This window comes from Canis aureus, chromosome 22 (genome assembly GCF_053574225.1).
Source record: "Canis aureus isolate CA01 chromosome 22, VMU_Caureus_v.1.0, whole genome shotgun sequence".
Taxonomy (NCBI): Eukaryota; Metazoa; Chordata; class Mammalia; order Carnivora; family Canidae; genus Canis; species Canis aureus.
In genome coordinates, this window is record NC_135632.1 from 47,869,880 (window position 1) to 48,446,595 (window position 576,716).

The 576,716-nt window shown below is 40.2% G+C and overlaps 4 long non-coding RNA genes, 1 other non-coding gene and 1 pseudogene across 14 annotated transcripts; 4 read left to right on the forward strand and 2 right to left on the reverse strand.

Moving 5' to 3' along the window:
* Positions 1 to 7,435: 7,435 nt before the first annotated feature.
* On the reverse strand, positions 7,436 to 234,534 carry LOC144294171 (uncharacterized). 5 transcript variants are annotated; one of them, XR_013361612.1, is made up of 9 exons: positions 234,053 to 234,534; positions 203,457 to 203,530; positions 202,703 to 202,765; positions 197,607 to 197,678; positions 46,094 to 46,257; positions 45,712 to 45,866; positions 37,997 to 38,405; positions 9,560 to 9,684; positions 7,436 to 8,403 (listed from the first exon to the last, which is right to left on the reverse strand). It is a non-coding gene; the product is annotated as an uncharacterized LOC144294171 (long non-coding RNA). The 5 variants fall into 5 exon arrangements; XR_013361613.1 differs by lacking the exon at positions 37,997 to 38,405 and having other exon boundaries at positions 234,053 to 234,527; XR_013361608.1 differs by lacking the exons at positions 7,436 to 8,403; positions 9,560 to 9,684; positions 37,997 to 38,405; positions 45,712 to 45,866; positions 46,094 to 46,257 and adding exons at positions 149,912 to 151,571; positions 152,857 to 152,950; positions 188,286 to 188,503 and having other exon boundaries at positions 234,053 to 234,522.
* On the forward strand, positions 23,076 to 23,180 carry LOC144294433 (U6 spliceosomal RNA). The gene has a single exon (XR_013361813.1). It is a non-coding gene; the product is annotated as a U6 spliceosomal RNA (small nuclear RNA).
* Positions 119,346 to 136,135, forward strand: LOC144294173 (uncharacterized). The gene is made up of 4 exons (XR_013361617.1): positions 119,346 to 119,449; positions 121,774 to 121,900; positions 134,424 to 134,510; positions 135,583 to 136,135. It is a non-coding gene; the product is annotated as an uncharacterized LOC144294173 (long non-coding RNA).
* LOC144294170 (uncharacterized) lies at positions 226,656 to 239,492 on the forward strand. Of its 4 annotated transcripts, XR_013361607.1 has the most exons (5): positions 226,656 to 226,714; positions 236,200 to 236,313; positions 237,943 to 238,388; positions 238,497 to 238,621; positions 239,274 to 239,492. It is a non-coding gene; the product is annotated as an uncharacterized LOC144294170 (long non-coding RNA). The 4 variants fall into 4 exon arrangements; XR_013361604.1 differs by having other exon boundaries at positions 237,943 to 238,621; XR_013361605.1 differs by lacking the exon at positions 226,656 to 226,714 and adding an exon at positions 234,484 to 234,540 and having other exon boundaries at positions 237,943 to 238,621.
* A 21,277-nt stretch (positions 239,493 to 260,769) lies between these two features.
* LOC144294172 (uncharacterized) lies at positions 260,770 to 467,062 on the reverse strand. 3 transcript variants are annotated; one of them, XR_013361615.1, is made up of 4 exons: positions 466,324 to 467,062; positions 460,866 to 460,971; positions 269,669 to 269,768; positions 260,770 to 261,062 (listed from the first exon to the last, which is right to left on the reverse strand). It is a non-coding gene; the product is annotated as an uncharacterized LOC144294172 (long non-coding RNA). The 3 variants fall into 3 exon arrangements; XR_013361616.1 differs by lacking the exons at positions 460,866 to 460,971; positions 466,324 to 467,062 and adding exons at positions 325,371 to 325,522; positions 388,146 to 388,535; XR_013361614.1 differs by lacking the exons at positions 460,866 to 460,971; positions 466,324 to 467,062 and adding an exon at positions 388,146 to 388,518.
* Positions 353,126 to 358,519, forward strand: LOC144293595 (lysophosphatidylserine lipase ABHD12 pseudogene; annotated as a pseudogene).
* Positions 467,063 to 576,716: the final 109,654 nt, after the last annotated feature.

Consider the following 576,716-nt stretch of genomic DNA (forward strand, 5'->3'; position numbering starts at 1 on the left):
TCATGACTGCAGAATTTAGATCCAATCAGGCAGAAATTAAAAATCAATTGAATGACATGCAATCCAAAATAGAAGTCCTAACGATGAGGGTTAACAAGGTAGAAGAACAAGTGAGAGACATAGAAGACAAGTTGATGGCAAAGAAGGAAACTGAGGAAAAAAGAGACAATTAAAAGACCATGAAGATAGGCTAAGGGAAATAAATGACAGCCTGAGGAAGAAAAAAACTGCGTTTAATTGGGGTTCCTGAGGGCGCCGAAAGGGACAGAGGGCCAGAATATGTATTTGAACAAATCATAGCTGAAAACTTTCCTAATCTGGGAAGGGAAACAGGCATTCAGATCCAGGAAATAGAGAGATCCCCCCCCCCCCTAAAATCAATAAAAACCATTCAACACCTCAACATTTAATAGTGAAGCTTGCAAATTCCAAAGACAAAGAGAAGATCCTTAAAGCAGCAAGAGACAAGAAATCCCTGACTTTTATGGGGAAGAGTATTAGGGTAACAGCAGACCTCTCCACAGAGACCTGGCAGGCCAGAAAGGGCTGGCAGGATATATTCAGGGTCCTAAATGAGAAGAACATGCAACCAAGAATACTTTATCCAGCAAGGCTCTCATTCAAAATGGAAGGAGAGATAAAGAGCTTCCAAGACAAGCAGGAACTGAAAGAATATGTGACCTCCAAACCAGCTCTGCAAGAAATTTTAAGAGGGACTCTTAAAATTCCCCTTTAAGAAGAAGTTCAGTGGAACAATCCACAAAAACAAGGACTGAATAGATATCATGGTGACACTAAACTCATATCTCTCAATAGTAACTCTGAACGTGAACGGGCTTAATGACCCCATCAAATGGCGCAGGGTTTCAGACTGGATAAAAAAGCAGGACCCATCTATTTGCTGTCTACAAGGGACCCATTTTAGACAGAAGGACACCTACAGCCTGAAAATAAAAGGTTGGAGAACCATTTACCATTCAAATGGTCCTCAAAAGAAAGCAGGGGTAGCCATCCTTATATCAGATAAACTAAAATTTACCCCGAAGACTGTAGTGAGAGATGAAGAGGGACACTATATCATACTTAAAGGATCTATCCAACAAGAGGACTTAACAATCCTTAATATATATGCCCCAAATGTGGGAGCTGCCAAATATATCAATCAATTAATAACCAAAGTGAAGAAATACAGATAATAATACACTTATACTTGGTGACTTCAATCTAGCTCTTTCTACCCTCGATAGGTCTTCTAAGCACAACATCTCCAAAGAAACGAGAGCTTTAAATGATACACTGGACCAGATGGATTTCTCAGATACCTACAGAACTTTACATCCAAACTCAACTGAATACACATTCTTCTCAAGTGCACATGGAACTTTCTCCAGAATAGACCACATACTGGGTCACAAATCGGGTCTGAACCGATACCAAAAGATTGGGATCGTCCCCTGCGTATCTCAGACCATAATGCCTTGAAATTAGAACTAAATCACAAGAAGTTTGGAAGGACCTCAAACACGTGGAGGTTAAGGACCATCCTGCTAAAAGATGAAAGGGTCAACCAGGAAATTAAGGAAGAATTAAAAAGATTCATGGAAACTAATGAGAATGAAGATACAACCATTCAAAATCTTTGGGATGCAGCAAAAGCAGTCCTAAGGGGGAAATACATCGCAATACAAGCATCCATTCAAAAACTGGAAAGAACTCAAATACAAAAGCTAACTTTACACCTAAAGGAGCTAGAGAAAAAACAGCAGATGGACCCTACAGCCACCAGAAGAAGAGAGTTAATAAAGATTCGAGCAGAACTCAACGAAATGGAGACCAGAAGAACTGTGGAACAGATCAACAAAACCAGGAGTTGGTTCTTTGAAAGAATTAATAAGATCGATAAACCATTAGCCAGCCTTATTAAAAAGAAGAGAGAGAAGACTCAAATTAATAAAATCATGAATGAGAAAGGAGAGATCACTACCAACGCCAAGGAAATACAAACGATTTTAAAAACATATTATGAACAGCTATACGCCAATAAATTAGGCAATCTAGAACAAATGGATGCATTCCTGGAAAGCCACAAACTACCAAAACTGGAACAGGAAGAAATAGAAAACCTGAACAGGCCAATAACCAGGGAGGAAATCGAAGCAGTCATCAAAAACCTCCCAAGACACAAAAGTCCAGGGCCACATGGCTTCCCTGGGGAATTCTATCAAACGTTTAAAGAAGAAACCATACCTATTCTACTAAAGCTGTTTGGAAAGATAGAAAGAGATGGAGTACTTCCAAATTCGTTCTATGAGGCCAGCATCACCTTAATTCCAAAACCAGACAAAGATCCCACCAAAAAGGAGAATTACAGACCAATATCCCTGATGAACATGGAGCAAAAATTCTCAACAAGATACTAGCCAATAGGATCCAACAGTATATTAAGAAAATTAGGGATCCCTGGTGGCGCAGCGGTTTGGCGCCTGCCTGCCTTTGACCCAGGGCGCAATCCTGGAGACCCGGGATTGAATCCCACGTTGGGCTCCCGGTGCATGGAGCCTGCTTCTCCCTCTGCCCGTGTCTCTGCCTCTCTCTCTCTCTCTCTTTCTCTGTGTTTTATTTAAATAAATAAAAATTTTAAAAAAATTTTTAAAAAATTTGAAAAAAAAGAAAGAAAAAAAAAGAAAATTATTCACCAGGACCAAGTGGGATTTATCCCCAGGATGCAAGGCTGGTTCAACACTTGTAAAGCAATCAACGTGATAGATCACATTCACAAGAGAAAAAACAAGAACCATAGATCCACTCAATAGATGCAGAGAAAGCATGTGACAAAATACAGCATCCATTCCTGATCAAAACTCTTCAGAGTGTAGGGATAGAGGGGACATTCCTCAGCATCTTAAAAGCCATCTACGAAAAGCTCATACCAAATATCATTCTCAATGGGGAAACACGGGGAGCCTTTCCCCTAAGATCAGGAACACGACAGGGATGTCCACTCTCACCACTGCTATTCAACATAGTACTGGAAGTCCTAGCCTCAGCAATCAGACAACAAAAAGACATAAAAGGCATTCAAATTGGCAAAGAAGAAGTCAAACTCTCCTTCTTCGCCAATGACATGATACTCTACATAGAAAACCCAAAAGCCTCCACCCCAAGATTGGTAGAACTCATACAGCAATTTGGTAGCGTGGCAGGATACAAAATCACTGCCCAGAAGTCAGTGGCATTTCTATACACTGGCAATGAGACTGAAGGAGGAGAAATTAAGGAGTAATCCCATTTACAATTGCACCCAAAAGCATAAGATACCTAGGAATAAACCTAACCAAAGAGGTAAAGGATCTATACCCTAAAAACTATAGAACACTTCTGAAAGAAATTGAGGAAGACACAAAGAGATGGAAAAATATTCCATGCTCATGGATTGGCAGAATTAATATTGTGAAAATGTCAATGTTACCCAGGGCAATATACACGTTTAATGCAATCCCTATCAAAATACCATGGACTTTCTTCAGAGAGTTAGAACAAATTATTTTAAGATTTGTGTGGAATCAGAAAAGACCCCGAATAGCCAGGGGAATTTTCAAAAAGAAAACCATATCTGGGGGCATCACAATGCCAGATTTCAGGTTATACTACAAAGCTGTGGTCATCAAGACAGTGTGGTACTGGCACAAAAACAGACACATAGATCAGTGGAACAGAATAGAGAACCCAGAAGTGGACTCTGAACTTTATGGTCAACTAATATTCGATAAAGGAGGAAAGACTATCCACTGGAAGAAAGACAGTCTCTTCAATAGATGGTGCTGGGAAAATTGGACATCCACATGCAGAAGAATGAAACTCGACCACTCTCTTTCACCATAAACAAAGATAAACTCAAAATGGATGAAAGATCTAAATGTGAGACAAGATTCCATCAACATCCTAGAGCAGAACACAGGCAACACCCTTTTTGAACTCAGCCACAGTAACTTCTTGCAAGATACATCCACGAAGGCATAAGAAACAAGAGCAAAAATGAACTATTGGGACTTCATCAAGATAAGAAGCTTTTGCACAGCAAAGAATACAGTCAACAAAACTCAAAGACAACCTACAGAATGGGAGAAGCTATTTGCAAATGATGTATCAGATAAAGGGCTAGTTTCTAAGATCTATAAAGAACTTCTTAAACTCAACAGCAAAGAAACAAACAATCCAATCATGAAATGGGCAAAAGACATGAACAGAAATCTCACAGAGGAAGACATAGACATGGCCAACAAGCACATGAGAAAATGCTCTGCATCACTTGCCATCAGGGAAATACAAATCAAAACCACAATGAGATACCACCTCACACCAGTGAGAATGGGGAAAATTAACAAGGCAGGAAACCACAAATGTTGGAGAGGATGCGGAGAAAAGGGAACCCTCTTACACTGTTGGTGGGAATGTGAACTGGTGCAGCCACTCTGGAAAACTGTGTGGAGGTTCCTCAAAGAGTTAAAAATAGATCTGCCCTACGACCCAGCAATTGCACTGCTGGGGATTTACCCCAAAGATGCAGATGCAATGAAACGCTGGGACACCTGCACCCCGATGTTTCTAGCAGCAATGACCACAATAGCCAAACTGTGGAAGGAGCCTCGGGGTCCATCGAAAGATGTGGTTTATGTATACAATGGAATATTCCTCAGCCATTAGAAACGACAAATACCCACCATTTGCTTCAACGTGGATGGAACTGGAGGGTATTATGCTGAGTGAAGTAAGTCTATCGGACAAGGACAAACATTATATGTTCTCATTCATTTGGGGAATGTAAATAATAGTGAAAGGGAATAGAAGGGAAGGGAGAAGAAATGTGTGGGAAATATCAGAAAGGGAGACAGAATATAAAGACTCCTAACTCTGGGAAACGATCTAGGGGTGGTGGATGGGGAGGAGGGCGGGGGGTGGGGGTGAATGGCTGACGGGCACTGAGGGGGGCACTTGACGGGATGAGCGCTGGGTGTTATTCTGTATGTTGTAAATTGAACACCAATAAAAAATAAATTTATTTAAAAAACCATAAAAAAATTAAATTCATCAAAGAGAGGGATTATGTTGGTACAAGGTAAAATATATGGTAGTCTGAATAATAGCATTCCCTCTCCCAAAGATGTCCATGACCTAATCCTGGGAATCTGTGAATATATTACCTTATATATCAAAGACTTTGCAGAAGTGAACAAGTCAAGTATCTCAGCATGGGGAGACTATCCTGAATTTCCTGAGGGGGCCCAAGGTAATCACAAGGGTCCTTATTAGAGAGAGGCAGTTGATATATATTCAGAGGGAAAAAAAATGTAAGAATGGAGCAGAAGTCAGACAGAAGATTCTCTGAAGAGGCTAAAAGGGGCCATGAGCCAAAGAATACAGGTGGCTTCTAGAAGCTGAAAAGGCAAGGATTCTCCCCTGGAGCTTCCAGAAGGAGCTAACCCTGCTGGCACTTAGATTTACCATAGACTTCTGACCTTCAGACTCTTAAGTGAATGAATTTGTGCTTTTAAAGCCACTAGGTTTGTGGTATTTTGTTACAGTGGGAATAGGAAACACATATGATAGTATTACATAATAAAGAGCCTACGGAAAGGGCTACTAGTAATCATGAACATGGCATTTGTCCAAAATATATTGAAAGGCTTAAAATATACCAGTTGTGAAACAGGGATAGGTTTCTGATAAATTTTGGCTTGACTTAATGGTGTCTACTACATAGCCAGCTTACTCTGTGCAACATACAATTATAAATACCTCTCATCACTAACAATAATACTAAAAGGTACATATTATCATCATTTAGAGTAGGGTAAACTAGGATACTGCTCCTCACAAAGGGAAAGTAATTTTGCCCAACAACAAGCCAACAACAAGCTGGAAATAAGTAGAGCTAGATTTTAACCTTTGTTCTGTCTGGCTTCAAAACTCACGCACTTTCCACTTTGGTATATTTTAAGTATTCCTGTTTCTTTTAGTTTGATGCTCATCATGGGTAAGGACAGTGATAAAAAGAAAAGAAAAGGAAAAAAATGATTCATTGAATAGCAAGTCATGTTTTCATTTCTTTCATGTGCAAATAAAGGTATCTATTTCTCTAAATGGGGAAAGCAGTATCCACCAAAGAACTCTGGATTAGGAAGTATGTCATTAATACCTAAGTGACCTAAACTGAGATATCTAACTTACAGCTTGAAAACCCCACTGAAATAAACCTGAAATATTATATGTTGCTCTAGAACTAGTGACAGGCGTTATCCATTTATCTAAAGTTGAAATGAATTTCAGCAGGAAACGCAAAGGGGAATATCCCTACCAGACTACCATTCACTGCCAAAGGGGATAGTACAGTATACACAGAGGGCATAATGGGACCAAGGAGATCTCACCAACACTCCTGGCTCAGCACATTGTGAACACAGGGCACATGTTTGAGGGACAAATCTCAGAATTCTTTGGGGCCTTTACTCTGGGTGCCAAGGTTCATCTGGCACAAAAGCTCAAGAGTATTTATTCACTATCTATGCTGACTATCCGAGCTCTTTATGACATCTCTGCTCTGTATTATCTATGCTCACTGTGTAAGACAGGTCTGCACGTGCAGGGAAGTGGCTGTGCTTTGAATGCAGGTTCTTCCAAGTAGCAGAGGGCATTTGGAAAGGCAGTAGCAGTTCCAGGAAGCTCTATGATGTCAAGCAGACCAGGTGTACAGTTAAACAGGTGAGCTGCCTCCCTCCAAATATAGTATCCTCCTGGTTCTCTAAGTTGGCAACAAAAAATTACATCAAATTGAAACTTCCCATAACTGGATAGTGATTCTCCCTAACAACAAGCTAGGAGTTAGTGGAGCTAGAATTAAAACCTAGCTCTTCCTTCCCCCAAACTTCTTTCCAACATTCTTCATTAAAAAAAATTTTGTGTGTGTGTGTGTATGGCTCTGAAAAGAGCCTTTGGATAGGATGGAAGTGAGGGAACAGCTACCACAGCAGAGGACCAGGCCATCCACTTCACAGAGCTGTACCTCCTAAAGCCCCAACATTCTTCCTGTTAAGTATCCCAATTTCTTCTTGTATTCTGATGCTCCAATTAATCTAGGAGAAGGGAAGAAAAGAATAGAAAGGGAAAGTAAAAAAAAAAAAAACAGGAGAAGGGAAGGGGAAAGAAGAAGAAGAGAGACATATGCACATCCTGAAAGAAACTGTATCTGATCCTAGTGCATGAGACAACCATCATCAGCCTCTCTCACCCAGGTGGAAAGAATAAAAAGAGGAAAATCACCAAGTATGTGAAAAGACTCAAAAAAAGGGAAAGTGTGAAGAATGAGAATTTTCTCCTCAGGAGTCACCCCTTGATTCCTCTGTTGAAAGGGAGTCTGTGACTTGGGTATAGACCAGGGAGTAATTTATTTATTGAGATACAAGGAAATCATGTGGATGTCGGAGGGAAGGCAGCAGATACGAGTTTGAATCCAAATTCCATATTAATTGACTAGCCTTGGAATACCTGGGTGGCTCAGTGGTTGAGCACTCTCCTTCCGCCTGGGATGTGATCCTGGAGTCCCGGGATCGAGTCCCACATTGGGCTCGCTGCATGGAGCCTGCTTCTCCCTCTGCCTGTGTCTCTGCCTCTCTCTCTGTCTCCCATGAATAAATAAATAAAATCTCTAAAAAAAAAATTACTAGCCTTGGACTAAGGATTTAACTGAGGCTTTGTTTCCTTAAAATAAAAATGAGAATAATAAGCCCTTGATATTATTTTCAGTTCTGACTAATGTAAACTAAAGTGGACACTTGTTAAAGGAAATTAATAATTTACGGGATTAACAAAGGGGCATAGGAAACAAAATAATTCAATGGGCAAGTTAGAAGGAACACTGTAGCCTCATCCAGAATTTCCAGAGAGCAAGTAAATTCTTGCAATTTTCAGTCATTTTATAGCTCCATTGAAGATTTATCTACCCAGTATTAACTATGAATGGCCTGATTCACATTCCCTCCCTGGCTAAGGAGTCTTAATTTATTGCCTACCTGGATACTATAAAATGGGGAAAAAGTAATTTTCTAAAAGGAAGTCAGGCCACTACTGTCAAAAAAAAAAAAAAAAAAGTGGAATGGATGTTTGGTGGGCCAAAACAAGTGTCTAAGACATCCTCATACAGTGCTTGCAAAAATTAGATACAAGACTATTGGCAAAGGACCAACAGATAAAAGCTAAAATCAGACAGGGGACATAAAGATCCTATGGTCCCATGAATTAGAGGACTACTTGGCTCTTTAAAACAGAAACCGAGCCCCTGAGGTCTTGTTTTCAGTTAAGCCACTTCTGAGGGATCAGAATCAGTTTAGCCATCTTCCTTTCACGGATCTGAAAAGAATCAACACAATGGGTTTCAGAACACTTCCTCTTTTCTCCTAACCTCTATTTAGCAAGACAAACTTTCTCTCTGGCCCCTTTCCTTCCACAAGTTCCCTTTTAATGTCCCTTGGAAGGGGGGTGGACATTGATTGGTGGATGACAATTCTAATTGTGGCTGTATCCTTGGAAACCACAGAAAATTGGCTATTTTTGGCTAATTTGTTACTGTGATTTTCATTACAACAACCAAGAGTATATTTTAACTACTGTTTTTACTCTAATTCAATTAGAAAATAAAAAATGTTTAAAGCCAAACAGCCCTTAGACTCTAAGTCTCTTTCTGTTTCTTTATATGCCTCAGTGGTGAGTATAATAAAAGCCAGGAGAGGAAGCCAATATGTATGTGACTTGCCTTCCTGGATTTAGCTGCAAGAAAGATGTCTTGATTATTTGTTGAGAGCAAGGTGACTTATGGTCTGTAATGTCTTCAAATCCCATCCAGGCAGTTCATGGCCATAGACCCAGATCCGACCCGACCAGTCACCTTTCTCTGGGAGGTGAGGTTAACTAAAAGGAAAATCATTTCCTATGGAAGTCTAAGTGAATGTCAAGTTCTTCAAGGCAGGAAATATGTAGCTGCTCCCAAAAATAGGCTGAAACCCATCCCCCTGAAGCTCAGATTACAGCATGATCAAGGTTATAGGAGCAAAGACTTCCTATCTTCTCAGGGCTCACACTAATATATTAGCGCAAGAAAGAGGGATTCATAACCATCAAACTTAATTAATTTGTATTTGCATTTCTACCTAGCCGGAGGGGAAACCAGGGAAAAAAAGGAAAGGCCTGTTGTTACTTTTTTATTGTCAACATACATTGTTATTGCTTCCCAGCCAATATCGTAAAACAAATTGGAAACAGGGTCCTTCCATCCCCGTTGTAAGTTCCAGATCACCACTCTCTAGCACACACAGTGTAGACATATATCCTAAACTTGGCCTGTCCAGTGCTATCACTTGTGAGTGTGAATCTCTAGGGTAGATGTAAAAAGCACAGGGACAGTTAGAGATTAGTCACTTAGACTACTATGTATGGTTGAACTCAAATGGCAAGGCAGCAATTACCCTTTCCAGCAGAGCTCAGCAGCACATGCTGTGTGTCGCCATACCTCCTGTGGTGCTCCCAGAAATGGTGGCCCATGACTTGCTAAGCAGACTGTTTTTGTATGGGAATGGGAGGAGTACTTTGCTTCTGTTATGTCCTTTCCAATCTTGTTTCACTAGCCTGAAAGACCTGAATAGAAAAGGAATAAGGAGTAAGGAAAGTGAAACAAACACCTAATTTTTGTCAGGTTTTTCATACTATTCGGATGTAAAATTTTTATATCTGTAGGTTTGATAAACTTAACATTTAATTACCAAAAGACTTGGGAGATAGGAATTTCAGAGAAAGTTTATTTTATACAAACTGTCCACTTACTCCTAAATGCATTCTACAAAATCCTACAAAAGAGACCAGAAGAAACTCCCTTTGTCAAGTACTCAAGAAACTAGAGAGGAGAAAACCAGCATTACTACTAAATATTCTTCGAGTTGTTGGTAAGAGATGCTGACTTTGAAATTGACCACCTGGCCTTTAATAAGGTTGGAGGATGCTAGAATGGCATAACCAGTTAGCAAGTTGTAACTGCCTGAGGAAAAATATTTGTACATGGCTGAAAGAAACAGCCATAGGGCAAAGTGATGATCACAATGGCCTGACCCACTGGAATATATGGTTATTGGTAATTGATAATGGTGTTCTATCTGACAGGAAAAGATGGACAGCCCACCAATGTTCTGCTTGAGATTTATAGCCTTCAAATTCTATGCCTCACAAAGGCAATACCAGAGCCATCATGATAGGATCCTTTTACACTTGAGTTACTTCCCAGATGCAGATGTCTTTGAACTGAGAGAAAGCAGAGTATTCTAGAGGAAGGATTCTGCAATAACAAAGAAGTACTTACCATGAATCTTCCTCATAGCCTTCCCAAAAGGGCCTTGGGGCCATTAACCAGGCTAAGTGGGCATTGAGTAAAGAGATTTACCCAGACATTGGGAGGTTGTTGGAAGTTCAATTTAAATCAAAGCTAATCCCTAGGGACCCAGAATGTCATAGGAAATAATGAGGACATTATAGAGGTCAAGTATTGAATAGACTGTGACTTGAGTATACCTCATAGTAGCCCCATCTTGTTCTTCATCTATATCATGTATATATCCTTGGTTACTCAGTGTATTTTAGACTAGTTAGCCTAGCAACTGGCATAATAATAATTTTGACCTGACTCATGGAATAGGTTTATTTTGGCAGGAAGATGAATGAAGGTTTCTAAAACTCCCTATCTATACCCAAATGCTAAGCCAAAAATATAATGACATCCTTGAGGAAATCACAGAAGAATCTACCATCATTTAAGACTTGAGAGATTTAGAGTGTTGATACTTCTCACCTTGACGTTTAACTTGCCAATTCGGTTAGTAGAGAAGATGGATAAATACTTGAGGATGACAAGTAGTAGACATATATTTAATTAGGTAATGACTCCATTTATAGCCGGTTTGTTAGATATGATCTGCTTACTGGAGGGAATCATAATCTAGAGTGGTCAGTATGCTGCTATTAATATAATCAATTATTTCTCCTTATCTCAAAAAGAGGCAACACCGGAATCTATTGCTTTTCCCTTAGCAGAAAGAGCTAATCAACTTTACCCTTCAGACTTAGCATTATTGCAGTGTTTTATATCTGTTTCACAATTTAATTTGCTGGGACTTTGATCTTCTCATCATCCTAGATATATCATGCTGGTTCATCATGTTACTGAGAGTAGAAAGCTAAAAGTAGTAACTACAGCAAGTGACTTGGAAACCCTTGCATGATAGTGGTGAGGAGATGAATCCTTTACAAATAGAGAATTACAGAATGCTTTTAATTTCTGGGGATCCAGTGATCTGGAGCATTTTGGCATATACTGTCTCAAGTGAAAGCATCCTGAATCTTGCATCCCCTGATACCAAGAAAGAGGCAATGAAATCTTGGGAATTTTACAGGCAACATATACCATACTTGTTGTGCTTTTCCAATCTGTTTACCAGGTTATTATAAACATTTCAGCTTTGAGTGAGTATGAGTAGAGCAAGAGGAAGCTATCCAGCTGGTCCAGGTTGTAATGTAGGCAGCTCTGCCATTTGGCATTTGTAACTCAGCTGATTCCATGACACTTGAAATCTGTGGTAGATGAGGATGCTGTCTAGAGCTTGTGAAAACCCTGGTAGGAAGATCACATTTCTTAGGTTTTTATGGATACAAATCCTGCATATTCTTTACAAAGTAACTATTACTTTGGAAACACTCCTGCCTCTTCTTATACTATGGTTGATGCTTATGCACCTGCCCATTCAAAACTGAGATCAACATCATGGACTGTATTACCTAGCAGCTCCAAGCCATGAAGTCAGACGCACAAAGCAACACTCCTTTATTAAATGGAAAAGGTGTATATGGAACTAGACCTAAACAGTTTCTGAAGCATAAGAAAGTTGCATGAGCAGATGGCTCACACATGCAGCATGTCTTCTCTTGGCACACAATCACCCGTCCATCCAACCCACACTTTTGATCTCATGGGGAGTTTCCTACGATTAGAGCAACTGTAATTTATCATATAAATCTGGACATTTTTGAGCTGAAAAGTAGGCCAGGACAAAAAAGCCTAAAACAAGACTGTCCTACTCAAACAATTATGCATTGTCACCCCACTGCAGTGATTTTCAACTAGGAATAGTCTTACCTCCCTTTCCCAAGAACATTTGGCAATGTCTGGATACATTTTTGGTTGTCACCAGTTGGGGGTATATGATGGGTATCTAGTGGATACAGATCGAAGATACTGCTAAATATCCTAAAATGCAAAGAAAGATCTCCTCTACAACAAAGAGTCATCCAACCTAAAATAACAACGGTGCCTAGATTGAGAAGCTCTTCTATAACTACTTGACTTAGGGGAAAAATAGTATTGTATGGAAAGTTCTGCATGACAGACTAGTACCTGGGAGAGTGGACAGCTCTAGCTTTATAACCACACTCAGGGTGGAGTGGGCAGGAAAGAGTTGAAGAAAGGGAAATATCCCTAGTAAGCAGTAGTTTAAGGGTTATAACAAATTTCCACTTGGACTAGAAGAAGAGATGCTAATGTAATGATCCACCCAGATCTCTGAATGGAGGGTCATGTCCTTGGAAGGAACAAGGTTAGAAAACTTCAAAGAGATCTGAGGAAAATATATATTAATGTGCCACTAGTAAATCAACATTGTAAATGGGCATCAGGATCCCAATGCAGAAGAGGCTCTTAATTAACAAGAGGCATATTTGAGTCTTTCAGTTAACCAAATTCTGTTGAGCAGCCCAGGTTCCCCAGTGAGAGTCTCAAGATGTAGCCATAGTAACAGAGACGGTGACTGTACAAAGGTAAAAAAAAAAAAAAAAAGAAAAGAAAAAAAAGCAAGATTGTCTTTCTTTCCAAGTTCAACTGGATACCCCCTTTGTTCAGTGCCTGATTTACTCTACTTCACTAATAGTAGTAACCATTCAGCAGCTGTGAATAGGGTACCATACTCTGAGAAGCTCAGCAACTTTCCTGGTGGTGAGGTGATTACATTGAATCCTTTCAATTATAGAAGAGCCAGTAATTTGTTCTCATTCTAAATAATGTGTAGATTGGACCCAAATTTTCTTTACCTGACAAATATGCTTCTGCCAGCATATTCAAAAGTCTTATAGCATTAATATGGTATCATGCAAATGATGCTTTCAATCAAAAAATATAATGAAATGAACGAAACAAAAACAGAAACCTGATGCCTATGGGATTTAATTTTATTTAATGTACCCCATCTTCCAGAAACAGCTTGTGTCAAACAATGTAACCTACTAGAAAGTTAGTCATAACACCAGCTGGGAAATAACACCATGCAAGTTCAGGGCAGAGATCTAGAGGAAATAGCTTATATTCTAAACTAAAGATAAACATATGGTGATTTTTTTTAAGCCAGATTTTTTTTAAGGTCCATGAATCAGAGAGTTCAGGAGGAAATTACAATTAAAATGTTGCATCTACTATATTGTATATTATCTTTATATCTTGATTTTCCATAAGCCAAGCTAACCTCTTGCTCATAAAATATTTTGTTCTTTCTTATTTACTCACCATATATAATAATGTATCCTATACCATTTTATAAGTGACTTTCTATTAGACACTATATCTTACTTTTCTTTGTTTCCTCAGTACTTAGCAGACAGTGGAGGCACTCAGTAAATATGTATTTAATAAATGCATGAATAAATAAACAGTTAAGTCAATAAATAATAAATAAAGCCGAATCGGATATTTTCATTTTTTTCAAATGACCTCATAGGAAATTTGCCTTCATCTGTGCATGTTCTTACCCAAGCCAGGAATGACTTCATGCTAGAAGCATTATTATGTAAAGGATATAGTCACTTGTTTTCATTGATTTTACTGTCCACTTTTAGAGAAACAAATGAATAATAGAAATGCACTGCTCAGGCTTTTATCACATTACCTATTCACTGTGACTTGCTGTTGGATAAGAATCTAAATTATTTCAGCATAATCAGAATGCCAATGATTATAAAACTAAATAATTCTAAAATGTATCCTACCACCCCTACAGTTATACTGTTTATAACTATCATCTATCTATCTATCTATCTATCTATCTATCTATCACTTCTATCCTCTACCTATCTGTCTGTCTCTTTTAGGGGCAACCAGCACCGAGTAAGCAGGCAATAATCACATAATATCACTTCCAAACACAAAATTCTGTGACACTTGAAACACTGTTTCTTTTATGATCTCTCTGCTTTCAAAAAAACTCTTAATCACTGCAATCAGATGTGATCGATAAATCAAAATAGAGGAAAGATTCTTTGAACTAAACTTTGGCTCAGCAGAGTTATAAATAAACAAACAAATGAGTGAATGGAATGAATGAATGAATAAGAAAAGAGACTAATCTTGGGCATTCCCTTGTTGTAACTTGTTTTCAATGACACACTTTGAGCACATTTGAAGTAAGATGAAATTTTAATGGAAAGATATCTCTGAAAGAATAGAAATCCTTCAGTAATCACAATGAAAGATGGAAGAGGAACCAGATGTAGAGGTAGCAACAAAGCCAAGAGACAATGTGTAGCACCCTGCTAAGTCACTTAACTTTTGAGGCATGGTAAACCACCCCAAAATTCAGTGGCTTAAAAATACAGACCTTTATTTAGCTCACACTTCTGCAGGTCAGCAATTTGGGTCAGATTTATCTGGATGATTTTTCTAGTCTTGGTTAGGCTGTCATGCTTCTGCAATCAGCTGCCAGATTGACTGGTTACCAGTTACCCTAGAATGTCCTCAGCAGGATGCCTTGGGAATTTTGCAGCGGACTATTTCAGACTTGTTCACATAGCAACAAGAAAGCTATCACAAGCATGCAAAGCCTCTTGAGGCCTAGGTTAGCAACTGTCATAGCATCATTTTGCTGCATTATACTGGTAAAAGAAAGTCATGTCAGTTCAGATTCAAGAAGAAGAAAAATAGAGTTCACACTTTGATGAGAGGAACTGCAAAGTCATATTGCAAAGAACATGGTTATAGACAGGGCTGAGGGATGGTGGTCATTTGTTTTTGCAATTTACTGCCCCTCTGTCCAGAGAGCAAGCTGACTGATTTACAGCATGGCTGGCAATTAATGGCTAATATCATAAAGAGTCTCATCTTAATGAATTAATGGATAGAATCTGGACTTCAGAGTAACAAGTAACCCATGCAACAAGATATTTGACTTTGGACAAGTTACTTTTCCTACCTGTAAGAGATAGGCGTTATTATTTTTACCATTAAGACTAAAATTGTCAGTGAGGCATTCTGCTAGAATTTGAAGACAAAAATATGCTAAAACCTGCTATAATACTTGACATATATTCATTGTAATCTAGGTGCATTATGCAGACTGAGGCAAGTCACTTTCGACTTTTGTTTTCTTATGTGTTCAACAGTAACATTCCAACTTGGCCCTCATAAAAGTCAAGTGAGAAGTAACTAATACATGGTAGATCAGATGTTGAGTGATGAGAACTTGCTCCTTTATTTTTTTTTAATCTTTTTTTAAAAAGAGTTTATTTATTTATTCATGAGAGACACACAAAGAGAGGCAGAGGCACAGGCAGAGGGAGGAGCAGGCTCCATGCAGGGAGCCTGATGTGGCACTTGATCCCAAGTCTCCAGGATCACACCCTGGGCTGAAGGTGGCACTAAACCACTGAGCCACCGGGACTGCCAGAACTTGCTCCTTTAAACCAACCTGGGTCTGAGGAAGACCTCACAGGAACATAGCCTTTTATAGGATGGCTGTTTGCCACCAAATGAAGAGGTTCACAGGTTTTGAGAACTCTCAGTGATAAAGTGGAGTTTAGTCTGGGTGGACCCTTGCCATTTTAACAAAGGCAGTGCATTAAAATGAGAGAGGTCAGGCTTTAGAGTCTGATGGAGTTGGATTCAAACTCCAAATCTTACACAGTTTTTTTGTTTTGTTTTGTTTTTAGCGTTCCCCGCCACCTTTAAATCTTACACGGCTTTATGGGTGACTCCTGCAAGTTGTTGAAAATCCCAGGTCTTTTATTTCCTCACTTGCAGAATGAATTCTGGGATCCAGGTGTGTTTATTCAGGCTCTCTATCCATTCCCATCTTTCCTTTAAAAAAAAAGATTTTATTTATTTATTCATAAGAGACACAAAGAGAGAGGCAGAGACATAGGCAGAGGGAGAAGCAGGCTCCATCCCAGGACTCCGGGATCACTACATAAGCCAAAGGCAGACGCTCAACCACTGAGCCACCCAGATGACAACGCCATTCCCACCTTTCCTAATGTAAATGACCCTAGCTTCCTCAGTAGGTCCTGTGCCTGACATCTACCTCAGCTCTCAATCAGCAGTTTGAACTCCTGGAGAAAGAAAATGGCATATATACTGAATATAGTCACCCAGGCACATGACACATATTTTTGTGCTTCGTAAGAGAGAAGACAGATGCTGGTGCTGACATGACTGAAGCCCTATGAAAATATTAATTATGGAATACCATTAGCTGTCCACCCAACCTAAGCTACCTTCCAGTGAGCCAGTCTCAAGGGCCATTTTCTGTTAACTTATGATTTAATCAAATGTTCCATCACTTTCAGATTTTATTGTCTCCAATCCATTCAAATCCTACTTCTCATGGCTCCTACAACACAAAAGCCTATGACTCTACTTTCCTAATAAGCTTAAAAGTCATAAGAGACACCAAATGGATCTAACGGTCCTATACAACCCATAATATGCCTTATTACTTTTCCCTAAATTACTGTCAGCGTCAGCTGACCTAGGCCTGGAGGAGAACCAGCCTTGTTATGAGTATCCCTCCAAATATGTCTTCCACAGCATAAAATATTGCTTCAGAGTTTTGGTGTTATTATTTTCTGCACAAGGCTGGGGTTTCAAAAAAATAGGTTCCATATCAAATTCAACCGTATTTGGAAAAGCTGGCTATATATGATGACATTACACAATTATTTACCTTTACTTACAGGGCTTTGATCCTAATAAAGATAAGGTTTTCTGAATAATGAAGACACAACTGAAATTCCAATGGGATAGATATGGGGCAAACCCTGTATGTGCAGTGTTAAGAAGCAGCAATAAATTCAGTCATATCTAATTATCATTATCTCTTTAGTAGAACATTCATGCCCAATCTCCTTTGCACAAGCTCTTGATTCCTTACTCCTAACTGTCCACAGTTTGCTTTTCTCAATAATTATATTAAGTTAGATAAATTAGAGTCTAACCAAAACTAATTTTGCATAATATCCGAGTCCATTTGTGCAGAGTCTCTAAAAACCTCTGAGCTATTTCTCCAGGCAGTAGGATAGCTAATTATTTACCTCCTAGCAGCCTCTAAGGCACTTCTGATCCTATGTTTAGAACAGAGAATGATTCCATTCAATTAGGAGAAAAAAATGCCCACAGCTTTCCTAAGATAACATGAAAATTCCATCTATCCAAAGGGACTAAGTAATTTACTCTCTGCAGATTCCTTTGGATCCTGAAATAATGTGCAGTGATGCACAGGCACATGGTCATTATGCCCCAGATTTCCTCGTTTAGGAAATCAATTCTTAAACATTGGGGATATGCAAATTCAATTATTCTTGAACTGCAGAATGATAATCATGCACTGAAATCTGTATTAGCATATCCATGTGGAGCAGGCTTCTCCTCCCCCAGGGTTCTCTGCCACCTGTTGAATTAATTTGGTCTCATCCCTTGACATCCATCAGGTTCTGCATATGACAGGGGCAGCAGGCTAACTTAACCTGTTGTCAGAGGAAACTGCAAAGTTACATGAGAGAGTCACATCTCAGCAGAATACTACAGAGAAGAAGCAAAAACTGGAACAAAATGTTTAGCCAATCCATCACCAGCTATCCCTGAACAATATACCTTGGCAAACAAGGACCATTGAAATCTAATTAAGAAGTTTCTCTTCTGGCCCACTGGGGATCTGCACAATGACACAAGAACAGTGCTTAACTGGCATGGTGCTTGCTAAGCAAGCACCTGGGAGTTAAATTCTGTCTTATTGTTCTTTTTAAATATTTCTGAACTACAGGGAAATTCTATTGTCATGATTCTAGAGAGGCAGAAACAAATTTCATTCTCAATCTGATTTTAATCTACACACAGAGAAAGAAAAATCTTGCATTGTATTCATCACTCCCCCACTGACTCAAAATCTTCCAAAGGCTTAGGATATTTGTTATATATGGAAATTTGTTATGTCTGGATATATATATATATGTGTGTGTGTGTGTGTTATACATGGATATATGTTATATATGGATTATATATATTTATATACACGGATATATATACAGCACATAACACTTCCTGTCCCAAGGAACACTTGCTGGCCAGCTATGTTGCAGGGCTGTTTGTGAAACTGTAAGTTTCTATGTCTTATTCAATTGTGATATCCCACAGATCTATCACATACAAAGTGCTCAATAAATGGACAATATTTCTGGCACAAATGGATTAAAGAAGCTAACTTTTCAATTGGTAAGAATAAAAAAATACATTGCCCTCAACCTTACTCATGTTAGCGGCTTTAGATATACATAGGACAAAATTATATTACAGCACTATAATGTCTTCTGGTATAATTATGATAGCATCAATCTTTGACATATCAGAAAAAATACACCTTTATTTAGATCGATTATGAAAAAGAAGTGAGGTTTCCGGTCTCTTCCAACATTTTCCTCGGTTTTTCCATCTTACAACCACACTAGTTTCCCTATTCCAATATTGAACTATTATTTTACTTTTTCTACTCCTCCCAGCACTATGTTCCCACCTTCCTTCCAACACAGCCACGGTTCCTCCAGCTACAGCCTCCAATGCCACCACGAGGCTTCTCACTACTGAGCTAATTCAATAGTCCACCACACCCTCTTGTCTGTGCTGCCAGGTTTTCAAACACTCCAGATAACTTCCTTGCTGAAGAATTCAGGCATTATACAATTGCTGGGGATCTCTGTGTAATGAAGATTGGGCTTTTTAAAATATATCAATGAGCTTATTTTTCTTTAAAATTTTTGTGTACATTGTCTCTTACCTGAGTAAGAGGCAGCCTGCAAAAGAGCTGGAGATAAAAAGATAGAGTTAAGATTACTGTTTGCCATCTAAAACAAGCATAAAAGCAACAAAAGGACAGTGTAAAGCTAGGATGTACTGCAAGAAAGAAAAAATTCTCAGTTATTTTATCTCGCTTATAAACATATCCAGAGAGCATCTGGATGCAAAGGCCATAGAGACTGTTCTTCTGTGCCTGGGGAGGGATGCAGAGATCATATGAGAGAGAAGCAAGAAGTCCTAAGGCTGGCCTTTCTAGCTCAAAGAATTATTTGAGGGGTGGACAGTGGAGTGAGAGGAAGGGAGTGGATCATTGACTTAGATATAAATGCTAAAATTGTAAAACTTCTACAAATAAATAGAGTATCTTCTTAATCCTGAAGTTGACAAAGATTTCTGAGATAGAATTCAAATAGGACTAACTAGAAAATTAAAAATGAGAAATTAAGTGGTCATTAAAAACATAAAGAAACAAATTTTTGTTGGATCCTTGGACTTCCCTTGGCTTCCATGTGGTTTGGAGGCCCCAAGAAGTCCCTGTGAGGCCCTTCATAAAGTAGACAGTAGTGTGGCCCAGCCAGTGAGCTCCTCCATGGTGAGGGACAGGTTGAGGTTACCAGACAACAGAGGTGGCGGTTAGGTGGCAGATACTGCTACAATCAGAGGCTGTTCCAACACAGAAGAGGGCTGTGCTGGTGGGCCTATCTAAAAGAACTGCCAATCTCTTACTGATCTGAGGAAGGCAAGCCTCCAGCTACATCAAACAAAGGCTTCAGCAGCAAAATCCAGTAGAACACTCATGAATGGAACCAGTTTTAAAAGCCACAAGTCCAAGGAGTAGCCTGCACTAGGCTCTTCAGAGCAAAACTCAGGAAGACAACCACAGGGGCCGAGTTGACTCTGAGTTGAAGGCAATCAAGACCCTATGGGCTCACCAGAAACTTTTGCCCCTCCCTTACCTACATAGACGAATCGAAGATCTAAAATATAAAGAAATTAAATGTTTTCAGGGTCTGACCAGCTAGAAGGACAGAAGTGCCATTTCCTGAAATGAGGAAAGTGGTGGTTTCAGAGGAGGGAAAAGGAGGGTTAAGTTTTGGACAAGTTAAGTATATGGAGCTTGCTGGACATCCACATAGAAATGTCAAGTCAGCAGTGGACAATAGGAGCCTGGAATTCAAGTGAAGACAGGGCTGGCAATATAAGTTTGGGAGTTAATTTTCAAAACCATAGGAATGGGCTAGGGAGTAAGGGTAAACAAAAAAAAAAAGTAGTCTAATGCCTGGATCCTGGGGCACTCCAGCATAGATAGATCAGGAAGGGAGCGATTCTCCTGGTTCAGAAAGTGAAAGTGTCGATGATATAGTTCTTGGCTCAGCAATAATTGATTTCATGAAAAATTGTCCATGTAATTGTACTAAGAGAAAGGAAGAAGGAAGAATAGGTATGTGTGGAGTTATCAAAGTGACACATGATCCACTTCCAAAGTAAGAATATAATAAATTACTCAAAATTATGAATAAATAGCTTTATAAAGATGATATATGGAAACAGGAAGGTTTATACCATGAGGAATAACTGAAGAGTAGAAAACAGCTTCTTTGGTGTGGGAGGCAGAGGGATTGGAGGATGGGGAATGAAAGAATGGAGCAAGAGATTACTCTTCATTTAAACTTCATACAGTTGACCTTGCACGACAGGAGGATTAGGGGATTAGGCCACCACCTGACTCCATGCACAGTGGAAAATCTGTATACAACTTTTGACTCCCTGAAAATTTAACTACTAAGAGCTTGCCCTTGACCAGAAGTCTTACTGATAACGTAAATGGTTGATGAACACAACTTTGTATGTTATGTGTATTATACACTATATACTTAAAATAAAGAATAGAGAAGAGAAAAAAATGGAGGCATTTTTCCAGAATAAAAGTTATTAGCAGAGATAAATTATGTCTGAGTGACCCATCTCTGTGGCTGGGCAAATATCTAATTCTTAAACATCTGCTCCCTTTCTTGTTGCCCTATGAACTGCATTCCTTTCCTCCAATGTCTCAGACTCCTATAACCTTCTCACTAGTTCAGGAGGACACATATGCCTTATTTTGCCTGTCTTTGGAATTTCTGTGTCTGTGTGAAGTCCCTGTATGTACCTATTAAATTTTATTTTCTCCTGTTAATCTGCATTGTGTCCATTTGATTCTTAGTCTAGCTAGAAGGACCTTTGAGGGGATGGAAATTCTTGCATTCTGATAGGCCTCTTCCAATTCTTCATAGCAGTAGGTGATTATATTAACCAATTTCTTCATAAATGTAAAGTTTATTTTTATGAGATTCGGGATTAAACTCAGGGTACTTGTGTTGTTAACCTGTGACATCCATCAAGCTAGGCAGCCACTATTATCCAGCAAGCAAAGTATAAATGTGACAATAAAATGCCCCAATAAGGGTTCCCAGGAGGGTGAATGGATCCTCTAATCTCTACTTGCAACAGCATTTGCACATAATATATTTTACTACATTTCTGCCAGCCCATTGGACAATAACTTTCTTGAGAATGGGAGAACTCCTTATTCTTTGAATATTTACACTATGTAGAAGCATATAGGATAATCCATTATGTAAAATGATGAAATTTACCTTTAGCTCTAAATCTCCAGACAGGGCACGTGGGTGGCTCAGTGGTTGAGCTTCTCTCTTCTGCTCAGGGTGTGATCCCAGGGTCCTGAGATCGAGTCCTGCATCAGGATCCCCTTGGGGAGCCTGGTTCTCTCTCTGCCTCTCTCATGAATAAATAAATAAAATCTTAAAAAATAATAAATAAATAAACTTCTAGACAATTAGAGGAATTAGATTTTTAAGAGTCTATTGAAGAGATCGTACAGTAACCAAATGTTCAAGATTTTTTTTTTCAAATGTTCAAGATTTGAGGGAGTCAAGATATCTGCCAAAAGAAGGAACTACATTGATATAAACCTGAAATTAGTTTTTGTGTTTCCCCTAGATATGTTCAATTTGGTGATAGAACAAGAATTGAAGAAGTCCAAAAGAAAATCACAGTGAAATGACTGAGATATCATGGACAGTCTGTACAGTTTTCAACAATCTCAAAATACTGAGGATGTAACAAATGAAGTTCCAGGTCTGGTAAGAAGGAGCAGCTTCTCTATATTCCCCAGGCTTTTAGCCACTGTATTTAACATTCTATGGCACAAGAATAAAAGCAAACAGAGAGACCAGCATTTACTAAGAATAAAACTTGACTTGAAAGTAGTTCTTATTAAAAGACTTATTAAAACTTCTTAGCAGACTAGCAATACCAGAGAAAGGATTTCCTTAATACGATAGAAGGTATCCTAAATACATATATAGTAATAAATATAAATTATAAGTATATAATAATATATAAATATTATAAATATATAATAATATAAATATATAAATAATAATGGGTAAATATTTTATATAAATACATGTATAATATATACATATATCTTAATGGTTAAATATCTAAAGATTTCCTTCTGATCTAGAATGAGACAAAAATGCCCTCTCTTACTACTCTTTTTCTTACCACTCTTTTTTTCTTTACTGGAGATCCTATAGTCAGTACTATAAGACAAAACATGCATATTTATACATTCACATATTAGTTATATATGTGTATATATGTGAGTATGTGTGAATAAAAGGAATAAATAAAACTGTTAATTTTATAGAACATGGTTATATATATAAAACATGCCTAAATATATATAGACAAATATGGAAATATGACAGTGCATTTAGCAAAATCATTTTTTAGAAATCAACATAAAATGTATATTTATATAATTAGCAATAGACAAAATACTATTTTCAATGACATCAAAACATCAAATACCTATGTTCGCTTCAGCAGCACATATACTAAAACTGGAATGATACAGAGAAGACTAGCATGGCCCCTGCACAAGGATAACACGCAAATTCATGAAGCACTCTATATTTTGGGGAAATCTCCATAATTTTCAACTTACAAATTTTTTAAGGCATTTCTGCATTTTTACATGTGTGTGACTTGATTGGTGTTATTAATGTTTTTGTAAATATTTGCTATTTTTTTATTTCACTTAATTCTAACAATTTTTTACTTTAATAAAATGTTCTAAACATTGAAAAAAATTAAATACCTGCAATTCAATCTACAAAATGCTTTCAACATTTCCATATAAATAAATTAGAAGAACTTTTACAATAAATTAAACATTTTTTAATAGAGGGCTATGCCATGTTCATGGATAAAAGGTAAAATATTTAAAAATATAAAAACACTAAATTGGGGTAGCCCAGGTGGCTCAGCAGTTTAGTGTTGCCTTCAGCCCAGGGCCTGATCCTGGGGACCGGGGATCAAGTCCCATGTCGGGCTCCCTGCATGGAGCCTGCTTCTCCCTCTACCTGTGTCTCTGCCTCTCTCTCTCTCTGTCTCTCTCTCTCTTTGTGTCTCTCATGAATAAATAAATAAAATCTTTAAAAAAAAAACACTAAATTTACCTATACATTCCATGGAATCCCAGCATATATGTGGGTGTGCATAAATTTATATACTGATTCTAAAATTTGTATGGAAATCCAAAAGACCAAAAACACCAAGACAATCTTGGAGTGGACGGACAAATTTAGAACACTTACACTAGCAGACATCAGGTCTTATTATAAAGTTCCAAAACTTGAGATTGAAAGGTATTGGCATATTGTTAAGCAGTAAGCTGAAAAGAACAAAATGGAGTGCAGAACCAGACCACATACACAGTCACCTGACTTATACAATGAGGGAAATACAAATACCATAAGCTACAAACCTAGGTAGAATAGTAACTACAAATCATGACACAAAAGGTAAAAACTGAGGAGGCCACTTTTAGGCAACACACTTGAGCAATGGAAACTTGATCAAGGCAAAAGGGCCCACACCACTGAGATGAATGCAAATAGGCTCTTTAAGTGACCCACCTCAAAATAGCCATAGATTCTAACCAATCAGAGGGCTATACTTACAACCAGTCACAGTCACCAAAAAAGGGAAAATTTGATAGTTCTCATACCTCTTCACTCCACTCTATAACTATGGCCCCTCAACCCCACAGCAGACAGCCTCTCCTTTGCTGTCCTACCTGCTGCTCCTTTGCAGCATATTCAGTAAACTTCATTCTATTTTGTTCTGCCTTGGCTGAATTCTTTCATTGCCTATGACACTAGCTCCCACCCAACAGGGAGACCCCATAACAATTACAATAAAAAATTGGAAAAAGTCTTAGACATTTCACAAATAATGGAGTGTTCAAGTGTTCAATAAGTACATACATGTAAAAGTATTCAACTCTTTTAGTCGCGTCAAAGAAAAATGACACCAAAAGGAATTAAACAGGCAAGGGACTCCTTATTCAAGACTAATAGGGGTCAAGATAATTGCAGTAGGGGAGAGAGATTGAACTCAACTTGCTAAAACAAGAAGCAGGGAAGTTTTTGAGCATAGGCTGAGCCAGCAGGTCCTCTTGGAGGACCTTAGGAGGGAGGTTGGTCAAGGCAAGAGTAGGCCATCTGTGTTTGCTAATAGGTGCTTATCAAGAGACTTGGAGAAGATTTACATTTCAAAGGACCAGACGTACTCTAATGGGAGATAAAGGGCCTGTATATTAGCTAGGATGCACCAGGGAAGCTACTCTCCAAATGGGTTGAAAGCTCTCAGCAGAAGTGAGGAAGGGGGAAGAGAAAAAGCCCCAAAGGAATGCTTTGCTCTGCAGAACCAGCAGTTCTAGCCAGAGAGATGCCCAACTAGATGTTTTACCTGATATCCCTGTACTGGGCATTCCTGGCCCCTTAGGTGAGCTATTTTGAGCTGGAATGGAGCTGAGAATCTGCATAGAAGCCCTGTTAGTTGTTCTGAAGTTACCTCTGGCTCATTATAATACTAAGATCTCCTCTTATGGAAGTTTTCTGCCATTTTTTTTAACATACAATGTATGCACTAGCATGTTGACATGTTGAACATGTGCAACTGAACCAAAGTGCTCGTGCAACCTGCCTGCTCCCACCCCTAGCACACTGAATAAAGAGATTTCCTATACTAATACCACCAGGAGACATTTGTCTCCTTACTTGAAAAAGTAATAAAAAGTTCTTTGCTTTCAATACTATTTCTGGGGTTGTGTTCAATTTGATGTTCCCCAACTGTGGTTCATAAATGGGATATCTCTTGATTGGATGAAAGCCCCCAAATATGGGGCAACCATCATGTAGAAGCTGGTGGCACTGGCAGTGAAAGTATTCACTGAGGCAGAAAAAAGGAGTCAGAAGTTTATTGAATAAACCCACCACAAGGAAGGGTTGGGGTCAGGACAGCAGAGGAGAGACTGCAACAAAGCAGTGGGTGGTGGCCAGTTTTAAAGGGGGAAGATGAGGAGGTAAGGTCATGTATAGAATCTTCCATTTTTGGGGAATTGTGCCTACATCTAAGTAGCCCATTGGTAAGGTAGGGTCTATGGATATTTTGAGGTGGGTGGCTCAATGGACCTGTCTTCAGCCAGGTGGTTACTGTGACCCTTTCTCTATTCCATTGTTCAAGCATGTTCACCTAAAAGCAGCCTCTATACCAACCAGTGCACTCTTTTAGTTCCATTAGTCATAGTTAGACAGAAATCTATGTGAAGCTTAGCCAAGCTGAGGGGAACTTGAAGGCTATCTTGATCATTTTCAAAATGATCACTAATCTTTCATTTATTGCTATAATTTTTTCACTTTAAAACTGCTGATGAAGTTCTGAAGCTGCCGGTAAAACTCTAAATGAAATAACACAAATCAAAGTGCCCAACACAGGGGCATCTGGCTGGCTCAGTTAGTAGAGCATGATCTCAGAGGCACAAGTTTGTGTTCAAGGCACATCTTGAGCGTAGAGTCTACTTAAAAAAAAAAAAAAGTGCCAATACAGGACCTGGTCAGTACAGGCATATGGGTTGAATAAAATGAACAAATGATCGCATAATAATCATAAAATTGGTAAATTGGTGCTCACAAGTTATTAGCGGATTTGAGCTTAGATGAGTAAAATACCATAAATATGTTGATTAACCTTCCTAAATGTTCACTAAATGTAAAATGATGCTACCTCAGGCCTTAAGAATACATCTTCATTTAGATAATAAATATAATGGGGGTGATGAAAGGCACACACACAAAGACATCCAGAAATTGACAGCTGGTCTTTAAAAGATTAAAAAAATTCTGTCACTTTCTTGCTCTCCCAAATCACACCGTCACTTCTAAGATATAGATGGGGTCATGACCATGAATGTTAAACTATAAAATTATTTTTAAACTCATATCAGCCTTGGAAAGAGATAGTTTTATCCAGATATTAGCAAAGAAACCATTAACCAAAATGTTATTATGACCAAAAATCATGTGACAAAATTAAAGATGTGGAGTTTGAACCCATAATTGTCAGACTCCAAGCTGATGTTCTTTCTTTGCAGGTAGTAAAAAACATTCCAGTGCTGATATGCTAGGGGCATTTGCAAGGAAAATTAGGAAGTGCTCAATACCCACGGTAATGTTATCGCTTAAAATAAGCAAAGTGGGAAAATTCAATAAACCCCAAGCTCCAGCAAGTTATTTACCTCTAATTTTAGAATGCCTACAATAAAACCACTACAGTAACAACAAAAGTGACTGCTGTCATCACCTTCCCTGTTGGAGTGACGGCTGCACATTTGTAAAACAAGGAAATGTGATGATTATTCAAGAACTATACACAAATGACCTGCCTGCCTGTGATAAAAATGAGCTGACAGCCTTTGGCTGTTTTCACATAAATTTGGGTCCAGAATGTCCCTAGTTAACAACAGGCCTCCCTCCATTTAGCCCCCTGTGCATTTTTTTCCAATGTAGGAATAAGAATTCTTTAAGACTCAGCAACTTCTACCAATCTTTCAGGGCTCTTTTAGATTTCTCAAGCTTTATTTTTGTGCTATCACATATACACAGAAATATGCACAAATCATAAGAGTAAATACTTGCAAATTGTAAACACTTCTGCCAGTTATAAATATCAGCCAGTCAGCCCAAGAATAGAATATTAGAGGCAACCCAAAGCCTTCTCTTAGACTTACTCCCATCATGACCACTCAGCCTCCTTAAAGCCAGCCACTGTCCTGACTTCTCTCCATGGATTAGTTCTGTTTGTGAACTTCATACACATGCAATCATACAGTGTATATTCTCTGTTTTGCTTTATTGCATTCAACATTATGTCTGCATAATTCATTTATTTACATACTATATTATAGGAATATAACACCATTTCTTTCTCCTTTTCTCCTATTGTTAAATACATGGGTTCTTTCAAGTATCCAGCTCTTTACCTTGCCCACAGCTGCCTGAAAAAATTTTAGATAGAGGACCTGCTCCAGGAAGAGAGACATTACCATCGATAACCACATTACCCTATGAACTAGCTAGAGTAGACCAGAAAGAACCTAGCAAGGGCTATTTGATCAAATTCCTCTATGTCCCATTGTTTCTGAGTGACCCAGAAAACATTTGTTCATTAAACATTTACCCTTTTTTATCTTCCTATAAATTACATTTCTTCTCTTTGTAGTCCCAGGACCCTACTCCTTTCTCATTAGTTCAGAATGGCAAATGTACTTCATTTTGCCTGTCTTTGGAATTTCTATGTCTGTGTGGATTCCCTGTATATATGAAATTAAATTTAATTTTCTCTTGTTAATCCATCTCATGTCGATTTGATTCTTAGTCCAGTTAGAAATACCTTGAAGGAAAAAGGAAAGACCTTGAAGGGAAAAGGAAAAGTCTTCCAATCCATCACAGATATCTTCACACAGTTAAAACAAAACAAAATGAAATGAAAATTCACAGAAGAGAAATTGGAAATCTTTGCCGAAACTACATATTTATTATCTACTCTTTTACCTTTATCCTACTTTTGGAAATTTAACCTTGAAGTTTCATCTCTAAAATAAGAAATAATATATGCAATATTATTTATGGCAATAGTGAAATATTGGAAATGCAAAACTAAAAACAAAACAAAAACCCTACCAAAAAACCAGAATGATTGAATTTCAAATAAACAATGGTGTACCCACACCGTAGAGAACTTTGCTATCCATATGAATAAAAAGGATCTTTATACAGTGATATGGACTTGTACTGACAGTCTATTTTTAAGTAAAAAAATTGAGGTATAACAGAGTATATGTACTTTGCTACATTTTGTGTAAGAAAAATGACCTCAGAAATATGTATATTCTAAAGTATATAGGTGATTTTATATTTATATGAATTATTTTCATAAAAAAGCAATATATATGATATTTTTGTGTATTTGTATATATGCATGTATGTGTATGTATTCTCATTTTTACAAAAGTAAATACAAGAAGGATAAACAGAAATTTGATGATGAAACACGGGTACCTATGGGGTATATGGGAATAGGGTTGGAAAAATGGGTCTAGCTATGTGACTACTCTAAATTTTGTGTGCTGTATACTTTAATTTTTATAAATAAAATTTATAAAAGATGAAAAGGGGGCAGCCCAGGTGGCTCAGCAGTTTAGCACCACCTTTGGTCCAGGGCATGATCCTGGAGACCTGGGATCGAGTCCCATATCAGGCTCCCTGTGTGGAGCCTTCTTCTCCCTCTGCCTGTGTCTCTGCCTCTCTCTCTCTCTCTCTCACGAATAAATAAATAAAATCTTAAAAAAAAATGAAAAAGAAACACCCTAAAATCAAATACAAACAGAAACCAATGAACTTAGTACACATCACATTGATCAAATAAGCACAAATAAGCACATAGGAGACAAAGAATTAATTGAATAACTTTCGAACATAGTACCTTGCCTATACAGTCCTAGTTGTATATATTCTAAAAACAACAAAAACACCACACAAAGAAATCTTGAACTTGAATTAGTAGATTTGTTTAATAGTGGTATTGATAGAGTATTTCTGAAGCTACTTGGTATGCATAAGAATGAGCAAATAAGTAATATATTATTTTTATTGGAAACCTGTTTCTCATTGGAGAAAGGAGTTACCAATGTGTAATAGGGGAAAGTGAGGAAAGATTTGTGATACTGGAATTGAATTTGAGATATTAATATAAGTTTGATATTATCCACAAATTATTTTTCCTAGCTGTATATACTGATAAAGCCTAGAACAAGAATTGAAAAACTTTTTCTTTTTTTTTTTCTATAAAGAGGCATATAGTAAATACTTTAGGGTTTAAAAACAGTATGGGATCTCTTTCATATAATCTTTCTTAAAAAGTATTTCTTTGTGTGTTTGTTTTTGTTTTGTTTTTAGTTTGGTTTGGTTTGGTTTTGCAACTCTTTAAAAACTTTAAAATCATTCTCTGCTCAGAAGCTATACAAAAATAGGCCACAAGTGGGACATGGCCCATTGGCCATAGTTTACTGACTCCTGGGCTTAGAAACAAAGATACTATACCTAAGACCCCAATCCTGGCTCCTAAAAACAATTCACATGTAAAGGGATCCAGGCTTCCTTGGGGAAGCAAATGACTTCAGGTACAGGACAAGGAAAGTGCGCGATAATCCTAAAACATCTCATACTAGAAAGTACTGGGAAAAAAAGGAGGCAACAGTAATGCTTCCATGGGCAACTTCAGTATAATTTGAACATAGCGATGCATTATAACACATTGGGGAGACAAAATTAAAAGGATCCTTGAGTGGTGCCAAAGAAGAACAGAATTATAAAGTCACCATTTTGATGCCAGAATGTGATTATTAATTCAGGCAGTGATCATCGACAGAAAATAAAACAAGTGGGTAAAAGTTTTTGAAGAATAAGATAGGCATACAGCTTCAAAGAATCACAAATTACTTACCCATTACAAAGGATAAAAACTATAGTGACTCCTGAACATCACAGAAGTAAAGGGTGCTGACCCCCACAGAGGCGAAAACTTACAGGTAACTTAACTACTAGTAGCCTACTGTGGACCAGAAGCCTTATCAATAAAATTAGCATATTTTTTGTATTCTTATAATAAAATTAACTAGACAAAATAAAATGCTATTAAGAAAATCATAAGATGGGCAGCCCGGGTGGCTCAGTGGTTTAGTGCTGCCTTCAGCCCAGGACCTGATCCTGGAGACCCTGGATCGAGTCCCATGTCAGGCTCCTTACATGGAGCCTGCTCCTCCAGAAAATACATTTACAGGACTGCACTATAAAATATATTCACATATAAGTAGACCCGTGCAGTACAAACTTGTGTTGTTCAAGCATCAAGTACTGTGGATCTGGGGGAAACATTCTTAACCAAGTGATCCTCTGAGCATCACCAGTAGTCCAACAAACTGAAATCCCAATGCCTCCCAATGGGATGCAATGAGAAGTACACAATATCAGCTACACAAAAACAGAAGTTTAACCTGAATCTAATCATGGAGGAGACAAATTCAGACTGGAAGATTCTATGAAATAACTGACCAAAACATTTCAAACAAGTTAATATCACAACAGCAGCAACATGAAATCTCAAAAAAGACTAGATGAAGAAACATGCCAATCAAATGCAGTGGGTGACATTTGCCTGGATCAGTCATAATAATATCTATAAAATCATTTTTGAAAAAATTGATAAAATTTGAATATGAGCTCTATACCAGGTAATATAATATTGATAAGTTTGTTTTAAATCTCTTGGGCATGTCAATGGTATGGTTACATAGAGGAGTAGCTTAGTCCTTTAGAGATACATGGTGAAATATTTGAGGGTGACACATCATGATGTATTCAACTTACACTCAAATGATCTTCATTTGAGAAAGAGAAAGCAAAAGTGGTGAAGTATTTACCATTAGTAACTCTAGATAAAGAAAATCTGGGGATTCATGATGCTTTTCATTGAACTTTGTTGTACCTTTGAACATTTCTAAATAAAAAATTAGCATCAAAAGGAAGTATGTTTTTTACCTAACTTACAAAATTATTTAAATTGTATGTTTAAGGATATTTTAATAACAAACAAAAACAAAGCCTTTAAAAACTTCATGTACATTAATAGAAAAGTCATTAAACAAATTATGCCTTATCCATGTGATATATAGACATCAAAATATGAAGCAGATCTATATATATGTGTGTATATATATATATATATACATACAATGGTATATATGTATATATACACACACATGCACATACAAACATGATATACAGATCTTCCTTGACTTACAGTGAGGTTACTTCCTGATAAACCCATTATAACTTAAAAATATTGTTAGGTCAAAAATGCATTTACTACACCTAACCTCCCAAACATCAGAGCTTAGCCTATTCTACCTTAAATGTGCCCAGAACACTTACATTCACCTACAGTGAATATACAATTTCCACATAAAGGGATCCTGTCTACAGTTGGGCAAAATTATCTAACATAAAACCTATTTCATAATAAAGTGTTGAATATCTCACGTAACTTACTGAATACTGTGTAAAGGTGATAGAATGGTTGTTTAAGTACATGATGGTTTTCAGACTACGTATTGTTTACCCTCGTGATAATATGATCATATGGCTTCCACTGGCCTGCATCAGCAGAGACAATCATACATATTGCTATCCTAGAAAGGGATAAAAATTCAGAATTCACAATGTGGTTTCTACTAACCACATAATTGCTTTCACACCATCATAAAATCAAGGAATCATTAAATTGAACCATCGTAAGTCAGGGACCATCGGTACATATTTTAAGGGGGGAAAGTTAAGGTGAAGAAGAGTGTGAATATTGCTCATTTCTGTTACAATAGACAGTTTCTGGAGGGATATACAAGAATGCATTTACAGTGGTTTCCCACAGAGAACGAGATGGGACTCACAGAAAGGATTTTAATTTTCACATTACTCACATCATTACTACAATAATTTGTTTACTATGAGCATGTTATCACTTCTTTAATAAAAAACAGGCATCTATCTCCTTCCCGCTAAAAAGAACAAGATCTTAATACACTATAAAACTCTTAAGATAATAAACCAAAGCCATAACTATTACTTAACTAACAGTTTTGCTCTGTTGATGAATTAGGCAGTCTTTGATGTTTAGCCAAAGACAGTCTTGGTATAAGGTGAAGGCCACAGCTACAGGGACAGCTGGCACGTGTTGGTCTAAGTGGACGCACATAAATTAGATGCCATCCCTTCTGCCTGCCTGGGTTAAATTCCATGAACACATCCAACGTCTAGATTCCGAATGGTCCTAAAATTCAGAAGGGAAGTGACCAATTTTAGCCTCATCAAGTATTGTAAGGACCTGGTAAACTGTAAGTCAGAGAACTCATGTGTACTATTCTCATTTCCTTGAAACTTCAGTTATGACCTTGCAGTCAGAGCAATTAATATGATCTCTATTGTTTTCAAATTGGGGACATGAGCTCAGAAAAATGAAGGGACTTGCCCAGATTGTGTTGGTGATGATGATATCAACTTTCTCCACAATATTCTTCGCTACCACTAACAACTGGTTAATATCAGCAAATAAAAATGTTAGATATATTTTCACCAGGGAAGCCTGAGCCCAAGAAATATGGGGGAGGTATGCCCCCATCTTGATTTAAATGGGATTATATGTACCCTTTCAAGATGGCTTTCTTATTTATTTGGACATTCACAGTAATAGCCTTGGATGAAGCAACCAACTTGCAACATTTTACAGGAGTCTATAAGACAATCTCAGAGACCTGTAAAGCAATTAACTTCTACAGCCATTCTCAACATTTTATCTCTATGCAATTTACATGAGAAGTTAAACATGACAAGGATTACAAACACAGATCTGATGATACCTTTTGTTCATTTGTGGATAAAGCCCAGTGGATTGGGAAAGTTTAGGCAAACAAAATAAGGAGGCCGAGATCATTCATACCATGAGCACGATTCAATAGCATTAGTTAAGCCAAAGGCAGCTAGACATCTCAAAGCAAGAACTTCCAGGACCATAATCAATACATTACCTCTGACATTTACAAACACCCCTTAGAAGCAAAATACTATTTTAAAACCTTTTAATGTCATTTTATGAAGTTGGCTTGCCCTTTAAATGTCTTTTCATTCCTCCTAAGAATTAAATCAGTTTCAGGGAGGACCCCTTTTTGATTATTTGAACAGCAGCTGGGGATATGAAACTTAAAAAAAGAAGACTCTTGACCTGCTTGTAATAGCCTACTCTCATTGTTACTGCCAACCTTTCAACTCTTCTACTTTCTTAATGATTCATGAAAGGCAGTGACAATTTCTTTCTCTTACAGAAGCCTCTGCTTGAGAACCAAATGGGACTGAAGAGACATGCAGATAAGGCTCTTTTAAGTATGGCTTTAGAGAGCCATGGTCTTGCTTGGTTTTACCAGTTTCTGGCACACAGGAGATATCCATTATCTGAGTGCATTGAAAAGAGTCTGCAAAAGTGAGGATTCCTCTGGTGAACATGGGCAGGTATGAGGCCCTGCATAAGAACCAATGGAACTGGGCAGAAGCCAGAAATGAGTGAAACAAGGGCTAGGTATGCTGGCTATGTGGCTTGTGACTAAGACAAACACAGGCACAAACGGAATTGAAGGTGTCTCAAAAAGTTGTGTGAGGCCCCAGGTAAGTGCATACATGATGCTATTCCATAATGGTTCTGAAAACTCTTCCATCTCAGAAGAACCCAAAATAGTTTATGTCCAGCCTCCTGAGAATGAAGCCAAGAAGAGCGAGACAAAGTAGTTGAATTGCTTTAACAAAATGAAACAGGATACTAGGTATGCATATGGTTCAAAACAAGATCCATAGCTCTCCCTTTTAAACATACAGCCAGCACTAAATCCTTCAGAACAGGATATCTGAGGAGTCACCAGATTAATGGAAGCAGATGTTCTGTGCAGGAAATTTGATACAGAAGCTAGAGCTAAGCCAATCAACAAGTGGTATTTAATAACTCAAAGTTTCCCCCAGAACACTCTAGATTGGAGTCCTCAGTAAGTAATAAAGGCCAGACCCTTGGGGCTCAAGTTGTTCTAGTTAGGAATATTACAGTAATATCTTCCCTTTGGAAGTCATGACCATGGAGAAATATAGATAGTGGGTATAAGAAAAGTGACTAGGCTACTGATGGAATAGACAGATCTCTACTCAGTAAAAATGCCAATGCCCTTAAACTAAAGCATCTGTCTAGGAATCATTGAAACCGTCTATCTGAGGACTGTCTGTGTGTGCATCTGCCCTTCCCACTGATCCTACTGTTATCACTGATGAAAATCAAACCTTAATTGGAATCCAGCCTGGGTCTCAGCATAACCCATAACAATTACTGCAGCTGGTACATTGGGCCAAGATGCATATCCAAATGTCAAAACTTATAAGGATCATAGCCTTAAAGCTTTTTATCAGTAATCCTGTCAATTAAGTAAGCTACCATTTGCCTCCCTCTGCTTAGATTTTGAACTAGAGAAAGTTACAATTCATTGATTCTATCCTCATATTATAGATAAGGACATTAAAGGTGACTCAGGGACAGAAGGATTTGCCCAAATGTTCATAGTCAATTTTAGTCAGAAGATAGTAAAGTATTCCTGATTTCATAATTCTCTACCAGTACCATAGTGTTATATTAGTCAACTAACACAACCCAAATTTCTGAATTTCAGCTGCCCAGAAGGCCAGATACATGCAGCCCATCCTCTGTAAATAAATAGGGAGCAACCTAAATATTAGTCTGAGACCTCTGATATCAAAGATCTTGTTTTGTTATCCCTGTGATTTCTATTCTATGAGTGCCCTTTGGTTCTATATGGATTCTTTCAAAATATGGCTACCTTTCCATGTGAGGGTTTCCTCAACTGCCCTCGTGGCTCTGAGTAAAATGATGACATAACAGAACACAAGACTAGGAATAAGAAGAAATGAGTCTAAGTCTAGATTCTGGTGTTTTATGTCTGTTGGACCAGGAAAGTCACAGGTCAGTTGCAATTTCATCATCTAAAATATAATGAATTCTTAAAGATGATAGACCCAAAACATGCATGTGTACCCATTACATGGTCTATTTGAATATATATATATATATATATATATATATATATATATATATATATGTATATAATGCTGGAAAACAGGAAAGGATGCCAATAATGGACCAGAAAAAATGGAGGAACTTCTAGGGGACAGAAAACAAATAAAAGGTGTTGACAGGACAGATGTAAAAGAGAAAAATTCACAACTTAAAGCATGACAAGTAAGGGATAGCATTCGAAATGGAGCCTCAGAGAAGCTTCAGATACAATCAACTTATACCAAAGTGGGCATACACTCTGGATTAATCATCATGGTAATAAGTTAGCTGCTTGGCCAGAAAAGCTATATACAGTTTTCCTTACAATCTCCTAACCCATGTTTAAAGAGTCCACACAGCAAACAGTAGTTTACAATGCCAGGGTAAACTTTCCTCTAACGAAAGTAGGCATGACTACTAGAGCCTGTGAGAGGAGCAGGGCAAGACAAAGACTACTCTGGACTTACTCTTCAGACAGTACAATCAGGAGAAGAAAAAGGTAAAATAACTCCTTCCACAGTCAAAAGCACCAATGTGCCCTACCTCCAGTGTAAAGGGCTCTTCATGTGAGCTACTATGGTAGACCAGCCAGATTGCATTTTCTATCTAGCACCCTTTAGGGAAGCTGCTTGTTAAAACATCTCATAGCAAACACAGAACTCAGTCAGTCCTCCCATCCAAGGAAGAGGTTATTTACACAGCTCCAAAGAAAAGCCCAGCATCCTAAGAATACTAATTACCTCATCTTTGTTTGGGTCCCCACCAAGTCTAACTTAAGACAAGAACCATGAGCGCAGTTAGTTTATTTGGGAGGTGATTTCAGGAAACAGGTGTGAAGATAGCAAGAATAAATCAGGAATGAAGAAATTCAATAAAGAATGTATAACTTAAGGATTGATGTTAGAGGTAAGTAAGGATCTATACTGTGAGGAACATCTAAGGAACCATGTGACAAAGAATTGTGTCTTTGAAGAACATATGACTAATGCATTTATCCACTAATCTCTACTACAGAAGGTAGGGGTGGCTTAGAAGCATTATCCTATCCATATTTCCATGTGGTCCTGGCATGGACTATGTGAGCGCCAGCAGTTTTTGAAACCACTAAGGCAGAACTGTAGAGAGATGTGGCAGGAAATTGGGGTAGATTATTGGCAATGTGAGGGACCTGTCCACCAGAGCAGCAACTGAAATTTAAAGGGGACCAAGGGAAATGGTATGGTCTCACAAAAGGTATGTTAGATTCATTCATAAAAATGAACCAATAGCTAAATATCCTAGGATATTTAAGGAAAGCTAATCACACACAAAAAAAATAAAATCCAAAATGGAAAAAGTAATATTTGACCTCAAAGAAGTTAGAATGGATCAAAGAAGAAAACTTTGAAATGATACTAGTATCTTCAGGTAGAACAAAACTGTTTCTTTCAAAGACAAAAATAGGCCTCCAGGGAAAGGAGGTAAACAGAAAAAAGAAAACTTCAGAAAGGTAAACATGTTATAAAAAAAATTAGTAATTGGACTGGATAATAGAATAGATAGGGCTAACTACCAAGACCAAGCTAAGAAAAAGTACCCTTGAACTGAAAAAAAAAAAAAAAAATCATTTCAAATTGATTCAAATGGCTACCAAAATCAGTGGTGGGAGGTGGGGTGAATCTGCACCTTGAGACAATTTAGGGAATCTCAGAAGTCCTAGAACAAAGAAAAAATTATTAAAGCTTCCATAGTTGGAGAAAGAATCAAAGTAACATCAAATCTCTCATCTGCAGCAATGGATGCTGAAAGAGAGTACACTTTTTTTTCAAATTTCTGATTTTTAAACCCTGAAATATATACCCAATCAAGCCATTAAACAAATATTGGACAAAATGATTTTTAGATGCCAAAACTCCTAAAACATAAGAGTCATATAATACAAATTAAAACAGAAACCTTTCAGAGGTACTCCAGGAGAAAAAAATGTAAAAGGAAACAGATAATGTGGATTTAAGAAATAGCAGCACTGAGTAGTCCCTAGAAAATATGAAGAAAACTGGAGAGAGGGAAGCAGAATCGCTTGGGTCTTGACACTTGCGTATCTTGAGGGTAGAGGAAGTAGGACTTAAAGATATAGAACTAAAAATTCTCCTTTATGCAACTTGTTTCAAAATGAGTAATAATCATATAATTACGAAACTGTAAATATTGTTTAGGAAATTTTTAATTTTGAAAGTCAATCTGTATACCAAATGCAGAAAGTAATATTACAGGCATCAGAGAACAATATAAGTGCTATAAACCTTGAAAATATAAAAGGTTTTTTTTTTAAGTTGGTAAGGGAGAGAGGAAGGAAAAACAATTATAGATGCACCAATTTATTCTCCCTTCAAAAGTATCCTCTAAAGTTGGCAAATCAAGCAATGCGATTGTCAGCATTGATTTTTACAGTTATAAAGGTCAATATTAGAAGAACTAAAATAATAATGTAATTGACAAAACTGAAGTACGGAAGCAAGAAGAAAAGGAACAGGATAGTAAAAAATGCTCCTAAATTCTTGATCTTTCATTGCCTAGAGTAGATCAGTGCTGCCTAAAGTTGATAACTGAAATAATAGAAGCAGAAATAAAAACATATAAAAATTTAATGGGAACTGTCGAGTGAATGAAAAAAGAAACTGGTTAAAAGATACTTACCTCTAGAGTGTAGCACGGGGTGTGGGGGAGGAAGGGGGAGAGACAATACTTTTATACTCCATTTTAGACAGTTTTCAAAAACTAGATTTTTTCATGTTCAGACGTTGCTTTTAAAAAGAATACTATCATAGAGAGTCAAAACTCAATAGTTTTCCATCCTCAAATGAAGGTTCCCAGCCTCAGCTGTGTAGTCACTGGGATTAATAACAACCTAACCAAGTGCCCAGGATTTTGGAGAATAAATAACCTTGTCATTTCCAAACCCCAAGCTGTGGCTTCATTTTATATAGCCATGTTAATTCCACTTGTAATCCCCATGAAGTGCAGGGACTTCTGTTATTTCTTATCTTTAAGCCTCTTTTATCTCTTCCGAACTCAAAAGGATCACTTTTTAAAAGAGCTGATGGGTCTGGGAAGAAAAAACAATAAGAAAAGACTGCGTATTGGGAGATGAAAAGGAATGACAGTGATTAGGCTGAAATAATTAGATATTTATTCTTGCCTGCATAACTCAACGGGATCAACATTTCTCTTGTGATAATGAGAATTTCATATATCTCTAAATTACTTTAAGAAAGCCTTGTTTTCACTGAAAGCACATAAAATCCTGAAGTATTAAATGATGTATCAAATTTTAAAATATGAATTCAGCTTCTTCAGAGAGAAGACTCCATTTTTAACCTTCTATACACCAGTGGACTGAGAGGACAAGAATTCAGAGAATGTTGAAATGAATTGGTGAGTCTCTGAATTGAAGCAGAATCCAGTTGGTTCTACTGGTTGGTACTTGGGTGTGCCCAAATGTCTCCAAAATCTGGTCAGCCCCCACTGGTTCTAAAATAGAAGGGAGTTTGTTGAATATGATCACCAAATCTCAATTTTCTTCATTAATAAAAATCACTTGACTTCTGAATTATCTGGGCTTCTACTCAGAATTTAGGAATATAAGTATGTACCATTTGGGGAGGGAGGGAGAAAGAGTAAAAGTGATGTTGAGTATGTAGCTGGCAGCTAGTCTCCACTTTGTTCTTGAAAAACTGGGAACTAAATATGTGAATGATCTTCAATTTCACCCTGTTTTTAACCTTATACTTACCATGCCTATCTCTTTCCCGTCAAACACACACATCTTAAACTAATCTCCACCCCTACTCTTTGTGGACAGAAGCACATTGGCCTTAAAAGCTTGAAGGCAACTCTCTCTCTCTGTCTCTATTAATAAGTACAAAATCTAAAAAAAAAAAAAAAAAAAAAGCTTGAAGGCAAAACAGCAACCAGGAAACTTAAGCTCTGGTCTAGAATATTCACATTCTTTTTTTTATTAAGATTTTATTTATTCATTCATGAGAGACACACAGAGAGAGAGAGGCAGAGACATAGGCAGAAGGAGAAGCAGGCTCCATGCAGGGAACTCGATGTTGGACTCGATCCCAAATTAGGAGTTCTGGGATCATGCCCTGAGCCAAAGGCAGACACTCAACTGCTGAGCCACTTAAGCATCCCGAATATTCACATTCTTAGAGACAGAAAGTAGAATAGTGTTTACCAGGGTAGGCAGGTGGGGGGGGGGGAGTGGGGAGATATTACATAATTAACCTTTAATAGGTATAGAATTTCAGTTTGGAAAGATGAAAAAGTTCTGAAGATGTGGTGATGGTTGTACAAGGTTAATCTATTTCAAATATCTTAATCTTTCATTTGTAAACTATATGTCAATAAAGCTAAAATAAGAGGAGGAGGGGCAGGATGGCGGAAGAGTAGGGTCCCCAAGTCACCTGTCCCCACCAAATTACCTAGATAACCTTCAAATCATCCTGAAAATCTACGAATTCGGCCTGAGATTTAAAGAGAGAACAGCTGGAATGCTACAGTGAGAAGAGTTCGCGCTTCTATCAAGGTAGGAAGACGGGGAAAAAGAAATAAAGCAGCAAAAGGCCTCCAAGGGGGAGGGGCCCGCGAGGACCCGGGCTGAGGCCGGGGCGAGTGTCCCCAGGACAGGAGAGCCCCGTCCCGGAGGAGCAGGAGCTGCACCGACCTTCCCGGGCGGAAAGGGGCTCCAGGGAGGTGGAGCAGGACCCAGGAGGGCGGGGGTGCCCTCGGGCTCCCGGGGACACTGACAGACACCTGCGCCCCGGGAGAGTGGGCCGAGCTCCCTAAGGGCTGCAGCGCGCACGGGGGACCCGGATCAGCTCGGGGGGGCTCGGGGGTGGCTCCGCGGAGGGGGCTGCGGGGCGGGAGCAGCTCGGGGGGGCTCGGGCAGAAGAAGAGGCTCCACCGAGGGGACTGCGGGGCGGGAGCGAATCCAACAGCGCAGGCCCCGGAGCCCAGGGCGCCGAGACACAGCCCAGGATCCAGCCTCCCCCGGGACAGGCAGAGGCCGGGAGGGCCCAGGACAGCGAGGACGCTCCTGCCCGGAGCTGAGCAGATCAGCGGCCCCGCCCCGGAGCCTCCAGGCCCTGCAGACAGAGAGCTCCGGAGTTACTGCGGGGGCTGACTCCAGGGCTGTAGAGCTGGCCCCGCCACTGCGGTTGTTCCTCCTGGGGCATCACGGGGTAAACAACCCCCACTGAGCCTCACAGTGGCTTCACCAGATAAACAGCTTAAATATCTTTCACTGAGCCCTGCACCAGGCAGGGGGCAGAGCAGCTCCCCCAAGAGCTGACACCTGAAAATCAGCACAGTAGGACCCTCCCCCAGAAGACCAGCTAGACGGACCAGTTCCAGGGGAAGTCAAGGGACTTACAGTATACTGAATCAGAGGATACTCCCCCGTGTTTTCTTTTCTTTTCTTTTTTTTGTTTTTTTTTTGTTTGTTTCTTTGTTTTTTTGCTTTTTTATTTGTTTGCTTACCCCACCCCTTTTTTTCCTTTCTTTCTTTTTTTCTTTTTTTCCTTGTTTTTTTCTTTTTTCTTTTTCTCTTTTCTTTCCTTCCTTCTCTTCTCTCTTTTTCTCCTTTTCCCAATACAACTTGTTTTTGGCCACACTGCACGAGCAAAATGACTAGAAGGAAAACCTCACCTCAAAAGAAAGAATCAGAAACAGTCCTCTCTCCCACAGACTTACAAAATTTGGATTACAATTTAAAGTCAGAAAGCCAATTCAGAAACACTATTATACAGCTACTGGTGGCTCTAGAAAAAAGCATAAAGGACTCAGGAGACTTCATGACTGCAGAATTTAGATCCAATCAGGCAGAAATTAAAAATCAATTAAATGAGATGCAATCCAAACTAGAGGTCCTAACGACAAGGGTTAACGAGGAGGAAGAACGAGTGACCGACATAGAAGACAAGTTGATGGGAAAGAGGGAAACTGAGGAAAAAAGAGACAAACAATTAAAAGACCATGAGGATAGATTAAGGGAAATAAATGACACCCTGAGGAAGAAAAACCTACGTTTAATTGGGGTTCCCGAGAGCGCCAAAAGGGCCAGAGGGCCAGAATATGTATTTGAACAAAACATAGCTGAAAACGTTCCTAATCTGGGAAGGGAAACAGGCATTCAGATCCAGGAAATAGAGAGATTCCCCCCCCTAAAATCAATAAAAACCGTTCAACACCTCGACATTTAATAGTTAAGCTTGCAAATTCCAAAGACAAATAGAAGATCCTTAAAGCAGCAAGAGACAAGAAATCCCTGACTTTTTGAGGAGGAGTATTAGGGTAACAGCAGACCTCTCCACAGAGACCTGGCAGGCCAGAAAGGGCTGGCAGGATATATTCAGGGTCCTAAATGAGAAGAACATGCAACCAAGAATACTCTATCCAGCAAGGCTCTCATTCAGAATGGAAGGAGAGATAAAGAGCTTCTAAGACAGGCAGAAACTGAAAGAATATGGGATCATCCCCTGCATATTCTCAGACCATAATGCCTTGAAATTAGAACTAAATCACAACAAGATGTTTGGAAGGACCTCAAACACGTGGAGGTTAAGGACCATCCTGCTAAAAGATGAAAGGGTCAACTGGGAAATTAAGGAAAAATTAAAAAGATTCATGGACAGGCCAATAACCAGGGAGGAAATCGAAGCAGTCATCAAACACCTCCCAAGACACAAAAGTCCAGGGCCAGATGGCTTCCCAGGGGAATTCTATCAAACATTTAAAGAAGAAACTATAACTATTCTACTAAATCTGTTTGGAAAGACAGAAAGACATGGTGTACTTCCAAATTCGTTCTATGAGGCCAGCATCACCTTAATTCCAAAACCAAAGACCCCACCAAAAAGGAGAATTATAGACCAATATCCCTGATGAACGTGGATGCGAAAATTCTCAACAAGATACTAGCCAATAGGATCCAACAATACATTAAGAAAATTATTCACCATGACCAAGTAGGATTTATCCCCGGGATGCAAGGCTGGTTCAACACCCATAAAACAATCAATGTGATTCATCATATGAGCAAGAGAAAAACCAAGAACCATATGATCCTCTCATTAGATGCAGAGAAAGCGTTTGACAAAATACAGCATCCATTCCTGATCAAAACTCTTCAGAGTGTAGGGATAGAGGGAACATTCTTCAACATCTTAAAAGCCATCTACGAAGAACCCATAGCAAATATCATTCTCAATGTTGAAGCACTGGGAGCCTTTCCCCTAAGATCAGGAACAAGACAGGGATGTCCACTCTCACCACTGCTGTTCAACATAGTATTGGAAGTCCTAGCCTCAGCAATCAGACAACAAAAAGACATTAAAGGCATTCAAATTGGCAAAGAAGAAGTCAAACTCTCCCTCTTCGCTGATGACATGATACTCTACATAGAAAACCCAAAAGCCTCCACCCCAAGATTGCTAGAACTCATACAGCAATTCGGTAGCGTGGCAGGATACAAAATCAATGCCCAGAAATCAGTGGCATTTCTATACACAAACAATGAGACTGAAGAAAGAAATTAAGGAGTCAATCCCATTTACAATTGCACCCAAAAGCATAAGATACCTAGGAATAAACCTCACCAAAGAGGTAAAGGACCTATACCCTAAAAACTATAGAACACTTCTGAAAGAAATTGAGGAAGACACAGAGAGATGGAAAAATACTCCATGCTCATGGATTGGAAGAATTAATATTGTGAAAATGTCAATGTTACCCAGGGCAATTTACACGTTTAATGCAATCCCTATCAAAATACCATGGACTTTCTTCAGAGAGTTAGAGCAAATTATTTTAAGATTTGTGTGGGGTCAGAAAAGACCCCAAATAGCCAGGGGAATTTTAAAAAAGAAAACCATATCTGGGGGCATCACAATGCCAGATTTCAGGTTGTACTACAAGCCTGTGGTCATCAAGACAGTGTGGTACTGGCACAAAAACAGACACATAGATCAATGGAACAGAATAGAGAATCCAGAAGTCGACCCTCAACTTTATGGTCAACTAATATTCGATATAGGAGGAAAGACTATCCACTGGAAGAAAGACAGTCTCTTCAATAAATGGTGCTGGGAAAATTGGACATCCACATGCAGAAGAATGAAACTCGACCACTCTCTTTCACCATACACAAAGATAAACTCAAAATGGATGAAAGATCTAAATGTGAGACAAGATTCCATCAAAATCCTAGAGCAGAACACAGGCAACACCCTTTTTGAACTCAGCCACAGTAACTTCTTGCAAGATACATCCATGAAGGCAAAAGAAACAAAAGCAAAAATGAACTACTGGGACTTTATCAAGATAAGAAGCTTTTGCACAGCAAAGGATACAGTCAACAAAACTAAAAGACAACCTACAGAATGGGAGAAGATATTTGCAAATGACATATCAGATAAAGGGCTAGTTTCCAAGATCTATAAAGAACTTCTTAAACTCAACAGCAAAGAAACAAACAATCCAATCATGAAATGGGCAAAAGACATGAACAGAAATCTCACAGAGGAAGACATAGACATGGCCAACGCGCACATGAGAAAATGCTCTGCATCACTTGCCATCAGGGAAATACAAATCCAAACCACAATGAGATCCCATCTCACCCCAGTGAGAATGGGGAAAATTAACAAGGCAGGAAACCACAAATGTTGGAGAAGATGCGGAGAAAAGGGAACCCTCTTACACTGTTGGTGGGAATGTGAACTGGTGCAGCCACTCTGGAAAACTGTGTGGAGGTTCCTCAAAGAGTTAAAAATAGACCTGCCCTACGACCCAGCAATTGCACTGCTGGGGATTTACCCCAAAGATGCAGATGCAATGAAACGCCGGGACACCTGAACCCCGATGTTTCTAGCAGCAATGACCACAATAGCCAAACTGTGGAAGGAGCCTCGGTGTCCATCGAGAGATGAATGGATCAAGAAGATGTGGTCTATGTATGCAATGGAATATTACTCAGCATTAGAAATGACAAATACCCACCATTTGCTTCAACGTGGATGGAACTGGAGGGTATTATGCTGAGTGAAATAAGTCAGTCGGAGAAGGACAAACATTATATGTTCTCATTCATTTGGAGAATATAAATAATAGTGAAAGGGAATAGAAGGGAAGGGAGGAGAAGGGGGTAGGAAATATCAGGAAGGGAGACAGAACATGAAGACTCCTATCTCTGGGAAACGAACTAGGGGTGGTGGAAGGGGAGGAGGGCGGGGGGTGGGTGTGAATGGGTGATGGGCACTGAGGGGGGCACTTGATGGGATGAGCACTGGGTGTTATTCTGTATGTTGGTAAATTGAACACCAATAAAAAATAAATTTATTATTAAAACAATAAATAAATAAAGCTACAAAAAAAACCATACTCATCCTAAGTAAACACACACACAACAATGTGAATGTACTTAAAGCCACTAAACATAAAAAAATGGTTGAAATGGGAAGTTTTATGTTATGTATAATTTATCACAACAGCAAAGCTTGGTGACTTGGAACTGGTTTATGGTGATGCAAAATGTTCTACAAGCCTCACTAAAGATTGCATACACCACATTGCAGTTCTATAATTTAAAGAGGGGTTAATTGTTTAGTGGAGCAGGACAAGTACAATATATGTATTCAACTATTTTGTCAAATTAAATTATTTTCTATTTAAGACTTTTTCCAATTTCTATTGGAAATTGAAGATGCATATTACATATGGCTGGAAAATTCACAGTTGGGTGTGTGTGTGTATGTGTGTGTGTGTACAGAGCCAGGGAGAGAGAGAGAGAGAGAGGTAGAAACAAATAACGTAGATCCAAGGCAGAAAACTATTGTCATAATCAGGAGTCCTAGAAAGAACAATGGAATTAAGCGATTGTATTTTTATTCCTTTTCCCCTCCCTGCCTTATCATATGCTCTTAGGTAAGCCATATGCCTTTCTTAACAGTATGTTTTCTTATCTTTAAAGTAAAATCTCATAAAGCATATGGGTTATTATAAAGATTCAATACATGTAAATATTCAACACAAGTGCTAAGCACTTCACACATGATAAAATGTAACCTCTGCTGTTCTTGCCATTTTGTGGTACAGCGGTCCTCCTCCTCCTTTATCCACATAGGATTATGCCAAGAGCCCCAGTGGACGTCTAAAACCATGGATAGTACTAAACCCCATGTGTAGTATTTTCCCCCCACACATACCTATGATAAAGTTTAATTTATAATTAAGATAAGATATTGACAACAATAAATAATTTATAAATAGAACAATTATAACAATATACTGTAATGAAAGTTATATGAATGTGGTCTCTCAAAAAAACCTGTCCTGTACTCACTCACCTTTCTCCTTGTGATGATGTAAGATGATAAAATGCCCACGTGATGAGATGAAGTGAGAATGGGCATTGTGATGTAGTGTTAGGCTACAAATGACCTTATGATAATACATCAGAAGGTGGATCATCTTCTTCCACACCACAGTTGATCACAGGTAACTGAAACCAAAGGAAGCAAAACTCCAGATAAGGGAAAACTACTGTAATTCTTAACGTCATTCTCTTCTTGTCCTAGCTAGCCACTACATCACAAAACACAGCTTGTTAAGAAAGACTGGAATGCTGGTAAACTCCTCTCAATGAAATTTGATCCATCCCAAAAATCAAATCTCCGTCAGCTTTGAAGCAGAGTTTCTATAGTCTGCATTCCCCAGGACTCAGCTCACCTTCCAAAGGAGTGAAGATTCAGAGCAAGTGGTCAGATAAAAAAAGGAAAGGCTCAGATGGAAGGGCAAGAGCAGAGTCTGGCATGACTTATGGCAGCAGGCTTCCTTTCTCAGCATGAGCTGCAATGTGGCTGAACCCTCTGCTGGCCACCAGACATCTGGAGCTGTTCAAGGAAAGGGAAAATTAGGACCTAGACAGTTGAAAATATTGTATATGCCTCCAAGTACCAAAGAGAAAAGGTAGAGAAAGAGAATGACTTTAGTGAAAGTATTCCCTGGTCTTGAGATCTGGAAATTTGATTCAAGTGACAACACTGTTTACCGTCATGTTGGTCAATACAGTAGTCATTAGACACACATGACTATTGATATTTAAATTGAAATTAATTATTGCTAAACTGAACTTAAAAATCAGTTCCTCAATCATAGTAGCCCATTTAAAATGTTTAATAGCCACATGCAGCTTGTGGCTACTTTGACAGGACAGCAAAAGAAAATGAACATTTCCATCACTGCCGAAAGTTTTATTGGACATTGATCTGTAGGGGAAAGACAAAAGAAAATCGATTGAAAACATCTAGCCACACAGATTTTCTTGGCTTCTTCTGCAAGGATCTTGATTCTCATGTGGTCTGGAAACTATAAGAAACCCACAGGGGAATTCAATTAGAACTTTTGACCAACTAGCTTCTGCCTTGTGACAAAAATCCTCATTCCTTAGTAAAGACACCACAAAGAAGGATAAAGGATTCAAGTGTCATTTGCTAAGGCAGTATCTTTCAGTGGATTCTTTAACCTACAAGGGCTCTCCAGAGGTCACTGATGATTTGCCATTTTCCTGGATACATTTACATTTTGCTTGACAGGGGGACTCTTTCCTAGGTTTCAGTCCTCTTGGTGGAAAGAATGCAAAGCTCTCCACAGTGTCAGTTCAAACTCTGACTTCCCTTCTCTGGACATTCTTCCCCAAGCAAATTAACATCAAAATGACAATATTTAAAGACACATTTATAATTATGCTTCAGTCTAGAAGAAGGATTCAGGATCTTGGCATGTAATCTACCAGCAAGTAGGTTGAAGGTGGCCAACCTTCAAAGACCCTTGGGTCAGTGAATAAAAGATATGCAACTGAGTCATAGGAATGGGTTTTAATCAGCCAAATCCAGAAGTTGGAACATTCCAGAAGAAAACTGGCCTGGACTCTTTAAAAAAAGAATCAATGTCATGGGAAAATTGGGACAACTGTTTCAGATAAAAGAACCAAAGAGATATAACTGAATGTAATATTTATACCTTGATCAGATGCTGCTTCAAAGATTAAAGAAATACAACTATAAAAGATATTTTAGAGCAATTGAGAAATGTTTATCATGAATTGGATATTAAGTGATGCATGGCATTAAAATTAATATTCTCAGAAGTGATAATATCATTAGGTTGATGCAGGAAAACTTCTGTATTAGAAAAATGCATGCTAAATGTAATACTTAGGGAGAGGTCTCATAGTGTCTCCAACTTTAAAATGCTTAGGAAAAAAAGGGTAAATATAGAGAAGTTAAGCAAATATGGCAAAACATTAGTTAATTGTTGGATCTAGATGGTATATAGATAGTTATTATTTTATTTTGCAACTTTTCTCCATGTTTGAAAATATTCAATGTAGAAGTTTGGGTTGTGGAAGAATATGAATGAATTTGAGAAGAACTAAGCTTTAAGAAAGAAAAAGTCCTTAACTCCATTTCATTCAAAAAAGACCAAAAATCTAAAGAGATGAAATGCAGGGAGTACTATATGCCATAACTCGTGCCCACAAAGAAGCCAAGTCCAATTGCATTATTAGATTGAATACTTTTGGGTGTTACCATGTGCCAAGAACCAAACTCGGCACTGTATATACATAATTTAATGCATTCTTCACAATGCCCCTGAAACTAGAATCATTATCCTAATATCAGTTGGTCACATTTGAATCACTTGGTTGAGCTTACATAGCTATGAAGCAGCAGAGCTAGAATGCAACCCCAAATCTAGTCGCCTCTTGTTATTTTAGCATCAATAGTAATTCTTCCCCATTAGATTTGATAGTGAAAGAGAAGAGGTCTTAATTCTATAAGAGATAGAGGTAGGGGTATCTGAATGACTCAGTTGGTTAAGCATCCAACTCTTGATTTGGGATCAGGTCATGATCTCAGGGTCATGAGACTGGCCCTGCAGCAGGCTCTGTACTCAGCAGGGAATCTGTTCTAGATTGTCTCCCTCTCCCTCTGTACCCCTGCTCATATGTACTCTCTCTCTTTTAAATAAATAAATAAATAAATAAATAAATAAATAAATAAATCCTTTTTTTTTTTTTTTTTTTTTTTTTTTTTTTTTTTAAATGAGGGAAAAATAATGAGAGAGAGGTGGGGATTTGGGGAGAGAATTCACTCTGGCTACTGGGACTTTAGCAAATCTTTTAGATTCTAGTCCTCAGGATTATATGGGGAAAGTTATAGGTTCCCAAATCATACTGCAGCTCTAGTATCCTTTATCAAGCACCAGGGTACTGAATGGATTGAGACTGTCTATGGTATCTTGTAGGCCTAAATGGATTGTCAAAATCAGCTTTCTCTCATCACCCTAGGAATGAGTTAGGTCATTGCCTCTATGCCAGCTACAAGTTCCATTTTACTCATAGCTAGCTCTTGAGATATTTTTCTCTTTCTCTAACAAGCTAGAAATTTCTTGAGATATGTTACTGAATTTTTTGTCTTTCATTTGTTCATGAGGTAAACTTTTAGTGAGATAATTCAGCCAAGAATCTCTTAAATTCTGAACGTTCTCATTGAGCCTCCACCATGAAATATTTTATGTATTGCTTATTTCCTATAACTATAATAAGGCACAATCCTATAATCTCCTACTTAGCACTTCTTGCCAACTTGTATTCTAGGCATACAGAATAAAAAAGATGATAATTGAGACCATTCATATACCAACAGCTCCCAATGTTATTAGAGTATAAACATTTTGGGATTTCTGAGATGCTGTCATCAATGAAAAAGCCTACCTTAAGTGATACTTGGGTTTCCATTAGTAAATAGCTTCCAGTACACATAGCCTTGTACTAGGTACACAGAAAACACTGAGATGATACACACTGTGTAGAGTGTAATTTCTTGGTGGCAAACCACACCCTTATTAATGCACCTGCTTAATTTTGCATGAGCTCCATCGCTGCAATTGTTACTGCAACATAACTTGCAGGCCGATATCTTTCCCCACTTAATGTGAGTTTTAGGAGTGCGAAGACAAAGACTTTTTGGTTTCTTTGCCACCCTAATAGTAAAGTGCCAAGCACATATTCCACTTCAGCTGAATGAATAAATGGGTTCATGCAAGTTTTATTGGGAAAGTTGGGATACATTATGACACATGAAAAACAAACAGACCATCCAGAGCAAGTTGTCAAATCCTAGTTTTCTATGGTTGATATTTCAATGACCCCTGTCTGAGCCCAAGGCACCAAGATCTTTTTTGTCTGGATTGCTGAAACAGGCTAGAATAGTACAACTGCCTCTACCTCTGCCACCCTACTATTACAAATCCATACAAATTCTCTGCAAGCAGCCATGAGAGACAGGAATCTCTGAAAAGACAGTGACATCACCATAATGATGACATAGGTTGTTCCTGATTTTGTCCCCTCACAAGAACAACTAGCAATTATTTATAAACACGAGAGTCTAGAGAGAGTTTTAGAACACAGGAAGAGGCTGAAGCATTCCGTGCACCACAAGGACCAAGAAAAATGTCTACACATTGACTTCATTGCTCCTCTCCCAGGCCAGCACAACACCAGGTGAAGAGATCTCCCCTGAGTCTCTGGTTCCTCCACTGGGAAAAGAGAGCCCAGGGGGAACAACCAACAACTGCATCATTATGTTTTTTTTCATGAGGATATCTCTGGCTTTAACCTACAGGTGTTGTAGGAGAATCTGCAGGACTCAACCACTGGGAATCTGACCACAATGGGGGAGGAGAGAAGTTGGCAACAACCAACATATGGATCTTGCAGACAAGTTCATACCTGCAGTGCCCAAATAATAATCCCAACCAGCAGCTTTGCTCATCTGCAGAACAAAGTCAGCAGTAACTTTGGCCAGGGAATTCATTGCAGTGCAGATCTACCTGATTCAGATCCTTAAATGATAAATTTTTCTGGCCCTACAGCCTGGTTTGCCTACACTCAGGTAAGGAGCTGAGTCATAGCCACATCAACTCAAGAGAGTGTCTACTAGCCATATTTGTAGCAATGTTTGAGCAGAGGGCAGGTGGAGCTGACTGCTCCTATACCAAAGCCACTATTGGGTATTCAGGATTCCACTGCTATCCATAGGCAGGGGTATTAATTCATAGCTGAGGCTGAGGTTAGCTTTGTGTCCCTCACAACTGAAAAACTTTTTTGAGAAAAATTGAGAGACACTTGAAGTGGGGCCCCTTCACATCCCACCCAGGCAAGGAAACAGACATAGTCCAACCCCCTGTGGAGAGTGTCTCCTCGTCTCTTCCAACCAAAAAGGCTGGTAAGAACACCTGGAAGCTTTGTATGTCAGCAATACTTGAGCCGAGAGACAAGCAGGTAGAGGTAATAGTCTGAAGATGAAAGCCACAGCCTGTTTCTGCCAGGAAACTTGGGGCATTGATGACTTAAGACAACAAAAAGTTTTATTGGCTTTAGAGTTGCTTCTTCCACTGCACCTGGTAGGGAAACTAATTCATAGCCCTTCTCAGTGCTGAACACAGCCTTCAACCTGCTCGACTGTGGAACCTAACTAAAGCATATGAGAAGCTATGTAGCTCATCTGAGAGCCCTGACAACAGTAGCACTTGAACAGTGGCACTGTTGGAAAGCCATAGTCTGTAAGCACAGAGCAAAATCAGTGGCCTTACCAGTGCATACTCTTGCATGATTTGAGTCCCCAAACAATAAGCCACACAGGTTTCTGGGGTGCAGTAAAAGCAGTTCTAACAGGGGAAATTCATAGCAATAAACACCTACACTGAGAAGCTATAAAGCCTAAATAAATAACCTCAATCTATGCCTTAAGGAACTATAAAAAGAAGAACAAACTGAGCTCAAAGTTAGCAGACAGAAGGAGATAATAAAGATTAGGGCATAAACAAATGAAATAGAGAACAGAAAACAATAGAAGAGATTAACCAAAGAATTGGTTCTTTGAGAAGATGAATAAAATTAACAAACCCTTAGCTAGACTAACCAAGAGGGAGGAACCAAATTAATAAAATTATAAATGAAAAGGGAGACATTATAACTGATACCACAGAAATACAAAAGATTATAAGAGGCTACTGTGAACCAGTATACACCAACACAATGAACACCTAGAGGAGATGAAAAACTTTTTAGAAATATATATCCTATCAAGAAAGAAATAGAAAATATGAACATACAAATTACTAGTAAGGGTTTTGAATCAATGGTCAAAATCTGCCAATGAAGAAAGCTCAGGACCAGATGGATTCAGTGGTTAATTTAACCAAACATTTAAAGAAAAACAAACACAAACCCTTCTTAGACTCTTGCAAAAAATTGGAGAGAATACTATCAAATTCATTTTATGGCATTTATTAGCATTACTCTGATACCAAACTAGATAAGGACACTAATAGAAAACTATAGCCCAATATCCCTGATATATATACATCCAATCACATGGTGAAAGGTTAAGAAATTTTCCTCTAAGATCAGAAACAAGACAAGGATGCCCACTCTCACCTCTATTCAATATAGTACTGGAAGTCCTACCTAGAGCAATCAGGCAAGAAAAATAAATAAAAGGCATCAGAATTGGAGTGGAAGAAGTAAAATTGTTTCTATTTGCAGATGACATGATTTTATGTATAGAAAATTCTAAAGACTCAAACCAAAAACTGTTAGAACAAATCAATAAATTTAAAGTTGCAGGACACAAAATTAACAGACAAAAATTAATAGCATTTATGTGTACTAACAATGGATTTTCTAAAAAAGAAAGAAATCGGCCCCATTTACAATAGCATCAAAGAAATAAAGTACTTTGGAATAAATTCAGCCAAGGAGTTGAAAGACCTCTACTTTGAAAATGGCAGGACATTGAGGAAGGAAATAAAAGATGCCAATACATGGCAAGGTATCCTGTGTTCTTGAATTGAAAGAATTAATATTGTTAAAATGTCAATATACTAAAAGCCATCCATAGATTCAGTACAATCCTATCAAGATTCCAATGGCATTTTTATAGAACTAGAAAAACACACACCTAAAAATGTATATGGAACCACAAAAGACTCCAAATAGCCGAAAACAAAATAAAACAAAAAATCCTGAGAAAGAAGAACAAAGCAGCAGACATCACACTTCTTGTTTTTAAGCTATACTGAAAAGTCATAGTAATTAAAATAGTATGGTATTGGTATATAAACAGACAAATGGACAAGTGGAACTGAATTAAGGATACAAAAATAAACCCCAACATATGCAGTCAATTATTGTTTGACAAAGGAGCCTAGAATACTCAGTGTAGAAAAGAGAGTTTCTTTAATAAATGGTACTGGAATAACTGGATATTCACACGTAAAAGAATGAAATTTCACCCTTTCCTTAACGCCACTCATAAAAAATTGACTTGAAACAGATCAAAGACTTAAATGTAAGATCTGAAACCATTAAGCTCTTAGAAGAAAACATAGGAGAAAAGCTCCTTGACATAGGTCTGGGTAATGATTTTTTGGAAATCCCACCACAAGTAATGAATCAAAAATAAATAAGTGTGAAACATGAAACTAAAAAGCTGCACAGCAAAAGAAATCACTGAATAAATTAAAAGATAACCCAGAGAATGGGAAAAATAGTTATAAAGCATACAGCTGATAGAAGATTACTATCCAAAATATACGAAGAACTCATACAACTTAATAGCAAAGAAACAATCCAATCAAAAAATGGGTAAAGGACCTGAATAAACATTTTCCAAAGAAGATATACAGATGGACAACAGACACATGAAAAGATGTTCAACATCACTAATCATCAGGGAAATGAAAATTAAAACCACAATGAGATATCACCTCACACCTGTAGGAATGGCCATTATTACAAGATAACAAAGGGTGGCAAAGATTTAGAGAAAAAAGAACTCTTGTGCACTGTTGGTGGGATTGTACACCATGGAAAACAGATTGGAGATTCCTCAAAAACATTAAAAATAGAACTACCATATATATGATCTAGCAATTCTACTTCTGGGAATATATCCATAGGAAAAAAAAATGGTAACCTGAAAAGACATCTACATTTCCATGTTTATAGCAGAAGTATTTACAATAGCCATCACATGGAAACAATCTAAATGTTCATCAATCAATGAACAGATAAATACACATGTATACACAATGGAGTGTTATTTGACCATTTAAAAAAAAGAAAAATTCTACTGTTTATGACAGTATGGATGGACTATGAAGGCATTATGCTAAGTGAAATAAGTCAGACAGAGAAAAACAAATACTGTTGAACTCACTTACATGGAATCTAATAATTAAGCAACAACAGCAAACTTCTAGAGAAAGAGATCAGATTTGAGCTATCTCTGGCCAGGGGAAGGAAAATTGGAGGAAGGCAGTCAAAAGGTACAAATTTCTGGGAGTGTCTGCATGACTCAGTCAGTTAAGCATCTGACTCTTGATTTTGGCTCAGATTATGATCTCAGGATTATGAGATCAAGCCCTGCATGGGGCTCCATGCTGAGAGTGGAACCTGCTTTGGACTCTCTCTCTCTCTCCCTCTGCCCTTCATCCCCTCCCCCTGCCACTCATTCATTCTCTCTCTCTCTCTCTCTCTCTCTCTAAAAAAAAAAAAAAAAAAAAAGGTACAAACTGAAAGTGTTAGGAATGTAATGTATGACATCATGACTATAGTAAACTCTGCTGTATGATACATAGGAAAGTTGCTAAAAGAGTAGATCTTTTAAATGATAATCATTTCACAATATATGTAAATCCAACCATTATCCAACCATTACCTTTTAAACTTGTACAGTGATGTACGCCAATTATTCTCAATAAAACTGAGAAGACTAAAAAGAGTCTCATTTTAAAAATGTAAATCATATAGTATGACACATATATTTGAAATGTTTAATGTCTTCATATTGGACTTGAATTCAAGGTACTATCTCCTTGTCCTACAGTTTTATTGGTATTGTACCTGAAAACTGAACCCCATTTCTGACTGTTCTCTCCCAAATTTGCTCTCCTCTACCCACTCCAGTTTCTTTCCCACTGTCAGAAACATGGTTCCCTCCATAGCTTCAAATGGCTTATTCCTCTTCTATCAAGTCTCACATTAAATATCACTATCTCAGGGAGGCTGTTACTATCCTAAGTAACAGCACTCACAAAGTTAATATATTTATTTTCTATTGCTGCACCTTGTTCCTTTTATTCATAGCACTAATCCAAAAGCCTTAATTATTTATTTTGTTCTTCCTTTTTTGTTCATTTTCTGTTTCTATCACCATATAGTTGGCTTTGTGAGAGCAAGCACTATATCTGTACTTAGCATGTGGTTCAAAGCTAGTAAATATGTATGGACTTTGAAGATCACTAAAGAGGTCTAACAGGCTGTGTATGTCACATTTTTATACATCAGGGGCTTGACCAAGGCAGAGGAAAACAAAAGAGGCCTTGACAAAACAGGATGAGGTTTGGGAATACGTAATCATCTGTAGAAGCTGGAGCCCACCCTCCCTCTACCAGGGTAGACTATGCCCCAAATAAATAATGGGGTTGGCAAAATCATGCTAGGAAGTGACATATTCCCTTTCTAGCAGCTTCTCCTTTCTCTCCAAAAAACTTCATGTCCCTCGACCCTTCTACTTTTTGCCAAACTTTAAGGTTTGTGATGGCAGAAATTGCTCTATTTCTGTTAGGTTAAAGCCTAAATTAAGGCCTTATCCAGAGTAGGTGCTAAGAACATGTTTGTCAAACTGAACAAAATATAAAGTTACTACTTCCGAAGAGTCCTATTCCAAAGGATGCTACGGAGGTCAAGAGGAATCTAGGAATCAGCAGATCAAAACAATTAGAAAGAGAAAGAGGTGCCTGGGTGGCTCAGTCGGTTAAGGATCTGCATTTGGCAGATCAGGTCAAGATCTCAGGGCCCAGGGATAGAGCCCTGAGCTGGGCACCCTGCTCAGTGGGGAGTCTGGTTCTCCTTCTCTCTCTGCCGCTCCCCCAGCTTGTGCTCTCTCTTACTTTCAAAAACATAAATATTTAAAAAAAATTAGAGAGGGAAGACGAAACTGTGTACCTAGCAAGTCTTAAACTTTTTAGATCAATAAATGAAAATTCAGATTTCTTTTAATAACTCATCTGAAAGATTTTAACCTGTCTAAAATATTTTCATATTCTCAGAGCAAATAATAATTGAAACAACCTGCTTTTCTGACATCAAGGGGGCCATATTAGCTTTACAAATAAGTCTATTCCAGTTCATGCTAGAAAAAGCAATCCCACTGTGGCAAGGAAATGGAGCCCTGTGAATCTCAGGAATGTCAGGATCCAACCAGTGCATTGAATAGAAACCTGATTGAAAAGACTAAAAAAAAAATCCCGGTTGATTTAATCCTTGTGTATGACAGAAGTTGGGTTTTTTAGCCCAATTGTGCTCTATGGGTATCTGACAAGTCTAAACTGTCAGCTTAAAGGCATTCAATAAATTTCAAGTTGTTTTTATGTCAAGGGTTGAATTTAGACAGACTGTGTTGACTTGAAATTGGACAGCTGGAATTTGTATTTTCAGTTGTTGGAAATTTCAGTGTAGTTTGACAAGTATTGATGATTCTTTATTGACATGAAGCATTCGTGCAAATCATGGTATTCTATAAAGTACCATTCTTTTCATTTTTCATTTGATGTTTTCTGCTCTTGAGAAAGCCCATTTTTCTAATAATTTTAAATATTCTGAATAATCTTCAAAATAGAGAATGTAATAAATTGGTAAGAAAGTCAAGGTTCTATGTAGCTTAGAATAAGCTAAACTTGTAATGAGACTTATTAATGTTAACTTGCACAGTAGCTGTTTTCCGGGTACCTCACAAATTGCATAATTTGTCTTGTGTTCCTAAGTTCAATTTGCAGGTGCCACAGTGTCAGTAGTGAGGTGGGAGCTGTGATTACAAACAACATTGCTATATTTTGACTATGGCACAGGTCAGTGCTACTTTTAGAAAGCCAGAGAGAGTGGGAATAGAAGTCTCCCCTCCATAACATCTACACATTAAGCAAGGCTTGTTTGCTCCTGTTGAATAGGCTCCCAGACATAAATGCTTGCTTTGGGGAGTCCTTTTCTACCTCTTCCTGAAACATGACTCTCTGAGGAAGGCTGAGATTAATAGTGCATCAGGTTATGCTTAATCTTCTCTCAATATTTCATTTTGCTTTAATCCTATAACATTTGCATTTCTGAAATTAGGGTATCTGATGCATTGGAGTGGGACCCAGAAGCCTCATTTAGGTTAGATTTATTATCTACTAAATGACTTTCTTAGCAGATCTCTTTATCTCTCTGCGTCTGCCAGCTCATCTCAATGCTCTATCTTGAGCAGATTCTATTACAGAAAAATTTATTATTACTTTTTTTTAGATCTTCTACACAGCTTTCAGACACTTAATTGTAAGAGTAAACTCTAACTGGTACACTACAAGACAATTAGCAGAGATGTGTAAAGTACCCACTTGTGAACGAATATGTGTAAGATGTTTTGACTCTCCAAGTATCCCCAAATCCATGGTGTTCAAAAGAGATTGCAGTATTATCTCCAAACTTTTCTTTCCAGGCCCAACAACCCAAATTCCTAGCACAAGGGACATTGATAAGAGGTATGTATCTCAACACAACCCCATGCTTGAGCAAAGAATAATGGAAACACAAGTCAGGGAAAGAGATTTGGGTCTAGGTGAAAGACAAACATAGAAAGCTATGTTTCAAATATATGAACAAAGAGACAGTTAAGAAATTGTGACATATGAGAGGAAATAGAGGTGATAGGAAAAAAACAGGGACATGAATAAATCTACTGAGGAAGCTGGAGTAGCACCTAGTTAGCTTTCTGATTATCTATGGCTCAATTAGTTTAACTAGCCTAACTCGTTACCTTACATCTGTCCATTGGCTGATTCCACAGATGGTATGCAATAGTGAATGCTAAGCAAGTTGGTTTGGAATTTTGGAATAGGTTAGCCCATTGAATAGTGCCAGGACTGAGGGTAGTGGGATACAGAAACCTGCACATAGATATCGGTAGATGGAGTTAAGGATAGTGATGTAGATAGTGGTGATGGTGGAGATGAAAATGGTATGGTTTGAACATAAGAAATGAGTTCAGGTTAAGGATGGTAAGACTGATCTGATCAGCATCAGCTACGGGGAAGCTGGGAGAAGGCAGATCTTTGCTTGAAAGGTCTGAACCATGATCAAGAACATAGAACAGATTCTGGTTCCAAAATAGAAATTCTAGAATGAGTTGATCACGGACACCTGGGTGGCTCAGTGGTTGAGCGTCTGCCTTTGGCTCAGGTCGTGAGACCAGGGTCCTGGGATTGAGTCCTGCATCAGGCTTCCCACATCAGGCTCCCTGCATGGAGGCTGTTTCTCCCTCTGCCTATGTCTCTGCCTCTCTTTCTGTGTCTCTCATGAATAAACAGATAAAAAAATCTAAAAAACAAAACAACAAAAACAGAATGAGTTAATCAGAATGTCAGCAGAAAACAAATGAATTATTGCTCTGAGCAGGGCTCCAGACCCTAGTGGGGAAATCAGAGTGCCAAGGAAACAATGAGGCTGAAACCAAGCCTTTCCTTATAGACCGAAAAGGTAGGGACCTATTGCTGCTGCCTGGATACCAGATATGAACCTTACATCTACCACACACCAGATCTATAGCTGAACAACTATTTCAGGCCTAACTACTAGAAGACTGCTAAGGCTCCTCTGTCACATCAAGATTAGTTTAAGGCATGGTCATGCTGAGCTAGAAAATTGTAAAACAGAGGTAGAAGCATGTGCATGGATGTATGTACGTACATATGTTCATATGTCCATCCTCAGACAGTTCTAAGGACAATCAAGTCATGAAATCTGTTTCTTATTAGGCAGAAATGTTATCTAAGAGGACACTCTAAAACATGTTTATCCCCTATATATATCTAGCCTGAGATTACAAATAATTCTTAACTCTAACCAGAAACCATTTGTACCTTCATCTTGCCTTTGATGAAGCAGATGATGATAGACAAGGGTTAAGCTAATTTTAAAAATCTAAGCAAAAATATGAACACATTTAGGAAAAAAGGCCTTTCAAATATTTAAAATGGAAATATTCACTGGCTTTATTTCTGGGAACAATTGAAGACTCTCACTGGGGGAATTGGAACCAAACTTGAAGTTAAATTCTGTTGAGCATCTAGATGAAAACAAAATATGGCTTGGGTCTTAAATGGAATATACATTTTCAAAGGCTGTCAGTATTGGATCAAAGCAGATCTGCCACATACAAAAAAAAAAAAAAAAACAAGAATTAATTGTTCTTTGTGTGTGTGTGTGTGTGTGTATGCTTCACAATATGAAGTCAACATCTGTTTGTCCTTTTATTTAAGCAAATACACTTATGGAAAATTAATGGAAGATTAAGATACAGAGATTGGGAAAAGATGCATGTTGTGTGTGAGAGGAAGGGAAACATCATACAAAAAGGAAGAAGCAGACCCTAAGAGGGAAAATAGAAAAGGAAAAAGAGGATTCAGAACCTTAAACTGTTAATAAAAGTTTTTATTTGAGGTGTCATTTATTAAGGATTTGTGGCTGCTGATCTTTCTGACGTTCAAATGATAGCAAATTGAGACTTCCGGTCAGCACACCTTAATGGTTCAGCCCTTAGAGACATTCATGCCTCCTGCATATCAAGGCTTTTGATGGAGTAACAAAATCCGAGGTCTTTCTGGTCCTTTTTGGCAACACTTATTTTAAGAAACTAACAGAAAATTAAACTGGTAGAAATCCAAAGAACAAAATGTGTTAGCTTTCCTCTGTTCCCTGCTGCTTCAAATAGGAAGTCTTCAAGGGCAAGAAGAAGGAGCAAGTGGATTTTTAAGAACAAAGTGCTTTTCTCTCATTGATAGCGATTAGTATACAGCTCAGACTTCAGGGTCACTTTGGGTTAGAGTCCAGTTTTTCTAAAACAAAGTACTCACTTCCTTCTGGGAAACCCACGAATAAGGTAGAAAGCCAGGCAGCTATGAAAGACAGCCACCATGTGCAACAAAGTTGTAGATACCACCCACCCACCAGCTCCCATTCAATCACCAAAGTTAACCGGATGCCAGGGACACTGCCAAGTTATACTGAAGAACCAAGTGACTTAAGAAAAGAAAAACTCATCAAGAAATGACAGTCCATCTCTTGGTTTAGGGAATATACATAATCGAATTTCAGAAAGCCAAAATTTCTATATCTAATATACCCACCAGATATTTTCATGCCCAGAGAAATGTATCAAAGGAAACTCACTCCCCACTTTTGTGCATCAATTTCCTTCATCTCCTTGGTGAAGGAAAAATAATAATCCCTCTGCATTAGAGGAGTCATAGGTGTTAAAGGAAGTTATTTATACTTTGTGAATGCTAGCTAAAGATGAGGGCTTTATTTTCTCCCAGTATACTTTATCTTTGTAATACAAAAACCAAAGAAATTAGTTCTTTCAATCGTTCAAAAATAGCAATTGTGAGGATTTAAGAATAAGCAACTCCTGTCTGCAATAAACTTTCTGTCTCTGGTCTTACCCTGACTTTGTGACTATCTCCCATAAGAGGGGGAAAGGATCTAATCGTTATTGTATAATTAGCATGTGAATCTGAATCTGCCAATGAGAGACAGCTCACCAACTTGCCAAATCCATCTCTACTAAGAAGTCTTAGTAAGACTGTGGGCAATTACTTGGTTGTCCTTATTTTCCCCTTTAGTTTATAATTCTCAGTTCAGAACGTTTTCTAAAGGAAAGACAAATAAACCTTTTTGCTATGAAAATAATTCTGGAAACCTAAAATGCAAACCAAATTCAAAGTTAGTTTTGTCACGGTAAAATCATATGAGAATGCGTGTCGCAGTGTGCGTATTGTACTGTCATAGCTGCACAACTAGTTCAGGCCTCTTTGCTAGGCACTGTGAGAAATACAATAGGAAGAAAAGACACACCTATGTCTTCTGAACACATCTTATAGCTCTGGTCTCCTGGATTTTGCCATTATAAAATATCTGCCCAATATTCTCCATCTTTCATTGAGAGGCTGAAGATAAAACAAGCATTTCTAAGTACAAACCTCTGCATTATCTATAAAACAGGTCCAAAGACAATGCCTCTCACCATTATTCAATGACTCTTTATGCAAACACCCACAAGAAAGCGATCTTTCCAAGCACAAACCTGAGAAAGCATGCATATTCCCAGGGTGCAGAAATAGTTGTTCTTTGCTAGAAAGAAGTCACCCATCAAAATGTGAGTTGTCTTCTTTCTCTTTGCCACCAGGAAATCTAAAATGAAGGCTGTTCTCACTGTTGCCTTCTACAAGCTTATTATTACTTTGCTTTTCTCTCCCTGTTTTCACAAACCTTTGTTATTGCCCTTACTGTATGGCACAGGGGCTACTTGCATATTTATAGCATGTGTTAAAAAATATATAGATCTTCACAGAGATATAATAAAAAATTAATGCCCAAGACATAAACGCAAAAATGCCAGATGGCATTCCAGGGCCTTCATGACCTATCCCAGGTACCCTGTATATCCCCTAAATTATAGACACATTGATTTTCTCTTGGATTTTCTAATTTATTGAACTATTTGTACCAACATACCTGTGCTCTCATTTTTCTTTTTTTTTCTTTAGAGAGAGTGTGCACATGTGCAGACACACGAGGTGGGGAAGGGGCAGAGGGAGAGGGAGAGAGAGAATCCCAAGCAGACTCCCTGCTGAGCATGGAACCCCACACTGAACTGGATCTCATGACCCTGAGATCATAACCTGAGCCAAAATCAAGAGGCAGATGCTTAAGTGTGCCACCCAGGCACTCTGCCCCTCATTTTTTTCTCTCCTCTCCCACACTCCCATCTTTAAACCATAACAAGTTGCTACCTACTCTAGAATTACACATTTGGAGGTGTTTGTTATTGTTATAGTTTTTAAGTCACCTGAGATCTTACTGCATATGTAAATTTTTCTATGATGTTTTTAATGCTTCATATGTCTGTCTGAAGTTCTTTTTTTCTTCCTCTCCTAGACTAGAAAATCTTGCAAGACATGGACCATGTCTTTCCATATTTTGTCCTCCAAATCTAACTAGACAGAGGCTAACAAAATAATAACAAAAATCATATAGTAGGACTGACTGAATGAATAAACGAATGAACAAACAAATGAATGGGGCACCATGGTAATACCAACTTGAAAAAAAGAGAGAGAAAACAACCATGGAAGGCTAAAGCACATTCTAAGGATAAAATACAGATGAAATATAATTACCAGAGATGAGTGAAAACACATTCAGTCATCTTTAGAAATTCTGTCAAAGGCAAAGGCATGTCCAAGGAAATAAATTATCATCCCAAGACAGTTTCACTGGAAAGAAGAGCATGGGATAAGGGACAGAGCATGCATGGGAAGTAGTAAAAGCTCTTTTTTTATACCAGTGGGAAGGAAGTGACATTAACATGTATGAAAGCCTTGCCATGCTCTGAGAAATGGACCAAGGTTTTCACATTTTAACTCAACTGACCCTCACTTCAGCTCTAAAAAAAAATCATCATCATCATCATCATCATCATCATTATTTCAAAATTCTGCTAAAGCCCCCCGAATTTTGGAAAGTGTACCATGTCCACAAGGAACAAAGACATCTACTACAATGCCGTTTATGATTTTTACTCTGGCAAACTTCAGGTACCTGGCAGTAATGGGGAAGTGTTACTATTTCTCAAATACCCATAAACATAGCTAAAATCTCATTTTACTTTATTTAGAAGCTTCAGGTACATTTAGCACCAGATGGGTAATATGTCCAGAAACCACATTTTTAGAAACTATAGGAAAAACAGATGTCACCCAGTGAGGATATTTAACAGGGCATGAGGAGATCTAAATGGAATAAACAAGATCAAGATCTTCACATACAGGGCAGAGTCTTTGGTTAGACTCCCTTGGCGATATTCATTTGCTCTCTGGCCACCTTAATATTCACTGAGCACCTGCTATAAACCAGACACTGAATCCATAAGGTGACAAAAAGGCCAAATGTTCCTGCCAACCCCTGTGCAGCTTAATCATCTCTGGGCTTGAAGCACTTTGTGATTATTTCATCTGGGATACAGGTTTCTCCCAATATCTGAAAGTAGAGCATGCCTATGAAACCTTTTGTAACCTGAAATGGCATAAAGCAAAAAAGCAATTATCATTAATTTATATGAAAAAAATTTTTGAGCATTCCCAGAGCCATCAACAAACCTGTTAGGCTTTTCTGATATCTTAGGACCCATCTTGCTAATGAATGCACAAATTAAATCCGGATAAAGTACAGATGCTCACAGACCTAGTTCGGTGGTCTGGTGGCTGGATGCTAAGATGCTGAGTGTGGATCCCAGGGAAGGAGTTGGGCAAGACCCCCAGCTGCTCAGGTGCCCGCTGCCTCTGTAATGGCTCGCTGCACAACAAATGCTATTTTCATGTTAGCCTTAAAGGTTAAAATCCTCTTCAGATTTCTTTCAGTTAGAGAAAGCAGGTACTAATATAAGTCTTCCATAGAAGCAAAGTGGTGTAATGTAATCTTTTGACAGGTGGGGGATATTGTACTTGCTTTCAGAATTTAGGCAGAATATCTAGAAAACTCATTCAATATGATTCCTAATCCATCAATAAATAGGTAACAGTAAGCACAATGTGTAACATAATTTTACAGTCGCTAAATAGTGAGAGGTGTTATGAGGAAAGAAAGTTATTAAGTAGGATGGGAAGGAGGAGAATTAGGGAGTAGCATTATGAAACAGAGTACAGTGGTCCTCCTCCCTTATGTGTGGGGCATGTGTTCTGACACCCCTAAAGCTACAGATAGCACTGAACCCTATATATGCTATTTTTCTGCACACATGCATGCCTTAGATAAAGTTTAATTTACAAATTCACTAGTAATAAAATAGAACAATTATAATAAATTACTGTAACGAAAGTTATGTGAATGTGGTCTCTCTCTCTCTGAAAATATCTTATTGTATTCTACTCACCCTTCTCCTTGTGATGATGTGAGATGATAAAATGCCTAGATGAGATGAAGTGTGGTAAGTGAAATAGGCACTGTGACCTAGCATCAGGCTACTATTGACCTTCTGATGATCCTTCAGAAGGAGGAACATCTATTTCCAGAACACAGCTGATCACGAGTAATTGAAACCACAGAAAGCAAACCCACAGATAAGGAGGTACTACTGTATTCAGGATTGCTCTTATGGAAAAAGCAATCATGTGAGAGGGAACTGGTTCAGAGAAGCCCGGAGTTCAGGAGTATGCCTGGTACACTGGGGAGTGGCAAGGAAGCTAGTGTGTCTAAGAGAAAGATTAACAGGAAAGGATGCCAGAAACTTGTCAAGAGGTGGGAGAGGGTAAGGGGACCTGCAAGACTTTCGAGGGGCTCTGGTTTCAACTCAATTTAAAATTGGCAGACATTGGAGAGTTTTGAGTAGAGAAGTGATATGATTTAATTTATACTTAAAAAGTTCTCCATGGCTGCTGTGTTGACAATACAGTACAGTTAAATAGTAGCAAGAGGGGAGCCCAGGAATTCTGTTACTGTGATTATTATCCTGAGGAGAAATGACAGTGTCTCAGACCAGGGCAGTGTTAACAGAGAAGGTAATGAGTGGTCCAATTCCATATGTATTTTGGATATTTTGAAGCTGGTGCCAACAGAATTGGATATGGTGTGAGAGAAAATGAACTTCAAAGATCACAGGGACTGAGCAGATGGAGGGATAGAACTATCATAACCTGGGAGAAAAGTTGAGGGTCAAGAGGAAGGTCAGACTTGTCAAGTGGAGGGTTCTTCCAAACCTCCAGGTGGATGGCAGGTGGAGTGTGGAGTGTGAGGAGAGAGATGGCCAGTAAGTTTACATGTTGTTTGGGAATAGTCAGCGTTTAAATAGTATTTAAATTCTTTGGACTAGATAAGATCACCTAGGGAATGTCACTGGATATAGAAGAGAACATGCCCAAAGACTGAGATCTGGGGCATTCTAAACTGAAGAGGAAAAAACCCGATATAGACTTAGAAAGAGTAGCCACTGAGATATGTGTGTGAAAAGAGTAAGAGAGACAAAGACAAAGACAAAGACAAAGAGAGAGGGCCGTGTCCTGGAAATCAAGTGAAAAAACCATATCATCAAAATGGAGGGAGTATTTCACTTTGGCAAGTCAGCTGAGAGCCATATGTGATATTCCTCAGTGATATTCATGAGAACAGTTTCCAAGGAGTATGTGAATATGCGCATGTGTTGCAAGTGGTGATGGGGTTGTTAAGGTGTGATTGCAATGAGCTAAAAGTCAACGGGAAGAAAGGAATTATAGACAGTTTAACAACTATTTCCATAAGTTTTGCTAAAAGGGAACAAATAATTGAGGTGGTGGCCAGTGGAGCATGTCAATTGGGCCTCCAGAAAACAGAGAAAAAGAATCAGAAGGAAAAGGATTTGTGGGGAATCAGGGGAAGCCAAAGTAGAGAGAGCTCTCAGGCCATTGTGCAGATCTTAGGCCCATGCAAGGAGAGGAGGAAGGCGTATGAGGTACAGGGCAGCCCTTGGAAGGCCACAGCCAGCCTAACAGGAGCCCTGGCAAAGGGACTGCCTGTACAAGAGTCCCACATTGTGCAGAGGTGGCTGAGCCTCAGCATGCCTAGTCACTGCCTAGTCACTTTCTACATGGGAAGAACAGAACTTGAACTCAAAACTGAGGAAGATCTTAAAGGTTTTGTGCCTGAAGGTTATCAACTAAATGTATCCCTTGGCAAATTCTTTCTTGAAAGAAAGACCCAATATGTGCACCTTCATGGCTGCCACTTGAACTAAGTAGAGTCAAAGGGATTTTGGAGAAGAAAAAGTACAGAATTCTCTCCAGGATTTTACCTGTCAAGCTCTCACAGTCTTGAAATCTCTGAGCACCAACATATGCTGCCTCTTTCTTCCTGGGTTCTAGTTTTCCACATGATAAACTACAAAACATCCAGTAAGGAAGCTGGAGTGAGTAAAGACCTCATCCACTTTGCTTCCTTCCTCTCAGTGAGTGTAGCCCCTCAACTCCTGCCTGTGTTGGTTACAATCAAATACCTTCAAACCATTATATATAGCTTTCACTCATTTTGTCCATTTTTTAGAATTATTTTCAGTAGGAGTCTTACCTTGATGAAACCACAGAGCCAGATGGGAGGTCAGTCAGCATGGCTGTGAGTTCGAGTTTTTCTGTCATGTTCTGTGGCATGAAGGCAATTGTAGAGTGAGCACACTTGAACCTGATCAGCAATGTAATTTTACCAAGTGAACTGAGTCTAACAAAGTCAGACAGGGGCAAGTCAGATGAAGATCTATGCCAGGGAAAGAATGAAACTATTGACCATGGAATTCACCTGCTCTTATGAAAGAATAATATTTTGTATCCTTTTTTCCTCAGAGTTGTTATAGCTTTTGTGATTACAGAATAGTTAGAACAGTGAGTACTCAAAGTATGGTTGAAGTTCCTCCTGTATGAGAATCATCTGGAACAGTTACTGAAAAAGCAGACTCCTTGGAGTTCCTGGATCGTTCACAGTCAGTTAAGCCTATGACTTGGTTTGGCTCAGGTCATGATCTCAGGGTCGTGAGATTGAGCCCCATGTCAGGCTCCACACTGAGTGTAGAACCTGATTAAGATGCTCTCTCTCCCTCTCCCTCTGTCTCTCCCCTGCTCTCATTCTCTCTCTCTCTCTCTCTCTAAAAATTAAAAAAAAAAAAAAAGCAGACTCCTTGACCACATTCAGTCTCACTGAATCAGAATTTTCTGAGTGGTTAAGCTTAGGCAAAACACTTGTATCAAGCTCGCCAAGTAATTCTTACATGAGTCTCTAAAACAATAGAGTCACAGAAATAGATATAAGTGTGATCTTTCATCTTCCTATACTTATTAATGAGTTTTATGCTTTTTTGATATCATTCAACTCTGGTGATTTGACACTGGGTAACAAGGAGGGCATATATGGGCATTATCCTTTGCTTTAAGAAGTTCAAGCTCCAGAGACATTCGAGAACTATAATGTAGCATTCATGGACATGGGCTGTAACTCACAAGAGCTTCCCCTCCCCATCACAAGGCATTCTAGAACCTTAAGGAGAAAACACAAAAGCTTCCCACACCTCATCTCTTGCTGAAATTTTTAACTTTTCTTTTTATTTAATGTTATAGAGACATGTTTGACCTAAATTTGGAAGAGAAAAAAGTATATAAAGTTTATATATAATACATTTGGAAAAGAACAAAATATATAAATTAACAAATGAAAGGGGCCTGGTTTATTTCTTTGAGCTGGATTTGATATGACACATTGTCTACCCATATGGTGTTCATATCATCAAAAGACAAGAAAGTGTGCCTAGATTCTTCAATTCAGACTTTATATTTTAAGCAACATCAAGGAATCATACTAGGTGGGTTTGAATAAAAGAGTGAGTGTGGTTTAAAGCTTATAGAAATTCTGTTTTGCTCACTACACTTGAGCTATTTAGTGTATTTAAAAAAATTTTTTTTCCATATTTGCTTTCAGGGTTTAGGCAGGTTTTCTAAAAGAATAATGTATTCTAATTCATTCATCAATCTAAGAATTCCTATGACAGATGTAGGTTCAGAGTGTCCTGGGTATCTAGAATGAATATAATAAGTATATAATATATCCTGAGGCAGAAATGACATTAATATGGTCAGAATACACTCCATAAAGAGGTGAGGATGAAGGTGAATCATGAAAGATGACTAGAAGTTTACCAAACATAGAACATAAAGTAGGACACACCAACTTAAGGGAAATCATGTTTAAAGTCCCCCTCGGACAAGATTCCTGGCTTACTCAGCAAATAGTTTGTAGCTCAGTCTAGACCCAGAAAAAAGTGAAGAAAGAACAGGGCTGGAAAGGCATGATGGAAGACCATGTCATAAGATGACTTTTATATGTCATGCAGGGTTGTTTGAATTTTAACTTATAATCAAAGGGGAGGGAGAACGGATTTAAAAAGACATAGTGAAGCAGGATGCTAGTTGGAAAGTTGATGGGGATCTGACAGCTGAAGTGCACTGCAAAAGCAGACCTAATACTCTTAATCTCACCAGGGTTGCTGAGGGCCCCATGGAGATATGGAGCTAGGCAGTAGCTCTTTTGAAATATTAGATACTGCAAGGTGCCTCCATCCTTAGATTTCATAGGGAGATACTTACTTTGGTCCAGAAGTGGTATGGCAAAATCCCTAAACTTACTTAAGATGTTAGTGCAACCCAAGCTTTAGCGGGTCTCACTGGATTGGATTGTTAATATAGACGAGCTCACGCTAACGTCATTATTACCAGTGTTGTTTATTTCTTTTCTCTCTTACTTACTCAGAATTTCCTTCACCTCTCCTTTCTCCAACCCTCAGCCAGTTATGTCTGAGAGCTTCCAGGGTGCCTCACAGGGAAGACTGATGGTTCTAAACTTTTTAGGTATCACCACTGCTCAATAGCCATCCCTCCATAGCCTGCTAGGCACCACTGCCCTTTAGCTAGAAACCACACCTGTTACAGTGGAGTCACCCTAGAGCCAGAAATACCAGTTGGTCTTTGATGAAGAAGAAGAGGAGAATGCCTGCTCCTCTTTGAATATGTGACATGGCTATCTTAGTTTGGGTTCCTAGAAGCAGAGCCTGATGTGGAAATTTAGTTGCACATGATTTATTGTTGGAGTACTCTCAGGAATACAGAAGTGAGGTAAGCAGGATGGAACAGCAGAAGATGCAAACTAAGTAGCTAAAGGCTAACTGCAGGTTAATCCTGGGAGGGGTTTTAGAGCTTAAATTGCACCACAGATTTGGCCATCCCCTCAGGCAAGGGAGCAGTCTTTTATACTCCCATTTTATGTTGTCAGCTAAAGGCTGCTGTGGTCAGAGGTGGAGACAAGTGCATAGCTCCTGAGGCAAGGCAGCCTTTGCTGGGCAGGAGGCAATTTTCTGGAGAAGAGGACCTGGGTGGAGCACCAAGAGCATCCACTCCGTAAGTTTTGATATTATTATGCTTATAGCTCAGGCTACAAGGTTAATGGAAGAGCCCCTCCTGTATTCACGTACACCTCTGCTGCTTTCCACAAAGAGTTATGGGACCAGGAAACATATGAAAATGACATCCACAGTGAAATAGTCAGGATTGTCCTTTCTCCCTAGCAAGGATGAGCTAACAGGAACATGCAGAAAGGGAAAGAGGGGGAAAAAAAATAAAAAAAGAAAAGAAAGGGAAAGAGGCTCGGAGTCAAAGGAACTTGGGTTTCTATAAACATGTAGTGCAGACTTGGCATATGTGGTATATGTGGTAGGTTGCAATAATCCTAATTTGTACTCCTTTCCTTTGTCCTTATCGTGTTCCATGTGACTTTGCAGCTTTTCTCACTAAAGACAGAAAATCTACTCTCCTACCCTATTCCTTGAATTTGGACTAGTCTGTGTCTTGTGTCAGCCAAGAAAATGTGTGGCAGGAATGCCAGTGTCCCTCCCTGTTCTAGATCTACATCTCAAGAAGCTTGTATGTCTCTGCTGGCTCTCTTGAGCTTCTGCCCTCACCACGAAAAACCATGCTCAGACCAACCCAGCAGAGGATGAAAGGCATATGGCAGAGTCAAGTCATCCCAGATGTCCCAACCAAGGCCATCCTAGATGAGCCAACAGCCAGCCAACTAATCTGCAGACTCATAAGTGAGCCCAGGCAAAATCAGCAATCACTTGACTGTCCTCTAGTTGATTCCAGACACAATAATCACTTATTCTTGCATGCTGCTGTGATTTGTGGTTGTTTAATAGCATCACTGTATCAAGAGATAAATGTTAGAATAGGTATGCAATAAACATTTAATGCATATAAATCAGTATGCTATGTTAACCAAAGGGGCAGAGTGCTACACCATGATGAAAGTGCTGGGCTGAGGCAGAAAAGAGATTTTATTCCTCCTTCCCACTCCTGGAGCTACGTCCAACCAACGTCTCATCAGAAAAAGCTGAGAAATACTGAGTGGTATTTCTAGAGGGAATTCATTGATAGACTTCACCAAAATGTTCCCTGTTCTAGCAATCTGTAATACCTGAGTCTGGGCATACGCCCAGTTAGAAGGAAGAAGGCAGTGTTGGGGTAGAGGTAGGACACAGGAGGGCAGCCATCAGCATGCACAGAGCAGAATGCTTAGTCTTGATATTCTGCACATGTTTCGAGCCAGGCTGCATCTTCTCTCTCTCCATCCCTCCATAGCTGGCAACCAAAGACAATTAAGTGGAAAGGCACTTAAGAGTTGAAGCCTCTGAAGCATACTTTATGTCTGTCTCGGTCTCACTAGTTTCATGGGCCCATTTTTAATTTTGTCTGGCAGCCACTACAGGAAACAGGGAAGGTAAATCAAAGAGTTACTTTTTATGAGGCCTTTGAGACTACACCAATAAGTAATTCCTGTGGTTTTTTATTTATTCTCTTGCAGTAGGCAATTTCGTTTTTTCTTGGATTTGTTCCTCCTGTTGCTTTCTGCACCACCTTCTCTCCAGCTCTCAGTCCCATTATTTCCAAGCAGAATATGGTATTGGTTAAAATAAAGACACCACACGCCCCGTATCCAATGGTTAATTTTAGCTATATTAGCAACACGGCACTCCCTTTCTGGCTGTGCCTATTAAGGTTCACACTGAGGATGTTTGAAAAGAAAATCTCCTCAGTAGGAGACAATTTTCTACCTGATAACCCACCCTACATGGTAACTCTTGTGAGCATCCAGCCACATTCTTCATTTTTGTTGTTGTTATTGTTGCTTTTAAGTCCAGAACCAGGATTGGAAATATGAGTTTTCCAGTTTATTTCTTTTAATCCCAAATAATGCGGGACCAATTAAAAGCACTAAGTCAGAGCATGGAAGCACTATCGGAATAATTAGTCCTGGCAAGGCACAAGCCAACTCATGAGAAGCTCTGTGGAAAGAAAAGATACGTGCATTGAACTTTTACCCCAATTCGATCCCTGAATTTGTTTTATTTTGTTTTAGTCTGAGTATAGTTGACACACAATGTTACATTAATTTCAAGTGTACAACATAGTGATTTGACAAGTTTATTTTATTACCAGTTCTTAATCTGTGATCTTGCTTTGGCTCTCAGGACCAGGATGAGAGCCACCAGCACATTTATGCAATCGGATCCTTGGCAAACAACACACACACACACACACATACACAACAGCTCAGGCACAAAGACAGATAGTCACAGGAAAGAATTCTCCCCACCCTACCCCCCTGCCATATTCACAGAATGGGCAGGAGAGAGCAGGAAGGCAAAGTAGCGGAGGGCAGAGGAAGAGAGGACAGAGCCTGACGTACCCATCCCCTTGGCAGGCACAGCCTGAAAGCAGAAAGTTGTCCAGGTCACTTTGTTTGCTACCTGGAGCTGCTGTACTCTCCTAGCATCTTACTCCCCTCTGCAGCAGGGATGTATAAGCTTTTGTGAATATATAACCCTTCTTCAGAATCTTTTGAAAGTCACAGATGTTATCTGCAGATGCACCTATATGTACATGCACATAAAAATTTGTCTACTATGTCAGTTGTCCCATGAATCATTGGCACCAAAAAGCATCCTCTGACCTAAGACTGACACATAATTGTCTTTCTACTCTGAGCATGAATGTCATTACCTCATTCCCTCAATGCCTATTGATCTCAACTCATCCTGTTCTATTTTCTACTGGCTTAGCTTTGGTTGACAGCTCTGCTCTTAACCAGTCTGGATATCCCTCTACTCCAGTACAAAAATATACTTAGCACATGGGAGCATAAATGTCACCCTTACATCTTACGGAAGGTGTTTTTTCCAGCACTTGGGATCTGCACAGCACATGACTTTGTTCAGAGTGCCAGATGACGGTCATTTTACAAACTGAAATTCATCTGAGAAATGAGAAGAGTTTCCAGAGTGCCCTATCTTGGTCTAAAATCCAGCTCTACCACTTTCCAGCTGTGAAATACACTTGCTGAGACTCAAATTCCTTATATTTAAGGAGGAATCATTATGCTAGCTCTCACCTAGAGTAATAATAATGATTAAATGATTCTTGAAAAAGAGCTTAACAGAGGGCCCAGCAATGAATGAATACTAAATGCACTTTATTATTTTACATTTGTTGCTTTTGTTGTAAGGGAGTCTTTAAAATTTTTCTTAGTGATTTCTACCTAGTCATGAAATTAATAATTAAATATTTACATCTATACTTGAATATAAGCAGACTAGATATACGATCTTCCATGTGATTGGTGACTGTGCTAATTCCTTTGGCCTTTTCAAGAGATCTCACTCAAATGACTCAGGGCTCCTTTGTGTCTCAGAAACACCAACTTTGGTATTCTGAACAGAAATTTGTCTCAAATTCTGTTTTCTCTGCCCTCATCTAAGATTTTGGAATCAATGTTATGTTGGCTTTTGAAAAATAATTTGGAAGCTTTCCTTTTTCTCTCTGTTTGAGAACAATTTAAATAGTATTGAAGTTTCTGTTCCTTGAAGGTTGAAAGAACTCACCCAGGAAACCATCTGTGCCTGGCACTGTTTTGAGGACGAAGTCTTTAAAACTTTCTCGATAACTTACATGTTCGCCCACGCGGAAGTCTTCTGTATCTTCCGGGTATAATTTTAGTAATTTGTATTTTCCTAGAAAATTATCCATTTCATCTAGCTATTCAGATTTATTTGAAGAGAATTTTGTAAAATATTCTCATAGCATTCTCTTGATCTCCACTGTATTAATGGTGATTTATAGTTCCTACTTCTGTGTATGTAGGCTTCTCTTCATCCACTCCCACTTGCTTATTTCTGTGAGTAGATAAGCTTGGGGTTGCCTTCTTTGTTTCACTTAGTTTTCCAAATAAGCTCTTGGGTTTAGGTACTAATTTGGTTGTTTTCCTATTTGCACAGAAACCCATTTCTGTGTTAATTTGATTATTTCCTTACTCTTGCTTTTCTCAAAGTTACTTGATCTTCTTTTTGCTAACTTCTTGATATAGATGCTTGTGCATTTATTCTCATTTATAGCTGTTCCCTTATGTCAACCCTTAGCTGTTTTACATGGCATTTAATACATAGTATTGACTATTATAATTATGGTTTCTATTATTATTATTATGGTTAAGTACACTAAAATATCTATTTTATTACCTTTGAAGTGAAAATTCTTCGAGGGAATTCTAAAAATTTTAGTAATGGTTTTATTTTTTTTTTTTAATTTTTAAACTAATTTCAAGTTGTATTGCCTTGTGGTCAAAGGGAACAATTTGAACTATTTCCAATAATGGCATTTATTGGATCAAACATACTAATTATATTCTTCAGATTCCCTACAGCTTTCCTATTTTCATTACCCTGTATTGCATTAGTCCTGATCTAAGAGGAGAACTCTCCCACTACCAAGGTGTTTCTGCAAGTTTCTTCTCAGTTTCCTATGGTTTACATTTCAGGTTTTTGGAGCTCAGTAAGTCAGTGCATAAAGATTTCCTGAGGCTGTATTCTGAAATGCCTACCTTTTCCTCATTTGACATGTTTTTTCCTTGAATTTATACAGAGTCAGGACCAGGTTTAGAAGGACCTAAGTGTTTTGGTATTTGTTGAACCCTTTAAAGGAAAAATGACAAAGTACTCAATTATGAATGCAAGTTTAGTTAGAGAGCCTTGGAAGGGGCCCATGAAGTGAGGGCCACTGAGTCTTCACCTTTATCAGTTCCACAGTAAGTGTGCCACTGTATGATATATCTCCTGACCCCATCTTTTTTGTCCTTGAATTCCTTTCCCCTGTTCTTCCTCCCTTATTCAGTCACTCCCCAGAAATTTAATTGTCTACATTGAGCAGAGCACTGCACTAGGTGTTGAGCTTACTCAGCCCTTTTGCAGAAGTCTCTCCTCTATACAACCTTTAAACATTGCTGTTCTTCGGGATTCTATCCTACACTTGCTTCTATTCTTACTCTTGGGTTTTTAGCAAATCTCATCCAATTCCAAAATTATTCTTATGATCTCTCTATACTGATGACTTCCAAATCGTTTTCTCTAGTCCAAATCTATATGCTGTCTGTCTGCTAATGATTCTCAAACGTCTATATCCCAACCAAATTTTCTCAACTAAGTTTGACATTTATATATTCTACTTTTTCTTGATATATCCATCCACCAGGCTATCAAATCCAGGTCACATTCAACATATTCAAAGACTATGGCAACTCCTCTCTTTTTTTTTTTTTTTAACACCACTACCATCACCTAGTCACCAAAGCACAAACTTTGGCATCATTCTCAAGTACCCCTGGAACATGACTCCCCACACTCAATCACTAAATTGAGAGCAAAATGTACTCCCTATTCAGTCAACCACCATGACTCCTCCAGGAGTATGTCAACCTCCTACCTGGAGGACTCTTTACATCCACTTTTTCATATATCTGCCCCCACTCTATTTGCCATCCTTTAAGCAAGAAAAGCTTCATGTGACTCAAATATTATCACTTTTTCTCTGTTGCCTAAAGCATTCAGGGACCTCTATTCACCCTTAAGAAGAAATCCAAACTCCTCAATGTGACATAAAAGACCATCTTAAGCTGGCTGTTTGTCCAATCAGTTTCTCTAAACTCCATCCCTTTCCATATCAGGCTGCTTCCAGTATCTCACCTCAAGCTCTACCTCTGGATCTTTCCAGATGCTATCTCCTCTGATGAGAACACTTGGCCTTCCTCTTTTCTACTCACATTATATTAATATGATTTGTTTTTCTAATATTACCTGTTAGTCTGTTTTCAGGAATCCTTTCTTTTGTGTGTGTGTGCATGCCTTTTGCCATAGACTTGTGTTGTTTTCTTTCTTTTTTTTTCTAGTGATTAAGTAGGCACATTTCTTTTAATGGTAAACTTAAAGCAGCAGTGCATCAACAAGCCTCCCTGAAATTGAAACAGACTCTGATTTGTAGAATTTGCCAATTTGATGGCTCAAATATTAACATTAAGCTACCAACATAATGTTACTGAATCCAGAGTGTGAAGAGACACAACAATGAGGCTTTGAAAGCCAGTGCAAGCCAGCTTCAGCACCTCACTACCTTTATAAAATGTAACTGAACCTACAATCCTCTAATAACTGTATAATCAACTACTATCTATTGAATTCATCCATGCAAAAAGAAGAATTTAACACACAATTTCCTTCCTAACTGCTTCTCCTAGATTCCCGAGTTCTATTATTTCATTTGGGAATACAGGTTATTATTATTATTATTTTTAGATTTTATTTATTTATCATGAGAGACACACACAGAGAGGCAGAGACATAGGCAGAGGGAAAAGCTGGCTCCTCATGGGAGCCTGATGTGGGACTCGATCCCAGGACCCTGAGATCACAACCTGAGCCAAAGGCAGATGCTCAATCACTGAGCCACCCAGGCATCCCTATAGGTTATTATTTTATAGTTATATTTCCACTATACATTATTTATTCCGTGCATTATTATTTTTTACATTGGCATACAGATTTAATACTCTGTTTGAAGTCATTAGTGTTAGACTTAACTCTGCACCCATTTCTGCCATAAAAGAGGGAGAAAATCATTTATCCAGTGGTCTTCCCTTATCCATGGGAGATATGTTCCAAGATCCTTAATGGATGCCTGAAACCATGGATAGTACATAGATATCTGTGATAAAGCTTAATTTTTAGCTAATAAGTATATATAACAAGTATAACAATATACTGTAGTAAAAGTCATGTGAGTGTGGTCTCTCTCAAAATAACTTTTTGTACTGTATTTGTCCTTTCCCTTGTGTTATGAGATGATAAAATACCTATATGGATGCCTGGGTGGTTCAGTTGGTTAAGCATCTGCCTTAGGCTCAGGTCATGATCTCAGAGTCCTGGGAACAAGCCCCATGTTGGGCTTCCTGCTCATCCTGGAGTCTGCTTCTCCCTTTCCCTCTTCCCCACCTCCTCTGCCACTCATTCCCTCTCTCTCTCTCTCTCTCTCAAGTAAATAAAATCTTTTTTAAAAAATGCCTATGGAATGAGATGAAGTGAGGTGGTTGATGTAGGCACTGTGGGGTAGTGTTAGGCTACTATTGACCTTCTGACCAAATGAAAAGGAAGATCATCCGCTTCCAGAAATAGCAGATAACAAGGACTACTGTATATACTCACTCTTGCCCTAACTTATCATCCAGAGGTTGTATGATGTTGGGAATACTATTTCAATTTTTTGTGACTTCGTCCTTGTTGATAGAAATAGGAGCAATAGGTCGCATTACATTATTATGTCAGTTCACAGCCCAATCATTTATTTTATTGTATGTTTTAATTAAAACAAATGCTAAAACACATTGGCAGGGTAGAAACATTTCAGGTCTTGGGCAGAGGGCTACTATTCTTATTTGGTAAGAATCAATATATTATTTGTTCTTAAACTGAGATTTTGTTTCAAAACACACAATTTGGTCTGTGTAATTGCTGAGTCAGTTATTATGTGAGATCAAATTTTCATATTGAAAACATTCAAAACGTGGACTAAATAACTTTGCTTTCTTGTCATTGTCTGGTAACTTGGCTGTATCTGTCAGCCTCATGATCAAAAACTGTTTCCTATACCTACATGTTCCCAGAAAAATCAAAGCTACAATTACTCATTTACATTAATCAAATTCCCCATCAATTTGTTGATATAAGCTTTGATTTTGTCCCCTTTCTCTTATCTCTCATACTGATAGTACACTCTAGACAATTCACCATTTAAGGTATAATGATTCTTGCCTAGTATTATTAACCAAATATTTATGATTTCTACTTAACTATTTGTAAGATAGTTTCTTGCTAAGTAAGTTTCTTGAAAATAATGGCAATGTAGTTTAGTAAAAAGAAAATAATTTTTTAAGTCAGACAGAACTGGGTAGATTTATGCCTATGTACGTATTAGCTGTGTGGCTTTGGGCAAAATGATTTATCTCTCTGATCCACAAAGAGATTAAAAGGGATTTTGAACATAACTCTCTGGGCAGTTAGAGGATTCTATGAGATAATATATGTAAAACACCTATTTCACTGCCTAGAATTCTTATCAACAAATATGAGCTTATTTTTTCCCTTTTTAATTTGCATTCCCCTCCAGCATATCTCAGTTGATTAATGATAGAGCTGTTATGGTACCTATTTTATAAGGCTTTGGAATGTCCCTTTGGAGCTATGTTTCCAGGAGCAGGATTTGACAATATTCCTAAATCCATATAACATGAACTGAGTCACCACAAAAGAAAGCTCCTTTATTGTGTCTGCCCTAGCAGAAGTCCACTAAGGTAGGGCACTGGGTTGAAGAGTTCACCGATTAATAATGCTAACATACATTTGCAAATCTCACTGCACAGTCAGCAAACTATTTAATTCTATTACGAATTATGTATTCCCTCATTAAAAGTGAGAAATGAGGCTCAGAGAGATGAGGAAATTTACTTAAGATCACACAACTAGGCAGGGCCAGAGGTCAGATAGAAATCAAGCTCTCCTGGCTCCCAGTCCTGGAATCTGTTCCTGTAACCTGCAGTTTTGAGGCATTAGTTACTACATAAATATATGGCAATTTCAAAAGTGTTAATTGACTTTGTTTTACAAGCAGTACATTCCTAGAACACTCTGCCACTTCCTCCTTACTATCATCCTTCACTGCTCGGCTAGGTTGAGTTCACCCAGTCAAGGAATGATCGGTTGGACTCTGCCAGCCTCACTCATCTCAGCTGAACCACTAAGCCATAAGTCAGACAGACTTTTTTTTTTCCCTGAAGAAGAAAAGCTTCCTGCAACCTCTTAGTGCTTCCATTGCCAGTAATTGCAGTGCAACTGTAGTTATGTAACTAAAAGAGCAAAAAAGAACAAGATCCCCAAAAATTCAGAGTTAGAAGCTTCAAAACATTAAAAGCTTCAACTTTATAGTCCTACCCATGCCAGACCTCACTGTATGAGAACAGCAGAAGATTGAATTATCAAAAACAAAAACAGATCACTGGTTAAATTACTCTGATTATTTTTTGGAAGGAAACAATTAGACCTAATTACAAGCAAGGCTGACATGTTGCTTTCCTAGTGAAACCAAGGGGCAGGTTTAAGTTCAGGATCTCATTATCCAGCTTCCAATAAGGCTTCTAAATATACCACTTACACACTTCCTGCTGGTATTTTACTACTGTATTGATTTGAAACCAGTAAGTTCTTCCTGCGGGTTTGCTAAAATAAAATTCCACTCTGGAGGTTTCTTCTCAAGTGTGACTTTTGGAATTCTGCTGAGATATATAAAACAGAAATAAGCAAGAACTTATTGAAGGACTGTCAGTGTGTATTCTCTGTGTTTGAGGCAAAGAAAAGGCCCTGTTTCTATCTGTGAGTAATCTGGGTCTTATGAGATATTTTAAGTAACAACACAGCCAAATTTCCCAGTCCAAATTTATTCTATAATTTCATTTTTCCAACCAAGTGTTTAGTTGGATTTTTTTAATTGGGGAGATACCTAGAGAAAGAAGACACATAGATATTAGGGCATGAGATTAGAGCATATTTGATAACATTCAAAAAATAGGGATCAGATTTAACTGGTTCTGAATATTATTTATAGAAATAGTTTAAAGATTTAGCTCTGTTTAGTGTGGTACGGAGAGAGAAACACAAATAGAACTGTAAGTCTTGGGTCCACATAGGTTTTTTTTAAATACCAGTTTTTAATCCAATTCTACTTGAAATAATATTCTTTATTGTTGAAATAAGATGTGGAAAAGGGAAGCAATCTGAGGTTAAAAGAGAATAACCCTAGAAAAGAAAGGCCTCTAACATACCCTGATGAAATTTGGGCAGGAAGAGAGCAGGACCATGAGATGAAGCAGCATAAGAAAACACAAAATACAGGTTTCAGAGGTTACAGAGGGAAAGAGGAAACCATCCCATAAAAACCAGAATTGTAGGGGATAAAATTGGACCTCATGAATGGGTACCTAGCACACAGGCCAGATTGGATGCTGAGGAACCCCTGAACAGAGAGGATTTATAACATTACTTTAGGAAAATGACCTTGGCTCTGGAAGGCAGGTTCAGGATGAACCAAAGGGGAGAGCTAGAGGAAAAGGTATATGGGAAACCTCTGTGGGAGCCAGAGAGGAAATTGAGCAGGGGACTGCAGCCTTGTCAGAGTGAGGACCTGGATGTGACTTGAGGAGAAGGAAAATTCAAATGGAGACAGTGATCAGTAGGAAGAAGAAGCAGTGTCTGGAGGTCATGCTAAGACTTGTGCCTGTGGAAGAGGAGAGATCATCTCTGCCTGATGTTGGTGTCCAGGTAGGCAAGTGGAGAAGAGCAAAAGTGATCCTCAAAGCTGGTGGGATCCTGACAGGCTTTCAGTTGCAGAGAAGCCTATTATGGAATTGCAGGTCTTGAACTTCTTTTTTTTTCTTAAGATTTTTAAAATTTATTTATTCATGACAGACAGAGAAGGGGTGGGGGAGAGACACAGGCAGAGAGAGAAGCAGGCTCCATGCAGGGAGCCTGACGTGGGACTCGATTCCGGGACTCCAGGATCACACTCTGGGCTGAAGGCGACGCTAAACCACTGGGCCACCGGGGCTGCCCTTGAATTTCTAAACTGGGGTCAAAACTCACTACCATAAGATGAATGAGTCCAAGTCCCAGAAAGTATGAGAGCAGTGAGAGAACAAAAATCTAGTCTGAGAAGTCACCACCCTTGAGGGAGCTTGGTGAATAGCTGGCAAGTCTCACAGCTCAGGCTTTAGTACCTTCCCCAATGTCTTAGAGAGCCTGGTCAAAAAAAAAAAAAAAAAAATTCTAACCTTGAAATGCAATGGCTACTTCTTGAAGACTTTGATAAGGTTCCATGTCATGAGGGTTTGTGTTGAAACTGTCCTATCTGAAAGAATAAGAGGTTAAAGGTGGGTGATACTACTTTTCTATGAAAAAAAAAAATTTAGGCTGGGTGATTTCAATTCAAGTTGGTTATGATTGTAGTACTTTGAAGTAAAATTCGAAAAGATTAATTCTCTGCCTGAGCCTAGGGTTGCTTACTGCAAAGACAAGGAGATAAAAACAAAAGAATATATTAAACCTTAGAAGTCAAACATCCAGAGGTCTCCCATGTGCATCCTATATGTAGACATAGTCTGAGAAAAGGAAATTATATCCCCTCTGTAAAGAACAGGTAACTACCGCAGCCTGATAGCAGAGGAAAATTAACAGTGCTTTTCCAACCCATCCTTTTGTTTTGAATTTTGTTAAGATAAAGGCCAAGATACAAACTATTGGGTTGAAGGCTAAGGGAGTAGCAGAGCATAGCCTTGTATGGACTCAAACATGATAGGTACATGGGATCTCTATCTTTGGTTACCAGCTCTTTAAGTTAAGCTAATAGAACTGAATGGAAATTCCACCAAGTTTTCTTTTAATTTTTTCCACCAAGTTTTTAAGAGTTTTTCATGTCCTTTCCAGTTTGTATTACTCAAAATCTGAAGGAATCCCTAGACACCAGAACCTTCAAAGTACCATCTGCAAAGGGGGAAATCCCTCCTAGTTCCCCTCCCAAGTGTGGTGATAGAAAGAAATGGATGAGGAAGATCTCCAAGAGAACAGAAGTGGGAGCAAGAAAAGGAAAACCAAATATCTCATTCCATAACCAAAGCAATGACCTTAATATTCCAGCCAACATGACATGTTTGCTACACACCACTTCTCACTGATCTTATTTCTCCATCTTTCAAAATTGGAGATTTTGTTGCAATTACTTTTTTTTTTTCCAGGAAGACATATGAGGTTGACAGACATATGAAGCTGACAAACAACTTTAGTTGTAGATTCACATATCATAAGGCATTCCAAATAGAGTTGTCTATGAGACAACAAAGTCTAGAGACCAGGGTTTAAATCTATATTCAGCAATGGAAGGAGATTCTCATGTCCTCATACTATAACCAATTACTCTTCTTTGTTACAGTCACCTACAGACTCCCATGCCAAATAGTACATTCCTTGATAATTTTAGGCATTAGTTTCACTATTTGCTCATGTCACAATTCTTGCTGAACCATTAATTTCTTAGAGATAAATTCAGTTCCTTGACATCCTGTTACTCAATGAACTTATTCATTCTACATGTGAACTTCCTCTGGTCCTACCCTAGACCTTTTGCAATGTTTATTTTTATTGTTGAATCAAACCAGAGAGAATAGATAGACCATATTTGCTTGTCCTTTCTCTAGTTGAGTTGTTTCTAATTTTTGGCTCTTAGAAACACAGCTGCACTATGTTGTTCCATTGACTTCCGACTGACATTATTTCTGATGAGAAGTACTCTACGGTAAACAGAAATCTAAAGATCTCTCCCAACCTGAGATTTCCAATCCCAGGTTATTCTACCAAATATTAATCTAGGCATGGCTGTGACAGGATTTTGTACATGAAAAATTAAAGTAAAAAATCAGTTGATCTTAAAAATATTAGGTGGCTTCAACCCTACCAGGTGAGCCTATTCGAGGCAGAGATGTTTCGAAGCTAGTAGCAGAGGGGGAGTCAGAGATATCTGAAGCCTCAGAATGATTCAGCACCCCATTGCTTACTTGAAGATGGAAGGGGCTTAATAATGGGGAGTGCAGGCAGCCTCCGGAAGCCAAGAGCATCCGTCTGCTGAGTGGCAGCAGCTGAACTTCCTACAACCACAAGAAACTAAGTTCTGCAATAACAAGAACGAGATTGGGAGAGGACTTCCAAGCTCCAGATTAAAGTGCAGCTAGCTAGCACCTTAATTTCAGCCTGAGAAGAGAACTGTGCCATGTAGCACCATGTAGTTTTGATCTACAGAATCAGGAGCTAGTAAATGAGTATTGTTCCAGGACTATATTTGCGATAATATGTTACAAAGTAAAAGAAAATGAATACTACCTGTAACTCTTAGAATTTTCCCTTCTGATCTTTTATTATTTCTTTTTATGAATTTCCTCCTTTATTTTTCATTTTCAACATTTTGAATATTATGTGCCCACGTGTGATTGTGTTTGATACTAGCTCACTTGGGGTTTGCTGAACATCATGGACTTATGGCTTGCTCTTTGGTGGTCATCAAATTTAGATAAATTTTGGCCAATATGTTATCAAATATTTTTCTGCCCCATCCAACTCTCCCTTCTCCTTAAAAACCCATGTAGTAAACCACTTGATTCTACCAGGTCACAAAATCTCTGGGAGTTTTTTCTCTACCAGTTCTCTTTCTGTGTTTTCAACCTGCATTATTTCTTTTCATATGTTTTCAATTTCTTTCAAATGATCTTTTCTTCTGTTATGCCCATGGTTCTAGCAATCCTGTCTCTTATATATATGTAGGATGTAGTATTCTTCAATGCTGAATTTTCTGTTTTGTAAACTTCAACATTTTCATATATTTTCTAAAATCCCCAATTGTATCACCTATTGTTTTCTTCTTTTGCTGGAGATTATCTAAAATATCTATGATTATTATTTTAAAAGTCTTCATCTACTAATTCAAACACCTGGCTCACTTCTGGGTCAGTTTCTATAGACTACCATTTTCTCTTAAACATAGGTCATATTTCCCTATTTCTTTGATGATTATTTCCTATTCACAATCTATTGTCCCTTCAAATCCTAAACCAAATCTCACCTCACAAGTGTCAGGTGCCATGAATTTCACTGTCTTTTCCCATTCTTACACGCATCACACAAATGGGTCCCTCTGAATCACTGGTACACTGATGAGGATTGCTGAGCAAGAGTTCACTGCCCTTGAACTGAAACAGTGGGCTTTTCATCCTCTGTGTGAGCTGATACACCTTTGTACAAGTTAGACAAACTCTCTCTTAGCATTATAACCCTAATCTATAAACTGTAAATAATAAAAACTATCTTGTATATTACTTGAAGATTAAATGGAATGCTCACATGAAGATGCTAGCACAGTGCCTGGCATATTCAAGATGTTTAATCAAAGTAATTATTGTTATATTTAAATGATATAATAAATATAATTCATACCAGCTTATCCAGAGAATATTTTTTGACTACTAACTATGTACTATTTGCTCCTAGGTTTGAGAATTCTGCATTTACCAAGTGTGAGATTATCTCTTCCCTCAAGACATTTACCTTCTAACAGAGGAAATAAAAAATAAACATGTAAACAAATATTTAAACAAGATAATTTCAGGTTGTAAGAAAACAGGAGCAGGATGAGGGCGGGAAGGTGACACTCTAGTTTGGATGGCTGAAGAAGAACTTTCAGACAAAGCAGTTTAGAACAGAGACTAAGTGGTAACCATTGTAAACGGTGGAGGAGCTTTCCACGCAGAAAGAACAGGGTATGCAAAAACCTAACGTCAAGAATAAGATCAATGCATTAGAAGTTCAGAAAGAAAGCCAAGAGGGCTAAAAGCATAATAAGTAAAATGTGGAAGAACAAGAAGTTCAGAAGAACTCAGGAGCCAAATCAGGTAGGTCTTTCTAAAAGATGTTTAGTCTTTACTTAATAACAATGAGACTATAAGAGATCTTTTTAGCAGAGAATTTTAGTGTGACACAGAAGAAAGCGGTGCAATTTTAGCAGACTACAATAATAATGCTGGTAAGAGGTGATGGAGTTTTGATTAAGATGGAATGTGCTGAACAGGGTGAAAGGGGTAGGACCAGGGATATATTTTAAAGGTAATGTTGACACTTTTCTGATAGATTGGATGTGGGATGTAAGAAAAAAAAGAAGCTGATGACCCCTGAAATTTTTTTACCTTAGCAAGTAGGTAACTGAAGATGTCTCTTGCTAAAGCAGGAGTACCCGGGAGAGGGAATCCAGAGTTCTGTTCCATATGTTAATTTCAGGATATTCTTAGACATCCAGCTGGAGATGCTGAGCAACTATATGGATGCACAACTGCAGAGTTCAGGGTGTAGGAAAGGTTGGAACTACATAACACCTTAGTAAGCAAGTATTAATAGACTGTTAATGAATGATTTTTTCTGAGTGCAGAGAAAATATGAAATAAGACCTGAATGTTCATATCAAGAAGCTTTAAGGCAGAATGAAACTTCAGATCCCACTGTAGAAAAATGAATAAAGTTGTCACTCCCACCCCTTTCCCTAGCCCTCCCTCTGTACCCCTTCTCATAAGTTTGAAAACACATTCTGGGAAATAAACATTGTTTTCTTGAATGTTTTAAACCGATTATTTAAATTGTGAAAATGGCATTTAAAACAATTATTATTGTCCAGAGAACCAAAAACTGGAAACTCAATCTATGGATAAATTGGAAAACAAATCTATGTCTTTAACCAGACAGAGGTGTTGGCTAGAACATGATATGAGTAGAGAAGTGGCCATATACTTCTAAAGTACTATGAAGACAGAAGGTAAAGATTTTCCCTTGTGCATATTCAATATTTGCACCAGGCAGAGACTAAGGGAAGAATGTCAGTGTAGATCCCAAAGACTGTGAAGATGACTGCTAGGTAAAGCAAACACTGAAACCAAATCACCTCAGAAACTAAGAGTTACCTGGTTCTCAGCATCTATCATCACACACATCTCAGTCAATCTAACTGACAAATAGAAATGGCAGGCTAAAAATAGGGAGGACAAGGGATCTGAAACCAGAAAAATCAATCATCTCTCACTAGCCACACCTCCTTCTATGGCACAGTACCTCTAGGATCTTGAGTATAGAAAAAGTTTGGGAGATGTATATAGTTAGGGTCTCAAAGAGTTTGGGATTCAAATCCAGGTACTAAGGGCTACTAGCTTACTGTAACTGAAAGCATAAACCCTTTGCTTAACTCACCTTACTGAAATCAACTATCAAAGCAGCCATTGCTTCCATTTGGTCACTGGAGAATGGCTGCTATGGGGAACCCATGGATGTGTAACTTTTAAAGCTTACCATCCAGCTTTAAAGTTTCCTTTATGACCTTGAGCAACCTCCTTAAACTCCTGAGCCTTGATTAAGTCAACAGTAAAATAAGGAACATTTTATCTCCCTTTCAGAATTGTTTGTAACTGTAAAATACATAAATAATATATCTGACATGGTTTAAGACATAAGAGTAAAGGATATGCTCAAAAGATATCATTTATTTCTCCATAACCCTTCTCTCTATTTCTAGGCATATTGCTTATTTCCTTCCATCTTGCATTACAATTGGTCATTTCCTGTCATCATCTTGTATCATAGTTGGTCATTACTGTCATTCTGCCCCACTATAATATAGCCCCATAGAGGGAAGAGACCTGGTTAATTCACCTTGTAGCTCTCCATTATTTCCAGAATACCAAATGTCCCAGTACTGGTGCCAAGTAAATGTTTGTAAAATAAATCAATGAATGTAAGGATGTAAACACAGGAGAGGTTTGTTCTCTATTTTTCTGAACAGATCCAGGGACCTGGGCATACCAAGTTGCCCCGGTGAAAAATGGGGCTCACTCCAGACCTGCATTAAGCCATCTCCAGTGGCAGTAATCTTAGGGCCTGCAGTAGCATGCACATGCCACACTGTTATCAAGCTACCAGTGATGAGAACCTGTGGACCCCACCTTCATCTCCACTCATTGTCTCACCATATTGGGCCATACTATAAAAATGTGATCTCTTCCAGATATAATTGGATGGTGGTATGTAAGCATGCACATAAGCTTCCTCTCAGTTGTTTTTGTAGGTTATATGTTTAAATTACCTGAATTCAATAGAATTCAACAGCCTTTTCTATCCTGGGATTCTGACAATATTTCTCCTGATCCCAAAGTTCATCTTTCCTTTCAGATGCTGTAGCCAAGCTTCAATTTATCCTTTTATTTTTAATTAAAGCCCCATCACCTATTGACTCTGCAAACTTGAAAATGCCTGATGAGACAGAAGTTTCATTACTTTCAAATCAATTCCCAATCCAGCTATGCTTCCTTTCAGTCAGTGGGGCCTAAGCCCTGTGAACCTCCTCCTGTGGCACTACACAGAATGAACACACTGAGTATTCAAACAATTCACATGAGCCAACAGGAACTGCCCATAACTGTTTACCAAAAAATCCAGGCCATATTCGCTGGATCTTAGTAAAGTCTTCTACTTCTCATTAACCACACAATCCTCCATATTGCAAAAACTGTATTAAAGAGACAAAGATGTAATAAGTAATCAGAGGATGTATTTTACGGAATTACAATATGTTTCTCATCTGTCAAGTGAGGGTATGGGACTTGGTAACCTCAAGGTCTAGCACAATCCCATACTAAAGCTAAAGCTGGGTAGAAACTTAGACATTCCCATACCTAGTACCCTCTTTTTAGAGTTGTGAAACAGAGAGTGAAGATATCTCTGATTTATCACCCACCCATGAAGTCTACCATCTAAGCACAAAAAAAAGTGTTGAGTTTCTACTATGTGGCAGGATTTTATATCCCTACTTATAGATCAGGAGACTGAGGTTCCAGAATGCATAAATGACTTTTTATGACCCAAAAGTATCAGAGTTGGAGGCAAGTTCCTCTGTCTAAATGTATTATATTATCTTCTATTCTAATTAACTGGTAATCATATTTTTCCTTAACAGAAAGAAACAGTATTTTCTCCTTTTACTTTGGAGGTCAGCAAATAAGATTATACTTCAGTGCTTTCTTCTGGTATGTGATTCATTTATTTCCCCCTGGGTTATGTTTATTTAAAGCTTCATTAACCAGGAACCCTTGTGAGCCAAGACCAGATGGACCAAACCAATGAACAAATTCAAAGAGAGCAAGATACAATGCATTGTCTGTGTGACCACTCACCTGTTCTTCTTCAAAGTGGTTGTACTCTGAATATACCTGGGGGCTTTACTCAACCCTAGATGCCCCACATACAGAATGGAACAATACCAGGTAGGTCTGGGGAAGACTTTGGAGATGCATGAGGATGAAAGTACTCCAGATATACGTGTATTTTCTGAATGACACTACCCTTGGTTCTGCCAGTAGCTATAGCTAAAGGTATCCCTTGATTTTGTTATAAAGCCAGACTAGGAGATTGGAAACTGTCAATGAAATGCTATACCTTAGTTTCAAAGTCTAAGGAACATGTCAGGTATTGTGTTCAAAGATGTATGTGTTTTTCCATTCTTGATGTGTGCAAATGCATCTGCTATTAAAATATTTTAATTTAGTATGGTAATTATAGTCTTTAAGGAATTTTCTTATGTAGCCATTTTTTCATCTTTCCATTAACCTGCAAAATAAACAGAGTCTTAATATCACAAATGTATACATAAAGAGTCTGAAAGTCAGAAAGATTAAAGGACTTGCCCAAAGTCATACAGCTAATAAGTAGCTATACTAAAGCCCTAGGAAGCTTTGTAGTTTGGTGATCATTTCATGATATATATATATTCACACTCACATACACCCACACACACTCACATACACACACACACTCCTATACACTCAAACATTCACACTTTCACACACACATCAGAGAAACATTCAGCATCTATCCATAACTACAACATACATCAAATTACTGTATATCCCTTGAACATTCTTTCTTTGAATGTCACCAGAAATAAGTATTATTTTTGCCAAAGATGAAATGGAAATTAGAAGGTGGGTGTCACCTCAAACTGCAACTTTATTTTGGCCATAGATGTGGGCTTACTTTAAAACTAAGGCTTACTTTATGAAGGATTTCTCCTAATTTCAGAGGGCAAAATAATACAGCAGAGTTGTGCAAGGTGTAGGACATGGGGTTTATATTTGTATGTATGATTAAGTGCCTTTATATTCTATAAGAAACATTTACCCCCTAAGTAACCTCACCCAGAGCTTGACACTTCTCTCTTTCCAAATTTGAAACTCACACTAAGAAATTGTGCATTCTTTCACAAATATTTGTATTTTTACCTTTCTGGAATGACCATGCAATGCAGCAGGGAACACAGGTAAAAGTGTTTCAATGTGATCCTACATAACTCCAAGGACTCAGCAGGAAAAAATGGGTTTAAAATGTACCCTATAATAAATTTTCACATTCTCTTTTCTCTAACCATCTGATTGGAAAACTTAAATATTTAACTAAACCTAAAGAAAATAAAATTACTTCAAGGCACATAAAACCTGAACTTTCAGTTACATAAATTTCTCCTCTTTTGTGTGTCATTTGTTTTTTATCATATTCTTTCTGATACCTCCATCTCCCCATTTTTGGATTCTAGGATACTAATTCCATCCAGTTTATGGGAATAAAACTGTTATTTTCTTCCTACTTTGTCGATTATATTGAAAGGGCATGCATTGGGGCACTTGGGAGCCTCAGTCGTTGAGCGTCCACCTTTGACGCAGGTCATGATCCCAAGGTCCTGGCATGGAGTCCCACATAAGGCTCTCTGCAGGGAGCCTGCTTCTCCTGTCTATGTCTCTGCCTCTCTTTCTGTGTCTTTCAGGAATAAATAAATTAAAACTTTTAAAAAGAAAGAAAGAAAAAGAAAGGGCATCAATCAACAGTAATTTCCCCTGAAATCATGCTGAATACCACAGGTGTATGAAAATATCAGAAAGAGCTAGATATTCTTCTTTGATTAAGAAGGCACCCCAATGAGGTTGATTCTGCATCAGCATTAGAAGAGCAATAGCTCCCAGGAATATTAGGTTCAGATAGCCAAAAGTCTGGGGATGGAATAGCATCTGATAAACATGCAAAATATTGCAAATACTGTGCTAGCAATTCTCACATACAAATCTCATTTAATACTCATATTAACCAAATTTAATCATGGGCAAATAATGGTTCACAAAAATGGAATAATTTGCTAGTTACAAAGCCATTGAATGGTAGAAAAAAATTTAACTCCACTATACTCGATAATGACAACTGCTAACTGCAATTTCTGTCAGTAACTCTTATGGCTTCCCTAGTTGACCTCACATCTTTGATCATTAGCAAGGAGCCTGAGGAGCTTCATGGCTCAATGCTACTCTTTGTAGCTATTTCAGTACCATGATTGGGGACAGCTCCCATTACCTGGGCAGAGGATGAAGCACTCTCCTCATTCAAGGGACTTATTTAAAAACTACCAGAGGTAGTTAAATTAGTGAAATCAAAACCCTATATACTGTTTGCAAATGCCTCAGCAATTCTCTCTCTCTCTGTGTGTACCTGAGACAGGATCTAAAATCCAGATTTGTGGTTTCTTTTGCAGTTGAAATAAGCATTCAGACTTTTTATTAACACTCACCAACTACACTATATATTGAGTCTCTAGAGAGACACTTAAATATTCAAAAGTCTTATCAAAGGGTCTCATTTTTCTTCACATATCTACCCATATATCTAAGCTACGTCTCAGAAATCTACTGTAGGATCCCCAATGTTTCAACAAATTTCAAAAGTGACAGTGTGAGACAGTGAAAAAACCTCCATGAGAAATAGCATTTCCTTTTCTTACAGATACTGGAGGAATTTTGTTTCCAGTATCAATTTTTTCCTGCAATTTTAATTAAGGCCCCCATAGCTTATTGATCATGCAGTATGAAGATTTACCTTGGAGGCAGAAGAATCATAAGCTAAATAAACAATAGTAAACAGGATGTCAGGAGGATCAAAGAAAGACTCAAACTTGATCCAATTGATATGTTAAAGACAGAAGCAGGATCTGCAGGAGGGAATGATGAGCTTGCCAACCTCCCCAGTGCCCTTATTTGTGTGTGAACATTCCCACATTCCCGTCTGCTTGCCCTTCTGTCTTCATGTGTCACTGATGGAAATGAGACATGGTTGGTCCTGAGAGGAGCATGGTTGGACAGTAACTTGAGGTCTTCCCCCTGAGAAGCTTCTGTGAAGCTTTTACAGACAGTCCTATCAAGAATTAGAGTCCCTCACTGAATTTTTTCTCGGCCTGTCATTTCATACATGTTCACTATATCACTAATACCACCACCACCAATGTCCTTTAAGAGAAAAAGAAATAAATTCTTAAGGAATTCCATTCTCATTCTTGCAGGGACAGAGTAATCATGTGTGTGTGTGTGTGTGTGTGTGTGTGTGTGTGTGTGTGTGTGTTTGTATAACCTTACTGATTCAGGAACTTTTTGAATTAATAAACTGATTCAGATTCAGTAAGGAATCATCAGAATGTCTGGTTCATGAATTAAGAGATGTTTTAGCAATAACATTTAGGAAAGGCTTCATCCAAAGTATGTGTCAAGACCCTAAGAGATGTAGCCTTAAGGGGCTTCTACCTTTGCTTGAGCACTTAGCCATGGGACATTATGCACAGATGGGTCATGAGCATTATGTCAGAGATTGCTGAGAAAATTCACATCTTGGGAAAGAATGACTAGGGTACAAACTAACCCCTGAGGATGCAAAGGTTTCCTCAGGTGTTGGGAAAAAATAAAACCAGAAATGGCACTTGAAGAACTGCTTACGTAATAAAGATGAGGAGAAGTGGGAAGAGAAAGGAGGTGAAAAAGAAGAAGAATGGGTAGCAGGATCTATTTGCTGAGGACCTGCTAAGCACCAAGCATGGGTATAAATGCTATTCATGCACTAACATATTTTACTTTCCTAAGAATTTTGTGAGTAAGCTACTAGTAAAACTTCCATTTTTCAGATCAAACACTGGGACTTAGATTAAGTAATTGGCCCAATGTCAACCAACTGAAATCAGGCTTTTAATTCTAAAACCAATGTTCTTAACCACTATAAGAAGAGAAAATGAAGAAAAAAGAAGAAGAAGAGGTGGGGGAAGAGGCAAATACATGTTTTAGTGCTTAATGTATTTCAACAGATTTTCATCACATCAGAGCTCTGTGAAAAGGATACTGCTACAAAAGACTTACTATGTGGCCCTTTATGAAAAGTGTTTGCCAATCACTGAAACCATATATATGAAAATGACACCTAAAAGTGCAGGATTCTTGGGCATCTGGATGGCTCACTCAGTTAAGCATCTACCTTCAGCTCACGTCATGATCCCAGGATTCTGGGATCAAGTCCAGCATCAGCCTCCCTGCTTCAGGCTCCCTGCTTGGTGAGGAGTCTGCTTCTCCCTCTCCCTCCACCCCTCATCCCTGCTCATTCTCTCTTTCTCTCTCTCTCTCTCAAATAAATAAATAAATTCTTTTTTTTTTAAGTGCAATCTCCTTAAAAAGAAAGGTAATGTGATCTCTGTGGCATACCCTTCACTTAAATCCTTCCCTCTTTTTTATTTCCCCAAATGTTAGACAAACTAAGGCCCATAATCTTGGATATCAGAAATTCAGATGCAGGGATCAATTCATTTAGAAAACAAATCCCTTCTATTCTCCCAGATGAAACTGGAAGAGCAAAAATCACACTTTTGGTTATGAAGCAACAACTTGCAAAATTCCTATCTGTGTTTCTCTCTGTGCAGATACCAGGGAACTGTCTCTCCTCATCAGTTCCTCAGGGATAGGAAGCCATGTGGTGTCATGGGGACAGCAAGAAAACTTTAGGATCAGACCAGTAGGGTTAATTTGCCAGCTCTGCTACTTCTTTGCTGTGCAAACTTTACCACTTTGAGTCTGTTTCTTCATTTATGTGTAAAATTCACCCGTTTCAGAGCTCAAATTTAAATCCTCCATAGAACTTAATTTTTGGCAGCTTCTGCACAACCATAATTAATGAAGAACAAGTTCAAAACAGCAAATGCTGAGCATATGGGTATTCCAGAGACGTATCAACATCATTATCAGGAAAAATGAGATGTCACTCAGTGTGTGCATTGCAGTTTTCAGATCCAGCCCAAATGAAAATTAATATCCCTCCCTTTGGTGCAATATGGACCACAAATATCATACAATTTTCACTAATAGCAACATTATGGGTGATTTGGAATACAATAAAAATATAAAATGGAAAATACATGTATGTTCCTTCTGTATTTCTGATACATGGACAATCTTATGTGCCTGGATTGGTGCCAGAAACAAGAACATGGACTAAAGAATTTTATCAATTTTTCCATTTTTCTTTCCTTCAGATAAATTTTAATTTCCAGCAATATATTTTTAAATGAACAGATTCACTAAAAGATTTGTCAAAACTAAAAATCCAGCCAGTCTGAGGTTTCAACATACAGCCTCTATGTCCTCACTGTGAAGAGGAAGCCTGCTCTGCACCGTGTTTCAGAATGTTCCTGTCCTGGATATTTAGGTCCTAATGGAATAAATTACTTCATTCGCAGCTTCCTATTTACCAAGCACACCACAAATACTCTATCATTTTCCCTCTTTATACCCGATTTTATAGATGCAGAGCCTGAAGTTCATTGAGATGAGTAACTGGTCCAAGGTCATAGGAGAAAAAGAAAAACTTTCATATGTGAGATGATAGGCCTTTGAGAATAGAATGAGTCCCTCATGGGAAGTCCCAGGCACCCATGACATGGAATGGCAAGACAGAAGCACCACTTGTGATTAAGAAGTCTGCTTGGAAATCCTTAAAATATCACAAGTTTTTGCTTCACTTTCTAAGTATCTGTGTCTGCCCAGTGTATCAGAGTTTCTGATTCCCGTGGTGCTGGAGGAGTGAGATGGCTGATCAAACAGGAGTCACCAGCAGGGGAAAAGGTTAAGCACAAGCTTTCTGAACCTCACAGATAAAATCGGCAAGGAGAGCAGGAAGAGATCCTGCACCTATGGCTGCCTTAGAAACAGCAGTCAAACCAGAGAGGAGGCAACAAATAATTTCCTTTATTTCCTACAAAGCAACCACAATAATAGGAACTGGATGCAGACTTTTGTCTATTTGTCTGCCTGTCCTATCACATACTGAACACTAGTAGATACTACTACACTATATAAGTGCCAGATAATCAAATGAATAAAAAATAAGTGAATAAAATGTCTGAATGAATGAATGAATGAATGAAAAACTCTCCCAAAGCTGTAATCAGCAATTCAATAATCCATGGACTTCTAGCTCAAACCTAGATGTCTGTAATAACAATAATGAAATTTAAACTTGAGAAACAACCACTTGCACAGGACTCTTCCAAAACCCTAGGAGGAGCTATAGCAATGTGTTCACAAGACCTTATGGTTTTGCAAAATTTGTAAAAGTAAGAAGTTTAAACCACAACTGCTTAAAGCTTCTGTCTTTGCTCTTTCTTATAGAACAACATTGGAACGGCCATCTGTATTTTTAGATCAGCTAAGGAAGGGCATATATTTTGTTTGGGTTGAGTGGAACATATTTATGTGGCTCACAGTCTTTCTCATGAAAGTTAAGTTATTGCTGTAGGAAGGTGGGGATAACTTCCAGGAATAATCTTACTGCGCTGACTCACCTGGCATCATGACAGGACTTGAGGTGAAATCATAATACAAACATGACCCAAAACTCTTGGTATCCAAAGAATGTAGGCAATGGAGGAAAAATAGGTTTAAAATATGTGGAGTCAGGAGCTAGCCTGTGAGAACTTCTTCCAATCAACAAACATGTAAATTTGTAAGCAAATGATTTCATTTATAATTAATCCCAAGGCAAAATGAAAATACTCCTCTTGTCAGAAAATACCTGACAAAGTACCTTAAACAATTATAAATGCACTTTTTTATTGATGGGAATCATGCAAAATAGAGTGTATCAAAACAGGGCAGCCCGGGTGGCTCAGCGGTTTAGCGCCGCCTGCAGCCCAGGGCGTGATCCTGGAGACCCAGGATTGAGTCCCACATTGGGCTCCCTGCGTGGAGCCTGCTTCTCCCTCTGCCTGTGTCTCTGCCTCTCTTTCTCTCTGTCTCTCATGAAGAAATAAATAAAATCTTATAAAAAGAATGTATCAAACCAAATCCCCGAGTTTGTAAGGTACAACCCTGCAGCAGTATAACAAATGAAGGATATAGCACTCTGTCAAGTTGCATGCTTTATGTGTCCCAATGCACTGAACTGGATCGGAGCATGTCCCTACATGGGACAAAGTGGTGATCTCAGACAAAAAGACACAGAAAATGGCCTCTGATACAGCAAAACCACCTGGAGAAAAAAATGTTCCAACAACAAACTGCCTGCATATTTTTATCTGTATGTCCATGTATGAGAGTTGATTACATAATTATGGATCTCAATACAATGTGGCAACAATTTTAATATATCTATTTGTAATTAGTTATGCCTTAATTTGAGAGTGTTTGTATATTTGTATAGAATTATCTACAGAAGTATTTCAGTATATATCTGCATAGATGTTCATAACTAAATATATAATAGCAGTGAAAGTTATCAATAAAAATTGGCAGGTAATGATAAAAATTATACTTTTGGGCTTATGTGTCTGTGGTATTTTTCAGCACTTTTAATGCTAAATTTGTATTTAACTATTTTTGCATTAAGAGTAAATATTCATTTTACACCTAATTTTTTATTTGTTTGTTTGAAGAAACCTAATACACAAGCATACACACACATACAAACAAATTACACCAGCCCTGCAAAACAAATCCTGAATCCACCTCTGAGCTTAGAGGGGTGAGGCTTTTTATCAACAATACAGTCTTTCGATTTTTGTTTGAATACATTTTGTTTTTCTTCTCCTGCCTTGAATAGCAGATGATTCAGAGCTTGTTTGTAGCAAAAGCCAAGGAGTACGCTGGGAACATTGGGCCTGGCCAGTATTGGAGCAAGCAGTGGGGAGGGGATATGTTGCCCTTTTGATCCTTTTTCTCATTTTCCACCTGGTCCAGGAAATCAAGGCCTGAAAACCCTCCAGATCCTCAGGGCAAACATCCTGCTACAACTGCGTTCCAGGTTGGTGTGCTCCACCCCATCCTCCCCAGCACATTTATATGCAGCCTCCTTCACACACGCTGGCTTGTGTCACAGAAACAGATGATTCCCAGTAAAGGTCACTGGCCCAGGGCTACATTTATTAGTAGCAGTTTTCTGTCCTACCTGGAGAAGTTACTCCTGAACCTGGGGAAGGAAACAGCTGCCAAAATGAGTCGAGGGGACTTGGGGTGGGTATTAACAGAGCTTGTGTACATGCTTGTGCAGCACACAGAAGCATGACCATAAGTGAGACCCAACATTTTTGTCCAGCTAGATTCTTATAAAAATTCTCATAGCATCACTAAGAAGAAAAGGAATATTAAAAAAAAAAAAAAAAGAAAAAAGTTCCCTGAAACATTTGTCGTAGGCAGGTACAGGTCCATGTCTCACTTTCACTGTGTGTGCTTATGTGCTCTCCTACAACTATGCACAAATCAAGTTACTGAAAAGCCCCAAGGGAAGATTCAAACCTGCTGAATGAACTCAATGGCGGAATGGGCTTGGCTTGAGGCTCAGCATATCAGAATTTCTAGCTAAGTGAGCCAACAATTGCATGACACAGTGGTTGAGTCAGTAGTGGCATATGACCACAGAATTCTCCCCTAGAAGATAATTCAACATAGTTATATAGTCTCTTGTATGCTCTTTGCTATTGGGTCATTTCAACATGCACTCTGTCTAGCAAAATATAGTTCCTCATTAATGAATATACTGTTTGAGGGTACAACGGTAGACAGAAATACAAAGGGAAACAAAAATGATGCCCACCTTCAGGGTTTGCAATCCAGTGTTAGAAAAAAGACCGCTAAATAGCATGTTACCACACTATGTGGAACTGGGGAAGAAGGAAGCAAGCACGTGGGTCCTCAGTGGTGCTTCCGTGTAGAAGCAGCACAGGAAGTTTCTTCATAATAAGTGAAATACATCAGGCATATGAGTGGGAGAGGTATTCTGGGAAGAGACCATCACAACAGGGAAAAAAGCACAGCCTTTCCAAGGTACAGTATATAAAGAACTTGGCATGGGTAAGATACAGGATGATGCCAGCAGATGTTGCTGAGGGGCCAGGCAGAAGCTACCTCCTACAAAACCTAGTGAGGGAATCATTAAAGGCATTTTCCATGTAAACTCATGAGTTATAAAGCCAAGAGTTCTTGTTTCCCATTTAAAAAATATAAAAAATTTAGTGCCCTCAACTTGCTGAAACTTTATCCCAGAAGTTATTTTGTGTGGTTCAACTGACAATCCCTTTCAGCTCCATCTGGCAATATTCCCTTACTTCACCTCAAAGAATTGACTTCAGCTTCAGTGAAATGAGATTGTAAGTACAGGCAAGGCAATTAGAGGGCAGCCCAGGTGGAGGAAAGTGGGTAGGATTACTTTTTCAGACTGAGCTTCAAATTCAGTGTTAGTTAATTAACTCCATGGAGTTTTAGTTTCTTTCCTCTTTCAACTGTAATCTCTCCACTCATCAAGAGAAATACAGGAAAATAAGATTTTTCAGAGGTATAAAAGACACGGGGCATCTAGCACGAGGCATGTGGGCACTCCTTGTGAGACCATAATTACAATTTCAACCTGCAGCCACCACTTGCCTAGGCTGAACTTGGTAATCATTCCAGTATTGGAGTCACTCTGTGCTTCCGGTAGCTGAGATCACCAGCAAATTCAGGTGGGAATGTGGAGTAGGGGTACATAAAGGAGAAATATTTGTGATCCATATATTGAAACACATGTACACTAATGAGTGTTACCTCCAGGAAAAGAATTGCCATGACAGGTTGCTAAAAACAAAACAAACAAACAAACAAACAAAACAATGCACTTAATCCAGTGTACTTGTACTGTCAAATATGTTAAATTCATCCTTAAATTTGTTACTGAAACTCATTTGCTTTTTGAGCCATCAGAAATGAAAAAATCTCCCATCCTTATCCCCCAATTCAGCTTGAAATCTAAGTGTGTTCAAAATCCTAAATGTCTTAACTGGAGATAATTTTGCCCTCTCGATATTTGGCAATATCTGGAGATGTTTCTGGGCACCACAACTAGAGAGCATGTGCCATGGACATCTAACGAGGCACGTGATGCTGCTAAGCATCATATCACACGCAGGACAATGCCCCCTCCAACAGATAATGGATGAGAAAAAGCACATGGGAATGAGGAGGTAATAGATATATATACACGACATATGAAGGAGGTAAAACTGACAGAGTGGACCACCATGACTGTGAATGACACAGGAGAAGTAGGGAGTAGGGGAAAGGCCAGGTCTCCAATTTTGGTGAAGAAAAAACTCATACAGTTCACCAAGAGAAAGAATTCAAGCAGGGGTGACCTGTAGGAAGAGAATGGAGAGGAAAGAAAGCTGTTGAGGCTCATTCTTTTCTCATGATCTTAACCCAGAACCACACTTTCTAGCTTCTTGGTTCTCCCATGTACACTTTAAGTTTTTTAGTCATGGTAAGCTAAAACAAATAACCCCCAAATCTTAATAGCATAAGATTATACAGTGTTTGTTTTTGTTTTTGTTATTCCTCAATTACATCACAGTCCAGTGAAGGGCTGGTAAGGGAGAGTAGTTCTCTCTATGCTCTATGCCATCATTCAAGGATACAGATTCCTCATTGAGGGGCTTTTAGTATCCCTAGGCTCAAAGTCCTCCAGTGAGTCCATTACATCTAATAGAGCTGATAGGAAGAGAAAGTGCATGCAAGATCCCACAGGAAGGGTCAAGTCCAGAAGAGGCAGACGTCACTGACCAAAATTCAGTAATATAGTCCTACCCAGTGCAAGAAAAAATGATAAATGGTCTTCTCTGCCCAAGAAGAAAAGGAAAGAGATTTAGGGAACACATAGAATCCTATGCCACACTGAGCATTATCAAAATGGAGCCTGTCGTTACACTCTGCTTGGTGAACAGACCTGTTGCTCAGTCAGGCTGAGCCAAAACCCCTAAACCGGTGTCCTTCCTCCAGCTCTGCCACTGTGTGCGTCAGTGCTATTGGTTCTCCCTATTGAACATCTGTTCAATCTATCTCTTCCCTTCTACTCATCTAAAAAGCCCTTGGGTAGTTCATGTCCTACTTGGAACATTACAGAACCTTCTGAACTTATCTTGCTTAATCTTATCTCTATCTTCAGTGTATTTTCCACATTTCACAAAGTAAAGTTTCTGAGATACCAAACTGTCTGACCACATCATTTTCCTGCTTAAATTCCTTCAGTGACCAACAATTGCCATTGGAATAAGCCAAGTTCTTTGATCCAATATATGGAGACTCTTCATTATCTGGGCCCAATTTACTCTTCAGGCTACCCTGCATCACTCTGCATTCCAACCATCAAACTACTGTACCTTGAACTCTCCAAGCTGACTTCATTCTAACAAGCCTTCAGACCCTTGTTCATGCCATTCCCTGGACTGGGAATGTTCTTACTGACTCCTCTATCCTAACATTTCTCACTTGGCTGTCTCTTACTTATACCACTCAGTTCTGTAATCATTGCCTCAAGAGTATCTAATATCTTCTGCCAGTTTCCACCAGAAGGTACTGATGCTGATCTCATCCATTGTAATTACCATGCTGTAGTTTACATATCCACTTCACTCCCTAGACATTGTATTCATCTGTACCCTCAATGCGCAACACAGAAACTGGCACATTGAAGTACTCAACATTGATCCAAAGAACTTAAACCACATCCATCATTAGAATGACAAGTGGATTATTATTAGTTGTTATAAAAAAAAAGAAAAAGAAAGAAAGAAGAAAGAAAGAAAGAAAGAAAGAAAGAAAGAAAGAAAGAAAGAAAGAAAGAAAGGAAGGAAGAAAGAAAGAAAAAGATAGATAGATTGATTTCCGGCCACCTCCTATCACCTAGACAGACCTACTGCTAGACAAAAATATCAATAACAGTAAATAATATCTTTCTAATAAGTGTCATCTACAGTCATAAGCTTCAATTCATTCTATTTCTGAAATATTACTGGAGATTATAAATATCCTCTCAAATACATTACCTTGCTACTATCTTCTTCCATTATACTCAGATGATTAAAAAGGAAAAAACTCTTCCTAGTTGAGTCTAATTCTTTGACTACTTGTTGTTTTCTTCCAGCTTATTGAGATATAGTTGACATACAAGACTATAAATTTAAGGTGTGCAGCATGACTTGACATATGTATAAATTGCAAAATGATTACAATAAGTTTAGTTAACATCACTTCAATTAAAATTTTTTCCTCATGATGAAACCTTTTTGGATCCACTCACTTAGAAACTTTCAAACATGCCATATAACATAACTATACTCTTTATGTTGTACATTACATCCCTGATACTTATTTTTCTTATAACTGTGAGTTTGTGTCTTTTGATCACTTTCACCTAATTCCCTCACCCCAGACCTCTACCTCTTTTTTAAAATTTTTGTATTTAAGTATAGTTTACATACCATGTTACATTAGTTTCAGGAATACAACATAGTGATTGAACCTCTTTACACATTATACGGTGTTTACCACAAGTATAGGTCTCATGTAAACCTAGAGGCCATTAGTGCTGCCCAGCAAGCCTACTATATTTTCTGTACAATTTCTGCTGCCACTTTCTTAAAATTCCATTTCACTTCTTATTTGTCCTCAAGCCTCCAACGCCTCCTTCCATGACCATAATCTCAGCCAAAGACCTCAATGATTATTTCAATAAGAAAATAGAAGCAAGCAAAAACTTCCGATTGCTAGTATCATGTCTTCTAATCTACCCACATCCATATGTATATACTCTTCCTTTCTCCTCTTACATAGAAAAAATATTTGTGATTTTGTCTAAGATGAATTCTGCATTTCTGTTCTAGGTTCCATTCCCTCCCATGTACCTACTCAGGGAATCAATTTTTCAATTATCCATCTTCTCTGCTACAATATAGGTGCACTCTCTCTTCTCTCTCTCCCTGTCCCATTCAATAATTCTCCTCAGTATTGAAATGTTCTCATTAACATTGCCCATATTAAAAATAAACCTCTCCAGAGGCACCTGGGTGGCTCAACTGGATTAGTATCTGACAATTTCAGGTCAGGTTGTGAGGTTGTGATCTCAGTGTCGTGAGATGAAGCCCTGCATTGGGTTCTGTGCTGGGCATGGGGCCTTTTTGGGATTCTCTCTCTCTCTCTCTCTCTGCCCCTCCTTTCCTACCCCACTCACACTTTCTCTCCCTGTTAAACAAATAAAATAAAAAGGAATAAATAAACCTCTCCATTGACTTCACAGTCTTTTCCAGCAACTAACCCATTTCCTCCTTTCTTTCATAGCAAATTCTTCTAAGGTTTTGCTTCTTCCTTCCTTCCTTTTGCAGTCTCCCTTCTTGTCATCTCCACAAAAACCCTTTTATCAAGGCCACCAATGACCTCCACACTGCCAGGTTCATATGCCAACTCTCAGACATCACTCTATCACCTCACCTGAAACATTTAGTATAGCTGATCAGTCTATTTTTCTCCTTGAAACAGTCCTTTTTTTGGCCATACGGCATTTTTCTTGATTCTCATTCTCCTTCACTGGCTGCTCCTTCTCAGTCTCATTAGCCACCTACTTCTTGTGTTCCAGATTTCTAAATACCAGAATGAACTAGAGCTCTGGCCTTGGGTTTCTTCTCTTTTCTAGCCACAGACACTTTAAAAAAAATAATAATAAACATCCGTTTACTAAGTCATACTAAGAGAGACATGAAAAGAAATCACTAAAGGAAATACAGTAATATAATTAAAGTATTTCATTTAATCTCTTTAATTCAATGCCATCTACAGATAAATGACATAGACATTTAAATATCCAGCCCCAATTTCTCCCCTGGCCAACAGATCCTTATTTCTAGCTGCCTACTCACCATCTCCACATCTCTAGCTAAGAAACATTTTGATTAGAATATGTCCAAGCCCTAACTCTCTATATTCCCAATCATACTTTTAGTTCATCAGTCCTACCTCAGCAAGTTTAAATTTCATGCTTGTCCTAGTCTAAAACCTTAGAACCATACTTATTTCCTTTTTCTTTTATCCCTTATCTGATCCTGCTGTCTCTATTTTCAGAATATGTATGACTAGGATCTTCCTATTTCTCCCTGCTTCCAACAATATTACTCTGAGTCTGAACCACCATCATCTCTCTCTTGGGATTTTATAATAACCTCCCAACTAACCTCTCCCCTCTACCTCAGCATCCCTTTATCTTCCTTCAAATGATCCTTTAAAAAAAGAAAAATGTCAGGCCATACCACTCCTCCCCTCCAAGGTTTTTAGTGCTTCCCATATCACTCAGAATAAAAACATTCCATCCATATATGGTCCTGTTCCTGTCATGTCTCTGATCCCCCTATCACTCTTGTCCTTGCTTATTCCTTTTATCCACACTGGCTGCCATATGACCTGTGAACCCATTCCTTCTCATGGCCTCTGCATCCAGTCTCTCTGCCTGGAATGTTCTTCCTCCAGACAAGCTAAACTTTCAATACTTCATTATCAAATTATTAGAGACATTTACTCTAGCCCTGGTTGCCAAAATCATACTCTCTTCCTCTCTGCTATTGACCTGCTTTTCTTTTGCTCCTTGGCATTTCTCACAACCTAACACGATATTTATGTGTTCATTGTTTCTGCCATTAGGATAGAGGATGCAGTTAGCTCCTCAAGAAGAGAAACTTTGTTTTGCTCAGTTCAATATCTGCAGCACATAGAATTCCACATAGAATCCCAGGCATGAAGTAATAATCAATGAATGATCAATAATCAGTGAATTATAATAGAATGCTTATATTGAGCAGTTTGATAGAAGGAATTCTGTTCTCCTGAAATTCATATGTGGGTGCCCTATACCCCATTATGACTATGCTTGGAAATAAGACTTATCAGGGGTTAGCTGTGGTTGACGGAGGTCCTGGAGCAGGGAGGCCAGCTGACCCTATAGGATTGCTGTCCTTGTGAAAAGAAACACTGGAGACCATGTGGGATCACAGAAAGTGAGTGGCCACCTGCAGACTAGGAAGGAAGCTCTCATTAGAAACTGAATCAGACAGTGCCTTGATCTTGGACTTCACAGCCTCTAGAACTATGAGAAATAGATGTCTGTTGTTTGAACCACTCAATCTATGGTGCTTTGCTGTGGCAGCCTGAGCTGAGCAAACAAATACAGGCAGCATTAGAAAATATGGAACTAGAGGGTATTAAGGGCTAAGCGAAATAAGTCAATCAGAGAAAGGCAATTATCATATGATCTCATTCATATGGAGTTTAAGAAACAAAACAGATGATCCTAGGGGAAGAGAGGAAAAAATAAAACAAGATGAAATCAGAGAGGGAAATAAACCATAAGAGACTTTTTTTAAAAAAGATTTTATTTATTTATTCATGAGAGACACATACACAGAAAGAGAGAGAGAGAGGCAGAGACTCAGGCAGAGGGAGACGCAGGCTGCATGCAGGGAACCTGATGTGGGACTCCTTCCTGGGACTCCAGGATCATGCCCTGAGCCGAAGGCAGACGCTCAACCACTGAGCCACTCACGCGTCCCCATAAGAGGCTCTTAATCATAGGAGACAAACTGAAGGTTGCCAGAGGGGAGGTGACTGGGGAGATGAGATAACTGGGCGATAGACAGTAAGGAGGGCATATGATATAATGAGCACTGGGTGTTATGTAAGACTGATGTATCACTGAACTCTACCTCTGAAACTAGTAATAAATTACATGTTAATGAATTGAATTTAAATTAAAAACTCAAAACAAAAACAAAACAAAAAATTAAAATGCTGAGGGCATAGAAAAAAAAATTTTAAATAAAATAAATTTGATAGGGGAAAAGAAATAACAAATCCTACCTCCACCACTTACCAGCAATGTGACCTAAGGCTCTCTACACCTCAGTTTCCCCATTTCTAAAATAGGAATGAGTAATATTAGTATTTAGATCAAAGTAATATTGTAAGGACTAAATTGAACTAATGCATATGAAGTATTCAAAATATGGCCTGGTACATATTAATCTCTTAAGTAATGTTAGCAATTACCATGGACTTGATTTGGTAAAAAGCTAATAAGGTTTTTGTGGTCCTACTTTTATCATCATTAAATGATCTTTTAGTACTTTATCTCTTACAAAGAATTTTTACATATACTATTATACTCTATTCTCACAACCACCCTGTGACTCATGAAAAATCCAACATTAGAGATGAGATGGAGGCACAGAAAAGTAAGAATAGAGAAAGCACACATCCATATGCATATGCACACTCAGACACACTCAGAGCTCATTCTGCTGGATGAAATCCTATTCACCTTTCAAGCCCTATGCCCACATGGCACCTTGAAGCTTTGCTGGCATAACCTTGTTCCATCCACATGGAGTTACCTTAACCTTCTTTCCACCCATTGCACTTGCTGCCAACCATTACAAGTGGGCTTCTACTAGTCCTCTTTGTCCCAATAGACTCTGAGCTCTTTTCAGGCAGGTATCATGACTAGCCCCAGGTTACCTTCCAAGGTCCTACCATGGTTCTTTGCACGTGGCAGGAGCTCAGTAATTATTTCCCTGGTATGACATACTCAGTCAGAACTCATATTTCTCTGGCTTAATACTAGTTGTACCAGCTGATTTGAAGGAAGTCCCCTCCCAACAAAAGCTGCACTGCAAATTAGCCCCTTGAGAATGTCTCATACATGCTGCCTTATTCCTACTGCATCCCTTTGGGTGCCCTCAGTGCTGTCTGTTGACGAGACATCTGTTCTTCTACTGCATCTTGTAGGAAAACACTGGTATCTCCTCTGTCTCTCCCTTTCCCCCGGAACTCCCTGCATGCGTCTTGCTCTATCCTGTCATCTGAAGCCCATATCCCTTGTGTGCCTCTCCGATTTAGGAGATACTAGTACTATTACCAGAAATTTCAAGGTCTTGCTGGCCTGTGAGAAAAGCTCTCATAATTTTACATAGAGGTTTCTCTCCCAGGAACTTAGCTCTGCATCCATAGGTCTGGGGCAATAAGGCAAGTCTAAGTACAGACAGCAAGTATGGTATTCATCAGCCACTGCCTCCTACAATAAAACCATCACTAAAAGCCAAGCCTATGAGAGTCAGGTCTTCAGTACAGACATATGAACTGCTTTGGCTCTACCATCTTCCCCTGATACATCCTAAAATGTGAGCCAGCCTGAGACTCAAGAAGGTGTCAGCCTGCCTGGAATGACAATCTGAGTAACTAGGAAGGAGTAGATGGAACCATAGCCTATTTAATCAACAGCCCATGACTTTTCCATTTCCCTTGCCATGGTACCTCTTTCTTTGGAGTTAGGTGCCCAAAGGCATGAAGCATAAATAATGAGTTCAGTGCTCCTTAGTTTAGGTATAGCTATGCCAATAAACTGAAAACACTCTGATCCCAGTTCTTAAGTCTGGCACCTAGATACCCTAGCAGTGAGAAATTATTAGTTTTGACTCTTTTCCTTTCTGTTCTGGTTCAGCAAGGAAAAAATATATCCCAAGAAGAAAGCAGTTTTGATATATCTCTGTTAGGAAGTTAACAAAAGAAATAGTTGCCTTTTGGTCACATGACTAGAAGGTTTAGGGGCAGCTAGAGAAATTAGTATACTATTGTCTGTCCTGTTAATGGTCCCACAAATCTGCTGCCTATCCCCCACTTCCCAAAAATTTAAAAGAGAAATCCAAAGCCTGAGAGTCATTTAGAGAGAAAAGATGCTCATGTGCTAAAGCCTGTGAGTCTACCATGGCTTGTGTGCTAAATGGCTGCAATTCTTCCCCTCCCTCTGAGTCCATGCCCCTTTTGTAATGTGGTAAAATTATGTGCAATGTGGTTTATTTCCCCCACACTTCAATCTGAGCTAGTCTTGGGCCTTGGTTTGGCCAACAAAATACAATGGAAGTGATGGAGTGCCAGTGCTGAGTGCAGGTTAACAGTCTTTATGTTCTGTTCATTCACTTAGAATCCTGCTGAACAAACACAAAGTAGCTTGCTGCAGGGTAAGGTACCTAGAGAAATAGGTGATTTGGTTAAAGTTTATTATATCCAGTAAGTAACAGAATCAAAAACAGAATCAAACTCTAATTCTGATGGTAATCCTTTTCCCAATATGTATTTTCACTCCCAAGGAATTAGTTATGTCAGTCATAACAGAAATAAAACAGTATGTCCATTGGTAAAGAGAAAGGGCCTTAATCTGACCAACGTTTGTTATATAATTTGCTTTACTTGCCACGATTCTTAGAATAGTAGGCACTACAAGTCCTCAGCACTCACAATTCAGGGCTTCTAACCCTAAGGCTTCCAATTGGAAGCAATTGGGATTCTTCACCAGAGATATTTTTTTCCAGCTTTATTGATAGATCATTGACATATAACACTGTGTAAGTTTGAGGTATACAGCTGTGTTGATTTAATATATTTATGTTACAAAATTATTACCACTCTAACATTAGCTAATATCTCCATCATGTTACATGATTACCATTTCTTTTTTGTAGTGAGTACATTTAAGATCTATTCTCATAGCAACTTTCAAGTATATAATACAGTATTATTAACTAAAATCACCATGTTATAGACAATCTCCAGAATTTATTCATCTTACAAATGGAAAGTTATCCATTTACCAACATCTCCCCGCTTCCCCCACCTCCTAGCCCCTGGCAACCACCATTCAGTCTGCTTCTATGAGTCTGGGTTTTGTTTTGTTTGTTTTGTTTCTTAGATTCCATATATAAGTGATATCAAATGGTATTTGTCTTTCTCCATCTGGCTTATTTCACTTAGCATAAAGTCCTCAAGATCCATCCATGTTGTCACAATTGGCAGAACTTCCTTCTTTCTCATGGCTGAATACTATTCCATCTTATATATAAAGCACATCTTCATTCTTTATTATTTATCAATTATGTATTGATAATTGATATGAATTGTTTTCATATCATGATTAGTGTGAATAATGCTGCAGTGAACATAGTGTGCAGATATCCCTTCAAGATCCTAATTTCCTTTCAATATATACCCAGAAGTGGAATTGCTGGATCATAAATTTTGAGGAGCTTCCATACTGTTTTCCATAATGGCTGCACAAATTTACATTCCCACCAACAGTGCCCACAGATTCTCTTCTCCACTTTCTTGTCAACAGTTATCTCTTTTTTAATGGTAGTTACTCTAATATGTATGAGATATCTCATTGTGGTTGATTTGCATTTTTCCTGATGATTATTGATGTTGAGCATCTTTTCCTGTACCTGTCGGCCATTTGCATGTGTTCTTTGGAAAAAATACTTCATCAGTTCCTCTGCCCATCTTTCAATTGGATTGTTTTTGGTTTTTTGTTTTTGTTTTTGTTTTTTTTGCTATTGAGTTGTATGAGTTCTCTACATAGTTTAAATGTTAACTCTTTATCAGATATATGATTTGCAAATATTTTCTCCTATTCCATAGGTTGCCTTCTCATTTTGCCAATTTTTTTCTTTAATCACTCTTCAGAAGTCACAGCCAGAATAATCAGGTAAAAAAATAAATAAAAGCATTCAAATCAGAAAGGAAAAGGGGCAGCCCGGGTGGCTCAGTGGTTTAGTGCTGCCTTTGGCCCAGGGCATGATCCTGGAGACCCGGGATCGAGTCCCATGTCCGGCTTCCTGCATGAGCCTGCTTCTCCCTCTGCCTGTATCTCTGCACCTCTCTCTCTTTCTCTGTGTGTGTCTCTCATGAATAAATAAATAAATAAAATCTTAAAAAAAATAAAAACAGAAAAGAAGAAATAAAATTGCTTTTGTTAGGGGTTGATACAATCATATAGAGAGAACATTCTATAATTTTCACACGCAAAGAAATGGTTAGAACTAATAAACAAATTCAATAAACTTGCAAGATACAAAGTCAACATAAAAAATCAGTTACATTTCTATACACTAATGATGAAGTATCTGAAAAAGAAATTTTTAAAAATCTCATTCATAATAGCATCAGGGACAATAAAATATTTAGGAATAAACTTAGCCAGAGATGATAGATCTATATGCTGAAAACTGTAAGACTGATTAAAAAAATTCAAGACACAGCCCAATGGAAAGATAGCCCTTGTTCATGGACCGCAAGAATAAATATTGTTACTTCTTATTTTCAAACTGTGGAAATGACTGATACTGCAAAGGAAAATGAATTGGATTGAACGGGATAAAAGTTGGTCACAAGAGAAGTGCCCAATTGATGGGATGAGCACTGGTGTTATACTATATGTCAGCAAATTGAATTTAAATTTTTAAAAACTCCACTACATTTATTGGTCTGCCATTTTGTACATTTTTTTACATTTTGTATTATTGGTTCCATATTCTTGTTTTCCAAAAGTAATGCTGCTGTTACGTTTTTCCTTCTCAACTTTGAAGAACTTTGAAGTTCTTCTTAAACTACCTTAACATTCTTCATAGTTAGTAGTACTTTAAGGCAGTTTATCTATTAAGTAATACAACCAATTTATTACACAGGAAAACTCATTTTTCAATTTTATATTCATGTCAAATATTAAGATGTTAAATACCAATAATACGGCCCCCCAAGGTCATCCCTTGCCTTGTATCTGTGTCATAAGACCTTATACCACACTGTACTCCCTTATTTTTATGGACCACATTGATTATTTTCCTATTCTACTAAAAAATAAGTGTAAGAATCTATAGGTTCTCCAGAAGTTTAAAGTATTGAATAAAGGTGAGCTGTCAAAAAGTTTATACCAACCTGCAACTTCTGTTCTAGTGGAAAGTTTCCTCTAGTTGTATTATCAATAGCAATATAGAGTCACAGTCCTGTACAGATCAGCCTTAGGATCCAAGCCCTCCACATGGCAATGCTACATAGATCTGTGACATTTTATAACATTTCTTATGTGACTTAGGATAAATGTCATTAGGCTATTGGAAAAGTAAATGGATGACCTTTAAATATTATCGTTAGCTAGCTCTTTCCTTGTCCAAGCATGACTTTCTGCCCTCCTACACAAACTCCAGATGTTACACTTATCTGAACCTGACCAACCTAATTAGCATAGGCTAAATCGTACTTTGACCATCTCATGTTCAGAGTTAAAAAAGCTGTCTATCAAGTGTTGTTCACTGTAATGGGGCTTGACTTCTGCAATCTATTCAGCATGAGATTTTCATTTTGTTAATCTACTGGTTATAATAGGCCATAAATGTATTGAGAAAAGCCGTTCTTTATTGGTTTAAAGAAAATATATTATTAAATTAATTTCACCCTTTATTTACATTTTAATGTGACTACTAGAAAATTTAAAATTACATGTGGTTCACTTTATATTTCTAATTGAGAGCACTTCTCTGTGCAACAGAGAAAATACATCTTACTTTAGATTATCTGTGAACTGTAGGCACATTGACAATGTACATAAAGGCTTCTGTTTATGTAGGACAGCTACTGGTTCCATACCACTCAGAGATTTGGCTGTTGTTCTTCCCCAGAGCAATTAGTCATGTGGTGAATAAACTAACTTAAATAGAAGTCTGTGAACTAAACTGGAAATATTTTAGGATGCTTTCAGTGTTAGTAAAGGAAAGAAGGCTGACATCAGTTATATTATTAATTATATTCATTATAATATTACACAATCATAATGCCATCTGTTAGGTAATGACAATGTGGGACATACAAAAAAACAGCAAAAAATAATAATCTTTCCTGCCATGTTAGACATAGAACTAATCTTTTAATTAATTTATTTATTTATTTTTCCCTGATGCTCACATGGCTTGTTGGGGTGAAAAGTATTAAGTGAAGCTGACCTTTCCTTCGTTAATATATAAAGATTTAATTATTCTGTCCTACAAAAATAGCAAAACATCAGAACTTAAGAATTTCGGAGTGAGGGGTGTCAGCTTACTGGGAAGAGTTATAAACAAAGAAAGGGAATGAAGGAAGGAAGGGAGGAAAGAATGAAGGAAGGAAAGGAGGGATGGAGGGACGGAGTAAGGATTCAAATAAGCATGTCTTCAAATCTAAAGTAAGGTTACACTTGAACCTCTAAATTTGTTTTGAAAATCTTTGTTTTTAAGGAAACTAGCCTCAAAATATTTCTTTCAGGAATGCTTCAAATTTGTGCATGAAGATACAGTAGTAAAGAAAGTGGAATAAGAAAATGCAATAATGAGAAAAGAGAGAGAGAGAGAGAAAAGAAAGGGGAGGTAGAGAACACAAAGAGCAAATAGACAAAAGGAGCATCTACATATCCTCTCCATGTGGGGTACATACTCCATTAGCAATATGAGGTTACAATAATGGATGGCTTACTGAGCATATTCCAGGCCAGGCATATCTGCCGTTCTCAACCCACCATAAACATTATCCCATGTCCCATTTGAAGAAGCAAAGTTTTAAAAATATTGAGGTTAAATACATTAGCTGAATCAGTAAGAGGCAGAATGAGAATATAAATCCAAGTTTACCCAGCTATGAAGTTCATTATTTCTTCACTTCTAGAAAATTATAGTCCTACCTTCAGGATACAATCTACATCCCCAAAGTATATGCAGTACATGATGAGTAAATGCAAGAATTCTTGTTGATTAGGATCTGACTGTAAAGTGGTCCCTTTGAAATCAACCACCTCTCTAGATGCTGGGGTCCAGTGCTGTCCAATATAGTAGCCACTAACCACATGGAAAATCAGCCCAGATTTCAAAGACTTAGAACAAAGAGAAGAATGTAAGATGTCACTAATAATTTTTATATTAATTGCATACTAATATGGTAATATTTGGAAATATTGGGGTAAAATGAAACATATTTTTAAACTTAATTTTATCTGCTGCTTCACTTCTTTTTTTTTAATGGGACACTAGAACATTTTTAATTAGAGGCATGGTTTGTATTATATTTCTGTTGGACATCTTCTTTGCCAATTTAAATGCCTCTCATTTCTTTTTGTTATCTGATTGCTGAGGCTAAGACTTCTAGTACTATGTTGCAGATACTGTATGTAGAAAACCCAAAAGATTCCACCCCAAGATTTCTAGAACTCATACAGCAATTTGGCAATGTGGCAGGAAACAAAATCAATGCCCAGAAATCAGTGGCATTTCTATACACTAACAATGAGACTGAAGAAAGAGAAATTAAGGAATCAATCCCATTTACAATTGCACCCAAAACCATAAGATACCTAGGAATAAACCTAACCAAATAGGTAAAGGATCTATACCCTAAAAACTACAGAAGACTTCTGAAAGAAATTGAGGAACACACAAAGAGATGAAAAAATATTCCATGCTCATGGATTTGAAGAATTAATATTGTGAAAATGTCTATGCTACCGAGGGCAATTTACACGTTCAATGCAATCACTATCAAAATACCATGGATTTTCTTCACAGAGTTGGAACAAATAATCTTAATATTTGTATGGAATCAGAAAAGACCCCAAATAGCCAGGGGAATATTGAAAAAAGAAAACCAGAGCTGGAGGCAATCACAATGCCAGATTTTAAGCTATACTACAAAGCTTGATCATCAAGACAGTGTGGTACTGGCACAAAAACAGACACATAAATCAATGGAACAAAATATAGAATCCAGAAATGGGCCCTCAACTCTATGGTCAACTAATGTTCAACAAAGCAGGAAAGAATATCCACTGGAAAAAGGACAGTCTCTTCAATAAATGGTGCCGGGAATTTGGACAGCCATGTGCAGAAAAATGAAACTAGACCATTCTCTTACACCAGACACAAAGATAAACTCAAAATGGTTGAAAGATCTAAACGTGAGACAAGATTCCATCACAATCCTAGAGAACACAGGCAACACCCTTTTTGAACTTGGCCACAGCAGCTTCTTGCAAGATATATCTGTGAAGGCAAGGAAAACAAAAGCAAAAATGAACTACTGGGACTTAATCAAGATAAAAAGCTTCTGCACAGCAAAAGAAAGAGTCAACAAAACTAAAAGACAACCTACAGAATGGGAGAAGATATTTGCAAATGACATATCAGATAAAGGGCTAGTATCCAAGATCTATAAAGAACTTATTCAACTCAACACCCAAGAAACAAAAACATTCCAATCATGAAATGGGCAGAAGACATGAATAGAAATTTCACCAAAGAAGACATAGACATGGCCAACATGCACATGAGAAAATGCTCTGCATCACTTGCCATCAGGGAAATACAAATCAAAACCACAATAAGACACCATGTCACACCAGTGATAATGGTGAAAATTAACAAGACTGGAAACCACAAATGTTGGAGAGGATGTGGAGAAAGGGGAACCCTCTTACACTGTTGGTGGGAATGTGAACTGGTGCAGCCACTCTGGAAAACTGTGTGGAGGTTCCTCAAAGAGTTAAAAATAGAGCTGCCCTATGACCCAGCAATTGCACTGCTGGGGATTTACCCCAAAGGTTCAGATGCGGTGAAAAGCCAAGAGACCTGCACCCCAATGTTTATAGCACCAATGTCCACAATAGCCAAGCTACGGAAGGAGCCTCGGTGTCCATCGAAAGATGAATGGATAAAGAAGATGTGCTATATATATACAATGGGATAATACTCAGCCATTAAAAACGATAAATACCCACCATTTGCTTCGATGTGGATGGAACTGGAGGGTATTATGCTGAGTGAACTAAGTCAATCAGAGAAGGACAAGCATTATATGGTTTCACTCATATGGAGAATATAAGAAATAGTAAAAGGAATTGTAGGGGAAAGGAGGGAAACTGAGTGGGAAAAATTGGAGAGGGAAAACTGAGTGGGAAAAATTGGAGAGGGAGACAAACCATGAGAGACTCCTAACTCTGGGAAACAAACAAAGGGTTACAGCAGGGAAGGTAGGTAGAGAGATGGGGTGACTGGATGAAGGGCACTGAGGGGGCACATGACAGGATGAGCACTGGGTGTTGTACTATACGTTGGCAAATTTAATTCCAATAAATCTATATATGAAAATTTTTTTCTGTTGGGCAGCTTTGCTCTGGGGTATAAACAGAACACTTACTATTATTGGTAGACAAACAACTGACATGATATTGCTGGTATATGCCATAAGACAGCAAAAATGTTCTCCAGAAAAACTGAATCTGTCCACCTCATGGTGAATAGAAGTCACTCTGTGTCTACCCACACACCTGTTTAACAGGCCTGGCCACTAATCCCTCAGCTGTAAAGAGTAAATGGCTAACAGTTCACAGCAGGACCTGTTCTCTAGAATATTCTTCTGGGCTGGTAGGTGCCACCTAACGAGGAAACTATTATCTTCTCTCACCTCCCTGCCCCTACTGAAGCCAATAGTAACTCATGCTTTATTTAGTGGTTAAAAGCCAATCTGTTTGCCTCGAGGGCACATGAATTTGTGGTGCTGTTTTCAATGCCCCTCTTGGATAAGCCAAGCTTAGACTTAACTTGCTCAGCCCCTTCCCTTGCCTATCCTGCTTAGCTCTTTCCCCTATGATTGTGGGAGCTTTCTCCTGTTTGTTTGGTTGGTTGGAGGAGATTTTTTGGGTTTGTTTTCTTTTTTCTTTTCTTTTCTTTCCCGTGTGTGTGTGTGTGTGTGTGTGTGAAGATACTCTCAGTAAACTAGAGAGCCCTAAATTCTTGTGTTGGCTCTGCTTCTAGAGAAAACAGCCTGAGATGCTAAATAGTTCTGGCACCAATTCTAATGGTGAGGGAAGGGTGTTCCCAAACCAATAAACAATTTTCAGGACAGCAGGTACAATTCAACTCAATTCTGACACTATCTACCCAGAGTTAGAATCACATTGCAGAGATTAATGGTTCAGTCCTATAAAACTGCCACCCAACCCACTTCAGACACCAGACAAAGCCCAAGTTGTCACCTGTGCTTCTGACATACTTGCTAAAAATGAGAGGTTCCCAAGATCCCCTCCTTGTGTGTCATTAATTTGCTAGAGCATTTTGCAGAATTCAGAAAAACATTATCCTTACTAGATTTCCTATTTACTAGAATAATTGGAACTTCATACAATGGGTGTGGAGATTAATTATTATAAGGGCGAACAATCAAAAAATTTATAAATTATTAAGAGAGTAGAGCGATGATAAGATTTGGAGTTAGAAGTGTGTTTACATGAGGCTCTGTGTTTTTACTGCTAGAGAGGTGCCCTAAGACAAGTTAGAGAGCTTCAGAGCAACTCAGTTTTCTCATCTGTAAGATAGAGGCAGTGATTTCAGGGGTTAAATGAGATGAAGTTTGAAAGCATGTAGCTTAGTTCTGGACATACTTGGTGTCCAAATTAACTCCTTTTCAGTCAGTCCTTTGAACTTTATGAGATGTTCGTTTCTCTAATCCAGTATTAGGTAAGCAATATAAAATAAATCTCAGGATCATATTTGTAATTTTCTGTGTTTATTTTTCTTCTTATTTTATTTGAAACCAGAACAGAAGCTAACTATCATCATAAAATGTGTCTTGTGTACTGGGGTTAGACATGAAGAAAAGGGTTAATAAGTTCATGTCCTTGAAGCCGTTTGTAATTGCTGGTAAAGAGTTGCCATGCATACCACATTTTTATTAGTACTAATACATATATAACATTTGCTGTGGGAAAAGACTTAGAAATCTGGGTCTGTGATACTGTGATTTATATATATATAAGTATACATAATACTTATATATTAATGTATATATATATACACACACACACACACATTAAGTCATCCTCCAAATGTGCACATCTTCCTTGCTCATAGTCTCCCAAACTCTTGGAATTTCTTGTGATAAAAGCCATAAAGATGCCTTTGGTTACATTAATTTGGTGACTTTGGGATAGCCCTTAGGTAACCAGAGGGTGGGAGCTATTTGCCAAGAGAATTAACCCTGTGATTAGAGGGGGGGCCTTCCAGTCCCACCCTCCCACCCCCACCTCCACCTCCAGGGAGTGGAAAGGGGCTGGAGATTGAGTTCCGTTGTTGATGGCCAATGAAGTAATCAATAATTCCTTTGTAATGAAGCCTCCATAAAAACCCAGAGAGAGAGAGATTTGAGAGCTTCCAGGTTGGTGAACATGTGGAAGTGCTGGAAGAATGGTACCCTGAAAATAGCAGGAAGGTCTGTGCCCTTTCCCCATATTTTGCCCTATGTATCTCTTCTGTCTGGCTGCCATTCTGCCTTCTTTCTTTGTGACCATGCAAGTATCAAACTTGCTCCCAAAGCTTTTAGGTCTTTTCACCCAAAGACAGGCTGATACAGAGAATCAAAGACTAGTGTCCTTGTCTAAAGGAGGGCCAGCTCTCCTTCACCTGATTCACCATGGATCAGGTTTAGTCTACATTTCAGCTATATGTACATCCTCGGCTAGCTTCTTCCTTGTCATATCCTGCTTCCCTCATTCCCTTACAATTTCCATCTGAAATCACCACCTCAATAAATCAATTGTATAAGAATTCCTGTCTCGGCTATTTTTAGGGAAGTTGAATTAAAACATTTTCCATCAACCTCTCTCCCTTATTAACCCTTTCCCTTCACTGTTCCACATTTCATTTTGTCCTCTGACTTTTATCTTATATCCAGAGGAACACACATTTCCTCATTCCAGATACCAATGCTAAATAGAAAAAATAAATAATCTTTATTTGGAGGCTTTCTCTCTTGAAAGTTTTCTACAATTTTTAGGCACCTCTAAAATGCACATGTTTTACCCTGCTATCTAGTTAATCTTGCTTGATCAACAAATAAATATAAGAAGTTTATCGAGAAACATAACTAACATAAATACCCAAATGGGTTTTCAAATCTGAACTTGTCACCTTTTAGGGACCATCCACAAGGCTCCTTGATCATAATGGCCACTAGAGGAAAGACAATCTTCCTGTAATGTGGCGCCATCATTTTTGTTCCTTCCAGCAACAAATGCCCTCCTAGACTCCAGGGTCTCAAGACTCTGATACACTCTTAGCCAACATTCTACTTTGTGCCTCTCTGGGGTCCACACAGGATCTGGTTCATGTATGGTACACCTTGGCAAAGCGTTCTGTTTATAGGTATGTTTGGAAAACCATGTACCCTAGATTCCTCCACTGTATATAAACTCAATTAAACCATAAATGCATAAGTTGGATGCATAGCATTCATGTGCTTATATGGGATAGGTATGGTGAGGGCAAGAAGTAGAAGAAAAGTCTCTGACTTTTCTGTGGCCATTAATCTACTCCACTAATTTTCCGTTCTGTGATACATTTAATGATGTACTATCACCGATCTCAGTAACAGTTGAGGCTTAACCTCTTATGCTGCACAATAGATTTGGATTAAATTCTCATGGACTTCTAGAAAACTTATCTGACAAAAAAATCCCCTCTTCTCCAGTAATGAGTGAGCAAATATTGGCCCAGGTATTTTGCAGATAAATGATCTGAAATTTTCACCCTTCAAGTGCATGCATTTACCTGTGATCATATAGCTCCTTTGCATTCAGGCTATGGCCCATCTTCTTCCTTGCAGTGAATAAACATAAAACCCATTTTCTTTCACCTTTGTTTAATTAATGGGAACACTTCCCAGAGGATTAACTTCTTTAAAATTTTAATAGAGTCACTGAGCTCTTGAGTCATTTTGTCATGATGTAGCTCTATAATTGTTATGTTGCTTTAGCTCTTGTAATAGTGTGACTGCGATGTGCATACATGCTAGAAGGCTAAATGGGCTGAAACATGACAAAAGAAGTGGCTAATGAAGAATAGGGCTTATGAGCCCAGCTGCTTCTTCTAACCCACATAGATGATAAGGGCAGGCTTGCATATCTCTGAGATCCATCACTTTCATAAAAGGGAGTGGAATTGGAGTTGTAACTACATCTGGAATAGGGCCAAAGTGAAAGTACAACTTTCTACTCACTGAAGTAGTAGTGAATGAAGTTCCAGAAGCCAGGATCCTCTCTTCATGAGTCTGCAAATCTGGGAGCACAGTCAACTCCCCCAGCTCCATGCAGTGAGAATGTGGAGATCATATTTTGTCGCATCAGAAAATAAAAGCAACAAGACACTGCAATCTATTATCAAGGGGTGAGAATATCTTGCCTGGATTTATCTAAAGACCTGTGTTTTCTTTCCTAGATGAAAATTTTAGTATTATAATTGTGTAACTGGGCTATGGTTACATTTTTCACGGAAATTTGGGTTTCAGTTATAAGGGGTTAATTTTTACATTAAAAAATTTAAAATTTACAAATTCTTAAAATAGTGACATTTACTTAGGATACAAATGAGATCTTGAAGGAAGATCATGGCTGTCTTGAATATCTGAAAGATATGTACCTAGAGAGTAAAATAAACTAATGATTAAAGGTATATTTTCATTCATTGTTTAGAGCTCTACAGAAGTAAAATGAATGGCTTGGGTAATCAGTAAGTTCCTCATTAACAAAAGTGGTCAAGTACAGTCTAAGCGCCATCTTGCAAGAGACTTTTAATATTGAAGAGGTTTGTCCTAAATGTAATGTTTAAATTCTGTAATTCCAAGTTTGGGCAACAAGCACAAGACTAGCGTTGAGAGGAGTAGATACACCATAGAGCGGTCCAAAATCTGAACAAATGATCTAATGACTGTGACTGGGTTATGTTCAAATATTGATGTTTTTGTCCTCTGTTATGACCAAAGCAAATGAGGTTTGTTTTTGTATAATAAGTCAACATAGAGAATTATGTAGAAGTCAAAATAAAGAATTTAGAAAAATACACGTTTTAGCTTTTAACAGAGACCTAATTTTCAGGTTGTGACCCTATTTACCAGGGAGCTGCTATTTTCATCTGCTTTTGGCAATATGTCAATGTAGTTGATAAAAATCTCTTAAAAATTATTCAAAATGTTAGTAAGCACTAGGTTGATTCTCCTTTATATCTTTGGATCAAATTAGTTATGGTATAAAATTTATAACATAAAAGTTTTAAGAAAGCTATTGTGGAATCTACTTTGTGTCTTTACTAAGAAATAGTGTAACTATAAGTGCCTCCATGGCCTGGAGCAAAACTATGAGTCCTGAAATATGCATAAAACCAGCTATTATGAAATAAGTTCTCAAGTTGTCATTCAACTTTCCTGTTCCCTATATTTTCTAATGGGTTCAACCAGTATAATCTATTATTCTATCTACTCTCCTTTGTTATTTTTTGTTTGATTACTTCAGGAACTGCAAATAATACTCCTTTCACCCAGTATCTATTAAGCAATGGATTCCACCAATCTGCACAATATTAGAGAGCAAAGATTGTATAAATAGCAGTAGAGTAGAAATAGAAGATTATCAGGATGTCTACAACTCTCCAGCATAATATAAAAAGTTATAAATGGCATTGATGATACACTCTTTGCCCTCAAGAAGCTTATGGAAAAGTTGACATTCAGTAAGAATTAGGTTATAATGTAAGCACACATGGTACAAATTTTGTATCTCCAAAATTAATCCTTAGTATACTCCCTGCAACCTTAAACATTAGAAGTATGTATCTCAGTAAAATGTTCAAACTTTGAGAAGTAAATGAGAACTGAGAACAATTGCTAAGACCTCAGATTCATTCCATCATCTCAACACACAGTGGGGCCTCTAAACGTAGTGTGGGAAGAATCTGTTTTCTCCCTCTTTTCTTTTTGTATTTATGTATAAACTTAGAAGAATTTATGTTTAGTAAGTGCATGTATAATGTAACTTTATAATATTCTTAATGATTTAATATATTGGTATAAGCAGTGCATAATTTCATATGGTAATGCAAGGGATTCAGAATAACAAAACAATCTTAATAAATAAAAACAAAATTGTAGGAATTACAGTTTCTAATTTCAAAACTTATCACAAAGCAGCAATAATTACAACATTGCAATCCTGGCATAAGGATAGAAACATAAATAAATTGAATAAAATTGAGAATCCAAAAATAAACCCTTACATTAATGGTCAATTGTATTTCAGCAAAGGCCCCAAAATGATTAAATGAGGAAAGAATAGTCTTTTTAATAAATAGTACTGGATACCTACATGCAAAATATTGAAGCATTCCCCTACTTCACCCCACATGCAAAAATTAACTCAGAATAATGATAGACTAAATATAAGAACTAAGATTATAAAATTCTTAGAATAAAACCTAGGAGTAATCATGGCCATAAATTAGACATTAGTTTATTAAATATAACACCAAAAGCATAACCAACAAAAGAAAAAAATAAATAAATAAATTGGACTTAAAATTAAAAATTTGTATGCTTTCAGGGACTCCACAGAAGTAGAAAGATTCCCCCACTGAATGTGAGAAAATATTTGCAAATCATATGTTTGATAAAAGTTTATATTCAGAATATATAAAGAACTCATATACAAACTCTATATATAAAGAACTCTATAAAAATAACTCAACAACTGAAAGACAAACAATCCAATTAGAATAGGCAAAGGAAGTAAATGAACATTTCTCCAAAGAAGAGTTTTTAAATGTCCAATAAGCAAAATATGTTCAACATCATTAGCCATTAAAGAATGCAAATCAAAACTATAATAGGATACCCCTTCACACCCATGAGGTTGATTAAAATAAAGACTGACAATAACAAGTGTTACAGAAGATATGGAAAATTGGATCCCTTATATAGTTTTAGTAGGGTTGTAAAACGATGTGACCAATTTAGAAAACAATTTGGCAGTTTCTTAAGAATTAAACATGCAGTTACTATATGACCTAGCTTTTCTACTCCTAGGTATATATCCAAGAGAATTGAAAACAAAAGTCCACAAAATATTGCACACAAATATTTATAGCAGTATTATTCATAATAACCAAAAAATGAAAATAATAAAAATGACCATCAACTGATAGATTAACAAAATATGGCATAGCTGTATAATGACATATTACTCAGTCATGAAAAGGAGTAAAATATGCTACAAATTGGATGAACCTTGGAAACACTAGTTCTAAGTAAAAGAAACCAGTCACAAAAGGCCACATATTATATAGCTCCATTTATGTAAAAATGTTCAGGCTAGATTAATACATAGAAGCAGAAAGTAGATGGAAATAAAAGAAGGGAATAAAAAATTGATTAAGGAAAAAACATAATAATGTATTTTATAGTGTTAGTCATCAAGATTAGAGAATATATAGATATGTTCTTGTGCCATTTCCACAATAATGAGAAAATTGATTTAGTGGACTGGTGTGTCAATACTCTGAGAAAAAGCAGAAAGATGTTAGAATTCTACAAGGGCAGGAATGTGCATTAGCCATCTCAATACTGAACACAGTACTCAAAGATGACACAGTCATGAACAAGAAGAATATACTCAATACATATTGGCAGCGTGAACAAATTCAGCCAATTAGATCACGATGGAAAGCAGGAAGCATTATTATTACTTCAGGACAATTCATTCATCCACTCTCCTTTAATGGGCATTTAAGTGGTTCCCAAGTCTTTCCTACATTTTAGTACTATGAACATTCTTAGATATGTTTCCTGATGTGCATGTGAGAAATAACTCACATGAAGGAGGATTGCTGGGATTTAGAATGAATTTAATGTGAATTTTCTACTTTACAAGATAATGTCAAACTGCTTCTCAAAAGGTTATCCTAAGTCATATGCTTTCTTTGGATGAAGAATACCTTCTATTCTTCAGTGAAGCCCCATTCATTTCTGTATTTCCTTTATATTCCCCTCCTTTACTTTCCCCCTCTTAGAGGGATGGAATATAAGGAGCAGAGCGACCTTAAAAAATGTTTGGCTCAACCAGTTTGGCAGATGAGGAAACTGAGGTTCAGAGAATAAAGTGACATGCTCACAAATAGCTAATCACCCATGTGAACCAGGGTCAGAAAGTAAGTCTCTGCATTCCCAGTCTTCTCCCTTCCTTTCCTCCCTTCCTTACGAGCCCAGGTAGTAGGAAGAGTGGTAAAGACGAATCGTCATTTTGCAGAAATCAGAACTATTTTAGTCATGATTTTCAGCTGTCTCTTTGCCAGGAGAAAGAGAATGAGAGCTGCCCTGGTCCCATCTGCCACGATCATAGAACTACAATGACAGACTCATTTCAAGGAAGAGAAACTATGGATTTCAAGTCACAAGTAAGCCATAATACTTTATTTAGAAAACTAAAGAACAGGGAGTGCCTGGATGGCTCAGTTGGTTAACTTTTCAACTCTTGGTTTTGGCCCAAGTCATAATCTCAGGGCTGCCAGAAGGAGCTCCGTGTAGGGCTCATGGGCTGGGTATGGAGCCTGCTTAAGATTCTGTCTCTCTTCCCTTTGTCCCTCCTCACCCTCTCTAAAAAGGAAGGAAAGGAAGGAAGGAAGGAAGGAAGGAAGGAAGGAAGGAAGGAAGGAAGAAAAAAGGAAACTAAAAGACAATCATTTAGGACACTGATTATAGTGCAGTACATTGAATGACAGAAGTCATAGATTTCAGTGTCAGCTCCGTAATTTATCTTTGGGGGACCTCAGGCAAATGCAAAAACTTTCATAAGATTCCAATCTCATTTAGTGATGTATTAACGTTGATTCCCTAATTTCCAGGGTTGGCAAGAGATCAACAATGCAATAGGTACCATACATATTTCTATTTCAAACTCTTAGTACTTAACCTTAGTGGTGCCTTAAAAATGTTCATTGCATGAATAAATGACTTTATGATTGAAGTGTTTTGAAATTAAGACTGTATAATACACACACAAATTACTAATCTGAACACATTTTTTAAAATCCTATTCCAGATTCACAGTTTAATCTTAAAGCCACTTATCCATTTGCATTAAAACTTTCCAGACCCAACCCCCCGCCAAATTTCTAAGAACTCAGCTTAATCATGAAACCAAAAGGTAAAGTCAATATTTTATGATCAGGCTATTGTAATAAAAGGATTGAATATAATATCAAAGCTCAGAATCAGGTTGCAGTTAAGCAGGGATGATAGCTACTAGCCTCTAGGAGGCTGAGAGCCTCCTTCTTTCTACCCATTCCCTCCTTTACATGTCATAGGTTGGGTTTAGGGGTTAAGTATAAAGTTGCTCTGTGGACCATGTTTTTTAAAAGTGAAAGCTCCAAAGGATGTAGAAAAAAAAGCATACAGGATCAGGAATGCGGTTTCTTTCTGCTATGAACAGGGCCTCTTCCACCTTCATTCACTCCTGAGAAGACTTGGGCTGAATGTCCTAGGCCATTCCTCTCTAGGCCATAAGGGAAAACTCTTTTGTGCTTGTTGTCTATATATCTTTCTCTTTTTCCTCTGGTGCCCTGCAAGCATGTTCCTAGTCATCTCAATTTTTGAACTTGAGTGGTGAGCCAGACTTAACTGAAGGTACCAAGTCGGGAGGCCAAGGCCCTATCTAACTCCCAGGACCTCTGGAATGGAGTGTGAGAACATGTCCTTGGATAACAATAAAGTTATGATTTGCTTGCAAGCTTTGCCTAAGTTTTGCAAAGATCTTTTTTAGGAATCTCACAGTGAATAAGGGCAGCTAAGGATTTGGGTTTTCCTAGGTTCTCTAGCCAGATAATACTGAGTGGGAAGTGTTGAGCAGAACTCATAGGATCTATTTTCTGGAAAATGGGGAAATCTCAAGTTAAAGAGAAACTGCTGATCTTGTTGGCAAGGAAGAGACTCAGACCTTGTAGGAGAAAAAGACAAGTAAGTACCGAAAACATACAGAAATGAAAAGGTTTGCACTGATGTAAATTGCAACATTGACGGAAGCCAAGAATGTAGTAGAGATCTAACAAAATAGAGCTAAAGGTCTTAGTCAAAATTCAATGGCATTATGAGAATCATCAGAAGCAAATAAAGTGTTTAAAAAAATAAGCAGGGCCATATGTGTTCTATTTGGCTCCTTCTTAGGAGAAAGTCAGAGGAGAAGTTTGGAAAAGGATTATCATTAAAAAATGACATCAACCAGAGAAAGAATGTGACAGATAGTAAGTAACACATTTGTGCCTGTGCATCTCTGCCTGATGGCCCATTGGTACAGGTGATAAGTCATGCCCTCTACCTTGCCTTGTATGGCTGGCTTCCTTGAAGGAACACTGGACTGGAAAAAGACAAAACAACTTCAGATGCCTGAAACGGGTGGCACAACATGGGTAGCCACTCCCCAGAAATTTTCACTGTTTTACCGTATCTCCAATAATGGGAGTCAAAACATTCCATAAAAGACTCTTTCACTGACATCTCTCAGTCTAACTTCATTGGCAATAACCTTATTATTACTAATGGTGATTGGATTGTAAAGAACTTTTAAAAGAATATATAGAACATGGACTAGATAAAATACATACAAAAGCATATGCTTCCATTCAAAGGGAGGAAAGTTCTTTGTCAGATCCTGCACTGGAAGCTTTACTATATAATCTAATTTCCCTCTTCATGGGCTGCAAACATCATTATTTTTATTTGACAGATAAGGAAACCAAAGCTCAGAGATATTAATGTCAAAGTACCACTGTTGATAAGGGACATAGCTGGAATTGAATCTCAGCTTCCTCTGGTTCAAAAGCCACTTTTTCCTACAATAACCTGACCCACAGGTAAGCCAAAAGTAAAAATCTTTTTTTACAAATTTTACTCAATTATAATTAGAACTCATTTAGTAAGAAATGCAGCCAACTTTACATTTTTTTGTCTCTGCATTATCTTTTAGAAACAATGTGAACTTCAAACATGTGAAAGAAGCAGTCTTTTAAAAAAAAAATTAGATATGATACTATAGTACATTTTAATTAAAATCTAGATGAATTTATACACTGCAACCAAACCAACCCTCCTCAGCCAAGTGTAATAACGACTTCTTGTTTGTTGTGATAGGTCAAAAAATTGGATCTAGATTTTATGGTTTCTCATCAAATAAATATGTTCTCTGATTTTTGCAAGATGGCTCAGCTCAGAACCCACTCTGTATTTAGGAAGTAGTAGAGGACTACAGAAGATTTGGGACAGCTATATAGTCTCTCTGTCTTCGAATAGCTCATAGCTATTGATGATGTAGCTCATCATGATGCTCAGACACTTTCCATACCAGAGAAACTGTCTAAACCAAAGTGGCCACTTTGCATGTATGCACACTTTCCTTCAATGGGATTTCCAAGCCTGTTTTTGCTTACATGACATGATTCATACTCAGAGCTCTTGTACCTTTAGACAGTTCATTGCGGCTATTTCTCTGCTCAATCAGCAAGTATAAGGACTTTAGCCACCTGGAACAGCTGGACTGTTAGCTAGCTAACAACTAGCTTCAAGTATGGAAAGTGGTATGGAAATTGTCTGAGCATCATGATGTCCAAGGAAAGAGAGTCAAGTGAGGGGTTATCCTACCCTAGTGACTGAAGATAAGTCACATTATGTTTTCTCCTGCAATGCCAAATAAAACTTCTTCTTAAATAAAAAGCACATGGGCAATGGGACTGTCAGTTTTAATTTTTATTTATTTATGATAGTCACACACACAGAGAGAGAGAGAGGCAGAGACACAGGCAGAGGGAGAAACGGCCTCCATGAACCAGGAGCCCGAGGTGGGACTCTATCCCGGGTCTCCAGGATTGGGCCCTGGGCCAAAGGCAGGCGCTAAACCGCTGCACCACCCAGGGATCCCGGGACTGTCAGGTTTAGAGACAGCTCCCATGTAAAGGGCCTCAGTATTCCTGTTCAAGTTAATACAGAACTAGAAGCTTCTACTGCATGGAAGGTTGTTTTATTTTTTTCCTCCTTCTCACTATCCTTCCCTGTGGAAATCTTATCTATTCTTCAAGTCCCAACTCATATGCAGCTTCTACCATGAAGCTTTCCCTGATTTTATATCTCTCACTCTCAAAATGTAGAGAAGTGGTCCCGATGATATGAGGTGAAGGATATAGAGAGGCATCAGAGCTTGGTACAGAGGGATACTAGGGCTCCTGGTTAGGATAACACTGGGCTGGAAGTCCAAGGAAGGAGCTGACATTTGCCTTTGGAGTTCAGGTATTTGAGTTAAGGGTACAAAAAGGATAAGAATCTGGGGGTAAACCAACATCAGAGTAACCTATACTGATGCTCTCCACTGGCCCCTCCTCTCCTACCACCAACATTGATCTGAATCTTGACTCCGAACCACATAGATGTCATTTTGGGGATGAAGATGTGTATGGGGAGCTGGAGGTGGGAGACGGTTCTGCCTAGAGACGAAGGAGATCCTGTCATAACACAACTGATCTTGTATCTTTCTACCACAAATGAGAATGGGGATTGGGGACAGGCAGTGAGAGAGGTATAGGCAGAAGTTTGGCATAGTCAGTAGGAGGAACCTCTCCTCTGCATTGCAAACCATTGCCCAGGCATCTTGGACTGCCCACTCACAATAGCAACTAGACCTTGGCCTTATCCAACTACTGCGTGACAGTCATAGTGGTTCTCAAAGTACATCAACACAATTAACACAGTCTGCAAGTGGCTCTGCCCAAAGATATTTCCAGATAAGCCAACCACCACTCAACCGGAAAAGGCAGAGAAATGAATCCTTATTGAGAAGCCACAAAGGACAATTGATATTTTCTTTAAAACAAAACAAAACAAAACAAAAAAACAAAAAGAAAAAACAAAAAACATTAATACAAGAAACAAAATCAGAAATCGAGAGAATAATATAAAAACTATCATCAACGTATCACTCAACTTCAATAATTATTAATATTTTACCAATTTCTTTTTACCTACTCCCCCTCACTTTTTTATTTGCTTAGTTATGTTGAAACAAATCCCATATATCAGGTTATTTCCATGATAAAACTACAATGTGTCTCTAAATCATTTTTTGTTTACATGATGAAACAACTAACAAAAAGTAGTGATTTCTTAATATCCTCTAATACACAATCTATCTTCAAATTTCCTTACTTGTCCTCAAAAGATCCTTTTTTCAGGTTTGGATGTAGATCCAAATAGTGTCCACACATTGCATTTAGTTGTTATGACTCTCCAGCAATCTGTTACTATGTAACAAACACCTCAATACCTAATGGTTACATAATTTGTTAGTTCCAGATTCCACAGATCAACAATTTTATCCTAGAGTCAGCTGAGTGGTTTTCTGCAGGTCTTGCCTGGGGGCCTCTATGTGGCAGTAGTCAGCTGGTGGCTTTCGTGAAGACTGGATGGTCCACAATGGCCTCATTGTGTCTCATGACTACTACTGTTGGCTGTCAGCTGGGTCTTTCTCTCCACATTTACACTCTTCAAGGAAACAAGCCTGGCCTCCCTCACAAAACACTCTTAGGACTCCAAGTATGCAAGGACAGAATCTAGAAGACTCCTTCAGGTGTAGGCTTCTGAGCTTGCATACTGCCAACTCTGCAGTGTTCTATCTGTCAAAGTAGGTCATAAGGGCAACCCACCTTCAAAAGGTAGAACAATAAACTCCAGCTCTTGATAGGATGAGATGCAAAATCACACCAAAAAGGAAAAAAAAATGACCATTATTGCCATCTATCCAGCACATTCTCTTAAATCTTCTTTATTCTCCAGTAATATTTACCTTTCCTTTTTATGGCATTGATTTGCAGAGAAATAAAGTCATTTATCCCCCCGATTTTATATTTTTAGGTATATTTTACATTGTTCATCTATCTCCCAAATTTTCTATAAGCTGGAGTTTGATACAGTCCTGATTAAATTTTAGGTTTTATTTTTAGTTAAGAATACTTCAAAGGTAAACTAGAGAGTAGAATGCTAAGTGAAATGTTAGAGAAAGACAAATATCATATGATGTCACTCATATGTGGAATTTAAAAAACAAAACAAATTAGCAAAGAAAGAGAGACAAACCAAGAAACAAACTCCTTGCTCTAGAGAAGAAAATGATGGTTACCAGAGGGGAGGTGGTTAGGGGTTTAGGTCATAGAGATTAAGGAGTCCACTTATTGTGATGAGCACTACATGATTAAAATAAATACTTTTTTTTTAAAAAGGAACACTTCTGTGTTAAATTATGCTGAATATTTCATTTCATATCACAGCCATGTAATGACTTGTCTTTTCCAATTTCAATGATACTAACATTGATCAGTGGGCATGTGTGTTCAGCCTGGTTCCTCTTCATAAAGTCCCTCATCTACTTTCTCCTAATGGTCTCTTACCTATTCATTTGAAACTATTAATTCATTGCAAATGCTGATTTCTCTGATTCTATCATTTCTTCTGTAAATACTAGCAGGAATTCTTCTCTAGAGAAATCTCCTTTATCAATAATGTTATTAACCTTAAGTGTAGTTGGTGTAGAAAAGCTTGAGTAAATGTTTATTTCCTCTTCATAACAAATTTAAGAGTAATGAGTAGGTGTCCCAGTAAATTCCTATGATGGTCAATGAAATATTTTTTATTTTTTTTTATTTTTTAACTTAAATTAAATTAGCCAACATACAGTACATCAGTAGTTTCAGATGTAATGGTCAATAATTTATCAGTTACATGTAACGCCCAGTGCTCATCACATCATGTGCCCTTCACCCTATTACACTATCCCTTCACTAACCCCCTCCAGTAACCCTCAGTTTGTTTCCTATAGTTAAGAGTCTCCAATGAAATATTTTTGAAATCAGTTTTTGGTTTTTGTGTTATTAGGGACTCATGGATTTTTATGTATTTGATGTGTTTCAATCCTTTGCAGCCAATCATTTTTATGATTCCCAAATTGTTCCATCTGGAGCCAATAGAAGCTTCCTTAAATTGACCCCAGTTTTGTTTTACCTGATCTCATTAGTCTTTGATAGTCTCTTGCTTTCTATTACAACAAAATGCTAAGACTCACCTTCTATATTTTCTGTTTCAAATCTGGAATCAACCTTGTCTGGGGAATTTTGATTCTATTTAGTGGGGAATTGTGTTTAGATGCCAACCACAATCTGCACCCTAGGAATGTTCATTACTATTCTATTGTCATTGATTCTAGGACTCTATAGAAGCTCAGACAGATGAATGGATAGACTAAGAAATTGATATTATCAAGATAAGACAATGAGGAAATCATAAGATAGTTCTGTTTGAAATTTTATATCTGTTTTTATTTAATTTGCATTTGACTTGTATCTCTTTTCTTTATGCCAAAAAAAAATCTTGATTTTTTAAAATATCAGCAGCAGCAGAAACATAATTGACCCATCCCTTCATCAAGCCAACAGGCTAAGAGATATAGTTACTCTGGCCCCCTAATATAGCAGATACTAGATGTCTGGCCTAAATGTCTTGGGAACATGACTGTGATTTAAGAACTGAAATCTTGAAATTAAAGTGTAACAAAGAGAACTGTGACCAATTGCCATCAAAAGACCATCCCACTCACAACATATCCTGAAACCCATTAAAGGTGCTTAAAAGGGTTCTCCATTGGAATTTCATCTAGGTCTTGGGTGTGGATCACTCTGGACCAAGCCCAATGCTAAAGGCCATGTTATTCAACCTGTAAGAGGCCAGCTGCTTTAAACTTCCCTCAACTTGTCTACAGCACCAGCACTGACCAAGGCATATGTATCTAAACACCAGACGGGCAGGCTAAGCTGGCACACCACCACCCAAAAGTCAGAGTAAGAACTTGGAGCTACATAAAGGATGACAAAGGAATAGGTAAAACTTCCTGTTAATCTGTGCATTGAGATATTGGAGCACTGGATATGGGGACTCTATTAGGGAAGAAAGTACTCACATCCTAAACTCTAACCTGAACAGAAAGTGAGTTTTATAGTTTCATTATAATCATTTGAACAACCCTAAGGGCTTCCTTCCATTAGTTTGCATCACCCTTTCAAACAATGTATTGAAATAACAATAATAGTCATAGCAATCATGAAAAAAAAGAGATTGAGGTCATCAAAAGACTCAAGTTCTGATCATGTCACTTTCCTATCTAATTATCATATGACCTTGAGTAACCCATACAAATTATTTAAAATACCATTGCCTCAATCTTCATATAGGCCTCACTTCAAGGGGTTGCCTTGAGGATTAATGAGACAGTGTGTGTGTGAAATACCTGTGCATTCAGAGTAATCAATTTTCACTGAATCATAATATTCCTTCTATATCTGTGATTTCTCAAGGCAAGGAATGTTTAACTTGGAAACTTTTTTTTGGTCCATATCTAGGACAGATTATTCCTGAGGGCAAGTCAAACATTATGATATTCCTCTTCTTTCATTCCTTCACCATGAAGAAAATGTATTTTCTTATATATATATATATATATATATATATATATATATATATTTTATATATACTTCATACTGGAATAAAATATATTCCCAGTGGCAAGGTTGAACTGACACATATATTGTAGGGTCTTTCTCATACCTCTGGCATGAAACTGCATTACAAACATTTTGCATGAATATAAGAATCAGGAAGTATTGTAGTTCTTGATGTATTTACTGGTTGCATGGACATCCACTTGGTAACAATGTATTGATCTCTGCATTTATGTTTATGCACTTTTCTCTGTGTATTTATTTCACAATTCAAAAAGTTAAAAAAAAAAAAAACACTACCTATCTCAAAGAGGCCTTATAAAGATCAGGGCTATAGGGCATGTAATGATACGCTTATTTTCTAGCACATCTAAAGCATTTAGTAAATGTGCATTGGTATCATTATCATTGTTTTTTAATACTTTATACAACCTAAATAAAAATAACAGTAATAACTTTAAAAAAAAAGAATCAGGAAGTTGTGATGTTTTCATTTACAGCTTAAATAGCTATATCATATTCCTTAGCAAACGGAGTATGCCACACTATCTACCATATCTGCTATTTGAAACAAAGCCAAAGACCCAGTCAATGACTTTCAATAGGCCCTATTTATAATGTAAATGATGCACACAGAATGCTGTAAAAAGTAATAATAATTTAAAACTCCTACATCCTGTCATATATTTTGATGACAGCTATAAGGAAACTGCTAGCCCAATTCTCTTGATGGTTTTGTGTGAATATATGAACCAATCCATTAAGCCTTGATAATAATCCAATTAATTGTTTAGAAACATTACCCAGGCTCTTGTATGTGGTTTTTCTCGAAGAGAGAAGAGGTGCCTGTTTATTTCACAGGCAGAATGACCAAGTTGGATATCAATATTCTCCATGAGTGAGCTCTCTAAAATGGATTCGGTATCGATCAGTCCATTTGCTATTGTTAGCAATCTTGCTCTACATCGTGAGGTCTCTCAATTTTTTACCCCTACATGGTACTGTAAATCATTCCTCCTCTAACCAACCAAAAATAAAATTAGAGTTTGCATATACATAGGGCTTTTTCTCCAGAAGTGCAATATTAATTTTCCCTCAGAAGTGTACTTTTCTTATGCTTTAATTACATACAGATTTTTGAGGATTTAGATGTGCTATTTAAACTGGTATCATTTCATAATAAAATTCAATGTGGCTGCAAAATACTGGAAGAAAGATGCTGTATTTTCTCTCATAAGACTGAAACATGAAGAGCAAAGGTTTCAGAGTTAGGTAGACCTAAGTGGAACTCTGGCCAAGCCACTTAACACTCGCAGATCTTGATCTTCCTAAATCTCAGTTTGCTCACTTCAAAATGGGAATAATTCTAATGTCCACCTCTGTTGGTTGATGTACAAAGTAAAATTGTTCACACAAGCTCCCAGAGTATGGTAAGGACTCAGTACGGTTATGACTTCAAGCCACAGAGCTTCACCTCCCTACCTTACCTTTTTACATGTAGCACTTTGAATCACACAAAATGTCCATTTGTTTTTGGAAGTCAGAAATGGTAAGATATCAACAGTTCTACATGGTTCAGAGTAATTTGTCTTCTGCCTACTGAGAAGTAGACTCAGATTTTGAGGGGAACAATTATATCTTCTTTAAATTTATATACTCAGAGCCTAGCACACAGTAAGCACTAAATGGATGATTGTAAAATATAAATAATGTAAAATGTGCATTATGTATCCCTTTCATTGAACTCCAAATTACTAACAGTAACACCTCATCATAGACTTCTTTTGGTAAGTTCTATTGCCAAGGGTAAAAAAAAACATTGCATATGTTGGTTGTGTTATGACCTATGAATATGAAAGTGTATTTTGTTTTATACTTAGTTGGAAAGTGAGTGAAGGAAGTCTGCCTGGTGAAGGCCTCTTCATAGTCCAGTGAGATCCTCATATCACAAGCTCAAAACGTATTACTCCAGAACTTGGACCATGGGATGCTGTGTCAAACAGACACCATGGGATAGGAGATGAGAAGATCAAGATCATCCCTATGTGACACTACATAAAGCCAGATTCCATCACAATGGTCTCTGCTGCTCTTGCAAAGAATAGGCAGTCTGGTCAGAGGTCCTGAAGCCCAACTGCAGATACAAACCTAAAGTTACCCCCTCTCTCCCCCAAAAAAACTAACAAAGTGAGTTGCATTTATTTTGAGTATTTCATGCATGGTCCATAGCCTTGAGTTCAAACAAGTCATTTATTCTTCATCATCTGCAAAAGTCAGTACAATCTCTACTTTTCAGAGTTGTCATAAGAATTCAATGATATATGCTGAAAAGTACAGAGAAGAAAATGAAGGCAATGTATTAACAAAAGGCCAGTACTTGGAAAAAAGAAATGCTTTCTCTTTACTTGCATAGCAAAACACAGAGCGATGCGATTTTTCAGGTGTCCCCGAACTCAAGACTTCCCTCCCACACTTCCCTCCCCATCATACCCACCACCAATGTTAACACATCCACACACCCCATGTTTCTAAGATTTCACAAAATGAGCTTATGATCACTTAATCTTAAAGGAGTTATGTTAAACTCATTGAGTCTGAAGATTCTTTTTACTATAACTGAGGCCAGAAAGAATTTTCACTGCCTCTAAGGCCTTCCCAGCATTTTGTACATTCCTCTATTACAGAACATATCATACCTAAGTTTTGATGCATCTACCTACCACTTACTGAAATCTAATTTTGGGCTACATTCTTGAGATGTCACATTTCACTTATGTCTCACAACAATTCACTTAGATAGTTTTACTCTCATTTTTAAAGGAATCAGAGGTTTGGAGGATTCTTGGAGAGCGTTTATAACAACTTTGCCCAAGTTCACACAGCTAATGAGCAGCAGAGCCAGAATACAAACCTGGGAATGTCTGTCTTCATAGTTGTGCCTTCACCACCGTAACAGGCTGAAGGAATATTTTATTTACAGGCTGCTCTTCAAGAAGGCTGTGTCTTACTCACTGTTGTGTCCTCAGTGCCTAAGTGATAAAATGTATTTTCATTGAAGAATAAATGAATGAACAATCAGCCACTGGTTTCCCTAAGTTTCCAAAGCTTTATAAAAGCTCATAATCAGCATTCAACCTCACTTTTTCAGGGCTGCAACCAAGCAGGAAAACAGTAAAAGTATGTCTTACTAGAGACAGGGTTGAGCAAGTACCTCTGGGATCCCCCAGTCACTTACTGGTTTTGCACTAAAAGACAAATAGAATTGTGATATAAGTCCTGTGTATGTTTTTCTAAACAAACTCCAGCCAACTTGGTTCAGTGTAATAGGAAGTTAGATTCTATGCCCTTAGACCAGTAACGTGGCCTTGGGTAAGTGACTTTTCCCGTATGGTCCTCAGCATCCTTGTCTGAGTAGAAACAATGATCTCTGGTCTCAGGAAGACATCTGGAAGCAGGTGTATATCTTACCCGCCAGAGTATGCAGGCATAGGCAGTGCTATATGATGGCCAGGCATGGCACCAGAATCAGCTGATGGGTTTGGACCTCAATGCCAGCTCTAACTAACCAAATGATCTTGGCAGTTTTCTTCATCCTTCCCATCAGGATCAATATTCATCTTTCATTTATCAATTTCTCAAAGCTGTATTTTACATAGAAAGAAAACAATGTCATTAAACATTACTGAGAATATTAAGAAAGATTAATAGAGATGTAAGTAAAAACCAGCAGTAGAAAGGGATGTTTGGTTGGGTGTATAAGAAAAAAAGAAGAAAGTATTTGGTGGTATTCAGGTGAACAAGATAATTCTGACCTATGTATTTAAAGTCTAGGGGATATTTTCCTTATGGATTCAAGGTTTAGCTGCTTGATCTTCTTAATACTGAGAATGTCATAAAAAACATGGCATTCTCTACATGCTGGCTTTTATCTGGTTATTCATGACATATCATAAGACTTTTAATAGAGGTAGCAATTGGTCGAGGAGTTGTTAGTAGCTCAACACAGGATATTAAAAATAAAGATTATAGAGTGGGTTTATTTATTTAAAATAAAATCACAATGTGAAAGTTTCTAATCAAATTTTAATGTTCATGATTATTCATTCCTAACATGTACATTTTATGAATAATTAAATGGAAATATACTCCTGCTTTAAACTGAAAATGACTGAATAAAAAACAAAAGAAATGGGCCACAGTAGGTATTGATAGTCTCCTAATTTAAGTAGGATTATCTTAATGGCAAGCTTACTTTTCAAAAACTTGTAAGAAATGTGAATGCTATCGAAAGTGAGGGAACATTTTCCTCTGTTACATTTTATATTGCTTTCTTATTGCTGCTGTAACAAATTACCACAAACTTAATAACTTAAAACAACACAATTTATTATTTAAGTCATATAAAACTGATACTGGTCTCAATGGGCTAAAATCAAGATGTCAGTATGGCTGTGTTTCTCCTGGACATTCCAGGGAGCATCCGTGTCTGTGTCCTTTCTGACTTCTAGAGGCTGCTTGCATTCTTTGGCCCATGGTCCCCTTCCAGCTTCAGAGGCAGCAACAGTAGTTTGAGTGCTTCCCACATTGGATCACTCTAACCTTCTCTTCTACCTCCTTCTTCAATTTAAAAAAAAAAAAAGATTTATTTATTTTAGAGAGAGAGAATACATGCATATGTGAGAACAGTGGGGAGGGGCAGAGGGAGAGAGAGATTCCCAAGCAGACTCCCAGCTGAGCATGGAGCCCAACAGGGGGCTCAATCCCAGAAGGCTTAGATCATGACCTGAGCTGAAATCAAGAGTCAGACACGTAAGTAGGCCACCAAGGCAACCTTCCCCCTTCAACTTTTAAAGACCCTTGTGATTACATAGAGAATGCCCAGATAATCCAGGATTATCTCCCCATCTCAAGATCCTTAATTTGATCACATCTTAGAGTCCCTTTCATCATATAAAGGAACATATTTACAGGTTCTGGGGATTAGCACATTGACATCCTTGGGGGTCCATTATTATACCTTCTACACATCTCTTTTGAATCTGCATGTAGTCATTAGGAATGTGTACTCTAGAGGCAAATAATGTAGGTTCAAATCCCAGATATGCCAATTATGAGCTGTATGGTCAAAAATAAGTTGCTTAACCTCCCTGGCCTCAGTTTCTTCATCTTTAAAAGAGTGTTAATAATCCATACACACCTTATCTAGTTTTTGAAAATATTAAATGAATTTATAAAGAAAGTGACTGGGCATATTAAGTGCTATGTAATCATTAACCCTCAGGAAATAAAAGTGTATTAGTTAAGATAGGCTAAATTCTATAACATCCCAAGTCTCAATTTTGCTGGCTTAATATGATGTGCTTATTTCTTGCTGTGAAAAGTTCAATTAGAGTCAGAAAAAAAAAAAGAAAATCTAATTGTTTTTGTCTCCATCCTTCCCAAGGGCCTCTGAGTCCTTTCCATGTATCCATAAGGAGGCAGAAGAAGTGGAAAATCCCTAAGGAAGCTTTTATGGGTCAGGTCTAGAAATTATTTCTATCACATTCCATTCAGACACTGCAAAGCAGGCTGGTAAATGTGGTCTAAATATGCAGCCCCACACCCCCAAAAATGGATTTGGTGAAAAGCTAGGCAGTCTCTGCCACAAGGAGCCAAGGGTCAGCATAGAGGGTGATATTCCAGGGACTACTGGCTCTTTTTGTAGGCAGATGAATTGTTCATACCAAGGAATACTGTGGTTACCTTGTGAAAGACTTCCAGAGGAGACAGGAGTCTGAACTGGATATTTGTACAGCCCAGACTATATGCTGCTTGGGATAAACTGGAAGCTCGGACTGTGGAACATGCATAAACCGAGAGGGTATAATGTTAAGTGAAATAAGTCAGAGAAAGACAAATACCATAATGTCCACTTATATGTAGATATTAAAAAACAAACAACAGAAATAGACTCACAAATAGACAACAAACTGGTTGTCGCCAGAGGGGAGGTGGTGAGGAATGGGCAAAATAGGTGAAATGGTTTTAAAAGGTACAAATTTATAGTTATAAAACAAAAATTCACAGAAATGAAAAGCACAGCATAGGGAATATAGTCAAAAATATCATAATGACATTATATGGTGACAGGTGGTAACTACGCTTATCATAGTGAGCATATTATAATGTATAGAATTGTCAAATCACTGTGCTGCGTACCTGAAACTAATATAACACTGTATGTCAACTATACGTCAATAATAAAAACTTTATTCTTTAAAGATTTTATTTATTTATTTATTTATTTATTTATTTATTTATTTATTTATTTATGAGAGACACAGAGAGAAAGTAGAGTCATAGGCAGAGGGAAAAGCAAGCTCCATGCAGGGAGTCTGATGTGGGACTTGATCTGGGAATTCCGGGACCACACCCTGAGCCAAAGGCAGATGCTCAACCACTGAGCCACTCGGGCGTCCCTATAATAAAAACTTTAAAAGGAAAAAGAGCTATCATTCCAATGTGAATGTAGCCAAATGGTTGCTGAATGAAGTAAGGGCCACTGTGGAGATGATCAGCAAGCAATTAAGTGAGTGAATCGTGGATTAGGAGATACATTTAGGCTGTAGATATGGACCTAATCATTATTGGCTTAATGATTAAAGATAGTAATTGAAGTCATGGAGGTGTAAGACCAGGTAGAGTGAGAATAGGACAATGAAGAAGAGAAGGAGAGGATATTATGATTAGGAATTGCTGGGGGCGGGGAATGGGGGTGTGGTGGCTGGTGAGCAGGAGAAAAGCAGAGTGAGGATATACCAAACAGCAAAGGAGGAAGTAACCTGTTGCTTCTGTCTATTCTATCAAGGAATTAAATGACATCTTCCTTGAAACACCCAGGAACACTGTAGAGTGTGCAGTAGAAAGAATGCTGCTGGACACAGGCTGCAGCATGGTAAGAAAGGGAGGGAAAAGAAGTACACACAATTCTTTCAAGACATGGTGTGTGTGTGTGTGTGTGTGTGTGTGTGTGTGTGTGTAAGGGAAGAGAAAGTTATGGCTTTGATGGAAGATGGTGGTTAAAGGATTTCTTTTCTTTTTCTTTTCCTTCCTTCCTTCCTTCATTCTTCCGGTCCTTCCTCTCCTTTCATCCTTTCCTTTCTTTTTTCTTTCTTGTTTTTAAAACATGGGATAAACTAGCCAGTTCAGGGGAAAGAGTCAATAAGGGAAGTGTTGAAAAACAAGGAAGACAGGGTGATGGAAAGGCAGGAGGTGAAGAATGAGCTAAGAACCCCAAATGCTCAACATTGCCAGTCCTATTCTTGTCAGGATATTTTGGAGGGATGAGGAGATGGTGGAACCCATTCCTGTAGCATCTGGGAGCCTGAAGAACAATGCAAAGTGGTTGGTTTTGAAAGGCTCTTTGAAGAACATGCAGAATTGATTTTATGTCACTCAGCATCACTACCTGTAATTATGAAAATGAGCAAATTGCTCAATTCACACATTGCATAAATAAAATGTAATTTCTATTTCCATTTGCTAACCTGAAACTTCTCACTGTACATCAAAGAACAGATCAGACAGCAATTCTAAAAAGGAGACTCTCATTTATTTATGCCTACTTTGACCCAAAAGGACGTAAGGTGATTAATAAAAAATAATAATGATCTAGCTATTTCATTCCTTTCTTCATATAAGGATTTAATGCTAAAACATTATAGCACTAAATGTGTGTGTGTGTGTATGTGTGTGTGTATAAAGGAGTTTAAAGATATTACACCCCTAAGTCTGTCACCAGAAGACTACTTGGAGAACACAACCAAGGCTTTCCTGTGCCAGAAGTAGGAACAGAAGAAGCACTACCCATTTTCCTAAGAGATGAGAAAAATCCAGGGTTCAGTTAAGCTGACATGAAAGCTTTAATAGAAGAGTTTGTGTGTCTTAAAATCTAGTTCCAGGACACATATGACAAAGTCTATAAGTTACAATTAGTAATAAACCAACTATTATTCTTTTTTCAACAGGAAAAACTAATTGCCTATGATATTATGCAGGCTGGTTAAAGAGGTCCAGTGAATTTTATAAAATTACCAATGCAGTTATGAACTCCAGGGACGAGATTGCACATGGAAGCCACAAGCTCAAGTGAAGTCATAGTACTTGGCAGGAAATGTAACTCAACTTTACAAATTCAGGTCCTAAGACAAAGAACAGCAAGGTATACAACAACTAGCACTCACTTGCACCTCTCTACCGGGATTTACTTTTCTCCATAATACTAATTACAGTTGAAGATACTATATATCACTTTAAATGCTTTTTACTGTGTCTCTCCATGCACACTCCATGAGCTGAGAATTTTTGCTTCGTTTGGTCAGTGTTGTATCTCCAAGGCCTATGACAGATCTCAACACATGATACACACTCAGCAAGTACTTTTAAGGAGAAAAAAAATGAATGAACCAGTAGAATCAGCTCATATTTTATTCTACCCCTATCTGCCATGCCAGCCTCATCTTCCAGTATCCACACCCCCACTCCAACCACACCCAAGTGCTTGCTAGTGGTCCTTGCAGTTTCATGCTCCTGTGTCTTTCGCACACTTTCTCTATTAATTTGGCATCTCTCGCACCTTACCCCACTTCCCACTACACACACACACACACACACACACACACCCTCATCTGCCCCTCAAAACTCTTAACCTCCAAACACCAACTATTTTGCTCAAACTTTTTTGTCTCCATGAAGTCTTTCATTGCCACCCCAGCAGATTTCTTCATTCTTTCACCCAGTATGCCCTCATTTAACTAGTATTGTTGAGGGTTTTCCATCTATCTCTTACGTGATGGTCATAGAGCAAACAGGCATGTGAACCATATGCTCATGGAGTGTACACCACCTCTGTCACTGCACTTTTCCCACCTCCCTTCCAGCCTCCATCAACCTACAGTGCAATTGTGTTTATAACTGTCTCCTCAACTAGACTCTGACGGCCTACAGGACAACATCATTTCTTCTTTGTTTCCATTTCTCCAGTACTTGGCACAGTATTTGCTGCTTGATTAATATTTGAATGAATGAAATAACTTAATTGACCAAAGGATATGAAACATACCATTTCTACCCCTCATTTGACAATTTGCTCTTTTCTGTCCTGACAATGAAGAGTTCTGTGCTGCTTCTGTGGATGTTATTTTTACTCATGATATTTTTCTCTTTCTTCCTCCCTGGCTCCTATAATTCACTGTCTGCTTCATGCTAGGCTCTATGCTGGACACTATATAATATTAAGTATATCATTGAATACTTACAGCAACACTGGCAAACAAATATGATTGTCCCTATTTTAAAGAAAACCTTTTTCCTCTTCTCAGATTTCTTATTTTTATAAATGTCCTCCCTTCCTTAGTTTTGCCAAGTGTATTTCAACATCCCCACCACCACCCCACACCATTAGAGGAAGGTGCTCAATCCTCAGTGTAAGGGAAGGAGATCCAAATTCTTTTATCAGCTCTGCTCCTCGCTCCATTGCTAAACTTAACTTTGACCATAAATTGTTTGATACAGATCTTGGCAAGGTAACAAGTCTAGACTATATTGATTTCCTTGACAAGTGACAAATAGAACATCATGATGAGTTATTTCAGTAAAAACCAAAGAGAGTTACAACTTAGGACAGCTGTCACTGAAACCAGAGATTGATACCAGGTCCTCTCCCAGAGAAAAAGCTAACACAGTCAATCCTCTCCCTCTAACCCCTGGGCTGCCAGCATATAGGGACATTCCAGTTATTTGGCAGAAACATCTACAGTGGTCTCAATATGTCACAACTCACAAGGACATTATCCTGTACACAAACCAAAGGGGGTTTGTAATTAAGGTAAAAGAATGACCTCCCTATATCCCAGCCTCACCTATATCACAGTACATAAAATGCACCTCTAGTCTGATTGCATGTATGAGGAAATTTTAGGATATCTTTAGGTTTTGAATTCAAACAGGGATTTTTGCAATCTCAACTCCTCCATTTGCTATGTGACCTTGAGAAAGCTACTTAATCTTTCTTAGTGTTTTCTATCTTACTGTTAAGGGCGTATTGACAATACTACCAGATTCTATAGACTTGTTGGGAAAATTAGATGAAATAACATTAATAGGAGTGTAGCATAGTAGATGTTAATCGCCTTTCCTTCTTTGATCTTGTTTCTTTCTTTCTTTCTTTCTTTCTTTCTTTCTTTTTTTTTTTTTTACTTTATGTTATGGAAGTCTAGAATCTTGGAACTCTAACAGAATAATATACCATCAATGTTAAATGTCCAAATGTGGCAGACAGTACTTCATGAGAAAATGAACTCTTGTTTCCAGGGCTCAATCTCCCATAAAAGCTGAAAGCTTACTACTGTACAGGGTGATTAATACCAAATGAAGGAATGAATGAGTGATGACATGAACAAATGAATGAATGAACATAACACATGCCAGGTTTTTTATGCTTCTTTGGTTATGACCCACCGTTCTTGATAATCCAATCTCTCTGCTTTAACACCAGCTTTTCTCTTTCATAAGTGTGTGTTTGTCTTCCCCCACTAGACTGAGGCCACCCTCAACACAAGGGACATTTTCTCTAGCACCTAGGAGAGTATCTGGTACAGAAAACTGTATCAATAAATATTTGGATGAAAGATGAATAAATGAGATGGTTGGGGAGTTCTAGAAATCATTCTTTATATTAAAAAATCTTACTCTAATTAACTGCCTTTATGCTGTCATGCATGCATGCATATTTTGGATACAGTTGTTACGCTGGTTGTGTTAATTCTAATATGCATGTCACTCAGCACCATAGATAGGAGGTTGGGATGGGATCTCCCCTGAGTAGGATAGGCATTCTCTGTGTGAGTAATAGGAATTAGAGGCTGGTAATCAGTCAAGAAAGTGCAGATACCATGAGAGCCTAATGCTGCACAAGCCTCTGCAAAAAGTAAGCACCTGATAAATGTTAATTTACAACTATAGGAAAATGAGAGAAATCCTATTGTCTCTGATATAAATTATACATTAAGACTGTCTTGGCCCTTTGTGACTGATTATAAATGGGTTAGAAAAAAAACACAGGAACATACATTCTTAAAGTGCAGGGATTTTCTTCTTTTAAATCTTTCTCTATTTTTTTTCAAATTTTCTTTCCTTTTTAGTGACAACAATCTCAATTCCACTCACTTAAAAGAATTAGTAGCAGGGTGAAACAAGGTGAATAGAGGACCAAAAGATCATACACTAGAAGGGCAAGTCCAATCTCCTACCACTACTCCCTCTCCAGCACAGGATGAGGTCACATGGAAGGGAGAAAGTGACTGTTCATCTCTGATAGCACCATTGACTAGTGTACCAGTAGCTCATAAGGTCAAAATTAAGAAGGAACTGAAAACAAGAATCTAAATAAATACGCCTTCCAGAATACATTTTCATTGTCCCATGAGTCAATCCACCTGCTTCTTCCATATCCTTTTCCTGCTTAGATGTTATAAATAAGAGAAAACTGACCTTCTGTTTCTTCAACATAAATTAATATCTGATGACAGAAAGCAGGGAATGGTCTCGGATGAATCTTAGGAGGCTTTACAATAAAGGGAAATATTAATTATGCCTAACATTTGTAAAGCATGCTATAAAGAAAGCACTTTCAGATGCATGATTCCATTTGATCTTTACACAATTCATGAAACAATACACAAAGCATGCTTAGAACTGTGCCTGGAACATAGCAGGTGTTCAATAAATATCATTCTCCTCCTCATTTTGTGCTGAACTATTTCTGTTGTCACCTTTTCAGCCTGCCTCTAGGCTGTCACTTCCCATTACTCCCTGTGGTGAAAACTAGGGCAATATTGTTTTCTTCCTTTCCCTCTAACAAACAGAATCCTACCAAATTCCTTTAAAATGAACCTGCAGAAGTGCAGAGTGACAGTTTTTATAAATCATTTTAATGGGAAAAAATTATTTATCTGCTCAACAGAAACACAGCCTGGGTCTGTTAAACTAAAACAAATGCAGGCAGTCTATTCCAGCTGCCTAACAACCAAATTGCACCAGGACATATTGGGTCCAAATAATTGCCACATGATAAGTTATGCAGATGATCAGAAATATTAATACAATCATGCTGTCATGGCTTTGTCTATGTCATGTGGGTGGGAGTCTGGCCTTTAAGAGTAAGTCATGGAAAACTTGGGATAAACTCAATAATTCATCTATGGTTGGGGTCCTGCCCTATGTGAGGTATTTCTCTCCCTTGCATCTCACTGAATCTCCCTCAACACACACACAGAAAAAAACTATGCATGGTAACTTACAGATTAACTCTATTGTAAGAAAACAATTTAAAAACTCCTGTTTCCTCTTTTCTATTGTTGCCTGCAATGGTAAAGAGATCCAGGCCCCTTCCTTGTCTTTCAACATTATGCTCATCCTTCAACGTCACTTCCAAATCCCCTGCAGTCAGAATTAACCACTTGCCCTTCTGGGCTCACACGGCTGGATGCAGAAATGACTAATTAGCCTTTAATTTTTCTACCATGTATAATGCTTGGTTGTTTATTTGCTAGTCTTCTCTACAAGCATGAAGGCAAGACAGCATCTTCTTGACCTTTGTAGTCTCCCCAGGGTCTTCAGTGGAGCCTGGCACTTGGTAAGCGTTCAGCAGATGTTTGTACAACTTAAATGAAAGTCAGGTAAGAAGTGTAGAACAAATAGAATCACTTTTTCAAATGATCTGTAGACTAGAGCCCTCCTGGTTCAGAAGCAGACATCTCATATGGAGATGGTGTTTCTTGCATGACTGTGTATGTTCAACAGGCCACAAGGCAAAGGAATCTTTCTCAATACTATACTGATAGTTAGGGCATGGATTGCACTGACCACGAGACATTATGAGCCCTTTCTAAGTTATAAATAAGAGCAGATTTAATTGCACTCAGCATGAGAATCAGGGTGAATAGTCTCTATGAACAAGGAGTCTAGGACCCCCCCCCCCCACCTAGACTGCCAGGCCTGCCAATCAGAAAGCAATGCCAAGTCTGGGAGGCTCTTATGTGACCTGGACATCATATGATCAAGGAAGAATCAGAGCCCACCTCCACTGGCTAGATCCATTGACTCTTGATCTTTTAGGACCTTTGGAAATTAGGGTACCACCACTGCCATAATTTCTTCCCTTATTGACAAGGTTCCAGTCAAATAGATCTGTGACATCTTACTTTTAAGAAACAATGTGGTTTGGTAGAGGAAGTATAATCCATGTGGGCATGATTTAAATCCCAACTCTGGGATCCCTGGGTGGCGCAGTGGTTTAGCGCCTGCCTTTAGCCCAGGGCGCGATCCTGGAGACCCAGGATCGAATCCCATGTCGGGCTCCCGGTGCATGGAGCCTGCTTCTCCCTCTGCTTGTGTCTCTGCCTCTCTCTCTCTCTCTCTCTCTCTCTCTGTGACTATCATAAATAAATAAAAATAAATAAATAAATAAAAAAAATAAATCCCAACTCTACCTTGACCAAGTTGTGTGAGCTTGTGCAAGTTAGTGAAATAACGGGGCTTCAGTTGCCTTGTCTCTAAAATGGGCATAATAAGATTTTCCTCATGTAAAACGATGTTCACTGCCTTCTGTCCCTGGCTTGAAGTATATTAATATCACCTACTCTGAACCCAAATATGGACACATAAATTCCATCCACCCACCCACTTTACTCTGCTAGGTATCTAATAATCTTCTTAAGGCTTGTGAAATTATTATTATGGTATAGTAAAGAGGCATTTTCATGGAGTAGCCAAACATTGGTATATGAAGCTAAGAGGCACAGACAGGGCATCAATATCACTTAGGGCATAAATGGATGATTGCTGTTATAGATAGAACAAGCAATCCACTTGGATGATATACAGAATAAGTCAGGGCTCTGAGTCATGGGCTGTGGGCTGCATTTTCAGGGGTATAACCTCCTTGGACAGTTAGCTCCCATTAACCAAGGGCAATCTTCTAGAGAAGTGGGGGCAGCTATAACCCATTAGCAGCCAACACTCATGGCAACCAGAGATAGCTATACTGAACCGGTATAGTGGAGCTGGTCAGAACACTCACCACACAGATAAATTGTACAGACTGAGAAGTATTACAGTATAATACATACTTGTACCCCTAATGGTAATCATAACCCCAAAGCAGTCTGTCCGAGGAACTGAAAGCCCCCAATTCTAACCTCAGACATTTGAGCCTGACTAGACATGAATTATTAAACACAACAGACACTGTTAGTACTCCCCCTATACCCCTTTGGCACCCATCCTTCAGTATAAATCTTTTGCAACCTAAAGGAAGTACCTGTTCCTCTCTGCCCAGAGGCTTTATTTTGGCCCACATGCACTGGGCAAGTTAGAAGTGCCAGGGGATAGTACCTCTAGGAACATCCCTCAGGGATAACAGATGGGGTCTAGAGAATACTGTTGCCTACCACCCAGAGATACAGTCTGCATCATCCTCCAGAGCTTTCCAGCAAGGCTGGGCCCCAGTTGCCTGTGTGGGAACTGAGCAAAGAATGTACACATGTTTAGCTGTCTTCCCTCTTATGCCTCATCTTTGGGTGCTTCTTCTGATCACCTCTCAAGCAAGCTACTTGCTCTCAAATCCTAAACTCAAGAGTCCTCCAGGAGAACCCAACCTAAGTCTGTATTTAATCACTAAGACTCAAAATTACATTCCCAGCATAGCCTAATTCTTACAAATTTGTATTGGATTAACAAGATGCATGATTATTCTTTGTTACAACATTATTTGATTAACTAGACATACCATTTTCCCACAGAGCTATAACTATGTTTGCATACACACACATACATCTCATTTTGAATGCTACACAAATGGAACAAGGCTTTTGAAGTATATGGCTATCTGCTGTTACCTAGGAGGAGCTCCTAACAGCCACTGTACCCTTATCTTGACCCCAGCATCAAGGCTCTTCCCCTGATGCGTGGCATCTGGCAACCAGTCTTCCTCCTCTTTCCCTTCCTCTCCTCCTCTCTTCCTTCCCTTTCTCTTTTCCAAGTGCATAATCATTACAAAATACCAAGCCATTTTGAATTCCCATTCTTGCTACACTAGTAAAACTGAATTGTAAAGTAAAATAAGTCCCATAAAATCAAACAGACCTATTATTTCCTGTACTTTCCATGAGCTGAGAGAGTGACAAATGGGGGAACAAAACATCAGGGCAGTTGGCGTTAATTAATGCTAAATTTACTGAATTAAACAATGAATTTTTAAAAAATAATTCTAAGATGTCATTTCAATTAAGGAACTGCAACTAGGATAATGGATGTGGGTGGCATCCAGGAAAGACAATCATGGTACTGTTACAGGAAGAAACTATTAACTCCGAAGAAGCAAGTGAATACAAAAGAAAGAAAAATCCATGCCTCCCAAGGTATCTGGGAGAAACTACAGAGCTTGTTAAATCTCTGTACCCTCTCAATCAAGGAAAATGTATCTCAATTAAGGTCAATAATCTAGAATAGGTTACTTAGCAGTTCCCCTATTTTACCATGGCAAAACAGAAATAGTTGCTTCCCTGGATTTGAGCAGAAAGTACAGCAGATTATTGAAAGTTAAAGGCTCTGGCACAGCTCTTGGCCTTTCTTCCCAAAAATGATCTCCTCTGTTGGGCGCAGAGAAATGAACTACAGCAGCTTCATAATGTCTGAAAAACTGGAACATAAGAGGGAGGGAAATCACAGTCACAGAATGTAGGGCTTGAAGAATTATTTTAATGGCTATCCAGTTCAAGTACAAATTTGTCCCAGCAAGAGTGAAGATCTAGAACTTGGAGCCTTATGTAAGGCCACATAGTCCAGACCTCACACCTAGAGCCTATCCATTTCTCCCTGAACAGCAGCCTGGGTTTCTTTTGGTGCTACATATAGGAAATATCCTGAAAAGACTCTTCAAGTAGAAAATATAAATAAAAATTCTAATTAAGAGAATAAATTTTCTAATATGTCACCAAGAACTGGCATGTACAATGTTTTATAGCCCAGTTTGCTCATCTAGAACATGGATATAGTAACTACTAACTAAAGGCTAAACCCTTAAAGAGCACTATGTTCTCCTTCTGTGTATATATCATAGTCTATTATATTTATTTAATGCATGCTTATCCTACTTTATTGAACTTTGAACAAGTAGAAGCTCAATATTTCTGGAAAACAGAATGTGTGTGTGAGCTAAAGAGTTGGCCAGCAGCAGGGGAGTGGAGTGGGATAGGGGAGTGAGTAGCCAGGACTTGTCTTCCAAGTTCTTTTCCTCCCGAGGTGAGCACCTCCTATGTCTTCTGATTGTATGCCATGTGGAGAGGATGGAAGTGACACTACTAGTCTCACAGAGCTTCACTCACCCTCAGATGGCATCCTCTGCAATATTCTCTTTCTATATATAAATATATATATGGTTTTTTTGCCCCTTAGAATTTTTCTTAAAATGAACAGCTCTTCTGGCCCTGGACACCCCTGGGGATTTCTGTTCATTTTCACAATCTGAAAAAATGACAATTTCATTTTTAATTATGAATATTCATGCACTCAACTGAGACTATGCATGTCATTATAATTCCCAAATTAGTTCAGAGGAAAACTGGCATTTTGTCTAAATTCCTTTATTCTTCATTGAAACAGAATAGGGTGACATTTTGCTCTAAATGAAAATAGGAATTTTCCCTTGTCTTTGTCACCTGACATTTTCCCAACCCCAATAAAATATCATATGCAGAGTTTCCTTCCAGGGCTACCTGAAGAATCCAAGTGATCAAGGTGCTGAGGACACTCCACAGTCTATAAAAGAGGAACTGACCTAGACAAGATTTAAAAAAAAAAAAAACCCAGAAGATGATAACACAAATCAAATACAATTGCTCATTTAGTCTTTGCCACCAACCTGTTATTATCCCTTGCTCTACAGATAAATAAAACTGAGGATCAAGACAGTTAAACGGTTTGCCTAAGGTCATATCACTAAGATAGTAGCATAAGAATGTAAATGTTGCTATTTGGACTGCAAATCCAGTTCTCTTTCCAATCCACCAGAGATGCTTATATTTCCAAAAAGTCCATAGATTATAGTTCTGTTTGTAGAAGCTTCTTACCAGCCCAACTTTCTGGTGAGTTCTCCTAATGGGCCAACTGACATGCAACCACAGAGTCACTCTTGCTTCACAGATGAAGGAAAAGGGACATAAGGAAATTAAGTGTAACTTAAAATATTATGCAAAGGTGCCTAAAGTTACATATATTCTTGCCCTTAAATATTGCTACATGAGAAAAATATATGCAATACAAGTAGAGGAACAAAAAAAGGAAGAAATTATATGTAGGACAACTCATGCACCATTCAAGGTAGGGTCTAGACCCTCCGCCACAATCACAAAAGCCAATTAGTATTTTTGGCTATTTAATGGGCTACACATTTATTTTTTTTAATATTTTATTTATTTATTCATGAGAATACACAGAGAGGAGAGAGAGAGAGGCAGAGACACAGGCAGAGGGAGAAGCAGGCTCCATGCAGGGAGCCTGACGTGGGACTCGATCCCGGGTCTCCAGGATCACGCCCCAGGCTGTAGGCGGCACTAAACCACTGAGCCACCAGGGCTGCCCTGGGCCACACATTTAACAGTTCAAAACCCATTTGTTATCCCACAGTTTCTATAGGGCAGATGTCTGGATGCAGCTTAACTGAGTTCTCTGCTTGGGGTCTCACAAGGCTGTATGTAAGGTGTTGGCTGGGGCTCATCTGAAGCTCAGGGCCTTCTTCCAAACTCACATGATGGTTGGCAGAACTTATTTCCTTGAGGTTGGACAACCCAAAGCCAGTAGGAGAATCCCTCTAACTTCAAGGAAGGCCTAGGCCCTCTTTGAAAGAGCCGACTTAATTAGGTCAGGCCCACCCGGATAGTCTCCTTTGATTAACACAAAATCAAACTAATTAGGAACATTGATTAAATCTTTAAAATCCCATCAATTTGCCATATGATGTAATATTACCATGGGGCTGGCATCCATGATTCTCATAGGTCCTGCCCACAATCAAACAGAAGGGATTATACATGGAACAGACACCATGGGATGGGAATCTTGGGGCCATTTTCAAACTCTGCCTACCTCAGAAGCAATAGCGCTTTCCAAATTGCTGCACTTGGGTTAGTGTTTGATATTCTACTAGTAATCCATACATCAATGTGACAATATCCCTGGATTCTGTGCAGGTCTTTTAAATGGATGCCAGATCATTACTCAACTAGGTAAGCCAGGATGAGTTCCTGCTGCATGCCTGGCACGGAACAGTCTAGAAAAGCCAAAACAAATAAAAGACTCAGTTCCATCTCAAAGTATACTTCCAGTATACTTTAAAGAGAAGTGGAAATTACTACTTAAAAAATCAACACCTAAAAATTATAGTCATAAATATTGGTAGGTCCCTTCCATACAGGCTTAATCACCAATGAACAAAATGGGGCATCAAAAAGGAGGGGACCCAGAAAAAACAAAGGGTCCATTCATGGTCTATAAGACTAGATCCAAGAGGAATGAAGCCTCTATAAAGTTTCAGGATCCAGCTTTAGGAAGAACTGGAAGAAAAAGAAAAAAAAAGACACTAGAGAAAGCATCCAAAGACCTAGAATGTGGCCCTAATTTGCACCATTCCCTTGTGTGACCTGAATAGCTCTCTTCCCTTGATAGGTCACAGTACCCTCATCTGTAAAATAAGGGTGATCTTCCCAAGTTCTGGTGATATCTAAAGCTGTCCCACCTTTAAAAAGTGCTCTGGTTTTGTAGACAGCATGGAAGGGTCTGGAGCCCTCGGCACCACTGAGATTCCTAGAGTGACACATCTTGCTTCTCAAATCATGTAATCCTGCATGCAGGGAATCAAGGGAAGGTGTTCTGCTAGAGGAAAGCACCTTTTTCCTCATAGTTAGGAACATTTTGGCAGGCCAACATCTTTCCCCTTCTTTGTGGGTTTTTTTTTTTGGGGGGGGGGTCTCTTGTGTGTTTCCCTGTCAAACAAAATATTATTTGTGAGCTCATATGATGGCATATGACATGTGCTTCCTCTTTTCTTTACTCTTCTAAGTCCAGGGGCAAGTCATTTAACCTAAGCCTGTTTTCTATTTAAACGAAGATAATGATGCCTACTCAGAGAGGAGGTGAGAGAGCAAGTAAGGTGATGCACCCAGCAGGGAGAGTTGACACATAGTAGGTGCTTCTGGCCTATTCTCAGCGCTCTCCAAAAGGCAGATATTGAAGGTAATGTTTATGAAAGGCTAGAGTCTGCCTAGCCTGCGAAGTGAGCTTACAGAGAATTCAGGTCTGGTAATCAAAATTAATAATGGTATTCAATCCAATTTTCCAAACCAGAGGAGTGGAAGGCTGAGCTGTAATCAATCTTTAGAGGTCAACTCACAGGGGATTTACCAGGTAAAGGGCTTGGCGCCCCCTTGTGCAGAGAAGTGCTGCTGTCTTAATCAGCCTGTTGCCCACACATGTGCTTTCAGCAAGATGTCCTGTGACTCTTGGACGTTTGAAAGTACACCCACCCTCTTACCTGCCCCTAGGCAGCCAAGTCTTGGCTAATATAAATTCTTTTTAAAAAAATGTGAATTGCTTGATTCGTTTATAAATAGGATATACTTGCCTTGCATATGGAACAAAAATCAATGCTGTGTACCTCTAGTCTCCTTCCTATTCCTGAGTCTGACAGCCAGATCTCTTCCCCAGAGGCAATTCTGATGAACTCTACCGTAGATTGTGTGTGTGTCTGTATGTAGTACATATACATGTATACATTCTTCCCCAGATGATAATACACTATGTACACTATACGTTGCTTTTTTCTGCAATTTCCTTTTTCACAATATATGTTAATGATCATCCCATACCTGTACACTTCAAGGTATCTCATTTTTTAAGTGACTGCATAGTATTCCATTGTCTGAATGAACCATAATTTATGTCTTTTCAACAATTATATGTATATATCTGTATATGTATACAGATATAGAAATATTTGTATATATTTTTCAAATCTTTTGTTGTTTCAGAAAAGCTATTACTACTTCTGTAATTCATAATCTTTTACTTATGTTGGTTTATATTCATGTGAATATTTTTGGATAAACTCCTAAGAGTGAAATTGTGCTCTTCAAATCGCTTTACAAGTAATCACTCAACAAATATTTATTGAGAATCTAGTATGTGACAAGCATTATTCTAGGTACTGAGAATATAATTACAATGAACATAATAAAATTTTTCTTGTGGTACTTTTGTGTTTTAGATACATATTTAGATATATTTGCTAATATTTAGATTCATTAAATCTTCACAATAACTTTTTTGTATAGGGACTATTATTCTCTGCATTTTATAGAGGAGGAAACTGAGACACAGAAGATGATATACTTCATAAGTAGTGGAGCTGGGATTAAAACCAGGTTGTATCATTCCAGAGTTCAGAGTTCATGCACTTTACTATGAGCTCCACTTCCACACCCATGCTTAAATGCTTCATGTGTCATGATTCTTACTCCAGTTTACAAGAAGGCCCTTGTATTATTGTTGAGAAAGGATTTTTACCACAAAAGAACTTACATTGCTTCCAAACAACGTACCACTAGGTACATCATCTATAAAGGCCTATCTTAGGTGTCCTGAGGTGGATCTCTCTGAGGTTCTTGTGCAGGTGACTTCCTGAGAGAGAAAGCTTATGGGCAGCAGTGAGGGGAAGGAAGAAACTGTGTAAAGATGTGAACCCAGATGAACTCCCAGGGAACCTCGGAGCATACATGGCACCACAGAGTGGTCCCACGTGGTAGGAAGGGGGATGATTATTTGCATCCCTGTATTAGTCCATCATTGGCTGCAGATTGACTCCAGGGAGTGGATATGTAACCTCCCAGGCAATTCTAGGTGAGAGAAATCTCCAGAATGAGGGTGCAAGTGTGAGCTGTTAACGACCAGCCATCACTGCACCTAAGGTGGGGGGTATACACTGGTCTAGTAAAGGAAATTTGGGCAGGACATCAATGGTTTGCACTACAATATAAATATATATATAGCATCTTCATCTGATCTTCCTGCACATATTTCAACTTGAATCAACAAGTTCAAGACTAGATGCATCAGCACACCTGCTTCTGTATTCCCCCCTACATTAAATATCACTGCCTTCCATAGAATTAGCCAATGCAGAAGCCCCCCACCCAGTCCCTTGTTCTCTATCTCCTTCATCCCCTAAATCCTTTTCAGTGAATCAGTTTATAACATAAAACTCACAAGTGCTGCTTTCTTTTTTTTTAAGATTTTATTTATTTATTCATCAGAGACACAGAGAGAGAAGCAGAGACACAGGGAGAGAGAGAAGCAGGCTCCATGCAAGAAGCCTGATATGGGACTTGATCCCAGAACTCTGGGATCACGCCCTGAGCCAAAGGCAGATGCTCAACTGCTGAGCCACCCAGGCGTCCCCAAGTGCTGCCTTCTTCTAAAGAAGGTGGATTCCAGCAACTAGAATCTCTTCCTTATGCCAAGTCAAGAGTTTCCCTGACTCTATATTGCCTTCTCGAATCTGTATTCTACACTGCAACCTGCATGGTCTTTCTAAATGCAAATCTCATCTTGGTACCCTTTGGTTCTTTAAGTCCTTTAATGGTTCCTCTCCTGTTTGTTCAAGCCCACAATCCCTGAATGGCCAGGAAGAAACTGACTGTTGTTAACCTCCATACTCACGTGCCAGTCTCCATATACTTCTTCCCACTCATACACTACTGTTCAACCACGTTACTTGGGCTTCCCAGGCTCTGACCTCTTGGAGTATAAGAACTATTTCATCTTTATCACGTGTCTTCTCAGGCTGAGCATCCTCTGCCCTGGAGTAAACTTGGCCTAGGTCTCTATGGGGTTCTCAAAGCACTTGATACATGTAATAGCTAGTCTCCAAAGATGTCTCCCCACAATGAATTATGCTTCTCAGTATCCATGCTCCAGCATATCCCCACCTCTTGAATCAGAGCCGGACTGAAGACTTGCTTATAACCAATAAAATGCAGGGATCCCTGGGTGGCGCAGCGGTTTGGCGCCTGCCTTTGGCCCAGGGCGCGATCCTGGAGACCCGGGATCGAATCCCACGTCGGGCTCCCGGTGCATGGAGCCTGCTTCTCCCTCTGCCTGTGTCTCTGCCTCTCTCTCTCTCTCTCTCTATGTGACTATCATAAATAAATAAAATTTAAAAAAAAAAAAAAAAAAAAAAACCAATAAAATGCAGCCAAAGTGACACTGATTTCTGAGGCTTAGTCCAAAAAAGTTTTGCAGCTTCCAACTTTGTCTCTTGGAAGGTTCACTTCAAGGATGCCAGTCATCAAGAAGAAATCCCTCTGTCATGGATTTTGTGCTATGAGGAATCCCAAGCTAGCCATGTGGAGAATTCATGTTGAAGAAAGAGACCCCTGTCAGATCATCATCAACTAACCCACCCATCCCAGAAACCTGGCACGAATATAAAGAACCCTTCAAATGACCAGATGACCACAATCTCAACTATCATCAAAAACACAAGAGAACTCAAGCTGTGTCCAACAACCTACAGGAACCATTGGAGGTTACAGTAAAATTGTCGTTTTAAGATACTAAGTTTTCAATTGATTGTTACTCAGCCCTTCAGCACCAGAGCTATACTTGAATTGGTATATAGGCTACTGCATTGTAATTATTTTTCTGCCTTTCTGTTTTCCCTACTAGGCAGTCCAGGGACTCTGAATTTCGTAACGTAATGTAATGACAGGGATATAGACTTAGGAAGTGTTTGATAAATGAATCAATGTAAAGAAAAAGAGTGAAATACTGAGGCTGGTAATTCCCTCATGCCCTGGTCCCAGTCTCAATGAGACTGCCATCATTGTTTCCATCAAAGTTCAGTTTTACAAGCCTTTACTGGGGGACTACAGTGTGATCTTTGAGGTCTTAAGCATGAGCAGACAAACCCAGGTTCAGATTCCAGCTTTGCCATTTGCAAGTTGTGTAACCTTAGGTGATTGATTTAAACTCTCTGAGCTTCATTGCTCATCTACAAACATTGGATAATGAAATGCCTAACTTCTTGATATTGCAGTGAAGATGGCATGATATGATTTTTTAATCCTCCCAGTAAAGGACTCATTCCATGTTTTTCATTAATGTGTGTTAATTGAATTGATAACATATGTGAAATACTTTGTCCAGTCATTAGTAGAAGAACTAATGAAATAACCGGTACACTTTGTGGAGTCTCAACAGATAAATCCTTTGATTCATTCTACTATTCTCCTCTGTTATAAGGTTATGGAGTCAGCTTGTACTAAGACTAAAAAACTCCACAATACAATTGAAAACTAGTGACAGCCAGATTCAGCCTTGAGCAATTACTACACATTTAGAATTGGAATTAGCACCAATGAATCAGTGTTCATACCTGCAATCAACACCACATTTCAGATTCTGAACCTAACTCTTCTAAGAAACAAGCTTCTCTGCAAGTAATCACATGTCCCTCCAGCATTCTCCTGCTTCTTCTTTCAGGGAAATGTTGAGAAGACTGTGAGCTCCAGCCCATACTTCAGCAAGTTTTATCACTTATTCCTCTTCTGTAATGAAGCAACTTATTGAAATTGGGGGCTTTTGGCCATTTCTCCAAAAAGAGAAACCTTTTCACCATGACACTTATGTGTAGGAGAATGTTTATCAGCAAAGAGCATTTCTTCCTAAAACAGCAAATGACTCCATGAGGTAAAATTATGGGGTGATCTCATACTCATGCCGAGCAGGAAGGGGAAAATGTCAGCAGTTATATCCAGAGGACTGGAGTTTCTATAATGCATCTTTCCCACGGTGCACTTAGCATGAAGGGCTGCTTCTTCAAGCCATTTCCAAGGTATTTTACCTGGAGTAACACAAATACCTGATCACCATAAATAGGGAGAAAATAACAGAGACTTTGACTTCTGGAAAGAAATGTACTCATTACTATCAAAGAGCAAAACATTGGACTGATTGAACATATATAAACTGACTAAAGACCTGTCTAGTAGCTCATATATCCTCTTCTCTCCATTAGTCTATTACTGCGTTTTTTTTTTTAAAAAAATCCATTTCCACAGTGCTGCTTAATAATAAATATAAAATAAAGTGAAAGTGATTCTCCTTTCCTACCAAACATAGAAAAATATGTCTTGTCTCCCACCTTAGAAGCTGTAGTTTGTCCATATAACTAGTTCTCCTTTCCTAATCTTAGGGGCAGCACACACATTAAAACTTTTATGTGACGGTATGGAACAATTGCCCTGGGAAAGGCAAAATGAGATATGGGAAAAGCACAGGCCTAAGAGTCAGAGAGCCTTAGGAATATCTCTTTTCTGTCTTAGGCAAGCAATCCTCAGTTTTAAGAAAGATGCCTCCCTTCCCTGGACCAGAGCTGTATGGAGAGTCCTCCCTTGTCCTCCCCACATCCTTCCATTACTCACCATTCATCTTGAAAGAATCACCTTCATTGTCATCTCTGCAAGAGTTCCTCCTGACATATCCCGGGTTTTATTACAAATCCCCACTCTGTACCCTCGGCTCTCTATGCTTACTTCTGTCACACTATAATGTGCTATCATTCTTCATTTGTCTCTCTTGAAAAACCACTTTATTCCTGTACAGTAAGATCGTATTGTGTTTCTCTCCATAATTCCAGCAAGTAGCACTAGGCTTAGAGTATAGTTGGAGCTCCTTAATGCTCAGAGGGGTTGCATGGATAGGAATAATCAAACAGATCCAGAAGGGTCCTTGGAGAAGATCCTATACATGCACCTCATTTCATAGACGGAGCCATGAGACCCAACGGGACTGAGGGGTTGCCCAACTTCACACAGCATATTAGTCATAGAGCAGGGGCTGGAATTTGGTTCTACCAAATCATGATCTAGGACTGCCTTAGTTAACGTAAGTCAATAATAAATATCAAGTACCTACTAAGTGCAAGGTTCTATGCCATGAGCATTCCTTATGACTTCAGGGAATTTATGTCTCAAGTACAAAAGGAACTGTGGAATGCATGAAATATCTTTGAATGTAAAGTGAGTTCTAACAAGCGTACGAATGAAATAACACAGGAATAAGGGGTTGGTGTCATATTGATTCCAGGGGAACTGTAGCAGACACTTTTGTATTTTGAGTCCCCTCACCTTGGCTCCCATGAGTTTCAGCTGCAGCTGTGTTTAGCCATGCTATCTTTTTCTTTTGTCCAATGGAAGTATAGTTGATGTACAATGTTATGTACTGAGCCAAAAAAAAAAAAAGAATGAGATCCTGCCATTTGTGACAACATGGATGGGCCTAGAGCATATGATGCTAAGTGAGATAAGTCAGGCAGAGATAGCCTATAATCTTGCTCTCCTGCTAAGTGTCTCACCTTGACCAAGCACTTGCTGTTTTTTGCTCCAGTGCCAGGAGCCACCCAGCATTTATACAAGCCCCATGGAATGTAGTGAATAGCCTCAAGGACAGCGCTCAAAAAAATGAAGGACTGTAGTCAGTAGATAAACACCCCGGCCACCTATCCTTCAGGTGGGGAATACTGAGAGGTATTCTGTTTGTCTTTAGGAATGGAGGTCTAGAGAAACTAAGCCCCGGTGCTCACAACAATGACCTTGAGAACACATGCTTCTGTTGACTTTTCTGCCCTCCCTGTCCTTCTCTCAGTCTACTCCCTCACATCTGCTTGCTGAGATCATTTCCCAAAAAAACTGCCCATGGAGGCTTATCTCAAACTGTGACTCCGGGGAAACCAAAATTAAGACAGGGAGTCAGAAGTGCAGGGCTACTTTGTGACTTTGATGGGCCCTGGGCACTTTTGCCATTATGGGCTTCTTCTTCATTAAAAAAAAAAATATATATATATATATATATATAATATATAATATATATATATATATATTTAAATTATATTTTACCACTGCATTGGTATAAAGATAAATATGTAATATAAGTCAGGCTGTATTCATTATTATATGTTAATTATTATCATTTTCAGCTTTTTGTTCTGATTTTAAAAGGTTTTAAAATTTAAAAATTATCATGGCCCTAGGCACTCTGCTGCCTCTGCTAATGAAAGAGTCTGTCTTGTAGAGGCGAAGGAATAACAGGAAGGCCTGTGGATGATGTGTCATTGGCACTAATTCTTAAAGAATGGGCTTAATTTGAACAGACACAGACATACTCTTCTCTTTTCAACACCGATTATTGTTTTTTAACATTAATTTTTATTACATAAGTAAATCATTTTTATTGTGGGAAATGTGAACACCACAGAAATATTAAGATAAAAATAAGTCATGAGGCACCTGCATGGCTCAGTGGTTGAGTGTCTACCTTTGGCTCAGGTTGTGATCCCAGGGTCCTGGCTCCCAGGGTCCCTGCGAGGAGCCTGCTTCTCCCTCTGCCTATGTCTCTGCCTCCCTCTCTGTGTGTCTCTTATGAATAAATAGATAAAATCTTTAAAAATAAATAAATAAAAATAGCAGTCATTTTTAATTTTACCAACCAGAATAAACTCGAACTTGTGCACATTTTCTCTAGGTGTGGTTTTATGTTTTTTAGTTTGGTTTTTGTGTTTTTGTGGTGTTGCTTTTTTTTTTTTCATCATTGACATTAGTAAGATACATATAGATGCAATTTTGTCTCAGTGCCTTGGAGATCTTTTTCTTTCTTTTTTATTTGCTGAATGTATCACTGATAGTGAGAGCCTGGCTTTTGTCAGACAGTGAGTTCATTAAGTCACTTGTGTTTTCTGCCTGGTAACTTTCAGATTTTCTCATTCCTCCTAAGCACTGTGGTTTCATTATGCTATGTCCAGGGTCAAATTTCATGTGCTATCCTCTAATTTTCAACTTCTCTTTCATAGTTCCCAACTCCATATTCCCAACTCCATATCCCTCTTTGTTGTAGTCTGCTTTATTTCCCCCAGCAATTATTCCATTTTATGTATTCACTCTTCAGTCACGTCTTATCTTCTATTTAAACTATCCTTAAAGGTTTCTTCCACCTATGGTAATACTTTTCATTCCCAAAACTAGCTATTTCTTTATTTCAGGTTTGTCTATATTCTTCCATTATTTCCAGTTTATGGATTCTATCATTTTTTAACGTTGAATATTTTAAACACACTTAAAGTGCTTTTCCAGCTGACTTTATTACTTCTGCTTTCTGAGGCATCAATTTTTCCATTTGTTACACCTACTGAATACCTCTTATGGTAACATTTCTCCAATGTCTTGTGATGTTTTCTCCTCAGCTTAAGTCCAATTAGGAGTCTCTTCATTGGGAGCCTGGGATAGGCCCCGGGTTGTAGACACTTCCCTTGAAAGGTGTTTCCTGAGTGCCTTAGCTGCAGCTATAGGGGTCACTGGTTCTAAGCCTGCTCCTCTAATCCTCCACTCGGACTTCCTCAAACGTGGTGTAAACACTTGTCCCAGGCAGTGCAAGCTCAGGGCCTGGGCTCCCAGGTGAACCTGACGTGACGTCAGCCCAGAGCAGGCAGCACACTTTGCCAAGGCTGCACAGTCTCGCACAGTCTCCCATTCTGACAAGTATATCTGTGTTCATCTAAATTTTGCATCCTGCCTTTCGTCCTGTGATTTTTATGACATAAGTATTTAAATAAAGGTTCCTTTACCCGGAGCCTCTGGAACTTTATGAGGTACATAAGCCTGGGCGAAATGGTTTGAAGGCTTTGTGTTTGTGGTTTTTTGCCCTGAGGAGAAAGTCTGTGGCTTTTATCACATTGACAGAGGCATCCAATACCTGAGAAAGCTTGGAAACCATTATTTTAAACAATCTTGGATGTTTCCTAAATTAAGGTTAGCCCTTAGAAACATACCACAACGACAGATAAAAGTTTTGAGAAATGTCCTGTACAGCCTTTCTAATATAGGTCAGAGCTGAGAGGGAGACGTTCAGGCCTGGTGTGTGTGGTCCTCCACATGCAGCTCCAACATACTTTCTCTCAGAGAATGTATGTATTGGGGGCTTCAAGGACCTAGAAAAGGAAGGACATCTAGGAGGTCAGTCCAGCCAGTATGGATGTGTTAACCACACAACAGCTATACCAAGCCTGCCCTTTGTCTTCACCTTTTATCTTTCACTCTTGGTCCCAAGAAACATGACAGCACAGAAATATTGTAAAACAAATGGAATATAGCCATATATATATACACTGAGCTACCAGCACACAAAATAACATCACACAAAATAATTTTAAGACAAAAAAGCATGACTAGAGGTAAAGGGGGTCACTTTCTAATGATAAAAGTCCCAATTCATCAAAAAGACATAGCAATTTCAAACTTAATGCATTGAAAACACGTAGTCTCACAATACAAAACCTTACAGAACCACAAGAACAATTTGGCAAATCCATCATCATAAAAAGAGATTCTAACAATTGAGTACCAGTATATGACATCTATGATTGTGCCTCCTGAAATAGTATCTGACCAAATTACTGTTCACAAATAGAGATTCAGTGAGGGGGTTTTCACAAAGTCACATAGCTGTAGGTGGCCAAACTTAGATTCAAATCCAGGTTCATCTGACCCCAAAGACAATGCACTTTCCAGCGGAACCACTAACAAGAACTAGGAAAGAGATGACAAGATTGGAGTTATTTTTTTAATATACATAATTCATTTGGCTGAGTATTTTTCCCCTCCTCAGCAGCAGTTAGTTGCTATTTCTCCCCACCTGTTAATTACTGGGGTTTGTGTGGGGGCGGATTTGGCTTCCCAAGGCAGCCCACACAGGTTGTCACACTGTCAAGGATTCCTCCATTAACAAGCTGTCAATACGCCGCCAACAGCCGCCATTTGGTTTGTTCAGGGAACGGGAGCTCTGGTGTGGAGACTTGGCTCTATCATTTGAGGAATTAAAAAAAAATAAGGCAAGAGGCAGATGTCTTCCAGTCTGTTCTTCCACAACAGACTCAGGGATATGGCGTGGGCTTTCACTGGGAGGAGGAGGGAGCAGGGCTTCAAAATAAGTGTAAAAAAAAAGAAGAAGCTAGGCATGAAGGAGTGAAGAACAAGGACGCACTTAAAAATACAGCTTCTCCTTTACTCCAGACTTCTCATGGACAAGTTTCTGAATAATGCTGACTTGTCCATATCCTCATCACTGCAGTCTTCTCAAACTCTAATTTTAAAAATGATTAAAAAGCCATAGTTCTGATTTTTAAAACAAAAGGTGCCATTTGCCTGCAACCTTTTCAAAGTCACCCTAATGAAATATAGGGAAAGTCTGCCAGTCCGCTGAGATGCTTTCTGAGGCCAGTGTCCTCTCTGTTAATTGGTAAGATTAACCTCTGAGCAGATGGGCCCTCCCAGCTCACCACTAACAAAGATGCCTGTAGAAATGCCAGCTTTTCAGAGTACTTCATATAACAGAGTGGAAAAGCCCAGCTACTGAGCAACTACATTTAGAGCAGGCATCTCCATATAAATCTGTTTGCACCTGTAGCCTCAGACTCTATTTTTGCTTTCCTACTTACAACTTCTACCACCTGTGCCATTAAAATCAACCAATAAGACTTCAAAACAACTCAACAGAAAGCTTCATGTTTCTGAAAATTGTATTGAAGTCACCTTTGTTGTTAAAGTGAGATTTCTAGTACTCAGATTTTAGGAAATTATGAAATATATCCACCTCTGCATTTCTATCCCCTTTTCAGATCATGGGACAAATAATGTTATTCTTTAGGTGCAAAGAATCAATAAAAAGCATAGCATTACTTCACAATGAAGACATAAGTTTAAAAAAAAAAGCAATTATGTTGGTCTAGACCAAAGACATGAAAAAATGCTCTCTCAGTGGAGGAGGAGTATGCATGCTTAGAGGTTGTACAGACATTAATGAACAATGGGGAGGATAGAAGAAACTTTGGGATTTCCGCTCTGTGATCCAGCAGGATTCATTACAACCATCAGGCAGGAGACCCTATCAAAAAGAACCTGAAAGGCTAACAAATAATTCAAGTTTCTACCACGTCTTAACTCTAGATTGTGCCCAAACCCCCATGCCTCTTCCTACAGGTTGTTCCCATGGGAGCCCCTATAGGATTTTCTCCTATAAGACTGTAAGCTCCCAAAAGAAAGGAAATTTTCTCTGAGACAGCAATCCCAGTTCCCTTTTTGCTATGGCTTCTAGGATTCTTACAGGCAACATTTTCAGAAAGATTATCTTGGTGTCTTCTATGGATAGTTAAGTAAGAACAGAGGTTGAAAAACTAAAGCCAGGGCACCTGGGTGGCTCAGTGGGTTAAGCATCTGCCTTTGGCTCAGGTCATGATCCCAGTGTCCTGGGATTGAGAACCACATTGGGCTCCCTGCTCCACCGGGAGCCTGCCTCTCCCTCTGTCTCTGCCTCCTTCTCTCTCTCTCATGAATAAATAAATAAATAAATTTTTTAAAAAAGAAAAAGAAATAAAAACTAAAACCAATGGGTCATATCAAGCCTGATATCTACTTCTGTAAATGAAGTTTAATAGAGACACCATCATTGAGGGAGGGGCAAAATGGTGGAAGAGAAGGGGTCCTCAACTCACCCGGCCCCACAAACTTACCTAGATAACTCAAAACATCCTGAACACCTATGAATTCAATCTGAGATTTAAAGAGAGAACAACTGGAATGCTACAGAGAGAAAAGTTTTCACTTCTAACAAAGTAAGAAGACAAAAAAAGAAAAAAGAATAAAGTGAGGGAGGGGAACCATGACTAGCAGGACTAAAACCGAGCAGCAAGAGACCCCAGGGCAGGAAAGCCCAGCCCTGGAGAAGCAGGAACTTTAAAAATCTGCACTAGTTTTACCCTGCTTAGTAGGGAAATTGGGCAAAATCCCAGGAGGGGCAGTGAAGCCTCAAGATTCCTGGAGTCACTATAAGAGGAGGGGTGCATGAGGAAAAGCTCACCCCAAACTGTGGAGCCATATCAGTAAAGGGATGGAGCACCACAGCCCTCTGGGGCATTTGGGAGAACACAGTCCTATAGGCAGGCCAGCTCTGAGCTCCCTTTACCCAAAAGCCTAGCAGAAGAAGGTAGCTGTACCCCATTCCCTTCAGGACAGGAGGTCCCTGAGAGTGTGGGTCCAGCAGCATAGGGACCTGGATCCCAGGGTGCCCAAGCAGACAAAGCCAGCGATCCTCCATGTCCCCTCAAACAGGCAGAAGTGGGGAGGGCACAAGAAAGTGAGAAGTCTCCTGCTGCTGAGCACCCCACACGCTGTGCAGATCAGTGCATCCACACCTGCCACTGGGAGCATCTAGGCCAGTGCAGACCGGGAGACTGTGGTTAGTTACTCACGGGGACCTCAAATTCAGAGCTGGAAATCTGGCCATCACCATTTTTATTTTCTTCTTTGTTTCACCTTGTGCCTGGGAGAGGTGAGACCTCTAGGGAACAAAGGTGCCATAGGATAAATAGCTCATGCTGAGCCCAGCACCCAGCAGGGGGTGGGGCATCTCCAAACAGGCACAGACACCTGATAATCAGTACAGTAGACTGACTTCCCCAGAAGAACTGCTGGAAGAACAAGGAAGAGCAATTTTATTGACCAAGTAGCACTGTGAAGCTCCAGGACTGAGGGAAAATAGTATATAGAACTAAAAGGTTCTTTTTTTTTTCGTTTTTTCTTTTCCCATTACAACTCATTTTTATATCAGACTAAAAATTTCCAATATGTTTTCTCTTTTCCTACCTTAACTATATTTTACCAACTCTTAATTTTTCAGTTTTTTCCTTTTTGACTTCCATATTTCTACAACTAAATGTCTTAGACATATTTTTCACATCTGGATTCCCTTCAATGTATTCAATTTAATATTGGTAGATATATGAGATACAGGTTTTTGTTTTTGTCTGTTTTTTCTGCCTTGTTTTGTTTTACAATAGTGGAAGTTAGTACCTTCTAACACACGACCAACATATACCCAGAACCAAGTGGAATACTGTGTTGGTTCATTCTGTGAAATTATATTTGCTCTTCCTTCCCATTCTGCCCCCTTCTTTTATCTTTAAAAGATATGTTTTTATGGTCAAGGTTGGAGCTTTATATAGGTATTAATATACATATTAATATTGTATATTGTTACATATATTTGGGATTGAGCACCTTCCAACATACAGAAAAAAAAAACACACTCAGAAACAAGGGGATCACCCTCTAGGACCCCTCAGGTAGACTACATTCTCTCTCCACTACCACTTCCTCACCACCATGATCCCCCCATTTTTTCTCTTTCCTTACTTTTTCTTTCTTTTTATTTTTTCTACTCTTTGTTTTTGGTTTGGGGCTGTTTATTTTTACTACTTTGTTTTAAATTTTATTTTCCCCTTTAGTGGTTCATTTGTTTTATCTTGTTCTGTTCTTCTTTTTCTTTCGTTTTCTGGTCTCTGACCTCTTTGGAATCACCCAGGGGGTATTTTACTTAGGTCATGGTTGATATTTTTGACTCAACCTGCTCATACAGCCACTCTACATTGGACAAAATGGCTAGAAAGAATTCACTACAAAAGAAAGAACCAGAAACAAAGAATTACAGAATTTGGATTTCAATACGATGTCAGAAATACAATTCAGAAGTACAATTATAAAGCTACTGGTGGCTCTGGAAAAAAGCATAAAGGACTCTAGAGACTTTGTTACTACAGAATTGGGATCTAATCAGGCCAAAATTAAAAACAGATTAAATGAGATGCAGTCCAAACTGGATGCTCTAACTGCTGGGGTTAATGAGGTGGAAGGAGAGCAAGTGATGTAGAAGACAAGTTGATGGTAAGGAAAGAAGCTGAGTAAAAAAGAGAAAAACAACTAAGAGCCCAGGAGGAAATGCTTAGAGAAATAAATGATAGCTTGAGAAGGATGACTATATGTCTAATTGGGATTCCAGAAGAGGCTGAGAGAGAGAGGAACATAAAGTAAATTTGAACAAATCATAGCTGAGAACTTCTCTAATCTGGGGAAGGCAACAGGCATTCAGATCCAAGAAGTAGAGACGGCCCCCCAAAAATCAATAAAAAAAATTAAACACCTCAATATTTAATAGTGAAACTTGCAAATTTCAAAGATAAAGGGAAAATTCTTAAAGCAGTGTGAGACAAGAGATTCTTAACTTAAATGGGAAGAAATATCAGATTAAAAGCAGACCTCTCCACAGAGACCTGGCAGGCCAGAAAGGATATATTCAGGGTCTTAATGAGAAAAACATGCAGCCAAGAATACTTTATCTCATTCAGAATAGAAGGAGAGATAAAGAACTTTCAAGATAGGCAGAAACTGAAAGAATATGTCACCACCAAACCAGCTCTGCAAGAAATATTAAGGGGTACAATTAAAACAAAGAGGGATCCCAAAGAAACAATCCACAAAAACAGGGATTGAATAGATAATACAATGACACTAAATTCATATCTTTCCATAGTAACTCTGACTGCCAATAGGCTAAATGATCCCAACAAAAGACACAGAATATCAGGCTGAATAAAAAAATCAAAACCCATCTATATGCTGTCTACGAGACTTATTTTAGACCTAAGGACACCTCCAGCCTGAAAATGAAGGAGTGGAGAATCATTTACCATTCAAATAGTCCTCAAAAGAAAGCCAGGGTAGCAATCCTCATATAAGATAAATTAGAGTTTATACCAAAGACTGAGGTAAGAGATGAAGAGGGGCTTAAAGGGTCTATCCAACAAGAAGACCTAACAAAAATGAATATTTATGCTCCTAATGGGGGAGCCGCCAAAGATATCGATCAATTAATAACCAAAGTAAAGACATACTTAGATGATAATAAACTAATAATAGGAGACTTCAAAATAACGCTCTCAGCCAATGACAGATCTTCTAAGCAGCACATCACCAAAGAAAAAAGGGCCTTAAATGATACACTGGACCAAATAGATTTCACAGATATATACAGAACTTTCCATCTAAATAGAACTGAAGAGAGAGGGGGCAGGATGGCGGAAGAGTAGGGTCCCCAAGTCACCTGTCCCCACCAAATTACCTAGATAACCTTCAAATCGTCCTGAATATCTACGAATTCGGCCTGAGATTTAAAGAGAGACCAGCTGGAATGATACAGTGAGAAGAGTTCGCGCTTCTATCAAGGTAGGAAGACGGGGAAAAAGAAATAAACAAAAGGCCTCCAAGGAGGAGGGGCCCCCGCGAGGAGCCGGGCTGAGGCCGGGGCAAGTGTCCCCAGGACAGGAGAGCCCCGTCCCGGAGGAGCAGGAGCTGCACCGACCTTCCCGGGCGGAAAGGGGCTCGCAGGGAGTTAGAGCAGGACCCCAGGAGGGCGGGGATGCCCTCGGGCTCCGGGGACACTAACAGACACCTGCGCCCCGGGAGAGTGCGCCGAGCTCCCTAAGGGCTGCAGCGCGCACGGCGGGACCCGGAGCAGCTCGGGGGGCTCGGGGGCGGCTCCGCGGAGGGGGCTGCGGGGCGGGAGCAGCTGGGGGGCTCGGGGGCGGCTCCGCGGAGGGGGCTGCGGGGCGGGAACAGCTCCGGGGGCTCGGGCAAAGGAAGAGGCTCCGCGGAGGGGGCTGCAGGGCGGGAGCGGGAATCCAACACCGCAGGCCCCAGAGCACAGGGCGCCCGGACACAGCCCAGGATCCGGCCTCCCCCGGGACAGGCAGAGGCCGGGAGGGCCCAGGACAGCGAGGACGCTCCTGCCCCGAGCTGAGCAGATCAGCGGCCCCGCCCGGAGCCTCCAGGTCCTGCAGACTGAGAGCTCCGGAGCTACTGCGGGAGCTGACTCCAGGGCTCCAGAGCTGGCCCTGCCACTGCGGTGGTTCCTCCTGGGGCCTCACGGGGTAAACAACCCCCACTGAGCCCTGCACCAGGCAGGGGCAGAGCAGCTCCCCCAAGTACTAACACCTGAAAATCAGCACAACAGGCCCCTCCCCCAGAAGACCAGCTAGACAGACAGGGGAAAAACAAATTATTGACCAAGCAGCACTGGAAAGTTCCAGGGGAACTCAAGGGATTTACAGTATACAGAATCAGAGGATACTCCCCCTTGTTTTTTGGTTTTTGATATATGTTTGCTTCCCCCACCCCCGCATTTTTCTTTCTTCTCTTTTTTTTTCTTTTTTCTTTCTTTTTTTTTTTCTTTTTCTTTTCTTCTTTCTCTTCTCTCTTTTTCTCCTTTTCCCAAAACAACTTGTTTTTGGCCACTCTGCACTGAACAAAATGACTAGAAGGAAAACCTCACATCAAAAGAAAGAATCAGAAATAGTCCTCTCTCCCACAGAGTTACAAAATCTGGATTACAATTCAATGTCAGAAAGCCAATTCAGAAGCACTATTATACAGCTACTGGTGGCTCTACAAAAAAAGCATAAAGGACTCAAGAGACTTCATGACTGCAGAATTTAGATCCAATCAGGCAGAAATTAAAAATCTATTAAATGAGAAGCAATCCAAACTAGAGGTCCTAACAACGAGGGTTAACAAGGTGGAAGAATGAGTGAGTGACATAGAAGACAAGTTGATGGCAAAGAGGGAAACTGAGGAAAAAAGAGACAAAAGATCATGAGGATAGATTAAGGGAAATAAGTGACAGCCTGAGGAAGAAAAATCTACTTTAAATTGGAGTTCCCGAGGGCGCGGAAAGGGACAGAGGTCCAGAATACATATTTGAACAAATCATAGCTGAAAACTTTCCTAATCTGGGAATGGAAACAGGCATTAAGATCCAGGAAATAGATCCCACCCACCCCACCCACCCCCGCTAAAATCAATAAAAACCTCTCAACACCTCACATTTAATAGTGAAACTTGCAAATTCCAAAGATAAAGAGAAGATCCTTAAAGCAGCAAGAGACAAGAAATCCCTAACTTATATGGGGATGAATATCAGATTAACAGCAGACCTCTCCACAGAGACCTGGCAGGCCAGAAAGGATATATTCAGGGTCTTAATGAGAAAAACATGCAGCCAAGAATACTTTATCCAGCAAGGCTCTCATTCAGAATAGAAGACACCTACAGAGAAAAAAGGACACCTACAGCCTGAAAATAAAAGGTTGGAGAACAATTTACCATTCAAATGGTCCTCAAAAGAAAGCAGGGGTACCCATCCTTATATCAGATAAACTAAAATTTATCCTAAAGACTGTAGTGAGAGATGAAGAGGGACACTATATCATACTTAAAGGATCTATCCAACAAGAGGACATAACAATAATCAATATATATGCCCCGAATGTGGGAGCTGCCAAATATATCAATTAATAACCAAAGTGAAGACATACTTAGATAGTAATACACATATACTTGGTGACTTCAATCTAGCGCTTTCTACACCCGATAGGTCTCCTAAGCACAACATCTGCAAAGAAACAAGAGCTTTAAATGATACACTGGACCAGATGGATTTCACAGATATCTACAGAATTTTACATCCAAACTCAACTGAATACACATTCTTCTCAAGTGCACATGGAACTTTCTCCAGAATAGACCACATACTGGGTCACAAATCAGGTCTTAACCGATACCAAAAGATTGGGATAGTCCCCTGCATATTCTCAGATCATAATGCCTTGAAATTAGAACTAAATCACAAGAAGTTTAGAAGGACCTCAAATACATGGAGGTTAAGGACCACCTTGCTAAAAGATGAAAGGGTCAACCAGGAAATTAAGGAAGAATTAAAAAGATTCATGGAAACTAATGAGAATGAAGATACAACTGTTCAAAATCTTTGGGATGCAGCAAAAGCAGTCCTGAGGGGGAAATACATCCCAATACAAGTATCCATCCAGAAACTGGAAAGAACTCAAATACAAAAGCTAACCTTAAAGGAGCTGGGGAAAAAAACAGCAAATATATCCTACATCCAGCAGAAGAAGAGAGTTAATAAAGATATCGAGCAGAACTCAACAAAATCGAGACCAGAAGAACTGTGGAACAGATCAACAAAACCAGGAGTTGGTTCTTTGAAAGAATTAACAAGATAGATAAACCATTAGCCAGCCTTATTAAAAAGAAGAGAGAGAAGACTCAAATTAATAAAATCATGAATGAGAAAGGAGAGATCACTACCAACACCAAGGAAATACAAACGATTTTAAAAACATATTATGAACAGCTATACGCCAATAAATTAGGCAAATTAGAAGAAATGGACGCATTTCTGGAAAACCACAAATTACCAAAACTGGAACAGGAAGAAACAGAAAACCTGAACAGGCCAATAACCAGGGAGGAAATCGAAGCAGTCATCAAAAACTTCCCAAGACACAAAAGTCCAGGGTCAGATGGCTTCCCTGGGGAATTCTATCAAACATTTAAAGAAGAAATCATACCTATTCTCCTAAAGCTGTTTGGAAAGAGAAAAAGAGATGGAATGCTTCCAAACTCGTTCTATGAGGCCAGCATCACCTTAATTCCAAAACCAGACAAAGACCCCACTAAAAAGGAGAATTACAGACCAATATCCCTGATGAACATGGATGGAAAAATTCTCAACAAGATACTAGCCCTGGGATCCAACAATACATTAAGAAAATTATTCACCATGACCAAGTGGGATTTATTCCCGGGACACAAGGCTGGTTCAACATTCGTAAAACCATCAATGTGATTCATCATATCAGCAAGAGAAAAACCAAGAACCATATAATCCTCTCAATAGATGCAGAGAAAGCATTTGACAAAATATAGCATCCATTCCTGATCAAAACTCTTCAATGTGTAGGGATAGAGGGAACATTCTTCAACATCTTAAAAGCCATCTATGAAAAATCCACAGCAAATACCATTCTCAATGGGGAAGCACTGGGAGCCTTTCCCCTAAGATCAGGAACACGACAGGGATGTCCACTCTCACCACTGCTATTCAACATAGTACTGGAAGTCCTAGCCTCAGCAATCAGACAACAAAAAGACATTAAAGGCATTCAAATTGGCAAAGAAGAAGTCAAACTCTCCCTCTTTGCTGATGACATGACACTCTACATAGAAAACCCAAAAGACTCCATCCCAAGATTGCTAGAACTCATATAGCAATTTGGCAGTGTGGCAGGATACAAAATCAATGCCCAGAAGTCAGTGGCATTTCTATACACTGGCAATGAGACTGAAGGAGGAGAAATTAAGGAGTCAATCCCATTTACAATTGCACCCAAAAGCATAAGATACCTAGGAATAAACCTAACCAAAGAGGTAAAGGATCTATACCCTAAAAACTGTAGAACACTTCTGAAAGAAATTGAGGAAGACACAAAGAGATGGAAAAATATTCCATGCTCATGGATTCGAAGAATTAATACTGTGAAAATGTCAATGTTATCCAGGGCAATGTACATGTTTAATGCAATCCCTATCAAAATACCATTGGACTTTCTTCAGATATTGGAACAAATTACTTTAAGATTTGTGTGGAATCAGAAAAGACCCTGAATAGCCAGGGGAATTTTAAAAAGAAAACCATAGCTGGGGCCATCACAATGCTAGGTTGTATTACAAAGCTGTGATCATCAAGACAGTATGGTACTGGCACAAAAACAGACACATAGATCAATGAAACAGAATAGAGAACCCAGAAATTGGCCCTCAACTCTAGGTTCAACTAATATTCAACAAAGCAGATAAGACTATCTGCTTTGTCTCTTCAATAAATGGCCGGAAATTTGGACAGCCATGTGCACAAGAATGAAACTGGACCAATCTCTTACACCAGACACAAAGATAAACTCAAAATGGTTGAAAGATCTAAATTTGAGACAAGAATCCACCAAAATCCTAGAGAACACAGGCAACATCCTTTTTGAACTTGGCCACAGCAACTTCTTGCAAGATACATCTATGAAGGCAAGGGAAACAAGAGCAAAAATGAATTATTGGGACTTAACCAAGATAAAAAGCTTCTGCACAGCAAAAGAAACAGTCAACAAAATAAAAGACAACCTACAGAATGGGAGAAGATATTTGTAAATGACATCAAATAAAGGGCTAGCATCCAAGATCTATAAAGAACTTATTAAACTCAACATCCAAGAAACAAACAATCCAATCATGAAATGGGCAAAAGACATGAACAGAAATTTCACCAAAGAAGACACACACTTGGCCAACAAGCTCATGAGAAAATGCTCCGCATCACTTGCCATCAGGGAAATACAAATTGGACATCCACATGCAGAAGAATGAAACTAGACCACTCTCTTGCACCAGACACAAAGATAAATTCAAAATGGATGAAAGATCTAAATGTGAGACAAGATTCCATCAAAATCCTAGAGGAGAACACAGGCAACACCCTTTTTGAACTCGGCCACAGTAACTTCTTGCAAGATACATCCACGAAGGCAAAAGAAACAAAAGCAAAAATGAACTATTGGGACTTCATCAAGATAAGAAGCTTTTGCACAGCAAAGGATACAGTCAACAAAACTAAAAGACAACCTACAGAATGGGAGAAGCTATTTGCAAATGTCGTATCAGATAAAGGGCTAGTTTCCAAGATCTATAAAGAACTTACTAAACTCAACAGCAAAGAAACAAACAATCCAATCATGAAATGGGCAAAAGACATGAAGAGAAATCTCACAGAGGAAGACCTAGACATGGCCAACGCACACATGAGAAAATGCTCTGCATCACTTGCCATCAGGGAAATACAAATCAAAACCACAATGAGATCCCACCTCACACCAGTGAGAATGGGGAAAATTAACAAGACAGGAAACCACAAATGTTGGAGAGGATGCGGAGAAAAGGGAACCCTCTTCCACTGTTGGTGGGAATGTGAACTGGTGCAGCCACTCTGGAAAGCTGTGTGGAGGTTCCTCAGTGAGTTAAAAATAAACCTGCCCTATGACCCAGCAATTGCACTGTTGGAGACTTACCCAAAAGATACAGATGCAATGAAACGCCGGGACACCTGCACCCCGATGTTTCTAGCAGCAATGTCCACAATAGCCAAACTGTGGAAGGAGCCTCGGTGCCCATTGAAAGATGAATGGATAAAGAAGATGTGGTCTATGTATACAATGGAATATTCCTCAGCCATTAGAAACGACAAATACCCACCATTTGCTTCAATGTGGATGGAACTGGAGGGTATTATGCTGAGTGAAATGAGTCAACCGGAGAAGGACAAACATTATATGTTCTCATTCATTTGGGGAATATAAATAATAGTGAAAGGGAATTTAAGGGAAGGGAGAAGAAATGGGTAGGAAATATCAGAAAGGGAGACAGAACATGAAGACTCCTAACTCTGGGAAACGAATTGGGGTGGTGGATGGGGAGGAGGGCGGGGGTTGGGGGTGAATGGGTGACGGGCACTGAGGGGGGCACTTGATGGGATGAGCACTGGGTGTTATTCTGTATGTTGGCAAATTGAACACCAATAAAAAATAAATTTATTATTAAAAAAAATAAAAAAATAAAAAAAGCTAAATACAAAAAAAAATATCAAAACCTCAATGAGATACCACGTCACACCAGTGAGAATGGTGAAAAATAACAAGACAGGAAACAACAAATGTTGGAGAGGATGTGGAGAAAGGGGAACCTTCCTGCACTATTGGTGGTGCATCAAAGTCCACAATAGCCAAACTGTGGAAGGAGCCTCGGTGTCCATTGAAAGATGAACGGATAAAGAAGATGTGGTCTATATATACAATACGATATTACTCAGCTATTAGAAATGATGACTACCCAACTTTTGCTTCAATGTGGATGGAACTGGAGGGTATTACGCTGATTGAAGTAAGTCAATCGGAGAGGGACAATTATATGGTTTCACTCACACAGGGAATATAAAAATTAGTGAGGGGAATTATAGGGGAAAGGAGAGAAAATGAGTTGGAAAAATTAGAGAGGGTGACAAAACACGAGAGACTCCTAACTCTGGGAAACAAAGGGTTGCAGAAGGCAAGGTGGGCAGGAAGTTGGAGAAAACTGGGAGACAGGCATTGAGGGCACCTGTGGGATGAGTCAGTATGGGGTGTTATACTATATGTTGGCAAATCGACCTTAAATAAAAACAAATTAAAAAAAAAAAGAAACACCATCATTATCATTTTCTTGTGAATAGTCTATGACTGTTTTTATGCTACAAGTGCAGAGCTAGTAGTGACAAAGTAAACCATGTTACCCACAAAGCATGTTACCCACAAATATTCACTATCTAGCCCTTTGTAGAAAAAATCTCCAAGTTCAAAACATGGGCAAATCCTGGATAAAATATTCAAAATATATTTCTAAAGAAGGGATGATATTGCAAGAAAGTTAGCCAGAACTGACCAGAAAAAAATAAACTCACAAAAATAAGTAAACACTTAAGCCAGTACACGATCCAAGGTCATTCCCTTCTCTCTGAAGATAAAGGATCATCATTCAGTAGGATCTATAATCAATGACTCCCACAAAATCCTCCACCAGGCAGACCAGCAAAGAATCTAACCCACAAAGTATGAACTTAGCCTCTATTAGCCTTTTTTCTGGGAAAGGGAAACAAGTATCTCCTGAGAATTCATAACCACAACCAACCTTCAGGCAAATCTGAGGCTAGAATTCATACTCACTTTGTGGCATGAAAATACCCAGGGCAAGAATTTAAACTAGTTGGGACTGGAATATTCCCATGATTTAGAAAAAGCTGATGTGTGTCCTCTCTGGAAAAAATGTACCTTACTTACAATCTTAGTTAGAATCTTAAATGTCCAGTGACAATGTTTAAAGGAACATGAGCTCATAATCAAAAATCATTTAACAAATCAGAAAAGTTTAGAGATACTCAGCAAAGTACAAAATCAGTTCTACAAGTAATAGCAGTAATAATACTAATAACAGCTAACACTTGTGTATGTTACTGTGTGCAAGATATCCCAAGAACTTTACATATACTAAATCATTTAATCCTTAAAGCAATCCATTGAGTAGTAATTGCTTTTAAGCCCATGTTCCAGATGAGTAAAATAAAGCACAATGTCCTCAGATTTTAGAATGATTAGCATTAGAATCCAAAATATTTATTACATTTAAAGAAGCAAGTGCTTAAAATTATAAATCTCAAAAATAACCAGGAATTTTGAAGAAAGATTCAATGAGAATTTATTCAAATGAAAAATATAATAAATGAAAGTAAAAACTCAAGATAAAAACTCACAGATTAGACACAGCTGAAGCAATAATTATTGAACTGAAAATAATTCCATAATGAAAAGAGAATAACAACAGGAAGATGAATGTAAAAAAGTTTCTAAAAAAATAAAAATAGGGATGTCTGGGTGGCTCAGTTGGTTCAGCATTCAACTCTCGATCTCAGTTCAGGTCTTGATCTCAAAGTGGTGAGTTCAAGTCCCACACTGGCTCCAGGCTTTGTATGGAACCTACTTAAATAAATAAATAAATAAATAAATAAATAAATATTAAAATAACAATGACAATATAGCAAAAGATTAAAAGTATGGATCAGAGATTAAGAGATATAGAAAATGGAGCAATGAGATTGAAGGCATGCCTACTTCAAATTTTAAAAGAAGATAATGGCTTGGTAGATGGATAATATTTAAGGAGATAATGACTCAATACTTTCCAGAATTGAGGGAAAGCATGAGTTCTCTCATCCCTAATCTGAGTGGGATAATTAAAAAAGAACCACACACTGAGATACCGTATAATGAATCTGCCAAACACCAAGTAGTAAGACAAAGCCTTTCAAGGCACCCAGAGAAAAACAGCTTACCTCTAGTGTCATAGCACTTAGGCTAATGAATGACTCCAAGCAGCAATAATGGGATCCATTTAAAGTGCTGAGGTAAAAGAGCTTTCAATTGGGAATTTTATTACCATCAAGGCAATATTTAAAGAAAAAGGGTTAGATGAAGACAGTTGCAGACAAATAAAAACTGGGTTAGTCTCCAACAGACCTTTACTTCTGAAGTATCTACTTTAGAAATAAAAGAAAAATTATTTCAGACAGAAGATTTGATATTTAATCAAAATATTGAGCAAAGAAAATGGTAAATATCAGGTAAAGCTAACAGCATTTAACTTATAAAACAATGATAACAGTGATCCATTTGTGTCATAAAATATAAACAAGATACAAAAGGTTATTAAGTAATAATATTATATAAATTCTGAAAGATATCTGGAATTATGTATTCTAACTTTCTTTTATTTAGGGAGGGGAAATCAAACTTACTAATTTTAAACTTTGTTAAATATGTAGTAAAAATTTCTAGAGTAACCTATTAAATAATCCAAATAGAACGGAAAACTTCCAAAATAATAGCAGAAAATTGATGGAATAACAGGGGAGGGACCTCACTCAATACAAAAGAAAAATAAACTCAAAAGTACAGGAGCCGAATAGAATGGTAGTTACCAGGAGAAGTAGGAATGGGGCTAGAGGAACAGGAACAGCTTCGACACTGGTGGAGGCAGCACTGCAGAGGGTTGAGTTGGAAATGGGCAAGAGATACATGCCGAGGACTCCTTCTGCAGGGAGCCTCATCTTAGGGAAGAAGGAAGAGCAGAACATAGGACAACTGGAGAGTTTGTCCCTTTGCTCTATGGGACATACACAAAATTAAACATTTTTACGATTTGGTAGGAGACGCCAAGGAAGAGAAATGGTAGATGAAGACTGAGCAAAGAGAGAAAGGAAAATTATGGAGGACTGACCCCTAGACGGGAAACAGGACAAGAAGAAAGCAGGAAACCATCTTTCAGAACAGTAAAGGTGACCAACAAAAAAGAAAGATGTGGCACACATCCATTTTCCCACTGTCTTGTGCAGTGACCCAGCATATGACTTATCCTCACAAATTATAGCACAAATAGAATCCAGAGGACAGAGCATGAATTTAGAATAAGCATGAATCTGGGTTCTGATTCTGACTTTCACACGCGGTAACTGAGCACTGTTAGGAAAGTAATTTAACACTTCTGATCATCTGTTTTCCAGCCTGGACATGGAATCGTGATCCCAGACCCACACTGCTTGTGAGGATCACATGTTGAAAACATAGCAAAGCCCGAACATACACCTTTAACTTTCTCCCTTCCTGCACAGGCTCTGTGGCATTAGGGAACTGATGACTCTTTTCCAAGTTCTAGGCTCTTCATTTTTTTAAAAGATTTATTTATTTATTTATTTATTTATTTATTTATTTATTTATTCAGAGAGAGAGAGGGAGGGAGGCAGAGACACAGGCAGAGGGAGAAGCAGGCTCCACACAGGGAGCCCGACGTGGGACTCGATCCCGGGACTCGATCCCGGGACTCCAGGTTCACACCCCGGGCCGCAGGCGGTGCTAAACCGCTGCGCCACCGGGGCTGCCCTAGGCTCTTCGTTTGTAAAAGTGCAGCCTGGACTAATGGAATCCCCAGGTTCCTTTGGGCTCTGATGTTCTAAATACTGAAAGGCCTCAGGAATGGCTCCAGTCCGTGACCTGCCAGGCATTTGAAAGGACAAGTTTGTACAATGGCAGAAAAGGCCCAGAGGGAATATTCTGAAAGCTTGTGGGAATCTTGAACAATGCTGCTATGAGCCAAATGTAGAAGCAGGAATCACAGAGCCTTTTAAAGAAATAAGGCCAAGTGGTAACTTAATGGTGACGTTTCTGAAGGAAGTGCTTTTCTAGAAACTTGACAATCCCTCTCTGGAGCTGAAAACCCAATAGGCTACCATGGCCCATTCCTTCACTCATTCGGAAGATATTTACTGAGTACCTGTTTTATGCCAAGCACTCTGTTAGTATTGGACACCTAACAGTGATCGAAATAGTCAAATATCATTGCTTTGAGCAGTTAACATTCTCGTAAAATATGTATCGTAAAGTAATCAGTGTTAAGGAGAAAACATAAAGCAGAAGCAAGGGAGAGCCTGTGGATGGATGCTGGTGTCATTTTAAAAGGATTGTCAGAGAAGGCTTCATTGAGCAGGTAGTGCTTAAGTAAAGGTCTGAGAATAAGAAAAGTAATGGCCTTGAGGAAATAATTGCCAAGGCAGGAATGTGCCAGGCATGTTCAAACCCCAATTCAGGCACATCTGCCAGGGATACAGTGCACATCACTTATACGAGACTCCTCTCTAGATATTTGCAGGGAGCTCAGCTAATATCGTAAGAAAATATTACAAATCAACTAGATTCAGGGTCCCATGTGCCTCCTTCCAGCTGTCTCCTTGCTGCATACAGCCATGGGTCACCTGCAGCAATAAACCCTGAAATCTACACTGAACTACTGAAAGCCTATGTAGCCTCTAGACATGGTCTCCTCAGCACACATACTTTTTATTGGTTTCCTTTTCTTTTTTTACAGAATAAAACTATTAGTTGAAAACTCGTTTTTGTTCTGCTGAAGCCATTTCCCTATTGGCATTATCCAAATCAGACTTTAAGATTAAAACGACTTTCTTCAGAAAATAAATTCCATAACTCTGCACTGCTACCCCGTCACCAAGATTATTTATTTATTCCTACATAACAGTGACCCCATAACTTGCATTTTCTCTCTCTCATTCTTTCTTATGCTCCTAATTTTATTTTTGCTCCTAGGTGACATATTTCAGGCAATCTTCTGGAGCCAACAAGAAGCTAATTTTGAGAAAAGGATGTAAAAGTGTTAAAACACATTCATTATGAGCACAGGGGTGTCTATTTAAAATGCTGATGTTCTATTACCCACATGATGTAATTGAGAGGCTATAAATCTGGAACGATGAATTTCCCGTTAAATTCTCACTGCACATTCTGAATTGACCAGCCTAAGGTAGTGAATTCTTGCCTCTGTCAGGAACTTACATTGCTTTCCCATGGCTCTTCACAATTTTCAAAGCCTTTTCATATGCCTTAATTTGCTTCACATGGTTCCTTCCCTCACAACTGACCTCCTAATCCCTAAATTCCATGGACAGTCTGGGTTTTCCCTGATTTTGGCCTACCTGCTGCATTTGAAGCTCTCCCACACTTTTTCCAGACATGTTCTCTGCTGAGCACTCAGTACTGTGATTCTATCCATTTTCTCCCCATCATTCTCCTTGCCGGGCCTCAATAGGTGTCTCTTTCTCAACATACTCAAGTTTTGGTACTCCCCAAGGCTCTGTCGCAGCCCTCTTTCCTGTGAGATCTCCAAACCCTTTTGCTGGTTTCCCTGTTGTGCCTATCTATGCCAAGGTTCCCTCACAGCCTCCAACTTGATCATTCAGTCCCTACTGATCAAACTCTGGCTGTCCAGTTGTCAGGAGGACCTGTAGCCCCAATAAGTCCATTTCATGAACTATTCCCTTTGCAAACTTAGATATATTCTCTGTAATCCTTGCAAGAGATCATCACCTACTCTTTAATACCCTGCTTCAACAAATACAGACATGTATAACTGCATAAACATTCTACACTGCCATTTTTCTCTTGTACTAGGGTTTTGAAGTCATCAATTTTTTTGTTTATGTGTGTTTTCCTAGTGCCTAGCACGCAGCTCAATAAATGTGTATTGACTAATGGAAGGAAGGTAGGAAGGAAGGAAGGAAGGAAGGAAGGAAGGAAGGAAGGAAGGAAGGAAGGAAGGAGGAAGAGAAGGAAAGAGGGAAGGAAGGAGGAAACATTTTATCTTCAAAACCATTCTGGGGGATCCCTGGATGGCTCAGTGGTTTAGTGCCTGCCATCGGCCCAGGGCATGGTCCTGGAGTCCCAGGATTGAGTCCCGCATCGGGCTCCCTGCATGGAGCCTGCTTCTCTCTCTGCCTGTCTCTCTCTCTCTCTCTCTCTCTCCCTCTCTCCCCCTCTCTCTCTCAGTCTCTCATGAATAAATAAATAAAATCTTAAAAAAAAACATTCTAATTAAAAAAAAAAACATTCAGAGAAATGCAAAATTTGCCCAGATCCCACAGTTAGAAACTGCAATTCCCATGCTCAGATTTCAAATGACCAGCATTTGCCCCTATGCCACAGAAGCTTCAGTCACTTTTTCTTCAGTTGTCCTGGAAAATGACATGGGCACTTTTTTAAAAAAGATAAACCAAGAAGGAAAATTCCCTTGACCTATAGCTGGGCCAAGGCTTTTCACCTGGTTTCATCCTGCACTTCCTCAGCTTGAGAGGCAAAAAGTGTGTTGATCTCACCAGTCAGCAGAAACTCATCAAAACATTTCTCAGAAAAATCCTATAGCTTTCGAAGTGCCAGACATACCCAATCCCATAATTGTTTCTAGTGTACGATTCCAGATGAACGAGTCATGAAATGAAAGGCTGTGAGCATGGCTCACTCCTGCCGCCATGGACCCTGGGACTGCAGGCACTGTTTTCTGTTTTCAGAGCCTTCTAAGTTGCATGATCTTCTGTCCTATGGAAGCAGCCCCATGGCCAGATCCCATGGACAAAAGGAAGGCACTGGCAGTTTCTGCCCACTAGAGCTCTCCTTGATAGTGGGTGAGGCCAAGAGGATGAGTATGAAGACAGGAAGGGAAGAAAGACCTTGCTCTGCCCTGCTCCTCCTGGCTGCCTACTCTGGCCTGCTTCAAGATGTTAAATGTGTCTCATGAAGGGTTGATCAGGAGTCCCAGCAAGCTTAGCCCCTTGCTGGTCAGTCTCCTGATTGGGGGCTTTACCTCCCTATTGGCAGGAATTGGTTGGAAGGGGAGGGCAGGAGGGCATAGCAGGGTGCTGCTGGAGTGTTAAGGCTAAATTTTTAAGGCTCTGCCTCCCACCAGGCTCCTTCAGCTCTGAAGAACTATCTCTGTTGGAGGCTGTGTCAACAGGGCAGGTTCAGAGCTAGCTATACCTTCTAGAAAGGATTTGCCTTTTGGTGGAAAGAAATGTAATCATCTGCTGGCCTGCAGCTGCAGAGCCTTCTAATTCCACCTCAGCTTTTGAACCAAGGCCATGCTCTTCCAAAGTAGCTCCAGGTATAGTAAGTGTCCCAGGCCTTGGGCATTGTAGTCCAAACATGACCTCCTCTAGTGCACAATCCTTGTTCCTGAGCTACATTTTGGGTTGGCTAAGATGCTATAAGATCTGCACTAGGGTCAGAGTCTTCTTGTCCTTTACTCTTTCACAGACTTTACACTCCAACCCAGCAAATCTTTTACACTCTTGACTCTGCTTCAGCTCCTGTTTCCAGAAGAATCCAACTGACTCAGAAGTCTTACTTGGCTTCGTCAGTGATTTTTATTCTCTTTTTTTCTCTTTGATGAAATTTTTACTCTATATATTTAATGATATTGTTTCTCTATTACTATACATCATTTAGAGGTGGAGTGTGGCATAATTGGGGAGAGAAGTTATTTTCAAATGCAACTTTTGACTTTGTTTACTGGAAGAGAAATTACTTCACTAAGATCATCATTCAGACAAGGGTTCTAAACTCGATACTCATTGTTTGGTGTCCAGTTGTGCACGTGTGAACACAGGCCTGAGCTCTAAAGGACTACCCTTACAATGCCACTTCCAAATTTTCTAATTGTCAGCCCTTGTAGCTCACTTTCTGGGGAAAAAATAGTAGATATAGACATAGATATAGATAGATATAGATATATAGATATAGATATAAAAGGTTTAGGGCATTTAAATATTGGTTCTTAAGATGTTACTGACACAAAAAAAGTGAGATTAATTATGAGAGCAAGTGATTTTATTTTTCTTTCTAGAGACTTTCAGCTCACAATCCATTCTCACAAGAGAACTCCTTTGGTGATGAGAAAGTTGAATAGAAGGAGGAGGACAGAAAGTACCTATGGCAGATTCATAACTCACCATTGTAATGGATGCTGTTGATTCCACCCAGCATCCTTTACCAGGCTGTGTTCCCATCTAAACTTATGTGAGTATTGGAGCCCTCTCCTCTGAAGAAGTGTTGTGCACTGAACTACAGCTGCCCTACAACCAGCATGGGCTACAACTAATGGGTTAGCAATATAGAATGTGAAAACTGGTCCCCTTACCTAAGGTAAGTCAGTTCTTTGTATCCTATAAAATCTACCTATAATATCCGTGGTAATGGCCATTTCATTGGTGAGACTGGTAAGAAATTATAATTAAGTCTGCCTCAATTCACTTTACAAGAAATGTTAATTTGATTAATCTATCCATTTAATATATATTTCTTAAGGTTGCACTCTCTTCATAAGGCTGGGCACAGTAGGGACGTCACACTTTTGCTGACTTCACACCATTCCAGTTATCTATTGCTGAGTGACAAACCCCTCCACAGACAACTGGGCAGCTTGAAACATGACATTGATTTTGCTCATGAATCTACAATTTGGGCAGAAGCTGAAAAAGACAATGCACCTCTGTTCCACGTGGTAGCAACTAGAGCCACACAGAGGCTGGGGCTTCTTGTCAGAAGTTTCTCATCCTCATAATCTGGTAGTTGATGCTGGCCATTGGTCAAAATCTCCCCCAGGACTCAGGCTGAAATGAATACACACAGCCTTTCCTGTGACCACATGGCTCCCTCAAACCATGGTGACTGGGGCCCCAAAAGGACCAGGCAGAAGCTGTGTCATCGTTTTATGACATCCTAAGAAGTCTCAGAGCATCACTCCCACCACAGTCCTGGCTCACCCAGATCCAAAGAAAGGAAAGAGATGCCACTGCTCAGTAGAGACATTTTATTGTGAAATACCATATGGGATGAGATATATATGGATGCTGTCAACTTTTGGAAAATACACTTTTCAACAAGCAGATAAGAGGCAGAGCCAAGGCTGTGTTAGGAAAATAAAAGGAAACGTGTGCAAAGGGCCTTGCACACTGCCATATTCTCAGCCGACCTCTGCCCCATACTCTGCTATTTCTTCCAAGTAAAGCAAAACCTCTGGAGAATTCACACAATCTTTTGGGCTCAGTAGAGAGAAGAGATGGGAGAAGGGTCCCTATTTCAGCAAGCATGTGCATGCCCACTTTCCCTGCCACCATGTTGCCAAGGCCCTCCATGACCTAGAGGGGAGCCCTGGCTGAAAGGAGACTCCCAAATAATCCACAAGGGTCCCCTAGAGGGATGACAGGTATTTTCCCCCACCTAGGCCTTTGCATATGCCACTCCCCACTATCAATCCTCTTTTGCCTTGGTTCTTCATCTGAATACCCACTACAAGTCCTATAAGATTCAACTTATCCTGAGTGCTGAATTTTCAGGAGCTTCCTCCGGGCCTCCTCTCTTCTTTTCTTTTTTCTTTTTTTTAAATAATAAATTTATTTTCTATTGGTGTTCAATTTGCCAACATACAGAATAACACCCAGTGCTCATCCCGTCAAGTGCCCCCCTCAGTGCCCATCACCCATTCACCCCCACCCCCCGCACTCCTCTCCTTCCACCACCCCTAGTTCGTTTCCCAGAGTTAGGAGTCTTTCTGTTCTGTCTCCCTTTCTGATATTTCCTACCCATGCAGCCACTCTGGAAAACTGTGTGGAGGTTCCTCAAAGAGTTAAAAATAGACCTGCCCTACGACCCAGCAATTGCACTATTGGGGATTTACCCCAAAGATACAGATGCAATGAAACGCTGGGACACCTGCACCCCGATGTTTATAGCAGCAATGTCCACAATAGCCAAACTGTGGAAGGAGCCTCGGTGTCCATCGAAAGATGAATGGATAAAGAAGATGTGGTCTATGTATACAATGGAATATTCCTCAGCCATTAGAAATGACAAATACCCACCATTTGCTTCAATGTGGATGGAGCTGGAGGGTATTATGCTGAGTGAAATGAGTCAATCGGAGAAGGACAAACATTATATGTTCTCATTCATTTGGGGAATATAAATAACGGGCCTCCTCTCTTCATTCCAAGTCAGAGCTGCCTTTGCCTTAAGCTTCCCAGCACACTGGAGCTTAACATCCCTCCAGACTTCACCACACTGAATTATCATTGTGGTGGGGTAGAAAATCCATCCACATTACTCTTCTGCATACAAAGACAATGTGGTTTCTTCATTCTGTCAATAATGGTAAGCAGGAAAAGTAAACTAAATTTGTTTTAAGGTGTTATTCTTGGGTCTGATTCTAAATTTAAAGAAACTGTTGAATTAAGCATTTGATCTATTTAGATGATGGTGCCCAGACTCTCAGACTTCTGAAGCCCCTCTCACATGCTCCATCCCATCCCCTCGTGGTATGCCATTGGTGAGTGGGCTGTGCATGGTGAGTGGGGAAAGTGAAGTGTCCCTGAACTAACCGGGTGCCCTCTGAGTCCTCTCCAGCTTCAGCTGTGGAGAGGCGGAGCTGGCCAGGCCTTGAAGTGGTATCTCTTGCGGAGATGCCTGTCCCACCCCAGGAATCCTGCCAGTACCTGCTGCTACAGGTCTGGTTGGATGGAGCTGTGGACTGGCCTTTCTCAGCTTCTTCAGCATCTGGTGGTGCTCTCTGGCTGCCTGGTCCTCACTTAGGCTCTCACTACTACTCTCATAGACCCTGAGAGTCTCTGCCGTGTCTAAATCTACCCTTGCTGTAAGGTCACCTTGCATCCCCTCCAGGGCCACCCTATGTTGGCCCCTTGTCTCAGGACATGTACCCTCCATCCCTGATTCCCAACCATGACTCTGGGGAACTAAAGGGACTCAGGGATGTCAACTGAAGCCCATCCACTTCTCTGGCCATTTGTCCCATCTGACTATATCTCCATTTCCTGTCTTCTTCCCACATCTAGTCAGGACTAGGAAGAGTGGGTTTTTCTCCCTGTCCCTCCTTGATTTGCATACTTCTGAATTCAAAATTATTTGACCAAGTCTACCAGAACTACCTCTTACTGTGTTTCTGACTTATCTCCACAAAGACAGTCCTTCAAGCCTGTGTCTGTTAGCAATTGCTACAATAATGCTGCCTAACAAACAACCGTAAAACCTCAGTGTTACTCTCAATAAGCATTATGAGGCTCATGGGTCTGGAGGTTGATTAGGGGTCAGCTGGTTGAGGCTAGGTTCCACCAAGATAGCTCAGCTGGGGTGATTCTGCTCCACTTGTTTCTGTCTCCTCTCCTGGACAAACAGGCTAACATTCTTCTCCCAAAGGAAATGAAAGAGCACAGAAAGAAAGCCCAAATGTTTCATGCCTCTGCCAGCTTCAGCTCTGTTAATAGCCCATTGGCAAAAGTGAATCACATGGAGTGGAGAAATATATCCACTTCAAATGAGAGAGCTGTGCAAAGTTATGCAGGTAAGGTTGTTACTGATAAGGGAGAGAAGACATGAGCAGAAATTTTGAATATTGACTATTTTAGAAAGACCGTTTTAAGCCCTCATTCTCATATGCCATCCTGAGGCTAATGATTATCTTAGGCCAATTGGAATGTTTAACTGCATTATGGAATTATCTGTTCATCTGTATCCTTCCATTAAAGCTATGACCTCCTTAAAGTCAGGGACCATATTCTCTTTAGCTTTCTAAACTCTCAGTGCCTACACGTAGTATTTATAGTGGATATTATATTGCCTCACAATCATAAAGACCATCCTCCCCTGCTGCATAGTGATTATATGCTTTGGGTGGCAATGAGCATACTCTAATTTTTAGTGGCATATCCCTCTAAAAGTTCATATGGGAATATACCAAGGCTTTGGATAATCAATAAATGGCATTTCCCTAGACACAGGATTCAGAGTGGTTCTACCTGAATGAAGCTCACAATTTGTATTGCCTTGTGGAAACTAATGCCCATTTCCTTCTGAATATAAATGAGAAACCACATAGCCCTGGTCCACCAGCAGCTGAATTGCTAACATAGGAGAAGTTGGTCTAGCACAAAGCAGATCTAAGAGAACCACCGATAAAAGATTACAGAGAGCTGAATTGTGCCCTGCCTCTATAGTTTTCAGTTAAATGACTCAGTGTCCCCACATCATCTTTCCCCCAAAGTACCACAACTCTATGTTTATTTATTGAGACAAACATATTTATTTATTCATTGTCTACCTTCTCACACTAGAATGCAAGCTCCATGTGAGTTAGGACTATTATATTTACTGTTCTATCCTCCACATGTAGAACAGAGACGGAAACATAAAAATGTACTCAATAAAAATTTGTCAGATAAATAGATGAGTGAATGAATGTATAAATAAAAAATGCAAAGTTTAAGTCAGTTTGAGTTTTCTATATATTACTACTAAAGAATCCTGATATGTAGTTCCAATACATGCTTGCTGAATGTATGTGTGGATGGAAGAGTCAGAGCAGGAGACACAAGAGCTGTCTTCAAATATTTAAAGATTATGCTATGAAGAAAGTATTTGATTCATTCTGTGCAGTTCCAGAAGTGGAATTACATTAAGACACATCATAAGGAAAAGTTTTCTAACAAATTGCTCAAGATGGAATGCAGTAATATGGTAGGTAATGAGCTTCCTGTCACTGGCAGTATAACAGGTTAAGCAAAGCTAGTAACTTTAGAGAGTATTCTTACAACAGTAACAGTCTAGATGCTGAATTGTTTTCAATAGTGAGAATTCATAGTTTTAACCTCCTCTCTTACATCTCCAGACTACACCTATAGCTTAAAATCTGAACAAGTGGGGATAGCTCCTCTTCAGATATCCGTCACTTGCAAAATTTTCCCCTGTCTAGTTCTACTTTGGCACTTCATAGCTTTGTGACTTTGGAAAAGTTCAGCTCACCTTAGGGAGCCTCAGTTTATTTATCTGCAAAAGAAAGGGACTGAAGTTAATAAATTAAATATCCCAAGATCATATTTATGAGCCTTTATCTGCTGTGCTATGAGCTTTAGCTTTCCTTGGTTTAATGTGATTTCCATAATAATAGAAACCTTTACACAAAAAGGGACATACACTACTATTACTCTCTTTTTATAGATAATGAAACAAAGACTCAAAAAGGCTAAGTAACTCTTGCTTGTCCAGCTTGTCAAAGCAGAGTTTATACATTTTTCAAGGCTGAGAAAGCTACATACTATAATACCTTAATGGGCTCTTTCAGCTCTGGTGGTCTGAGAATCAACATCTTCCTCCATTGGACCACAAACTTAAGATTTAAGGCTTTACAATCAACCTAAGTTAGCAAGGAAAGCACCTCATCCTATCCTGCTGGCCCCTCTGAGCTAAATATCTCCATGAACCTAAGAAGCAAAAATAATCCCCTAAGAACCACCTAAATTTGTGGTTCTCAAATCTTCCCCACCATGCCCCATCCCTTTAAGATTTCTTGACTGTAAAGAGGCAGAATAAAGAGTACCTGCTCTGAGTCAGATGTTTCCAGTTAGGCAGGCAGAACCCATGTGTGGGGAGATATAATTGTATGTGGATGTGAAGGATAATATTATTAGCATTCCCATTTTACAATAGAAAAGCTGAAATTCAGTGAGGTTGTATGACTTGTGCTAGATCACACATAGCTAATGACAAAGTCAGGACATTTGAGCTCAGCATAACTCAGTCCAAAATGCCTGTTCTCTGTTCATCTGTCTCTGTATTTGTGTCTCTTTCTTTCCATTTAAGTATTGTCCTAAAAGAAAATACTGGTTCAATTCCACCCTATACATATTTTTAGAGGAATGAAGTTTATCCTCCTAACCTAAAACTTGAGAAAAATATTAGAGCAACCATTTGTCTACCTTTTCTCCAAATATTGCTCCATGCCTACCCTTTGTGAGCAGCCAGAGAATAGCATTGTGCACAAATTATGTAAAGTTCCCTATTCTAACCTTTGATTAATGCATCCATTAGCTATCATTACAGTGGTGCTGCCTAAAAAAAAAATGCAGAAGTTTAAAATAGTTATCATTCACTGTCACAAATATAGGGATGAGTTAGGGTGACTTGACTTCAAACTACAGCAGGTTAGCATTGCCTGACTTAGGCCAAGTTCTGCCTGGTGGCTCTGCTTCAAGCTGCAAGGCCCTATTCCACTGTCTCTCATCTTCCTTGGACCAGCTGGATGGAGCGTGTCCTTCTCACAACACTAGAAGAGGCACAAGACAGCAAGCCCAAACCCCTAGCTGTTGCTTAAGCCTCTACTCATATCAGGTCTGCTAACATTCCATTGACCAAAGTAAATCACACCAATAAACTCAAAATCAAGGGATGGCAAAGTATTCTCCACCCATAAAGGTGGTGAGGTGTATTGGTTTGCATCGGCTGCCATAACAAAATGCCACAGATTGAGTAGCTTAAGCAACAGAAATTTATTTTTTCTCACAGTTCTGGAAGCTAGAAATTCAAGATCAAGGTGTTGGCTGGTTTGATTTCTCCTGAGGCCTCTATCCTTGGTTAGTAGATACCCACCTTCTCACTGTATCCTCACATGACCTTTCCTCTGTACATGTGCATTACCCTTTGCGTTTCTTCCTCTTCTTCTAAGGACACTTGTCCTATTCTATAAGGGCCCCACCTTCATGACCTTATTTGACTTAATTACCTCTTTAAAGGCCCTGTCTTTAAATATGTCACATTGGAGGTTAGGGCTTCAACATCTGGATTTCGGGGTAGACAAAATTAAATCTATAACACGGGGTCGGTGAATTTTTCTGAATAATAATGCCTAGTTTCATTTTAAGTTTTTCCATAACTTGGAGTCTGATTGACCATGAGTTCAAATTTTGACTCTACCACTTAATAGCTATACAACCTCAGGAAGGTTGCCTAGATTTTCTCACTTGAAAAAAAAATGAAATTATAGTAATTAACTCATATGTTTGTTAAGAAATCATTGAAACAATTCATAAAAAGCAAGCACAAAGTAATTGCTCAATAAATATTACTAGTGTTGCGGCTCTTTACAATTAAGAAGCTTTCACTTCACTCAGGGAGGCTGTCTAGGCTGTGGCATCAGCCATATGCCTTCCCTTTCTGGACCTGATTCTATCCTACAGCAAACTTTATTCTCTCCAATCCATCTTGCTTCAATCTGTTTCTGCAATATGGTGACTCTCTAAAAAAATCCACTTAACATTTCTCTGCCAATAAATTAGAGGCCAGAAAGAAAGAAGATGGCACACACTTGCCTTTCTAGACATTTTACAGATGGTTGACTGCCTTGAAACCATGTCATGGCTTCTGGGGTCTCAGATAAGTGCTTGATTTTTATCTACCCTCTAAAAATCTTATGAGCTCAGAGGAGGACAGCACAAGCCATTAAGTGGGGCCCTTTGAGAGTATCTCTTGGGAGATCTTTTTGGAGTTAATGATACATAATCCAAAAGAACTTTTAGAACTTTGCAGTCATTTCTCAGAATCAGGTTGGTTATGGCACAGGCTAAGTGCCATGAAATATCACTGAAATATCTTCTGATATCCTCTCAACACCTTCTCAAAAGATTCAATCATCTAACCTCCCCAGTATTAATTCTTTCAAAAATTTCTCTTAGTTGGTGTTTCAAGAGGTTTTTAACTTCTCAGATCCCACCCAAAATGTCTGTAACAAGTGGTGGGGCCAGGGAGCACAGTGAAGAACACCCATGTGCATTGTTTTCTATTCTGCATAGAGTGATTTATGTAGTGATCACAATATCCCTGAACAGTAGTTAATGTTTTCTGCTTTTTAACAAAAAACAAGATGTTAAAATTAAATTTTGAGTAAGTCACCAAGATATAACAGGTGCGCCTGTCAAAGTTAGATACCAGACAAAATGCTACATTTTTTAAAAGGAATGTTTGAGAACCATATCCACATTGCTTGGCTCTGGCAGAGAATCACAGATGTGAAAAGAGGTTAAGATATGGAAAGAAAAGAGGATTTCATGAGAAATATGTCTTCAGAGCAATAGTATTCAAAATCTGGTTTCCAGACTCACATCAGCAACTTGCGAACTTAGAAATATGAATTATCAGGCTCTGCCCCAGACCCACTGAATCAGAACCTCTGGGAGTGGGTCCAATAATCTCTGTTCTAATAAACCTTCAGGTGATTCTGATGCAGGTCAGAGTTTGAGAACCACTAGTTCAGATAAAGCTATGTTCTAAATACCCCAGGAAAATTCCCTAGACTGCTAGGAGCATTATTTGAGACCATCCAGGGAATCAGAATCAATTTAACCAGGAGATGCCTCATTGTCAGCCAATTTCCAAGCCACTTAGGTGCCATTGTTTCCCAAGGCAGAAAGTTTAGGGAAGACCAGGTTGTTTATGAGAAAATTTCTGAATTTACTAAAGACACTTAGACTGGGGAAAAGTCAAGACCCTGAGCCAACCTCCCTTCATTTCTATGCCCTGATAGAGTTAGCCACACTAACGCTTTTCTAATCCCTGAAAAAACAAGGGACCTCTTGGGGAAGTCCCTAAAAGGACCTGAGAAAATAAACTGACAGCCTGGTTTCCCTCCATCACTCAAGCATGCAGACTCAAGTTCACTGATGAGGAATGACTTTGTCTGGAAAGCTCAGTCTAATATGTATCTCCTGGGGTTTGTGAAACTCAGTGGACTGAAATATGACCCCTGTCCCTCAAATTATGGAGTGCAGGAAGCATGATCTAGCAAGCTGATTTAGTGCCCTTTAAAGTTGATTGCATTGGTCTAGGGGTGCATTCCCAGATTTTATCAGCAGAAAGGATATGTGAATGTTTTCCATGGGCCCAAGGTATATGGCCTGCATAAAAAAGCCAGCATATCTCTTCTTAGAACCTCTACTCATTTTCTAATGCTGTGTAATAAACTGAAACAAAGTTTTAGTGGCTTAAAACATTGCCCATGTATTAGAGTTCACAGTTCTGTAGGCAGAAGTTCAGGCATGGTGTGACTGGGTTCTCTACTCAGGGCTGCATTCATTTCCAGAAGCTCTGGGGAAAGATTTGCTTCCAAGCTCATTCAGATTGTTGGCCAAATTCAGTTTCTTGATGCTCTAGGACTCAGGCCCCCATTTTTTTGCTGGTTGTCTACTGGGGCCACTCTGATCAACTAGAGGCTCCCCACGTTCCTTGTTACATGGCCTCATCCATCTCAAAAACCAGCAATAAAGAACTGCTCTAACATGTTGCCTGTGGCTTCTGTCTCTGACCTCTTGACCCAGATTTAAAGGACATGTGTGATTAGTTTAGGGCAACCTGACTAATCTCCCTTTTGATTAACTCGGAATCCACTGATTTCTTAAGTAATTAGTACTTAAGAAAAAAGTCAACTGATTAATTAAAAACATCAACTGCATATGCAAATCTCTCATGTAATAATCACAGAAGTTTTACCTATCATTCTCAAACTCCACCCACATTCAAGGGGAAGGAATTACACAAGGGTGAAGATCCTTGAGAGTCATCCTAGGATTCTGTCTACCAGAGATACTGTCCGAAAACCAGAAGGGCAAGGGGACCCGGCAGGTGATAGATGAAAATGAGTGCCAGGTAGCTAACAATCATCTTTTGGAGGTCAAGAATTTTGGAAAAGAGGAATCCAAGCAAAAGGAATTTCCAAATAGTTCATCAACGTGACTTTTGAGAGCGAGTGTGCTCAAAACTGCAAGTCTCAGAGAGCAAGGAGTCAGAAAGAAGACCACCCCATTTCAGTTATATAAGAATTTTCCTGTGACCTCTTTTCCCCTCCACCCTTTAAGAACTTTAACCCAGGCAACGGCAAAACCTGTGTGTAACCTAGGGAAAGGGTAAATGCTGATACAGGAAAGAAGAACCAAGCCATCATATCCTATTCCCCCAAAAGGCAGGTGGCCACTGAATACAGGTTTTAGCTAAATGGGAAAAGGCTTACATTTTCTTGAAGATTGAAGTATCAATTAATGCCTGGGACTGCATATTTTTTCCCACAGAATTACAATTGTAGTTTTTAATTTGTTTTTATTCTTTAAAGTACTTTTTTTTAAGATTTTATTTTTTATTTATTCATGAGAGACAGAGAGAGAGAGAGAGAGGCAGAGACACAGGCAGAGGGAGAAGCAGGCCCCATGCAGGGAGCCTGATGTACGCCCCGGGCTGCAGACGGGGCTAAACTGCTGCGCCACCGGGCTGCCCTTATTCTCTAAAGTACTTAAGTAGGTTAGCTTTCCTAAGAATGAACAGAAAAGTCATGGGGACTCCTGAGCTTTAATCAAGTGGTAGGAAAAAATGTTTTCTCCAATGAGTAAAGTTTAAGAGGACAATGGAAGATAAGAAGAAAATGAAGGTGAAGACAAAGAAGGAGTGGAGCACTTTTTTATCACACCCCAAGTGTCATGATTCTTCAAAGTACTGGTTATGTACATGTAAAACAACTGGGACCACAGAAGTGAACTGACTTACCCAACACATACAAATAGTAAGCTAAGGAATAACTGAGCTGGAGTGGGAATTCAAGTTGTCCAGATTCTAAAACCTATTATTTTATTTCACTATCATGCCAAGTCGAAATTTTGACTATAGTAAAATCATGAATCTGGTGGACAGAAAGCTAGAAAGGAGCTGTATGGAGATAAAAGCCCACTCCCACTTTGGGTAGGTTCTTACTACCACCTTTTCCTTCACATGGGGTCTGTTTAGGTTGCAGGATACAACATGACTCTTCACAGTAATGTTTTACCACCTTAAAGAAGCCTAAACTGTTCTTCCTAAATAAAACTCCAGAGACTTAAACTTTCCTTTTCCAAGGACAAGAGGTAAAGACTCTGCTGTGGGAGTGGCCCAGGACCTCCTGGATGACCAATCATTGTGGAGCTTCAGTTAACTTGAGATAACTATTTTCGGTCATAGTGGGATGAAAAGTGCACAGCAGCCCCTATTTCCCACCTTCCAGCCAGAAGAGCAGTAGATGATTCCTAGGGTGACCAGACCCTGCTGCAGTGAGAGAGGAGGAAGAGAGAAGATCAAGAGAGGAGAAAGATAATATGCTTTCTCTGTGGCACAATCTTCCCTTTCAGTTTCATCGGACCAGCTTTCTATGAGGGAGGACATGGAGATCACAGAAGAAAAGTAAGATGTGCCCACCCCTGCCAGTAGGAAATGAGGAGCCAAGGCTATGCCCTGGGATACCATGCAGTTAAATGGTACTCAATGAGGTCAAGGAGACAGATTACAGACCATGGTAGAGAAGAAGGAATAAGGACATGGCAGCGAGACAGTTTGTGATTTGTGCTAACTCTAGGATTTGTACATACTTAACAAGCCTATCTGAGTCTCTTTATTTCATCTGACAAATGGACTCAGAGCTCCTCAAGGTTGTTCTAGAATGAAATGAAATTATGTTCATAAAACACTTGACACATAGTTGACATGACTGTTGGTTCTCTCTCCAATCCACAGTATACCCTTTGGCCATTGCCTTAGGAAATTAATATTTTTAGAGAACTTCTCAAGGTTTATGCCAAAAAATATAGTCAAAGTCAATTATGATACTTGCAATCCACGCGAACATCCAGCCACACATCCATGAATATATTCATTCTCTCTGTAAAATAATGACAAACACTGTGCTGTATGCCTAGCATTAGGTTTGTGGTAAGATCTTGTTCTTCAGTGGGAAGACAGGCCCGCCTGCCCCCTTTTTCCTTCTCAGAATCAGAGTGATGGAGTTAATGAAGGAACAGGAAGCAGGAATAATTACATTTTAACTTTGAACACAAAAGCCAAGTGTTCTGCCAATATCTTTCTATAGCAAAACAAAACAAAACAAAACAAAAAACCTTCCAGGAAGGGAGTAGAAAAGTAAAGCAGAAAACTATCAGCCAATACCTGAGTACTTGACTTTGGTGCCTACCAGGGTGATAAAGCACCAGGCACTAAGGAGCTTCTCATCCCACTGTCAGTGAAGGTGAAAAGGTCTATGCTCCTTGAAGGCTGTAGCTGTAGATGACCTACCCTTTCATGTGATGTCCTCACTTGTCCTTCCTGGCCACTGTACCTTCACTAGATGTCAAGAATTTCAAGATATATAGAAAAATGGTCCTTATCTGCAAGAAACTCACAAGTAACAGGAAAAAAACAGATGATATATTAATCAAAGTAATTAATGCCAGATTCCCCCACAGACCCAACACTTCAGTGATTTAATACAAGTTTATTTTGTGCTCACACCACAACCAAACACAGGATAGGTGGCCTTCCTTTATGCTATAGTTACACTATAGTTACAATGAACTTCAAGGTCAGAAAGATGGTGAATGGATCATGTGGGATGATTTCAAGTGCAGGCCTAGAAGCAGCACACTAGAGTGAGTGGGACCTAATCTTGAGGTTAGGGGGAAAATTTTTTTTTTAAGATTTTATGTATTTATTCATAAAGAGAGAGAGAGAGAGGCAGAGACACAGGCAGAGGGAGAAGCAGGCTCCACGCAGGGAGCCCGACATGGGACTCAATCCCAGGTCCCCAGGATCACACCCCAGGCCGAAGGTGGTACTAAACCACTGGGCCACCGGGGCTTCCCTAGAAAGGAAATTTGAGGGCTATGATAATGGTGTACTTGAACCTAGAGTCCTTGCCAGGCATCTGGAGGAAGTCTGTACCCCAGGGTGTTGCCAGAGATGTGAGCCAGGTGTTTGTGACCCTCAACCAATAAGCAAGGCCTCCTTAGTTTCCTGCTTTCATGACAGAAGGGAGCATCATATCAATGGCCACTGTTTCAGCACCACACAGAAGTGGGGGGCTTGAGCATCAGATACACTGGGCCTCAAATGCTTATTCCACCAGTACTGGGCAAGTTGCTCTTGAAGCCACAGTTTCTCTAGAATGAGAATAACAATGGTTATCATAGGAAACAGCCTGCAGATGAAGGACAATGCTGTGTGTAGGAACATAAGAATGACATCTGGCAGCAGGCTTTCCAAACATCACTAGAACTTCCACCCTCTATCAGGCTTACTTCTTTCCCCTTCTTTCTAGAACAGACTTTGATCACACAATTGACTGATTTGGATTACTTGCAATGTGCTTTTTCTTTGCACTGGGGTGTCCTTGGGCTGTGTCATTTGGAGTAAAGCTGCTCACTGCCTTAACTCCCTGTTCCAGCACACCCACTGCACAAAGTTCTTGCCTGTTCCTGGAATCAGGGGACCTCTGAGTCTCTCCTTGAAGTCAGCCTAACCTTGGAGCCTAATAGTCTTCTTATGTCTATGATCTCAATATGTATTGACAATCACCCTCTGAAATAGACAGTATTATCCCCATTTAACAAATCAGGAAAACCACAAAGGGATTTGGAAGGTGAGACCAAATGTATTCCATTTCTTTTAATACAATTCTAATATTTTCCCTGGTATAAAAAACAGACTACCCTTAATTACTGCATCAAAAAGTAGTGGGAAAGATGTAGGTATTTTGCCAGGAAATGAGATGGCTCTTTAAAAAAAAATTGTATAACTAGTTTCCTCTGTAAATAACCCATAAAGTAGGTATTCTCAAAACACTAAGCCATAAACACCAATTCCAAAGATAAAACACAGAAGACATAGCAGATGTCATTTGCTTTTGTCTTGTACTGAAGAGAAGTAAACTAGGCCCATTGATACCAAGTGAAATAACAGGACCCTGGCATATGTTGAAAGAATAACCCTTTTCCCTTTTGGTTAGTTTTTTTTTTTTTTCTGCGAAATTACATAACTGATACATATATAAATACATAAGATGTACAAACACGCATATGTGCATGTATTTATATCCGTATAAACACGTACATTTACACACATACACATATCCCAATTAACAAGGACCAGACATTTTGTTCTAGCGCAGGTGCCACCAGTCAGAAAGTGAGAAGGAGGATTCTCTGGATAATCTGACCCTCTCACCCTCCACTGAAGACAGTAAATAAGAGTTAAAAAGTGAAATGAGACCTGGAGTGTACTGCATTTCATGGCCAACACCCTTGACACCCATGAGCTTCCTGACCCACCCTATTTTTTCTATTGGGTGCCACAGCAGAAGGTGCCAGTGCCCTCTTCCCTGCATATCCTCTTCAGTCATCTACAGGCGGCTCCTATGTAAGCCATACATAGGAGGTTAAGGGAGTGTGCTCATCCCAGGCTCAGGGAAGGTCAGAAGTTCCAGAGAGATGATGCCCTAAGAGTGCCCTCAACACTGAATATGTTGGAGCTCGTGGACAAACACGTCAGCTTCTTCACCCACTGATAGACAAGGTCTGGGTGTACTTTACACAACCTCTCTTTAGGACTGGGCCCTAGTCACCCCTGGCAAGTGTCTGCCAATCGATATACCCTTACTGGCCTTCCCACTCAGGGCCTGTCTGACTCCCCCTCACTCCCTTACTCTGCTGCCCAAGGTCATTGCCCAAGCAAACTTCTCACTCAAATCCCTATTTCAGGGTATACAAGTAGGGGACCCAAACTAGTTCCCAATTTTAATGCTTCCAAACCAGGTCTCCAGCCCCCAACATCTCTGTCTTATTAGATGTCCTGGGCCCTGTTTCCCAGCCAGTTCCAGAGGAAATCATGGCTCCCTCCTCTGTGCTTCATCTGTCTACTCTCTGTGTCCCCAGGTGGCCTACACTAGGAATTCTGTCACACATCCAGGGCAACACTGAAACAAAACAGGTGTTCAGCCAGCAACATATCTCCAGTACATCTCAGAGGCTATGGAGCTGCCTGGCCTGGGGTCTGGGAGCCCCTGGGGAAGCCCACTAGCTGGCTCTGGTAATCTGCTTTTCTGTAACTGCAAACAAGCAGATAGACAAACTGATAGGCCTCTGGCCACTGGTGCCCTCTGTCAGTATGGTGTGTGTCTAAGAGGAAACTTCTTTGTTCTAGAGCAAAGAAATTACCCACAAATGGCTGCCTTACCCAGCTGTTCCCAGCTCCTCTTCTTTTAGCCTCCTTGCATTAGACCCTGTCCCCACCATGACCCAAGTGGTTCCATAGAGCCCAGCTCTTAGCTCCTGAAGGGTAAGGTCATCTTGCAGCTGGACTCAGACAGAGCCACCCTACATTTGCTGCCAACATGTCCAGTGATCAGGAAAGTCTCACAAATATCTCACCAGAAAGCACATTGCTCCTCACCTTTCATGCAGACTGCCTACCTCCCTGCTTGGCCCATATCACCCCTCAAGCCCATTCCCTATAACCCATGACCCTCCCCAAGTCTGAACCCCCACACCAAGCTGGCATCACATGGCAATGTCTTTCCTGTCAGACTCCTTGAAAACAGGAAAGCTGGTTCATTCCTGTCCTCACGGCTGGCTATAGTGCCAATTACACATAAGACAGAGCTTTCCACACCAGGGGGCAATAAGCCTTAACATGAAGATGTCCCTTGGAAAGGGGATACAGTGATATAAATTCACTCAAGAATATTGAGTCTCTGAAGTGTAAAAGAAGGAGACTCCCAGAGGAGGAGAAATAGGAGTACAGCAAAGACATGCTTTGCTCAATTCACATATCTTAGCCTGGAGAGAGAGGGACAGAGCAAAATCTGCTTAAGTAGTACTGAGGAAGGGAGAGAATAGGACACATTCTGGAGCATTTCTTCCTATAGTTACAAAAATTAAGAACCTTGAAGTCTGGCAGAATCGGACTCGTAGCCTAGCTTTTCTGAGGTGGTTCACGAAGGCCTCTGAAAATGTCAACACTCTAAAGCAAAGAAGCTTTAGAAATGAGCCCAAGTCTGGTAACATTTCTGATTTTTAGCCAGTCATGGTGTGGTTTATTTGAAGCCTGTTTGAGGCCACTGGAGAAATTAACAGAAAGTCATAGCTCCACTGGTTACCTTCCAGATGAAGCTTCCACAGTGTGGAACAAGGTAGTTTCTATTCACTAACTCAGAAAACTTTAGAAAATTTTCTAAAACTTTAGAAAATCTCATGGCTTGATCCAGGGATAACTCTAGGTAGGAATGTCTTGATGAGCTTCAGAGTAAAAACCATAAAGAAAGTCATCACCACAGCTGGGGTGGGATGCTGGCATTCGAGCATACCTGGTGGAGACTCAACCTCGCCAGCAATACACAAAGCTGCCTTGCACCATGTGGGAGACTCATCAAAGATCCCACAGTTCTTTTTATTTTTTTAAGATTTTATTTATTTATTCATGAGAGACACAGAGAGAAAGAGAGCACGTGGCAGAGGCACAGGCAGAGGGAGAAGCAGGCCCCATTCAAGGAGCCCGACATGGGACTTGGTTCTGGGTCTCCAGGATCAGGCCCTGGGCTGAAGGCTGCACTAAACCGCCGAGCCACCCGGGCTGCCCAGATCCCACAGTTCTATAGCAGCTGCATTAGAGCCCTGGCCCAGGTGTCATGGATATAGTTTTATAGGAAGGTTCATCCAGTCTCCTAACCTACTGTGTGAAGTGAGGTTGCTCACTCTTCTCCATCCATTTCCATATTCCAACATGAGAAATGATCCTCTTCCTTAAAGGAAGTGGGGAAAGTGTATGCTTAGAGAGAACCCACTATATGTTCCAGATTCGTTCTAGATACTCCAGATGAAGTATTTCATTTAATCCTCACACACTCTGAAGTAGTTAGGCAGTGTAGAGTCTGTCAAAGTTTGCTCAGGAACATAGAAACCACTATAGGTACTTCAGCAGAGAGGGGGGTATTAATACAGAGATTACTAAACCTGAGACAGGTGAGCAAAAACCTGTGAGAACCACTTCTAGCTTTGAAGAAATCAGAAAATACTTGGATCATAGGAAGCCCCTGCCAGGGACCTCACCCGCATACCAGAGCTCACCTGGAAAGCCACTGCAAACCATCATACCCACTTTATGTTTGCATGGCTACCATCAGGTCAGAGGGCAAAAATGATTCTCTTCCTCTCCGCCCTCAAGTCTGCATGAATGCCTTGCATGTCTGGCATGATCTAAATCAGAGGGATCTGGATAATGTAGTTTTCAGCCTTTAAGCCTCCACAAAACAAGAGAAAACTAAGTAACCAACAGGCAACATCCTACAAAGAGAGGTACTATTGTGCTCTTGTTATTACTGAAGCAACTGCAGTTCCAAGAAGTGGAATAATTTTGCCTACGTTCCCACTGCCAGATTGCAGTAAGAACAGCATATGAATAAGCCCGAGTCTCTCTTCCTCCAAAATCCAAGAGGATAAATGGAATTTTGATGGATATGGAGACATAATTTTGTCCACCTGAATCTTGAGAGGACTTTCTATGCATGTATTGCTGCATACCCACCAACGATGCCACCATGAGACAGGTAAGGCCTAATAGTGAGGTTCTATGTTAGGAGTCTATTTGGTGTTCACACATAGTAATTAGGAAGAATCTAAGGCTGTAATATTAAAACTTGAAAGTTTTCAAGTGTTATCAGGGGAATACAAGTCAAAACTACTTTGAGATACTCTTTTACATCCACCAGCCCAGCAACAGGAAGGGTTGGCAAGGATGGAGAGCCTCGCCACCTCTCAGATACTGTTGGTGGATGTGTAATTGGTAAAACCATTTTGAAAAGTAACTTGCCAATACCTCTGAAAGTTAAGAGTGTTCACAATTTATGAGCAAGAAATTCTACTCAGTATAAAAATATTTTTTAAAGAAATTAATCTGTGCTCATAATCTGCAATACATATAGAAATGTTTACAGTAGAATGCTGCCCTTAGCCAACTAACACTTCAAGCAAACCTAATGGCCATTAACAGGATGAATACATAAATTGGGTTATATTCATTCAATGGAATATTATAGAGCAATAGAAACAAATGAATCACACTTAGATTGAGCAAGATGTATGAACTTCAAAGTTTTGATGCTGACAGAAAACATTAAGTTACCAAAGCAGTATTATTGCATTCCTATAAAAGGCAAAAACTAAATAACATACTATACAGCATGCATGCATTATGTCATAAAATTATAAAGAGAAGTAAGATAAATATTAATTCAAATGGAAAATAAAGGGTTTTTTAAGAGGGAGACTTGAATGGAATGCAATGGGAGGCTCAATGGAGTTTCTATGATCTGGAAAATGATCTGTTTCTAAGAGGGGTAGTGGGGTCGAGGGTGTTTGATTGTTACACCTTATACTACATAATATGTGTCATATATGTTCTTTTATGTATATGACTTACTTCACATGCAAAGAAAGTTGACATCACAGACTTTCTGCAGTCCCATCCAACTACTGTTTTGTACTAAGGGTAGTCAGTGTGGCCTGTCCAACACTCTCTGGTCTTTCAAATGCAGCCTCATACATGCTCTGAGACAACATAAAGTTTACTGCAGCCATATGAACTCCATCCTCTGAATTCCTCCTGACCACCATTTGTCAGCTCCACAATACAAAGTAACAAACTAAGATGGCTTAGAGCATGGATTTTTTATTTTGATGTGAATTTTGAAACCTGATTTGAACTTCAGAACCCAGGTTTGAATCCTAGTCCTACCACTCATTATCTGTGTTATAGTGGAACATTATATAGCTTCCATGTATTCCAGCCAGTAATTTAGTACTTACCTCAAGGGATATTATTATGAAGATGCAACATTGTTATGCATATAAAACACTTAGTAGAGTGACTAGCATACAGTACATATTAGTCAATTGTCAATTTTTACCATTTACTTGAAGATTTATTTATTTATTTTAGACAAAGGGTGGGGTGGGGATGGGGGCAGAAGGAAAAGGAGAGAGAAAATCCTCAAGCCAACTTTACGCCCAGCACAGATTCCAATGCAGGGCTAGATCCCAGGACACTGAGATCATGACCTGAGCTGAAACCAAGAATCAGATGCTCAATCAGCTGAGCCACCCAGCTGCCCTGTCAATTTTTACCATTTCTTCTCATTTTTCTTCTTGCAACATTTGTTGATCAACACATCCTTCTTGTTTGAACCCATATTATAGTGACTACTATCTAATTGGTACCATTCTTAAAAATAGGGATCAGTAAACTATGGCCCATGGGCCAAATAGGAACAACTGCCTATTTTTATAACTAAATTATTGGAGAAGAGCCATGTCCATGCATTTCTCTATGATCTGTGATTGCCACTGTGCAACAACAGAGCGGCATAGTTGCAACTCAAGCTGTATTTCCTGCAAAGGCTATCTGGCCTTTTATAAAAAAAAAAAAAAATTGTTTGCTGACTCCTGCTTAAGAATATGGTTGAACTCTGCTCTTCTGGCTTTGATCTTGCCCCCTGCTTCCATAACCTCCCTATTACAGACTCATTTCTAGATATCTGTACTCCAACCTCAGGCACAGTGACTGGTGAAGCCAACATAAGTCCTTGGGCTAGAGGGAACAATAAGTTCAACTCTTCTTTGTTGGCCATCTGGACACAGATGAATACCCAAGAAAACTGGATACATTTCTGTCCAAGGCAAGTCATGTGACAGCAGACTCTGACACTAAAGTCTCACTGTCTCATATTAGAAATTTCCCACAGAAGAATACACAATCACCTCACTTCAAAATAGAACATGTAAAAACATGATAAGTATGTCAATATTATATAACCGTAAACCATACAAAGATAAGTATTAACTATCAGCATGACCCAGCCATTAAAAATGTTTTAAAACTTAAATATTACCTGTTTTATTCTCCTAAGTAAGACAAAACCATTATGATGTTAATTATGAGGCCACATGATTTTCTCAATGGGTCTTAGGAGGAAACAAGTCAATGTGAAACAAGTATCTATTTTTTTAAGCTGTCTCTATTCCACTGACTTGGTCCACATGACCTCACTCGCCCAAGACAACACACAGTTGTAAATGAGAAGTCCTCCAGTAAGGATAAAGGATGGCACAAACACAAGGAGTTTCAGCAAATTACCCATTCCCACCCAGGGAAGGAAAGAAAGGGGAGTGCCCTCTTCTGTGTGCTATTTTAGTCACATGTGATTAATAGCCTGTCACACTGTCAGGAGAACCCAGACTCCATCAAATCGACACACATGGCTGCTCTGGGTGCCAAAATAGGGCATATTGCTGTGCAAAAATGTGCCAGGGGATGCCCCGTGTGTGTGTGTGTGTGTGTGTGTGTGGGTGTGTATATATATAACACATACCTGCCACTTGCATCCCTTGATCCTGAAATACTGCTGAAATTTCTCTCCCCACATACACTCCCAAACTTTGTGTGTGTTTTCCCATTTCATTCAGCACGCAGCTGTGAAAGCTATTATACTGCCTACGTAGCAACAGAAAAGGATCTGGTAAGTGTTTAATGAGGGGGAGGTGTGATAAAAGGGATAGGGCAGTTAAACTGGGTGACTTAGGAAAGAATAAAGTAATGAATGCTGTTGCCTTGGAAACCAGATCATAGTCTATAATCTAATACTGTTCTATCACATTCAATATTCTGAGAAATGGGCAAATCCTATTTGATTCACTCAGGAATATTACCTTTATAGATATTAACAGTCTAGTCTAGGTACTTCATCTCCCCACCCATTAGTGAAGCAATGCATAAATGAGATAGGAGGTATGTCCTCTAGAACAGAAGAATGCAAAAACCTTTTGTGAATCCTAAAAGGACTCTCTATAATTTATTTTTGTTCCTTATTAAATTGGCTGTCATATTTCTCTTTACTTCCCATAAACATCCTATCTTCCAAGCCTGCTCTTTAACAAAATATGCATGCAAGAACACCCAAGAAATTGATGCTTTTCTGTAAAGTTTGGCCTTGGAAGCAAATGTGTCCCAACTTCATATATCAAAAATTTCTTCCAATAATCATTCTTGGAAGTTCCTGTGCTGACCAATTCCCCAGGACAAATTTAGCACATAGGATTTAAAGTGATTTAAAACACATATTACAATACTTAAATAGAAATAGAAACAAATATTGAGAACTCAGAAACATAAATCTAAATGAAAGATCAGCATAGGAGAGAGGGTGGTGCAGTACATATTTGCAACCCTTAAAGTCCTAATTGTACTGGTCAAACCAACAATTTAACTGAGCTTCCTGCTTGTCAAAGCAAAGGAGAAAGCACTAACACAAACAAATAAATAAATGAATACAACAGAGCATCCTTCAAAATAACTCAAGCTTTCCTTAAAACTCAGTATTGAAAGAAATTTCTCACTTGGAGGGTCATATACGAACCACTAAGCAATAGCGTGCTAGTAACTCACCTGCAAATGCAGTGATGGGTTTCATTAGGATCCCTCAGCCATGAAACCAGAGGGCAGTCCTCTCAAAGCAGTCTGGAGGGGTAGGAAAAGAGAGAGAAGTAATGAATAGGTAGAGGATGGAATAATATAGAAAATCTACAGAGCATGTATATTTGTCTTGCTTGATCTAAGAATTATAAAATTTTCAAGAACTCTTGCATACCCCTTTCCATATATTCCTTAGTTCAACTAACCTTTAGGTAAGAAATTGGAAATCTGGCTTTTTGAAGGCAATATTACACTATATGTTAACTAACTAGAATTTAAGTAATTTTTTTTTTAAAAAAAGAAGGAAAGCAGACATCTTTTTTTTTTTTTTTAATTCTCTGTTCTAGAATGCAGCTCTACTTTGGGTATTATTATTATTCCAGATTGACAACTTTTTATGAGAAGGGTGGAATAAGTTTGATACTCTCCAACCAACTCCCAGATAAAGGTATTACTGCAAAGATATTACTGCAATGGAACAAACTCTGAAACTCTGTAACGGTTCTAAAAAGTTCATAGTGCACCTTATCATCTTGAAGACCTTGGTCCTATCCATACTCTATCAAAGGCGGGGACAAATCATGCTCATCAGATCTTCATGGGCTTCTCTATTTTTCAATCTCCTTTGCAGTGAAGTTAGGCTATATGACTAAGTTCTAACCAAAGGAATGGAGACAAAAAATAATATAAGCCATTAAAATGTCCAAAGCAACCCTCCAACATAACTTTCTTCCCTTGCTATGGCAACCTAAGAGGCCATATGTTCCAGATGGCATGGCTACATCTAGCCATGACATGAGCGAAAAATAAAGTTTAATCTTGCTAAGCCACTGAGATTTTGGGGTTTACCTAGTGTGAGAGTGAGTATTGATTGCCTGGATGAATAATACACTGGCTAACAAAGTGCCTCCACCACGCCATTTGTCATTTTTTAAATTAAGTTTTATCAATCTGATTATAGATGTTTTATATTTTGGGTTAACTATCTTTGTAAAAATGTAGACTTAAAATTGCACAAGTTTTAACTACTGCACTATCTTAGAACATAATTCTGTCTCTTTCTCTCCACCTACCTCTACTTCCTGAACATAGAAACATAAAAATATAATTAGAAAGAAAGATATAAATGGTGAGTGACAGATACAGATAAATAGAGGAACAGCCAGATATAATGCTTAGATGGACTCCTAAAAGTTGCAGGTGGGTGTGGCTTCCACATTTACTTCAACCAGTGATTGAGTGGAAAGGCCACCCTTGACGATTTATAAATGTTGGCATTGGATACTGAAAGGTAGACTGAAATTAGCAGTTAGAAAGTGTTTTAACTCAAATAGTCCTATTCCAGAGTCTGCATCTGATTTAGCACTCTGTCTACTGCCTTAATTGATTATCTTCCATTCACTCAGTCACCTTTTCCAAAACCAAACGTTTCACTAAGATTAGTGATATGATGTCGTTTTGTTTCCTGACAACTTGTGTTTCATTTTCTGTGGCTGCCTGGTTTCTTTAAGGATATTTTTTATCTATTTATTGATTTGTAAGAGCTCTTCAAATTAATTTAAATTTAAAATATCTTAAAAGATATTAACCTTGCACCTGTCCTATTTGTTCACAAATATTTATTCAGTCTTCATTTTTCTTTTAATTTAAGGTGACTTCATTTCCTTCAAAATTTTCCTTTATAGGGAATCTGGGTGGCTCAGTGGTTGAGCATCTGCCTATAGTTCAGGTCGTGATCCTGGGATCCTGGGATGGAGTCCCAGATCAGGTTCCCTGCAGGGCCTGTTTCTCCTTCTGCCTATGTCTCTGCCTCTCTCGGTGTGTCTCTCATGAATAAGTAAATAAAATATTTAAGAAACAAAATTTCCATTCTTATTTCCATCATGGTTGTAAAGTTCTTGTTTACTCCAAACTAACATCAATATGTGATTATTTTTCCCATGTATGCTAATACTTTCATTTATTTTACCTTGACATCCTTTGTCTGCTTAAGAGTTATGCTTACAAAAGACTTTGCATCCTCCTTAATTTCATTTTCCTAAGTGTTTTTATTTTTCAGTTTCCCAATAATATTAACAAATATCTATGCTTTATCCTGTTGATTTAAAGCACTTTATTATATATGTAGGATCAGCTGTGGTATAATGGGGAGAGCAGACAATCTTAGCTTGTCTTAGCTAGAATGGTTCTAATGTTTGCCTTTTAAGCATAATGCACATGTTTCAGTCACATATGTTTTCATTACATACAAGAGCTATTCTTCAAGTCCTATTTTACTATAACTTTACATCAGGAATAGTCATTCCTTTTTCTGTTACTGACATAATGGGTTATCATAATACATATTTTTATCAATGAGCCATCATCAAATTCTTGGACTAAACCTACTTATTCATAGTACATAATTTCTTTATTATACTTGATTTCTTGCAGCCATCATGCATTTAGAATTTTACATTTCTAAGAAAGATTAGTCTGCAGTTCTCTACGGTTATGCTAGTTATAAGTAAAAGAATGGGAAACTTGCCTTTTTGTGCTTAAATATTTCAGATGGCACAAAAATTGCGTGTTCTAAAATGGTTTGAAAGAACTCATTCCTCAAACCATATGGGTCTGACATCTTTCCAGAGGTTATTTTTAGATGTTTTTCATAATTTCTTTCAGGTTCTATTCAGTTTTCCATATTTCTCCTACACTCAGTTGTTTTTTATAAAATTATTTTATTTATTTTATAAAATTATTTTTTCATCCACGTATGTATCTGTATTGGCATGTATGGATATTGAATTCTACTTTTTCTGATATTTGTATATAAGCATATATAAATAACTAATTACACTCCCTTGATCATTCTTAATAAAGTATATAGCTATTTCTTTTTATTTCTCTAGTCACCTTTCTGAAAGTTTTGTCCCTTTTATTGGCTTTAATTCAAACGGAAGAAAGAAGAAAGAAAGAAGAAAGAAAGAAAGAAAGAAAGAAAGAAAGAAAGAAAGAAAGAAAGAAAGAAAGAAAGAAAAGAAAGAAAGAAGAAAGAAAGAAAGAAAGAAAGAAAGAAAGAAAGAAAGAAAGAAAGAAGAAAGAGATCTCCAGTGTTTATCATTTATATATTTTTTTAAGATTTTATTTATTTATTCATGAGAGACACACAGAAAGAGAGAGGCAGAGACACAGGCAGAGGGAGAAACAGGCTCCATGCAGGGAGCCCGACATGGGACTCGATCCCAGGTCTCCAGGAGCAGGCCCTGGGCTGAAGGTGGCGCTAAACAGCTGAGCCACCCAGGCTGCCCAATTTATATTATTTTCATACATATTAATTTCTATTCATATTTTCATTCACTCTTCCTTGGATAGGACACAATTCCACATACAACCATAAATAAAGTCCAAGGATATTATTGATTTCTCTACCTTCTGTTACCTACTTAATATTTAAAATATTGCTTCCTGCTATTTGAGTTTTTGACTTCCCTGTTTTTTAATTTGTACATTTTTGTAATTTGATACCTAAAATTTTGATTACATTTTTCTTTGTATTTTACCATTAGCATTTAAACTGTTCCCTTTTGCACCTTTAATATTTTCAAGTAATTTTACTTCTCTTGGCATCAACCCTGATTTCTTCTGTTTAAAATCACATGTAAGTACACCTTCATCCCCTCATTTTCAAGTTTTTGTTTTGTTTTGTTTTTAATTGAATTATAGTTGACATGCAATTTAATATTAGTTTCAGATATAGGACTAGTGGTTTGACAATTCTATACATCACACAATGCTCACCATGAAAAGTATAGTTACAATCTGTCACCATACAACTTTATTACAGTGTTCTTGATGACATTTCCTATGCTGAACTTTCCCTCTCTGTGGTTTATTTATTTTATAACTGGAAGTTTGTAACTCTTAATCCTCTTCACCTATTTTGCTCATCTCCCCACCCTCCACTCAGGCAACCACCAGTTTGTTTTCTGTATTTATGAGTCTGTTTCTGTTTGTTTGCTTTACAGGTTCCCCTTATAAGTGAAATTGTATGGTATTATGTCTTTCTCTGACTTACTTCACTTAGCATAATATCCTCTAGCTCCACCTATGTTGTAGAAAATGGCAAGATTTCATTATTTTTTTCATTATTTTTTATATCTGAGCAATATTCCGTTCTCTCTCTCTCTCCCTCTCTATTGATAGATGATAGATAGATAGATGATAGATAGATAGATAGATGATAGATAGATAAATCGATATCACATCTTCATTCATTCATTGGCAGACACTTCACTTGCTTCCATGTCTTGGCTATTGTAAATAAACATAGAGGTGTATGTATCTTTTCTAATTAGTGTTTCCATTTTCTTTGAGTAAATACTCAGTAGTGGAAGTACTGAATCATAGGGTATTTCTATTAATTTTTTGAGGAACTTTCAAGTATGAAAGTTCTTCCACAGTGGCTGCACCAATTTACATTCCCACCCACACTGCACAGGGGTTCCTTTTTCTCCACAACCTCACCAATACTTGTTGTTTCTTATCTTTTTTATGTTAGCTATTCTGACAGGTATGCAAGCTTTATTCTTTAATTTTGTTTAGGGGTGCCTACTGATAAATGCATGTTAGCTGGATTTCATGTTACTCTAGTGTTTTTCTCATTTACATAACAAGTAGGTCTAATGTTCCTAACTATCTCTTTCCTTTCTTATCTTGCAAGACAATCTTTAAATGTGGGAAATGCCAATTAAAATGAGAATGGGAAAGCACATACATGTATGTGTGCAGTTGTGTATATGTGTGTATATGTGTGCATTCATGTAACATGTGTTCATCTGAAGCTGAAGAGACCAAAAGATGACCACAACAGACTAACAAAGTCCAGTAAAAAAAACTGAACTGGATCTCAAAATTGCAGCCCCACATAGCAGCTGTAGCCAGAAACCATAAAACATGGTGCACTGTCATATTTCCTCTGATGGCAGAGACATCTGGGCAGCATGGGGAGACAAGCTCAAAAGATTCAGGAGGACAGGTGAAAGCTAATTTAAATAAAAGGATGAAATTGGGACTTAATGACAGGGTACCTCTTCCAGGAACGGCAGAATGTTGCTTTATATCCTTGTCTATATCAGTCTCTATGGTAGTATCTGAGGAAACAATTACAGCTTGCCTGAGTCTTTGAATAATCAAATTTATAGCAGTGCTGTGATATTTCTATCAACTCCTTTCAGAATCTCAGAATAATTTGCCTACATTTAGAGGCTCATGCTGGCTACCTCTCTGGACTGCCTGAGCCCCGTAGTACCCTCCCCTCCAAGTATTCCTCTCACCTGTTCCAAGTGAGCTACCTAATTCATCAGAGGTGGAGACCCAAGAGGGTCTTGGCCCACTGCCTGCACCTTATGACTGGGCTGGATCAATCTTCTGTTTTTAGCAAAAGTGGCAAAGATCATGGCCTACCAAAGAGAAGAGGCAAAATCTGGTTCTCTGGAATGTGTTACTGAAAAATGTTGTTTGGGAATTCACTATTCCATGGAGGAATTTTCTCCCCTTCCTGAGAGAAGGAGGCCAGTTACCCATAACCGTAGAGAGATTAGAAGCTAGAACACACTTGCTCTTTACTCATTTATTCAAAAATAGATCCAAAAGAACTATGATTTTTTTTTCTCCAGCAAAGTTTAAAAATATGTCTCTTTTAAAGGATGACATTTTAATACAGCCTTGGGATATTCACACAGGTTTTTGAAAGTGACTTTAATCCACTGCCCTCATTAGAAATCATTTGCATTTCTTAGGCATCCTCTCTTCTGCTTTTTATGGTCTGTAAGTTGGGCTCACCTGCTCAATCAGCCTGTAGTCATGGGTATCAGGAAGAAAAAATGCTTCAATACATTTCAGATGGAAATGGGCATCTAGGGAGAGAGCATCATGAATAAAGAGCCATCCTCACACACCTGTGGCCTCCTGAGGGCAATTCCTCCCCTGGAGTACACTGTGAACTTCTTGACAGGTGACCTGGCAATCTAAGGGTGGACCCACATTGGCACTGGTCCATCTCACCTGCTTCATGTTCTTGGCAGCCGAAGGGCGTTATCATCCTACTATGGTCCAGCTCCAAAAGGTCCCCAATATACTCTATCAAGAACTATTTTACATACCAGTCTCTTTTTTCTTAATTGTTTATTATATACACAATGCAGTCAATATGAAAACTAAGAAATATGATAAACAAAGACTGAATGAGGCACAGGTGTTCAATGCAGGTCTCATCAAAGCACAATAAAACCAACCCATTAAAGAGGTTTAGATGCATTACTTTCTCCCTCAGCAGATTTTTATGGCTCCCCTACACCCACATTCACAAAATAGAAAGGAATGAGAAGTCACATGTGTGTTCCCTAATGCTGCCTGGTTAACAGGCCCCGGAGAAAGAAGGGCTTGTGCTTTTCCAGGAAAGTAGCCAAAGAGACACTCTCTTTTGTGCTTTCTCCAGTGAGGTCATGAGTAGCAACTCCATATATTAAAAGTGCAGACAATGACACAGCCAAATGTTTCACACAAAGCCTAATTAGCTGCATGTGTTTGTATTCTCATCCCTCTTCTGAAGTCACACAGAGCCCACTCAGAGCTAGACAAAGCCTTCCTTGCTTCCTTGTACCCCAGCTCCTGGACAATCCTGACATGTAGCTTTGTCTCAGCTTTGAAACATAGAGGTCAGTTTGAGGGGCACCTGAGTGGCTCAGTTGGTTAAGCATCCGACTCAAGTCATGATCTCAGGATTCTGAAATGGAGCCCCATGTCAGGGTCCTTTCTCAGCAGGGAGTCTGTTTGTCTCCCTCTACCTTTGCCCCTCCCTCTGCTTGCAGGTGCTCTCTGTCCCTCTCTCTCTCTCCTCTCAAATAAATAAGTGCATCTTTAAAAATACATGAGGGGGGTCAATATGACACATAGAGATCGCATGAGAAAGCTGGGCCCCCATAGGAAATACACATAGCCATTTCTCTCATCCATTCTGCCACCTCTGGTTCATTAGAGGACCAGGCCAAAGGGGTCAATAGTACCTCCATCCCCACCTCTGAGGAATGTCAAGAGAGACTGCTGGTTCAGGTGCCTAAGACTTGTAAAAATTTTTCATATGGGTATTTAGCATAGAAACTTCAGGAGAACATTCCTAAATCAGTCAGAGGATTCAAATACTTCAACATCAATGTCCCTGCAATAGGACACTACCAATGTGCACACCTACAATGAACCCATCAATTTCTCCATGTAGCCCATTTCTTCATGTTGGCTAAGGGACGAAGATGGAGCAACATAGGTAGGTCAAATAAAAGTGAACTAGCATTCAGGTAACCAAAACAGCTAATAAAAAGTTTTACTACCCCTCTGGTCTTGAAGGATGGAACATTTCCTTCATACAGAGACCAAGATAGTGAGCATTTATGATCTGGGCCCTCCCCATTGTTAGAGTCCATCACTCAAAATTACCTCTGGAAGGGAACCTCCATGAATGAAATCTTGAGTCACTATAGTCACTAATATTCCTTGTTTCAGGCATGAAAGAGATCACTGTATAAATTTTGCTACTTAGGGGGAAAAAAGCAAAAATTTAGTAGACTCTTCTTTATTGTTACTATGTCAGTAGCAGTATAGCAATGAGTGAGCATTGAAAGTAACGTGAATGCAGGAAAATATAAATAGCCAGAGTCATTTTCAGCCAAGAAACAATCAAACAACAATCTTCTGACATTGTGCAACCCCAGGGCTTCCGGATGTGCCAAGGAGAAGATTGATTGCTTGCCTTTGGGAGGCATTCTTTCCGTTTGAGAAGGATCTGTAGGATAATCATTACACAGTTCTTTGGAGCCTCAAATGGGCTCTCTCTATAGCTTAGTTGTATTTTATATGCACAGCTCCTCTGTGAGGGTTAACCAGAAGGTATAAAATGATACTACACATAGCCCTATGCACCTCAGTATTCAGGAAATCAAAATGCTCAGTGTTATAAAAGGCACAGAAAGAAAATGGGAGGCATTTGCAATAGTGTGAATTCAAACTCTAACATTGACACTCTGCTCTTGCCAGCAATTTTTTTAGGTCAAATTTGAATCAAAGAAAATAGCACACTTAAAGTTTGTTTAATGATACTGAGTAATCAGTGTTTCTAGAATGATCCAACAAAATGCTCTGTGTTCTGTGCCACCTGCAGTGCTGCTTGCCATCTTCCCCATGTTGTCTTGAGAAAGAAGTCAGAGACTAAAGGTTGAGTTTCCTTGGAAGGGAAGTTGCATCATGATCCTTAATGACACACACATATGCACTCATGCTATTAGAGAAACATATAAAGAGAATTTTAGATGTATAGTGAAAAGTGGAAATATGCCACTTGAAATGTGTTTGCTACTATTTCAACATTCAGGATGGGATACCAAGGTCCAGAAAAAAAAGAGGTCTTATACTAAGGGATACAGACTTAAAGCCCTTAGAAATCCAGACTTAAAACCCTTAGAAACTGGAAATAAATTAATAAAATTAGTTAAAAACCCATTCACCAACATGGCTAAAATGAAAAACAGAACTATCACCAAATAAAGATAACATTGTGGGAAAACTGAAACCTTCATAGCATATGCTGCTTGTAGGTGTAACCACTTCTGAAAACTGCTTCACAATAGCTGTAAAGTTGCACACGTGTCTATTCTATGACCCAGCAATCCCACTCATAGGAAAGTATACCAAATAAATATATAAAATGTTCACTAAAAGACATGTACTAGAATGTTTATGACAGCACCATCATTCACAATAGCCCCAACTAGAAACACTTCTCAATCCATCAAACAGAAGTTAATAAATTGTAATATACAGAGGAGTATCATGCTGTATCCATACTACATAAACAACCACATAATGGCAACATGGATAGAATTCATTTATGTACTGTTGAGTACAATAAAGCGAAATAGGCTCTCCACAGGGAGCCTGCTTCTCCCTCTGCCTATGTATCTGCCTCTCTCTGTGTGTCTTTCATGAATAAAATAAATAAAATCTAAAAAAAAGAAAAAAAGAAAAAGAATTACTATCACAAGATCTGAGAAAAGTGAAAAAAATACATGGAGGTAAGCCTTCCATGAGAAGCCACTTTCCATGTAAGAATTTTGCAAATACAGAGAAGACAATGGAGAGCGCTGGCTATGTTCTATTTCTTGATCCAGGTAAGGGATGTATTAGAACTCCTTTTGTGTATTCTGGAATTTTCTATATGTGAGTTGTAGCTCAAAATACAAAGGTTAAAATGGAAATATCAAACCAGCATTGCAACAGGAAAACAACAACAAAAAAACAAGAGTTGATTTCAGATTTAGCCAAAGCAATACAAAGTGAGAAAACTGTAGACAAGTAGTTCAAATGTTCTGAAAGAAAAATACTCCACAAGCATACCTTCAAGTAGAAAGTATAAAAGCAATAAATAGACATTCTTTAGTACACAGTAACTTAGAAAATCCAGGGCCTGTGAGCCTCTCTTACAAAAACTATTATAGGATGAATTTCTGGTAGCAAAGACAGCTATACACAAAATGAAAGGAGAAGAGAGTAAAACAAGGACCAATAGTTGGCACTGTATTCATTTATATATAAAACTTAGTCTAAGCAACTTGAGAATTAAAAGATAACTGCCTCCTTTAATTTCACTGTGAATTTATCTCTACTATATTAGAGAAGGATTATGTTTAATATTGTCAGTAAAAATAGCATGTGTTCTATGAACCTAATCTTTTATTTCTGTCTTTCTCTCTCTCTTTCTCCATCTCTGTATCTATCTCTCCTTCTATCTATCTATCTATCTATCTATCTATCTATCTATCAAAGGATATCTGAAATTATGCTTGCCAAGTGTTAAAAACAGTTGTTCTTGGTAATGGGGTTTCGGGTCATTATTTTTTCCTTTGTGCATGCTCCATTTTACTGCATTTTTATTTTAAAAAATGAACTTTTATGTTTATTAAAAATAACAATTATTCTTTCAAAAAATAAAAAATAAAGTGGGAACAATATAAACAAAAATAAAGTCTCTACACACAAGTCAGTTAAGAAAGTATGTTTCCCTTAGCAACACTGAAGGATATATTTAAACATAGCATTCGATAAACACATAATTTAGCAATCAACAAAATAACTGACAGTCAGCATGTAAATTATTCATATTTTAATTTTTCAACTGTTTACTCTTTTAAATTTTTATTTCTCCCTTTAAAGCAAACATATTTATTCAGGAGTCTAAAATAAGAAAAGAAGAAAATTTTGTATCAAGCTGGGTTTAAATTACACATTGAAAATTTAGGTTCAACAGAAGAAAGAAGCTTCAGATAAAAAGAAATCAAACCTATCTTAAAATGGTTGCAGTACTATTTACTTTATTAAATTCCACTTCTATAATGCCACTCTAAAGTTATTTCGTCCCCCATATTTCCACTCCTAACAAATGCAGTCTTCTGAAGCAGGCCAGAACTTCTGGTACTTTTGTTCTTTTCTGCATTGTGCATGACATCCAGTCAGGGGTGTCTATCATGACTCTACCTCTGAAAAATCGGGTAGCCTCCAATGCATACATTCCTATTGTCACTAAAGTCAAGTCTGGATTCTCTAGCATCCACACTGGCTGTCTTACCTGGAATCTCAACACATTCATTTTTTTAGTTCGCTTATGGAATCTACCATGAGAGGGCACAGAGCTGGCCATGTGAATGAATCTCCTGGCATCAGCCTGGCTACAGTCCCACAAGAAGAGTCAGCAAGAGATGTCTATGACACAGTGTGATAGAAGAGCAGAAAGCAATCACCCTCATAGTGGGCATTGTCCAGTCTGGGGAAGCCTGGGGGTGGTGCTCCCCCAAGAGGTGAAATAAACCTGACAGATGATTGCCAAGTACAGAAAAAGGTACTCCAGGAAGAGAGAGTATGACATGTGTGGGGAAATGTCTAACTGTTCACTAAATGAAGAGAGAAGATAGAGGTTGTAGTCATGGCCCATAGGCCAGAGCAAGACCTGGGCCAGGTTGTGGAGGCATAACAGACTCTAGGCCTGATGGGATTCCACCTGAACAGCACTGCCAGATAACCTTTCCAAAAATGTAACTCTGATTTTTCTCATTCCCTTGCTTAAAATTTGCTAGCAGTTCCTCAATTAAGTATAAGCACCTTCAGAATAAATGACAATTGTTTTCTCATTTTGCAGCAGATTGGTGGATACTGCTCCACAGCCTATGCATATTATTCATTATGATAATGAAAGAGGGTAGGAGAAAATACTTAGGAAAAAATGTGAATTACCATTGTGACTCCTTCCTATGCCATGTTAAACTCAAAGTCCTAGACTTAAAATTTCTCTCAAGGGAGCATAGGCCCTTATCATTTCTGAATAAGAAAATGAAAGAAAACTGAATAAGAAAAAAAACCTCTGAAATATAGACCATTTTTCAAGACATAATGAAGCATCACTTCAAATTATGAAGAATGGTCAAAAGAATGTCGATAAAGCCTTGTAGACATACTGTAACAAACTGGTATGTATTGTACATAATCAAAATAGTGATTTAACTAAGAAAAAGTTTCAGAAGGACAGAAGTGTTTAAAACCACTTTTGTCTTTAGTAGTTAAAGAACCTTCCTGCAACTTTATGTCTTCCATCAATTCTGACAAAGAATCATGCTCTTTTTAGGTATCTATGATGTTTCAAGCACAGCAACTGTACCTGGGGAAAAGGAGAAAGGCTTTAATGTGCCCCATCCCTTCTGGAGCTCCATATAGTCAATCCACAAAAGTTCCACAAATCCTGATTTAATAAAATCAAAATAACTTAGCTGTAGTTCCCTATCCAGTGATCTTTCCATTCATTCATGTGCTGAAGATACAATGATGAACAGAAAACAGTCATAGAATCCAAGGGAGACAGAATGAACCATAACAGAAATCTGATTACAGCTCTAATTAAGATTTGTACAAGGCACTGTGGGATCCACACTGATGCATCCTATATCTATCTGTGGGCATTCTGAAATGCACCCAAGGAAGATAGGAACTGGGCAGGAAGTTGAAGGATGAATGAATTTCTCAGGCAGGCAAGGTCAGAAGGGCACTCAAGACTATGCTCAAGAGTTTGAAAGGCAAAATACAGCCAGCCTTGACCACAGGGTACAAGCACCTGACAAAGGCAGAGAAAATCAAATTATAAACCCCAGGAACATTTTCAGTGTTGCCTTTTGAAATGTTCACTCTGAAAAGACTGCAGAGTATGAACAGTAAGAGAAGAGACTAAAGGCATAGAAGCAGTTAGAAAGTGTCCACATACACCCAGTGAAAAACGATGAGGGTTTGAACTCCTTCTTCCTTGGACCTGGCTTTTTTGGTTCAATTCTCTCTTGGTAGGACTTGTCCATGCAAATGACTAACTTCAAAAGGCATTAAGCCCAAATCATCTGACTCCAAATTTCAATTTTATAATTTCTGGGACCTCTTCTCAGACAACGAGCTCTGGTAGGGCAGCAGGGAGGCTTTGTTCACATCTATGGCTCTGGTAAACATCACATGTGGATTCACATCTAGGGCTGCTAAACTATCTTAAGTCAGTGACTCAGGAACTTCTAAAATCTGATTAAAGCCATGGATCTTTTAACTCAGAAATTATGTAAACACAAATTTTAGTGCCCAGGTTGTGTCCAAGAGTGACTGAGACTTGGGCTTTTACATTTAACTAGATTTGGTAGATATTATAGGGAATAGTATTCTAAGTGCTTCTAAAGATTTAGGGTTTCACCCAGTGAGAAATCATTGATCTAGATATACTTAAAAATAGCTAAATTTTTATTTGAAATACAGATGCCTGCTTTTAATTATTAAGTAAGCTTTGGTTATGTTGCTTCATGAATAAACCATATGTTCTAAAAGGTCTCAAAATTTAGAACTAACTCAATTATTCAATTATTATTATTCAGTGTGGGACACACTGTATTGGATTCAGCATGGCATGAGATTATACAGAGAGTGATTTACTAATCATAAGACTAGATTCTATGTTAATGAAGCCATAATAAAAAGCTCATTTATTGAGCCCAATGCTAACTGGTCAGAATGTGGCCGTTGCTGCTTTTCTTCTCTTGTCCAAAGATGAATTCTGACACTTCCTCCATCATTAGTTACAACATTGAGGGTTTTTCAAGCCACCCAACAAGTAGCAGTGACACTTGCCCTGACCCCAGAGGACTATACTCCCATGCAGGTTTCTGTGGACCAGTATAATATGAAGAAAAGAGATGGGAGTCATAATTACAAGTTTTGCTTATTTGTCCTCTATGGTGTTCATATATCAGCACACACTTCTTGAGTGTCTGTCATAAGTCGGGCAGTGTGGTAGACACAAAGCTACAGCAATAGGAAGAAAGAGGGTGCACTTACAGTGTAGGAGAGGGAAGATACTCCTGTAGCACAAGTCCCAGAGAGATAAGGAAGCATCTTCTGCACATGCTCATCTTGGAAATGCAGACTAGGCATGTCAGTGAAGAACGGATGGATGGAAACTGATGTGCTAGCTCTCCAAACCAAGAATATCAAGTAAACCAAACATATACTTCAAGGCAGTATTCCAGAAGGGAAAGAATCTTAGTGTTGGGGGGTGAATGAGCTAGGTCTGCATAATGCACATGAAAGAGAGGTTATGTTTACATACAAATGTGCCTACATGTAGCAACAAAAATAACAGAGGCTTAAACTAAACAGTTTATTTTTCTTTTATATAAAAGCCCAAGCTGGTAAGAAATTTCTGTTTTTGCAAATCCATCGGTGACCCAGGCTCCTACTATCTTCTTGCTCCCACATTCCTAGGATGTTTTGTTCACATAATAAAAGATGGCTTATCATTAAATCCATACTCTAAGCAGCAGCATAGAAGAAGAAAGAAAGGGGAATATACCCCTCACTTCAATGACATATCTCAGAAATGGCACACAACCCATTGTCCAGATCTTAATTACATACACAAACCTAGACACAAGGGAAGTGAGGAAATGTGTCTAATTAAAAATTATTGTAGAAGGGGAGAGAGAAGGATATCACTTACATATTCTTTTAACTCAGCCTCCACATTTAGTGAGGGGAAAGCTATATTCAAGTCAAGATTAAGCCAGTGAAAACTAAACTCTCCAGTTTGAGATGTACAAAATATATTTAGAACGCCAGGCATCAAAATCTCTCATCTTTTGGGCCTAAAAGTAACCCAGGTCACATAAATACTGGGGACAATGCAAAGAGTGAGGCTAAATAAGCATGTGAATTAAGACAAGATTATCCTACAAGATCAAGAGCCAACCATAGAAGAGGGAGGGTGGGGTTGCTGAAGCTGTATAATAAAAGCTATGCCAAGAACAAGGGCAAAAAATCAGCAACATCCCTCAAGGAAGCAGTGGTTGCCCTGGGATCTATCAGGGAAGGCATTCAAGTCTGGAGATCCAGTCAGGGTACTGCTTGAAACTTTGATTAAGGGTCCTTTTATTTATGCATTTATTTCGCGGTGCTACCAACACCTAAATGGTGTGGATGGATAAACTTAGGATTATCAGTAGGAGAAGCCACTGATGGAGAAGAAACCACTTGGAAAGCCTGAATTGTGCTAATGATTCTCCTACATAGCCAGGATGCATACACCAGCTATCCTCATAGAATTTGACTGTCCAAAGTTATATTTAGTCAAAACTATACATGTTTTGCTTCTTAGTAGTTTGCTTCTATATAAAATCATAAGGGGAACACAGTTTGAGAGACTAAGTTTCACATTCTGATTTCCCTTCTGCTGGCACTGCTGCCTCTGGCAAGTTATTTGGGATCTCTGAACTTCAATTTCTTCCTTACATTAAATGTATAAGTTAATTTGGAGAAAATGAATACCTCCTTAGTACTAAATCTTCTCATTCATTTTATACACCTCAGTGAAGTTTTCTTTGCATCACATTTCTTGTTAACTGCATTCCTGGGTATTATATAATTTTGTTACTTTGATGCCAGATATCTTGTTCCTAACTGTATTCAGAAGTATACCAAAAAAGTTGATGATGTCTTTTTTGTATATTTTTGTAACTGGCCACTGTAGGAAACTCCTTTATTAGTTCTAATAACTTTGTAGCTGATTTTCTTGAATTTTTTAGGAAAATGTTACCTGCATTTAATAAATATTTATTGAATGAATGAGTGAACTGAGTTGCCCCTATATTTTCAATGCTTTTCACTAGTCCTATTTAAACCAAATTTCTTCATTCTTTAGAGCACATTTAATTCATATTTCAGTTGTCTTATTAATGTCTCCAAGTAATTTTTCCATAAGAACATATGAATGCTATGTTGTCTCAGTTATTACATATTTGATAATATACTTGTTTTGCCTTTGTCTTAAAACCCAATAAATATTGACCCATTATCTTTGGGTATCTAAAGTTTCAGAGGATGTCTTACTAGACTGTAAGTTCCATGAGGGCATGGATCTACATTGGCTACCTTTCAAGCACAAAGCAGAGTAACTGGAATGTCATAGGCACTTTCATTAGTCAGCTTTTGTTTAGTTCTGCTGCTGTAACAGATAAGTTTAATAGTTCCAAACAATGAAAGTCTATTTCTCAATCACATTATGTCTCAGCTGCAGGCAGGCTGAGGCTCCACTCATAGCTATAGCTCTCCTTACATCTTTTTTATCCCACAATCCAGGTTGATAGAGCAGATCCTATCTGGATATTTTTTCCTCACAGAAAGGAAAGGACAATGGCAGAACTACATATAAATCTTGCTTTTAAATCTTCTACTAAAGTGCAGCACATAACCTCAACTTATATTCCATTACCCAAAGGAAGTTACATGGCCAAGGCTGACATCAAAAGGGAGGTATGCTCCCTCCATAGGCAGGCATGTCAGGTCACATAGAACAAGTAGGAATGTATTAATCTTCTTATAGACAGGACAACAAATTCAGAACAATAACACATCATGGGACTTGACAAATACTTGTTGAATAAATACAATTGTTTTCTTTTTCTCCCTGCCTGGACCCCTACTGGATTTTTTCTTTATTCCTAAAAATTCAGTATATCATTAGACTGTATCTGAAGATGGAGTTTAACAAAAACATTAGATTGTGAATCTAATATCTCTATTCAGTCATCTAGTCTGGTCCTTAGTGAATATTTTATCTCTTACGTTTTTGGTGGAATTTTTTTTGTTTTGTTTTGTTTTCAATCTTAGGGAAATGTACTTCTATCCTTTTCCTTATTTTTGCTTTTACACTCTGCTTTGTTCTTTCTGTTAAGTCTTATTACAAGTATAATTAATATCTTGTGTCTATTCCCCACCTAGCTTATCTCTTCTTACAAACTTTGAATATCTTCACTTTTCTCTGAGCTCTAAGAATATTACTACAATAGCTACCAGACTCCTAGATCTACCTTCTGTGAGGGTCAGCAGTGTTCACTGTTTTATATAATAGATGATCAAAAATAAAGAAATCAGGTGTCAGACTGTATAAGTCATTTTTCAATAAGTTATTGTATTTTTTCCCCTCAAGGTGGAATTAAAATAAAAATCATGTGATTATGTCTCTGTTAACCATTAAGTGTGTTTAGGGTTTTTTTAAGATTTTTATTTATTTATTAATGAGAGACAGAGAGAGAGAGAGAGAGAGAGAGATGCAGAGACACAGGTAGAGGGAGAAGCAGGCTCCATATAGGGAGCCCAACATGGGACTTGATCCCGGGACTCCAGGATCATGCCCTGGGCGGAAGGCGGCGCTAAACCACTGATCCCCCCGGGGCTGCCCTAGTTTTAAATGTGCAACAAATCACTGAAACCCAGCTAATATATGTTTTTATTTTGATTACAAGTAGGGGCCCTTTAATCCCATTTTGTCCATTTTTCTAGGACAATTATCAATAGCTCCTATTTTCATTCCCAGAAGGATCGTGGTTTGGAATAGAAATTATATGATTACCCTAATCATTAATCAACTTTTGTCTCCTTATAAAGACAAAGATATTAAGAATAATTAGGCCCCACCCCTCTGACTATCCTTAGGAGGATCTAAGTCATTAAAAAACAATCTCTCGCTTCTGATGTTACATCATCGAAGACAATTAACCAGTGCAGATCTGGACCTGTTTCGATGAATAAGAGCAGAGAAGGGAAGTATTACAAGAAAAGCTAATCTACAGGCAAAGAATTGGATTGCTGCACTTGATTAATGCATCCACACTTTGCTGGTTTCTGAAGATGGGGAAAAGTAGGGTTCTAATGGAGCATATCCATCACCAAACCATATCCATTGCATCGGTAGAGAAAGTATTTGCATTCTGTGGTATTTGTCTAGCCAGAAACTGGGACACATCTTCCTTCTATGTTCACAACAGTGAACAATCGGGATTCTTTTTTCTTTTGCTGAGTTTATATTTTATCTATGTTATCTGGATAAACTTCCAGGAATGTTTGTGGAAAGTGAAATATGCAGTCAGTAAATTATTTGGGTTAGTCTAGAAGTCATACTGTGATATCCTTCATTAAGGATTTTTAAAAATATTTCTATCATTTTTTTATTTCTAAGAACTCTTTTGTTTCCATGAAAGATAATTCTTTCATGATTCTCTACTTACATTTTATTGATGTAACACCCCCTCTGATTTCATTGTATTCTATTATTATTTATCTATTAATAGCAGTAAATTTGTTGAAAAGGAACTACAGGTCCATATTGGCATTCTAAATTTTTTATTACTGATTTTATAGGTAGATAGATGGAAAGACAGAAATTTAGAAATAGTTGCAGATTCTATATATACATATATTGGGAAAGTTTTTAAATGTTTACTTGTTCCTTCATGGTAGTAGGAAGTCTATGTTCAGTTTTAGGAGTTAACCCAGGTGCTACTGAAGTTTCTATGGCTCAAATATATTAGTGTTCAAATCTTTAGGAAAGTATCAAGAGAAAAAGGAAAGGTTTTAATTTATTGAAAAAACAATAGTCTTCAGAGCATGGGGTATTTTAGTAAATACAGGCAAAACAAGGCAGGCTTGGGCAGAAAAATCTTTTTGGGCTAAACATTCTCTCCACCTCTTGAATCCTTTCTCTCTGCACACACACAGTCCTCCTAATCCAACAGAAGGAAGCCCGCATGACCCTTAGCTTATCATCTACATTCCAAGCCTTTTGGGGTGCCATCTTGGGATATTCCCATTCTGTGTAGATCCTTGCAAAGCCTGGTTGGTAAGTCTAATATGATCATAAATTTGCCCACCCCCACCCATACACACATATCCATTGCTGATAACCAGTTCTCATTCTCAATTCAGTTAAGAGGAATTTACTGAGTTATTTGTTTTGTTTGCCAGAGGTCTTCTTAATCTCTTAGGTAAGTTATTCCCTCAATAGAAAGAATGGGAACTTATCAGTCCCTCCTTCTTGTCTCTACATTCAAAAATCCTTGAAATTCTAAAATGACACCACTTGCTAATTCATAGCCATGACATAGGGATTTCTTTGTTATTAGGTCATATCCATAGAGATGTGGAAAACTACAAAGAACTGGTCCTGTGGGCTAAGATGGCTATTTGGAACAGAAGTTGGGAGAAATTCATTATTCTATTCCATTATCATAGGTTCAATCCACTACAGCATGCAGATATTTCAGTGAGTTCCAAAGCAACCCAATGGAAACTTCCTCAATCACATGAGATGACAAAATGGTCTCTTATTTGAGACTTTTGGCAGACATTCCTTCTTTCTAGAGCTCTGTCTCATATCTCCAAGGTCACCAACAATTCAATCACTATGGAATCAATAAGTAGACAACACTAAGTAACTGAATTGGCGTTCCCAATGTGGCAGTACTGAGTACTCCCCTCTAAATTTTACCCTGGCACTGGAAGCAAGTGCCCTTTTATTTAAGGTACTGAAGCCACAATTGTTTGAATGTGTGCTCTAAACAACTCGTTTGTGTTATAACCCTTTGTTTGCCTGTGATTCAAATTTGGAATCACTGTCAATGAGGATTATATCATGAACATTATCCTTGGAGTACTTTATGTAGCAATTCTTATCACATTGCTGCTATGTCTGTTGAGGCAGTTGGTTTAGGGGTGCAAATAGGAGGCATAGTATGGTTATTAGTGGCTATTGCCTTTATTTTTAGTTCTGTTTAACTACTAAGAAAAATACTGACAATTTAAGAGCTTCAACTGAACAGCAAGCTTCAAAAAAAGATGTGTGAGTTTACTCGAGTTACTTTTAACTTTGAGCTCCACCTACACACACCTGCTGAAAGTGTGTACAAGAGGGAGGACATGTGGTGACAGTCCTTGGACTGAGAGACCTCAAAGGAACCTAAGAGAAGCTTAAGGTCTCTGGGATCCCTTTAAGAAAATTGCAAAGTCTGGGAAAATGCTTCATCCAGGTGTCTTTCTTCTATTTTGGACATACAAGAAATCAGAAGAAAAGCAAAGTGTAATTTGCATTTTCAGTAGGAAGCAGAAGTGTGTAGTCCTTCAAAACAGCCTATCCTTACTCAAAAAAATCAGCAAGTCATGCATGTTAATACTGAAGAGATTAAAGCCTAAAGAGTCTAATCTCTCTATTCTCAGTTAGGTAACCAGTTCATGGAAGGGGTAGACGTTGGACATGTGTGTTCCAATTTCCACCCAGTGTCCTCATCATCACCTTATATCCTTCTCCACATTACTCTACAATCAAAGATGTTTGCCCATGATGGTTTTGGTAGGCATGTGAGACTTCATTTCATAAGACTGATATTTAATTTCCAAATCTCCTATGCTAGAAATCTTTGAGCCTTCTTTGATTTGGCTCTATCTCATTCCTCTGACCACTGAGGAGGGATTAACCAAGTTCAGGCCTTCAGCATTTGGTATCTGGTTTCCTACCATGGCACCTTAATGCACTCCTTTCTCTCAGACTCTCACTTTTCCAATTCTGTATGCTCCCACTAGGTTTATCTTCCTCCCAAGTGATTTGGATCACTCTCTTCCTGAATACTATTCTAGATTCTCATTGCTTACAGAATCTCATTAAAAATCCTTAGGCTCTTAGGATATGAATGTAAAATGCTTCTCTAGCCTCATCTCCTATGATTTGTTTTGCCAAGTATGTACTGCTGGCACTAGGGCCTGCCAGACTTTTCCAGAAAAAAAAAAAAAGCCATGCCTGTTGTTCTCCTTTTAATGCCCTAGATCTTAATAGATACCGATTCCTCTCTTCAGAATACTATGCTTTTCTTTTTAAATTATCATAATTTGAAGCAACATAGTTAATTGAGTGCAAGTGAACAAAACAATGTTGAATTCAATACCTATTCTCTCCACTTTGTTTATATTCCAAAATTTATTCTTCTAATTCCTCTAGATGATTAGTTCCAGAAACCATAGAACACCACATCTATGTCAAATATCTTCCTTTAGAAGAATGCTTACCCTGTTACGCCCCCTGTACTGTGATATCCCATAAACAAGTCTGCTGTCAGAGCCCCCTGAGCTAATGGGCATGTGGCCCACACACCTCATTTTCCAGTCACTGCATTTTCAGCTGGAGGGAAATAATCAGAGTCATCAATACAATGAGAATCTGGTCCATGTCAACCTTCCACCACGGGTCATCTTCCAAAAGCCAGATATATATCCAAAATAAAGAGAAGGCCCTCAACCAGTTATGCACAATGCCAAGAGAGGCTATGCTTGTCTTAGGATTAAGTTCTAATAACCTGGCTGAAGGGTCTCAGGAAGAGAAATTGTCCAAAAATTTAGTGCTAATTTTTCTGGGGTCTCCTGAGGCTACTTCTAAGAGTAAGAATCCTTGAGAAGCAAGAGGTCTGAAAAAGGAGTAGTCCTATTAAGGTAAAGATCTTCATGTAGAAAGGTATGCATAGAAGAATATTTAATAGGAAATATGTACTCTCGGGAGGATTAGTATTGGTCTTCAAGGGAAAAAGACCTTTTTAGGGGTAGGATCCTAATGGAAGAAAGGTTCTAGTGAAGGATCTTCATGAAATAAGGGTCCTTAAAGGGAAAATGTCCTCATGAACAAAAGTCTTCATAGGGAAGGATTTTAATTGGAGAAAGAGTTCTCCCTGTTTTAGGATCCTTACAGGAGAAGAATACTCATGAGGGAGAGTTCCCTCAGTGAAAAGCCTGTATGAGTTTTGTTTCCTAGGCTAATGACTATTCCTCTACCAGAACTCTTCTTCATATGACCTTTCTAAGAAGAGTGGGAGATGTGAGGATTCCATGCATAAGAATAAAAGCAAGGAACCTAATAATAGCAAATGTACATTGCTACTATGTACCAAGCAAGCCTGACTCCCTTTACAATACTAGCTAATTTAATCCTTACAAAAATCCCAGGAGGTAGGTGAATTATCATATACATTTAACAGGGATGAAACTAAAAAACAAGGCAAAGTACCCTGCCTGAATCATAAAAATTGGTAAGTAGTAGAACTAGAGTTTGAATCTAAAACCCAGCTTCTTGCCCAATATACTAATCTACAGTAATGTCAAAGGCCTTATATTACTCTACCGCAGAAAGAAGTCAGGGATTATAAACCTGAAATCAAGGGATCCCTGGGTGGCGCAGCGGTTTGGCGCCTGCCTTTGGCCCAGAGCACGATCCTGGAGACCCGGGATCGAATCCCACGTCAGGCTCCCGGTGCATGGAGCCTGCTTCTCTCTCTGCCTCCCTCTCTCTCTCTCTCTCTCTCTCTCTCTATCATAAATAAATAAAAAAAAAATTTAAAAAAAAGAGTAGACATTTAAAAAAAAAAAAACCCAACAGTTCTCCCATCAAAGGACTAAACAAGCCCGACTCTGCTTAGCTTCCAAGATCAGACAAGATCAGGCATGTTCAGGGTTGTATAGCCATAGACTATAAAGGCAAGAGAAATAAAAACAATAATGAACTATTGGGACTTCATCAAGATAAAAAACATCTGCACAGCAAAGGAAACAATCAACAAAACTAAAAGGCAACTTACAGAATGGGAGAAGATATTTGTAAATGATATATCAGATAAAGGGCTAGTATCCAAAATCTATAAAGAACTTATCAAACTCAACACCCAAAAAACAAACAAGCCAGTCAAGAAATGGGCAGAAGACATGAACAGACATTTCTCCAAAGAAGACATAGACATGGCCAACAAGCATATGACAAAATGCTCCGCATCACTGGCCATCAGGGAAATACAAACCAAAACCACAATGAAATACCACCTCACACCAGTAAGAATGGTGAAAATGAACAAGGCAGGAAACAACCAATGTTGGAGAGGCTGTAGAGAAAGGGGAACCCTCTTGCACTGTTGGGGGGAATGTGAACTGGTACAGCCACTCTGGAAAATTGTGTGGAGGTTCCTCAAAGAGTTAAAAATAGATCTGCCCTACGACCCAGCAATTGCACTGCTGGGGCTTTACCCCAAAGATACAGATGCAGTGAAATGCCAGGACACCTGCACCCCCAATGTCTATAGCAGCATTGTCCACAATAGACAAAACGGTGGAAGGAGCCTCAGTGTCCTCTGACAGATGAATGGATAAAGAAGATGTGGCATATATATATATGACAGAATATTACTCAGCCACATGGATGGAACTGGAGAGTATTATGTTAAGTGAAATAAGTCAATCAGAGAAAGACAATTATCATATGGTTTCACTCATATATGGAATATGAGAAATAGTGAAAGGGACCATAAGGAGGGGAAACTTAGTAGGGAAAAATTAGAGAGGAAGACAAACCATGAGAGGCTCCTAACTCCAGGAAACAAACTGAGGGTAGCTGAAGGGGAGTTGGGTGGGGGGATGGGGTAACTAGAGGATGGGCATTAGGAGGGCACGTGATGTGATGAGCACAAAGTGTTATACTATACGTTGGCAAATTGAATTTAAATACATTATAAATATAAATTTAAAAATAAAAAAGTACACACACACAAAAAAAGAATCTCACAGCTCTATAGGCTTTATTGCTCTCCTATTCTCTTAGCACTGAGGTACCTTCTGCCTAAAAGAGTAAATAATTAAACTCTTAAAACAGAAAGGTTTGAGCATTTGTTCAGGACAGCCACAGTCTCTGGAATACAAAACCCCAGAGTTGCAGTAGGAAGTGGCTATTATTGATGAAAAAAAATCTGGATAGATCTTTGAGGGATTGGATTTAAAAAAGTCAGCTCAAGTTGCCAATTTGGGCCTTAAGAAGAAGAAACTTTCCAAGGGTCCTCAACCCTCAGTAAAGTTCCTGTGACATGCAGGACTCCAAAATAAACCCAACCTTGAGACACTGGTTGAGGCCTGTGATGGAATGCCCATCACTTGCACCTGGTCACCAGCCCAGGAAACAACTCTGCCTTTAGGTCTGCACTATGCTCCTACCTAGGCCCTGCCTAAATTGTAATCCTAATTGGTATGCTGTTGCAGAAACAGCAAACTAATTTTCTTTTTTTCAAGTCTGTGCTTCCTAAGATTCCTAATGCAATGAGACATCCAGACATAAAGCAAAGAAAAGGGAGGTGTAACCACCAACAAAAACAAAAGGCAATCTATGATTAGATGATATATGCAAATGATACATCCAGTAAGGGGTTAATATCCAAAATACATAAAGAATTGATAAAACTCAAAAACCAAAACCACAAATAATCCAATTAACACATGAGCAGAGGACCTGAACAGACATTTTTTCAAAGAAAACATAAAGATGGTGAACAGATACATAGAGAGATACTCAGTATCATTCATCATCAGGAAAATGCAAATCAAAACAGCAATGAGATATCACCTCACATCTATCAGAATGGCTAAAATCAAAACCACAAGAAACAATAGGTGATGGCAAGGATGTGGAGAGAAAGGAACCCTCTTGCACTCTTGTTGGATATGTAAAGTGGTGCAGCCATTGTGGAAAACAAAATCGAGTTTCCCCAAAAACTTAAATATAGGATTATTCTACAATCCAGCAATCACACCACTGGTTATTTACTCAAAACAAAAACACTAACTCAGATGTATACATGCACCCCTATGTTTATTGCAGCATTATTTACAATAGCCAAGGTATAGAAGCAGATCAAGCATCCACTGGCTGATGAATGGATAAAGAGGATTAAGAGATACCAACTTCCAGTTGTAAAATGAATAAATCCCAGGAATGAAAAGTACAGCATAGAGAACACAGTCAATAACATTGTAATAACATTGTACGGTGACAGATGGTGACTACACTTATCCTGGTGAGCACTGAGTAATGTATAGAATTGTTGAATCACTATGTTGTACACCTAAAACTAATATAACACTGTATGTCAACTATATATTTCAGTAACTAATTAATTAATTAATTGAGGGAGAGAAAGAGAGAAGACAAGTGGGAAGAAAACAAAGGCCAGATGGTATCTCAGAAAATCAGTGAAGTAATAGGATTAGCTCTGTGCCACACTAGCCATTGACCATCAACAACCCTGGGGAGAATTAAGCCCAGGATGAGGCAGAGGACAGATTAAACTGCAGCATGTTTAAAGTCAAAATTCGCAAATCTAAGCCATAGATATATTTGGCTCAACCCTTACTGCAAGTCTCTCCCTATACAAGAATTAGATGACTTCATGTAAAGATGATCCATAAATGAAAAGGGACCAATTTCATACATAAAACAAACAAACCAAAAAAAGGGGGCGAACAACACAAGATGAAAAGCATACATAAAAATGCAAATGTTTCTTCAGTCGCAAAGAATTGCAGGTAACTTTCTTTTAAAAAAGACTTCATAAAAAAAATAAATAAGACCTCATATAAAAAACTAAGTGCTCAAAAAGCATCAAAAGAGATTATAATAGGAGCAATAAAGTGAGCTAGCAAGGTAGAAATGGAAGAAGAAAATGAAAACAGTACAGAATTCAAGTCATATCAGAAGTAGAAAACTATTGAATATCTATAACTAAAATATAGCCAAGTCTCTGGATGGCAAAGCTTGGGTAATTGCTCAAGCAGTAAGAAAGACAACAGATAGGGGCAATAGGGTGGCTTAGTTAAACGTATCACTTCCACTCAGGTCATGAGTCCAGGGTCCTGGAATCGAGCCCTACATCAGGCTCCCTACTTAGCACGGAGTCTGATTCTCCCTCTCCCCCTGCCTGCCACTTCCCCTGCTTGTGCTCACTCTCTCTCTCTCTGTCAAATAAATAAAATCTTTTAAAAAGAAAATAGATATTTAAAGGATGATGAAGGGGATGATAAAATAAAAAACAAGTAAGAATCAATATATACATAATTAATATTCTGAGAGAGAAAAAAATGAGCCAAATATGTATCTATTTACTTTCTGTGTATATTTTATATAAAGAGAGTTCACTTCTGCCACTGTTATTATATAGGTTAATATTAGTAATAATTATAATATAGGTAACACAGAATAGAACCTTTTTATATGTATGTACAAGTGTGTGTATTGAATATATACATGCACACACACTCACAATGGTAGAATAGTATATAACAATAGTAAAAGTAAACTTGCCTGGAATAAAGAAATACTATGCCCTGAGGAATATTGGGCTAGGGAGGAGTTGATTGCAAAATATTCATCAGTAAATTCTATTCCAATGGAGTCACTGAACATTAGGGATGAAGATAAAATAATCATCAGAGACTCAGTCTTCCACTTTTATAGATTAGGTAATTCAAGCCAATTCTTCCACAGGGCACACAAGAACTTAAAGCATACGGAAGTGAAGAAGGAAGAAACCTAAACCTAGAGAAACAAGAAGTACTTGAACAGCCTAGAAGGGTTTAAGATCATTGAGTTCCCAAACACAAACTTCAAAATAACCATCCTAATATATTCAAGGAGATAAAATACAAGATTGAGGATTTGAGAAGAAAACTAGAAAGTATAAGATAGAACTAAGTCAAAATTCTTAAACTGAACATTTTAATTGGCAAAATCAAGAACTTAAGGCTTAGACACTGATGAAAAAGAATTATTGAACTGGAAGCAAGAACAGAAGAAAATATCCAAAGTGAAACATGAGAGAGAAAAGGATAAAAATATAGAAAAAGAGTCAGAAAAAAAGTGAGAAAGACTGACATGTATTTAATGGAATCCCAAAAAGAGAGGTCACAGAGAACTGCACTGGAGCAATACTTGGCAAGATTATGGCTGAGAATTTTTCAAAACTGATGATAAAACCATCGAGCTATAGGTCCAAAAAGGCCTAAGCAGAGTTAGAAAACAAAACAAAATAAAACAAAGAACAATTAAACACTTCAGGGTAAAATTAATGAAATAAGTGTTATGGTCCTCTAAAGAGGCAGGTGGATCCCCAGCCAAAGTTGAAGATAACCAGAGGCTGTGGAATGGTTGATTACTTACCTAACGGAGGTCTCTGGGGAGAGCAGGGCAGGTGTCTCCAGCAGGTCTGAAATGACGTCAGAGGGCAAGGAAAGCAAACCCTCCTGGCTGTCACTGTGGCTAAGGGGTAGGGCCAGAGTGAGGGTCCCCTCCTGCAGGTAAGTTTGAATTCCTGTGGTTTGAATCTCCAACTGGCACCAAAGGAAGGAACACAAAGGCTTTCTTATCAGCTTCTCCAGATGTGGGCAGAAGGAAGAGGGTATGGGAAGTCTCAAAAGCTGTCTGAAGTCAGACTTCTCATTACAAAGAACAATCAGACTGTTTGGTGACTGACTTCCCTTCAGAAACAATGGAATCAAACAGAAGACAGTGAACTCGTACCTTCAATGTGCAGAAAGCACAATAGTATCAATCTAGAATTCAATACTCAGCAAAATACACCTGGAGAATGGAGATGAAACAAATACAAATAAAATATGGAAAGAATTATAAGCTGTATATCCAAACCACACTTAGGGAAAGAACAAAGAATCTTCTGCAGGCAGAAAAAAAATGACCCCACATGAAAGCTCGTGAGAGCTCGGAGATGCAGGAAGGAATGAAAAGCAACAAAAAGGCAAATATGTAAGTCAACCAAAATGAATGCTTCCTGTATAAAATAACAAAATGTAAGTATTTAAAAAGAGAAAAATCAGGTGGGCATCAAGGCAGAAAAAGAAAATCATCAACAGGATTATGGAGGGTGTAATTGTGTGTTGGGGAGGAATTTGGTGAGGTTCTTGTCGAGCTCAGCATTATCCAAGCAACATTTAATACCAGTAGACAATGGTGCAATTTCCATAAAGCTCTGAGTAAAAAGAAGACATATACATTAATTAGATACCTAGCCAAGTCATTTTCCAAGTACAAATGCAACTGAGGAATATTCCAAAAGATGAAAGAACTCAGGAAATCTAACACTGTGAGTCTTTCATGAAGAAAAATATTAGAATAATAAAATGAACATAAATAGCAATAAACCAAGGTAAAGAAAATATAAATGCAATGCCAAGGTAAAAGAAATGCTGATGGTGTGTTTTAAAAATAGGAAAAAAATTGACCACAGTCAAAGAAAAGGCTGTAAATGTTATAAAACTTGGCAACATTAAAATAAGATAACTAATAAAATCAGCAGTGTTAAGGAAATAAGAGAAAAAAGTATGTTTGCTATTTCTTCAACTTTTATGGCAAAGATTTCCAAAACTATATTACAAAATTAAATTATATGGTTCAAATATTATTCCAAACTCATAAATTTTTTCATACTAAAGAATATTTGAAGACTAATACATTTTTAATAAAGACACACTTATCTTAAGTATAACCATTGTAATTACAATTTATGTTGTATCCTTAGGCAATTTTTCTAAACTTCTACCTTACATACCCAGTTTTTTCTCTATTATGTGCATAGAGAGATATCTGAAGTGATTTTCACCAAAACTTTATTAATTATCTCTGGGTTTTGTTTTTTGTTTTGTCTCTGGAGAGTGGAATTTGGAAGAATTTTTATCTTTCCATAATCCTTTCTCCATTGCTTGAATGTTTTATGATGAGTAAGTAGCATTTTTAAATAACAAAAGTCATTTTTCTCAAAGAATGATAACAAAATGAGAGAAATATTTGCAACATATATGACAAGCAATAGCCGATACACAGCTATATAAACATCACCAGGAGGAAGAAAACACTATAGGATATTGGCACAGGACATGAAGTCAATTCACGAAGAAAAAATACAAATATTGGTAAGCAAATGAACAAAATGCCCTACTTCATTAATTTTCAAGCACAAAAATTAGATGGAAATAAAATATAAATATTCATTTATCAGATTGACACAAATGAGAAACATTATCAGTCTATGTTTGGTGAATGGCTCCTAGGACTCCTTATACTCTACAGGCATGCAGTTTGGAGGAGACAAAATGTACTGTGCTTTTTTCAATATAGTGAGTTTTACTATATTGAATCAGGACAATGAAGAGATATGAGTGGGGGTAATACATATTCTATGGATAGAATTCTTTTCATTTCTAGTTCTCTTCCCAAATTTTTAATCTTGTCTCTTCTCTCAAGTTCCTTAAATGAATTTGTATTACTTTACAGTAATTTCCAACAAAATCTCATTACTTTGAATCACCAAAAGCAACCAGAATTTTTCATCCACTACTAGTGGGTGTATGAAACAGTACAATCACTTTGAAGAACTGTTTGGGAGTTTCTAATAAAGTTAAAATACATTGACACTATACCCCAGAAATTCCACTCCTAATTATGTACCTGAAAGAACTCAATGTCCATAAAATCTTGTACAGGAATATTCACAGCAGTTTTAGGTATAATAAACAAAAACAGAACACAACCTAAATATCAATAGGAACGTAACTAAACTGGTTCATGCAGGTAATGGGATACCACTCAAAAATGCAAAGGAACAAATCACTGATATAAAAACACATGTGAACGTCACAGACATAATTTGAACAGAAGAGTACACACTACATGCTTTCTTGTATTTGAAGTTCTAGAACAGGGACAATGTATCTATGGTGATAAATGACAAAATAGAGGATATCTTTGTGGAGGGGGCTATTGCCTGGGAAGGGACATGAGAAAATGTTCATGGGTAAGAGAAATGTTTTATATCTTAATCTGAGTGTTGGTTACATAGGTATATGCAAAAGTTAAAATTCTTCTAACTCTCCATTTATGATTTCTACATTTTACTTAAAGAAATTATAAATTGTTGGCTTGGAACAAAGGCCATTTACCCCACCTATAAGGGATGGAACACCAGTGGCTGCCTACACCTCTAAGCCTAGCACCTTCTCTCCCAAAACTTAGTAGATTCCTGGTTGCCTAGGAGCCACCGGAGCCTGGGAAGGACCTGAAGAGCTGGATGGATTCAATCCAAGGAAAGAAAGGGGTGACTGACCTCATTTCATTACTTTGGATGGAGCTGTATCTATGCTGTTTGGTAAAACAGCACAAATGTAAACGAGGTGTAAACTGCCTTCACATCTCATTTAGAGAACAGACGAGGCGTGAAATGCATTTCACAGGCACAAGTACTGGAGGGGTATGCTTAGCATGGTGCAATGTAGAACATTTGTTCCTCTTCCCTCAGGGATGCTGGATTATTTCTGAACATGGCTACTGTAGGGACAGGAGAAGGGGGTGAGGGTGTCAGTGCAGGGGGTGGAAGAAGAGCTCTGCCGTCTCCTGTACTTGTGATGCCTACCTTCCTTCCCCTGCCTGACCACCTCCTACACACCTGTTAAAGTCCAGCTCAGGTACCATCTCCCTGCTCACCACTCACTCTCACTGATTCATGGCTTCCCCCTCAGGGCACCCACAGCACTTGGCTTAGCACACAAATCTGTCACTTATTTCCCTCTGCCTTGTATTACAAGGACAAGGAATGTGTATCATTCTTGTCCTCTGCTGCTTGAATTCATAGTTGCTCAATTAACCCTTAAGGAATGAATGTGAACTGAGGCAAGGGAAATAGGGAGGGAGAATACTGTATCTCAGGATGGCATTTTAGCAGTCAAGCCTCGTAAGATGAATTTTGACAGTAGATAGATTGAAAACTGTTATATCTCTATCACCAATTCTAAAATATTTGGCTGGTTTTATAGGCCTTTGCCAAAAAGTGGCCAATCTTTTTAAGAAAACAGTTTTGGGCTTACATTCCCAGTGCTACTACCTGATAACAATGTCTCTGTGTGAACTGAAACTTACATATTTGAATTTTGTCTCTACTTAAGGTAACCAAAATGAGGAAGACTCCAGGCTATAACACAATGAAATTATCATACCAAAGATTTTTTTTCTAGATATTTCCAGGGAACATTGAGAAATTGAGGTGGAGTTACACACTATGAAATAAATATTTCACTAAGATTTAGAAGATCTGAAATCAAGCCTAGCTTCAAATCTACCTTGAAAAATTGCTTACCATCTTGAGACCTTCATTTCTTCCTATACAAAAAGTGAATTGATTCTGCGGTACAGTGTACTCTATGACCTAATTATTGCTTTCTCCAAGGAATATATCTCAGACAGGTACCCAGCTTAAGACACACAAAGATATTCACCCCAGCATCATATATGCCCACCATTATAAAAGCAGAGACCTGGAAATAATTTGAAAGCTTATAAATGGGGAGTGGCTCAGTGGTTGGCACCTGCCTTTATCCCAGGGCATGATCCTGGGGTCCCAGGATCAAGTCCCACATCAGGCTCTCTGTATGGAGCCTGCTTCTCTCTCTGCCTGTGTCTCTGCCTCTCTCCCTCTGTGTCTGTCTCTCATGAATAAATAAAATCTTTAAAAAAAATAAGCTTATAAATGTGGGCATAGATCAATAATGTTTCCATATGAAAAGGACCCGTGTACCTACTTAGATGGGTCTCAAAGACAAAAGGTTGAGGGAAAAATGAAAAATACAGCTTGGAATTTATAGTACAGTATCATTTAGGTAAAGAAACACTCAAGATAGAGGAGACTGAGACAGTATTAGGAGATAAGAGTATTAGAAACAAATATAAAATATTGAATAAGATAAAAAGAGACTATGTATGAAGCAATGCCAATTGAAAGACATTAAATCTTGGTTTAGCAAAATAGAGACATAAGAGGATAGGCGAACAAGGTTTTATTTTTCCTGATTATCTCAAGTCAGAGCCAAAACCGTCAAGATTTTCAATGGCTTTAAAAATGGCCTCACATTTTGACCATATCATCTGCTATATTTGGTCAAAGGTTAAGCCCCGTGTGTTTAAATAATATAAGCTGCACAATATAAGTGGCAGATTGTCACAGATTTTGCTCAGTATTGACAATCAAGGCATTTTTTATTGTTAATGCAGTGTTAATTGGGACCACGCTAACATTTAATTAATTTTAAGTACAATAGATCATTTGTCAACAAACGGGGGTAAAAATATTAATTGAAACATATGTGAATGGTTATTTGCCATGTGTAGGAAACATTCCACCATTAAAGTTAATCACAGTGTGATTAATTGATTTTAATTGATTCAAGATGGGTTCCTGTGGCATAACAGAAGTCTGTCAATAAAACTTACAATTAAGCCTCATTATGAAAAGTAAAGTTACTAAGATAAGCAGGGATGGGCCAGAGCAGCAGCAGACTGCTTTCTTTATGATTTGGAAGGAAAGAAAAGCCAGCATCACAGGGAGAACGACAAAAGCCCAGAGACTGGGCATCCTGGGAAAGTAGAAGAGATCCTCAGGGAATATACTTGAGCCCGGGAAATGGAAACTGATGAAAACTCTGGAGGTGAGAGGGCTGGTAAGGAGCTGGGTCCAGTGGTGGATGGGGAATGCCTGTGGGACAAGCAGCTCTATCCATCAAGTACAGAGATGAGAAAGGCTCTGAAACCAGTGGGGTCTACAGATACATGGAGCCGGAGTGTTTCAGAGGCTACGAAGCATGCTGGAATGGGCAGGATCACAAGTCTTAGGAGTGAGCTTTCCCTACAAACAGATGTTAAGTTGAATCTTTTGCTGATTAACATGGATGGGGCTCGCAAAGCCCCCAGCGACCTGGGTCTCAGTCATGACTGCTGTTCTGAATGACAGATGCCCACACAGTACTCCAAAAAGTCTTCTTCAGGATGCCCAGCTTTGCATATGATTCTCATTGGCCTACAAGGCCAATCTACTCATTCACGTACTCTTTACTCAGGAAATTGAAGTGCTTGTCATTTGTTTTCACTACAAGCATGGCACATAAGGATTCCCATGATATTGTCCCATCAAACTTCTGTGACTTCCTCTCCCTCACCCTATGAGGGAAAGTTGGAACCTGCTAACAAGTGCTTTTTCCAGGTATTGGGTGTGAATATAAAAACTTTTTGTCTCAGTTCGAATTACTCCCAAAGTAAAGCTAGAGCATAATTAATATATTTGGTCATTGTCCCCAGTTCTTGGCAGATTTTCAAAAACTCTTGGATCTTTCTTAGTGACAGGAGTGTCTTTGGTATGCTAATGAGGTGACTCATGGCAGAAGTCCCTATATAACTTCAAGATGGGAGCTAGTCACCAGAAAGACTAGCCACATAATTAGAGAATTGGAATTATGAACCAGCCCAACCCCTGGGGAAGGGAACCAAGCTGGAGATTAAATTCAATCATGAGTTAATCAATAATAATTGTTAATCCATAATAATAATCATGCATATGTAATGAAACTCCAGTAATAACTCTGGATACCAAGGCTCAGTTAAGGCCTGGTTGAACACACTGATGTGCAGGATAAATGATGCACCCAGATTACACAAGAAGACATGGAAGCTCTGGTCCTCCTTTTAGAAGTTGCCCTATCCATCTCTTCCATATGGCTGTTCTTGAGTTATATCCTTTATAGTAAAACTATAATCATAACTATAGTGCATTCCGTGAGTTCTATGGGATTTTCTAGTAAATTATCAAAACCGAGGGGGTCATGGAAGTCTCTGAATTTACAGCCAGCAGGTCAGAAGCAGGTGACCCTGAGGCTTGCAGGTGACATCTAAGGGGAGCAGTATGGTGAAGGACTTTGTCCTTAACTTGTGGGATCTATGCTAATACCAGGTAGTTGGAGTCTGAATTGAACCCAGTTGGTATCAGAGAATTGGTATCAAAACAGAGAAGGTTAAGACAAAAGTGTGGGTGCAGGCAATTTATTAGGAGGCAAGAAGAAAAAGTAAGGATTGAGACAGAGAAGAGAGAAAAGCTGATATAGAATGCAGTAATTTCTGGTTATCTCTGTGGCAACTAAGGGTCAGTACTGCTAGGGATGTGTGAAAGAACCACAGAGAACACATCTGCAAAGACGGGGAGGTAAAGGATCTCCTCCACTCATCCTCCTCCCCAATTGGTTAAAGGTTGCTCTGGGGAAGTGACTCACTAATTCCTCCACCACTCTGGTTGTAACTGAGGAGTGTCCTTGGCTTCAGAGAAATTCCTGAAGCAACAAAGCAGAGAGACACAGAGGTGTAAGCTTAATGCAAAGTGCCAGAAACATACAAGCATCAGAGGGGTTAGAGAGAGGAAGTGGTTTGGTGTATGACTAGTACCTGGTCCATTCATGAATCCTCTTTTTAAGATTTTTTTTTTTTTTTGTGAGTAGGAAAGAGAGAGCACAAGCAGGTGGAGCAGCAGGTAGAGGGAAAGAGAGAAGTAGACTCCATGCTGAGCAGGGAGCCCAACATGAAGCTCAATCCCACAACTCCAGCATCATGACCTGAGCCAAAGCAAATGTTTAACCAACTCAGCCACTATATTCATGAGCTTTTAGAGCAATTCTTTATATAGTATCTTAAGCTGCTTTTTGGAGTAAAATCATAAACAAATAATTTCTAAGGCAGAATTCAAGCTTTAGAATATTTTCCTTTCCCACCCAGGTCTACCCTACAGAGGAATCAGCCCAAGGGTTATTTGCAAAACTAGGCCCACACCATACAACATCCATCCCCTTGCAAGAACTGTTTGGATTAGGAATGATACCATTCCCTAAGAAGCTAATCCGTAGGCTAGCCACTAGACCATGGCAGCAATGAGGGACAGAGTTATGCTGTCAATGCTGGAGCTAGAGTAGAAACAAAAGGAGAATGATTGAGTCCTGATAATGAAGGAGCCTCCGTACTACAAGGATGTATCAGGATGGTCTGAGGCAAGAGCTGCCTTGGGTAGAGCAAGCATCTAATTCCCAAATTACATTCTAGTATTCACAGACCTCCATGCTATTGCCTTGCTTCTGCAAGAGGCCTTCAGGGCAACTCACAGACAACTTCACAACAGTCCCAGTACTAGAGGTAGCCGGAATGAGGGCTCTTTTCCTGGCCATGTAAGAACGCTTCACAACAGATTGCTTCCAATAGAAGGGTTCTTACATGGCATGAAACCAGCCATGGCCACCAGAACCTGCACCCTCTACCTTGAAGGTTGCTTTCCTCTATCCGTCATCACCATCACATCCTTGACCCATCAGGTGTCCCAAAAAACAGATCTCAGAGATATTCATTGAGCAAGGGTTTGGAAATAGAAAAACTGCAAGTAATAAAGACTCCATTTAAACATAGGTAAGTTAAGATGACTGGGGGCTTGCCAAGGAGAGAGATAGACTGAAAAGACAGACAGACATTTTGACCCAGTTCTGGAATATTTCTTATAGCACAACATCTAATGGGGGCAATGGAGTTAACATTCAAAATAAAACTCTCTTCCTATGACCTTCCAATCACCTTTCAACCTGCCCTTCTTGACTAGAGCAATAGTACTTACTCATAAAAGAGTCAATATTAACGTCATACAAGATAATTTAATCATAAATCCTGTTTTCACTTCTGTCTGAATGTTGGCTTTCAGTCTTGCCCCATATAATGGGGCATCTGGCCAAATTCACATCCTTCAAACCTTGGAACCAGTCACCACAGCCAGGAACATACAACATTATGGTTGCCTGAAGCTGAGTGATTTGCCCAACCCTTTCTTTGACCAGGAACATGGGATACCAAAGGAAGAAGAGAAAGTAACCACATCTATCTCTACCAATTTCCCCACATATTCATTCTATAAGTATATTCAGTACCTTCTATGGACCAGGCATGGTACTAGGCTCCAAGCTTGCAATGATGAACAAATTCAATATAGTCCCCACCCACACTGAACTTACAGTTGAGAGAGTCTAGCTGACTTTGGAAACAAGCTAGCTAACATTTCTGAACATCACTTCTCCCTGTAAAATGACAATAATGATATTTATCTTTCATTGTTGTTGCAGGGAAAATTAGATGCAGCTTCTAGTATTCAGCATTAGTTCAAGCTGTGGTGCTGTGGTCAGGGGTGGCAGCTGCAACATCCTCATTACCTCAAATTCTATAGTGAGATTTGGGGTATTGTTCCTGGCTACACAGCTTCCAAACTGTTCTTTAGCCTCGCTGGAGATTCTGTGCATAAGCTAATATCTTTTAATAAATTACCTTTCTGCTCAAGCCAGTTTTGATTGTTTGCTATTAAAAGTCTTAACTGATAAAGTCCTTAATAAATGGTAACTATAGTTACTAATCTCTCAGCCTCTTGTCCCTTTATTAAGAAAAGTACAGCTGAGAGCCATGAACAGTGGGACCAAAAAAAAAAAAAGCAGCCCGAAGAATTAAATATGACCCACGCTCTAGATACAGTAGAAGTTGAAGGCAGCCCCAAGTCTGATGGGCAGGCAGAGTGAAAAGTCCTTGTCATTTTCCAGGGTCTGGAGGAAGTAGGGAGGCAGTTCTGCCCTCCACACGCAGAGGTAAAACAGTGACTACTCCAAAAGTGCATTAGATGCTGCTGCTTCAACTCCAGATCGAATTTCAGACACTTTAATATGTTATGGCCTTTCAATTGAGTTCTGTATCTTCAGTGGAACAGGAAAGTAGAGAATCTTAGATTTTCCTTGTCGTTCAGGAGACATTAAAGAGAACCATATCCAATCCTTGACCTTCACAGGAAAAGCACAGGACATGATTGGCTCACAGCCTTGATCCTGATGGGGCACAGATGGTTTCCAAATGAGGAAAAGTCCCGTAATTTTGCCAAACTGACCCTGACATGCAGCTGTCAGATAGCCCTTAAGGAACAGCCAGGTCACTAATTAGACATTGGGGCAGGTCACTCTCTGAGCACCTGCCTGAGGGGAGATGCCTATCTTCCTGGAAACACATCTGGCCAGCAGTCTAAGGACTTTAGAATTTATCTGGTCTTGTTTCTCTCACTCCACCCTCAACCAACCTCAGAGTCATATCATCCCACTGGGTCATTGTATCTAACAGAGTGAGAGTATTAAATACAGTATCTATAAAATACTAAGACAATGTAAAATGGTTAGTCGTAATCTTATATTTAAAGATTAATTTTTTTAATTTTTAAAAAAGATCATTAAGTACAACTAATTGTATCTTTGCCCTCACTTACCAGAAAGCAGGCTGAGGGTCCAGGTGGCATGTGCAGCAGTCTTTACTGACTTGACCCTCATGGCTTTGCCTCACCTCTCCCTCCCTATCTTCAGAGAGGTGGGGAGAAGACCAGGAGCAATGACTGCGTCTACCACAGCTCCCACCACCAGGCAGAGTTTACAGAGAGATGCAGGGACCTCTTGCCCCAGCCCCAGAGAATGTTGCTCATTTATGATCCTCCTCTGGGCTCCTAGGGGCTGGTCTAGTGACCCAGGGAGAGACTCTTCCTCAGCACACGGAGCTGTGACCATTCCCAGAATGCTCACACTAGTGCCACATCTGGTATGGCAGGAGTGAGATTCAGGGAAGGTTGGGGTGAGATCATAGAGACTCTCCTAAGCACGCATGAGTTTAGAGCTCCATTGGTTGTTACTATGGAGCCATGGAAGGTTTTTAAACAAAGAAATAGAACGTTAAGACCAAGTTTAAATTCTGACTTAAATTGGAGTGAGTATAACCAAGATTAACACTCCCCTTAGTTTGACTAAACTTTAGACAGACTTCTGACTATCGGCCCTGATCTCCCTTTCCTTAGAGCATTTATTTTTAGAACATTTGTGACTGGAAATTCTTTCTCTGCTCCTTTGAGAGCTAACTCTTCTCCCAGCCAATTACAACCAGGGATATTGTTCTTCTGAAGGACCTGGAAGTCATCTCTTTGAAATGCAATCCTCAAGAGAAGATTAAAGTCATCTCCCAGTCTCTGCTGGCAGGATAGAAGCCTAACTCTGATAAACACCAATTAGCAAATACAGACAGCCTAATCACATTGACCAAACTGCCACCTAATGTCCTCCAGTATTTTTCTACCCGGTACTTAAAAACTTCCATCTTTCGTATCTGTGAAATTGAATTTAATCTTTCTCCCCTATGGCAATAATTTTGATCTTTATTACAGTAGTCCTGAATGAAATCTTCCTGACCTGTTTAACTTCATCAAGTGTGATTCTTTTTTTTTCCCTGACAAAGGTGGGCAAAGAAGCCATTTAGAAGCTGTTATAGTTTTCCAAGAGAACAGAAAAAAGCAAAGACAGTAGAGCTAGAAAGCATGGTTTGGATGTTGGAGAAGAGAGTAAAAGCAAATTTAAAAGTTAAAGCAAATCTCCACTATCCTTAGCTTCTAGGCTCTAATACTGCCATCTCACTCCTGGCATAAAGGACAGTAAAGAAACTGAGCTGGGTTGGAAAGACGACATGGAGAGCTCATTTTTTACTCTGCTGGTTGAAATTTCTGTTAGACAGATGTTGAACACACAGTGTTGGAAATGAGGCAGGGTTAAGGGTACAATATTATATTTATTTCTGTTCTTCAAGATAAAATATATATTTTTAATCATTATGAAGGTAATACACATAGTAGAAAGTTGGAACACAGATAATTAAAAAGCAAAAAACAAACAAAATACCCAGATGTTCAATGAAATAGCAGCCACTATTCCATTTAGAGTAGTCTGTCCCTGAGGGGTTCATGGGCTGGAAGGAAAGAAGTAAGAAAATGGATTGTTTGTAGCTAAAATGACGATTGCTATGAGAGGGTTTTAGGCAGTTACTGTAGGAGGCCGAGGGGTAGGCAATGACCCTGGGAGGTAGAGGATGGGGAAACAGTCACCAGAAATGTCACATTTGAGCTATAGTTTAAAGTATGAGTTTGACAGTTGTAAAGTAGGAAGTTTAATGAAGAGAATGGGAAGGTAAGCCACTGGCTGGGAGAAGACACTTTCTCTAGAACATCCATCTAAGAATTCATATCCACGATTATAAAGAACTCCTACAAAGCAATAAGGAAAAGCAAATAATCTGATTCTGTAAATGGATGAAATACTTTACAGGTACTTCACCAAAAAGGTACTTAAATGGCCAGCAAAAACATTAAAAGGTGCTCAATTGTACTAGCTATTGAAGAAATGCAAATTAAGTCCACAATCCTCCATCAACACACACCCACCAGAATGACTAAAATTAAAAGTCTCAAATGGGGCTGCAGAGCAAACAGAACTCTTAAACTTCTCTAGTGGGACTATAAATTGGTAAAGCAACTGTAGAAAACCATTTATTTTTTTAATTTTTTTCAAAGATTTCATTTATTTATTCATGACAGGCAGAGAGAGAGAGAGAGAGAGAGAGAGGCAGAGACACAGGCAGAGGGAGAAGCAGGCCCCATGCAGGGAGCCCAACGTGGGACTCCATCCCAGGTCTCCAGGATCACACCCCAGGCTGCAGGTAGCACTAAACCGCTGAGCCATTAGGGCTGCCCTAGAAAACCATTTAGTAGTATCTACTAAAACTGTTAAATGCCAATCTGTGGCAGCAGTTCTAGTCATACAAATCCAAAGGAGAATGTGTGTTTACAGAAAAACATGAAAAAAAAAAAAAAACATGAAAAAAATGTTAACAGCAACAAAATTCCTAATAGTCCCAAATTGGAAAAACCTAATGTCCATCAAGAGTAGAATGAATAAAAGTGTGATACATTAATTATACAGAGAGGGCAAGAGAGAGAAAACAATAAAAACAGGAATTGACTACAAGGACATGTCACAATATAAATAAATTTCACAAACATCATATGAGAAAAATAGACAGCCATAAATAGTATGTATTGAATTATTGTGACATGGGAAACAGATGCCGAAGAAAAATTATTAAATTCCCTTACTACCTACAGCCCAGTGACAAGTCCTTGAAACAGGCAGAGTGACCTTTCTCTAAGGACTCAGCTGCCTCTATGTTAATACTTTCCTAAGGAAAACAGGTAATCTTAGCCCAACACCCAGGATCCTGTAAGTCTACTTCAACATATAAAAATTCATTTGGAAACTTCCTTTATCTCTACCCTCCCCAGGATACACGTTGGTGATCATCCCCCAAGCATATGACCCACTGATAGACATCTGAAGGGTCTCATGACTCAGGTTTTGTTATACAGTAATAAGTGACTTTCCTAACAATAGCTAGCCCCCTCAAGGTCCTGGAAACCTTGTTTCCAACATCCCCTAGAGACTTTGTTATCCCTAACCCCCTCCCAACTGGAAAGTATATAATAGGCCCCTCCTCATGATCTCAGTACAGCTCTTTCTGCCCATGGGTCCAGTCCTCGTGCTTTAATAAAATCACCTTTTTGCACCAAAGACGTCAAGAATTCTTTCTTGGCTGTTGGCTTCAAACCCTTACGTTTTTCCTACATCAGATTCCCTTTACATAAAGTTAAAAACCAGTCACAGTTAATGTATGATGTTATAAATCAGAATGTCAGATATTCTGGGGGGCAGGAGATTACTGAAAGGGGGCTCTAGGGATTTTGAAGGGGGCTGGCCTTGTTCTGTTTCTTGATCTGGGTGCTGGTCACTACATGGGTTCATTCTGTGAAGATCCATCAAGCTGAAAATATATAATTTGTATGTTTTCCTGTATGCAGATTACACCTCAGTAACATTTACATTAAGCAAAAGAGAAGCAAGGGGGGGCTCATTTTGCCTGAAATGAAAGTTGCATGGAGAGAAGTTGGCTCCACAAACCTTGTATTTCATAATCACCTATACAGTCTGCTTTTAAAAGCCAAAGACTAGAAAGAAAGGTGAATGGAGGAGCAGAAGTCTGAATTCCTCAAAAAGGAACAAAGACAAGTCAGTGAGAAAGAATACAAAAGGAAAATGATGTAAGAAATTAAAACAAAGGGGAAAAAATACTTAGAAAGGCTGCAGACTAGAAATGGACTGAGAGAAGCAGGACAGTGACTTGACAATCATAGCATTTTTGTTTTCTAAATTTCATGTGAGAAAGAGTGTAATCAAGAATATTTAGAATGCTTAGCCCTACAAAGATCTTAATTGTTCTCTCTGCTTGTTTCAGGTGGAGCTGGTACTACATTCTGAGGCAAATGGAGTTTTTCCTGAGATTCTTCAATCAGGAAAGGAGAGAGGTCAAATAAGAGTCTAAAATTCTCAGAACCGAAGGAAATCCTCCCACTGTTCTCCGCCATTCCCTCCTCTCCCACTGACCCCTTACCTCATTACTGCCTCAGTCTGCTAAATATCCACCTTGCCATGCCCACCTGGCTGCCTCTTTCCCTCCACCTCCCTCCTTGCTGCTTAACCATCAGTTTTTCAACTGTCTCCCTGTCCCACAAATGCCTTCACAGGAAAGGCCAGAGGCCCTGGGCTCAGTGGCTGGGGTCTCCACCCTGTGAGCTCTGACGGAATTTTAGTGCAATCCAGCATCGTTCATCATTGTCAGGTCTCTGTTGCACTGAGAGATCGCCACAGCAAGTGCAAATCCACTGTTCAGACATCAGATAGGCAAGTTGTCTTCATTTCAGATTCCCAGAAAGGTGACAGTTCTTCTCCCAAGTTAAAACACTTCAGGTCAGAAGCCAGGACACATGAGAAATCCTTGTCTTTTTCCAGGCCCATGTTGGCTTTGGAGTAGCTGGAACCAGGCCCTGAGGTTGTGGCAAGGAATGCAGCTTTCTCTTACTTGGGCAAAAACTATGCAGAATCTCCTATAAAGGAATAAGCTTCTCTTCGGAAATGTGGGTATTTCTGCCCCTCTTTGGCCCCATAGGTTGTAGAGACTCACTGTTAGCTCAAAACAACCCACCTTATGGATCATGAAATCAAAAGAAGTGAACTCCAGCTCAGCGACTTTCAAAGTGTAGTCTCCGGACTAAGATCAAAAGCTTAGACATGACCTTGGAGTTTATTAGAAATGCAAATTTCTGGTCCTCACCCCTAGATTTACAGAATCAGAAACTAGGGATGGGGTCAGGCAATCTCTGTTTTAATGAGCCCCAGATGGTTCTGTGCAAGCTTAAGTCAGAGGAACACTTATCAAAGAGTAGACTTGGATGTTACTTCCCACTCCTCTGAGCTGGATCTTCAGAATTTCTTCTGAGTAATGGGGGCTGAGGAATCCTAGATTAGATCTCTGGAGGAGGCTCTCTTTCAGCTTTAATATCTGTGATTCTAGAGCTTCAAAGTACTCTAATGCTTCTCTTAGGGTACAGCTAGCAAGAGTTCATTTGTTATTCAAGCCAGGTGCTGATTATACAGCCCCAGGGATTTATTTGAGTCATTGCCAGAGCAGTTGAGAGACAAGAAGGGATAACAAAACATTAAGATATCGTAATGTCCTACAGAAACAGGTGAACCCTTCTGAGCCTCCACACTTGTCCCCTAATACAGATGCGGGACATGCTATATAGCACCAGCCATGGGACATGGAAAGAGGAGAAAGAGATTCCCTGTTTTGCAGAGGGATACCTCAGAACGAGTCACAGAAAAAGCAGGCTTCTGGGATTTCTCTGCCTCTGTTGTTCTAACCACCATCTACTCTCATGTCCCCTAGACCTGTACCCCTAAAGCCAGCCTATTTAAAATAAATCTCCCACAGTCTGTTCAAAAGAGATTTGTTCTCCTGAATTTGTCCCAGACTGAAAACTGCACACGTCCAAGGTTTAAGAGCTTATGTTAGGAGAAATTGAACATTATCTCAGGATAATGTTTTCCTACTGCTACTTAAATTTCCAGAGGCATTTACAAAAATTAAACTTCAATGGGAAGCCAAGTCCTTTATTTATGAAGCCAGCAATAGACATTGATCCTGTGATAATGTTATTATTTTTCTTATTGCTCTTGTCCATGTGCATTTCATCATCATTGGGTTGGATGAGTATAGGGTGGCATGGGGATAGAATGTTTATTGACTTGCAGTTTCTTGGTGCTTTAAAAAAGCCTGTGGTTCTGTCTCAAGGCCTTTAGAAAGCTAGTTATGCACAAACACATATAAGCATATTAAAGCTCTTAGTTAATTGGCGTTTCTAATACTTGCTTCTTGGATTTTTTTTAAATGTCCCACTTGGATATTTTTTTATATGGCCAGCATTTTATTAACACTTATAGAAATTAGTCACACATCTTGAAGTTAGATTAAATGACACCCAAGCCATTTAGCCACACAGGTGAGGCCAATGGACTCCTTAGTCTTCTCTATATACTAGGCAAATGGGGCCAATCACTTCATTTATAAGAATAGACTTGGCCAAGAACTTTAGAGGATGCTGACTCAGTCTGGACCCAGGCGCAGAGGAGTTGGGCCAGACCAGGGGAAATGAGACCATTATGTCCTGCTGGTCTAAGCACTAAGGATGAGCATTTTGAAGTCCTGAGACGTTCTCCTCCCCCCATCTGATACACGCATCTGGAGTTCAGGCTGCTGTCTGGGTAACAGGTATTGAGCAAGTGGTTTGGCCTCAGGTGAGGGAAGGAGAAATAGCAGTGGCCTGGCAAATTAGAACATGATGTCCACAGCAACACAGAGATCCCTGATTGACATTCAAGGCAGAGCTGTTCTCTGCAAGGTCCCTCTTCCTACATGCTGGCTCTCCTCCCTAGTCTTTTCAGGGTACCAAGGCATCAATCTTTCTTCTATGGAGTCAACCCTACCCTCTCAATCACATTTTCCCCAAATCAAGTCTCTCCCACCTTAAAAATATCTTCCTTCCACTCCATGTTTCCTGCAGCTATAGCCCTCTCTCCTCCTCCTCACACACAGTTTTCCAGAAAGTTGTCTATCCTTGTAGTCTCCATATGCTTCCCTCCCACTTACTCCTCAATTCATTCCACTCTGTTTTCCACCCCCTATTGCAGGCTTAAAATAGCCTCTGTGATTATCAGGTGACCTCTCTGTTGCTGAAATCCAAGGACAATTTTCAGTCCTCATCTTATTTGCACCTCATAGTGAGGACTACTCCCCTTACCTGGAATCATCTGGAATCTCAGGACTCTGTCACCTGGTTTTCCTCCCACCTCCTTGGCTCTTCTATTTCCTTTGTAAGCTCCTCCTCCCCAACCAACATGCTAGAGTTCCTACAAGCTCTGAGGATCACTCTTGATTATTCTCTCTCCCTTACCCCCATCAAAAACATGACTAAATAGGTTCATTTGGGCCCTGTGATATTTGATTATTCTGTCCACTGCTGGAATTATGTCTTTAACTTGTGGAGAGTTGCAGGAGCCATCTGCAGAACAAAGAAAGAATTTGCCTAAGATGACATAGGCAAATTAATGACCACCAGACATGCTGGACCCTGGTGCACTGGTGTTTCCTTGTCACCCTAATACAACCATACTTTATCCAGAAGAGCCAGACATTAATTATGGATCTATATCATCTGTCATCAAGATATTGTTGAGGAAGAATAGGGGCATGTAAGATCCCTTACGCAGGAATGTGCTTGAGTTTGCAGGTTTAGAAAAACGGAAATAAGATTCCAAGTGTGTCCTGAAAAGACCTTCCTGAGGACCAGTCTCCTGGGAACTTAGCAAACAGTGAACCTCCAACTCTCTCCATCTCATCTGGGTAACAGGAGGGAGCTGATGACAACTGAGGAGGGAAAGAGGGAGAAAGCAATACTCAAACTTCAAAGGTTTGGATACAGTTGTCAGCAAGAGGTGAGAACAGCAGATGAGACAGCAACACTCCCTGAAATAATCAATCTGTAAGGACTGTCATGTGAAATGCAGAGCAGACTTGTTCTGAGTGGTTCCAGCAGGCAGAATTAAGACTCAAAAGAAAAAGTTACTGGTAGACAGATTTCAGCCCACTGAAAACATCTTTGGGAGCTGTCCAAAGTGCCAACTGAGGGAAAGGGCAGGAGGGACACTCCTGTCTAGGTTACATATCACTTTCTTATGGGCAATTTCACCCAGATTCTGCACGAGGTGAGCAAGATAAAACTAGATCTGCTTTTCCTACCATGCCTCATGCTTATGGCTACAACAGTGCTGGGTAGCCTCACCTCGTCAACAACAGTAAGGGACCAGTGGACTAATTTAAAAAGTGGAACTTTAGGCTCACAGAAGTTAGGTAGGTGATCTTGATCACACAGCAAACTAATGGAGGATCCAAGATTTCATTTACCCACTCAACACAATGTTATGGAACACTATTTTGTTGTGCATACTGTGGTAAGCATGGTAAATAGAGGTTAGAAAAGTAATCCCATGTCACCAACGACAAAGAATGGAGGAAGAGATATTCATGTAGGCTCATTAATACAGTGAGATAAGACAGAGGTTGATAAGTCCAGGAGGCTATTGTACAGAGATAAGGGACTCCTAACCTGCTCGAAAGGAAATAAGTCCTCAAAGAACATGTGGCCAAAGCCAAGTCTTGAAAAATTAGTGACTAGATTTATTTATTTATTTATTTATTTATTTATTTATTTATTTATTTATGTATGTATTTATTTATTTATTTATGACAGAGAGAGAATGGCAGAGACACAGAGGGAGAAGCAGGCTCCATGCAGGGGAACCTGACATGGGACTCGATTCCGGAAGTCCGGGATCATACCCTGGGCCAAAGGCAGATGCTCAACCGCTGAGCCACCCAGGGATCCCAGTGACTAGAATTTACCAAAGTGAAGAATAGGGGAAGAGGGATGCTGTTGGTGCTCCACCAAGATCTCCTTTACCAGGGTAGCATCCCCATTGCCCAGCTGTGTGTTTCACACCTGCCCCCTTATTGAAACAATTACTCCTGGGCCATTGGGAGACACCTAATCGAGAGGTTATATGCCGTATCCACAGGAATAGCCCCTTTCCAATGACTGACTGAAACCAGGGCATCAGAGGCTCTTCCTGAAATTGGGACAATCTCTATGGTGCAATTAACATTCAGAGCTCCCTGTTGGATCAGTTGAGATTACATTCTTGCTTAGTTCCTTCCCCTACCCTATTGTGTTTCTTTTTCTTCCCTTCTCCTGAGACTATTCCTTTAAGAAATCATAGGAATCTCATCTTCCTCTTTGTTTTCTGGGAATCCTACCTAAGCCAAAGAGGAAGGATGTTCTAGGCAGACAGAATAATGTGTGTAAAGGTATAAATGTGAGAAAGCACAGTACAATACAGAATAGCTGTATTCTATTGGAATGGAGCAGAGGGGTGACCATAGTATGGTATGATATAAACTATGTAGGCAGACTGGGGACAGAATCCCATCTCCTGCCATCTAGCCGATCACCTCTCCATACTATTAAGCTGAACTCTGATATCCTCCATGGCTTCTTTAAATGTGATATTTCAGAGCACATCTAGGCCATGAAGTAAGTTTAAAGAGGAAGAAGTTACAAAGCAAGATTCCTTGATTTATTCACTGGCATTTCACAAAGCAGGAACAAAGACGAGCCCCCTGGAATTTCCTGATTCTCAGACCACATTACTTCTATGGAACTCACCACAGACTCTGCTTGTGGGAGAGCAAATTATCTCCACAGGCTATTTTTGTCCTTCTTCGCCTTTCCAGAAACAGTGGCCTCCCTCGCCCTTTTCATTGGCTCCATCTGCTTTCCTGCTTTCTGGCCTCTATTCATAAGGTCTTGCCCCTGGGTCTCTGTTAGAAGTCAGTTTTAAATTCTCAAACTTTCCAAAGCCAATGAAGCCCTTTAATCAGGAAGTTGGTCTGCCAAGGAAACAATGCTAATTGGAAACTTTTAAGACTCGAGGTCCTGGGGAGTTTAGAGATGGATATGTTTCTTTTGTCTATCATGCCATTAGCACAGAATAAACTCAAGAGGGACAGGAAATAAAATGTGGTCCTAAATAGGAGAAAATAATCCTAAGAAATACACCAATCCTTAAACAAATTAGAGACCTCTGGACTTCAAAGACCATGTCGAAAGCAGCTGAAAAGTGGTTATCTTTACTTAGGAAACACAGAGATGGTCAAAGGTAGAAAGAAATAGGTGGGGCTCACAATATAGGATGGGTCTCAAGCAAGGACCAGCTTCTACATCACTGCTCAAGTTTAGAATATAATCCATTTCACAGCCACCCATGTAACCTTCAAGATTACAAACTCCTCCCTAGTCTACAGAATGACAGAATTAAGACAAAGTTCTTGTCCTAAGAACCTACAAAGAAGGACATAAAGACAGAAAAAGATTGGGCAAAGATAACAGAGTTACCCAAACTCAAGAAGAGTGCAGAGACATGCTGTACCCTCTGGGGGTGGAGGTAGAGGGCATGGTAGACTTTGAAAGACCCTCATCTCCTTCCTAGACACAATATCCACCCAAAGCCAAACACCAACCACTTGATGAGATTTCATGTCCTTCTCTGCTTCTTTGGTTGTATCAACAGAATAATTCTGGTTTGCTGAGGCCAAAAAATAATCTCTTTGAAGAGTCTGTGATGTTTCACAGAATCTAAGGAATGGCTGAAGGTTTGAACTTGGTTAAAAGCTGGGACAAGAGCTTCTTCAAGGGTTTAGATAGCAGACGTTAATAGCAGCTGGTCAGAATACCACTGTAGAACCAATGCGCTCCAACAGATTTTTCCTACTCTTACTTCACTCTGGGAAAAATAGCATCTGATTGGATGAGCTAAGGGCATCAGATCAACTATTGCACAGGTCCCTACTCCACAGGATGAGCAAAGTAGTTCTGTAAAAGAAAGTGAGACACTCTTGCCAGAGGAATGGAGGAACAATGGGTCCTCAGGTCCCAATATGGGGCCCATAAGCCACATGGGCCTGCCTGAGATTTTTAGCCAAGAGCTCCATCAGAGTACTTCTCATTAAAAAGGCAGAAATTCGCCCTCTTCCCTGGATACAATGACTCAGAAGTCCCTGGCTGGAGCTCTGGAATCAGTATCTTAATAAGCTCCTAAGTGGCTCTACCAAGAGAAGGTCAGTGGAGCTGGACCACCTCCTGGATGAGATCTGCCATTCAAGTTCCATATCAGCCACCATGGGCTGAAAAAATTTAAGATGGGCTTAAAAATTGCCTTGAAAAAGATAATTTTTTCTATCTTTTCTCTTTAAAGACTATTTTTAAGTAATCTCCATCCCCTACATGGAGCTTGAACTTACAGCCCCAAGATCAAGAGCTACATGCTCTACCAACTAAGCCAGCCAGGTACTTCCTTCTATCTTTTTTTAAATGCCTATATTTAAATCTATTATAAAAATATTGTAAGACTCAAGGAAAACAGGGCCGAATTTATCTCTGTATTTGCCTCATTCTAGTATGTCTCTTGATTCAGCATCGGGAATATGGCTGACTCTCCACTGTTACCTATGAAAATCCTGACAGCTACCCAGCTGGATTTCTAGCCATAACCAGGAACACCAGAGAGCTCTGATTTCAGGGAAGACCCAGGAATAATCTTGCACCCAAACCTATTGGGTTTCCATGGGTGTTGTATGTCCAGCACCTAGAACAGGACATTAGGTTCTCCATGTATTCGTTGAATGGAGGGAAGGAGGAAGGTAGGAATTTTCTGAGCCACCCTCCAAAATCTGACTAGAGAATTAATCTACTGAGTACCTTTTCACTGAGACCTAGGGATTGCGGATCAAGGGAACCAATGACTACAATTGGCCAAATTAGCTACTTACTTGAGAAACAATATTTTAACGTGTGGATTCCAGAGAGGTGCTATTACTCTTTAGTATTATAAACAAATTAACAAATTAAAAAAAACTCTTCGTGCCTAAAACTTTTAAAAATGTGCTAGTTCTTTAAAAAATAATTCTAAAACCTTTGAGGGCTTGTGATATTTGTGAATTATATGAGAAACACATATTAGGTCTTCACCCTCATTTCTCACCTTCAAAAACCACTGGAATTTCTTAAGTGGTAAGAGAGATAAAGGTGTTTTTATTATGCTAATGAGTTTTCCTAATGCCATTAGACGTCACCTAAGGATGGGCAGGAGGCTGAATTGATCACCCATGGCCAGTGATTTATTTAATCAATGGTGCCTATGTATTGAAGCCACTATAAAAACTCAAAAGGACCGGATTTGGAGAACTTCTGTGTTGGTGAAAATAGATTTAGAAGAGCATGGGGGATCCCTGGGTGGCGCAGTGGTTTGGCGCCTGCCTTTGGCCCAGGGCACGATCCTGGAGACCCGGGATCGAATCCCATGTCGGGCTCCCGGTGCATGGAGCCTGCTTCTCCCTCTGCCTGTGTCTCTGCCCCTCTCTCTCTCTCTCTCTCTCTCTCTCTCTCTCTGTGACTATCATAAATAAATAAAAATAAAAAAATCTTTAAAAAAAAAAAAAAAAAGAAGAGCATGGAAGCCCTGAGCTCCTTTCCACATACCTTGCCCTATGGCTCTTTTCCATGTGATTGTTTCTGACTTATATCCTTTTATGATAAAACAGTGATCTAGTAAGTAAGATATTTCTCTGAGTTCTGTGAGCCATTCTAGCAAATTAATTAACCCCAAGGAGAGGGTTGTGGGAACCTCTGATTTATAGTCAGTGGGTCAGAAGCACAGGTAACAACCTGGCAACTGGTCTCTGAAGGATGGGGAGCAGTCTTGTAGACTGAGCTCTTAACCTGAAGGATCTGACACCATCTCTGGATAGATAGTATCAGAACTAAATTGAATTGAGTTGAATCATAGGACACCCTGCTGGTGTCCAAGAGTTGATTATTGGTCTTGAAAACAGCAGCGCTGACCCCCTACACACACACACACACACACACACACACACACACATTGAAATTGGGTCCAGGAATCTATTTTAGTGCTAGATTATTTACTGTTCATTATTGCATAGGGAGAAGGGGTGGCATTCAAGAAAAAATTCTTCCTCCGTGGTCCTCCCTTCTGATTTAAACCACAATGCAAAATGGTGGGCAATTTCAAGGTTTAGCAATAGTATCCAACTGATCTTTGCAGGATTGCAAATAAAGGAGGCTGTATCCTCAGGAGTACTATTAGAGCTAAGGTCTCTCTGCTCCTATTGTTAAGGAACATTCATTACCAGGCTCTCATATGAAATCCTGAGAAGGAAGCAAATATGAGGCTGCAATGTTCTCTGTAGTTCTTATGCAATTGTCACTTGGGGCTAATTAGAGCTGCTTTTGTAATTCACCAGCTATAAATTCCTTCCAATGCTCTCCCAGCACTGGGAGATTGGCCACCCCAAGTCAAGGTTTTGTGTTGACACTGCAGGTTCATCCACCCAGTGACCGTAAATCAGTAGCAATCTCTCGGCCACCTTGTGCTGGGTGGCCCTCACACCCTACAATGGCTTCTGATTTCATTGTTTTCCTGTTCTCTGCTGATTGGGTTAAAAGATAACTTTGTAGACTGTGTTAGGCAGCACCTGCCTTATTCGCAACTAATTTATTTTAAATTGGCTTAGTACAGACTGTTTAGCCAGTAATGTCTACAGAGCTATGAATTCATTTCCTCGTCTATCCTCTTGAATTTGATCAAGGAGTGAAAATGGCTGTAAAGCTTTATTGCAAGACTTTATAAGAACAAACAAAGGGACCCAAGCCAAGTTAATTCCCAAACTGGAAACAAATATTTCATAAGGTTCTTGTCCATGGTGGAAAATGACAGAACAGGTAGTTACAAAATCTAGTATCTGAAAATTGGAAGAATACATTGTATTCACTTATTGAACTTCTGTGAAATATTAGACCCCTTACGTATAGGTTCATATAGTCTTTCCAACAAAGCAGTGGAAATAGCTATTAATTTATTTTATAAACATAAAAAGAAACTAAGGCTTAGGAAAATTAAGCAACTTTCCCAAGATAACACAGCCAGTAAGATTTGAACCCATGAAGTTCAAATCCAAGATTGGAGCCCTTTCTACATCATCTAAAATTTGAAATCCCTGTGCTTTGACTTGCCAAGCAGCTAAACCAGGATGTGATTTGGGATGTTACAAAAGGATTCACAAAAGGGTTCCTTGAAATAGCCAACTCCCCTATCCTGCTGAAAATATAATTTAAGCTACAAAATTTCTATTTACAAGAAACACTTCTCTATATCTGCTGGATAAAGCAGAACAGAGTTCTCACATAGCCATTTTCCCTTTTTAACAAAAGCACCAAAGATGTAGGACCCATGAGATTATGTGTTATGACTTCATGTAAATTCAATGATTAGTATAATATCCAGCACCTAGTCAATACCCAAAATTGTTATCTACACGATCATTTATTTCTTTTTTAGGCATCTCCAAATGCAGTCTGTGCTAGACAGCAAAAAATGGCAATAAATTCCTCTCCTCCCACTAAGAATCTTAATTGGCCATTTGATTTGCATTGACCAATTGGACATCAGCAAATGTGACGCAGTCAGAGGCTTGAAATCGCTTCAGCATTCTGGTCTGCCCACCTGCTGAGCTGAGAGCCCTGACACCACCATATGATTCAGCACAACCTAACCTGCCGAAGGATGGAAGACCCTGCTGCCAACCTACCAACTACTAGACCTGCGGGGAGGCCATTCTAGATCATCCCGCAGACCTGCCAGCTGACCAGCTGGCCCACGCCAAGCCAGAACTTGGGAATTATAAACTAAATAAAATGGTTTCTGTTTCAAGCCACAATATTATGGGATGATTTTTTTTTATGGGATGATTTCTTATGCAAGAAAAGTTAACCTATACACAGTCCTAAGGCATTTTCTGTGATGTTTCTAAGCTATCTAGGAAGTAGAAAAGAAACCCACAGAATGGAGTAGAAATAGGAGCCAGCAGGGAGAAAGAACTGTGTTCAGAGTATGAACTGAGTCACCGAGAACTGAAGGGACTCAGAAAACCATAGCTGGCATTCAGCTCTTCTCTCCCAATTCACTGATCTTTCCACAACACCCATATTTCTCTGAATTTTTGAGGCTAACTGGACCAATTCCTTGCTCTCATTGTAGTCTCCAGGCCTGGGGGAAGCAAGTCAATTGGAGTTTTAACTTAATAATAAATGAAGAATTTTTCCAGTGTGCTTCTTCATTTCTCCTTCCTTCTTCAGATCTCTTTTACAGGTTACTAAAGTCAGCTAGCAAAGTAGGGGGAAAATGGATAAAAGGACAGACAGAAGCTACAAGTTATGTTGTATGACTAGAGGGTATTTTTCACCTTCAAAGCACATTGATCATAAATTACGGGATACACTTTTACAGTTCACATTTCTACAGAGCATCTACTTCTGAGTTCCCTAGCGGAGGAGAATATGTTACTTAAAAAAAAAAAAAAAGTGTAACCAAATGATGAATGATATGTTCCCTGTGCTCCCCTCAGTATGGAGGGGAAGGGAGTGGGACCCTCAGGAAACATCTGTTTACTGGTCAGAGGTCAAGCTCCGCATTCACCTTCCACACCCGAAACAGCTGAGAGGCTACATTCCTAAACACTGAGAAGGTGGCCTATCCCCTCCCTCAAACAAAAAAACCACACAGCCCCCAAAAGAATCAATACGGTTTTTATTCAGGTTTGAACATAATTATGCTGTAACATAATTCAGCAATCCCTTCCAGAAGCCACCTTTTAGGGACAGGGAGAAATGTAACCACAGCTAATATTCAGCGGGTACACACCATTATAAGCTATTCAAATATTTAGATACCTCCATATTGGCCAGTAAACAGCAAAATTGCCATAAATAGTAGGATTAATTAATAATGTAAATTCTAGTGCATGTGGTTTATCTCAGAAACCACTCATCTCTGCAATGTCAAGATGCTTTTCTACTTTGGATACTGGATCTGCTATAGTCCACTGTTACTTTTTTAATGAGTTGAAAATTTGTTGCCGGGTTTAAAAGCCTTTGGGTAGAAAAAAAGAGGCCACTCAGCCAAGCTGGTAAGGATCATCTGCAGGCATCCCAAAGACATATCTAACTCTACTAGGCTCAGGGAGGGGCTGAATAACAGTCAGGGCCAATGGATCTACCTGGATATCAGAGCCGGGGCCCCCAGGGTGAGCTTGAGGAGCTCTGCTGTATTTGACAAGCTGTACCCCAGGAGAGAGCTGAACAAGTTTTAAGGAGAATTCTGCCCAAATATCCCAGTAAGTGTCTTTATATATCACCTGTGCTTCCTCAAGTGACCTCTGGAAAGAGGAGTCTTGCATCATGTACCCCTCACCTTTCATACCACATGCTTCCCAGATGGCTGAACCCACCCAAACAGGCTGTTGACAGCCACAATTCATCCTTCTTCTTTGTTCCTGTTCCCTTCTTGTCTCTCCCCCTCTGCCTTTGTTCCACTCCCTGGAGAGCAATCGGACCAGCCACCTCCTTCTCAACAGAGCACCCTCTCCAGGAACTGGCCTGGGCAGGGCCTATACTTATTTCCCACCAACAGAAAGATAAACCAAAGATCCAAGTCCTGGGCAGCCAGGAGGGGCCAATTTGCCCCTTGCCTGCCATCCCCTACTCCTGCCTTGTCCTCTGCCTGTCCCTTTGGACTCTTCCCCAGAGGCAGCACCCAGGTAGCGACCTGGCTAATTGCAGGGAAGAGAGGATGGAAGGACAGGAGTCGAGGCCTGGAGACCATTAGAGAGCTCTATGGTAAGATGGGGCAAAGTCATGAACCCTGCTCAGGTTCTAACAAGACCAGCCCCCAGTGGCTATCAGTGTAATGGGAAAGGTGTTGCAAGAGTTTGATGCACTTGTCAAACCACGGCTCTGACAGAGCACCATTTAGCAAGTGAATGCTGGATCCTCCAAAAGAACATAACCACAGCTTCAAACATTAACAAACAACTAGTAAATTATTAGACTGATGTGATGAAGGATTTGTATTATAAGATATAGCACTTTGAAAGAAGTTTTTAGATTGTTTACAGTTTATTTTTTTCCTTTTATAGCACCAGTTTTATTTATTTATTTTACATTTGTTTTTATTTAAGTTTGATTTGCCAACATACAGTATAACACCCAGTGCGCATCCCATCAAGTGCCCGCCTCAATGCCCATCACCCAGCTACCCCAACCCCCCATCCATCTCCCCTTCTGCAACCCTTTGTTTGTTTCCCAGAGTTAGGAGTCTCTCATGGTTTGTCTCCCTCTCTAATTTTTCCCACTCAGTTCCCCTCCTTTCCCTTATAATCCGTCTCACTATTTCTTATATTCCATGTATAAGTGTAGTTTATATATAGCGTATATATGTGTATACACACACATATATACATATATATACACACACACACATTCTATATATAGTAACAGTATAGCATATATAATATACACCATAGTACATAAGTATATTAATATGTAATATAAATATACCTGTATAGTATATATCAATATAATATTTTATATATACAGTATATATAGTGTAGTTCTAGAAATAAAAGTGACCAGTTAGACTTCTATTTTATATTACATACCAGTTATTAAATGCTTTAAATATCTTAGTATTATTAATCTAATTATTAAGATAATATATAAGAGATAATAAAGTAAGAGATTGCAGTCTTATACCATGACAAGTAGGGAATCTTTGATATCATGGTGACAAATCCCCCAGTATTGTCTTTACTCCAAATAGTCAAAGCCAATCATGGTAATTCCACCTCTTAAAGGTTATTGGTTGAGGAATGGGCAAGTAACCAATAAGAAATAATGTAATGGCGGAATCCCTGGGTGGCGCAGCGGTTTGGCGCCTGCCTTTGGCCCAGGGCGCGATCCTGGAGACCCGGGATCGAGTCCCACGTCGGGCTCCCGGTGCATGGAGCCTGCTTCTCCCTCGGCCTGTGTCTCTGCCTCTCTCTCTCTCTCTCTCTCTGTGACTATCATAAATAAATAAAAATTGAAAAAAAATATTAAAAAAAAAGAAATAATGTAATGGGAAAAGTCTTAAAGTAAAGAGAAACCCACAGAAAAGGCCATTCTTCTTCTCCCTCTGTTGCTTTAATGTCTAGATAACCTGAAGCTACGGAGGCCGCTAAGCCGCTCATCCTAGAACAAAGCTGACACATGGAGGAAGGCATAAACTAGGAAGTCTGGGGAAGCTGGAGCCAATCTCAAATGCATCACAAACTGCATCTACATGAAATAAGTGTTCCTTCTTCCCTCATCATTTGTGTTGGGGATTTCTATCCCTTGGTGCCAAATTAACTCATCTGATACAAGATCTCAGACTCCATGAGACTGAGGTAGCCATCCCTCTCAAGAGCAGATGGTACCTCCCAGACCCTCCCTCTCATTCTCTTTTTCTGCAATGAAAGCCTCCTTTCTCTTCCCATTTCTCTTGGTTATGGCCTTCAAGATGTATGAACAGTCCCTATCAGTCTTCACAAATGGTGCTGCTATTAAAGAGGAAAGGTAGGAGGGAGTGGCAGGATGGCGCAAGAGTAGGGTCCCCAAATCACCTGTCTCCACCAAATTACCTAGAAAACCTTCAAACTATCCTGAAAATCTACGAATTCGGCCTGAGATTTAAAGAGAGACCAGCTGGAATGCTAAGGTGAGAAGACCTCGCGCTTCTATCACGGTAGGAAGACGGGGAAAAAGAAATAAAGAAGCAAAAGGCCTCCAAGGGGGAGGGGCCCGCGAGGAGCCGGGCTGAGGCCGGGGCGAGTGTCCCCAGGACAGGAGAGCCCCGTCCCGGAGGAGCAGGAGCTGCACCGACCTTCCCGGGCGAAAGGGGCTCCAGGGAGGTGGAGCAGGACCCAGGAGGGCGGGGATGCCCTCGGGCTCCCGGGGACACTAACAGACACCTGCGCCCCGGGAGAGTGCGCCGAGCTCCCTAAGGGCTGCAGCGCGCACGGGGGACCCGGAGCAGCTCTGGGGGGCTCGGGGGCGGCTCCGCGGAGGGGGCTGCGGGGGGGGAGCAGCTCGGGGGGCTCGGGGGCGGCTCCGCGGAGGGGGCTGCGGGCCGGAGCGTGAATCCAACAGCGCAGGCCCCGGAGCACAGGGCGCCGGGACACAGCCCAGGATCCGGCCTCCCCGGGACAGGCAGAGGCCGGGAGGGCCCAGGACAGCAAGGACGCTCCTGCCCCAGCTGAGCAGATCAGCGGCCCCGCCCCGGAGCCTCCAGGCCCTGCAGACGGAGTTCCTGCCGGAGCTGAATCCAGGTTTCCAGAGCTGCCCCGCCACTGGGGCTGTTGCTCCTGCGGCCTCACGGGGTAAACAACCCCCACTGAGCCCTGCACCAGGCAGGGGCACAGCAGCTCCCCCAAGTGCTAACACCTGAAAATCAGCACAACAGGCCCCTCCCCCAGAAGACCAGCTAGACGGACTGACAACTTCCAGGGGAAGCCAAGGGGACTTAAAGTACACAGAATCAGAAGATTCTCCCCCGTGGTACTTTTTTTTTTTTTGCTTTTTGATTTGTTTCCTTCCCCCACCCCCCTTTTTTCTCCTTTCTTTCTTTTTCTTTCTCTTTTTCTTCTTTTTTTTTTTCGTTTTTTTTCTTCCTTTTTTTTCTCTTTCTCTTTTCTTTCCTTCTTTCTCTCCTCTTTGTCTCCTTTTCCCAGTACAACTTGCTTTTGGCCACTCTGCACTGAGCAAAATGACTAGAAGGAAAACCTCACCTCAAAAGAAAGAATCAGACACAGTCCTCTCTCCCACAGAGTTACAAAATCTGGATTACAATTCAATGTCAGAAAGCCAATTCAGAAGCACTATTATACAGCTACTGGTGGCTCTAGAAAAAAGCATAAAGGACTCAAGAGACTTCATGACTGCAGAATTTAGATCCAATCAGGCAGAAATTAAAAATCAATTGAATGAGATGCAATCCAAACTAGAAGTCCTAACGACGAGGGTTAACGAGGTGGAAGAACGAGTGAGTGACATAGAAGACAAGTTGATGGCAAAGAGGGAAACTGAGGAAAAAAGAGACAAACAATTAAAAGACCATGAAGATAGATTAAGGGAAATAAACGACAACTTGAGGAAGAAAAACCTACGTTTAATTGGGGTTCCCAAGGGCGCCAAAAGGGACAGAGGTCCAGAATATGTATTTGAACAAATTCTAGCTGAAAACTTTCCTAATCTGGGAAGGGAAACAGGCATTCAGATCCAGGAAATAGAGAGATCCCCCCCTAAAATCAATAAAAACCGCTCAACACCTCGACATTTAATAGTGAAGCTTGCAAATTCCAAAGATAAAGAGAAGATCCTTAAAGCAGCAAGAGACAAGAAATCCCTGACTTTTATGGGGAGGAGTATTAGGGTAACAGCAGACCTCTCCACAGAGACCTGGCAGGCCAGAAAGGGCTGGCAGGATATATTCAGGGTCCTAAATGAGAAGAACATGCAACCAAGAATACTTTATCCAGCAAGGCTCTCATTCAAAATGGAAGGAGAGATAAAGAGCTTCCAAGACAGGCAGCAACTAAAAGAATATGTGACCTCCATACCAGCTCTGCAAGAAATTTTAAGGGGGACTCTTAAAATTCCCCTTTAAGAAAAAGTTCACTGGAACATTCCACAAAAACAAGGACTGAATAGTTATCATGATGACACTAAATTCATATCTCTCAATAGTAACTCTGAACGTGAATGGGCTTAATGACCCCATCAAAAGGCGCAGGGTTTCAGACTGGATAAAAAAGCAGGAACCATCTATTTGCTGTCTACAAGAGACTCATTTTAGACAGAAGGACACCTACAGCCTGAAAATAAAAGGTTGGAGAACCATTTACCATTCGAATGGTCCTCAAAAGAAAGCAGGAGTAGCCATCCTTATATCAGATAAACTAAAATTTACCCCAAAGACTGTAGTGAGAGATGAAGAGGGACACTATATCATACTTAAAGGATCTATTCAACAAGAGGACTTAACAATCCTCAATATATATGCCCCGAATGTGGGAGCTGCCAAATATATAAATCAATTATTAACCAAAGTGAAGAAATACTTAGATAATAATACACTTATACTTGGTGACTTCAATCTAGCTCTTTCTATACTCGATAGGTCTTCTAAGCACAACATCTCCAAAGAAACGAGAGCTTTAAATGATACACTGGACCAGATGGATTTCACTGATATCTACAGAACTTTACATCCAAACTCAACTGAATACACATTCTTCTCAAGTGCACATGGAACTTTCTCCAGAATAGACCACATATTGGGTTACAAATCGGGTCTGAACCGATACCAAAAGATTGGGATCGTCCCCTGCATATTCTCAGACCACAATGCCTTGAAATTAGAACTAAATCACAACAAGAAGTTTGGAAGGACCTCAAACACGTGGAGGTTAAGGACCATCCTGCTAAAAGATGAAAGGGTCAACCAGGAAATTAAGGAAGAATTAAAAACATTCATGGAAACTAATGAGAATGAAGATACAACCATCCAAAATCTTTAGGATGCAGCAAAAGCAGTCCTAAGGGGGAAATACACCGCAATACAAGCATCCATTCAAAAACTGGAAAGAAATGAAAAACAAAAGCTAACCTTACACATAAAGGAGCTAGAGAAAAAACAGCAAATAGATCCTACACCCAAGAGAAGAAGGGAGTTAATAAAGATTCGAGCAGAACTCAACGAAATCCAGACCAGAAGAACTGTGGAACAGATCAACAGAACCAGGAGTTGGTTCTTTGAAAGAATTAATAAGATAGATAAACCATTAGCCAGCCTTATTAAAAAGAAGAGAGAGAAGACTCAAATTAATAAAATCATGAATGAGAAAGGAGAGATCACTACCAACACCAAGGAAATACAAACGATTTTAAAAACATATTATGAACAGCTATATGCCAATAAATTAGGCAATCTAGGAGAAATGGACACATTCCTGGAAAGCCACAAACTACCAAAACTGGAACAGGAAGAAATAGAAAACCTTAACAGGCCAATAACCAAGGAGGAAATTGAAGCAGTCATCAAAAACCTCCCAGGACACAAGAGTCCAGGGCCAGATGGCTTCCCAGGGGAATTTTATCAAACGTTTAAAGAAGAAACCATACCTATTCTCCTAAAGCTGTTTGGAAAGATAGAAAGAGATGGAGTACTTCCAAATTCGTTCTATGAGGCCAGCATCACCTTAATTCCAAAACCAGACAAAGACCCCACCAAAAAGGAGAATTACAGACCAATATCCCTGATGAACATGGATGCAAAAATTCTCAACAAGATACTGGCCAATAGGATCCAACAGTACATTAAGAAAATTATTCACTATGACCAAGTAGGATTTATCCCTGGGACACAAGGCTGGTTCAACACCCGTAAAACAATCAATGTGATTCATCATATCAGCAAGAGAAAAACCAAGAATCATATGATCCTCTCATTAGATGCAAAGAAAGCATTTGACAAAATACAGCATCCATTCCTGATCAAAACTCTTCAGAGTGTAGGGATAGAGGGAACATTCCTCGACATCTTAAAAGCCATCTATGAAAAGCCCACAGCAAATATCATTCTCAATGGGGAAGCACTGGGAGCCTTTCCTTTAAGATCAGGAACGAGACAGGGATGTCCACTCTCACCACTGCTGTTCAACATAGTACTGGAAGTCCTAGCCTCAGCAATCAGAAAACAAAAAGACATTAAAGGCATTCATATTGGCAAAGAAGAAGTCAAACTCTCCCTCTTCGCTGATGACATGATACTCTACATAGAAAACCCAAAAGTCTCCACCCCAAGATTGCTAGAACTCATACAGCAATTTGGTAGCGTGGCAGGATACAAAATCAATGCCCAGAAATCAATGGCATTTCTATACACTAACAATGAGACTGAAGAAAGAAAAATTAAGGAGTCAATCCCATTTACAATTGCACCCAAAAGCATAAGATACCTAGGAATAAACCTAACCAAAGATGTAAAGGATCTATACCCTCAAAACTGTAGAACACTTCTGAAAGAAATTGAGGAAGACACAAAGAGATGGAAAAATATTCCATGCTCATGGATTGGCAGAATTAATATTGTGAAAATGTCAATGTTACCCAGGGCAATATACACTTTTAATGCAATCCCTATCAAAATACCATGGACTTTCTTCAGAGAGTTAGAACAAATTATTTTAAGATTTGTGTGGGGTCAGAAAAGACCCCGAATAGCCAGGGGAATTTTAAAAAAGAAAACCATATCTGGGGGCATCACAATGCCAGATTTCAGGTTGTACTACAAAGCTGTGGTCATCAAGACAGGGTGGTACTGGCACAAAAACAGACGCATAGATCAGTGGAACAGAATAGAGAATCCAGAAGTGGACCCTGAACTTTATGGGCAACTAATATTCGATAAAGGAGGAAAGACTGTCCACTGGAAGAAAGACAGTCTCTTCAATAAATGGTGCTGGGAAAATTGGACATCCACATGCAGAAGAATGAAACTAGACCACTCTCTTGCACCAGACACAAAGATAAACTCAAAATGGATGAAAGATCTAAATGTGAGACAAGATTCCATCAAAATCCTAGAGAAGAACACAGGCAACACCCTTTTTGAACTCGGCCACAGTAACTTCTTGCAAGATACATCCACGAAGGCAAAAGAAACAAAAGCAAAAATGAACTATTGGGACTTCATCAAGATAAGAAGCTTTTGCACAGCAAGGGATACAGTCAACAAAACTCAAAGACAACCTACAGAATGGGAGAAGATATTTGCAAATGACATATCAGATAAAGGGCTAGTTTCCAAGATCTATAAAGAACTTATTAAACTCAACAGCAAAGAAACAAACAATCCAATCATGAAATGGGCAAAAGACATGAACAGAAATCTCACAGAGGAAGACATAGACATGGCCAACATGCACATGAGAAAATGCTCTGCATCACTTGCCATCAGGGAAATACAAATCAAAACCACAATGAGATACCACCTCACACCAGTGAGAATGGGGAAAATTAACAAGGCAGGAATCCACAAATGTTGGAGAGGATGCGGAGAAAAGGGAACCCTCTTCCACTGTTGGTGGGAATGTGAACTGGTGCAGCCACTCTGGAAAACTGTGTGGAGGTTCCTCAAAGAGTTAAAAATAGACCTGCCCTACGACCCAGCAATTGCACTGCTGGGGATTTACCCCAAAGATACAGATGCAATGAAACGCCGGGACACCTGCACCCCGATGTTTATAGCAGCAATGGCCACGATAGCCAAACTGTGGAAGGAGCCTCGGTGTCCAACGAAAGATGAATGGATAAAGAAGATGTGGCTTATGTATACAATGGAATATTACTCAGCTATTAGAAATGACAAATACCCACCATTTGCTTCAACGTGGATGGAACTGGAGGGTATTATGCTGAGTGAAGTAAGTCAGTCGGTGAAGGACAAACATTATATGTTCTCATTCATTTGGGGAATATAAATAATAGTGAAAGGGAATATAAGGGAAGGGAGAAGAAATGTGTGGGAAATATCAGAAAGGGAGACAGAACGTAAAGACTGCTAACTCTGGGAAACGAACTAGGGGTGGTGGAAGGGGAGAAGGGCGGGGGGTGGGAGCGAATGGGTGACGGGCACGGGGGGTTATTCTGTATGTTAGTAAATTGAACACCAATAAAAAATAAATAAATAAATAAAAAGAAAAAAAAAAAAGAGGAAGAAGGTAGCCTAGTAAACCAGAGGAGGAGGGAAAGGACCACTATTTGGGTCTGATTAGAGTGTGAGATATCCAGCCCAAGCAGATCAACTCAAGCTGTTGGGTGAGATTACTACCCCACTAGCACACCTCCTCTACTTGATTATGCTAAAAACAATGTCTGTCTCCTTTTTAGGCCTGAACTACCTTGTAAAAAAGCTCTCTTAACAATGGGAGGAGGGAATCCCATCCAGACACATTAAAAAAAAAAAAAGAAAAGAAAAGAAAAAAGAAAGAAAGAAAATCAGCCCCTTTATGGTGATTTCTTACAGATACAACTAAACCAACATAATCTCCAGAAGAAAACCAATACAATTTTCCAGCTAGAAATTATCAGACAGAATTAAAGACATTCAATATTCATCTGCCATTGAGTTCTATCAGACATCGATTTTCCATGAAGTTATGCATTCTAGTACAGAATTGGCTCTCGCCAGTTCTCAGACTTAGAAAGACAAAGTGGTTCCAGGGGCAATTGGACCCTTTGATGGCATATACAACAAATGTTTTGGTACTGGTTAAGTTAAAAGTACAATCTGAATTCCAATAGTTTCAAGGATTGGTTGCTACTGATGTAACTTAGCAGTCACTATTTAAGTTGAGACAATTCAACATGATCTAAATGAAAGGGCAATTATTAAGGAAGCTACTCCAATTTCCCCTGGGAGAGTCTATGAATGAGGATAATCAATTTAAGAACTTCAATGAGGGTTAGAAAGAATTATTTAGACAAAATATTTTTTTAAAAGGTAAGAAACCCATAGCCTTTCCTAAGTAATATGGCTATTACTGCTGCCTAGGGATGGTGTCAGGAGTATTCTGGTTGAGTGGAGACAAATGCTCAGAGAGGTTTCCAAATAGTAATAAACAACATATTAATGGTACACATGCGAAGAATCATGGGATGTTCTGTTATAAATACTCACCCTAAATAGGAAACCCAGAAGAGTAAAAAGAGATGCCTCTGTCTAGAGAGATCAATAACGTTCTATTCAATTCAGACTGGGTGGTAACATGCTAGATTGGAAATATGGGTATAAAAGTGATAATATATAATATCAGACATACTTTAAAAATTCCCAACTGCTAAGTGGTCTTATTCCTACCCACTTGCACTGTATTGCCAGGACCCAGAAATAGAAAGAACGTATCATGAAGATATCATCCATGAGTACTGCATAATACACAGGCATCCTTCCCACTTCAACCTTCTTTTGTCTGGAGAAATAAGAAGTAAATGGCAATGCAGAATCACATAGAAAACAATCATTTAACCTAGTTTTCAGACCCTGCAGTCTCTAGTAACAGGGTCATGGACCACTCTGCCCACTCCTTTTTGAGTCATGCTCTGGATCATTTTAATAAAATGAGAATTGGATTTGCCCAGTAAAAGATTTTTCCTGGCTTATTGTCTGTATATGGGCCAGACACACCAAGAGAGAAGGACTCAGGTTTCCCCTTAATCTACCCAAGAAAACTGTCCCCAACCCTCAGATTTACAAAGAACTCTAGAAACATTGACAACATATAAACATATTTTTCTAATTAAATTAGTATTAGAAAGCATTTCACTGACACGAGGCCCTTGCCAGTACCTTCCACTGATATATACTTTATGTATCAGCAAAAGAAGAAATAGCTTTACTCCCCACTGTCAAACATAGCTCTCACTCAGTAGCTCTGACTTCTGAGAGCGGGAAGATTCTCACCCTATTATCTGAATAAAATTTTGAAAATAGAGCTAATTAAGCCACTGTAATAGACAACTCTTCAAGAGAAGAAAAAGAATAAGGACACAGAGATAGCAGGCCCTGGTGGCCAGAAACCTCACCAGAAACCCTTCCACAGAAACAACATTTTGATAAATCAATCAAGGAAAAAGGTCTCTGCTAGACCACAGTCAGAACGATATCCCATCCCCATGATTGTAAAGCCCTTAGGAGACAAGTCATGCAAACCAGCTACAGGCAGAGATCTGGCCTGAAGAATGTAACCTGGGTGACATACTTCAATTTAAAGCCTCATAAACTCCTCCAAATTTATCCTTGCTGAGCTCCCCACAGCATAAATTGCAAAATTCAGGACACGTATATGAAGATTATGACAATAAAGTCTCAAAGAATGATGGTTGGCTGGGTGGCTCAGTGGTTGTGTGTTTGCCTTCGGCTCAGGGCGTGATCCTGAAGTACCGGAAACAATGTCTAGCTGCCTGTGCCTCTGCCTTTCTCTTTCTGTGTCTCTCATGAATAAATAAACAAAATCTTAAAAAAAAAATGATGGCAGATAGCATTTAAAATAACACCAAGTACTGTAACAAATAAGCCTACAAAAAATGATAGGCGTACAATAGAAGTTTATTCCATGTTCACCTAACAGTTTTTGGCAGAGAATGGATTATTCCACGTGGTGATTCAGGGAAAAAAATTGATCATGGATTTTCACCACAGGGCTTCCAAGATCACCCTGAAAGTCATCCCCATTCCAGACACTTGGAAAAGCTGCAGAACATGGAGAAACCTTCATGGTAGATTTTAGGAGATAAATTTGGAAATGATGTACATCACGGATGCCCACAATCCATTGGCTAGAATGCAGTCACATGACCACAGTGAAGTACAGGGAAGGCTGGGAAATACAGTCTGGCCATATACCTAGGAAGAAGAAAAAAACATTATCATAGTCAGTAGTCTTTGCCTTAGGACCAGTCTAGGGCTGATGATCAGCTCGAAACTTCCTAATACTCTTCTTTGAATTTGGGTGTACCCATTGAGGGAAAAAGCCCTAAATAGACACTTCAGAATAAAGTTTTATATGTCATAATGTCTACACAGGAGCAGGAGACTCTGAAGGTTCCAGTCTTTCTACCTTGGCATCATGCTGCTCAGTATCTCTGAAAGTCTATTAGCAACTGGCTTAGGAATTCACGTTTCTTTTCGGGTTCACAGAAACATCAAGGTGTCTTTCATAAGAAATGGAAATGAACTATAAAATGTACACTTCAAAGCCTGACAATACTGAAAAATAAAAGGCAAGCATAACAAATAACCCTGTTCAAATATAATAATAATGGTACTTCTCTATTCAGGCAAATACCATAAACCTGGTAGATGATCTTTCATGATAGAAAGTGGAGAGGTCAGACTGGAATATCTTTCCACTTAGACCATATAGATTTTTGTTCTTTTTAATTTGCAACATACTACTATAGTGAGAAGAACTTAGATTTTCTCTTTTGTTTTCGGTTTTGTTTTGGTTTTGTATGAAGAGCTTAGATTTTGGAAAAAAGACTAGGCTTTCTGAATTATCTGCTCTGTGACTTCAGCCTCCTCATCTGTTAAATATAGGAGTAAAATTAAAACAAGATGTTACAAAGCACCCAACCCAGTATAAGCTCCATTTTAGGTGCCTGATTATTTAGAATTAGTTAGAATTCGTGGTATACACAGAGAAATAGAAATGGCCATGAAAGGGCCTCCCCTTTGACATTGGCAATATTTGTAAATGTGGGGTAAAATAATTCTATCTAGATTTCAAGAGGCAGAAAGCAAAAAAGATGTTACAGTGAAATTTTCTTTCCTAATCCCCCTCCAACTGGCAAATTCCTATTTGTCCTTGAAAGAAACTCAAATATCACCTCCTCCAGAAACCTACTGTGGTCCCATAGCCCACCTCCAAGCTGTATCTGTCATTTTCATTATATTCATCAAGAGAGTCTATAATTGTGTACTCATCTCTATGATGCAACCATTTTAAGGCAAAATTGTGTCTTATTTATTATATCCTTGTCACTTAGCAAAATGTCTGGCACTTACTAAACCATAAATAAATAAACAAATGATGCACAAGGCCAGTAATACCACAGCAGTGTTTAAACACTTGTCAAGATGTTTGTGCTCTACACAGCATGGCAGATCTTAAGACAGAAGCCATGTTGGGATCCCTGAGTGGTGCAGTGGTTTGGTGCCTGCCTTTGGCCCAGGGCGCGATCCTGGAGACCCGGGATCGAATCCCACATCGGGCTCCCGGTGCGTGGAGCCTGCTTCTCCCTCTGCCTGTGTCTCTGCCTCTCTCTCTCTTCTCTCTCTGTGACTATCATAAATAAATAAAAATTGAAAAAAAAAAAAAAAGAAGCCATGTTCACACCCACTAAACCTGGCTTTTTCCACACCAACCATTAATGGCCCCATCAGAAAGCTTTCAACCAAGACTTCTGACAGCTTCCTCCAGGACACTATGGAATAAGACTGGGGCTAACCTGAGAAAAGCTGGGAGGATAAGAAGGCCACAGTTCCTTTTCATTGACACTATAGAGAAAGATTCTGGTTCAAAAAAAAAAAAAAAAAAAGTAGGGGAACCATGTGTAAGATGGCGATGGAGTAGGATCCCCAAGTCACCCGGCCCCACCAACTTACCTGGTAACTTTCAAATCAGCCTGAAAACCTACGAATTCGACCTGAGATTTAAAGAAAAAACAGCTGGAATGCTATAGAGAGAAGTTTTCCTTCTAACAAGGAAAAAAGGAAGGTGGAAAAAAATAAAAATAAAAAAGAATCCAGTGGGGGAGGGTCCCCGCGAGGAGCCGGGGAGAAGCAGGAACTTGACAAACCGGCGCGGGATTCTTCCCCAAGGAAAGGCGCTCGCAGGGACTCGGGCAGAGCCGGGGAGGGGCGGGGGGCCCCCAGGGTCCCGGGGTCACTAACACAGGAGGTGCCCGGGGGACAGCGCCCCGCGGGGCCTCTGGAGCGGCTCAGGCCACGGCTCCGGGCGGGGGGGCTGTGCCCTGTGCCTTCGGGAGCCGCCCCGGGAGCGATTCCAGCAGCGCAGGCCCCGGAGCCCAGGGCGCGGGGGACACAGCCCACGACCCTGCGCTCCCCCGGGTCGGGCGGAGGCGGGGAGGACACAGGACAGCGAGGACGCTCCTGCCCTGAGGCGCCCCCAAGCTGTGCAGGTCGGCGCCCCCATCCCCAGAGCATCCAGGCCCGTGCGGACTGGGAGCTGCGGGAGTTACTGGGGGAGCTGACTCCAGGGCTGGGGAGCTGCGGCCGCCACTGTGGTGGTTCCTCCGCGTGTCACCCTGTGTCTGGGACCGAGCAGGGCTACCAGGGAACAGGGGCCTCATGGGGTAAACAGCTTCCACTGAGCCCAGCACCTGGCAGGGGGCGGGGCAGCTCCCCCAGGTGCACACACCTGAGAGTCAGCACAGCAGGCCCCTCCCCCAGAAGACCAGCTGCAGGGACAGGGGAAGAGCAAGTTCTTGACCACCCAGCACTGGAAAGCTCCAGGGAACTCCAGGGATTTACAGTATATAGAACCAAAGGGTACCCTTTCTTTTTTTTTTCTTTTTTTTCTTCCTTTTATCCAGTACAACTCATTTTTAGCCACTGTGCCCTGAGAAAAATGACTAGAAACAACTCACCACAAAAGAAAGAATCAGAAACAGTCCTCTCTGCCACAGAGCTACAGAATTTGGATTACAATTAGATGTCAGAAAGCCAATTCAGAAGCACAATTACAAAGCTACTGGAGAAAAAAATAATAATAAAGCTACTGGTGGCTCTGGAAAAAAGCATCAAGGATTCAAGAGACTTCATGACTGCAGAATTAGATCTAATCAGGTCTAAATTAAAAATCAATTAAATGAGATGCAATCAAAACTGGAGGTCCTAACGATGAGAGTTAAAGAGGTAGAAGAAAGAGTGAGTTGACATAGAAGACAAGTTGATGGCAAAGAGGGAAACTGAGGAAAAAAGAGACAAACAATTGAAAGGCCATGAGGGAAGGTTAAGGGAAATAAATGACAGCCTCAGAAGGAAAAATCTATGTTTAATTGGGGTTCCAGAGGGCACCAAGAGGGACAGAAGACCAGAAAGCATATTTGAACACATCATAGCTGAGAACTTCACTAATTTGGAAAGGGAAACAGGCATTCAGATCCAGGAGATAGAGAGATTCCCGCCCCCCTAAAATCAATAAAAACTGTTCAACACCTCGACATTTAATAGTGAAACTTGCAAATTCCAAAGATAAAGAGAAAATCCTTAAAGCAGCAAGAGAGAAGAGATCCCTAACTTATATGGGGAGAACTATTAGATTAACAGCAGACCTCTCCACAGAGACCTGACAGGCCAGAAAGGGCTGGCAGGATATATTCAGGGTCCTTAATGAGAAGAACATGTAGCCAAGAATACTTTATCCAGCAGGGCTCTCAGTCAGAATAGGAGAGATAAAGACCTTCCAAGATAGGCAGAAACGGAAAGAATGTGTGACCACCAAACCAACTCTGCAAGAAATATTAAGGGGGACTCTAAAAGAAACAGGAAGCCCAAAGAAATAATCCACAAAAACAGGGACTGAATAGGTATTACGATGACCATGAATGGGCTTAATGATCCAATCAAAAGATGCAGGGTTTCAGACTGGATAAAAAAGCAGGACCCATCTATTTGCTGTCTACAAGAGACTCATTTGAGACCTAAGGACACCTACAGCCTGAAAATGAAAGGTTGGAGAACCATTTACCATTCAAATGGTCCTCAAAAGAAAGCAGGGGTAGCCATCCTTATATCAGATAAATTAAAGTTCATCCCAGAGACTGTAGTAAGAGATGAAGAGGGACACTATATCATACTTAAAAGATCTACCCAACAAGAGGACCTAACAATCATGAATATTTTTGCCCCTAATGTGGGAGCTGCCAAGTGTATCAATCAATTAATAACCAAAGTAAAGACATACTTAGATAATAATACACTTTTACTGAGAGACTTCAACACGGAACTCTCTGCATATGACAGATAGTCTAAGCACAAGATCTCCAAAGAAACAAGAGCTTTAAATGATACACTGGACCAGATGGATTTCACAGATATTTACAGATCTTTGCATCCAAATGCAACTGAATACACATTCTTCTCAAGTGCACATAGAACTTTCTCCAGATTAGACTACATGCTGGGTCACAAATCAGGTTTCCACTGATACCCAAAAATTGGGATTGTCCCCTGCATATTTTCAGACCATAATGCTTTAAAACTTGAATTCAATCACAAGAAGAAATTTGGAAGAAATTCAAACACGTGGAGGTTAAAGAGCATCCTGCTAAAAGATGAAAGGGTCAACCAGGAAATTAGAGAAGAATTAGAAAGATTCACGGAAACTAATGAGAATGAAGATAAAACCGTTCATAATCTTTAAGATACAGTAAAATCAGTCCTGAGAGGGAAATACATCACAATACAAGCCTCCCTCAAAAAATTGGAAAAAACTCAGATACACAAACTAACCTCGCACCTAAAGCAACTGCTGAAAGAACAGCAAATAAAACCTACACCCAGCAGAAGAAGAGAGTTAATAAAGATTCAAGCAGAACTCAATAAAATGGAGACCAGAAGAACTGTAGAACAGATCAACAAAACCAGGAGTTGGTTCTTTTAAAGAATTAATAAGATAAATAAACCATTAGCCAAGATTATTTTTTAAAAAAAGACTCTAATTAATAAAATCACAAATGAAAAAGGAGAGATCACAACCAATACCAAGGAAATACAAACTATTTTAAAAACATATTATGAACAGCTATATGCCAATAAATCTGGCAATCTAGAAGAAATGGATGCATTTCTGGAAAACTACAAACTACTGAAACTAGAACAGGAAGAAATAGAAAACCTGAACAGGCCAATAACCAGGGAGGAAATCAAAGCAGTCATCAAAAACCTTCCAAGACACAAAATTCCAGGGCCAGATGGCTTCCCAGGGGAATTCTATCAAACGTTTAAAGAAGAAACAATACCTATTCTACTAAAGCTGTTCCGAAAGATAGAAAAGGATAGAATACTTCCAAACTCACTCTATGAGGCCAGCATCACCTTAATTCCAAAACCAGACAAAGACCCCCAAAAAGGAGAATTATAGACCAATATCCCTGATGAACACGGATGCAAAAATTCTCAACAACATACAGGCCAATAGGATCCAACAAGACATTAAGAGGATCATTCACCATGATAAAGTGGGATTTATCCCTGGGATGCAAGGCTGGTTCAACACTTGTAAAAAAAAATCAATGTGAGAAATCATATCAACAAGAGAAAAAACAAGAACCATATGATTCTCTCAATAGATGCAGAGAAAGCGTTTGACAAAATACAGCATCCATTTTTGATCAAACCCTTCAGAGTTTAAGGATAGAGGGAACATTCCTCAGCATCTTAAAAGCCACTTATGAAAAGCCCACAGCTAATATCATTCTCAATGGGGAAACACTGGGAGCCTTTCCCCTAAGATCAAGAACACAACAGGGATGTCCACTCTCACCACTGCTATTCAACATGGTACTAGAAGTCTTAGCCTCAGCAATCAGAAAACAAAAAGAAATAAAAAGCATTCAAATTGGCAAAGAAGAAGTCAAACTCTCCCTCTTTGCCGATGACATGATACTGTACCTAGAAAACCCAAAAGACTCTACCCCAAGATTGTTAGAACTCATACAGCAATTCGGCAGTGTGGCAGGATACAAAATCAACGCCCAGAAATCAGTGGCATTTCTATACACTAACAATGAGACTGAAGAAGGATAAATTAAGGAATCAATCCCATTTACAATTGCATCCAAAAGCATAAGATACCTAGGAATAAACCTAACCAAAAAGGTAAAGGATCTATACCCTAAAAACTACAGAAGACTTCTGAAAGAAATTGAGGAAGACACAAAGAGATGGAAAAATAGTTTATGCTCATGGATTGGAAGAATTATTATTGTGAAAATGTCGATGCTACCCAGGGCAATTTACACATTTAATGCAATCTCTATCAAAATACCATGGACTTTCTTCACAAAGTTGGAGCAAATAATCTTAAGATTTATGTGGAACCAGAAAAGACCCCAAATAGCCAGGGGAATATTGAAAAAGAAAACCAGAGCCGGGGTATCACTGCCAGATTTCAAGTTGTACTACAAAGCTGTGATCATCAAAACAGTGTGATACTGGCACAAAAACAGACACATAGATCAATGGAACAGAATAGAGAACCCAGAAATGGGCCCTCAACTCTATGGTCAACTAATATTCAACAAAGCAGATAAGACTATCCACTGGAGAAAGGACAGTCTCTTCAAGAAATGGTGTTGGGAAAAATGGACAGCCCCGTGCAGAAGAATGAAACGAGGCCATTCTCTTACAGCATACACAAAGATAAACTCAAAATGGTTGAAAGATCTAAATTTGAGACAAGATTCTATCACAATCCTAGAGGAGAACACAGGCAACACCATTTTTGAACTTGGCCACAGCAACTTCTTGCAAGATACATCTATGAAGGCAAGGGAAACAAAGGTAAAAATGAACTACTGGGACTTAATCAAGATAAAAAGCTTTTGCACAGCAAAGGATACAGTCAAAAAAACTCAAAGACAACCTACAGAATGGGAGAAGATATTTGCAAATGACATAGCAGATAAAGGGCTAGTTTCCAAGATCTATAAAGAACTTATTAAACTCAACACCAAAGAAACAAACAATCCAATCATGAAATGGGCAAAAGACATGAACAGAAATCTCACAGAGGAAGACATAGACATGGCCAACATGCATATGAGAAAATGCTCTGCATCACTTGCCATCAGGGAAATACAAATCAAAACCACAATGAGATACCATCTCACACCAGTGAGAATGGGGAAAATGAAATTTTTTATTTATTTATGATAGTCACAGAGAGAGAGAGAGAGAGAGAGAGAGGCAGAGACATAGGCAGAGGGAGAAGCAGGCTCCATGCACCGGGAGCCCGATGTGGGATTCGATCCCAGGTCTCCAGGATCGTGCTCTGGGCCAAAGGCAGGCGCTAAACTGCTGCGCCACCCAGGGATGAGAATGGGGAAAATTAACAAGACTGGAAACCACAAATGTTGGAGAGGATGCGGAGAAAAGGGAACCCTCTTACACTGTTGGTGGGAATGTGAACTGGTGCAGCCACTCTGGAAAACTGTGTGGAGGTTCCTCAAAGAGTTAAAAATAGACCTGCCCTACGACCCAGCAATTGCACTGTTGGGGATTTACCCCAAAGATACAAATGCAATGAAACGCCGGGACACCTGCACCCCGATGTTTCTAGCAGCAATGTCCACAATAGCCAAACTGTGGAAGGAGCCTCGGTGTCCATCAAAAGATGATGGATAAAGAAGATGTGGTCTATGTATACAATGGAATATTCCTCAGCCATTAGAAATGACAAATACCCACCATTTGCTTCGACGTGGATGGAACTGGAGGGTATTACGCTGAGTGAAATAAGTCAATCAGAGAAAGTAAAACAAAATATCGTCTCTTTCATTTGGGGAATATAAAAAATAGTGAAAGGGAATAAAGGGGAATGGAGAGAAAATGAGTGGGAAATATCAGTGAGGGTGACAGAACATGAGAGATTCCTAACTCTGGGAAACAATCAAGGGGTGGTGGAAAGGGAGGTGGGTGGGGGTGGGGGTGACTGGGTGACGGGCACTGAGAGGGGTACTTGGCTGGATGAGCACTGGGTGTTATGCTATATGTTGGCAAATCGAACTCCAATAAAAAAATACAAAAAAAAAGAGAAAAAAAAGTATTCTGTATCTTGAATGGAATTATTTTTTTTTTCCTTTTCACTCAAAAGTGAAATAGGGTTATTTTCTTAATAGCTTGTGGCTGCCTGTTTTCTATAGCAGCTCTTTAAATTGAGCTCATATGGTAATAATTTACTTTAGAACACTAATGCAGTTGGAAAAAAAAATAATGGATGAAGAAAAAGAGGAAAAAGATACTGGCCAGGGGAGCTGATTGGATTTTTTTCTCTCTCTTTGAGATTATTTATCATTAAAGCACAATATCTTTCTTCCAGACCTGGAAGATTTAAACAAAGACTAACAAATCACACAGTAAACCAGCAATAAACCAAACAATTACTCCAAGCTAGAAGATGTATTTCTTATGGGAAATGTGACTCGAATTGCCGAGGTTTTTAAATTCACCTCAGGATGCTCCTGGGCTGACTGTCAGTAATGGGAAAATTCCAACCTATTTGGTATTCTCTCCCCAGTGAGCTGGGCATCATTATTACATGATCACTGTTGTTATTTAACATTCAATGAATATCCACAGGGGTTAGGCACTGTTCAGATTCCATTAAAGACAGCTCCTGTCTTCAACCTGTTTGCATCCTAGGATGGCGAGAGAAAGAAACATAGAGACATATTGGGATATTCGCCTAGGATCCTTGACATTACCTTCATTCCTGGAGTGGGGTGGTGACTTCTGAAATTTCTCTCCAATAAGGCAGTGACTCCAACACTCAAGCCATTTCACACGTGAGTCCCAGAGGCCAGGCTGGGAAGACATTTGCACCTCAAGTTATTAAAGTAATCAGTAATGTAGTATCTTTCCTCAGTGTTCTTGTGGAAGAAAACGTTTGTTACTCTTTTTTTTTTTTTTTTTTTTTTGGTTCTGGCGGATAAAATGACCAGTTACCCTGAGCATTTTGTCAGTAGAGGCAGCTAAACAAAGCAATCTCATAAAAGTCCATACAGTAGATAGGTAGATTGTCAGAGCTAGGCAGAGAAGGAAAGGCTGGGTGGCTTGCCGAGGGTCACATAGCTATTTAGTGACAAAAGTCCAGGTCTAGAATTCATAAGCAGCTACCCACCCAGCTTTCCACCTCCACTTCTCCACTTATAATGCCTACCAACACACACACTAAAGAAAGAAACAACATGAAAAATAGAAGTAGAGAGGCCTTAGGGAAAGAAGGTAGCAATTTGAAAGACTTCATCCATATGTTTGCATTTCTTGTCTGTATAAATTTTCTGGAATGGCAGAGCTATATCTGGGCTCTGGGGAGCTTGAGAAAAATGAAGTTAGTCCGTCCTTTGTTAGCCTCACATCATTAATAGCCAAAAGTGGTCTGGGACAAGTGTCTCTGGTTCTCATCTCATTAAAAGTCCAGAACTATCCAGAGTAGTTATATGGACTTTATCCTATTAAGAACCCAGAGTAATCCAGAACCAAATGCTTCTGGGAGGAGGGAAACAGGATTTTCTAAAAGCTCTGAAAAGACAGTTTGTCTCATTGAGATATGGGTGTCTATTCTTGAAAAGAAAGGTTATATATATACATATACATGTGTATATATATATAACAAATGGATATACATGGGACAAAACTGGAAGGAGGCAATGGGGTTCTGTCTTGCATAAGGCTCTGCATATAATGCTCAATCTGGAAAGTATCTCCAATTCCAGGATTTGCTTTCCTTTTGATATCTAGATACAGCTGTAGTCACTTGGGTTTTTGGACATTAAATAAGATTAGCCTGATCCCATCTCACAAGCTGTTGGATAGCCATGCCCTGATCAAGACTTTACTGAATTCCTATTGGCTTTTGTTCCCAGAATCACATGAATCCATTTTGGCTGACATTGCACTCAATTCATGTTGATCTTTCAACTTCCACTTCTCTCTGCTTGTGGCTGACCAGGGATGGAACACCTTGACTTCTCTAACATACCATCCCCACAACATGGAGGGGTATAGTCATATTTTTACTGACTACTAATAGTAATAGCAAAGGAGTGTTATATTGTAGCAAAGTACAGATTAGCAGACAAACTTGACTCCTAGACCATCCTGTGCTTAACCTGGGCCTGGACAAAACCAGCCTCATGCCTCAGACCCATGCTCTTACTTGCCACAGGGGATCTCCTTTTCAAGCCCATTGGCATCTTGTGGTGCTCCCCTTCCAAATTCATTTTGCATCTATCCATTTACAAAGCTACTTCCAGCTCCCCAGACTCCTTTTTATTTTTAACAGAGGGAATTAAGCTACCTACAATTTTTCCCTAGTACACCAGAGGGCCCATTGGGACATGATGTTCAACACTTCCTAAAATAATAAATTCCTCTCTTTATCATACAGTCCCCAATTCCTAGTCACTACCTTTGTTCAGATTTTCATTATTTCACACCTAAGTGTGTCTCTTCTTTTCCCCTTTTAATTTAATATGATGCTGGCAGGTGTATCTTCTAAAAATCTGCTTCTTGCGCAGCCACACACCCTTCCCCCTGAGGCACATTCAGTTGCTCCTCATTGCCGCTAACACTTGCACACATTTTCAAAACTTGATTTTCTAAAGCAAAGTCTTGAAAGGCATGAAAAAGTGTTTCAATATATCACCACCTAAAAAGAATCGAAGCTTATCAAAAAGTAAAGCTACAATTAACACACCATTAAACAGGAACCATTAAGTGCATGGAGGTCAAGAATCCAGTTATGTTTCCCATGTATAATAATAATTAATAACATAAGATTTCCTTGGCACTTCACATGCTCAGAACACTTCACAGACATAGGCTAATTAATTACACAGATAAAGATATTGCAGGTGTTTCTTTTGATTTCAAGTATTCATTAAATTGCCCATTTGGTTAACAAAGCAATTCCTTATAGTTCTGAATTCCTGAGTAGAGTGTAAGAAAGAAGGAGATCAGCAGAAATGTCAAACAAGAGTCAGCCTTTACCCTTCCTCCACTTCCTAAAAATCTGTAGGAAAAAAATCTGTATGGTGGTCCTTGCTCACCTGTCCTTGCTCTTGTGGACAGGGTTATGGGGAGGGCTGTTCCGCTTCAGCCAGTCTCTACTTTAGAGCCCATAGCTGCCACAGACACTAAGACTTTGAATAGACACACCTTGTCCACCAAGGTTACTCCTGCCCAGAACATACAAAAAGGGTGGATGTCTTCCCATCGGAGTAGTGAACTTAGGGTCTTTCTGAGACTTTTATGTCCTGGATATCAAATAACTTCCAAGAAGTCTCTAGGACCCTCTTGACAAGCCCAGACCCTGTTCTATTCCTTTGCTCTCCAGGCTTGTTCTCCCCACCCTGATATAGATCTTTGCTAGAACATTAGTGTTCCTCTTGAACTCCTTTGGGAAACTTGGCCCTTGACACACAACTTTGGACAGCCAGATCCACTCTGAATCATGAAACTGGGGACTCTGGCTGTGCTTGGAAAGTGGACCCACAGAAAGTAGCTCACTTAAAAGACTAAAAGTGAAATACGGAACATTCCTAATGAAAACTTGGAAACAGTCACCCCAGTCATTGCCCAACTATCAAGTAGAGTAACAAGGGCTACATGATCTCCATGCAGTGTAACAAAGGCACCTCATCACATGATACATGAACTTGATGAATTTATAGCACTAACTGCTACACAACCAAAGGACAGCATTGTACTATGGAAAAGGCTTCACTCTGTAGCCAGCTGGTGCTGGATTCATCCTAAGTCTGCCAAGACAAAAATAATAAACATGTTTGAAAGTGCCTGCATCTAGTAACTACTAAGTAGGGTTATTTGTTTCATACCATTTGGTTAGCACCCTTACTATTCCAATAATCAGGACTATAATCATGGTCCCTGAAGTCCTAGGTAACACAAACTAAAACAGATTTGGGCTGAGAGAATTAAGAATTATCTTTATTTATTGTATTTCAATGATAAATAGAGGAAAAAATTTCCACAAGGTCATCTAAGCTCTAAAATGTCAAAATCAGCCCTAATTGCTCCCATCAATTCTTTTTCCCAACACTGTTCCAACAGCCATCCACTTGGTCTATTAATGTGGATGGACCAAGAATCAGACAGTTGGGCATGCCCTTCCAAACCTCAGTTTTGTTCCAGAAAAGGAGAAATGGCTAGTCATTGTCATTACTCCTATACTCTTTGTAAGAGGCCATAACTGAATTCAATGTCTATTGGTCAATTTTCAGGAAAGAGACAGCATCAGGAAACTTGATTCCTCTTTAAGTTAACAACTCTCATGAGTTATAGGAATTGGAAGCAAAATCTGAACATTTCCTTCCACTTCTGAGTCCACCAAGAGTTATAGACTAATATGACATTAGACCTGTATGCTATGACAACCACTATCCTCAATACCACACTAACCTTTTAAGACAAGGTTTTTAATTAATTTCACAGTTGGAAAAATGCAGGCCCAGAATAGATGAATGACACAACAAAGTTTCAAAACCAGATCTGAAAAGCTTGAAGCTCAGTTCCTCTAGACTATGAGTACTAGACTATAAGGAAATAGTAGTTCTTTTTCTCCTTTTCCCTCCTTCAGAAAGAGTCAGTTATCATCAGAAAGAGTTTCCTTGACCTTAACTGAACTTTGACAAGGAAGGGATGAATCAAGAGCTATGAGTAAGACCATGAATGAGCACAGACACTGTTGAGGAAAGAGGTCTTTCCCCAATTCAGAGCCGTGAGCTCCCAACCAACATGGACAAAGGATCTGGTGGTGTTCCTATGTGTTCACTCATCCTATTTCTTTTCTTCTTGGGAATGTGGCTAGACTTCATTTCTCAGCTTCCCCTATAATGTAATGAGACCACGTGACTGAGTTTTACATTGACAGAACTTATATGCTGCCTTCAGGCCTGGCACTTCTCTCACAATCCTCTTGTTCTCTTTCTTTCCTTGTCTCCAAGTCAGACACAGAAGATGTAGTGGAGACCTCTATCAGAAACCCAAACGATCAGACAGTCCTGGGTCCCTGATTGACTACATAGAGTACAGCACCATTGTCTACTACTGCATTGGGCTCTGCAGTGGATGAGGCTACACCTATACTGTGTTAAGCAAAGGAGATTTGGAGGTTGTGTGTTACAGCACCCAGCGCATCCGAATACAGACCATCTCTCTCTGTAATTTTACCACTTAGGCAGGGGCTTTGGTCTCCCCAGCCTTCCTTCTCACCCCTCCAAAGAACACTTGTTGTCTTTCCACTGCTCACGAGCAGCTCTACTTCAGCCTGTGCTGAAAAAATTAAAGAAGGTGAAATTTAAATCAGTCCATTTTTTTCCTTATTAGCAGCTCTTATCTGAAGAGAAAGGAAAAAAATAAAGTTCAAAGGAATCAGGAAGTTAAAATTATTGCTGAAATTGAGATTTGGAAACCATCTGTAGATTTCAGTCTTCTGTGCTCTCTTCCCTTCATTAATCAACAACTGGCTCTTTTACCAGGCAGCACAGTCTAGACGGTCACCCCTGCCTGCACATTTGTCTCTGCTCCTTCTAGGTAGTTTTGGTTCCCTCGCTCACCATGATTCTCATTCTCCATCTGGATCAGATAAGACCCTGAATCAGGCAGGGTCCCGTCAAGTTTCAGAATTCAATTCAGATGGATGGCTAAGATGAAGAGATTCTTTGAAGGTAGGAGTTATAGAATTGTGGAAAAGGTTAAGGAAATCAACAAGAAATGTTGTAGCAGTCAGAGAAGAGGAAAGCAAAACCCCTTTTCTGCCCCCATGTCTGATGGGACATGTCAAAGAAATAGCACTCCTGAGGTTCCATGAAGGTAGACTACGGAAGGCCACACAGTGGGCCATACAGTCATGAAAGGCACAGCTCCAGACAGAGGCCTGATGGCAGGGACACAGAGGGGGTAGACAAAGCCTCTATCTTCTTGTTCTCCAGTATAGGGCTTACCATTGTCCAAATCCACCTGGAAGCTGAAGAGCAAGGAAGCCCACTGAGATAGTCTATATGGGTCTTCCTTCAAGAGCACAGACAACAGAATAGGGAGAGAAAATGTGGGAGGGCAAAGAAAGAATAATAAATCCAAACCCCCACCTCATTGCTTGTCCCAGGCTCATTTTTCCTTTTCCTGCCAAATTCTTCAGAATCCAAAATGTCCTCTCCAAATTAAAACTTAATTTTCGATTAAGGTGGACAATCACAAGTGTATTAAAGAAGAAAGTAACTAGAAAAAGCCATTCAAATTAAGTAAGGAGTACACTTTAGTGCATATTTCAAATAATACTTAGTTTACCTTTTTCAAAAATCATCTAGCACACTTTCCAGCACATTTTCCAGCTTCACTGAAGAATAATTGACAAATGAAAATGTATATGTTTAGATTATACAATGTGATTATTTTATACACACACACATTGCAACACAATCATCAAGATCAAGTTAATTAACACATCTGTCACCTCATGTAGTTAACTCTTTTTTCTTCTTTGTCCTAGTGAGAAGGCTGAAGATTTACTCTTAGCAAATTTCAAGTATATAATGCTACATTTTTAACTATAGTCACTGTGCTGTAATAGTAGATCATCAGAACTGATATAGGTGAAATCTTGTGCTCTTTTATGTATGTCTCCCCATTTTCTGCACCCTCCAACCTCTGGCAACCACCATTCTACTCTATGATTCTATGAGATTAGCTTTTTATTTTTTATTATTCCACATATAAGTGATACCATACAGTTTTTTACTTTCTCTGTCTGGCTTACTTCACAGAGCACAATGTCCCCCAGATTCATCCACATTGTAGCAAGTGGCAGGGTTTCCTTCTTTATGGACAAATAATAGACAAATAATAGTCCATTGTAGATATATACCACATTGTCTTTATTACTTCACCTGTTGATGAACACTTAAGTTCTTTCCATGCTTTGTCTAGTGTGAATAATGCTATAATTGACATGGAGGTGTATATATCTCTTCATTACTGATTATTGTTTCCTTCAGATATATGCCCAGAAGTGGGATTGCTAGCTCTAGTTTAAATTTTTTGAGGAAACTCCATAGAGTTCTCCACACTGGCTAAACTAATTTCTATCTCATCAATTGTGCACAAAACTTTTATTTTCTCTATATCCTCATCAGTACTTGCTCTTTCTTGTCTTTTTTATAACAGCCATTCTGACAGGTGTGAGTTGATAACTCATTATGGTTTTGATGGCATTTCTCTGATTATTATGATGTTAAGCACCTTTTAATGCTATTGGCCATTTGTATGTCTTTGGAAAAGAGGTCTGTTCAGATGCTTTGCCCTTTATTTATTTGTTTGCTTGTTTATTTATTTTGCTATTGAGTTACATGAGATCCTTTCATATAGTTTGGAACTTGACTTATCAAATATATGAAAATATTGAAAATATTTTTCTCCATTCTATAGGTTGCCTTTTGCTTTTATTGATTGTTTCCATTGCTGTGAAGCTTTTCTAGTTTGATATAGTCCCACTTATTTATTTTAGCTTTTTTGCCTGTGCTTCTGACATCATATCCAAAAAATCACTGCCAAGACCAATATCATAGATATTTTTCCTTATGTTTTCTTCCAGGGCTTTTATGGGTCTTCAATCCATTTGGGGTTAATTTTTGTAAGTGGTATTAGATAGGGTCCACTGTCATTCTTTTGTTTATGGATATCTAGTTCTCCCAGCATGATTTATTGAAGAGACTTTCCTTTCCCTATTGTATGCTTTTGGAGCCTTTTTTCAAAGGTTAGTTGATTGTATACGCATAAGTTTATTTCTGGGCTTTCAATTGTGTTCCCACTGGTCTATATGCCTGTTTTCATGCCAGTACCACACTGTTTTAATTTTTAATTACTATAGCATTGTAATATAGTTTGAAATCAGAAAATGTGATGGATCCAGCTTTGTTCTTTCTTATAATTGCTTTCTATTCAGGGGTTTTTGTGCCTCCATACAAAGTTTACATTGTTTTCAAACATTGTGAATGTAAAATATGGTGCTTTGCTATTATTGCTTCAACCTCCAATTCTCACTACAGACATCATTAACCAATTACAGTTCCCTCTCAAACTGAGTCTGGATAAAGCCTGAGAATCCTTCCCAAAGCAGCACTGTAAGTAGCCACTACTAAGCAATCACAATTTGGAGTTGAGGTATCTGTTACCTGCAACACTTCAATGGAGTAACTCTAAAATGACTCGAGTGCCCCCTCCTCTTGATCAGACACCAACTTCCAAATGGCAAGATGAGTAGAAAAAATTACTCAATGAGTAGAAAAAATTACTCAATGAGTAGAAAAAATTACTCAATGGCTCTTATTCTGAATGGCCAAACACTTGCTTAAAATAGACACCTGGGATCTGCATTTGCTGTTGTTGCAAAAATGTCACAATAGTAACTAGAGAAGCCAATTCCCTCTAAATGTAATTGACGAGGACATGATTTTCAGAATAGAAATTGTCAAATATCATGGACCTACTCTTAATATATACATCATCCCATATTGAGCACTTTACGAATGTTAATCCTCACAATAGCTCTATTTAGGTAATTATTACTATACCGATTACATGGATAAGCAAACTGAGCTAATGACAAATCATCCAGCCAAAGTAGTCATTTTTCAAATTAATAAACATAACCAGAGATCTGGCATACATGGTGATGGAAGGAGATCTGAATAGGAATCACCAGAACACAGTGTTAGTCTCAGCTCGCTATCTTTGTTGCTTCTACATCAATGTGGTCACAGGAGCAATGATCTGCTACCTCACATGATTCTCTGGAAAATTTAAAAAGACAATGTAAAGGAAATATACAGTGATATGATAAGAAAAAAGAGACCCAAGGATATATAATGATTTGTTCTCATGGCAACAATATGGCAAAACCAAGGTGTTGGCTCCTTCACACCCCTTGTCCAGCAAGACCCCATCATGGAAAAAAACTGTGCAAGTATCTACAAAGGAGGACAAAATGGATCCACGTCCTTCCCCAGCTCACGCTTCATCATGAGGCACACACATACAGATGTTTCTCACCTCTCAGCTTTATTGTCATTTTAAACAGAGAAACAACAATGAGGTAGTCCTTGATGAGTTTGAAATACCTTATTCTCAGGGTAATTCATAGATTTGTCTAAAGGCCTTTGTTTCACAACATGCATTAGATAGGGGATCCATGTGATAAACAGATGATAGTCACACAAAGAAACTATAACTATGAAACTATGCCCCGGATGGGTATAAACTTGGCAGACTTGGTTTAGATTGGGAGGAATCAAGGAAGCCTTAACTGTACTTAGATTAAATGAAGCTTAAGACTTATCATATTAAAGAAGAAGACAGTGGATACCAGAAAGAATATACAAGTCAATAGTTTCCAACTAATTAATAAAGGACTTCCAGGTTCCTATCAAGGAAATTGTCATATTGAGAGGAGAAGAATTTTCTATATTTCTTGGGTTCTCAAGAGCTGGGAGTTGATCCACAAACCAAAGGAAAAAGAGAATTCAGGATATAATAAATCCCCACATGGGAACCACTTGAGAAAGTCTAACCCTTCTAGTTTTATGCTGAATATGAAGAAGAGAAGGAGATGGAAAAGCAAATAGTCAGAAACCTATGCATTGGCTTTCCTCCAGGCTGAAACCCCACAGGGTTTATGCATAATGGTAACCTTCTAGTTAGCACAAGGATTCATGAGATCACTATAGGCTAGCAAACTACTTCCTAGATCATAGCTTGAGGGACTTTGCAATGTTTTAGGAGAAGCCCTCCATTCAGCTTGTCACAAATTCTAAAACATGTAGAGATTACTGGTATAGCATGCATGGAGGAAATTATCTAAATATAGGGCCTGAGCTTGCATTCATTATGGTTGTGTGAAATAAGAAGAAAACCCAGAAGACTTCATGTGTCCTGATGAAGGGAAATGGAGGTACCAAGAACACTGTGAATCAACTGGGTGTGTGGTCCAAACAAAGAGATTATGGACAACCAGGACTTTGCAAAAGACTTCAGCTTCAGGTGACAGCGTTCTCCTTGGAAGGCCAGACAGGGTGAGCCCAGTAGACACCACCTAATGGCTCAAGAACTAGCCAAAATCATACCGTCCAGGGCAGAAGCCAGCAAGAACCCAAAGAAAGCACAAAGATCCCTATAAATGCATCTAAAGATTTGTCTCCCAACATCATAAAGATATATAAACCTCCCCATGCCAAAAAAAGTAAGCACTACCATCTTGGGAAAGACAGAAAAGAATAATGAGGGCTGGGACTTTCTCCAGAAAAATACTGAGTTACCTCAAAAATGCAGTTTAAACCAAAAACAGGGAGGCATATCTGAAAAGTGTATTTTGCAACTCTAGTGATGGATAGGAAGGGAGGGCAGGTTGTTTCTCATTAATACAAATATTAAAGTTACAGAAAAATAAAGTGACACTGTCTTTGCATACATGGCTAGAACCATGTGCAAGTACAAACCTACAACAAATGCCACCACACGCCTGCTGCTTAAAGAAGGCTTCCAGCATCACATAGGTCCCAGTGCTTCTCATCATGTTCTACTTCACTCACTCTACCATGCTCACTTGTTACTGTTTTGTGTACCTCAAATCATTTTCTTATATTTCTTCTTATGTTTAAGGAAAACTTTTCAAATAATTATGCTCATATCAGCTACATGGGTGGTAAATATTTTGAGTGCTTGACTTATCAAAAATATCTTTAATTGAAAGTTTGGCTGGGGGCCTATTCAGAATTTGAGGTTTATCATTTTCCTTAAAAAAGACACAGGATTTCTTCACTCTTGATGGTGAGAAGTCTAATGTCAAGCTGATTCTCACTGCATCTCAGGTAACCTGCTTTTAATTTACTGGAATTTTTATAACATTCTTTGTATCCTTGGAGTTTTCTACTTTAACTTGACTTCTAAGTGTGGATCTTTTTTTCGGTATCCTGCTCAGTGTGGTAAGGCCATTACACTCTGAAGACTCTTCTTTCTTCACTCCTGAGAAACTTCCTCTACTGTCTATTGGTTTCTTCCACTTTATTGTCTCTGTCCTCTTTCTGGAACTCCTAATGGATGAATATTTAACTCATCATTGCTCAATTGTTTGTATATTATTATTTTTTGGTACTGAAAATGGGATATAATCTACATTTCTAGCTATAAGGCATTGTTTAAATATATCATTACTCATTCATTGGTGACACATAAAGTAGCTTTTTAAATGATGCTTTAAGGGCAGCCTGGGTAGCTCAGCGGTTTAGCACCGCCTTCAGCCCAGGGCCTGATCCTGGAGACCTGGGATCGAGTCCCAGGTTAGGCTCCCTGCATGGAGCCTGCTTCTCCCTCTGCCTGTGTCTCTGCCTGTCTTTCTCTCTCTGTCTCTCATGAATAAATAAATAAAATCTTTAAAAAAAAAAAGAAATTTAAAAAATGGTGCTTTAGAAGGACATCTAGTTGGGCATGCAGTTTAAGCAACTACAATGACGACAAAATTAAACCACAAATGTAGTAGAAGAAAGCATCAGGTAAAAGAAAGTTGTAATCTCAGATGAGGGAAGAGTTTTCCAAATATAATACAAAATGATTAAGGACAAACTGACAAATCTGAAGGCATGAAGTTTTATATGTATTTTGCTCTTTTTGAGAAAATTTATCAAAGTATAATACACATAGAGAAAAGTGCATGAATTGATAAACTTTCACAAACTGAGCAAACTCTATAACCAGCACCCAGATCAAGAAAGAGAACATTAGTAATTCCCCAATGGCCCTCATGCCACCTCTTCTCAGTTACCTCCCCAAGGGCAGCCACTCTCCTGACTCCATGACATAGATGGCATTGCCCATTTTGAACTTTGTATATGTATTACATATAATTAATATATAAAAATTAATATATACAATATAATAATATAATTATAACATAATACACATAATTCAGTTATACATGATGATATAACTAGTATCATTATAATGTGCTCTTTGTGGCTGGCTGCTTTTGCACAACCCCACGTTTATGAGATTCAGCCATGCTGCCTGTAACTGCAGTGAGTTCGTTCTCTTTACTGCAACTTTCCCACATGTGACTCTTCTCTGACTTATATCCATCCCCCTGTTGAAAGAATGACCTCTTAGACTTTTGTTTTCTGCTATGGGAGATTTCCCTGACTTACCTTCCAGCGTGGCTCTTTAACCCTGGCTTCTTGAGTTCTTATGTAGTCAGTCCTTTGATTTCTTTTTTCACTTTAATTGAACACATTTTGAGTTTCCAGGGATTCCTTCTTTTTTTTTTTCTAATGCTTGTTGTTTTTCATTAACAACATCTTGTTCTTTGTTTTTTAAATAGAAAAAATAGACAATATTCATCTGTCTCTCTGTTTAAGGATACTAATAGAACTTTCCAGTTCTTTTTTATTTCTCAACTATTTCTGCCTCTTCCACAGAAGATTGCTCTGCGTTTTTGTTTTGTTTTTCATATTGATCCTTCCTTTTTGTGCTACTGCTTTTTCTTAAATGTTTGGCAATTCTTGCTTGAGATTTCATATTCATGAGCAAAGAGCAAAATCTCCTCTACAGTTGGGTAGGTCTGTCTCCTTCCCCAACTGGGGCAACTGAAGGCAGGTTCTGAGCAGGACACAGAGGTTGGTGACTGCAAACTTCCAGGTGCACTTCAGGGCTGGAGAGTGGTTCTCCAGTGGTAGGCAAGTCCTCCTTAACTGCCATGGTAGGAAGGCATGGGAGTCGTGTTGGAATGACTTCTTGGGTGGAGCTGTTTTGTTCTTGATGTCCTTATTTCTCTCTTTCTGCTGTTAATTTCTGCCTAATTCATTTCTAATCTACTCTGTTTTTCTCCAGGTCCCCCAAACCATAGGAGGATACCTTCCTAGAGAAAACACACGTTTTCTTTAGAGACTAGTTCTTGGATTTCATGCCATTGTCATATGCTTTATGTATAATGGGGAATGGGAGAAAGAGGGACATTTCCAAGAGACTCAGCTGTTATAATTTCATTTTTTTTAATACTAACCCTGGTGGCCACAGCATTTTGGATTTGTTGATCTCGACCTCAAAACCTTTTCTGTTCTCCCTTAAGAAGACTGCTCTCATGTGTTTCAGACTAGTGCTTCTCAAGTTTTGTTACTTCCATCAAACTGATCACATCTGTCTTTTATCATCTAGGATTTCCTTAAACTTTCTCTTTTGCTGATAATTTCTGTCTTTGTCTTCCAGCAATATTACATTTAAATTATTGGGGTTTTTTTCCTCTGTAATACACTTTATTTATTTATTTTAAATTCCAGTATAGTTAGCATACAATGTTATATTAGTTTTAGGTGAACAACAGAGTGATTCAACAATTTCTATACATTACTTAGCACTCATCAAGATAAATACCCTTAATGCCCTTCAATACCCTTAATGCCTAACCCCCAATCCTCCTGCCCTCTGGTAACCACTAGTTTGTTCCCTATAGTTAAGAGTTTGTTTCTTGGTTCTTTTCTTTTCTTTTTTCTTTTCTTTTCTTTTGCTTAATTCATTTGTTTTGTTTCTTAAATTCCACATATGAGTGAAATCATATGGTATATGCCTTTCTCTGACTGATTTATTCACTTAACATTATACTCTAGTCCATCCATGTCACTGCAAATGGCAAGCTTTAATTCTTTTTTTATGGCTGAGCAATATTCATTGTGTATGTAAATACCAAATCTTCCTTATCCTTTCATCTATCAGTGGACATTTGGATTGCTTCCATAATTTGGCTATTGTAAATAATGTTGCAGTAAATGTAAGGGTACATATATCCTTTTGAATTAGTGTTTTCACATTCTTTGGGAAAATACCCAGTAGTGCAATTATTAGATCATAGGGTAGTTCTACTTTTAAATTTTTGAGGAACTTCCATACTGTCTTCCACAGTGCCTGCACTACTTTGCATTCCCATCAATAGTGCAAGAGGATTCCTTTTTCTCCACATTGTTGCCAACACTTGTTTCCCATGTTTTTTATTTTATTCATTCTGGCAGGTATGAGGTGATATCTCATTGTCATTTTGATTTGCATTTCCCTGGTGAAGAGTGATGTGTCTTGGCCATCTGCAGGTCTTCTTTTGAGAAATGTCTGTTCATGTCTTCTGCCCATTTTTTAATTGGATCATTTGGTGTTTTTTTGGTGTTGAGTTGTATAAGTTCTTCATCTATTTTGGATACTAACTCTTTACCAGATAGGTCATTTGCAAATATCTCCTCCCATTCAGTAAGTTGTCTTTTAGTTTTGTTGGCTATTTCCTTTGCTGTGCAGAAGCTTTTTATTTTGATGTAGTCTCAATAGTTTATTTTTTGCTTTTGTTTCTCTTGCCTCAGGAGACATATCTAGAAAGATGTTTTGGCCAATGTCATAGAAATTACTGCCTGTGCTCTCTTCTAAAATTTTTATGGTTTCAGGTCTCACATTTAGGTCCTTAATCCATTTTAAGTTTATTTTTGTGTATGGTATAAGAAAATGCTAGAAAGTGGTTCAGTTTCATTCTTTTACATGCAGCTGTTGAGTTTTTCCAATACCATTTGTTGAAGAAACTGTCTTTTTCTCATTGCATATTCTTACCTCCTTTGTCAAAGATTAGTTCACCACAACATCATGGCTTTATATCTGGGCTTCCCCCCCCCCACTTTTTTGTGCACTTTTTTAATTTAAATTCAGTTAGCCAACATATAGTACATCATTAGTTACAGATGTAGTGTTCAATAATTTATCAGTTATGTACAACGACCAATGCTCATCACAGTACATGCCCTCCTTAATGTCCATCACCCAATTACCATATCCCTCCACCCATTTCCCTTCCAGCCACTCTCTGTTTCCTATAGTTAAGAGTCTCTCATGGTTTTTCTCCATCTCCAATGACTTCCCATTCAGTTTTCCCTCCCTTCCTCTATGACCCTCTGCGCTGCTTCTTATATTCCACATATGAGTGAAACCATATGATAATTCTTTCTTCGATTGACTTATTTCACTCAGCATAATACCCTCCAGTTGCATTTCTGGGCTTTCTACACTATTCCATTCATCTATGTGTTTATAAATTATTGTTCTTAATTTTTCCCTTTGTCCTTTTGGGGACTTTTGGTAAAAAGGAAGACTAGACATATCAGTCTGTCATCTTAAATCAGAAACCAGATGTGCATTTTTGTAGGTCACCCCAGTGAATGTGAGAAGAATGGATGCAAGAGAGAAATATGGCCTCAAGAAGACATGGTTGCAATAATCCAGGCATGATACAAAAGGTCCTTAAGTTCAAATTGAGGTAGTCTTAGTGTAGAGGGATGGAAAGATTTATTAAGAGTTATAGAAGTGAAATCAACAGGAATTGGTAAGAGACTAGACATGGGAATTAAGAGGAAAGCTTCAAGATTGCCCCTGAAGGCTGATGTAACCAGTGGACAACAGTACCATTGACTGTGTTGGCACTTAACAGGGAATATAGTAGTTGTTGTTGCTGATGTTGTTTTTGCTATTATGAAAAGATGGCATTATAATCCTTCCAATAATTGCTGATTGTAGCCTAAGCATTCCACAAACTGAAAAACTCAAAATGTCCAGGTTGAATCCAGTAGAACAGTCTGTGCATTTTCAGAGTCAATCTTACCAATGAGACACAAAAAGGACTCCCTGGGGACTTCCCCTGCCAAGCTCAGGAAATAGATTTCAGTAACTTTCAGAAGGCTCAGACCTTGAACTGTTTCTTGGGCTAGTAAACTGCCTGGGCTTTGTCTCCGAAATAAGTTTTATGGTAACTTGCATGAATTTTGAGAAATGAAGTATCTTGTGTGGAAGTTGAATCTTTTTATTTCCTCTGGTATCCTCCAATATAAGTAACTTCATGTCAATAAATGCTGTATTTTTATAGCATACAAAATCTGGACTGTTATATTTTGATGCTGTTTGCACCCCATATGGAGGCAGTCTTCAGGGAGGATGCTAATATCTGATTTCAAGTGGGAAGAAGGAATTAAGAGTGTATTTCCAGAAGCAAGAAAAAGTGGAAAATGAACTCACATAAGATAGTCTCCAAACCTGAAGTCTAGGCCCTGTCACTACATGCTCCCCAACGCTTCCTTGAATGTCTACCAACCCCTTAGCTGATGTATGATTACAGCCGACTGAAGGATGATCTGAAGAATAATTCCTCTGTTCCAAACATCCCGTAAGAGAAGTGCTCAGCATTTTGAGGGCATTTTGTAGAAAACTACCAGGGCTTGTTTAACCACTTGGATGCTCAAATCCAGGGCTAAGGTCCTAGAAGGTGATGCCTGCCTCTCTCTTCAGCACTTTCTGAACTTATAAAGCACCTTCACTTCAACAAGGTTATCTCTGTTTCCTGGGACAGGCAAGAGAGGGTATATTAGCTCCTTTGAATAGAAGAATAGACCAGAGATTTTAAAAGAGCATGCCCCAAGTTTCACAGCCAGAAGGTCAGGAAAACCCCAGACTTCCAAGTCCCAGTTTCATGCTCAGTGGTACCTCTCAAAAGGCTGCAGCCCTTCTTCATGATTTTGTACTAGCCATGAATATTCCAGCGGACCAGAAAGCAGCCTTATTGATGTCATTCTCTGCTAAAGAAAAAAACAAATGATCTGTTCAGTTCAATCTCTCTAATTTAAAGATGACTTTGTGTAAATGGGGAGGCAGGGAGACAGTAATTTGGATTTCCAGCTAAGATGTTATGCTACATTTAAAATTGCATTCTAATCACATTGTATTGATTATCTCCAAGTAATGTCCACAAACTAATGAGACCAAATCTGACATGAAATTCATAACCATTGATCCCGGCTTCAATTTGCTGTTTGTTTATGCACACAGTATAGAGTCCAAAAAGGTTACTCAAGACTGGCCCATTGTCATCTGCCATGCTGTTCTGGTTCATCTGTGTGTGAGAAAGAGGTGTGTACACCCTTAAGGGTGTACAAGTAAGCATGTGTGTATTTCGATGTCTGTATGTATGTCTTAAGAGTGTAAGGAGGTATTTAAATGTGCTATGAGTAATCTATTTTAAGCCTTCAACTGCCCTTCTCTAAAATGAAAAAGAGAGAAAAGAAAAAATAAACACATAACTTTGCTTAAGTTCCCTACAAGCAGAGTCTGACACAAGGGTTGAAAAGCTTGTGATTTACGGAGAAAGAATGAGGAAATCAGGATGGGTCAGGGGAAGGAGGTAAGCCATAAAGTGCTCTCAGATGGAGACAGGCTTCAGCCTGATTCTCCTGGGAGATCTGGAGCACTGGCCCTACTGTGAGATCCAAAAACTGGCTCTTTGTCCCCTTGTCCATCCTTCACTGGCTGTAGACTATATGCTGCAGGAGATAGAAGGGTACATAACATCTCAGACAAGACAGCTCTTGGGCTGAATTTCCAGACAAGGCAGATACAAGCCAGTAGCAGCCAACACTAAGAACATCTGGGGGCAGGTGCTGACCCAGTAAAGGGAATCCAGTCTCAGCACTAAGAGTGTCCATTAGATATTACATGTGCTTTCATTCTGTGAGAAACAAACTCAGAGTAAAGTTTATGTCTGCATATTTTGATCAGCAGCCTTATCCCAAGAGATTAGAAACCACTTTGGTTGGGAACAAATATCAAGGTTAAGTGAGGCCTATAGGTCCACTGGTGGCCTCATGCTATGGTAAAACGAGTCCAAGACAAAAACTGATTAAATCTGAGGAAGATATGTAGTCACATTAGTGACATTGTGCCAGTGTCAATTTCCTGATTCTGATAATGCACTTTAGTTTTGTAGGATGTTACTTTTGGGAGAAGTTGGGTTTTTAGAACTTCTTGTGAGTCCATGATTATTTCAGAATAAAAAGTTTTTCAAAAGCATAAGATCTGGAGTCAGAATATGAGGTTTGAGGTGTGGTTCCAGTAGCAGTGAGCTATGCCATCTGCTGTTACAGCCACTTTGATGGGCACCACCATGCTTTATTTTTCTATGTGTTTCCTGTCATATCTCAGGGCCTGGGCCCCCTGCAAAATGATGAAGGTAGAAATCAGTCATGATCTGATGAATGGATGAGGGAATAAATAGTTGACTTTGACAAACTCCCCAAGTCTCAACTTCTGCATCTGCCTATCGAGTGATTGCAAATATCAAATGCTTTCACATAAAAACAGTGCTTTTTGTGATCTAAGATTGTTCTTTACATGTAAGCAGGACTCAGGCCAGCCTGGTGGGCTCAGTATCACCCGGGGAAAAAGCATGGAAATGCAGATTCTCTGACCTAATTCAGGATATCTGGGATGAGGCCCCTGGAACCTGCAGTTTCAATCAACTCACTCAACTACTAGGTTCATGTAGCACAGTCTGAGATCTATGTATGGCAAAGATTCCAGCATGTTATTTTGTTGTTGTTGTTGTTGTTGTTGTTGTTGTTGTTGTTGTTGAACTGGGCTGGATCCAGCAGTCTGATTTTTTTTTATTATAAATTTATTTTTTATTGGTGTTCAATTTGCCAACATATAGAATAACACCCAGTGCTCATCCCGCAAGTGCCCCCCTCAGTGCCCATCACCCAGTTACCCCCAACCCCCTGCCCACCTCCCCTTCCACCACCCCTAGTTCGTTTCCCAGAGTTAGGAATCTCTCATGTTCTGTCTCCCTCCCTGATATTTCCCACTCATTTTTTCTCCTTTCCCCTTTATTCCCTTTCACTATTTTTTATATTCCCCAAATGAATGAGACCATATAATGTTTGTCCTTCTCCGATTGACTTCCTTCACTCAGCATAACACCCTCCAGTTCCATCCACGTCAAAGCAAATGGTGGGTATTTGTCGTTTCTAATGGCTGAGGAATATTCCATTGTATACACAGACCACATCTTCTTTATCCATTCATCTTTGGATGGACACAAAATGACTAGAAGGAAAACCTCACCTCAAAAGAAAGAATCAGAAACCGTCCTCTCTCCCACAGAGTTACAAAATCTGGATTACAATTCAATGTCAGAAAGCCAATTCAGAAGCACTATTATACAGCTACTGGTGGCTCTAGAAAAAAGCATAAAGGACTCAAGAGACTTCATGACTGCAGAATTTAGAGCTAATCAGGCAGAAATTAAAAATCAATTGAATGAGATGCAATCCAAACTAGAGGTCCTAACGACAAGGGTTAACGAGGTGGAAGAACGAGTGAGTGACATAGAAGACAAGTTGATGGCAAAGAGGGAAACTGAGGAAAAAAGAGACAAACAATTAAAAGATCATGAGGATAGATTAAGGGAAATAAGTGACAGCCTGAGGAAGAAAAATCGACTTTAAATTGGGGTTCCCGAGGGCGCCGAAAGGGACAGAGGTCCAGAATATGTATTTGAACAAGTCATAGCTGAAAACTTTCCTAATCTGGGAATGGAAACAGGCATTTAGATCCAGGAAATAGAGAGATCCCCCCCTAAAATCAATAAAAACCGCTCAACACCTCGACATTTAATAGTGAAGCTTGCAAATTCCAAAGATAAAGAGAAGATCCTTAAAGCAGCAAGAGACAAGAAATCCCTGACTTTTATGGGGAGGAGTATTAGGATAACAGCAGACCTCTTCACAGAGACCTGGCAGGCCAGAAAGGGCTGGCAGGATATATTCAGGGTCCTAAATGAGAAGAACATGCAGCCAAGAATACTTTATCCAGCAAGGCTCTCATTCAGAACGGAAGGAGAGATAAAGAGCTTCCAAGACAGGCAAGAACTGAAAGAATGTGTGACCACCAAACCAGCTCTGCAAGAAATTTTAAGGGGGACTCTTAAAATTCCCCTTTAAGAAGAAGTCCAATGGAACAATCCCCCAAAACAGGGACTGAATAGGTATCATGATGACACTAAACTCATATCTTTCAATAGTAACTCTGAACGTGAATGGGCTAAGGACCCCATCAAAAGGCACAGGGTGTCAGACTGGATGTCCAGCATGTTATTAACCTGCTAAGTCAGAGAAGAGAAAAGAAAAGTGAGGAAAGGGAGAGAGAGGAGGAGAGAGCAAAGAGGTGATCTGGGATGGAGTGTTACTTGGCAGGGGGAGCTGTCAGCATTTCCTCCAGCCCTCTTAGTCTAGAGTGCTAACCAAGCCTCCCTCCAGCAGGGGAGACACAGTGAACAGCTAAAGCTCCATGCAGCCCAACGGCCCATGAGCCCAGTGATTTGAAGATGTGTGCAGGCCCTTTCTGCCTATCCCCAACGTATCTTAGGAATTTACCAGATATAAAATGACTCAGACTTTGATTCCAGAAGAAATTTTTAAAAGCAGGTAGTGTTGTTGCTATATATAAAAAGTCTGTTGTTATGGAAACTTGTCTCAAGTCAAGCTCTTTTTAACAAAATACGAGTTTTCTTCTCCACATTTGTCTGAATCATTTCAAAGAATAGAAGGAAGACATGTGTAAGAAAGACATTAGTGTGAAGCTCAGGGGAAAAACGAAAATTTGCAGTACCTTAGTACCCAGACTAGCGTGCCAGTTTTACACTTCTAGAACTTATCCAGCATCTTTCTCTCATTCCACCAGTGTCTAAATCACAATTTCTTTTTTATTTCACACAAAAAAATAAGGATCAGATGTGGAAATGACATCTTCCTTTTTTAATGGATTATATGAGAGGGCACTTGGCATATGACTTGAACTAGATCTCAGGTCACTCTCAGGTAAATGTGTTTGAGTGTTCAAAGTGTGTGCATGTGTGTACATACATATGCACACTTGACCCATAAAGATGAGAGAGGTATGTGTGTGAGTGTACATACATGTGCGTGCTTGACTCACAGGGATGAGAGGTGTATGTGTAAATGTGTGAGCATGTGTATGCATGTGTAAAAAGTGGTGGCTCCCACTCTCTGAGTAATGACTTCTCTGATCCAGAAAGATCTCCTACATCTGTTTCCTTCTTTTTACATCCTACAGTCTTGGATGGTACCTTCAGGGATGCAGGAGAATAGCATTGGGCTTGGGGTCAAAAGATCTGGGTAAACAAATCACTTAACTGTCTAATTTTCAAGTTTGGGAAAATACTACTTGCCTTGATCTCTTCATAAGGAGGTTGTGGGGATATCATAAAAGAGCAATTGTGGTGGTGCATTGTCAACTCCAAGGCAGGATGCAAATGTCAGTTGTTCCTATTGCTGCACATGTCTCAAATACTCTTACCCTAAAGGGTCCTTCTCAGACAATCATCATATGGTTTCACTCATATGGGGAATATAAGAAATAGTGAAAGGGGTTACAAGGAAAAGGAGGGGAACTGAGTGGGAAAAATTAGAGAGGGAGCAAACCACGAGAGACTCTTAACTCTGGAAAACAAAGCGTTGTGGAAGGGGAGATGGGTTATGGGATGGGGTAACTGGGTGAAGGGCACTGAGAAAGTCACTTGATGGGATGAGCACTGGGTGTTATATGCTGGCAAATTGAGCTTCAATAAAAAACAAATGAAAAAAATAAAGAAATCTTTGGGGAAAATTTTTAAAAATTAAATAAGTAAAAAATAAAGGGTCCTTCTCTGCTGCGACAATTTAGGGAAACCTTCTCTGCATGTTCCTCGGGATCATAGTACATAGGACAACACTTATGGAAAACATTACCTGCCAGGCAGTATGCTAAGTGATCTTATTTAATTAGCCCTTAACTTCTGAGGTAGGCATTATTGTTCCACCTTTCAGAGGAAGCAGATTCTTGAGGTGGCTGAGTAACTATCCCAAAATTGTATAACCAGTAAGCGGCTAGATAAGTAGTATTCCCGTATAAAGGTGATTTCACAGCCTGTGCTGTCCTAAGGCATCCTGGGCTGTCATCTATGCCACTGCTTTGTGAGGTAGTTTCCTGAGCCCTTGTCTGCCATCTCATATCTCTTACTTGGTTGTTTTTTTGTTTTTTGTTTTTGTTTTTGTTTTTTACTTCTGAGGACTGAATCAACATATCTACTCAATTAATCTCATTATCTCATTCAACTGGAAATTGAGAAAAAGCATATTTGTGGGCTGCCATAAGGAGCCACGTTTTCATCGTCATTTTTCCACATTCCATTCTGCCCAGAATATGATGCAGAATGCCTTTCCCAATGCAGTCCAAATTTATCAGGCATGCATGAGAGTGTGTGTGTGTGTGTGTTTGCTATCAGACTGATTGCAATGTTCATCAAGGTCACTGGTTCTCTCTCTCATCTATTTGGCAATTGATGTAAGATTCCAAAGAGGTGCACTTTTGTTCTGGAAACGCAATACAAGTAGTCTGATAAAGCCAACACGCACATGATGTTAAACTTAAAAATTTCTGTAATCAGTGCTAATTTGACATGATGGCATGCGACACTTTTTATCTCCAAAGCTCTTTGCAAAAATTAATTACCAATTAATCCAAAAACTTAGAGCATTATTTATTTATTATCTGTGCGCTCTGAACTTGAAAATGTTTGTATTTAAAAGTATGGCTACTAAAACTATTCCATAATACTTTAAAGGGAGAAGGTAAGGGATTTTTCAAATCATTTGCCGTGAAGGTCAGATCACCAGTATGTCAGTGAGATAAGACTGTGTCAGGGTATTCTGAGAACCATTAGCATCTCTCTGGGAAATGCTACACAAACATTCAGTTGGAAGTTTGCTGAAGAAATATCTCCAAAACAATAATGTTAATCACTCTAGAGCAATGAGCTCTGTCTTGAGAGAGTGGGCAGTCTGCCCTGTTTTTCAGAGTCTGAGGGGCTTCTTGTTATAGCTACTCCCTGCAATAGTGCTTTATGGGAAGGAAACTGGATTGTCTCAACTGACAAATTAATCTTCAACTAGACTTGGGGGCGGGGTATGGAGAGGGAAGTAGGAAGGAGGGAGGGAAAGAGCTGGAAAAAAGAGAAGGAGTGAGGGAAAGGAAGGAGAATGGGGAGGCTGGAGTCTGGAAGGAGGGAGGAAGCGCACTGCTTGGAATTGGTTTGAGGTTGAAGGGAAGATACTTGGTGCTGCTGAAAGCACAGACCATTCTACAGAAGAAACATGAACTGCAAAGACTTTCTAGGTCTTAACTTTCATTTTAAGATACGAAAAGTAAACTCTTTTCCCAGATTAATTTTTTCCTAAGTAAGCCAGTCGGCTATGGCCTCATCCGAAACAAGTCTCTCTTTAGCCCCACCTGGTGGGCCTTCTGCCTTCAAACTGCAAGTTAGACAAAGCTATAAAAATTTGCAGATCCATTTACAGACCAGCTGGGTAGAGGACACAATTAGCTGGAAAGATTTTTCTAGGGACTGATCAGAAAATATATCTGGCTAGAATTAGAGTCTCTCTGCCTCTGTCTCTCTCTGTCTTCCCTTCTCACTCTTCCTCCCTCTCGCACCTCTTCCCTTTTGCCACACAATGTGGGTACAATTTATTTCAAAGCTGACAACAGAGCTAAAAGCCCAGATGACACCCCTAGACACCTCCTTGCGGGAAGCTGGTCCCGGCTAAGCAGGCATGGATTCATAGCACAGCGGGAACAAGTCTGTCATACTCAGGCTGTGAAAAATCTCCCGAATTTCCATGATGGAGAAGCAAACCAGCTGAACAGAGGCATAATCTAGACTTTGAAAGAAGGAGGTACATTCTAGCTCTGAGACCCAGAGTACCCAGACAGCTTCCAGGCAGGGAAGCAAGCATAGTTTGTGGTTTTTTAAGGTTTTTTAGGTACACATATTGATTGATTAATATTTACCCACTGCAGGTGGAGAAAGGGTGGACCAGTTCATGGAGGATTTAAGAGGTACCCATCCCCTCCAAGAATATCAATACCTTAGACTGTATAACCCCAGACCTCTAGAGGGTCCTAGGTCTCTGAGGACAACATGAGGGTATGACAGCTGGTTATAAAAAGCTCTGCAGCTTCTCCTTGAACTTCTCACACTGTTACCACCCTATGTTCCCTGGAAAGCTGACCCATTCCTGGGCCTGTGTCCCTGATTGAACTATAGTTCTGGCAGCAACACAACTGCAGGAAGGGGTTGGTGCAGCAGTGAGCTGACAAAAACCACATTTATTAAATAGTATATTTTAAGATGTGTTTCACACATTAAAGGCACAGATGGTGAGGCATCCGTGCCTTAAGAGGCAGCTGTGTGGAGAGGACCACAGGTGGGGTTTGCAGTTCATCCTCACACCAGCTTTCTGGCGCGATCTGCTCCAGCAGTGCTGTGGATCTTGCTGGCAAACTCTAGCCCGCCTAGACCATGCCAGGGCTCCTTGTAGTCTAAAACTAAGGACATTGTGCAAAACCATTTCACCACACCCAGGATACGTGTTTTTCTTATTCACTTTTGTGGTGGCGGTTATTATTTTTTAGGAGTATTTTTGTGGTGGTGAACTTTTTTTTCTTTTGACTTGGTTATTTTTACCAGAAAGAGATGAGCCAGAGAGTGGAGGCAGTGTGGTAAATAATGACCATGATCAATGGCTCAAATATCCCTACAGATCCCAGCATTTAGGAACCACTGAAACTAATCCTCAGATTGACCTAGGGCAGTGATTCTCAAAGTGGAGTTCCCCGGATCTACAGCATCAGCATCACGTGGGAACATAATGTAAATGCAAATGCTCAGGTCCACCTCAGACCTAAGTCAGAAGAAACTCAGGAGTTGGGCCCAGCCATCTGTGTTTTAACACGTCTTTCCAGATGATTTTGATGCTTGTTTAAGTTTGAGAATTAATGCCTAGAGCATCCAAAGCAGCTTTGTTTTTAGGGAGATAATGCCTGGCCTATTCCTGTACTCTAGGTTGAGAAGAGTCTGTTTCCTATTGCAAAACTAAAACATGGCTTGCTAGTGCCGTCCCCTGATCTCTTAGGAATCCTTGGAATTTGGACTCATGGCTAGGTCTGGATTTCTGCATCTGCAGTTGAAGGGACAGATGTGGAATTGTGGTGAGGGTGCCAGGGTAATGCTTGCTTCTAACTGTCCACAATCCCTTCTTTCCAGCACGTCCACCACCAATTTCTATACTCAGAACAGTAAATTGAGTTTGGCCCATGGCTCTGTGGGAATTGACAGCACATGGTAAAGAGGGCCTTGGAAACAGAACCTTGTAATACAAACTGATTAGTGCTGTAGAGAGTCTGGGCCAAGTGCCTGGGCACATAATATAGCCCCAGGGAACACAAAGACACAATTTTCCCTCACTGTCTTCAACCCGGCAGACACCCAGCAGCGCAGGCAGGGAAGAGGCACAGAAAATAAAGCATCTTCATACATGATATTGTTTTTGTTCCTCCCTGGTGAAGGAATGCCCAGGTGGGGTCTGCCTGCCTGTACCCCTGGAAGCAGTGAGGGAAAGAGGCAGAGAGGCCCCCCACAGCTGTCCCAACAGTGCAGTCTGGCTGTCTCTGAGACTCCAGGTGGTGGTGGTGATGGTGGTGTGTGTGTGTGTCAGAGACAAAAAGAGAGAGATGTTGGGGACATGTTCAATGGAAGGAAAAGCTTCTCTATTCCTCTCATTCTCTTAATGACTTAGATGCAATGATTGCAATTAAATTTCTAGTCTTTGTTTGACTATTCTAAAGTCGCAGCCTGAGATTTTGCCACCTGCCCCATTTTTTTTGGGGGGGGGGCATATTTCTCAATTAAATATTCATCAACACTACCATGGTATTAATGACGAAGCCAGGGTCCTTAGCTCTCCTAACTGCAGCAGAGGGGGCCATCTGCCACCACTCTGCCAAAGGCAAGGGGAGGTTTTTCTTTGTCCATCCACATTGACTCTGGTTCCCTTCTCTTACCTGCAAATGTCCCCTACACAGCATTCTGTGGGATTCATCCTGGGAGCTCTAGGTCTGTAAATCTAGAGGGCTGGATCCTGTCCCACCCTGGTTCCACTATTTATGAGCAAGGTCCTTCACCTCTCTGAGTTCCTCATATTTGCATTAAAAACTGGAGCAGTCCGTTCCTGCCAACCCAAGGGGGGTCATGGTGAAGATACACGAGACATCTGTAGAATGGGGCCTGACCCCTAATGGGGATTGGTAAATGATGGTATTAGGAAATCAATTGACAATGAGGATATTGTCAATCGGATCAATTGTCAAAAGGATCCTCTTTTTTGACTAATTTAGAAGTCCCATTAAGTGGGACTGTGGTATTGGGCTGTCTGGCAGTGCCGAGTCTCTGGTCTCTGTCTGATATTTACCCAAGGGCAGGCTGCTGCAGGGCCATGAGATACCCCAACTCAAGGCAGAAGAATGGAAATGGGGAATGGTAAGCCAGAAAGCCAAAAAGGCAATGAGAAGATTTGAAGAAGAAATCAGCTCTAATTGCACTTGCTCCTTAATTTTATCTCACTGCCAATGGTTAGGAACACAGGCTGCAGAGCCTGATGGAAGTGGCCACACAGCTTCATTCTGAACACCAAGGCTCATTAGCATGCCCAGTGCCCAAAAAATCTAAGTGTGCAAGTCTTTCAGGAGCCAAAATGTGGACTGGAGAAGCTGTGACATTATTTTCTGGGCATGAAACCCCGTCACAAGCCCTGGCCCCCTCACCATGGTCAATCCAAGAATGACTGTAGCATCATAGCCTTCAAGGAGATAGTGCCTCTGGGCCTGGCTGGAGGCCACAACCCATGCTGGAGACAGACCTTATTTCTGGGAGCCCAGGGGATCAGGCTGTGTAGGGAAGAAACAGAAGACTTCTCAATTACTCTGGGAACTCCACTGGGAAGTTTCATGGGGAAAAAGGAGAAAACAATGTCCTAGGGCCCTGCTATGGTGGACAACAACACTGCCCAACCTGTACTACTGTTACCTCCTTTTTAACATAAGAGAACTTATGCTCAGAAAGGTCAGGCAACTGCCTAATCCTACACAGCTGGCAAGGGACAGAGGAAGAACCTTGTGCTCTAAGTTTCTGAGGATGCTCCTAAAACATCCCTTTCCTGTTGCACTCAACAATCAGGATGAAGGTCATGATCCTAAGCCCCACTCCTTTTAAATGAAGACAGGCCCCAGGAATACAAGACAGCCCCTGAGCAAATAAGGATATGCTAGGAAAACCAGAGGCTAAGGATCCAGTGTGTCCTGGGCCAAGATCCAGCTAGGCCACTTACATCCCTCATTTCTTCCAACTCTGGTTCTGCCCAAATGTCAGTTTTTCAGAAAACTGTTTGCTCACCCCTAACCACCCTTCCTCAATATGACTGTGCTGCAGCCCATGGCCCTCTTCTTCCAAAATCCTTTGCAATGAGCAAGAGTCCCCTCCATATCTGAATGTGTCCACATGTCTAATCTCTCCTCCCCTCCTCCTCCCCTTGTCGTCCTTACTTCGCTTCTCTCCCCATCTCTCTTTTTCTTCTCTGTGCGTCTTGGCCTCTCTCTCTAATTCTCTGTCTTTAATCTCCCTCTCTCTCCTCTCCCCTCCCCTCCCTCAAGGGCTTTGTTCTTTTTTTTCTTTCCCATTTCCATCATCCCCTCCTCCATCTCTCCTTCCTCGGCTTCTCTCTCTCTCTCTCTCCCTCTCTCTCTCTCTTCCCCACTTCCTCTCCTTCACTCCCTCTCTTTCAGTTCATCCACAAGACCAAGAGCTAAAATGACAAGTTGAAACAACCCACAGTATCTAAGATGACCTGGACTGCCTCCTCCTTGCACATAATCCCTCAGCATCGACCTGGACCTGGTACCTTGCAGCTGCCTGATTAAAGCACAAAGAGAGGTTTTGTCTGGAGATGATTTTACAGTGTTTGCTGAAGGGGGTAGCTGCATTTTGTCTCCATGCCAAAATGAAGCAAAGCTTTTTTGGAAGGGGAAGTAGAAAATAAAAATCCCAGCCAGCCCCTCTTAGTATTGTTCTGCATGCCAGCAACTTGATGCGTTTTCAGTGGGGCAGAAGAGTAGTGGCAAACGCCACCACCAGTGCTGGCCCAGACTTGCTCCTGGCCCGTGTAGTCCTCGGCATGGTGAGGGCTACTTTGAACAAGAGACGGCAAAACAATGGGAGAACTGGGCTTGGAGCCTTTGCCTGGACACAGAGGCTGCCTGGGTAGTGTTATTCAGCATAAAGGGGACAGGAGGGAGCCAAGGGCTTTGTAAAGGTGGCTTAGAAAGGGGAAAGAGTGCACCAGGGACAAATTTTATCTATTTCTGCAGCCCACAGCCTCAGGAGCCACCCAGATAACAAAAGGATATAGATGTTATTAGCATTTGCAATTCTATTTCAGAAGGTAGAATGGAATCAGTTAGGGAGAAACTAAGATTATTTGGTCCCACCCTTCTCTTTTCGTATGAGATGACTAAGGTCCATCAACTGCAGGTTCATTGCCATGTTGCCCCTCCTGAAACAAAACAAGAAATAGCTTTAGACCCTCACAGAGCTTTCTACCTCCTCCCACATATGCTTTGTAAACAGATGAGTGCCTCCTGACCCTGGGAATTTTTTTTTTTTTTTTTAATTTGAGAGAGAGAGAACACAAGCAAGGGACAGAGGGAGAGGGAGAATCTTCAAGCAGACTCACCACTGAGTGCAGAACCCAATGTGGAGCTCAATCTCACAATTCTGAGATCACAACTCAAGCCAAAATCAAGTCAGATGCTTAACCAATTCAGCCACCCAAGCACCCTAATCCTGAGAATTTTTTTAAAAAGGGACCTCGAACTCAGCCCAACAGACTTTGAGAGCCTCAGGGGACAGCTGTGGTCCATATCCCTCAGGGCAGAGTACACAAATACATAGTTTAAAGAATCCAGATTCTCATTCATGAGCTTGGCAAGAGGTACCTCCCCTTGTTTCTGTTGCATCATTTATCTCCAAATATTATACTCTCAGACTATTTTTTCTAATTCTTATTCCTCAGAGGGGTAGTTACTTGGTTGGTTGGATTTCATCTTCCACTGCCACCATTTCCTGGTATCTCAGGTTAGTTTCCTTCAATGCAGAGCCGGAGACAAGGATTCTGGTTCACATGCTGTATTAGAAAGCACTCTTGATAGAAATAGAGCGAGGGAAGCAGAATAAAGCAAAGAAAAGAGAATGTGGCCTCAAGTGAAATCTAGCATTAACTTGACCACAAGGGCTCTGGAGGTAAACTACAGTGCAAGGTTGTCCCCACCTTTACAGTCAAACTTCTGTGCTCCCTATGAATCCACTATGGCTGTGGGCTTCACCAGGGTGGGGCATGTATAAACTACCAGAGCCAGACAGCTCCCATCAAATGAAGACAATGCTCTGGAGAAAGGTACATCTGTAAGCTTTCAGCTGCCTACACCCCAGCATGACAAATGGTATCTGGACAAGGCACCATCAGCATCTACTACATTTTGCGAACCTGGATTTGGAAACTTCATATAGTTCTTGATGGATCCTATTCCACAATGCTCTCTCCTATGCCCCTAAGCTGAGCAGTATTAGAAGCAAAATGTACCATTCCTTTCCTCTGCTACAAAAATGCCAGGCTCAATAGGTCTTGTCTTAATCTCCATGAGATCCTGCCCTAGTCTCACTTGGACCAGCTCATCAGTTCTCCCTTCAGTCTCCCTGCTTCCAGTGCTGTGATCTCCAACCCTTCTGCCAGCTTGAAAGAAAACAGTTTGATTAGAGCCTTCACTCCCTGCTTATAACTCTCCAAAGGCATTGAACTGTCCTGAAGATAAAACCCAAACTCTTCAACATGGCAAATAAGAGCCCCTGTAGCCTGGTCCCAGATGACCACACTCATGCCTGTCCTCCCTACTTCATTCACCAATCATACTTTATTTATGTATTTATTCTCCAATCCGAACACACCTTCCTATTTGACACCTCTGTGACTTTATACAGTGTTCCCAGGGCCTGGAATGCTCTACCTGGTTATTGCTTTTCCATTCTTCCAGATTGAGTTCAAATTCCTCCTGCTGCCTAAACCCTTTTCTGATCTCACAAGCCACCACTTCACCTTGGCAATAATTCTTATGCTGTATAGATGTTATTATTTTGTTAAGTGATATTCCCTCCCAGACCATGAATTTCCTGAATCCTGGAATCATGTTTTCATATCTATATCCCCTTCTAATTCAATGCCTGGAACACAGTAGGCATCCCAGAACTTCCTTGAAGAAATTTATCAATGCCTGGCAACTCTTTCCAAGGACCTGAATATTTCATCTCTTCATCTCATCACCAATCATGAGAAGTTAGAAAATAAGTCTTAGGGGTGGTTAACATCTCTCTCAAAGACCCTCATGTCTGAATGGTTTTCTAATTTCATGTTAATGGGTTAATATTCATAATCATTCCTGTCTCTAAGTCACTGGTTATATGTCCCAAGGCCTTGAAACATTACTTTTTTCTTCCATCCAAATCCTATGCATTACTGAGTCATAGTCTAGTAGTCATCCTACCAGGAAGGTGCCCCCACTAATCATTAAATAGGTGAGTTTATTTTTCTTATTTAGACAGAGAAGATTTAATTTGTGCTACCCTCTTGGTACAGAAAACAAATACCTTGTTAATTGCTGGAGTAATGTCCCTTTGACTAGTACAACATAAATAGGCTCAGTTTGGGCAGCCCTGGTGGCACAGCGGTTTAGCGCCGTCTCAGCCCAGGGTGTGATCCTGGAGACCTGGGATCGAGCCCCACGTCAGGCTCCCTGCTTCTCCCTCTGCCTGTGTCGCTGCCTCTCTCTCTCTCTCTCTCTCTCATGAATAAATAAAATATTTTTTAAAATATAGGCTCAGTTTTTCTGTATAACAGAGTCTTTTGGGAGGTATACCCCAATACTCACTTCTCCTTCCCTTCCTAGGAATATGGAAGATCATGATTTGAGGAGACTTGTTCCGGTTAATTAAAGGGAAGCAAAGGAGAAATGCATCACTTCATGCTGAAGTAGACAAGCCTATACACAGGCTTCAGTCTTATTCAGTGATCCTGGGGAGGAGACTTCATGTTCACAGCAAGCTGATTCTCTGAGTCACCACTTGGAGGAGAGCCCCCCTGGAGAATCACTCTGACTTTGCAAGAACAATAAATAAACTTCTATTGCATTAAGTCACTGAGACTTCAGAGGTATTTGTTCCTGTGGCATAGCCTATCCCATCCTGACTAACACAGGAGGTTTAGAACCAAAACCACCACAAAACCTGTGTGGACAAGTGTAACACTGAGCCATAAAGTACTGACCCAGTAGTGTCTGATCTAGGGCTCCCAGACTGGCTTATATCCTAATGAATGTATCTGTATATAAGTAGAGAAGCTCAACACTGAGAGTTACAGATTTGGATATCCAAATGTTATGTATTCTTAGCCAAGCTTGGCAAAGAAAAATGGGATTTTTCTCATGTGAATGATCATTGTGACCTGTGTTGGAGCTCAACTGACAAAACCTCATGGCAGGGTGCCCAGTCATCTATGGAGATGGCAGGAGATGGCAGGATGGTCAGTGTGACCAATTTTACCAGTCTCCCTGAGTTTGCATGAGGATAGCCAAGCCCCCTCAGTATAAACTCATTTTTTTTGTTTGTTTAATCTTTGAAGAGCTAGAAAGACCAAATCATTTTCATCTGAGGAGGCCTAAAACCTTCAACCTCCACCATGCTCCTGCTGACCCCTTGCACCTCTCTCTCTGGCCTTAGAGGATACTGGAATGAAGCAGACTCCAAAGTTCCCCCAAAAAGCAGCACAAGCCCTGAAGAATTACAAAAGAAAACTTGGGCTTCAGGGGTCTGGGAGTCCCCAGATCATGCCCTTCCTCTCTACAATGTGGGAGAATAATAGCTCTGAGTTTGACTGGAAATAGACTAATTCTATAACTTGTAATCCATTTAGTAGTTTTACTGAATGTCTTTTGGGATCTCAGTAGGATTCTAAGTGCTAAGGATTCAGCAGTGACCAAGTGCAATCCCTGATGTTATGGAACTTATGTTCTGGGGTTGGTGAAACACATAAAATAAACAGATGAACAAATATTCAAATCACATAAGTTATGCAAAATGTCATAAAGACCATAAAATGGTGGTGTGATAAAGACTAAACTGGGTTATGGATGGTTGCTTTGGATTGAGTGATCAGGTAAAGTCTCTCAGATTGGTAACTTTGCAACTGAATCTGAATTATAATTGTAAACATTAACAATGATTGAGGGCTGTCTTCATGCCAAGAAGTGTTCCAAGCACTTTATATATATGAATTATTTTAATCCTCTCAGCAAGTCTAAGAGGTCAGTCCTATTGCCTTCCTTTTACTGTTTTGGAAGCTTAGGCAGAGAAGACTTTGGTCATATGCATAGGGTCATGTGGCTGGAAGAGGAAGGGGCAGTGTTCCAATCCAAGCAGTCTGGCTCCAGAATGTATGTTCTTCACCACCACACTCTGCTGGTGCTTAACAAATGCTATGAAAAAATATGTTCTGGGAAGACCTCAGCAAGCACTCCAGGGCCAAGGGTAGAGCAAACACAGTTTCTAAGTTTGGAAAGCAGACCTCTTGCCCACAGAAATTTGTTTTTTTTCTTTTTTAAGATTTTATTTATTTATCTATGAGAGACACACAGAGAGAGGCAGAGACACAGGCAGAGGGAGAAGCAGGCTCCATGCAGGGAGCCTGATGTGGGACTCGATCCCGGAACTCCAGGACCGTGCCCTGGGCCGAAGGCAGGTACTAAACCGCTGAGCCATCCAGGGATCTTCCAGCCCACAGCAATTTCTGTTGGGACCACCGAGTCATTTCAATTGTGTCCAAACCCAAAGCAACTGTTAAAATCAGGGTAATTTCTGAGACCTCTCACCATTGTGTCTGATAACCTCTAACAAAATATTGCCCAAAGAATATGTTGCATATTTTACATAATCTTGATATCAAGCCAAACATAATTGCTCTCTGAAATATTAAAGCCCAGCTATGGCTCCCCCAACCATTCAGGACCTTATAAAATCTAATTTCATCTTGGCAAAGCTCCTTGCAGGATAAACACAAGCCTACTCAAGGAAGTCCTAATTTAATACTATTCAAAGTACGCTAGCAGCTGATCAAGACAGGCCTGTAGGCTCCATAAGAGGCCAGATATGAATTGAGCATGTCCATCAAGTGGATGTTTTTTGAATAAACCTCAGTGAGCTAAACCTGTGCTGGACATAGGAGGAATACAGAAAGGAGGATCTGATGACAATATTCAGGATCCTAACTTTAAAGATGAGAGAGCAATTTTTGTTGCCCTGCTTGACATAGTGAGAATCTAACCCCTTCCCAGACTCAATTACTAAAAAGGTGACAGGATTTTGGAGCTGGGAAATGAAGCAAGGGCTGGCATATGCCCTAAACCTCCAATCAGGGAAAACACTCAAGATTATTAAAGTTTCAGCAACTTCTGAGGTTTGTTTTTTTTTCTCTTCACTTGAGAAAACACATCATTTCAAGGACTGATATGATGTAAAATACAAAGTAAAAGGACAATTACAATAAAGTGTATGTCCCATAATCTAAATGCAGGGCTGTAGGTCAGCTGACAGCAGGGCTTCCTCCTTACAGGCTGAGAGTGCTGAGCACCGCAGGTGTGCCAGGCATGCGCAGGTGAGACACAATCACTGAGACAAGATAAAGACTCCACTATGAGTGTGGGGAGCATCTGTCGGAGACCTGGGTCGAGATCTCAGCTGATTTCTCAGTCTTAAACCAGGTGGGCCACATCCAGACAGCAAATCAAGTGTGAAAGTAGGTCATATTAACAAGGGTCCACAGTCCTTAGACCAATGGTTTCAAACTTGAGTCTGCCTCAGAATCACCTGTAAGGTTTGTTCAAACACAGATTGCTGGGTTCCAGCCCCAGACTTTCTGATTAGGTAGATCTGGATCAGGCCTAAGAAGATGCATCACTAATACTCCAGGTGATACTGATGTTCTCGATCCAGGGACCACACTTTGAGAACCACGGCTTAGTGAATAGTAATAGATGGCAGAGGAAAGAAATTCTCAGAGGTACATCAATTATCGGAGCCAGGTGGAAGCAGGTATGAGCAAAGCTCCAGAGGCTCAGTCCTTGCTGAGTTATTCAGGAAGGTCTCTGATTGGGACCACCTCCAAAAGTATTCCTCCCCTGAGAGGAAGGAAGGAGACTAGCACTTAGAGCACAGACCGTAGGTGGGCACTATGCCACATGCATTCACAAGGGTCATTTTAATCTCACAACAACCTTATGAGCTAAGTATCATGTTCCCACGTCAGATGTGAAAACCCCTGGGAAGTAGACAGATGACTCAGAATTTAAATCTCTCAAACACTAAAGGACAAGCTCTTTCTTATAATATATCTAGCTTTCAGGTGCTGTCTTTTGTGACATTTCATACAGATGCATCAATAAAACACTAAGGAAAATTACCAAGGCAGCTGCAATGTTCAGTAATCAGGGTCCTATCTGGAAGGTAAATTTGTTTTGTTCAAAGATTTGTTCAAAGCTTTTATCCTTTCAGAAGGCTTCCCGGGTCCTGAGGACCACCAAAGGGTTGGTACCTGAGAGGCTGCTGTCAAAGAGCCTAAGGACAGGGGTACCTATCTTCAGCTCACTCATGAGGACCTGCTCCACAACCACCTCAGTGTTAGCTCTGTAACCACTAAAGGATGTACCATCCATGAAAACTGGTAAGTAACAACCAGAAGCTATAATTTCTGGGACACTAAACCAACACACACAAGCACACACACACAACCCTGGCATAATTAAGCCATGGGTTTGACTTAAGTGCGTGTGACCCAGACTCCCTTTCTACCAGTGTTTATGGTCCATGGGAGATTTCTACTCAAGAGACTCCTCACCCTGCAGGATGGTAAAGGATGTGGTCCTCATTTAAGTATGCAAATCCATTTCTCCCCCTTTAAATTCACCCAAGCTCATTTTGCCTTACACATTTGCTTAAAGCAAATGTCCTTATGTAACAAGAGATACATCATTAAGGAAAATGACATAGACATATCATAAATGCTCCACTGGTCAAGGAGAGATGGATGCCAGAGACTATCAAGATCCCACAGAGTACACCACCCTCGTGTCCCCAACACAGCATTTGATAAATCTGGCCCTAACTATGGAGTGCAGCAAAGACAGGGAACCCTGAGGGTGGAGCTCTGATGGTGACAAGACCTCAGTAGTCCCATCTTAGGACTATTACCAGATTTCTATTTGGAACAATTTGAAGTTTTGCTGAAACTGGGAGGTGTCACTCAGAACTGTCCCTAACTATGTGGTTTTGGAGTTATCTAAGCACATGGTCAGTGCTCCTCCAATCAAAACTGATAAGAACCCCCAGGCACCAGGGAGAGTCTGGAATTGGCTACTGTCATAATGACCAAATGAGTCAGCATCATATGTGGGCAGGGGAGGAAATGCTAAAATATGGTAGGTGTTTATATATGGATGCTCAGCTGCTGAGATGAGCTGGCCGACTACCTCACTCTGCCCTCTCCCCAGGGCCTGCACAAGCATAGCTCAACCCACTGCTCCCCTATGTTAGACAAAGACGCCATAACCTCTAGAAGGAAATTTGACAGTAAGAATCTAAACCCTCAAAAATGTTTATAGTTTGGGATCCAGCAATTCTACTCCTGGGAATCTAGCCTACAGAAATCATTCTAATGCATGAAAAAAGCTTCATGCATAAGATATTCATCATATCAGAGAAACAATTGAAACAATATAAATGTCCAACCCTAGTGAAAAGTAAGAGCCTGATAATCTGAGTTTTCAGTTTGATCTCTTTGGAAAGGAATCACTGAAATCTGTACATCTAAAATTCCCCACTCAAGTATGGAAATTTAGGTACATCTGTGCTCTGAAATATACAGCCAATAAAAATGTTTTCAAAAGTTACAATGACATGAAAAGATGTTTACAATTCTGTAATACCTTTATGTACAGAGTAGAAGATTATTTCTACTAATGTAATGAATCTGGGATAAATGGTGGAAAATGAATATAAAGAAATACATGAGAAGCTGTAGATTAAGATGGCAGGTTGACAACATCTGATTTTCCTTCTTTCCTGAAACTCCAGTAAGGCTATAGTCAAGGGGTTTTCTTAAAGGCATAATTTAACAAAGATGGAAAAAGGGGGAGGAGCTAGAAATGAAATGCTGAAAATTGCAAAGTGAAGGGAAGATAGACTAGAGGTAACTGATTTAGCAAACTAGAGAAATTTGAATTTTACTTTTTTTTTTTTTTTTTAGAAATTTGAATTCTAAAATGACAGCAGGAAATTCAAGGCCAACCTGAATAATGCAGCAGAATCCTCAAAAATCTCAGGCACCATGAGCATTAAGTACTTCTGGAAGTGTCCAAAAAGGAGAGAAGCCAAATTGAAAAGGATGGTTAGGGAATCAAGTATTGCTCCAGATCCTGTCCTCACCTTATATTGCAGGATGACTTCCTACCTGGGAAGAAGTCTGGAAGTTTCTTTCTGAGAAGGGTTTGGGCAGAAAGCTCCTTTGCTAGTGCAGATGACCACGGGAAACCCTACCCAAAGTAGGTAGGTAGTCACGCGAAGTTACGTGTACTGAATGCAGAAGCCAGCCCTCTTCCTTTCTCCACTCTGAAAACACTGGCAGCCATGCACCTACCCTCTGCTGAGCCCAATAAAAGGGACCTAATGACAGTGACATCTGATGTCCCCTAGCCATACCACCCTACAGTGGTGCTCACAATCTTCAAGCCAACTTACTTATGCAGGGTTTCTAAGTTTTTAGTTCCCACCTCATATATGTGAACACAACCAAAAATCATCATTACTCTAGGAAAACCTCTAATATAAAGTATAAGTGTCAAAACAAAGAAAAGGAAAAAAGCAACTCAGAATTAAAATCTCTGCAGAGAGAAAAAACTTCCTTAAAATATATATTGTCAATCACTTCAAAGAAATAAGGGAAGAGATTGCATCTTTGGAACAAGAACAAAATGCTAAAAGAGGGGAATACCATCACAGTGTATTGCTTAAGATCAGATTTGCTTCTGCATGGCTAATGTTTCGTGTTGCTCTTCTGCCTCCAACCTTATTGCAGGTTTACCTGTCTGGCTAAATCTAGGTCACACGAAAATCTTACCTGCAAGGAAGTCTGGGAGATGTAGTTTTTAGCTTTTCCATCTCTATAGCAAGCTAAAAAAGCTTGGAATGGGTGCTGGGTAAGCCAGTCTATGTTATCCACTACACATGGTGCTTTTACTGCAATGATAATATCACATCTTTTGAACTAGACTCCAGCATTAATCATGATTTTATATCACTATTACCTGTACATTATCAGTTCAAATAATGTTCAAATCTCATTTCTTCCACAGGAAATATAATTGACCTTCAGCAGTCAACCACATGTACTCAGAGTTCCTGAGTGTTCTAAGTACAATTAAAATTCTCAAGCATTTTCCCCTGATTTCTACCTTCTAGGATATATCACCCATTTGTAAACCAGGGACATGCTTTTCTGACTAGTGCTTTTTTCCATTGCCTTTTACAGCTTCTCTGTCCTGAAGAGTCTCCCCAAATACAAGAGCATTCCTAGCTGAAGAAAAAGGTATTAGTTCCTACAAATGTGGAGGACTTAGCTGATATAACTGTGAAATATAAATACAGTGTGGATGCAGTATCAACAAGATGTTTGTGTTAACAAGTGACAAATGATCATTGTGGAAGCAGAAAAATCCAGAGGAAATGAGGAGTTTGGGCAAAGAACAACCAGTTGCCGGGACTTCCATGTGGGCCTCAGCTCCTGCCTTCTTCAACCCTGCTCAGTCCTGCTCTGAGACTCCACCTGTAATCTTCCCTAAGTCTTGGATCCATCTGTATAAAGCCACAAGGTGCCTATGCAGCCTCAGCCACATCATTCATGGGAATTTGGATTTCATTGTGCTGCCAAAGACTTGGTGATACCCCAGTCCCTGCCCACCCTCAGCCGCTGTCTGGGGTCTTCTCGCAACTGAATGGTCAGGAATGTCATATATTAGTCCCTCCTCACATTTGGAGTATCATCTGCCTGTTACCGTGTCTCACCAATAAGCTGAACCACCCAAAACAAAGCCACTGCTTTGAAAACAAACTAAAATCCACTCCTTCAGTCAGATCAGATACTAAATCCTGATTTCTCCTTCTTCCTCTTCTCTATGAACCTATAAAATAGAGGTCTCAGCAGCCATTTTGAAGGACCCACTTGACTATGACAATGGAGACCATTCAGCCTGGTCTCTTTGGCCTTGCAAGACCCACTTGACTATGACAATGGAGACCATTCAGCCTGGTCTCCTTGGCCTTGCAAGGGCCCAATTTGACTGGAAGGGGGAGACGTGGGGTCGGAACATGACAGACCTTCATCTATTTCCCTTTCTCATATTGAGCAGTAGTAGTAATCACTTCTGTTTATAAATAGCTATATGACAGGCACTGTGCTATGTGCTTCACAAAAATCAGTTCACTCAGACAAAGAAAAAAAGAAAAGAGACAAACTGAAAAACAGCCCTTTAACTATGGAGAACAAACTGATGGTTACCAGAGGGGAGGGTGGCGGGGGGATTAGTGAAATTAGTGATGGGGATTAAAGAGTGCACTTGCTGTGATGAGCGCTGGGTGATGTATGAAAGTGTTGCATCACTATATTGTACATCTGAAACTAATATAACACTGTATGTTAATGATGCTGAAATTAAAATTTTCAAAAAATGAGTTCACTTGGTCCCCACAGCAACCCACATAGTTGATATGAGTCCCTTCTTTCTATGTATAAAGAAATAGGATCAGAGGGCCAACCAGCACCCTCTAAATCACACAGGAAGTTAGGAGCATTTTTTTTTTGAAGCAGAACAACATCCTGAATCCCATCCATGCATCCCCTGAATGATCAATACACATAAATTCTGTAGTGTGTTGACAGGATCTTCACACTGAGGCCAGCAAAGCCCCAAGATTAGAGGAGGGTTGGAGTAATGAAGAGGGGTCATCATTTCCCACATCCATTTTCTGAGATACAGACAGGTCCTCATGCAGGAAATAGCAGCTCAGGAGACAAGCTGGAGGCAGACAGAAGCTCTATTGTCTCCAGCTGTTTTCTCTTGGACTTAGATATGATCATTTAGTAGTTTGGATGAAAGAGACAGGCCTCTTCACCACTGCCCTGCATGGGAAGGTTGCCTACCTTTCCATCCCGTTGTCTTTCTGCCTCCAACAATCTGTGTTTTCCGTACCTATGGAAAATTATTTCTTTTGAGAAGCCTGATCCTCTATCTCCTTTGGCCCAGGAAGAATTAATCATTTTTTTCTTTGTGCTCTCCTAACACAGTGCTGTATTATAAGCAAGTGTTTACAATGAAGCAGTGTCATATTGTGGGGAAAGCTCTGAAACAGGAGTTCGATGACCTGGATTCTGGAGCTGCCACTTGCTGGTTCTGCGATCTTCAGTGAGGCCTTTGTTCTCATCTGTAAAATGCAGATGATACTTGCCTCCCTCACCTAAATGAGATGTTTGTGAAAGAGCCTGAAAATTCTGAAGACTGGAGGCTGGGGTGGAGGGTTTCAGTTTTTATTTTTGTTTGTTTTTTGTTTGGTTTGGGTTTTTGCTCCTTCCTCTAGACCATGAGAGCGACAGCTTGTCTTAGGGGCCTTTGTGCTCCACCTGGAGCCTGCAGAGTGCCTGTTACTGTGCTCTGCAGGAGCGGATTCTCAGTAAATGTTTATTGAAATTAAAATAATATAGCTGTGAAAGGTGAGATCTCTCATGATTGACTCACAAGATTTGATCACCACACCTCTCTCTCTCTCTCTCTCTTCCTCTTTCTGTCCCCCACTCCCTCCCTGCATGCCTATCTGCATTAAGTGTGATTTGTGCATGGTGGACATGTGTGTGTCCATCCCCAGAGTTACTCTTTTTCTCTGAGCTGTGGCATCCCAGCCCTGAAGAGGAATTCTGAGGCTGATTGACAGAAGCAGACAATGATAGTGAAAAGAGCCTTTTCTCCTAGGTTCATGCTGTCAGTGGGCTGCTTTTTATTCCCTCCATGCATCTAGTCCTGCTATGCCTAGCCTTGAGCCTTTCGTATTGGGGCAGATCCAGCTTGATATGCAAGCCCTGGAAGGCAGCAGTCACAAAACCTGAGGCAGAATATGACCCAGCTAGATGGGACAAACAGCTCAAAGCCAGGATTCGGAGGTCTTGGCACAGTCAGCACACAAGGCTTCCATGTCCAAGAGGCCACAGGGTTTACAAACAAAGCCTCGGCCACTCATTTCTCACACTTCTCTTTGTTTGGAGTGATATGGTTGGTACTGTACACCGCAGAGAATTGTCCAATTCAGACCAGATCATCACAAAGAGCAGTAACTCCAAGATAGACAGATATACATACAGGTTGTTCATCTAAGATACAGTATTCGATTTTCTGTGTGACTGACTTCAGAGCATCTAGGACAAATTCCTCTTCACCCCACCAATACAAATTCATGGCGAGGCTGAAACATAAGTGGAATTTGTTGAGACGGATCTGGAATCCATTATTAGCTCTGTGTGTATGTGCCCTCAGGTGAGTTAGTTCTTTCATCTTCCATCCCATTCCATAAATGTTTATAAAGCCCCTTCCACAAGTGAAGTCACTACACACCAGACACTAGGGTTAGACTGGAATAAAACAGAGTCCCAATATGAAGGTCCCCACAGCCTAGTGAATGGTTGTGCATGACAGTGTCTAGCCAGACCCTCAGCATGTGCTCATTCAGTAATAGTTCTTTGTCTGCTCATTCTGCTCTCCTTTATCACAGTCCCAAGCTGATATTGGAAACGTTGCTATTAAATCTTTAGTTTTTAATTCAGAAGTCCAAACTCTCCTTCTTCAAACTGATTTTTTAATCTTCTCCGTGAATCACATCTTTGATGGATTTTTGAATAACAAATATTCAGTATTTATAAATTATTCTTCAGCACATGTTAACTCAAATTATCACATTGAGTTGATAGAATTAAAGTTCAAAGAAACTTGATTTATCTTCCGGATGACTGTCTCATGGGTAAGTATCTTTTAAATATTGAAAACAGTTCAAAGCTAACTCCTTTACCATCTACATGGAATCTTGGAGACCCATACACCCTCAACTGGAAGCCACCACTATCTGTGACTCTGTTCCCTCATAATATACATCTACCCTTGTAAAAGGCATTTTCTTCCTCCTCTCTGTTGCTTATACTTTGGTGGGATTCAATTTATGATTCTTACCTGGGGGCAAACTTTGATGGGGCCAGGGAGACCGTATGAGGTTAAGAGTAAGTCTCATGGTGGGGGACAAAACAAAGAACTGACAATGTAATCCTAGCAAAAATGCATTGTACAGATTTTACTTTGCCCCTTGATGACTCTGAAAAGAACTTAATGAAGATTTTCAGATATTTCTACTTGAATGAGTTGCTTATGCTTATCCAAAAAGTAACTGTAACCAAATATGTGTCTCTCACTCATTGTCCATTATAAAAAAATCTTTCAAAAGAAAAGCTTGTATGTGTACATCAAAAAATATATATGGGTCTGTGTTCTGAGGCTCAGCAGGGAGCATACAATATTAAGATTGAGTGAGGGTCTTCCCTGCCTAAGACATCATCACCTCATCATGCAACCAAAGGAATGGCAAACATAGTCACTAGAAGAAGTTTCCTTGAATATTCACGGACTGGAGAATGCAATCAGACAAAAGTTAAAAAAGATGTATAGAAGTCCCAAGATGGCTTCACTTTCTTTCAAGATGATTTTTTTTTAGAAACTCATTTCCTCCCTGGTAAATATTTCCTCCCATTCCTGTAAAGATTGTCCTCCTCAATGAAAGGTCTAAAGTTCCATCCTGCATGCAGGAAAGAAAGTTAGAGTCTGCCATTAATCATGGAGTTCACTTCCCAACTTTTAATGCTTTTACAATGTCTTCTGGCTGGAACAGCAAGAAAGCCTCAGTTAGATACCCATATGTGCAAACTAGCCCCTGGTTGCTTCTGCTCTGCCCAGTGGGGAAAAAATAGCAAAGCTGATCTTCTTACAAGGACAAGGTGACCAACTCTAGAAATCTGTCCAGCCCAGTTATAACTAATGTGAAGCTCAAGTGAAATTCAGAGAAGACACCAGGAGACAGATAAACCCCTAATGTACTGGTAGGGTCACTATTTGAAGCGCAAACTCTTAATCTTCCTTTTTTCGGAGATGCTTATAATACTTTATGCTACTGAAGAACATGATTAATTTTTAAGATTTATTTTAGTCACATCATTTTAAAAGAAACTTCCATTTTAGTTTCTCTTAAAAAAAAAAAAGTAATGTGTATCTATCAAATTCCCTTCCTTTGTTCTCCTATATGGAAACAATATTGCACCTGAGAAAGACATATAGGGGGTGGTCAGGGAATACAGCATATTTGTAATATTTTTTATTTCAATTCTCATTGGAGGCATTTTCAATGAAACTATCTTCAATAAGGTTCTACTAATCTTTTTTTCTAATGTAATTTACTTTCCTTTATTAAAAAAAAATTTCAAGCCAAAATATTTGTGAAGATCCTTTTAAATTCAAAGAAAATGAAGTCAGGCATTTTTGGTGCAGAGAGCAATTCCAGACCCAGTAGGGGACCACTTATGACTGAACAAAAACCCTTCTCTTACACAAAATGTGAGCTCCCTGCCTGGGGTTTGCACATTAATGACTGTATGACTCATTATTATATGTGCCTCCAAAGCTGAGTTCTCCCTTTGCTAACCTGCTCTGTACAGCAGATGTCAAATGTTAACCATGGGACAGCAGGTATGGCTTGAGTTGTTCATCTTGGGGTCTTTTCCACATCATGCTTCCAAGTTCCTGTGATCCAGGCAACACCAAGTTACAAGGTTACCTGGAGGCATAAACTCCACTCCCATTAACAAAATCACAATTCTTCTTCAGAGTGCATCATCTTTCACCTCCTCCTGTATTAGGGAGTAGTTGATGGTAGCTTTTCAAATGTCAGCTGGCTTATAACTTCTGCTTCTTCCTCTGATTTTCTTCTATGAGCACCATGTGTAAACAGAGTGCTATGTGTAAACACCATGTGTAAACAGAGTGCTAAACAACTGTGGGGGTTGGGAAGATACTGAATTTGGAAGAGAGTAGAGTTGGCAAAGCATAGGCTTGCTAGATAGAGAGTCCTACTTTGAAATCCCGATAAAATTCTTTAAAAGGTGGTGAGGAAGTCATTGAAAAGCCCTCAACCTCAGTTTCCTCATTTTGAAATAAGAGAAGGGAATTTATTTTGTAGAAGTGTTGGGGGAAATGGGAGTATGAACAATCTATGGAAAGGACTTGGTGCTATACTGCCTAGGGATTCTGTACTCATTTCCACTGGACATGTAGTAATGTCCCTTAAATTTGGGCTCAGTCATCTGACTTCCTTTGGCCAATGAAACTGGGTCCAGGTGACAGTATGCCAGTTCCAAACCTGGGGGATTAAAAGGAACACATGCTTCCATTCTTTCTTGCTTTTCTTTCATCACCATAAAAGAGGCTTTCTAGATATCTCTGAACATATTTAGAGCAGACCTAAGCCCAATTTGCAGTGTGAAACTAAACCCAGTTAAGACTGAACAAGTAAAGCAGCTCCCAGCCAAAACCAGTCTAGACTAGTTGGTGCTCAGCCAAACCACAAATGAACAAGAATAAATTATTATTATTATTGTAAGCCACTGAGTTTGGAAGTAGTTTGTTATACAGCAATAGCTGACAGATACAATAGTGAAAAAATGAGTTTTCTGGTTTAAAATTATATTTAACTAGCAGCTTCAATACATGCTTTCCTGTTTAACCTCTTGCTGAAATGCCAAAGAAAATATAGCAAAGGGTGAAAAAAATCACACTCTCACAAAAACTTAATCTAAAAGGCAATTCATGAATCTAGGGGAAAAAAAAAACAGATATAAACCAGGGAAACTCCATCTAAAAATTTTTAACAATAGAACTGAGAATTGAAGAGCAATCCTTCTCTACTGCCGACCCCCATCCCCACATACTCTGTAATAACAGCAGAATAATAAGCTCTGCACATTCCTCAAATGTTCCATAACCAAGTGTATTTTTTTACATCCAGGGTAAGATTGTCATACCCAGAAACTACCTGAACAAGAGTTAAGGCAATATGTGTTTGGGTAAATTACACATCTAGGGCAGTGGAAGTTCCATGAGAAAAGTGGCAATAGCAGGAACAGAGGCAAACAGACCCCTGGTAGCAGTACATTCTAGGGATTTCCACATACAACATTTAGGGCCCATTCAAAGCAAACAAACAAACAAACATTCAGGCCCCAATAGCGTGGGTGAGAAAGAAAGATACCACCCCAATAAAGAAAGTGAAAACCTGCCAGAAAGAAGAATTTAAACTAACCATGTGGATTTATTTGCCCTTTAACAGAATGTCTGTGATAAATTGAACCACAGCACAAGTGGACAGTAAAAGTAACCAGAAGCCTGGCTGTTGAAAAATTCTGAAATCTGGCCTGATAGAAAATATAGCAAAAAAAAAAATTGTTATGACAGCAGTATCTAAGAAAATTACACAAGCATTTTCCCTTTGACCCACCAGTCCCACATCTCAGACTCTATCCAGATGATGCTCCACAAGTACCAGACAATAGGTGCTCAAGATTATTCAGACAACTGGCAAACAAGCCAAGGTAATTCCTTTGTATGGAATCATCTGCTACAATACAGAAAGAATGCGACTCTATGTACTGATGTAGAGTAATCGCTGGGACATACTATTAAGTGACAAATTCAGAGTTCAAAATAGTCTATAGAATATACCCTTTGTGTAAGAAAAAAACAAGAAATACACACAGAGACACACACATGGTTATTTTTATCAAAAGAAATACTGGAAGAGGAAGCCACAACTAGTTCAAAAATGGTTACCTATAGAAATCAGAGTTAATGGGAACAGCAGTAGAGTGCAGGGAGGAAGACAAAAGCAAAAATTTTCTGAGTATTCAATCTTACATACTTTAGACTCTTGAACCAGGTAAATGTTTTGCACATTCAAAAAATTATAGTAAAATTGAATCCAAAAGGGGAAAACATACTCTAAAATTGAAATTGGAGAAAATAAACATTTCAACTGGAGTTTGAAATCAGTATTCAGACCATACCTCCTGTAGAATAATATAACTAAATGCAGAGTGTGGGCCTTTGTTAGGGTCCTAATTCAGGCAACCTACTGCAGAAGAAAATGTGAGACAATCAGGTGAATCTGAATATGGAATGGAAATGAGATAATGCTAAGAACTTGTTATTTTTCTTAAATGTGACAATGGCATGATGGTTGCATGGGGAGAGTTCTTATCACTGAGAGATACATAATAAATTACTTAAGCGTGAATTGATTTATTGATATGATATCTGGGAATTGTTTTGAAAGTTGTCAGCAAGGAAAAAACAGTGTTTTAGGTGTGAAGACAGATGAATAGAAGAAACAAGATTGGCAAAATACTGATAATTGTTAAAACTAAGTAGTGAGTACATGCAGGTTCAATTTTTAATCCATGTATTTTTATGGTGTGAAAATGTCTGTAATAAAAAGTCATTTAAAAAGATAACTAAATATGAGAGGATATTATCTTGAAAAAAAAGATTATAAATATATAACAAAATACAATATGCAAATGCATGAACCTTGATTCAATCCTTTAAAAATAAAAAAGAAACAGCTCTAAAAGACAGTTTGGGGATAACTAGGAAAACATGAGTATGGACTAACTCATAGTAGAGAATTATGTTTAATTCTTTTAAGTAAGATAATGATTTGAACTTACCTAAGAGATCATTTCTATTCTTGGGGGATTTAGGCCAAAGTATTTAGGGGTGAAGTGTCATGATATACACAGTCTAATTTCAAATTGCAAACATAGCATAACACATACCACCTTTTTTACATGGCTAAAAATGTTCATAATTAAAACTTGAAGAAACTATTAATGTCTTGCAAGAAAATACGGACAATTAAAAAAAAACCAGGAATATAAAGAAAGTCTTAATAAGTGGATAGATATCCATTTTATTAGGATTAAAAAAATGCAATAATATAAAGATAGCAATTCTCCATCAATTTTTTTAAGTTAATATGGTTCTAATTAAAGAAAAAAAATGGAAAGAAAAAAGGAAACAATACTGGTTGTTGTATAGAGATGGGCATTTGGAAAAATGAAGTTTGCTTTCAAAGATGGCGGAAGAGTAGGGGTCTTCAATTCATCTGGTCCCACAAACTTACCCAGATAACTTTCAAAACATCCTGAACACCTAAAAATTCAACAGGAGATGTAAAGAGAGAACAGCTGGAATGCTACAGAGAGCAAAGTTTTCACTTCTAACAATGTAGGAAGGCGAAAAAGAATAAAAAAGAATAAAGTGGGGGAGGAGAACTGCAACTAGCAGGGCTAAAGCAAAGCGGTGAAAGCCTCTGGGGCAGGAAAGCCCGGCCTTGGAGAAGTGGGAACTTTAAAATCCACACCAGAGTTTTCCCTGATGGGGAAGTACTTCGCAGGGAAATCGGGCAGAACCACAGCAGGATTAGTGAAGCCTCAAGATTCCCAGAGGCACTATAAGAGGAGGAGCGCCCAGGGGAAACGTCACCCCAAACTGCAGTCTGATATTGGCAGAGGGCTGGAGCGCTGCAGCCCTCCAGGGTTATTTGGGAGAAGCCAGTCGGTTATGCGGGCGGCTCCAGAGTGGGCTTTACACAAGAGCCTGAGAACAGAAAGAGGAGGCTGTATCCTGTTACCTTCAGGAGACGTGGTCCCTGGGAGCACGGGTCCAGCGGCAGAGGGCCCCGGATCCCAGCGAGGCCCAAGGGGACCAAGTCGGTGACCCTGCATTCCCCCTGCTGTAGGCGAAGCAGGGAGGGCACAGGACCGTGGGAACTCTCCTGCCCCTGGGTGCCTCGTAAGCTGTGCAGATCAGTGCACCCACGCCTGCCCAGAGGCCCATCTACACCAGTGTGAACTGGGAGACTGCGGTTACTCACTCTCAGGGAGCTCGAATCCAGAGCTGGAAATCTGGCCGCCATTTTTGTTGTTCCTCTTTGTTTCACCTGTGCCTGGGAGACGGGGAGCCTCTAGGAAACAAAGGCCTCACTGGATAAACAGCTCACACTGAGTCCAGCACCTGGCAAGAGGTGGGGCGTCCCTGCCCAGGCACAAACACCTGAGAATCAGCATAGCAGGCCCCTCACCCAGAAGAACTTCTGGAAGAACAGGGGAAGAGCAGGTTTATTGACCAAGTAATGCTGGAAAATTCCAGGACTGAGGGAAAATAGCACATAAAACTAGAGGTCCCTTATTTTTCTTTTTACTTTTTTTTCCTTGTTCCATTACAACTCATTTTATATCAAACTAAAAATTTCCACTATTTTTTCTCTTTTCCCACCTTACTTACAATATTTTACCAACTCCTCGTTATTAAGGTTTTTCCTTTTTGCTTTCATATTTCTACAACGTGCCTTAGATATATTTTCACTCCTGGATTCCTTTTAACGTATTCAATTTAATTTTGGTAGATATATGATATATGGGTATTTATTTCTTTTTCTTTTCCCTGCCTCGTTTTGTTTTACAATGGTGGAAGTTAACTTCTAACACACGACCAAAATACACCCAAAACCACGCGGAACACCATGTTGGTTCATTCTGTGAGATTATATTTGCTCATTCTGCCTCCTTCTTTTCTCTTGTTAATGTTTTTATGGTCCATGTTGGAGGTTTATATATATATATATATTAGGGATTGAGCATCTTCTAACATACAGAACAAAATACACTCAGAACCAAGAGGATCACCCTCTAGGACCACTCAGGTAGACTACATTCTCCCTCCACTACAACTTCCTCACCATCCACCCACCCACCCACCCCTTTTTTTCTCTTTTCTTTACTTTTTTTTTTCTTCTTTGCTTTTGATTTTTTGGCTTTTTATTTTTACTACTTTGTTTTAAAATTTGTTTTTCATTTTAGTGGTCTTTTGTTTTATTTTGTTCTGTTCTTCTTTTTCTTTTATTTTTTTGGTCTCAGACCTCATTGGAATCATCCTGGGTGTATTTTACTTAGATGATGGTTGATATTTTTGACTCAGCCCACTCATGCAGTCACTCTGTATTGGATAAAATGACTAGAATGAAGAATTCATCACAAAAAAAGAACTGGAAACAATACTCTCTGCCACAGAGTTACAGAATTTGGACTTCAATATGATGTCAGAAAGTCAACTCAGAAGCACAATTATAAAGCTACTGGTGGCTCTGGAAAAAAGAGATTTTTGAATGGGTCAAACAGAAAATTAGAGAAGAATTAAAAAGATTCTTGGAAACTAATGGAAATGAAGATATAATTGTTCAAAATCTTTGGGATACAGAAAAAGCAGTCCTAAGAAGTAAATACATTGCAATACAAGCATCACTCAAAAAATTGGAAAAAACCTCAAATTTACAAGCTAACTTTGCACCTAAAGGAATTGGAGAAAGAACAGTAAGTAAAGCCTACACCAAGCTGAAGAGAGATAATAAATATTCAAGTAGAACTCAATGAAATAGAGACCAGAAGAACTGTAGAACAGATCAACAAAACCAGGAGTTGGTTCTTTGAAAGAATTAATAAGATAGACAAACCATTAGCCAGCTTTATTTTAAAAAAGAGAGAGAGAGAGAGAGAGAATCCCTGCGTGGCTCAGTGGTTTAGCACCTGCCTTCAGCTCAGGTCATGATCCTGGAGTCCTGGAATCGAGTCCCACATCGGACTCACTGCATGGAGCCTGCTTCTCCCTCTGCCTGTGTCTCTGCTTCTCTCTGTGTCTCTCATGAATAAATAAATAAAATCTTTTAAAAAAGAGAGAGAGAGAGTGAGAGAGGACTCAAATTAATAAAATCATGAATGAAAGAGGAGAGATCACAACCAATACCAAAGAAACACAAACGATTTTAAAACATATTATGAGCAGCTATATGCCAATAAATTAACAAGACAGGAAACAACAAATGTTGGAGAGGATGTGAAAAAAGGGGAACCCTCTTACACTGTTTGTGGTGGGAATATGAACTAGTACAGCCACTCTGGAAAACTGTGTGGAGTTTCCTCAAAGAGTTGAAAATAGAGCTACCCTAGGACCCAGCAATTGCACTGCTGGGGATTTACCCCAAAGATACAGATGCAGTGAAATGGCAGGACACCTGCACCCCGATGTTTCTAGCAGCAATGTCCACAATAGCCAAACTGTGGAAGGAGCCTCAGTGTCCATTGAAAGATGAATTGACAAAGAAGATGTCTCTGTGTATAAAATGGAGTATTCCTCAGCCATTAGAAACGACAAATGCCCACCATTTGCTTCGACGTGGATAGAACTGGAGGGTATTATGCTGAGTGAAGTAAGTCAATCGGAGAAGGACAAACATTATATGGTCTCATTCATTTGGGAAATATAAAAAATAGTGAATGGGAATAAAGGGGAAAGGAGAGAAAATGAGAGGGAAATATCAGAGAGGGGGACAGAACATGAGAGACTCCTAACTCTGGGAAACAAACAAGGGGTGGTGGAAGGGGAGGTGGGTGGGGGGTTGGGATGACTGGGTGATGGGCACTGAGAGGGGCACTTGACGGGATGAGCACTGGGTGTTATGATATATGTTGGCAAATCGAACTCCAATTAAAAAAATACAAAAAAATAAATAAATAAAGTTCCTTCTAGAGAAAAAAAATAAGATTATTTTAATAATTACCAAACTTTAATTCTGTGGAGAATAGATTGCCAGTGCCTATGTTCTGTTCACATGAATCCATCATATATTACACCACAAGGTCCATGTAGGGCTCTAAAAAGTATTTGCAGGTCAATGTTCTCTAATCAAAATGCAAAAAACTAGAAATTAATGAGAACATTTTAACCTTAAAAATAAAGTCACTTGGAACTGTTAAAAAACCACTCTCCATAATAACTCTTTAGTCAAAGAAGAAAAGAAAACGGCCCCTAAAAATTTAACAAAACTAGGAATACCACATACCATATATTAGAAATACAGATTTTTGATCAAGTTACCTTATCAATTAATTATTAAAAGCTATATAGATTGTGTTGGGACAACAGGCTTTCAATAATTTGTGTTGGGACAACAGGCTAATAAATTGACCCTGGTGATAAAGGAAGAATATAGGCTATGAAGATCTAGGTCATTTTTGAAACAGATAAGGCAGGATGGGAACAAGGAAGAGTGTTACTCTGCATGATCTTAGGAGGCAGGGAAAGCCCACTGTTACACAAGCAATATGGACTGGTGTCGAAAGAGATGAATAGAATAGCCTGGAACAGAATAGGGACTTCAGACATAGACCTCAGTTTGTATGTGACTTTGACACATAGTAAACGTGACTCTTCAAAGCCCTGGGGAAAATGGTGTGGTTGATATACAGTGCTGAGAAAACTGATTCTCTAGGACATGAAGTGTTGATGCAGGGAAGGAATCCCCAAAGGCCAACATACCCATAAAGATATTCACACTCACAAGAAAGGAAATAAAAATTAAAATGCCAACAAGATATCATTTTATATACATTAAAATTCAAATATTATAAAGATGGTGAGGATGTCAGGAAACAGGTTCCCCATGCAGTAGCAGCAGGCATATAAACCAGCACTGTTCTGAAAAGCCACCTAACTCTTCTCAGCAAAATCAAGTGTGCACACACCCTGTGATTATCTGTCCTCTCCAGAGCATACGTCTTAGACATTTTCCTGCAGATTAGAAAAAAGGCATCTTAGAAGATGTTTTTAGTGTCTGCTTTGGATGTTGGAAACAATCTGATTATCCAACAGTTGGAGAATAGGTAAGTTAAGGTAGAAAATACTGAGAATATAATGCTATTTTTGCCTAAAAGTAGTGAAAGAGATTTCTTTCAGCACATTTAAAACATGTGATTACTTTCAGCAGTCATTTAAAATATGATGTTGGTTGAAAAGAGTAAAAAACAGAAATTTATAGCTTACTACCATTTGCTTAAACTTTGCACACACACATAAACACACAAAATGACATAATAGTATCTAAGGATAAAGTAATTTAAGAATATGTGTAAAGAATATTAAAATGGATATCTAAAGAAAAAAATGAATGAGTCAGTGGAAGAGGGATAAAGATGAAATCAAATAAATGGGTAATACAAGGGAGGGCCCTACATGGACTTATGATTACAGTAGGCTGATTAATTCAACTTCCCTACCTGTATCTACTTTTCAAAGTATGATTTAACATGCTAGCCTGCATGCTTATCCTTTAGTTTAGATTCAGCCAGTTATTTGCAAAGGATCTTCTAGTGCAAGCACATTCATGATCATCTTTTCATGCAATTCTCATAAGAAATATGGATGTACAATTGTCTACATTTTGCAAAAAGGAAACAGCTCCCACTTCTAAGGAACTTGCCCAAGGTCACAAAGTTAGTAAGTTAGAAAGAAAAGATTGTGACCTAGGACTATCTGATGCACTGCAATCCTTCTAACATACTCCACAGTTTCTGTGTATGACATTAGGGTGCTTGAAACATTATTCAGACTGTTGATCATAGATCATGTTACTAGGCACTATAGATGCTAGACTGGGTACTGACTCTTAAGAGCAATGAACAAAGATATTGATGCTACTGTGATGGTATCAATCACTGCAGAGTAGCCCAAGAATGCATGGATCCTGCCAGATGGCTCCATCCTATGGAACCCCCAAAGGAACTCTACACAAGAAACTGGAGGTGTTTAAAAATGCAGTTGGAGGTTATGGCTGAGACCTCCATGTTTCTTCCCTCCTCTATCTGCCTGAATCTACTGAATCATAACTGTATCCTCTTTGGAGGCAGATGGAAGCAGGAGAGTGACTAGAACTTTAGGTAGTCATAGTGTCTATCACAAGGCAGAGCAGATTTTACATGGTACTTCTATCTTTGTATCAGAGTTTCAACTGAGGCTCCAAAGCAGGATAAAATGAGTAAGTGCTTCACACAGAGAAACACCAACATCTGTGTCCCTTTACCCTGAATGCACTGCTAGACAACATTGTCTAGCCTCCTCTTGCATGTGAGTGGGGCCCTACAACTAGATTTCAACAATGGAATATACATGGAAGAAACTCTCACCACCTAGCCAAGTCAACTAAAAATAGAGCTATCTTTCTTGCATCAATTAATGATTTCTGTGAAACAAACCATCTCAAACTCAGCAGTTTTCAACAACTATTTATTTAGATCACAATCCAGCAGATCAACAAGAATCGAAGCCGGGCTTCATTAGGTGGCTCTTCTGGTCTCATTATGGCTCCCTCTTGTGCCTGGAGTCAGATGGAGGTCAGCTGACCTCTCTATTTGTGGAATCTATCTGGCAGTTGGCTACAGTGACAGGGCAGCTGACCACATGTCTCTCATTATCCAGCAGACAGATCAGATGAATTCATATGGAAGTGGCAGGATTCATGGAAAAAAAAAAGCAGAAGTGTGCAGTTTCCTGAGGCCAGAATCAGAACTAACACAGTGTCATTCTACCAAACTCTATTGGCCAAAGAAAGTCACACAGGCAGCCCAGGATGAAGTGGCAGGAACCTAGATTCAACCTTTTGATAAGAAAAGATACAAAGTCAAATTGCCAAGAGTGTGTGTTCAAGGAGGAGTAGAGAACTGGGGCCCTGTTTGACATCTGCCACACTTCCCTTTGCCTTCTCTTATACTACCGGCAAATCCTGTAAAGGATTTCAGGGCCTTGTAAAGATTCTTAAACCAGAGTCCACAGATATCCAAGGGGTCCATTTTAAGAAATCCATTAACTTTGATGGGGAAAATATTGCATTGTTATGCTCATTAACCTTCGAAAATGCATAAGACATTAGACCTGCCACCTCAGTCTTATTAGCGAATATGTTTCTAAAGAGGTATGCGTATGACTTTCAACACATTTTATTAATATTTTGATCACTGTATCCTATTCACTTAAAAACATCATTCTGAGAAAGAGCCCATAGGCTTCACCAGACTACCAAAGGAAGCTATGGTACAAAATAAGTTCTCTCCACATAGAAGATAGCAAAGATACTAGTAAAAGAAGCTTAGATACTAAACAGCTGCACAAAGAAGAGCTACCCCCAACACCTACCAACCTACTTTGATCAAGGACATGATAAAGAAGAAAAACTATTATTTGAAGCCCCTGAGATTCAGCATCATTGTTACTGCACTTAGCCTATGCTGGCTTATGTATGATGTGACACATCTACACGGTTTAGACCACTACATGACCAAACTCATTCATTCCATCTTTGACACCCAGCCTACATAAAGTAAGTTGGGTTAATAAAGGTAGAATCATTAGAGAGGATTCTTACCCCCTCTTTTAATCCACAACAAATGGGAGTCCCAAAAAACTCATTTTTAGGAATGGTATTACCTGATCAAAGGAACAAGTAGAAACTTCCTCTCTGTTGGAAAGTTGGTAGAACCCAAGAAACTTGTGAGAGAGTTGTTGGAAGAACTGACATGGGGTTCTTAGGATCTTTGGAGATGTGAAAGTGAGAGGTTAGTTGAAACATCACCTGAGGGCAGAATAGAAATGAACTGAACTTTGAGAATTTGGTGGATCGGGGGAGTCTAGTTCCTATGTAGACTATGAGAAGGTTTTAGCTCAGGCTTCCACTACCTTGAGGGACCCATCCAAGAGGACTTCCTATGGGGCAAAGCATCCAATGTTGTGCTTTGGCTAGCTGGATATGAGGAGGAATTGGAAGAAGTCAGTGAGGCTGTGTCCATTCCCCAGAAAACAGTGAGGCATAGAATCCCTCACTGGAGGTCTCTGAGAATGCACAGAAGAGACAGCAACTGGATACCTCCCTTGATAGAGGGCTTTTGGCTGCCACAAGGGAATTACAACTGGTATAGGTTACAAAAGCAACGATCAAACAACAGATTTCCTTCTCCTCTAAACCTTCTACTCTATATTCTATGGCTCTGAAGAAGCCAAATTCAGCAGAGTTAGTTGAGAAGGATGCAGGACAAGGAGACAAAGAACAAAATACAATCTCTCCTGTTCCCTGTCTGTCCTCAAGCCATGAGCTAAATTTGACTTTGAATTGGAGAGTCTAAAGTTTTCATGTTGGATTAAATTGGACTTTTTATTCTTGAAACTGAAATTAGTCTAATACCTCAAAGTGACTGGAAAAAACCACCAGACTCTTCCTGCAACATCATCTAAAAGGTAGGGAAATTTTTCTTACAAAAAGATTTGTGGAGAAAGAATGATTCCTATTTATACTCTATTAAACCCAATGACAAAAACAATCCAAGCCTACTCACAAAATCCACCAGAAGGCTTTCACATCCTACAGCCCAAAGTTTCTTCCACACAGTTGAACTGGCTAAAAGGAATCAAAAAGCAGCAGGACTTCACACAGACTTGGCAGGTGCACATTGGCTGCAACCATGCCATTGGGAAGGTCAGGTCTGGGCCATTCCTAAGATATTCTGAAGTTCACAAGAGTACATGCTTTGTCACCCCCAACTGAACCATTCTCAATAGAATCTCAGGTGTTTTCTCTACTGAAACCTATCTCATAGCTACAAAAATATCCAAACTCTGCAGTTTCTCCCTTGAAATGTGTCTGTGAGTCCAAATCTCTTATTTCCCAAGACATGTTTAATTCCAAGCCAATTTGTCCACTATGTTCTTTCTCTACCAACAAAATATGTCATATAAAATAATCCCAAAGATCAGATGCATGATCACGTACAAAAGATATACTTTCTGAGAATATATACTTAGCAATTTTTCACGTTTTAATGTGATTGATTACTCTTTCAATCAGCATTACCCTCATTAGCCATGCTGATCTGCTGAGATTCGCCCTAGGAGAAAAGGCCAGAGAAAGACGTGAGTTTGGGTGTTGATAGTTAGTTAAGCTACACATAACAGACACTGTAAGTCCCTCATGCAGAATACTCAGACCTTGTCATTTTGGTTGTGTAGACAAACTTCCAACTATCAGCTTCTGTATCGTTTTACCTAATGTCTTTTTCCAAAGCTCCCAGCAAGACTTTGAGTCTTGGGAATGCCAGGGAATTAAGGGAATTAACATTTCCTAGAGCAGCCCTCAACTGATGATTGATGGGAGTTGGTGTTTAATTTTTTTTTTTAATTTATTTATGATAGTCATACAGAGAGAGAGGGAGAGAGAGGCAGAGACACAGGCAGAGGGAGAAGCAGGCTCCATGCACCGGGAGCCTGATGTGGGATTCGATCCCGGGTCTCCAGGATCGTGCCCTGGGCCAAAGGCAGACGCCAAACCGCTGCGCCACCCAGGGATCCTGGGAGTTGGTGTTTAAACACCCCTGCTCCCTCGCTGCAGGGTTGGAAACTTCTGAGTCTGGTGTTCTACTGTTTCCCAGAGCATCCCTATGGGATTAGGCTCCAGTTGCCCACAGTGGTAACTGGCTTGTTAACACACCCTTTATTGTCCCTGTCCCACTTCCCCATCCGCTTCCTGAGTTCCCCTCACACCTCCCAAATTATTTATACTCAAAATTTTGTCTTGGGATCTGCTTTCCCTAAACTGAAACAACATAATAGCCCTGACTATTGGTTAAATGTGACCCCAAAGAACATACCCTAGGCTCCAAACCGTCTTATTCCCTTCTCCTCTCAGGGGAAAAAACGGTAAATGGAGAGAGAAATGTGTGAGGTCAGAGAGCAGAAAGCATTCCACAGCCCATTCAGGGCAGTGAGAGGCAAGCCCAAGCCTTCAGTTTGCTTTTTTCTCCCTGGAGAGGTCTCTGAAACTGCCTGCCATAGAGCTTTTCTGCCTCTATTCCCAGACATGGAAATCTTCATGCTTTGTTTTAATGAGAGTAGACACATCTGAGAAAAGGGAACCTCCTGAAACCACACGGGTTTCGTAAAGCGTTCTGCTATCCTCTGCATCTTTTTGAAAGCATTCCTTTGAAAATTGTTGGTGCTGGTTAACAAGGTGATTTTCAGAGAGGAAGAACAGATGCAAGCATGTGACTCTCATCTGGACCGTAATACCACATGAAGTCAAAGGGAAACAAAACACCCAGACTCAGATTAACTGTGATAGATGGCTCCTAAGCATCAGCCTCTGGTGGGAACCAGACTTTTCTGTTCCACTTATCATGGAGAGCTTGCCATTACCTCTCCTCACCACAAAAGGAAGTCCTTACTTCCATCAAACTCCTCACCACTTGCTTTCTTCCTGGTTTTTCTATTTTTGTAGTTACAATCCCATAATCACATTGCTTCCTCTTTGGCTCCCATCCCCCTCCAGAGCCATCTGACCTTCATTTCAGTGCCTCATCTCTGGAAAATATGGTTTAGTACTCCCAACCTCACCTCAACAGGGTACCAAGACTAAAAATACTTTATTCCATAATTCCTGGAGATTCTTGAATCCAAATCATGACATCAACCAGAGTTGCTGGGATTCCAGATTTATGAGGTTAATTAATAATCCTTTAAATGGTCTTCAGTCATTTAAAGATGAGCTTCAATTTAGCATTTTGCAATTTATGCCCTCAAATGTTCATTCCTATTGACAATAATAATAGTAGTTGTAAATAGCACTTATATGCACATTTAATTGCTATATTAACTCATTTAATTCTCACAATAACCCTATGAGGTAAGTATCATTTTCTCTATTTTATAGATGCAGAAACTGAGGCAATAAAGTTGGAAAAGGACTTGCACAAGCTCACAGGGTAAGTATGGCAGAGCCAGGATTCAGGGCTGCCACATACAGCTGTGCAGGTTGTGCAGTGCACTCCACTAGAAGGAAGCATTCTTATCAGTTGATACACAATTTGCTCAACTCTACACAACAGGATCCAAACCCAGGAGGAGTCTCCAAAATTCCTATGGGTTCTCTAGTCAAAGGAGTTAAAAAGCAGAGCACAGCCTGCTCAGCAAGGAGTTTTCTTCTCCCTATCCCTCAGTATGTGCTCTCTCTTGCTCTCACTATCTCTCCAATAAATAAAATCTTAAAAGAAAAGCAGAGCACAATATTTGTGTATAAAGAGAAGAATATTTATAAAAGGAAAAAACAAACAGAAGCAACAATAAAGGAATCGCTAAGCCATTTATATCAAAACCACTTCATAAATTACTTTCACAATGAAAAATAATGCTTACAAAGATATATTTTAAAAGTTACCTTAAATTATGGTAAAAGATGAAAAGAAGCAACATATGAATCTAAATTTAAGTCTGTAAGGTAAAAAGGGAAACACACCACCCACCTTGAGCTTCTGACATGATGTCATATTCTGGGACCAGACAGATATATGTGGCAAGTCAATTATACATTAATCATATCATCATGTACAGGGCAGCAACTAGTCCTCAATGGATAAAAATATTTCTAGCTTTAAGTTTTCTTTGCCTGACATCATGCTTATTCTATACATCCATGATGTTCAATTAGGATATTTTAAACATTACTGGCAAAAGAACTCATTTCATAGTAAAAGAAGGCAAGTAATAACTATTATCAATGGAATCTACCAGACTTACCATTACCCCATTACCCAGAAGTAATTAGCCTTAGGGAACCATACAATATTTTATTAAAGACCAAACACAGTTACAAGGAAAGTGAATCTTGAGGCCATATGTGTCTTTCTTTCAGAGTCTACTATGTATTCTCAAGATGAATAATAATAATTGTTCTTTCTCATAATCAGGATGCAAAACCCCAGGATCTAAGCACTAGATGCATAGGGAGAGCCTCTAAATTTCTTGCAAAAATTTCACCCTCTATTCCTGAGATTCTAGATGGTGGAGTCTAGAAGTTCTCCAAGGAATGATTGTTTCCTCTAGAAGATACCACTTTATTTTTTCACTAAATTAGAAAAAGAGGCCACCAGGCCACTTCAAGCTTCTTTGCTACCAGGCCAAAAACGTTATAGGGCATTGGAATGTAGTATATAACTTTTAATCTCTTTTTCTTCCCAGCATCATTTCCTTTGGAGTCAGCCCTTTCCCTACTCTATATGATCCTAAGGGGCTGCCATTTATGGAATCCCATCCTTTTGAAACTTCTGACCATTAGAATGGATATATAACTTAACTTAGCCAGTTTCTTCCTCTGTCCCAGTTATTTTATTCTTGACTGAAGACACAAAGGGGCAAAAAGTGGTTTGAGCAACACCCTAAAGAATCTGTACATAATGTCAGCACTCTAAAAAGTTCCATGAGTTGTTCCTTCAGGATGCCTTGACCAGGCCTGGTTCCTGCCCTTTCTAAGACCTGATGTTCATCTATTCCTTTGATTCTATGCACTACATTGTATGCTTCTTTACTTAGTTTTAAGGAATTGGTTCTCACGTGAAAATATACCCTTCTTTACTTTGCTAGGGTGGGACCCATACACTTTTTTTTAAGGCTGGATCCACATTTGACTCTGCCAAAAGAGGGAATGAAGGGGAGCCTGAAAGACTTGCCCCTCCTGCAGACACATTACTTTTTTCAGTGACACCTAGGCAGCATCTCTTCACCTCAATAGCAGTTGATTCCAAAAACAGTTGGTTCTAGTAACATTGTTTCTATTGCTCAGCTTTTATTTCTGCACACTCTAAACTAGCCTCATTATTTCTCTCCTCACACTCAAATTACCAGCCCCAGAGGCAAGGCCTTCTCCGCACAGGTCAAGGTCCCAGCTCATTAGGGCCCTGCCTGCAAATCTCTAGATTCTGATTTACCCAACCTCTTCCCTTTGTTTCCGTAGCCCTCAGAGTGCACTGGACCCTTGCAGTCACTAATTTTGTATTAATCCTAATGTTCTATATTTGCTTTTTCTGGCCTCCAGTACCCAATTAATCCAAACTCCTTTTTAAACTCCCCTCTGTGAAAATAACTGGTATGTCTTTTCTTTTCCTGAATGATCAATCTTCCAGTACATTCCGTGTTTCCTTTTTTGAAGTTAACCAGATCTATTGTTGTTGATTGAAACCTAAGTGACTCATATATTTATTCTTTACCCCTGTGGAAACTGAACTGCCCATGGCTAATGAACTTGCCCAAAGTCACATAGCTAATCACGGTAAGGTTGTGACTCAAACTCAAGTCTACCTCATTCTAAAGCAGTCTTTGCCTTCTACTCTAGATGACAAAGGTATTAGACTAAATATTACTTTTAAAAATAGAACTTTTGGGGGTGCCTGAGTGGCTCAGTCAATTAAGCATATGATTTCAGCTCAGGTCATGAGGCCGTGTTGGGACCTCGCTCAGTGGGGAGACTTCTTGAAGATTCTCTCCTTCTGCTCCTCCCCCCACTCATGTGCCTCTGTATGCAAGTGCATGCTTTCTCTCACTCTTCCTCTCTCTCTCTCAAAAAAAAAAAAAAAAAAAAGAATAAATCTTAAAATAAAATAAAAACGGAACTTGTCAACTTCTTGCCTGAGCAAGATGGCATAGTCTTGCCCTGCCCATTTCTCTTCACTAAGTACAATAGTACACACTGCAAATAACTCAAGACAGCCAAAGGGGAACTCAGAAAGGTGGAAGAGGACAGTGAACTGGTTTGAGACCCCAGGACTGGAGGAATAACACAGAGGCAGGGCATTGTATGACCTCCCAACCTATAAAGGAGGCTATTCAAGCCAGGTGTTTCCTGATCCATAGCCTAGCAACAGAAGGCAGCCCAGAGAAGTTCATTTTACCCCTATGCCAACAAGAGTCCACTAAAGCATCAGATGAGCCCAGCAAGTAGGGCCAATCAGAGGCCCCACTGATAACAAGGATCCAGGAGACACTTTTCTTCCCCAATGACCTGAGACACCTCCTTCAATCCAGAGATGCCACACAACTAGGAGGCACCAGAAAGAAGTTCACAAAAACAAGAGGACATCATGCTAGGTGGATTAGATTTGTAGGAAGTAATAAGAAAGAAGACCACAAGGAAAAAAAAATAAAGGCTTTTTTCCTGAAAGCATTTGCTGCTATCAGATACAGACAAGGCCTGTCAGGTAGAAATGAAGTCTGTGCAGGCATGACTCAGAGCCTCCTGGAATACACAGCTGCAGTTAGTCCATATTCTGGCCACTGGGGACAAAATCAGGTAGGAGGGTTTGATCTGCCACCCTGCAGGTGACAGGGACACAAGATTCCATACTATGCCTGACTTTGTTTAGAATACGGCATTCAACAGAGTTTTACAACCATCATATTTTTCATATATCCTATTTTTAAGATTTTTTTATTTGAGAGAGAGCACAAACAGGGGGGATGGGCAGAGGGAGAAGAAGAAGCAAACCCCCTGCTAGGCATAGAGCCCTGATGAGATGAGGGGCTCAATCCCAGGACCCTGAGACCATGACCTGACCTGAAGTCAGATGCTTAACTGACCAAGCCACCCAGGTGCCCCCAGATATCTTATTTTTAAGAATTTTATCTTTTACCTATTTATCTTCTTCCAGAAATTTGTTTTAAGTTCATGAAGAAGCAGAGAAATATTTTGCAACATGGAAGCAAAATCCTATGCCTGAATGGAAGTGCAGAAGTAGACTGGGGGAAAAGTGAAAAAAACGGCTAAATTTGTGAGTCAAGAGGGTAAACTTCTAAAACAGCTTGGTTTCAAATTTTATTTCTAGTTTTGCAAAGTAACATTCTAACATTCTAACTAGGAGATTTTCCTCCCTTATTTCTATAAAAAGCACGATTTGGCCCAGGCGGCGGTCACCAGGGAACTCTCAGGGCTTGGCTACCTGCAACAAGCACTTCCAGGGAGTGACCTTACAAGTCAGTCTCAGGGCATTTACAAAAAGAGAGAAGGAAGCCAGCACCCAACAATTTTCCTGGATTTGTGATCCCTCTGCCCTAATCATCTCCTTACTCAGAATAAGGAGCTTTGGGGAGTGACAAGGAAGAAACAGATGAACAAACTACACTTTCAAGCTGTCCATTTCCTTGCATCACACCCCAGAGCATTAAAATTAAATAATTGCACTAATGCTAGAGAGAATTTACAGGAATGTTGTGGAAAGCATTAGCAGAGCACCCATTCATTTGTTTATTTAAGAAATAATTATTGAGCAACATCTTTATGCCAGCAACTTCTTTTAGGCTCTAGGCTTTAGGCTCTGTACACAGCAGGAGAAGAAAATAAAACTTAAAATTTAAAAATTAAATAAATGTTTAAAAAACCTCTGCCTCAGGAAGCTTACATTGAAATAGAGGAAACAGTCAAATAAATAAGCATGTATTATCAGATGGTGGTGAGCATTGTGAAGAAAAATAAAATAGGTTAAGGGAAGCAGACTCAGGAAAATAAGGAATAGGGACACCATTTTAAGTACTCAGAGATAATCTCTCTAAGGAGGTGACATTTGAGTAGAGATGAAATCAAATGAGAGAACAATGTGCACATATGTGAAAGAAAAACATCCAGGCAGAGTGAACCAAAGGTGAATGGGAATATGCTGTTAAAAATAAGACAATAGGCCCAAAATGGACTTGCTTATGTTAAGCCTAATATCAGTAAATAGAGATCTCACTTACTATAATTTTGGCTCCCCTAGAAATGGAATCTTAAACCAGTCAATCAGGAATCACCTGGTCAGCACTAGTTAGATCATCTGCCTCATAGACCCTTCATTGCCTAAAGGAAATCGACCTTGCAGTAACCAACCTGCTTTTTTGCCTAGAATAACTTCCTTGTTCCCTCTCCCTTCTGGCTATAAAAATCTTTCAATTTGTACAGCTCCTTGAGGATTCTATTTGCTAGATTGGATGCTCCCTGATTCAAATTGATTGTTGCTCAAATAAACTCTGAAATTTTTTAACGTGTCTCAGTTTTTTTAACAGGGTCAGAAGAGGGAGGAGAATGAGACCCCCAAAGGCCCCCAGGAGCTATGAGCAACCAGACATAGGTACCTGTCTGAGGGGTTTCAGAGCATGCTGCTTTCTCGCTGCTTATAGAGGTGGTGGGTAAATCCCCTTAGGACCCTAATTCTGCAGTTCTTGTGTTTTGAGGTTTCAAACTTTATTTGAACATTTCTTTTTCTGGACTGGATTTGGAAACCAATGGAATTGTATTAGGTCCAACTAAAAACCAGGCTGCATCCAACTTGGCCACTGGACTTCAACTCTGGATCTTGGGAGGGTAGTACCTTTTGTTACTGTCTTTGGGGATAGCTCTTGCACCCAAAGGGTTCTTCAGGTCTGCCAGGAATACTTACTGTTTGTCCCAACTGAAACCCAAAAAAGTATTTGAAAGGATTTTTTTAAGTAACTCTGTGGTCAGAATTTGGCCAAATTGGAAGCTGGTATTCAGAGCCTAATAATTTTTTTTTTAAGCAAGCTAAAATGAAAGCTATAAGATTTCAGTTTGTGGCTGTTTGCATGACTATGTAGGTGTGTTATAGATATGTGCTATTTTTCTACCTCTGGATGGCATTGCCAGAGTTAATTTGTAAAGAGCTCTATTTAATTAAAGACAAGCATTTATATAAATAAAGTATATTTTCAGAAATATGGAAACAAACCCAACTGTTTTTCAAGTTCACATGATCTAAGATAATCTTTAGCAAATAAATGCTGTTTAAGTTGGCTTGATTAAAACAGGCATATCTTTAGAGTTATCACCATTAAATATAATACTTTTATTCGACCTAGATTTACTAAAAGCCAAAAAAGTTCATGCCATATCTGTCACAGAATTTTCCAGGGAGAAAAATAAGGTAATGGTTAGCCATTTAATCTCTTCTAAAATTTTCTCTCTCTCTCTCTCTCTTTTTTTTTTTTTTTTTTTTTTTTTTTTTTTTTTTTTTTTTTTTTTAGAAAGCACCTGTGTGGTAGAGCAGGGCAGAGGAAGAGGAAGAGAAAGTCTCAAGCAGACTCTGTACTGTGTGTGGAGCCTCATGCAGGGCTTGATCTCACAACCCTGAGATCATGACCTGAGCTGAAACCAAGAGTCAGATGCTTAAACAGACTGCACCACCCAGGCACCTCTAAAATTTTCATGACTAATCTAAACATAATTGTTACAAACAAGTGGATTAAATAGATTTAAGTAAAGTAAAATTATAAATGTCTGGTAGTATATCTACTTAAAAGCAGTGTCCAGCACTTTTTGGTAACTTGACACTTGAAAGTTATACTGAGATTAAGTTAAATGACAGATATTCACTGAATATCTAAATCATGTCCAAATAAGATAAAATACTAAAGTATTAAGTATTGAATGTAGATTTATCCACTTTGGCTTCCTTTTACTGAGGAACTAAAGACATTTGGGACTATTATTAAACATATTTTGTACTACATTGGAAAATTTACTCTGAGGAAGGATATTTGTCTAGGAATTATGAAATGTATTTGTAGATTTACCAATCCACAATTACTTTTTAGCTTTTCTTTTTTTTAAAGATTTTATTTATTTATTCATGAGAGACACAGAGAGAGAGGCAGAGACATGGGCAGAGGGAGAAGCAGGCTTCCCATGGGGAGCCTGGTGCAGGACTCAATCCCAGGACTCAGGGATCACTCCCTAAGCCAAAGGCAGATGCTCAACCACTGAGCCACCCAGGTATCCCTATTTCTTAGTTTTTCACTAGGAATTAAGGATTCTAAGGGTTAGAAATTCTAATTAATATATGTAATCAAAACTACTAGAAATAATAAGAGTTTTTAAAACAAGCTATGGTATCAATAATGTACTTATGTAAAACTAAAACTTGGGCTTAATTTTCTTTTATCTGCTAAAAGGACAAAGTTCCTCTTGAACTATTGATCTGTTCTTAATAAAAGATTGTGAAATGTTTCTTTACCCTTTAAGTAATCTACTTGGAAAGAAAAGATTTTGTGTTTCACCAAAATAATTTACTATGCATCACATTGTCTTTATCAGGTCTTTGATTACTTAAGAAACTCCTGTCTTCTCAATATTAGGAAAGCTAAGTTTTGTTCATAACTGTAAGCTTACATATTTGCCTTTAACATCTTCTATTGTCACTCTTGTTAAATAGATAATTAAGTACTATTTCATAAAGGTTTGTGATCCTGCTTAATCAAATGTTCAAACCCTTTGACATTTTCTTAAAATCAAATTCTGAATTCTTTTTTACCTCAAACTAACTTTGAGATTTCCTAGCAGGTCCCTGGAAAATCTCAAAGGATTTGTCTTTCACCTTGTGAAAGAGAGATGTTAAATTAAGGTTGTATGATGTGTTAAATTACATGGGAAATACTTCAAATAAGGGATGATAAACCTCTTTAAGTTGTATAGATGCATGTTATTAATATAAGTGTTCTAGAGATGGTACAAAATTCCTGGAAATCTGGTATGTCCTCATATAATATTATCCATCATAATTCATTTAACTTAAAAATCTTGTATGCCACAGAAATAACCAAATTTGTCAGTTTTATTACAATGAACTTTCATCAGATCTTTAATCATGGGCATTTTTAAGTCTTTTGTGATTTACAGATAGTTACTGTTTTAGTCTGATGTTTTTACAAAGGAGCTTCATCTTGGGAAAAATTCATGAAAGGACTCTGACAAGTATTCTAGAATATGGGTTTCTGATAAGTTTAAGATTGTAAAACTGAAAAAAAAAAAAAGATTGTAAAACTGAACTTGGTAAGAATTACCAGAACTAAGAGAAAACTTGGATTCAAACAAAACACACATTAATAATACGAAATTAAATGAACCTATGAGGATGTTTTATATCTCTTTTCTTACTTTTTCTTTGAAACATTGCTGCTTTCTTAATGTTTGATTTTTCTGGATTTAAGAAAAATGTTTTCCTCTTAAGCTACCAATGACCTCAGTAATTGTATAAAGTATAAATTTGTAAACAGAATTTAAACACTTACTTTTCCTCTCTACCTGATCCATCCAGTACTTGGAAAACTGAGTATTCTTATTTTCATGGCAATATAATTACTTGCATAAGTTCAATAAGAATCTGTTCTTCTTGTAACAGGACACAATTGAAAACCTTGGTTATATTACCAGCACTTTGATTGGAATGTCATATTTGAGAATGTGCAGAGAATCTGATGTGACCAGACAGCTTTAAGGAACTAAAATGGACTTTATGGAGCCAATAGAACCCCCTTGGAAAAATAGGCCTGGTTCTTTGCTTACAGGGTTCCTGGCAGCCTAACCAGGTGAGTGAGAAAGGTCACTTCCTAGCAGCCCCAGGGACCTCAGGATATCTTGGAGACCTCATAAAGAGAAGAATTTATCCAAATATGTAGGTATTTCAGGTACAGTCCAATTGTGAGTCCTTGGTTTGATTCTTATAATTTAGCTGAGCATGGAAGTGTGCAAGCTGTGGCTGATACCACTTGCTGCACTAGACTTGACATTTCTGGGAAAGCTGAGAAGTAGCTATATAAGATCACTAAACAAGCCAGTTGGCTAAAGGAGGTGATTCCTTCAATGGGTCTTTCTTTGACTTTTTCGATTCTGATTGGCATGGGTCTCAGGGACCATTGCTCTAAAGTGCATTCTAGACATTGGGAGTTATCCTGCTTACAGTAATCATAGTAGTCTCTCTGTATGCTCTATTTTTCTCACCTTGCACCTCTCAGAATAGAGAGTCTTTGGCAAGAACAGGATGCCTTTTCCTTTTGCAAATAAACTCTTAAAATTTTTAATACACCTCAGTGTATCTTTTAACAATGCACATTCACAGGAAGTAGGGAGATAAGCATGGATGAAGAGTGTAGTGAAGAATGAGCAGGAGATGGTAGGTCCAGAAGGCAAAACAGGACCTTGCAACCAACGTAAGCATCTGACTTTCACTTTGCTTCTCACTTTCACAATGGCTTTCACAATGGCACATATCTCTAATGCCATTAGATGATTTTGAACTTAAGAGTGGCACAATCAGGCCAGTTTTTAAAGGATCATAAATACTATTGTTGGAGAATAGGCTTATAGCAGGAGTAAAATAAGTCAGGAGGATCTTGCCATAATGAAAATATGGCTCAATCGTGGTGGAAGCGGTAGATGTAGCAAATGGTCAATTCTGAAAATATTTTGAAAGTAGTGCTGACAGAATTTGTTGGTGGGTTGAGTGCATGGGGTGAGAGAGGAAACAGAAATCAAGACCAACTTCACGACTTTTGACCCAAGAAACTGATAGAATTTACTGGCAAGTAGAAAGCTTCAACAGAACTAAATAAAAGATTAGGTATGAATTGAATTAAAAGTTGGATTTGTAGGGACACCTGGGTGGCTCAGTGGTGAGCATCTACCTTCGGCTCAGGTCATGATCCCAGGGTCTGGGGATCAAGTCCCACATTGGGCTCCCTGCATGGAGCCTACGTGTCCAACTCTGCCTGTGTCTCTGCCTCTGTGTGTCTCTTACGAATAAATAAATAAAATCTTTTTTTAAAAAGTTTGATTTGGGACATATGAAGTTCAAGATATGTGTTACATATCCTGGTGGATCTGGCAAGTGGGCAGTTGGATTTCCATGCCTGGAATTCCTGGAAAAGTTTAATGCTAGAGAGATACATTTAGAAATTATCACCCATATAACTGGTATGAAACCATGAGCACCTTCTTGCTTAAGCCTCTTGAATTTTAATAATTGGCTAGATTTATGCAATGGGAAACAGGACACAAATAGGACAATAGAATTCTGCCTCTCAAACTTATGCAGTCAAAATAGAAAATCCTCTGGACCTTTGAGATTGCAATCAGTTTACTAGCTCTGCTAAAGAAATTTGATGGGTATAAATATGAGCATAATGTGAGTGTATGACCCAAAGAGAGAATTTATACCAAGATCATCAAAAAGCATTCATAGAATACATCAAAAGGACATCTGAAGCACACATATGGGAGATGCAAGTTATATATACATACATATAAAAACACATACATATACATACACACATACACTTGCCATAGGCATTTATACATAATTATTCAAAAAGAATAGAATCCAATTCTGTCCTTCCTTAATTCTCTATCTCTAGTCCTCCCTCTCTAACTCAAGACTTTCCTCTGTCTTTTCCTGTCCCTTCCCTGCTCATCTGAAATCAAAAATTCCAATTTCTAAGATGACTCTTACCAGACCAAACACTTAGAATTGGGGAGAGCAGTATTTTTTACATGCTAACTTGGGATCTGTTATCATTTTTTAAAGATGACACTTGATTTCTCACCTAATGTGCTAAAGAATGGCAGAGAGGAGGCCTCTAGGGAAAGAATGAAATTTTCATAGCTTAAACGCTAAAAATAACAGCCCCATAACACTGAATCTCATTACCAAGCAGCGAACGCTCTCGCTCTCCCTTCCACTGTGGTGTTCACAAGATGCCTTTCAGAAGCCCACACATTCACTCCACCCCCATCACACATAAACACAAATACACACACATACACATATACCACCAGTTATGCTGTTACCCTTGGTAAACTGGGAAAATGTGTGTCAGAACTAGAACGTTCTCTTGTCAGGTTATCATAATTTACTGCCCGGAAAATGAGTCTGCGGTTGCAGACCGTTTTTGTTCCTTACGTGGCAGATTTGGGCAGCACCGTGAGAATAATGAATGCAGCTGCACGTCCAGTGTGTTGGGTGGATAGAAATTCAGACCCAGAGTGAATTAGAGAAAGAGGAAACCCGAGCCAGAGGCACGACCCAGCTCACTCAAGCTTTGTCAGTCACTGTTTACATCATGCTCACCCATAAAATAGATAATGACAGTATTTCCACATATCTCTAAGTTGCCACTGTCTGGGGAAGTCTAAAAGTTCATAGTGGCCTTGCAAGTAAGTTCCAAGTCTTTAGCAGACAATGAAAGAAACGGGAAATCGGCATTTCACTAATCACTGCATCAGAGCTCCCTATGCCTCAGGTAAGGGACTACTTGCAAGGCCACCTAGGAGCAATGAGCCACGGGGAGAACCATATACCCGCACGGGCACTGGTCGTGCTCTTGTCCTGCTATGCTCTTTTGCCCTTCAATCCTGCTGTAAGTCCCCCGGGGAAAGCTGTACCCTCCGAACCTTGTCCTAGAGTGTTCTAGGAGAAAAAAGTCTTCTCTCCCTCTTCCTGCCTCACCAAGGCCCTTCTTTATTGACTTCAGGAGAGAAACATTTCCTTATCCTACCCTTGGTCTCAATTAGCAGAATACAGCATTAGCATATTAAATTCCATTGACACTTGATGTGCTAGGCTTCATAAAACAATTTCAACATCTGCAGAGCACCTTAGAGTTTACCAATTCCTTCACAGCCCCCACCACAGTAAGTGCTTCTCCAGTAAGGCTCTGGGAGGATCAAAGTGGGTTTTACTCCCATCTTACAAATGAGTAAGGAAGTCTCAGAGTTAAGGCAGCACAGAGGCCAAGGCCAGTGGGAAAGACACTAACAGGAGGTCTCTGAATTCAGGTCCGTCTGAATGAACTGTGTCAACTTGTCTTTCTTTTTGAAGACAAAAACCCTGATGTCAGAAAGACCTAACTTTGCCACTCAGGCAGACTTATGAATTTCTCCAGCTTAATTTGCTAATCTCTAAAGTTGATTTATTGTCCCTGCAAAGGCTATTATGATTCAGAGAGATGGAGAATTGCAGGCATCAGGCACAGAGCCGGGCATGCGTTCTGGGAATGTTAACTCCCTTTGCACCTCTTCCCCACTGTCTGTGCCAGCTTCAATACCTGCGCTGGTATCTCTACCGTAATTGTTGCTCTGATAGTGAGGACACCTCTCCTGCTCTCCGTGCTAACTATGTACCAGGCACCCCTCTATTTAATCCTCACCACAACCCTATGAAGTAGCACTATTATCTTTTTTCCAGGAAAGCCTGGAAAAAACTCTTAATTCTCAAAGCAGTCATGAAGGGTTGAGATTCCCTCTCTGTCTGTCTCTTTTATCCCAATCTCAGCCACTTTGGTACCCTGCTTGAATGCCCAGGTCCCCTTCCGAACATAATCTTCTCTGCTAGCTTCAGAGATGTGCCCTCCCCCGCCCCGCCCGCTCCATCCCTGCCCTGGTCCCATTGCCTCGAACCACCATGTAACTAGACCAATAAACATCTTCTAGGATCTGGGCTCACAGGACTCTCAACAAGGGTTGCCAGATTTAACAAATAAAAATTCAGAATATTCAGTTGAGTTTGGATTTCAGGAAAGCAACAAACTATTGTAGTATGAGTATGTCCCAAATATTGAATGATATGCTGACTTGCATGGAATTCCATTTTTACTTGAAAAAAAAAAGTATTGATTGCTTACCTGAAATTCAAATTTAACTGAGTGGCTGTATTATATCTGGTCCTCTTAGACACTTTGTATACCATAGCAGCCTCTGTCTATTCTGCGTGCCCCATATCTGTCCACCCTGCTCCTCAAAGCATACTGTGGTAGTCTGTTACAGTAGATTTTAGGAGACTATGCCTCCAGTATTCACATTCTTGTAGAGTTCACTTTTCTTGAATCTGGACCAACCTATGACATTAGAAAGAATACAGTGTGATTGATTCTGTGCCTGTTCTGAACCCAAGCCTTCAGAAGTTTCTGTGTTTGCACTCTTGGAAGTTTTAAGCTCTCATGTAAGAATTCTTCCCACCCTACTGGAAAGACTGCATGGGGAAGCCATATTATGGAGAGAGACCCCAAAACTACAGGAAGGAAAGCAGCCAGTAGCTAGAATCAAGGCCAAACATATGGTCCTAGTCAAGCCAGACCATCTGGACCCTAGACATTTGAACCATCCATGATCAAGTATTAGACATGTGAGTGAAGAAGCCCCAGCAAACTCACGTGAAACAGTGATATTAAATCCCTACTGTGCCCTGCCCAGATTCCAGATTCATAACCATGAGAAAGTCATGGTACTTTCTACTATCCAGTTCTGGGGTGGTTTGTTATGCAGCAATAGGTAACTAAAACATATTCCTAAGTATTATTTTCTATAAAGTTTAGGTGATGACACAAGCACCCAGTTCAATCCACTTATTACCATGGATTCCCCCCAACCCAATCTTTCAAGCTCTGATTCTAGATCCAAACTCCTTCTGTAATTGTAACTTTAAAGGCTGCTGGAGCCCATATTTTCAGTTACAGCTGTGAGCTAAGATGTGACAGGGCACAGTGGGCAATGATCTTGTTCTGCAGCATAGCAGAAGCAGCCCAGCACCAGCCCACACCCAGGGAGGCATTAGCAGAGCAAGGCTGAGAGAAGATTGCCTGGCACCTGCCTGTTCTCAGCTGGGGATCCTGCCAATCCCATTAGTTTTGTGCTTACATAATCACAAAGTCCACCTACATACCTTTCAAAAGAAAAATTCCAGGAACTATGGGCCATAATATCCATCCAAATTATTACCTGGGTTCGTACACTGAGGGGAGGGTTGATAAAAGTACAATGAGAAAAAGTGCTAGCAGCATTGACAGGAAAACGTAAGATCTTCTAAATATTGATTCACAGTTTAAAAAACAATAATGCCATTATTTGACCCCCAAAATCGGCTAAGTCATATCCTATGCATCATGTTTATTGTCCAATATACTGATTAGGCTTGATTTCAGTGGAAGATTTCTGTTTAGAATATTAAGAGAAATTCATAATTCCCCAGAATTAGAGTTGATGTCACTGGTCCCTTAAAATATGTATATAATCAGAAAATGTATCTAGGGTAAAAACCTCTTGACAGAATTAGTTAATGCTGCTGGAAAGGAAACCTCAGAGGGAACACTCTCAAAAGAGAGAGCACTGGCTTGAAGTCTTTGCATTAAACCATAATATAGGTGCTAGAGAGTAAGAAACTCAAGATATGCCAATGCTTTTTAAGGAATGAAAAATCCCTTCATTTTGATTTATTTGATTTCTCCAGAGTAGACTTCTCATGAAGGAAACTTCCCTGTGGCTGGATTCTTTAATTGAAAGTATATTCATTTAAATGCCTCTTATTTGCCAAGTACCATGATTGGTTCTGGGGATTTCACAACAAATAGCACATGGTCCTGGTCCTCAACAAGCATACTGGCTCACACAGAAGCCACAGGTGAAAGCAGACTCTTCAGGCAGACACCTGATAGACATCATATGTGGGGAGATAAAGGAGGAAGTGAGATGGTCAACAAAAGTATCATAGATCTAGAAGGTCAATTCTGCCTTAGGCCTGAAACCTCTCAGATTTACACAATTCCTGTGATTCAATTCAGAAGACTGACTCTCCATGTGACCTTGAGAAAACATGTGAGTCTTTGAGGAGCTCATTAGCTAGCTTTATCTAAATGCTGATTATTTCCCATGGCATTGAGTTCATGGTGTCAGACAGAACCAGATTCAAGTCACTAGCTTTGGACATATTACCACCTTTTGAGACTCAGTTTCCTCATCTGTAAAACAGGGATAATGACATTTACTTCACAAAGTTTTTGTCAACTGCATATGAGAGCAGGACAATTTAAGATCAGTTTCCTCAGAAACAGAATTAGGGGATTCACGGACAAGTGATTTATGGGGGGAAAAAATGTTCCTGGAAAGTCCAGCAAAGGAGTGGGGGAAGTAGGACAGGAAGGAGGAGGAAGTCAAATGAGATGCCATCTCAAGGAGAGACATGCAAAGAGTGGCCTTAGCCTGACTCTACAGGGAAGCTCTGGAATGTGAGTTATGTCCCGGAGTTTGTCCCCACTGGAGCTCAGGGAGCAGAACCTTCATATTCCTGCATCCATCAGTCACCAACTAAGAGCTGCTACAGGGCTAGAAGGGAGCTCTACACTCACAGTCCCTTCCAACTCTGAACACTTGAGCAAAGCAACTCCTAGAGCAGAGCACTGTCTGCCAAAGAACAGTCTCAGGGGTTGGCCATCGAGAAGGAAATCCCCACTGAACCTAGGGGATAGATGCACAGACATGGTGGTAGGTACCCAAGGGAGTCTGGGTACAGTGCCAAGTAACATCCACTTCAGTCTGCTTTTCCAGACACACAGTAAATGGCCCTTTCTCCTTTTACCTAGAAGGGGTTTGGGGAGGGACACACACATCTCCACATTTTGCACACTGCAGTCAAGGCAAGTCTGTAGGCTCTCTCTTATTCACAGCTCAGAATCTTGTTTCATGGCAATACACTGAGACTTCCAAGTATGTAGAAAAATCCACCCAGGTCCAAGGAAAAAAGGAAGTATGAATTAGTGACACACTCTCATTGGCTATTGCCCTTCAATCTCCCAGTCTCTCCTCTGGCAATTCCCTACTAGACTAGAAGAGTCTCTTTCACCACTGTTTTACCTGCAGGACAGAAAGTAGCTAACAAGAGTCAGGGTAGATAGGCAGTGTTGGCCCAACACAGGCATTTATAAGTTCCCTGCCCAGTGAGAAGTGTTTGGTTCAGTGTGCTACAGTGACTGCACTTCCACACCAAGAGGTGCCCTTTATCTCCTATTCTGTGCAGGGCCAGTGGCTGGCCCCATCCACTTCTCTTAGGGGTGACTACCTCCCCAAAACTAGACCAGACCTCTCATAACTTGGGAGGGGTTGGTGCTCAAGTGAAGGACAGCACATAGTTCAAAAGAGCCCTGTGTCCTTAAAAAGGAGAGAAGAGAGCGATCAACACAAATCTGGGACTTCAGCAAAGGGGCCAGGGAGAGCAGAGGTATGTGGAGAGTCTGGTTTGGGCCAGGGTGTCTATTTCTTGGGTTTAAAAATTCATTTTAGTAACTACAACCAAACATTGAGAGTGAGAGAGATCACAGAGGCAGATGGAGAGGGAGCAGGAGAAGCAGATTGGCCACTGAGCAGGGAGCCCAATGCAAGGCTCAATCCCAGGACCCTGAAATCATGACCTGAGCCAAAGGCAGATGCTTAACCGACTGAGCAACCCAGGTGCCCCACTTCCCATGGCTTCTAAGCAGCATCAGGAGCCCCACCATCTATGGCCCTGCTTGGCCAAGTGGGCTCCCAATTATCCTAGTTCTTGTCAGTCACTCTAGACACTGGATGACAAACAGGGCTCCTGCCTCTTGCCATTAACATCATACCAGGCTGGAGCATCTGTAAAGGCCTGTCTTGTCTTCCTGGCAACAGCACCTTGAGAAATCTCCCATGTCCAAGGCCTCCTACAGATAAACAGCCAGTGCCTGTCTTCCTGCTGGCTCTCTACTACGAATATTTTATTCTTCCTTTGCTTTTAAATGAGGTGTTTATAAAATGCTTCTAGCCGCAAAGGACTTTAAGTGCTTGAGAGCATGACCTGTATTGTTTTCATCTCTGCCCTGCCATAGCCCTCATGCCATCAGCCAGTGGCATTGCTCCCGGGGCAAGCCATGGTCTCTGCCCCATTCTGAGTAAGTGGAGTCATGGATCAAACTGACATCTTCTTAGATTATAATTCCATCTGGGGTTGAGAACACAGGGAAATAGGCATGATCATACACAACTGGTGTCAAGTACATTAATTTGCCCTCTCTAGAGGTATTTGGCAATAATTATCAATGCACCCTAGTGTGCATGCCCTTTGATCTCATAATTCCACTCTGGGAAATGTACCTACAGGAAAGCACAAAGTTTCACGTGTAAGGAGATTCTCATAAGGAAATATTTATGATACTGAAACCTGAAAATAGCCTACAAGTCCAATAACAGATAAATAAGTTTTATTATGTAAATCAAATATTTTGTAGACATTAAAAACCAATGTTTGAAAAATAATTATTGGTGTAGGAAAATGTTCACTTTATATATATATGTATGTAAAAATACATTTATAAATTGCAATTTTATCCTTTCAAAATGACAGATTTATGAATATACCAAAATGTGAGATTATGAATATTCATTTTTTATTGTTTCACAATTAGAAAAAATAAATATTATCAATTTCTTCACCAAAAAAAGTAAGCCTTTGAGTCAAGGACATCAAAATGCAGACATAATATGTACTTAATGGCCAATTACTGAGAAGCTCCTACATGGCCAGGCCCTGTGCTAGAAGCTGGATACTCTAAGATGAATAGAACTCCCCTTTTTTTTCTCCCCCATCTTTATTGAAGTATAATGGACAAATAAAAAGTGTATATATTTTAAGTGTACAATGTGATGATTTGATATACATGAATGCTGTGAAATGATCACCACAATTAAGCTAATTAATGCATCAGTCACTTCACATAGTTAACCATCTGTGTGTGTGCGTGTGTGTGTGTGTGTCTATTGAGAACACTTAAAATTTACTCTTTTAGCAAATTTCAAGTATATGGTACAGTGTTACTATAGTCACTATGCCTTGCATCAGATTCCTGAACTTAATCACCTTATAACTGGAAGTTTGCATCCTTTGGCCAACATCCCACCATTATCCCCACTCCCCTGGAAGCCCCTGGTAATCACCATTCTACTCTCTGATTCTGTGAATTAAATTTTTAATTCCATGCCAGGCATGCCCTCCCTATATCTTTATTCTACCTCCAGTCAGAGTCACTTCCCACAGTCCTACTGAGTGTGCAGTGGGCTACAAAACTTTGCTCCCTGGTTATATCTGATGGATGGGAAAGGACTCTAGATATGAGCTGAGCCAATCAGGTTCTCCCAGGAGTTTGGAATGGAACACACAGGCCTGCGAGCAGTCTCTGTTGAGTAGTACTCCTGAACAGCACCATTCAGCAGGGTCTGAAATGGCCTTTTTTTTGGCCTGAGGCCCTGAGTGTTAGAGGAATCAAGCCCAGCAAAGAGAAAAGTAGTGTCCAGAGAACACGGCACTTTGTAGGGAACTATGCAGTGAGCTGCTAGGTTGCCATCTCCTGCATTTGCATTCTGGAAAATGTCTCCTCTATTATCCTCTGTTTCACAAAAGCTTATTTAAATGGGCTTTTCCTTCCTGCAAAAGATGCTCTCTGATTAAAACCTCTAAGAGAAAGTTTCCTGAAACCCTTAGAGGATCACACAAACTTACCAGGAAGACCTCTGGTTATATCAAGACTGGGTCACACTCTGAGCCTTGCACAAGGCACATATGCTCAATAAATAATTGTTGGCTAAATGAATGTAGAAATGAAAAGCTGCCCCAAAGGGTCTACTCTGGCTGCCTGAGAGTCCTCATTTACCTGTCTGACATCCACAGCACTACAAGGAAAGTGGTCACATGGGCTCATGCACAGCTTGGATTCTTGCCTCAAACTTATTCCAGTAATCATTGAACACCTGTTTTCTTTGGCAGTCTGGGTTGCACTGAGCCATGCCAGTGGATATTAGAGTTCGTCTCTGCTCCCACTCTCTAGTGAATGATGGCTTTTGTGACAAGGAAAATGCTCAGTGTTCTCTTGAGTCCCATCAGCAGTCAGAACTGTAAGGATTGGAGCACAGAATCAAGCACAGATAGCCCACAAGTGAAGATTTAGTTCCTGGTTAACAGGAACAGGCTTCACAAGTAGTTTTGGAAATGAGGTCAAACCCATTTGTTTCCAGATGGTCCCAGACTACAAAAAAATTCAAAGGGTAATGGAAAATTTTCAGGCATCATATGGACATTTATCATATCTAACCAGCACTTTGATCCCTGAAATGTTGGTTATATCTCTCATGAAAGTTAGCTGTCCCATATAAGTGGACTTTGTTTTTTTCAAAGTAAAGAAATACCTTTCTATTCAAGGATTCATAAGACATATCTCCCTTTCCAGAATAGTCATTCCTACCCTGTTGCTATCACAATTCATTTATATTTACATATATACATATATGCACATATAAATATATTAGCATATATGTGTACATACACATACATGTATATATGAAACACTTATATATTAGCTTATATATTAGCATTATTTTTCTTCTTCATATTATTTATTTAACAATATTTATTGAACACCTACTATTTGTCAAGCTCTCTTCCAGACACAGAGATAGAGGAGTGAGTAAAACAAACTACTTTCACAGAACATATATTCTAGTTGGCATCTAGATGGAGAAAGACAATAAACAAACAAAAAGAAATATATACATAATGAGGGAGAAAAATCATTCAGAATTATGTAGATACAAAGTTCCCCACGTGAGAGGGAATTGCTATTTTATATAGGATACTCAAGGAAGACCTCACTGAAATTGTGACATCTGGGGGAGATCTAAAGGAAGTAAGGCAGTCAACTCTGAATATATCTGGGGAAAGAACATTCTGGGCAGAGAGAACAGCAAGTGCAAAGGCTCTGAGGCAAGAGATGTTTGGAGTGGAGTGTTTTAATGTTCCTGTATTTTAGAAAAAGGAAGGAGTGGAGTGAGTAAAGACAGGAAGATAGAACATGAAGTCGTAGATATGTATGCAAATACTTTCTACCAGACTATGGATTCTAAAAAGCAAGGACTATGTCTTATTCATATTTATTCCCTGCCTAGCTCTTCCTACAGGTCCTGGCACATAAGAATGTTTTAATAAATGTTAATTGTAGTTATAAATGAATGCATAGTTTACTTATGCTTTGTGTCATGTCTAGTGCATTGCTTTAACTATTATGAAGTAAAGAAATTTAATTTAGCTTTCATTTCCTTTAATACTGAACCAGGTTTAATTCCTGAGGCTGAAGATATAACTCTATTTAGATTAGGAGTGGCTGGTGGCTGGATGGTTGGGTGGATGGACAGAGCAATAGACTCATATATACAGATTTCAGATTTGAGCAAAACCCTAGAACCTGGCCATGATGCATCTGTATACATGACCATGATCCAATGAGCTTCTCAGTTTATCCTTGATCTGTATATTTGCAATTTTAACAATCAAGTGATACAGTATGAGGAATGTCAGTCACTAGCATAAATAGGTGAGATTATGGTTGCTAAAAGCACTGCTATCTCAAGTTCAAGAATGTTGTACTGTTGTCACTTGAATATAAGAGGTGTTCTGGGCATCTTTATCTCACTAGCCTTGAAAGGTTATCACTCTGACTCAGTAATTCTGATTTGTCTCCCAATTTTATCTCATGTCTTTTTTTTTTTTTTTTTCACATTCCTGGGTGATTTATAGGTAGCTTCAGTCTGTGTGTTCCAGCATAACACTAACAGGTAGGGCTCTGCTGACTTAATTGTGCATAGGCCTCCATAAATGCACCATAGGCCATTGGAACCCACCAGGTTCTTGACCAAGGTTTCTTCCCTTGTTTCTTTTGTCTTGGTGCTGACCAAGCTTAAGATCCTCCTTAACTAATATGGTTCAAAATTGTTAAATTGAAGTTAAACAAGTTTTAAGTTAGTTTTTAAATTTTTGTTTCAGGGTTTCAAGAAGAAAACAGTTGGCTCTTTGTACATAAATAAAGTCATTCCCTTCTATGAAACTGGGGAACACATTTACCCGTGTAGTTATTCAACAGATCTAAGGACATTCATTGACATGTTACACTAGACTGTGAGTTCTTTTTTTTTACTATTTTTTTTATTTAAATTCAATTTGCCAACATAAAGTGTAACACCCAGCGCTCATCCCATCAAGTGTCCTCCTCATTAGACTGAGTTCTACTAAAGGTGTCGGAAACGAATACAGTACATTTTCCTTTACAGATAATCTTGGAAATACCTCCTCTGTTTCATATAGGATAAAATTCTAATCTGTATCCTTCACCAAGTATTCATTTACACCATGCTGTGTATCATAGAAGCTCCCTCCCAAACATGACTAGTGTCCAAATACAAGACTTTCAAAAAATTTCTCTGGACTTTGAGTGCTAGGGAAAGTGTGTTTTCTGCATTACTGGTCTACTTCTTTTTATTGGACACAAGAACCATACAAACTAGATGAACTGGATTTTTTGGCTTTTTTGCCTTGTTTGCCTTTTGTTTGTTTACCTTGTCTTTTATGAAATTCAAAGCCTGAGCATTAAACCCTATTTCATTACCTCTTATCCTAGTTTTCTGGTATAATTACCTAGTTTTCTGGTATAATCCTGACACTACATGATTTCTGATCTTCATTTAGCTTTATTTCAGCTTTCCCATTGTTATAAGTTTTACACTCATGTTCAGGGAAATTTAAGAATGACTCTATGAAAAATAGAAAAAAAAATATGGTTAATAAGCAAAGAGTTATGCAATGTACTGCACTAAAATGTGGGGTTGTGAGTCATATGGACCTGAACTCAGCTTCAACAATTACTAAAAGCGTGAACTCGATTGAGTAAAATGCTTAAATTTTCTGAACTTTCGTTTTTTTGTCTGATAAATAGGATGTTGATGATAAAACACCATAAGGTTTAAATAAGAATTCACACAGAAAATGCTTAGAATCTGATCTAACACCTTGTAAATATCCAATAAATGATATCCCCATGTGAACAAATAAAAGCAATTAAGAAGCTACTTTGATTTATATAATGTGTGAAAGTGTTTCTTGAATATGGGAGAGTAGCTAAAAGTTCCCACTTGGTAACTAGTTTATATGGGTTTAAGTCTCAGCTCTATTCTGTAACCTCAGGCAAGTTCCCCTAAAGTTCCCTCTTTATGCCTCAGTTTCCTAACATTAAATGAAAGTGAGACCAATGTCTACCTCACAGGGTTATTTTAAGGAGGTAACACAGTACAGGTGCTTTAAAAAGTGTCTGGCATACAGTAACCACTCAATAAATCCTTCTACCACTGCTACAACTGTAATAATTAATAATAATAATAATAATAATAATAAGTAGTAGTAGTAGTAATAGTAGCAACTGCTGACTCCTAGATTCAAACTACAATTTCAGAAACATCTACTCCATTTTGGCCCCAAGAAAAACCTAAAACAATAAACACAGAAAACTGACACACAGATATTTTTCCTGGGTTTGTTTTTACTTACACATTAGGAGCTTTTTCGATAATAACACAAGAGACAAATATTTGTATGGAAATCCATGAGCAACATAAGCCCAGAAAAGTACACATTACAACTTCTCTATGACAGAAAGAAATTGTTGGGGAAGATATCTCTTTCATATATGTATCTCTTCTAGAGACAAGGACCAAGTAAACTGAAATAGTCACACATCTCATCATTATTGAGTCCTTGTGTTTTTATTTCATTTTACTCTTTGTTCTATGTTTTCATTTTTAGCCACCATGGCTTTAGATCCTTAGGGTAAGCCAAAAAAGAGAGCAGGACACGTATAGTTATTATCAATAATAAAGTGAATTGACTATCTTGGTGCCATGCAACTGGTAAGTGACTGGCATGGCTTTGAAGCCAACTATCTCCTTTCTTCAAACTATGCACATTGCCCTAAGCCAGACATCCACACCAGAGCAGTTTACATCTGCAAGAAATTCCACAGCAACCACCGGTACATCTATAGAGAATACTCCAGGGACGCCTGGGTGGCTCAGCGGTTTAGTGCCTGCCTTCGCCTCAGGGGTCCCAGGATCTTGGGGTCCCAGGATCGAGTCCTGCATCAGGCTCCCTGCATGGAGCCTGCTTCTCCCTCTGCCTATGTCTCTGCCTCTCTTTCCCTTGGTGTCTCTCATGAATAAGTAAATAAAATCTTTTAAAAAAAGAGAGAATATACTCCAGATGCTTCAATTTCAGCGTCATCTTTCTTCCAGAAAGGTGCCCCACTCTGTACATCTCAGAAAAGCAGAACTTTGGGAGAACAGGGTGCCTCTTTCCTTTTGTTCCCTGTGCATCTTGTTTCTAGAGCCCTGTCATCCCTAAACTGTCCACTAAGCACCATCTTCATCCTTGGTACTTAGGATGGAAAACTGAAGCACATAATCACAGGATTAGAAACAGTTGAATATAGGGATGCTGAAAAACCCTTTAGAACAAGTTGCCAAATCATTTTACTTTGTTGAAATCTTTTTTTTCTCTCTTTATTTGAACCCTTCTGAATTATAAGAGAAATGTAATTAAAACCAGGATTTTCTCTTCTCTAATGAATAGCTTCTGCTGTCTAAGAAAAAAGGAGAGCCTCAAAAAGATACCTGTGGCTATTCTAGCCTTTGGGTGGAGGGAAAGACTTCTGCTGCCATCCAGACCCAGATTGCTTGGAAACTAACCATGCACATGGGTTAGGATCTGGGCTGGTTATTAAGCTACTGTCTCTCAAAGCCACCCACCCTTCTGTTTCCTGGTTTATAATTCTGAGGCTGGACTCCACAGATAAATTCTCCTCTGCCATCTGGCTTCCTGTTAGGATCTGCCAATAAAGGGTGTGAAAGAGAGACAGCAACCCTGGAGGAGGAAGAAAGGATTTGCTCCTTGCTGCTTGCTTCCTGTGCTACCAGTCACCTGAGCAATGGCTCACCACCCCAGCAGCAGCAGTAGGTCCTGGTCTCTTTTTTCCACGTCTAATCCCAGCTTCCAGGTTCTACTAACCCCAACCTCTTCTCTCTGCTCCTCCTGCCCAAGGGTGGTAGATGGTACCTGCAGTTACTACAACTTTCTCCAGTTACAGTTCTCCAAATGCCTGTTTAGCAATTCAATTCCCTAAGTTAAATTATCTCTTTAAAATAAGTGGTATGGTTGGTTCCTCATCTCCTAATGAGACATTGCATTCTGCAATACAGCTACAGATCAAATTGGTGAAATCCAGTACCTTCCATGATACATGACTTCACTGACGGCATAAATAAAGAACTTGGTAAATAACTTTGGGAAACGTTGGGCTGAACAAAGACAGCCTCATTTACTGCAGCATTTCTCAGAGCTTTCGATCTCCTAATATGTTTGTGAGTCCCGAGTTACAAACTTCAGCCAGCCCCCTAGATCACATTTGATTCATCTTTTCATTTATCCGCTATCTATACATCTAACTAGATAGTTACATTCCTTCAAACCTCTTCCTCCCTCTTCCTTCCTCCCACTGATACCACCCTAGTCCTAGTTCTCATTACTTCATCTGTCAGCCTCCAACCTGACCACCTTGCCTTTCCCTTCACCCCACACCCCCACCCCCAGTTGGCTGAAAATTTCAGCCAATGCAGTTACATTTAAATGGTTACGTAAGTACATACATAACAGCTTCTATGTTTCCTCTTGGCTTGTAAAGCCTCAAATATTTAGTCTCTGGCCCTTTAAGAGAAAGTTTGCTAACCCCTGCTTGACTCCCCTGTCAGATGCAAGTATCCTAAATCACTTATATTTTGTGTGATATCTTCTCACAAGTTGTTTTTTCTTGTTTAGCCTGAATGTTTATAAAACCATGAACAAAATTTAAAAAAAAAAAAAAAAAACATGAACAAGGAAAGTCATCTCACAAAACATTCTTACTCGCTCAAGTAGGGAAGTGACGCCCTTCTTTTAGGTTTTGGAAAAGAATGACTAATTTTGTCAGAGCAGAATCACCAGGCAGGAAGGGATAGGTACAGACAGGGATATGCTGACAAATGTTTAACAACAGGCTTTCCAGGAAACACTGAATGGGAGGAAAGAAGCCCTACCCTGTAGTATTTGCTGATTTCTATGCTGTAAAGACTCCCACCCTGCTGATTTCAAGTTACCAATGTGACATCACTGGACACAGAGTTGGGGAAAGACACATCATGGGCTTTCACTCTAGAATGCCAGGAACAGGGTGGGAACCAAGGCAAAAAGAGAAGGTCCCATTTCTCTGAGTCTCCAGACCCTGACGCCTGAGAGGAAAGACTGATCACCTAGAGTAGTAATTGGAGTCAAGTCCACAGCTGATCCTTGGGGCCAGTCTGAGGTTTAAGAAAGTATGTTATCTGCTCTCTTTACAATGTCATTTCTTCCTGGGAGCTGGGGAGGTCCACCTTATCCCTAAGCCGAAATTCCTTCAATTTCTGCCACAATAAGAAATGATCTTAAGAAATAAATCAAGGGGGGGGGGTTGCCTGGGTGGCTCAGTGGTCGAGTGTCTGCCTTCGGCTCAGGGTGTGATCTGGAGTTCCAGGATCGAGACCCACATCAGGCTCCCTGCATGGAGCCTGCTTCTCTCTCTGCCATTCTCTCTCTCTCTCTGTCTCTCTGTCTCTGTGTGTGTGTGTGTGTGTGTGTGTGTGTGTCTCATGAATAAATAAATAAAATCTTTTAAAAAAAGAAAGAAATCAAGAAAATATAAACGTATCTAGATGCTCCATGGGCCAAATGCCTGACATCAGACCTTTTCCTATAGTCATATTTCATTAGGAAGTAAAAAAAGGAAGAAAACCTGAGGACGTACTTGTCAGGACAGGCATCAGAAACAAGAAATTAGAAGGAAGGGAACTAACCTCTCTCAAGTGTCTGCTTCTTGCTAGACAAGAGATTCAGAGATCCTTGAACTTGGAAGAAATAAAAGTCACCTTTTTTTCACTATTCCTTAACTAATATCTAGCATTTTCTTCATTTATAAATGGCTGCAAACCCACAATATGGCTTTGTCAACAACAGAAATTACAGATATTTTCATGTTTTAATTTGTCAGATAAATTAAAATATCGTTCATGTGCTTCACTACTTCAAAATTATAATACTTACAGACCCTTGGCTTGATCTTTTAATTCTTAATATATTAACAAAGAAATACATATTGTATTCCAACATAAACTTGCTTTAAAATTTTTTTGGTAACTGCAATATAATTGGCTTATTTTGTAATTCTATATTTTATTTTATGAATTTAAAATAATTTTTCCGAGAAGTCCATTAGGCTTTATGAGAGTGCAAAAGGTTGAGCTCTTCCACCAAATCATTCTAAATATGTTAGTCCATTTAATCCCCAAGAGGGGTGGATAGGTTTTATGGTTCCCTTTTCACTAATGGGAACACTGAGTGTCAGAAGAGTTGCATGACAATTCCAAGCTCAGTCTGCCATTACCTGACAGACCCAGCAATTGAACCCCACAAAGATAAAGAAGAAAAAAACAAATAAAAATTAAAAATTTGCTGTAAAGTCTCTACTTTTTAACAATTGAGTAGTTTCATTTAAAAAATACAAAACAATAAGGAAAGGACAAACAGCTTCAGTAAAATGATTTGTGACTAAAAGTGATACATCATATTGTCTTTACCTATGTAACCAACAATGAACATTTAGGTTGTTTCCATGTCTTGAATATTGTAAATAATGGGGCAATGAGCATAGAGGTGCAGGTATCTCTTTGAGATAGTGATTTCATTTTCTTCAGTTATATACCCAAAAGTAGGATTGCTGGATCATATGGCAGTTCTATTTTTAATTTTTTGAAGAACCTCCATATTGTTTGGTGGCTGCACCAATTTACACTCTGAATTCTGATTATTCTGAATTCTTTGCCAGAGAGTTCACATATCTCCATTTCTTTAGGGTTTTCTGTTTTTGTAACTTTATTAGTTTCCTTTGGTTGTGTCATATTTACCTGATTCTTTGTGATTCTTGATTCCTTGTATTGGTATCTGTACATTTGAATGAATAGTTTCCTCTTCCAGACTTTATAGGTTCACTCTGACAGAGACAGTCCTGCACCATCTGTTCAGTTTGTCCTGAACAGGTCAGTTGGTAGTGTCTGTGGGCAGACTGGGGTTGCTGTCAAGGTTTCTAGTTGGCTGAGGCCACTGCCTGTGCTCCAAGGTTAGCTGGGGTGCTGCTAACTAGGCTCCACAGTCAGGTGGGGCCACCAGCAGGGTTCTGCAATCACCTCTGGTCAGGCAAGGTCACAGGGTGTTTCTCTAGCAGAGTGGTGCAACGAGGTTGGACTATGTGGTTAGGCAAGCCCATGGGCTGGGGTCCATATCACTTCTGGTCAGGTGTGGTCTTAGGCTGTGCTCCCCAACTGGACGGTACTACTGGCTGGATTCCATGTTCAGACAGAGCTAAAAACAGGGCTTCATGGTTGGACAGGTCCTCTGGCTGTGTTCTACAATCAGGTAGAACCATACAGTGTGCCCCGAAGTTGGTTGGGGCCACAGGCTGGGCTTTGTGATCATATAGACCCATATCTACACTCTGCTCTTGGGCAAGGTTGCTGTCCAGGCTCCTTCGTCGAGAGGTGCCTCTAGCTGTAGCCTACAATTAGATGGGACTAGAGATTTTGCTACATGATTGAGTTGTCACTGCGTGGGCTGCCCACCCCAGTGAGGCAAGGCTGTGTTCAGGCAAGGCCATAGACTAGGTTCTGTTGCAAGGCAGGCTGTAGGCTGGGTTCTATGGCCAGGCAGTATGATAGGCTGTGCTCACATGTGTGGCCAGAGACTATGTTCAACAGTTAGACAGGGGTGCTTGCTTGGCTCTTCACCCAAATGGAATTATGGGATGAGCTCTATGGCTGCCCAGGTTCTCTGGCCAGCATTCCAGGTCAGTTGGTACTAAAGTCTACATTCAGTAGTTGGGTGGGGTTATGAATCTGGTTCCCTGCCCAGGTGGGTCTATGGAACAGATTCCTTAGATAGCAGGGTTCATTGATGGGGACCCAAGTCAGGCAGAACTACCAAACAAGTTCCCTGACCAGACAGGGCTACCAGTTCAGCTCTGCAGATGGCCAGAGCCACTGGATAGGATCTCTGCTCAGATGCCATGGCAAACAGGAATGCTGTCTGCGAAGATTTTGGCATTGTAAGCCCCAGCCTCCTCCATCTCTATCTGGTCCCTAGTGGTCCCGATTACCCCTGTGATCCTGCAGACTCTCTCAGTGATCCCCATGAGGCAAGACCCGAGTGGATTTTCCCAGGAGCTTCTCACAATGCTGGGGTTGCTGGATGTCCACTTAGGTTCTCTTTTTCCCAAAACCACAGGTCAGACTTTATAGGTTCACTCTGACAGAGACAGTCCTGCACCATCTGCTCAAGACCCGAGTGGATTTTCCCAGGAGCTTCTCACAATGCTGGGGTTGCTGGATGTCCACTTAGGTTCTCTTTTTCCCAAAACCACAGGTCTAGAGAGGCCCTCTTGGTGTGTTGCCATGCTATCCTGAAAGACAGGCAATGTAGTCAGAGGATGAATGCCCCTCTTACCCTCTGAAGGCAGTCCTTCTCAGTCTCTGTGATCCAGGGGCTTCAGGGATTTTCACAATGACATCTTGCCTATGGATTGTTGCTAGTTAGGCTTCTCATGAAAGGGACAAAAGTCAGGAAGGACCTGTGCTGCCATCTTGATGGAGTCACTTTTCTACAGGAAATAAAGTCTTCCACCATGATATTACAAATCATCCTTCCCTGATTTGTAACTGTGCCTGGAGACGAGGCTGTTTAAATAGTCCAATGCATTTCTTCAACAACTGAATAAAGGGCCATGTTGGTTCATCAATATTCTATAACTCACCATTGTTAGCTGGTTATTTTCCTCATCATCCTTAAGAGAAATATCAAGATATTGAGTCCCAGATTATTCTTCTGTGGTTTGATAAATTTTTTAAGGAGTTAGAATCAAACATATTCTCTACTTAATGTGTTATATAATACATACACAGACACATGTATACACATACATAAAATCATGTGGAAATACTTTATGTGACCTCATTTTAATCATTCAAGACTATTAAACATCATGTTAGAAATAGGAGATACCCACATTGGAATCTTGGTGGTGAGACTGACATTCATTGAATAAAAATGAATCTTGGTTTTACTAAATTAAAAAAAATCCTTTATAAAGAACCATAGTTAGGATACACTTAACCATGAACACAACTACTCACCACTATAGATAGGGTTCCGAAATGATCAGAATTTTGATAGAAAAATCCACAGGAAGAGGTCATGCCTAGAGGTTTCTTTGGTTTTGGATGGATGCGTTTTTTTTAATGGATGTTTAAAATATAGATTTTAGAAATGCTGCTGTTACTGATGATGACAATCTCCAGAGTTTTCTGTGGGTGTGGTCGCTGGAAAGGTGTGTGATGATTATAGGCTACAACGGAGGAAATGACCATCAGAAGACATCCAGGAACCCAGAGGATAAGGTATCTAAAGTTTTGCACAGGTAGATGCTAATGTTAAACATATTTGGGGTTAGAAGAACTGGTTCTTAGCCCCAGACTGGCCCTTTGGCTGCATAACCCTTTTTCTCAGCTGTAAAACAGCAACAATGATGGTGAGGATGGTGATACTGGTGGTGAGGCAAGGATGATGACTGACTTACCTACTCACAGACCCAGGATTTAATAAAGATCATTTATGTGAGGGCATTTTAAAACTATAAAGCTCAAGACAAATGTAAGATGTAGCTTTCATAATTTAAGAAGTTACCTCTTGGTCACTGCAATGGCCAGGATTCAACCTGAGAAACAGAACCAGTAGAAAATGTATACTAAGTGATTTAATGCTCATAAAATTGTTGGGAACAGCCAGGAATGTCTAAAATTCACAGATAAGGTCATAGGAGAGGGAGGCTACATCCTCAAACATGAGCTGAAGCAGTCTGCAGGCAGAATTTCTTCTTCTGGGAAGACTTTTTTTTTTAGATCTTATTTATTTATTCATGAGAAAAACAGAGAGAGAGGCAGAGACATAGGCAGAGGGAGAAGCAGGCTCCCTGTGGGGAGCCTGACATGGGACTCAATCCCAGGACCCCAGGATCATGACCTGAGCCCAAGGCAGATGCTCAACCACTGAGCCACTCAGGTGCCCCTGGAAAGACTGTTCTAAAGGCTTTCAACTGGTAGAACCAGGTAAATCCAGGTTTAAATAAGTCAACTGATTATGGACATTAATTACATCTACAAATGTTGTTTTATAGCAACATTATGTAACAACATCTTCGTAGCAACACCTAGATTTGATTGGATAAATAAATGGGGACAGTAGTTTAGTCCAGTTGGCACATAAAACTAACCATCAAGTCACATACAATTATGTGATCAGGAGCCAGTTACTTAGCTTCTTTAAATCTGGGTTTCAACATCTCTGAAATGGGATGGCGATCTAACCTCACAGGACAGTCATGAGGATCCAGTGAAGTACTATATGTTTAAATAAATGTTAACCTTAGAGAGATGCCAGCATAAGGAAACAGAATCTAGCTAGCTAACCCTGGCACCATTTCTTAGTTAACGAGGAACAAAATTGCCCCCTACCCTTTATCTCACTAATAACATATATAAATTTGTCAACTCACCTCTGAGACGGACTGTGTTGTAATTAGTGTGATTCACACCACAGTTCTTTAAAAATCCTTATTTAAACATTGTTTCAAAATGTTTCACTACCTCCAATCTGTCATCCAAGTGGATAACTTCCCAGGATTTTGGGCAAGGCTCAGTTCCCCAGCTCTGCCCTTTAGGGTTCTGAGCAGAACATTTGTATTGAGTCTAGGGATTTCCTGAACCAATTCAGCTTCTAAACAATGATATTTAAAGCAAACTCACCTTGAGTAGATGGCTGAACCATCTCCATCATGAAAGAGAAAAATCCCCAACGCATATCATAAACTTCACGTAAACCAAGCAATTTTTAAAGATTCAGATCATAGGTGAATAATCTCCAAAATAAAGATTTCCTCTGCACATGTAATTATGGTGCTTTGGAGCTTTTTCAAAATTGAGTCTTAAAAGGATGCTCAAGAAAAATAATTACAAATTCACCACAGCGGATTGAGAGAAATTCAGGGATTTAGTCTGAGAAAACACTTTTGGTGTTTGCAGAGGATGGCATTTGGGAGGATATTGGGTTCTGCCCTGGTTAGAGCAGGCACTAATAGCAACTTATAGGCAGAACCAAAATAATGCTACAGCTGATGGTAGAGACAGGCTTTGAGAATTCTCAAGAATCCCAGCCTCCCCAAATAGAACTTCATTAACCTGCCCAATTTCCACTGGGTCAAATCACGTCACATATTTCCTACTCATCAATTCCCAGCCAGCCAACTGAATATCATGAAATGTTTAAATATCTCCCTTGCCAGTGTCCTATAATTTAACTCCATCTTTTCCTCTCTCTTATTTCCCTATATACCTTGTCCCCAGTCAAAAAGCAACTGGTTGTAATTACTTAATCACCTATAGTCTTTGAATGCCTACTATGTGCCAGGTACTTTTATAATAGGCTGTGATTACAGTAAAATATAAAATAGGATTCTCATGATCTAGGAGAGTTAGTTCAGGAGTTAATTAAACAAATCATAGTAAAATATGAGATGTGCAACAAGAAAAATAAGTGAAAATGCTACAGGAGTCCAGAGGGAAAATGACCAAATATAGCTGAGCAGGGGGTGAAGATGATGCTCAAATTGCTCCTTGAAGATGAGGAGGCACCTTCCACACATACCTGATACTCAGTGGGTATTTACTACATATCCTAAACTAGGGAAGTGCTTCATGTATGCTGGGGCAAGAACCATAGTTACCCTCACTTAGAGACTTAGAGAGAGGCATAGCTTGTTTTTAGGTCACATCTAGTAAAGGAGTGACACTGAGATAGTCACTAAAGAACTAAAGACTTCAGGAACTAGGAGTATTTTCCAGGCCAAACAGCAAAAAAGAAGCACAGCACAAAAGAGTGTGGTCAACTGGGAAGCAGTGCTGAACCTCTTATGTGTCCTGTTGACACATAAGTAAAAACTCAACAAATCTTTCAGCTCTTTCAGAACCATGTAGTCGGTCCAAGTCCCTGCTCCGCTGTGTCGGGTGTACTTGGACCCAAGCTTGAGCTTGTCAATAAACCCTCGTGTGTTTGCATCGGTGTCGGCTCCTTGGTGGTTTCTCGGATTCGCGATCTTGGGCACAACAAGGAGCAGCGAAAGGGCCTGTGGTTCCGAATGAAGAAGATACTTCTCTGTGTTCTGGGGTTGTATGTTGCCATTCCATTTCTCATCAAACTGTGTCCTGGGATACAGGCCAAACTGATTTTCTTGAATTTTGTGAGGGTTCCCTATTTTATTGACTTGAAAAAACCGCAGGATCAAGGTTTGAATCACACGTGTAATTACTACCTTCAGCCAGAGGAAGATGTGACCCTTGGAGTCTGGCACACTGGCCCTGCGGTCTGGTGGAAGGACGCCCAAGGAAAGGACCAGATGTGGCATGAGGATGCCTTGGCTTCCAGCCACCCTATCATCCTGTACCTCCATGGGAATGCAGGCACCAGAGGAGGCGACCATCCGGTGGAGCTTTATAAGGTGCTGAGTTCCCTTGGTTACCACGTGGTCACCTTTGACTACAGAGTTTGGGGTGACTCAGTAGGAACCCCATTAGAGCGAGGCATGACCTATGATGCACACTCCATGTTTTTGACTGGATCAAAGCCTGAAGTGGAGACAACCCTGTGTATATTTGGGGTCATTCCCTAGGCACTGGGGTGGCGACAAATCTGGTGCGGGCCTCTGTGAGCGAGAGACACCTCCAGATGCCCTTATATTGGAATCTCCATTCACTGACATCCGTGAGGAAGCCAAGAGTCATCCATTCTCAGTGAGATATCGATACTTCCCTGGGTTTGACTGGTTCTTCCTCGACCCCGTTACAAGCAGTGGAATTAAATTTGCAAATGATGAAAATGTGAAGCACATCTCCTGCTCCCTGCTTATCCTGCCTCGGAGGACGACCCGGTCGTGCCCTTCCAGCTTGGCAGAAAGCTCTACAACATCGCTCTCCATCTCGAAGCTTCCGAGACTTCAAAGTTCAGTTTATCCCCTTTCACTCAGACCTTGGCTACAGGCACAAGTACATCTCCAAGAGCCCTGAGCCTCCAGGATACTGAGGGGGTCCTGGGGAAGTCAGAGCCCGGTGCCAGCGCTGAGTCCTGCTGCCTGAAGGAGCATGAAGACCTCTGGCCTCCCGGTCTGCTGTGGCCGCACGGCGTCCTGGATGCTCCACCCTGGGCAGCTGGGAGCGTGGCTGTCCGTGGAAGGCACAGGTTGTTGGCGTGTGATCCCATCCCTCTTATTGCCCCTGAACCTGAGCTCTTGTCGGGCAGACGGTGACCATGCAGGCCGGCCCCCCGCTGCTGGACCCCACACCGGCTGAGCTGGGCCCAGGGGTCCTGGGGCGGGGGTGTGGGGTCTGGGGACTATGCTGCGTGAGATGGCGGAGGTCCCAGCCCTCCCCCCAGCACCCTTTGTTCCCCGGGGCCTCACAGTGGGGGATGGGTCCACGACCTGCCCTTCCTCTGCTTTCTCCCCACCTGTCCACCTAACCTGGCCTTGGACTGAGCATTTATTTAAGAATAAAATTGTGGTGGTGGTCAAAAAAAAAAAAAAAAAAAAAAGAACCATGTAGTCTGTTTGTGTTTCAACTGGGCTAAAACATTCCATTCCGGTGGTTTTTCTCAGATCTTCCTACAGCCTGGTCATCCCAGAGTAGACATATCCATATGATTTCATGCCAGTCAGCCTATAGGAAACAATCCTTAAGAAGAGAGACAGTGTTTTATGGATCTTTTGTGTCCTCTGAGCACCAAACCCACAGATAGAAACACAACACACTCAATGCATGCTATTTAATTGATGAATTTTTTAAATTATTTATTATTAAGATACAGCATATTATTAGTTTCAGAGGTAGAATTTAGTGATTCATTGGTTGCCTAAAAGTTGCTTTAAGTCACACAGTTGAAACAAGACTCTTTGACTCTAAATCAGTGGTGTCTAGCTTTTCATAGGCATTGAAATGCTCTGGGGAGTTCTACAAAATAGTTACACCTGGGTCCTGCCCCCAGAAATGACTAAGAGGGCCGAGGTGCAGCCCAGGAGGATTGTTGTTGTTGTTTGTTTGTTGAGGGGTTTTTTTTGTATTTTTTTTATTGGAGTTCGATTTGCCAACATATAGTATAACACCCTGTGCTCATCCCATCAAGTGCCCCCCTCAGTGCCCATCACCCGGTCACCCCATCCCCCTGCCCACCTCCCCTTCCACCACCCCTTGTTCGTTTCCTGGAGTTAGGAGTCTCTCATGTTTTGTCACCCTCTCTGATTTTTCCCACTCATATTCTCTTCTTTCCCCTATAATCCCTTTAACTATTTTTTATATTCCCCATATGAGTGAAACCATATAATGTTTGTCCTTCTTCGATTGACTTACATCACTCAGCATAATACCCTCCAGTTCCATCCATGTCTAAGCCAATGATATTTGTCGTTTCTAATAGCTAAGTAATATTCCATTGTATATATATACCACATCTTCCTTATAATTGATGACTTTTTTGTCCAATGCTTTGCTATGGGAATTCAACACCATAATAGGATTCCAAGGAAAGAGTCATTTGGAAAAATTTCTAGCCAAATCAAGGTAATTAAACATTAAACTCAATGCCTGGGATTACAATGTAGAAGAACTAGGCTTTGATTTTAGACAATTTGCTCTTTTCCAAAAAGTGTCCTAAAGGCAAAACAGAAATCCTACTTCCCTAGTTAGTAGGATTTAAATCCAATTACTAATTAAGTTGATTTTCTTTATTCTTACCTCCATTTGCTCATTGATTCCTAGCACTGAGTCATGATTAGGGACGAGCATAATCCATTAAGCTGATGGAACTTGCAAAAGTTAAAGAACATTTTGGAAGTACAGTCAGAAAAGATCTCTTTGAAGAGTGGAAGGTGGAGGAGGTAAGTAACAATATTATGTGAAGAATCTGCTGGGAAGCTCAGAACATGACAAGTGTAAAGATAGTTAAAACATATTTTTCAACAGCACTTCACCTTGGACCTTAATAAAGGTCTGAAATATTGGAAAATCACTTTTAGTTGCAACTGACTCTAAATAAGGGTGTCATAAAAATTTCTTCCAGAAAAACTCAGGGAGCTATATGAGTTTGCTAGGGCTGCCCTAACAAAATACTGCACACTGGGTGACTTAAAAGCATTTTATTACAGTTCCAGAGACTAGAAGTCCAAGATCAACATATAGGAAAGTTTGGTTTTTCATGAGGTTGCTCTCCTGATTTGCAGGTAGCCACCTTCTCACTGTCTTCACATAGCTTTTTCCTGTATAATCATGTGTGCCTGGTGTCCCTTTATTTTCTCATAAGGACACTAGTCCCATAAAGTCATGCCCTTCTCAGCGCAGCCAGTATCTGGTGACTGAGAGAGAGAAGTATAAAAGTCCAGCCATTTCAGCTCAACACAAGATATTCATGGGTAGCACTCACTGCAGAGCACCTGCCATGTGGGCTGAAGCTTTGTCAGACCTGCAAATCAATTCCAATTCTCAGTCAGCCTAATCTTGCCCCGCCAAATGTTGATTCTTAATAAATATCTTGCTCTCCAAATTCCATCCCCACTTGTGGAGAAAGAACACAACCTACTACAAATAGTTTTCAAAGCTCTGCAAGAAAATAAGCTTAAATATGTAATTTTATGTCCAGCCAAATTGCCACTCAAATATTAAGGTTGACTGTTAAATCATGCAAGACTCATAGTACCTCCTTATGTCCCCTTTCTGGGAAAAAAATTACTTGAAAATATGCTTAAGAAGTTAAAAAAAGTTCAAGAAAATGAAAACAGTGAGCCCAAAGCCACAGGTGCATTGAAAAAGAAAACCAAAGACACAACTGTGCCATGAAAAAATAAACAGTCCCAACTAGAATATTAAGTTAGGATATCAGGAGAAAAATCTTCACAAAAAGATAGATTCTTATTTGATAGGTAATGTGATCACATGAGAAAATCTTTGTAAATGGTGAAGGAATCATTTTTCAATGAGAAAATTCAAAAAAATTAGAAACTTTAGACACAACATCTATATTAATAAAATACATATATATAGCACATTTAAAATGTCATCATTTTGAGAAGCTGAAGTAAATGAAAATAAGTTCTTATTTTCACATTTTGAAAGCTTATTCTGAAAAGGCGATGGCCTGAATCTACACAACATACATTTGTATTATTTTCTACTCCCAGAAGGGCCACTCCACTTGATCTTGGGGTGACTAATATGTAATCATAACATTGCTAATGACCCATATGGCAAAGCAAGGAGAAGGTAAGCATATTTATAAAATAGAATGAAAAAGTAATAAGCCTTGATGACATTTAATGATGTAGTTGGGGCAGCCCAGGTGGCTCAGCGGTTTAGCGTCTATCTTTGGCCCAGGGCGTGATCCTGGAGTCCCGGGATCGAGTCCCACATCGCACTCCCTGCATGGAGCCTGCTCCTCCCTCTGCCTGTGTCTCTGCCTCTCTCTCTCTCTCTCTCTCTCTCTCTCTCTCAAGAATTCATAAATAAAATCTTTTTTTTAAATGATGTAGGTGGAAAATGACGAGATTGCAAGGAGAGAAAGTTAAAGGAAGTTCAGAGCTTCTCATTTCATCTTCTATCTCTCAGAACAGTGAATCCAATTTGTCTAAATTTGATGGATCGAGATGAAGCATTTGAAGTCTACTTTTAAAAATTCTCGATGTGCCAATAGAAGAACCCACTCAATAAAAAAAGAGTAGTAGGATGAGGTGGGAAGGTGGGGGAAGTGGGACAGTTTTTTTTTTCTTTTTAATCACACAGAACAGAGTCTGTAACTAATGTTTAAAATTAATAATTGGAGATATAAAAGTTTCACATACTACTGAGAATTTTGAAGATAACTATTGGAAGAACCAAAAGCAAGAAGAACCTATCCATGGGAAATGAATCAGAAGAAGGCAGAGATGGGATAAGGAACAGGTAATTTTTGCCGTATGCCCTTCTGCACTGTTTGAATTTAACTCTCCACATTCATAAATACTTCACCTGGCTTCTGCTCTCCTCTGTCCCCTCTGTCAGCTCCCATTCATGACTCTCTACCTGAACTCTGATGTTTCCTTCACCTTCAGAACACAGTTTCCTCTTTATGTCTACCTGTTCCACCTGCTCTAGGACTCAAGAATAAGGTGGCTCAATCCTCCATCATCCCATCCCCTTTTCTGAACACTGGCCTACGCCTGAGAGTAAAATCTTATCTCCCCAACTGGTTTACAAGTGCTTTAGCTAACTTCCTTTGTGTACCTAGAAAGTCCAGCTTCATTATACATGCATGGGCCAATTCATACTTTTTCGAGTGCACTGAGCCAGTCACTAGCCATGTGACCATGAGCAGGCCATGTCACCTCCTGAAGTCTCACTTTTCTCCGCTATAAAATGAACAAATCTAAGGTCCAAACTCTGAAAGGCAATGATCGATTTGGTGCATGTGGATAGACAAGGTTCAAGACACACCCCGTTGGGGGAAAAATAGATCTTAAAGACATTTTCTTTATTTACCCAATCACAAATCAGAGTAGAATTGTGGAAAAAACAAAAACACAAACTTTGACAACTAGTTATAGATACCTGACTGTTCTTCTATGTCACCTGGAAAGCCCAGCAGAGTGAACTTCACCTGAAATGAGCATCTTCAAGCTATGTGGCCTCCAACGGGTCACTTCACTAGTCTGGGCCACAGATCCCACATTCACTTTGTGGTAGGAATGAAAGAGATGCTCTTTAGAGTCTCCAACCAAGGCTGGGATTATGGAAGGCTTCCTTACTGGGCCCTGCATCCTAACTGCTCCCAAGTTCATGGTCCAGTGTTGTAGCCTGGCAGTTCAGAAAAGAAACCACACTACTCCCTCTACCCCTGGCATGTCCAGAATTCTTCCTAAATCTTACCCAAACATAAGATGCTGCCTCTAGCCTTTTCTTTCACTAATCTTCACCTCATGTCCAGATTTTCTCTTTATCTGCTTCCTTGAACTCTTCCCCAGGCCCTCCCTCCTTCCCTGGACACCATGTCCATGACATGGGTGCTAGCTCTGTTTGCCCCATGCCTTGTTCCAGTGTCAGGGTCATTCCATAAGGTAAGGGAAACCCTGAATAGCCCAACAGTTGTATTAAATTAAAGGTATTTTTCAAGCAATGAGAATTATAATAAAACACCCGTCCAAAGGAACCCACAAGTGATGTGCTCAATGCATAATTGGTATTATCATTAAAGGTCAAAAATCAGTCATCAGTGAGGAATGAAACAATCTATGTGGAACTAAATCTCCACCAGCCAGTGAGGACCAGGAAAGGTGGTTGGCATGCCATCAGGGAGCAATTTGGCCTAGAGAGCTCATTGCCCTGGCAAATGAGAATTACTCTAATTATCTCATTGGCAGGTTTTAGAAATTTTTAAAATATACTCTCTACGAGTGTCATAGTGTCAAAACAATTATTTGCCTGCTTGAGCAGGTGTCAGGCATTGTAAAGTGTGTATGTCCTTATAAAATTAAATGAGAAACTTTCAGAAATTGGTGTAAGCTGGGGCTCTAATTATAGTATATTCAGATACCTAAAGTCAGGAGGTAAAGAGAGAGGAACTCTGATTTTCCTTTTTCTTTCTCTTTTCCCTGAGGCACTGAATTATAAGTACACATGCGGTAATGGTAGAATGTGCCACCTGAACTTCAGGGAGGGATTCTAAGACACCTTGCCTACCATTCTTGCCTTTGACCCATCACTGGTCCTTAAGCATGGGTTACTTTTCTCTGCACAGTCTGAATTTCACCTACATTGTCTCCCTTGGTCCTCCACACCAGACCTGCATGTTCAGTCAGGCAGCATCTTTGCCCCACTTTACAGATGTAAAACTGAATGGTATTCCAAGTCTCCTAATTCCAAGACAGTCACTCTTTCTCCCATGTGACTCCCTATCCATTCCTTCCTTGTCCAGTTACTAAATCTCTGCTAAAATTACCTTGATGCTCACCCTCTTGTTGCTGTTTCATAGACTCTGAAACTCTTCAACAGATAAGTAGTTAAGAAATAAAATAGGCAGCCACCAACATGATACCCCTTGAGCTATTCACAACTAGTAGATATTGAATTAATGGTGAGTGATCAGTTGACTGAAATAATAACACCAGGAAGGGTATTCCCCCACAAATTGAAGGAATACTTAATTCAACCAGTGTTGATTAGTAGTCTACTATAGACAAGGCATGTGTACAGTCAGGAACGTTACATGAAATGAGGCAAGATTTCTTCCTTAGGGAATCTTGAATGCTAGACAGAAATGTTCTAACTTTGAAAATATAATGGCAGCTCTCATGAAGGTATAAAATGCTAAAAGAATCAAAGGGCAGAAGGAAATAACAGCTTGTTGTCAAGGGACTCTTCATCTTCTCCATGGTTAAGCACCTCCTATGCAATGAATGTTTTATCCCCATTTGTGACAACCCTCACAATTCTACAAGAACAGAAGTGATCCACCTGGGTCACCATAACTCTTAGAGTCATCTTTGGATTCCAAAGGGAAGCAGTGTGGATTAATTGCAGATTAATAGGTTCAGGTGGTACCCTACTAGAGCCTCTTTTCCAGGCAGTACAATTATCCCCTAGACACTGCGAGTATTGACTGTCATGAGCTCCAACTGGCCCCTTGCTTCAGAAAATTGCCCTTGGCTGATGAGAGCCTCCTGGCCTGAGAAGTCATGGCCTCACCCCCAGAGATGGCCCACAGCAGATAACTGATAAGGGCTCAGTTTCTTGGCCTCAAGGTGGGGACCACTCTATGGTGTGGTTTATGCTCCAGAACCCTCTGTGGATCAAGCTCAGGCTGAGTTTCCTGCGATCACAACCTTATTTGCCCTTTTCTTTTCCTGTCTACCCCCCTGCCTCCTCTAGGCTTCTCCCATCAGCACCCTTCCATAGATCCCAGGAGTCCGAATCATGGTCTTAGGCTCTGGCTTCTGATATCTAAGACAGTTACTTGTTCTTTGGACCCCCATTTCCTCAACTGTAAAACCCTGGGAATAGGTCACAAGTAGTTGTGAAAGCTAGTAAGATGATGTAATTCGAGTTCCTTATAAATTCCTAGGCTCAATAAATCATAGCAAGGATTTGTCCTTTGTAGTTACATGTAAGAGAACTTCTGGTCTCTGTGATATAGAATAGAGACCTCAGGCAGCCTCAGCTGGCCATAGTGACCAAAGCACCAGAAGTAGCCAGAAGCTTGTAAATAAACAAGGAGGCAGTCCACCCTCAGGATTACAGAGGGCCAGTCAGGACTTATGCCAACAAAGTGCATTTTGTACCCAATTTACCACAAGTGGGGACAGGAGCTGGTCAAGAACCTGGTGGAGGGGAACAGGTGGCAGGGGCAGCGGGGTGCCATTGCAGGAGTTTCAATTCAGTACATTTGTAGGTTAGCTTTGCTGTTCACCTTTTAAGCAGAAGGGCAAATAGATTGCCCACCAGATAAAACAGCTTTCTCTGAAATAAGGCTTCCTGACTCCACCGTTTCATCTCCATTGGCTGCGTATTCCCTCCCCCTGTCCTTTCAGGCTGGCTTTCCACCATCGCTGCAGGGTAAGCCCGAGCTGATGAGGGCACCTGGCTTTTGTGGCAGCTCTTCAAAGCTAGAGGTCAGGTGTGTTTCTAGGATTTAATTAAGCTGGAAATGAAATCCAGCCCTGGAGTGGCTCATCATCTTTATTATCACTTTTCTTACCGCTTGTCAGGCCACAGTGGCTCAGGGTCTTGAAAAGGAAGAAGTGGGATGCTTCCCAGGCAGAGCTCAGTTAATCTATTTCACACAGCATTTCAGGAAGGGGGAAAAAAAGCATGCTCAGAACCTTCTGGGGAAAAGAATTACCCTAAAATGAACAAAAGAAAAATGCATTTCGAAATAACACATTATTTCAAATATATTTCTCATTATAGTATAATATAGCACATCCCCACTATAAAAATGTATGAGATATAAAAACATAAAGATTTTAAAAATAACCTGTAATCTCACCAGCTAATTAGAAACAACCACTGTTAATATGGTCTCCTTTCTGCCAAGCACTGGTGTATGTTCCAGGGCTTAACATATAGAAAGAAGGAGTCCTCTTTAAGATGGGAAGAATCTGATCCTATAGTAGTTGTGATTGACTACATAATCCTTTTTTTAATTATTTATGTATATATTCACTAACATTATATCATATAGAACACTAGTTCACTGAGACCAAGAAGAGGTTTTTTTCCCCCTTTTCAAGCATACTAGAGCTAGGAAAAAGTCAGGACTTAAAAGAATTTCCATGCTCAGTAATGCTACAGACCATCACATTGCAGTCATGTTTTCTGTGCCTAATAAAATATTCTATAGTCACTCAGATTAATCAAATGAGATGAAGGGATTTATACACTGCTGTGCACTGAGAAAGGGGCTTAACAGTCTCCCAAAATAATATCATTTGACATCCAGAGCTATTAGACTGCATCAGCAGAGGGTATTCATTCTGTAGCCTGATTTGTGTTCGGCGGGTGGCAGTCCCCTTCACATCCCCTTAGTGTGGTGAAGGTTGGCAGCTACAGGGCGCTGACCTTTCTCACTCTGGAGATGTGATTGCTTTCACACTGATCACATAGAAACACTTAGCAAATCTCATACTGTTAACTCCATCGCACACCAGCAATGCTGGCATTTTATGACTGTCATGTAGCATTAGCCAGCTGAAAACTCACTAAGATGGGGAAGCCATGCTGAATTAATAACTTCTAAGGTAGTAATTTATCAGTTTTCATGCAACTAATAAGCACCACTTTGGCCAAAGACAAAAAGTCACTAAATCATGGACTACTGAGCAAAGAAGGAAACTTCAAGAACTTCTCATCCAGCACCCTCACTTTACAAGTAAAGGAAACTGAAAACCAAAGAGGAAGAGGGATTTTTTTTTTCAAAGTCACAGGGCTAGGATTGGAGTAGTGGCTTTCAACCTGCATGTCAGCAGTATCAGATCTTAAATGGAATCCTGCATGTACAACTACAATATGCATGAAACATCTAAGAAAGTAGCACCACGAATGAAACAAGGCCAGCATTCAAAGCTCTATCCTTCCTTGTCCATCTCAGCTATGAGATATCTCAGAGATCCCCGAATCTCTATGAAGCACAAATCGAAACCACTTTCCCTTAGAATACTGGCTCCAGGAACATTTCTTACACCTCCAAATATTCTTTATGTAAGCAAATAATCTGTGTTAGACTGCTAAATGATTTAAATTAGAAAAGTGTGATCTCACAGTCTTCTCATTTGCAAAAGGAAAACATTAATGGTCTCCACAACAGCAAGTGAATATCCATTAGAAGTTGAACAATGAAAATGAGTGGATATTGTAATAGCCTCTCCCAACATCAATGCTAAGCCATGATCCACTGGAGAGGCTATGTGGTTTTGGTGGGACTGGCTCCAGCCCCAGGCTCAGCTCCAGCCCCAGGAATGGTTCAGGATCGGCCTTAAACCAATTAGCTATGGGTTTCCACTGAACTGGCAAATGTCAATAGTTGACTCAGATCCACTGAGTAAGAACAAACATTGACTTTGGTTTGGGGGCAAAACAAAGTTTACAAATTGAAGAATACAAAAGGATGTCAAGATGGTAAAAACAAAGTGGTAGTTGCCAGAGGAAAACGGTGAAACAGAGTAATGGGTGAAACATGTAAAGGAGATTAAGTACCAACTTCTAGTTATAAAATAAATAAGTCACAGAGATGAAAAGTACAGCATAAGACATTGTATGGTGACAGATGGTAACCATCCTTATCGTGGTGAGCATTACATAATGTATAGAATTGTTGAATCACTGTGTTGTCCATCTGAAATTAATATAACATTGTATGTCAACTACACTCAATAATTTAAGATTTTTAAAAACAATACAACAGAGGTCCACGATATTCTCTAAAGAAGTTATAAGCTTGCAGGCTACAAAGATTCTAAACAATAGATCCAGAGTTACAGACCAAAATTTGAGGGTAATGTCACATCAGACTTCTAGATAGCCAACTACCCCCCCCCTCTATAAATAAGGCTGGAACTGTTGTGCAGTTCAGCCAGTCTGAGGAAGGCTTGGGTCTTCCTCATTTGGGTCAGCTACACACCATCACTTTTGAGATTATGTAATATATGATATAGCTAAGGGGTATGACCAAATGCAATACACGTGGGCATAAATACATCCCTATTTATTATGCTCAGTCTTCCAAAGCTAACAAAATCTGGTCTAGTGAATATCTGAACCAAGGACTGGCAAATCAAAATGGGGCTTAGTTACCCTATCCTTAGGAGTCAGGCCTAGATGCCATTAAACCATCTATGAAGTCTTTCTTGCAGTTTAATTTATCGCCAGAGTGATTGGTTCAGAATAGATAAGTGCCCTAATTGGTCCAATTAGACATCTTCAACCAGAATAAGACTGAACTGTGTATGGGACTCTGATTTGAACTGTGTATGGGACTCTGATTACTTTTGAATGGGGTAACATTGGTTATTCCAGTGTGATCAATTATGATTGACAGTTAGAAATGGAAAAATGTGGTGAGCACAGCATAATATATAGAGTTGTTGATTCACTATGTTGTATACCTTCTGTAACTAATATAGCTGTATATCAACTATGTATAGTCATATATATACACACATATATATATTCCTTAAGTATTAAAAAAAATGGGAGAATAAATTTAAAGCTAATTAATTGTGTTTTAATGGCAGGAAATCTAATATAGAGAGATTATATAAAAAAAGAAGGAGAAGGAGAAAGAGAGGGAGGGAGGAAGAGGGGAGAAGGAAAGAAAGGAGGAAAGAAGGAAAAGGAGAAAGGAGGAAAGAAAGAAGAAGGAAGGAAGGAAGGAAGGAAGGAAGGAAGGAAGGAAGGAAGGAAGGAAGGAAGAAAGAAAGAAAAAGAAAGAAGGAAAGAAAGAAAGAAAGAAAGAAAGAAAGAAAGAAAGAAAGAAAGAAAGAAAGAAAGAAAGAAAGAGAAAGAGTTCTTCTATCGGACGGAGGAAGCAAGGAAAGAAGGAAGAAAATAATTAAATGGGGCAGGGGTAGATCAACTAATAATTCTATCACATTTACCCTTGTTAAGGTGTCCTAAACTTCGTTCTTCTGAACCACTTCACTCCCACCTCTGCTGACTTGCAAGAAAACCTACCTTGAAAATATCCAGAAACAAGACGCTAATAAAGGTGAGTAAATAGCTTCATTTTCCCTCTACTTCACAACACAGGAACAACATCATTTGAAATACATATATTGAGCTCTCAGAAGAGGTGCTGCATTAGTTTCCTAGAGCTTCCATAATAAATTACCACAAACTGGGTGGCTTAAAACAACAGAAGTTTATTCTCATGCTTCAGGTGGCCCAAAGTCTGAAACCAAGGTGTCAGTGAGACTCACTTTCACTGAAGCCTCCTGTGAGGAATCCTCTCAGGCCCTTCCAGCTTCTGGTGGCTCCTAGAGTTCCTCGGCCTCTGTCTCTGTCCTCATGTGGCCTTCTCCACATATCTCTGTGTGTCAAACCTCTCTGTCTTTTCTCCTGTAAGAATACTTGTAAGGATGCAATCATTCTAAATTCAGGATGATTCCATATAGGGGTCCTTAGCTCAATTTCATCTTCAAAGACCCTATTTCCAAAAAAGGTCATATTCATAATTGCTGGGAATTAGATCTTGAGTATATCTTTTTAAGGAGCACAATTCAAGGTACCAAGTTGGTGAATGTATGCTCTTGATTTTTTGACAACCATTATTTCTGACTATATGAGGAAGTCACTACCCAAACTAACACCAGCCCCTCAAAAGCAGTATAACTGAAACTAAACTCAGTTTTATTCCTCCGCAATATGTTTTGATCCCTGAATCTTGCACTATTAATGCCCCACATTGAATCAGTTTCTATGCTCTATTTTACAAATGAAATTTCTCTTGCAATCATTTCCTTCTCCATCCTACAACCACTGTTTCAGATGTTGGAATTCCTCCCCCTGCACCAGCCTTAGTGTTGGCCTCTTTGACTTTGGCTTCACCTCCCAATACCCCTAACCCAACTTCCCCACAACTAAAAGATTGATTTCCTAAAATAGCAATCTCTTCAAAACCCAACAATAACTTTCTCCATTTATCTCTTGTTAAATCTCACAGTTACTTCAAGGATTATCTAAACTGCTCAGATGCCACTCACTCCAAGAAACATTCTGTAATCTCCCCCATTGTAAAAGTCTTCTCTTCTCTGAATTCCCATAGCCATTCCTCTTCACTTCATCTTATTTTAGTAATTGGTAGTTTGGGGCAGCAATCTACAGCTACTTCCATCAGGGGCTCATCTTTGCATCCCTAGCAATGGTCACATTTTGAGTCATTTATTGACTACTTCTGGGATTTATCTTCATCCCCACTGCTCCAAGAACTAATGCTCATTCTTAGTTTGGGCCCTGATGTGAGTCTACCTCCTCGGCCCCACCATAATTGATTAGACATGAACAAAGTTTGGGACAATCAGATGTTCTTCCTTGGACTAAAAATTGAGACTGAGAAATTACAATTCCTTTAGGAATTACTTATTTCAACAGAAGAGGAATTTATTTTCATTCACATTGACACTTGTATGGTCAGTAGACCTGTCTGTCTCTGGTTCACCACAAAATGAGTACAGAAATTGAGAGTATACATTTAAAAACTTCTGTTGGAATTTGACAGAGTAATTTTATATCTGTTGACTTTAATAATTTAAAATGTAAGTTATATTTTGTATTTATTTTTAACTTCTAATAATATTTTGAAGTAAATTGACTCATAAAAAGTTACCAAAATGTACAGCATTTCCATGTACCCTTTGCTCCACTCCCCCCAATGATAATATCTTATTTAACCATAGCACATTGGTCCAAACCAGGAAATCGACTACCATTTCACTTGTATTATATTCTGCAAAAGTATCCATGTATGACACATTTGAATATTTTTTAAAAAACTAGTTTTCCATTGCAGATCATTTGGAGAGAGCTAGTTTACATAATCTCATTACAAAAATAATTAAAGGTAGCAACAGAAAATGATAAAAGTGTAGAAATGCCACAGGCTTGGGACCAGTCAACTTGATCAAGCTCCCACCTACCCCAGTGTAGCTGTGAAAAAATTCTATAACCAGAAATGGGGTTAATAGTTACTAATTGGAATATAGCAATAAGAGTTATTCTGTGTCACAGAACTACAAGGATCAGAGGCATTTTGAAAATATTTTCAAATGCAAGCTAGTGTTTTTTCTTATTTTACAAGCTCTAAATAATTTTCAAGCCCCTTCTACATGCATTATAAACCTCTTTCTTTTTTACAAGGGTGGTTTTCTCAGAATGTGGAGAGGTCTGCATGGTGTCAAACAGCCAGGATGAGAGTCAAGGTAGAAACTCAGGGTCTCTTTCCCAGAACAAGCTGCTTTTCACTCCCCACCTGATGCTATCTCAAATCTTCAGTAATCCAATAACCCAAGGGAAGAAAAAAATAATTTGTGTAAGTTTTACAGGTTACATTGCTAACTTAAAGAACTAGTTAAAAAAAATACTTGGTGTTTTATGATAGTTGGCCTTTGTCACTTATGCTTCCTTTTCATTTACATGTAATTCTGTGCTTTCTTCCCCTTTCCCAAAAGTGGCATCATAGAGGTTGCTAAGCAATTGTCCCTGACAAGGTCTCAGCACCTGTCAATAAAATGGAATATTCTCCCATTCTCTCCTCCATTTTAGTGCTGAGGAGGGTGTCAATCAAAGAACATCAGTAAATGCTGGCTTTTGAGAGAAGGCAGAGAGGCCCTGACAGGCAGGGAATAAAAGATGACTATTTTTAAACTAACAAGTCCTTTCTTAAAGCAAGGCAGTTGAATAAGAGAGAGACAAGTTTCACTATTCCACTTTTCTGGGAGGTGAAAGGGCTTCTTTAGGTCAAGCCACCATCTTGATTTGAGAGGATGTCTTGTTTGTCCAGAGAGCAATTTTCAAAAAAGCACCAACACTCTTTGTAAATCAAAGAGAAAAAGCCACTTAACAAATGGGTACTGAAAATAACATTTTGCACAAAGGCTCAGAGATTTAGAAGATTCTCAAAAACTTGGCCATAATATTTAACCAAAGAAGACCTTCAGAGAATAGAGAATTGGTATGCAGTGTGAGGGTAATTAAATGGTATCAAGTTTATTAATCTATATTTATATCCAATATGCTTATATATTCAATAAGTACAATTCAAGTCACTGTGGATACGCCTCCATGATAGTTACCATCTTTGTACACAGGACTGCACAATACAAAGACAAATACACAGAGATTAAGATAAAGGGGCATTTGCTCTCCTACAATATGTACAACTACTCTGACACAGAATTAATATTGCATATAAGTGGGCAAGGTGGAGCATCTAGTCAAGCCAGAGAAAATCTGTCTTATATCCAATATTAAAATAATCAATCAAACAACTATACTACCCACCACCACCCTAAAAAGGAACCTTCAAATTGTCTTACCCAAAACTGACTTAGGGTCAGAACATACAGCTCTGTTACTTTATAATGTGCCAACTTGCTCTTGAGCCCATACTTGAAACATTTTTCTGAAAAGACTCATTAACCTTTGCTCAAACATATGCATATGTTCCTAGCAGGTGGCAGCATTCTTTAATCCCTGGTAATATCAAGATAATTCTAGCACAAACACAGAAATGTCAGTGTTGCTAACCTTTTTAATTACACAGCCCTATTATCTGCCTGTGACACAGGAAATGACACACTGCAAAATTCTACTCCAAATAGCCTGTGCCTGTGCTCACTGTGTGTTATACTATATGTTGGCAAATTGAATTTAAATTAAAAAAAAATAGCCTGTGCTGAAAGCAAATGCATGTGAGGACAATAACATGGTGAATTCAACACAAAAGCCCATGATGCTAAAATGGTGAGATAATTGACCTGGTGAGTTCATGAGAACAAGGGTGATAGGAAAGAGCCACCCCAGTGATGAGTGTTGAATACTTCACCAAAGTAGCACAGAAGAGCATTTGATTTCCCACACTATACCAAGCCAGAAAGTGTGACACCAGCCACTGTGAATAAAAAGCATGTAACATATTTTTATAATCTTTCCCTTTAAGAATTAGTAGGGGACCTGCTGGCTTACATATTTTTCTGAGTGGAAAACAATTCATTTCAATAACTTTTATTTTTGGTTAATAGTTTTGAATCCTCCTGCATTATGCACATCAAAAGTGCTTAATCTCTCAAACCCTCTTCCCTTCCAGCCCACTCCCAGCTTTCTGATGCAAATAGAAATCCAAATAGTATCTATAATCTTAGGACCCAGGTTTCAATGGCACCTTGGCACAGGTACTTAAATTGGAACTTTGAGACTGCCTGGTTTGATTTCCAGTCCCAACCCATCACTTCCATGTCACGGAATTGTAGTCATGCTTGTTCCCTCTAGTGAAATGTAATTAGTGTGGTGCAGTAGGTGTCATTGATCCAAGTATAGGCTCTACCCCTTCATTGAGCCTCAGGTGTCTCCTCTGTAAGATGGGGCTCATAATGCCCACATACTAGAGTTGTTTAAAAAAAACTAAATAAAATGCCTGGCCCAATATTTGCCACATAATAGGCATTTAACAAATGTTGATATGCTGCCCTCCATTTGAATGTGAGGCAGATGACTTACCATCTTTGTATCAACAACACAGAACCTTATACATTGGAAAGTGCTCTTTATTTTTCATAAAAATTTAAAAATACTCAACCCATTCTGCAACCATTTCTGTCTTCAACATGGCAGTCAATAACCCAGAAAATGTACTAGAGTGCTGCTAAGCAGCTAGGTGACATTGCAAGATAGTTAGAATACATAACCTTGTCCATGACATTCAAAGATAGTTATAGTGATGGTGTAATGTCAGGTGTGTGAAAACACCAAATCTCATGGAATGCTTATACCTTCCAGGATACCCAAAAATAAAGACTGTTCTCCATGTTGTGGCTTAGCCATTCTCTGAAATGCTCACTGACTCTGTATCACGACTTGTGGTTTTAAAAAGGCCAGCCTATTACCCACAGTTATTCCCCGGCACTCTACAGCTATGTCCATGTGTAAGCAAGCAAGAACATCAAGATGGTGTGAAACTGTGGAGTGTAAAACCATGCACAAATACCATGCCACATAGAATGTCAAAGCATCTTCCTCACTATCCCTAATGCAACTGTACAATCTCAGCAATGTAGCTATCTTAAAGAGACTTGGAAATATATCCCTAGCTGTGTGACACAGATGCCCAGACTTTGGGTGTGAGAAAAAGAAGCCAGAATTTAAAACATAAAACTAAAGGTGAATTTATGTAAGTTTTCCCACATCTTCTTCCCATGTTTTTTCCATTGTTCATGAGCGTATGAGATAAACAGTATATTTTAAAAATTGCAGATCTGATTTACTTTGCCCCTGATCTGTACTTCTGAAGGACTAGTGTGCCCACTCTATTTTAAAATTAAATCAGAATTCTAGTATAAAAATTCTTCTGTAAATCTTACAAAAGAATTAATTAAATTGCACAAATTCCATTTTCAGTGCAATCAGGGGACATATAATTTGTAGACTCCAAAATTTTTGAAAGGGCTCTCAAAGCAGTCAAGACCAGGCAGAGGCTGCACAAAAAGTAACAAGAAGCATGAGGGATGGTACAAAGGCTCAGCCAGCAAATCTCAGGAAGTGGCAATAAAAGGTACCCTTCCTAAAGATGAGGAGCTCATCCTACTAAACTCTTTCTCTTGTTTGTTACAGTGAGTGCAGGAACTGGGGTAAACAAGACTGGAGGGAAAAGACCTCCAGGACTCAATTTGATTTGAAAAGACAGAGGAAATGAAGCTACACTCAAGAAAAAAAAAAAAAAAAGCAAAGCAGAGATGAGCTATATTTTTCAGGAAGCAGTCTGTCTGTGTGGCAGTAGAAACAAGAAAGTCCTTTGAGTGTGAAATCTGGAAGACTAGTCTGGGCATCCTGCCCCTTCCTTCCACCATCACCAAAGAACAACACATAAGGAGCTCATTTGGGAGAATAAAATTGATTAAAATATAAATAATAAAAAGATATAGGAAAATATTGATACAAATTTAACATTAAAAAAATCAGAAATCCTTACCAGAAAAAAAAATGATGCCAGGGAACAGATTGAAATTGAGACCAAGCATTTTGCCAGGATTTATTTTTCAATATTAATGAAATAAATACCTCTCTGAATGAGGACCACAATGCAGAAACGCAGACATTCAAGGAAAAGATGGTGAAGCCACAGAAATATTGCTGTACTCAAGAGTTCTGGTTAAGGATATTTTTTTTAATTTTTTTTTATTTATTTATGATAGTCACACACAGAGAGAGAGAGAGAGAGGCAAAGACACAGGCAGAGGGAGAAGCAGGCTCCATGAACCGGGAGCCGGACGTGGGATTCGATCCCGGGTCCCCAGGATCAAGCCCTGGGCCAAAAGCAGGCGCCAAACCGCTGCGCCACCCAGGGATCCCTGGTTAAGGATATTAATAAAATACAAGCTAAGTACTAGAAGTAGAGACACATTTAGCAATACAAAGACAAATTATGGAAGTAACCACCAAAACAAAAATTCAAACCTTTATAAATTACAGAACTATGAAAAAACAAACAGAAAACAAAGAGCCAACCACATAAAGACTTTTATAAAAACAGAAAAGAAAAAACAAACTATAAAATACAATTCAACCCAAAATATCTGCTAATATCAAAAATGTAAATGTGTTTAACTTACATATTAAAAGAAAAAAATTTCCAGATTGGCTCACAAGGTAAAGTCAAATTCTGTGCCAAAATCAAAGAGACACAGCTTTAAAAAGTGATTCAGAGAAATAGAAAAGAAGACTGAACAAAGTAATTGCTAATACATAAAGTAGGGATCACAATATTAATACTAGACAATTTAAAATTAAAGGTCCAAAGCATAAAATGAAACAAAGAAAGGCATTTGGTAATACTAAATATCCTGTCCAAACTGAAGATTTTCAATTAATGAATATCTACTTACCAGATAACTTAGCAGCAATATTCAAAAGCAAAAATCTCATAAGTTATGATGAGAAATAGAGATTCCTTAGTGATAGGAGATAAGGCATTTGTCTTAGTCCTTGACATCAGTCATCAGACCAAACAAACAAACAACAACAAAAAAGAAAAAAAAAAAAAAAGCAAGAATAGAGAAGACCGAGTAACAAAGCTGATGAAGTGGAAGTGGTCCTTGTCCTGACTGGTACAAATCAAATTTATTACTTTGAAATAAAGAATGCATTTTATTTCAGGTCCTATGAAATAGGCATAAAAATTGACCATGCATTAGGCCACAAATAAAATCTCAGTAGATTCCAAAAATAAAAATAGAACAGTTAGCTTTTTCCCATCACATTAGAATTAAACTAGACTCTAATAACAAAAGAAGAAGATAAAATGGCTATTCCATCCCTAAATATTATTTTTTTCTTAAACAGTTATGGAGTCAAAGATAACTAAACTGAAATAACAGAATTTCTAGAAAGTATGGATGACAAAAACTACAGTCATCAGAACTTTTAAAAAATCAGCTGAAAAGAGTTTCAGAGAATAAATAACCTTAACCACCTACTCAACTAAAAATAGAATAATCAATTATATATATATTCTATTTTAAAATGATAGTAAAATAAACCAAAGGAAAAAACAATAAAGATAATAACATAAATCAATGAACAAAAACTAAGAAAAAATTTGAACCAAAAAAGTAAGAATCATTCTTTGGTGGGGAGAGTAGGATACTAAAAATATATTAATCATTCTCTATCTTACATTTTTTTAAAGGAGATATAAATATTAAAAGGAAAAATGATAAGATCCACAGAAATCTGAAGAATTAGACAGTGCTTTGTTAAACTCCATACAAACAAACTTGAAAATTTAAATAAAATAAATTTCTAGGGAACAAGAATTTACCAAACGGACCCCAAAAGAAAACCAAAACTTTAAACTTTGATTTCCATAAAGGAAATAGAAAAGTTGAACTCACTATCTGGGCAAAAATCCAGAAGTTTAATAACATGCTATATTAAGAAGCTTATATGGAGACAGACTGTTGTACGTTACTAGTGGGAATATAACCCCTGTGTTGAACAATGTTAGGATATAGTTCAAAAATAAAAGTACATATCCACTTTGACCATCCTATTTCTCTTCTCAAAAATTATCTCACAGATATACCTCCACAATGTTTGAATTGGTATATATTTAAGACTAATAATATAGGTTTAGAGAAACAATTCTCTTCAATAGAAATTGGGTAAGTAAATAACAGCTCATGCTAACAATGGAATATCCTATAGTAGTGAAAAAAATGGAAAGTTCTCTACTGATATAGAAACATTACTGAAATATGTTGTTAAATGAGAAAATAAGATGAAAAGCAGTATAAGTAGTACAAATCTACATGTAAAAAATGCATGCTTTTATTTCCTTGTAAATCAATAAGAAAATTCCTGAAGAAAACAGAGAAACTAATAACAGTAATAAAGAATGAGGAACTAGAAAGAGAAATTGGGGAGCAAATCTTACTGTTGGTCTTTTTTTTTTAATATTTATTTAAGAAAAAGAGCAAGCACGAGCAAGTAGGTACTTGTGAATCCAAACGGCAGGAGGGATAGAGAGAGAATCTCCAGCAGACTCCCAGCATGGTGCAAAGCCCAGCATGGGGCTCCATCTCGGGCCCCTGAGACCATGACCTGAGCCTAAACCAAGAGTCAGACACTCAACTGACGGAGCCATCTAGGCACCCCTGTCTTTATTATTTCTAATAAATAAAAAAACACTTTGAATGAAGAAATAAATTTGGGTCATAAATAAATTTGGGTCACCTAATAAAATTGGATTGCATACTTGAAGCCAGATCCTTATAACAAATCATTCCAATAAAATAATTTTCCCAATATTCTATAAATCTGGGTTTTCTTTACAGAATCACATCATAGACCAAAATTTGTTCTAAAACAAAGAGTAATTTTTCCACCAACTTACTGAACTAAATCACATTTGAGACTGTTATATAGGAATTCACACATTTGCATAATTTTCTCAAAGGTAATTTTTTTTCAAAAATCATAGAAATTTAAGATTTTGATTTTAACCTTGACATAACTTCATTAGAACTTTTCATTTTCAAAAGTGTCACTAACACTTGTTTATATTTTTAAACTCCATTTTGAGTTGTCTAACAAAAGTTCTCTGCAAAAGAAATCTGAAATTGTGCAAAATACTTGCCAAGACAGTGAAACTATGGAAATCACTAGATTTGGAATCAAAAATATGGGCTTGAAACTCAAAGCTCAGTATAAATTCTTCACTTTCCTTTAGGAGGAGCCAACAGCCTAACTGAACTGAGCTAATGCAGCTTCCCCAGAGTCCTTATTGCCCCTCCCTCCAGCCGAATCTCATCCTCTCACATATTACCGTCTCCAAGACCCAGAGAGCAAGAGGTCTGCTATCTATTGGCTTGTTTACCTCAAGGCAAGATGCCTTGTCACTACTGATATTTTGAGTCTGATCATTCTTTGCTATGGGGACTGGCCTGTACATTGTACAATGGTTAGGAGAATCCCTGGTTTCTACTCAACCAGATGCCAGTAGCACTCATTCCAGTTGTGACAATAAAAAATGTCACCAGATACCTAGTGACCTAGTGACCCATCCAAGGGACTCATGCTTGAAGGCAACATCTTACCTCTTCTAGAAGGTAAGTAGCATTGATGAACTTCCCTAACATGAGTTAATGCTACTCTACACAGCTCCTGCCCTCCAAGATGTTATCACAACACTTCTCAATAGTAGGAGATGTGCACCCACTGGGCACAAAGCATATATGGCTGTTGGTTGTAATTCACTCTTTGTTAAAGTATTTTATCATGGGATTTAAAGTAAACATCCCTTAAAAGAAGAGGCCATCTTACTATGTTTATTCATAATGTCTAGCAGTCACCTCACATAGTGCTCATTAGACATCTGTCAATTATATAAAGATAAACACACTGTAATTGGGATATACAGAACTCCAACCATGCCATAACACCCTTGAATTACTTGGAAAAAAAACTTTTAAAATATTTCAAAATAGTAATGCTTACTTTACATGAGCCCTTCAAATTATTGTTAATCTTAAATGAAAATATTTCAGAACCATAGCTTCTCTCCCAGAAAATATTTCTTTTAGTGTGTTCTCCTGCTCAAAATAAAATGCAAAGACCAATTCTTCCTATATACTTCATTTCTTCTTTAATTAATTCTTATTTACAGAAATCTTTCCCCAAATTTATCTAATATTAATTTTCTCTCCCTAAAATTCAATCTTTAGCTAATGATTTTCCTAATTCCATTTCATTGCTGAATGTCATGTTAGACCAAGTTAGCTCTATTGTGCATGTAGTTAGTATATTGGGTGGCTATAGGAAGCTAACTTCTGGCCTTAGAATAAGTGTGCTGAGACTTAACACTGATGGAAGAGGTTGGCCTTGGATTTTCCACATTCAGAGCAGTGAAGTGAAGGGTTTTGTGGGGATCCAATTAAGGTGACTAGAGTACATATTTTTTAACACTGTTTAACAATTGAATTGGTGAATCTAAAAAAAAAGGGGATAAGATCTATATGGAGTCTAGGAAAAGTGGCACTAATGAACAAGAATCTAGCAGATGAGAATGTTCCCACCACTAAACATAGCACAATCTCATCTGTGGCCTAGAGGAAATACTCCCCTATAGTCATTCAATTCCATTCCTTCTGTGTCTACTCACTAATAAACCTTCAGTTACAAAGTCTATTATTATCTTTTGCCAAGAAAAATGTCCTTGGGTGGCAGGCACCATTATTTGGTCATAGGAATTGAAATCTTAATTTGTAAATTAATAAATAGTACATTCTAAACATGAGTCATTTCCCCAAGCCTCATCAAATTTGAGACACTGGCAAGTTTGTTTCTCAGATTGCCCACTACAGTTTTTTTTTTCTTTATTTTTTTATTTAAATTCAATCAGCCAACATATAGTACTTGCAGATGTAGAGCTCAGCAATTCATCAACTGCATATAACACCCAGGGCCCAGCACATCATGTGTCTTCCTTAATGCCCATTACCCAATTATCCCATGGCCCGACCCACAACCCCTCCAGCAACCCTCAGTTTATTTCCTATATCATGGCTTTTCTCCTTTTCTGATGATTCCCATTCAGTTTTGCCCACTAGAGTTCTGACTCTGCAAACCCTCTCTAAGAAGTGAGCCAGTCCCTTTTAGTATCTTCAACCCATCATTTTTATTTTCAACATTCTATCTGAAAACAACTTGACAAGTCTCATTCTTTTCTCTACACTTTCAAATGTTTTCTTGTCTAAGATGCTAGAGAAGCTTTTAAGATGGTCATTTGCCAATTTCCAATAAATATGATGTTGAAACTCCTCATTTCTTAATTTTGTGGATTACTGTTCTATATTCAAATAACCTTACATTTGGCTTTGAAGCAAAACATCTTCTGAATCAAATGCATTAACCCTACAGAGACCTGACTGATGGAAAGTGAATATATTTTGGGGCTAAACAGACATGGTTTGAATTCTAAACCCATTTGCATTCATTTGCTACATGAGATTAGACAAATCCTTAATCTCTTCTACCCTCAATGTCCTTAATATGTAAAAATAATAATTCTTACATCACAAGATTATTATAAGCATTCAAGGAGAGAATATATATTTAAGTATCTGAAACTTAATGGTTATTCAAAAACATTCATTTCCTTTTCTTCAAGTAATCTTGTCTGGCTGATAGCTTCAGAACTCAGTAGCATTTGCAGAGCTTGTAACATCTTACTAAAAGGAATTCTAGTCTAAAACTCTAACAATTTTTCCTCAAAGTGTAAGCCATAAGTTTATTGTCTTGGTCCACTACTAGTTATATCCTTATTATCAGCTATAATTCCAAAAATATGGGTTTCATTTTTATATATAATTAAAACTTTTTCCTACACTCCTTTAAGGAGTCCTTAGATTTATTATACGCATAGTCTATGTTTACAAATCTAATGCAGGGCCTGGCACAAAGCTAATTCTCCTTCTTTCCAGTAATTACTATAATAAGGTTATGAGTATCAAGAACAGTTGTAATTTGTTATACACACACATAAATATATATATATATACACAAATATGTATACACATAGTGAGATCCAAGAGGAAACAGCAAATTTGACCATCCATTTATATTTATTAGAATATTTCCCCTACTGGTTGCTCCACCTGAAATCTATTCTCTAGCTCTGATCCTGTATGGTCTATGCCCAAGTTTTAGAATCCAACTCTAGCTCTTGACTTACAGTCTGCGTCCTTGAACAGAAAAGATTGCAAACTGTAAAAAAGCATAATAATGAAGACTTGCAGATAAGCACAAGTCCAAAATCTGAAGAAAAATTGAGTCAGAATGGAAAGAAATTATATTCTATACAAACAAGCACATTTCTTGCATTAATTTTAGATTTCATCCAGCCTTGACCTATTCCTGCTGCCAGCTCTGTTATTTCTGAGCAAAGTGTCAGGAGTTGTGGGGAAAGCCACAAAATATTTTATAAGGCAATAAAAATGTTAGTGGGCCAAAGTATTCTTTGACCTATCTGAAGGGCAGAAGTGTCATACCTAAAGGTTGTATTTTCCAGTGATTTGGTTAAATCAGTCTCATTTCAATATCCAAAATAGATTGTAAATAGAAACAACCACAAATTATGCACAACCTTAAAGGGAAAACTAACCCAGAGGTCAATCTGCCACTGGAAGGCTCAGTTGAACTTGTCTGGACTCCCAGTTCCATTGCCCAAAATAATAAATATCTCTCTCCACAGTATCTACAAGTCAAAAGTTCATTTTCTCCTGTTTCTACTGCCTCTGAATCCCTGGCTCTCTTGAAATCCATAGCACCCTCAGTTCCTTTCCCGGTTTCTAAAGGGAAGCCAGCATTCAAATCAAGTACTTTATGATATCGGAGGATTCCTGAAGACTCAGGGTACACATGGAGATGCATTACCTCCCAGAGCTCACATATTCCTAGAATCTCCTGGTTTCAGTCTCAAACACCTCTGGGACAACCAATGAAACAATGTCTTCAATTAACACATAAAACAGATTTAGAACATACCCTGGCCCCTTGGGGCAGAGGAGGAAGAGATAACTAGTGCTACCCTAAACTCATAAAAATGCTTTTCCTCAAAAATACCTTTCACTTTCTCAGGAGAATTCCAGTGAATTTCATTTTCTCCAGTCCATTACACTAAGAAATTCAAAATGGCAATCTTGGACAGAGTTAGAAACCAACATTTGTGAGTGTCTATTATGCACCAATCACTTTGTGTTTACCTTCTACACCCCTCACGAAGCCAACTCTGTGCAGTCTGCATGATACAAAATAAGTAACTTAGGTTCAAAATGTTCCATTATACTCCAGGTCTCAACACAAGTAAATGATGGAACTGGAGCCTACTCAGCTCAGACTGACGGCAAAACCCAAACTTGCCCCTAACCTCCACCTGCACTACTCTTAACCTCTTAGTAAAAATCAGCCACTCTACCAGTTCCCAATTAATGCCTCAAGCTGTGGAATGACTGAAGAGCTGGAAAGGTAGCAGAGGAAGTCCAAACCATATCAGGAAACAGCTCCACAAACTCTTCTTGTGTCTTCCCATTGAGAAATCCCAAATTCCAAGTGCTTCCTCTCAACAACATTGCTACTACCCCATAAAAATGTTTGCAGGTGACTCCAGCAAGGCATTCCAAGAAAAGAAAAGCCTATACTTTACTGATCTTCAGTTAACAAAAAGCAAGAGTCCTTTTGGACCTTTTGCTTAGATGCAAAGAAGAGGAAGAAGAAGAAGAGGACGAAGTAGAAGAAGAGGAGGAGAGGTAGAAGGAGGAGGAAAGGGAGGGAGGAAGGGAGGAAAAAGGGAGTGGGGAGAGAGGGGAAGAAAGGGGAGGAGAAGAAGAAAAAGAGGAAGCAGGAGGAGGAGGGGGGTTTCATCCATGTACATACCATTTATAATCTCCATTTCCTCCATTTTAGAAAACCAAACCAACTAGCTTCCCAGCCCATTTTTATCTCACATTTATGCTGCCATTTCCCAATTCTGTTGATAGTTGATAGGGGGTATATTTACAAACATAACAAGGAAAAATCTTTCATGTTTGGCCTGATCTACTTCCCATAGCATCTTTAAAGATTTCTTTCTTAGGGGAACAGATGTTTGCCACCACCCTGTACAATGACTGAGAAAGAAAATGCTTACTTCCTTTTGAAAGCATGTAATCTCAAGATGCCAAAGCCATCTTCTGTAGAATTTCCGTGTGTAATGCATATTCTCCTACTGAATTCCTGTGTGTGTGTGTGTGTGTGTGTGTGTGTGTGTGTGTGTGTGTTTATGAATCTGTAGAGGGCAGGGGGAACAGACCTAGAATAAGGGACAACCTGTTAGAAAAGTCCCTGGGATGTACAAAACAAGAAATAACTTCAACAGCCAGCTTGGATCACTTAGACACTATCTTTAGGTGATACAGCATGATTTGTACACTAAAGTATGGGAAAAGTATAAACATCCATCACAGGGAAAGCAATAAATTACAGAGCACTCACACTGTGAATCTTGTGCAATCAGTACAAATAAATAAATTAGAGCTTTTTTCATAGGTGTGGAACAATATCAACAATATCTTGATAAAAAAAGAAAAAATTTATAGTAGGATACTGTGATATATAATACATCTATGAGTTTTATTATAATTAAATATTATATACAACTGTGTCATGTGATTAATGCCCAATAAAAGAGGTTTAGGAGGTGTTAACAGCAGTTGTCTCTGGATATCTGGGACTATAGATGTCTTGGATTCTTCTGTTGGCTTGTCTGTATTTTCAGTTCCTGCTATAATGAATATGTATTACTCCTTTAAAAATATGTTGTAAAGTTATTTTAAAATTAAATGATATGCGCACATGAGGAAACTTTGGCATTCTAGCAGCATTCAGAACCCAATCAAGGGCACCTTTTTCAAGGGATGTTTCTGACAAACCCAAGTGTCTACAGGCAGAGAGTCCCACAGTAGGCAGAAACATTCCTCAGGGTTCTCAGATCATCAAGCCAATTAGGGGCAGTGTCACCTTGATACTCATGGCTTATGCTCCTGCACAGTCAATGGCAAGCATGAGCTTCAAAGGGCAAGGGAGCAGCAGGCTGGAATTCAGATGACTTAGCAGCTCTCGTGTCAGTCTCATAATCAGAATGAAGCCTGACTTCCTGGACAAGAAGTATACATTCTTTCCACATTACTCCAGTTACCTAGTGCTAAATAACAAACTCCTGCAACCTTAGTGACTTGCACAATGGGCATTTTATCATGCTCATGAATGCTGTGGGTCAAGAGTTTGAGCAAAACATAACAGGGATGGCTTGTCTCTGCTCTACAGTGTCCAGAGTCTAAGCTAGGAAGACTCAAATGGCTGAGGACTAACACACTGGGAGACTTCTCCCCTTACATGTCTGGTGCCTAGGCCAGAATGGCTCAAAATCTGCGTTCCACATGTGCACCCATATGTAGAAGCACCGGCATGTGGCCTCTCTGTATGACTTGGGCTTCTCGCAGCATGGAGACTGGGCTGCACATCACAGTATCACAAGAATGAGCATTCCAAGAGAACCAAGCAAAACAAAATTGGCATGGACTTTTATGACCTAGCCATGGGGCTTACATAGTGTCACTTCCATTATACTGCTGGTCAAAATAATCACAAGACTATCTAGATTTAAGGGGTAAGGACACAGACTCTACCTCTTGATGGAAAGAGTATCAACAAATTTGTGGTCATTTCTCAAAACCCCACATGGATTTATCAAGTTTCTGCTCTGTGACAGCCACTGGAACTGGAGCTAGAGAAATGAAACACAGACACATATCTGTACTGAGAATCAGAAGGGCTAGGTACCTCCCTGCTGTGTCTCACCAATAACTCACCATCTTGCTAAGAAGTGCCATTTCTCCCTCAGCCAGATTGCAATAGTCATGTTAGTCATGTCAGGTTGAGCCATATAAAATTACCAATACTCAACCATTTCTGACCTAAAAAATATTTCATTTGGGTCAGCCTAATACTTGACCTAATGCTACACTGAAATATGAAATGTTCCTGGAGGGGAAATACTTAGTGCTCCTTAGTTTTTTGTTTTTGGGGATGTTTGTTTTTGTTTTGTTTTTTTTAGCTTTCTTGAATGGGATTTTGTAATATTTCTACTAAATTTAAAAAGAAATTGATATTCCTTGCTGGCTTATTTTTTAATTAAATAATTAATGTCTAGTCTATGCCAGAGTATATGTCCTGTGAGTATGGTTCTACTCTAGTACATCCTGGTAAACAACCTTTCTAAAACCTTTCCAGGGTTTCATCTATGGTACTCTAATGATGCTTACTTTTTATTAACGAAATTCTGGATCCTTAGCAATTTTACAACATATTTGAATAACGTGTCAAAGGTTACACTTATGCTAATATGTAGTGTCCTCAGTATTCACCAGGTGGCTTTTCTTTGGTTACACCAGAAGTAATGGTGGCCATGAAACACCATCTGTACTTAAAATCGACCACATTTTCTACTGTTATAGATACATAACCACTGAAACAAGTTGGTATAAGAATATAATAACATAGTATAAATAGAGACAGGCAAGAAAATATTTTTCTGGGCAAAACTAAAAAATCAAGAAGGGGCACTTGGGTAGCTCAGTCAATTAAGCACCTGCCTTCAGCTCAAGTCATGATGTCAGGGTCCAGGGATCAAGCCCTGCATCAAGCTCTCTGCTCAGTGGCGAGTCTGCTTCTCCCTCTCCCTCTTTGGTCTCTCTCACTCTCACTGTCTCTCAAATAAATAAATAAATAAATAAATAAATAAATAAATAAATAAAATCTTTAAAAACTCAAAAGAGGTTAAACAATAGGCAAATTACTAAAAGACAATTTTGCTGCAAAATAATGCTGCAAAATAACACACTGTCTCTTGAACAGCCCTAAAAATTGGGTCTAATGACAAATTACAAGATCAGAAATTTCCAAATGTGTTTTGAACAACAGACTATAGAAGTATGCAGCCTCTCAAAGGCAATTGTTCAAAAGGTACAAGCCAGTATCAATATTTAGTATGTTTATTCTCCTATAGAACTAGATCAGTCAGATTACTTCACTGGTAGGGTAGTTAGTATCTATGCCCAAAATAATGAATGCCTAGATAAAGCCAATTAAAATACTGTATATGCTAAGGGCAGCTGTGAAAAAGAAGAAAAAATCCTGTCCATGGATCTGAAGACCCAGAACTGAACTAATTAGTAGGGTGACCAACTCATTCCACTTTGCCCAAGACTGTCTTCATTTTAGAACTGAAAGTCCCATGTTCCATAAACTCCCTCAACTGTAAGAAAATAGGACCAGTTTATCAACCTACTTAGTAGTTAACCTTGAGTGAATCATTTCTCCTTTATAAAATTCAATTTCTCCAACTGCAAAATGATTTATTTAAAAAACTTGATTTGTGTACTTGCTAGGAGAACAATAGAAACAATGTTTCAAAGCACACTTTTTCATGTCTACAAGCCTTTTGTTACCCGACCCAAGGACAACCAGACAGTGGGCCAGCCCTCTAAAGACCTTACAGTCTTGGTCAGGAGCCTTTGTTATAAAAATTCCATAAATAATTCCATAAATGAGAGATGCTGCGGCCCCTCTTTTTCCAAAAGGGCTCTGCGTGCTGCCTAAAGTCAGAGGAACCCAGAAGATCCATATCCCAGGAAAGGTGAACCAGGAAAGGTGACTTGGAGCAGTCCCTTATTTAAAAAAATGTTTCTCAACAAGGACTTGCTTTGCATTTCTCTTGCCAAACAAGAGTCTCATTAGCCTTCACATTTAGAACTGAATCCCCCTTTCCTCCCACCCCAAACAAAAAAGCATTAGCTGGAGGGGCAGAGGGGAAACAATATGAAAGCTCTGCTTTCAGCAAATTTTGGAAATATTTTCCTTCCAAGAGCTATCAGACACATTTCCTCTTCCTAATGCAAATTAGTAATTGGAGAAAAAAGAAAATGCTAAGAAAATGCTTTCAGACTTTTACACTAATAAAGAAGACATCAAGCCTCTCCAGTCAGAAAGCTGAGCAGGAATAATAATGAAAATTTTCCAGCCTATCGTCTAATTAAAAGTTGCCAGAATTAGCATATGTGCCCCTCTCTGGGCTCCGCGGGGGCCGAGCCCCCCCTCCCGTCTCCCAGGCTTGTCCTCCCTGAGCCTCTTTCCTTCCTGTGCCCCACACGCTCCCACATCTTCTCTCTCTCTCTCTCTCTCTCTCTCTCTCTCTCTCTCTCTCTCTCTCTCCCCTGGAGACAGCCACAATACATGCTCCCAATGAACAGAGAAAATGAAAATCACCTTCCTAGAGGAAGGAAAGTGCATTTGACATCCCCCTTGTTCCAGGGCGTGAGAGACTCTGATATAATTACCTCAGAGAGGCTGCAGGCAGATGGCGAGCTCGGCAGCCCTATGTCCTCGGGCAGCAGGACACTGCCGAGATGCTCTCCGTGACATTTTGTTCAAGATGTTTCCAGCACACAAAGCCGAGAGCTGGCAACCAGCGAAGGGGCCTGCGGAGCATTCGTTAGCCTGAAATTAGGGCCATGGCACACTTGTGCTCTGCAGGGCCAGGCCTCCCTCGCTCTGCCGGGACGTGGTCGATGGCCAGTGCCTTCTGGAGAAGCTGAAGAGCGAGAGAAGTCGGTGAGGAGTGTGCCGTGCCTGACCCCGGCCCTGGCATCCCCTCCGCTCCTGGTCTGCGGAAGCCACCCCAGGAAGTCCGGGGAGCTGGGGGCTGCCAGGCCGGTGCTGGGGTAGTGCGGAAGGGACCCTGGAGCACTGAAGACTGTGTGGCCGCCCGCCAGCACTCTCCTCCTTGGATTCTCATCTGCTCAACACTAACTCTCCAGGAATTTCTCCCAGGGTGTGTATCGCTGTCAGGGTAACACGCTAGTTGCTATAACAAACAGTCCCAAGGGGCACCTGGGTGGCTCAGTGGTTAAGCATCTGCCTTTGGCTCCGGTGTGATCCTGGGGTCCTGGGATCGAGTCCTGCGTGGGGCTTCCCGTGAGGAGCCTGCTTCTCGCTCTGCCTATGTCTCTGCCTCTCTCTGTGTGTCTCTCATGAATAAATAAATAAATCTTAAAAAAAAAAAAAGCAGCCCCAAATTCCAGTGGCCTCAGATAATAGGGGTCCATTTCTCTCTCCTGTGTTTATTTCAGTGTCATGGGGTGGTCAGCTCTCATTGGTGCCTCTCCTCCCAGAGGATCCAGGCTCCTTCCCTCAAACACATGGCCTCTAGGACACCATGGGAGGGAGAAGCAAGAGCATGGACAATTGCACAGAAGGATTTGCAGCCAGGCCTGGAAGCATCTTTTGAATGTCAGGACATTGGGAAGTTGCTAGCATGGATGGGAGTAAATGAGGTCAGGCATGAGAAGCCAGAGAGCAGTGTGCTAAGTCTTCATGATTAGTGCTTTAAAAAGACAACTAAGACTGCATTAATGTGTCCCTACTAATGAGGAATTTCCAATAATTGAGACAAAACTAAGCTTACTTTTGTCAGCACATCTCCTCTTAGATGCAATTAGAGCGTAAATTCAGCGGAACAAGGGTGCTGGAATATCTGAGACCTTGCCACTTTTAGCCAATCTCAGGATCCCCCCCAAAAGGAGATCATCTAGGCCTGCATCCAGGCCACAGCGTATGATGCTTGGATGTGCGGAAAGTTAAGTTAGATGGAGCTAGGGCTCAGGAATTGCCTTGAAGGGACAGCAAGCCTCTGAAGGGAGGAGGAAGGATGAGCAGGGGCATAGCCCCATTGGGCTGACCATTGCCATGGCAGGCATTAGTGAACCATCTTCACACACACGTTCATCTATTTTAGTGGTCACACCCAAGACACTTCATTCTCCCCTATTCTCGCCTTTATGGGTCCCTACCCAGCACTGGGGGGGAGCTGAAGGAATAAAGGAGTCAGAGCAGAACGGTGACAGTTGACTGGGACAAAAGATTAGATCTGACTTCAGGCATCTAGAAGCATATATATGTCCCAGAAATCAATAAATCTACTTAAAATCCCTTCTAGATATAAATTATATGCTATACATAAATTATATAAAGCGATCTCCTTTAATATCTACACATTCAAACAACATTCATTGAGCACAAACCAACCATGTGCCACACTCTGTGCCCGATGTCCGAATAAATATTCACCAGGTTTCTTCCAAGAGTTCACAGCCTGGGACCCTATTGCGGGCTGCATTGTGTTATATAATTAAACAGGAAAATATGTGCTGCCTGTCATTGCAATAGGAGGATAAAGCACTTTTAATCACTGTGCTGAGAGAGGTGAAGCAAGTTTCTCAAGGTCACACAGCTAGGAAATAGCAAAGGCAAAATTCACATTGAAAGAATTGAACTTCCTGAAATCTATTTCATTTTAGACTTGATACCACATCAGACACACATCTGCACTCTTAATTTTGCTGCTTTTTGGTTTTGGTTTCTAGAGTCTTTAAGTCCATACTTATTCCAACACACAGGGCCATAATTTGAAACATCCACTCTCTTTGCCAGAATGTCATGAAAGCTAACAAGATCATGTCTTTCAGTTCTTTGATCATGTAGAAGACAAACTCAAACAGAAGTTCATATTGTTATAGTGATTATAGTGATTATAATTAATATGAGACAACATAATGATAAGAACATGATGTATTTATAATGCCTAATTAGAGCCATTTTATCATTATTTTCTTCCTATGCCTAATGATCATGATCATCATTATTAATAATGATCATAACCACAGGAAGACAATAACAACAGTGATGACAAACGGCTCAGTGCCAGCTCAGTGTTCTCAGAGAAGACTACTCCTCCAACAGTTTCTTGTCGGTCAGAATGACTTTGTTAGTTATGAAGTGACAGTTTAATTATAAATGACAAGCAGCATTACTCTACAGAAGGAAGAAAAGGCAACCCAAGCCACCAACACAATATAGGGATGATGCCTCCTTCTCCAGCACAATTGATATGCAAACATATACTCAGCCATAACTTCCAGCCCAACCTCCAAGCCAGCACCAAGGTTCACCCACCTAGAAACTGCGCAGTAGGAAGGCGCATGTCTGAGGTCCCTGCTCTCCCACTGAATCTGGTTCCTGGGACCATGAAGAAGGTGCTATTCTATTTTCACACAGACTTGTGATAAGACCCAGTTTGGTAGTTAATTTTTAGTTTGGAGGCTCAAGTGTGAACTTGACAGGGCTAGGGGATATCCAGTATATATGTATGTATACACATATATATGAGATATAAATTATTTTGAAAATACACACACACACATCATCAGTTCTCTGTCTCTGAAGAATGCTAATATACTTGGCACACCTTAGATACACAAAGGAAGATACTTTAGGTTTCAATCCATATATGCCTGAGATGTGTCCAAATATATTAGGGCCTGGAAAATGATAGCTAAGGCTTGGGTTCCACAATGGAAATTCACAGCACGCCTCAAAAGAGAAAGATGGTGCTTCTTTTGCCAGCAGATGCTATATACACTGTCCACTTTGAGCAACACTAAGGCCACAGTGCTCCAGCTGAAGAACTCCCCAGCACTCATCACTTCTGAAACGTGGGCATCCCTTCTATTTCTGCCCTCCTCTCCAACTGCCCCACTCACACTGCTGAAAGTCCTTCTCTCCCCCTTTGCAGAACAGCCACCACCACCCCATACCTCCCATTAATGAGGCAAAACTGGTGTGAACATTAAATCACCAGGCTCTATCTCTCCAATGACATGCTCACCCAAAAGCAGGCTACAGAGGATAGTAACACCATTTGTGAAAGAAAGAGGGGAACAGAAGGTGGAGACAGAGAGAAAATGGCAGCCATCTCCAGCAAAAGAAGGAGCACCAACACAAACACCCAAAGAATCTTTATTGCTGTGGTCCAGAACATACTAAACACAAAACAGTGACCTGTTTTGTTACAAATCCTGTAGGTACACAGACATGAAACAATACCTATTTTTTTAAAGATTTCATTTATTTACTCATGAGAGATGGGGGGGGGGAGGGACAGAGACATAGGCAGAGGGAGAAGCAGGTTCCATGCAAGGAGCCATGGGACTCAATCCCCAAACTCTGGGATCACGCCCTGATCCGAAGGCAGATGCTCAACCACTGAGTGACCCAGGTGCCCCAAACAATACCTATTCATACACTTAGAAAAGTATCATTGAAATTCATTCATTCATTCAACAAATATGCATTGAAAATACCAGGCCCTGAGCTAGACTGTAAGTACATATCAGTAAACAAGACACACAGCCCAGTCCCCAGGAAACTCAGGCAATAACAAACAAGTTATAAATTGTGGTAAGCGGGGATCCCTGGGTGGCGCAGCGGTTTGGCGCCTGCCTTTGGCCCAGGGCGTGATCCTGGAGACCCGGGATCGAATCCCATGTCGGGCTCCCAGTGCATGGAGCCTGCTTCTCTCTCTGCCTCTCTCTCTGCCTCTCTCTCTCTCTCTCTCTCTCTCTCTCTATCATAAATAAATAAAAATTTAAAAAATAAAATAAAATAAAATAAATAAATAAATAAATTGTGGTAAGCACTCTAAGGGAAGGGTTGAAACTCAACCCTGTAGAACAGTTATCTGAGTGTTAAGAGTGTAAGTAGTCTGAGTCCACTGTGCATTCTGATAGACATTTGAATCTTATACTCTGAATCCTCTGTGTGTTGTTTTTAATAGCAAGACTCATAAGAATAATTTTTGGAGTAAATACCAAGTAATATTCAATGTACAAAAGCAGCAACAGTATCAACCACAGTGAGCACCAAGCTGACTCTAACATCTTGGACTATGTGGTGAGTTTGCCAGTGCTCTCCAGCACGAAGACTTGCCACAGAACTGGTTTGAAGAAATAGAGAGCTGTCACATTTCCCATTCACCCAAGCATCTTCTTAGGCTTATGAAGAGGGCAAAAATAGTGCCACATGCAGCAATCTCACATAATTTTAACACATGCCCCCCCAGATTAACCCCAGAGCTTTGTTGACAATGCAGAAGAGATGCACAGGTAGAGGCCATGATGGAGAGTAGGTAGACAGTCACAAACTATCCCAGGATTCAGGAGATAGGCCAACTATAGCTCTATTTGACCATCAATTTGCCCTTCATCCCACACACAATTCACCTTCTATGAATACCCAAGATTTCCTCTCTCTAATGTCCCTTCTCCTTCCTATTTCCATTTCTACTTTCCATTTCTGAGAACAGCCACAGGGTCTTGGGTCTACTCTCATTGACCACAGGGAAATACGTACTGCTATTTGTAAGAAGAGGCTTAAAGCTTGCAGAGTCTTCAAACTGGAGCACCTACCAGCTCTTTCTCTTAACATTGACCCCTCCGTCAATATATAACTTGGATGTAGTCTCTGCCCCTTTGCCAAGCATGAGGTGAAAAAGAAACCTATCCTGGCACTTGGTTTTCTGGAGCTACTAAGATTGTTTTTAATGAAATTAATCAATAATGGGCCCTTTCACACCTGAGACTGTACATGTTCCCATTCCCCAAAGGCTGGGGTAGCTAGACCCCCCATATACTCTTTAGTTTGCTTCCTAAACAGGCTCTTCCCAGAGCTAATGCTGTGGCACTCTGAAAAGTGTGGACCAGCCATATACTGTCCTTATTCTCCTGAGTATCAAGGTTCAAATCCCAGTTGCAGTCAGAGAGAAAAAGGAAGCTTAATGGGGAAGCCAGCATCTCTGCCATTCTAAAATCCAAGCTATAGTCTGAAATAAATAAAGTGTTGAGTTCTTTCAAAGGAAATAAGGAGGATGTGATAGAAAGACTATAGGAAGCCATGGTCCATCCGAATCACCATTTGCTTTCCACCTTTGGGTTTTTGATCATCAACAGTTCTTCTACCTGGAATCTTCCTATACCCCCTTGATTAAATACCTAGCAATAATTTCAGGCTTAGTTAAAATGTTGTCTTCTACAGGAAGACTTCTTTTATTTATTTCCCTCATAAACAATAATATTATAATAGTAACATATATTGAGTGTTTACATAATACTGGTATTGTGTGTATTTGTTCCGATACAATTCTCAAAACCATATTACCAATATTATTGTTATCTTTATCATTGTCCTAATTTATTATTATTTTTGTCATTATTATTAAGCTCAGTTTTCAGATGAAGTCTATGAAGGTAGTTTTTGTAAGATCACACGGTCATGGAATCATGGAGCTCCAACCTTTGCCATCCGTTATAACACTTGGCCATTTTTAATAACTATTAGAGTAAATGGCTATTGAAATTTCTATAGGCCTCTATGCCTTTGACTTTGATTCTGCCCCTCAGTCTGTTATCATTAATAACAATCCCACCTCCTCCCCCAAAGGAAGCCTGTAATATATAAATGCTCATCAAATGTTTTTATTTGAACTGAACTACTTGAGTAACAAGAGGCAGGATGCAGATAAAGAGATGGATACAACCCTAACGTAAGCTTAGTCATTAACTTTGAAAGTGTGGTCTTGGGTGAGTCACACCATTTCATTTATTCCACTGAAAAGGCAAAGAAGCCTGGCCAGCTAAACAGGTGACAATTTCAGGATCAGAAACAAGGCCATACTAGCCATCCATCCCTCTGGAGACATCCTCAAACAAATAAGAAGAGCCCAGAATGGCATCTAACAGGCTGCAGAGATGTGTATATGATACCAGCATTGTCAATCCCATTGCCCCAGTCTCCCACCAGAAAGCCTAATGCACATAGCAGAGCTCCAATTCACTTATTTAAGAATAAATTTCTGTATTTGTTTTCTATTTTCTGCAATAAATTACCACAAACCCAGTGGCTTTAAACAACACTCATTTTATTATCTCAATTTCTGTGGGTCAGGAATCCATACATGGCTTAGCTGGATTCACTGATCAAGGTCTCAAGGTTGAAATCAAGATGCTGACCAGAGCTGTGGTTTCATCTGGGAGCTCAACAAGGGAAGAATCTGCTTCCAGATTCCCATGGGTTGTTGACAGAGTCATTTCATTGAGGCTTTCATGGTAGTTTCTCCAAAGTCAGCAATGGAGAAAGAGACTCCCTGTTGCTTGGAAACTTTGACTTCAAAAAAAAAAGAACAAACAAAAAATAAAAAAAATAAAAATTAAAAAAAAAAAGGAAACTTTGACTTCAAAGGCCTGCACTCTCTTTTAAGAGGCCCATCCAGTTATGTCAGGCACACTCATAATAATCTTCCCTATGATAAACTCAGTCAACTGATGGATCTTAATTACCTCTGCAAAATCCTTTCACCTTTGCCATATAAATTAGCACAATTACGAGAGTGATCCCATTAGAAGCAAGACACAAGTTCTGCCCACACTCAAAAGGAAGAAATCATATAGGGCATGACACCAGAAGATCATAAGGGTTATCTTAGAATTTTGCCTACCACAACTTGCCTCCATTTTCTCTCAGAATAACTTCTGTTGCCTCAAAATAAAAGAATTCAGGCTTAAGTTTGGATCAGGCTAATATAACCTTATTTTCTTCAGGAAATTCAATTTCCAAGTTAAGGTGTCTTCTAAATGACTGATTCTGTCACCCAGATACTAATTCTCCCCCATGTTAACCATTAAGACACAAAAATGTTTATTTGGAGTCCTTATTTTTTTCTTTGACTTTCCTTTTTAAGATGTTCCCATTATTTCTCAATAATGATTTGGGTCATACTTCAGATTTCCTTTCCCTCCCTCCTGTTGTTTCCAACACAATAACAATAATGACAATGACAGCATTGGTAATGACAGTGTCAGACAGTTCTGACAGAAGGGAATCGCTCCCTGCACCCCCTTTAAAGACTTCCACAATCGCACATCTGTCAGGGGCTGATGGGAAAACAAACCAAATTAAGTTTAATGTCAAATTGTATCACCTCCTACTTGTGAACTCTCTCTATTTCTTTGTCTCAGAATCTGTTGAACGTGATGGACAGCAGCGAACCTCTGATTAGCATATTTCCTATTGCCATTTCAGGTAAATGAATCTTCCCTCACCAGGATTTGAGATTCCAGTCAGATTCTCAATTCCATCTGGCGAGTGATTCTCATTATTATGCAAATGTCAGCTTTACCTGAAGGCAAGAGCTTTCTTCTTAATATTTAAATTCCATCTCGTTTTCATTGATCTCTAAACAACAGCTCATCTTTAAACTTTCCTTGGAGAACTTTTTAGGGATGAAATGTCCCCTGAGATTGTTCAGTTCCCTCTTTAAAATAGATTGGTATGATTTGGAGAGAGGTGGATAGGACTATTGGAGAGAGGCAAGGAGGACATTGCCCCATCTTTGCTTCCAGAACAGAGTTTTTGAGTGGCTTTGGCTGAAGTTTGATACAGAGTGCCCTTCTGCCAGGGCAAGGCACTCAAGGAGACATCGACCGGCAGAGATAAAACAAAGTCGACATTCCAGGCAAGCCTCTGTTTTAAAGAAGGCACAGGAACCAACAAAAGAAACCAACTGTCAAGGCAGTGTATATCAGACAAGTGAAAGGAACGAAGTGTCTGGCGGCAAAAGGACTAAATCCTGGCAATTCAGGCCAGCAGGTGGGCAGGCTCAGGGACTGGGCCCGGAACTGGAGGCGGGAGGATGATAGATGCCGGTTTCCACATGCACTGAGACTCTGGAGTTCAGTTCATTGCCACGTCAGGGTCCCAGTTACCAGATTGGGGCCTGATGTGGCAGTTTAGTGGCCAAGAAGAGATACCAATCATTCCCTCTACTGATCATTTTCTCCTTTGTCCAAATCCTCCTTCTCAGAAGGATTGTGTACCCTCAGCAAGTATGTCATCAGCATAGCAACGTTTAATTGTACCCGTATGGACACCTGACCAAAACCAAACCAATCAGATTCTCCAGCAGGAAATGTGGAATCAGGATTCAGACACTAGTTGGTATCTATCTATCTATCTATCTATCTATCTATCTATCTATCTATCCCTTCCTCCCCCTCTCTTCTCTCTCTCAGTGTTTAAAAGGAAAGTTAGTACAGAAGCAGACCAGTAAGTCCATTTTCTAGTCTCTGTGCCCCCTTCTTCTCTAAGAAAAAGTCTACACAGAGAATGAAGCAAACACATGTAGAAAAACATGAAGGATGGAAGGATGTCTTATAAACATTGGTCACAACTCTCCACTTTATGACCTACTCTAATATTTGAAACCTAGAGGCAGAAACCATGCTGAGAAGTAGAATAGTAAGATAAAAGCTTACTAAGATAATAGTAAGATAATTGCAGAGGTTAGCCAGGACACCCAATACTGCTTCACCTTTCTCCTTTCACTTATGAACTGGCTAAAGAGATCATGTCCTAGTGCCTCAGAGAGGTGCAGTCGCTGCTTCCCAGTCACCTGTGATCGGTTCCTTCTTTTCTACCTCATCTATAGCTCCTGAAGACATTGAGATTTTTTTGAAAACTGGCTGAAAGACTAAAAGATAAAGCTTCCTGAGGTACCTGGGTGGCTCAGTGGTTGAGCGTCTACCTTTGGCTCAAGTCATGATTCTGGGATCCTGGGATCGAGTCCTGCATCAGGCTGTTCACAGGGAGCCTGCTTCTCCTTCTGCCTATGTCTCTGCCACTCTCTCTGTGTCTCTCATGAGTAAATAAATAAAATCTTAAAAAAAAAAAGATAAAGCTTCCTCATCATTTTCTCATTTATCTCTAATAAAAGGGTCAGTATTTTAAACTTTTCTTCAGAAGAAAGAAATGTTTTCAAATGCTTGGGCTATTTGGGACATTTTTGTCAAACAAACTGTCAAACCATCATTCTCTCCTACTATATAACTAAAGGATATGAAAACAGGAAGAAGAAGAGGAAAGATGAGAAATAGGAAGATAAGGGGTAAAGAGGAAAAGGAGAAGCTTCTTACTTTTCATATGCACTATTCTTGGTACTTCATGTACATTATCATTTTAATCCTCTCAACCTCCTCATGAGGTAAGTAATGAATACCAGAGGGATTACTGTATGGTGGACATGCACAGGTTCTGGAACCAGATGGCCTAAATTTGAATCTCAGCTCTGCCATTTATTTAATAACCTTTGCTTCAGTTTCCTCATCTGTAAAATGGGGATGATGACAATAGGTGAGACTTACAGGAGTTTATACATGCAACAATGTCAGAATAGTGCCTCTCATAGAATGGGCACCCTACAACACTTTGATTATCATTATTATTACCATTTTACAAATGAAGTAAACCAATACATAGAAGAATTAAATTACTTGCCCAGGGTCACATAGCTAGTAAGTGACAGAGTCAGAAGTCCACAATATAAATATTCTGCTCCATAACTCCATGTAGTTTTTGCTCTCTTGGTGCTCTATTCTGTATTTTAGGAAAGTGAGAGGTGATGGAGCTGCTAAAAAAAGAAAAGGAGTAGAGAATTGAAGTAAATACAACCACCTGGATTGCATTGTAAGGTCCTGCCTCATTTTCCCTAGAAGTTACTGCAACATCAAAGAGAATGGAGAAACAAAAACCCAAATTCCACCTTTAACAAACTAAAATGGTCTTCTGAAACTGAACCATGCTAAAAGAGAAGAAGCTGTCAAATCTAATGAAGAAGTTCACAAGGACAAGCAGGTACACACCTCAGACAAAACTGGTAGAGTACAGTTGTCCAAACAAGATGATGCCTACAGAGAGAAAAACAATTTCTCATTTGTAGCAACATGAGAGGATCAGCGAGCTGTCAGAGGAAGTTTTCTAGGACCCATTTAGCACCAAGTGTTGCACAGGAAAGGAGTTCAATGAGGAAACACGGAAACACACAGACTCCGCAGGAAGCAGACTGTGACCAGTATAGATAGAAGATAGATTCTCAATTGCAAACAACCATGCATTGGTTCTTTTGTTTGGTGATAAGTAAAAGCTAAAAGAGCTTATCCACTCTCAGGTGCATACAACTGTATATCATAAGGTCCTTCCTCACCCAAACCTAATGGAAAAATAGATCCATAATTAATTTCTTTTATTCAAAGATAACCTAATAAAAAAAGAATCAATACAGATTTATATAAGAAGACCATATAAAAATTAAAATAAGATATTAATTCTAAATCCAGAAAGTAAAACATTGACCAGAAAAAAATACAAAAACTATTATTGACAAAGAATAAGAAAAAAATTACTAATATCACTAAGCATTTAAACATTAGAGGAAAAAAGCAACCTAAAAATAGAAGAAAATATAAGGACAAATCTTCATGACATTGAATTTAGCAAGAATTTCTTGACTAAGGGATCCCTGGGTGGCGCAGCGGTTTGGCGCCTGCCTTTGGCCCAGGGCGCGATCCTGGAGACCCGGGATCGAATCTCACGTCGGGCTCCCGGTGCATGGAGCCTGCTTCTCCCTCTGCCTGTGTCTCTGCCTCTCTCTCTCTCACTGTGTGCCTATCATGAATAAATAAAAAAAAATAAAATAAAATAAAAAATAAAAAAAAAGAATTTCTTGACTAAGACACCAAATAACACAGGCAACAAGAGAAATTAGGACTACATCAAAATTTAAAAATTCTGTACGTCGAAGAAAACAAGTCAAAAAAACAACCCATGGAATGGGAGAAAATATTTGCAAATCATATATAATCATATATTTGATAATATGTTAATATCCAGAATATATAAAGAATTCCAACAGACTGTTGGTGGGAACTGCCATCTTAGAGTCATTCACTGAAATGACCAATACAAAGAGAAAGAGGAAGGTACTCACTCTATATTCCCTAGGTCCTTTAGAAAATATGGAGTTCTTCCTTTGGCCACATACATGTGAATCTACAGGAAAGGTGATATTTCAGGGCAGCCTGAGTGGCTCAGAGGTTTAGTATCGCCTTCGGCCCAGGGCGTGATCCTGGAGACCCAGGATGGAGGCCCCAGTCAGGTTCCCTGCATGGAGCCTGCTTCTCCCTCTGCCTGTGTCTCTGCCTCTCTCTCTCTCTCTCTCTCTCTCTCTCTCTCTGTGTGTGTGTGTGTGTCTCTCATGAATAAATAAATAAAATCTTTAAAAAAAAAAAAGGTGATATTGCAGACATCAAGGGAATAGGTACTATTCAAAAAGGAAAGTCCCACAAATGTCATCATAGCAAAACTAGAAAAGTCTACAGTGTCACTCAGCATGCTGTTGGCATTGTTGTAAACAGAAAAGTTAAGGCAAGATTCTTGCCAAGAGAATTAATGTACGTGTTAAGCATATTAAGCACTCTAAAACCCAAATTAGCTTCCTGAAGTGTATGAAGAAAAATGATTCAAAAAAGAAGGAAGTCAGAGAAGCGCACTTTGTGAGAACAAACGGAAAGGAGCCTTTTGGAGCTCACGCTCTATGAATTCATGGCATGATAGGTGTTAAATAAATGAATAAATAAATAACCTCTGGACTATTTAAAAAGAAAGAAAGAACTATAATTCAACAGCAACAACAACAAAAAACAATTACAAAATGGGCAAAAGACTTGAGTAGGTCTTTCTCTAAGGAAGATACACAAATGGGCAATAAGCACATGAAAGATTAACATCACTAATCATAAGGGGAAAACAACCCAAAAGACCACAGTTGCACCCATGAGATAACAATGAGGTAATATTTTGCACCCATTAGGATAGCTGCAATTACAAAAAAAAAAAATTTGAAAAGGGTATAGAGAAATTGGAGCTTTGTTGGTAGGAATATAAAATGATGCAGTAGCTATGGAAAACTATATGACAGTTCCTCAAAAAGTTAAAAAGAGAAATAGCATATGATCCCATGATTCAATTTCTGGGTATATACCCAAAAGAAATGAAAGCAAGATCTCAAAGACATATTTGCATAGCACATCCATGTTCATAGCAACATTATTCACAACAGCCAAAAGGTAGAAGCAGCTCAAGTGCCCATCAGTAGATAAATGGGTAAACAAAATGTGCTCTATATGTACAATGGAATGTTCATCCTTTATGAGGAAGAAAATTCTGACACATTCTACAACATGCATGAACCTAAAAGGACATTATGTTCTTTGGAGTAATCCATCGGTAAAGGACAAATACTGTATGATTCCACTTAAGTACCAAAAATAATAAAATTCAGAGACAGAATGTAGAATGGTAGTTGCCAGGGGCTAGGGAGTTGTTTAAATGAATACAGAAATTCAATTTTGTGGATAAAAAGAGTTCTGGAGAGCAGCACAACAATGTGAGTGTACTTAATACTTCTGAACTGTATACTTAAAAATGACTAAATGTCAAATTTTGTGTTATGTGTATTTTACAACTAAAAATAATTTCATTTAAAAAAAAAATTTTATAGGGCACCTGGGTGGCTCAGTCGGTTAAGGGTTTGCCTTCAGCTCAGGTCATCAGCCTGGAGTCCTGGGATCAAGCCCCATGTTGGGGGGCAAGAGTGTCCTGGCTCAACAAGGAGTCTGCTTCTCCCTCTCCCTTTGTCCATCCCCTCTGTGTTCTCTCTCTCTCCAAATAAATAAATAAAAGCTTTTTTTTTAATTTATTTTTTATTGGTGTTCAATTTGTCAACATATAGAATAACACCCAGTGCTCATCCCGTCACGTGCCCACCTCAGTGCCCGTTACCCAGTCACCCCCACCCCCCGCCCACCTCCCCTTCCACCACCCCTAGTTCATTTTCCCAGAGTTAGGAGTCTCTCTGTCTCACTTTCTGATATTTCCCACTCATTTTTCCTCCTTTCCCCTTTATTCCCTTTCACTATTTTTTAAATTCCCCAAATGAATGAGACCATATAATGTTTGTCCTTCTCCGATTGACTTATTTCACTCAGCATAATACCCTCCAGTTCCATCCACATCAAAGCAAATGGTGGGTATTTGTCGTTTCTAATGGCTGAGGAATATTCCATTGTATACATAGACCACATCTTCTTTATCCATTCATCTTTCGATGGACACTGAGGCTCCTTCCACAGTTTGGCTATTGTGGACATTGCTGCTAGAAACATCGGGGTGCAGGTGTCCCGGCGTTTCATTGCATCTGTATCTTTGGGATAAATCCCTAGCAGTAATAAAAGCTTTTTTAAAAAAAATTTTATAATATTAAAGATAGCGCAAAGTAGAGTTACAAAGTTTCTGCCAAGATATATAATGGAAGATAAGAGGAAACAAAGCATGCAGTGACAGAGCTCAGGAAATATATGGAAAATCATCACAAATAGTAAATCATCAAAAATATGAAGTCTATATTGAAAGGAGCACAAAGGAGAAAAGACATTAGTGCAACACAGAAAGCAACAAATAGGAGAAGATGGCAAAAATGACTAAAACAAACAAAATTTTAAAGGATTCAAGAAAAAAATTATATGGAAGACATAATGGCAATCCACCACATGAATATTTGCAATATTTACTCTGATGGACAGAACCAAGCAACTAGAAACAAAACAAAACAAAAAAATTAAAGACCTACTTTTAGAAAATTTTCCATCAATGAAAAAGAAATTATAGATTGAAAGGGCCCACTGTATCCATGGAGAAGATTATTACAGAATGGCCCATACCGAGACATATCCTGCTATAGATACTACACTTGAAAAATAAAAGATACTTTGAGTAGCTAGGCCAAAGTTCCAATTACCTTAAAATAAAATTCTAATACTTCAAACTACTTGGCAACACAAAATAAAGGAAGACCATAGGAAAATGCTAATCAAATCTCAGAGAAAGTATAACCAAGAATGTTCTATCCAACCTAATTATTGTTTAAGGATAGAGGCAATAGGCCAATATTTTTCAAACTTACAAGAACTCAGGGAATGAACGGCCATGAGCCTCTTAGAGAAACTACCAGAAGTCAGAGTTTCACCAGCCAAGAAATGACAAGAGAAACTACTGTAAAAGGGCTGACAATGGGCATTGATCCATTTTGCTGAAGCACTAAGAACTATGGGAACTACATTTAGAAAATAGAATGTATGATGTAGAAACAATATTATGAACAAAAATTGAGAGGATATGGGAAAAGACAAAGGTGGAAGGTGATGTAGGGATGCTGATTTTTGTCATCTTTTCTAGGTTGGGGTCAAAATATATTTCAATCTAATAAAACAACAAGGAGTAAGATAAATATACTGAAGGATATGAATGTGAACCCTAGAAATTTCATTAAAATGAGAACCAACAAAAACTGGGTAAAAGAGAGGGGAAGAATGGAGAGAGGAAGGAGAGATAGAAGCAGAAGTGATTACAGCAAAGCCAACATGGTCTAAATAAAGAGAAAAGTGAAATTATTAATGAAATACCAGAAGAAATCCAAACAGATCACAAACTTTCCAAGTCATCAGAAAGTACACACAGGCCTCCCCACCATCACATACACACAAGCAAAACTGATCATATAATAAAGGATTATGAAAAGGCAAATAAAATAAGAGGCATAATATCAAATATGATAACAGAAGTAACATGCAATTTCTTTATTAAAAAAGATTCATTTATTTTAGAGAGAGAGAGAGAATAGGGAGGAGGGGCAGAGGGAGAGGAAGCAAGAGAATCCCAAGCAGACTTCATGTTCAGCACTGAGCCTGGAACAGTGCTGAGCCTGGAACAGAACCTTGAGATCATGACCTGAGCCAAAATCAAAAGTTGGACACTTAACCAACTGAGCCACCTGGGTACCCTGCAACTTCTTTTTTTACAATAAATATAAAGTATTTAAAAATCTATTAAAAGACCATATTCTTATATTGGATCATGAAGCAAAAAAACAACTATGTACATCCCAGAGACATATCTAAGACGATCTAACTCAGAAAAGTTGAAAGTGAAAGGCTGCATAGAGTTATGCAAGCAAATGTAAACCAGAAGAAAGTAGAGGGTCTGAAACTCACTCTCAGACTGGGTTGAATTCAGGGCAAAACAGTAGTCAACAGGAAGTAGGATGAAATATTGAAAATAAGGAAAAATAAACAGAAGCACATTAATAGAAGACTTTAATCCACTTCTCTCAACCCATGACTTAAAATGAAAAAAATATAGACAGAGTATTAAAAAAAAAAAAACTAAAGACATAAATTAATCACATAGGACTTGATGGGCTAAACTCTATACTCTAAGAGATAAAAATGCACATTTTTGGAGGTATTTGGCTCAAACCAAAGACTTTGAGAACAACTGATCTTTGCAGACTTTGAACAGACCAAAGAGTTATGTCTGGAAGGTGCTGGCAGCAGACATCTGATCTCCCTTGTGAGTTCCTTGGCAAAGAGGAAGACCGGAAGAATCACCTATAGGGACACGTACCCTCTACCCTTCAGCCTGCTGTTATTCTGTCAGGCAGTAGTAGCTTCTTGACCCCACAGACACTACCAATTCACTTGTAGGCCCAGCCACTCCAGGCAGTGCCCCACTTAGTGGGTACTCCACAGCCCTTCCCAGAATGGTTCATCCTACTACTCTATCACACCCAAGTACCTATATGGATTCAGGTCAGACCCAGACAGGATTCTACAGTTTGTTGTTTGTTTGCTTGTTTGCTTACTTGTTTTTGATAGGGGAAGCAGTTATGGGGGATAGACCACAGATTTTGGATTCAGACCACAAGTGTTTAAACCATAACTCTAACACTTACAAGCTTTGTGAGCTGGCATAAGTCACACAACCTCTCTGGACTTTAGCTTTATAAGTCACCAGGCAAAGAGATGTCATAAGACGGAGGTACTTCTCAGGGCTGCTGTCAGGACTGATGATAATGAGCATAAAGTACCTAGTACAAAACCTAACAAGTAGCACCTAGCCAGTGAATGAATGGTGGCTGCTTAGTCATCACTGTTCTCCTCAAAGCTTGCCCTGGGAGCCCTCCTGTTAGATGGAGGAAATGAATCCATGTGCTCTCAGATCATAATAATGCCAGTTGGCTCAGAGAAGGATGAGAAGTAATGGAATGGCAAGTCTGCTCTGTTCTTCTATGATTTACATCACAGCCCAGACAGCATGTGCAATTAACAGAAGCTTCACACTCCTGCATGTGCATGCACACACAGACGCACACATGCAAACACATCCCTTCCTAGGGCACTTTGGTCTAGAATCACTAAGACCTTTCTTTGCTCATTTAATGTATGTGGCCAGTAGCTGCCATGACTATGCAGATTCGCCTCTGAAAGAGCACAAAATACAGGAGGCTCTCTCTTGGGAGTGTCTCAACATTAAATCTCTCTCCTTCCATCCTTTCTGCTTTTTATCAGCCCAGCTCCACAGGTATTATTATCTCCACCTGCCCTTGCAAACTTCTGTTTCCTGTCTGATGGCTAGCCTGTCTGATGGCTAGCCATGCAGCTTGGATGACAGCCTTGCAAATAAACACAAGCAGAAAATTTTACCCAACAAACTAGAGGTTTTTCAAATGCTCTCTATCTGCAAAACTCAATTATCTTCTCTGACAGTTTCTTATTCTGTTTATAAAGGGAGAAAAACAGGGTGGATAATGACGTTGCATTTGGGACATGGACATAAGAGCAATTGACATGTAGTGACCACCTGCTATAAGTTAAGTGTTTTACATAATTTGTCCCAGAAAGTCCTCCCACTAACCGTATAGTATAAGAAATTTCACCCCAGCAAGTTTGGGGAAGCTAAATAATATGCTCAACTAATTGTTAGGCATTAGCTGACAGATCATGTATTCTGTTGACAGAGCCCAGCTCTTTAATGTCAGCCTGTGGACACAATAGTCATCTGTTGGAGTCTGTGTCCCTAGCACCTAAAAGAACATTTAGATGCTGTTATGGACTGTGTAAATGTGTCCCCCCAAAATTCACATTAAAATTCTAACCTCCAATGGGATGGTACTAGTTGCTGGGGCTTTGGGGAAGTGTTTAGACTGAAAAGAAGTCAAGAGGGCAGAGTCCTCACGATGGGAATAGTGTCATAAGAAAAGAAAGATTATAACTCGATCTCTTTTGTCCACATGTGGATACAGGGAGAGGCAGCCATTGATAAGCCAGGAAGAGAGCTCTCACCAGAACCCAACCCTCAGACTTCCCAGCCTCTAGAACTATGAGAGAAAAATGTCTATTGTTTAAACCATCCCGTCTCTGGTATTTTGTTACAGCAGCCTGAGCTGACTAAGACAGCAAACTCCTTAAGTCTGCCTAAAGACTGTGAACATTTCCAGGAGCAGACTATAAGCTGTGTGCCTGGCCACAAGCAAGATTTAGGGCAGGTGGAAAACGAACTCCAGGACAAACGTGGGCAAGCTCCTTCTAACTTGGAAGAGTTTCTCCAAAATGGAGGAAGAATAGGCAAGCCAATTTCCAAGAAAAGAGAAAGTCATCTGCAAAATGCCAGGGAATTGAAACAAATGCCAAAGTGAATATATAATGAAAGACACCTATTCCTAATTCCTGTCCTCAGAGGCAATTTCTTTTTTCCAACTTCTGCCTAGGTAGGTTGTTTTCAATCCCCATTTCTACCACCACCATCCTCTTTTTAAAAACGCTTTTAATAGGGCCCTTTGCTAATGCCCATATTCCTACATTCAGTTTAATGCAGCTATGTAAGGAAGCCTAAAGCCTGATCCAACCATGTTCATAGCCTGGGAGGAAGGCAGGCAACCTGCTGGCACAGCCATCTGCTACATCTGGTACCTCTGAATTCCGATCTGGCCTGGCAGCTGAAGCCCTGTCTCAGCCCAGCCTGGGCCATTCTCTCTGACCCTCTGGTCCTCGGATTGAGTTCTCATCCCACTCCTGCAGGCTACGAGGTAGTCCCTCTTCAAAAGCCAGTCATGTATAACAGCACCAATGTCTCCCTTTTCTTCTCCACAGACTCTGGGGATTTACTCCTCTGAAGTGCAGTTCAGAGGGCTTCCCTGTCCTCCAGACTTCATTACACTTCAGGCCACAGGCCAGGGCACCCTGCCAGCCTGTGGTCTGAGGCTCTGAGTCCTCCCTCCAAAGTTTCTCTGTGACCATGTCAGCTTTGGTTTCTTGACTTTCCAGAACACCAGGGTGGCTTTCTGTAACAGTTCTGACCACTGAATAATCACCCAACTGGATTGTCAGATGGAGTTGTCACATTGCTCTGATTTTCAAACAGTAACTGTAATAACAATAGCAATAATGAGAGCTGATGTTTAAGTGCTAGACAAGTAACTAAGCCATGTGCATATCTCAATGAATCTTCACAGGAAAATAAGGTTCAGAAAGATAAAGAAGCTTCTCCAAGACCACAAAGCTAGTAAGTAAGAGAGCTAGAATCCTAAACCAAATCTGCCTGGCCCCAAATCTTTAAATACAAATAATAAAATAACATAGTTATATAATGTTAAAAAGAGAGAGACAGAAAGAAAGAAAACCTTTTCTCCTCCACTCTCCATTAAACCTTCAAAAGAGAACACCACACAAGTTTTGTTTTCCTCATCTTTGGGGCCTCTCTGAATCACTAAGCTAATTGGCCTTCCAGAAGTTAATTTCTCAACCCAGCAAGTCAACAGCAAGATATGTGCCCCCTTGTTATCATTCACATCATGCCACACTAGAATTTACTGTTTCTATGTCTGAATTCCAAACAAGATTCTGCGCTCTTCAAGATGAACCCACAAGGTCTGGTTTATAAAGGCTCTCAAAAAAGGGTGTCATCATTGCCACAACTGCAAATTCTGCCAAGCTATCCACGCTATGACATGGTTCCTAGGATTTTAAGGTTCATGGTCCACTTCCTTGTTCAACCCAGGAGAGGGTTAGGGTTAGGGTTAGGGATGACCAGAATGCCTCTGGCAACAGCAACTTATAACCTTGGTCAGAGAAGTCAGCCTTCACCCCCAGCAGCAGTCTGGATGCTTCCAAGAGACAAAGACAATCACAAGCATGAGGGAGGACAGAAAATTTGCATTTGAAGGTCTACTAATGCCAGTGCTTTGCTGGCCCTCATCCACCCAGCTTTACACAGGAAGCACTATGCGAAGTAGAAGTAGAAGATGGGCTGCAAGCAGAATTTCTGTGAAAAGTACTGTGATCTGATAGGTTTGGGCTGAGATCATTGTTTCTCCAAGCCATCCTCTGGACCCTGTTGGCTACTCCCTGCTCTTCAGACACCAGAGTCTCTGCTCTGCAGAGGAGGAAACAGTGGCTAGTGAAGAGACAAATATCAAAACATGTCAATGCATAAAACAGAGTGGGACGGGATCATTTTAACAGGATCCATAAAGGGGGATTTCGTGAATAAGCCAAATCATTGGACTTTTTCTGGGTCCTGGTGACAAGCCTGTGAGGTTTAACCTCTTGGCCTATACAACAAAAGCTTCCTGTAGAACACAGCCAGGAAAATCCAGTGTCAGAAGACTGATATATTTTGAAACCCATATGCCTATCACTTAGAAAGGATGTCAGAGCCCACTGTCACTACTTCAAGAACTCTGAGACTGCACAAGAACCCATAGGCTGAGATGAGAATTACCTCACAAGGTCAGAGATGTTTCTAGAGTGATGAATCAAAAAGAATTTCTGTTTCCTAAGTGTTACCCCAGAGTCAATACAAAGGGGGAATAAAGTGGGAACTGAAATGATTGGTACTTTGTTCCTTCTTCAAGTGGAATTTGTCTTCTTTTAAATCTCCATCAGTTTATAGGCTGACAGATCTAGTCCAACTCCTCATATTACAAATAAAAAGAACTAATCCCCTAAGGAATCACATCACCTCCTAGCCACTATATGGCTCAATTCAGATCTCCATTTAGGCTGAAACCAGGCCTCCTGTTTCCCAATTCAAAGACCCTTCTTCTGTACCACAAATCTCTTAAACATGAATATCAAACTCAGAAGGAAATGGTCACAAGCTACAACCAGCCAAAATAGAAATTAATCAATCATTTGGAGAGAAGGGCTGTGCAAGGTCCCTAAGCAAAGCCTTGCCTCTCCACCCCAGGCCCATATGTCACTTCCCTTTGCCAGGGCAGCTCCTGGACTGCTGGGTGTCCTTCTGCTCAGGACACTGAGCAAACTAGGTCAAATGTAGCATTCAGCAACTGTTCTTAAGCTTTGAAGGTCATCTCAATGCTCAGCATTTTTGCATCTTTTCAAATAAGTAGTAAAAATGGAGATTTCCCAATATGGCACAGCTGTGCTGATTTCCCTGGGAGCTGCATTCATACTGCACCATGTATTGCCAGCATATGTTTCTCCTTGTAGAGTGGATGCCAAATTAAGATTACATTAGGGAATAAGTTTTCATGAGGAATTAAGGACATCAAGCAATAACTTGTTAGAAAAATGTAGTCGGGGGAATACGGGTGACCAGAAGTCCTGTTCACAATAGCATCACACAAACTAGAAGTTTAAGGAGTGCAATTGAGGAGAAAGGGTCTTTAAAACCACTCAAGTAATCCTCAAAATGTCACAGGTGATCACTTACTGCAGGATGGGAAAATGAAATACTGCACAAATACCAATCCTGCTAAAATCATTTAACATATATTTAACAGAATCCCCCAAAAAATTCTGACACTATTTTTTGTGAACAAATTTAGTGCCCCCCAAATACATCTACATCCTAATCTCAGTACCTATGAATATGTTACCTTATGTGGTAAAAAAGACTTTGCAGATGTGACCAAGGGTGAAGATCCTGCAATTGGGAGAAATTATCCTAGATTATTCAGAGCCTAATGTATTCACCTAGGTCCTTAAAATTGGAGAATATTTTCTGGCTCTGCCCAGAGATAAAAACAGGGAGATGCATCACTATTGCCTTTGAAGATGGAGGAGGGGGTACATGATCCAATGAATACAGGCAACCTCTAGAAGCTGGCAAGGGTAAGGAAATGAATTGTCTCCTAGGAGCCTCCACAGAGGAACTACAGCCCTACTGACACTCTGATTTTAATCAGGTGAGACTTGTAACCTGCAGAACTATAAAGTAATTAATCTGCATGGCTTTAAGCCACTAAGTTTGTGGTGGTATTTTATAGCAGCAAAAGAAAAACCAATATACTATTTTTAAATCTAACCAAATTATGAAATTGCAAAATATTACTTAATTGGCCTAAGAAGAAAAAAATAGGGCCAAAAGTGAGGTGGAGGAGATATTTTAAATGTTCTTAAATTTTAAAAGTTGAAAATGAGTGGAGGAGACCATCCTGTTAGTTATTAAAATATATCTGGCACTATTTTTAAAAATGTGAAACCAGACAAAGGCTCCAGAAATACTCCATCACATTAAAGGTTTTTACACTCCTTGGCTCTCTATACAACAGAGAAAGAAAAACATACTTAAGAGATAGTTTGGGGGCACCTGGGTGGCTCAGTTGGTGAAATATCTGCCTTGGCTTGGGTCATGATCCCAGGGTCCTGGGATTGAGCCCCACATCAGGCTCCCTGCTCAGCAGAGAGCCTGCTTCTCCCTCTCCCTCTGCCATTCCCCCTGCTAGTGCTCTCTCACTCTCTTTCTTAAATAAATAAATACAATCTTAAAAAAAAATAGTTTGGCGATATCTGATTAGCAAATTTTTGTTTGTTTGTTTATAAGAAGCATCCTGCCCTTTTTATTTTATTTATTTTTTTTAATTTATTTTTTTATTGGTGTTCAATTTACTAACATACAGAATAACACCCAGTGCCCATCACCCATTCACTCCCACCCCCCGCCCTCCTCCCCTTCTACCACCCCTAGTTCGTTTCCCAGAGTTAGCAGTCTTTACGTTCTGTCTCCCTTTCTGATATTTCCCACACATTTCTTCTCCCTTCCCTTATTTTCCCTTTCACTATTATTTATATTCCCCAAATGAATGAGAACATATAATGTTTGTCCTTCTCCGACTGACTTACTTCACTCAGCCTGATTAGCAAATTTAAAACAAAACTAGTTTATATCCTCAATTTATACCATAAATCAAAATAAATTCTGCATCACCAAAAAAGTAAATATTTTAAAATCTTATAAAATATGGCAAAGAATAAAATACAATATATTTAAATATATGCAGGAATTAAAACTTTCTAAGCTTTAATTGATGGAGAAAATTCAGATTTAATGCTATAAAAGATTTATTTTGTAACTTCTAAAATAGTAGAATGAAACTTAAGGAGAAAAGGATTAAAATGTCTTTAAAAGAAGATAAAGGAAAAAAATAAAAATAAAAGAAGATAAAGGGTTACTATCCAAGTTATATAAGATGCACAATGATCATATGCAAATAAGATGCCCAATAGATTCATAGCAAAGAATATGATCTGATGATCTATGCAGGAGGAATTGAAATTAGTAAACAAACATGTGAAAATGCTCCACCTTGCTGTGATCAAAGACAAACTAAGTAAAATATTCATTAAGTACCATTTTACACACTTATTATATTATCAGAAATAATGACTATATTCAAAGCTAACCAGGTTCTGATGAAATTAGCACATTTATACCGTGTGGATTGCAATTTGAAGAGATTCTGTCTGTAACACAATTTAACTATATATACCAAAAGCCATAAAATATTAATTTCCTTGAATCCAGTCATTTCCATCACTAGGAATTTATCCTAAGGAAATAACCTGGAGAGAGAAATACTTGTGTAGGAAGATATTTGTTCAGCATAGTAAAAAACTCAAGATAATAGACAAAGAATAGTTAAGTAAACTTACAGTTTATGGAACATTGGATGTTGAGAGGACAAGTGAAAAGACTACATAGCAACATGCAAGGGTTAATACAAAGTGTTGAATTAAAGCTGAAAAAATATTAGGTTGAATCACATCAATTACCATTTTCATAAGAAAACTATAAAATATTGAAAATTCCACATGGTTCAACCTAACAGTTCTGTCATGAATACAGATAGGTAAAAAAAACAAAATACTTTCCAGGGACCAGACCCATGAGGAAACACAAAAATAAAAATAGCTGAAGGGATGGTAGTATCAAGGGCTAACTTTTTAGCTTGTAATAAAATTATTTGAAAATCAATTTTACTATTAAAACATTGAATACATGAATGCTCTACAATGGAGATGTCTCATGAAATAAGTTAAAAGATATAATTTCAGTATATCTTCCATTTCAAATTCTTTAATTCACCATACAAGAATCAATGAATTAAGTTTTCAACTAGAGTAAGAATTTGCTTTGAACAAGCATAGTCAAAAAATATCAACATTAGTAATAAGGCAACATAGCAGAGCACCAGGTTTTAGAGTCAAATCCCATCTATTACATATAAGACATTGGAAAAATAACTGCACTTAACCACAGTTCCCTTGCCTGTCAAATGAGGACAACAATGGTACTTATGTCAGGGTTGTTATAAAGAGTGCTTGAATGGTGAATATCAACTGCATCTTTGAGTGTCTGGCCAAAAGTAAACATTCAACAAATATAAGCAGGTACATCATTATAAATGAACCAGTATCAATCTTTAAACAATGAATGAAATTAGAAAATAATATTCACAGGCGAGTACTTCTTTATACATTAGGTTGGAAATTACTCCAACCTAATTTTTTTACTTGTCTTTTTTAAAAACATTCTTAATCAAAATGGACCAGCCCACACTATGCTATATAGGATTATCTCTAAAATTAAAGTGTAGAATATATATTTAGTAGTGGGTGCAAAATGTAAACTAGAAACAAGGTTTCCTTCTCTATCTTAACCTATAAAATAAGACCAAGTAGTCCCAGGCCATAATATCTTCAGTCTAGAAATCATCACTTGAGGATGTGCTTTCTTGTTCTCTGGTTCAATAAGATTCCGAAAGCTACAGTTGACATTGATTCCCTTTTTTGTCTGTGCAGCACATATTCCCTTTGGGGTCTACCGCTACACATACGGTGGATCTGTCAACAACATGTCCTACACCTCCTCCATCACAGGGGCAGTAGGAACCCAAGCTAGATGGTGAAATTCATTACCTGAAAAGGAAGTCTCCAACACATTCATTTCCCCAGCTGCCAGAAGAATTGGTGGCTGGTGGCTAAGTACTGGATCTCTCACCAGGACTTGCTTTCTGCCACAAGGATATACAACAATAAGTCATGCCCCCTCCCAGAGAGTATCCCTAGCCACTACTATGGAGTGGTGCTATGACCTCTGATGGAGGAACACAAAGGCATGGACTATTTGCTTCCACATGGGGACAACTCTGAAGGGCTCCAGAGCTAAGCTCTGTACAGCTGAGGCTTCAGCTGCAACCACTTCAGGGCTCAGCTTCTTCTGCTGCCCAGCCATGGCCTTCTCACTTCCTCATAGTTGTAATGCTCAAGAGCTCTCCCCAGTAAATCTTCATGCAACTCTCCATTCAAGAATCCATTTGGTGGGAGTCCAATCTAAGAAATTTGACACATGAATAGAGCCTGTCCCATAATGATATCAAGAAGAGACAAGAAATAGAGAAATTCAACAACATCATTCAACAATGAACACCTTGCTTGTGCTACACCTAAAGCTAGCCCATGTCATGGTCTTCCAAGATACATCAGTCAATTTATTCCATGTTTCATTTGAACTAGCTAGAAGTGGTTTTTAATCTCATACAACTAAAGGAGTGTAGGACTGTACACAAATGCTATCTCATCACCTGCAACACTTAATACAGTCCTACGTACACTAGCAGTGGTGAACAGTATTTGCTGCATTTAACTGCTGCATAGTTATATCAGTGTTTCATATAATGACAGTCTCATAAGATGCTCTACTAAAAGAGGAAGAGGGAAAAGGGATTGTACCATAAAACAAGCTTGGTAAGTGCTACATACTATATGTACCTCCGGATATTATATATATTAGTATATTGAAAATTCTGATCAATATTGCAGAATCTTTTAAGTTATAAATAAAACTTGTTTAACTTCCTTTTAGGCAGAGTTTATTCTACCTATTTGGTCACAGACATTGTGAATAAAAATAGAGCATCCAAATAGTATTAGTTTGGCTTACAGTTTGGAGACGACCAAATTTCAAACTTCTTTAGTTTGTTCACTGGCCCTCTTGTATCCTGGGAATTAACACATCTTACACAATATTTATGACCAGAGACAGAGAAATAGAGTAGCCTTCACCTTCTCCAATAGATTATTTATTTCAACTACCATGTACAAGACTCTGACAAGCCTTAGTCCCCCTACATTATATCCCTTACAGTCCACAATTCATAAAAAAAAGAAACTGACCCTGGAGGTTTAATAATTTTCCCCAAAAAGTCTTCTTTTAAGCCTGATTCTCCTGTCTCTAGATTCCCAAATAATATCAAAAATATCATTTCTTGACAATTCCTTAAAGCTCTACATCCAAATGTCCAAATAGCAGTATCAATCGTGACAACATCTGTCTCACTACATCTGAACATCAAACACAAATGATTTTTTTTTTCTTATCTGATGACCCAGTGATTCAGGGCACCCTGATTTGGAAGACACACTAGTTTACTGGTTGGAGGCAATAAATGAGGTATCCCTGGCTTTGTTTGCATCATATGCCTAAAATGAGCATAGGAAACTCAACTCTATAAATATATTCCCCAAGAAATTACTTTAGGTAATCAGAAAAGAAAAAATAGAAGCATGCAAAAATCATAGATAAAAATGAAACAGAAGCCTGTCTGACTGCATAATTATGGCCTCTGTACTCCACACCACTTCTGGATACTTCCAAATCCATGAAAGCAATTCTCTGGGGAAGAGTTGAAGCATAGAAGATCTAGCCAGAGTCTAAAGCCCAATCTATAATGCATGTAGTTAAAGCCATTCCCTCCAGAGATACCAGTTCAGAACAAAGCACACTATTTGCCCAGAATTGCTTTCGTGAAAGTAAACTATTTGAAACATCAGAAAGTTGAGCCATATTCTTTATGAGTTACCAGTGGTTTCTATTTGATACCCTATGTGTGAGGCTGCTTTGCTGGATTGAAAGACAATAAGGCTGAAGATGAGATGAAGAAGCTAGGCCAAGGTGGACATCAGACTCTCTAGGGCACGGAAGGCTAGGAGAACTGACTGTCCATGGCTTTAGCTATTCACATCACTCCCAGCTGCAGTAGTCCTGATAAGCAAATTACAAAACTATGGTTTTGTCCCTTCTTTAGTAGTCAGTCAATTTACATGTCCTTCCCACATCCCTTTTCAGATACTCCATTCCAACCAATGGACTCAGGCCAAGCGACTTTTTCCCCTTAGCAACAGTGAATTCAATCAATTCAAAGCTAGCCATTCTATTGGTTGGCCAAGAACCAATAAATTTCCTAGATAATTTGAACTGAGACATAGGGACTGTTGAGAGTCAGACATTGGCACTGCAGCATGTGCTGAGGGCAGATGCATGACTCAAAGCTGGGTGCCAGCCAAAGCTATGGAGCTTCAGAGACCAAGAGCCTCACAGAGAAAGCTAGTATACAAGAAAAGAATGGAGAAGATATGCAGATAGGAGCAGACAAAGAATGGGGACACCTGGGTGGCTCGGCAGTTGAGCATCTGCCTTTGGCCCAGGACGTGATCCCACGATCTGGGATTGAGTCCCACATCGGGCTCCTTTTTTTTTTTTAATAATAAATTTATTTTTTATTGGTGTTCAATTTGCCAACATACAGAATAACACCCAGTGCTCATCCCGTCAAGTGCCCCCCTAAGTGCCTGCCACCCAGTCACCCCCACCCCCTGCCCTCCTCCCCTTCCACCACCCCTAATTCATTTCCCAGAGTTAGGAGTCTCTCATGTTCCATATCGGGCTCCTTGCAGGGAGCCTACCTCTCCCTCAGCCTGTGTTTCTGCCTCTCTCTCTCCCTGTGTCTCTCATGAATAAATAAAATATTTTTTTAAAAAAAGAATGAATGAATGAATGAATGAATGAATGAAGCTCCAGAGAAAGACAAAAAGAACAACTGCCTGACAATGTCCTAATACTCTGCTAAGCCTAGCTGTATTGCATAGTTGGGTTTCATGAGATTTCCCAGGAGCCTCAACATAAATCCTGTTTACATAAATTAGACTAAGTGGGTGGGTTCCTGTAGCTGACAAACAATTACCTCATTTGTTGAAAACATATCCATATATTTAAAAATCATGTATTGAGTGTCAGCCAGGTATGATGACTGTGCTGAGCATTGCAGATACCCAGGTAAAGCAAGGGGCCACCTCTCAGGGTAATCCGAACTAAAAAATTGGTCCTTACTTTAGAACAAGTGTATAAAATGGGAGCAAGAAAGACTTGCTGGAAGGAGGTGATGTTGGGCTGCTGAGCTGATAGTATATGAAAACACTTGCTAGGTGGGCCAGGAGAGCATCGCAGGAAGAACAAAAAACATGAACAAAAATATGGGCACAAGCAAGCCTGACAACATGTGAGCACTATGAGAAGGGTATTTGATGTGTCAGGAACAAAGAGAGGGGGGAAAGGGGACAAAGAGAAAGAGGGGACTGAACTCGTTAGCAACAAACAATCGACATGAAAGGAATACAGAGTTGTTTACATTTTATCTTCCAATCCAAATAGGGAACCACTGAAACTTTGAGAAGGAAACAATATGCCTCTGAGTATTTTAGAACAATGACTCCAACAGTGAAAGGGAAAGGGAATTAGGAGACAGTGTTGGTGTCAGAAACACAAATTAGAAGCTGTTGCAATATTTCAAGCAAAAGAATTTTCTTTACTAAGATAGGTAAGGTTCAAGAGAAGGCCGTACATCAAAGCAATATTGAGATAGAATCTATAGGACTTTAGTGACTAAGTGTGGTGGGAAATGGAACAATTAAGGATGATTCTCAGATTTCTGATGGAGTTACTTGGTAGATGACTAGGTCATTCATCTCAGTGGGAAATTGCAGAGTAAGGAGGGGAAGGGCACAGGTTAAGGGAGGAAAGAGAAGTTTGGTTTGAGGCGTGCCTTCAAGATATTCACTCATGTGAAGACAACCAATATCCACCTGTATATATTTCATAGTCAACAAACATTTGTCAAATGCCTATTGTGTATCAGGCACTCTGTTAGGTCCCAGGAGCCAATATAAGTAAAAATAGTCACCAGTCCTTATACGTAGGTGGAGCATGCAGTCAAATGTGAAGGATATTATTAATCAATCCCATAAACATAGAATTTCAAGCCATGAAAAGGGGTACATTGGAATGAAGCTGGAATTATGAAGGCCTGTGAATGGGAGGTCATACATAGGAGGTCAGGGAGGCACCTCTTTGAGAGCCACCTGTGAGCTAGAATAAGGAAGAGTTAAATGAGTTAAATGAGTTAAATGCATGAGGACTGGGGAAGAATTCTATGCAAAGGAGAAAGTGTGCAGAAACCTTGAGGTGGGAAGGAGCTTGAGTGGAAAGAATGGAGACACAAAGTGAGATGAGGCTGCATAGGCCAGAAAGAGATGAATGGTGGGATGGAGCCATCTGAAAGACTGTGACTTATGCAAACTGGCCTTTAAAATATTGAAGGGCTTTTAGCAAAGACTGAGATGATTAAAAGGTTAGTTTATTTTAGTGTAAAAATGAACTGAGGGAGAAAAAAGTGAATTAGGAAGAGACCAACTTGAAGTTTTTTGAATAATCGGGCAAGACACAACTATGATTTAGTGGTTGCATTCAAAATACAGCAAAGCAAGTGGATTTAAGAACATTTTTTGAAGACCATGGTGACAGGGATAAGATATGGTATACAAATAGCTATAGTCAAGGAAGACATGTACAAGTCCTGACTTAAGTTTATTGACTAGAATAGGGAATTAGAGGAATATCACATTTGAAATGAAAATTATGAGTTCACTCTTAGACATGTTATATGCTTGAGCCATCCAAGAAGAAAAGTTTGTTAATAAGTAGGTTATGAGGATCTGGGGATCAGAAGAAACATGCAGGCTAGATATGTAAATATAAGAGTTACCTCTACATAGCTGGTCACTGAAAATTTGGATATAGGTGATTATGTATAGAGTGAGGAGAGAAGGCATGGAGTGAAACTATTTAATCATTTTGCATTAGAGAATGAGCAAAGGAAAAAGAGTAACAGCTTCCACATAGGTAGAAGGAAAACCAAAAAAGTGTTGTGTCACAAAAGCCAAGGTAAGAATGTTCCAAGAATATTGGAGTGGCTCACCATGTTGACTTCTGCTGACTTCTGCTAAGTGTCACTAGGTTTAGTTATATGAGGATCCCTGGGGATCCTAGTCAGATCTATTATGGTGAGGGCCAGATTAGTGAGCTGAGAAGTATGGGTGGGAGGTGGAAAATGGAGACAGCAAGCACATTAAATGCTCTGGAAAAGTTTGTACATGAAGGAGCAGGGAGCTGTGGTTGCAGAGGGAAGTGGGTTCAAAGATAATTTGAAAAAGGTGTTTCTTGTTTTAATTTTTTAGTGGGAGAAATTTGAGCATTTTCAATATTATTGAGAAGGATTCACAGGAAAGGGAGAATTTAGGGCTTGGGAGCAGGAAGGAACAAATGTCGGTGTGTGATTCCAGAAAGAAAGAGAAAGGGTAAGATTTGAGTCAAGATAGTGTCCTTAAATGGATCTTGGTCTGGGAAGTGAGTGTGGCTACAGATGTGAATTTAAAGTTGATGAGGGATTCCTGGGTAGCTCAGTGGTTTAGCACCTACCTTCATGCCCAGGGTGTGATCCTAGAATCCTGGGATTGAGTCCCACATCAGGCTCCCTTCATGGAGCCTGCTTCTCCTCCCTCTGCCTGTGTCTCTGCCTCTCTCTCTGTGTCTCTCATAAATGAATGAATGAATGAATAAATAAATAAATAAATAAATAAATAAATAAATAAAACTTTAAAAAATAAATAAATAAAAAATAAAGTTGACGACAAAAACCATGGTGGAAAGGGGCAGGTGTCACCCATGGGAGCATTAAGACTGATAAGAGAATAGAGACCATGGCTAAACACAGGGAGATATCATTGTTTAAGGAGTGGACCAAAGAAAGGAGGCCCCACAGGAGACTGAGAAACAATGCCCAGAGGGGTCCTGGGAGAGGGGGAGGTCTAGAATCATGCAACCCCTGCTCCCCTCATATTTAGGTCACCAAAATAGCTTTCCAACTGGTTTGCCAAATACTTAACCCCTAACCCAGTGTCTTGGAAGACAGGACCAGGGCAAGGGTGAGCAGAGCAAGAATCAGGAGCAAATAGACACAGAAGAGATGTTTGATGCGTAAAAACATAACAAGCCACCTGAGTTTCCATTTACCCCATCATTTGCTTGCTGTGTGACTCTGGGCAAGCCTTCTTTATCTTTCCATTTCAGCTCTCTCATGTGTAAAATAAGGACAACAACACTTTCTTTAACAACCTCATAGGGTTGTCCTAAAAATTACATGAGTTACTGGCTGTGAGAATGTTCTAAACTCTGCTAAATCACAACACAGGCATGAGGAGTTATTATTAATCTTGAATCACTGTTGCTTCATGACTCGTCTTTTCTCAAATAGTTCTACTGGCTCCCTGTCTTGGCTCCCAGCAAGGTAATGGATGGTTCTGTCACCATCCAAACACTATTGCCCTTTCCTTTTTAGGTCGTTCCAAATCTGAGTCACAGTAAGCAAATGCAATGCATTTTGCAGGTAGAGTTGGCAAGATGTGCTCCATTTGCTTTTTGGCCCAGTGCTTTAATTGCACTTGGAAGTAAACAGCACACTGTAGAACGAAGAGGAGAGTGTGACTTGGGAAAAGAGAGAAAAAGGGAAACTGAAGTAAATGGGGTAGGGGCAGGCAGGGAAGGTACACCACATGAACTTAAAATAATTGAAAATATGTGCAACTGCCCAAAAGCATTCAGAGCTTAAGCCTTTGTAAGGACACACTGTGCCTGGGTTTCATTGCCTTCCACGATGTGACCCCAGCACTAGTCACCAGTCTTCCATGCACATCATGTAACTCTCTTCATTGCCCACCAATGTGCTTATTTCTGCCTCCATGCATTCCCTTGTAAGATGCTTCCAAAGAACAGCTTCTCAGAGCCTTCTGCTTGCCCCAGCTATAGCAGTCCAAGCCTCCCCTTACTCAGCAAGCCCAAGCTCCTTTTCTGAGTTTCTCCAGAACTCGGAGTCCAAACGCAGTCTAGCACATCACTAGAGACTCCTTCACTGCCATTATTTCATGTGTACTGGCCCTTTCTAATATCATTGACATTAAACAACTGTTGTGTTCTGGCTGCTTTATACCCACTATCCTACTCAAGGTGCAGACATTTCCCAGTTTACATGTGAGGAAATTAAGTCTCACAGAGCTAAACTGCTTGCCCAAATTTGGCAAGTGTTGAGGCCTCCTGGGTATGACAGTAAAGCTCAGCCTCATATTTCCCCTGACCAGCAGGGTCCATCTCTTTGTCTTCCTTGTGGTGCTTCCCACAGCACCAGTTAGTTACTGAGGAGGTGTCTGGGCATCCGGGAAAGAAGGTGCCAATGTAAAAAAGCTGCTGAAAGGGAGATACGGGGAACCCAAAAATCGATACTCTATCTCTTGTGTCTCTCGATTGCAGAGCGTGCCAACCACATCCCAATTCCTCACACCGTAATATTAAACCAGAATCTCAAGTAGCTTGGAGGGAAATGAGGATTTTCTTTTCTCATTCACTATTAAATAATATTTAATTGGCTAATATTTCTAATGTTATTTTCATCAGAGTAGACTGTGATTTTCGCAACATTTTAAACACAACAATATACTTTCCATATCTTAGCACTTTAGCCTACCGGAGTGTTATTTGTGTTACTGTGAACTAATATATGCAGATTCACTACAATTAACCATCACCATGGCAATTTTATGCCTTTTGTGTTCAGTTTCTGTTGCATATGCTTATCAAGGAGATTGAAGGCTTACTGATGAAGCAAAATTCATTACCTGCCTTTGGATTTAAGTGCATCAAATTTAAAGAAATATTTTCAAATCCTGATGGCTTTCCATTTCTGGCTTACTTCTCAGAGAGAAATAAAAAGTGCTGTCTTTTACTTCTTCCTTGAGCTCGGACTGGCAGATTCTCTGGCCAAAAAAAGTCGTGTTTTCAGTGGGAACATAGGCCCCTGAGAGCTGCAGAGTCTTCAAACCCTTGAGGGGTCCTTTTCTATTTGCTTGAATGAACTCAACTGCTGCATGGTTCACCTGAATCTTGCTTTTTACATCAAGCATGGGGACAAGTGTGTAGCTGTGGTAGATTGTCTGCAGTGACGGCATCCCAGTATACATACACCACTCCTCCCAGTAAGGAATCTACTCCCTCCAACCTTGAATCTGGCCCTGCCACTTGTTTCAACTAATAGAATACAGCTAACATGATGTTGTACAAATTCTAGAGTCAGGACCTTAGGACACCTGACAGTTTTCATTTTTACTCTTTGAGAATCCAGCAGCTATCTAAAAATATGAAAGGGCCCATCTGGAGATTGAGGCCAAGTCAGCTGCCAGCCATTCTAGACACCTGAACTGAGGCACCAGACCAAGATGGCAGCAAAGCCATCTTGGCCATACTAGCCCCAGCCCATGCAGCTGAAAGCACACACAGGAGTAACCCCAGCCAACATCAGGTAGAGCAGGAGAACCTCAAAGCTGAGCTCAGCCAGTCCACAAAATCATAAGAAAATACATGGCTAAACAGCATAGTGTTTGCCAGAGGATTGGGGAAGGGAAAAATGGAGACTTCCTGTTTGATGGGAATAAAGTTACAGTTATACAAGATAAATAAACTCTAGAGACTTGTGATATAACATGGGGTTGTGGTAATAACACAGTATTATGCACTTAAAAATTTGTTAAGAGGGTAGATGTCATGTTAAGTGTCCTCACAACAAGAACAACAAAAAAGCAAAGATACACAAGAAAATTAAACTGTTGGATATGTTTACTACCTTAATTGCAGTAGTGATGATATCAGATATACCCGAACTCATAAAATTGTAGACATTCAATATATTTTTATATATCAATATATCAATTACACCTCTATAAAGCTGTAAAGAAGGAAAGGAAGGGAAGGGAAAGGAAGGGAAGGGAAGGGAAGGGAAGGGAAGGGAAGGGAAGGGAAGGGAAGGGAAGGGAAGGGAAGGGAAGGGAAGGGAAGGGAAAGGAAGGAAATTGGAAAGGAAAGGAAAGGAGGGGAAAGGAGGGGAAAGGAGGGGAAAGGAAGGGAAAGGAAAGGAAAGGAAAGGAAAGGAAAGGAAAGGAAAGGAAAGGAAAGGAAAGGAAAGGAAAGGAAAGGAAAGGAAAGGAAAGGAAAGGAAAGGAAAGGAAAGGAAAGGAAAGGAAAGGAAAGGAGACTATAGTGGTGTTTTAAGCCACTTCATCTGGGCTGGTTTGTTACACATCAATAGCTAACTGATACAGCAGCTAAGGGAAGGCAGATTTAACAAGAACCCTGATCATTACTGTTGAGTACTATTGAGTACAGTCCCTGCCTCTTCCTTGCACAAAACTTTCTCCTCCAACCAGACCTCATTCATTGCCTCCAAAACCTACTTTGTTCGACCTACAAGGTACATCTTGGATCCCTCTTATGTGGTCTTCTCTGTGTTATTGTTGTTTACCCCTTTCCTCCTTCCCTCCTCTCTCCAGTGGGATTAACCCTTCTACCCCTTTAGGCTACTTCTGAACTCCGTACCTTTAATTATGTCTCGGGTCATTATATAGTTAAGCTATGTGTGTACCCATCTGCCTCTTCCATTTGCACTTTTCCACACTGTTATTTTTAGTTACATATTTTCAGTTTAAGAGCTGGTGTAAAGTCAGCTCTCAATTCATGATTGTTGAATGAATAAATTGATACATCCTACTTCTGCACCTTTTCCCTCACCTGGCCTCCCTCTGCTCTCAGCATCTTATATTCAATTTTCTCACAAGATCTTTCCTAGCTCTTCTGACTACAGTAACCTCTTATCTTGGAGCTTATTTTATGTTTATGTATGAAATTTAAAAATTTAATATTAAAATACCATTTGCATACCTGGTCCAGTCACATAACCTCTCCCATTTAACTTTCACAGCCACCAAACAACAAGACTCAGCCCTTATTCCTATAAGGCCACCTCTGTACTTCTCTCTGTTGGCAACCCCACCATGTAAGGGAGTTGCTAATCTAACTGATTGAGCCCACATCATTCATTTGGCATGTTACTATGCTGCAAATGTGGATCCTGGGCCCAATCTTTTCCTCCTGCCTCCTGTCTTAGGTTTAGCCCCTTAGGTAGACCTGTCCACCTTTTTCTTCCACTAAATATAGCAGTGATGGATAAATGGACCACTTGGAGGTTTACACCCCCCTCTACAGGTATACCTCAGTGAACGGGCCCCAAGATTTAGATCTTACAGAGTGGGTGAGGAAAGGATATGTGCAGGTCCCCACATATCCCAACCCAAGTCTCAGCCATATTCTTTATCCAGCTTATATCAAAAAGCCCTATTGTGGTAAGCAGCTTCTAACATGGCCCCAATGATCTCCACTGCTTTGCATTTACATTATGATGTAATCCCCTCCCAATGAGGATGGTTTGCCCTAATGATGACTTTCCTTTATCCAGCAGCATATGGCAAGGATGATAAGATGTTACTTCTGTGATTAGGTTGCATCTTGCTAACAGACTCTGCCCTTTGCTGGCTTTGATGAAGCAAGCTGCCATATTGGAGAAGTCCATATGACAAGGAACTGAGGGTGACCTCAGGCCAGCAGCCAGCAACGAACTGAGGTTCTCAGTCTAACAGCATACGAGAAGTTGAATCCTGCCATCAGCCATGTAAGTGAGCCAAGCAGATCCCTGCCAGCCAAATCTTCAGCCCAGAACCGAGCCTTGCTCAGCCCTTTGGTCATAGCCTCATGAAAGACACAGGGGACCCATCTACACCAAGCCCAAATTTCTGACCCAGAGAAACTGTGAGGTAATCAATGTATGCTGTATTAAGCTGCTAAGCGATGTATAATCAGTACAACTACACTGAGGGTTTGAGGTACCTGCTTAGAAATTCAACAAAGTACTACTTTGATTCCCACTGTGTTATTTTGGATATACCTTCCTTGAGATGGTATGGATATGGTTTGATAGGCGAGGTAGGAGTTGGCCATGTATGGGCCCTAATATTTTCCAGTCACTGCCTAACCTATGACAGTATTATCAGTATCCCCATTTTAAAGCCAAGCAAACTGAGGATCACATAGGTTGGCATTTGCCCAAATTTGTTGCTTCTACCAGTCATCTAACCCCAAATACAGCGCTCCTTCCGCTCCGGTGTGGTTGCAGCATCGTACTGTTGCTATAGAATCTTTAAGCAAAGCTCTGGTTTCATTGATCATGCTTTAAGCAGTGTGAGAGCAGAGATTTCTGTGCTCGGTGGCAGTACATAGGTGGTGTGGGGTGACACGGAGGCAGATAGATGACTACAGTTGCCTTTCTAGTCTCCCACAACCCAGGCAAGCCTCTCCAGTGCCACTCAGCAATACCTTTTACGGGAATACTTCAGTCATCAACCAAATAAAGCAGTTCAGATTGGAGATGTTTTGCGACTGTGCAATGATCCCGCTATTTAACACAGATTGTTTTATGGCATTAATAAAATTGAGTGTTCTGGGAAATGTCTTTTAAGTGAACCAGGTCTAAGTCCAAAGTTCTAGAAAGCTCTTAGTTTAAATGCAAACTCACTGGAAATGTGAGACATGCCAGCATTAAGGAGACACCCAGTGGAATGCAGAGGATCTGGAAAGCCAAGTTTCCCTGGCTTGTGCCTCCCTGTAGCCCATTTAGTCAGTAGAGATAGACAAAGTTCAAAGCCAAAAGGCTGAGAGCAGAGGGAGGCATGGTGGAAAGCAAACGAGAAAATGGAAGGTAGCTACTAATCACCCATAGTTGGATTCAAATTCAAGAAAGGCTGCAAGGTGAAAAAAGAGGAAGAACTGGGAATAATACAGTAAGTTTGAGGGGCACCTGGGTGGTGCAGTCAGTTGACAGTCTGACTCTTGGTTTTGGTTCAGGTCATGATCTCACAAATCAAGCCCTGCCTCAGGCTCTGCAGTCAGTGTGGTCAGCCTGGGATTCTCTCTATCTGCCCATCCCGCCACTCATGTGCTTGCACTCACTCCCTCCCTTTTTCTCTCTCTTTCTCAAATAAATAAATTAATCTTTTTTTAAAAAAAATGAGCTCGAAACTCAGCAATCTGTGACTAGCTATGACTGGGCAAGTCACTCTTCCTCTCTGAATCCCATGACATTGCTAGTACTTACCACACAGAGCTGCTGTGGAAAACAAGCCAGGAGAGGTGGCCAGTGTGTTTTGGGACTGGTCAGATGCTATACGTATGTGAGGTATTGTTATCACCTGGAGCAGCAGCTGCTGCTATTGCAATAGTGATCAAAATAGCAGCAATAAAACAAGGTAATACTCCTTAGTGGGACACTTTGGATTTTCCCCGTAAGTAAAGGACACTCTCTGATTTAACACCGCTTCTGAAGCGTTAGACATGAGGATGCATCAAATTCCAGTCAGGAGACAGAAATCATACCTGTATTCTAACTGGGAAATGTTATTTTAGAGAACTGTTATTCTAATATAAAATTGGTAATGAGGTAACTGAGGTACCAAGTGCAGGAAGCAAGTGACTCATCTTCCTGATTGGACTGAGACTGCACTAGCAGCTGGGAAATGGCATTTTTAGTACTCCAAACCTCAGGACCGAGTGGTCTTCCTGTACAACCCCTAGTGTTGGGGCAACATTGGAGAAATGCTGACATTGTTAAAACTCAGAAGTTGGGGGAGAAGCCCCACAGAGATGGCTTTCAGGCCTCTGAGGAAGGAATGCCCCCTGGCTGGCACTGGTGTATCCAAGGGGGTAGAGGTATATTGATGCTGACTCTGATGCTGCAGGAAGGAGCCGGCACTGCTGGGGTGGGGAGGTGCTGCTGGACTGATGCTCACCCAACAGCAAGGAAACAATGGGGAACAAACCCTTTCTTCGTCTTGTGCCCCTTACTGGCAAAGCTTAGCAGGCAGCCAGCTAGCAAGGCAGTAATGGGGTTTGCAGAGTCCCTAGCATCACCAAACAGAATGCAGAATATTGGCTTCAGAGCTGAAAGTCAATAGCTTAATAACTGGATCAGTGTCTATCAAGCATATGTAGGGAAGAAAATGTCCGTGGTAAAGGATTTCATCAACGAACTTGCCTTTTCCAGAATTCTCACCAAGCTCCCAAGTCCAGGCTACATGGGAGCTCAGGAGGAAGGGAATTCCTGCAAGGCCCTCTTCTCTTGGCTTCTGCTCTGTGATCCAAGAGATGGATGGAACCATATCTGTCCCCTCCCCCAGCACGGGTGACACGACCAGGAAGAGTCCAGGGTGCCAGTTGCCACCGCAGCTGACCTGACACTGAGTCGAGTCTTGTGGTCTTCTCCTGGAGAACCATGTTGCCTGCTTTGCAAACTTAGACAGCTGGGCCATGAGAAGCAGTAAGCTGCTTTAAAAATTGATGTGGGTCATTATTCTTTCATGAGCCACGGTAACCCAACTGCACAAAGCCAAAGGCACGCAAGTGAGAGCCACTGTACCACTCTATTCTGTTCCTAGTGGATTTGAGCCTCTAAAGAAGGGTTTAGAGAGGGCCCCGCACACCCTACCCAGAGCTCGCCACCAAAGGAGGTGCCATGTGACAATGGCAGCAATTGTGTGCTCGGCCATATGGCTCAGGATGACCAGCAGCAGGCCCGCACCCTCCTCATCTGACACTCCTGCAAACACCTGTGCCTGTTGCTGCTGTAGCAAAGGGGATGTCACAGCTCACAGCTGCAGCTCCGTCTCTGTCTCTGCTGTCCTGACGCATGCAAAACCGCCTCCCAGGGCTTCTTATCCACTGCTTTCCTGTTAGCACATTACTGGACCTGACTTTCTCCTTTCCCTTTTCCCATCTTCTCTTCTTCTCAATCTCTACCTCTTCTTTCTCCTTGTCTTCCATTCCTGCCCTGGTCAGTCCACTTTTCCCTTTCTTTTGGGTCCAGTCCCTTTCAGTCTGTCTGTTGCCCTCCCTGTCTCTTTTCCCTGTCTGTGTGCGGATCTGTCTGTCCACATTTCTCTGCATGTGCGTGCATGCTCGACTGTGTGTGTGTGTGTGTGTGTGCACTCACGCATGCATGCATGCACATGTGCACAAACACACGTGTGTGCTTCCCTAATGCTTCCTACTCCTATGACTTTTCTGCCTCCCCTTGGTCATCACTTTCAGCTTCAGTCTCTCTGGATAGAATGAAGTGCCTATTTCCCCTGGCATGGGGGGTGGGGGGACTCAGTTTTATCCCCTTACTCCCTCTGTCAATGAAGAGGGAGTGGGGCAAAAATGGGTTCAATTCAGGTCCCAAGCATAGAGTCCCAACCATGTGCTAAACAATTAAACACAGATGCATAATTCATTCCAACACATATTTACTATACCAGGCCACATGCTCACTCATTACTAGGGACTCAAAGAGGAATTGCATGGGGAGTATGTGCCACAGATCCCACAGTCTGGTGAGGGAAGCAGCTCTGTGAAAGATGCTGCAAAAGAGCATCTAAGTCAGGCTGGGGAAGAGGTTAGTCAAGAAAGGCTTCCTGGAGGAGGTGATGCTGAATTTTGAAAAATATGTAGATGTTAACCAGATGGAGAAATGAGAGAAGGGCATCCAAGACAGAAGGCATATGTCAAGCAACAGCATGGAGGCAAACAAACAATCAACCCAGCTAGGGTGTGCTGGGACTTGCAGGCAGCATGAGGCTACTTGAGCACAGAACAGGTGCAAGTGGAAGAGGTGGGGGAGTTGGGAAGTGTCTGGTCATGCCAGGCCTCAAGAGCCAGGCTGTGGGGATCCTGCCAGTGCCCTCAGACTCACTGCTCCACAGACAGCTTCTTTCCTCATGCACCTGCACTCTCTGCCTGGAGGCAGCCTCTGGGCAGTGGAGCTTGCTGGGCCCATATACAGGACAGACCACAGTGTCAGATAATTAACACTCCCGGGAGCAAACCCAGCCAATGACCAATGGGAGTTCTGGAGAAAACCTGGGTTTATAATTCAATTAGTGGGTAATTCTGAGGCACATTCTAGTTTCTCAAGGACTCTGAAGGATTAAGCTCTGATCATCCATGATGGTCATCTGCTCACTGGCACACCCTGTTATTGGCTGCCTTCTCTTCCCCATCCAAGGTCCCAACCCCATCTCACGTTCCCTTCATCTTTCAAATAAGCTCCTGAGTCAGACTTATGCAGTTTCCATTGGGCGTGAGGAAACCCACAAAAGCCCTAAAAGAAGTGGCGCAGTCAGATTTGCATTCTAAAAGGACACCCTGGTAACTGGTTTAGAGGGTAAACAATAGCTGCTACAATCACCTACCCTAGAGATGAGGAGGATTGCCCTGGGGCGCCCATGGCAGGGAGGAGAGTAAGGCTTGGGTTCAGAACACAGAGAAGAGCTAGGTTTGACACGTTGCAACCCCTTTAAGAAGTCAACGCACTTTCATAAGGCAGTGTGAAGAAAACAAAGAAAAGGGGAAGTCTGCACCACGCAGACTCAGAGCAAGCTGCCTCACAGAGAGGGGGGCCAGGAAGGAGGAGGCAAAACCATCCTAAGGCTAGTAATGCCCTGATGAGCTGTGAAGAATGAGCTAGATCCTAGCAGGAGATGGGGGTGGGAGGGATTGGGGACAAGGTGAGTATGATGCTTAGTATCCACAAGTACTCAGAATGGTTGGGGCATAGGACAAAGAGTGGGGAGCCCTTGGTGAGGGCAGAAGGCACATGCAGCAGAACCCCTCCCTAGCTATTCTTTGTCATCTGATTCCAAGCCTACCCTGGAATCTACCAGGCATGGGCAGGGTTGAATGAAGGTTGAGTACCAGGAAGCCACAGGCCAGACCACCAGAGAAGCCAAGAGACTCCACGAGCGCTGTGTGGGGAGGTATGTACATGGCTACTGTGCCCAATCCTTCCCCCGTCAGAGCCTGCAACCTAACCAGTACAGACAGTTCCAGTCCCCAGTATGTGGGAACAAGGGTGTCAACAGATGTCAGGGAAGTTCTCAGAGCTCTTTAAAAAAAAATTATTTATTTATTCGAAACAGAGAGAGAGACAGACACAGGCAGAGGGAGAAGCAGGCTCCATGCAGGGAGCCCAATGTGGGACTCGATCCTTGGACTCCGGGACCACACCCTGAGCCCAAGGCAGGCACTAAACCACTGAACCACCCAGAAATCCCCCCAGAACTCTTGATGGAGGTAAGGACAAGAGTCCAAAAGGGAAACCTGCATTGTCTAAAATATTCAGGCAAACCCTCCCTCAGGGTGGTTAAAATAGAGCAACATTAACTTATTGATTGGTCTCTCATACTTTCTCTGCTCACATCCTATAGAGGTGATATAATGGACTGAGATGGCCAGGAAAGGGAAAGCAAAGAGAAAGCTAGGTGTCAGGTGGGTCAAGGGTACGGAAACCATTCTCTAAGGGAAATTCCGTGGATTCACTGTCTGTCCTCCATTGGTATCCTAGCAAATGGCTCCTCACACTCTCACTGGACTTAGAAAACTTGCTTCTGAGAAGCAAGGAATTCTGAGAAAAGAAGGAACTAGCATCTGTTCACACCTTACTGCACTACACAATTGCCCGATCTACAAAATGAGGCTTGTTCTTTTGGTTTTACATATAAAGAAACTACCCCAGAGAGGTTCAAAAATTTATCTTAGGCCGGTTGCAGTAGAGTTCACTCACACCTGGCTGATTGAATTGTTCAATATTGTTTTTTACCTAGAGGAATAAATTTGACTTGCTCTGGGTCTGGAACATTCTTGATTATCTTTCCCACCCTGTTTAAAATCTTATGTAAACCAGCTGATTGTTTAGTGGATACTTACAATTTTTAAAAAGTTTTTCTTTTCTAAAAATAAATCTTAAGTACCTCAAGTGGTTATTCCCTACTTTGAAAAGCCTGTAGATAGATATATTTAGGTATATAATGGTATCTCCTAATGTCCTCCAATAGTAGAATCCTCTAGGAATTTGTTCTAAACTCCTCATTCTCCTTCCTGGAATATTCTAGGAAAAGTGTGGGCTTTGGAATCAGACTTGGATAAGACACTGACTCTGGTACTTAATAAATGTATGAGACATGAGATAAGTCACTTACCCACTCATGTGTAATTCTAGCGCTTTAGAAGCTTTGTTACAAGAATTAAATACAATGACATAAATATGGTGCCTGATACATAGGTGACAATCCATCAATCCCTTCCTGATTTCGTCTTTCTTCCCAGATAATTTTGCCTTCCCTGGACAATGTTACCACTTCCATGAGCCTGCAGCCTCCAAGCAAAGATGACACACCTCTTCACTGACTTGTCCATGAATTTAAGCTCTTGGCTCAAACTCCTGTTCCACTCTGTGCCTAAATATGTCTAGAAGATATTCTCTTAAATTCTGTTTGAATGACCTAATACTGGTCAGGTGGCAGAAAAGAAAAGCAGATATCAGCCTGGGTGGGTGGGAAGGAGAATACCCCTTTGCAGAGAATTGTTGTGTATACCTGGGGCCACACAAAAAAGTACAAGATCAGGTAATAAGCTTGCTTTGGCTTCAAATAGGAAATGAATCACATAATTTTGTACCAAACAGTAAAATCTAATAGAGAAAGTTTAATTTAGGTAATTGGCCAAATGCTGTTTGATTAAGTAATATAAATAAGGTGGGTCAAAGAAAATGAAGTTGTCCACAGAGGTGCACTAGCCTTGGGGTGGGGAGGTGGAGATGCTGATCATGCCCTGGTGAGCTGGAGTGTTGGGGTATACCCCAGAGGACTGGGACCTGTCAGAGTGGGGCTGCTCATGAGCACAACAAACTTAGGGGGGTAGCTTAGAAACTCATTTAAACCCAAATAACTTCCCCCAAAAACTAGCCAAAAGAATTAGGAACTTAGCAACTTGAAGGCCATAGTCCAAAGAAGTCACTGTGTCACATGCTGACTATTCCACTTTCTCAGACCTCACAAACTCCAAAATTGACTCAAGATCAGGAAGATGAGGAAGAGCATTGGTTCTGTATTTCTATCACTGTCTTTTTATCAGTGGTACCTAAATAAATAGACTTTTCCTGTTCTCAGCTTAAATCAGCTGGACCATGCAGGCAGGTTGAAGATGGGGGCACATCTGAGGCTGTCTTCAAATCAAGCTAACTTTGAGACTACTCCCCATCATCTTCTGCATCACTTATACCCCTCCCAGAGGCAGCTCTGGCACACATGTCTTTGGCTACCAAGCCATTTCTTCAAAGTACTTCTAAATCATTTTATTTATATATTTATTTTTTAGAGAAGGAGAGGTGGGAGTGAGTGACCACACCCAGCGCAGAGCCCAACATGGGGCTCAATCTTACAATGCTGAGATCATGACCTGAGCCGAAATCAAGAGTCAGATGCTTAACAACTGAACCTCCCATGTACCCCACTTCTAAATCATTTTAAACTAATACCTAAGAAAAGTCAACATCAGAGAGCCAGAGCCAGAAGAACAGCACTGTGGGAACCAGAGACACGAGTTCAAATCCCAACCCTGGAAGTTCCTGGCTTATAACCTTAGGCAAGTCACTTAATCTTAAGTGACCAACTGTCCCTGTTTGCCCAGGACTGATGGGGTTCCCAGGATCTAGGACTTCCAGTGCTAAAACCAGAAGAATCCTAGGAAAACTGGATGAGTTAGTCACCTTACTTAGAATGCAGAACTTCCATTTGCTCATCTGTAAACATGCAATGAGGAGACCTAATCGGCATGTTGACTATGAAGATCAAGGGCCATATTTGTGCCAAGAGCATTCTGTAGATCTTATTGCCTTTTCCAAAGGACTGTCCTTGCTTTAAAAAGCAAATCAAGAATAATGAGAGAAAAGAAAAATGAGCGGGAAGGCAGCGGATATAATGGGCAAAAGGGAGGAACAATGAGGACGAGAGGAGAGCAGAGAGGGCAACCACAGCCAGCAGAGCCCATTATCGGTGGCCCTTCCTCAACCCTGCAGGAATCCAGCACAGCACTGCCACTATTTGCAAAGCATGTGGCAGAGTGACAGAATGAAAGCGAATCCTTCTCTGGGCACTCAGCTCAAAAATCACCAGAAGCGATGCTCAGGGCACCGTCTGTTCTGAGGCCTTCTTTTCATCCTTCCCCCTAAATCCTGACACTTCCCCCCACCAAGTGCCTGCTCTTGAGATCTGGCAGGAGAGTGAAGGCTGCATCCTGTCAATTTTGCCAAACCTCCTGGAGTGGGGACCATTGTGTTGACAAGATCTAAGCCCAGGTGTCTTTACAGGTGATACCCACACCGCATGTCATCGCTCCCTGCCCATTTCTAACAGGCATAAGTTTTTGCTATAACTGCTTAGTTGCCAGGCACTGTCAAGTGGGGATTTCAGCTGCTTCCTTTTGAAAGAGATTTAATTGTTGCTGCTACCCAAATGTGGAGTGTGTCTCTCTATGCTGAAGGGCTACTGGGAAACTGCACTTGTTCAAAAGTGAATGGGCTCCAGCTAAATGAGGTGCCTCAGCAGAATCTCAGCAATCAGGAAGGCAGTTTTTATTACCAACCCAAGGGTGGAGAGGTCCCCTAACTTGGGCTCTGCACGTCAAGAACTTCAGTGGCAATGCTAGCAGAGATCTGGAAAAAGTCACCAGACCAGCAGTAGAGAGACCAAAGTTCTAGTCTTAGCTCTGCCTCCACATGGCTGTGTGACCTTAGATAAATCCCTGAAACTCCCTATGGAGGTTCCTCATCTATACAACGAAGATAAGGATACAAAACCCTATCCCATATAGTGTACAGGCTTTTTGTGGGAAAAGGTATAAAATAAGTTTATAGACACTAAGACAGTTTTGATAATATAAGGTATTCAAAAATCAGAAGCAATCCAGTAGGAGTAGAATAGATAAACTGTGGTTCATTGACATGATGGAATACTACACAGAAATGTCTAAAGAACAAGCTACGGCAACATGCAACTACATGGGTGAATTTCACTGGCAAAATAATAGATCGAAGAAGTCAGATGCCAAAGACTACGGATTGTGTGATTCCATTTATATAAAGTTCAAGAACAGGAAAAGTAATCTACAGAGATAGAAATGAGAATAGTGGTCACTTAGGGTAGGGACAAGGACTGACAAGGAAATGGCACAAGGGAACATTCTATGCTGTTGAAAATGTTCTATATCTTGATCTGGGTAGTGGCCACACGGATATCCACTTATGTAAAAATGCCTACAACAGGGCACTTCCGTGTATGTCTGTAATACTTCAATTTAAAAGAAAAGTAGGAAAGATCAAACAGTTACCGGAATCACTCTGCTGGGTAGAATTCATAGAACTTTGTCCAATGCTGATTCATCCTTCTCCATGACCTCAATTATTCTTGAAAATTAAAGTGCAGAGTATACAGCATTTCAAAACAGGAGGCAGTGCCATCTACTATTTAAAAGCAAAATGCACACGTGGATTCACACACAAATACAAAAGATACTGCCAACCCTCGGCTACTAATAGAGATGAAACTCTCTAAATGATCTACTGCCAGGTTTGATCATGCTGATTTGTTTCTGATCTGAGTGGAAGGAAAGCAGAGACTCTGCAGCAAGATGGAAAGCGCTGCTCGGTTTGACAGAGGGAAATATGATTAGAATGCACCGAGGCGGAAATAATGACTTGCCTCCCCCCAGGACCAGCCCGCCTCCCGCTAGTACCCACAACAAGCCTTGCATTGCTAACGACAGGGTGTTTGGAGACCAGTGGCATCTCAAATCCATCCTAACTCATCGTGCAATCAGATAATATGCTACCTGAAAAGCCCAGACACTTCCAGAAGAATGGCTTGCACAGGCACGGAGCACAAACATCCCCACGCTCCAGGAACTTCAAGAAATTCTCTCCTTAGATGAGGTTCCCTAGAAAAGCCTGAGAGAGAGACTGGGAGGTGGGGTGGGGGCGGGTGGATTGTAGTTTATTGAGAGGGTGCTCTCGAGAGAAACCTGTAGGGAGTAAGGAGCAGAGAGGAGTCAGGGGAAGAAAGGATGTCTGTGGTTTCAGCTTGAGACAAGCTCCAACCTGACCCCACAGAAAGCTCTAGAGCATGAATTGTGTTGCTGCTGATTAATCATTCACTATAGACTATTCTATGGCAGGGCTGGGATGGGTAGGTTCTTTCCCTACCAGGTGAGGTGGCCACATTAGCAGAGATAGTTTTCCAGAAGAAGGGGCAGCTGTAAGCCTTTAGCAACAACACTCACAGAAACTTGGGAGGTGTTAGCCTGTCCAGTGAGGGAATCTGGGCAGAGTGTCGGTCAACCTTAAATACCCCCTCTATGCTGACAACCCCAGCTTCACATCTCTAGCCAGGTCTCTCCCCCCAGCTCCAGATTCATACATCCAGTTACCCACCAGATGTTTTCATGTAATATCTAATCAGCATCACAAACTCTGTTTGTCCCACACTGAGCTCCTGAGAGTCACTACAAAGCCAGCTCCCTTTGCAATCTCTCCTTGTCCATAAATGCCTGATTCTATTCTTCCAGCTTCTTGCTCTTGATTTCTCTCTTTCCTTCATTTTCCAGTCTGCAGCAAATCCTTCTGGGTCTACCTTCTAAATATAATCCGGAATTGGACTACTTCTCATTATTCCCATCATCACCATCCTGGTCCAAACTACTATTAAACCTTGCCTAGAATAATGCAGTAGCTTCCTGACTGGTCTCTTTGATCTAACCTTTGTCCTCCTAAGGTTTCCCCTCAACACAACTACTAGAGTGGCTTCTGTTAAGAAAATCAAATAATGCAGTGGTATCACTCCTCTGTTCCACTGGTCCCCACCTCTGCAGAGAAAAGCCAAAGCCCTCACTACAACCGATAAAGGCCTGTGTGATCAGATGCCTTACCCCTCAGCCTGCTCCCCTCACTGCTGTCCAGCCAGCCACCCAGCCCTCCTGCTATTCTTCAGACACTAGAGGAGTAGTCCCTCTTCAAGGCCTTTGCACTGCCTAGAATCCCTTTTCACCCAATGGGCTCACCTCCTATAGGTCTCAACTTAAAAATCACCTCAGAAACAAATTCCCTCATCATCCCAATAGAATGTAGGCTCCATGAGAGTGGGGATCTTTGGGGCTTTCCCTCCAGGGCAGTGCCTGGCACAGAGGAGCCACCCAATAAATATTGGTCAAGCAAGTGCATGAATGAATGAGTGAATGAAATATAGAAATACATTTATGCATAAGTATATAAAATATCTGGAGGAAATATACTGGTAAAATCATGAATAATTTTTATCTTAGTTTTCTACATTTTCCACAATCAACTTTTATTACATATATAATTTTAATGTTTATAAGATTTTTTTTAAGATTTAATTTATTTATTCATGAGAGACACAGAGAGAAAGAGAGGCAGAGACCCAGGCAGAGTGAGAAGCAGGCTCCATGCAGGGAACCCAACGTGGGACTCGATCCTGGGTCTCCAGGATCACACCTTGAGCCAAAGGCGGCACTAAACCGCTAAGCCAACTCGACTGCCCTTTATAAGATTTTTTAAATTTCCCTTCCCAGAAAGACTTCCTTTCTAATATTTCCACTGGTTAACCAGGAAATTTTACTCCCAAAACAGCTCCTAGGAGCTGCCAAATATCAGATCAGCCTGTTTCACCAGCAGCTCTAAGGAATCCAGAGAAAGAAACGTGAAGTTGACAGGCCAGAGATGTCATTGGGACAGCGAGTGACTTGTCTCCCAAAACCTTATAGGAACCCCATCATTCTAAGACCCTTGCTCTCACCATTGGCCTCATTGAGGAACACGTTAGAAAAGCAAATTCTTGGTACCCATCCCAAACCATGGTTTAACAAACATTCCAGATGATTCTAATATACCCTAAGCTTTGAGATCAATACATCCAAGCCATTCAAACCAGGATTACAGGCAGGAGCAGGGCAGTGGGAAATAATCTGGAGTCAATGAGAGCGGAGGAGACTGAGGAGAGAAAATGTACTCCTTGGTTCAGGCAGGGAAAATAGGACAACTGCCAGAAATATGATAGATCTGTCAAAAGTGTGTGAAAACATCTCAAGAATCAGCTCTGATTTCTGTGTTTGCTCACGTTGTATACACTGTGCCTGGCATGGAGCCCAGAGGCATATTAAATATTTGTTGACTGAATTAAAAGTGAATACATGAATGAATTAGCCATATAAATTGTGTAATATAGCATGGTTTCATTTGTGCTATAATAGTAAAAATTGCAAATTTTCCTGCAGGATTGGAAATGAGAACCTCAGAAAAACCTTTGAGCACTTACCTTGCCAAGCAGCTCACCACTAGGACATCCAAGTCCTTGGAACTTCCTTAAACTTTGTAGTCCTAAGTGCCTGCAGTCTAGGTTGCCAGATAAAATACAGGGCACTCAGCTGAATTTGAATTTCAGTTAATCAATGAACCATTTTTTATAGTATATCTCAAATATTGCATAGGACATACTTATACTAAAAAATTATTTGCAGTTCATCTAAAATTCACATTTAACTGGGCATCTTGCATTTTTATTTACTAGATCAGGCAATTGTGTTGTGGACTTACCTCTGTCCTTGGAGGAAGCCAAGAAAAGCCTCTTTATACCCGTTCCTTTCACAGAAAAAAAAATGCATAGGATCAGTCTTCAAAGGCTCAGGGATTTACTCATTTGGACAACACACACTCTTGCTGCCATGCATATTTGCTTACTCTCTTTGCTTTGACTCTTCTATCCTTACCTCCAGCCTCCCATTTTCCTTTTAACTCCATCTTGCCCTTTGAGACTCATTACCTCTCTGTGGAAAACTTTCCTGGAAAACACACACACACACACACACACACACACACACACGAGTCTGAACTAAATTCTCCTCTTCATGTATGCAAACATTTATCCTAGGAATTAGCACCCTCAGATGAGAAGCACCTATAGATGTGCTCGTCTCCCCAGCCAGGCACTAAAGCCCTGAAGCAGGACTGTGTCTGTTCATGGCTCTATTGCCAGCACCCTGTCCAGTACCTGGCTTCCAAACAGTGTTTGATAAATAAATGAACAAGTGAATGCACAGCAAATTCTCGGGAAAAAAAAGTGTCCAGGGTTCTGCAAAGCAGTCAAGAACTAGTAGGAAGAGGGGAGCACTTGCACATGTCTGCCTTAGAAATGTCTCTCTCTCAGGACAAACCAATGGTCTAGTAGGCAGGGAGAGCACACATGTCCCTACATGGCAGCCCAGGGTCTGTCTAGCAAAGCAGTTGGCAGACAGGTACGATTTGGGTCATTGTCATTCTCCCTGGCCAAACTGTGGACCAGAAGCCAGACAACCAACCCCGGCCACACCCACTGGCCAGCAACTTTACCAGGGCCCTCTTAGAACTGGTCTCAAACTACCTGTGGCTTTTCTCCTACATTTCATATGTTCTCCAATTCACTCTACTAAATTTAGCCTAACTTGGTGCCCATTAAACTAAGCACCAAATTCTCTTCACTCTGCCTCTTCTCAACCCCCAGCCCAAGAGGCCATATATTTGTTGGATGTTAACTTTGGATTTCCCTCCTAATTGCTGCATGGATCCTGAACACCTGCACTTCACACTATTCCATGAACACCCTCCAATTAAAGCTGATGAGAACAATGAAAAACGAAGCTCATCTGCAAATGGAGAATTATATACTCAATAACAACAGCAATACTAGGTCATGGGCTGGGTTGTTAAATCACTGAGTATATACATCTAGTGCAGAAAATACACACACACACACACACACACACACACACACACACTTCTGAAACGTTAGTGCTGAGATTTAAAATGACTGGAGTTGAGTCATCCAGGGCGGTGTCCCCGGACAGCTTTCAGCCTGGCTCCAATGCCTCAGCTCAGAGTCAGGGAAAGCAGCTTTCAGCACTCTCCAGGTAATACTCAAGACCAAAATATGTCTCAAGAGACAATAAAGCAATCTATGTGGCTTCAATATGAGGCTTGAGAATGCAGAGAAAATTTGCTTCCTCTTTTAAATTTTGCATATTAATTCTAGCCTATAGGGAAGAGGAAGGGCCTGGTTATCAGCAAACAGAAGGTAAACCCAGCTTACCTTCTTTTGCATCTACACCATGCTTAGAATGGGGTGTCAATGAGATGGTCTCTCTACCAAGGGTAGCTCCCATTTGGGACTGAGGAAACTCTTCAGTTTTTAGATGACAAGTTGGCCCTGAGATTAAGCAACATGACAACCACTCCTTTGTCACCATCTCTTTATTACCAGAATCACCTGATGATGCTCCATCATCTCTTCTGCCCTGGCATTGTCTGCCTTTGCCTTTTCACCAGTTGACATGCGCAAATCATTTAAGTTCAAAAGTCACTTGCTCTAAAATGCAAGACCTGAGGAGGTAAATCCAAGTGACATCACCAATAGCAAAATGTCTAGCACAGCCCTCACAGCTTGAGTGTGCCTAAGATAGATGACATCAGCGAGGGTGATCAAAAGGACCTCAGACCTCAGGCCTCAGACTTCTGGCAGCCAGTAAACAGCTCCCTCCTCTCATAGTCATCCCATAGATTCTAAAGGATAGGCAAGGCCTAAAATGGTAAGGAACTGACAGAGGAACTTACAGAAGTCTTCTCTCCCTTATTCAAGTCTTGTTCAGAATGTGCAATGGAGAAGTCTGGGAAAGATCAGTGCATGCCCTGGTTCCCCACATTGGTCAGTCGAGAGGACCCCAGTAGAGCTCCTAAGGATCCTTTGGTTGTAGGAGTTCTTCCTTTTCTCTTCTCCATACGACTTTAAGTCCCTAAAAGGCCATGGCTGCTAAAGAGCATTGCTGGCAATATTCATCCTTATTTGTGGGTCTTGGGAGAAAAAACTCCCAAGCTGTGCCCTGCTCCAAAATTGGGAATCTGCTGCCATTCTGCTCCAAACCAAACACAGGCCAAGGAGCTTCTCACAGAGACTTCATCTTCCAATGGGAGCCAAAGGAAAAATTGGTATAACTCTGAGAAATGTAAACCTCCACAAACGATTCAGTCCCCCAAAGACAGTTGAGGCAGAAGCATTTTCTTCATCCCTAATTAACTATAAAATTACTTAAATCTCTATTTCACTTTCACTCAGGGATGTGCTCTCCTTCTGTTCCAGATGTGGGGGAGGGAGGGTCAAGCTTCTCACAAAGCAGGTTATAGACTTTGGATATCAGAGTTTCTAGAAAACAGAAATGGCCACTGCCCCCCTCATTCCCAGACAACCTCCAGTGTCCCTACTCTTTGTCACACTTAGCAGAGTACAAAACATGCAGCTCACCACCCATCTCCCACCAGTCCACAATATCCTATGGCTTCTTAAGAGAGTGGACGAGAGGGGTGGCAAAATTCACCAAGCATTAATGATGTGCCAAGCGGTGCACAGCCTCCTTTACTCCTTTACCTTACTAAATATCACAACACGGCCAAGAAGTAGAATTTCTTGTTCCATTTTACAATGATGATGGTGAATCACTGAAGTCCAGATGCCCCCAGCTCACAGTGACAGCATCAGATGGTAGTCTGATGGGGCATAAAGAGACCACTTTCTGGATGGCTCAATACTTGTTTTGTGATTTTCTAAAACTCACTTAAACTCCCTGTTGGAGCTATTAATATTATCAGTTCTCCTAAATTGGAATAATCTTGTCTGTTCATCCTCTCCCTGTCTCTCGTTCCCTCATCCTGTGGTGCTGCTGAATTAGATAATGTCTACAAAGCTCCCCAAGTTCCTTGAAGGCGAGTTTTGATAAACAGGAGCTATTAACCTTCAAAGTGCCCAGAGTTTTGAATGAAGAAGTTATAAAAATTATCATAAAGTCCTGCTGGGGTTTGATAATGAACAGAAGCTTTATTGAGACTTCAAATACTTCCATTTCTTCCCAAGAGCAGAGGTGAACCCCTCTAGCTAGAATGGGCACTCATTCCAAAACTAGTCCCTGGCTCTTCTCTCTTCTGAACTAAGGAAAGGTCAAGTGCCCCTTTCCACAGCCTTCTGCACGAGATTCATGGAGATTCTGAGCAGCAGGTGCCTGAGGCTTCTGAGCGACACAGCTCCAACATTCTACGGCTCTGACTTCCCAGGTGCAACTAAAATGATGCTGTGACTGCCCGATGGGAGAGAAGATGCCAGCGCTGAGAGGTCAAGACTCAGAAATTCAGTATTCAAAAGGTGTCTCGTTTCTCACAGCTCTGCCCTCCTCACACTGACAGTGTGATTATCATGGACAAGCAGGACTCAAGCTGTGCCTCTCCTCTGAGACCGAGCTATGCCTGGGAGAGGAAGAAGAGAAGGGAGGAGGAAACTAACAGAGACACCCCACCTCCTCCGCTGGCTCTAGACAGCATGGCTGTTCTGGATATTCAAATGCTAAGCCAGGAGCAGGAATGGAAGGAAGGGTATGAGGCTCGATGGCAAAATAGTCATCTCACTATTGATGACGTCCGACCATACTCCACACCTCAGCCTTCAGCTTTGCTCTGGGCTCACAATGCACCACCATGGACAGTGGTTATTGACATCTCCAGGCACAGCTCAGTGCTCACGACAGTGGTGGCTGCAAAAGAACCTGGCCACCTCCCACACCTTAGAGATTCTATCAAGCCAAACAAGACAACAAACTTGAGGTGGGAGGTATGACAGAAGGCACCCAATCATCACAGGTATTCAAAAGAGGTCTCATTAGACTTGATAGGCCTGACCTACTTGCACTAGCTGCCAAAAATCTTTTTTTTTTGTTTTGTTTTTTTTGTTTGTTTGTTTTTTGCCAAAAATCTTATTTGCATAAAACCTATTTAGCCCTCCTAGGAAGAATGGCAAATGGCAATTTGGGTGACTGGTGCGTGAACTCCAGAATGAAGACTCTTAAAAAAAGAGAAAGAACAAAAATGTCTCCTGTCTTTGAGAGAAATATAAATAAGAGAAGGAATTTGTCTAGAGAGAAGAGGAACCTGCATTGAGGGGTCTGGGCTTTTTCCAAAACAATGGTTGAGGGTTTGCAGAGAGGACCACTTTTGAAGACAGTATTTTTAAATGTCCCCTGATCCCACCCCAGAGCAATTTCACCCAAGTTCGTAGAGCAAGGGAAAGCTATAAGAAAATCCAATGGTCCAAGACTTTCCCTTTAAAAGCCAAAACACAAAAGGGGAGTCAATTCTATGCCAAACAGCTGAACTAGGCCTTCTCTGGTCCCTACCAAATGAGGTCCCCAAGCCCTGTCCCAGAGATGTGTGCTCACAATAGCTACAGGAAAACTGTTCTGGTCTCCAATGAGTATGCTGGTGCTTTAGGGACAGAAGGAAATGGATGCCCAAGTCATTCTGAGGAGGTCCCAGGGTCAAAGACCATGGTTACTAAGATGTAAGTTGTGCTAATTTCACTGTGCCATGTGGATGCAAAAACAAATAGCTCATTTTCATTACCATTATGATTACTATTCATCTTTGACTATGCATGCTAAAACCTAAGAATTCTACAATCCCACACATATGGATCCAAATACCTATGTACCTTGAGCAAGGTGCTTAGCGTCATTTCCTCATCAGTAAAATGGGGTGGTAATTGCACCAACTTCATAATAATATGGTGAGGTTTGACTTTATTAATTGCTGGTAACATTGCCTGGCACATGTGAGCCTTCGATAAAGGCTAGTAGCTCTAATTAGTGACCAAGCAATAAGGAAGACAATACAGACAGTACAGGAATCTAGAGGAAGCAGAAAGATGGTAGCTGAAAAATCTGCCTTTCCTTAGCTGACGGCAGCTTTTTAAGGTAAGAAGAAAAGGAGGAATCAGAAAACATGATGGCCCAGCTACATGGAACATGAGCCAACTCAGAATAGAAAGCGCTAAAAGGCAGACGGAGCTGCCTCACAAAAACAACCTTGAACCTCAGGCAGAAGGATTGGACCAGCTACAAAGGCCACGGGAGGCCCCTGCTGGACATGGGATGTCCAGGCTTTGGGCCATCTATATTCATCAATGGATGGTGGTGCACATCCTGGGATGGGAGTGTTCCCCTCTAGGGCACCACCCTTCAGACACCACTCCGACCTTCCTAATAGTGGGTAGAGTCCTCAGAATACTATTCTACCCAAGCTCTGATTCATCCAGGGACAGGAGGACCCCCCCACCACCACCACCACCATGCAGAGATCTGAAAATCCTCAAGTCATTGCTTGGCCCAAAAATAATTGCCAAACTGCCTTTTCTAAAATACCAGCTCAGAGAGTGGGCCATGTATCTTCTCCATTAACCATACAGCTCACCTTGAAACCCCACTCCTAGAAAAGCAGCTCATTTTTCTCCACCTCCAATAAAGAAAGCTTCCGCATATTAAGAGAAATGTCCTGCAGACGAGGGTGCTCAGAAGGGGGCCGTCTTGATTAAAGCAGGTTGTTCTGCCAAGAAGTCTTGAATATGCTCTCTTGGTTTGGGGCTGTTAGAGCAGTGCGGAGGCAGCAGGCGACATGAATTGCCTTTTATCTAATTGGAAAACTCCCACAGAGTTTAGAAGTACTCATTTAGACAGGCAGATCAATAAAAGAAATGGGGAGCGAATGGCCGTGGAGATGTTTTGGAGACAAGCCGGTCCTCTATACATCTGCTTAATAAAGATTAACTCATCCTGGTTGCAGCAGAAACCGGAATAGGCTCTTGGCTCCAGACTGCAGCAAGTTCCATTTATTTTCAATGAGCAGACATTTCTCATGAGTGACAGGCAAGAGACCCCTTCCCTTATTTCTTTATCTGGATTCAAGAGCTCTGGTGGGAGGGAAGGGAGAGGTAGGAAGAGGGAATTTGACTAGGATTTTTCTAGCATCTACCCAAAATGGCATTCCTCTGACCCAGACTAAAGTGGAATAGAACAAAAAGCAGAGATCCAAGGAAAAAGATCGAAAAAAGCAAAAGACTAGTGAGGAGTAGCAGACTCCCTGGCCATCTCATATCATTCCATCGTGTATTAGCAACATTGCCCAATAATGTGCACTTATGAGCTGTTTCAGGAACTCCCCAGTTGAAAGAAACCTCTGTTCTCCCTCTCTCTCTCATTCATCTTTGGGTCAAAGGTTCTGAGATTTCTTCCTCATTCACATCAATGACCTTGTAAAACCTTGTTTTTGCTCTTGTCCCTACTATCTCCCCCACCCCCATCCTATACACAGGAGGCTCCAGCTGCTGAGCCCACCTCTCATTTCAAATACCAGCTTTAGTTTCAGGCCACAGCATCAGGGCTGATTCCCTTCAAAGGGAATAACTGCTCCGTGGCTGAAGGGCCAGAAAGAGAAGTAGGGCATGCGTGTGTCTGTATATGTGTGAGTGCATGCTGGGCTACAGGCATTTCATTTACACTGGGGAAATTTGAGCAAGCTGGGAACCCCACTTTTGATTTATGCGTCCTCCCCCCCGACCCTGCTTTGACTCCTGCAGAAGTTCCTCTCTGGGTAAGGGCTGTGGGAGGAAACCTGCTGACACTCTGCTTTAATAATGGCCTTTTCTCTTGCACAGTCCTATGGTGAAGGCACAGATTCATACCTGGGCCATGGGTCGGTTGCCATGGAAATCACTGCAGAATCACAAATAAGACGGTATTATGTTCTCTCAGCAGGACCAGAGGAGAGCTAGAAGCTAAAGAGAGAAAAAGGAAGTGAGAGACAGAGCTAGAGAGAGAGAGAAAAATAGAGAGAGCCAGAGAGAGAATAGAAATGCTTGTTATCAGTAGCAAAACAGAAAGGAAGCAAATAAAGCAATGGGGTACTGTTTGGGGTACAGGTTTCAGACAGGGTGGGACAAGAGTAGGGGAATAGCATTATTTTCTTTAAGGAAAGTCATTTTCAGAGAGAAAGAGGGAAACCCACTCCAAATGAGCCTCCAGTACCTCTCTCTCTCTTCTGCTGGCTTTATGCTCTCCCTCCTCATTGGGTAATGGTGCAAAAAGTCTGCAAAGGAAGGGTTAGGAGGATAAGAAAGAGCAGAAGACAGAAAGGAAGAAGAGGAGATTCAAGCTATTTCTCTTTCTCTCTCTGCCCCAAGATAGAGAGAGGCCCTACTCTAGCCCTTAGCAGAAACCTTGTAGCCTCCCAGCTTTTGGGTCTCTAACAGGTTCCATGCCAAGCTTCCACACTCTCCAAAACCATAAGACCTCCAGAATCTCAGCACCCTTATTAAGGTTTTTCTCCCAAATTGAGTACCTCCAAGTGGAGAGTGGCCACATTGTCTTCCTAAGGTCACTTTTCATTCAAAGCTTCATTGCTTTCCTCACTGTTGACAAAAGCCTGAGAATCAAGACTTGATCCAGATTCAACAACTGAATAAAAGGCACCAAACTTATTTCAGCTAAGCCATGAGACTTCATATAGGGCAAGGAAATTTAGAATTCCTTTTCCATGCTTGTTTTATAGTAAATGCATATAGGGAGAGGTCAAGGAAGACAATGCTTTTGAAGAACATATGAAAAGTTTTCTATGATCTTTCAATCCATTATCAAGACTACAACTTTACCTGCTTCCTCTGAGCCTCACACCTTGTATGGTGACCACCACAGCTCACTCTGTCTGATCTAAAGTCTACACAAACTGAGCAGCTTCCTAGGGTGCCTGGGTTAAGCTTCTTACTCTTGATTTTGGCCCAGATCATGATCCCAGGGTCTTGGGATTGAGCCCAGCACAGGCTCTGAGCTCAGCAGGGAGTCTGCTTGAGATTCTCATTGTCTCTCTCTGCCCCTCCTCCTGCTCATGCTCTCTCTCTCTCTCAAATAAATATTTTTAAAAACAAAAACAAAACTGACCAGCCTCCTCTTAATATGGTTTGGGTAGCACTAAAAGTCCTACTGAACTAAACTTTTCTCCCCCATCAACTAACATTAATGCCCAAAATCCCACATTCATGTTATCCCTTTCTCTCTTCAAAAAATCTGTCTATTCAAAAACAAATGTTACAACAATCTTCCCTAACTTTTCAATATGAATGTGTTTTCAGATTAGCTGAGCCAGTGAAACTTGAGGTGAATACATACTGGTGCATACAATAGGGGACAGGAGGGATCCCTGGGTGGCGCAGCGGTTTAGCGCCTGCCTTTGGCCCAGGGCGCAATCCTGGAGACCCGGGATCGAATCCCACGTCGGGCTCCCGGTGCATGGAGCCTGCTTCTCCTTCTGCCTGTGACTATCATAAATAAATTTAAAAAATTAAAAAAAAAAAAAAAAACAATAGGGGACAGGATAGTCATGTCTGTCTCCTTAGTAGTGGAAAATATTTGATATGGAATACAGATGTATGATTTATTGTATACATGACCCATACAATTTATTGTATGCATGACCCCCAGACACTTGAGGGTTACCACAGGTGCCCGGGAGAAAGAGGAAGAGAAAATATTCTGGGTGAATGCATTATCATGGGTTTTTAGCCTCAAACTCCCATCTAAAAGCACTGCCTTGATAAGTCAAGCTAGACCACATGTCCCCATGTAATTCAAAAAGCTTCTTCATTGTTGTGGATGCAGATTATCGGTCAGCCTGTCTCTTAATCTTCAACCACCAACTAATCTTGACCCTGATATACAAAGTCAAGGAAATGATACTTAAGGAGCAGCCTCAGACTCCCCTCACAACATTATCAACATGGAAGTCCCAAGAGTTGTCAAGCACACAAAAGAGCCCGAAGCTCTTCATTCATCTCTTTGAAGATTTCCTGACATGCACAATGGCTCCACACTAGCCAGGTTCCCCCTCAAACCTGTACCACTGTGGAATAGGAGACAGAGGAGTGAGCCTCAAGCTAACTCAAGAGGACAACTACAGAGTCTGGGGGAGCATCCCAGGCAGGCAGCTGGTGACCAGCCTACCCAGTTCCCCCCAGGTGCCTAAAGTAATGGAAGAGCAGAGAAACCACTTTTTTTTTTATTGGAACTTATAATAATTTGGTTAATCAAAAAACTTGGCTACAGCAAGGAGTCATAAAAAAGATAAAAGTGATGCATAACATCATAAATAGTTTATTGTAACTTAAAATATAAACATGTTTTTTCGCTAACGTGTTATGTATGGTCAAAATGTTTTCTTTGATACTAGAACCTTGAAAAAGTTTGCCCTCATCTATCTTCAAAAGCCACTAACCTGCCATGTACAATTTCTAGTTTCTTTTTCTTTAAAGCAAAGTAAAAATCTAAGGACAATTAGGAGATAATCTGAATGCAAAAATCCTTCCAAATCTTTCTAGTTCTCTGCAATCATTGATAGTCACCTCGTCCATTCCTAATTCAACAGCAATTTTTTAGCAACTCAGATTTCTTGAGTCTTTTCAAAGCATGCGATTTTGTTTTCACAGAAATAGCCCTCTTTTCATACTCAACGTTCATTGGTTTACATAATACTTAATTGAACTGTACAATAATATGAGTTAATGTAGTGAATTGATTTAGCAAGGCTGGTTAAGAGAGGTTCCACTGCTATTTTTTCTCTGAAGGCAAACTATCAATCTAAGATGTTTGGCTGGAATTGACCTTTAAAGCAAGTCACATTTTAAATATAAGAGGTCAATTATCATAGATTGAAAACTGTGTCACGAATAAGAAAATAATTTCTGAACATAAAAACGATTGAGGTAAAGTGAGGCCTTCTGGCATGACAGAAGGAGAAAGTCACCAAATCCCCTCCCAGGAAGGAACTGAAATACTGGACAATATTACCAAAGCCACCCTTTCAGGGTTCTGGAGATCAACCAAAGGCATCCAACAAACTGAGAAGATGTATTCATTTAAAAAAGACTAACTTTGAGTAAGAACGGTAGGAATTCTGCAGCCTCTCTACCTGGGGCTGATCCCATGAACTGACCCCCACCACAGAGGGGGGAGTATAGTATAGGAGTTCTAATACTTAGAACTCCTTAGTATAGGAGTTCTAATAAGGTGTCACAGGCTGTGTGTGACCAACGTCTCCACTGCCAAAAAGAGGTGACTTAAGTTGGAGCCAAAGAGAAAATCTCATACTCAGTGTGTGTGGTATCAACCTCAGTGGTGAACAAGGAAAGCTAATCATCACAACAGTCTGAAATAGGGGTCCTATTTGGAGCAAACATCAGACTGAAAACTAGCCACAAATTTAATAGGGAAATACAAGAAATGAGACACTCCTGGAAGCACATGACAACCTTTCCCTATAGCTCTCTAGTTGACCTGGAGTCAGTATGCATGTGCAGGAGAGACCAGAGAGCCCTATAAAAAGTGTGTGTTTGTGTGCATGTGTGTGTGTGTGTGTGTATGAATGTATATATATTTTTTCTTAACTTTTATATACTTATATATAATATTTATTATCTACACACGTATATACACTTATTTATTTTTTATTTTTTTTAAGTGAGCAGCCATATACCACTTTCATAGGAAAGTTACTAAACAAACAAAAACCCTCTGGGAATTAAAATCAGAATCCAGACTTGCTACAATATATTATCTAAAATTTCAAGTTTTGACAAAAAAATTGTGATATATAAAAAGTAATATAAAAGGGTGCCCCACATGCAGTAAAACAGCAGACAAGGGACTTGCCTTTGAGTATCCCCAGATGTTGGATTTAGCAGACAAAAGTTGCAAAGTAGTTATTGTAAATATGAAAGAATGAAAGGAAATTCTGTTTAAAAATACTAAAGAAAAACATGACAACAATAATCCAAAAATAGAGAATATCAATAAATGGATAGAAAATACTTAAAAAGAACCAAATAAAAATTCTGGAGGTAAAAAATAAAATAATAAATGCATAAATTTACTAGAAGGTAAACAGCAGATATGAGATGGAAGAAGAAAGAATTGGTAAATTTGAAGAGAGGGCAATAGCAATTTTTCAATTTAAAGAAGACAGATAACAAAGACTGAAGAAAAATTAAGTCTCTGAGACTCATAGGACAACATCAAGCACAATAGTACAGGTGTGAGGAGTTCCTTAAAAAGAAAAAAGAGGAACTCAATAAAATTGCAAAATATAAAAAGAAAAAAGGAGGAAGGCGAAGAAGATGAAGGAGAAAGAGGAGAAAAGAGAGAAATGGGTAGAAAATATTTTTATAAAATAATGGTCAAATCTTTCCAAATTTAATTAAAAGCATTAACCTACAGATCCAAGAACCTCAAAAAAACTAGGAGAAAATCTTCATGACCTTCAGTTAGGCAATGACATAACACCAAATGCAGTCAATAAAGAAAAAATGATAAATTAGACTTTATTAAAATTTAAAACTTTTTCTCTTCAAAAGATACCCCTAAGTGAATGAAAAGACAAGCCACTGCCTGAGAGAAAAGCTCAATTACAAGAAGACAATCTAGTTTAAAAACAGGAAAAAGATTTGAAAATGCTTCACAGAAGATATGCAAATGACTAATAATCATGTGAAAAGATGCTGAATATTTTTACTTGTTGAGGAACCAGAAATTAAAACCCCAATTAAATACCACTACACACTCACTAGGATTTCTACAATCAAACAACAATAAAAAACAATATACCAAGTGGTAGTGAGAATGTAGAGGGACAAGCACCTTCATATGTTGCTGGTGGAGGTATAAAATGGTACAGCAATTCTACTCCTAGGAATCTACCCAAGAGAAATAAAAACATGTCCACACAAAGACTTACACACAAATATTCATAACAGCATTATCATAACAGCTAAAAAATTAGAAGCATTTTTCTTTTTTAAGATTTTATTTATTTATTTACTTATTTATTTATTTGAGAGAAAAAGCAGAATTGGGTGGGAGGAGGCAGGAGAAGAAGCAGACTCCCTGCTGAGCCGGACTCAGGGCTCAATCCCAGGACCCTGGGATCATGACCTGAGTCCAAGGCAGATGCTTAACCAAATGAGCCACCCAGGTGCGCCTGGAAGCATTTCAAATTTCTATCAACTAATGAATGAATAAACAAATTGTGATATATCCATACTATGAAACTGTATTTAGAAATAAAAAGGACCAAACTATTGATTCATCCTAATATATGGATAAACCTCAAAATCATTATGCTGAGTGAAAGAAGTCCAACACAAAAGAAATCACATTACATGTTTCCATTTATATGAAATGTCCAGAAAAGACAAATGTGTAGAGACAGATACAGTAGATAATGTGATTGTCTGATGCTGGAGGCAGATGGGGAAATTGCAAACTGGCACAAGGGAGGATTTGGGGGGAAATGTTCTAAAATTGGTCTGTTGATGTTTGCATAAATTCTATAAATTTCCAAAAAAATATTGAATTGTAAATTTATAACAGGTGACTTTTATGGTATGTAAATTATACTTTCAAAAAGCTATTTTAAAAGATGAGACATGAGCTATGTTCCCATCATTGGTATGAAGAGAGGACTAGCAATGAGCAAGAGCATTCTAAGTCCACAGTAGTGATACAGCAGTGGACCCTGGGAAAGCATAGGATAGAGGGTGGAGGAGCAAGAAGATGTAGATTACAAAGTATTACAAAATATATATATATACACAAAGGAATATTACCTAGCTATAAAAAAAGAATGAAATTTTGCCATTTGCAACAATAGAGTATATTATGCTAAGCAAAATAAGTCAGAGAAAGACAAATGACATATGATTTCACTGATACGTGGAATTTAAAAAACAAAACAGATGAACATATGGGTGGGGGGGGTGGGAAGGGAGAGAGAAACAAACCATAAGAAATTCTTAAAGACAAAGAACAAACTAAGGGGTGATGGAAGGAGGTGGGTGGGTGATAGGCTGGATGGGTATGGGTCTTAAGAAGGGCACTTGATGTGATGAGCACTGGGCATCGTATGTAGGTGATGAATCACTGAATTGTACTCCTGAAACCAATATTGCAGTGTATATTAGCTAAATATAATTTAAACAAAAATTAGGGGGAAAAAAAGAAAGCATTATCAAAGAAGTAGAAGCTGAAGCTCCAAAGACACCCTTAGTTTTTAAAATATTACATGGAACTCAAATAGGGTATATTCCAGTTGTAAAAGGATAGTTCAACATCATAAACACCAGCAATGAAATTGAGCTCATTAATACACTAAAAGGGAAAGAATAATGCACAACTGTCTCAGTTGACATAGGAATAGAATTTGATAAAGTTCAGCAACTATTTCTGTAAAATTAAATCTCTTAGCAAACCAAAAGAAGAAAACTATGTTACAAAAGTAAAAACTGGGACACCCGCCTGGCTCAGTCAGTAGAGCATGTAACTCTTGACCTTGGAGTTATGAGTTCAGGCCCCATGTTGAGGGTACAGTTTACTTAGAAAAAAGTTTTTAAAAAATTTAAATCAAAATAGTTTCTAACTCAGTAATCAATTAAAAAATATAATAAAAAGTAAGATAACCTTCACAATAGCAACAAAATCATAAAACATCTAACAATTGGCTATGAAGGAAATTTTCGAGTTTTCATAAAGGATAAAGAGTTACAGAAATGGAGTGGCATTCCATAGTTTTAGAAAGGCTCCCATTATAAGTATGTCCATTCTTTACCAAATAATCTATAAAATCTCTATAATCACAATAAAAATTACATTAGATTTCTTAAGTTACTTATTCATCTCAGTCATCTCTGAAAGAATAGAAGTCCTTGAGAAAACTAAATCAACTTTGAAAAAGAAGAAAAAGACTAAGAATTTATCAAAGCTATAATTACAAAATGCATGATTCATGTTAGAGAAAAAGTAGACAAATAAAAATGGAGCAAGTGTATCCCTGGGACAAGTACACACACACACACACACACACACGCACTTAGCACTTAATAAAAGTGACAATAAATAAATAAATAAATAAATAAATAAATAAATAATAAAACACCATAAATCAAAGAAAAAGAAGAGATTGCTTAGGAGAAGGTCTTGGTAAAATGAACTTAATATTTTAGAAAAGACAACTGGTACTGTATATAATGCCACATACAAAGATGGGCATGATGTGGATGAGTATTGAATTGTGAAAGATAAAATCATTGAAGATAATACACGAAAATCAAAATATCCTTGTAACCTAAGGATAGGATAAGAGTATCTTAAATAAACCCCAAGTGTACAAACCACAAGGCAGAAAATAAATAAATAAATAAATCATGAATTTGCTTGCTTTAAACATGAATTCTTTCTCTTCAACAAAGAATACTGTGGATAAAGTTGACACAGTATTGGGAATGTGAACTTGGGAGAGAGGAACTTGCACTGTCCAAACTGATCAGGAACTAATATATAAAGTATACAGGGAACATTTGCAAACAGGAAGAAAAAGATAGCAATCCCAGCAAAGAAATGGACAGAAATATGAATCAGGGAACTTATGCCAAAGGAAACTCAAAATACTGTTGTTGAAGTGATACTCAAATTCAATCATTCAGAGAGCACAAATTAAAATAACAATCAAATATCATTTTACTTCACTTAAGAGTGGAAAAACTCGACTTCTGGATAAATGCTCCCACCGGAGGCCACCTGAATGTCCATCATTGCCCAAGTGGGTAAGTACAATAAAGGGAAGTGTTCCATGGAGTAAAACACAGCATCAGCAGCAATGGATAGAATGCAAATGTCAAATATAGGTGGGTCTTTCAAAAGCGGGCTTAGTGAAAAAAGTAAGGAACTGATTGGGATCTATTCCAAAACACTGCTTATATAAACTTAAACTACAAGTTCATAAAACAATAATCCAGAGAATAGAAGTTGTGGCAACAGACAAAATGATACACTGTAAAATCCTAAAATAGTTTCTTATGGACAGAGAATGGAATTAGAAAAAGCGACACTAAGGAGAATAAAATAAGTAAAATAAATGAATTAATGGGAGAGACAGAATGTCTTCAAATCATTTGGTAATATGCTATTTTTCCTTCCTGTTAAGTGATGCTATAGTCCAAAGAAAAATTTCACATCTTTATTTTAAGTTATTAAATCATGGATGATGATGATGTCCATGATGAGCAAGGTGGCACCAAATAACATAACATAAACCTTTAATTGAAACGTAATTTTCAGCTTCATGTGAAATAGAATGGCATGTGTCCCTGTAGTCTTCACTGTAACATGGAGATACTATGAGTTAAGCCTTAGAAATTCTATACACATTGCAAGAAAATTAAAAGGAAACTGACACTCTTTCCTCTTGAGTTTGTTATCCCAATTTTTTTCAAGTATTTTTATTCCTATATTTTCAAACTCTGGACCTAGATTTTTTTTTATAATTTGACTGCAAGTCGAAGATACACATGTACTCCCTACAGTGTGCCTCCCTTGGAATATGCAAAAAGATTAAACAGATTGCAAAATAAAAACCCCATGTGTGCCAAACACGTGGGTGTATCCACTTCTTAATTCTGCATAACCAACATGATTTTGTCTAAGGCACAGTTTCAATGTGAAGAAAATACAAATGAGAACTTCAAAGACACCCCGTAAATTCTCACCAGTTTACTAATATTGAATATTTCTTATGCCTTCTGCTGCCTAGAATAGGAAGATTTTGACTTTCTTTGTAGTGCTTGTTGGTAAAGAAGAGAATATACTCTAACCATATGTGTTAGAAGCTTTGTGACCAGCGATGGATCTCCAGAGAGCACCAGGAGGTCCAGAGCAAATCTCAGACCATCCCACCCTGGGAGCCCCCCAAGACCCACAGTGGCAGACTGACCTGCTTCTGTTTACTGATAGCCTCTGCTTGTGCCCTGCAGGGCCTGACTCCCACTCTGTCTGCTTCCATGGGCATCCCTGCTGTGAACTGCTCCCACCAGAGCTCTGCACACCCACAAGGGTCCCGAGCTGGGGGCAGCTCTCTGCTGATTTCCTTACAAGCATACCAGCCTCTACAACTATTGATAATTTAATTAGGGTAGAGAAAGTTTCTCTTCTGTGATTTCTGAGCATTTATAAGGAGTGCTCTAAACCATAAAGTTGCCAGACAAATGTTTAAGAACATCCTCATTTGTAAGCAGATTAATAGCATCATTTGAATTCAAAAGGTAAATGTACTCATGTCAAATGTAATCACGAAAGGAAGCCTGCAGCTCTTTACCAATGATTAGAAATGCTCACAAGTTAGAAATTTCAACTTTTCAAAATACTTTTCATGGTTCAAAGTGTTCACCAAGGTGGGCTTGTCCCACAGCCCCCATTCCACCACACAGCTCCCAAAATCGGGTGAATTAACCACCTCTGTGGGTGGAGAGCTGCCAGGGTTAGTAAATTCACTAGCCTAATAGGTACAGAGTCTTTCCCAGGGTCCCTCACAGATGCTCTGTCCAGTCTTACGCTTGCCAACTTTGTGGAGCAAATCTGTGAGCTACACTCTCAGAATTCTCAGACCTCCGGAAAGCTGCCATCTCAGAAAAGTTGAATATGCAATCAAATTATGTGTTTTATTTAAATCCCAGTGTCCTGCTGTGCGTGGAGCCCTCCTGTCGCCCTGAACCCTCCAGAGCTGATCTAAACAAACCCCAGGGCAACAATGTCCTGGACCACTTACCCAAGTTACTACTACCTTCACAGCTTCCACAAACCTTTGGGGTAAGGTGAGTTTCCCAGGGCATTAAAAAAAAAAAAAAGAAAAGAAAAGAAAAGGTTTTTTTACACTTTTCATATGTTCTTGCAACTCTCATTCCAAATATTCTCTAAGAAGACTAATCTCATTCATTTGCAAATGGAAACTGCAAAAAGCTTGAATCCTTTAAGGTTACAGGACTCCCAGGAAGGATGCAGCCAGTCTTGTAGAAGACAAACCCACAGGCCTGTCTCCCTACCCTGACCCTTCTATCACAGGATTACTGGCCTCTCCCAGCCCTCTCAGTTCATGATTCATACAAGTATGCATGGACATTGTTCAAAATTGAAGAAGGAAAAGCCACCAATATACCCACCATCTAAAAATAACCATTATTAACATTAATGATTAACTTAACAAATAATATTAATATATGTAATATTTCATTCTATGGGCATATTTGCATTTTCATATACTCCATCATATAGAAAGCCTACTGTGTTGTTGTTTTTTTACTGTAAGTGTAGTCACCACACAACATTATCACATTGTTGAGTATATTTCCTATGCTCTACTTTTCATCTCCATGACTTATTAATTGTATGACTAGAAATGTACCCTTTAGTCCTCATCACTTATTCTTTGTATCATGCTTTGCTTTATGTCAATATTATTTTCTAAGCAGAACATATTCTTATAACATATTCTTCAGAATCACAGATTTTAACAGCCACAAAAAAATTCGTTCTATAGATATACTGTAATAATTAACCTCATTCAATTATAGAAACAATATGTGAAGTGCAAGCTTTTAAAAATAGAAAAGAGAAATAAGAATCACCCACCCTGCCAAAACCAAGTTAATATATTGGCATTTGCCTCCTCTAGATTTTTTTAAGAGTACATAAATACAAATAAGTAAAGATGAATGTGGATTCCACTCTATCTCTTAGTTTGTTATCTAGTTTTAATTAAAAATTATGTTAAACATTTTTAATTTTAGTTAACATTTTCTGTTATTATTTTAATGAATTATTTTATTTCATTGTATGGATATACCATGATTTTCTTACTTAGATATTTGAGGAGTTTTAATTACTCACCATTGTTAATAATACTTCATCTTATTACATAAAACTTCATAAACGTACCTAAGGAATTTGTTAATAAAAAAATCCTAGAAGTGATAGTGCCAAAGATCACTCTAAAAGTTGAGACTTTTCATTCACATTTCCCAATTTTCCTTCCAAAAAATTACTCTCGGTACTGCCATCAACAGTCTTTAAGAGTGCTCATATTTCATGTTTTAAACAACCCTTGACATAGTATATTTAGTTTTTTCAATCTCATAGACAAAATAAAGTATTTCATTATTTGAATTTGTATTTGTTTGATTACCACAAATGTTAATTTTTCTCATACTTTTATTATTAAAATCATCCAATTTGTTATTGCATAATTTAACTTTTCTCATGGACTTATAGATCTCTTTTTTCTATTAAAGATATCCTATTGCATGTACATTATAACTATTTTCTTTAATTTATCATTGCTTTTCTAATTTTTTTTTTAATGTTTCCATACTAAAAAATAAATTTCAGGACTTTAGTTTCTGGAAATGTGATAGCCTGGGCTAACACAGCCCTCCTCCTACCTCCAATTAGTACAACCACACAAAAATTAAATACATTATATAAATTAAAAGAAAGGAGAAATTCTTCGGATCCAAAAACAGAGGGGCAAAATAAAGCCATGTGTCAATATCATGACACTCCAAAGGAATGTCAGAATGAACACAAGTATTATTGATCATGTGTCTTAATAGTTCCATAGGAATGGCAGATATGACTTTGGACCCAAAGAAGGTGTAGGGCAAAACAGAAATCTCTCCCTAACACCAGACCATAGAAAATCTATCATCTTCATAAAAGAGAGGACTAGCTCAATCAAATGAAAACCCACTCTGTAGTAATTCTTTCATAATCCAACACACACAGATTTTCCACAGGGAAAAAAAAAAGAAAGAAGAAGAAAGAAAGAAAGAAAGAAAGAAAGAAAGAAAGAAAGAAAGAAAGAAGTAAGAAAAAAAATCTCTGCTGCAGATGAGCTCACAATTCAAAATTACAAGCCACACTAGCTAATCACTGTGACAGTGACCCCGTATATACAAAAAATGGGCATAATAGAACTTGTGAAAAAAGACTAATGTTAGAGGACTCCTAGATTATTGATTATCTTTAAAATGATTAGAGATAAAAGAAAATCATATGGAAAACAACAGAGGGCAGCCTGGGTGGCTCAGCAGTTTAGCGTCACCTTCAGCCCAGGACATGATCCTGGAGACCCGGGATCCAGTCCCGCGTCGGACTCCCTGCATGGAGCCTGCTTCTTCCACTGCTTGTGTTTCTGCCCCCACCCCTCTGTTTCTCATGAATAAATAAATAAAATCTTTAAAAAAAAAAAAAAAAAGAAGCAGAAAACTGTGAAAAAAGAATTGGAAAATGAACTTTCGGAAATTAAAATTTCACTGTCGAGATCAACAAAACATTAAACATAACTTAAAATTTAATTAATTGGAGAAGAGAGATGAAATTAATGAGACAAAGATGTGGAAAATGTCAAACAGAACTTTTAAAAAGGAGAAAAGCAATATTCTAAGAGATAATCACCGAGACTCTTGCAAAATTAATTAAAGACATGAATCCTTAGCTAAAGTATCATGAGCTCTAAAAATTATACGTTTTTAAACCCTAACTGTAGGGCCATTTAGTGAAATTCCAGAACATCAAAGTCAAAAAGAAACATGATAAAAAGAGACTTGAGAAAAAATAGATCATCTGTAACAACAATGAACTGACAACTGACTTCTCACCGGTGACAACAGAAGACAGAACACAATAGACCAATACCTTTAAAGGACTAAGGGAAAATAAATATCATCCCAGAGTTCTATATGCAGGTAATACATGACTCAAGGAAAAGGGGGAAATAGTCATTATCAGACAAAAGCCTCAGAAGTGAAAATTCACCTGTCATAACAGAAATATATATTAAAGGAAATAATTCAAGAAACGAGAGAGTGAATCCTAAGTCAGGAGTGGGATATAAGAAGCAAGGGTAAGCAAGGAAACTGGTAAATATATGGGTAAAGCTATGTAAGCACTAAATGAAAAATAAAATTAATAACAAAAATAATGACTTTTGTTGTATCCAAAACCGGTAGAACTAAAATACTATAAAAAAGAAACATAGGTATAAGAATAGGAAAGATCAAAATTAAAATGTTCTAAAGATCTTGAATTATTCAGGATAAGGTTGTTGTTGCAGTTGGTGTTTTAATTAACCATGCATCTTAAAAATTAAAATCTAACTAATAAAAGAATAGAAATAGAATGAATAAATTTCAAACACAGCTGAAGCTTAAAAAGGGCAATAAAGAATATTTTATTAACCTAAGAGAAAGTAGGAAAGGAAAAAAGGCAGAGAAAAAGCATGATAAATAGGAAACACTATATAAGATGATAGATACAACTTCAGACACATTCATAATCATATAAATTAATTGGACCTAATGAATTAATTTAAAGAAAAACAGAATACTCAGGCTGAGTATTTATAAATCTAGTCATATGCTATTTATCAAAGACTCACCTGAAACATAATGACATATTAATGTTAGAAGCACATGGATGAAAAAAGACATTCTGGGCATATCCAACTAAGGAGGGAGAAAATGACTGGTATAGCAGCATAAAAGTCTAAAAGGAAGACTAAAAAAATACAGATATAGAAATATATCCATGTAGATAGAGATATACAATCCTCATGTAAGGATAAAAGAAGCAATTCACCAGTAAGAATAATAATTCATACTTATGAAGCACTTACAATGTGTCAGACACTGTTCTCAGTGGTTTTTACACATACTAAGTTATTTAATCTTCACAGCGATCTTCACAGCATAGCCCATTTTACAGATAAGAATACTGAATTACAGGTGATAAATCACTTCCCCAAGGTCCAGAGCTAGCAAATAGCATAGCCATGATTCAAACCCAGGCAGTCTGGCTCCATGACTAAACTCTGCATTTTTTTGCTAACAACACAGCTTCAAAATATGTGAAGCACACATTTACAGAATTGCAAAGAAAAATTGGCAAATCCACAATCATAATAGGAGTTTTAATATGCATGCCTCGGTATCAAATTAAGCAAATAAAAAATTAGTGAAGATATAGAACACAATTAAAATACTTGATCTAATGACTCTATATAAAATGCTATTTCCAACAATTAGAGAAAGCATATTCTTTTTTAAGCAGCATGAAACATTTATAAAAATAGATCACATAAAAAGTTGCAAAGCAGTTTACTATAAATCCCAGAGAATGAAAACCATAGAGGCCGTGATCTCTGACTACAATGTAATTAGATTAGAAATTAATAACACAAAGATAATCCCAAATAACCCATATATTTAGATTTTTAAAACATACTTTCAAGTATATTAAGGGTCAAAGGACAAATCATATGTACATAATAAGATCTTTAGAAAAAAATGACAAAATTCCACATGTCAAAATACTGTTACAGAAGTTGGCTGACATAGTATGTAAATGAGACTTTGATACTCTTAAGTGTGTATATTAGAAATAGAGGAAGATTCCAAATGTATGAGCTTCATTGTGCAATTTAAGATAGAAGAACTACTCAGGAAGATATAAGAAGGGGGAAAATGACAAAGTAAGAGCAACTAATAATATAGAAAAGCTCTGGTAAGTTGTCACTTCTAGAAGTTTTTGTAAAATTAATTTTGAGGAAGAAGAATGTGAACTACACTACACACAAGGCTGGGTTGGGAGCTCAGAGGTCTTCATTCACCCCTGTGTGATCTTCAGCAGAGTTCTCAACCTTTCTGGGCTGCTGTTTGCTCATTTATAAAGTTACTTCAACTCAGAAAGCTTATTGTTCCAGGGCTCAGTGTGTCCTCTTTCAGAGACCATTTACCACAAGGGATGTATATGGAATTGTACAGCAAGTAACAGCTAAGGTATTGCCAGTAAGTTAATGTCTTTGGTCTTGATGCAATAACTTCACGATACCACCAGGAAGTGAGGCGACACATTCTAAGGACAGCTCTTCTCTTGTGCCACCTGAGATTGGTCTAGGAAAATGCTAGAAAATTCCCAACTGAGCAAAGAAACCATTGCTATTCAAAAAAGTGTTCCTGGGGAATTTGTAACTAGCAGCTGTAGAGGCTCAAAGTCTACCAGATGCCATGTGAGTCTGAAGTCCCAAGTGTATGGCAAGTTCAAGACATATACAAGTCCCAGTAAAAAGTAAACATTCAAAAATATTTTTTGGATAAGTGAATTAAGATGAAAATGCAAGGTGATGCCTGAAAGGAAGTATTAATCTAGATTTTAGGATAAGGCTAGTTTAACTAATCACTTAGTTCATTAAAAAAAAAAAAATAGCAGAACTAAGCACCTAGAAGCCCAAGTCTTTAAATTCGATTAAATCATGACTGACAATGATGGATATTCTGAGTAACTAGAAAAATAGACTTCATCCTTTCTCACGTGCCTGTGAATAATAAGGCAGGAAGGAGTCGCAAAAATTACAGGTGGTGTAAATGCAGTCCAACGGTTTCTTATGACTTCTCCCCCTAGAAAATACCTAAAGTGTATTAATAGCACTAGAGATACCCAGTGCCCCTGTTCTGCAGATCGGTGCACAAGAGTGTAAAGAGCTCTAAAAAGGCAAAGCTATAATCTTAAACTCCTAAAGTAATAATAGCAAGAATCAAAAATGGAGGAATCTGTACAGACACAAAACTGGGCTTCCTGCCCCTTTCAAAAGCATGAGGAAGCTCAAGTCAGGCAGAAAATCTTCAGCTAATGGGGCTCTTCCCCTGCATGAGTCACAAGTGTGTTTTTCCAGGCAGACCACTCTCAGCCGTCAGTGTTAACCTTGGAGGGTTAGAGCAGCCGGGCTCCTTTCACCCTTAATGCCACTTTCCCCATGTCAGCTCACCTCTCATGATGGGTGAACTAATATTATAATGGAACATTTGGGGTAGACCCAGAAAAATCAATCTGAGAAACAGTTTTCGGTTTCCTATCTCAGATAGGAAAGTCAGAAAAATTCTCTCCGAAAAAGAAGGCTGTGTAATTGTTTTCGCGATAGTGTGGCAAGCCTCCCAGAGACTTAACTGTTTAAAAGAACATCAACAGGCCACGGCTGTGCTGAGCTTTCCTGAGCTCTCCAGCTACAAATAGGTGAATTCACCTGCAATACTAAGCAGGGGCCAAAGCCTTCACATGCTACCCGTGCCGCACTGCCATTTCCAGGAGCCCCAGGACCAGCCACTGCTTGGTGATATGGGTCTTGGCTAAGAAACCAGAAAAATCCTTCTTCCCTGCTCCCTTTTTCTTTATGAACTTATCTTTGTCTTGCTGCCTGCCAGTTTTGCCATCTCCCCAAGAGAAGGGCTCCCCATAGCCAACGGTAAACCACTTCCTCTCAAACTCTGCCAAGCCAGCCAGAGAAAACAAGATCCAAGACCCAAAGGACATGGAGAGGACAAGAAAACCCCTTACATTTTTTCTCCAGTAGAAGCCCATGAGTCCCCTCCAGGCCCCTCCATGTCCTTTCAAAATGCTGAAACTAACTTGAAATCATTTTACAAAGCTCATGTTCTCATGCCAAGAAAAAAGTTAAGTGTGAAAACACAAAAGAAGAATACTTCTTTCTGTCTCTAGTACCTCCTTTGAAGCTCTTGCCCAGCCCACCCCCTCTCTGTCACTCGCACTCTCTCTCCCTCTCTCTCCCTCTACCCCTTTTATATCCAGATGCTTACTGGGCAGCCAGAACAGCTCCAAATTCCATAATCATGTATTTTTTAAATGTCGGTCTTTAAAGGGTGCCCTGCCAATGGTTCAGTCGCATTGCAGGGATTTAAAATGAAATACACTCAAAGAAACGCATGTTGGAGTTTTTTCTTTCCACAACCTCACTTCAATTTGTATTTTTCCCCTTCTAATTGAAATTAATTTCCCTTGCTGTTTTGTGTTACTAAACACCTGGATGGGGTTATTATTCTGGAAAGGTAATTATAAAATTAGAAGGCTAACCACAATGCAGATTTCCTAAATCGCAGGTGGCAATGGTACCAAGCACTGACAATAGGGAAAACACTCACAAATGCAGGCTAAATTCACTTGCAAGGAAACACTCACATGCCCAGCAACACCCCAAACCAAATGATGTCCAAAGGCTCCCATTGCCAAAGAGAAAGTGCTGGACACTGTGATACTCTGTCCAGATACCCCTAGGACTAACCAATGCATTCCCCACCTGCTTGGAGTGCTTTTGAGCAGACCAACCTCAGCTGTCACCCTCCTTTGGCCATTGCCTTGCTGAAGGCCAGGAAGGCATTGCCTTGCCTTCTGTGAGCAGCTAGCTCCATTGACTGATCCTCTAGGGCCTTTCATCCCAATTTGGGACAACTCTGAAGAGTTGCCTAGCTTCAGAGCTGCTGTGGAACCATCTTGAGGACTTCATCAAGATTGCATCACAACCCAACTTCTCCCTCTACCTGGTCCTGTCTCCTTCCCTTGCTTTCCATAGGCGTGGATCCCAAGAGCACTTCCTAAGAAGCATCCTGCATGCTGTCTCGGATTTGGCTTCCAAGAGAATTCAACCTGCCACAGAGAGAAAAGGGAGTTGCATTAAAAAAAAAAAAAATTTGTCTTGCATTCATTCTGCCTTCCAGTCAAGTGAACACTAAACCACTTACTTCATTGCTAAATGTTTGTTAAGACCCACTAGTACCAGCTCCACTGGTACTCAGTGGCTTCCCATCTTAGTTCCAGCCTAAAAGTGAAGAAAACAATAGATGACCATCCTAGGAAGTAATGAGGGAAAGAGCAAAGTTCATTCAGCCGCATGTGTTAATAGGCTCAAAAGCATTCACATTTTTTGACCTAAAAAATTACATTTTTCTTTATGGGATATGCTTATATCTCATCTAATTCCCAAAATTACTGAATGTAGCTTATAAAACTGCTTATTTTCAGCAAATCAAACTACATAAATAAACAATTTTTGGCAAAATAAAGACAATATAAAGGCAGAGCTAAAGTCAGTCCAAAAGAGTGACCATAAGGTCAAGCCAAATTAAGGCCTTTAGAGGTCCCCTTCCCCATGTAAGCATTTAACAAAAGCAATACTAGAACAAACACAAAATATACATTTGCACTGAAATTAAAATGGTTTTTCCTTAGATTTCTTACTAGTAAAATTCTCCATAAATATATTGAAAATGAAAAAGCAAATGTTTGGCACACCTAATTATCCAGTTTGGATAATCTAGACTGTAGAGGTTTTATACTATTGCTGAGGAGGAACTGAGAGTTTGGCTTTGGGAAGAACTCTGGCTAATTAAGCAACACTGTCTATAATCGATGAAAAACAAGATGGTGCCTAAGCAGAAGTGAAGCTGCTCCTGGGACTGTGGCCTATATATAAGAAATCTTGTGAAGAACTCTGTGTGAAGTGTTATAGAGAACTACAGAGAACGTACTCCTGTCCTGCCAGTTTCTGGAGCATCCCCTCCCCCAAGGAAGCTGAGAGCAATATTCCAAACCCAATTCAAAAAGTCATTTTAGAGACGCCTGGATGGCTCAGTGGTTGAGGCATCTGCCTTTAGCTCAGGTCATGGTCCTGGGATTGAGTCCTGAATCAGAGTCCCTGCAGGGATCCTGCTTCTCCCTCTGCCTATGTCTCTGTCTCTCTCTTTCTCTCTGTATATCTCATGATTAAATAAATAAAATCTGTAAAAAAAAAAAAAAAAAAAAAAGTCATTGAAAGGGCCCAGAATAAGATAGGTCTGGTCCAGCTAGATCCAAGGATAAAATGAAGGCCTAAAAGAATGGGAGGTCTGTATGTCTGTCTTAGCTTAGGCCGCTCTAACAAAATACCAAGACTGGGTGGGTTAACCAACAAATAATTGTTTCTCACAGCTCTGGAGGCTGGACAGTCTGAGAGCAAGGCACAGGCACATTTGGTTCTTGGGGAGGGCCCTCTTCCCTCTTCCTGGCTTGTAGATGGCTGCCTTGCCACTGTGTCCCCACATGGCAGAGAGAAGAGGGTCTGGCTTCTCTTTCTCTTCTTATATGGGCACTAAACCCATTATGGGGGCTCCACTCCCATAACCTCATCTAATTATAATAACCTCTGAAAGGCCCCACCTCCAAATACCATCATATCAGGAGTTCAGATTTCAATATATGAATTTTGGAGGGGCACAAACATTCAGCCCATAGCAACATGCTCCAAGCAATCCTCTGAAGGTTATTCTCCACACCAGACCTTTGACAGGAGTTGGACTGCAGAATTTGTGATTACACTCTCTGACTGATAGCTGGACAGTAAAGCTGTCTGTTTAGACAGAGTCTTATGCATTGGCTTCAACTGACATGCAGGAGGGCTTGGGGATTCCAAGGGGTAGAGCCACCTGGCCAAGAAAGCATTCTCCTTGGAAAGAGTCTTTCCAGCACAAGGATGAATGGACAATCAAGGTCTTTACATATTCAGTCATGGAATTCTATGTCACTGTGATTCTTAGTCTTAAAAAAAAAAAAAAAAAAACTTTTTTAGGTAGGAATTACAAATTGTTAAACATGGCCTTTAAAAAAATAGTATTTAAAGCATCAGTAAAGCACCTATCACCCACAGAATATCAAATTTTGAGCTCTAGGAATACATCGTCCTAAAAACGATCCTAGATGTTGTAAAATGGTGGGCACAACGACATTCAGTACAGGTTTCTTAAAATAATGGAAGCAGTGTGAATGACCCTCAGTAGAGGAACATTTAAGTAAGTAATGATTAGTAATCAAGAATAGTTGATAACAAATATTAATTGCTAATTATGTTATAATGTTTAGTAAAAAGGTTACAATGAAAATTGCATTTACCATAGGGAATTTAACTGTGTTTTGAAAGCTAACAAAAAGTCACACTCTTAGAAATGACCAGAAAGATATATATAAAAATGATGATAACATTTGGTAATAATTATATTTTTTTCTGGAAAAAACACCTTATCTTTCTTCAAATTTTATTGTAAAAATATTTATATAATCAATTTGAAAAGGAAAAAAAACAGAACAGAAGATGTAGAGAGAATATTCAAGGTCCTAATGGAGTCACAGAATTTCCAAACCGACATCCATTCTGTGAACACAACATAGAGTCCAGGAATGGATCTACTGACCGCTGGAAGTCAGCCCCAATGCCTGTACCGGCCACCACCCCAGTGAGAGAGCCCACATTCAAGTGAAAGCTGACATACTGACCAAGGGAGGAAGCTTCCTTCCCAAAGAAATTTGATTCGAACTCAGCTAGTCCAGGAATCTTATTTCATTTTTTAAGTTGGTGTCTGAATGGAACTACTATTGCGGTGCAGCCTCACCAAAGTCCCTGTCCTTCAGGAAAAAAAAAAAAAAGAAAGAAAGAAAAAGAAAAAGAAAGAAAGAAGGAAAATGCAGTAACTATAGAAGAAAAAAATAATAAATGAAAAGGGCACGTCTCACTTTCCCTGTGTGAAATCTCACAGCAATTTCTGGAATGGAAGTGGTACTGCCTCTAATTTCCTCTGGGGAGTCTGAAACTGGAATGAAATCCTTGTCCCTACAAAAAAACTAACAGCCTCCCAGCCGTAAAGATATATTTTCAAAACCAAAATTCGAAACCTTGTGGGTCTGACTGTTGGGATAGAACATTTGAAGTCACAGCTGTTCCGAACAAGCAGGACTCGTGATTCACTGGAAATGCCCCTTCTGTCTCTGGCAAGCAGAGCGCGGCCACACAGCGCTATTTAGTGAGGAACCCAGGAGCTGTATTTCTCAAAACTCCTTAGAAAACATAAATGGGAAAAATTGTTTTTGATTAGTTCTGGGTACAGGACAATGAGTAAAGTAAGATTTACAGGCCAAAATGGTAGAGTCTCTAAATGTTTTAATGGTTTGTATGGATGAAGCAGAATCTTGGAGACAGAGTTATTTAAGGAAATCCTCGCTGAGATTTGGGTTGGTCACAGCTACGCTGTGTGCTGTGAAGGAGGCAAGGAACTCCGGAGATTCTTGAAATGCCTCCTTCCGGCTGAATTTCTGAGGCAATTGGTATGTTGTAAGCAATATTTATCCTGCAGGCCTCCCCATTTTATATCCATGGTTCCCCTATAAACAAACTATTCCCCCCAAATCCTCTCCTGACCACTGTCTGAGAAGCCAGTGTCAGCGTTAGTTCCTTTGATTAGGTCTTGGGTCTTTCTTGTGATGTCAATCTCATGGTTAGGGTACTAGCTTAGGCTCTAAGAGCCCCTTTTGTGTGTGCTTCTGGAAGCTTCCTGGTTCAAGCTTAATGAGAGGGAGAAGAGGAGGTACAATAAGGTCACAGATTGCCTGAGAGGATGACAGAAAGAGACTCACCGGGCAGATATAGGGTCTTGAGGGTGGGGGTGGGGGAGGGGGCAGGCAAGCCCAAGCTGCTGGCCTCCATCACCCACCTCCCTCACTCATCACTAGCAGGCCAAGGACGGCCGGACTCCATTACCCACCTCTACACAGACTCTGTGCTGCTCCCTTCAAACCCCACATCTGCATTAAGGGGCAGAGTAACAGAGGACAACCAAGAAGACCTCTAGTGATTCCGGAGTGGGTCAGTGAAGGTGACAGGGACCCCTCCCCAAAGAACTGGGTGGGGCAAGACTAGACTGGGTGGGGGGAGGGGGGGACGGGGGGAGGCAAGCAGGCCCGCATCCCACAGTGAGGCATGAGGATATGTGTAAACTAAACTGCCATAAACTAAACTGTCTATGAGGACAAGCATCATGCTAATTTACTCACCACCAAATCCCCGGCACAGGGCCTAGTATGGAGCAAAGAATAAGCCATGTTGGCCTTCAGGGTTGATTATGACATCTGTGTCCTCCCCTATGGTTCCTGCATACCCCGCAGAAGCTGCTGGTGTTAGAGAAAGTAGATGATCTTTGCAAGAACACAAGTCTGCCTTTTTGCTCCCAAGGAGAGACCAAGTCGTTTGAGGGGATCAGAGAAAAACTCAGATACTATAATGTAGAGTTACAGGGACAGTCTGATAGCACAGACTCCACCCCAAGCCCAACCCGGAACCAGCAGCCTTCGGAAGACAGCCTGGCTCTGGGAGCTGCCCCACAACTGTCGTCGAGCCTCCAGTCAACCACCATCTCCAGGGTCATCCCTGGAGCCACCACCCATACCCACTGAAGTTCTGCAAATTTCACTCAACAAGACTGCCTTTTTTGTGTTTTCCCAATTTTCTGTAATAGGCCTACACCAGTTTTATGTTGTTTAAAATAAATTCAGGTTTTCTAAGGTGAAAGAGAAACTTTGCTCCAACCTCACTGCTCATGGCTGCGAATCCATGGGTTTATTTTGGCACATGAACACCCACTCCAAAGTCCCATATGGCTTGTGCGGAAGTAAATGCATTCTACTTCTTTAAAGGGACGTACACAGTTTCACTCTGCATTTCAAACAGAAATATAAACTTGCCAGTCTTTGTGAGAGGGGAAAAAAAACCCACCTACCCAGGATCCATGAAACCCTGTTTCCCCTCTGTTTCATCCTTGGGACACAGAAATCATTTTCAAGGAATGGGCCACTGATTATCTGAACTCCTTCAGTCTTGCCCCACAGAGCCATTTACGAATTTGTAAAATGCCCCAGGTTGTTCCTCTTTGCTCCCCTTCTACACCTGTGTCCCTTACGATGCCCCCTGCATTCTTACATCCATGCAGCATATGAGAGTGCCATCTGCCAGCCACTAGGCTAGGCTCTGGAGATGCAGCATGGAACCAATCAAAAACTTCCAAACCCTGATGGAGCCCATGTCAGAGACAAACAGAATTTCCCCAAGATAAATCCTCAGGCATATTCAAACAGGTCAGCAGGCAGCTGGGCAAGACGCAGGTCTGGCCAAGGGGTTTGGGGGTTGGAGGAAATCCTCACCCAGAAAACAGTCTGCAAGGGGGGAATCTCTGGGCCAGCAGCTTCCACCAGGGCTAGTTTTGGGGACGGCAGGTCTTGTACACTCTTCCAGACTACTCTCCAGGCCAGCCAAGTCCAGATGGAAGTCCCTCACAAAGCAAGGACACCAAAAGTTAATTTCTGAAAGCATTCACAATTTCTATTTCAAAAGAAGCATCAAAGCATCATGGGAAAAATCAGAACCTTGATTGACTTCTCAACACTGATTTTATAAATTAACTTTTTTTCTTTGCAATAAACCACGTGAGGTTAAGAGAAGAACCATGACCATTTTCATTCTCAGGGCCTCCAAACTACTCTTGATGTGGCCTCGGCTTCACGTTACCCTGGTTGTGTGTCACTCTCTGCTCTGAAGTATACAGTTGACATCCCCAACCACTGACATGGAAAATATAATGCTTCCCTCTCCACACGTCCAGACCCCCTCCCAGCTTAAGCTTTGCCCTTTGCCTGGCAGGAAAGGCTGCATGTTTTCCAGCCTGAAATGAGGTCTGTAAACCCTTCTCCTCCTCAAAGTCCCTCCTCTAAGGAGCTTATATCCTGGTTGTTTTCATTTGCATGCAAATCTTAAATAAATAGCTTGCCTAGAATAAATTTGGCCTTTAAAATACACACACACCCACACATTTTCTCTCAGTCTCTCTGCCTCACCCCCTCTTCCTCCTCCAAACATCTTTTTTCTCTATCTCCTCGTCCTTCACACAAGCATGTCTCCCCACTCCAGGCCACCCCCACACCTGAGCCATCCCCCTGGGAGAACAATCCTCTGGAGAGTTTTGCTGCCCTTTCTCCCCTGCCACCCACAACTAGTCCAATTTCTCTCTTTCTGCAGTTCAACTTCTCAGGCCCACATGCTGCCTTCCTAGAGGCACCACCCTCTCACTCCTTACCTCCTGCACACAGGCTGTACCACCACCCCACAGCCATGAAGACAAGGCCCTCGCTGTCTATAAAATCAACTTCGTTCAATCCCTCATCTCTCTCTGATGATTCTGACACTATCCCTAACTAAAGACAACAGCCTCCATTTATTGGGCTCTTAAGAGGTACTAGATGGTATGCTAAAAGGCTTTCATGTTCATTATCTCATGTAATCAACACTTCCATGAACTAGCAGTTAAAGAGGCCCACTTCACTGCCAGGTGAGATCTCCTTCCCCTGCATTAGGAAGTGCTTTGACCAGTAGAAGACAGTGGAAATACAGCAGTGCCAGCTTCCAGGCCTCAGACTTCATAGACCAGCAGCCTCTACTGTCTGTCGCCTAGAACACGCTCTTGGAAGTATGAGCACCTGGGGAGACCACACAGAGAGGCCCTGAGACTGCGTGCAGAGAGCAATCTCCAGCCAGTCACTGCTCTTCAAGCCATTCCGACAGGTCCCAGGCCTCTTGGAACCCACACAAGTTGTCCCCACTTGGTCCTGCCCAAACCGCAGATTCACAAGTATAACAAATGAGCATTAGCCTTTTAGGACATTAAGCTGTGAATAGTTTGTCATGCAGCAATAAATAACAGAACACAGGGATTATTATTATTATCCTTATTTTACAGTTGAGAGAATGATTCTCCGAGACGTGAAGCTGGGTCCCCGAGGTCATACAGCTAGTCCCCTCCCTGTTTCAGCAGATTCCCCACTCTGAACCTTTCCCTCTCTTCAGCCATCCTTCTTTCGTTGCTCGTGTGCTGCACTGCAGGGTGGTGGTTTTGGTGAAGATTAAGCAAGAGAGTGCGTGGCAACTATTCAGCACTGAGTCCAGCACATAATTAGCAGTGGACAAAAGGTTTGCAAATAATTGCTATGCTGGCCCTTTTTGATTGCATACTGTCACTTGGAAATCTGATTCTAGTGACAAACAAGGTAGGTTTCAATTCAGGGGCCTGTGCTGACCATTATAAGGCAGGTACCTCCAGTCCCACCTTTTTTTTTTTAAGATAACATAGTGTTTAATGTTAAAACTTGGTCTTGACTCTCAAAGGGGATAATTAGAGAGTTCTTCATTCTGGCTGTCAGAAGAGGAGACTGCCCACAACCTGAAAACATCCCAAAGTTAGATTAACAAAGCATTTAGATGCCTGTATAAAGCACAGAGAACATAGAAAAAATAGAAAGATGTGGTACTGGCTTTCTGTCTCCACCCCAATCCATTCATTATGTGCAGTATTTGACATTTTCACATATGCTCACGTCTCAGGAAAACATTTGGGATTGTATCTCATTGGTAGAAGGCTTTGGACTGTTTGATCTCATGGCTTTGCCTAATGTTCAGATAAATGCCACTGTCCCCACCCCCAGGAAATAGTATGTTAGTGAGTGTATGTTCTATGGCTACTTACTTCCAAAATGCCCAATTTAATATGAAAAAAAGTAAGTTGCTATGCATATCACCTTATCATAATCCTCTTCTGCCAATCACCCACTGAACAGATCCTCTGAGGGTGGTCAGTTCTCGGCACACAGACAAGAGGCTCCAAACTGAAGGCATCAGCCGCCATCCTAGTCACACAGGAGCCCTTCTATCTGGCCAATTCTCCAAGGACCAATCTTCCCATTTCCACACATAAAAAGAAAGAAAATTGAGCTCTTACATCTTTTTCAGCCCTGACATCAGCCCCAGGTCCCTTCTGTACCTTCCTTGGTGAAGTCCATCCCTCCCTGTCTGCCCATCCATGGCTACCACACTGCTCAGGCCACCTTCACCCCTATCCGGCGTGTCTGCGTCTCCATGTTCCTCTCTCTGCCTGGCCAAATCCAGTCGCTACACAGTGCCACACGATTAATCTTACTAAAGCCTAAGGTTCCAACATTGTGGCTATCTTCTAAAATCCCTAAGGCTATACCCATTCACTGTAGGTTCAAGTTCACAGTCCTCAGCCTGGCACTGACTCCAATATGTGGCCCCCTCCTATCTTACTGCCCACCTTAGCCTCCCCCACTCCTCAGCATGTCCCCTCTGCCCCCTCCTGATGTCCCTCACTCTTTGGCAGAGTGCTCTTTCCCACCAGTACAACGATGAGGTAGAGAGGGTCAAAGCAGGGTGGAGTCCGACATCTAAGAAAACTGTCTACCTCATCCACAAGGCCTGCTGCCCATACTGCAGCCCCTCAGTCAACCTGCCCTATGACCTCAGGGAATGTCTAGTGCCTGAAATCACTCATTTTACCATTTGGTTTACACTGCCTTACATTGCTAATTACCTGAGCCACAAGCACAAGTCTTATCTCTCCAGACAGACTGCAACTCATGGCTTTCTCAGCACAGTATCGGAATCTCCAACAAAAGAACTATGCAGACAGCAGGTGGTCAATATTAAATGAAATGGAAATGAAATAATCCATTCCCAGTCTTGTCCTGACCCCTAGTCTTTCTTACTTAGGGATGTAAAACAAGTGCATGGATGTATGTGCATCCGGTCCCAACAAAGAAAACTGTGTATCCGGGAAATTTACCAGGTGCTTTGCTGGAGGTGTTAGGCTGGTAATGAAGCATGCTTTGGAAAGAAGAATGGTGCATTGTTGTTTTTTAACCACTTTATCATCTCAAGGGTAAAGTGGATATCATTGGGAACCAAAATGCATCAACAAGGATACAGCACAGTAACCAAGGGAACTTGGTTTGTAAGTAAGATGCATCATAGGAAGGAATCCTCAATGCAAATTTGGCCAGATCTCTTATATCCAGAATATGTGACAGTGCTAGTATCTCTTCCTAACTCTGCGTTCATTGCTACAATGTTGATAGCTTGAAATCAGCTATGATGAGAGTATTTATAGAACAGAAACTGGCAAATGGCCAAAATCAGGACTATTATTCAGAAAGCCAGCCCAGTATCAGTACCTGCCCAGCACGCGTGCTCCACAGTAATGACTGAGTGAATGATTGGAAAATAGGACGAGTGAATGAGGGATATCCTTCCAAGGCAGGAATAACACCTCCACATAACTCTATTCACATTGGTGTTTCAATGCACCTGTCTCTTTTGAGGGCAATCACCTCATCAAAAGCTCAAAAACCATCAAAAATCCAAGTTCTTAATTCCACACACAAATACAATAAAATTTTACATCTCAGTGAAAACATATTTCCCTGGCATCACTGTGGAATAAGCATTTCAGCTTGTTTTTCACAGCTCTTTGGATGCTAAGGATGTATCATTGGGTAAAATCTCAAACACCATAGGGGGCCAGGTAAATAATGCAGATGTGTGGAGTGGCCTGCTGAGAGCCCACTGGGCTACACATGACCCACATACAGGCATTCAAAGTCAGAATAAGATTATTTAATTGATCGCTGCGTTGACCAAACAGTAAGCATCCGTGGGCCTTTCTGAGCCAGCCAGCAACTCCTGTAGCCTTGGAGGTGACTTCAGGCTATTTGCCTAAAATTCTCATATCTCTTTCTTCAAAGTCTGGTTCCTCCTCAGCCATGGAGCTGGAGGCTTGCCACATCTGGTCTTGGGGCTTTTCTTGCTTTCCCATTCTTCCTCTTGTCTCTCTCTCTCCTTTTCCCTTTGTCTCCCTTTGTCCCTTTCCTATTCCCTAGCACTTAAGAAAATTAAGTCAAGGGGTCATGGCTGGCCATAGAGCTCTCCCCACTGGTTGGGAGCAAAGCAAAGATTCTTTCCACTCTATTTCTATTCAAATTTTTACTGAAGATTTTAACCAGCTCAAAAATACAAAAGAAAGAAAGAAAAAAGCATAAATATTAGGATGAAAGAAATAATATGGTCATTGTTAATAAGTGCTATGGTTAATAATATGGTTTCCTGAAAAAAACTATAAACTTGAGAATTACTAAATGAATTTATCAAGATTACTAGATTAAAGGTCAATATTCAATTGCATTTATTTATGGTAACAACAAACAATTAAAAAATAAAATTTTAAGAGATACTGTTTTCAATAGTACCAAAAAACATTAAATATCTAGTAATAAATTTAAAGAAATATATGCGAGATCTTTAATAGAAAAGTGCAAACATATATTGAAATTAAAGAAGTCCTAAAAAATAGAGGCATATACCATGCTTGTGGATTAGAAGCTTCAATATTGTAAGATTTCAATTTCCTCCAAAATGATCTATGGATCTAATACAATCCTTATCAAAATCTGTGTGTGTGTGTGTGTGTGTGTGTGTGTATGAAAACTGACAAACCAATTCTAAAATTTATATGAAAAAACAAACAACCAAAAATAGCTAAGTCTTAAAGAAGAACAAAGATGGAGAATTTATACACTAGATATCAAGATTTATCATAAAGGTACAATAATGAAGATAAAGTGGTATTTGTGCAAGGATAGAAAATAGATCAATGGAACAAAATAATTTAGAAACATACAATAAATAGTCTAGAAACAGATCTATGACAGAGGTATGATAGGAGAGCAATAGGGAAAAGATATTTTCAATAAATGGTGCTTGGTCAATTGGATACCCATATGGGGAACAAAGTATATCTTGACCTTAACTATAGAGAAAATCCATTCCAGGTGGATTAGAGATCTAAATGTAAAAGGTAAAACAATGTATACATTCATGTACACTCCATAAGGAACCCCACACTGGCCTCCCTGAGTCACATATTCTCCTTCAGTTTACTTTCCATGCAGGCAACCAAGTGATCTTATATCATAAATTTAATCATATTAGACTATGTTCAACAGTTCCTACAATGCTCTAAAAATAAACACTAAAATACTTGGAATGGCCTATAAGGCTTTATGCAATCTGGCCTCTGCCACATTCTTCAGCCTCATCTGCCTGTTTCCCTCCTTGTGCATCAACGTATAGCCTGACTTCTTTCATCCCTCAAAAACACAAAGCTCTTTTCTACCTCAGGACCTTTACACCTGTTGTTCCCTCTGCCTGAAGTGCTGTTCTCTCCATTTTCCTCAATTCTTAGCCTAGCTGATCCTTTTTTCCTCCTTTGAATGTCGACTACAATACCATTTTCACGAAGAGGTGTTTCCTAATTTCCCAATCTAAAACAGGTAATCCTACTATACTCCTTTAATTCCCTGAAATTTTCTCCAAATATCTTTCTGGCTCTATCTCTGTGTAACCAAGAGGACAGGGACTGGGTCCTTTCTGATTACCATTGTGCCTCCAGTGCCTTACACAGTGCCAACCTTAACCTACATGCTGAGTAAATTTGCGTCAATTAAGTGAATAGTCATATCATTCTCATTCTGGAATAATATAAAAGGTAAAATTAGTTATGATCCAATTTAGCCATGAGGGACAGAAAACACAAAATAATGTCTCAATATCAAAATAATGTCAAGGAAAAATATGTTAATTTCTCTCTTGTATAAAAGAAGTCCAAAGGTAAGTCTTCTCCAAATTTTACAGGCATCTAGAAGTATTTCTCACTCACTTAGTAGATAGAAGTTGACTGCTATGACTCGGCTCCATATGTTTCCTTCTGCCAGGACCCTTATTTGGGAAATGCTGTCTTGTGACACAGAAAAAGAGCAAGAGAATTGGGGAAATGTGCAGTGGCTTTTAAAGCTTCTGATCAGATGTGACATACATCACTCTGCTCATTCTCATTGACCAAAACATGTCCTAAAAATAGAGTAAAGGTGTGTGTCTATAGGGAGGTACTGCTAATCACATGGCAATGAGTGACAATAAATTATTCTCCTACAGGGAAGAGTGAGTAAATAATTAAGAACCTTGACCACAGAAAATTTCATAAAGGCATCAAGGACCCAAGATCCATGTGGGACCCTTGGCACATGTTTTCTACTCCCTTTTCCAGCCTGGTTTCATCTGCATCCCAACCAGCAAAAGGGAGGAAGGGGAAAAGAATGCACACTCCCTCCCTTTCACTTCTACCTATTGACCAGAATGTAGTCATACTAATAGCTGTAGAAGAGGCCAGAAAACAAAATCTTTATAGCTGGAAGTCCTATGTCCAATTAAAGTCTAAGGGTCTAGAAGGTCTAGAACTAAGGAGGAATAATTAAGAGAAGATATTGTGGAACAATTAACATCTCTGTTAGAGAATCCATTCCTCTCCTATAGAAATCCCATGATCTATGATACCATCCTTCTAGCTGTGACACCCGAAAGGCCTCCAACCCAGGAAACCAAACAAATCACATGGGACTCGTAAATTTAATATACATTTAATAATAAACACATATTGTGTGCTAGAACTCATAACAACTAGAGAGTCAGACACGAGCCCTTTCCTCAAGGAGCTCACCTTTCTATGATCCTATCTGTCTCAATTATTGCTACATAACAAACCACCCCACCATTTAATGGTTTAAAACAACAAGCATTTATTATTGCTCATGAGTTTCTAGCTTAGATGAGTGGTTCTGCAGATATGACCAAGCTTAGCTGGTCTCAGCTGTGCTCACTCATATATCTGCATTCACCTACCAAGGAAAACTTTGTAGATATCTGTAGGCCTTGTCAGAGACATTTGGACTGACTTGGTTCTGGTCCACATTATCTCTCACCCTCTAGGAAGCTAGGTTGGCATGATCACTCTGGTAAAGGATGCAATCCCAAGAGAGATAGGTGAAGGCCCAAGATCTCTCGAGGCCTACGTTCAAATCCAGCAACGGTCATTCCTACCAAATTCTACTAGCAAAGCAAATCACAAGGCCAGCCTAGAGTCAGAGGCAGGGAAATTAACTTTAACTCATGATAAGAGGAGTTGCAAAATCACTTTGTGAAGGGCACAGACACAGATTGAAGTAGGTAAGAGAGAGAATTTTTGCAATCTCCCACAGCACCATATTTCTTCATTTTAAAGGTCTTCTACCATAATAACGTAATAAAATCAAAAGTCTTATCTGCGCCTCTAGGAACCAACTTTTTTTTAATTTGTTCTGTTCCATATATAACAGTTACTAGAATTCTCATGGGAATTGTAGAACAACAACAACAAAAAATGGGAATCATTGTTGTGTGTAGTGTGACCTCCTATGCAGGAACAAAATACACTGGAGTGGAACTAATGATTTCTTTTGGAAGTCACTTAGATATTTCAACCAAGACTATTATGTTCCACCAGGGAACAGTTTTCAAGTTCATACATTTTATGCATGCTTATTAAACATATTTTATTCATGTACATATATATAAGTAACCATATTCAGTACAACAGTCTATATATACAATCAATATAAAAGCCAAAGGAATAAACAGAAAATCGATCTTTGGTGCTAAACCTTGACCAAAATAACTGTTGATAAGATTCTGAAATAAAGAGGAATGCTTGGGTTCAAGATGTACTTTGTTGCTATAAAAATGCTATTAAAGTTGGCATCCATAATAAAATATTCATTCCAGTTTCAAGGCCAGGATAATCATTTTTCCAAAGAAACTGTTTAAAAATGAAGATTAGCAGGTCCAGCACAATGCCTGTGTATATAAACATTCCAGAGAAAACTCTTTATCCTACTTCATCTGGGTCACATCATCATCATTTGTGATAAATACTCTATTGATTATAAAAGAAAAAGATAATACATAAATTTTAAATCTGTAAGGGATGAAGTCTGCTTAGAGAAGTGACTGGCTTCTGTACACAAAAGTATTAGGAAAGTACATTCTAGAAGAAACAAACAAGCCCAGAGGAAGTAGAGAGAATACAAGTATTTTAAGGCTAACCTCCAAAGTGCCCCAAATCAGAAGTTAAAACATAAAGAAATAGAAATCTGAGGAAAGACATTACAAGTCACCTACATGAGTCAAAACTAGTTACTTGCTTGGACCCTTCTCCTAGCCCTCCTGATACAGAATGGATCATGCACTACCTCCTACATCAATCCTTCTTTTCAAACATGAATTGAAATTATGCATGGTTGATTATTTGCAATAACGATCCAATTTGTTCACATAACCTTTGGGCAGTAGCTCCCCCTCCCACACTAGTTGTGGGTCTAGCCATGTGACTTGCTTCAGCAAATGAAACAAAGCAAATGTGGTACAAGTAGAGACTTGAAAAGCACTTTCTCGCTGAAGCTTGTCCTCTTGCTCTTCTTGCCAGCACATAAACATGCCCAGGCTAGCCTCCTAGAGTATGAAAGACACCCCCACCCAATCACCCCTATTGTCCCAGCTAAGAGCCAACCAATGGCCAGATATGTGAATGAGACCATGTAAAACCATCCAAGCCCCAGCTGACCCACCAATTGACCACAGACTCATGTGCAAACCCAGAATTCCAATCTGGGGTTAGGACAGTGAAAAAAGTTCATTGTTTTTTTTTAAACTCACAGGACAGTGAGTTAAAAAAAAAAAGTTTATTGTTTTAAGCTAAAAAGTTTGGACTTGTTATTCAGCAAAGGCTAACCGATACAGGTGATTAAGTTGTGTTGTGGGCCATCCACGAGGGGACACCCACCACCCCATTGTGCAAACAATGGAGCAGAGCTAGGATGGAGCCCTGATCAGGCATGTACCATGGTGAAGGGGCCTGGGGTGGCTTCTCCACAAGGCCAGTGTGACAGAGCTCACTGCTATTACACATAGCTGTTCACCTGTGCTTCACTCTAGCCTTTTCAGCCATATCACAGATCTCCAGGATGCATCTTTATGTCCACCACACCAATGGGACTGAAAGGAGTCTTGTTAGCTTCCTGGAGAATTTAATCTTCCAACCATCCCTAGGTTCAAGGCCCTAAGAGCCAGACCAGCTCTGTCTTACTCACCAGGTACACAACAGGAGCTTCCTTCTATTCATGGTATCTGGCAAGCTCACAATCACATTACTTCTTTGCAGACTATATTTAGTCCTTGCTGGCTGCCACCCCAACGGTGATGGTGCTCACAAATTCTTGCCTCAACTTAGGCCCCTCCATGGCAGTGAGTCCCCCAAGCAACCTCCTCAACTAGTCCTGACCAAGAACCCATGATCAGCATCCTCCTTCACCATGGACTTCAAGTTCTTGTCTTTGCCCAGTTCAGTCTTGAATTGAGTACCGCTTGCCAAGTGCAGTCCCCAGCCCTGAACTCCATCCACCTGACTCTAAAGTGACTTTGATTCCTGATTGCTCTCTTTCTTTGGTGTTGACCTAGTACCCCTGACCCAGAGCTTGTACCTTCATCCTAATTAATCCAGCCAGAACTTCTCCAACAGGAAACTTTTAAGAAGATTGAATTACAATACCTCCCAATTTATTTCACACCATGCCACAAATGAAAAAATGAAGCCAATTGGCACCCTAGAATAAACCTGAAGAGTTGGGTGGATGGAGTACATCTTATGGAACTTGGAGGAAAATCAATGCCTTATTATATTAATATCAAAAAACTAAAATATAAAGTGTCATGGAAGATACTAAGTATGAATGGATATAAATAAACTCCCAAGACTTTTTAGATATGAAAGGGCTATGTTCAATTCCTGATCAAGGCAATTGAGTGATGCTCATTTCAAATTCATGATGGTCAACAATGATAAAATGTTTCATACAAGTTCACACAAATGATGAAGAATGATGGAAAACTATCTGAAGATGTACTTATTCCCATTTGAGACAGATTTCTAATAGCATGACATGCTATTAGATGTGGGTTTCCACATCATCTCTGAACTTCCCATCGGCATCTTACAATTATTCAAAAACAGTTATATAACAGTTGAAATTACATTTTAGCAATCTAAGATCACTCCCTTTTTTTTTCCTTGATAAATCTAACATTGAAATTTCCTGGGACAATGTGAATAGATTTCACATCCAGTTAAACATTTTCATACCAACCATAAAGGCCCTATTTGTACCATGCACTCACATCATTAGAAGTCTTCTGGCAGCTCTGGCAGCCCATCACCAACAAATAGGCAGAAGTGAGTGATACCTATGGAGGCAGAGATTCAGGGCCCTGCCTGGAGCTACCCCCACCCTTGACAGCCTGTATGTGAACTGTGTACCATGGCTCCAGGGCGCCCTGTCTACCATGGGCAGGGAGCCCTACAGCCGTACTCACCATGACCACTGAGCTTCTTGCAGGAGTTGGGGATCATGCAGATCTCACTATACTCTCACCCCAGGAACTCCTAAAAACCCAGATAAAGCTACTAAGGACCAAAGACAACCCATTCAGGTGATACATCACTCCAGGCCCTCCACCAGGCTATCTTGAGGACATCCTTAAAAACCATTGTGGCATAGCCAAATTCCCAGGTAGGCCCACACTAAGCTTCTGCTGTCATGACCTCCTTGGAGTACCACAGGACAGGGCCAAATCCTAGCAGCTCCCAGTCTAATTATTGAATATCTCTGAACCTGTATTTCTTCTTCCTGAAGATGGGCTATGTGATACCTTTCTTGCAAGAACATTGCAAGAATTATTAATTCCAGAAAGGATTTGAGGTGACAGTTGTAAAGGCTAAAGGAGATTATTGTGTCTAACATACTTCTCTGCACATAGTAGATACTATGCATTTATGCTTCCTTCTCCCACTTCCCAAATGTGGGAGCTGTAGGATTTAAACCTTCTCTATTAACATATGACACCATTGATTTATTAAATTAGCATAAAGGTTAACAGCATAGACTCTGAGGACAGACATATTTTGATTTCAAATCCTAGTACCACCATTAAATTAAGTATTTGACCTTAGAAAAACTTCTTAATCTCCACCCTTAGTTTTCTTGTCCATAAAATCAACTTAATGATAGTTTCCATGTTTTGAGGATTTAATGATCTAAATATCACATGGCAGTTTGCACAATGCCAGGCATATATATGGTAAAGATTCGTTTTATAAAAGTTTGCTATTGCCTTTTCACTGCTGCTACTAGTCTCATTTTTATTATTTTAATTATTAGCAAAACCGCAAAGAAGTAAAGCATAGAATGAGCAACCAAAAAAAGGTGAAAGAAGGGAAAGTCACATACCCAAGCTATGTTGCCTCTACCATTGTCCCTAAGGCCTGCTCTGAAGGCAATGGAAGTTCCTAGACACAGACCCAAGGGTCTGTGCTGGCCCAAGCATCCCTCAGAGGGGAATGACCTCAAATCCTGCTTTGTGGAACAAGGAAAGCTACTGGTAATTCAGACCACTTCACCCCCTGCTTAAATCCTCTGCTGCTCACTGCCATTGGAATAAAATCCTAGCCCATTTACCTCACTTTATTTTTTTTCACTGACCTTATCACTAAACGAAATTATCTTATTTGTTTCCATATTTAAGGTCTTGTCTCTCCCCTCTAGAATGCAAGTTCTATAAGGACAGAGATTTCCATGCCTTTCCTAAGGCTGTAGCCCAGCACCTAGAATAGAGCTGGCTCAGTGTAGGTACTCAATATATAAATGTTAAATGAGTGAATATTAATTAATATAAACCATGATCCAGTAAGAGCTCTGTAAATTCAGAGTTCACAGGCAGTTTTGAATGTGGGTTATATTTTTTTTAAGACTTTATTTATTTATTCATGAGAGACACAGAGAGAGAGGCAAAGACATAGGCAAAGGGAGAAGCAGGCTCCCTGTAGGGAGCCTGACGCAAGACTAGATCCCAGGACCCGGGGATCACAACCTGAGCCAAAGGCAGACACTCAACCACTGAGCCACCCAGGTGCCCCTGTACATGTGTTATCTTAAAAGAACTTAATATCATTTTGTTTTACCTAGTGAATGGTACATGAATGAATAAATGAATAAATGAGTGAATGAATTTGTATGTCAACAAAGGAAAGGAAATTGCCAAAGATTGAAAAAGCCAAAGTCTGAATGATCTCTCGTACTAGGGCTAGTTTCATCCCCATGGTAATGAAGGACCTAGGAATTTCTGACCAGGACAACCAAGCCTGTGGCAATCTGATCAGTGGCCTTGGTGAACAGTGCTCAGTGAGAACCCAGGAGCTAGTCCTGGTTCAAGATTGGCCACCAGCTGGCTTTGAAACCTCAGGCAAGATGCAACCTTGCATCTCTCCATGATCCCCATTCTTCCTCTGAAAACTAGAACACTAAACCACATTATTTCTGAAGTCCTTTCCACCACTAAAAAGAAATTTGATGGTTCCAAACACTCATAAAATCTGAAACCTTGACTGAAAGCTGCTCATTGTTCTCAGAAGGAACCTCCGCTTAGGGACCTTCCCATCCCACAGCTGGAGGCTGGAGCCCCAGCCTTACTGCCTAGTATTGTAGCAGGGGCTCCCCAGATGTGCAAAGCCCCCCATCAGAGATGTAGCTCCTGTCATCCAAGCCCCACCACCTTGAAATTAATTTATGTGTTTGTTTGTTTGTTTGGCTTGGTATTTCCTTTGTGTGGCTCTAAATAGCCCTGAAAAGGAAAAAAAAAAAAGTCAAAGTCCATGACAAAGTTTTCTTTCTCTCTACTGGAGTAAAACGGTCTCCCTGTTTTTCAGCTGACCCAGAATTGCTAATTTTGCTGATTTCCTACTGTAACTGCCTCCTCATTTACCACACAGTGGAGATTTGATTCCTTCCTACTGAGACAAGTAGTTTTGCCTGCTCCTTTGGGTTTTTAGTATTCTTCCAAATTATTCTGATTGATATAGACCTCCATCCATGCTAATTATGCATAGCTTCTCTTATAAAGTGTGGTTTCCATGGCAACAGCGAAGGGAGAACAGGTGTGCGGAAAGCTGTGATGTATTAAATGAGTTACCCTCTGCCTCTCCTAGGCAGATTGCTTTTCTCTGCATTTATTTATAGCAGGCAGTAATTAATCTGTGTGAATCTCGGCGCTGGGGGCTGGGGGTGGGGAGAGGGATACAGAATGATTAACAAGAGTCCTAATTATCCTCATACCTTTGAATCTGAGAATTTCATCATCATTGGATCATTCTAAACTAGAATGGTTGAACCTTCACTTGAACAGAGATGTTGTTGCATAATACTCGGGGCGATCATCTGGAGAAGGCAGCACTCTTACAGCTGCCGTGGTGCTGGTGTGGACACCTGTGCCATGGCATCTTGCAGAGGGCTCCAAAAGCAGCCCCCTAGGCTCTCCCAAATCACCTGTCAAGGTACAAAATTAGAGCAGGCCAGTGACCCAGACTCCGGAGACAGCCCGGCCCCACACACTCTGCAGCAGAAATGTTGCCACAAAGCTGAGAGAAAAAGGAGGGCAGCATCATGCAAGGCTGGTTTCATGCAGAGCCCAGAATGCTGCTGAACAGAGTATTCGAGAAGAGGGCAGACCTGGGCTCTAGTCCAGGGCCGATCCTGACTCCATTACTTCAGGCATTTCCCTCGTCTCAGCCTCAATTTAAAATGATGTTGTTAAACCAGAGAATCTCTCAGACTTTTCTCAAGCTCCCAGAAGTTGCAATATATATCTCAGACTAAGCAAAGATTTGCTATGCTAACAAGAAACCCAAAATTTTAATGGCTTAAATAAAGCTTTTTTGTCACCAATACTTTATGCCCATCAGGGGTCACTTGGAGGTTCTTGTGGGTCACCATTTCACTCAAGGACCAAGGTCGATGGAATAACCATGGAAAGAGTGCTGTGAGGCATCAACAATTAATTGATGATTGCCCAGAACTGGTCGCAGATCCTCACTTAACTACAGGGAACCAGGCAGTACCATCCTGCCAGGAAGGCAGAGAGCTGGAATGCTTGGTTAGCAACATTATAGCTACAATGCAGCCTTTTGCATCACTGCTGAGAAACTCTGTGTGCTCTGGCTGGACTTCCAGGGTAACAATGACAACTTTGTAAACCATAGGTAAAAATAGGAGTGGGGAAATAGACCAAATAGGAGAGAATATACCAAAGTGATTGTAACAGTGAGCTGGGGTAGTAGATTTATGAGTGATTTTTCTTTTCTTTCTTCTAGTTCCTACATTGTCCCAATGCAGTCAGGTTGTACCTGTAATTTAAAAGATTATTTTCTTTTAACTCAACATATATATGTATTGAAGGCCTATTTAACATGGGCATAGTGCCAGTCACTGTGGGAAATGCCAAAATGATCAAATCCATTTGGCCAGTGACCGTTTTCAATGACGAGTGTGTGTGTGGTGCTGGTGGAAGATGGAGCAAAGTGACGATACCAAAACTAAACAGTCAAGGGTGAGGATTTAGATGGGGAAAACCTGGTAGAAATGCTTACAGAGGTAGAACAGCAAAAACATTTGAGGGAGAAATAACAGGGAGAAAAGGTGATTTGTGGGGAAAGGTGATGGGTCTTATTGGGGTCCTACTGATGCACAGAGGCCAGAGAAAATGCTGAGCCTGGAGCACGTGTTCCAGCTGGATATGTAGATGTGCAACTCATCTGTTCCCAGATGGCAGATGAATCTGTGAGAATGCATGATCTTCCCAAGGGAGAGAAGAAAACAGAAGACATTCATGGGCAGGACACAGGAGATGATTATTTAGAGTCAGGGGTGGGAAAAAGAGTCAACTATGGGGCCGGGAGAGGTGGAGGCAGGGGAGTTCTTTGTCATGGAGTGACAGAAGGTGAGAGTTTCATAAAGGGGGTCACAGTGTGTTCAAGCTGCAGGAAGGTCAATGAAGACAAAGAACAGGAGCAGCCTTTGGATCAGACGGAAAATATGGAAGCATGGGCCGGTGATGTGGACGTGGAAACATTGAATGTGGACCTCTCTTTCAGAAAGTTTAGAACTCAAGGGAAGGCAGTGCCCAAATGAGGAAAAGATGTGTTTATGATGGGTGGTATAACCCTTGGTGTGTTTAAGCAGAAGCAAAGGAAACTAGGAAAGGAACAGAAGAAAAATGGGATCGTATACGGGGGAAATGTACATTTGAAATGCTGGTATTCAGGCAATTTTGACTTATGAAAACAGCAATTTCATATGGCTCAATTGAATAAAAAGGCATTGAAAGCTAACTGTTCACTCAGAAAAGAGAGCATTACCCAGATTTGTTTGGGACTGGCAATATGACATAGAGCAAAGATGTTCCTGCTGGGCTCTAGAGATGCTAGATGAATAGACTCCAGCCCTTGTTCTAGAGAAGTTTAGGAAATAGACATGAAACAAATAATTTTGAAGATTTTTATATTATTTATTTATTTACTTGAAAGAGAGCAAGTGGGGGGGAGGGTGGCGCAAGGCAGAGAGAGAGAGAGAGAAAGTCTGAAGCAAACTCTGTGCTGAGCACAGAGCCCAAAGCAGGGCTTGATTCCACAACCACAAGATCATGCCCCGAGCCAAAAACCAAGCATCGAGTGTTTGAGCCACCCAGGCGCCCTATGAAACAAATCATTTTGATTCACCACGATAAATACCCTGTGTGTGTCACTTTGGATGAAGAGTAAGCAGTTCCAGGAAACCAGGAAGAACCTAGAAGGATGTCAAGAGAATGCCCATCAGGGCATATGGTCAGTCTGGAAGGACAGACAGCATTACCACGTGAAAGACAGTGAAGGGGGCCAGCATCTCAGGCAGCAGGAGACATGATGAACTCAGGGAACTACAAGATTTTTGACATTGCTGCAGTTAACAGAACAAGGGGAGATTGTTAAGAAATTAAGGTAAAGAGGCACCTGGCTGGTTCAGTCCGTTAAGTGAGCCTTTGGCTCAAGCTGTAATCTCAGGGTCCTGGGATTGAGCCCAGTACTGGGTTCCCTGCTCAGCAGGGAGTCTGCTTCACCCTCTCCCACTGTCCCTCCCCCTGCTCACATGCATGCGTGCTCTCTCTCTCATAAATAAATAAATAAATAAATAAATAAATAAATAAATAAATAAATCTTTAAAAAAATAATAAGGTAGAGATAAGAACATGGAGGTCCTGTGAATAATAGGAAAAAAATTTGCTATGTACATTCTCCAATACCATACTCTCAGTGGGTCCTTCAGAGATTCTACTCTGAAAGCTTCCACAGCATCTGTGACCCTCTGCATCTGCAGCTCTGACCTCAGCCACTGAACAGGGCTTGAACTAGTGGCAGGAATACAAAATAGTTGGAAGTATTTTAATCCCTGTGATCTTCATGGTCAGACCCAGAGAGCCGTATGTGTTTGTGGAGATTGCATAGCACAATATTTAAGACGCTAGCTAGGTGGCTCACTTCAAATTACACCTCTACCACTCACCAACTGGGCAAGACAAAAGAGGCCTGTTGCCTCCATTTCTACATTGGCCAAATGAGGATAATAATGCTACCTGCCATAAAGGGCTGTTTTCAATATTAAGTGATATGATGAATGTAGACATACATTTCTTGGCACGTAGCAAGTACTTACTAATAAATGTTAGTTAGCAGTAATAGGCAGTGGTTATGGTTATGGTTATGGTTATGGTAGTACCAGTAGTAAGGGCAAGAGCATGTGACATTATGCCTCCTGAATTTGGGGGCTCAAGTTCTGATCTCCCTCCATAATAGTAACCCATGGACAAGCCAAGACACCCTGAGCATCAATAATGTATGGAGGGTGTGAAGTCTAATTACAGAGAGCATGTCCTGACCACATTCATCTTTTGGAATTCTCCTAGAAAACGTGCTAATGGTGTTCTTCCCTCTCCAGAAAACTAAAAAACATTCTAATTGCCTGATACCACCCTATCCCGTTCCATATCTCTCAAATTCCACTTTTCACTCTTGTTTTGGACCTGGGCAAAAAGTTACCCTGAGGAGTGGAGATGAATTATTTTACCCCAAAACTCACAGAGAGTGACCCCAATGAGATGATGCCACTAATATGATGAGCAAAGACTTTGGACCTGAAGAAAGACCAATTTGCTACCATACCCAACAAACACATCCAGACACACATAAAAGTAAAAACTGGAATTTAAAGGTTGAAAGGCAATTTGGCCTCTGCTTTCTCACCACTGGCCATGCCAGATCTCCTGCTTGTTCTTTAAGACCAGATTCTATCATAAGAGCCTTACTTTCTAACTGAAAACCACAACGAGTGATAGAGAGAGACAAGCCTTCAGCAGTTCCTGGCTTGGGGTCCCACACCGAGAACCTAGAGGTTCACCAAAGGAGAAATAATTGAGCTTCAGCAGGGGAAAAGGTATATATTATTTCCAACTTTTTCAAAAATCTTAATACAAGTAGTATATACTTATGATTAGACCCCACAGAACACTAAATATTTCTTAGCCTAAGATCTATGAAGCTAGTTTCCTTTTAGGTCTAAAATGAAAAAACATGGTGCAAAAACTAAGTAAAAAGCCTCAGCTTAAGGTGGAGAAAGCAAAGCCCAAAGTATTGAAGCAGGTTTTCCAAGGCTACCCCTCCTTGGCTGGGGAATGGGGCCCAACATCCAGTTGTCTTCACACTTCCTCCAAAAACCTTGCATTCCTTTGCACTGCTTCCCTTGAAGATGGAGTTGCAACTCGTGATAACAGCACTACTTGCAATTCTTCTGTTACTCTAAAGCTTTGGGGAGTCAAGCAACGGAGCTGATAAAGTTTTGATAGCCCAATAATCAAATAACACAGGTAAAAAAGCCCTAGAATCCCACCACAGCCACAGAGCAACTCTCAAGGGGAGACAGCGCTCAGATTGTTTGAATCTCTGACTCTGGTAGTTTTATTCCCACATCTTTTTTTATTTCTGAAACGACTTGGGAAAAAGTAATAAAGAACTCTATAGCAATAAAAACACAAGTAGAAAATAAGGAACCGATACATGCATCCTCTAAAAAGGAAACTTGACTTCAAAGTTAGCCTGCTTTGTGCTTCAAAGAAAAAAAAGGGGAAAGAAAGAAGAGGAGAAAATAAAATTCACGTACGATTTTAGCACAGAACAGGGAAACACTGAAAAAAATATATATCAGTCTCAGTGGATTTTCCAAGCACCAAAAGAAACATCAAAAAATTATTAAATTCCCAATTACTGCCATCTGTACATATGTTTCTCACAACCAGAAAACATAGTTGAAAATCACCCAGGACAAGTGAGCAGAATATAGATGTACCTGAAGCCTTTACCAACCCAAGGCCCCCAAAGGGGTCAAGCAATTGAAAAGCCGAGCTAACCAGGGAAGATTTCCCACAGGGAAGGGCCTGCCTCAGAGAGTTCATCTGCTGCTACTCAGAGCTCCTTCAGTGAAACAACAGTCCAGGAGCCAGGCTCAAAACTGGTGTATTTTATACCACAGAACCCCTCAGTGATCAGAGTGGCTGACACTAACATTCCCTCACTTTCCAGATCACTGACGCATGCAACTATGGAAACGCTCAAGGATCACCCTTTTTTTCCCCTAACTGTGGTTCCAGTGTGTCAATTAGGTCAGGTTTAATGAAGGTTTTAAGAACCTTCAGATAAAAAACTGAGATCCCAGCAGGCTACATATTTTGTCCAAGGTCACCCCACTTCTAAGCCTTGATTCCTTGTCCAGCATTCTCTCTGCTGTTTCCACCTGCCTCTCCTGTTACCTAAGGTCACACACACCCACATCACACATCAAATCACCACACTGTATTAATCACTTATTCTCCTGAAAGATCCCAGAACAAAAACTAACCCGGTGTGGATTGCTGGCAATAATTTTCCTGCCTCTCTCCTTACCTCTTCACCATGTTATTCTGCAGCACCTCCCATGTGGCTGGCCCTGTGACTTGCTTTGACCAATGGAATGTGACAGAAGAGGCATTAAGACCCAGCTGCTTCCACCCTCTTGGAACACTGCGTGTGCCATGTGAACAAGCCCAGGTTGGCTTGAAGGCCCACCACTCCCAGCAAATTCAGATGTGATGGCTCAATTCCAGAATCAGAGAGGTTAAGCGGCTTACGCAAAGGCACATAGCAACTGTAAAGGCAAAACTCAGTATAGAAAGTTTGTCTTGACTCCTCATTAGTGTTTCTTCCACTGCAATGTATAAAAAATACCACGTAATGAGGTTAAACAGAGTATTGGATAAAAATACTAATAGAGCCGCAAACAGGAGACTCTCACAACTGAGCTTCCACTCTGCACTTGTCACCCGCAGTTCAGGCCATTCATAGTTGTTTGCCAGATATCCCACTGTAATGACCCTCCCTCCTGCAAATCCAAATCCAGTCTCATCTCCAAAATCAATCTCCTTGGTTTTGTTTTTGTTGTTGTTGTTTAAGATTTTGTTTATTTATCCATGAGAGACACAGAGAGAGAGAGAGGCAGAGACACAGGCAGAGGGAGAAGCAGGCTCCCTGCAGCGGGACTCGATCCCCACCCTGGGCCAAAGGCGGAGCTAAACCACTGAGCCACACGGGCTGCCCATGTTTTTGTCATTGTTATTGTTGTATGGGAGGTTATTCTTCATTTGCCTTTTATTTTCTGGAATGTATGGTGACAGAAAGACCAGGGTTCAAATCCCAACTCAGCCACTGAATTGGCTGTTGTAACATTCCTAAGCCAAGGGCAGAATTTCCTGCAATGGAATACAAATCTCTTCGACCTGAACTTTCCTACAATTAATTTGCTACCTAAAAATAGTTTCCACTAAAAAAAAAGAGAGAGAGAGAGAGGGTGTTAGCCTAACCAGCATCTCTGGAGACACAGCCAGTGCGACTTCACAAGGACAGTTCCTAAAAATGTATCTGCAAGTTACAGGATGTGGCTTTTTCAGATGTGACATGCCACAGGAAAAGCACTGAGAGCCATTGTGTTTCTGCAACTTATTATACTGTTTAATTAGAATTTGTCTGTCAAAGAAGCAGCTTAAGCAGCAGTTATCAAAAGGGCACAAATATCTCAGCATCAACACTTTTGCCCCAGAATTTAAATGGAACCAAAAAAAAAAAAAAGAAGACACAGGTAAGTGCCAGGGTTTGGTGACTACCTTATCATATGAGATGGTGAGTTGGGCGCATAGCCACCAGGCTGGCACACCAGCCCACGATAAAGGCACGTCGGCAGATGTACGTCTGGAGAGCTTGACCCACCACTACCGCTAAGGCAATTAGTTTAATGTTTCACTCTGTTAGCCCTATTTTTCCTTAAAATTCATTATCAGATATATTCAAATTTGCCAAATCTTCTCTAACCAAGAAACTTCATAGGTGACAATAATAGATGATCTTTTGTCTTTAGTGACGATATTTTGCCTTCAGGAATAATAAAACAACATAGCCATGGATGCTTTGTTGATGTTGTATTGTTGTTGCTGATCCCTAGACAGGAAAGTGGATTTTCTTTTCCCACAGCACACCACAGTAAGTCTAACAATATCTTGTCTTCTGAGTAACTCAGCAAAAGCTGACATCTTACTGGATTTGCAGAGCCCAACTTTATAGACCAAATTTGAAAAAGAACACTTGGGACAGGGGCACCTGGGTGGCTCAGTCAGCAACGTGTCTGCCTTTGGTTCAGGTCATGATCCCAAGTCCTGGGATCCAGCCCTGCATCAAGCTCCCTGCTCATAGGAAAGCCTGCTTCTCTCCCTCCCTCTGCCCCACCACCAGCTCATGCTCACTCTCTATCTATCTATTCATCTATCTCAAATAAATAAAAATAAATAATTTTTTTAAAAAACCACTGGGGCATTCTAGGTAGGAAGTAACCAGGACCCCAACCATTGATGCTTCAGATTCAAAGACAGGGCTATTCATTAGGATGTATTCAGGGACTCCACCGAGACCTATAATAGGGCACTGAGACCTGAGATGCGATTTCTTCCGGAAAGAGAGAGGCCAGTCTAGCACAGGAGCTAGAGCATTCATAGGGACACACTAGTTAGATCCAATAGTGGACATCCCTCCCCACACAGAACCATGCCATTCATGTGCTTGTTGTCTACGAATGTTTTGCACCATGAAGACAGAGGTGGATAGTTGCAACAGAGACCATAAAGCCTGAAAAGTTTAAAATATTTACTGTCTGACCCATTCCAGAAAAACATGTGACTTCTACTTTAGGGAATGGTGGCTAAGCCTATGATGTGACAGAGGAGGCTGTCACTTTGGAGGCCAGTCCTGGAGCACCAATAGGCACACACTGGTTTCCTACCAAGGACATCACTGCAGAAGGTCCAAAGGCATAGAGCTGGGGACAAACTCGTGCCCTTGTGATTCCTAGTCTGTAAATCAAATGGATATAAAGTACCTTTCAGCAGGGAAGGGCTGAGTCAAAATGATTGCTACCAACCCAGACTTGCCTCCCAGATCTTCCTTCTGGAGCAAAAATAGGAGTGCAATCCTTTTTGAAGGATTTGCTCCAGAACCCTTTATACAACTTTCCAGCTTGGCAGCCCACGAAGCCTCTTTGGGAATGGTTGTGAAAGTCAAACATTTTCAGTGATTTTATGAGATAAACCTCAACCAAGATGGTGGGCCAGTTATTGATGGATCACTTCTAAGTTCCAAATTCACCCTTCAATACCTGCTCGGCAGTACTGGACTGGATTTGAACCATTACGGTGGGCACAATTCTAAGGCTTGTCAATAGAGGGTGCTGGTGGGACATCGCAGGAGGCAGGGGCTTCTCTCCGTGGTCAGACTTGCTTTATTTTGCTTCTCTTAATTCCACTTTCACTTTCTGTGTCATCAGCAGCGCTCATGGATGGGACATCCAACGGCAATCTGCCCCAAATGCATATCCAAAGTAGGCAGATCCAGGGATCTCACAGCCTCTTCCTTGGCCCAAAGATCACCTTCCTGCAACCCTCTGGTTGCAGACACTGTGGCTGCAGCCTCCACCCCACAGTGGCACCTCCCCAGCTCCCTCCGCACCCCTAACTCCCAGCCTCAGCTCACATCCCATAGGGTTGCTGCTGTTTGTCCAGTTAGTGTGGATGAGTTCCACCTCCTACAACCCAGCCATGTTCTCCATCATCCAGCATACTGCAAGAGACCTTCTTCAGGGAATTCTGAGCACTCCCTTCCATCCTTGTTACCCCATGGGTATCTTTCAGAGTTATTTTGCCATCATTACACATACTATCTTATCATAACTTAATAATTCTTTATATTAAACTTCCCCAGTATTGAAATAACTGAGTACAGTAATGAAATGCAGACTAATTCAGAGGGGAAAGTCAGCCAGTGACAGGGATGTGCTACTATTCTCATGAAATCACTCTGAGAGACCACGTTTTTCTGTGAATATCCCCCAGAATGTGGGTACGTATGTATCAAAAGCTACTTATTGAAGAACGAATGAATAAATAAATAAATAGATTCCACTATCATTAAGAAGTAAAATGCAGTGGGGGACTGAAAGGGTGACCCTAGAAAATAGAGGCCAGTCAGATACAGACACTCAGGACATTTTCTTGACCCTGTAAACTATTTTACACACCATCTCAATCCTGTTTCTAAAAATGCAGTATTTTTTTTCTAAGTGTATATAAGCCATGCCTGTCCATATTAGAATATCTACTTCAATTCTTCCCAAATTCAACACCCTCTGTTCCCATAGCAACCCACAGCCCGTAATAAACAATCAGCTTTTGCTAAAAGAATTCTAAAAAGGAAGCTTTTGATGTTTTTCTCTAATACTCATTTTTCCATTATGAATATCAGGTATTTCATAATGCACACCTCCATGAATTAGATCACGTAAACTCTAGACACCCCTAGGAATCCAATGTCTTGGTGCTGAAATATACGATTTCAAACCAATTGTATCCTCCCCCAACATCCAACAACTACATACCAAAAGTCTTACTTGAAAGTGAGGAATGCATCTGGCCCTCCCCATGTGCTAATTACAATCCCCAGAGGCCATTACCATAAACCCTTCGGTCCATAAGGCTTTCCATAAGGAGGTGTGATGTCAAGGGAGAGCAAATGGCTCTTCCAGCCAAGGAGTTGTCACCGGCTAACCAGCCACAGTGCCCATGTGCATTAAGATTTAACTACTGGCCACTGTTTTATTTTCTTCCCTTGAAATGAAGAAAACTGATACTTGTTGAGCTCAACTATATGCTAAGCACTGTGCTTGTATTTTACATAATTCCTTAATAACTTTCACAGTATGCTTTAAAATAGGTATTTATGTCCATCTTACAGATAGGAATACGGGGATTCAAAGAGGTTAAAGCATCTGTTGAAGAGAGACAAATCTGAAGGCTGAGGCTCATTTAATCCCCCATTCTTGGGGACTTAACAAAGAGCAAGGGCAGCAGGACTGCGTTATCTCAACAGAAGAGCAGGTTGTTACGAGCCCTATTCCTGGGTCTATAGGCTTCCTGGTAGCACCAAGAAACTCCCATTGCCATGTAGTTGTATAAAAATCCTCTTTCCCAAACCCATCAGTATAACTAGCCTCACAGAAGTGGAACCCCTCTCTTCTGGAACTGTGGCCATGGCACTGCCTATCTCTACCAAGCTGCAGGAACAGAGTCTAGAGGATTGCTTGCATTCTACTTCTCTGCTTATGAATTTTCCCCAATACGCTCTATTTTATGTCTCCCTCTTGTGGGGCTAGCTGTGTTTGAACACATCCCCTTTATATCATATTTCCCAAAGTCCCAGAATTAGAACACAATTTACCTGACCTTGAGCTCATTGTCCTTCCACAATGCTCTGTGTGTGTGTGTGTGTGTGTGTGTGTGTAAAATTCTCACAGATTATTATCAGAGTTATCCCTACCAACTCTTTGTGCTAAACAAGGCAAATGATCTCACGCTTAAAGCTTTGTGTCAATCATGGATTGGATCCCAGGAAGAAAGTAGCAATCATATCCATTGCTTTCACTGCTGCCCTCAATGTCTCGAACTCAGCAATTTTTCTCATTGAAGTCATCTAAATTTTTCTAATTTTCCTAAGCTACATTCTGCAATCCATTCCACAGACAGTACTTTTATTAATCAATTCTACCAATAAAGTCAAATATTTTTCCATGGGCAGAATATTTAGACAGATGCCTCACAAAAAATAAAAGACACATGAGCGGTCAATAAGCATACACTGAAGTGCTCGGCATCATTGTTCATTGGGAAAATGCAGCTTAAAACTAAATTGAGATGCCACTAGCCACCCTCCAGAAAGGACAAAATCTTAAAAGACCGATAGTGTGAGAACTGATTAGCAGTGTCTGACAGAGCAGGAGACATGCCTATCTGACAACTCAGCAATCCCATTTCAAGTACCTACTCAAGAGCAATCAAAACTTAAGTCTCCCAAAAAGATAATGTACAAAATAGCTACAGCAACTGTATTCATAATAACCAGTTTGGAAACAGCTCAGGGTAGGAGGTAGGTCATGAACAGGAGAATGAATAAACAAATTGTGGCACATCCATGTAATGGAATACCACTCAACAATGAAAAGGAACAAATTACTGATGCACACGACACCATGGATAAAGCTCACAGGCATTTTGCTGAGCAAAAACACCAGACACAAAGTATTTGCCATTTGATTCCTTTTACATGTAATTCTTAAAAAGATATAACCAGCCCATGGTGTCAGAAATCAGAACAGTGGTAATTGGAGAGGTTATTGATTGGGAAGGAGCATGGGGGGGCCCTCTGGGGTGGTGAACATGTTCATGACTTGACCTGGGTGATGCTCGCTTGGAGCATATCTTTGTAAAATTTCATATATGCTTAAGATCATATCTTTTACTGTGTAATATATTAACATGTAAGCACAAATTACAGGAAGGGCTATGAAGAACGGGTGAAAAGATAAAGGTCACAGCAAGTGGCAGAAACAAGATAAGAGCCCAGATCTTCAGAGACACACTCATTCTCTATATACACCACACTTCTGCAACAGAAGTAGGGCTTTTCTCATCACACAGAGGAGGCAAGTAGCAAAGCCAGCTTGTTTCCCTAATGGAGTCCAGAGTTCCTGCTCAGCAGCCTCTGTGGAATTTGGGGTGTTCATTTGGACAGTGAGTCATAGCTCATGGGGATGAGAGTCCTTCAGCAGCTCAGAATTTAAATAATGATGTGTCAACAACTGCCTCCAATGACTCAGATTTAATCTTAACAGTGACCTTGTAAACTTGCAGGATTATTAGAGCCAGCAAACAGACACAAAGAATATTAAAGTTGTTTGTCAAAAACCTCTCTGCTTCTGTCAAGAAAAACTTCCAGAACAGAGGAACACACATGCTCAAAACAGAAGAACCTCCAACTGGAAACAGAAGGAATAAGATGCCATTTAAGCCTATTTTGCCAAGAACAATCAATTGGATGGAGTAAACTTCTGGTATTTGCAGCTTTGAAGAAATTCAATGTTTTTCATGTTATTCAAGGAGCCACTGTGTTGCAGTGCTTAAAGATTAAAATTATATGCCTCTCAGATACTCTCTTATCTCCTCCACCTTTTGCTGAAGTCAAAAATTCTAAGTGATTGCCTCATATTGGATCTGGGGTCCAGGATCTTGACTTATCTTGGCTCTATCAGTGCTACCATAGGTCCTTTAGATGAGCCACATCAGCTTCTCCCAGCCTCAGTTTCCTCATCTGTAAAACAGAGAGGGGGATCAAGGGAGTGGTATTAAAAGAGATAACAGAGGTTACAGAGGGGCCTGGCACATGTAATAGGTACTGACTGAGAGATCATGAGTGACCTTCAAAGCTGCCACACTATGCAGCCTTTCCCCTGCCCATCCTGCAAGCCGACCCCAGAATACGTCAGCCTTAAGTACTGCTGGGAACTGGTCTCACAGGGCTGTGGGCCTGCCAGCAGGTGCGTCACAGAGCTTGGGGAGGGTCTTTGAGTCCCAGCATATGCCTGACAGTTCGCTAAGGGCCAGGCACGCTGCCAACCGCTTCTGATTGGATTGGCTCACTGCAGCCTCCCTACACCTCCGGGAGGCCCTAAAAGGTCCTGTAACAGGTAAGAAAGCAAGTGGTTCAAAGTGTTACATGAACACCCAGCTAATAGGTGGCTGAGTCAAGATTCACACGCGAGACCACCTGGGCTGGAAAAGCCTGTGCTTTTCTCAATTCAACACAATTAACAAGGCCCTGGGGAAAAGACACCGAAACCTGGAATAGGAACAAAGGACTACTACAGTTTCATATTGCTGGGTTACCAACTACTTCCGAATGTGAGTATCTTAATACAGCCATTATTTTCTTTCACAGTTCAGGGGGTTGGGAATTCAGGAATTCAGGTGGGAATTTAGAAAGCTGGGGCTGGAAAACTCACTTCCAGGATGGCTTCCTTATGTAATGCCTGCTACCCCTGTCTGTTCCCTGGCTTTCTTTCTCACCATGGGGCATACTATCTGGAGGTCTCAGGACAGTCACTCTTACACGGCAGCTGGCCCCAAGAGGTGGGAAACAGACATTGCCGGGCTCGCTGAGGGCAGCACCGACACAGCGTCACTCTGCCATATTCCATTGGTCAGAGCAGTCATGGGGTCAACCCAGAGTCAAGAGGATGAAGAAACAGGCCACACTTTTGAGTGGGGAGTGGTAAGCTCACATTGAGAAAGCACACATGGGATGGGAGATTTGGTCATGCCATCTTTGGAAGACATAATCCGCCACAAATTTCCCAAACATTCTATATTTGCAGAAGTAAGAACCAAGGACCTCATTACTATTATACCCAAGAACAGCAATAAGTTCAGTGGCTTACTGACTATAAAATACTTTTTATGAAGCATGTATCATTAAATGCCCATAAAACTCTGTGAGATCAGAATTGTTTACAAAGGAAGACAGAAGAAGCTTGTCTAAATAGCTACAGTTCACAAAAGCCTTTGGGGGTCCAGGCCTGCTCTGTCCACAATGCTGGGATTGTGGGAGGTGGGCATAAGCATGGGGTCCTAGAGACCTCTGTTTGTTACTACAGGGTGCTTGGAAAAAACTGGGGGTGGCAGCCCCCTGCACAGACGGGTTAAATCATTGTGCCACGGACATTAAGAACAAAAAATATAGTGGCTCTTTCTATCTTATTTCTGACATAAAATGTCAGAACCTTTTCCCAGCAGGTGTACACCTCAGGTTTCGAGGTGAGGATCACAAGCCACTGAAATTATAACAAAATCACTGAAATCCATGAAAGCAAGAGTCCCAGCTGTGGCTACAACCCACTGTCCCCCAGCTGGGCTTTGGTTTTCCAACAGTGCAACCTTGAAGAGCCTGAGTTAAACAGTACATTACATCTGCTGCCCTCCACCCCACTGACCCTTTGGGTCTTCTTGGGGATAAGGAAGAGTGGCCAAGGAAGAGGGTAGGACATTAACTTGAGATTTGTGCTTCCTGCAGAAAACTGCCCCCTCTCGAGAATGAATGGAGGAAATGTACATTCTCCTTGTTGTACAGACAAACGCAATTATTCTAACACAAAATTGTACATTTCCATAGTTCAAGATTGAACATATTCATGAAAGTCAAGCCAATGAGGAAAGATGCCTACGTGGACTAGACCACTAAGCCCCTTCAAACTATATCATTATATTTTTATCTTACGAGGTCAGATAAAAGAAAAGGGGCCAGATCAGAGAAGCTACGAACTTCTTTGTTTGACATCTCTCCCCACCCAGATTTTTACCTGCATGGAGATGAAGGCAATATATCTCTTGTTCACACCTATATTTCCAATGCCTGGAGCAGAGACTCAAATACCAAGTACCACAGGAATGTTTATTGAACACTGTTTATTGAACAAATAAATGACATTCAATGCAACTTCCCAGCTCCTGTACCAGATATATAGTGACTCCTGTCTTGTTCATATGTGTGTTCCAGCTGGTACAGAGTAGATGCTCAATAAATGTTTGATGAATGAATGAGGAAGGGCAGAGAAGGAAGAACAAAGAAACTTGGGCTAAGAGGGAAGCATTGCCCTCACACGTGCAGCAATATTGTTTTACAGAAGTCATTCACTTAAGGGAATAAAGGGGAAAGGAGAAAAAATGAGTGGGAAATATCAGAAAGGGAGACAGAACATGAGAGACTCCTAACTCTGGGAAACGAACAAGGGGTGGTGGAAAGGGAGGTGGGCGGGGGGTGGGAGTGACTCGGCGACGGGCACTGAGGGGGGCACTTGATGGGATGAGCACTGGGTGTTATTCTGTATGTTGGCAAATTGACCACCAATAAAAATAAATTTATATTTAAAAAAAAGAAGTCATTCACTCATGCTCTTGAATTTCCTAGGTTTCAGGAAGCCCCCTGGCCACCACCACTGTGAGCAATCTGCCTTTTTGTTACCATGAATGAAAATATGATCACAGCAACTGAGAAATACCATTACTGGAGAATTTAGGCTCCTTTGCAACATATCTCAGCAGGGACAAATACAACCAATGAAACCATTAGAACCAAAAGTTTGTGAGTTTCAAATAAAATGTGGTTTTAAGAAAAAGCCATGAAGTCATTTGCAAATAATTTAGACTTTAATAACGACATCTCTGCCTCCCCGTCCCTCCCCGGGATTTTGTTTTTCTGCTTACTCTCCTCTGCCCCCTACAACCTCACCCCAACAGCTCTAATGAGATCTGGGTTTTCCCTCTCACAGTTTATCTTGGAGCTGTTTCTCCTTGCCATTTCTACAGGATCACTGCAGTCCACCCCTGGCACTCACCTCCCACGTCTGCTAGCCACCTCCCAGAGGAAGATGCAATGATCCAGGTAAAGCTTCCTGCTCTGCTTAGCATAGGGAAAGGGCATCCTGTGCAATGGAGCCCGTTCTAAGTGAGTAACCATTCCCCTGAGACCGTCTGCAAGCTGAGAAAGCTGACACTGAACCAGTGCTCAGCAGCTAATCAGCCTCCCTCCTTACCTGCACACAGATGCAGCCACAGGACCCGGCACATAGTCGGGGTCCACTGCCCGGGTACCAAGTGGAGATCAGAGTGGACAGGCCCATGTGAAACAGCCCAGTGGGGGACATGACCCAAAACTTGGAGGGATACAAGTAGGTATGCAACTCTAGATACTGAACTCTTGTCTTGGTGATGTACCTTTTACATCTACTCAGATCATTCTCCAGTTTTAGGGAAAAAAGGGGCCAGATCAGAGAAGCTATGAGGTGCCATGAGGGCAGAGGTCGTTAGAGTTCCTACTGCCAGTGCCCAGGTTGGAGCCTCCCTGAGAGGCCAGGAAGTCTCCCCGGGGTGAGGGAAGTGGCCCATGTAATCACATTCAAGCTGGGACCCCCAGTGCCAAGAGGGAAGTCACAGCAGAACAGATCCAGCTGGCCTAGTCACTCACCCACAAATAGTTATGGAGGTCCACTAATCTAGTGACAGGGTGCACAGAAGACCGTAGAAGGACAACAAGAAACACAAAGGTCCAAACCGTGCCTTCCCAGCCTTAATGGTCTGGGGTAGGGGTCCCAGGAGTGCCTGGCATGGCCACCTCAGTTGATGTTAGGAGGGCAAGAAAGTGTCCTGGAGAGAGAAGCACCTGGAGCTACCTGGCTTGGAAACTGACTGCTGGCCCCTATATAACAAAGACTTTTCAGGGTAAGGAGTGAGGTCTGAACTATGTCCCAGGAGCCAGGAACTATTTCTCTCTTTTTTTTTTTTTTTTTCCTTTTTTAAAGATTTTATGTATTTACTCTATTTTAAAGATTTTATCTATTTATGTCTCTGAGAGACACAGAGAGGCAGAGATATAGGCAGAGAGAGAAGCAGGCTCGATGCAGGGAGACGTGGGACTCGATCCCGGGTCTCCAGGATCACGCCATGGGCTGAAGGCAGGCACTAAACTGCTGAGCCATCCAGGGGTCCCCAGGAACTATTTCAAAAGTACATGCTCTATTCTTCTAACAAGTGGCAGCTGGGCCACCCATCAGCTATGAGGTCCTAGGCAAATCACTTCAGGTCTCTGGGTCTCTTTGCCCCTCTGCTCAGCCTGGGTGTTGCACAGCATGGCCTGCTGTTCCTCCTGCTACAGAGTTCAGGCATCTAAAAGCACTGCAGACTGTAGAAAGAGGCTGGCTTGTCCACAGCTGAGTCCCCCTGAGCCAGATCACAGGTGCTGGCTGCTCCAGACAGGAAGTGAATGGTTCTCACCTTTCTTTCGAAAACCCAGAACATTCCACCAGCACAGCAGGGAAAGAAATAGACATTTATGGAGCCTCTACCATGTCTGGTGGCTGCACCCATGTGATATTTAATCTCCACCAAAATCCGATAAGGTAGACATAGCTGCCCCCATCTAACAGACAAGGAAACTGAAATTCAGAGAGGCTAATGGACATGTCCAGAAGTGTAGGACTTGAAAGGGGCAGAGCCTCAGTTGAAGCTAGCTCAGCTGAAGACTCCAGACGGATCTACGCTTCCCACCCTGTGCAAGGATGAGGCACGGCACAAAGCCCTAAAAAGCAGGGACCTGGTGTTGGCTCCAGCTGAACACAGAGCCAGTGGCTGCCTAGTGGTGTTGGCCGAGGGCTACCCAACTACAGAGAACACAGAACCCCAGGATCCCCTGGAGAACAGATTGTGTACAGTCCCAGCCCCCACAGACCTCCCCCACCTCATTGTTAAACACCCCTCTGGTGTGGGGCTGTCCTCCCCCACATTCCTCAGCTTGGATGAGCCTGGTAGGGGCAAGGGCCGCTCCACTGTCCTTTCTGAGGAAATGCAGACATTATAAATCCACCAGAAAATAGATGCAGAAGCAACTCTGGGACTCCTCAGTGGTTGCTCTGTAAAGACTCTGAGACTCTTTTCTATTAGTATCTTTACGTCAAGGAAGAAAAAATAATACTCATATCAAAACTGAAAGACTCGAATGTTCTCTTTCACTCATTTGGAAGACTTTTGTGGGGTGTCTGCTCCCCTCCCTTCCAACAAAGGGAGAATCATGAAAGTCTTGGGCCCTGTCATGTGTTCAAAGAGCTTCCTGCCAGACTGGCTCGTCAAAGCTGGTTAGCAGGGAGGAAAGGGATGTTTTCCAGTCTGACTGGGAGCCCCTCAAGACAGCAGGCACCCACTGATTCTTCCTGCTTCCCTGAGGCTCTGAGTACAGCCGCCACACCAGGTACCTTCCTGGACTCAACCACTATCCTACAGCAGGTCACCAGACGGAGCGTAGCGGGATGTAAAAAATGGAGGTGTCCCCTCAGGCAAAAGGGGGGTGGAACATCTGCAGAATTTATAAAGGAGATGGCCAAAGCACGACGTTACGAGACTCTCACACAAAGAGCTGGGAGTCGGCTGTGGGGAGAGGACTCCTGTGGATTCCTTCGGAGGAGCCGTGCCGCGGTTCACTGAGGTGGACGCCCACGGCCCGGGGCCACGGAGGGCCGCTCGCTGTCTGGCACCTCCGTGAATAAAGCCGAGCTGGCTGCAGCCGACAGCCTCGCCGGGGAGAGGAGGCTGGGCAGAGTGGCCTGCACTGCCAGAGACACCAGGACAGAGAAGCCACCAGTGTTTCCTGGGGACCAGTGGGAGCTTTACGAGAAAGAGAGAGCAGGCACTGGGCCACGGGAGACGGTCCAGGGGAGCCCCTGAAGGGAGTAGATGGATACATAAGGGGTTTTGTCAGATGCCCAGGGGCAAAGGGAGGAGCTTGCTGGTTGCTGAGTGAGTATGGGTCACCGCCTCCAGGGAAACGCGACTGAGAGGTCCCGGGGAAGGGAGCAGGGTGTAGGAGACACTGTCAGCACATCACCTCAGTGGATCCCTCTTACCATTTCCATCCACCCCTTTTAAGCTTCTGTGTACCTCTGCCTCTAACTGCCTGCACCTGCAACTCTCTTTGGAGCACTGCACTGGAGTTCCCGAAGCTGCTGTGTGTGCAGAAGCAAACTGAGGCAAATGCCCCGCACACCCACAGCCATGACGGCACCTCACCAATGTCTGACGGGTAAGAAAGGATAAAGGCCCAGGCCCTAAAAAGTAGGGACAAGCTGAGGTGTGATTTACATTCCAGAGCACCCTTTGTGATCAACTCACATGATTATGGGATCCCTGCCTGGCTCCCTTCCACTCCTTCCCCATCCCATTGCTCCTTGGGTGCTACCTTGTACCTGACCTAAGGCAAGATGTCTCTACTGAGCCCCAAGAAAGGGTCAGAAGAAACGCCAGCCAGTTCATACTGATACTAGCTAAGTAAGATGTTCCTGCGCCTCTTACCTCCCCTCTGTCCTCTGCAGCCTAGTCTTACAGAAACTATGATTTAACAAATTGGGGGCAGTGAGAGTAGATGCTGAAGTCACAGGAAGCAAGAATGGGGGAGCTACATTCCTTTTCTTGTCCCCAGCAGCCCTTAGCTACCCAAATGGAAAATGCAAAATGGAAAAGACATCACGTTAAAGCAAGTTCAAAGTTTTGACTCCTACATAGGAAACGCACATCACGTTAGTAACTAGAGGACATGAGATCCAGCTTTGGAAGTGGAAGCCCTATTTTAGTACATGGCACCTTTCCCCCATCCTCTGCACTGATTGCATTATCAGACTTCCCCAAGAGAGGAGCACACATCAGCTAACCACCGACTTCCCCATATCCCAGCTGCTGAAGGCACACCCCAATCTGGGTCTGGCTTACCTTTCCAGACTTCCCTCCTGTAAACCTTCTGCTAGCCACACCATGTTATACTCCAACACCTCTTTAGCTCCTGCCTGTGGGCTTTTGCTCTTGCCATTCCCCTCCTCCTTCTCCTGAAGCCTCACCTACCCTGCCAGGATCCTGACCAGTTTCACAGAGCCTCAGTAACGGTCCTAGTCACATGGATCCTTTCCCCCCAAGGGTCACAATACACATGGTTTCACTGACAGTTAAAGAAGCTCAATTCGGTTCTTCTGGATATGGGGAAACTGAAAGTAGGCAGCGTGAGGGGCACAGGGGGCAAGGCCAGGCCAGGCAGCCAGTAATCTCATGTTCTGCTACTCTTTTCTTATGTCCAATGATAGAAGAAATATCCTGAGGAGCTGATTAAAAATGCAAATATGCTCTCCAGAGATCTAGGAAGTCCAGGGCTGAGGCATGTTGTAATAGATTTAGTGCCTTAGCATCCCCAAGTCCTCACACCTTCCTGTGTCCTGCCCTTTGCCATCTGATCCTGCAGTTCCTCCCACAAAAGAAAAACAATCTTTATCCTGCCACCTCCCTTGGGAGGCCTTGAAGTTTGCCCTCTCATTTTTGCACCTCTGCAATGTCCTAGGGATGGCCCATCCCAGCTAGCCCACTGGAGGATGAAAGATGGCAGGGCAGAGCTAAGTCCCTCCAGCCAGCCCTTCCAAAGATCATGCATGTTGGCCAATAGCCAGCTGACCCCCAGACATGAGGGCGCAACACACAGAGGCCAGAGAAACCACCCAACTAAGCCAGGTCTGAAGCACCAACCTGCAGCTTCTTAAATTAAGTAAATGCTTATTATTTGAAGCTGCAGAATTTTAGGTTGGTTTGTTACATAGCATTATCATGGCAAGAGATAACTGATACACAGAGGAACCTGTCTAGTATCAACCACCCCACAATTTACTAGGTGGCTTATAAAGAACACCACAGCCTTACCCTCTTGTCACGCTGCCTTTAACAGTGGTTTCCTATGGTGGGAGAGGGGCCAGCCTTGACCCTTCCCATGCAGAAAACAGGCCCTGGTGAGTACAGATCACTGTGGGGAGTTTATTCGTGTACCTTCCATAGCTTTGGCGCAGTAAGCCCTGAAGTGCCATTTGCTAGCTTCTGCGGCGAGTGCCGGTCTCTCCCAGACTGCAATGAGGGGGAGAGTAAACGAAAGACGCTAACTTTTGCTGACACCTGAGTAGTTAGCAACTCTGAACAACGCACTGGAGAAAAGGGAGGAGGGGGTCATAGACAGAGAGAAATTAAAACGGAAATTTAAAAGGGAAAATGTTCCCCTTTTATTGGCAGCATAATTAGCCAGAGGAGCCCCAACTGATGCCATTATGACTACTCTGATATGAAACTGAAATCGAACAGGGGAGAATCAGATGCAAAACAATAACACTTAGCATTTATATGACTTTTTACATGCAGCACTTTTTGTTCCTTTGTACCTCACAAACATTAACTAATTAATTGCCATAATACCCCAGACTAGACTGTAGGTTTTCCTGCCTATATGTAACAAAGAATAAAAAGAAGCACTACCTAAGCAAGGTACAAGTTGATTCTAAGCTCCAGATATTCTTTTTGGGTCTTTTGCCACAACCCTCAGGGCTCACGCTTTTTTTATGGCTTTGAATCCAGAGTTCCAGAGATTCCTATTTATAGACTTAAAATATTAGTGTATTTGAACTGGAAGGGACATTAGGAAGCACCGATCCAAATCTCTTATATTACAGATGCTGAAAAGAGGCTTACTTCAGCCAAGGACTGTCTAAGGTCACAAAATAATTCAGGGAAAAGCAAGATCAGATCTATCATGCTCAGCCTAGGTCAACCCTCACATCCTCAAATTTCAGAACATACAGTTATTAATGTGCGACCCACAAATGTCTTCTACCCAACCTGTGTTCACAAATGATTTTGTATATACTAGCCAGTCAGTCATCAAACCTTCACTGAGCATGTGGCATGCGGATGCCTAGAGCTTTAGGGATTTAAGATGAATGAATTTAGGAGTGATTTAGGATTGTGTGCAGGTGTATTCCTGGCAATGAGCAAAGCACAGAGAAGCTCCGTCCCAGTGGAACCATGGGACTCCATCACCTGAAATGCGACGGTATTTCCCAGCTGGTAGATTGAGAGCTTAGAATATAGCAGGTGCTCAGTAAATACAAAGTAACTAGTCAAAGCTAGTACATTACAGACCTAGTTAGAATCAGACTAACGGGGGATCCCTGATGGCTCAGTGTTTTAGCGCCTGCCTTCGGCCCAGGGCATGATCCTGAAGTCCCGGGATCGAGTCCCACATCCGGCTCCCTGAATGGAGCCTGGAGCCTGCTTCTCCCTCTGCCTGTTTCTCTGCCTCTGTGTCTATCATAAATAAATAAAATCTTAAAAAAAAAAAAGAATCAGACTAACGTAGAAGCTAGGAAAAATTCCTTGCCCAAGAAAAAAACACCCACCAGTGCAGTGACTACTGAAATCCCACCATTGGGAGTTTTAATTCATTGCAATTATAATGGAGAAACCTCACACTTGAAGTCTCATTGCACCTTTGTCCCATTTGTATGAATGATCTTTTAAGGCCTTTATCACAGGGTCACTACCAAACTCTTTAGCCACACCCCTCACCTTAAGCCAAGTCCATATACCCTGTCTCCTGTCTCCAGCATATCCAGATGTTGCTTAGACTTCCAAGCCCCTGTCCAGAAAGCCTTCACCCTACCTGTTTACCTGTCAATCTCATCAGAATCACCTCTCTGTACCTCCAGCTCCAACACAACAAAGAGCACCTTCTTCCTTGATATTGTGTGTTCCATAATCACATCTACTATTAACACATCTGTCTCCCCTATAAAACCGTGATCTCTGACTCCCCAGCAATTACCCAAGCACCTTACACATGGAGGTGCTTAACACACTTGATTTTTATTTTAAAAAGGAATCCTATTGTTAAAATAATCTTTAAGAGGAAGGGATTGAGTGTAGACAGAAGACATCTGTAGGCATTGAAAGGGAGGCACTGAGATTCTAGAAGCTCCTAGATGACTCACTTTACCTCCTCAGGAAGTTTCACTTACAGAAGATGACTGACACATGGCCTTTCAGAATCCTGAGACCCTCATCTGGCTGTTTGATGGCCATAGTCTCTTATTTGCTACCTTGCTCTGCATCTGCTGCAGAGCCCTCAGAGGTGGCCAGGAAAAGTTTATATACTCCCCAAGTTGCTTTTCTTGCAGACAAGGAGAGATGTTCACCTGGGGAGCTGTGACTCAGCCAACTCTCATTCCAGGAAATGATCACAGCCATATAGTCCCCAAAAGGTTGACATATTTTGGGTCTCACCAGTTTTTCTGTGGTTCAGAAGCTTAGTAGGGCAGGGCAAGAGCGTCAGGCTATGTGTGTCCCTAGGATCCCAAGCAGTTGCCAATAAACACTGAAATCTCTCGTAAATATCACCCAGCCTTCTGAGGCTCTATCACTTCTTTCCTTTCTCTCCACTGGCTGGTCTTTCATTCTCTAACTCCCAAAGTGATCCTGTCAGCACTGAACACAGGAAAATGGCATTGAAAGGAAATTAAACAGCCAGGCTCTCACAGTACCTGTTGAGTTCAGACAGAGAGTACTTATTTCCTACTGATGGAAATAATTACTCAGCTTTAAGATCTCTTACGTTTGCTTCTCCTCCAAGAGAGATACACAGAATTATCTTCCACTGAGCCATTTAGGGGCAGGGAGAAGAAATTTACCATACAATTTGTCTTAAACTTTTTAAAGGCATATATAACCAAAAAACAAGACTCAATTTTCCTGTTTGTTGCCTGGTTTTCACATGTGGTCCACTAAAGTAATCAATGATGTAATCAATATCCTTGACTTGAGTCTGGGGAGTGAGTACAGGGCAGTAGTCAGGGCATAGACAACAAAAATCACTGAAACAGGGGACCCAGGACTTCTTTGTGATAAGGACAGTACTAGCCTCCTGGGCTGAGAGGGACAATAGGTGGTCAAGGGCAGGTTCCTGCCTCAAGGAGCTCTGTCTGATGGGAAAGACAGACAAGTAAAGAATCCATGGCAATGATACACCAATGGGATGGCTAAGGGACTAAGGGGAAGGGAGTGGTCAGCTCAGGCCAGATGTCCCCAAAAGGCCTCCACACAAGAAAGAAAGGAAAAATTGACTCTTAGGGACAACTTCACCAGGGACAGGAGCTATCATGGATGTGTTGGTGTCCATCCAAATCTTTTTTCCCTGTACCCATGGCCCTGCTGCTGTGAATACTGGTACTAACTGTTCATAGTTGTCTTTCCTCCAGAAAACTGAGCTGGGCAAAGAACCTGCATTGTCCAGGAATGTACTGCAGGAACAAGCTGCAGCCAATGGCTGAGGAGTATAAAATGCTACCTTAAAAGCTGTCTAGAACATTATGCCACACTTGCTCCCTGTCACTCCCTCCTGACTTGATTCCTACAAGGACACTTTCCTTTTCTTCCTTATGAAGATTACCAAAATTTTGCTTCAGAAAGGAAGGAAGAGAATGTAGGAATCCCCTGTCAGCTTGTTTTTTGTTTTGCTTTTCATGACATCCCAACAAAGAGATGCCCCTAGAGCTATATCCTCCAAAATCCTGTTGGAGACAAAGCACACACACTGCTCTGTTGAGATGCCAGACAAGGAGGTGTCTACCAGGGTCCAAATATACTTTGAATCTGTCATCCTGTGACTGTCCAGAGATCAACTCGGCCATTTTTCAGCAAAAACTGCTATTTATGCCAGAAATCCCAGGATTGGGTCCCTGCTTCTCTCCTCACTCTCTGGGGACCCTTTCAGATAAACTTTAGCTGCAGATTTCAAAGAATGGGAACAAGGTTATTGATTCACTTTTATTAAAAATCAGAAGGGAAGTCATAAGACATTTAGTTCAGTAACATACCCAGTGAACCTAAGACAAAAGATTGAATCTTCGAAGGGATATAACATTATTAAATCAATCTCTAATGGGTTCAGTTGGAAAAGTTCAAAGATAATTATTCCAGAGTTCCAAGAGTCAGTATGGTCTCCTGTGTTTTTCCTGTTATTTTTCCCCTGAGTTACTAAGAGTTACTGAACTCTTCTGAGAAACAAATTCCTGATCCTTTATAAGGGAGCCAAGACCATTATGGGAACCACCTTTTACCTGCATTTAACAATTAGGAGATCCTTCCTGTTGTGCAACCAAACACAGAATATTTTGAAATAGCTTAATATAGTGACTGGATTATTATATAGCCCATGAAACAAATAAGAAAATGCATTTTAAAAATCAAAACAAATAGCTGAATAGAAGAACATCACACAGGAAGCTGACTTTAGTGAAAAGAGATGGAAATGCCTTGTTAAAGAAATGACATTTAAGCTGCGAATTAAAGGAATAGAAGTAGCTAGCCAAGCAGTGAGGGATGAGAAAAGCATCCAGAGGAGAATAAGCAATATGTTCAAGAAACAAAAAGAAGACCAGTTTAGTTAGATCAAGACCAGTAAGGACAAGGTCAGATACAATAAAGCTGGAGCCAATGTCAGGGGTCAAAGCAGGTAAAGCATATGGTCATGGCAAGAGGGTCTAGATTTTATTATAGAGACAAAGTGGTTGAAGAATTTAAAGCAGGAAGAGCAACATGATCTACAATGTGTTTATTTAGAAGAGCCGATTGACTGCTGTCCTCCACCCCAGGACAGCAAGAATGGACATAGAGCAAGAATGGAACAGGCCCAGCTGGAAGGCTCTCACAATAGTGCAGGCAAGAGATGTGAGTGATGTGGGCCAAGAAAATGATATTGGACAAGGAGAAAAGACTAGACTCCACTTATATTTTGCATATTGAATAAATAAAACTTCCTAATGAATTAGAAGCAGGGAATGAGGGAAAAGGGAATCAAGAGTGAGACTTGGTTTTATGGCCCAATCAGCTGGGTGAATGGTGACTTAGTGAACTGGGAAAGAGACAGCCAGGAAGGCAGCAAGGCAGGTGGGGGGCAGATCAAGACGTCTGCTTTGGGCAGGTTAAATCTGACATTTCTAGGAAATATTCAGCTGCAGATGTCAGGTGAGCAGTTGGATACATGAATCTGAAATGCAGAGAGATCTGGGCTGGAAATATAAATCAGGAACAACATCAAAATAAACCACATTTAGCCTATGGGAAAAATGGCATCAAGGGAAAGAACAGAAAGAGAACAAAGGCCAGGATACACTGAGGAGAACCCCAACATTTGTGATCTATTAGAGAAGGAAGATAAGAGATTGAAGAAAAGACAAAGGAACAACAGTAAGAGAAGAGGTACACCAGAAGCCACACTAGTCCACCACTCCACTAGAAATGATCTGTCAAGATCACCTATGGCCTCTGTAGCAAATCCTGGGATGACCTTCAATGCTCATCTTCCACAGAGTTAATCATTCTGAGCCTTGAAACATTTTCCTCTATTAGCTTCCATTAGGTTTTCAGCCATTATTAGCAACCACATCCAACCAAACAAAGAAAATTATCATCTCACACAACAGGAAGCATCTCCAAATGTAAACCAGCCTTCAGGGCTGGTTGATTCATCAGCTTAACAATATCTTCAGGGACACAGGCTCTGCCTGTTTCTCTATTTGCTGTGTATGGTATAGAAACCTCTGAAAGGAAAGGATGAAAGAGAGAAGAAAAGAAAATGGATTTCATATTCACAAAAAAGGTGGCATCCTTGGATCTTTCCCCAATTTCACCCAACCATTCTTAGAGGAGCAATTTTCAAATACTTAACCTCAGAATTACTTCACAGTCTTCAAAATTATTGAGGAGCCCAAAGAAATCATATGAGAATTAAATATATTGGTATGTATCATGTGAGAAATTAAAACTGAGTCACTTAAAAATATTTTTATTAACTCCTTTTTAAAATAAGGTAATAGGGATCCCTGGGTGGCGCAGCGGTTTGGCGCCTGCCTTTGGCCCAGGGCGCGATCCTGGAGACCCGGGATCGAATCCCACGTCGGGCTCCCGGTACATGGAGCCTGCTTCTCCCTCTGCCTATGTCTCTGCCTCTCTCTCTCTCTCTCTCTCTCTCTCTCTCTCTCTCTGACTATCATAAATAAATAAAAAAATTAAAAAAAAATTTTTAAATAAGGTAATAATAATATATTAACCTAAATAACATTTTATGAAAAGTAACTATCTTAAATTTAAAAATGTTAGTGAAAAGAGTGGCACTGTTTTACATTTTTTAGATCTTTTTAAAATCTAGCTTAATACAAAATAATCCGTCTTCTATATTCTTCCACATTTGACCCCTTGCAATACCCACATCAGATAGCCACTAGAAAATTTCACTCTACACTAAAGCGAAAATGAGAGTAAAGAAGATGAATGAATTGTTGGTATTATTATGAAAATAGTTTCATTCTTTCCAATCCCCTGAAAAGGAATCCTAAGTGTCCACAGATCATACTTTGAGAACCAGTGCCCTACTGAGAATGAAAGCAGAGATCTCTGGATTGAAGCACCAAGAACAATTGAGGGACAAACTTACTGTACCCAAAATATGGCATTAACTAAAAGATCTACGTTGGTTGTTGAAACTCTACCACCTGCCTCAACTCCCATATTTCTCGACCTGCCTCAACTCCTAGGATACTGTCAATTAGGATAAATTCTTCAACTGGGAAACTAAAATACCTCCTCTAAGGAATCTAGCTAGCCTAATAGAAAATATCTAAAGATATTGATATCAGAAGTTCAATACTTCTCAACCTGCCTCAACTCCCAAGATACTGTCAGTTAGGATAAGTCCTTCAACTGGGAAACTAAAACACCTTCTCTAAGGAATCTAGCTAGCCTAATAAAAAATATCTAAAGATACTGATATCAGGAGTTCCAGTGATAAAAACCCCAGGTTTCCATGGGGTTTTCACCCCATAGTGAAAGCCATGAATGACAGAGTTTTAAATGAGCTTTTTGATGTTGCTCTTATTTACGAACAGACAAGCAAAGATAACAAAATAAGTGAAGAAAGCTACTAAAAGGAATACTAAAAAACAAAATAAACATATAAGGGAAAAAATAGAGAAAACACTATGCAGGAAGAAATAAAACTTTCAAAAACTATTATTAATATCTTCAGAGTAAATACTGTATCTATAAAACAAAGCCAGAATCCTTGGAAAATATTGAGAGAACAACAACAACAACAAAAAAAAGCCCTTTGGAAATTAAAAGTATGACAATAGAAATGAAAAACCCACTGGAAGTGTTGGCAGATGAAGTTGAAAAACCCTCCCAGGAAGTGGAGCAAAAAAGACAAAGACATGAAAAACCTAAGAGGTCCAACTCCAAATGGCAGGTGCTCTGGAAAGAGAAACTGGATAGAAAGAAATCATCAATAAAATAAAACAATTCATCAATAAAATAATGTACCAGCCCTGAAAGATTTGCATTTCCAAATTTAATGGCTCACAAAGTACTCAGCACAAGAGATAAAAATAGACCCACACCAAGACCCATCACTTTAAAACCTCAAAATACAGAAGACAAAGACAGGATGTTAATTCCTGAGTAGGAAAAAGAGTTATACACAAAGTGGGGGCACATGGGTGACACATGGACTAAGCCTCTGTCTTCAGCTCAGGTCACGATCCCAGGGTTCTGGGATTGAGCCCCAAGCCAGGCTCCCTGCTCAGCAGAGAGTCTGATTCCCTCGCTGCCCCTCTACACCCCTATCCCCCTGCTCGTGCTTTCTCTCTCACTCATGCTCTCTTCCTCAAATAAATAAATAAATCTTTATTTTTTTAATTTTTTTATATATCCATTTGAGAGAGAGAGAAAGAACATGAGTTGGGGGAAGGGACTGGGGGGAAGTAGAAGCAGGGAGCCCAACGTGGGGATCAATCCCGGTACCCCCAGATCATGACCCGAGCCTAAGACAGACACCTAACCAAATGAGCCACCCAGGCACCTCAAAAAAAAAAAAAAAAAAGAGTTCTACACAAAGCACCAAGAATCAGAATAGCATTGAACTTTTCAACAGCAACACTAGAGGTTGCATATATACTTTGAAATATATAGTAGATAGGGGAATTGAATTGGAGATAAAAAAAGGAAAATACTATATTTTAAATATTTTTAAAGAGTAGCCAAAGACCAGTATCAATTGGGTATAACAAACTGAGAAAGACCAAATCCATTTTGTGCATATAAGAGACAACCAAATTAATAGAGGCACATACATATATCTTACAAATTTATGAGATCCACTACCCCGTCTCCACTCACAGCTCTAGCCACTCATGCCAGCTTTCTGTTGCTCGGACATCCCATGCTCATCACCATCCCAAAGCCTTTTTGAACTAACGGTTTCTTCTTTCTGAATTGTTCCTTCCCTGGCTCTTTGCACAGTCAATTCCTTTTCATCTTTCAAGTCTCATCTCAGCATTTCACCATTTCAGAGAGGACTTCCTTTATCCTCCTATGCAAATTAACCCCTTCAGTCCTGTCAGTCCCTCTCTGCAACAGCTGCTTATAGATTCCTTTAATAGCAGCTATCAAAATTAAATGTCCTTGTTTGCTTACTCATTGTTTGCACCTCTCCATCTTTATAATGTAAATTCCATGAGGGCAGAAATCATGTATATCCCATTACTTCTCCTGTAGCACTTGGATCAAGAATAGTGCCTGGCACATAATCCGTGTTCCATCATTTATTTGGAAAAGTAAAAGGTCAGTGAAGATGAGATCAGGAACCAAGAGGCCATGGTATTGGATGAGTTGTCAATATGGATGTTAAGTCAGGGAGAATGATGACAGCATTTAGAAGAATAAGAGTAAGCCAGATACTAAAACCTCCCATGAATGCAGGAGATAGGGTGTTCAATGGATGATGCATCAAGGAGTAAAAAAGCATAGCATTACCAGATGGCATGAGCAGATTTTTGTAGGCAGGATGGAAATGTCTGTTTCAGTGCAGCAGTGGAGAGCAAGAAGACATCTACTTCACCTCCCAGCCTTTAGGTGGGTAAGATATAGGAGAAGAATAAGTCTTCATTTGAGACAATGAAGGGATAGCCAAATTTCAAATAGAGAAAGGAGACAGGAAAATTCAGAGAAGGTAAAGATGAGTTTCCTAATGACATTTCCAGAGGGTGTGATGGAAGGTATAGGTTATGTTATAAAAGTGGTTCTCAACCAGAGGAAATTCCTACCCCACCCCAGAAACATTCGTAAGTATCTAGAGACATTTTTGGTTGTTAACTTAGGAGGTATTAACTGGCATCCCATGAGACCAGAGGCACTGCTAAACATGCACTGAACAGCCTCCCATAACAAAGAGTTAGCCTCACCAAAATGTCAACAGTGCCAGAAACTCTGGGCTGAGAAACACTGGAATACAGGATGGAAAGAACCAGATGGGATGAAAGTCCAGTTAGGGATAAAATGCATTAAGAGTCACCAAGGCAATTCAGGTCGGGTGGTATGATGAGATTAGTCCTGATAAGATTGTGAGATGGAAATGGGAAACCACAGCTGTTGCTGAAGTTAAAGTCCACATAGCTAATAGAATGGCAGCTACAAGACAGCTCCATCTAGGATAATGGAGATCTGGGCAGCAGCTCCCAGAGACCAGCAGTGCAATGAAATACACAGGTGATATCTCATGGATGTTTGGCTTGGCCAAGTACCCAGGATTCTCTAGTTCTGAGTGTCATCTTCTGAAGAACTGAGGAACCCTTGGAAAACATTAACATTCAAGATGCCCTGAGCCCTCTTATTTGCCATATTGTTTACTTCCATTACTTCTCCTAAAGTGGCATGATGGTAAGGTCAAGGTGAGCTCCATTTTAAAGTAATTTTTCTTGAAGGTGCATATCAGTTAACCAGGAACTAGATAAGGAAGGGCAAAACAAGGGGGAATAACAAATACTTATGGAACTCTTAGGTACCAGGTATTGTTCCAGGTATTTACCAACCATATGAAGTAGAGATTTAGAAATCTGTTATAGAGGTGAGCAATATGAGGCTGCAGAGACTATGGGCTTTGTAGATCATACAACCAGGATAACTTCGTAGCTATGATTGTAACTCCAAATAGTGTGGCATTAAAGCATGTGGGATTTCTACTCTGATATGCAGTTCCCGGAATCACGCCTTGCTTATGTAGGCATACTAAATATTGAATGGATGGATGGATGGATGGATGGATGGATGGATGGATGGATAAAGGGAGTGATGATGAACAGAGCTCATTTGTATGGCTCATCCACATTTTTTCCTCCTACCTTGTCCCCTGGTTGGGTTTTATTGTGTATTCTGCTCTGGTTTGGCTTAGTTTTTTTTTTTTTTTTTTTTTTTTGAAATTATGATCAGCTTCTGATTACCCATGGTAATAGAAGAGATAGATAACAGAAATAATTGAAAGCAAAAGTCAATCCAAAAATAATTTCTATTTAGTGTGGGGATTTTGTTCATGCCCTTTTAAACAGCAGATTTACCAACCTAATTATATTTTACCTTGGCAAATATTAAAATTATTTTTCATTCCTTAAACACATACCAATTGGTGGTAGGTAAGGTAAAGCGAGACACAAGCTGGATGGCAGAAAAAGGCAAGCAGGGACATAAAACTTGAGAGCAACAAATTTATAAGCTTTATTACCTACAAGTGAGTGATGAAGAATTTATTTATAACCCCAGAAAGAGTCCTTTAAATTTGATAAGAAATAATGAGTCATTTCTCTCTGGATGTTTTTCTATAGTATAGTCTGTACAGAGCTATTTTTAAGAATCTCTTTAGAAAGATTTTGACTTGCCCATTTCCTTAGCAGTTGATATCTCAGTCTTTGGCTGAGGACAAGGGATCATGAAAGAAACCAAGTTGGCTCAAGCTGTCTTCATGAGTCCCTTGGTCATTCTGAGCCAAGCCCATCCCCCTGGTAAAACTTTCCATTCCCTCTCCCACCAAAGTGTATGTCAGAACTTACACCTTACCCACTTATAGGCCAGCAGAATACAATAAGACATGAATCCCCTAATCCCCCCCCCTTCTTTAGGGGACCAGCATGAAAGCAAAAGTGGGAATAGAAAGAGCTCAGAATTTAGAGTGAGAAAAACCTACATTATAGTCTCCCACTTACTGGCTATGTGACCCTGGAAAATCCCCTGTATTGACTCCCCTAAGCCTCTTTCCCTTATTTATAAACTGGAGATGATAATGCCCATGAGCAGGTGACATCCTGCAGGCATCTGAAAGGCTGGGCTAAATTATAAAAACAATAAATAATGTATGAGGTCGGTTGTGCAAATGGCACCTCAGAGACAAAACGTTTCCTGTGCCAGCTGCAGAAAGAGAAACAAATTAGCTTCATTTGTATCCACGATATTAATTCAGAACACAAACAATAGGTCAACAAAAGAAGTGTCCAGAAGAAGGGGAGGGAATGCCACTGGAACCCAGGAAAGTGAGATGCAGAGACACAACAGGAAACAGCCCACATTCCAAGAGGAGTCCCACCCCTAGGAATCTACCAGCCCAGAGGCTACCCAATTGTTAGCCTGATGCCTTTAAGGAAGTGTGGCCCATGCTGTCCAGGAAAACTTATGGTAAATTAACTTCCATGTGGTTTCCCACAGGACGAGAAGGGGCTAGCCAGGGGATAGGTCTGTTCAGTCTTCACAAATTCACTTCAGAGGTTCATTATAAGGCACAAAGAAGACCCCATAAGAAAGTACTTCGTAAACTGCCCAGTTCTGTGTGTGACACTAACATCCTCAAATGGTGAGTTTCACTGGGCCACTATAAGAGGCAGGTTCAACTCTCAGCTGTGACACCTGGGTCCACCTGACCTATTACCTCCAGAGCTCAAACATCTCAGTGAATCCTGAAAGTAGAGAAATGCAAGAAGAGTTGCTGGATGCAAGAAGTGCCATCTCTTTGTCCCCTGTCCCTGCTTGCCTAACTCTCGGTCCATTCTGCCAGATATACCATCAGCTAGTCATTTGCCTCATAGTTTAAATCCCATTCATCACTGCCAATAGTTAGCTTCTTGTCCCGCCTTCCAAATACTATTTTAATATTCCTCCTGGATTTGTGGCAGTCTCCCTAACAACACCACAGTCTCTCCTCATGGGTTCTGACATTCCAATTTCTTGGATATTCTTTTGAAGTTCTCCACAGTAAGAAAGTCTGTTTTGTATCACAAAACTCTGCTTCCCCTCTTGGATCCCATACCTAAAATTCAAAGCTCTCCCCAATGATTCCATATAATTTAGTTTCATTTAACCACATGATAATTTATTATTTAGCTTGGGTCAAGGCCTAAAACCAGAGTTTTGGTAAAAACAGCTAGAGGATGACCCAGGTCTGAATTCTTTCATTCATTCATTCATTCATTCATTCATTCATTCATCTATTCATTCATTTAGCAGTTCCCACAATGCTCCTATGTCTGAGTTCTAAGAATGAAGAGATGAGGAACTTGGCTTCTGTCCCAAGATTTTGGAGCCTGACAACCAGGGCTCAGATCCTGCCACTGCCACTTGCTTGTTATTTAATCTTTCTGTGCCTCTAATTACTTACCATTTCTCAACCCTACGATGGAAATTCTAGTCAAAATAATTTATGTGTGGATTGTATAGGAAAGGTCTTAGCAGAATGCATGCCATAGAGTATCCTCAATAATTGTTAACTATAAATAGTATTTTTAGCTAGCAACTACTGACATGCTCCCAATGAGCCCCACCCCCTAGTGCTCATGTCTTTGTATAACCTCTTCCCCTTTGAGGTGTGTAGTCCTAGTGACTTGCTTCTAACAAATAGAAACAGCAAAGAGTAATGGGATGCTACTTCTGTGATTAGGTTAAAAAACACCTTGACTTCCATCTTGTTGGCATCCTCCCTCTCTCTCTTTCTCACTGCCTCCTGTCTTTAATGAGAGGACCCCTTATCAAGGAACTGAAAGTGATTTCAAACCAACAGCCAACAAAGAGCTAAGGCCAAGAGGAAATATATGACAACACCACATGAGTGAGTGTGGACATATAACCTGGTCAAGTTGAAACTTGAAATGATTGCATCCCTAGCCAACACCTTGATTACAGCTTTTGGGAGGAAGTTGTACTCAGTGGTTCAGTGGTTGAGCATCTGCCTTTGGCTCAGGTCATGATCCCAGCATCCTGGGATGGAGCCCCATGTCAGGCTCCCTGCAGGGAGCCTGTTTATCCCTCTGCCTATGTCTCTGCCTCTCTCTATGTCTTTCATGAATAAATAAATAAAATCTTAAAAAACAAAAAAGAACAAAGCAGCTCATGCTAAATGCTTGGGGTTTCTCTTGGGGTCAATGTGAAGTAATCAAATATTCTTTAAGCAAAGTAGAAATTTAATTTCTTCTTAAATAATAAGGCAAATAGAGTCATAAAGGAAACATCGTTGAAGAGACAAAGCCAGGACGACTTCTTGAACTGGCATATTTTCCAGGACATAAAGTTGGAAAACTTCCAAAGAATTGAAATCTCTTATTTTTAGTTCCTCCCGCTCTTAAGGGATTTATGGCACCAAGTTTAATGGTGAAGAAAAGAAATGGAAGTGAAGTTACTGAAATAAACAATTTCATTAACTTCAAAATCACTGAGTTCAAAATCAATTAAATTTGTAATACCCTTATTGAAGACAGAAGTAGTGAATTAATAACAGTGAAAATGAGTTTTTAGGAATACAAAAGGAGTGAGACTTTTGTAAATAACTTTTGGCATTACAGTTTCCTAAATCAATAAAGATACATCATTTTTTATTTGCACACCTCTTTTTAAATTCCGAATCAAGATTTTACATATACCTGCTCTTGGACTAGTCCCATAAATCAGTTTGAAATTGACCTAGTTTTTGCACATGAGCCATAATATCCATGTATCTAGGTCTTGTCATTGTACAACAAAAGGACTGAGATAAGAATAAGATAAAAAGCTTCTGCACAGCAAAGGAAACAGTCAACGAAACTAAAAGGTGTCCTAGGGGATGGGAGAAGATACTTGCAAATGAATATCACATAAAGGGCCAGTATCCAACACCTATAAAGAATTTATCAAACTCAACACCCAAAAAACAAACAATCCAGTCAAGAAATGGGCAGAAGACATGAACAGACATTTCTTCAAAGAAGACATACAAATGGCCAACAGACACATGAAAAAATGCTTCACATGACTTGGCATCAGGGAAATACAAATGTAAACCACGATGAGATACCACCTTACACCAGTCAGAATGGCTCAAATTAACAAGTGAGGAAACAACAAATGTCATCAAGGATTCAGAGAAAGGGGAACTCTCTTACACTGTTAGTGGGAATGCAAGCTGGTACAGAATATAGTCTATAAAATAAATAAGAGTCATATCTCTGAAGTATTTACCAAAAGACTCAGGTTCCAAAGAGAGGAAGAACGATTGCTAGCTTGGAATCCACAAGGCACACCCTAGGCCTTACTGTTAGAAGAGCCTCAACAGTTACAGCTTATAGAACTTCACACATTTGATTCTCTGATCAGCATTTTTTGAGCACCTACTATGTGCTGGGCTCCAGATCACCTCCTACTTAATATTGGCATTGGAAATCTGTAGAACTTTTTTTTATTTCAGTATAATTAATATACAGTATTCTATTAGTTTCAAGTGTACGATATAATGATTCAACAATTCCATACATTACTCATTGCTCATCGCTGTAAGTGTACTCAACAGAATATTACTCAGCCATATAAAAAAACAAAGAAATCTTGCCTTTGCAACAACATGGATGGATCAAGAAAGTATGATCCTAAGTGAAATAAATCAGTCAGAAAAAGGGAAATCTGTAGAATTTTTATTTCCTTGTTTTTTTCCTCTCTTGAAAGCATAAGAATTCCTAGAATAGGAGAAAATTCTCAGGTAAGTGACCTGAATCTGAGCCTAACAATGAATTTGCTAAGTTGTTCATTTCATCTCTTAGGATTCATGAGAAGAATGAAAGAGTTGTACTCAATTATCTATAAAATTGCCTCCAATTTGAAAAGACTCAGAATCAATAGCCCCTTGAATGCCCAAATTCAGCTCATACCCAAACTATAGGAGGGCCCTACAGAGCTCATGATTGAGAGTTGGAGGCTCTATCTCACTATCTTGACAGATTGCTTCAGAAAAAGAAGCATCCTCAGCATGCCCAGGACAGTAGTGAGAATATTCTATCACCCGTCTTTGCCCAAGTAATCACAAAGAGTCCTTACTCAGTAAAGCTGCTGATGGAGGAAATAATTGGAAGCAAAGGACCTAGAGCCGGAAGAGCAGCCACCACATCTTTATTGTAGGTACCGGCCAAGTGTGGTCCAAAGAGGGTCACTGACCTGCACCAGACACAGGGCATCCAACTTAACTCTGCCTCCACACCAGTATAGAGCTGGTCTGGAGCTAACACATCTCTGTAGATATCCTCTCATCTAGTGACTATAGTTCTAATTCCTCCGAACACAGCAATATCCTAGAACTCTGGAATGCCTAAGGTCCCTAACCTACCTCTGCACCTCCCATTTCAAAAAAAAGAAAATCAAGACCACAGGAAAAAGTTTAGCAACAAGTTATGAGCCACAGTCAGCATTCAGTCCAGTCTCATTCTCCTTCCAAGACCTTCCCCACCTGCTTATTCCACAGTTATCTACTGAGTGTCCCCCGCATGCCCAGAGTTGTGCCTGGTGCTGTAACCTAACTCAAACCAAGACACTGGGCTGAAGCCTCCCATTCTGCACAACTGGGCTAACCAGGTGGACCCAGCCTGAGCAAGACCACCTCTAAAATAGGTCCCAGGGGAAAATCTGAGCAGAGAAGGTAATGACAACAACAAAACAAGTAAAGCCTATTGCTTTCACATCTCAGATCATTCCTTCCAAGTGCTGAGGACCCTATACTCTGGCTTTCACCTTTCTCCTTTTTGAGGTATTGCTCACTGCAGCGGGTTCAATCTAATCTTTGCTGATTCCTCCAAGGGAAATAGTTGGAGAGGAGGGTGATACTAGCTGATGAGCTGGAATTAGTTAAAATGACTTCTCGGGTGTATAATGCACTTTACTAAATCAGAGATAATGAATTCCACAGAGAACACACAGGGGAAAAAAAAAAGCACACAGTCCAAATACACTTTATTTCAAGGGAACCACAGGGACAGTCAGAGAAAGTTCACCATAGAAAGGGCCTGATCCCCTAACTGGACAAAGGGGAACCTGGACTTTCATGGTCTGCCTGACAGACAGTGTTCTCTCCCTGGACATCTTCTCCACTCAAAGCTTCTTTGTCCTTTCAAAAGCTTTTTGGGTTTTGAGAGACATCCTTCAGTCTTGCTAGAGTCAGCATCAGCTATAACCCATGTGAAGAGAAAACTTACAGAAGGGAACAAGGACTTGGTTACTGGGAAATTATTTGCCCACTGTGTTCTCTCAGGTCATGTATCACCATGATGGGGACTGTCCCTGCCTCAGAAACTACTGAAGGGGAAGAGAATGTGCTGAGTGGCTCCAGGAGGAACCCTTGAAATACAGACTATGGTAGCTTCAAAATGTCTGCAAATTCTATGACACTACTCCCTTGGAGAAGGTGAAGGCTAATTCTTGTCCACTTGAAAGCGGGCCACACTTGAGGTTTCACTTCTAATGAATGGAATGGAGCAGTACCTCCCAGCACTTAAGCCTTTGTATAGCCCCGTGCCACAATGTCTCTGAACTTGGCCATTTGACTACCTTTATCCAATGGGACTTTAGCCAGAATGATGCAAGTGGAGGCTCCATAAGTACTTGTACACTGAGGCTTGGAACACTCCAGAGAACCCAGCTACCATGCTGTGAGGAAGCCCAAGCAGCCATGTGGCGAGGGCTCACTAGGAAAAGAACCAAGGCTTCCATCCAACAACCCCACTGAGCCTTCAACCAGCAGGCAGCACCAATTCTCAGGCATGAGAGTGAAGCCATATTGGACCTACTAGCTCCTCATACTCCAGCTGATACTACATGAAGCAAGAGAACTGCCTGGTCAGCCCATAGAATCATAAGAGATAGGGCAACCCTGGTGACCCAGTGGTTTGGCGCCGCCTTCCGTCCAGGGCATGATCCTGGAGACCCGGGATTGAGTCCCACATCATGCTCCTTGCGTGGAGCCTGCTTCTCCCTCTGCCTGTGTCGCTGCCTCTCTCTCATGAATAAATAATAAAACCTTAAAAAAAAAAGAATCATAAGAGATAAATTGTGGTTGCTGTTAGTCACTAAGTCCTGGGGTAGTGGGCTGTGTGGGATAGGCAAAACAAAAGTCAATCCCAAATTTGAGGTAGGACCATTTCTCAGGCCATACAACCTGCTCAGTCGTGGCTTAGAAATGGTCCTCAGACCAGAGTGTGTCTATCTGCAAAACCTGAGTTCTTTCTGCCACCACCTCCCAAGTCATGAAAGTCAGTGGATACACAAGAACATTGTGAACTCCAAAGAGTTTCCAAAGATACCTGTTGGTACAGATATCAAGGATTGCTATTGTTTTCCTTTTGTTTCTCCCTCTAATTTTTATTTTTGCCGTTTTTCCTTCTGTTTCTCCATGTTTCTTGCTAAGATCTCTTAAATTCCTAGTGCTCCTTCAAGCATCACAGGAGACCAAAGACACTGCTGACTTCTGATAGAGTCCATCTTCTTCCCCAGGCTTGAGTTCTGGGCTCAAGACACAACCATGTGGCCTTAAAAAGTCATTCTCTGAGCCTTGGTTTCCCTATCTGCAGTCTGGAAACCATAGTCTATTTCACAGGGTTCCTGAGAAAACCCGGTGAGAAAAAGGATAGAAAACCTCTACCCATTACCAAGGAAGTTTCCTGGGAAGAAAGTTTTTCACCTTCTTCCCCCTCCCTGCTTTTAGCTATTTATCTGTAATGCATTTCCCTGTGCTCTGGCACCTCTACCATGATAAGACTCAGGCAACTCACTTGTTCCTCACTGGAACCAGGGAACAAGGAAGTTGAAACTCTAGACGAAATGATACTTAGGAGTCTTTGGTGAATTGAGATAATATCAGCTATTCTGGACTCTCTCCCCTTTCCAGAAAAAAAAAAAATATGCCCATTTTCTATGACCCCAGAATACAAATAAACAGAACCTTCCCTTCACTCATAAAATAAAAGAAATTTTTGTGGCAGAACAATAACAGAAAAGGAAGAGGGAGAGATGCAACTAATAAATATATTCACAACAATCTATATTATGAATATATATGTATATTTATATCTCAGCAGGCCCTGTGGAGTTACAGATGAGCTAATTAAAATGCTTATGCTTTTAGCAATGATGTTTATTGAAATCAGTTTATAACCAGCCAAATTGAGGATTGTTTTCAGCTATAATGTAATGCTACCTGGAATATTCTGACCTAAATTATTTATGTCTCTAAAAATAGATTGCCTTCCCCCATTACTGACTTTGTGGATGTATCTCAGGATGTGGAAATTTTTGGTGAGTTCAAGTGGCTCTTACAGTCTTTGCCTACATCTTCTATGGCAGCTAAAACTGAGACCTAGCATATTGATACAGTAGGGAGCCTGTTGCAAGCCCAAGAAGTTGAAATAATCCTCTGAGAAAAAGCTGGGCCTGGTTAGAGGCTCCCAAATACAGGACTATCAGGAACACAACTGGAGGGATGCCTGGGTGGCTCAGTAATTGAGCGTCTGCCTTTGGCTCAGGTCTTGATCCCAGGATCCTGAGATCGAGCCCCGCATTGGGCTCTCTGCTCAGTGGGGAGTCTGCTTCTCCCTTTCATCCTGTGCTCTCCCCTCCCCCCGTTCTCTCTCTCTCTCTCTCTCTGTCTCTCTCTCTCTCTCTCTCAACCCTTCAAAAATATATATACTTTTAAAACTAAAAGTATAAATAAATAAATAAGCAAACACACAAACAAATGAACAACATTCTGTAGGTTTATTAACTGATAATTCTACCAACAAATTATATTTAAATGGATCAACTTCCCTCCAGCTCTGTCACAGACAGCATCTCTCTCCCACACTTTTGCAGTGGACTCCTCTGTAGTGTTCCTACTTCTGTGTCTGCCCATATGATCCATGCTGCAGCTGGAGAGATCATATCACCTCCAGGCATACAACTTTCAAAGACTTCCTAGCATGCTTTGTTTTAAACCCGCCACCTTTTCTTTTTCTGTCTGTTGGGCTGGGCATGATCTAGCTTCTGCTTCCCTCTTGAAGCTCATGTACCCACAAGCCCACTGATTCACTACATTCCTTTAAATAGTCACACTCGTTCTCAGCACAAGGCCTTCGATGTGTGCTGTTTCCTCCTCCTAGGATGCTCTTTGTGGTTTCTCCTTCTCATTATCTGAGAACTCCCTTTTATCCTTCAGGTCTCAGCTTAAATGTTACATCTTCCTTGACCATTCATCTAAATTAATTTCACCAATATCAGTTTCTCATGATGTCCTGTTCTCTGCCTGTATAGTACTTATTTCAGCCTGCAATCAGGTGACAATATGTTTGATGGTTGACTCTGCTCCTCTGGGCTGTAATCTTCAAACCAGGCAAGGCTATGTGCCAGTTGTGTGCTGGAGCCAGCTCACAAGAACTCATTGTATAGTATTCAGTGAGGTCAGTAGCTTGAAGTCAGCTGTAGTGGAAGTATTTATACCACAGAAATTGGCAAATGCTCTGAATCAGGGCTTTTCTTTTTGGAAAGCTGGTTTAACAGCACACCCCTGTCCATCCTCCACTGTGTCCCTAGTGCTTGACACAGAGCTGGAAACATAGACAATTCTCAGTATTTGTTAAATAAATGACAGCTATTGTTATTGATTCTGGCTTCTTATAGCAACCCTGTGATTAATCAAGTGGGGAAAGTTCCAACCCTCATTTTACAGATGATGAATTTGAAGCTCAAGAAAGTTGTTCAATTTGCCCAAGACCACACAGCTAGTTAGAAATAAAATACTCTTAGGCTTTCTGACTCCCAATTTAGTGCTCTTTGCATCACACCCTACCAAAACAAATGCATGCATATGTTGGGAATATGTAAAGTAAGGAGCCGTGAGGATAGCTGAAGTGAATTTTGAAAAGAAAGCCGAATCCTTGAACCCAGTTCACAAAGGTGGAGATTATTAATTATCCTGGGTTTCCATTCCTCCATAGAAAGGACTCTCCAAGTTCTGCCTAAAAGCCAGGGTAAAATATAAGAAACGGAAACCACTCTAGGTGTTGCAAACTAGAATGTATTTTTTTTTTATTGAAGTTCGATTTGCCAACATATAGTATAACACCCAATGTTCATCCCATCAAATGCCCTTCTCAGTCCCCGTCACCCAGTCACCCCATCCCCCTGCCCACCTCCCCTTCCACTACCCTTTGTTCATTTCCCAGAGTTAGGAGTCTCTCATGGTTTGTCTCCCTCTTTAATTTTTCCCACTCATTTCCCCTCCTTTCCCTTATAATCCCTTTCACTATTTCTTATATTTCCCCGAATGAGTGAAACCATATGATGTTTGTCCTTCTCCGATTGGCTTACTTCACTCAGCATAATATCCCCCAGTTCCATCCATGTTGAAGCAAATGGTGGGTATTCATCTCAAACTGGAAGGTATTTAATATATTAAGTTGCTTACTGAATATTGGGAAGGCTGGAGAAACAGAAGGTACAAGCATTCCACAAGACTATCAAGTTCAATGACACCCACGGAAGCTGTGACCCAGAGGTCAGGAAGCTGCTGCTGCTACACCCAGTACTCCTGCCGTAGTTGCCTTGAGGTACCTATGAAGTTTATTACTAGAGAATGGACTGGTGAGTCCAGCTGCTATAGATGCCTCTAAGCATTCACATTTTTATTACCTTGCTTGCCAGGAGCAACAGCAGTAGGAAAATGGACTCTGAATCACTTCCACCTTCCAGTTTTGCATGAGTGCATTTAATTGGCAGAATCTAATTTATTCACAGAACACTGGCTGCAAAAGAGTCTTGGGAATGGAGTGTATTAGCTTTCCAACCTCTACATCTGGAAAGAAAATAACATGGGAGTTGAAAGAACCAATTCACCGTATCTGCCACAGTCCACCCCTTCATCACCCAAGTACACCCTTCTACACAATTGAATTTCCCAAGCACCAACAGTGACAATGGCAAACATATAAGCAACCATCTCTCATATATGAGCATGTAACAAGCATTTCACCTCTCCCCAAAAGAAAAGACCCAAAGTTGTACCAGTTACTGAGTGGTTTTCATTCATCCGTCTAGTTCCATCATTCCCACCTTGGTACCCCGTGATTTGAGGATATTGTGCAGTTAACCACCAACAAGATATCTTAAAATAGTTAAAGAAAGAAAGAGGTCAAAAAACAAATTAGGTGACACATATAAATACATACATAGCAAAGCAAGAAAGAAAATATGAGAAGCTGCTATAATCCTTATTTCTGCAACTGATCATGAGGCCAGAAATGGGCTTCTAGCTTCTTTCCCAGACTACCTACTCTGTGTTCCTTTAACTCACAACCAGTGCCAATTGATTTATCTGATGGGATTGCTCTGCTGACTATATATATGCAATAAATATGTATATATGCATACATACACATACATATAAGAATATCTGTGTATGTGTATGGATATATAATATACATGCATCATATACATTTACTAGTATCCATTTGTTTTTCTTTCTTTATTACATACACATTCTAATGTATTGATTAATCTCTGGACCAAAGTACTATATGGGCCCAAAGGATGCCCTAGAATACAGACCCACTCTGCCCTGTCCCTATCATGCAACAGCAATGTTATTTCACCTGGATAAACTGGATCAATCACCCAGCCAACCTATCTGCCCAATCACTGAAAGGTTAAGGGAAGGAAGAAGCAAACTCACGCTAGGTATGTGGGGGTAAAGGTAGGGGTTGAAAGCACCTTGGAAATAGGCCCTCTGCCTCAAAATACTTCTTGTATAGCTCTCTTGATACCTGAAACTCATCCATTAGGAAACAGCTATTTTTTTCTAAGACTCTCTTGTTCATAAGCTTTCCGATAGAGACGGCTTCTAAAAAGGAGCTATTTTGTTGCCACAGGGATCCTTTGCCCAAAAAATTAAAACAGCCAAATGGGCAGGTCAAAAACTCAGAAATGGCTTCATACTGATAAACAGGAGAGTAGAGAATGCAGCTGTGTGCCCCATGGGGCAGAAGCTCTTGGGTGGAATAATAGATGTCAAGAGTATATGAGGACAGAAGAGAAATCCTCCCTTTATTTCCCTGGAGACAGCAGCTCAGAAACCTGGAATTAAAGGTGACAAGCCCAGGTGTCAGATGGCAGATTAGCTTTGTTTAAGGGATCCAGCAGGACTAAAGGATTTACACAGAGTGACAGTCTGCGGACCGTGGCTGGGACCAAATGCCATCTAAGGGCTCTTGCTATCTTAAAAGCAGACTCCAGGGAGAAACTTGCAGTGGGAAGCCTAAACATCAGTAATGACCACATTCATGGATTACAGAAGGATGGGTGCTCACTGGGCCTCTCATGTTTGGAAAGCTTAGCATTCATCTAGAATTTGATCAGACACTCCAAATTTCACTGACCTAACACATTTCTCAAACTAGTCCTACTAACCTGGGAAGTTTATTTCCTGATTAAGATTTTCTTTGGCAAAAAAAAAAAGAAAAGAAAAGAAAAAAGAAAAATTTCTTTGGCAGAAGCAATTCACTGACATCTCTTAGTGTGGGAAAGGGGACAGTCCTGTCCAAATGACCCATAATTAAGAATAGGGAACTTGCACCAATAGCTTAACTTTCTCTCTTGGTCCCTTGCCCAAAGGTTCTACTGCCAAGGGAAACAGAGACTGTTCTGTTGGTGGTGATAAGGGGGACCTCACAACCCCTGCAACACATCTCTAGTTGGTACCCAGCTGGCCCAGGTTCTGCTCAACACTCTGCCCAACAACAACTCTGTGACTTTAGATTAGCACCCCGCTTTCCTGCATTATAAGGTATAAAGCATAGAGCAGGGGTACTTGATTCCAGACAAGTACCCAGCTACCTCCACACTTCCATAATTCTTTTTTATTGAAGTGTCTCCACATCCACTCCCTATGCTCCTCCTCCTCAAAGTATATTCAACTATTCTCTGTTCCAGAAACACAAGTCTGACCCTTTAAGAAACATAACATAGGAGGAGACCCATACCCAATCTGATTTTCTTCTTACCTTTGTCAAAGTTAATACAAGAAACAGTCCATGGCAGCAAATTAGGCCATTACTTAATGGCCTGGAATTCCAATTAAGGTAAGAATCTTTATGAGGCTGCCTGACAGTGGGGAGGAGTGTCTAACCTAATCTTGGATCCCAGAAAGGCCACCTTCAAAGGGAAAGCAATTGCCCATCAGATTTGCCGTGGGTAAAAGGAAGCCATAAACTACAGGGAGACTGGGCTCGTTAAAATGGTAATGCTCCTGTCTCCACCATGAAAGCACTCCCTGGACACCTCCAGAAATGAAATTTGGAACAATCAAAGAACCAAGCATTTCCTCCCCTCATCCAATTTAATTATTGTTACTTTATGTATTGATGCACAATGAGGCCATTAAATGTGGACTCATCACTCCTGTGTGCCATACTTGCCGGACACCTGCAGGAAACAAAAGACAAGAATCTCAGCTATAGGTTATCAGATAGGGATGTCGGGGAATAATCAACAGATCTCATTCTTACTGACACTGCCTTATAATCCATTTGAAATTCCCTAAAGAATTAGCTTCCTCAAGAAAACCATACAATGTGTACTTGGGGGGTCAGGGGTGGTATATAGGGCATGGAGTCAGGACTAAAAATAGAGCTTAGAAGCAGGCAATAAACATACATCAGAGAACTCATAACATCTAAATTCATCATATTCCCCACACCTCCCCCAATTATCCATCATCTAATCAATATCCAAAGCCAGAATTATGGTAGTTACCCTTGACTTCTTCAAACCTATGACTCATTCATTCACTCAACATATTGATTCTGTATCACATGCCAGGCACTGTGCTTAGCACTAAGGGTATAGCCATGAACACTCTCATCAGTTCTGTGTGGAGATCTCATTGATATCTTAGACTGGGCTCTCTAGACTCAGATTCTTAGGTAAGGAATTGCAAGCAGAAATTGTATTAGTGAGAACTCTCAGGAGATATACCTGTAAGAAGGGAGGATGACAGGATTCTATGGAGAGAGAGAAGCTGATCCACAATACGGTTGCATCTGAGGCTCTAGCTAGTCCTACACAGGGTCTAGAGCTCAGATAGCCCTCCAGTGTTGTCCCAAGTTGAGATCTTCATATTCCCAAAACAGCCAATCACTGGTCAGAAGTGGATCCTTAAAAAAGGGTGTAACCTTGAGCAAGGCATTTCCCAGAAGATGAAGCTGGGAGCCATGCACACCAGATATTCCCAGCAGCTGTATTGGCAAACAGAGGAGATCTGCGTGGAGCACCTCAGGACCCCCTGCAGTCTTCCCCATGCCTCACCCTACTGACCTAAGCACAGTCACTGCTGGTCTTTACAATGTCTTTATCTCAGAGTCTTCCCACTGTTCTCTGCCTTCATATTGGTCCCCTCCTTTGGTCCCCTTCCAGGTTGTCACTTGAAGTACCCTAAATACCGGAATCACCCTTAGGGTAACAGATGAGTCCCCAGTTGGAGATTCTGGAGGTCTTCAGACATATTAAGCTAAGATTTCAAAATTTCAACAAGATTATTTCTCCTATTTTCATTTCAATGATATTTACAATTTTTCACATAATTATATTCTGGATCATCTGGATTTCCATTTTTTTTTAATTTTTATTTATTTATGATAGTCACAGAGAGAGAGAGAGACAAGCAGAGACATAGGCAGAGGGAGAAGCAGGCTCCATGCACTGGTAGCCTGATGTGGGATTCGATCCTGGGTCTCCAGGATCATGCCCTGGGCCAAAGGCAGGCGCCAAACCGCTGCGCCACCCAGGGATCCCTGGATTTCCATTTTAAAACCAAGTACTATACTGAAATTTTAGTGCCATATTTGCATTTGCTGACAATTACATGGGCTCCAAGTAATTTTCCCAGACTAATGAGGGAACGTCCAGAGGCAAACCCTGGATAAATGATGCTTTGGGCCAAATGCAGGTTGAAGCACTTCACATCACTGCCCAAATTAAGGTTTCATCATGTTTAAATAGAGAAAAATGGTCATTGAGCTGTTTCTGACACACAATACAAGTAGGTCAAACACAGAACACTCTACCTGATAGAAGTACCATTGTCACATTGAGAGCAGCAATTTTGCTTCCCCAAAACAACTTGATCTGACACACAGAATTAATTTTTTATGTGATCTATCTAGTTTGCAGTTTTATTCGAATACAATTTATAAATTTGCTTTGGTTTCATAGTTACATAAGAACTGTAAATAAAATGAGCCTAAGCCTGGTTTTATAACTGTATATATTTAGGTAAAATTACAATGAAATCACTTAAGTCAACACTGAGATATTTTGAATTTTTTTTACCAAAAGATAGTGTCCAACACTATGTATGTCGTAAATTACTCAAGTAGAAAACGTGGATCTAAACTCCTTCACTTGGCCTCTTTGGGTCCTCCAGTCTGGTCCCAGCTTGTCTATCCAATCTCCTCCTCCTCACACTGCCTCCAGCAGACAGAAGGGTGAGAACATTGCTCTGTAATATCTGAACTGACGTTAGCCACTTTTGCCTTCCGACAGGAAAGGAATCTGCATTATCTGTAAAAGAAGGAGCTAGACCTTTGCTCTAAATCATCTCACTTAACAAAAGCTAAGGCTGGAAAGAAAATGGAGAGATTGAAAATTCAAAGCCCTTCCTATGTTTTTCTGAGCTTCTGCAGGGTGAAGCCCGAGCCTATGGCCCATTTTTGTTGAGCTCAGTTAAGCTGTGTTTCTATGACACAGGCCTCTTCCCCAAGGGGAAGGTTGATACTACAATAACTCTAGAATAGAGAAAATTAGACCCAGTAATAATCTGGAGGTTGAGATTTTAAAATGTCCAAGGAGGTGGCCAACAAAGCCAATGCAAGGTGTGTAGTTGGAACAGACATCCTTGATACCCAAGGTCCTCTCAATGTTGCAGGTACAGTGGGAAGAAAAAAAATTAACTGGTACATGGGACAACAAGGAAGCTTGTTTCTGCTCAGACTCAGGGTGAAAAGGTTTCCTGTTAGTTATCAAAACTACAGAGTTTGTGCTTTGTGTAGTCTGAGAAGCCCTATTTTCACTACCTACCATGGCTATTTTAGGTTCCATATGTAAATGACATCATAGGTGTTTGTGTTTCTCTGTCTCACTTATTTCACAATGTCCTCAAGTTCACCCATGTTGCAAATGACAAGATTTCCATCATTCTCATGGCTAAATAGTATTCCATGGTGTGTGTGTGTGTGTGTGTGTGTGTGTGTATCTCACATCTTATCTATTCTGTTGAAGAGCACTACGTGATTCCATATATTGGCTACTGTGATAATGCTGTAATGAACATGAAAACACAGATATCTCTTTGAGATCCTGTTTTCATTTCCTTTGGATATATACCCAAAAGTTCTGGAGCATATGGTAATTCTATTTTTAATTTTTTGAGGAACCTCTATACTGTTTTCCATAATGAGTGTACTAATTTACATTACCACTAACAGTGCACAAGGGTTCCCTTTTCTCCACATCCATGCCAGCATTTGTTATCTCTTATCTTTTGATAATAGCTTCCTAACAGGCATGGGGCAATATCTCTTTGTGATTTAAATTTGTATTTCCCTGATGATTAGAGATGTTGAGAATCTTCTCATGTACCTGGTGACCTATGTCTTTGAAATAATGTCTATTCAGTTCCTCTGACCATTTTATAATTGTGCTTCTTTATTTGTCCCTATTGAATTATGAGCTTCTTATATATTTTGGACTAACTCCTCATCAAAAGATACATGATTTACAAATATTTTCTCCCATCTATAGGTTGCCTTTTCATTTTGTTGATTGGTTTTTTTGTTGTGTAGTGGAGTTGGAGGGTTTTTTTGGTTTTGTTTTGTTTTTGTTTTTGTTTTTGTTTTTTAGTTTGAGGCAGTCCACTTATTTTTTTAAAGATTTATCCATTTATGAGAAAAAGAGAGAGTGAGAGAGGGAGGGAAAGGAGGATCGAGGGAGAGAGAGGGTCCCAAGCAGAGTCTGTGCTGAGCATAGAGCCTAATGCAGGGCTCAATCCCATGACCCTGAGATCATGACCAGAGCTGAAACTAAGAGGCAAATTCTCAACCAACTGTGCCACTCAGGCACTCATGATGCAGTCTCACTGATTTATTTTTGCTTTTGTTGCTTGTGCATTTGGCTTCACATCCCAAAAAAAACATTGACAAGGCCAGTGTCCAGGACCTTTTTCCCTATGTTTTCTTCTAGGAGTTTCATGACTTCAGGTCTTATGTTTGAGACTTTAAGCCATTTCAAGTTAATTTTTATGAGAGTAGGTAGAGAGGGGTCCAATTTCATTCTTTTGCATGTGATTATCCAATTTTCCCAACACCATTTATTGAAGAGGCTATCCTTCCCCCATTGAGCATCCTTGGCACTCTTGTCAAATATTAGTTAACAATGCATGCATGAATTTATTTCTAGTCTCTCAATTCTGTTCCATTGGTCTATGTTTCTATTTTCATGCCAGTACCATACTGTTTTGGTTACTATAGCTTCAAAGTATAGTTTGAAATCAGGAAAAGTAAAGCCTCCAGTTTTGCTCTTCTTCTCAGGATTGCTTTGGCTATTTGGGGTCTTTTGAAGTTCCATATGAAATTTTAGGATTATTTTTTCTATTTTTGTGAAAAACACCATTGGAATTTTGATAGTTATTGATTGCATTGACTCTGTAGATGACTTGGGATAGTGTAGATATTTAACAATACTATATCTTCCAATATATGAACACAGGATATATTTCCACTTATTTGCATCTTGTTCAATTTCTTTTATCAATATCTTATACTTTTCAGTGTATAGGTCTTTCACCTCTTTGGTTAAATTTATTCCTAGGTATTTAATTACTTTTGATGCTTAGTATGAGTGTGAATAGGATTATTTTCATAATTTCTTTTTTGAATGTTGTTAGTATTATAGAAATGCAACTGATTTCTCTAGGTTGATTTTGTATCCTACAACTTTACTGAATTTATTAATTAGTCCTAATAGTTTTTTGGTGAAGTCTTGAGAATTTTTCATATATAAGATCATATCATTTGCAAAAAAAAGACAATGTCACTTCTTCCCTTTCTGATTTAGAGGATTATTTTCTTTTTCTTGCCTGATTACTCTGGCTAAACCCTCCAGTAGTATGTTGAATAGGAGTGGTGAGAGTGGGCACCTTTGTCTGATCTTAGGGAAAAAGCTTTCAAGTTTTCACCATAGAATATGATGTTAGCTGTGGGCTTATCATATCTGACCTTTATTATGCTGACGTATGTTCTTTCTATACCCGATTTGGTGAGAGTTTTTATCATGAAAGTATGTTGTATTTTGCCAACTACATCTATTGAGATGATCCTGTGATTTTTATCTTTCATTCTATTAATGTGGCATATCACATTTATTGATGTGTATATGTCGAACCACACTTGCATTCCAGGGATGAATCTCACTTTATCATGATGTCTTATCCTTTCAATGTTCTGTTGATTTTGATTTGCTAATTTTTCTTCAGAATTTTTGTGCCTATATTCATTGGAGATTTGCTGTAATTTTCTTTTCTGGTTCTGTCTTTGTCTGGTTGGGTATCAGAGTTATGCTGGCTTAGAAAAATGAGTTTGGGAATGTTCCCTCCTCTTCAATTTTTTGGAATAGTTTGAGAAGGATTGGCATTAATTTTTTAACTGGTTGGTAGAATTCACTTGTGAAACTATCTTCTTGCAAGATTTTTTTATTAAAAGTTCAATCTTCTTACTTATTATTGATATGTTCAAACATTCTGTTTCTTCATGATTCAGTCACAGTAGGTTTTATGTTTCTAGAAACATCCAGTTTTTTCTTGGTTATATAATATGGTGATTATAATTGTTCATAGTCATCTCTTATGATCTTTTATATTTCTATGATATCAGTTGTAATGTCTCCTTTTTCATTTACAATTTTATTTATTTGGGTCCTCTTTTTTTTCTTGGTAAGTGTAGATAAAGGCTTGTGAATTTTGTTTATCTTTTCAAAGAACCAATTATTAGTTTTCTTGTTCTTTTCTATTGTTTTCTTTTCTCTATTTCATTGGTTTCTGCTCTACTCTTTATTATTTCCTTCATCTGCTAACTTTAGGTTATGTTCTTTTTCTCTAGTTCCTTGAATTATAAAGTTAAGTTGTTTACTTGAGATCTTTCTTTTTTGAAGTTTATTGCTATAAACATCCCACTTAGAACAACCTATTAATTGTTTTAGTGTCCCTTTTCACTACCAAAAGTATCCCTGCATGATTGATAAATTATGTAGTCGTCTTAATGACAAGGAATGAAGAAGGATATAAAAAGAACATTTCACAAGGGAAACCTAATCCCACAATAATATGTACATAACATAGCCTCAAAATACATAAATAAAACTACCAATAAGATTGAATAAATGGAGTCAGGAGGAAGATTTTCATATGCCTCTCTTGGTAATTTATAGATTAAGCAAACTGAAAATGAACAAAGATAAATAAGGTATCAACTAAACAACCAACAAACTTGATATAATATACATATTTAGAACTTTATATCCAATAATTATAGAGTAGACATGCATTTGAAACACACATGGAACATTTATAAAAATTGACAAGTTATAAAGTAAACCTTAACAAGTATCAATCGCTATCCTACAAATGGTTTCTAACAACAGCATAATCAAATTAGAAAACATAAACCAAATATGGAAAAAAATGGCTTCTGGAAATTTGAAAACACACTAGTAAACACACTAGCAATAAAAGAACACAAAATGAAAATTATGAAATATTTAAAAATGAACAACAATGAAAATATTACATATCCAAATTAATAGTTTGCAGCTATAGCAACAGGTAGAAATAAATCTATAGCCTTGAATGCATCTTTTCAAAAAACAGGTGCCATACTCACATCTGAGTTACATTTATATATGGTTCCATTACATATTACAGAGTCCTTCCACATTTCATTCAAATTTCCTGTTTGCTATGTGCCTGCCTCTCCCACTAAAGCATAAATAACTTGAGATCCAAAATTTTTCTTTTTATATTTATTTTCCAATACATAATAGTTATTAACACATAATTGACACTCAATTTGTATTTGTTAATTGAATAACAATATTCAAAGGAAAAATAAGTACTCTAAAAGACAAACTTTAGCAAGTGATTCATGATAATAAGTGTATTATCAATATGCAGGAATATCCTCAATAGAAGCAATACCATTCTGTTAACCTAACCAGACTCCATGTGCAAGCAGAAAGCAACTTTCTTCTTTCCCCCATTCTTCCTTTATTTTTTTCTAAAGATTTTGTTTATTTATTCATGAGAGACACACAGAGAGAGAGGCAGAAACACAGGCAGAGGGAGAAGCAGGCTCCATGCAGGGAGCCCTATGTGGGACTCAATCCCAGGACTCCAGGATCACACCCTGGGTCAAAGGCAGGCACTAAACTGCTGAGCCACCCAGGAATCCCCAGCCCCATTCTTTGTTTAAAGTCACTTAACGGTGAGTTGTTTCTCTACAATGGTGTGGAAAGTATGCCAAGTAGCTGACTGATATTCAAAAACAACTTTTACTCACTTGGAATCTTTTTAGGTTCTTTTATGGATTTCAAGGAAACTTCCCCCATGTGGACACTTGATTATACCTCCCTTAGTGTAAGCAATAGCCCCTCTGCTCCCAGTTGCAACTCGTTCCTCCTCCCCTGAACACCACACAGTCCACCACACCCTACCCATGGTTCCATAGCCCATATATAAACCTATTCACCCTCTTGAATTCCAAAATTTCACTTTCAAGTCAAGGCACCTTTGCTTACCATTGACGTTGGTAGAAAGGCCACTAGTTCCCAATACCACCATCTTTCTTCACTCCAATCTCAGGTGGGCTGGTCTACCAACTCTCTTCTGGAGATCTTTGAGGCATGAGTCAGCCACCAGTCCACTCCCTAAACTCCAGAGAGCACATATCAAGGCCCCAAAGGGTTTCCTTAAATAATCTGTTACTAGACATAACCACCCTCTCCCTTTCCCCCATGGGTATGTGGTGAGAAAATACCAGAGCACACCATCACCTTTCTTCAAAGATATTCTCTTAGCTTTCAAACTCAATCACATTTTATTCTTAAACCATGGGCTGATTAAGAGGAATAACACTGGTTCCCAATTACCTCTTCACAGTCCTACATAGGTGGTCTAGCACCTCATTTTAGAAAGTAGGTGTAACATCTATTATTGTGATTAGATTTTTGCAAGCTCTACTGAAACCAAGATAGAGAGAGTCCTATTTTAACACCCTGTTAACGGAAGTGTAAATTCTACAAAACCTGTGTGTAAATTGAGTAACAGCTGTCCTCTATTTAAATAGCAGATGATTTCAGAAGGCTTAAGATTCCTTTCTCTAACTCAAGATGAGAATTTTGTTTCTATGAGGACTTGAGACCCTGCCATGAACATTCCGCCTAAGGACTCCATCAGATCATCTGGAAAGAAAAAATTATACTAAAATGATGGTGGTGTGATAGAAGGAAAGGGAATCATTTGAGCAGAAGGTAATTTCCTGCTAGGCTGAGAAAGAGGCAACAAGTATGGCATATAAGAGTTCAACATAGAAACGGCACTTCTATACACAAAGTGCCTTCTAATGATGCACAAAACAGTAGAAGGGGATTTATAGCTGAATTTGGGATGACAGAAAGCAAAATAAGCTTGGAGAAGTGTGTGCACAACAGCCCTAAAGAAATGAGTCTGAACAACAGATATTCCTCTACACAATAAATAAAATACAGAAATTGAACTTTATGTGATCTCTAACACAACTAGACCCCTTACTTTCCCGGAATATTCATCTGAGCTGCAAACATTTTCATTAATGAAAATTTTTACAGTTCCTAGGGAGCATTCAAGGTTGGGATTTTTGGAGAAAATAAATATCTATATGGTCAGTGTCAAAATTCCAGCTTTGCAACAGGATCAAAGGACATTTAACTTTATTTGTCCTATCTATAATTGCTGTTTTGGTCTGTTAATGTTATAAGGAGGAATTCATTTTCAGTAGAAGATATTACTGTTCTTGCATTTCTTTGTGTTTCTAAGATGCAAGAGTCTTACTAAATTTGAATGTGGGCCCTTTATCAAAGAACCAAATAAGCTAGAAAGAATATGAAAGTTGAGCCGAATTCCAATCATTCCATAATCACATTATCATTTTATAAATCACAGGGAAACTCATAGAACATTTGCTCCAAAGTATTTTTTGAAAAGAGGGGCATACTTCAAACACACTCCATCTCTACATGTATTTCCATGATGGCAACAGCAAAAGAAGGAAAGATGGAAAGTCATGCACTGGCTCTGAGAATGTGGCCTGGAAGTGGCACATGTCCACTCACACTTCATTGGCCAAAAAAGTCACATATCTATGCCAACCTCAAAGGGATTGGGGAATTTCATTTTATCATGTGCCCTTCTTTATGGGTCCTCTGCAATGAAGGGAGTGTTGAATTTCACCTTATTATTCCTATGTGTGGCAGTAAATGCTGCTGGCAGAAGGGCTTAGTCTTTTCCAGCCTTGGTCCAACAGGGTCTCCTTAACTGAAGCTCTCCATTCAGTCCCCTAAACTTTATTCAAATTCAACTCACCGAAACATCTTCCTTGCTACCTTCAACCCAAAATGATTTCTCAGTCCTCTAAACTCTTACCCAGCATGTGAGCACTTGCATCAGGCAGCTCCTGCAGATTACATTTTGGTGTTTGTCCCCTTACCCAATTAGGCAGCAGACTTGTTCAGAGCAAGATGTCTTCTTATGCCTGAGAAAGCAATCCAGGGAACAGAGACAGTGAGTCAGTGTGGGACGCCCATGGTAGCAGCTTTCCTTGGAAGTAAACTCACATTTAATACAGACAACCATAAGTTTTAAACCAAAGTTTCAATCATATATATCATGCACAAAATTAATAGTCTTCAATATCAGAGAGCTTAAATTGCCTCAAGCATATTTAAACTGAACTTCAGGACCACATGGAATAGATTGCAGCCCCTTCACTCTGAGAATTAATAACTCCCTTCAAGATCTCTGAATCAGCTTTACATGGTCCTGGTAGAGTTGGCTTTCTTAAAAGCAGAGACTCAGACCATGATTTGTGCCTAAGTGGTTTATTGAGGAAGTGCTCTCAGAAGAAATCTATAAGGGAGAAAGAGAACACGATGTAGGTTAGGAAGAAACTAAGCAAGAATGAGGCCTTCAGGTGAAGTCCAGCCTTACCTCAATCCCACAGGGAACTCTGGAGCATATATTGTACGTTGGAGGCTATCCTGCCTTAAAACAAGAGAGGTTTTGTAAGCTCCCTCCCAACCAACCCATTACTACAGCTGTCCCCCTGTACAGAAGAGGGGGTATAATTTCAAGGCATCCCCAGGTGAGGCTCCAGTTACCCAAAAGCAATCCCCATTAGCAGCAGCACCCATAGCAGCTGGAGATGAGCAAATCAAACTGGTAAAATGGAACCCAGGGCATCTGGAGAGGACATCATCCTTGTCTGTTGTGTCTTAAAAACCAAACTACACACAGAGAGACCATAACATTGTCCTTCACCTCCAGAGGTACACCAGGATGAACAAGTGATCTAGCTTTGGCTAAGTGTGTATACAACAGTTTCACTATTGTATAAAGAGATCTTCAATAAATATGTTCATTATTGAGAGTCACTAATTTAAAATCACTGTGTCATCAATTCTCCTCTCTGCTCTTCTTCATATGCAGATGACTACACCTTAATAAGGTCATTCTGACCCTGATATTCCATCCTAATTGGTAAGATGACAGCAGAGGGCTTTCGGTGGGAAATTCAGTGAAAAGTGGGATGAATTTTGCCTTTGGGCAGCCACAAAGGATTAGTTTCTATCGCAGGGCTGTGCTGAGGGACGATATTTTGAGAAAATGCCTTGAATTGATACTTCAAATGGCTTCTTTCGAAGGGATGATTTATACATCACAAGACAAAGAGGATTTATATTAAAGAAAATGGATTCCTTTTCTGAACTGTTTTGAGGAAGATGGATAGCTTCCTGTAAACTGCAGTTCCATGTCTGTGAGCTGAGTGTTTCCAGAAAATTTCTAAGGTAATGCTTCCTCTGGGACCCACTACATTGTCCTTGCCACCACCCACATTCTGTGTGTATGCGTAAATGTGCGTGTGTGTGTAAGAGGCCATAGATACAGTTACCTGATCAGATTGCCCTCTATTAGGCAGTCCTCCAGAGAAAAATTCATATTATCCAAACCATATATGCATAGAAGTTGATGCAATAATGATGAAAAATTTTAACTTACTGAATAATTGTCATAGTTTTGTTGTTGTTGTTGTTGTTACGTATTTGCCCACAAAATTCTTTCTGCAAGTGTACTGCTCTCGTCTACTGAAAATCTCAGTATAAGGGTCATTCTGCATATTTTAACTAGCTCTGATAGATTCCCACATAATTTTTATGCCAGTTCTCTAGTATATGTAATGGAGAAGCATCCAGAAGAGCTTAGGATTTGTCAAAATGTGAGTAAAGGCTCATCATTGTTTATAGGATCTCACATCCTTGACCACTGGGGTGGCTGAAGGTATCAAAGAAAATACAAATGAGATCATAGAGCCAGTGATCAAATCTCCCTGAGAAATTAGAATAACTTCCATTGAGCAATCTAGAAAGGCATCTGAGGGGTCCTGGAAGCCACAGCATTAACCTTCAGAAGCCAAGAACTACAACTCTCTTTCATTGAGGAACCAATCACTGAGCCCACTATCTCATTTAAGCCTCATAACTTTCATCCAGTGTGTCCTGGTTAGCCAGGTTAGAAGAGGGGGAAAATGCTCTGATTTGTGGTGTTTGCTGAATTCTGTGATCTAAACACTCTCACTGTGGTCAATTAAAAGCTACCAGTGTGATGTCATCAAACAGGGAGAAGAGATGCACATGATCAGCTCTCACAAACAAGGATAAATGAGCACAATAAGAGGCCTAACAAGAGAGAAGATTGGACTGACAATCTTCCAATGTGAGAAAACCTCTGTCCCTGCATTTATATCTTTCGCCTGCAGATTATATGATCACCAAAAGGAAATACTCATCACTTGCCCTAGTGCAGAAAAGTTGTATCAATACAGGTGTCAGGCTTTGTAATACACTTAGCCCATCCTTGCCCAGCAAAGGAAAAAGTTCCTTAAGACTGGGGTATGTGCTACTCAGTTCTGTGAGACTCAAATGCCTGGTGCCATGCTTTGCCCATGGTGGTCACTCATCAATGGTTCCTGAGGGAATAAAGGGAATGACCTTTTATTCTGAATGCCTAGCAAAAGCTTGTCACCCAAATCCAGACTTCCCCGACCAGATTATTTTTTTTCCAAAGTAATATGAGAAGTTAGAGACTATGAAATTTGGAAGAGACCATAAATCATTAAACTTTATTGAACATTAATGTGCTAAGAGCCCAAACAAGTAATGTGCAATCACCAACAACACCTACAAGAATAAATATCTCTCAATATGTTTTTACAGGCTCATTTCTTCCATCATTCCTAACACCATCCCTGCCATTCATGCTGAGAGGTGAGCATATGTGCTGTTAGGGACCAAGGGGAGTGGAGAATGAACTGGGGAAAAAAATAAAAATGATATGTGCTGGGTAAAAATGTGTTCCCTGATATACAAAAATCAATTGTGTTTCTATGTACTAACAATGAATAATCCAAGAAGAAAATTAATAAAACAATTTAACTTATAATAGTATAAAAATGATACTTAGGATTAAATTTAATAAAGAAACCAAAAGACATGTACACTGGACAATATAAAAGAAATTAAAGACATAAATAAATGAAAAAATCCATGTTCATGATATAGAAGATTGAATATCATTAATATGTCAATACTACCCAGAGCAACCTACAGATTCAATACAACCCCTATCAAATCCCAATGACATTTTTTGCAAAAACAGAAAACCCACCCTAAAATCCATAAGGGAATCTCAAGGGAACCTGAATAGCTAAAGCAATCTTGAAAAAGAAAAACAGCAAGATATATAAGCTTTAGAGATCTTCTGTACAACATTCTATCTATTGTAAACAGTAATATACTGGACACTTAAAAATTTGTTAAAAGGGTAGGTCTCACATTCAATGTTCTTTCCACAATAAAGGAAGAAGTGGAGGAGGGAGAAAATAACAACAGAGTTGGTGGTCTCATACTTCCTAATCTCAAAACTTACTACAAAGCTATAGTAATCCAAATAATATAGTTCTGGCATAAAAACAGACAGAGACCAATACAATAGAACAGAGAGCCCAGAAATAAACTTTTATGTACGTGTTCAAATGACTTTTGACAAAAGTGACAAGATCATTCAATGGAGAAAGGGCAGTCTTTTCATTCAGTGGGGAACACTAGGTATCCATATGTAAAAGAATTAAATTAGGGGCACCTGGGTAGCTCAGTCAGTTAAGAACCCAACTCTTGATTTCAGCTCAGGTCATGATCTCAGGGTTGGGCACCCCATGTTGGGCTCCATGCTTAGCCCAGAATCTGCTTGAGATTCCCTCTCCCTTTCCTTTTGCCCCTCCCCCTTCTCACACATTCTCTCTCTTCTATTTCTCTCTCTCTCTCTCTCTCTCTCTCTCTCTCTCTGTCAAATAAATAAATAAATAAAATCTATTTAAAAAAAAAAAGAATTAAGGGACGCCTGAGTGGTTCAGTGGTTGAGCATCTGCCTGTGGCTCAGGTTGTGATCCCTGGGGTCCTGGGATTGAGTCCCTGATCGGGCTCCCACAGGGATCCTGCTTCTCCCTCTGCCTATGTCTCTGCCTCTCTCTTTGGGTCTCTCATGAATAAATAAATAAAATCTTTTTTAATTTTTTTTATTAAATAAATTTAAAAAGATTAAGGGGCACCTGGGTAGCACAGTCAGTGAAGCGCCCAACTCTTGGTTTGGAGTCAGGTCATAATCTCAGGGTCATGAGATGAAGCCCCACATGGAGCTCCAGGGCTCACCATGAAGTCTGCTTGAGATTCTCTCCCTCTGCCCCTCCCACTCATGTTTGCTCTCTCTCAAATAAATAAATAAATCCTTTTTAAAAAAATAAAAGAATTAAATTAAGCCCTTACCTTAGCTGATGGAGGGAGGTGGGTAAGGAGTGGGCTAAATAGGCAATGGGTATTAAGGAGGGCACTTGTTAGGTGGTGTATGTAATGTAAGTGATGAATCACTAAATTCTACTCCTGGAACCAACATTATAAAATATGTTAAATAGATTTTAAATGAAAATTTGGAAGAAAAAATCAATCAATAAATCCTTACCTTATACTATATATAAAAATGAATTCAAAATGGATTAAACTGGGTGTTATGCTATATGTTGGCAAATTGAACTCCAAAAAAAATTTTTTTTTAAAAATGGATCAAAGGCCCCAAAGGAAAAGCTAAAACTATAAAATTTCTGGAAGTAAACATCCAGGAAAATCTTCATGGCATTGGATTTGGCAATGATTTATTGGATATGAAACCAAAAGCACAGGCATTAAAGAAAAAACAGATATGTTGGCCTTCATGAAAATTATGTGTTTATGCATTAAATGGCATTATAGGGCAGCGTGGGTGGCTCAGCAGTTTAGTGCCACCTTTGGCTCAGGCCATGATCCTGGAGACCCAGGATCAAGTCCCATGTCGGGCTCCCTGCATGGAGCCTGCTTCTCCCTCTGCCTGTGTCTCTGCCTCTCTCTCTCTCTCTCTCTCTCTCTCTCCCTCTCTCTCTCTCGTAAATAAATAAAATCTTTTAAAAAGTAAGTAAAGGGCATTATAATCAAAGTGAAAAAGGCAATTTACAGAATGGAAGAAAATGCTTTCAAATAATGTATCTAGCAAGGGATTACTATCCAGAATATATAAAAATCTCCTACAACTAAACAACAACAATAACAAATGATTTCAAAAATGCACTAAGGACTTGAAATAGACATTTCTCCAAAGAAGATATACAAACAGCCAGTGAGTACATGAAAAGATGCTCAATGTAACTAATCATTAGGGAAATGTAAACCAAAACCATTATGAGTTATTATTTCATACCCTTTAGGATGGTTATTATAAAACAATAATAATAATAATAAAATGTTTTAAAAACCAGTAAGTGCTGACAAGGATGTAGATAAATCGAAACCAGTGCATTGCTGATAATAGCCACAGTGGAAGACAGCATGACAGTTTCTCAAAAAATTTAACATAGAATTATAATCCAGCAATTCCACTTCTGAGCTTAGAACCCAAAAAATTGAAAGCAGACATTCAAAAAATAAAACTCAAAAAAAATAAATAAAGCAGACACTCAACTAATATTTGTATGACAATGTTTGAAAAGGCATTTTTCACAATAGCCAAAATATGGAAATAACCTAATAGATAAACAAAATGAGGCATATATATACAACGAAGTAATGATTTGGCCTTTAAAAGGAAGGGAGTTCTGACACACGCTCCAACATGGATGGACTTAGAGGACATTATGCTAAGTAAAATAAACCAGTAATAAAAACACAAATACTGTCGGATTCCACATATATGAGGTACCCAGAGTAGTCAAATCCATAGAGACAGAAAATATAGTAGTGGTTGCCAGGGGCTGGAAGGGAGAAGGAATGGAGAGTTACTGTTTTAATGATTACACAGTTTCAGTCTGGGGTGATGAAAAAGTTCTGGAAAATTCATAGTTGCACAACAATGCAAATATACTTAATGCCACTGAATTGTACATTTAAAATGTTAAAAATAATAAATTTTATGCTATGTATATTTTCCCAAAATTAAAAAAAAAAAAAGTGTGTTTTTTGGAACTGGACTTGTACCATCCCAAGGCTTCTCCCATGAGAGCCGAAAGCATCGTAAAAGTTAATATACTTCCCTAAGATTCTATAAGCATCAATCACATAGTAAGTACTCAACAAAGATCACTTTTCTCCATTCTGTTTTATGATAGATAACAGGACAATTCCTAACTTATGTCTGTCACCCCTACTTACATCAAAATTCAGTGATATTCTACAAAAATTACTTTTGAAAATTCATCACCATTTTGTTTCAAAAATGCAGTCTAAGTTTTAAATGTGCCATCAAGACCTCTATAAACCTCTTTCTGGGTGTTTCTTAGTAAGACTAGTGGAAACTTTGAGTGTTGCTCAAGAAAGGGAAACAAGGGATGAATTATCCATATCATCATAGGAGCAAAGGTAAAAGATGAGGGTGTCTTATATAACAGCTCTTCTGAACAGGAAACAACCCACTTGTGGTTAAACCAAAAAAAAAAAAAAGTGATATATTCTTAGTATGTAATAATCCATTAAAAGTTTTTTTTTAGCTTGTTTTTTTTAAATATCATTGTCCTTTATTATACCCAAACTATGTTGGAATAGTCACCTACCTGCATGCATGTTCACAGCAATTCTAGCAAAATCTAGCCTACCTAAACAAACTTTTTAAAAGAAAATTCCAATCCAACCTAGCAACAAATACTTTGCTAAAATATCCCATTCTGTTCACTTGGCTTTACCTCACCTCTCTCTCATGTGTTACCAAAATTCAAATACATTTTTTAAAGATTTTTTTTATTTATTCATGAGACACACAGAGAGAGAGAGGCAGAGGCAGAGAGGGAAGCAGACTCCCATGGAGCAGGGAGCCCAACATAGGGATCACGACCAGAACTGAAGGCAGACACTCAACTGACTGAGCCACCCAAGTGCCCCAAAAGTCAAATATATCAAATTTATTTTTCTCTCCATCCACTAATTGTGTAATTCTATCATTGGGAGGCTATTGGGGTTCTTGGGCATGATTCTTTGTTTACAGACCTGACTGCTCTTTGCTGATAATTCTATTATCCTCCATGTGACTACAGAGTTCCTTTCTCCTAGTATTTGCTCTATTATTTTCCAAGGGAATTAAAATCTATTCCAATAGATATTCATTTTCAGTGTTAAAAATTTTCCCCTTTGTTCAAAAACTGTCATTACATCTACCCTGATGGCAGAGCTGCTGAGCTAGACCCAGAAATGCACTCAATGCCCCAATCCATACCTTCTTAGCTGTACCCACAGAACTCTGGGGGCAATGTCTTGTTATTTTTGCTGTTATTTTGTTTCATTGTTTTTGTTTGTTGTTCTTAGGGAAAAGAGTATTCAATAAATGATACAAACTCCCTTTTTGTCCTTCCTTGTACCATCCTGTTAAGGATGAAGAGCAGTGCTTAGATATTCTAATGCATTCATTTATTTCATGTCTTCCATTTTAATATACTTATTTCTTTTCTTAATTTTCCCTTGAAGAGTGACAGGAAAAAAATTTACCAGAATTCCATGGTTTTTTGTGGGGTTCTTTTTTCAAATTTTTATTTAAATTCTAGTTAGCTAACATACAGTGCAGTATTGGTTTCAGGAGTAGAATTCAGTGGTTCATTATTTACATATAATACCCAGTGCCCATCATAACAAGTGCCCTCCTTAATTTCCTTCAGAATTCTGTTTTTTATAAACTTTGGAATTAGGCTGACCTGGGTTCAAATCTTAGTTCTACCACATACTAGATGAATAACCTCTGGTAAGTTACCTGACATCTTAAAGCATTGATCTCACCCATAACATAGAGATAGCACCATCATCCCTTCCAGGTTGTTAAAGGTTAAAGGAGCTAGCTAGCCTATTAGAACATCAGTGGCAGAACATCGCTGCAACCTAGAATTGTAAGAAAAGATGGTCAAAGGATTTCCCTACAAGATCCTTGCCCTGCCTCTCAATTCTTTAATTCCCTAATCAATTTGCGTGGGTCCTTGAGCTATCATTGTCAAATCACCCTACAAACATAAATCCTGGGACACCTGAGTGGCTCAGTGGTTGAGCATCTGCCTTTGGCTCAGGGCATGACCCTGGATTCCAGGATCTAATCCTGCATGGGCTCCCTGTGAGGAGCCTGCTTCTCCCTCTGTCTGTGTCTCTGCCTCTCTCTGTGTCTCATGAATAAATAAATAAAATCTTTAAAAAATAATAATAAATTCTATTTATCTGAGTTTTTTTGTTGTTGTTGTTCTACTTTGTTTTTTCCAGAAAATTCAGAGTCTTGATTCTTTATTAAAAATACTTTTGCTGGGACGCCTGGGTGGCTCAGCAGTTTAGCACCTGCCTTCGGCCCAGGGCGTGATCCAGGAGTCCCAGGATCGAGTCCCGCATCGGGCTCCCTGCATGGAGCCTGCTTCTCCCTCTGCCTGTGTCTCTGCATCTATCTCTGTGTCTCTGCCTCTCTCTATCTCTGTGTCTCTCATGAATAAATAAATAAAATCTTTAAAATAAATAAATAAATAATAAAAATACTTTTGCTAAATGAACTGGGATGAGCACTGGGTGTTATTCTATATGTTGGCAAATTGAATACCAATAAAAAATAAATTTATTAAAAAAAATACTTTTGCTTCTTGGGGCACCTGGGTGGCTCAGTCAGTTAAGCATTTGACTTGTGATTTTGGCTCAGGTCATGATCTCATGGGTCATGAGATGTAGCCTTGAGTCAGGCTCCCTACTAAGTGGTAAGTCTGCTTGAGATTCTCTCCCTCAGCCTCATCCTACTCACTCTCTCTGCCTAAAATAAATAAATATTTTTAAAAATAATATTGTTTTTCTTTTTGATCCCACTCACCATCAAGAAAATACAAGCAAGAATTCATTTTTACTTTAATGAATTCTTACATTTCTTCAGTGACCATGTTCTTTTTAAGCCCCATGATTATTCTCACATTTCCAATGGACTCTTTCCTGTCTTTTTGCAGTAAAGTTCAGATGACTTCCCCAGGACTGATTTTTCTCACTTCTGAAACACACACTTGCTGTCTTTACTGCTTATTATTTATAACCCTCTTCTGCTTTCCTAGGAGATGAGCAACAGAATTACTATGGGAGGCCTTCTGGTCATGAAGTGCCTCAAAATATATTCAAGGGGACCTGAGAATTATGACTTACAGAAGAGACCATGATAGTTATAGTAAGGAACTAATTGAAGAAGGCAGTTCAGTTTGCTAAGTTAGGCAAATGTCACTGGACTAATCCCAGCTTGGAAATAATTATATCTCCATCCCCCAATATCAAAGGAGTACTTACTATGTCTGGATATCCTACTTTGTATTTTACATATACTACATCACTCTAGCCTCTTAAAAGCTTTATGATCAAACTATATTGCTACATCAATTTTACAGATACGGAAACTAAAGCATTAAAAAGCAAAACAACTTGACTAGTGTCACACAGATGGTGAGTCATGGGCCCAAGATTCAAATCCAGATCAACCTGACTTCAAAACTCAAGGCCCTAAGCCCAGTGCTCTATGTACCCCAGTTAACTCAAACCTTTTCATAACGACATTCAGGAATGTCATGGAAATCTACTTAACATTGTATACTAATAGCTACATGTCTCTCACTTGTAGAGAAAAATAATAACTTCTCTTTAGTGTATTAAGTATAAGAGTCTGCAAAGAAACTTCAAGGATCTAGAATGAATTATAGACCACTCTTGGAGGACAGTGATCGTTATGACATTGAGTTCATTTGACGTGTTGAAACTAATGCAAACATCTAACAGAGGACACGTTTGCAGAAAAACTCTGAAAATTATTTTTATTACTTTCTTAAATGCCCCTTCCAAAAAAAAAATTAGTAAGTTAGTTTAAGCACCAGACCAAATGATAGAGTCACAAACAGTATCATGAGTCACAGTTGGCCAGTTGGGAAATGCTTGCATCAGGCTGTCATCGAGAACATGGAAATGCAGGAATAATATCAACTTCATACCAATCCTTTTCTGTGTCTCTCCAACCAAGAGTTAATTGTAAAATAGTAGTAAATACAGGACACATGTCTCATGACTCATCTTGCAATAAAGTTTCTGCTTTGTAATAAAGTTCCTAAAGCACTCTTCATGGAATATTTCCTTTTTCTGTCACTTTTATTTTGTCTTCCTAATCTCAGTGGTGACATGTTAGGGAAGGGCTGACTGCACTGCTAATAAAAGCATTGCTTCTCGGGTGTTTAAGTGATCGCAGTTGTGTCTAGGCTGCTGGCGGGCTAACACAGCACAATTCCAACACAGCCTTGAAAAGTAACAATAATGTGAAATAGGTCTAGTGTCATTACACTGGATTAGCTGAGTGAGCTCATGAAAATCCATAATTAACTAGAAAAACAAGAAGACAGATGCTTTTGCCAGAAAATTGAGACAACCTGGTCTTCTGTTTTTCCTACCTAAGGACGCGGCAAATGCACACCCTTTTCATATGCAACTTGGCAAATAATATCCCCAAATATGCCTCATTTTCTATCTAGTCATTACCACTTTCCATAGGGAGGTGAGAGAAAAGGAAATGAAATTCCTTCAGATGTGTTGAAGCTCATCAGATAAGTTGGTAAATGCTCTGAAATACATTACCATTAGCCCATACCCACTCCTCACTCCCACTCTGAAGTTCCCCGGCCCAGTGGTTCTCCAGTAGGGGTGATTTTGTCCCCTGAGGGGTATTTAACAATGTCTAGGGACATTTTTGATTGTTACAACTAGAGATGATGCTACTGGCATCTAGTGGGTAGAGGTGAGGAATGCTGCAAAATAGTCTGTCATGCACAGGACAGCGCCCCCAGGAAAGAAGCTGACCCAAAAGGTCAATAGTGCTAATGCCATGTAGACAGAGTAAGCGTGCACCAAAGGCAAGTCCAGAGTGTGAACATCCTCTGATGCAGAGCAACTGAGCCCCCTCAGTGGGGTGTCAGCTCCTCAGGTCTCCGTGTTATCCCTGCGCAATACACATTGGTGAATCTGAGACACAGGAAGCATGGCTACCTAGCATGCAGTGGCCTAGCAGAGGTTCACACAGATCCTGAAAGAGCCATCATATTAGGAAAGCTGGTGTCAGCTCAAGAAAGCATGCTTAATATGAGAACCACTCCTTATGATGGTATTTGTTATAGAGACTGTGACCTCTCATATTACATTCTGCTCATCTCCTGGGAAAAGTGACTTTCCATCACATTTTTTCCCCAGCTTCTCATTTTCAGCTTAGGCCCTTAAAGAGCCAGGCAACGTCAAGAAACCACAGACTGGGGGATCCCTGGATGGCTCAGTGGTTTGGCGTCTGCCTTCGGCCCAGGGTGTGGCCCTGGAGTCCCAGGATTGAGTCCCACATCAGGCTCCCTGCATGGACCTGCTTCTCCCTCTGCCTGTGTCTCTGCCTCTCTCTCTCTCTCTCTCTCTCTCTCTCGAATAAATAAATAAATAAAATCTTTAAAAAAAAAAAAAAAGAAAGAAACCACAGACTGAGTAATGGGAGAATAGGTTCCACACATGGATTTTTATACCACTTGTTACAAGTAACTTTTGAAACCTAGATTTCCCTGGGCATTAAAATACAGTTGCTAATAATCTTTCTGTCTCAGAGACAATTCAGAGAAGAAAAGAAAGACTTTCCAAAACCTCATATTAATATATTAGGTTGAACCATTTGGAATGGCCATTTTTGCAGGACAAAATGATTTGACTATTGGCACTTTCATTTGGCTCAATCTAATTATATCAGTCAGGATTCTCGAGAGAAACAGATCCAATAGAATATATATAGATATAGAGAAAGAGATTGAATATGAGGAATTGGCTCATGGGATTATGGATGCTGTGAAGTCCCATGATCTGCCATCTGTAAGCTGGAAGCCCAAAAAAAGCTGGTGATGTAATTCCAATCTAAGTCCAAAGGCCTGAGAACCAGGTGAGCCAATGATGTAATTAAGTCCTAGTCTGAAGGCCTGAGAACCAGAAGCATTGATGGCTAAGATAAGAAAAGATAGATGTCCCAGCTCAAGCAGAGAGTGTGAATTCACTCTTCCTCCAACTTTTTGTCCTATTTGAGCCTTCACCAGATTAGATGACACCCTCTTACATGGGTGAGGGTGATCTGCTTTACTCAGTCTGCCAGTTCAAATGTTAAACTCTTCTAGAAACACATCCTCACAACACATATCCAGAAATAATGTTTTACTAGCTCTCTGGGCATTCCTTGGCCCAGTCAAATTAGCACATGAAGTTATCATGCTAATGCTTCTAGATATTTGGGAAATACCGTGGGCTTTTCACATTTTCCTAAACACACAATCAATCGCATCTGAATTCACAAATACCCTGTGAAAGAGGTATTAATTTCTATTAATATTCTTATTTTATAAATGAGGAATCTGACACTCGGGGGGTGGGGGGAAGGTTCAGTAAACAGTCCAAAGCAGCACAGTTAACAACCAGTAGAATTAGGTCGCAAACACAGAAGTTAAGACTAAATTGTTCCTGTTGGCTGCTCAGCCCTAAACAAGAACAACATGCTGCCATCTACTATTTGATGAGACCATTACACTCTGTGGAAGACAAAAATTTACAACTGTGGCTGGGATTAAAGTCAAGGTAAAAGCTTTATCCTCACCTAAGAATCCTTGCCAAGAGGGAAGACAGGTCCAAATGTATGTAAGAGCTGCATTAATTCATAAAGAAAGGGAGCCCATGATTGGTAAAGAAAGACCTCTGTGACTGGCAAGAGCAATCTCACGTCCTCAGGCCTCACGCACTCCCCGTTCTTGCCTCTCCAGCCCCCAGATGCACACACAGATCCTTAATGAGCTTGGTGTCAAACAGCAAGCGTCATGGGAGCAGGGTCCAGGTTTCTGATCAATGTGAGCAATATTGAGCCTTCCCCCAGCCCTACTGGTCTCCTTCCCTGTTCAGCAGTTCTTCGGTGTTATTTTTAGTGTGTTAAGTTAATAGAGATCCCTGGAGTGATGTGGAAAGAGGAAAGTCACCAAAGGAGCGCTGCTAAATTTGTAACCTGAGAAAGCCCGGCAGCTATAGAGTTTCATGAGGGACACCATCAGGGAGCTAGATAAACAGTGTACCATCAGTTCATATCTGAACCGAGCAATACTGTTTAAGGCTGTTCCATGTCTGGGTAGGAGGAAGGGAGACTAACACCATTCTCCTTCTGCCTCAGTGATAAAATAAATGATAAAATAAAATAAAAATAATTGGAGTATTCAGGAAAGAGAAATAATCCAGTAAGTTTATGTTACATTAAAATATATGTTAGGAAATAAAAATCATTCCCTCTTAACTGATGTCAAACCTTTGGTTTCATATTTAAATAACCTCTACCCTAACATTCCCTCTGAAAAACCTGTCAGTGTAATTAGAGCTGTAACAAAGGACATACAAACTTACCCAGAAATGAAATTTATGACAGGCTTGATCAAAATTACCCTATAAATATCACTTTACTGTTTTAACTACCACGTTTTAGTTCTAGGGCCATGAAAATGAGTCACATGCTACCAAAACTAGGCACAGAGTTGAATTTTGATTCATTCCTTTTATGGCAGTTACACATACACGTAAAGAGATTTTCCCTATGATTAATGTGTACAAGGTCCCTGGTGAGCACAGTCCATAAAGGTGAAAGCTATACTAAGAGGGAAGCAGAGGGAATAAAAATAGAAACCAAGAAACTTTCTCCCACCTTCTGCTGCTAACCCATGAACATGCAAGGTGAGGCTGCCCCAGCCAAAGAGATGGCAGAGGAAGGGGTAATGCTTGACCATGGAGGGTGATACTGGTGCCACAATCCAACTGCTCGACCTTGTGCAGCATTTTGGTTTTTATTCCTTGATAAGTTTTGAAGATGACAGCTGTTCACCAAACTTGAAAATGATACAAGGAACACAAAGGCAATTTGGGAAGGAAAGAAAAAAGGGAAGAGAGAGAAAAAAATATAGTTATATCTGCCTTCTTGGGACAATAGGTTGACTAATGAACATTTTTCAAATGATGTTTTTCTGTCATTTTTGATGCTGTTTATTGAATGTCACTATGAAGATTGAAGTTACAAAGGGAAATGTCTTATGAAAAAGAGAAAAGGGATGTATTTCTCTCATAAAACAAAATGAAGAAAGCATCTATACCATTTACTCGATTTTCCATATAAACATGAATTGTTTTACCTTGTTTCTGAACAAGGACACTGTCATAGATCACTTCTTCTATAAGTGGGAATCGGAAATCTGTTCACTGATGCAGGATTTGATTTTGACTGACTTGCCAGAGGAAAACATGAAATTTTTATCCCTCTCTTTCCAGAGGGGGAAAAGGTTAGACTCTCTTTCACAAGGCCTTTGTTTAAAATATTAAGTATTATTAACTAATGGAGTAAGATCATTATTAAAAGAAAGATTTAGTTTCCAGAACAAGTGATTCAAAAAAAATTGGAACATCTAAAAGGTCGATTCAGGTAATTTACTTTTAAACAACATTTTCCAGATTCATTTTGATTCTACAGAGACCCACCCACCATCTACTCTATTCCTCTTTGTTATGTGGAACCTGGGAAGCTGGGAGGAAGAACAGGTGAGCAGAAATGTCGCAGAATATCTTCTTCTTGTACATTCAGACTCATCATCTCAAGGGGCAGCTGCTGCTATTACCAGTTACCCTAAGGAGCACTGAGTGAAGAGCTGGGGAGAATAAGAGGGCTCAAGGTAGGGATGGCACAAGGACATTCTCAGGAGCAGAAAGATCATCACGGGGACAGAGGAGGTCTTGCTCCATCCCACTCAGAAACTACAGGAGGGCAGATTTGTGATCAACATACCACTGTCAGCTAGAATTACCTTCACATTTTGCCTTTATTATCACAGGGCATCCAGCTGTCTTCCAAATGTCACCCAGGCTGGCTGTCAATCTATACCACAGAGAAATTGCTGGTCGTCACCACCAGTCTGAATACACTATTTGTTTCCATAATTAATTGGCTTCTTGGCTAGAAGAGCTACTAAATGAAAACCAAGCATCAAGTTTTTCTAAGCCAACTCTTATTAATATCTCATCAGAAGCCATGTGATAAGCCCTATATTTTATGTACACTCTTTTTATAGTGAAGAATTGGGGGGGGGGGTTTCATTGTCCTTGAGTCCCCACTGGAGCCTTTTGACCCCACTGAAGCCATCTGAAAAGAGAAAAAGCTTGAGAATGATGGTTCTGGGCTTTTCCTACCTTCTCAGCCTCCACCGTCTCAGCACATCAGTTGACTAACCTATTGTGAAAATCCACCAGTGGAAATTTCAAACCTTCTCGGTTCCATTCATATAATGAAAAGGTCCTTTTTAGCAGATGGCTTGAATTCCCCTGACTGCAACTTAAACTTATTCCTCTTGTCCTCTCCCACTTATGCACTGAACAAAAAAATCAGGAAACACAACCTGAACTGGCCAAACTATTATCTGACCTTCGGTATTCCATTTTCAAATTTCTGTCTGAATCTCAAATCTAAGTGAGGGTTGGGGAGAAGCAAGCATTAGATTAATAAGATTCACAGGGAAATAATGATTACCTAATTTAGCAGTGAAGAGAGAAGGGGAACAACCTTCAAATGTCATCAACGGAGGCAGTGTTGAAATGCTTCCTTTTTCTGACACAATTCTGTCAATTAGCTGAGCAGAGCAATTACCATTCCTTTCTCTTTTTTATTTGCAAAGAACCAAAACTTTCTAAGGATGATAAATGACTCCTTGGAAAATCCAATGCTGGTTCTGCTAAATTTGCACTTTCCGTATTCTAAGGGTTTGGGTGGACATTTTCCACCAGTTATTTCTCATAATCAATGGGCCAAGCAGCTAAAAAAAAACATCCTACATAAAATTCAGTGATGGGGGCCTTACAAGAGACCAGACACATTCAGGTCTGTCCAAATGACCAGCAAATGAATACATATCTCACTGTAATTAGTATAGTCGAGGACACTGTTAGCCAAATGATGAAGTAAATTTCATTTTAATTGTTTTGAATCCTATCCCCACTACCCTAAAAAGAAGAAAAGAAAACGTATTCAGATTATGACCTTTGAGAGTTCTGGACTCATTAGCATTTCATATAACACAGCACAGAATTAAAGCGGGAAATAGATCCACAATGTTCCCCTAACTGCAGCATGTACATCATTAATGGCACATAATTAAGGAGGTGTCAGTGTTGGTCCTGGGTCTCAGTTGACAATAGCTCACAAACAGCATTTTCAGTCCAATATAATAGCTAGCTTACAGTAGCTAAACCTGTTCATTAAAAGACAAAGGAGACCTAATTTGGCTCCAGTGCTAGGATAGGGGGACAAAAGGAATGGGGGGAGGGAGGCGGGCAATAATGCATATCCAAGGTTCAGATATTTCTGTAGCCTTGAGGGCTCCCCACAGCTATAGAAGAGAAAGGAAAGGAGGAAAGCCAGGTGTAGATTCAGGCCATGGAAGGAATGGCGAAGGGACAATTAGAAACAAGGAGGATGGGGAGATAGAGGGCCACCCTGTAGATAATATCTCTCTGATGCCACCTGCACACCTGAGACAGACTGCCCTCCTCAAGGCTGGAACTGAAGTCAAAGTAAAAGAAGTAACAAAAGAAAACTTCTTGGCAGAGGAGACTCTACTCAGAAAATCCCAACAATAGCCCAGTTCCCTCATTTTAACCTATTGGAAGAGGTCTGTTTCATTTATCCATTGCCATATCACAAACCACCCAAAACCAAGTGGCTTAAAACATCAACAATCTATTCCTCTTCGTGGTTCTGTGGCTAGACTGGGTTCTGCTCCACACAGTGTGGCTGTGGTCACTTGTGTGACTGCATTTGGGTGGGAGCATGGCCAGGACTGAATTCCAAGATGACCTATCATCAATCACACAGGGTGTCTCTCCACTAGCTTCTGATTATTCAGTGGTCTGCCTGAATCTCTGTACAGTAGGGCAGCCAACTTCCAAGAGGACAAGGCCCAGAGTGCAAGTACTTCTCTACCCTCTACTTGCACTGTTTACCAACGCTCCATTGGCCAGAAAGAGTCACATGACCAAGCCCCCGCTCAGTGTGGGAGGGGCTATCCAATGGTGCATACTAAGATCCATGGTTTACTGGAGGACACCAACCCACCAATCTACCACAAAGGCACAGCGACCTCGGATTAGAGCCCTGTTCAGAGGCTTCACCTCTTATTTCCATTGAGGCTTGTGGAGTATACCTAACACAGCAATGCAGCAGAAACTGTCACAGATTCAAGGTTTGCTCCCAGCCTGCCACCCACACTACCAACACACACATGCACACCTCCAATGTTCTTTACTTTGTGAATGGTACCATAGTCCCTTCCATTGTGCCAGTTAGAAGCCTGAGATTACCCCCTTGATATTACCCTCTCCTCTTCACATCCTAACTGCACTCCATTACCAAACCCTGTCCATTTTGAATCCTGAATAGCTTTTGACCTAGTCACAACCTACCATCTCCAGACAGCTCTCCAGACGACCACAGCAACATCCTAACACTTGGTCACCCCAAGGCATTGACCACATGGTAGTCAGAATGAACTTTGTAAAACAGAAGTCAAATCATGCCATGCCTTCCTGCTCTCCTCCACTCTTAATCCCTTCAAAGTCTTCCCATCACTCATGATAACCACCAGGCCTACAGGGCCCTGGATGCCCTGGGTTCCCCCTACCACTCAGTCACTCTCCTGGCTCTCAGCCACATTGGCTTTCTCTCACTTTATCAAACATACCCTGCTGCCTCCCACCACACAGCCTTGGCCCTCCCTGCATGGTCAACTCTAACTCCACAATCAAATCTCTAGTATCTCTTGCTCAGAAAATCTCTCCCTGGCCTCTCAAGCCAGATGAAATCCTACTCACATGCTCTCTTTTAACCCCAATCATTCTTTACATGTGTGTGTTTAGTTACTAGAATATGAGCCCCATGAGTACAGGAAATGGGTTTGGTTTTGGTCACCTAGCACAAGTAATATCAACAATAAACATTTGTTGAGTACTTACTATTTGCCAAGTACTGTTGTGGTATATAGCAGTAAACGAGACAAGGTCCCTGCCCTCCAAGAGCTTACAATTGGGTTGGGGAAGCAGGGAGGGAAAAAAATGGGCATATACACATTGTGATGTCTGCTAGGAAGAAAATTAGTAGAGTAAGGGGATAGAAGGTGACAAAGGAGATACTGCTTTAGATATTAGAACAGGTCTCTGAAAAGGGACATTTGAGCAGAGAACTAAGTAAAGTATGAGAACAAGTCAGGGACTATCTGGGAAGAATATTCCAGGCAGAAGGAACAGCAGGTACAAGGGCCCTGAGGATGAAGTGTGTTCAACATGTATGAAGAGCAGTCAGGAGGCCAGACTGAGGGGAGGATGGTAAGAAATGAGGCTGGAAAAGTAACCATGAGCCTTGCAAGCCACAATGAGTATATTAGTTTCCCACTGGAACAAAGCACCACAAACTAGTGGCACACTGTAAGAGAATTTTATTCTTTCACAGTTCAGGAAGCCAGAACTCCAAAGGCAAGGTCTTAGCAGGGTTGATTCCTTTTTAGGGACTCTAAGGAGAATCTGCTCCATTTACTCTCTAGCTTCTAGAGACTTCCAGCCATTCTTGGCATTCCTTGACTTGTACATGCACACACACCCCCAACCTCTGCCTGCCTTTCTTTTGTATATGTATCTCTGAATCTCTTCTATTCATAGAAGGACATCAGTCATACTGGATGAAGGACCCACCCTACTCCATATGACTTCATCTTAACTTTACTAATTACATCTGGCAATGACCCCATTTCCAAAAAAGTTCTCATTCTGAGGTCAGGGAAGGACATCAATTCTGGGAAGACACCATTCAACCCAATACAACTAAGACTTAAGATTTTAATCTAAGTCTACAATACAATGAAAGAACAAATGAGCAAGCAAACAGATAAGTGCAGGAGTGAATGATAAACCAGGTGAAACAAGCAGCCATCACTGGCCAAGGCCACTAGAGGGGCCTTTGTGAGTCGCCAACAGACATTGCTCTGTGAAGAAAGGCTTCTGCTACCCTGGGTCTCTGACCTCTCTTTCTGAATGGATATTCAAACTATCATATTTTTCAAAATTTTCCAGGATACGTGAATTATCTACCTTTCAGGGTAAAAAGGCAACAACGTTCAGAGTAGTAAGCTTCCAGATTCCATGGAGGGAGATTTTTAGAGTACATGAAATTTCTGACAGGGGGCCACCCCCTTGTCTCTTGCACCCCCAAAGTCAGTTCTCTCAGCTATTGTTTTTCATAATTAGGCCCAACTTTGGGTCCATCCAACATAATGACAAGTGCCCGGAGAGGGCCAATCTTATTTCCCTGCTCAGCCCTCATTATAAGTCTCAGCTGATAAGCTGTTGAGTCCTGACACTGCACATTTATTTAGAATTGCAAACACCTGTGCACTAGAAAACCAGGCCAGCAGAAAGCCTTCCTCCTCACCCCCACCCCCTCCCCATCAGCCTCTATTCTCAGGGGCAGCCTGTCCTCCTCTCCCCCTCACAGCCAGAGCCGGAAGCCAGAAGTCACAGTGATTCATGCCTCTAATGAAGGCTAGCCTCCCCACCTGAGCACCTGGCACAGCCTCATTAAGCCTCCTTGTCAGTACAGTCCTGTCCCATGCTAAGGTGCTGTCTCACCAAGGGTTAAAGAAATAATTATTGCGGGGCTGGGAGACTTGGTAAATAGTATTAGCCTAAGGAGGAAGCAGATTTCCTGAACCCAGCTGAGAAATACAATTAAGTTGTAATATTTTGTCAGGGCTTTTTTCCTCCTCCTTACTGTTTATCAGTGTTAAGAGACAATTTATACTTTGCAATTCTCTGGGATGGTGAGTGTACCTCACAGCAGGCAGGTAAGATTAAACTGTCTGTCACAAGGCACTGGCCTTCCCGTTTTGCCACATACACGCAGCTGGGAAGAGGGGAGCCTCAGGCACTGGAGGATCTGCTGACTTCCAGCTTCAGCAACTGGAGCAGGACACACCATCACCTCTTCTGCCTTAACTGTTGTTTGGAAACTGGAATCAGGACCAACAGGAAGATTCAAGGACCACCCCAACCCCGCCCACCATCATTCACACTAGGAGTGGGGCATCCTGTGGTCCCCTCTTAAGCTTAGGGTGAAACCTCTTAACTTTACTCCCAAGGGTCTCTGGTTCCCCAACAAGTCAAAAGTGGGGCCTATTGTGGGCCTCCCTTCCTGCAGGGAAGTCTGTGACTAAGCTGAAGGCACCATGATTATTCAATTCCTCACACAACCTCGTGTGATGAACACATTCAGATGAGATAATACATCTCAAAGGGGACACATTTAGCCTGTGTCAAAATCCAGTCAGCCTTGGATTTCTGTTATAAAGAGTTACATCACATCAAATAACTGAAAATCTGTTGACTCTCATTGTCTTCCTGTGTTTCATTCACTTCAAAATGAATGCTTGTGTCCACAAAAAGACTTGTACATGAATGTTGATTGCAGCTTTATTTGAAACAGCCAAAAACTAGAAACAACCCAAGTGCCCATCAAGAGAATAAGGGATAAGCAAACTGGGTATATTCATACAATGGAATCCTGCCCATCATTGAAACAGGACAAGATACAGATACATGCAACAACATCGATAACCTCACAGATATTATGTTGAGTGGAAGAAGACCAAAAAAGTACATGCTGTATGATACCATTTCTGTGAAGAACAAGATCAGTCAAAGCCAATTTTGGAAACAAGTCAGAATAGTGCCCATCTCTTGGGGGTGGGGGGGGTGGAGATTGACTGGAAGGACATTTTCTGGGATGAGGGAAATGTCCTAGTGGCCACATGGGTGCATACACTTGCAAAAAGTCATCAAGCTGTACACTTAAGATTTGTTCATTTTGCTGTATGTAAATTGAATCTCAATAAAGAACTTCTAAAATTCAAGCATGATATCATTTAATTTGAATTATATCCTCCCCCCCAACCTACCAAACTGTCCCAAGCCTCCAGCAGTCTACCCAAAATAAATTCTTTCAACACTGTGGGACTGTTGGCTCTTCTGCCAGACTCTGAACTCCCAGCTCTTCATGGGGACCTCAGGAGTTTGCTGGATGGGTGGATGAATGAGGGGATGGGTGAATGAATGGGTACATTATGACCTCCAACATATAGAAAGAGAACAAGCTACCCCATGATGCTGTATAGCTTTCCTAAAAAAAGAGACCATTTCTGCACCCATTCAACCACTCACCTTTACCTGTTCCCCCAGATGCCAACAGTGCAGAGCCAGTTAGAGTTAGGCTGTGTGATCAGATGACAGACTTAGGTTAAGGGGTCGGTGTTTAGAAGCTTGAAGAGGGTCAGTAATGTATCCTCCAGACTGAGAAGGCATTTTAATACTGAAAAATGAAGCAAGGCACTCCACACCATTCACACAAAGCTATTCAGGGTAACTTACTGAGAGGGGGATGAGGCAGATGGACCACTGATCCAGGCCACTATGCAGCTGTACTATGCGGCTCTCCTGATGTCCCTATTCTCTGCCCACTCCTCACAACTATGCAGACCTTAATCCCCAGTTTTTATGGAGTGAGGGGCATGGTGGTAAGGTCATAAGGAACCTACCTACAGTGGTGCCATCCATGCATCAATAGAACTGTACTAGTTATCTAAAGTGGTGCCACCTGTGTGCCAAAGGGGAGAACAAGATGGAGGGCCAAAGACGGAGTCAGTGTTGGCAGTACTCCTACGGATCACAAGGTGATGAGACCGTAACTTGCTCCATTCATCTAAGCTACTAGGAAACCATGTTTATAAGCTGTGATGATGGAAAAGTCCCAACTTGAATAATCCAAACTTAGTTCGGAAATGACCTGTATGTCTCTTAAGAATTATTACAGCTGCCTGTTTAGTTCAAGATTTTCTTACTTGCTAAATGGCTACCTTGGGCAGGAAGTACACCAAATTAGCTAAGCAGGTGGCAGGCTAGGAAAAACTGTTATAGGCCATTAACGTCTGAGAATCGAGTTCCAGTGCAAATGCAGTTTATCTTTGGGTCTCCATTGTTGGGAGTATCTTGTTTAGGCTGAAAATTGTCCTTGCCAGATTCATGTTTCTGCTCTGTACCAGATTTTGGAATCTTAATCCTTTTAATTTTGAATATATGCACAGATTCTTTCCTCTGAGGAACAAACAAAAAAAAAATCTTGGCTATAAAATGTATTCTTAATTACATTACCAAAGGAGAGAGATACAGATCCCAAGGGAAGGTGAAAAGGAGGGAAGAAGAGTACTCCCTTGCTTCAAAGAGGGGTTATTTTAATGTTTTTGGGAGGGAGTTGATGCAAGTGTTGAGCAGGAACAAAGGTAATACATGTGGAAATGTTACAAGATTATAGTTAATTGTTTAAAGTGCCAACGTGATATAAAAATAATATTAAAATAATTTCTTTTTTCAAGATATATATATTCTGAACCAAGTTTGCCACCATTTCTCTTTAAAAGTCCTGAGTCTAGGGCAGCCCCGGTGGCTCAGCGGTTTAGTGCCTGCCTTCAGCCCAGGGTGTGATCCTGGAGACCCAGAATCGAGTCCCACGTCAGGCTTCCTGCATGGAGCCTGCTTCTCCCTCTGCCTGTGTCTATGCCTCTGTGTGTGTGTGTGTGTGTGTGTGTCTGTCTGTCATGAATAAATAAATAAAATCTTTTAAAAAATAAATAAATAAAAATAAAAGTCCTGAGTCTTTAATTAATTAATTAATTAATTAAAGTACTGGGTCTCTGATATTTTGGATACAACTGGGTAGGCTTTCAAAAATGAAGACAATGTTGTTCTTCAAGCCAACAAAGCTCTGCAGCCATAGTGGATTATACAGCTTCCAGAAGCCTGACCCTGGTGAACTACTGCTAGTGTTTACAAAGCTACCCTATAGAGGGTACTGTCTTCAAACAGCCAGGGACTCATAGCCTGCAGGTGCTGAAGTCAGAAAGGTGACTAATGTTAGCAATCCCCATTGACAAGCACACATTAGCACACACACTCACGCCCATGCTACCCATGCTCTACCAGCTTCCTATCTCCAGGAACCAGAAAGCCCCTACCTGGAGCAGGACCCTTGGTCTGTACATCCCACAGAGAGCTTAGGTAAGACCTCTGAAGCTTGCATCCCATAACTCCAATCCACAAACCCAGTTTCCCACAAAACCTTCCTGCCCTGGCCCTAGAGAAGCCCCACCTCTGGTTTGTCCGGACCACCCATAGGACTGTCAGTGGGAGGTGGCTGCTGGTGGCATAGGCCTCCCTCCCATCCCTTTTTCTGAATTTTGCAAGCTTCTGAAAAGCACAGATACAGAATGCCTGCACGGCGGGCATGCTTCACATTTGTCTTATTTAGAAAAAAATTTCTCGTGTCCCCACAGGGGATATAAAGGTGTTTCCCACAACTTGTGCCTAAGGCAACCACAGTTTTGCCTGAGTGAGCAGGGCAGATGAAGGAACAAAGGCAAACTGGAGATCAGGCCAGCCAGTCTTGTCTGAGGAGGCTCTGAGGAGAGGTGCTCACCTCTGCAATGAACTGAGCAATCAAGAGACCGCAGGAGAACTGGCTGCCATCAGGCAGGGACAACAGGAAAGAGCAAACACAAGTGGCCCCCAGAACATCAGCAGATCCTCAGCTTCAACACCAGAGTCCAGCCTGGCTTCAAACAAGGAGGGTAGCAAGACCTGCTCCAGATCATGGGCCCTGATGCTGGGACCTCAGCTCTGAAGCTCACCAGCTGGGTCACACTTAGAGGATTGCACAGCTTGGAGCCTCAGTTTACCCATCTGTAAAGTACAGATGATAATGGTCCCAACCATAGGCTTGTCTTGAGGGTTAAAGGGGTAATGGGTAAGGCCCAGAGCACCATGCTTAGTGCATGATGGGCACTCAAAGTACATTACAGATTAACGCAAAGGTAAATATGGACTTTGAAAGGATTTACAGGGCTGCTGTTAGCCCACAGGTGCCACCGATGATGTCTTCTCCAGGAGAAAAGGCATTCTTCCCAACCACGGGCTCTTCTGTTAGCACTTTCTGAGGGCAGCATGGAGGACCCTCCTCAGTCTCAGGGCTGGGTCAGGATATCCTGGGTCATCACTATCAAAATCTATTCTTCCTGCACATGAGAGGATTGGAAATGGGAAGGAGGGAAAAGAAGGGGATTGCTCGACCACCACACTGCTGGCCATCACCATATTCTCACTCAGAGCCTCCTACTGGCCTGCCAGTGAGGGCCCAAGACTCTCCTCCTCAGGAAAGCCCCAGGTTCAGGCCTGCCCTCAGACACCAGGCCAGCCTCCTCAATGGCATTCTCTGCCTAGCTCTCCACCACAACAAGCCCATCCTTGGGGTGTCATACACGCACAGCCCAGGGAGGTGATACCTCTGTAGGCAGGACACCTGCTAGTTTTCAGGCCCTTAGCACCTTTTGATGAGATCAATTCTATTTCAAGTCAAAATGGAGCTGAGAGCCATGAAACCCCCCAGCCTACCTCTTTCTTCTGCACAAGACTCCTACCTAGAAAAAAACCTCTTGTTCTCAATCTGAAAAGACATAATGTTGGACCCTGGAAATGTGTGGGCTTTCAGGAGACCTGAAGATGGGAAGAGGAAGAGAGAAATGGCTGCACATGGCAGGTGTGTGGCAGGAAGCTGAGTCCAGGGTGGTTATGGTAAACAAGAGAAGGAATTGGGGGTCTCAGGGGGTGAGAAGTCTGGGGGTCCCAGGGTAGGCCAGGGAAGACACAAACACTAAGACGGAAAAGCCCTGAATCTCCACCTCACATTACTTGTCTGAAAAGTGAGGTGCTGACCAGCCACCCCATCCCAATCTTGGCAGAGAGCACCGCATAAATATGCCATTCTGTAGAGAGGATTGTAACACAGATGCCACCTGTTGCCAGGCCTCTTCAGATGCAAGCTTGCATCTTCTCTCTTCAGGAATGTAGCTAATTACATAAAGTAGGGTCATTTTGTTTCCCAGAAAAACCCTTTTTGAGCACCCTCTGCATTCAAGGATTGATGGCATGCCTTCAGGTTTTCCTCTGTAAAGAAATCTTTTTGCCAAACATTTGTGAACAACAGATAACATATAAAGGGAAAATGCTGAAGGCAGAGATTAAGAGGGAATAAAGGGAGAAGATGAGTGAGTAAAACAGCTTCCACATGCTAGTTTCTTCAATTAATGTTTGGGAGGCTGAAACTTCGCCCAAATGCCCAGAATGCTTGCTCCTTAGGATCCACGTGCTTATGCTCCCTACATCCCAGGCAGTGACATCATGCAAAGGGTGCTGGAAGGTGCTAGAAGATGCTGGAAGGTAGGAACAGTTGACTGCAAGTCGTCAAAAGTTTCTAGAAGACACTCAAGCTTTTCCCTTCCCATCTTCATGATCCTACTTAATGGAATTATCCTGCCGCACCCCCAGCTGCACACACCATGTCTGCCCCTTCATCCTGAAGAGCCTGTCACTGGGCCCACAACTCTGAGCTTACAGAGTTCACATGCACTTTTTTTAGAAAAGGGGATTTGGGAATTCAATTTCACACAAACCACTAGGTTACTGATGTAACAAGTGTGGTTTCTAGTTAACCCAGCAATGTCCCATCCATCTCTGCTATGAATGCAGAAGCATTGCAAAGAGCAGAGACAGTGAACAATCAAGTCATCTGAAAAGATAGCAAAAGGGGAGCAAAGTGTGAGAGAAGAAACACATCACAGTCTGGAGTCATTTGGTGCAAAACTGAATGCCATTCCTCGAAAAGGCTCCTGAGCGAAGCTAGCAGGAATGGTGCTGAACCTCAAAACAATACTCATGCAATAAGATGTATTGGGTATACTTGAAATTCTTTATTTGTCTCAAAACCTTTCTCGACAATTAGTATTTTTTCCATTTCTTGGCATCTATTAATAATGACTTCATTAAAAAAAAAAAGCACTGCCAAAGCACAATAAAACATACTCATTTTTAAGAGATAAAAAGTGGCAACCTTCAGGGATGTCTAGGTGGCTCTGTTGGTTAAGCATCTTGATGCGTGGTTTCAGCATCAGGCTCCATGCTCAGCAGGAAGTCTATCCCTATGCTTCTCCCTGATGCATGGTCTCTCTCTAAAATAAAATAGATAATTTAAAAATAAAAGCACTAAACTTCAGTCCTTCAGGAACATCCTGCACAAAAGCCCAAGATAAACCCAATATTGAGATCCAGGTAGGAAAGTTTCTCTCAGCCTTTGAGAGAGGTTGCTCTTATGTGACACAGAATTTTAACCACCTTAGCTATACCTTCTTACACTTGATTATAAACAGACTAGGGAGCGTCCCTGTAAGGGTAGGGACACAGATAGGGGTTGATCATGAATTAATCATTGTTGAGACTGGCTTTTGGGTACATAGGGTTTAGTCTATGATCCTCCCACTTTTGTATATGCTGAAAATTTTCCTAAATAAAAAAAAGATATTTTAAGGCTGAATTGATCTTAGAATACTCCACTTGAAGAAAAGTAGAAATCACATCATACATTTTAAAGCCATTTCTTTCCAAAACAATTCAACTAAAATATGAAGGTACTTTAAAGGATGTACTCTAGAAAATACACATTTATCTAAAAATATCTCATTTCTTGGCAGTAATTTCTTTATGTGGAAGGGGAGAGAAAGTGTGTGTATGTCACACTCTCTCCCTCTGGCAGGGCCCAAACCTGTTCTTTCTGCACTGATAACCTCTCTTCACATAAGCCAGCCAACCTTGAAACATGTGGCCCAAGGCACTGGTACCATGGCCATGGTAGATGAAGGAGCTGGGCTTTCTGCTAGATCCTGCCTGGGAGAGACACCACCATCCCTTACCCCGGGCTGCCCACAGGAGCCTGAAACCAGGATTTCTCTTGCACTCTGGATACCCAGGTAGCCTATGAGGGCCAACCCTGATTCAAGTTGTGAGGTTTGGGCTAAGGCTCACATGTGTTACCACTGGCCTCTTCCTAGAGCCTGGAGAGTTTCACCTCACCCTCTGGGCACTGGCCATTAAAGAACATTGATGCTGCAGAGCAATGCACTCTCTCAGACCAAAATAAACTGAGTTTCCAGGAAAGGCAAGCAATAGAGTCTGAGGGAGATCCAATCATTCATTCCAAAGACCACTAATTTATTCTTCATTTGTTCACATCAATGATGTCTCAATGGTTTGATCTCAACAGCCCAGGCCGGGGGATAGCAGCCAGTCTTGGCATTCCAGGGGGTGTCCTATGGTGGCTCCAAATTATTTCCTGTTTGCAGACATTTAGAGCTGCCAGCCTTCTCTGTATGCTCCTGTCAAGGACCATTTGAGGTAATTATTCTTGAGGAAACGATGCATCAAGATGGCTAATGACTTATGGACAGTCATTCAAGGCAGTAGTGGCCATCCTCTACTTATATAGCAGTCCCTTTCCCACCAAATGGCACCATCTGCCACATTATTACTCAAAACAAACCTGGGCCTTAGCCCAGAAAGTAGCCTGTCCAGCACCCCCACATCAAATACAGTCCATTTGAATTCCTAAATATCTCTCAAATCCATCCAACACTCCATTTCCACTTGTAACACCTCATCCACTCTCATTTCCTTGAGCTTACTGCTATCTGTGGGAAAGTTCAAAATGAGGCCAAGGAAGGTAGGAAGCACCTCTGCACCCCAGGAAAGAAGATGTGCCATCCTTGCAGGAGGCACTTGGCATCCTAGAATGTCAAATTCTCCCCATGACTCAGCATCTGGCTCAACACTTTCCCAAATATGAAGCCAACTGGGCCCAGCATTCATGAGGGGGGTTTCTTAAAGGGTTGTCCCTGAAAGCTACTCAAAGTGAGGAACAGAAAATCAAAATTTCCACCCAAAGGAGAATGGAGGAAAAACAAAAACAAAAAACAAAGGAGAATGGGAAAGGAGCCAGGGGAGTGAAGCAAGTCAATCAGAGAAGGACAAACTTATGGTCTCATTCATTTGAGGAATATAAAAAATAGTGAAAGGGAATAAAGGGGAAAGGAGAGAAAATGAGTGGGAAATATCAGAGAGGGAGACAGAACATGAGAGACTCCTAACTCTGGGAAACGAACTAGGGGTGGTGGAAAGGGAGGTGGGTGGGAGAATGGGGTGACTGGGTGACGGGCACTGAGGGGGGCACTTGACAGGATGAGTACTGGGTGTTATGCTATATGTTGGCAAATTGAACTCCAATAAAAAATATACCAAAAAAAAAAAAAAAAGAAGAAGAAGAAAGGAAAAGAGCCAGGGGACCCAAGTAAGATTTGGCAGATAGGAGAAAACGTTGGTGGGTTCATCTTCCAAGAAGGCAGCCTGGCTTCATGTGAAACTCATTCTAATCCTTAAGAGACTCAAAAAGGTAGCCTGTTGACCTGACCATAAGCATATTTTTCTCATGGTATTCTTGAAAATTGGACTTAAAAGGCCTTTATCTGGAACATGCCATCTTCATTCATTTCTCCAAGGCCCCACCACACCTGCAGTATGGCACCTGGCCTAATTCACATACTTCTGCCATTTTCTGAACACTCGAGGAGTTGAACTATTTCACCCCCATGCCTTGAGCATAACTGGCTGCAGAAAGTGCCAAGGGAGCATCCCATACGGCATGTGACAATTCTGTCCCTAGAGTTTGAGCCCTCCCACCCCCCACAGAGGCCATCATGTAGAAAGCTGCAGTCTCACCCACAGACTCTGCTCCAGCCTATGCCTTCTTTCCAAGGGTGCAGCCCAGGTGAAAGGGCAGCTGAAGATTCAGGCTGCAGTGGATCACCCACCGTGCTTGCTCCGGCAGATCGCAAGGGACAGGAGACCACAGTCAAGTCCTCCCCATCCCAAATGGAGTCCCTCACACCCTGTAAGGTCCTTATATTTCCATCTCCTGCCTTTATAAAGAATGGGACTCAATCCAATTAATGTTTTTATTTTCAAAACCCTTTTTAGAAATCTAAATTATCCAGAAGTTCTGATAAACCTATTCCTGTTGGTCCCAGAAGAGGTAAGGACCCACCTGCAGGCAGAAGTGATGCTACCTAGGAAGCCCGGGGAACCATTACAGACTTCTGCACTGGAAGGCAGCTTTTACATCATCCATAAAGAATTTGAAGCTGAGAAAAGTTAAATGACTTTCACAAGGTCATACATCTGTTTTACAACAGACAGAAACTAGAGGTGTATGTTTTCTTATGGAATATACCTGAAGCTCCCTCCCCAGGCATCATGTTCTCTTCCTAACTTTGAACAACATGCTCAGCTCACCTCTGACAGAGGAACACAGCCTCACATCATAGGGATTGTCTGAGTCTGACATAGATGTATGAGTTTAACTAATCATAGCATAACTATGATTAAGTGAATAATGTTCTGTTAAGAATGTTAAAAAGGCAGGAAAATTATTTGGTGAATTATATACGATCGTCATATGTCATTTTACTTTCCAAGGAAAGTTATTTCCAAAAATATCCACCTGTAATTTCAATCACATACAATATGCACAGATAAGATCATAAAGCTTTATGCCAGCCACAAAAATTTAGCATAGGCCCTCTGGCCTGGAAGAAATTAAGCAAATTTAAAAACAATTAGTTTCTCAAAAGAAAGTGGGTAAAGAAGAAAAACAAAACAAACCAAAAAAACCTCCCTCATACTCTGTAAAAGACTGCATGCAAAAATCCTCACGAATTTTTTAAATAGTCACAAACTCTTCACTATGTGATTTCACAGTTCCTCCCAACAAGAGAGTCTTCTCTCCCATTCCTTGAATTTGGACTTGCCCTGAAACTTGTTTCAGACAAGAGGACATTAACAACAAGCATTAGGTAAGCAGAGGCTTAAAAAGCACTTGCACAGGGCTCCTGGGTGGTTCATGGTTGGGCGTCTGCCTTTGGCTCAGGTCGTGATCTCAGGGTCCTGGGGCCCAGCCCTGCATCTGGCTCCCCACAGGGAGTCTGCTTCTCCCTCTGCCTACACCTCTGCCTCTTTCTGTGTGTTTCTCATGAATAAATAAATAAAATCTTAAAAAAAAAAAAAAAAAAAAAAAGGACTTCACATTGGAGTTTGCCCTCTTTTACTGCTCAAGGAACCAAGTGAACACAACCACTGTGTGAATGAGCCCAAGTTAACCTCCTGGAGGATAAGAACCCACGTGCCCCAGCTGAGCCAGCCGACACCAGCCCATGTCAGTGAGTCCATGCTAAATCAGTCTCAAACCAACCCACTAATTGCCCACAGACTATGTGACAGCCCAGCTGAGATCACTCACACCATTCCACATCAGATGGATCAGAAGCCATTAAATTTTGAAATGTTGTTATGATACAAAAGCTACCAGATTCATTCTCCCGCATTGCGGTACCTTCATATTATCAAAATCCAATAATAGCAGAAATCTCTTTCACGTTGTTGGGGAGAGAAAAAAATCTCTGTTGAGTGGGCCAGCAGAGATCTGGATATGGGACTGATAATAATTTCTTGACTTTTCTCCCACACCAGCCCAAGGAGCCCTGCAGCAGAAGGCCTCTCATTTATTTTTGTTTGCTGATAACGATGACAGCATTGTGGCTGAACCGTCAAGCATGGATGTCAGAAATCAGTAATCAATATCAGAGTTAATGTGATGTTGGCTGAGGATCCCGAACCAGAAGGAAAGCCACAGGGATTAGGTTACATGGTGCACACTGCTTGGTCTCTGTTTTCTCTAGCCCTGTTCCTTATGAGCTGAGCCTATCATGCAGCAGGATGGGTTTTGCTCCTCTTGAGTTTTAAGTCTCAGATGTGCTGTCCCTGACAACAGCCACTCGTGTGACCTGGTAAATTTCATTGTTCCCAACTGGCCGTTCACTCCTGCATTTGTCCTTTTGCTCCTTTGTGCACTCATTGCTATTACACCTAGAACAGAACCTAAAGTTCTCATCATGGAATACAAGGCTCCTGGCTACTTCTCCAGTCTCATTTCTTACCACTCTCCCCTCAGTCTGGCCTCCAGACTGCTCTTCATATGCATCAGACCTCTTGATCTTCAGGCCTTTGCACTTGCTCAGGTGACCCATCTGCCCCACGTGTCTCTCCCGCTCCAGCAGACCAGCCTGGGATTGCGTACATAGTGCCTCAGCAAGTTTCTGAAAGAGAGAAACTGTCGAGACCTAGGCTGGGCATTGACACTGGGCCAAGTTGACCACATTCTGTTGGTCAAAGCAGGTCATGGGGCAAGTCTAGATTCGGGGGATAGACTCCACCTATGAGAAGCACCAAGGTCACAGAGCAAAGAGGTGCTCAAGGGAGCAAGGGAGGTAGAAGAACTGTGACCATTTTATAATCTACCACATTAGCTGTTCTCTGCTTTTCCACAAGGAGGCCTGTGAGAAACCTCCCAGCATAGGAGACAGACTTTTCTTTATATGTCTTTTTATCTCTTTCAGGTTTGGAACCCATTAGACAAGAAATAAACAAACAATTTCAACTAAACCTTTTTTTAAATTCCTGGTCAGGAAGAAGATGGAAACTTTTAGCTAGAGAAAACATGGGGATTCGTGATCCCTGTACCAGTGAAAACAGATAACCACACGTTGGCTGGGTCTGCGCTTCCAACAGCCCTGCTTGTTAATTTCTTTGAATTTTGGTTCTTTCTAAAATTCCATCTGTCCTTAAAGTATGAGGTGCTAAAGTATCAGCCCAGAGAGGTGGTAGCACATGATGTTCTGCACGTGTGCCCTGAGGTCACACTTTGTGGTTTCAAATCCTCCTGATGCCATCTCCTGTCTGTAGAATCTCAGGTAACACAGATTCATTCTATTTAAGCCCCAATGTCCTCCTCTGTAAGATGAAGTGAATAGTATCCATTCTGTGGGATTTGGGTAAGAATTAGAGGGAAAGGGATCCCTGGGTGGCGCAGCGGTTTGGCACCTGCCTTTGGCCCGGGGCGCGATCCTGGAGACCCGGGATCGAATCCCACATTGGGCTCCCGGTGCATGGAGCCTGCTTCTCCCTCTGCCTGTGTCTCTGCCTCTCTCTCTCTCTCTCTCTCTCTCTGTGACTATCATTAAAAAAAAAAAAAAAAAGAATTAGAGGGAAAATGTATACATAATACTTACAGAAATGTCCAGCACATAATAGGTACAATGGATGGTAAGTATTGTTTAGGAAATAGAAACTTATATTTTCAATCTGCAAACCATTTCCTACACTGCTTTCAAAATAAACCCTTTCAGATCAGATAACTGGCTAGTACTCCCATAGAAAGCCCTGCTTGTCAACCTTTAAAAAAGACATGACAATCTTCTTATTGGTTATGATTTTCAAAACCCAGGTCTTCATAAGGTAAGCAACACCAGTGTTAACCACTGCCACTCAGAAAGCAAATCTAACCCCTAATCCATTAAATACACCATCAAAAGACACTGGGCATTTTTTTATACCTATAGATGAGTCAGGCCTCTAGGGATCCACAGAGAAGTAACCCCTTTCCAAATAAAGTATGGGGTTTGGAGAAAATTAGATTCCAATTCAGAACGTAGAAGACTAATAAGAGAACAGTGTGATGCTGCTGGGTCCTCGAGGTGCTCCTGTTAACCCCAGAGAAATGAGACTCAGGTAGACAAGATGTCTCATGGGATTTGGATGGATAACTGGGATGGATCAAGTGGATTATCAAGGCTTTAAATAGGCTGATTGCATCCTTCCCAGCTTAATCACAAAGGCACTTCTCCTGAAGGGTAGGGCTCCACCCTTGCTGGGAGTTTAGAAACAAAGCTTCTGGGATCCAACCTGTGGGGTCAATGCTACCCAGAAGCCAAGATGTGGCACAGCAGCAGTGGCTGAAGACAGAAGACAATTGCTTTCCAAAGACAAATTCCAGCTCCCACTTGCTCACATGTACAGATTTATTACCCAAACACTGTCTGGAAGCAAAATTTTATATCTTTGACAAGAAAGAGCATTTTGAACTCGGGATTTACAAGGACCAAGAAACAGCAGAAAGACACAGTCCTTTGCATCCAAGCAGTGGGGCAGTCTGAGGAATGATTATCACTGTATTCCTTGAGGGCATTCATCAGAATTACAATGAGAAACTGGAAACTTCCACTGTGGAAGGGCCAGAGTTTGCAGAAGTATGAGGAAGGCTGAGGTGTTCACCCAGATCTCTTGGCCATTCTCCCCTCACAGCTGACCTGGCCTCTGACTTATCCCTGTACCCTCTCCGTCCCTGCATCCCACAGCCTGCAATATCCAACACTAACCCTAGCAAATGACCTATTCTGGGGCTGGCTAACTCTGTAAAAGGCCAGATAGTAAATATTTTAGCTTCACAGACCATGCAGTCCCTGTTACAGAGGGTCAATTCTGTCAGGAGTGCAAAAGTTACCAAAGACAATATATAAATGAACAGCATAGCTGCATTCCAATGACACTTGAATTTATGGACATGGGAATTTGAATTTCATATAAGCTTCGTGTGTCATAAAATATTCTTATTTGGGTTTTTTTCCAACTATTTGAAAATGTAAAGACCATTTTTAGCTCACAGGCCACACAAAACCAGGTTGGAAGGTAGAACACGAGAGTCTTGACATAATCAATTCACACACACACTGAGGAGTAAATGAATACTAAGGTTGAAAAGACTACCTCTCCCAGGGCGACTTACCTATGAGGAAGTCAATGGAACCCATTCTTTCAATAGCCAGTTATTGAGCACCTTCTAAGTGCTAAGTGCCATGCTAGACACTAGAGATATACTAGGCGGCCCCAAAACAACCTGGTCTCTGAATTCCTGCATTTGATGGGTTAACAGGAAATTTCCCTAATTGTATTAGATGAAAGATATATCTAGGGGATCCCTGGGTGGCTCAGCGGTTTAGCACCTGCCTTTGGCCAAGGGCGTGATTCTGGAGTCCCGGGATCAAGTCCCACGTCGGGCTCCCTGCATGGACCTGCTTCTCCCTCTGCCTGTGTCTCTACCTCTCTCTCTCTCTCTCTCATAAATAAATAAATAAAATCTTTAAAAAAAAAAAAAAAGGTATCTCTGAGAGGGAGAGGATATCTTAGGATGATGGGGAGGCTCCCCAGGATGCCAAATTCACACTCTGGAGCCCGAAATGACCCTTTGACAAGCCCAAGGGCTGATCTGGTCACAACGCAGCCCTGACACTCTGGATGTGTGACTCCAGAATTCCCTGAACAAGCCACATCTGCCTTCTCCCTGCAACACTTAGACTCCAGAATGGCTTTAACTATGTCTTAGAAAGACAGATGATTTCTGTGTAGGGGTTGGAGTGCAGTACAGAGGGGAAGAGACCAAGCCAGGGAAATAATTGAATGATAGGAAAGCTCAAGCCACAGAGTTGTGATGGAATTAACATCTGTTCCCAGGCAAATTTACCAATGATAATTCAGAACTTTACATTTTCGGAGCAACAAGACTCATTTACACAAGCGTTTGAAAATTCTGTTGTTCTATCTCCCCAGCCTGTGAAGGGCACAGAACGAAATCTGCACTTGCTTATTTTGTATCTAAGCAACTGTCAGATTCCATATCTACTAATAAGAAAGGGTATAATTATACCCTGATACTTTAATTAGTAGCAGATGCCTGTGTTTGTGAATAAAATGTAAGATTTTTAGAGGCCCAGAAACTTGATTATATGCAAACTTCAGGTGCCTGATGTTTGGGCTTCTACTTCTTCATGTTGATCAGCAAGGACACAGAGGCCCAGACGGTGGCCTTTACCAGATCTGAACAGTGAGGAGGACCAGGGGCCTATCTGCATGCAATTTTCATATCACTGAATGTCACTGTGTAATATGTGCAGACATTCTCCAGTGATTTCCCAGTTGTGGTTGGTAATGTCTTTATTTTTAATTCACCATTTCCTTCTACTCACAAAATATACTCAAGTAATATATATACCTTAAAAGAGAAGGAAAACTGAGAACTTAGAAAATCAGAGAAGCCTACCATAAACTGCAGCTGGATTATAGTTTGAACAGCATCATCCAGAGGGTATTCTTGAGGTTATCTATCATAGGAGGTGTATTTCCTCAAGCCAAAAAAAAAAAAAAAAAGCCTTTGCGTTGATTAGCTTGGTTTATTTTCCTCTCTCAGAATTCAAGGCAAGTTCCTACAAATAAAAAATAAAATAAAATTTGCTTCCTCGAGTCTGAAAGCACGATGTCTTGTATTGAGGCCTTTGGGGAACGACAGAAGTGATCAAACGCGTCCTTGGAATTGCTAATATTGCTGCTTACTCCCTTCCACCTGGTAAATACAAAGACCTTAGGGTTTAAAAAATAACAGAACTCAAAAAAAAAAAAAAAAGGAAGAAAGAAAGAGAGGGAAACTAATATAATGTAAAAAAGGGAAGGAGGGAGAGAGGGAAAGTGGTAGGGAGGGAGGGAGGGAGGGAGGGAGGAAGAGGGCCAGATGGAGGGAGGAAGAAGCCATGCTCCTGTATCTCCATTCACCACTTACCAGCAGGGAGACCTGGGCCATCAGCTGATCCAGAAGCTGGATGGGTAAGCTGATCACTGATCTATACACAGATAGAGACTGTATTCATGCTCCTTGTATTGGCTCCGTCCTGGGCACAGTGCCTGGCACAAAGTGGGCACTCATTTAAGGTTTGCTAAAATAAACCAAATGGAGGGACACCTGAGTGGCTCAGTTAAGTGTCTGGGGGCTCTGGGATCAAGTCCTGCATAGGGCTCTGCACTCAGCAGGGAGTCTGTGTGTCCGTCTCCCTCTGCCTTTCCCCCCTGTTTGTATGCTCTCGCGCGCTCTCTCTCTCTCTCCCTCTATCTCTTTCTCACTGGCTCTCACTCTCTCTCTCTCTCTCAAATAAATAAATAAAATCTTTTTAAAAATTGAATACTCTGGGCCTCCATTTTTCCATCTGATTAAGACAGGAGAGGGACAAGACAATCCCCAACATCCTTTTTATAATTCTGCAACCCAATTACCAATAGGCTTGCAGACATCTGCAGAAGTCAGCTGTCCAGCCAAGCCTAAATTTTGACTAGAAATAGAGAATAACTAGAAAAAGTCCAGACCCTGAACTTCAACTCTGAAATCTCTAAGAATAATGGATCTCTACCCACCTGACAGGGCTCCAGGATTTTTTCAGATCACCCTCGCATCAAATAGTCAAGAAAACATTACTGTTTCTTAAATGAATTTCTAAAATAGTTCTGCAAAAGTTCTTCTACTGGAACCAACCACTATAGGGTGAAAGGGGCCAGGCTCTACAAAGTGACCTCCCAATTTGGGGAATTTCAGGAAACTTCTTTGCCTTATGTTCTTGGAAGCCAAGCTCCCCAAGTCAAACAATGGACTCCAGCCTTTCCAACGTGGGAGTCAAAGGGCTCCACCCTAGAGCTTAGTCCTAGGGAGCCCATGGAGAATAAAAATGGGACTTAGGAGACAAAAGGATTCTGTGTATTCTTTTCCCAGTCTGGATTAAGTCAAAGAGCTGGACACAGGAGCGAAACAGGACCTATGATCTGAACAGATGTCCAAGCCCTGCTTCCTCCCCTTCAGAACTGAGAGTGTGACCAGAGCCTCTGGGCAGCACCGGGGAGGGAGGCACATCCTGCAAGCACAGTGCATGGTGGGAAAGGATGCGCTCGTTCTGGGCCGCCCGCTTCGACCAACCCACGCTCCGGACAGGCTGCCGCTGCCTTCCCTGGCCTCGAGGAGCAGAACGAAGGCGTCAGGAACTTCTCACCCACAGCCAAATCCCTTTAGCTTCCCCATCCCCAGCTGCTGAAATCCCGTTCCTGTGGGGAGGTTGTGTGCGTTTAACATAGCCTGAGGCGAAAAAGAAGCAATTACTCTTGCCCAAATCTTTCATTCCACAAAACAGCCTTCCTGGACTTGCTGGAGAAATCGGAGTTTCTTTAATATGATCCCAACAATCTCCTCTCACGACCCAGCCGTGCTCAGCAGCCCCCGCACACACCTTTCCCGAGCCGAGCCGCCCGTCCATGGCCATCCAGCGTCTGCCTCCGGCTCAGGCGGCTGCTGAGCGCATCTCCCGGGCGATCTGGTTCATTCCTCGGGAAATAAATACGGGGAGTGAATCTGGCCTTGTCGATCCATTGTGGGGGCCTTCCTCCAAGGAAGGTGCTTGCTGTTGTGGCTGACCTAGGCCTCCTGCCCAAAGAAGCCTCTCGCACTAGCTTTCTTGAGCTTGAGGAAGGCCATCTGGGGAGAACAGGGCTCTTCAACATGTCATGTGCATCTGAATCACAAGAGGATCCCGTGAAAGTGCAGATTCTGATGTGGCGGGGGTGGCGTGGGGCCTGAAACTCTGCGTTTCTAACAGGCTCTCAGGTGATGCTGTGCACCCGGTGGGAGACCACAGCAGTCCTGGGGAGCTGGGAGGGGTGATGGGGACCCCTCTGGCATTCATTAGCCGGCACAGACTCAGAAGGAGCCCAGCTCTGTCTCTAAATTGCACAGGGTCCCGCCGCCCAACCCAGACCCACAGAGCCCTGCGCTCCCGTGGGCACCGTGGGGGGCGCGGACTCCTGAACTCGGGGGATAAAGGCTGCCTCCGCCGCTTCCGAAGTTACCTGCAGAAAGACACTGAAGCTCCCTCACCCTCAGTTTTCTCCTCTATGAAACCAGGACAGCGACACGACTGGAGGATAACACACATCAAGCGGTAACAGTCCGAGGTTGCCGCTGAGTGGCTTGATACCATTGTCGTTGGCTGCCAGGCAAGTGCCAAGTTCCTCATCCCACTGCCCTCTGACCTTCACTCTGTTCCATGAAAGATGACGAATATTCAATTAGACGGGGGCTTCTAGAGGCCAAAGCAGCAGACCTTCATATTAAGGGAAGCAGAAGGATAGAGAGGAGGGATGTGAGGAACAGACAAGATAATCACTACTGCTGCCTTTCGGTGTCTGCCGAAGCCTCTGGAACGTGCTTGGTCAGTTATAAGTGGTTCTCTGAGGGAACACAGCAGCCCAGCCCAGGAGCTGTTACGGGATGCGGGCCAGGGGCAAGGCGCCCCCCCACACAGCCTCCGACGGGGTGGGGATGGCTTCACTGCTGCACCACCAGCCCGCTCCCGCCACCGAGCACTAGGCAGAGGGAGAAGCGGGTAATCAGCCCCCGGGCCCTGGGGCTTTGCACCGCACACCGAATGCCTGCAGGTTGGCGCTGTGCGGAGTCAGTGCCACCAGGACAAAGGTGGGTAATGGGCAATCCTGCTCAGTTCCCACGCTGAGGCCCTAAAGTGCTGGCAGTATGAGGAGGTAGGAAGAACAAGAGAAACTTTATTTTTTTTTTAAGATTTTATTCATTTATTTGACACAGAGATAGGGACAGAGCAGGATCCAGCAGAGTGGGGGTGGAACAGAGGGAGAGGGAGAAGCAGACTCCCTGCTCAGCAGGGAGCCCGACATGGGGCTCCATCCCAGGTCCCTGGGATCATGACCTGAGCCCAAGGCAGATGCTTAGCCGACTGAGCTGCCCAGGTGCCTCTATTTTGGTTATTTAAATGATCATTTTGACTAGCCTGAAATGTATCAAAATTCCCACATAAAGGAATAAAAATTACAGACATTTTTTAACAAACTTTCTGATTCCCTATTGCAACTTCTTCAATCTGAGAGCTAGAAATTGTTTTCTGCCTACTAAATCTGTTATTTGAAGCCATAATCGGCTATGAGAAGCAGCCAGAAGCCAAAGTGTTAGAAGCACTGGGAGGTAAATACATTTGCATTGTTCTGATTCTTCCCAAGGCCTTTCCATTCTGTTTTTTCTATATTTAAGTGGCAAATAGATAAAATGATTTTTTTTAATTGTTTTAAAAGGCAACAAATCTTTGGAGGGCCAGGAGCATTTTACAATAAATTTCCAGAAAAGCCTTGGGGAAAAATGCCCTCAGGGTTGCAGAGAGGACACTGAGGAGTCACCACCTCTGTCTTGTTTATTGTGTCTCCTCTAACTGAAATAACATCCAAGAAGACAGAGACTACTGATTCCCAAGTGCCAAGAACAGTGCTCAGCACACAGCAGATGCTCAATAACTTAGTGTAGAATGAATGAAGAAATGAGTGAGCCTGGACTTGTGATCAAGCATAAACCCTCAAAGTATATCACATAGTCATAGATCATTTGCCATCAGCAAAGCCCTGTGCTGGGTGCTACGAGGAATTCAATGAACAATAATGCATGGCTCCTGTTTCAAAGTACACACGGGCTTATTTGGGAGACAGGTCATAAATGTCAGGAAAGTTAAATAACAAGAAAGGATTTCATCCTTTGTGATTATCAGGAGTACTTGGTCTAAGAGAGAATCTCTATGATCTAAGATCCTGGACCTCTGGTTTAATGGTTAGTGATTCCCTTCCCACTGAAGTGTCCTCTATCCTTGCCAAATGACAAAATCCTCTTATTATACATGTGAGGTAGTCTTACAGATACAATAGGACCCGTGTATCAGCCAAGTTACCAAAATAGCAAAAAGGAAAATACACGGATTCAGTATATCAAGAGTTAAGTAAGAATTTTAAATCATCATACAAGACATACCATGAGTAAGTATGTTCAGAGTTACCATGTGGACTCCAGAAAAGATTATTACCAGGAGAGTTGGGGGTCGCAGGGGTCTCTTGAGGTCACCTAAGCCCCCTCCAAAGAAATGGAGAGATTTTCCAGAGGGGACCAGAACCCTCTGACCTACTGAGGACATCACAAAACCCCAGAACACCATGCTCTGGAAGTATCGCCTGAGAAGCCCTATCTCCCTCAGGAGTGCCTTGCCGAAGATCCTGAGAGTGTCAACCCACTTGGAACAGGAATTGGTTGGTTTGAAGGGTAGAAGCCTTCATTTCTCAGATTTCCCTCTTGTCCTCATGTCTAAGAAAAGCTGAGCCTCAGGGGACTTTGAGGACTAAGTCACAGCTCATGTCTGGTGGAGCAGGCCTATCTTTTCACCTCCTGCTTCAGTTTCCATCTTTCATTCATAAGTGACTCTCACCCTTAGTACCAGCCTCAACAAGTCGTTGGCAAGGATCTGTTGTGTTGGAAGTCTCCAGATGTGAGCAGGTGTCATGCTCAGGAGAGGAGGAAGACAATTATCTACTGAAATGTACAGCCACCAAAATAGCAAAGTGGTGAGTCACTGAAAAATGCCAACCAGGAGGATTATGACAGTGATATCACAAAGAGAAAAAATGAAGAAGAAAAAGGAAATATTCTCAAATTCGTCTCTTCCTTAAAAGAGTTAGAATATGAAATGGGGGTAAGAGCAAGAAATGGCCCTCAGCAATGAACATGGCATCCTCCCTACTCCTACCAACCCTTCTACACACCCATCCTGGAAAGGGGGTCCTTGCCGCCCTAAGGGAAATTCTTGAGATGATTCATTCAGCAGGCATTTTCTGAGCACCTACTATGTGTTCAAATAAATCAAGCGAGCTTCTAAAACAAAGGAGTTCAGTAGTTGCAAGTCTGATCTCAAAATTCAAACTCACAATCTCATCTATTGACTGTTTTTATCTTAAACCTACCATTTAAAAATCAATCCTACTCAGCTCAGTTTCCAAAGAAAGCAGCCTCACTCACCTCTTGGAAGAATCTATTATATCCTGTCTATGACAACACTATGATCTGTGAGGGGGAAAGAGTGTTCCTTGAAACTGTGACCTCAGGAAAGCTGCAGCTGTGGTAGCCCTTACGAGCCAGCAGACATGCTAAGCCCACCTGCATTCATCTGCCCCATTCAGGGACCGAGATGGCAAAAGACAAGAGCTGAGGCAACACTGTGGGGCCTTGTAGAGCCAAGGAGAGTCCTCTCCCAGGAAAAGTTAGACCTCCAGGTGACCACCCCTACTTGGAAACAGCCTTAGCATCCTGCTGAGCCCCTCATGAGTTAATGAGTTAATTATATCTTTGACACATTTTCATTCTGTATTTGTGTGAGAGGCATGTTGAACATTCCAAAAATTAGATTTTGGCAACTCCTATAGCACCAAGCAGCATGTAAGTGCCAGGTCAAGGTTGATCCCAATCACTTGAAGGTTTGGGAATATTTTTGGCAGAAGAGGGAGCAGGGGTGATGCAGCAGGAACGACCACTCGAGGGTAGGGAGGGCGGGTAACTTGATGGAGGCAGTTACTCCTGATAGTTTGAGATTCACTCATCAGGCCTTCTAAGCTCCTTTTATTTATAGTCCTATTTTTATTCCTCCCTACCCTGCAAACATCTCAATTCATCCCCTTTCACAAAGAAAACATATTGTCAGGTCTTGCCCTCTTTTCACTGAGGAGGAAGGAAAAATGATATTGGTTCCTACTCTGAGATTTATCAGGAAATTCCAGAAAGGAAAATTAAATCGGAGATCAATCAAAACCTCAAAGAACCCGACTGCAGGGCTAAGGCCTGGAGAGAGCCCTGTCATCCTCCTGGGGAGAAAGGACACATGGAAGAGGAGACACAAGGGCCAAGGAGCCTCCCCGGTGACCCCAAACCCAGCGGCCCGCTGTGCGCAGGCCTTCCCTGCAAGAGAATGTTAATTTCCTTAAAGTCGCTCTGATGCTTGGTTCCTGATCCTTTCTCACCACCTTTCTCTCAGCAGTGATGTCAGTGATACAAAGTGAGAAAGTGCCTATTTTAAAGAAGCCGAGGACAGTCTTCGTGTGTTGTCAAAGAATGGCAATTAGCAGTTCTGTGTTGTGTCCTTCCTCTGTCATTTTCCTTAACTCAGTAACGAATAAGTTAGGTTGATTTGGGATCTTCTTTTTTCATTTTTCAGTTGCAAGTAGCTGAAACCTAAAATGTCACAAATACAAAAATAACATCCCTTTACATTTTGCAGCTTGGAGGCATGTCACGGGGAGAACTATATGTTCTGTTTCTCTACATTTGTTTAGCTGACATCATCCTTCTCCACCCATGTCCTGTGATAAAATCACTGTTTCCTTCCTGCCCCTCTGTCTTTGCTTGCGTTCTCATCTTTTGCAAGACTTTTCCTTTCTCAACCTCCCTCCCTCCCCCAGGTTCTGAACCTGCCCTGCCAGAATCTTCCAGCACAGCCATCAGCCCAGGGATGCTTGCATCTTGTACACAAGATCCAGTTTCCTTTGGGTGTGGGGACTTTCTTCGTGCTCTCAGACCTGCGCCCCACTCTCTAGACTGATGCCTGGTGCACAGCAGTTGGATCTGGGACTCAGGTGACTGGATACCTGGACCCAGCCCCAATGCCATCATTTATCGATTTGTAAAGGAGCAGATCAGAGTGTTTGATTCTGTTACCTTGTCCATGCAAGTGAGTGATGATAACAGAAGCATCTCAGGGTTGTAGAGAGGGGCAAGGAGATGATCTGTGAGAGCACATCAAAGGGTCTGGAAGCCCCCAACAGATGCTAACCTGGTTTTATTTTGCCAAATGCCTGGCTCTCTCTCTCACTCAGAGATTTCCTACGAGGTTTTTCTAAGACAATCCAGCAGCCCACCTGCCCCTGGAATACGGAAGCCAGCTTTGGCTGAGTCCCGGTCTCTCCCAGTTGGGCAGCCTCAAGTGAGTGCTGAGTTTCCTAGGGCCTCAGCTTCCTCATCCATGGAGCAGGGAAAATGAGCACCCACCCAGTCTGTCTCCAAAATTATCAGGAGGATCAAATGAACATTTTTTTATAATCATAAATCTTATGGAGATGAAAGACATTGTTGTTTCTTAATTTGAAAAGGTTTGGCTTCTTCGAAATTTTTTCCCATGTCCTTCTGTCTCTCCTTATGAAAAAGTTGACTCTTACAAAATTTCTACTAAGGAATTTC